The sequence below is a fragment of the Patagioenas fasciata genome, chromosome 30, assembly GCF_037038585.1.
Source record: "Patagioenas fasciata isolate bPatFas1 chromosome 30, bPatFas1.hap1, whole genome shotgun sequence".
NCBI lineage: Eukaryota > Metazoa > Chordata > Aves > Columbiformes > Columbidae > Patagioenas > Patagioenas fasciata.
Genome location: NC_092549.1, coordinates 3,954,042 through 4,395,000, shown reverse-complemented (window position 1 = coordinate 4,395,000; position 440,959 = coordinate 3,954,042). Strand labels below are relative to the sequence as shown.

Sequence of the window (440,959 nt, the reverse complement as noted above, 5' to 3'; positions counted from 1 at the left end):
ATTCCCACCCTCAGCACCCCCAGCTCAACTTGCAGCCCTTTCCTCTCTTCCCATCACTTCGTCCCTTGAAAGAAAAGCCCAAGCCCCCCCCGAAAGGCGCGCGCGCCCCTCACCTGAAGGAGCGCTGGCTCCACTTGTCCTGGTCCAGCGCGGGGAGCAGCCCGGCGCGCGCCGCCCACACCGCGTTGTCGCAGGCGCAGAACAGCGCGCGGTTCAGGTGGCCCAGGGTGAGGCAGAACCGCAGCACCGCGTCCGGCTGGTGGATCCCGCGCTTCGCCGCCTCCAGCGCCTCGGCCCAGCTGCCCAGCCGCACCACTGCGGGACAGACAGACGGACAGACAGACGCTCAGCGGGGGGAGGGCACCGGGTGGGCCCCTGGGACCCAGAAACCAACGGAGCAGCAGAGTCAATGACGCTGCTGAGCAGGCACTGATTTACCTGGATTCTACCTTCACCTTTATTTTACCTGCATTTTACCTTTACCCTGTATTACCCATACCCTTATTTTACCTGGATTTTACCTTTACCCCTATATCACCCGTACCCTTATTTTACCTGGATTTTACCTTTACCCCTATATCACCCGTACCCTTATTTTACCTGCATTTTACCTTTACCCCTGTATTACCCATACCCTTATTTTACCTGCATTTTACCTTTACTTTGCCTGGATTTTACCCTTACTTTATTTCACCTGCATTTTACCTGTACCTTCACCTGTACTTCACCGGCACCGGGCTCATCCTCCCCAAGTGCTCCAACCTCTGGCCGCTCTCCCATCGCTCACATTCGCACCATTACCACAGATCAATTACAACTCTTACACATTTCTAACACAATATACACCCACGCTGAGAAACAACTGACCTCGCTGGTTACAGTTATTCAGTTCCTTACTGACAACACATCTATTAACCAGTGGTTAAACACACGCTAAGCGCCCTGCTGCCGAGCAATGTTTTACTCCATGTTCTGTCTCCCTCCATGGTCTAAAACTGGAAAGCACCCCGCTTCCGCAGGTGGCTCAGCCAGCGGGCTGATGTTTGTAATTAATCACGGTGACGTTAACGAGCCCCCCCCGCTCACGCTTGCGGCCCAGGCTCAGGTGCGCCTCCAGCTGCCGGGCTCTGGCCAGGGCCTCGGCGCTCGCCCCGCTCCTCCGCAGCGCGTCCGCGGCCACGGCGCAGGCGTACTGGGCAGCCCTGCAAGAGACGGGGCGGCGTGAGGGGCCCGCGGTCCCCCCGGGAGCCCCCCGGAGCCCCCCCGGCGCGGCCGCACCTGAAGAGCCGCTCCTTGGCCGCGCTCTGCGCGCTGAACCGCACCCACGCGTCCATGGCGCCGCCGCGGCCCCGGCCGAACGCGGGAGCTGGCGCCACGCGGCGGCCGGGAGGAACGCAACACGGCCTCGATCTTATTGGCTGGATGCGGTAGGCCACGCCCTTTTCCATCAAAACAGAGTGTTTGATTGGTTATCTTTTCCATTCTCCGCCCTCCTCCCGACCAATTGTAACCCGCCCCTCCCTCCCTGCTGATTTGCGTTTTGATTCGTTTTTTCCTCTGTAATTCACATCACTCCTGCAGCATGATTGGACAGCTGCCGCCCCTCGCCGCGCCCCTCACTTGTGATTGGCACAAGTAAGGCGAGAGCGCCCCGCCCACGCCACGCCCTACAAACAAGTTGTGATTGGCCTGTCCTTCCCGCCCCGCCCACTTTCGCGATCCTATGCCCTGCGATTGGCGCGCCGCCGCTTTCACCACCTCCCACCACCATTGGCCACCTCCCGCCGCCGCCCCGCCCCCTCCCCGCGGCGATCCCCGCGCCCATTGGCCCGTGGGTGGTGAGTGACAGCCGCGGCGCCGCGGGCGCTCTCCCCTCAGAGCCGCGATGGAGTCGGTGCGGGCGCAGCGGCCGCAGCCCGGGCTGGGAACGCTCCGCTCCCTCCGCCCCGGGGTCACCGGCGCCGCCGCCTCGGCCCCTCCGCCGCCTCCCCCCGCCGCGGGGGCGGCCCCTCCGCCCGCGCTGGGCCCGGGGCTGGCGCTGCCGCCTCCGCCGCCGCCGCTGGGGCTGCAGGGCCCGGCCGCGCCGCCGCCCCCCGGGCCCGGGCCGCCCGCCGTGCTCAGGGAGGCGGTGGAGGCCGTGGTGAGGAGCTTCGCCAAGCACACGCAGGGCTACGGCCGCGGTGAGCGGGGCCGGGGGGCGGGGGGTCCCGGGGTCTGCGCCGTCTCCTCCCCGGTGAGACCACACCTGGAATATTGTGTCCAGTTGTGGCCCCTCAGCTCCAGAGAGACAGGGAACTGCTGCAGAGAGTCCAGCGCAGCCACCAAGATGCTGGAGGGAGTGGAGCATCTCCCGTGTGAGGAAAGGCTGAGGGAGCTGGGGCTCTGGAGCTGGGCAAGAGGAGACTGAGGGGAGACTCATTCATGGGGATCAAGATGGAAAGGGGCAGTGTCAGGAGGATGGAGCCAGGCTCTGCTGGGTGACACCCAGTGACAGGACAAGGGGCAATGGCTGCAAACTGGAACACAGGAGGTTCCGCTGGAAGAGGAGAAGCAACTTGTTGGGGGTGAGGGTGTCAGAGCCTGGCCCAGGCTGCCCAGGGAGGTTGTGGAGTCTCCTTCTCTGCAGACATTCAAACCCCCTGGACCCCTTCCTGTGGAACCTCAGCTGGGTGTTCCTGCTCCGGGGGGATTGCACGGGATGAGCTTTCCAGGGCCCTTCAACCCCTGACATTCTGGGGTTCTCCCCCAGGGCTGCTCCTTTGAGCCGGTTTCTCTCTCTGTCTCGTTCCCCATCTCTCCCGGGTCACGGGAGGGTTCCTCCTCGCTGTGTCCCGGCGTTTGGGGCTTTTCTTTGCCCCTTTTCCCCTCCAGATGCCCCATGTCCCGTCTCATCGCTGGAGGCTCTGGGACATTCTCAGGGTGTCACCTCCCCCTTTTCCTCGTGTTTCAGGCCCTTTGCCCAACCCTCCTTCTCCACTAATTCTCCCTCATCTGGGATTCCTCTTCCAACCCATTTTCCTTGCTCTGTGGGTCCTTTCCCAGCACAAACTGAAGGTGCAGGTCTCCCCAGGATGCTCCTGGTTCCCCAGACCCGCGTCCCTTTGCTCCCCTTTTCCCCTCAGATCCACGAGTTTTGGGAAAATAAGAGATTTGGGAGCGCTGTGCTGATTTTCCCCATCCCAGCTGGCGCGTTGCCCACACAACGGGCTCTAAAGGTGGCCAAGGGGCCACCTTGGCTGTTGCCATTAGGTTCAGTGTCGGTAATAAGCTGCTTTTTTGCTGGTTTTGGAGACTTTTCCTCGCACGTGGGATGCAGAGTAAGCTCGGGTGGCATTAAAGGTGAGAATTCCCACCCAAACCCGGTGCTCTGGGGCCGTTTGTGTGAAAAATGAGAAAGCAAGGACCGTAAAGTGAGGAAAATCCAACCAGATCAGCCCTTTCCTCGGGGGTCCCGCGGTCCAGGGTCCAGCTCAGGAACGTCCCCGGGTCTCCCGTTCTTGGGAAGCTCCACGGCCTCTTAAACACAAACTTTTGACTTCCTTTGGGCTTCGTTTGATGTGGGGTTTATGCTTTTGTAAATTAGGGGAAGGAGATGAGGTCAGGGTGGGCAGGGATTGGGGTGACAAAGCTGGTTTTTGGGTGACAACGCAAGTATTTGGGTGACGAGCCGGGTGTAGGAACTTGAGCCGGGCAGAGAGATGGAGATTTCCTGCTCGTGCTGTACCTGTAATGGGTAAATGTGGTAAAGTTGGAGAAAACAGAGGCTGTTTGTTCTTTTCAGGTGTTTTTTAGGTGTTTTTACAAGGAGGGCGCTTGTGCGGTAGCGATTTAGTCCTCTCTGTGTGATTCCTTCCCTTCGACTTGGTGTCAGGACACAAAAAAAAGCTCATTTCTTCCAAAAAAGGGGTTGTGCCCTCGGCTTTTCCTGGGGTCTGTGATACAAAAACCCCACGGCTGGGAAGAGAAACTGGGGCTGGAAGGGGCTGGTTTGGGGCGAGGTGCTGCAGACCCCGCTCGGCAGCGCCCGCTCCCCCCGGCCGCGTTTCGGCTCCTGCTTTTCACATAAAGCACAAGAAAAACAACCACAGAAGCGAGAGGGGAAAAAAAAGCTTAAAGCACATATTTTAGCGGCCTTGTGATGGAAAGAATCTTCCACCCCACCCCAAAGGAGACGCTTTGCAACTGTTCTGCGTTCCCGAGCTCTTCCGCTCGGGCGGCGGCTCCAGGAGCCGCTCAGGGTTTGGCAGGAGGGTGAGCTCGCCCGGCCACGTGGAGCCGCTCGGTCGCTGGTGTCAGTGGTGCCAATTCCAGCGCTTTGAGCTGGGAGCGAGACTTGTTCTGCTTGCCGGCCGTTAAAATATCTTTGTTCTCGATCTATCTTTGTTATTGACACAGATTGATGTATCTTTATTGAAACATCTTCGTTTGCACGCTGGCTTTCCCGTTAGGCGAGCTCCCACCCCGGGTGCGGAGCATCCTCAGCCCCTGGCTCTGCCTTCACTCCACCCCTCGTTTTAATCCCTGTTTTCTTGGTTTTCTGTTATTTTCCAACCCCGTGTTGTTTTGTGCTCCGTACGGACTCAAGGTCCCCGGGGTGCACGGGGCTGAGGTCCCAGGGGTGCGCGGGGCTGAGGTCCCCAGCGTGTGCAGGGTCGGGATCCCAGGGGTGCGCGGGGTTGGGATCCCTGGGGTGCGGGGTCAGGATCCCCTGGGGTTCACGGGGTTGGGATCCCCCAGGGTGCGTGGGGTTGGGATCCCTGGGGTGCGGGGTCAGGATCCCCTGGGGTTCACGGGGTCGGGATCCCCCAGGGTGCGCGGGGTTGGGATCCCTGGGGTGCGGGGTCAGGATCCCCTGGGGTTCACGGGGTCGAGGTCCCCAGGGGTGCACGGGGTTGGATCCCCGGGGTGCAGGATCAGGATCCCCTGGGGTTCGCGGGGTCGAGGTCCCCAGGGTGCGGGATCAGGATCCCCAGGGCGCACAGGGTCCCCCCGTGTTCTCACAGACCTGGCACACAATGGGGTTCAGGACACAAAGCAACGCAACCTCCCATTCCCGCCGCTTCCCCCGCGTCGCTGCTCTGTGATGCACAAACCATGTTGCTCTGGAGCATTCGTAGCCTTTAATCCGGTGCTGTACCCTCTCGTCTCCTGAGCACCGTCCTGCCGGGGGCAGCCGGGAGCTCTGAGCGCAGCCTGGGCAGAAAAAGCTCTTTTTGGAGCAGTCTGGCACAGGGGGCCCTTGTCCCGCCTGAAAACGGCCTTTTCAGCCCAATTTCCAATTCACATTTCAAGGCAGTTTCCATTTTTTTTTGCCCGTCTTGCTTTTCCTTCACAAAATAAAAACACCCTGCCTGTAATCCAGAGCGGCTGCGGGATTAGAGAGGCTGGGGAGCCGCGGGCCAGCTGCCGCCAGCCCTTCCGCACTGAGAGCCTTACAACGAGGGGTTTGGGGCATTCGGTGCTGCAAAGGTCGCTTTTCTTACCCAAATCCTGACAAAATAAAAAGGGGTTAAGATTAGAACGGCTCCCAGGGAGCTTCTGTGGCACTGGGGCTCAGGAGCGAGCAGAGCTCTGTTTGAATTGAAGAAATGTCCTTTAAAAAGGAGAACGTGATGGCGCGGGTTTGGGCTGTGCATGCTCAAAATTTGGCGCTCCTTAAAACTCCCTTCTCCTGCAGAGAATGATTGCCAAAAACCAGCATTTTCAGCTCTGGTTTCCCAACCGGGACGGAAGGAGCTTTGTGTACCGAAGCTAATCCCGGGTTTAACCTGCGGGGGGGTTCTGCACCGGGACGTTTCTCTTCTCCCCTCGGGTGGCTCCGTGTGTCTCCGTCGCGGTGTTTTGAGGCAGTTTGGGGCATTTCGGGGTTCTCGGCTCCGCGTGAGGCCCGGTTCTGGTTGCAGTGAACGTGGTGGAGGCCCTGCAGGAGTTCTGGCAGATGAAGCAGTCGCGTGGGGCCGACCTGAAGAACGGGGCCCTGGTGGTGTACGAGATGGTGCCGTCCTCCAGCCCCCCCTACGTCTGCTACGTCACCCTGCCCGGCGGCAGCTGCTTCGGCAGCTTCCAGGTACATCCCTGCCCTCCTCGTTAACCTAACCTGGGTGCCCAGCTTCCAGGTACATCCCTGCCCTCCTCGTTAACCTAACCTGGGTGCCCAGCTTCCAGGTACATCCCTGCCCTCCTCGTTAACCTAACGTGGGTGCTCAGCTTCCAGGTACATCCCTGCCCTCCTCGTTAACCTAACCTGGGTGCCCAGCTTCCAGGTACATCCCTGCCCTCCTCGTTAACCTAACGTGGGTGCTCAGCTTCCAGGTACATCCCTGCCCTCCTCGTTAACCTAACCTGGGTGCTCAGCTTCCAGGTACATCCCTGCCCTCCTCGTTAACCTAACCTGGGTACTCAGGTACCATCCCTTGCTCTCCTCATTAACCTAATCTGGGTGCCCAGCTTCCAGGTACATCCCTGCTCTCCTCATTAACCTAATCCGGGTGCTCAGCAGCATTGAATCAATAATTCCTTCCCCTGTTTCTGTCTAAAAGGAAAAGGTCTAACCCAAACACTTCACCCGAAAGGTTAAGGTCCAAACATCACAGCGGGTCCCGCTGCGTTTTGCGTTCCCTCGTTAATCTCCCGTCTTCGTTTGACGAACGTTTCCAAAAGAAACGCCTGGAGCAGCTCCCGGTCCCGAGATCAGCCCTCGCGCTTTGGAGCCATTTGGTTACGTTTTCCCTTTAAGCCGGTGACCGTGGTTTGACGCCGGCGTTTTGCGGCGCGTTCGGCTCCTGCCGCGGCTCTGGGGCCGAGCGTGGCTGGGCTGGCTGTGGTTTCAGATAATGAGTTCAGGATGTCTGAGAGCAGCGACGGCCCCAACGCCGCCCCCGAATTCCCGTGGTTCGTGCGAAACGTGGAGCGTGGGGCCGCGGGGACCTCGGTCACCCCGCCGTCTGTCTGTCCTGACGCCGTCTGTCTCCCCCAGTTCTGCCCGACCAAGGCCGAAGCCCGCCGGAGCGCCGCCAAGATCGCGCTGATGAACTCGGTGTTCAACGAGCACCCCTCGCGGCGCATCACGGACGAGTTCATCGAGAAGAGCGTCTCGGAGGCGCTGGCGTCTTTCAACGTAAGGCTTCCCGCTGCCCCATTGCGGGGAGAAAAACCCCAAGGCAGAGTTTGCTTTTACATCTGGAACTCGTCACGGCAGGGCTGGTTTGTTCGGTGACTTCTGAGTATTCAGACTTAATTCTCATTCTCCTGCTTCCCCTCGCACGCAGTCCGGGTCCCCTCGCATTGGTGTGCAGACCAGGCAGGGCAGGGGGACAAACTCCCGTTTGGTCGGGAGTCGCGTTTCTCACGTGCAATGTCCCCTGCAGGGCAACCGGGAGGAGGCCGACAACCCCAACACCGGGATCGGCGCGTTCCGCTTCATGCTGGAGTCCAACAAGGGCAAATCCATGCTGGAGTTCCAGGTACCGCTCGCAGTTCAGCACCGCGGCTCCGGGGCCGCTTGCACGGAGCTTTGGGTGGCGGATTCGGCACAAAAGTGGGGTTTTCCTCTCCGAACGCAACACGGGGTTCATGACGCTTTGTGCAGCGCGAAATACTTGGGATTGGGCTTTTCTCTGCGGGCCGGGGAGCATCTTTCATCCGAAAACCACTGTGATTGTGGAGTATGCGTCTTGAGCAGCGTCGTTACGTCGGGCAGACGCGGCGATGAGGTCCTGAGGGACGTGGGGCGGTGCCGGGGATGGGTTTGTGGTTGGACTCTGTGATTTAAAGCTCTTTTCCAACCAAAATGACCCTTTGAATCCTTTTAATTTAAACTGGGGCTTCCAAAGTAACTGGAAACAATTCTTGTGCAGCCCAGCTGAGCGGAGGAGCGCGCCGGGAGCCGCTGCACAGGGCGCAGCGGGTTTGGTTTCTCTCCGAGCGGGAGAGGCCCCACTTTGCTTCTCTTTTTGATCACCCTCAGCTCATTAACGCTGCAGATCTTTCCCTTGCAGCCCCGGGGGTTGTGACGCGCTCTGCGATCCTCCCCGTGCGACCGAGCGGGTGGGATTTTGCGGTGTCCCCCCTGCTGGGATGGTCATGGTGCTGATCCGTGTCCCCGTGTCCCCTGGCGCTGACTCTGTTGCCGTTGCAGGAGCTGATGACCGTGTTCCAGCTGCTGCACTGGAACGGCAGCCTCAAGGCCATGCGGGAGCGGCAGTGCTCGCGCCAGGTGAGCTGTCCCCACACCCGGTGACAACCGCCTCCTCCTTCCGGTCACAGAGCCGTGCGGGGTGCAAGAGAGCTTTGAGATCCAGTCCAGGCGTTCGCCCAACCCTGGCACCACCCCATGCCCTGAGAACCTCGTCTCTGTGTATCCAACCCCTCCAGGGCTGATGACTCCAGCACTGCCCTGGGCAGCTGTTCCAACACCCACAGCCCTTTGGGGAAGGAATCATCCCCAAGATCCCATCTCCAAACTCCATTTGTGATGCTGAGGGTGGGGAGACCCTGGCCCAGGCTCCCCAGGGAAGTGGTGGATGAACCATCCCTGAGAGCACCCAAGGTTGGGCTGGGCACCCTGAGCAACCTGGTCTGGTTGGATGTCCCTGATCTACTGAACGTGTCCTTGATCTACTGAACCTGTCCCTGATCTACTGAACCTGTCCCTGATCTGGTGGGGACGTCCCTGCCCATGACTGGATGCTGTTTGAAGGTCCCTCCCAACCCAAACCCTTCCACGATCCCAGAATCACCATTTTGGTTGGAAAAGCCCCTCAAGATCATCAATTCCAACCGTTCCCCCACCCCTGACACCACCCCATGCCCTGAGAACCTCATCTCCGTCTTTAAACCCCTCCAGGGACGGTGACTCCACCACTTCAGCCTCTTCCAACACCCAACAACCCTTTTGTGACGAAATCACCCCAGATTTCCAACCTCAACCTCCCCTGGCGCAGCTTGAGCAAAGCCCCCGGCCCCCTCCCTGTGCTGCAGCCTCTCCCCGTGTGTTTTCTGAGCGCGTGTCCCCTGTCCCCATCACAGGAGGTGCTGGCCCACTACTCGCACCGCGCCCTGGACGACGACATCCGCAGCCAGATGGCGCTGGACTGGGTGAACCGGGAGCAGGGCAGCCCGGGGGCCCTGTCGCGGGAGCTGGCGGCCACGGAGCGCGAGCTGGACGACGCGCGGCTGGCGGGGAAGGAGCTGCGCTTCCACAAGGAGAAGAAGGACATCCTGACGCTGGCCGCGGGGCAGCTGGGCAGCGCGCAGCCCTCCTGCTAGGACCTGCGGGTGGACCTGGTCCTGCAGACCTGATCCTGCCAGGACCTGCGAGTGAACCCCAGCCCTCCTGCCAGGACCTGCGAGTGACCCGGATCCTGCAGTCGTGTTTCTGCCAGGACCTGCGAGTGAACCCCAGCCCTCCTGCCAGGACCTGCGAGTGAAACTGGTCCTGCAGCCCTGTTCCTGCCAGGACCTGCGAGTGAACCAGATCCTGCAGTCGTGTTCCTGCCAGGACCTCGAGCAAAGCTGATCCTGCAGCCCTGATCCTGCCAGGACCTGTGAGTGAACCCCAGCCCTCCTGCCAGGACCTGCGAGCAAAGCTGATCCTACAGCCCTGATTCTGCCAGGACCTGTGAGCGAAGCTGATCCTACAGCCCTGATCCTGCCAGGACCTGCGAGCAAAGCTGATCCTGCAGCCCTGATCCTGCCAGGACCTGCGAGCAAAGCTGATCCTACAGCCCTGATCCTGCCAGGACCTGTGAGCGAAGCTGATCCTACAGCCCTGATCCTGCCAGGACCTGTGAGCGAAGTTGATCCTGCAGCCCTGATCCTGCCAGGACCTGCGAGCAAAGCTGATCCTACAGCCCTGATCCTGCTAGGACCTGCGAGCAAAGCTGATCCTACAGCCCTGATCCTGCCAGGACCTGCGAGCAAAGCTGATCCTACAGCCCTGATCCTGCTAGGACCTGCGAGCAAAGCTGATCCTACAGCCCTGATCCTGCCAGGACCTGCGAGCAAAGCTGATCCTACAGCCCTGATCCTGCTAGGACCTGCGAGCAAAGCTGATCATACAGCCCTGATCCTGCCAGGACCTGCGAGCAAAGCTGATCCTACAGCCCTGATCCTGCTAGGACCTGCGAGCAAAGCTGATCCTACAGCCCTGATCCTGCCAGGACCTGCGAGCAAAGCTGATCCTGCAGCCCTGATCCTGCCAGGACCTGCGAGCAAAGCTGATCCTACAGCCCTGATCCTGCTAGGACCTGCGAGCAAAGCTGATCCTACAGCCCTGATCCTGCTAGGACCTGCGAGCAAAGCTGATCCTGCAGCCCTGATCCTGCCAGGACCTGCGAGCAAAGCTGATCCTACAGCCCTGATCCTGCCAGGACCTGCGAGCGAAGCTGATCCTACAGCCCTCCTGCCAGGACCTGTGAGCGAAGCTGATCCTGCAGCCCTGATCCTGCCAGGACCTGCGAGCAAAGCTGATCCTACAGCCCTGATCCTGCTAGGACCTGCGAGCAAAGCTGATCCTGCAGCCCTGATCCTGCCAGGACCTGCGAGCAAAGCTGATCCTACAGCCCTGATCCTGCTAGGACCTGCGAGCAAAGCTGATCCTGCAGCCCTCCTGCCAGGACCTGTGAACCCGATCCTGCAGCCCTGATCCTGCCAGGACCTGTGAACCCGATCCTGCAGCCCCTTGTCCCGCAGGTCCACCCGGGGGTTCCTCCCCTCTTAGCGTCCCGTCTTCCAAATCGTGGCCCATTTGCACTTTTTTAACAGATTTTTTTTAATACGACCCCCTGTGCAGAATTTCAAACTTCAATCCTTGCGTTTTAAACTTCAGTCTTTGATTTTTAAACTTCAATCCTTGATTTTTACACTTCACACCTCTCTTCTCGCCCCTCTCCTCCGCTGGGTAGCGGCCTCGGGGTTGAGACAGAGACGTGAGCCCCGCATTATAGACGCCCTGCTTTTGTATTCTCACCCCAACGAGCCTGTTTGGGTTGGTTTTCTGTATTTTTGATACACAGCAGTACTGGTGTTTAACACGTCTATGAATGTGGTTACCAACACGGGCAGTTGGGTTTCATTTCGCCCTGGCGCTGTGTGGGTTCGGTAGCGGGTTCAGCCGCCCTGCTCAGGTTTAAGGGCTCTCCGCGTGTCGCGTGGAACCGCGATTTGTCACTGTTATCTTGCCCTGCCTGTGTTTTTAGGACCATGACTCTGTGAGCCTGGATGCGCTCGGGGGGTGAGAAACGGGACAGATCCAGCACCCAACAGGGTGGTGCTTCCCTGGCCCCCCAGTAACCACCGGTACGGCCCCAGTGTGGGGCCACAACGGGCCCCATCGCCCTTCCCGACATGGCGGCACCAGCGAGGCCGATGCCTTGACCTCCCCAAGATGGCGCTCCCGCCACGCTCCCTCCCCAAGATGGCGGACCGAGCCTTCCGGCCACACTCCCTCCCCAAGATGGCGGACCGAGCCTTCCTGCCACACTCCCTCCCCAAGATGGCGGACCGAACCCTCCCGCCACACTCCCTCCCCAAGATGGCGGAGAGGACGCTTCCGCCACCCTCCCTCCCCAAGATGGCGGACCGACCCCTCCCGCCACCCTCCCTCCCCAAGATGGCGGACCGGGCCCTCCCGCCACGCTCCCCCCCCAAGATGGCGGCGGCAGTTCCGGCGCGTTTCCCGGCGCGTTTCCCGGCGCGCCCCGCGGCGGCGGCAGGCAGAGCGGCAAGATGGCGGACGTGCTGGACTTGCATGAGGCCGGAGGCGAAGATTTCGCCATGGACGAGGATGGCGACGGTGAGAGCGGCGCCAGGGCCGCCCCCGAGCCCGCCCGGCCCGGCCCCGCCGCGCCGCCCCCGGCCCCGCCGCGCCGCCCCCGGCCCCGCCGCGCCGCCCCCGGCCCCGCCGCGCCGCCCCCGGCCCCGCTCCCCCGCGCGGCCCGGGGCCCGTAGCGCTTCCCGCCGGGGCCTCCCGGGGCCGGGGCTGCCGCTCGCGGTCCCTGCCCAGCCCGACGCGCTGTGTCCCCGCAGAGAGCATCCACAAGCTGAAGGAGAAGGCCAAGAAGCGGAAGGGCCGCGGGTTCGGTTCAGGTGAGCGCGGCGCCGGGGCCGCGGAGCCGCGGGCTCTGAGCAAAACCCGCTCGTTGTGCCCGGGGCAGCGCCTCGCGGGTTGGGGGCTGCCCGAGCTGTGCTTTCCGTGCTGAGGGCTCTGGTTCCCATTCCTCTTTCCCCCCATTTCTCCCTCTTTTCCCCCCCATTTCTCCCTCTTTTCCCCCCCATTTCTCCCTCTTTTCCCCCCCCATTTCTCCCTCTTTTCCCCCCATTTCTCCCTCTTTTCCCCCCATTTCTCCCTCTTTTCCCCCCATTTCTCCCTCTTTTCTCCCCATTTCTCCCTCTTTTCTCCCCATTTCTCCCTCTTTTCCCCCCATTTCTCCCTCTTTTCCCCCCCATTCATTTCCCTTTCCCCCCCATTCATCTCCTTTCCCCCCCCATTCATCTCTCTTCCCCCCCCGTTTCTCTCTCTTTCCCCCGCCCCGTTTCTCCCTCTCCCTTCCCCCCGTTTCTCTCCCTTCCCCCCCAATTTCTCTCCCTTTCCCCCCTGTTCCTCTCCCTTTCCCCCCTGTTCCTCTCCCTTTCCCCCCTGTTCCTCTCCCTTTCCCCCCTGTTCCTCTCCCTTTCCCCCCTGATCCTCTCCCTTTCCCCCCCGTTTCTCTCCCTTCCCCCCCAATTTCTCTCCCTTTCCCCCCTGTTCCTCTCCCTTTCCCCCCTGTTCCTCTCCCTTTCCCCCCCGTTCCTCTCCCTTTCCCCCCCGATCCTCTCCCTTTCCCCCCCGTTCCTCTCCCTTTCCCCCCCGTTCCTCTCCCTTTCCCCCCCGTTCCTCTCCCTTTCCCCCCCGTTCCTCTCCCTTTCCCCCCCGTTCCTCTCCCTTTCCCCCCCGTTCCTCTCCCTTTCCCCCCCGTTCCTCTCCCTTTCCCCCCCGTTCCTCTCCCTTTCCCCCCCGTTCCTCTCCCTCTCCCCCGTTTGTCCCCAGAGGAGGGCTCCCGCGCCCGTGCCCGTGAGGATTACGACAGCGTGGAGCAGGACGGGGACGAACCGGGGCCGCAGCGCTGTGAGTACACGGGGCCCTCCCCCGCGGGTTTGGGGTGGGGGGCAGCGCCCAGGCCGGGGGGTTTGTGGTTCAGCCCCTCCCGGGTGGCAAATCCCGCTGCGCTGGGGTTGATCTCGGCTTAAACCGGGACCGCGGGTCTGCGGGCTCCGTGGGCTCCTCCCGCCCCATGCGGCTCGTTCTGTGCTCAATGATTTTGGGGGGCGCCGTGGCCCCCCAGCGGTGGAAGGCTGGATCCTCTTCGTCACGGGCGTCCACGAGGAGGCGACGGAGGAGGACATCCACGACAAGTTCGCCGAGTACGGCGAGATCAAGAACATCCACCTCAACCTGGACCGACGGACGGGCTACCTGAAGGTAGGACAGGCAGCAGGGGGGAGCCCGACCCCCTCGAGCTTCTCGGCCACTTCGCCGCCCCCGTTTCGTCTCCAGTCCGTGGTTCTGATCCCAGTCCCTGGATCGAAGGGGCTGGGGGGTCGTGGTGATTTTGGGCCCCCCCGCGGCTCAGGCTCCGTGTCCCCCCCCAGGGTTACACGCTGGTAGAGTACGAGACGTACAAGGAGGCGCAGGCGGCCATGGAGGGGCTGAACGGGCAGGAGCTCATGGGGCAGCCCATCAGCGTGGACTGGTGCTTCGTGCGCGGGCCGCCCAAGAGCAAGAGGAGGTGAGCGACGGGCCCGGAGCCGCCTGGTTCCGGCTTAAATCCCCCTTCTTCCGGCTTAAATCCCCCTTCTTCCGGCTTAAATCCCCCTTGTTCCGGCTTAAATCCCCCTTGTTCTAGCCTAAATCCCCGTTGTTCCAGCTTAAATCCACCTTTTTCTGGCTTAAATCCACCCTTTTCCAGTTTAAACCCACCTTTTCCCAGTTTAAGCCCCCTTTACCCAGTTTAATCCCAGCTCTCCCCAGTTTAGCCCCACTTTTCCCAGGTTAAAGCCCAGCCTTCCCCAGGTTAAGCCCAGGTTAAGCCCAGCTTTCCTCGGTCTAAGCGCAGCTTTTCGTCCGGCAGGGGCGGGCGCCGGCGCAGCAGGAGTCCCGACCGGCGCCGCCGGTGACGGAGCCGCGTTTGGTGACGGAGCCGCGTTCGTCCCCTGGGGAGCTGGGGGAAGCGGGGGGAGCTGGGTGGGGGGGACGGTTCGTCGCTTCGGCCAATTTGCTTCTTTTACCTTTTTTCTTGGTTGTAATCGAGAAAACGCGACAAAGAAGCAAAGCCGGAGGCGTTGGGGTCATTGTTGCTCGGTTTTGGGGCGAATTCGCCCGTTTTTGGCCCAAACCGCGATGTTTGTCACCGTTTGTCACCCCGGAGCGACCCGGGGCCGCTGTTCCTGGGGTTCAGGTTTCCTGAGACGTTCCTGAGCTCCCGGGTTTGTTCCCACTCGGCCTTTTAAATAATCCCCATTTTGTGTAAAAAACAATTGTCTTCTCCTTATTGTCTTTAATTAAACGTCCTCGGAGCTGCGAGCGCCGCCCGGGCTCAGGTTGGACCTGCCTAGAGCCGCTCGTGTCGCTGAACCGGCTCTTGATCCCGGTTCTTAATCCTGGTTTTGATCTCGGTTCTGATCTCGGTTCTTGATCCTGGTTCTTGATCCCGGTTCTGATCTTTGTTCTTAATCCCGGTTCTCAATCCTGGTTCTGATCTCTGTTCTTAATCCCGGGGCTGCCAGTAAAACAATTTATTTGTTTAAAAAAAGCCATTTTTCCTCAAAATGACCACTGGGAAGCGATGGGTTTATTTACGGAGCCTTTATTCACCGGGACACCGACAGCGTCGGCCCCCCCGCCCCATTGCACCCCTCACTGGGACCCGCACCCCAAACTGGGGGGGACCCTGGGGAGGGGGGGGCGGGGGGGACTCCGGCTCCCGAAGGAATTTGGGGTCGTGCAAAGTTTCTGCCCACGGCAGCGCTGGAAGAGTCGGCGGGAGCCCGCGGTCATCAGTAGGTTTCAGAGTGAACGCGCCACCACCTGCGTGAGGAGGCCCTGCGGTGGCAGCGGGGCAGCCGGGGGGTGTCAGAGCGGCCCGGGGGGGTCCCTAAAGACCCGGTGAGCAGGACCCGGGCGTCCGGGTGCCACTTTTTGCTGGGGGGGACGTGGGGTCCCTAAGTGCCCGGCTCGGGCGCCAGCGCGCTCTGGAAGTTCACGAGCAGCCGCAGCTCCTCTGGCTGCATCGAGTGGCGCCGCAGCAGCTTCCGGCGGCCCTTGGGCGAGGGGGGGCCCGGGGGGGGCGCGCGGGGGGGCGGCAGGGGGGGCAGGAACCTCCCGGGGGCCCAGGGCTCCAGCAGCAGGGTCCCGGAGCCGCGCCGCTCCAGCAAACCCGGGGCGCGCCGGCGGGCGCCGGGGGGGGACGATTCGCCGCTCTGGGGGTGCCCCTCGTTTTCGGGGGGGTCCCGGCGCGGTTTGCCCCCCCGCGCCGTTTCGGGGGCCGTGTTGCGGCGCGGCGGCGGTTGGGGACACGGCGGGGGGACGCGCTCGGCCCAGGCGCCCCCCGGCAGCCCCGCCGCCTCCCGGCCCTCCACGCTGTGCCGGCGCGGCCGCCCCCCCAGGCTCAGCCCCTCCAGCCCCGGCACCAACCGCTCCGCCGCGGCTCCCCGCGCCCCCTCCGGCGCCGCCGAAGCCACCAGCCCCCAGGGCTCGGAATTGAGGCGCTTCAGCGGCCGCCCCCGCGCGCCCCGGGGGAGGTCGGGGGCGGCGGCGACGGGCGGCGGGGGGGGGAAGCAGAAAATGTCCCGTTCCTCCTCCTTCTCGCTGCCCGCCGGCGACGCCGCCGCCCGCACCTCGATGTCCGAGGGCGACATGCAGCCCCCCGGCGAGCGCTTCCCCTCCGGCCCCGGCGACGGCGGCGAGTTGAGGTACTGGCGGGTGGTCTTGGTGCCCGAGGGGGACGTGTCGGTGGTGATGATGATCACCTCCTTCCCCCGCGCTTTGCAGGCGTCCAGCAGCACCCGCAGCGTCTCCCGCTCCCCGCGCTCCACCGCGTAAACCAGGGCCGAGGCCCCGGCGTAGTCGCGGGCGCTGGGGTCGGCGCCGTGGGCCAGCAGCACCGCGGCCACGCCGGGCCCGGCGCCCTGGGCGCACGCGTGCATCAGCGCCGTCTTCCCCGTCTTGTCGGGGATGTTGGGGTCGGCGCCGTTCTCCAGCAGGTACCGCACCATGCGCGGCTGCTCCGGCGGGTCGGCGTAGTCGGCGCCGCACGCTGCCATCAGGGGCGTGAGCCCGGCGGCGTTGCCCTCGTTGATGTAGGCGCCCCCCTCCAGCAGCAGCCGCGTCAGGCGGAACTTGCCCTGGGCCACCGCGCGCAGCAGGGCCGAGCCGTCGGCCGGTACCGTGGCGGCGGCGCCGGGCGGCCCGGTGGCACCGGGGGGGCGGCGGACGGGGCTGGGCATGGCGGCGCTCACGGCAGCGGGGGGGTGCGGCGGTCCCCAGGTGTCACCTGCTCACTGCGAGGGGACACGGCGCGGGTCAAATCCCCCCCGCAAACCTCCGGGATGGGGTCCCTGCCTCGGTTTTCCCGGCTGGGTCCCACGAGGGGCCGGTTCCCGCGGATGCCACCAACCGGCACAGCCCGCGGTCCCCTGGGCCGTCCTGCCGTGTCCCCAGCCCGTGTCCCCAGCCCCCTGCACCCCATCCCCCCCATCCCCTTCCATACCCCCAAATCCCCTCCTGCCCCCCCCCCCGCACCCCTGCCCGTGTCCCCTGCTGTGTCCCCTCCGGTACCCCCACCCGCTCCCGCATCCCTGCCCGCACCGTTCCCATGGTGACCGCAGCCCATCCCGCTCCTCAGCTCTGAGCCGCCAAGAAAATGGGGGAGAAACCGCCCACCCCCCCATTTTACCCCCGAGTTCACCCGCCCGGCTCTGCCAGCCCCCCCCCCAATACAGCGGCAGCCACCGAGCCCGGGCCTGGCGCTCGGGGCTGCACCATCCCCGCGTGGGGGGGACCCCGAGAGGAGCCTCCCCCAGCCGCCCCTCTCTCCCCCATCCCTTCCTGCGTTACCATGGCAACCGGAGCAGCGCATCCCCCGGCGCCGGGTCCTGGTCCCCGCTGTCCCGGGGCCGGAGGAGCCGGGGCCGTCGCCCCGTGGCCGCCATCCCGGCCCGGCTGCGGTGGAGCGGGGGGAGGCAGGGGAGGTTATTTGGAGGGTTCTTCCCCCCCCCGCACCGCTATTTTTGGCGGCTGCGGGCGCGGGGGGGGCGCAGCGGATGAATCACCCGGCGGCGCGGGCGGCGCCGCACCCGCTGCGCTGAGCGGCCTGCGGGGCTGCGGGGGCGCCGGGGGCCGGGCGGGGGTCGCGGTGCTGTCCCCAGACCGGGGTTGTCACCCGGTGTGCACAAAAACCCCGAAGCGTAGCGCACAGAGATGTGGGGTTTGGGACGACAGCGCGGAGGGGCTGGGGGTCACGGGGCAGTGGGGCTGGGGGGCAGAACACAGAGGTCTGGGGGGCACAACGCAGTGGGGCTGGGGGGGCCACTGCGCAGCAGGGCTGGGGGGCAGAACACAGGGGTCGGGGGTCATGGGGCATCGAGACTGGGGCGACCATGGGGTTGGGGGTCCCAATACAGACAGACTGAGGGGGTCACAGCACAGCGAGGTTTGGGGGTCACAGCACAGCGAGGTTTGGGGGTCACAGCACAGCGAGGCGGGGCTGGGGGCCCCGGAGCAGCAGCTTGGGGGTCTGTGGGGCCGCAAAGCCACAGTGCTGGGGGGGCTGAGATGCCGCAGAGCGGGGGCGCTGGGGGCTATGGGGCAACCCCTGCACCCCCCAGTTTTCCCCCCAGCCCCTCTCTCCCCACCGCCCCCCGGTACCGACCCCCGGCCCCATTCACTCACTCACTCACTCATTCATTCCTCCGCTCCGCCTCTCGCCCCGCCCCCTCCGCTGTGATTGGCTCCGCCGCCTGCACATCGTGCGTGCTCCGCCCCCTGCGAGCGGCGCGCATCCCGGACGCACGTGGAGCGGCTGCGCAGGCGCGGGTGAGCACGGGACCGGGGAACGGGGGGAACCGGGGGGAACCGGGGGGGCTGCGCCGGGTCCCCGTGCCCCGGGGGCGGCTGCCCCACCCTCCTTATCCCCCTGAAATCTCCTATCTCGGGGGCTGCCCCCCAGACCAGGGCTCCCCCGTTACCGCCTCCCGCTCCCCAGCGCCCCCGGCCCCGCCATGGCGGCCCGCGGCCGGGGCCGGGGGCAGATGACGTTCAACATGGAGGCCGTTGGCATCGGGAAGGGGGACGCGCTGCCCCCCCCCACGCTCCAGCCCTCCCCGCTGTTCCCGGTGAGTCCGGGGGGGTCCCGGCGTGTGTGGGAACCCTTGAGCCCCCCTGGGCCGTGTGCGACCCCCGGGGGGCTGAGCACCCACACCCTCATCGCCCCTGGTCCCCCTGTCCCCCCAGGGCTGAGCACCCACACCCTCATCACCTCCTGTCCCCCCAGGGCTGAGCACCCACACCCTCATCACCCCTGGTCCCCCTGTCCCCCAGGGCTGAGCACCCACACCCTCATCACCCCTGGTCCCCTCCTGTCCCCCAGCCCCTGGAGCACTGACACACCCCGTGTCCCCTGTGTCCCCCGTGTCCCCTGTCCCCTGTCCCCAGCCCCTGGAGCACTGACACACCCCGTGTCCCCTGTGTCCCCCGTGTCCCCTGTCCCCTGTCCCCAGCCCCTGGAGCACTGACACACCCCGTGTCCCCTCTCCCCTGTCCCCAGCCCCTGGAGCACTGACACACCCCATGTCCCCTGTCCCCTGTCCCCAGCCCCTGGAGCTCTGACACACCCCGTGTCCCCCATGTCCCCTGTCCCCTGTCCCCAGCCCCTGGAGCACTGACACACCCCGTGTCCCCTGTCCCCAGCCCCTGGAGCACTGACACACCCCGTGTCCCCCTGTCCCCTGTCCCCAGCCCCTGGAGCACCGCGCCGCGCCCCTGCCGGGGGGGGAGGAGGGCGAGTACATGCTGGCGCTGAAGCAGGAGCTGCGGGGGGCCATGAAAAACCTCCCGTATTTCGTCAAACCGGGGGCGCCCCGGAGAGGTACGGGCGGGGGGGGCACCCACGCGGGACCCCCCCCACACCCCACTGCACCCCCTTGGGGCAGGGGTGCGGAGAGAGGGGGGAACGCAGCCCCACGTTGGGACCCCCCAAACCCATCACCCCCCCACTGTCGCTCTAGTGACCCCCCCAGACCCACAGACACCCTCACGGTTGTGACCCCCCAGCCCCATCACCCCCTCACCACCGTTTTGTGCCCCCCCAGCCCCATTGTGCCCATTCCCAGCTGCTTTGCACCCTGGGTGTCCCCACGTGTCCCCCCGCGGTGACCCCCCCCCCTCACCGCCCCCCAGATATCGAGCGCTACTCAGACAAGTACCAGCTCTCCAGCCCCGTCGACAGCGCCATCGACTGGAACCCGGGTAAGGGGGGACACGGGGACCCGGGGGGGACAAGGACATCAGGGGGACATGGGGGGGTGTCTGACCCCCTCACTTTGCCCCCCCAGACTGGAGGCGGCTGCCGCGGGAGCTGAAGATCCGGGTGCGGCGGCTGCGGAAAGGCCGTGAGTGTCCCCACGTTGTCCCTTTGTCCCCTCGTTGTCCCCGTCCCCCCGGGGGTCACACTCCCCCCTCCCCCCCAGGAAGCACCATCCTCATCCCCAAGGCCAAGCAGCGCGTGGTGCTCGACAAGGAGGAGGCCATTAAGAAACTGGAGGTACCGAGGCCGAAGGCTCGGCCGCTGTCCCCTGTGCTGGGGGGGTTTGGGGTGTCCCCCCCCCTGGTTGACGCTGGGGGTCCCTGAACCCCTAGAGCCTGGAGAAGAAGGAGGAGGAGGTGACATCGGAGGAGGAAGAGGAGAAAGAGGAGGAGGAGGAAGGGAAGGAGGAGGAGGAGGAGGAGTACGACGAGGAGGAGCACGAGGAGGTGACATGGGCTGGGGGACACTGCGGGGGTCACCCTGGCGGGGGGGCGGGGGTGTCCCCTCACCCCCTTGCTGTCCCCTGTGTCCCCAGGAGACCGATTACATCATGTCCTACTTCGACAACGGGGAGGACTTCGGTGGGGACAGCGATGACAACATGGACGAGGCCGTTTACTGAGCCTCCTGGCTGTCACCCCCAGCGTCCCCTGTCACCCCCCAGGGCACCAGCGTCCCCTGTCACCCCCCAGCGTTCCCTGTCACCCCCAGCATCCCCTGTCACCCCCCAGGACACCAGCGTCCCCTGTCACCCCCCAGCGTTCCCTGTCACCCCCCAGGACACCAGCGTCCCCTGTCACCCCCCAGTGTCCCCTGTCACCCCCCAGGACACCAGCGTCCCCTGTCACCCCCCAGTGTCCCCTGTCACCCCCCCAGACACCAGCATCCCCTGTCACCCTGTCCCGGATCTCTGGGTCCCCTGGGACACTGGGGTCTTGCGTCACCCCCGTTCCTGGGGGGTCCCTTGTCACCAGCCCCCCCGGGACACGGGTCCCCTGTCACTTTCCTTGATGCCTGGGTCCCTTGTCACCCCCGCCCAGGACACCAGGGGTCTCTGTCACCTACCTCCCCCGAACGCCTGGGTCCCCTGTCACCGTCCCCTGCAACCGGCAGGTGGCGCTTGTGCTCCAGGGACGGAGGGGACACCCCAGATCGGGGTGGGGGTGACATGGGGACTCCCCAGATCGGGGTGGGGGTGACATGGGGACTCCCCAGATCGGGGGGGGGGTGACATGGGGACACCCCAGATCGGGGGGGGGGGTGTCATGGGGACTCCCCGCGGTCCCCAACTTGAGGGGGTCCCGGGGGGTTCCCGAACCCCTGGTGGGGGGGTGACACCCCCGCCTTGTCCCCAGGCCAGCGCTGGGTGGCGCTGTCCCTTTCGCGGTGACTTTAGGGGCGATGCCCCCCCAGCCCCCCCCGCCTTTTTTTGGGCAGCTTTTTACCATTTGGGCTTTTTAAACTGGATTTGGGGCGGATTAAAGCGAATTTGTGCATTTCCAGCTCGCTTTGTCCCGCGGCCTCGACCCCCCCGGGATTATTTGGGGGGGTGGGTATTGGGTTTTCCAGCCCCGCTGCAGCGCGGGGAGGGTTTGGGGGTGCCCGTGAGGTTTGCCCCCCCACCCCCCCGCTTAGGGCTGGGCTGAGCCGCCTTAAACTCAGCACGGGCACCAGCGGCTGGGGGGAGGAAGGGGGGTTTGGGGGGTCAAGTGGGTTTCAGGGGGGGGTCAGGTGTGTTTTGGGGGGGTCAGGTGTGTTTGGGGGGTCAGAAGGTGTTGGGGTCAGGTGTGTTTGGGGGGGGGTCAGGTGTGTTTGGGGGGTCAGGTGTGTTTGGGGGGGGTCAGGTGTGTTTGGGGGGGTCAGGTGTGTTTGGGGGTCAGGTGTGTTTGGGGGTCAGAAGGTGTTGGGGTCAGGTGTGTTGGGGGGGTCAGGTGTGTTTGGGGGGATCAGGTGTGTTTGGGGGTCAGAAGGTGTTGGGGTCAGGTGTGTTTGGGGGGGGGTCAGGTGTGTTTGGGGGGTCAGGTGTGTTTGGGGGGGGTCAGGTGTGTTTGGGGGGGTCAGGTGTGTTTGGGGGTCAGGTGTGTTTGGGGGTCAGAAGGTGTTGGGGTCAGGTGTGTTGGGGGGGTCAGGTGTGTTTGGGGGTCAGGTGTGTTTGGGGGTCAGAAGGTGTTGGGGTCAGGTGTGTTGGGGGGGTCAGGTGTGTTTGGGGGTCAGAAGGTGTTGGGGTCAGGTGTGTTTGGGGGGGTCAGGTGTGTTTGGGGGGGGTCAGGTGTGTTGGGGGGGTCAGGTGTGTTGGGGGTCAGAAGGTGTTGGGGTCAGGTGTGTTGGGGGGGGTCAGGTGTGTTGGGGGGGTCAGGTGTGTTTGGGGGTCAGAAGGTGTTGGGGTCAGGTGTGTTTGGGGGGTCAGGTGTGTTTGGGGGGGTCAGGTGTGTTTGGGGGTCAGAAGGTGTTGGGGTCAGGTGTGTTGGGGGGGGTCAGGTGTGTTTGGGGGTCAGAAGGTGTTGGGGTCAGGTGCTCGGGGCGGGGGCCCGGGGCGCTCGGGCGGGGCTCACGTGCCGGCTCCGCCCCCCGGGCCCGGCTCCGTTCCCGGCCGGTTCGTCCGGGCCATTCAGAAAACCCAACGGAAGCTGCGTTTGTGTGCCCCCCCCGCACAGCAACAGCGCCCCCGGGGGCGGGGCCGTCACGGGGCCGGGGCGGTTTCCTTGGGGCAAAGAAACGATGTCACATGGGGGGGGCAGCAGCGGGACCCCCAGGGAAGGATCCGGCCCCCCAGCAGCAAACCCGGCTGGAAAAGCTGCGCCCGGGTCTGTGCCGCAGTTTCCCTGTGGGTCCCCGTGCCCAGCACCAGCTGCTGCCCCCGCGGTTGCCACCCCCGTGGGGCTTGGGGTCCCTGTGTCACCCCCCGTGGGGCTTGGGGTCCCTGTGTCACCCCCGTGGGGTTTGGGGTCCCTGTGTCACCCCCGTGGGGTTCGGGGTCCTTGTGTCACCCTGGGTGGGGCTTGGGGTCCCCATGTCACCCTGAGTGGGGTTTGGGGTCCCTGTGTCACCCCCGTGGGGTTTGGGATCTCTGTGTCACCCCCATGGGGTTTGGGATCTCTGTGTCACCCTGGGTGGGGTTTGGGGTCCCTGTGCCACCCTGGGTGAGGTTTGGGGTCCCCTGTGTCACCCTGGGTGGTGTTTGGGGTCCCTGTGCCACCCCATGGCAGGGGGAGCGGTGGGGGTGCTGCTGCGTGGAAGGGGGGGCCGGGCTGCAGCCGAAGCTGCGGATGCTCCGTGTGGCCCTTTGGGGACGTTCCTGTCCCCGTTGCCCCCCGTTCCCAGTCCATCCCGTTCCCAGTTAACTCCCGTTCCCAGTTAACTCCCGTTCCCCATTCCCAGTTCACTCCCCCCCGTTTCCAGTTCCCTTTCCCCAGTTGCCCGGCGGGTCGGTGGCCGCCACAGCCCGTGGAGACCCCGGACCAGCCGTGGGCTGGGGGGGCTCTGGGGCCACCGTCACCCCCGGGGGGCAGCAGCCTCAGTCTCTGTTATTTTGCAGGGACCCGCTGGTTTGGGCGCGGTTCAGTGCGGCGGCCGCCGACCCCGTCTGAGCAGGTAGGGGAGAAAATGGGGGGGGCAAAAATACCCCTGCGGGGGACACGGGGGAGAGGGGACAGGATGTGAGCCCTGGGGTGGTGTCCCCCCCGCCCCGGCCGCTGTCCCCCAGCGCGGCTCTTTCTGCCCATACTTGGCTCGGAGCGGGGGGTGACCTTTCGCCGGCTTGGAGGGCGGCCCAGGACGGGACAGTGCCAGGCGGGATGGGGACAGTGCCAGCCGGGATGGGGACAGTGCCAGCCGGGATGTGACAGTGCCAGCCGGGAACAGGGACAGTGCCAGCCGGGATGTGACAGTGCCAGGCGCGCACGGGGACAGCGGCTGGGCCCCACGCCTGGGCACGGGGAGGGGAAACTGAGGCACGTGGGGAGATGGAGCCTGGAGGGTCCCCTATGATTGTTGGGGTCCCTGTGGGTGTCTGGGGGGATGGCGGGTGGCCCGGGGATGGTGACAGTGCCAGCAGGGCAAGGGGACAGCGGCTCAGCCCCGCGCCTGGGCGTGCAGCCCCTAGGGGGGAAACGGAGGCACGGGGGGAGCCAGAGCGCGGAGGGTCCCCCAGTTTTAGGGGTCCCTGTGGGCGGCCCAGGGGACAGTGCCAGCGGGACAAGGGGACTGTGGCTGAGCCCCAGGAGGGGACACTGAGGCACGGGGGAGCGGCTGATAAGGCCCCCCCGGTGCTGCTGGCAGCGGGGAGATAAGGGCAGGCGGGGGGGGAGAGGGTGCGGGGTGGGGAAACTGAGGCACAGGGGCCGGGGGGATCCAGGACCCATTGTCACTGGTGTCCCCGCGGGGGCTGCCAAGTCGGGGAGGGGTGAGGGCGCGGAGCCGCGCTCAAGGTCGCGGCTGCACTGGCTGCATGGGCCGTGTTGGCCGCTGTTCCTCTTCCTCGACGCCGCGCTGGCGTCACCGCCTGTTTTTCTGTTCCCTCACCTTTCACCCACTTCCCCAAAAATAGCTCTGGGGGGGGGAGCGGGGGCTGCCGCTGGAGCAGCGACGGGAGCGGGAACTCCAGCCCCGCCCCGCCCCCGGGCCTCAGTTTCCCCTCCTGGTGGGTGTTGATCCGAATGCTGCTTTTTGACCCAATTTGGGGGTTTTGAGCCGGAAAAAGGGCAGTGGAGAGTGGCTGAGCGGGGGAAGGGCGTGGGAAAGGGGGAAAATGGGATAAAAAAGGGGGGAAAAGGAAGAGGGGGGAAAGAGGAAAGAAAAAGGAGAAACAGCCCAAGAAGTGGGGGAAGGAGAAGGGGCCAAAAAATGTGAATCATTTCCAAGTCTTTGGGTGCAGCTGCCGCAGGAGGGACCCCGGGGCTCACTGGGGACAAGGGGACATGTCACCCCCCCCAGGTGACCCCAGGGTTGTGGGACCTCATCCCTTCCCCATCGCCCCCCCCCCGGCAAGGTCAAGCGCAAGAGGCTCCACCACCTTTATTTGTCTCTTTATTAGAAACGTGGCCCCACGGGGGCAGAAATAGAAACGGTACAAAATACACCACTTGGCTCCCCCCCCCCCCCCAGTAACAAATACAAAACCAGTACAAAACGAGCTTTTTGAACATGTTGTGTCTTCAGCAGTGCGAGGGGGCGGGATTCTCCCCGCCCCGCGGTCGGGGGGCTGAGAAAAGACTGAGATCACAGCATAAACCAGCTCTGCCAACTGGAACTTTAAGCCGGGCTTAGCAGGCAGGGCTTGCTGATGGAACTCTAGGCCAGGCTTAGCTGCTCAGAGCGGGGCTGGTGCTTCCCTGAGAGCAGCGGGAGCACCAGGGACAGGTTGCGCTCTGGGATTAAAGGGTTTTAAGTTTAAAACCAACAACCCGCTGCCATAGAGCCGGGTTTAGTCCCAAGCTTTGCACACGCGTGTGCGTTCAGAGACGGGACCGCCGCGGGTCACGCGTGTCCCCAAGGACGGTGTGCGGCACCGATTCTGGACACTGAGTCTTTTTTGGTTGTTTCAGGCTGGACTCGCCGCCTCTCCGAAGGGTTTGTGACCTCCACGCCTCCCCGCTCACGATTCTCCAGCACCAAGGGAGTTTGGGGCTTTTTCCCAGGGTTTTGGCTGCCGGCAAGGCCCAGAACCTCGGACGCGGGAGGGAACACACAGACTCCGGCCACTCGGCCACCTCCGCGCTCGCCGGGAGCCGTGGCAGGACGCTGGCACCGGGGCGGTGTCACCGCACGGCGGATTCAGTCCCAAAAATCAAAAGCGGGAGAGGAACGTCCGCCCGGCGCTCACTGCACGTTGTTGTTGGCGATGCAGGGATCCACCTGCGGGAGCAAGCGGGGAGAGCGTTGAGACACCTTGAGGTTTTCATCTCAAGCCTTAAAAGCACAACCTGCTGAGGAGGTTTAGGCCGGAGGCAAAGCTCGGCTGCTCACCTCGGTGTAGGTGGGGGGCGGCATGAACTTGAACTCGGGCGCGTACATGAAGATGGGGCTGTCGAAGCCCTCGGGGTCGTCCAGCAGCGGGGTGGTGGGGCTCTCCAGGCGATGGTCTTCAGGGACGATGTCCAGGTAACACGGAGGGGCTGCGAGGGACAGAGGGACCCGTCAGCTCCCCATAAAACCTCCGTTTCCCCCATCTCAGCCCCCTGGACTCGACCTCTGGCTGCCACCAAACCCCACTCACCTTCCGGAGCATCAGGGAGGTTCAAGTCCACCCAGCTCATCTCGGAACTGGTCTGACTGGCCATGCTGGAGCTGCGGCTGCCGATGCCCGAGCGGCTGCCGATGACCAGGGGCAGCTCCAAGATGATTTTCTTGGAGCCGGGGACGCTCACGTAGATCTGCAAGAGGGAAAACCAGAGTCTTACGTCATGTTGGGGACCAAGAGGGGACAAAAGTCCCACAGTGACCGAGGAAGGACAGAGAACATCACGCCCCGCTCCTCACCTGCAGGAAATACTCGACGCGGAGGATGTTGCAGCCCAGGATGGAGGGTTTGAGCTTCTTGACGCGGATGGTTTTGCCGCGCCAGGACTCGGACATGCCCGAGATGATGTGGTTGCCGCGGACGCAGGAGAGTTTCTGGGTGAAGACCTTGGTCTGGCCGTTGGCCAGGTAGGTGTGCTTGGCGATGATGGCGGCTTTGGGCACCACGATGCGCGAGCATGTGTTCTCGAAGTCGGCGTTGATGCAGATGTCGTCGCCTGGGGAGGGAGGGGATGCAGCGTTTAGCGAAGTCGGGGCTTTCTCCTCGCTTGTTTGGTGTTCCCAGCGCTCCCCCTTGTGTCCAACGCCCCCTTCTCCCCAGCTCCGAGAAGGGAGGACAAGCTCTTACCTTCACAAAACCCCTTCCTGTCGATCTGGGCGCTGACCGACACGCGTCCATCAGGGATGAACATACAAGACACCTTCTTCTCCTTCTTGGCAGCAACCGGGGACTGTGGAGAAATCAGGTATTTACTGAGCTGCGACCTTCCCACTGCTCCCATCCCACTCCTTCCTTCCTCTTATTGTGCAACAAGAACTTCAAGTTCCCCCCGAGGCTCGAGCATCTCACAGCCAAGTGAAAGCAGAACAAGCCCCTCGCTTGGTGTAGATTTCTAGAAGTAACCAGGACTTCTTAACAACTAAGTATTTAATCCCCGCTCAGCAATAAAGCTCATTAGGGGAGTCTTAATGCCTGAGGTCGGACTGACCCTGCCTGGAGGCTTTTCTCTCTCGTAACACCTGCTGACACCCAACTTTCTCAGGGTAAAGCTGCGCTTACCAACAATTCCGGAGTGTTCACGTCGACGGGATCCATCACCTCGAAGCGTTTCTTTATCTCCTGGGTGGGGAAGGATGGGCGCTCCAGAAAAGCCTTCACCCAATAATCCACGCAGCCGTACTTGCCCTTGAACGTGGTACCCAGAGGCCTGCGGGAAGAGACGCCCGTCAGACACATCTCAAGCAACAGAAGCACTTTTCTGTAACAATCTGATTTTCTTTTTAAGAGGCAACGTTCAGCTCGTACTCACCCCTGGGGGAGCTCAAATCCGAACTTGTACTCGTATTTATTGCCGGGTCTCAGGATTACGGAGCCGTCCCCATCTGGGAAAAGGGAAGAAGGAGGAAGGGAAACGTCAGCTGAAGCTCCGTGGGTTTGTTCTCAAGTGTGATCCCGTTCTGCTGACACCGTGTCCCAAAGCCGGGAGCTCCTCCTTTCATCTCGCTGCTTTCGCCATCCCCAGGGCGCCGGGACAGCGCGTCCCGCTGCGCTCCGGTCCCGTCCCCGCGCCACACCCTCCCGTTTGCGGGAACACCCGGCAATCTCTCCATCTCCCAGACTCCGCGTCACCCCGTTATCTCCCGGGACACCCTGCCAAGTCCCTATCTCTGGGAGAAGCCCCACGAGGAAGCTGCTGGGGGAGGTCTCTGTGCCCAGGAGGAAAAGCTCCCTTGTCTGGGGTGAGATCTGCCCGGGCTGGGACCTTTGTGCCGCGGCACCCGCCGCCCGCGGGCACAGCGGCTCTGCCAACCGCACTGACACCGTAAACCGGCTCATTAAATAAACCTAATTGCCGATTTTAGGTATCAACGGTGCCTGTCTCTATGCTCCAGCTTTTCTTTTATGCCCCTCAGCTTTCAAACTTGGGACTTGGCTCAGCCAAGCGCTCTCTTTGTAGGGTTCAATTACTTCGCTTATTTCTCACCAGATTCAGCCACCAGCCCACCCCTTCCCATCCCAGTCCCACCACCCAACCATAGACCCTCCATTCCCCCAGGACACCAGCCAGCAGGAACCTCTGCTGGTTAATGATTTCCCAGCCCGTTTCCTCACCGGTGGGCTGCTCCTCCAGGGCCAGCACGTCCTCGAAGCGCAGATACTCCATCTCCTGCCTGCACTGCTGGGGGCCCTTGGCCCAGTTGACCCTGGCCACCCCGCACGCCAGCACCTTGACGGCGTTGACGCGGGTCACCTCGGCCACCTCCACCAGCACGCGCCCGGCCACCTTCTCCCCGCTGCAATAAACCTTCTCGGGCTCGCTGAAGGCCAGCGTGAAAGTCTTCACCTTCTTGAACATCACCATGGCTTCGAGGGGGGAGCGTGGGTTAACAGTGGAGACGCGAACCGGAGCGCCGCACGGGGCAGAGCGATCGGATTTCAGAGAACAGGGCGATCGGAGCTCGGGTCGGTGGCGCCGCAACCGCCGCTCCGCTCCGCTCGCTGCCCGCGGGGATCTGGGCGCACCCCCGCCGCCGCGGCCCTTTTATAGCCTCCGCCCCCCCGCCCGCGCCTGTTGATGGCAGCGGCGCCACGCCGCGGGCGCGTGGACAGGCATGCTACTCGCGTGATCAGCGCCCCCATTGGCCGCCGCAGCCTTGTTTACGGCCCGGCCGGCCAATCAGGGCGCCGGGTGCGGAGCGTGGACAGCGTGTGAAGGAGAGGGGAGCGTGTGCAAGGGAAGAGGGGGGTGGGGGGAAGCGGAGTGACAGCGCGGCGGGCCAATGGGGAGCGAGAAAGGGCGGCGGCGGCGGCCAATGACGCGCAGGGAACAGGACGTAATGTTCCCAGGCATGAGCGGGGGGTAACCCCCTGGGGGGGGCAGCTCCCAGTTCGGGACTCTCTGGGACGGGTCCTGCTGTACTGGGACAACTGGGAGCGGCTTCACAGCGCCTCTGGTGCTTCCCCGCACCCCCCCCAGGGCCTTTCCCCCCTTCCTCAGCCCCCCCTGGGCAGCCTGGGCGCATTTCCACAGCCCCCCCAGCGCCTGAGGCTTCTCCTCAGCCCCCCAGCTCCCCCCAACATTATTTAAGGTAATTAAGGGCAGGTTTGGGGTGCGGGATCAAACCCTGACCCTGGGGCCTCCCTCCCTCCTTGTGGGGCATTGAGGGGGGGGATATTTCCCCCAAATCTGCTGCTTTCAGCAGCCCCCCATGGGGGACCCACACCCCTCCCCACCCGCTGCGTTTTGGGGGCGCTTCCCCAAAATAATCCCGATCTAATCCCTCTCCGCCCCGCGTCACGTCCCCAAAGGGGACGCGTGACGCCCCCGGTCCCGCGCCCTCGTGCTCGGGGACCCGTCTTCGGGGGCAGAAGGTCCCCGGTGAGCCGTGTTTGCTCCTAGGATCACAAGGTCCGGCTGTTTGAAAACGGGAGTTGCTGGTTTCTGGTTTATTCTTGTCGAGTTTATCTAAGGGTGGCAAACGAGCCACGTCCCGATAGCTCTGCCCAGCCAGGGCCGCCGTCCTGCGCCCCAGCCCCGGCGTGGGCAGCGGGGACGGTTGTGTTGTCCCCATGGGAGCTTTGGACTCGCAGAAACTCTCGAATTTTCCTTCCTAGGCCGTTTTTGCTGCGCACACCCCCCCCCCCCCCCCAGCACGGGGGCTGCGCTACCCCGGGTTCTAAAGCCCTTCGGTTCAGGAAAACGTGGAGAGCAGAGGAAATGGGAAAATAATGGGCTTTTTGGAGCCACCCAACAGGGCAGGACAGGAAAAAGTGGGGGTTTCTGAGAGCTCCCGCCCGAACGAGGAAAAGGGATGTGGGTTGTGTTTGGAATTGTCTCCCTTGTCCTTCGGAGCTTGTTTATCTGTGTGTTTCTGGCACGGGTCGTGCTTTGCTTTGTCCGCCGGCCTCTCCTTTCCCTCCGGAGTTAATTCACACCTGTTAGTGTAAACCGATAAACCAGCCAGATAAACCACCGGGTACAGACCAGCGAGATAAACCACCGGGTACAGACCAGCGAGATAAACCACCGGGTACAGACCAGCGAGATAAACCACCGGGCATAGACCGGCCAGGTAAACCACTGGGTACAGACCGGCCAGGTAAACCACTGGGTACAGACCGGCCAGGTAAACCACTGGGCATAGACCGGCCAGATAAACCACTGGGTACAGACCGGCCAGATAAACCACTGGGTATAGACCAACCAGGTAAACCACTGGGCACAGACCCTCCAGATAAACCACTGGGTACAGACCGGCCAGGTAAACCACTGGGCATAGACCGGCCAGATAAACCACTGGGCACAGACCGGCCAGGTAAACCACTGGGCATAGACCGGCCAGATAAACCACTGGGTACAGACCGGCCAGGTAAACCACTGGGCATAGACCGGCCAGATAAACCACTGGGCACAGACCGGCCAGATAAACCACTGGGTACAGACCGGCCAGGTAAACCACTGGGTACAGACCGGCCAGATAAACCACTGGGTATAGACCAACCAGGTAAACCACTGGGCACAGACCCTCCAGATAAACCACTGGGTACAGACCGGCCAGATAAACCACTGGGTACAGACCGGCCAGATAAACCACTGGGCACAGACCGGCCAGATAAACCACTGGGTATAGACCAACCAGGTAAACCACTGGGCACAGACCCTCCAGATAAACCACCGGGCACAGACCGGCCAGATAAACCACTGGGCACAGACCCTCCAGATAAACCACTGGGCATAGACCGGCCAGGTAAACCACTGGGCACAGACCAGCCAGGTAAACCACCGGGTACAGACCCTCCAGATAAACCACCGGGCACAGACCGGCCAGGTAAACCACTGGGCACAGACCAACCAGGTAAACCACCGGGCACAGACCGGCCAGGTAAACCACCGGGTACAGACCGGCCAGGTAAACCACTGGGCACAGACCAACCAGGTAAACCACCGGGCACAGACCGGCCAGGTAAACCACCGGGCACAGACCGGCCAGGTAAACCACTGGGCACAGACCGGCCAGGTAAACCACCGGGCACAGACCAGCCAGATAAACCACTGGGTACAGACCGGCCAGGTAAACCACTGGGCACAGACCAACCAGGTAAACCACCGGGCACAGACCGGCCAGGTAAACCACCGGGCACAGACCGGCCAGGTAAACCACTGGGCACAGACCGGCCAGGTAAACCACTGGGCACAGACCAGCCAGATAAACCACTGGGCACAGACCCTCCAGATAAACCACCGGGCACAGACCACCCAGCCGGCCCAGCGCGTTTCCGTGCCGCGAGCAGATGATTTCGCGATCCGGTAGGGAATGGAGGAAATGCGCCCTTTCCCGCCGCCTCAGCCCGTTGTGCCCCGCCGCACCGCGAGAGATTAATTAACAGAGTGGATTAATGGAGGATCACGGATCTGTTCTAAGTTGGCCAAAGCGGGCCTGCTCCCAGCCCTGCCGGCGGTGCATACGTGACCCCAGCCCCGCTGGAGCCGTGTTTACGCCCGCGCTCCGGTTCCTTCGCCGCCCGTCGTTCCAAAAGGGCCGCGTCCAGCTCTCGGACTGTAAAGCGCATTCCGGCGGTGTCAGAGGGCGATGGAGCCCCGAGCCAACGGGGACACGGTCCAGGGCACGTTCCACAGCCCGATCCTCTCCAAAGCTCTGTTTATCTGGAGTCAGCTTTGCCCTTTGTTCCCCTGACCCTTGTCCCACTGGAAACGCTTCCCCGGCCGTTCTGCAGAAGGAGCAGCTCGGTTTGCTGGGGCCAAGACTTGGTTCGCAAGGTTTCCCACGCGAGCAAACGCCCCGAATTGAGCAAGGGGTTGGAAACGCTGCGGGAATTTAGGTTATAAAAGCAATAGCTTCAAAATGCCACGTATTCTTCAACTAAAAAAGGGCAGCGGGGAGAAGCCGGGGGGGTTTCTGGGCATGGACCCGCTCGTGGGAGCGTCCTCGCTCCCCTGGGCTGGTTTGGAGCTGCGAGGTGGTAGATTGGGATCAGATCTAAGGAGGGAACGCTTCACCAGGAGGTTGGTGAGATGCCCCGTCCCAGGGCCAAGCGGGACGGGCTCCGAGCAGCCGGGTCTGGTGGAAGGTGTTGGAACCAGGTGATATTCGAGGTCCCGACCCAACCCGTTCTCTCCCGGCGATGAATGGAGAGCGAGTGACTCACGGTGCGGGAAGAGCCCGGCTTAGGAGCTGCAGGGTTGGGCTGAGCCAGAAACCGGGCCCTGGGGTGACTCATTGCAGCGGGGCAGGGCGGGGAATGGGGGTGCGACAGATGCGGGCACCGCGCTTTGTGCCGGTGACACCCGGAAACCGCCCCTGATCCCGCCATCCGAGCCCTGCGGGGATTCCGGGGCGGGCGCTGGGGGGACGGACCGAGTCCCGGGGGTCTGGGGCTCCTCCTGGGAAGAAAGAGCTCGAGGAGCTTCGGAGAAGGGGACGGGGCTGGGGAGGGGCTGGAGCACAGTGTGATGGGGCTGAGGGACCTGGGGAACGGCCGCAGGTTGTGCCAGGGTGAGGTTGTTAATTTGGGGTGGTTTCTCCCCAAAGGGCTGTGGGTGTTGGAACAGCCAGGACCTGCTGGAGTCGCCATCCTGGAGGGGCTGGATACACAGAGATGAGGTTCTCGGGGTGGGTTAGCGCTTGGACTCGATCCTAAAGCTCTTTTCCAACCACAATGATTCTGTGCTTCTATGATTAAACCTGGATACGAGTATTTTTTCTCCCCAGTTTTGGGGACCTGGAGAACCCCAACTCCTCCCGTCCCAAAGAGCCACTGCCCCGCTGTGTAGAGCCGCTTCCTGCCGCGGCTGATGTTTTCTCCATATACATATATACATTTTTCCCACCATATATGGCTGCTTCCAGCAAATTCCAAGCGAGGAGGAGGAGGAGGAGGAGGAGGAGGAGGAGGAGGAGGAGGAGGAGGCGTGGGCCGTGTCCCAGTGAAGGGACAGAGCGTGCCGGCGCTGTGGGAGCCGGGGGACGTGCTGTGTCCCGTGGGCCGGTTGGTTGTGTCACAGGAGCCGGGGGACGCAGTGTGTCCTGTGGGCCGGTTGTTTGTGTCCTGTGGGCCGGTTGTTTGTGTCCTGTGGGCCGGTTGTTTGTGTCCTGTGGGCCGGTTGTTTGTGTCCCATGGGCCGGTTGTTTGTCCCGTGGGTCATTGTTTGTGTCCCGCGGGTCGGTCGTTTGTGTCCTGGGGCCGTCACCGGTCACAGCTGGAAAGGAGCAGCGTTTGGTGGCTCCGGGAAGCCACCGCTCATCCCCCGCTCGGCTGGTGCCTCCAGCGGGGGTTCCAGGTCTGGCGGCAGGGGGGGAGCGTCCTGGGCAGTTTCTCAATAACCACAGCGGTTTTGGTGCGGATTCGGAGTTTGCGGTGGCCGGGGTGCAGCGCCGTTTCCAGGGGTCGGCCCAGAATGGGCTGCAGATTTCTCCCTGTTTGGGGTTCCCAAAAATCACTTCTTTTCCCGAGTTTCCATCCCTGCTCTTGTCCCCCTACCGATGCTGGAGGAAGCAAAGAAATAAGGGAAAATCCTTATTTTCAGCAGTGGGGGCCGCTGGGGTCTGAGCGGAGACGTCACCCCAAACACCGAGAGCCGGGCTGGGTGCCTGAAATTGAGGGGGAACAGTCCCCTCTGGGTCCTTCCAACCACGTCACCACGTGGAACAAGCGGGAGCGTTGGGTGGCGTTGGAGTGAGGACGAATGTCCTGTGAGTCCCCAGATGAGCGTCCTTTGAGTCCCCAGATGAGCGTCCTTCGAGTCCCCAGATGAATGTCCTGTGAGTCCCCAGATGAATGTCCTATGAGTACCAGAGGCCTTTCACATAGTTGGGGCTGTGTGGACATCTAGAGGCTCCGCTGGGAACGGCACAGGAGCGCGGCTCGGCTGGATTATATCGGTGTATCTGGGTTATATCGGTGTACCTGGGTTATATCGGTGTACCTGGGTTATATTGGTGTATCTGGGTTATACTGGTGTATCTGGGTTGTATTGGCGTACCTGGGTTATATCAGTGTACCTGGGTTGTATTGGTGTACCTGGGTTATATTGGTGTATCTGGGTTATATTGGTGTATCTGGGTTGTATTGGCGTACCTGGGTTATATCGGTGTACCTGGGTTATATCGGTGTACCTGGGTTATATTGGTGTATTTAGATTATATTGGTGTACCTGGGTTATATTGGCGTGTTTAGATTCCATTGGTGTATTGGGATGCTATTGGTGTATTGGGGTGCTGTTGGCGTGTTTGGGTTATCAATACATTGGTGTATTGGGATGCTGTTGGCGTGTTTGGGTTATCAATACATTGGTGGATTGGGATGCTGTTGGCGTGTTTGGGTTATCAATACATTGGTGTATTGGGATGCTGTTGGCGTGTTTGGGTTATCAATACATTGGTGGATTGGGATGCTGTTGGCGTGTTTGGGTTATCAATACATTGGTGGATTGGGATGCTGTTGGCGTGTTTGGGTTACCAATACATTGGTGTATTGGGATGCTGTTGGCGTGTTTGGGTTATCAATACATTGGTGGATTGGGGTGCTGTTGGCGTGTTTGGGTTACCAATACATTGGTGGATTGGGGTGCTGTTGGCATGTTTGGGTTACCAATACATTGGTGGATTGGGGTGCTGTTGGCATGTTTGGGTTACCAATACATTGGTGGATTGGGATGCTGTTGGCGTGTTTGGGTTACCAATACATTGGTGGATTGGGGTGCTGTTGGCATGTTTGGGTTACCAATACATTGGTGTATTGGGGTGCTGTTGGCGTGTTTGGGTTACCAATACATTGGTGTATTGGGGTGCTGTTGGCATGTTTGGGTTACCAATACATTGGTGGATTGGGGTGCTGTTGGCATGTTTGGGTTACCAATACATTGGTGGATTGGGGTGCTGTTGGCGTGTTTGGGTTACCAATACATTGGTGGATTGGGGTGCTGTTGGCGGGGCGGGCCGTCGGAGCAGCGGATTGTCCCCAGCTTGTCACACCTTGCACCGGTGACAGCCTGGGCCTGGCAAAGCCCAGCTCTGACCCCAGACTAGGACCCCTTGCTCCAACCGCCCAGGCTGGGCGCCTGGGCACAAACCAGCGCAATAGCATCGCCTGCTGTTGCCAGCGGCTTTTTTAGCAGGTTACACGTGCTCGGAAATACAAGGGTGAGCTCCAGGCTCTCCTGACGTCCATGGAAACAGCCCCGCTGGCCTGGGCGGGCTGGACCCGCGCTCCGCTGCTTTATTTCCGACTGCAGCCCGTCAGGGCTCAAAGGTCGTTGTTTGTTCATCCTCGCAGGCTCTGACACAGCTCTGAACGGCTTTGCTTCCTCGCTGGGCACGTGGGGAAGGGTTCGGAGAGCAGGCGCAAACGCGTTGGCCGCTGCAGCTTGGCCAGGCCGCGGGTCGGGTCTGAGCGGGTCGGGTCTGAGCGGGTCAGGTCTGAGCGGGTCGGGTCTGAGCAGGTCGGGTCTGAGCGGGTCGGGTCTGAGCGGGTCGGGTCTGAGCGGGTTGGGTCTAAGTGGGTCGGGTCTGAGCGGGTTGGGTCTGAGCGGGTCGGGTCTGAGCGGGTTGGGTCTGAGCGGGTCGGGTCTGAGCGGGTCAGGTCTGAGCGGGTCGGGTCTGAGCGGGTCGGGTCTGAGCGGGTCGGGTCTGAGCGGGTTGGGTCTGAGCGGGTCGGGTCTGAGCGGGTCGGGTCTGAGCGGGTCGGGTCTAAGTGTTGGGTCTGAGCGGGTCGGGTCTGAGCGGGTCGGGTCTGAGCGGGTCGGGTCTAAGCGGCGGTGTGAGGGACGTGGTGGCATCGGGACCTGCTGGGACTTCCCGGGACCAGAACCGGAGCTCCAGAGCCCCGTGGCTGCTCAGGGTGCTCCGGTCCCCCCTCTGACCTCAGTCCCCAAGGGTCCTCTTGGGCTGGGCTCAGGAAGCCCAGCGAGGAGGGGCTGGGCGTGATGGTCCCTGTGGGTCCTGGTGGGGGGTGTTTGGTGTTTCTGAGGGGCTTTGTGGGCGGATGGTGCGTGGGGGTCTCGGGTCCCTTTCACAGGCGGACCCAGCAGATCCCGCTGTTGCAATGGAGCCCTTGGAGCCCCATTCGTTGTCCCCCGTGGGACAGAGCGGGTGCTGGGTGCTGGGCGCTGGGTGCTGGGCCGCCCGGTTGGTGGCGCTGGGGGCAGCGCAGGTTGGGCTGGGGTTTATTTTGCTTTTATTTTATTTTACTTTTATTTATTTTATTTTTAATTATTTTTCTTTTCTCTTCTTTTCCCTTCTTCTCTTTCTCCTTTACTTTTCTCTCATTTTCTTCTCTCTTTTTTAAATTTTATTGTTATGTTTTATATGTTACATGTCACAGGTCATGTGTCATATGTTACACATGTGTTATGTGTTACATGTGATATGTCATGTGTCATACGTTATATGTAATGTGTCATGTTATATGTTATGTGTTACATGTTATATGTCAGAGGTTGTATGTCATATATGTTCTATATCACATGTTAGATGTTATATACCATGTGTCGTATGTTACATGTTATATGTCATGTGCCATCTGTTGCATGTCATATGTCATATGATACATGTTATATGTTACGTGTTATGTGTTGCATATTATATGTCAGAGGTTGTATGTCATGTCATATGTTCTATGTCATATGTTAGATGTTGAATATCATGTGTCATATGTTATGTGTTGAATATCATGTGTCATATGTTCTATGTCATATGTTGCATGTGATATGTCATGTGTCATATGTTATATGTAATGTGTCATGTTATATGTTATGTGTTAGATGTTATATGTCAGAGGTTGTATGTCATATATGTTCTGTGTCATGTCGGATGTTATATATCATATGTTATATGTCATATGTTACATGTAATGTGTCACATGTTGTATGTTACGTGTTATTTGAATTCTATTTATTTGTATTTTGTTTTAGTTGTTTAATTTCCTTGCACTGGTCCCTTTGGGTCTCCGGGGCGATCAGGCCCCTCAAGCCGCTGCGGGCCGGCGGGGTTGGGGTCACTGTTGTGTCTTTGTCTTCAGCCACTGCTGCGGCCCGGGGGGGAACGGAGCAGGACGCGGGGGCTGGGAAGCGGCCGTTTGACGGCAAAGGCGCGGGGGGAAACCCGCACGCGTCGGCGCGGGGGCTCCTCCAGGGCATTCCCAGGGCGTTGTGCCCTCGGGCAGCGGGGACAGAGCACGGACCCGAAACCGCAGACACCGACATGCGGGTTACGACGTCCCGCGTGGCTCCGCACCCCTGGAGCCGCCGTGCTCCCAGCTGCACCCCGTGTAAGTCCTCTTTATTAAAAAATGCATACAGAAAATACTTCTGATCATATAGAACTCTCTATAGAACTCTATCCGCTTTACTTAAAGCCTCTTAAATATAGCAGACACCTCATTTGGCTTCACCTCTGCACCTCTGTCCATGCGCTCGTTGTTCCCTGCCCATCGGTGCCGCCTTTTGTTGTACGGTTGTCGCTGTAACTCTGTTTTCACGGGGAACCCCGCGGCCCCGTTGGGTCTGGGGGCGCGTGTGACGGGGACAGAGCCGCGTTGGCCCCAGGGGGCTCTTCCCTCGCTGGAACTCAGCACCGTCCCAAGCCCAGAGCTGGCTGAATCGGGTCCCAGACGGTGCCAGGACACCAAACCAAACAGCGACAGAGCCCGAGGTGGTGGGAGCTCGATGCTTCGCGGCTCCGGCGCTGGAAACCGGCACGTTGTTCATCCAGAAAAGGAGAACACAGCACGAGACGGTGGGTTTGCAGCCCCCAGATCCCAACCCGTGGTCACGACGCCCCCAAACCAGATTGATTGCCTCGTTTTTCGCCGTGGGACTGTGGAAGCAGCTGCGTCAAGGGCCCCAAAATCCACCAAACCAGGTTTGCTCTGAGTGCTCCAAATGGAGATCTGGGCTTGGAGGCTGTTCCTGCGGATCCTGTGGGCTCCCTGAGCAAAACCTGCTGCGGAAACACCGAAAAGGTGTGGAGGGGGTTTCTGGAGAGGCCTCGGGGGCAGAGGGGTTTTCTGAAGGCGCCTTCGCCCCGTGTTTCTCTATTCAATCCGACCACCACGTCCCCATCGGGTTCTCGGGGGAGAAGAAGCTTGTTCACAATGAGAACAATCACCACTGGGGTCGTTTCCTCGGGGGGCGGCAGAATCCCCAACGTTGGACGCGTTTGGGGTTCGTTTGGACAGGGCTGGCTTGTCCAGACCGGGTCGTGCCAAGAGAAGTTGGACCAGACAACCCTTGAGGTCCCTTCCAACCTGGGATCTGATGATTTGATGATTCTGTGATCGTTCGGGAAAGAGGGAAAGCGTCAGAATCCATTGGAAAAGGCAGCGATCTGCCTTCGGGAGACGGAGCGGGTCCGGTCGGTGCCACCGCGCAGGACGGCGAGCGGGCTCCATCATCCCCCGCCTCCCAGGGTCTGCGCCTGCGGTTCCTTCTCCCAGTGCGGGGAGACTCAAAAGTGCAACAACCCAGCCCACAGAGCAGAGGCGAGGAGGAGGAGGAGGAGGAGCAGGGATGCGGAGCCGCGCGGGCCGCTCGCCCCGGCCTGGAAGATGTGCAGCTTCTCCGCGTCGGGAAGGAAGACCCGGGCGTCTTCCAGAGCGCCGTGGGCCGCCATGGTGAAGTTGGCGTCCCCCGAGGTGACCACGTCGAAGACGCAGGACTGGAAGTAGACGTCCTCCACGGGCAGCTTCTCCTTGCAGAGCGCCCGCGCGGTCTCGGCGGGCAGGCGGCCGCGGGGGCTGCGGGACAGGCGCTGGCTCCGGGGGCACCCGCCCACGCACAGCTGCAGGTCCTGCTCCGCCGGGAAGGCCCGCGCCACCTCCTCGGCCGCGCGGATGGCGAAGGAGAGCTGGCGGCCGGCCTGGCGCACGGCGATGGTGGTGCCGATGTAGGCGGCGCGGATCTCCACGTGCCGCCCGGGGCTGCGCTCCCGGATGGCCAGGCTGCTCCCGCCCGGCCGCTCGCCGCCGTTCACCGAGCCGTCCTCGAACGCCGCCGGCAGGTTGTCGATCTCGGCCTGGTAGACCTTCTGGTCGATGCATTCCTTCATGTTCTTGAAGATGATGGTGAGCTGCAGAGGGGGGCAGAGAACCGGACGATCGGTTGGGTTGGAAGAGACCCTCAAGATGATGGAGTCCAACCATAACCCACCCCTGGCACTGAACATGTCCCTGAGAACCTCATCTCTGCGCATTCCAACCCCTCCAGGATGGCGACCCCAGCACTGCCCTGGGCAGCTGTTCCAATACCCACAGCCCTTGAGGGAGAAATCACCCCAAATTAACAACCTCAGCCTATTGTTCAAGTACTCCATGGTTCAAGGACTCTATGGTTCAAGGATTCTATGATTCTATGGTTCAAGGACTCTGTGGTTCTATGGTTCAAGGATTCTATGATTCTGTCGTTCAAGGACTCTATGATGGTTCTATGGTTCAAGGACTCTATGGCTCAAGGACTCTATGATTCTATGGCTCAAGAATTCTATGGCTCAAGGATTCTGTGATTCTATGGCTCAAGGGTTCTATGGTTCAAGGATTCCATGATTCTATTGTTCAAAGACTCTATGATTCTATGGTTCAAGGACCCTATGGTTCAAGGATTCTGTGACTCTATGGTTCAAAGACTCTGTGGTTCAGGGACCCTATGGTTGAAGGATTCTCTGCTTCCGTGGCTGTCCAGGTCACCCCTGGACCTCACGATAACCCATCCCCAGGCAGCAATGGGAGCGCTTGCAGGTCTCTCCTGTCCCCCCAAGGACCTCGGTGCCCGCAGACCTCACTCCTGCTCCCTCCTGGGTTCAGCTGAAGCTACCGCCGCCCTCTGCAGCCGCTTCCGGGGCCGCGTGGTTTGCCGTCGAGCCCCACGTTACCTTGCTGGTGACCGTGGCGTTGGAGCCCTTGGCCACCGGCGAGCTGGTGGCTTGCACGAACAGGTAGTCGTTGTCCAGGAGCGGCCAGGAGCCCTCAACCCGGCAGGTGTGGAAGTCGTGCTGGAAGGTGCGGATGTGGGGGTCCCCGAAAGCCGCGCAGTGCTGGTAGCTGGGGGGCTGCCCGTGCTTGTAGAGGAAACTCTTCTCGTAGTCGCACATGTCGAGCGACTGGAAGCCCTGGTGGCCGGGGGCCGGCGGGCGCGGGCGCGGCGGGGACGTGGGGCCGTCCTTGGAGCAGTTGTTCTGGATCATGAGGTCCTCGATGCCGTGCACGGCGGAGTGGTAGGCGAGGTCCCCGCGGCACGTGCGCGCCGTGCGGCGGGTGCAGCGCGAGTAGGAGCGCAGCGCGTCGCACACGGCGCCGGCCCGGCCGCCGCCGCGCAGGTTGAGCGTGGCGGCCACGTACTCCGAGTTGCAGCGCAGGATCTTGCACTGGGAAGAGACTGGGAGGGACGGGGCGGCCGGGGGCGCCCCATGGAGCTGTGGGACCGGGGGTGGCAGCGCCTCCTGCTCCCACCCGCAGCCCAGGGCACCCGCAGCCACTCGAGAGCAGGGTGGGCAGGGAGGGCGTTGGGCTCTTCTCCATGGGGAGGCTGAGCTGGGATATTTGGAGTAATTTGGGGTTTGTGGAGACGAACAGGCTGCCTCGTGGCCTCATAATGGAGCGATCTCTGGAAGCACTTGTCTCCCGGCTCTAAGGAACCCGGCGGCCGGTTTAATTGACCTGCTTCCTCCGGGCCTGACCGGAGCGAGCGCAGGGCTGCCCGCTGCGGGCACGTCCCGGCGCAGGTGCCGGTGGGCGTCCCGAACCAGCGGGGACGGGAGGTGGCACCTGCGGCACGCGCGGGGCCGAGAGCCAAGGCCGCCACGGGACCGCGGCCCTGGGACGCGGCCGGGACGGATTCTCCACCCCAGGCCTTGCCAGGGGACAGAGGGACAGAATTTCGGAGCCGGGAAACCCCTTCTTCCCGTTCCAAGCTGGCCGGGCGGTGCGGTCGCTCCTTGGCCGTGGCTCGGTGGCACCAAGGGCTCGGTGGCACCAAGGGCTCGGTGGCACCAAGGGCTCGGTGGCACCAAGGGCACGCTGCCCCTGGGACGTGACTGCTGGGCGCTGCACGGGGCCGTGCCACGTCCCGGGGCTCCGGGAAGAGCTACCGGACACCCCGCAGGGATCGGTGACCTCGCTGAGCTGATGGGTTACAGGGACGGCCGCCCTGGCAGGTGAACGCGAGCTGGGCAGGGTGCTGGGGCATCAGGGGCAGCCCCGGGGGGTGCAGGTCTCAGCTCTCCTGGCAGAGCCGGGGCCGAGCGCTGGGCGTGGCTGGTGCCGCCCACTGGGAGACCTTGAACTTGGGCTGTGCCCTGCGGTCCCCAGCCTATTTTGGGAGATGGTGGAGCTTTTTGAAGGCTCTCCTAGGGATGCTCTCTTTGGGGTGCTCTCTTTGGGGTGCTCCCTTTGGGGTGCTCCCTTTGGGGTGGTCTCTTTGGGGGGCTCTCCTAGGGATGCTCTCTTTGGGGTGCTCTCTTTGGGGTGCTCTCCTTGGGGGGCTCTCTTTGGGGGGCTCTCCTAGGGATGCTCTCTTTGGGATGCTCTCTTTGGGATGCTCTCCTCGGGATGCTCTCTTTGGGGTGCTCTCTTTGGGGTGCTCTCTTTGGGGTGCTCTCCTAGGGATGCTCTCCTAGGGATGCTCTCTTTGGGGTGCTCTCCTCTGGATGCTCTCTTTGGGGGGCTCTCTTTGGGGGGCTCTCTTTGGGGGGCTCTCCTAGGGATGCTCTCTTTGGGATGCTCTCCTCGGGATGCTCTCTTTGGGGTGCTCTCTTTGGGGGGCTCTCCTAGGGATGCTCTCCTAGGGATGCTCTCTTTGGGATGCTCTCTTTGGGATGCTCTCTTTGGGGTGCTCTCTTTGGGGTGCTCTCCTCGGGATGCTCTCTTTGGGGGGCTCTCTTTGGGATGCTCCCTTTGGGGTGCTCTCCTTGCAGAGGGACACCTGCCAGGGGCAGGTGGTGCTGGTGGGGAGCTGCCAGCCCTTCCCGTGGCTCTGGTGGCCAAGGGCGTGAGGCCAGGACCTTCTCCTTGCTCCAGTGGCCTCCCAGGAGCTCCGCCACCCCTGGGCACCCCGCAGCCCTGGGGACCCCCACCGGAATGGCTGCCCGTGCCGCCCCTTACCATGCCTGCAGGAGAGGAGGAGGAAGAGAGCTCGGAGGAGGAAGAAGCCAGGGTTGTCCAGCTGCCCCGGGCTCTTACAGCAGGTGGGTGTCCCCATTCCAATCCATGCAGAGCTGGGGGTCCTCACCCGGGGGGGTCCTCACCAAGGGCTGGAAATCCAGGTTATCAGTGCGGCTGCCCTGCCATGTTATGCAAGAAAGAGCCTGAGGAGCTGGAGCGGGTTCAGAGGAGGGAGCGGGGCTGGGGAAGGGGAGGGAATGGAGCCGGGGAAGGGGCTGGAGGAGGCTGAGGGTGGAAATTTGGGGTGATTTCTCCCCAAAGGGCTGTGGGTGTTGGAACAGCTGCCCAGGGCAGTGCTGGAGTCGCCATCCCTGGAGGGGTTGAAATGCACACAGATGAGGTTCTCGGGACATGGGTGGGTTCTGGTTGGACTCCATGATCTCAAGGGGCTTTTCCAACCCAAATGATTCTCCGGTTCTCTAAGATAACCTTTCCAGGTCAAGTCCAGCCCTTGGCACTCGCCCTGCTTGGCTTGACCCTGCTTGACCCGGCTTCGCGCCTTTCCTGGCGCTCACAGCAGCTCGGCGCCTCTCGGTGCCCACCCCCCAAAACACTCCCTGGGTGACGGTGACAGAGAGGGGACCCATCCCTGCCCCTGCCCCTGTCCCTGTCCCTGTCCCTGTCCCTGTCCCTGTCCCTGCCCTGTCCCCATCCCTGCCCCTGTCCCCATCCCTGTCCCTGTCCCTGTCCCCATCCCTGTCCCTGCCCCTGTCCCCATCCCTGCCCCTGTCCCTGTCCCTGTCCCTGCCCTGTCCCCATCCCTGTCCCCATCCCTGTCCCCATCCCTGTCCCTGCCCCTGTCCCTGTCCCTGCCCCTGTCCCTGCCCTGTCCCCATCCCTGCCCCTGTCCCTGTCCCTGTCCCTGCCCTGTCCCCATCCCTGTCCCTGCCCCTGTCCCTGTCCCTGTCCCCGTCCCTGTCCCCGTCCCTGTCCCGGCAGACAAACAGCTGGTTAATGTGTAACGTGGCTCTGGCCAGGGCCGGCAGGGGCCCAGCCATGGGTCCTGTGGGCCATGGGACCTTCTTTGGGACGTCCCGGCCCCACGGCGTTGGGACGAGGGCGGCGGTGGCGGCTGGAGATGCTCCACAAGCCCAAGGCGATGCCATCTGCGAGAGGAGATGGAGCCGGGGGCTCCGACATCCCAGTCCTCCCTCTTTTTGGGGCCACCTGGATACGGACCAGACCCCGTGGTGTTGGTGACAATGTCCTGTGGCTTGGACCCTCGTCCCAGCCCCACTCACCTGCATCTGATTCCACCAGAGATGACCTGGGTCCCAGTACCAAGAGCTGGTTCCCAGTGCCGGGAGCTGGTTCCCAGTACCAAGAGCTGGTTCCCGGTACCAGGAGCTGGTTTTCAGTACCGGGAGCTGGTTCCCGGTACCGGGAGCTGGTTCCTGGTACTGGGAGCTGGTTCCCAGTGCCGGGAGCTCCTCGCGCCGTGCGCACAGGGACCGGCTTGTCCTTGTCACCCAGCTCTACCTTGAGTGACAGCCAGAGCAATGGCAGCCAAGCAAGCGCCAGCCTCGGTCCTGGGCACCTCCATGGGCTCGCAGGGATGAAATCCAAGGCCCGGTGTCCCCCGTGGGTTGGGGACACGGGGAGCAGACCCACATGGGACCCCGCGCTCCCTGCCCTTCCTCCCCCGTTACCTTTGCTCCGTCCCCGTCCCCCCCGCGGGCAGGGGATGGCTGTTGAAATAGGCCCGCCTAAATTTAGCCCGGCTCAAACGCAGCCAAGAACAACAAGCGGAGGGTGGCAGGGGGACGGTGGGTGGCACGGTGGGGGGCTCGGGGCGGGCGGAGGAGGAGCTGGGAGCCCCCAGACCCCCCGGTTGGGTGGTGGCACTCGGTGACACTCGTGTCACGCACAGGGTTGTGGGGTCCTTGGGGATCCTGGGTGTTCCTTCCCTGGGTCACGTTGCACCCCGTGGGAAAACACCCAGGTCCCACAGGGTTCACCTCTTTGGCCGAGTGTCTCACAGTGTCCCCCAAATCCCGCCCACGGGGGTTGGGGTGCAGAGAGGAGGGATGGGGGCAACCAAAACATACCACCTGTATTGTGGCGTGCGCTGTGGGACCCGGGGCTGGTGGAACCACAGAATCGTTGGCTTGGAAAAGCCCCTCGAGATCATGGAGTCCAACCAGAACCCCCCGGCGCTGAACGTGTCCTGAGGGCCTCATCTGTGTGTCCAGCCCCCCAGGGATGGCGGCTCCAGCACCGCCCTGGGCAGCTGTTCCAACACCCACAGCCCTTTGGGGAGAAATCACCCCAAATTTCCACCTCAACCCCCCCTGTGCAACTCGCGGCCGTTGCCCAGGTCCCGTGGGTGCTGAGGATCAATGCTCAGCACCTGGGCACGGCACCTGCGGCCAAACCGCTGCCGAAAGCCAAATTCACCCCCCAGCTCCCCCAGTGAAATCCGCTGGTTGGGGAGGCGGTTGGGTCACCAAATCCCCCTCCTGCCCCCCAAAATGACGTTGTCCCCAGGCCCCAGGAGGTGGGAAGAGCCCCAGATCCTGCTTGATTTTTGGTGCCAAGCAGGTGCTTTGTCACCTGGAGCCGCGTCACCCCCAAAGGGCCGGGCTGGGTGCCGCAGCCCAACCGCGGCCGCGGGGAGTTTGGGGAGGGCTTTTGGCTTAAACCGTTGAGTTTTGGAGACTTAATCTGCTCGGGTTTAGTGTGGTTTGCCCAGCCCAGCTTGGCGTCGGTCGTGTCCGCGCACCTGCCGCAAAACCACCGGGTTCGCCCCAAGATGGGGTGGGGACACTCAGCAAATGGGTCTGGGGAGGCGCCGGGTCCCCAGGAGAAACAAACCCTCCTGCCCCCCAGCATCGCCCCACTTACCCGCAAAGGCCACCGAAAGCGTCGCCAAGTGTCCCCGAGCCCCGTGGACCCGGTCCCGGCGCGGGTTTGGCCGCGGTGGACGGCGCCGCAGCTGCCGGTGCCGCGGCCGGGGGAGCGAACAGCTGAGCTGTGCCGCGGCCGCACCGCGGGCTGCGCGGGGGTAAAAATAGCCCGGGCATTTCTGACCCCGAAAGGCGGATTCGGGTGGGGAGGGGAGGGGGGAGAGGAGCCGGAGGGGTCCCGAGCACCCGCTCGCCGTGGGGCACGCGGGGCGAGGGGGACGCGGGTCCCGGCCCAGCCGCACGGGGCTGCCCGGCGGGGGCTTGGGGGGACGAGCGGGTTGGGGGTGCAAAGAGACCCTGGGGGTCCCGATTCCGGCAGCACCTGGAGGCGGAAAAAGCGGCGAAGGCGCCGAGTCCGGGTTGAGCTGAGCTCGGCTCCGTGTTCCCGCGGCTCGGGGTCCCGGGAGGACCAGAAACCGCGGTGCTGAGCCCTGGAGGGGAAGGAGTGGAGGTGGTGGAGCTGTGGGGGCGCCACCCGAGTCCCCGTCCCCTCCGCCCGCTGTCCCCGCAGCAAACTGTCCGTCTGTCCGTCTGTCCGTCTGTCCGTCTGTCCGTCTGTCCGTCCGTCCGTCCGTCCGTCCCCTCCGGAGGATAAATGACCCGGCACCTGCTGCGGGGCAGCTGCGGGCTAAAAACGGCGGGACAGGTGGGGGGGAAACGCTGATGGGCGCCTTCGTTTGGGTCAAGTTTATTTTAAGACATGAATTGAGGGTTGCTTTGGCTTTTAAACCTTTATTTCGACTTTATTTATTATATTTTATTCTCGATTTTCTCCCGCTTTGGGGCTCTGCGTACCCGCTGAGCCCGTGGCTCGGAGCTGGCGGCTTCTCCTCCTCTTTATCAATTCAGAGTCCGTCCGAGCCCAGGGAGATGACGGAGCCCTGTCCCTGGCTTATAGAAACCTTATGGATTTCCTATAATCAGCTCCTCTGCCTTTTGCTAAAGGTTACGTCTTTAATTTCTTTTGGAACGAAAGTAGCGGATTGAACCCTCCTGGATTTGAGAGGCGTCGGGGCTTTGAGCTCCAGTGAGGGGCACCGGGGCGTTTTTGGGGCACGAAATGGGGGAAGAGGCAGACGTGCAAGTGCAGTGGTGGGAACGAGGGATCGGACAGACGGACGCCGCGCCTGGGAGAGGGGTGGGAAACAAGGACAGTAGTGATCGCCGGTTTAATCAGAGCTTTAAAATCATGGCCTTAAAATCCTGCTATTTCCCCAGATCTTCTTCCGCCAGATTTTTGGGGGGTTATGGGGCATTTTGTCCATTTCCAAGGGAACGGAGGCGCAGAGCGGGACGGGGACGCCCTCAGCGCCCGGGACCTGGGACACATTGGAACACAATTAATATTTAAAAAGCAAGAAAAAGGGCGCGAAGGACGGTGGGGAGGGGGAAAAACCGGGGCCTGGTCCAGCCTTCCGGGCCCGGCCTTGGCAAGCCCGGCTTTGCAGGGCTGCTGCCAGGACAGGGAGGTTTTAGGTTGGGTTTCCCCCGAGCGTCCCCTGATCCCGGCCTTGCTCACCTGTCCCCATGGGAGGTGACAAACCCACCGCAGCGGGACCCGGGCGGCTTTCGGGTGTCCCCAGCGCCCCCCCAGCACCTCCGCCCGCCCCCCGCCCCCCCGGCCCTTGGCCTTTCCCACCGTGACCTTGACCTTCAGGCTGACAGCCTGATGGATGCTGATCTGCCACGTCCTTTCGCATTTGGGCAGAAGCGGCCAAAACCTCCGGGTTTCGGGGGGGGGGGGTGACGGAGCGGGAGATTCGTCAACCTCGGGGGCGGGGGGGGCGCCCCCGTCTGTCCGCCGTGATTTATTTGTCATCGGCCGTGATTAAATTGGCCTTCGCTAATGATAACGAACTAGTCAGGGGTTGACCTTTCGCTGGCCGGGGGAGGGGGCGGTGGCCGCATGGGTATCCATGCTCAGGCTTAAGGGGTGCTCAGGCCTAAGGGATGCTCGGGCTTAAGGGATACTCAGGCCTAAGGGATGCTCAGGCTTAGGCAACACTCGAGTTTAAGGGATGCTCAGGCTCCAGGGATTCTCGAGCCTAAGGGACGCACAAGAGATGCTCCCTGCCCCATCCACAGCATTGGTGTCCCCAGTGTCCCATCCACGGCACCAGTGTCCCAAATGTCCCATCCACAGCACCAGTGTCCCCAGTGTCCCACCTCCCCGCCTGGGCGACAGTGGCCTGGGGACAACGGGACAGACCCCAGTGTGTCCCTCGGTGCCACCGTCCCTGTGTCACCAGCCCACGCTCCCCGTCCCTTTGCACCCAGCACCCAACGCTCCTTCATCCCGGCGCCACAAGCCGTCATCGCCGTCACCTCGGCTGATTTCCACGTCCTGTAATCCTGCAATTAACGTTCGTTAATAAATTAACGAGCGCTTACGGGAAGGGGCGCCCGCCCCCGCCAGGGCTGCGCTTTCTGCAGATGATGGATTGCGGGGAGCAGCGCGGGGACGTCCCATTGTCACATCCCCTTGTCACATCCCATTGTCACATCCCATTGTCACATCCCAGGGGACATCGAGCACAACGAGGCGCCTGGCTAACGAGGGAGGGGACATGGGTGCTGGGGACCCCTCATTTTCCACTTTCCACCCCCTCCCTGTTGGGGAAACGGAGGCACGGAGCGGGATGGGGTGCTGGACCATGGTGTTGGCTCAACAGGGAATTAAGCTCGTTAGGAACTTAATTAGGCTGCGTGGGGCGGGAGGTCCGGGGTGGTTCACCGCAGTTCGGGGGCAGCAGCACCTGATTGTCACCAGTAGCGTTTTCCTGATGATTTGGGGCTTTTTTTACCCAGATCTTCATATTTGGATGAGGGTGGTTCCCCCCGGATGAGGGGATGGGGACAGGAATGGGATGGGAATGGGATGGGGATGGGGACAGGAGTGGGGACGGGAATGGGATGGGGATGGGGATGGGGACAGGAATGGGGATGGGAATGGGATGGGGATGGGGATGGGGACAGGAATGGGGATGGGAATGGGATGGGGATGGGGATGGGGACAGGAATGGGGATGGGAATGGGATGGGGATGGGGACAGGAGTGGGCTGGGGATGGGGATGGGGACAGGAATGGGGACGGATCTGGGATGGAGATGGGATGGGGTCAGAAGTGGGGACAAGAGTGGGATGGGGATGGGGATGGGGATGGGAAAAGGGCCAGGGACAGAGCTGGAGATGGGGCAGGGGGGGCAGCTCCTGCGCCGAACCCCAACCGGGGGTGCCGGTCCTGCCCGAGCCCCAGGGGCTCCGCGCTCCGCCGCCCGGTGGCTCCGCAGCGCCTGCTCGCGTTATTGGGGTAATTGGGATATTTTAATCCGGATTTCACACCCCTCGGGGGGTCAAAGCCCCCGCTGGGTCCTGGTGCTCCCCCCGCTCCGGGGCAATAACTCCTCACTGTGGCCTGTTCCAGCTGGGCCTTGAATTGAAGCCGCGTGTCCCGCTCCGTGTTCATCGAACGCGTTGTTTATGGGCTGGAATGGGGCTGCTGGAAAAGGCCAGAGCTGCCTTTCCCTAATGGCTGCTAAAAATCGGGGATAAAACAGCAACCGCCCCGGTGCTGCAGGGGAACCGGCCAAGCTGGATCAGACTGGGGCCATACTGGGGTGAGACTGGGGCCATACTGGGGTGAGACTGGGGCCATACTGGGGTGAGACTGGGGCCATACTGGGATCAGACCGGGGCCATACTGGGGTGAGACTGGGGCACATACTGGGGTGAGACTGGGGCCATACTGGGATCAGACCAGGGCCATACTGGGGTGAGACTGGGGTACATACTGGGGTGAGACCAGGGCCATGCTGGGATCAGACCGAGTCCATACTGGGATGAGACTGGGGTACATACTGGGGTGAGACCAGGGCCATGCTGGGATCAGACCGAGTCCATACTGGGATGAGACTGGGGCCATACTGGGGTGAGACTGGGGCCATACTGGGATCAGACCCGGTACATACTGGGGTGAGACTGGGGCCACACTGGGATCAGACCCGGTACATACTGGGGTGAGACTGGGGCCATACTGGGATCAGACCCGGTACATACTGGGGTGAGACTGGGGCCATACTGGGGTGAGACTGGGGCCATACTGGGATCAGACCCGGTACATACTGGGGTGAGACTGGGGCCACACTGGGATCAGACCCGGTACATACTGGGGTGAGACTGGGGCCATACTGGGGTGAGACCGGGGCCATTACTGGTACCACCCCCCATCGCTTTTCCTTCCAATTCCACCGAAAAAAAGAAGGAGGAAAACCAAAGAAGTGTTGAATTTGTCGAATTCTGCATTTTTAATGAGATAAATGAAAATTAACAAAGTGACCCCGTGAGCCGTGAGCAGGGCGCAGGGCGCAGGGACCGCGACCGAAGGGACGCGCGCTGACGCGCTCCCGCAGCCGGGGGAGCGGGGCCGCACCGCGGGCTCTGCTTGATCTCGGGGTCAGCAGCTCTGCCCCCGCCGCTCCTGCGTTTACCCGAGGATCTGCTGCTCTGCCATAAAGGGGGGATGCCCGGCACCATCCCTGGCTCCGGCTCCATCCTTGGGGTCGCGTTCTTGGGATCCCCATCCTTGGGATCCCATCTGTTGGTTCCCCCACCTTTGGGGTGCCCTCCGTGGGCTCTCCAACCATGAGGTCCCATCCTTGGGAATCACAGGTTTGGGGTCCCTTTTATTGGGTCCCCAACCTTGGGGTCCCATCTTTGGGTTCCCTTCCTTGGGGTCTCCAACCATGAGGTCCCATCTTTGGGATCCCCACCTTTGGGTACCCAACCTTGGGTTCCCTTCCTTGGGGTCTCCAACCATGAGGTCCCACCCTTGGGATCCCCATCTTTGGGTCCCCAGCCTTGGGTTCCCTTCCTTGGGGTCTCCAACCATGAGGTCCCACCCTTGGGATCCCCACCTTTGGGTCCCCAACCTTGGGTTCCCTTCCTTGGGGTCTCCAACCATGAGGTCCCATCTTTGGGATCCCCATCTTTGGGTCCCCAGCCTTGGGTTCCCTTCCTTGGGGTCTCCAACCATGAGGTCCCACCCTTGTGGTCCCATCCTTGGGGTCCCATCCTCAGGGCCTCATCCTTGGGGTCCCTTCCCGGGCGTCCCCGTGCTGGGCTCACTGCACGGGGCCGTAGGGCCAGCCGAGGGCGGCCCCGGCCAGCAGCATGTCGCGGACCAGGGTCTCCATGGGGGTCTTGCCCACCAGGCGGCTGAAGAAGAGCTGCTGGATGCCGGGCGCCGAGAGGCCGCGCAGGGCGGGCAGGCGCAGCAGGAGGCGGCCGAAGCGCGCGGGCTGCGCCGGGTGCTGCCGCCGCTCGTGCTCCTCCAGCGCGCACTGCGCCTTCTCCTGCAGCCCCGCCACGCGCGCCGGCTCCGACAGCCCCGCCGCGTCTGCGGGACACGGCACTGAGCCGGCCCCAGCTCCAGGCAGGCACAGCCCAGTGAGCCCCACCCTGAGCCCCACCCCATTAAGCGCCACCCAATTAAGCTCCACCCCAGCCCCACCCGATTAAGCTCCACCCCACTAAGCTCCACCCCAGCCCCACCCCATTAAGCTCCACCCCATTAAGCGCCACCCATTAAGCGCCACCCCAGCCCCACCCCATTAAGCTCCACCCCATTAAGCACCACCCAATTAAGCACCACCCCAGACCCACCCCATTAAGCCCCACTCAATTAAGCTCCACCCCAGCCCCACCCCATTTAACCACACCTCGTTTAACCACACCCAATTTAACCCCACCCCATTGAACCACACCCCATTCAACCCCACCCCATCCAACCACACCCAATTTAACCCCACCCTGTTCAACCCCACCCCGTTCAACCCCACCCCATCCAACCACACCCAATTTAACCACACCCAATTTAACCCCAGCCTGTTCAACCCCACCCCATCCAACCACACCCAATTTAACCACACCCAATTTAACCCCACCCCATTCAACCCCACCCCATCCAACCACACCCAATTTAACCACACCCTGTTCAACCCCACCCCGTTCAACCACACCCAATTTAACCACACCCTGTTCAACCCCACCCCGTTCAACCACACCCAATTTAACCACACCCTGTTCAACCCCACCCCATCCAACCACACCCAATTTAACCACACCCAATTTAACCCCACCCTGTTCAACTCCACCCCATCCAACCACACCCAATTTAACCACACCCTGTTCAACCCCACCCCATCCAACCACACCCAATTTAACCACACCCTGTTCAACCCCACCCCATCCAACCACACCCACCCCATTAAGCCCATTCACTCCCTGCACACCCATCAACACCCGCCCCACCCCACCCCAACCCCACCCAGCCCCGCCCGCCACCCCACCCCGCTAAGCCCCGCCCCTCACCGGGCGAGAACAGCGCCAGGGCCTTGAGGCAGGCGAACTCGGCGGCGTCGACGCGCAGCGCCCGCAGCCGCTCCACCTGCTCCTGCACCAGCCGCGCCTGCTCCATGGCGGCCACCGCTGCGTGCAGCCCGGCGGCCGCCAGCAGGGGCCCGGCGTGCACCGGCAGCGCCGCCTGCGCCGCGTTCAGCACGAACAGCTCGCTCCAGCCGCCCCGCAGCAGCGCCGCCTGGTCGGCCAGCGGCAGCTCCGGGAAGAACGGGACGCCCTTGGCCCACTCGACGGCGCTGAAGAGGAGCCGGGCGGCCAGCTCGCAGACGCCCTCGACGCCCAGCACGCCGCCGGGCTGCAGGGCGCCGTAGCGCGCCGGCGGGTACGGCTCGGCGCGGAGCAGCAGCGAGATGAAGCCGCCCAGGTAGCCGTGGCCGCCGTACGGGTCCCCCGGGAGCAGGGGCTGCTGGCCGCTCGGGGGCGCAGCCAGGCGGCCGCGCTGCACGGCTGCGGGGGGAGCGGGACGTCAGCGCCCGAGCCCGCCCGGCACCGCTGTCACCGCCCCTGCACCCGGGGTTAAGTACAGCAGGGTGGGTGCTGGAGGGTCCCCCCAGGATTGACTACACCAGGGTGGGTGCTGGAGGGTCCCCCCAGGATTAACTACACCAGGGTGGCTGCTGGAGGGTCCCCCCAGGATTAACTACACCAGGGTGGGTGCTGGAGGGTCCCCCCAGGATTGACTACACCAGGGTGGGTGCTGGAGGGTCCCCCCAGGATTAACTACACCAGGGTGGCTGCTGGAGGGTCCCCCCAGGATTAACTACACCAGGGTGGGTGCTGGAGGGTCCCCCCAGGATTAACTACACCAGGGTGGGTGCTGGAGGGTCCCCCCAGGATTAACTACACCAGGGTGGCTGCTGGAGGGTCCCCAGCACTGCAAAAGCCATGGGGGTGCCCTACCCCATCACCATCGCTTTGTGTCCCCTGAGCCCCTCAGGATTAAATAACCCACGTTGGGGTGCAGGGTGGGTGCTAAAAGGTCCCCCCAGGACTAGATACACCAGGTTGGGGTGCAGGGTGGGTGGTGGAGGGTCCCCCCAGGATTAGATACAGCAGGGTGGGGTGCAGGGTGGGTGCTGGAGGGTCCCCCCAGGATTAGATACAGCAGGGTGGGGTGCAGGGTGGGTGCTAAAAGGCCCCCCAGGATTGGATACAGCAGGGTGGGTGCTGGAGGGTCCCCAAGGCTGCGTAAGTGCCCCATCCTGTCAGAGGGGGACGTGCCACCCAGACTGGGGCAAACCCCCCCAAACTCCATTCTGCCCCCATCCCCAGCTCTTCATTGGGACACCCATGGAATAGAGCACGGTGGGCTCGGGGGGGCACAAGGAAGTATTTGGTGACCCCCCCTTCCCGCAAGGGGCTGCTGTCAATGAGGGTCCCCCAGGAGGTGCTGGGGGGGGACACGAGGTCCCCTCTGGGTCCCACCTCTCGGTTTTACTTGCACCTTGGGCTTTAAAATAAAATAAAATAAAATAAAATAAAATAAAATAAAATAAAATAAAATAAAATAAAATAAAATAAAATAAAATAAAATAAGTTGTGTTTAATGTTTTGTGCCCGCGGGGGGTGGGGGCCCTGGTCTCCCCGCCGTGGGCCAGGCCTGGGCCGGGCCCTGAGCCAGGCTTTGAGCCAGGCTTGGCCTAACGCGCTGTGACAGTCGGAGTGTCAGCCAGCAGTCGGGACCGCGGCCGCGGGAACCGGGGGGTCCCCGGGGGTCCCTGCAGCGCCACAACCCCCCCTGCATCGCCCTGAGCCCCCTCACATCACCACAACCCCCCCGCCACCCTGAGCCCCCCCTCGTGTCACCCTGAGCCCCCCCTCGTGTCACCCAGAGCCCCCTCATGCCACCACGAGCCCCAACACCCCTTTGCCTGTCCCCAAATCCCCATTTTATCACCACGAACCCCCTTTTAGCCCCCCAACCCCTTTGCATCACCCCAAACCCCATTTTATCACCACAAACCCCATTTTATCACCACAAACCCCTTTTCCTCACCCTGAACCCCTTTCCCTCACCCCAAACCCCCACCCCCTTCTCCCCCCTTTCAGCCACAACATCCGGCTGTGTCCTGGAAGGAATCCGGCATTTTTAGCCCCAAAGAGACCCAGGAGCACCCCTGGGGCTTCCCCCCCGGCTCTGGCCGCCCCGGCAGGGCTGGATCCCCAAAAACCAGGCTAATGTATTACCCCAAAATCAGCTAAGAGCGCCAAGACCCCGAGCCTAAGCCGAGCCCAGGAGGAATCCCGAGCTGGAGAGAGGAGCTGATGTGGTGATAGCGGGAGGCGGCACAAGCAGCGGTTCCCCGGCAGAACCCAGAAACCTCAATGGGGAGTTTGCCCTTCCGCTCCTCACCCTTTTCTTTCTCCTTTCACCCTTTTCTTTCTCCTTTCACCCTTTTCTTTCTCCTTTCACCCTTTTCTTTCTCTTTTCACCCTTTTCTTTCCCTTTCCTTCCCCACCAGCCCTTTCACTTTCTTCCCTTCACTTTCTCTTTCTCCAGCCGCTCTCTTCTCCTTCCCTTTTTCTTTCTCTTGCTCTCACCTCTCTCTGGTTTCTTTCCATCTCCCTCCTTTCTCTTTTCCTTTCCCCTCTTTCTCTCTTTTCTCTTTTTTCCTCCCTTTCCCATTTTAGCTGTTTAAATTTTTGCTCCCTGTTTTTCCCTTCCCTTCCCTTCCTTTCCCTTCCCTTCCCTTCCCTTCCCTTCCCTTCCCTTCCCTTCCCTTCCCTTCCCTTCCCTCTCCTCCCCTCCCCGTTCCTCATCACCCCCCTTTCTCAGCACCCTCTCCCCTCTCCCCCTGCCCTCTCCCATCCTTTTCTCATCCCTCTCCCCTTGCACCGGCTCCTTTGCCACCCTTTCTTTTTTCAGCATTTCTCCTCTTTTCCACCCCTCTCCCTCTTCTCTGTTCTTTCTTTTCCAACTTCTCTGCTCCTTTGCCATCTCCTCTCCTATCTTTTTTACATCCTCTCTCCCTTTTGCAGCCTCACCCTTCTCCTTTTGCACCCTCTCCTTTCGCATCCTCTCTTCTTTTCCACCCTCTCTCCCACCCTCTCTCCTTTTCCATCCTCTTCCCAGCTTCGCATTTCCCATCCTCTTTCCTCCTTTTGCCCCCCGTCTCCTTCTCCTTCCTCTCTCCCTCTTTTCCGCCCTCTCTCCTTTTCCACCCTCTCCCCCGCTCTCTCTTTTGCCCCATCCCCTCTCCCTCTGTCCTGCCCCTTATTCCCCGTGTCCCGCCCCTGTCCCCCCATGTCCCCCATGTCCCGCTGTCCCCCCACGTCCCCCATGTCCCGCTGTCCCCCCACGTCCCCCATGTCCCGCTGTCCCCCGTGTCCCGCTGTCCCCGCTCCCACCTTCCCTGCGCATCCCCACGCGGAGGCACTTGCGCAGCCGGCAGTACTGGCACTGGTTGCGGTGGGGCTGGTCCACGGGGCAGTCGCGGCCCCCCCGGCAGCTGTAGGAGAGGTTGCGCCGCACGGAGCGCTTGAAGAAGCTCTTGCAGCCCTCGCAGGTGAACTGCCCGTAGTGTTTGCCGCTCGCCTTGTCCCCGCACACCAGGCAGTCCCCCGCAGCCTTCCCCGCCGCCTCCGGCACCGCGGGGGGGGCAGGAGGAGGAGGAGGAGGAGGAGGAGGAGGAGGAGGAAGAGGAGGCTCCGGCCACGGCCCCGCCGCCAGAGCCATGGCGGGGAACGGAGGGAGCCCCCCGGGGAAGGGGGTGTTTTGGGGGAAGGGATGGGGGGTAAGGGATGCGGAGGGAAAAGGGGGAGCCGAGGATGGAGAGGGGTTCTGGAATGGAGATGGGGAACCCGGGATGGAAATGGGGGTCTGGGAATGGAGAGGGGGTACTGGGATGGAGATGGGGAACCCGGGATGGAGATGGGGATCTGGGAATGGAGGTGGGGAACCCGGGATGGAGATCGGGGGTCTGGGATGGAGATGGGGGTCCGGGGTGGAGAGATGGGAAAGAAGCCCCGGGACAGAGAGCGGAGTCCGGGTATGGAGAAGGGGGATCTGGGGATGGAGAAGATCCGGAGATGGGGGAACGGGGCAAGGAGCCCTGGAGCAGGGAGCGCCCGGGCTGAGGGAAAGGAGCCCGGGATGGCGAGGGGACCCCGGGATCGGGAGCGGACCCCGGGCCGCAGGAAAAGCCCCTCCGGGGACGGGGCCCCCGGGCTGGGAAGGACCCCGCGGGCCGGCGGAGCCGCGGGAGAGGCCGGGGACGGGCAGGACTGACGGCGGCGGAGGAGCGGGAGGAGGAGGAAAGTGAATTCTCCGCCCCGCGGGGCTGCCCGGAGCTGCGGGAGGATCCGGGGGGGCGGGCTGGTGGCGGGGGGAGGGCTGGCCCGGTGGCCCCCCCGGCGCGGCTGGTGCTGCCCAGCCCCGGCCGCCCCCCGGGGAACCGGCACGGCCCCCCCGGTGCCGGTGGCAGCGAGAGCCCGGCCCCCTGGGGAGGGACCGGCCGCTCCACGGGGCGTGGGGGGAGAGCGGAGCCTGTGCAAGGCGGGGGGGACGTGGGGGTGTTGGTGCCCGCCCCCCGTGCAACCGGGGGGAGTGGGTGCGGGGACCTGGGTGTGCAATGGGGTCCATGTGTGCAATGGGGGGGGCGTGGGGTGCGAAGGGACACGAGTGTGCAAAGGGGGGTGCGCAAGGACACGAGTGTGCAAAGGGAGGGCTTGTGCAGCAGGGGTGTGCTCCGTGCCCCCCGCGCTCCGGGCTGGGCCGTGCAGCGCCCCGTGCACACCGGGGGCTCCCACGCGTGTTCCCGCACGAACACGCTGTTCTCACCCGGGTCCGTGCGCGTCACGTGCAGCAAACACCCCACCCCGCTCTGCCCGGATCGGTCCCGCCGCGCCATATAAGGGCATGTGGGCGGGGCGCGGTGTCGTCATCGGCCTCCCCGCCCCGGAGCGCCGAAGGGCCGCAGCCAATCAGAGCGAGGCGGCGCGACGGGGCGCGAATGGCGCCGCGAGGCATCGTGGGAGTTGTAGTTCCGCCGGGGTCACGTGAGGGGGCGGAGGGGGCGGGAGGACTCGACTTCCCAGCGTGCTCAGCGGCGGAGCGGAACCGGAGCGGCGGAGGGTGAGGGCCGGGGGCGGGTTTGGGGCGCCCCCTGCATTGCACACGGTGGGGGGGGTGGTTTGGGGTGCCCCCCTGCATTGCACACGGCGGGGGGGGTGGTTTGGGGTGCCCCCCTGCATTGCACACGGCGGGGGGGGTGGTTTGGGGCGCCCCCTGCATTGCACACGGTGGGGGGGGTGGTTTGGGGCGCCCCCTGCATTGCACACGGCGGGGGGGGTGATTTGGGGTGCCCCCCTGCATTGCACACGGCGGGGGGGGTGGTTTGGGGTGCCCCCCTACATTGCACGGTGGGGGGAACAGTCCTGCATTGCACATGGGGGGGTTGGTTTTGGGGTGCCCCCTGCATTGCACATGGGGGGGTTGGTTTTGGGGTGCCCCCTGCATTGCACATGGGGAGGTTGGTTTTGGGGTGCCCCCTGCATTGCGCATGGGGGGGTTGTTTGGTGGCCTGATCCTGCAGAGCCCCCTCCCAGCTTCACCCCCATCCAATGCCCGGTCCTTCCACCCCCGTGACTGGGTCCTGATCCCGCAGAGCCCCCCGCACCCAGCACCCCCCACGCACCCCCCACGCACCCCAGAGCCCGTTTCCGTGTCTCGCAGCCCCCCCGCATGCGGGCCCCCGTCCTGCTCGCCTCCCGCCGGGCGCTGGCAGCCATGGCCGAGGGCCCGCTGGCCCGCACCATCCGCACCAAGCTGAGCGCCGCGCTGCAGCCCACGCACCTGCAGGTCCTGGACGACTCCCCCCGGCACGGGGGCCCCCCCGGCGCCGAGAGCCACTTCTCGGTGGTGGTGGTGAGCGGGCGCTTCGCCGGGCTGTCCCCGCTGCAGCGGCACCGCCTGGTCCATGCCGCGCTGAGCGCCGAGCTGGCCGGGCCCCTGCACGCCATCGCCATCGTCGCCAGGACCCCCCAGCAGTGGGACAGCGACCCCCGCGTGCCCCCCCGCCCGCCCTGCATGGGGGGGTCCAAGCACGAGCAGGATGCGGCCGCGCACGGGGAGCAGTGACGGCGGTGACGCCGCGGTGGAGCGCGAACTGGGGGGGTGTTGGGGTGACCCCCCCCACTCCAACCCTGCATTGCATCCGGACACCCGGCCAGCCCCACCCAACCTCCTCCTGACCTCTCTTGGGGGGTAAAAATATTGGGGTGAGCCCCCCCCGCCCCTGCATTGCACCCCTGGACCCCATCCAACCTCCCCTTGACCCCTCTAGGGGGGTAAAAACATTGGGGTGACCACCCCCACCCTGCATTGCATCCAGACACCCGCCCAACCTCCCCCTGACCCCTCTTGGGGGGGTAAAAATATTGGGGTGACCCCCCCCCCGCCCAGCATTGCAGCCCCGGACCCCACCCAACCTCCTTCTGACCCCTCTTGGGGGTGGCAAATATATTGGGGTGACCCCCCCTCACCCCCTGTCACACCCAGACACCCCCTGGGGCCCACCCTGACCCCAAAAATCCGCCCCAGTTACACCCTTGGTGGGGGGATGATGATATTGGGGTGACCCCCCCCTCCATGACACTCAGCCACCCCCGACCCAAATTTAGGGGAGGGGGGGGTGTCAAAAATACTGGGGTGACCCCTCCCCACCCTGCATTGTACCCCCTGACCCCACACAACCTCCCCTCGATCCCACTTTGAGGGGGGGACAAAATATTGGGGTCACCCCCCACCCCCGAGTCCCACCTCCCCTCCCACTCCCCCTAAACTCCCCCCCCAAATTTTGGAGGGATTTGCTCCGCACCCCATTTTGGCGGGACCTAGGGGGTGACCCCCCCATTCGATTCTCAAATGGATTCACCCTCCCAGGCGCAGCCCGGAAATAAACACCCCCGCGGGGGGAGCTCGGAACCAGGAGCGGCTCATCCTGCGGGCGGGGGGGGAATTGTGATCGTTTGTTGTTTTTTGCTTGATCTCGCAGGTTTTGGGTTGGTTTTTTTGAGTTTAATTAATTTACAAACATCTAAAAACTACAGCACGGCACGACTGTACGGACAGCGCCACGGGGGGGCCGGACCACTACACCGCACGGGGGGAGGTGGGGGGGGGGACGAAGCACACGCCGCTCGATCACTTGGGGGGGCTGCTCGTGGTGCTGGGGGGCTGCCCTCATTGGGGGGGGCTGCCCTCATTGGGGGTGCGCCCTAATTGGGGTGGGGGGCTGCCCTAACTGGGGGGGCTGCCCAAAGCGCTTTTGCATAGACCGACATTTCCCTTGCTGGGGACCCACCCGGGGGGGACACAGCCCCAGGGCCCCCTGGACCCCAATTAATTTTGGGGGGGGGGGGGGGGTCTTGGCGCTGCATGGGGCGTCGCTTTGTGCTTTGCAAACCGCTGGTGGTTTTGTGCTCTGGGTTTGGGGGCAAAAAGGGGGTGCAGGGGGGGGAAAAGGGGGTGCAGGGACACCCCGTGCCCCCCCCCCCCCCGCACCAGCACTCCTGGAACCCAAAATCCTTTAAAAACAGAGTGAAAAACCAAAAAAGGCAGTTTGGGGGTCCCCACCCCAAAATGCAGCTGTACCCCCTCTTATCCAAAAAGGGGGTCCAGGGCACCCAGCCATGGGGGGCAGTGCTGCGCCCCAAAATGAGGCGAAGCTTTGGGGGCGGGCTCTTCACCCCCAAATCACGTGCACCCCAAAATGCGCCACAGACCGAGGCATCGTGCACCCCACAAGGTTGTGCACCCCCCCCAAAGTGCCGTGCACCCCCCCCAAGGTGCATTGCACCCCAAAAAGTTGTGCTTTAAGATGGGGTGCACCCCAAAATGCCGTGCACCCCAGGGCTGGGGTTCCCCCAAGGGGTTTGCACCCCACGGCACAATGCGCCGTGCACCCCAAAACGCTGAGCACCCCCACGTGCTGTGCACCCCAAAGCATTGTGCGCCCCAAAGCGTTGTGCACCCCAAGGCATGCACCCCTTGGGTTGAGCACCCCAAATCTTTGAGCACCCCAATGTGCCGTACACCCCGAGGCACTGAGCACCCTCAAAGCCTTGTGCGCCCCAAAACCTTGTGCGCCCCTTGGGCTGAGCACCCCAAAGCCCTGGACATGCACCCCTCAGGGTTGAGCACCCCAAAGTCTTATGCACCCCGAGTCACGCAGCCCTGTGGGCCGAGCACCCCCAACCATCATGCACCCCAAGGCCCTGCGCCTGCCCAGCCTCCGTGCACCCCCAGGTGCCCCCAAACCCTCTTGGGGTGCAGATGGGCCCCCCCACATCCTGCCAGCTGGGGAAACTGAGGCACGGAGCCGTGTCCCCCCATCCCCGCCATGGGGCTGAGGACGGAGCCTTCATCCTCCTCCTCCTCCCCGGTCCAGCAGCAACGCTGGGGGCACGGGGCCTGTCCCCCCACCCAGCCCCCCAGGAGTGAGCAGCAATTCACAGAGGGGGTGACACCGAGAAAAGAAATGGGGGGCAGGGGGTTTGGGGGAGCACAGGGGGCCATGGAGGGGAGGGGGATGAGGTTTGGGGAGCGGGGGCCAAGTGCAAATGAAAACCAAACCCAACCCCAAATGCTCCATAGAAGACGTTTCACAGTGTCTAACGAGACTAAACCCCGGGGGCGGGAGGGCGCTGGGATGGGGGGCAAGGGGGGTTTGGGGGGGGGGTCACTGCAGGACCTGCCCCCGCGTCTCGGGCAGCTTGAGCGCCAGGGAGCTGCCCAGGGCCAGCGCGGCCGACGCCAGCAGGATGGGCACGGCCTTGGTGATGCCCACGAAGGACGTGAAGATGCTGATGCCCAGCACGGCCGCCAGCTTGCACAGCGCGTTCAGGAACCCGAACGCCGTCGTCCTGGGGACACCACGGGGCATTGGGGAGGGGGACGCGGGACCGCGGGGCGGGATGGGCGCCCAGACTGTGCCCGCACCCAGACCCTGTGCCCTGCACCCAGACCCTGTGCCCTGCACCCAAAACCCTGTGCCCTGCACCCAAACCTTGTACCCTGCACCCAAACCCTGTGCCCTGCACTCAGACCCTGTGCCCTGCACTCAGACCCTGTGCCCTGCACCCAAACCTTGTACCCTGCACCCAAACCCTGTGCCCTGCACCCAGACCCTGTGCCCTGCACCCAGACAAGTCCTGTACCCTGCACCCAAACCTTGTACCCTGCACCCAAACCCTGTGCCCTGCACCCAAACCCTGTGCCCTGCACCCAAAGTCCTGTGCCCTGCACCCAAACCCTGCGTCCTGCACTCAGACCCTGTGCCCTGCACCCAAACCTTGTACCCTGCACCCAAACCCTGTGCCCTGCACCCAAACCCTGTGCCCTGCACCCAAAGTCCTGTGCCCTGCACCCAAACCCTGCGTCCTGCACTCAGACCCTGTGCCCTGCACCCAAACCTTGTACCCTGCACCCAAACCCTGTGCCCTGCACCCAAACCCTGTGCCCTGCACCCAGACCTTGTGCCCTGCACCCAGACCCTGTGCCCTGCACCCAAAATCCTGTACTCTGCACCCAAAACCTTGTACCCTGCACCCAAAATCTTACAATCCAGTACCCAAAATCTTGGACTCAGCACCTCACACCTGGCACCCAGCACCCCAAGGCTTGTACCAGCACCCAAAACCCACCTGGCACCTGGCACCCCAAACCTCCCCCAGCACCCACACCTCCCCCAGCACCCACACCTCCCCCAGCACCCACCCCTTGTACCTGGCACCCCAAAGCTCCCCCAGCACCCAAAGCTCCCCCAGCACCCAAAGCTCCCCCGCCCGCACCTCTTGTCGGAGGGGTAGAGCTCCACGGTGAGCACGTCGAGCGCGTTCCAGGAGGCGATGCTGACGCCCCCGAACAGGCAGAGCAGCGCGATCATGGCCGACTCGCTGTTCCCGAACGACAGGAAGAAGCAGCTGACGCAGGACATGACGCTGGAACCGGCTGCGGGGACACGGGGACGTCAGGGGGGCACCGGGGTGAGGTGCTCAGGATGGGGTCGGCGTGGGCTCGGGGCTGGGTCAGCGGTTGGACCTGATGGGCACGAGGGGTTTGTCCAACCAAAACCAGCCTGCGGTTCTGTGGTCGTGGAAGGGTCTGGGGTGGGAGGGACCTTCAGAGCACCCCGTCATGGACAGGGATGTCCCCAACAGACCAGGGACACCCAACCAGACCAGGGCGTCCCCAACACATCAGAGACATCCAACACATCAGAGACATCCAACACATCAGGGACATCCAACACATCAGGGACATCCCCAACAGACCAGGGACATCCAACTAGACCAGGGACGTCCCCAACTGATCAGGGACATCCAACCAGACCAGGGACATCTCCAACAGACCAGGGACATGTTCAATACATCAGGGACGTCCCCAACTGATCAGGGACATCCAACCAGACCAGGGACATCTCCAACAGATCAGGGACATCCAACCAGACCAGGGACATCTCCAACAGACCAGGGACATGTTCAATACATCAGGGACATCCCACAGATCAGGGACATTCAACTGATCAGGGACATCCGCAACAGATCAGGGACATCCAACCAGACCAGGGACATCTCCAACAGACCAGGATGCTCAGAGCCACATCCTTGGATGTTCTCATGATAAATGGAGGTCGAGGTTGTAAATTGGGGGTGATTTCTCCCCAAAGGGCTGTGGGTGTTGGAACAGCTGCCCAGGGCAGTGCTGGAGTCGCCATCCCTGGAGGGGTTGGATACACAGAGATGAGGTTCTCAGGACATGGGGCAGTGCCAGGGGTGGGTTCTGGTTGGACTCCACGATCTGGAGGGTGTTTCCAACCAAAATTGTGATTGAATGGTCATGGAAGGGTTTGGGTCGGGAGGGACCTTCAAAGGGTTGGGAGGGACCTTCAAAGCCCACCTCATCCTGAGCAGAGACGTCTCCTTCACCAGTCCGGCTGAAGGTGCCCCTGCCCACGGGCCAGGTGAGCTCCGCAGGTCCCTCCCAACCCAAACCCTGGTGACTCCACGATCTCCAACCCAACCGCGCTCCTCCACGGAACCTCATCCAACCTGACACCAACCACCCACCCGGCACCCACACCCAGCACCCACCCGGCACCCACCCGGCACCCACCCAGCACCCACCCAGCACCCACCCAGCATGCGCAGGCGGCCGATCTTGTCCATGAGGAGCGCGGAGACGATGTTCCCGGGGAGCACGGCCAGGGTGCCCAGGAAGCTGACGAAGTAGATCATGTAGGCGTTGTTGTCGTCGCTGAAGTCCAGCTGACAGCCCTCCTTGTTGTGCAGGAACGTGCTGTTCAGCACCCGGCTGTTGATGAACTTGTACTCAAAGAGATCTGGGGGGACCAAGAACGGGTTCGGTGGGGTGACCCCCATCTCCGGCACCCCCGCGCAGGGACCCCCCCGGCCCACCTGTGTTGTAGAAGACGGTGGAGATGAAGGTGCAGTTCTTGAAGAAGGTGTTGCTGGAGGTGATGTCCTCGAAGTAGCACTCCTCGAACAGCGAGTCCTCGAACGTCACCGACTTCATCCTCAGCCCGATGAACCTGGGAGGGGAGGGCCCGTCACCCCGCGCACGCCCGGCCGCGGGCACCCCCGGGGGACACGCACTTGTCGTTGAAGTACTCGCCGCCCTGGTGGACCTGGTTCTCCAGCGTGAAGTTGAAGGTGAAGTGCCGCACCTTCTCGCGGGTGAAGAGCTTGGTGCGCGACGCGTACTCGATGTTCTGCAGGTGCTTGATCATGTCCGGGAACCAAACCGTCAGCCCGTAGTAGCTGCGGGGGACACGTGAGCCCGGCTCTGCCGCGCCAGCGGCCTCCCGGTGCCGCCAGGGCCACCAGGGCCACCGGTTGGCACCAGGGCCACCAGTCTGCACCAGGGCCACCAGTCTGCACCAGGGCCACCAGTGCCACCAGTGCTGCCAGTCCTGTCCCAGTGCTACCAGTCTGCACCAGTCCATCCCAGTGCCACCAGTCTGCACCAGTCTGCACCAGGGCCACCAGTGCTGCCAGTCCTGTCCCAGTGCTACCAGTCTGCACCAGTCCATCCCAGTGCCACCAGTCTGCCCTAGTGCTGCCAGTCCATCCCAGTGCCACCAGTGCCACCAGTCTGCACCAGGGCCACCAGTCCGTCCCAGTGCCACCAGTCTGCACCAGGGCCACCAGTTCACCCCAGCGCTGCCAGTCCCATCCCAGACCTGCCAGTTCAGTCCCAGTCCCATCCCAGCGCTGCCGGTCTTGTCCCAGTGCCACCAGTTCATGCCAGTGCTCCCAGTCCCTCCCAGTGCTGGCCATCCCATCCCAGTCCCCTCGTCCCAGTGCTCCCAGTCCCATCCCAGTCCCCTCCCAGTGCTCCCAGTCCCTCGCAGCCCCGCCGGGTGTCCCTGCTGCCACCTGAAGGACATGGTGAACCACACGGCCATCATCATCAGCGTCACCCGCCGGAACTCGGGCGCGAAGCACTGCTGGAAGTTGCTCCACACCTGCACGGGGGGACGCCAGAGGTGACAAGGGGACGCCAGAGGTGACGAGGGGACACGGGGACACCCCGGGGGGTCCATTTCCATCCCCACCTGCTGCGAGAGGTTGAGGACGCGGACGAGCCAGCGCCGGTACCACGTCCCCGTGTCCGACTGGATCTCGATCAGCTCGTCCTCCCGCTTGATGGTCTTGATGTGGGTGACCTGGGGGTCACGGGGTGGGGACAACAGTTTGGGGACACCGGGGTGCGCCAGCCCCAGCCAAGGCTCCCAGGTGGGCCCCATCACCCCCTGTGCCTCAGTTTCCGCGGCTCCCGCGGGAGCCCAGCCCAGGATGGTGTCCCCAGCTCAGCGCGGTGTCCCCAGCCCAGGGCGGTGTCCCTAGCCCAGGGCGATGTCCCCAGCCCAGGACGGTGTCCCCACCTCAGCATGGTGTCCCCAGCCCAGGGTGGTGTCCCCAGCCCAGGGTTGTGTCCCCAGCCCAGGGCGGTGTCCCCAGCTCAGCACGGTGTCCCCAGCCCAGGGCGGTGTCCCCAGCCCAGGGGTCCTTACCGAGAAGACCCTCTCGGGGTGGCCCTTGGCCCTCATGTTGGTGTCGTGGACCTGCTTCAGCACCATCCAGGCCTCGTCGTGTTTGCCGTTCTGCAATGGACACCCTGGGCTCACCCTGTGTCCCCCGCCCACCCAGGGTCCCCCTACCCACCGGGGTCCCACCACCCACCCGGGGTCCCTGCCTGGGACCCCCATCTCCACCAACTGCTCAGGGTCCTATCACCCCCTTGCTGTCCCCAGTTGGGTCCCCATGTCCCCACCACCCCCTTGCTGTCCCCAGTTGGGTCCCCATGTCCCCACCACCCCCTTGCTGTCCCCAGTTGGGTCCCCATGTCCCCACCACCCCCTTGCTGTCCCCAGTTGGGTCCCCATGTCCCCACCACCCCCTTGCTGTCCCCAGTTGGGTCCCCATGTCCCCATCACCCCCTTGCTGCCCCCACTTGGGTGCCCCCATCTCCACCACCCTCTCAGTCCCCTGCCCACCTCCCCCCACTCCCACCCACCTGGGGAGGGTCCTTCCTCACCCCCCCCAGGACGGGTCCCCACGTCCCCCCCGCTCCCCCTACCTCCAGGTAGAAGCGGGGGCTCTCGGGCATGGTGCTGAGCGCCCCGATGGCGAACACGGAGGGGAAGGCGCAGACCAGCACGAACACCCGCCAGCTGTGGAACTGGTACGCGGAGCCCATCTGGAAACTCCACCCTGCGCAGAACGGGACGCGGTGGGGGTGCTGCTGGGCCCCCCGAACCCCGGCGCCCCCGGGGCGTCCTTACCGTAGTGGGGGATGATGGCCCAGGCCATGGCCGAGGCGTAGATGCCCCCGATCATCCAGAACATGCAGAGCCAGCTCAGGTGCTCCCCCCGCTTCTCCTGCGCCAGGAACTCCGAGAAGTAGGAGAAGACGATGGGGATGGAGCCACCGATGCTGGGGGGGACAGAGCGGTGTCACCCCCTGCTCTGCCACCGCAGATTGGGGGGGTTTGGGGTGCCCAGACACCTGGGACCCCTCTGGGGTGCTGTGATCCCCCCTTACCCACAGCAAGAAGACCATGGGGATGGAGCCACTGACGCTTTGGGGGACAGAGCGGTGTCACCCCTGCCCCGCCACCACAAATGGGGGGGTGTTCAGGCTGCCTGAGTCCCCTGGGGTGCTCCGGGTCCCCTGGGGGTGCTGCCACCCCTTTCCCGCTCCAAGAAGCAGGAGAAGACGATGGGGACGGAGCCACCGATGCTTTGGGGGACAGAGCGGTGTCACCTCCCCCGCACCACAAATGGGGGTTTCTGGATGCCCAGGTCCCCTGGGGTGCTCTGGGTCCCCTGGGGTGCTCCAGGTCCCCTGGGGTGCTGTCCCCCCCTTACCCACTCCAAGAAGGAGGAGAAGACGATGGGGACGGAGCCACCGATGCTTTAGGGGACAGAGCGGTGTCACCTCCTCTGCACCGCAAATGGGGGTTTCCGGATGCCCGGGTCCCCTGGGGTGCTCCAGGTCCCCTGGGGTGCTCCGGGTCCCCTGGGGGTGCTGCCACCCCTTACCCACTCCAAGAAGCAGGAGAAGACAATGGGGATGGAGCCACCGATGCTTTGGGGGACAGAGCGGTGTCACCCTCCCCACACCCCGCAAATGGGGGTTTCCAGATGCCCATGGGGTGCTCAGGGTCCCCTGGGGTGCTCCGGGTCCCCGGGGGCGCTGCCCCCCTTACCCCACGCCCGAGAGCAGGCGGCAGAAGAGGAAGGTGCCGTAGCCCTGCACGAAGGAGGAGAAGAAGGCGAAGACGCTGTTGACCGAGAGGGCGATGAGCAGGCACTGCCGCCGGCCCAGCCGGTCCGCCAGCCCGCCCCACACGAAGGCGCCCACCATCATGCCCAGGTACACGATGAGCCCTGCGGACACGGGGGACACGGGGCCGTCAGTCCTGGGGCACACGGAGCCGTCAGTCCGGGGGCACACGGGGGCCGTCAGTCCTGGGGCACACGGGGGGCGTCAGTCCTGGGGCACACGGGGGCGTCAGTCCGGGGGCACACGGGGCCGTCAGTCCTGGGGCACACGGGGCCGTCAGTCCTGGGGCACACGGGGGGCGTCAGTCCTGGGGCACACGGGGGGCGTCAGTCCGGGGGCACACGGGGCCGTCAGTCCTGGGGCACACGGGGCCGTCAGTCCTGGGGCACACGGGGCCGTCAGTCCGGGGGCACACGGGGCCGTCAGTCCTGGGGCACACGGGGCCGTCAGTCCTGGGGCACACGGGGCCGTCAGTCCGGGGGCACACGGGGGGCGTCAGTCCTGGGGCACACGGGGCCGTCAGTCCTGGGGCACACGGGGCCGTCAGTCCTGGGGCACACGGGGCCGTCAGTCCGGGGGCACACGGGGGCCGTCAGTCCTGGGGCACACGGGGCCGTCAGTCCTGGGGCACACGGGGCCGTCAGTCCTGGGGCACACGGGGGGCGTCAGTCCTGGGGCACACGGGGCCGTCAGTCCTGGGGCACACGGGGCCGTCAGTCCGGGGGCACACGGGGGCCGTCAGTCCTGGGGCACACGGGGCCGTCAGTCCTGGGGCACACGGGGGCCGTCAGTCCTGGGGCACACGGGGGGCGTCAGTCCGGGGGCACACGGGGGGCGTCAGTCCGGGGGCACACGGGGCCGTCAGTCCTGGGGCACACGGGGGCGTCAGTCCGGGGGCACACGGGGGGCGTCAGTCCTGGGGCACACGGGGCCGTCAGTCCTGGGGCACACGGGGGCGTCAGTCCTGGGGCACACGGGGAGCAGCAGCCTGCGTCACCCGTGGAGGTGACAACGATCGGGGCTGGGGACCCCAGGAGTGACCCCCATGTATGAACGGGTTGGGGGACACACCTGGGTGGTCCCCCCTGATTTATTTGGGTACCACGGAGATGCCCCCCCAGGACCCCCCGCTCCTGCCCTGTGTTTGCAGTCTCAAGGAGGGGGACACCTGTGACAGGGGGGTCATGCCTGTGACAGGGGGGTCACAGCTGTGACGGGGGGGTCACGCCTGTGACGGGGGGGGGGTCACACCTGTGACGGGGGGGTCACGCCTGTGACGGGGGGGGTCACACCTGTGACGGGGGGGTCACGCCGCGGTGCAGCCCCCCCAGCAGCAGCGGGCAGGAGGGCTGGGGGTGCAGCCAGACCAGCCGTGCCCCCCCCCCCCCACCGACCGTGTGCCCGGGGGTTCCGTGTCCCTCCTTGTCCCCAGATCTCCTCCTCCCACCCCCCACCTCCCACTGCATCTCTGTGCCCCCCCACATCCTCATGCCCCCCCGGATCTCCTCGTGCCCCTCCCACAGCTCGTGGTGTCCCCCATAGCCCAGGCCCCCCTGTGTGCCCCTGCACTGCGCCCCATGTGTCCCCCACATCTCCCGTGTCCCCCCACTCCTCTCCGTGTCACCAATACCCACGTCTCCCGTGTCCCCTCTGTGACCCCCATATCTCCCTGAGTGCCCCATGTCCCCCTATGTCCTCTCATGACCCACAGCTCCCAGTGCCCCCCCGCTCATCTCTCCCCACATCCCCCTGTCCCCCTCTCTGTCCCCCATCCACTTGTGTCACCCCGTATCCCCTGTACCCTCTGTGTCCCTTCAGTCCCTCGTGTCCCCCACATCCCCTATATCTCCCCATTTCCCCATCTGCTCATGTCCCCCATGTCCCCACCTGCTTGTCTCTTCCCACGTCCTCCTGTCCCTCACATCCCCCCATATCCCCACCTCCTTGTGTCCACATCCCCATCTCCCCCCACATTCCCTAAGTGCCTCTGTCCCCCTGTCCGTCCGCCGTCCGTCCCCTCTCACCCAGCATGCCCTTGTTGGAGTCGGAGAGGCACATGTCCTTCTCGGCGCTGGGCAGCACGAAGCCCACCACGAACACCTCCACGCCGTCGGCCATGAGCGCCAGTCCCAGCACGAAGTAGAGGGTCCACTGGAAGCGGCCGTGGCCGCACTCCTGCAGGATGAGCTCGTACTGCTGCGCCAGCTCCTCGCGGTCCTTGCGCCGCTGGCCCTCGCTGTCGTCGAAGGCGCCGGCGGCCGCCTGGGCCCCCAGCCGCTCGCCGCCCTTCAGCGACTCGTGCCGGGGGATGCCCTGGTACTCGCCCTCGTAGATCTCGTCCTCCTCGTCGTGGCCCTCGGTGGCGTCGCTGGACGCCCCCTCCTCCTCGTTGGCCCCCTCGCCGCCGCGGTAGTAGCCGTCCTGGGGCGCGTAATCTTCGTCGTCCTCCTCTTCCTCGAAGCGGGAGTAGGAGCGCTTGGTGTACTCGTCCTGCATGCGGTCCATGCCCTTGCTCACCTTCTTGGCCGCGTGTTTCTTCACCTCCTTGGCGATGTCCTTGGCGCCCCGGATGAACGCCGTCCGGTCTCGGAAGCTCTCGTCCATGGTGCCGGTGGGATGGGCCGGGACGCCGCGATGGGACGGGGGGGTCTCTGCGTCGGGGGCTGCGCCCTCACGCCCGGGGACCGCGGTGGGATGCGGAGAGATGGGTGACGGCACTACCCATCCAGCTGGGAGGGGACTCGGGGGGACCCCACACCTGAGGAGCCCAGACACGAGCAGGGGCTGGTTCAGGGTGGGACCAGCCCCGCACGGCCGCGGTGTCCGGTCCCCTCCCTCTGCCCCTTCTCCCGGCTGCTGTTGAACCAAACCCACGGGTATCTCCCAAATCAACGCGCCGGCGGGAGGAGGGAGCGGAACCTGCGGATCGGTGGATTGTGGACAAACAAGGTGGGGGTGCCCCGCGCGTTCCCTGCCACTGCAAGGCCACCCGCCCCATCTGCCCACCCAGGGACCCCAGTGTCCCCCGGGGACGGGGAGGGGTCTGAGCCCAGAGCTCTGCAGTGCCCCCAAACGGGCCCCACGGCGGGGATCAGGAGGGTCCCACAGCCCCTCTGTCACCCACCCGCCCATAGGTCAGAGCCCCCAAGCCCCGGGACCCCCTGTCCCCGCCCGCCCCATTGCGGGAAAAGGCCCCAACGCCCTCTCAATGGGGCTGGGAAGGTGCGGCCGGGCCGAGGACCAATGAGCGCCAGGGGGCGTGGCCACCCCACCACCATCAATGGGGCTGTGGAGGCGCGGCCCAGCTGTTTAGCCAATGAGCTTTGAGGGGGCGTGGCCACGCAGCTGCATTGCCCCCCAGCTCAGGGCAGCCGTGGGCAGAGGGGGTGACAGTGCTGGGGTGGCAGAGCCTGGGGACCCCGGGGACACCGCCAGGGGGGCTCAGCTGACCCCAGCGGGCCACAGGATGACCCCAAGGGTGGCAGGTGCCCGGTGACAGCAGGGGCCAGGGGACACCCCTGCCCATCGCCAGCGGGAGGGGGGACACGGCCCAGCGCCCCTGGGCTGCAGCCAGAATCGGGCCCTTCCATGACTGTCCCCACAAGGGACAGAGGACAAGGGAGCAGGTGGGACATCAGGGGACATCACTGTCCCTGCGCCATCCGCCCAGGATTGCAAGTCACCACCAAAAACCAGGCCTGGACCAAAACCCCCCGCATTTCCTGGGGACCCGTGGGATGGAGCAGCAGCGGCACCAGAGGGACAGTGAGGGGACAGCGAGGGGACCACTCCGCCAAGGTCACCAGAGTCCCCAAAGCCACCCCCAGGGTCCCCAGAACCCCCCAGGGCAGCCCTAGCGCTGGTGTTGGTGCCTCAGGGTCAAGGAGGCAGGTTTGGGTTGGGGTCCCTGGGGGAGGTGACATCTCCCTGTCCCCACACATCCTGCGTCCCCCCCCCGCCCAGGCTGCCAAGGGCACGCGGTGTCCCCCCAGGCCTCGCAGAGCCCAGCGCAGCCGGTGACGGGGACGGACACGCAGCCCCCGGCCCGGCCCTGCCGACCCAGCCGCGGGGCTGCCGGGCCCCCCCAGCACCATTTTCACCTCTGCCGAGGAGGCAGGAATTGAGCCGCGGGGACGGGGACGCAGCCGCCACCGCGCCCCCCTCCCCAGCGAGGGGACGGGGGAGCTAAAATTAGCCTTTCCCAAATAGCCGGGGCTGGCGGCAGCGCTGGGAGGGGGGGGACACCCCAGGGTGGCTGCACAGCCGGCGGGGACCCGGGGCCGCTGCTGCAGCACAACGCGACCCCCGTGCCTTCGTGAAGCCGGGCAGGTGATTTAAGCAGCATTAAGATCACCAATGAGCCCCCAGCCCTGTGCCCCCCGGGGACACCCCGGTCCCCTCCTTGGGGGAACCTGGTGCCACGCGCCGCCCCTGCGAGGACCCGATTCACGGCCAAGGTCATTTGGCTCCATCCAGGCCGGCAGCTCCTCGCGGAGCCCCTGGGGCGGCCGGGACGCCGCTATACGGCCCATGACGTATAGAGAAGCGGGAGAAGGGAGAGGGGAGCGGCGAGAGGCCGAATGTGCGCTGAGGATGAGGATGGGGAGCAAGGTCACGGGCGGGCTGGGTGATGGCAACGCTGCCCCGAACGAGCCGGCAGCGCCAGACGCTTTGGCCATCAGAGCTTTGCATTCACCAGCCAGAAATCACGGTAGACGGAGGCGCCTTATGCACAAGAACCTGGGGTGGGGGGGGGTCCCAAAAATGCTTTTCTGGTGGCAAAAAAGCCATCGCCGGCCCCAGCGGCCCCATCCGGAGCGGCACCACCAGCCCCAGACAAGGTTATGGGCCCTTGGACCAGTTTCCGCCTGCCAGACGCAGCCCTGGGGGGTCCCAAACCCCCCCGGGGGCTCGTTGGGGTCTGCACCCCCCAGCGCAGCCCCCCAGCCCTTTTGTGTGATGGCAAGAACATGGCGACAAGGGGGAAGAGTCTCCAAACCACCCACGGCCAAGGTCATCTCCAGCACCCCCAAAACCTGCAGCGCTGCCCCCCCCGGCCCCCCCGCCGCAAACACCCCATCCCCGCGGCCAAACCGCGGCCCCGCCGGCACGGCCGCCCCGGCCACGCACCGAGGGGGGCGAGAAGCCCTTAAACACCAAGAAACAGCCAGAGCGAAGCCAGAGGCAAAGGTTTTCCCGGACAAAATGGCCACAGCGAGTGGAGAACGCGAAGCCGAACCCCCAATCCACGGCACCGCGGCTCCGGGGACGCTCGGTGACAACCAGCGGGGAGGGGAGGGGGAAATCTGCGTTACCAAAGGTGTTTGTGCTCCATTCCTCACCTGCCTCAGCCCTCGCCGGGGTCCGGCGCTCGGCGCGGCGTCCGCCTGCGAAGGATGCTCGGCAGAGGATACGGCGAGACGAGCGCTGCCGGGTACCAGCGCTAGCGCCGCAGCCTCCGCCACACGCGCTGAGCGCTGGGAGAGTCCATCGCGCCGGGGAGGGCTGCGACACAGCCGGGGGGGCGCCGAACGGGGGCTCGTTAATCCTCCTCGCTAATTAGCCGCGGCCAGAGGAGGGTGATGCCCCGCGGGAGCTCCCGGAGCCGCGCTGCCGGAGGCGCGGGGATGAAGATGCTGCGGTACCGGAGATGCCGGGATGAAGATGACGGTGGCGGGGGGGTGGTCCGAGCCGCCCGTGCCCCCTCCCCGGGGATCGGCGGCGGTGGAGCCGTGAGGATTTGGCTGCGGCGACGTCCCCGTCCCCGTCCCCTCCCGCGCCCACCGCAGCCGCAGGCGCGAGCACAGGCTGGGAAATCTGAGTCACGGCCTCCCCGCGGCTCGATTGCCCATTTTTCGCATCAAATCGGCTGCGCCTGGGCCGCTCAGACCCGGCCCCCCCTCGTGATAGGGCGCAAACGCCACTGATGTATTTGGGGGGGGATGTGGCTATTGCAGGGGTGCAAACCGCGCTCTGGGGTACCCAAACCCACCCCAGTTTCCCCCGAATCGGTGGGAAATTGGGGAGCTGGAGCTTCCCTGACACCCCCGGCTCGCAGCACATGTGTGATGAGCTGAGCCAGCCCCAAATCCACCGGCAGGGACAGGGATGGGGACGGGGACAGGGATGGGGACGGGGACAGGGATGGGGACGGGCTCCTCCTGAACTGCGCGTGTGAGCTCCCAGTGGCTCCCAGTAACTCCCAGTCCCCAACAGACCACCGTTCAATGAGAGGAGGAGGAGGGAGGTGTGCTCGAGGCCGAAGCAAGCGCGGCCAGGGTGGGAACCGGTGCCCAGAATAAACAGTAATAACAATAATAATAATTATAGTAATAATAATAAGCACCCAGCTCCCAGAGCAGGCGAACAGCTGGGGACCAGTCCGCTCCAGTGCTACCAGCACGGAGAATTCAGGAAACTGGAAGCTGTGAAATAATGGAGATCCTGTTGGAAACGACCCCAAAAAGGGGAACACCGCTGAGTTACTGGGGCCTTTTACCCACCCGGTGTCCTCCCCGACGTGCTCCATGGGGTTAATCCGCGCCCAAGGAGTGTCCAGCTTTGTTAGGCTGGGCTGGAGCGCAGCTCCTCGGGCCCAGAGCGGTGACTCATGTGCCACGCTGTCAGCGCCAAAGGCGCGTGCGGAGCAGCCGGGAGCTCCGATGTGCGTAACCGGAGCGAGACAGCGGCTCCTTCCTTCGGGCAGGGCCTGAAACCGGGGAGACGGGGTAGAAACTGAAACCGGGGAGATGGGATAAAACCCAGGGGTGACGGAATTAAAGCAAACCAGCGGTGGGATAAGAGCAGGTTTACGGTTCCTGTCCCGACTGTTCTACAGGAGGGAGAAGCTTCAGCATCTGCGGTTTGATTTTGCTGTTAAACCCGGCGTTGTTCTCTGCCACGCTGAGGTCTTTGGAAGCCCGGACCAGCCTTGCTGTGAAATTAAATCCGAAACCGCGGGGCAAACGGCACCAAATTCCCGGTTACGACTGTGCCGGGGCTGATTTTTCATCGGAACTGTTTGGTTTTGGCAGGGACACGGGAGCAAGTTTTGGTGCCAAATTACCGGTCCAAAGGCCCTGCCCATTCCCTCGCACTCCCCGGGACGAGTGGCCAGGGATACGACGGAATTTTAAGGCTCGATGGTTCATTTTTACCACTGTGGGTGCAGCGGATTCCAGAGCCAAAACAGCCTGGAGAAAGCAGGGGGGGGGGCACCGACCCCAACGCAGCGTCTCACCAAAACCAGACCCAGAGCGGGGGCACCGACCCCAACGCAGCGTCTCACCAAAACCAGACCCAGAGCGGGGGCACTGACCCCAACGCAGCGTCTCACCAAAACCAGACCCAGATGGGGGGCACTGACCCCAACGCAGCGTCTCACCAAAACCAGACCCAGATGGGGGGCACTGACCCCAACGCAGCGTCTCACCAAAACCAGACCCAGAGCGGGGGCATTGACCCCAACGCAGCGTCTCACCAAACCAGACCCAGAGCGGGGGCACTGACCCCAACGCAGCGTCTCACCAAAACCAGACCCAGAGCGGGGGCACCGACCCCAACACAGCGTCTCACCAAACCAGACCCAGAGCGGGGGCACTGACCCCAACGCAGCGTCTCACCAAAACCAGACCTGGGATCAGTGGCAGCAAAGAGCCTTCAGGTGCCAACGAGCGTCATAAGCTGCAGGCGCAGGGAGGGGGTCAGCGTCCGGCTTCAGGGGGACAGCCCCCCCAGCTTAAAATGTTTTATTTGTAAAAGGGAGCGCCCTGCGTTACAGAGGAATAAAAACCACGGGTAACGGTACCTTGGGAAACCTTCACGGCTGAGACTGAATGGGGGAGGAGGGGGAGGGTCATGAGAAGGAATGTTATAAAAAGAGAGGGGGGGGAAGGTGGGGAGGGGGAAGCGCAGGGTTGGGGGTGACAGGGATGGACCCGCCGGCCCCCGGGGGGTGCAGGGACGATGGTCTGAGGGGACAGGAAAGTCCGGGGACGGTGACAGGGAGGGGGCTCCTCCGGCCCCACGTTTAGGGGAGGGGGCCCCTCAAGGGGCCGCGGGGCGGCACCCCCGGGGGTCTCTGCGCAGGCCGGGGGGGCAGCGGGACGCGCTGGTAGCCGTAGGGCGGGGGCCGGGGGGGCCCGTTGTAGCCGTGCGGGGGCATCAGCGGAGGGGGGCCACGCATCCCGTGGTGTGGCATGGGGCCCGGGTGACCTGGGGACAGAGCCACACGTTAACGGCCCCGCGGGGCCACACAAACAGCCCCTCCCGCCCCAAAACCCGCCCGCCCTGCCAGCTCTGCCTGGAGGTGCCCCTGACCCACGGGACATGGACGTCCCTGATCTGGTGGATGTCCCTGATCTGGTGGGGACGTCCCTGATCTGGTGGGGACGTCCCTGCCCATGACTGGATGCTGTTTGAAGGTCCCTCCCAACCCAAACCCTTCCACGATCCCAGAATCACCATTTTGGTTGGAAAAGCCCCTCAAGATCATCAGTTCCAACCGTTCCCCCACCCCCATCACCACCCCATGTCCTGAGAACTTCATCTCCGTCTCTAAACCCCTCCAGGGATGATGACTCCACCACTTCAGCCTCTTCCAACACCCAACAACCCTTTTCCAGGAATAAATCGTTCCCCAAACCCAACCCACCCCCCCGGGTCCCTCAGCAGCACCCACTCACCCATGGGTGACCCGAAATGGGGTCCTCGGGGCGGCATCCCCATGGGCGGGGGTCCGGGGTGCGGCATTCCGGGTGGGGGGCGCGGGGGCGGCTGCCCCGCGGAGCCGGGTGGTCCTGGGTGGTGCTGGCCCATCCCGGGCGGGCCGTGGTGCACCTGCATGGGCGGCATTCCTGCGGGAAAGCGGCTCGTTAACCGCGGCTCGTTAACCGCGGCTCGTTAACCGCGGCGCGGCACCCGCGGTCAGAGGGGCCTCACACCCAGGGGTCGGTACGGGAGAGGGGCTGCAAAGGGGCTTGTGTTCCCAAAAAGGGGTTGAAAAGGGAGGAAACGCAGCGCTCGCCACCGAGAGGGAATGGGAAATGCTGCGGGGATGGAAGCGTGCGGGGACAACGATGGGACAGCAAACGGGCGCAGACTGGGGACAGAGATCCCCACCCTGGGACAGAAATCATCAACCTGGGACACAAATCCCCATCCTGGGACACAAATCCCCACCCTGTGAGACTCTGGCCAAGCTCCTGAGCCCCATGACTCCCCATGTCCCTCCAAATCGACTTTTTTGCCAATATTCTCTTATTTACCCCCCTTCTAAAAACCCAAGGCAGGTTCTCCCAGCACGGGAACCCAGAGGGCGCGGAGCTTCCCCTTCCCGTGCGTAATCAGCTGCTTTAAAGCTCCAACAATCCAGCCGGTAATCGGGGACAAGCAGCTGCCATCTGGTCACCGTGGATCACACAAAGCTGCCTAATCACCAGGGCCAGGGCACTTTAGAACAGGCGGGATTAAACAAAAACGAAATTAAATTGGTAATTTAGCTCCACTTTGGCGTTGGAAAGCAGAGCCTGGGTGCGGAGGCCGCTCGTTCCGCTACCACGGGGCTGAAAATGGAAGGAAATGAGAGAAACGCCTTGTTCTCGTGTCTGGAATCAGCTCCTGCGCCCAGAAGCTCCGCACTGAACATCTTAGAACATCAGGAAAGGCAGACAGCGGCGCTTCGTTCACGGAAATGTTTCACATATCGATCCTTATCAAACTTATTTAGAAGCTGCTCAGAGAACTCCCTTAGAACGAGTTTCTTTGGGCTGCAAGCTGTGAGGTTTTGAGCTTTTCTGCCTCCTCAAGCCAAAATGAGCCCTGGAGTTTGTTTGAGCAAGAAGATGAAGGAGATTGTGATGGTGGACGGGGCTGCGTCCCCAGAGGCCGCGGAGGAGCGGGAAGGGGGGTCTGAAGATGCAAAACCTGAACATTCTGTTACTGCCCACGGGTGCAGAGCAGCGACCAAAGGGCAGGACCCGATGGGCATGGCCTGTGCAGGACAAACAAGGCCCCGCGGAGACGAGAACCGGCCCGTCTGACGAAGAGCAAGGGATTTAGTGAAGAGCGGGGGACCCCACACCCAAACTGTCCCAATTTGCCTGAATGCACGCAGGAGGGTGGGAATTTTAGACTGCGAGGGAATAACTGCTCGGGGTTTTCTTTGCTCGGGGGTCCCTCTTCAACTCGAAACAGCCTGGGAATGAGGGAAGGATTTAAAAGCGCGGGAGAGGCGGGGAGAGCGACGCGCGTCCTCACCTGGGTGGTGCATGCCGCCCGGGGGGAAGGGGTGCGGGTGCGGGGGGTGGCCCCCGGCGGGCGCTGCTCCCGTGGGGGGGCCGGGGGCGCCGGCCCCGGGCGGCATGGGCGGGGGGGGCATGGCGGGCGGCAGCCCGGGGGGCAGCGCCCCGGGGGGCGGCACCGGCGGCGGGAACGAGCCGGGCGGGGGGAGACCTGCGGGAGACCAGAGAACGGTGAGGGGGGAACGGACCAAGGCAAACACCACACAAAGGGGAGGAGAGAAGGGGAGGGAAGGGAAAGGAGAGAGGATAAAGAAAGGAAAAGGGGAAAGAAGCGGGGAAAGGAGGGGAAATGGGGAAATAGGGGGGGAAAGGAGGGGAAAAGGGGAAATAGGGGGGGAAAGGAGGGGAAAAGGGGAAATAGAGGGGGAAAGGAGGGGAAAAGGGGAAATAGAGGGGGAAAGGAGGGGAAAAGGGGAAATAGAGGGGGAAAGGAGGGGAAAAGGGGAAATAGGGGGGGAAAGGAGGGGAAAAGGGGAAATAGGGGGGGAAAGGAGGGGAAAAGGGGAAATAGAGGGGGAAAGGAGGGGAAAAGGGGAAATAGAGGGGGAAAGGAGGGGAAAAGGGGAAATAGAGGGGGAAAGGAGGGGAAAAGGGGAAATAGAGGGGGAAAGGAGGGGAAAAGGGGAAATAGAGGGGGAAAGGAGGGGAAAAGGGGAAATAGAGGGGGAAAGGAGGGGAAAAGGGGAAATAGGGGGGGAAGGAGGTGAAAAGGGGAAATAGGGGAGGAAAGGAGGGGAAAAAGGGAAATAGAGGGGGAAAGGAGGGGAAAAGGGGAAATAGGGGGGGAAAGGAGGTGAAAAGGGGAAATAGGGGAGGAAAGGAGGGGAAAAGGGGAAATAGAGGGGGAAAGGATGGGAAAAAGGGAAAGAGGGGGGGAAAGGAGGGGAAAAGGGGAAATGGGGGGAAAAGGAGGGGGAAAATGAAAAATGAAAAAGAAAGAAGAAAACAAATACTAATTAATTCATATTATAATGAGCTTATGATAAGCAAAGTTAATCTAAAGGACACTCTGATAGTCTCAAGATATATATATATATATTTATATATTACAAAACCCCAATTAATCGTGCACGTTCCAGGATGTTCAAGCGGCAAGGACAGCTCTTCAAATCACTCTTATTTTTGTTTAAGGAGAGGACTGAGCCCAGACTGTTTACACAGTCAGCAATTACTGACGTGATTTACACATCCTTAGGTTGCTAATTGCTGCTGGGGTTCATTATTTTAACGGGTAACCACCCCAGCGCGCAAGTGCAGCCGCCACGGGGACATTTACCCACCTGGAGGGGTGACACCGGGCCCCAGCGTGGTGACAACGGGCGTGGGGACCGAGGGGGGCGGGGGAGCGTCGGCGAAGAGCTGGTGCGGCCGGTCGGCCTGCGAGAGCGGGTTCTGCGCCGCCAGGAGCCGCTCGGCCGCCGAGCCGTGCCGCTCGCCCTTGGAATCCTTCTTGAAGGCGTAGGAGACGGTGATGGGGCGGTTGCAGAGGTACTGTCCGTTCATCGCCTCGATGGCGGCGTCCGAGGCGTCGAAACTGGCGAAGTTAATGAAGGCGTAGCCCTTGGAGTTGCCCGTGTCGGGGTCTCGCATGATTTTGGGCGTCTGGAGGATGACGCCGAAGGCGCTGAAGGTGTCGTACAGCAGCTTCTCGTCGATCTCGGGGTCCAGGTTGCCGATGAAGATGTTGGCGCCCACGTCCAGGTTTTTGTTGTGGGCCGAGGCTTTGTTCACGCGGATGGGCTTCCCGTACAGCTTGATCATGTTCATGATCTTGATGGCGTAATCCGCGTCCTCCTCGCTGAGGAACTCCACAAACCCGTAACCTAAAATAAACCCCCCCGAAAAAGGAGCTTTAGGAGCCACACGGCTCGTCCGACCCTGCTTGATTTAGTCAGAAAAATCAGTCAAACCACCATTTTGGCTGGAAAAGACGCTTGAGATCATCGAGTCCAACTGTAACCTAATTCCAGCACTAACCCCAAGAGCCTCATCTACACGAGGCCCCACTTAGGAAAGGAAGACGGTTTTCCTGGGGATCACCTCTCCCCCTGCTGTAACTTCTCTCTGCCTGCCCCCAGCTAAAATATTTCACTGGACATCCAGATTTTTAGAGGGAAAATAGCAGTGAAACCTCACCTTGGTGCTGGCCCGTGACCCGATCCTTGGGCATGTGGGTGTTGACCACGGGCCCCGCCTGCAGGAACAGCTCCCAGAGCAGCGGCTCGCTGACCTTCTCGTCCAGCCCCCCCACGTACACGGTGGCATCTGCAGAGCAATTTAAGACAATTTTAAAACAAATCAGCTACAGCTGTGAGGCCGGGAAACTGGAAACCTCAGCTGTGCGAGGGCTTGAGGGCTCGGTGCTGAAATCGAGTCACAGAATCAGAATGTGAGGGGTGAAGGGACCCCAAAGCTCATCCAGTGCAACCCCCCCGGAGCAGGAACACCCAGCTGAGGTTCCACAGGAAGGGGTCCAGGGGGTTTGAATGTCTGCAGAGAAGGAGACTCCACAACCTCCCCGGGCAGCTTGGGCCAGGCTCTGCCACCCTCACCCCCAACAAGTTGCTTCTCCTCTTCCAGCGGAACCTCCTGTGTCCCAGTTCGCACCCATTGCCCCTTGTCCTGTCACTGGGCCACCACCCCCCCAGCTCAGCCCACCCTCGTGTCCGCAGAGACCCCGGCCCCCCAGCACCCCTCACGTCCCCGGACGCCCCATCCCCCCCGCAGCGCCCCCCGTGTCCCCACGTCCCCGTGTCCCTCACCCTGGTTCCTCTCGGATATCGGCCCCGCCGCCATCTTCTCCCACCGCCCGCTCCCGCGCGCGCGGCGCCGCCGTCACACAACGCCGCGCGTCGTGACGTCAAACGCAAACCCCACTCCCTCGCGTCGGCGCGACGCCGCCGGCCCCGGAAGCGGCGTCTCGGCTGAGCGCGGCGAAGGCGCGGCGGCCATCTTGGGTGTGGGCGGGCGGGCGTTGCCGCCCTTCTGTCGCGATATCCCCTGTCGCGACGGGCGGTGACGTCACCGCCAGGGCCAGGAGCGCTGCCCGGGCGCTGGGGGTCCTCAGTGCCGGGGAATCGCAGTGCCAGGCGATCCCGTGCCGGGAGATCCCAGTGCCAAGGGGATCCCAGTGCCGAAGGATTCCAGTGTCGGGAGGACCCAGTGCCAGGGGATCCGTGTTCAAAGGGGTCCCAGTGCCAGGAGATCCCAGTGCTGAGAGATCCCATTCCGGGAGGATCCCATTTCTGGGGGGATCCCATTTCTGGGGGATCTTATTTCTGGGGGATCCCATTTCCATGAGATCCCATTCCGGGGGGATCCCCGTGCCCCGGTCCCACCCCAGCCCCCATTTGGAGTCCCCCCGTCCCCTCTCAGCCACACACGGTCACACCAAACTGCGCTTTAATGGGCTCTTCCCGGGGGGCACACGGGGACCCCCCGACCGCCCCGGCCCCCCGGTGGGTCCCATCCTGTCCCGTCCTCCTCGGGGCGGCACCGGGGGTCCCCGGAGCCTGCGCGGCCGGAGGGAGCGCGGGGGCCCCGGTGTCACCGGGAGGGCGGGGGGGGGGTGTCGGTGGCCTCGGCGGGGGCGCCCGCGGCCCCCCAGGCGCGCAGCCGGTCCTGCAGCAGCCTCAGCTCCTCGGCCAGCGCCGCGGGGGACGGGGCCAAGCGCCCGCGCTGCGGGACAGACGGACACGGGCTGGACGGGCGGACACGGTGGGGAATGGACGGACGGGGGGTTGGACAGACAGACGGGGGTGGGCGGATGGGGATGAATGGACAGGTTGGGACGGATAGATGGACGCAGGGTGAGATGGACAGACGTGGGTTGGGATGGACATGGGGTGGGACAGACGGACAAGGGATGGGATGGATGGACAACAGGTCAGGATGGACAGACATGGGTTGGGACGGATGGACATGGGGACAGACAGATGGACACAGCTCAGATGAACAGACACAGATAGGGATAGACACGGGGACAGACGGATGTATGCAGGGTGGGACAGATGGACACGGGGTGGGAGGGACAGACACGGGGATGGACGGACATGATGGGGATGGACAGACAAGGGGTGGGATGGACGGACGCAGGTCAGGATGGACATGGGGACAGACGGACATGGGGATGGGTGGACATGAGTTGGGATGGACAGACACAGGGACGGACAGACAAGGGGTGGGATGGACGGATGCAGGTTGGGATGGACAGACACGGGGATGGACGGACATGGGGATGGACGGACACGGGGTGGGATGGACAGACATGGGGATGGATGGACATGTTGGGGATGGACGGGCATGGGGTGGGATGGACGGACACAGGTCAGGATGGACATGGGGACAGATGGACATGGGGATGGATGGACAGACACAGGGACGGACAGACAAGGGGTGGGATGCACGGATGCAGGTTGGGATGGACCAACATGGGGATGGATGGACATGTTGGGGATGGACGGACATGGGGTGGGATGGACAGACACGGGTTGGGATGGACAGACATGGGGATGGACGGACATGTTGGGGATGGACGGACATGCGGTGGGATGGACGGACACGGGTTGGGATGGACAGACACGGGGATGGACGGACATGTTGGGGATGGACAGACATGGGGTGGGATGGACAGACACGGGTTGGGATGGACAGACACGGGGACGGATGGACATGGGGTGGGATGGACAGACACGGGGATGGACGGACATGGGGGGGATGGACAGACATGGGGATGGACGGACATGGGGTGGGATGGACGGACATGGGGTGGGATGGACGGACACGGGGTGGGATGGACAGACACGGGGACGGACGGACACGGGGTGGGATGGACAGACACGGGGACGGACGGACGGACGCGTGCTCGCCCACCTGCGCCTCGGGCAGCCCCCGCAGGTAGCAGCGGCGCCAGAGCCTCACGGCCGGTCCCGCGGCGCAGGGCACGAGCAGCCCCGGGGGGGCCCCGGCAGCGCCCCCCGCCCGCAGCCCCCCCGCGGCCACACGGGCCCCCCGCGGGGGGGGGCGGCCGCTCCGCCAGGGCAGGGGCTGCGGGCACAGGGACCCCCTGCTCAGCACCAGCACCGGCCCGGCCCACGCGGCCCCGCGCTGCAGCGGAACGGGAGCGGGAACCGGGGGGGAGTGGGGGAAATAGAAATTGGGGGGAAAAATATGAATTAGGGGAAAAAGTCGGGGGGGAGCCAGAGGGTAAACCCCCCAGGTGGGGCTGGGGCAGGTCTGGGGGCACAGGGCACCACGAAGGGACTGACCCCCAAAAATCGCAGGGGACGATGCGGGGGGGACTCAACCCGGATGCCTGGGTCCCTCCTGACCCCCCCCACAAATCGCAGGGGACAACACGGGGGGGATGCAACCCGGACGCCTGGGTCCCTCCGCAGGTGTCCCCCAAAGCAGCCCCCGACTCACCGTGTCCGGGCAGGGGGGGTCGGCGGTGTCGGGGGGTCCCGGGGCGGGGGCGCCCCCCCCCGCTGGGTTCCGGAACCGCGCCCGTTGCTGCCGGCTGTAGCGCAGCCCCCAGGCCCAGACCGGGGGGAGCCCCCCGGCAGCGCTGCCCCCCCGGGGCCGCCGGCCGCCCCCCGGCGTGTGGGTCTGGCTGGGGGGGCGCTGCTGTGGGAAACGGGGGTTTCAGTGGGGGGGGAAGCCCCACTGGGGATGGGGAAACTGAGGCACAGGACTTGTGCTCTGGGGAGGGGGAACAGGAGCTTTTAGATGGGGGGGTCAATGCCCAATTGGTGATGGGGATGGGGAAACCGAGGCACGGGGCTGGGATCAATCACCGATTGGGGTGCGGGTGGGGAAACTGAGGCACAGGGCTGGGATCAATCACCAATTGGGGTGTGGATGGGGAAAGTGAGGCCCGGGGCTGGGATCAATCACCGATTGGGGTGTGATGGGGAAAGTGAGGCCCAGGGCTGGGATCAATCACCGATTGGGGTGCGGGTGGGGAAACTGAGGTCCGGCGCAGCCAAGCCCCAGCCGGACGTTTCTGGGGGCCCCGCCGCGTCCCCCCCGTCTCACCGCGCGGCCGCGCTGGCGCTGGCAGCTGAAGAGGAAGGTGCTGGAGTAGGGCGCGAAGCTGCTGTCGTGCAGCGCCAGCAGGAACGCCTCGGTGAAGCCGAAGGCCGCCGGGAACTGCCGCACCAGCTGCCACACGCAGTCCAGGAACAGCAGGAACACGGGGGCCTGGGGACACGGCCGGGGGGGGTCACAGCGGGGTGGGGGACATGGTGGGATGGGGGGACAGGGCGGGATGGGGGACACAGTGGGATGGGGGGACAGGGTGGGATGGGGAACACAGTGGGATGGGGGGACACGGCAGGATGGGGGGACGCAGAGGGATGTGGGACACGGTGGGATGGGGGGCCATGGCGGGATGGGGGGATGCGGAGGGACTGGGGGGACACGGAGGGATGTTGGGATGTGGAGGGATGGGGGGACACAGCAGAATGGGGGACACCGCGGGATGGGGGACACGGTGGGACGGGGGGACACGGAGGGACTGGGGGGACACGGTGGGACGGGGGGACATGGGAGGACTGGAGGATGCACGGGAATGGGGAGAAGCCCCGGGATGGGGGGAAGCCCTGGGATGGGGGACGCGGAGGGGCCGGGGGAAGCCCCGGGCGGGGGTCGCGGGACGGGGCGGGGCTGGGCTGTGCGGGGCTGACGGGGCTGCCGGGGCTGCCCGGGCCGTCACCTCGTCGCGGGGCCCGCGGCGCAGGAGCCCCATGCGGCGTGGGAAGGGGTGCCCGGCCGCCACCCACTCGCGCTGCACCAGGCTCTGGAAGCCGCGCAGCGTGCGGCACCGCGGGTCCCCCAGCAGCGGCACCAGCGACGCCAGCAGGCAGTTCAGGTCCCGGTCCGACGGCTCTGGGGGGACACGGTGGGGGTCCCCAGTGTGGGTCACCCCAAATCCTGGGGCTTCCCCTTCATGCCGGTGCATCCCCCAATCCCTCTGTGTCCCCCCATCCCAGTGTGTCCCCCCCCAATCCCAGTGCGTCCACCCCATCCCGTTTCATCCCCCCATCCCGTTTCATCCCCAAATCCCAACGTGTCTCCCCATCCCATTGTGTCCCCCCCAACCCATTTCATCCTCCTATTCCCCTGTGTCCCCCCCATCCCTCTGTGTCCCTCCCATCCCAATGTCTTCCCCCATCCCATTTCACCCCCCCATTCCCCCGTGTCCCCGTCCCTGTGTCCCCACTGCGGTGTCCCTCACCCCTGTGTCCCCCCATCCCAATGTCTCCCCCACCCCTGTGTCCCCATGTCCCCAGCGCTGTACCCTGCAGCAGCACAGAGCACCGTGCCCCCGCCAGCAGCGTCGCCACCTCCACGGCTCTTCTCAAGCACGTGCTGGGGGGCGCAAAAAAATGGGGGAGTCAGGGCACCCCAAAACACCCCCCCCACCACGCAGGGGGCTGCAGCCCACCCTGGGTGCTCATGGTGGGGGGTGACCACCCACCCATTTCAATCCCACGTCGCCCAACAGGGGGAACCGCCCCCCATAATAAAGGTGGCTTTAGGGTATAATAAAGGTGGGGTTAGGGTGAGGTTTCACCCCCCAAAGCCCCCCGCTCACCGCACGTGCTCCAGCCAGCGCGTCCCCTCCAGCGCCGACAGCCACTTGTCCTCGGCCACCGCGCCTGGCACAGGGCGGGGGGTCAGCGGGACAACGGGGATCCCGGGGGGACGCAGAGGGGGTCCCCGCCTGTCCCCCCGCTCACCGGGCAGGCACAGCGCCCGCAGCTTCAGGTGCGCCAGCTGGATGTCGGCGAGCGAGGGCAGCTCGGCGGCATCGGCCACCACGCAGGGCCCGCGGCCCCCCAGCAGCAGAGCCTCCAGGCACCTGGGGGACACGGGGCGCGGCGGTGGGACGGGGAGGGCACGGCCCCCGCGCCCCCCGGCCCCAGCCTCACCTCACGTCCTCGGCGCCCGGCTCCGACGCGGGGTGGAACGCGGCGCCCCGCAGCAGGTGCCCCCCGCCCGGGCGGTGCCAGCACAGGCGCTGCGGGAGAAACGGGGTGAGGCCCCCCCAGCGTCGCCCGGCACCCCGCGCCCCCCGGCACTCACGGGCACCCGGCGCTCCCGGAAGTGGGCGAAGGTCCGTTTGAGGTCGTGGTCCAGGAGCCCGCTGGGCACCCACAGGTAGCGCGGGAGGCTGCGGGGGGGCAGTGGGTGGGTGCACCCCCAAAACCCAGGGGGGTGTTTCTAGAAGGTGTTTTCCCCCAAACAGGAGGGTTTCCCCGCCTCCCTGGCCTTTTGGGGTGCTGGGGCCATGCACCCCGGCGTGTGGGGCGGGGGCCGTACCTGGGGGCCATGTCGAAGCGCTCATTGACGGCGCTGACCCTCCAGCCCTCGGCGCCCAGCCGCCTCAGCTCCTTCTCCCAGTCGCACAGGTTCTCGAAGAGCGGCGTGGCGCCCGAGCCTTCGTCCTCCTCATCCCCATCCTCCTCGTCCCCATCCTCCTCATCCCCATCCTCCTCATCCCCATCCTGCTCCTCATCCTCGGGCCGCATCCCGGGGGCGCCGGACCAGCCGCCGTGTCCCTCGCCGGTGTCCCCGAGCCACGCGGCCGCCTCCCGCGCTTGGGCGATGGCGTTGGCCACCTGCACAGCGGAGGCGCCAGGGGGGACGTGCCCCCCAGAAGCCCCCACAGGAGGGTCCAGCCCCCCGTCCCCCCACACCCCTCACCCGAAAGGCCTGCGGAGCCAGCCCGTCCGCGTGGAAGTGGAAGCGGAGCAGGCGGAAATCCCGGCAGAAAACGGCCAGCTCCTCGGGGATGAACTTGAGCGTGGAGGCGGCCGTGAGCACCTTGGGCTTGGCCCAGCTGCTGGCTGGGAGCGGGGACGCGGTCAGCGCGGGGACCCGCCCGGCTCGCCCCCCGGGGCTGGGGTCACGTCACCTGCCACCAGCGTGCGGATGCAGGGCAGCGCCACGTCGTCCTCGCTGCGCAGGGACACGCGGGAGCCGGGGGCCTGCGGGGGACATCGAACCGCCCCGGTGCATCCCCCCACGGGAAGGGCAGCGGGGCCCGATCCGGGATCCCGCTGGGCCCCACGCGGCCCCTTGTGCCCCAGGGAGTCCTGCCCAGAGTTCTGGGGTGAAAGGGGCGCTTCTGGGGCTGATGAGTGAGGGGGGCCGGGATGGGGCTGGGGCGGATTAAGATGGGGATGGGGTGGGATTCGGATGGGGTGAAGGTGCAACAAGGATGGGGCTCAGGATGGGGATGGGATGGAGCTGGGATTAGGATGGGGCTGGGACGGGATTAGGATGGGGCTGGGATGGAGTTAGGATGGGTCTAGGATGGGATTAGGATGGGATGGGGTGCAGGTGGAACCGGGATGGGGTTGGGATGGGGCCAGGATGGAGCTGGAACGCTACTGGGATGGGATCATGGTGGAACTGGGACGCCACTGGGATGGGGCACAGGTGCTGGGCTGGGGGTCGGGGTGAGGTGGGGGTGTCCCTGCGTGGGATCAGGATGCAGCTGGGGGGGGGGGCCGGGGTGGGGCCAGAGGTCCCTGTCCCGGGGGTCCCTGTCCCGGGGGTCCCTGTCCCGGGTGACCCTGTCCCGGGGGTCCCTGTCCCGGGGGTCCCTGTCCCGGGTGACCCTGTCCCGGGGGTCCCTGTCCCGGGGGTCCCTGTCCCGGGGGTCCCTGTCCCGGGTGACCCTGTCCCGGGGGTCCCTGTCCCGGGGTCCCCGCGGCCGGTCCCGCTCCCACCTGCGCGGGCAGGAAGGCGACGCGGCGGTTGGTGCAGAGCAGCGTCCCGGGGACCGAACCGTCCCCGTCCCCGTCCCCGTCCCCGTCTCCGCCGTCCCCGCAGCGCCGGGCGCCCGCCGCCTCCTCCAGCACCAGCTCCCCTGCGGGACGGGCCGCTGGGTCCGGGAGCCCCGACCCCCGCGAAGCCCCGCTCCCCAGCATCCCGCACCTGCCGTACCTGGGAGGCCGGGGAAGGCCGGGCGGCCGCCCGGGGCCGCGCTCATGGCGGGGGAACTTTGGCCGGGCGGGCCCGGAGCGGAGCGGAGCGGAACGGGAGCCCCGAGCGCCACGGCCCGCCCCGGGATCCCGCCCCCGGCCCCGGGATCCCGCCCCCGGCATCCCCGCTCCGGACCCTCCCGGTCCCGGCGTCCCCGCCCCGGTTCCCGCCCCCCCCGTCCCGGTGTCCCAGCCCCGGTCCCGGGGCGCAGGGGCACAGGCAGGCAGGGCCCCCCCAAGAGCGGGGACACCGCGGGGTGACGGGCAGGGCTGCGCTGGAGGGTGGGGGCACAGGGACCCCAGAAGGGACGGGCGGGGCTGGGGGTGCACACAGCAACCCCAGACACCCCACAACAGACACGGGGTGTGGGACGGGGTTCACGCAGCCCCCGGCACCCCAAAAGTGACGCTCTGGCAGCCGCGGGGCGCACAGCCCGGACAGGGCATCCCCGCCCCCTTTGGGTGCCCCCATCCCCCTGGGTTCCCCCGTCCCTTTTGTCCCCTCCACCCCTTTGTCCCCGGCCCGGCCCCCCCGTCCCTCGGCCTCCCGGTTTGGGAGGAACCGGTTTGTCGCGGTGACTCACGGCCCAGGCACGACCTCCTCCTCCCAGCCCCAAACACCCCGCGTTCCGCCCCAAAACCCCCCGGGGTGACAAAGGGACACGGGGACCCCAAACCCCCCCGGCGGTGGGTGCCCGGTGGCCCTGGGGTCACCTGAACCCCCTGGGGACCCCAAAGCCCGGTTGCCAGGGAGCCCAGACAGCGCTGGGGGGATAAACCCAGCCTAGGCCAGGCTCAGGGGCAGCCCAGCAGCACCCACACCCCCTGGAGCTTCCAGCCCACGCGAGGTGCATCTCCTGCAGATCTGGGGGTGCTGGCGGCTGCAGCTCGTGCCCCCCCTTTCCTCCTGCAGGAAACCCCCCCTGCACGGCAGCCCTGGGTTTTTAGGTCGGGTTTTGGCTCCGGACGCGGTGAAACGAGCGGCATTTCCTGCGGGGCCGCTGGCCAAGGCGCGGGGTCAGCCCGGGACACCCGGAACGGGGAGAACCCAGAGCACCGGAGACCGAGGAGAAAACCCCAGTGCAGTGAGAGCCCCGGGACGGGGTCACGCCCGCCCCAACCCCAAAGCCAGCGTGGACGCAGCCAATTTTCCTCTTTTTAAACCCGTTTTGGCTTCAGTGTCCAAAACATCCCGCGCCAGCGAGCAGCTGGGTTTTCCCTTAGTGCTGCACAAACCTTCCCCGGGTGCGGAGCCGCCTGAATTTGGGAAAAGGGGCCTCCAAACAGAGTGAATTTGACAAAAATGGGGATGGAGGGGTTTACGTTTTAAATGAAAGCGTGAACGTGGTATTTAAATCGAAGGAAATCTTCCCCAAACGCCAAGAAACGACAAAACCCCCGAAGTAGGAAACATCCAGTAACTCTGGGCAAAGAGAATTTGGGGCTGGAATTGGGTGGGGAAGCGGAAAAAAGAGTCGCGGGCGCCGTTTCGGGGCGAGTTAGCGGGGTTTTGGTTTATTGTGGGTGAGGACGGGACGGGGCGCGCCCGAGGGCCCCGCTCGGGACCCCAGCGCCGGCCTAAGGGAGAATAAAACCAATATTAAATGATCTGTGTTCTGCAAAGGAGCAACAGCGGAGTCAATCCCGGTCGCTCCCGGGGGTCGGTGACCAACGAAGCCTCGCGGGGGCTTCGCCCACCAGGTGACGTCAGTGCAGGGTCAACATTCACCAATTAAAATGCTCAATTTGCGGGTTTTGCCCTTAAAACCCGCTCAGCGCAGGCAGGGCCCGGCGCGGGTACCCAACACCACTAAGTGCACTTGGTCCTGAGCTCGGCGTCGACTTGCGGCCTGAAAACCCCTCTGGGGAATGGGTGCTTTGCCTCAAAAAAAGGGGATTTGGGAAAAAACAGGAGCGGAAAAGGTGGAATTTCCCCACCTGATTTGGTGTCGGGAGCCAGCACGGGGAGAACGTTCCAGTAAGTGGGGTTTAGGAGTCGCTTGAAACAACCAGTTCCACCATAAAGGAACCAAAAATGACCTGAAAAACCAGCAAAGTTAAGGGTTTGGAGAGGAAACACTCGGAAGAGTTTTCGGCCTCTGCCTGAAGTTCAATTGTTTGCTTGCTTTGCCTTCTGGATTTTTATAAAGCAGCTTGGTGACCCCAGCGGGGGCCCCCGATTCACCCAGGACACAAAAACTCGCTGTTCCCCCCAAAAATCCCCTCGGGAGGAGGAAAATTCCAGCACCTTCGGGACCTGGAGATCACGGGGAGTTTGAGATTATGTGGAGTTTGAGATTATGTGGAGTTTGGGATCTGGAATTTGGGATTATTTGAAATTTGGGCTCATTTTCTCTGCGGCTGCCAGCGGGGAACCTGCCACCAACGCTCCCCGTGCTCTCCCTTCAAACCAGCATTTTGCACAACGCTGCCACGTTTCTAAAATCAAAGCAAAGGATCCCCCCCCCCAAAGAGAAACGAAGCGATTCCGGGCACAATAAACCGCAGAAATTGGTAAAATAAACCAAGCAGCCCCCACATTTCAACATTTTGTTGGATTCTTTTTGAACATTTCAATGGAATATTTGGGGTGATAAATGGGAATGACCGCCCTTGGAGGGGAAGACTCACCGTCTGGCGTTTGTGACCTGAAAGCAAAGCCCGGGCTGGATGGGAAAGCCCTAGGCTGGGCTTAGCTAAGCTTGGCCGTTTAATTCAAACCGAGGAGAACTGAAACTCAAACCGTCGCTGGGGGGTTTAGAACCCACGGAGGAGCCGCTGCCGATGGGACTGGGGCTCAACAGCCCCGCACAGCCCCCTCTCCAAAGCACCCGCAACACGGGGTTTGGTGCAGAAGGGGCGCTGGAGCCGAGCCTTAGCGAGCAGGGGACGAGGCTCCGGGAGGCTCCGGGTGGCTCCGCCGGCGCTAAGGGCACTTGTCACCTCCTCCGCCCGGCCTCGGCGCCCCCCCCCGCCAAGGCGGTCGTTGCATAGTTGGTGCCTTCTGGAAAGTTAAAACTCAAAGGGAATTAAACCCGAGGGAGCGCCGCGAAGCTCTGGATGCGGGCGGGGAGGCGCCGGAGCCGTCGCGCCGCGCGGGGTCGGAGCCGCCTGGGAGCTGCGGTTACGGAAAAAAGGGGGAAAAGAAGATTAAAAAGCCAAGATGTGTGCAAACATCGCAGTGCTGAAGCCGAACCTCCGCCGCACCGGGCGAGAGGGGCCGCGCCGTGCCCCGCCATGGTTTGCCTCGGCGTTTTCGCTCCTTTTAGCCCTATTATCAAAAAAACAAAAGCTTTTGGATATTCCTCAGCCTAAAGGTCAGTTAAACGTGGCTCAGCAAAATGGAGCCGAGTTAATTCGAGGTAGTACAGGAGTAGCTCAAGTAGAAAAGAGTTATCGCGGGGGGTTTTACCTCCCAGACGCAACGTTTCCCTCTCTCGACGGTTATTGCTGGCTGGACACACTGACCTTGCGTTTTTTAGTCTCGGTTCTTACTAAGTCGGGTTCAAACAGAACGTTCTCGGGGGGTTTTTGCACAGTACTTCTGCAGGAAGAGAAACAACACGCCTGAAAAGCAGCCGGAAGAACCGAAACGGGTGCTTGAAACACAAGAGCGGAGGCGGCAAGGGCAGAGCCGCCCACCAAAACCCCTCCGTCGCCTCCAGTTCCAGCCGGGCTGCGCTCGGTACCGGCAAAAAGGAACAGAAAATAAAAACGGTGTTTAAAAAGCCCAAATTCTCTCCACCCAAGGAGTGCGGCGTCCAAACCGAAGGGGCCGGGGCGTTTCGCTCCGTTCGGGCGCTGAAGGACCCGGCGGCGCTGCTCCCTCCTCCGAACGCTTTGGGCTGGTTCAGTGGATCGTTTTGCAGGGTTTTCCCCCGGTTCCCACGCTGAGCGCCCCCGCTCGCCCCCTCTCGTCCTCCAGCCCGCCAGCAAAATCCCCTTTGGTTTCTTCTCCAGCCAAACACCCGCTCGCTCCTTCCGGGGAGAGGAGCGCGGAGGGGGCCTTACAAAAAATAACATGTATATTTATATATTATTGCATTCCCCATTTTCCATGGGTCCCAAGAGGGGGGCGCTCAGAACCTGTGCACCAGAGCCTCGCGCTCCTTGCGTTTCAGCTCCTCTCTGTAACAGCAGGAGCAGAAGTTGCCCGTTTCGGGGTGCCCGTAGAACCCGCAGTTCGGCTGCTTGCACTTGGTCTGCTGCACGCTGGCCAGGAGCCGGGGGTGGCCCCGCTCCGCCGCCCTGTGCTCGGGGGGCTCCCGGAGGCCGTTGCTGTGCGGGGGGAGGCAGGCGGGGCCGTCGCTTTCTGCCGCGCCGGGGGGACGAGCGGCCGTGTCCGTGGGGGAGAACCTCCCCGGGTGGGAAGGGCTGGTCTGGGGGGGATTCGCCCGCGTCTGGGCGCAATTTCGGGGTAAGGTGGCGTAGGGAGGGAGGTTGGCGCACGAGCCGCCCGCCACCTGGCGCCGGCCGTCCGGGTACGCGGGGGGGCGCGGCCCCTCGGCGAGCGCCGAGGGTCTGGGGAAGGTGAAAACGCCCGAGTACCCCGAGGGAAAAGCCGCGATTTTAGCGCTCAGAGCCAAGTCGGGCGTGTGGATGGTGTAGGCGGCGGGGGGCTGGGGGTACGCGGGCGCCAGCAGCGGCTCCTCGCCCCGGTGGGCGTCCGCCTCCGGTTTTTTGGCCGGGGCGGCGCCGCCCGCAGCCTTTTTCTCGGCTTCTTTTTGCTTCTGCTCGGCCAGGAAGCGCTCCTCGGCGTCCAGGAGGTACCGCTGGATCATCTCCTCCTGGTACTGGTGCCGGTGGCTGGTTTTGAGGTGGCCGGCGAAGATGAACTTGCGCTCGCCCTGCATGGCGGCGCGCAGGATGCTCAGGCTCAGCCGCACGTCGTTGCTGTACTTGTGGGGGTCCGAGGGCTTTTCGGGGGCCGCTTTCCCCGCGCAGGTTTTCTCCGCGGGAGCCGCCAAGTCTCCTTGGGACGGCTCCTCTTTGCTGCCCTTCCTCGACTTCAAGGAGCCCTTTTTCTTCTTCTCCAAGGTGTCTCCCTGCCCGTTGCTCACGCCGCCCTTCAGAGCCTTGCCGTGCATCAAGCCGCCCATGTTCTTTTTCAATTTGCTTCCCAAAGTCTTGCCGAAGCTGCCCAGCTTGTTAGCGACCGAGTCCGCGCGTTTCTTGTCCTTCTCCTTCTCCTTGTCCCGGTCCTTCTTTGGCTTCTCGCGGTCCCTGGCGGCCCGGCCGCCGTTGCTGGCCGAGCTGCTGCACACCGACTCCTTGTCCGACTCGCCCGACTCGGCGGCCGAACGAGCGTCGTCGCCCGCCGAGGCCGTCGGGGACTCCGGCTGCGCCAGCGGCGCCTGGGGGGCGAGAGAACAGCGACGTCAGAGCGGGGAAGTCGCTCGGGTAAGGGGTTTGTGCTGAAGGTGGCACAGATTGGCTCAGAGAACGGACGGGGCAGCACTGAACCAACGCAGCCGGAAACGCCTCAGTCCGTAACGGCCTTAATTTGCTGAGATTTCAGGGGGAAAACTAAGAAACCGCAGAATCATTCAGGTTGGAAAAGATCTTTAAGATCATCACGTCCAACCGTAAAACAGATTCCCAAACATTAAACGTGCTGCCAGTTTGAGCCATTCTGCTTCTCCAATCTTTGCTAAGACACCGAAACAGTCCTGGAAAGACTTTCGGGGTTGGTTTGTTTGAAGGTTGGGATTCTAAAATGTAAAAAACCAACACGTTCAAAACTCTTCTTTGAAAATGGACTTGGCTTTGAAATATTTGAACCAAAACCGAGTGATCGCAGCATTTCACTAATAACTTGTGTTCCTTCCACGGGAATTGATCAGGGGGCTTGGAGCGATTCTTGTTAAAAGAAAGAGGACAAAACCAATGAGGGAGCAAATAACGGTGCAAGGGGGAGACGCCGCCAGGTGAGGATTAAATAATTAAGGGAGGTTTAAATAATTCAAGGAAAGAGAAACACTCGTGGTCTCTTTACCTGCGTGTCACAAGGCAACGTGATCCACTTCACATTCATGTAGCTGTGCAGCAAGTGCAGCTTCGCCTCCAGCGACAGCGTCACGCTGAAAGGGGAAACAGAGCGCTTCGGGTCCAACTCAGACAACCGAGACTCTCTCCTACGTATTTAAATTATCTTTATATTAAAGCACATTTTAACTCGACAGGTAAAATCGCACCGGGACGGTAGCGATGCAAAGGGGACGTTTTGGTAGCCGTCCAAACCTTGTAATTCAAACCCCAATGAATGACGAAGGTCCCTGAGTGCCAAAACCATCGAGCTGGCTATGAATGAAAATGAACTCGACAAACGATCTTCCTTGCACTACCGAACACGGGGTGAGCTTCCCAGCGATCCTCCTCTCCACAGAAACAACCGCAGAGAAGATAGGGATGTTTTCTCAAACATTTCCACTTGTCAAAATAGAGGAAAAACCATGATTTCTACTAAAAACCCAGGGCCGGAGCCTTTTCTGCTGGCTGCAAACCCTCCCAGTACACACTGGTGGTGGCACCCGCCCTGAATTTTAAGGCTTTAATACTCAATAAGAGGAAACTCGCTGCTCCCAACCAAAGATAAGGGGTCCGCCCGCACCGTCCCCAGCGCCAGGACCCACGCTCAGAGACATTGATGATATTTGAGTGAGGAACAGGGAAAAACCCCTTATTTGGGTGAACACGGCGGGCGACGCGATGCTGCTCGTTTTGAGCTCCAGGATTCGGAGCAAACGCCTTTCTAACCTTGCGGGAACGAAGCTTGTGAAACGTCCTGATCCTCCCAAAACGTCCGGAAACGGGGGAGGCAGGAGAGCACGAAACGGGTGCCCGAGCGCCGTCCCCGGGGTGGCACCCACCTGGCCAGCCTGACGTTGTCGCCGTCGTCCCTGCCCCAGTGCCAGTCCCTGCCGGGGTCCACGGCGAAGTGCACGGGCAGCAGCTTGTGCTCCGAGTCCGTCAGCGGGATCACGGCTGCGCGGGACAGAAACCACACTTTTAGCACCCAAAGGCGGCACGTGGGAGGGCGAGCGGCACCGCCTCTAACCGCAAACGGCAGGAACAAGGGGAACCGCGAGTCCCTCTCCGCGGGGCTGCTCTCGGCATTGTACGGGTCTAAATCCTCCTGTAGCACCTGCCTTGCTCTTTGGCGGGTTCCTTCTGCTCCATGGACACCAGCGCGGAGAAGTGCGCCTGGTCGTACGCCAGCACCAAGGGCGAGCGGTGGCATTTGCTGGCCGGGACTTCCAGGGGCAGATAAATCCCCCCGAAGGGAATGGGGGCGAAGGCTGGAAGAAAGCGGGGCGGTGCGTTAGCTTTCGTTAACAGGTCAAAGACTCAAGAGCTGCTGACACTCAAACTGCCCCAGAACGAGCCGTTTGCTCCATTCGAGGTTTCACCTCCAATTATCTGTCAGCTTGAGGGACGCTAAAACCGCACCCACAACCCAAAATAGGCATTTATTTGACAGCAGGAGGAACGCGGCCGCAAAATGAACCTGCTTTTTCTATAAAAAACCTTCTCTTTACGCCCCCGCAAGGCAACTCCACACTCGCACGCAGCGCGACAGTGACTGACGAACGGGTTCTGACGGGAAATTAAGTCTGCGAGCGGAAAATACGAGACAGGAGCGGAATCTCCCAGCTCCGCACACACTGCGGGGTAAAACAAGAACAACACCACGCACGGACGCTCTTAGAAACAGCAAGAAGTTCAGGGCGTGACACGGAGCTGCGTCCCGTCCCCCCGCGCTCTGCTCGCCAATTAACGACCCGGCTCCATCGAGCGAAAGAGCCGCGCAAGAGCGGGATCGTCACCTTCCCCCCCCGAGTCGCGCAGCATCGTGTCGGCCACCACCACGATGGGTCTCTTGAGCACGTGGGCGAGGACGAAGACGTGGAACTCCTCCAGGCTCTCGTACACCGGCTCCTCCGAGCTCTCCACGCTGCGAAGACAGAGACACATTTACACCCCTTGCGTATTTAATCGTTGCTTTTAAATACGGGTAAAGGTATTTAGAGACAGCTGTGGAGAGGTGGGTCATGTTAACGGTTTGATCTTGGATCTGATTTAGGATTTGAAGGCGAAGATCCAAGAAATAAAATGTCCTAAGACCAGGTTTGTAGCCGGGAAACCGGCAATTCTAGGAGCGTTTTATCTAAAGAGCCTCAAAACCAGCGTTTGCTCGGGATGGCTGCGGCAACAAAGCGTCCACAAAACACAGAGCGAGCGCTGCAGAAACCCCAACTTCGGCTTCGGACCCTCACTTTGGAGCTGTGGGCTGAGGGAAGGCATTGGCTGTGGTTTGTGTCCGGAGTTACCGCGATCGGGTGGGACCCCCGCACGTACCCGGCGCAGGCGCTGCCGCTGGGGCCGTAGTGCACGCGGGGCTCGCTGGACGCCAGCTTGATCAGCTCGTTCCACTCCTTCTGCCACTCGTCCTCCGTGTAAACCAGCCCAGACTGCAAAACACCCCAGGTCAGCCCAAACCCAGACTGCAAAACACAGCAGATCAGCCCAAACCCAGACTGCAAAACACCCCGGATCAGCCCAAATCCAGACTGCAAAACACCCCAGATCAGCCCAAACCCAGACTGCAAAACACCCCGGATCAGCCCAAACCCAGACTGCAAAACACCCCGGATCAGCCCAAATCCAGACTGCAAAACACCCCGGATCAGCCCAAATCCAGACTGCAAAACACCCCGGATCAGCCCAAATCCGGACTGCAAAACACCCCGGATCAGCCCAAATCTGGAGCTGAAAAGCAGCAGGAGCTGCATTTACTGAAGGAAGGGGAGAAACATCTTAAAAAAGCCATAGGACTGTGCAAAACCGGCCCAGTGGAGGCTGCTGGGCTCCAGCCGCAAGCCGGGGGGGCAAGGGGAAGGGCAGAGGCCTCACCCTCCTCCTGCTCCATCCAAACAGCACCCAAAATCCTCAAAAAGAGAGAAAGCAAAGCCTTCCGAAGCGACCGATGGCGGGAGGGGATTAATTAACGTCTCTGCTCCCGGTTACCTCGTCAAGGCCAATTGTTTCCTCGCTGATCTAAAGCCCGTGAAGCAAAAGCACCGGAGAATATCGCAACCTGGAGCGGTTGTGAAACTCCCGCAACGCCCGCGCCCTGGGCTGCGTCTTTCAGCTGCTCCCCAAGGATGAGCTGCACACCCCAGTTCCCGCAGCACCCCCAGCACCCCGAGTTCCCCCAGCACCCCGGCCCCGCCAGCGGCTCCTCCGCCGCAGCGCTTCACGTCCCCTTTAAGACCTGCAGCTCGGGTACTTCGCTGACGGCCAATTCCGCAGGCAGCGGTTTAAAGAGACGCATAAACCACGCTTTGAAGAGCAACAAAACCCCCCGATTATTCATTAACTACTCTGCTTCAAACAGGGAAACGCGTATTTTTGGTTTTGCAAACTGTGGAGGCAGGAAAACCTCCCTGCCCCTCCGCAAACAGAGAGGAAGCGGAGAGCGAACGGCGAAACACGAGTTGACCCTGCTCGCAAAACCCAGAAACTGCCCCTCCAAACGCCACCCAAACGCTTCGAAAAGCCCTGAACGTGCTGAGATCTTGGAGCTCGCTCCACGCCTGCCGTTGATTTTATTGCTGCAGAGACCGAAGCCCCAGCGTCGCTTTTCTCTCTAAAAAAAGGCCCGGTTTGGCCGTCACGTCCCTGGATCTGAACGTGCGAAGGTGACGTTTGTTTTCCAGCGACACGGGCGGAAAACGGTTCGAGAAGAAGAATTTTCCTACCTTGCAATAAAGAGAATTTTGCCAGGGATTCAGATGGGAGGACGTGACCCACGGCCAGGCGGGGGCGGCCCAACACCCAGCACGTTCTCCTGCCACACGCATCTCCCGGCCCCGGGGCTCAGCGCCGCTCCCCGGCGCCGGGGCGGCCCCTACCTCCTTGTTCTGCTGCGTCTGCTGCCAGCGCCAGCGGCGCCTCAGGGCCTCCCGCTCCGCGCCTTTGTCCATCAGCGTGTGCAGGGACTTGCGCAGCATGAGGTCCCGGTCGTGGAACCCCCACATACCTGCAGGGCAAGGAAAGAGCGGCAGAGGATGAGGAGCGGCCGGCGGCGCCAGGGCCACCTCTCGACCTCCAGAACCAGGGGATGCGGGAAACAGGCAGGAAAACGACCAATTCTCAATTTAAACACCAAGATGTGGGGTTTAAATCCCGCGTTTTCCAGCCGCGGGGAGATGTCGGGCAGCTCAGCGGAGGCGCTGCCGCCTCTAACGCATCTCATGGACACAGCAAAATATTTGTTGGCAAAAATCCCACCGACATCCGATGGGAAAACGAGCCGGGGTCAAACCAGCCGGCGGCTTCGCCACGGCCGCAACACGAACCGTGATGGAAACGCACAAACCGCCCCGTTTTAGAGCCTGGAGACCTCGGAAAACTTCCTAGGATGGATGCAAACCTGTGTCTGAAACTTCGCCGTGCCAGAGGAGGGAAGGGCCGGCCCGCTGGTTCATGTTGCCCCCAGAAACACGGGGAATGTTGCCAAATAGAGGGGAAGAGGAATTTTTGAAGGATATAAGCTGTTGGCAGCATTTCCTTCAACACGTTCCTCTCCTGCGGAGCCACAGCATCGTGAACGGGTGGGAAACGGCGCGGAATGGGTGGGAAATGGCGCAGAACGGGTGGGAAATGCTCGGTTCTGCACCCAAACCACGGGGGGCGGCCCCGGCGCGGTGCGCGGCGCCCAGGGCCGAGGCGCAGGAGGCGGCTCGTGGTGACCCAGGCGCTTACCCAGCGAGGCGGCGTGGAGCAGGCAGTTCCCATCGCCCGTGGTGGCCAGCGGGAGAAGCCTCTGGCAACTGGGATCCACGTTCGCCCACCAGTTCAGACGACCTGGGGGAACAACTGGAGTGAGAACGGAGCCTGGAAAGCGGCTTAATTTGCAGGGGGGCACCCGAAGAGACGAGCGGGTGCAGACGCCTGTGGTTGGAAGGAGGGGGACAACAAGACGATAATAAAGCAAAACCAAAGGAGAGATGGGAGCTGCGATGCTTCGCAGGGACACAAGGAAGCGGCCGGCCTGAAATGAAGGTCACACAAATTAGAATTAATTAGGAGCCAGCCCAGAACTCTCCTCTCATCCATTTCTCCCCCCTCCTACTTATTTAAAAACCCCCAAAGCCCTGAGGCTGGAAACAGCCCCTGCAGGGCCCGGGGTCACACACGGTGCCCGGGCTCACACACGGTGCCCGGTACACACGGTGCCCGGGGTCACACACGGTGCCCGGGGACTTTTCCAGCCAACAATTGCTGTTTTCCTTTCCTCTCACAACCAAACCGCTCCTATTTCCAGCACCTCCCGCCAGCCCTTTCCTTCCTGGTTGAGGCGCAGCCCTCAGGACCTTTAGCCGACCCCAGCACTGAAAACGCAAACTGACGGCGCTCGGCGCTATTTAAAAATAGCAGCTCCTTGGTAATATAAGGCACTTGTGGTAACTCAAGTGGAGAGCGGCTAAAAATAGAAGTTAGGAAGAAATAACAGGCACGGCGCGGTGGAGCGGAGCACAACGGGAGGTTCAGCATCCATCGGGGAACAGCGCTGGGCGGGAGCGGGACTTTGAACTCCCAGCCCGCTCCGCTGCTCCTCGCACACCAGGCGCTGCCTCTCCCGCGGCCGCCGCCTGTTTTACGCTTCTGGGGCTTCCAAAAATCACAGTTTAAATCGCTCTTGCAGAAAAGAATCGGCCTTTTCCCAGGATTTGTAAAGAACTCGCTCCCGAGGACGGACCCCGGCACTCAGACACGGGGTTTCTTGAAATCGCTCGCACAGCCTCAGCAACAGCAGCTGGAAAGGGGCTAAACGTGGGAGAACTTGCGTTCTGGAGCAGGGATGAACGCAGGCAAACAGCAGCAGGCGGGGAGAAGGAACCCGCGGGAGCCGAACGGCGTCCCCCGGGCCGCCCGGGACAATGGCCCCGCTGGCAAAGCCGCCTGTTGTCACCAAGGCAGCTCCTGGCACGGCCCGGCCGCAGCACGAGCCAAGTGGCCCGGGGCCAGCAGAGCAAACCCAGCAGCAAAACAGCTCTTGACGAACACATCGCGCTCCTGCAGGGGCTTTAACCCCTCTCCATGTCACTCCCGGAGACCTCGCTGCTCTTTCCGCCGGGCGGGAGGCGTTGGTGTCCCCGGGAGGGTTCGCGACGCTTGGGCGCGATCCGGAGGGACACACCTCGGGCAGGCATTTCTGTTTCTATTTGTGGTGCTGAGTCGCTCGCACGGCTCCCGGTTACGCAAGAGGAGCCGTCCCGCAGCCACCCGCGGTCCCCGAGGCCGAGGGGCCCTCCAGAAGTGCTCACAGCAACGTGGTTCTCTGCGTGTGGTTGTCAGGGGCGAGCTCCAGGAGGAAGGTAACGGGATTTAAGAGCATGAGGGATCTTCTCTCGCTCGAGGGATCAGGTTGGCGACGTCCACCGGCACCGCAGCTCTTACTGGTCCCAGTTTTGCCGCACAGGTGGTTTTGCTACAGAAACCAGCGGAGATCGGGAACCTGCACCCAAAGGCGATGTTTGGTAAAAATCCCGTGGTTTCCTTCCAACAGGAACCGTGTCCATAGGATGGGGCAGCCGGAGGGAGCAGACGGAGCCCCGGCCCGGCCCGCGCTGGCTCACGGGGAAGCAAAGGCTCCCCTAGGGCTACCGGCGCTGTCACCGCGCTCGCTGTGTGATGAAGGGACGGGGTGACGGGCCCAGCACCGCCTCCGCGGACCCGGGAAGAGCGGCGTCCGCGCCGAAGAGAGCTCGTTCCGCTGATTCACCTGGAGCCCCCTTATCTAATCCGGAGCCCATCTCTGGCGAGAAGCAACACCTGCAGAAAGCGGTTTTATTCCAGGACCTGGCAGCGACAAGAGCCTGTCTGAGGGGGGTTACGCATCGGTGGCCGCTCCCTCACGTTTTGGGAAGGGTGGGGCTCCAGCGGACGCCGCGAGCGCCCCACGACGCGGCCTGCGGCTCACGGGCGAAGGCACGGCGGGTGGGCCGGGGGAGCGGGGGCGCGTCCACGCGTGTCCCTGCCGGCGCACGGGCCGGGGAGCCGCTCCCCGCGGGGGGACGCATCGCCCGGGCACCCGTCGCCGTGACCGCCCCCAGGACCAGGAGCACAGGGCTGTCCCCGCGCGGGGCAACGCCGGCGTCTTCGCCCAGCGGTTTTTAAGAGCCCACCCGTAAACGTTCATTAAATATCGGCCGCAAGCACGAAGCGGGAGGTTTGTTGCAAGGCGCCGTGGCCCCGAGGAGAACGCTCGACCTCGGCCACCAAACCCGGGGGTTTCTTCTGCTTCTTCCCCATTTCTATTTGTGCACAACGGGGAAAAACACTCTGCACCTCCAACAACACCGGGCCAGGCTGAACCCAGCGAGGCTGGTGGCAAAGAGCACTTGAGGCGCAGCAAGGGCCAACATCTCGGCTCCAGCAAGACCCCTCCACCCCACTGAGTGCGCCCGGAGCTCCCCGGAGGGGTTCATCACATCCGCAGCCGCTCTAAGGCACCTGCTCCGCCACAGCGGCGTGCGGGAGGATCTCTGAGCATTTATTGGTCTATAAAATATTTGCTTAATCGCCTAAGGACAGCACGCACTAAATTAATAACGGGAGCCAGCGCCCATCGCAGCGCTGTGCTCAAAATCCTACTTCAGATTAAGCTTGGGATGCTTTACATATCCAGCAGAGCCTTTAATAAACCCCCATTTATCACAGAGCCGCACAGGTAGCGCAGACGCGCTTCAAAAGGCACCTCTGAAAAGATCAATGGCTTCACGCTAACGCTGCCCCGCGTGCCGGGCGGACCAGGAGGCGCGGCCGCCCCCCTTCCCCCGGCCGGAATTTGGGCTGAAACGCTGCAATTCCACACCGCAGATGCGGGTCGGGGCGTTTTATCGCCCCCTCGGCCAGAATTTGGGCTGAAACGCTGCAATTCGATACCGCAGATGTGGATCAGGGCGTTTTATCTGTGTCAGACACAGTGGCCCCGCCAGGTCCGATGGTGGTAACGCGATCGCTGGGATCGAGTGCTCATTCCAAACCATCGGGCAAGCGCTCGGCTCCAGAACCCATTTATTACGGGGACACCTGAGCATCAGAGAGCGAAAATTTGACGTTAAGAATATACATTATTCCTGAAGAAATGGTTTCGTAGGTATGCGCACCCACAACAGAAGCAGAGCAGAGGTGCCATCCTGCCTGCTGGGCCCCTGTCCCCAGCCACGAGCTGTCCTAGGAACACGGATCACGTTTTCTCTCCCACTAAGGCTTATTTACAGATCACTTGGCAACTACTGAGGAGGAAACCAGCGCCTTGGCGAACAATCACCCGCTCTGCTGAGGTGGTTCCTCCCCAGGCAAACAGAGCCAGCACCCGAGTTTCCAGCTCATAAACTGCATCATCGACCTGAAGTGTTCGTAATGGCTTCTGGTATTTGCCATTGGCGATGAGCTACTGGTTGTGTTAGGTGGGAATTGGTTCTTCCCCTGCTCTGAGGGACACGAGAAGCTCAGGGGTGAGATAACGCAGCTTCTGGCGTGTCAGCGGCAGCAGATGGAGAGGTGGCAACAGCCTCAGTGTAACAGAAGGGTTTGGGTTGGAAGGGACCTTAAAGATGGTGTCAAACAGCTGGGCACCGCGGAGAACGAACCGCGGGGCCCGGGGGCGGTTTGGGCCATCAGCCCGGGGCCAAAATGGCGCCAGAGTCACCTCAGGGCTCGCCATGGCCGCCCCGGGGGTGGCGGGGTCAGCTCGGCACACAAAACGGTGGCGCTGGGGCACCAAAATCACCTCAAAACACAGAATGGTGGCCCCAGGGGGACCAAGATCACCTCAGGGCTCGAAATGGCAGCACCAGGGCAGTAAAATCACCTCAGGGCTCAACATGGCGGTCCCAGAATCACCTCAGGGCTCAACATGGCGCCAGAATCACCTCAGGGCTCAACATGGTGGTCCCAGAATCACCACAGGGCTCAACATGGCGCCAAAACCACCTCAGGGCTCAACATGGCGCCAGAATCACCTCAGGGCTCAACATGGTGGTCCCAGAATCACCTCAGGGCTCAACATGGCGCCAAAACCACCTCAGGGCTCAACACGGCGCCAAAACCACCTCAGGGCTCACCATGGCGCCAAAACCACCTCAGGGCTCACCATGGCAGCCCCAGGGGTGTTGGGATCACCTCATGGCAAGAAAGAGCTTGAGGAGCTGGAGTTGAGAGAAGGGAACGGAGCTGGAGAAGGAGGTTTAGATTGGAAATTGGGGGTGATTTCTCCCCAAAGGGCTGTGGGTGTTGGAACAGCTGCCCAGGGCAGTGCTGGAGTCGCCATCCTGGAGGGGTTGAACACACAGAGATGAGGTTCTCAGGGCCAGGGTGGGTTACGGTTGGACTCCATGACCTTGAAGGGCTTCTCCAAACGAAACGATCCCGTGATTCCACCAGACCCGAGCCCTCAGCACACCCCGGCTCCTCCGCCAAACGCGCCGACGGGGACTCACCGGCCTGCTCGAGCGCCACCAGCATGGACTGCTCGATGAGGTCCCGCTCGATGAAGCTGCGGAACTCCTCGCTGTAGACGGTGAGGTCGGGCAGCTGGAAGGTGCAGACGGGCATCTCCAGCAGGTGCTCGCTGCCGCCGTTGCTGGAGACGTGCGAGCGCGCCAGCGACACGATGGCGGAGCTGGCGTGGGAGATGCCGCGCGACAGGCGCTTCTCTGGGAAACAACCGAGACAAAAGAAGCCTGAGTGAGCGCAGAAGGGACACAATAGCTCTGATCATCGGACTGTACTTCATAGAACCATGGAAATCAGGGATTGGGAGGCAGCAACCTCTCTAGATCAACCAACCCTGTAGCCATAGGATCTCAGTTTAAGCAGGCCCTGTAGCCATAGGATGAGTTTAAGCAGGCCCTGTAGCCACAGGATCTCAGTTTAAGCAGACCTCGTAACCATAGGATCTGAGTTTAAGCAGACCCTGTAACCACAGGATCCGAGTTTAAGCAGGTCCTGTAGCCATAGGATGAGTTTAAGCAGACCTTGTAACCACAGGATCTCAGTTTAAGCAGAACCTGTAGCCATAGGATGAGTTTAAGCAGACCCTGTAACCACGGGATCTCAGTTTAAGCAGACCCTGTAATCACGGGATCTGAGTTTAAGTAGACCATGTAACCATAGGATCTGAGTTTAAGCAGATCCTGTAACCACAGGATCTCAGTTTAAGTGGACTTTGTAACCATAGGATCTGAGTTTAAGTAGGCTCTGTAACCACAGGATCTGAGTTTAGGCAGACCCTGTAACCACAGGATCTTTGCACTTGGCAATCCTTTCCTACCCTTAAAACTGCCATGGATTTACAACATATTCTTTTACAACAGGTAACTGAGAAAGAGGCGAACGCTGCTCAGCATCGGTGCAGCCAGCCTGTGTGAGAGCCGGCCCGGAGCACGCTAACGGGCGCCAGGAGGGTCACGAACACGCAACGCTCCTGGCAATACGAGCCACGTGTGACCAACCGGCTGGTGGCCGCGCCACCGAGGGCACCCCGGTGCTGGCTGAAAACCGCTGCTTTTCAAACCTTAAAACATGGTTTTACGAGCCTGGCACTCGGCTGATTTCACAGCGCCAGCAAACGCTGCAGAAGCCGTTATTAAACTGCTGCCTTCCGTGTTGCTTTTGGGTCGAGCGGCCGGACGGCTCCGGCGTACAACACAAAGGTCAATGGATCCTCCCGTCCGGGCGACGCGGCCGCAGGGACGGGCACGCACCCTGCACGGCGTCGTCCTGGCGCTGCAGCGGCGCCCGCCCCGCGCCCGGCGCCTCCTGCTCGGGGGCCCTGCAGCCGCGGGCATCGCTGGAGCGCGGGGGCCGCCCCCCCGGGCCCTGCCGCAGCTGCTCGAAGTCGCTCAGCGCCGCGCTCAGGTCCCAGTTCTTGCCTGGATGGGAGAGGAGACGGAGAGGGTGAGGACGAACCCGCTTCAAACCTTCCCGGCACCAAAACGTTTGTTACAAAGGGAGCGTTGGAGATCCTGACCCGGAACGAAGAACCGAGAGCGCAAACCCACAGACTCCCCACTGTAAACATTAACTAAAGTTTTAAAAATAATAAAGGGTGAAGCTGTGAATGCGGCAAAACCGCAGGATTTCTGAAAAGGGAAAAGCCGCAAATCGATGCTGCGAGCGCCAGGTGGAGGAAACTGCCCAAAGATAAGGGTTTCAGCATCAATTTTGGTTGAATTCATGAGGATCCCAAGCAGATCCTGGAGGAGCAGCAACAAAAATGGCCTGGATTATACAAGAAAAAGGGCTGATGAGGTCCCCTTAAGGCACCCGACGCTGGGGAGCGGCAGCCTCCGCGCCGGCGCCAACGGGGTTTTACGGGGAAGCTCTGGTACCACGATCCAGCAGTTTCTATCGACCAAGCAGCAATTTCTATGTGCGTAATCAAAATTTCTATTGCCATAATCAACATTCCTGCCGGCGCAATCAGACCGCCCCCGCGAGCCGGACGAGACGCCCAGTAAGAGCCCGGTTTGGCCTATAGAATGACCCCTATATCCTCTCAACACACAGGCAGCGCTCGCTCCTTCGCTCCCTTTCCAAGGCAGCGCTGCCAGAAACGGGAACTAAACGAGAATAATCCCGAACGTTTGTGCTCCGGGTTCACCAAACCTCCTGCAAATGCAGGGAGGAGGAACCGCGGCAGGATCCTCCAGGGCTGATTGAACGTCACCCCCGTCCCCTCGGCTCCGGTACCTTCCAGCAGGTCCCTGGCCAGGCCCGGCTCGGCCCCGGTCGAGCGCACGAAGTCGGACAGCACGATGTCCATGGCTCGCGGGTCCTCCCGGCGTCAGCCTGGGGACGAAACACGGAGAAACGGTTAAAAAAGCAAATATAAAACAATTAACCACGGGAACATCAAACAGCAGGTGGGTCTGTGCCCCCGAGGGGAGAAAATCAACGCGCCCCTTAAAATTCATTGTGCTTTGGGGTTGTTAAGGCATCGATCATCAGGGTGAGAAGTTAAAAAACTACAAACTTTGCTGCAGAAACTGCTCGCGGAGGTGGGTTAGTGGAGTTTTAGGGTTCGGGAAGGTGTGCGCTCCAAAAACGCCGATTGTCCGCATTCCTGGGGAAGCGCGGAGCGGGAGCGCAGAGCGGCCACCAGGGACACGGGGACAGACGCGACACAAACACCCGGCCCACGGCGTCACAACGGCGACTCCACCAGCGCCTGGGGAACGCTCTGAAAGGCTGGATGGACCCTCACCCCCGTGGGACAGGGCGAGGATTCGGGTTCTGTGGAGGAAGGAGACGGACTCGATCGTATCGGGGGAAATCATGGAAATAAGAGCGGGTGCGTTTGCTCGTGGGCAGCGGCAAAGAGCCGGGGGATATCTTGAATATTCACCCGTGAAAGAGCACGAGGCGCAAACCTAATAAATAATAAACTCGTTATTATTACATATTACATGTATTATATTATTAGAATGTTCTATAGAATAGATAATGTATATATACTAGAGTATATGGAGTTTTCCCAGCAGGTTGCTGTGTGGTCACTTGGGCTTTGCGAAGCTGCACCCGTGGGCAGCAGAACCCACACTTATTGAGCTCCTAACGCAAAAACCCTCCTGGAAAGGGATAACCGGCAGATTTCACGTCTAACGCCGGCCCCGCGCTAATTAACGAGGCTAATCAGAACAAAGCCGCCGCGCTGAACCGGCCCTGACCTAATACTTCCATGGCGGGCGCTAAGCCGCGGGCAGGTGCCGGGACTCATAGAATAAAGAACAGAACACAAAATAATCAAAGTGCAATCCCAGCGCCGCATCGCTGTGAGCGCACAGGAACGGAGCCGCAAAACCGCCCAAACGCTGGAAAAGTCGCGGCGGGTTCGGTAAATCCAGGGCTGCACCCTCATCGTCGCCCCTATTTACCGGCTCCGTTTTGGGGAGAGATTCATGCTTTTCTGGATCAATCACAAACCCCAATCGCCGCTTCGAAAGGATCCTGCGGGCAAAGCAACGGCACAAACCCCGGGGGGATTACGGTAAAAAAAGAAGCAGGTTTTGACTCCCCGTAATTATATTAAGTATCTAACGATGTGAATTAGGTCCCGTCCCGTCCCAGGCGCTGCGCGGCAGGCGTCTCACACAAACACGGTTTGCTCAGCGCAAAGAAATTCCGTTTCAGACAAAAAAAGCCCTAAAACAAAGAATTAAAGCACTAGGAAGCCCCCAGTCCTGATCGCCACGAGCGCCTGCTGCACGACTCGGTTTAAAGCCCGGTTTAAAACCCCTGCTCCCGGTGGGGATTTGCACGTTTACTCCTCCGGTCCCCAGCAGCCCCACGTTCCCCTTCCAGACGCATCAAACGGGGAAGTTCAAGGAGTGAAACACCCCGTTTCTCCCCCAAAACGCCTTGATTCTCCTGGCGACGCCGGGTGAGGAGGCGCGAGCCGCACACACAGTGAGGGTTTTTATTGGCGTTTCAAACACTGCGAAGAAAAGAAGCTCAAAGAGAACCATCAGTGATGCTTCGGGCTCCGAGCGGCGTCCGGAGCGTCCGCGCTCCCCATGCCGCGACGTATGGAACGGGAGCGAACGCAACGCAGCGTGCGAGCGGGAACGTCGGGTCTCCGAGGGCTGGGACCGCGCGGCGGGAAGCAACGGGACGTTCCGGCAAGTTTGGCTTTTCCAACAATAACGTCTTCATCGGGTCTGCGACTCGGAGGCGAAATAACGGATCGGCGCCAACGCGGGGTGGTCGCCGTGGGGTGGTTGCCATGGGGTGGTTACTGTGGGGTGGTCGCCGTGGGGTGGTTGCCATGGGGTGGTTACTGTGGGGTGGTCACCGTGGGGTGGTCGCCGTGGGGTGGTCGCCGTGGGGTGGTCACCGTGGGGTCGTCGCCGTGGGGTCGTCGCCGTGGGGCGGTTGCCGTGGGGCGGTTGCAGTGGGGCGGTCGCCGTGGGGTCGTTGCCGTGGGGTCGTTGCCGTGGGGTGGTTACTGCAGGGTCGTTGCCGTGGGGTGGTCGCTGTGGGGTGGTTACTGCGGGGTCGTTGCTGTGGGGTGGTTACTGCGGGGTCGTTGCCGTGGGGTGGTCGCCGCGGGGTCGTTGCCGTGGGGGGGTTACTGCGGGGTCGTTGCCGTGGGGGGGTTACTGCGGGGTCGTTGCCGTGGGGCGGTTACTGCGGGGTCGTTGCCGTGGGGTGGTCGCTGTGGGGTGGTTGCCATGGGGTGGGTGCCATGGGGTGGGTACTGCGGGGTCGTTGCCGTGGGGCGGTCACCGTGGGGTGGTCGCCATGGGGTGGTTACTGCGGGGTCGTTGCCGTGGGGTGGTCGCCGTGGGGTGGTCTTGGCCCGTTTGCAGAGGGCGAGCATGGTGGGTGCGGAACCGGGCGCTGTGCACGGGTCCCGTTACCGCGGTGCCGGATGCTGGAGCCGTGAGTCACCGGCTGCCTCCTCGCCCACGGGGAAGCGCCGGGACCCACGCGGGGAAACCTGGCGTCCCGGGGCAGACAAACCCCCGCTCCTCCCAACAACGCGGGTTCAACTCCCGGGGTTGTTTCCGAGCTCGGGTCACGAGCGCGGCCCAAGCCCCGGGGGTCTCGGCGTGAACGAAGTGAAACGGGCACCAAACAGAAGGCGAAACCCTCGGCACGATGGAGCTTTCTTGGGGGAAAGTAACCGGAGTTTTTTTGGGGGGGAAAGTGACCGGATCGCGGTTATTTGGCCCCAAATCGGCACAGGCGAGCCGTCCGACGCTCCAGCAGCCCCCGCCCCGTCCGTGCCCGCTCCTAAGCCCGGCTTAGGTGACGCTCGGCTCCCCGCGCTCAGAGCCGGGTTCCTCTCCCCTCCCCGCGGGTTCAGTCGAGCCTAAATCGCTCAGCTGGACTCGGCGCCACGCGAAGCCGCGGCGGCTCCGGTTGGGCGGCAGAAGGGCCGGTCCGGGCTGGACCAGCGGAGCAGCCGCCGCCCAACGGGAACCCCCGGCTCGCGGGCTGGGGCGGCTGCAGCGGGACCCCCGGCCCCCGAACCCCGGCCCCGGCAGCGCCGCGACCCCCGCGGGACCCGAGGCCGCCGCCGCCTCCACCTCAGGCCCCGGTCCCGCCGGAAAACTTTCCCGCTGTCGCCGGCGGGCGCGGGCGGGCGGTGCCGTACCTGTGCGCGGCTCCATGGCGCTGCGGCCCCGGCCGAGGCTCCCGGAGCGGCGGGACGGGCGGACGGGGGGTGCGGGGCAACCGCGGAGCCGCCGCCGCCCGGAACGTTGCGCCGCCCCCGTTCCCGCCCGGAACGCTTTGGCGGGCGCACGCGGCCGCCCCGCCCCGCCCCGCCGGGCTCAGCCAATGGCAGCGCAGGGGGGGCCCCGCCCCGTTCCCCGGCGGCGGAACGGCGCGTGCGCGGAGGGTGGGGTGGGGATGGAGGAGGAGGGCGCCCCCGCGCGGCCGGGCGGTGGCGGCACAAAGGGCGCGAACCCGCGGGGGTCTGAGCGCCCCGAGTGGGTCCTATTTATAAATATATAAAGGGGCAGTGTCAGGAGGATGGAGCCAGGCTCTGCTGGGTGACACCAGTGACAGGACAAGGGGCAATGGGTGCAAACTGGAACACAGGAGGTTCCGCTGGAAGATGAGAAGCAACTTGTTGGGGGTGAGGGTGGCAGAGCCTGGCCCAGGCTGCCCAGGGAGGCTGTGGAGTCTCCTTCTCTGCAGACATTCAAACCCCCTGGACCCCTTCCTGTGGAACCTCAGCTGGGTGTTCCTGCTCCGGGGGTTGCGCTGGATGGGCGCGGGGATGCCGGGACGGGCTGGTGGGTCCCGCAGAGCCGGGGCGGGGGGTTCGTCCCCCTGGTCCGTCCGCACACCCGCGTTTCGCTCGGGGCGGCGGGGACAGGTCTGGGGGCGCCGGGCCCATCATGCGCGGCGCTCAGCTGACCCGGGCGCTGAATCGCGGCCTTTGTTCCCCGCCCGCGCGCCGGCGCTGTTTACATCTCGCACAAAGGGATTGTTTGTGGTGGTGGGGCAGGGGAACGGCCAGCGAAGAAAGAACGGTCTGTGCCCCGCAGTCCCGGCCCCCGGGGCTGTTTTGTCCCCAGCGCCGGCTCCACGTTGTCCTCCCCTGAGCTCCTCGCCTTGGCCGCTTCTGGGAAGCAGCGATGAAGTCCAACTTTGCCTCTTTTGTGCAGTTCTAGTTCAAAGCGTTTCCACGGGTGGGAGAAACCGCTTCGGGAATGATCATCAATAACCATGGTGTTGGGGACAGCGATGGGGACAGCGATGGCAAGTCCAACGCTACCCCAATGCTGTCACCAAACCGTGTCCCTGAGAACCTCATCTCTGTGTATCCACCCCCTCCAGGATGGCAACTCCAGCACTGCCCTGGGCAGCTGTTCCAACACCCACAGCCCTTTGGGGAGAAATCACCCCAAATTAACAACCTCACCCTGCCCTGGCACAGCTTCTCACGCTGGTGATGGGAATGGAGCCCGAGCTCCATGCAAGAGGCGAAACGTCACGGTTCTCCCTTCCAACGCAGAATTAACGCCCAAGGAGCACGGGCTGGTCTCCAAGTGCCAAAGTAGCCACTAAACATGGTTGAACACCCATCAGGGCTCCATCGCCCCTGCGGAGGGAGATGAAGCGTGGGCTTTGGCCAGGGATGTCGGGATGAAGGAGCAAAGCGGCGCCGAGCGGATCAGGGGCTGCAGCGAGGGATGGCGGCGGAGCAGAGGGCGGGAGAGACGAGGAGCCGGGGTGTCCAGAGCCGCCGGCGCTGGGCTCGTGCAGAATGCAAAGGGCAAACCCGCTGGGATCACACACATCAGGTCCCGACTCACGCTCCAGAATGGTTTGCAGAGAAGATTCGAAAGGCTGCGGTAGCGGGTTAGAATAGAGCTTTTCCTGCCTTAAAACTCACTCGACTTCTCAAAAATAAACCCCTTACAGCGGCCAATTAACTCCCCAGAACCGACACGTAGACGTGGCTTCCAAAAGGACCTTTCTGGTTAATTGGCTTTTCTCATCAGTGCTAAACGAAAGCACAATATGAACACGAAGCCAACAACTGCCCGTAACGAGGAGCGTTCCCCGCCAAGGAACCTCCCCGAGGCGCGGGGAGTCGCTTAATTCGAAGTGAAAGGCGGGGTTTAATCGGGTATCACCTGCTATAAATAGGGGGTGACGGCGCGGGGCCCGTTTTAGCCGCTAATCCCGACTCCGCGATTAACGGAGCCGAGGGTCGGACGTTCCCCGAGCGGAGCCGCTGCTCTTGGGGAGAATGACCCCATGTTCAGTAAAACTCCGTCGCGTTCTGGTACTCTGAACCTGGAAACAAGTTAATTTGATTTGCCACAAGCATAAATATAAAAATGGGTGTAAATTTGGGGTCTGTTGGAAAAAGGGGGTTTGGAGTCTTTTGGAGGGAGAAAAGGCAGGTTGGGGTCTTTTGGGGGCAGAGAAGGGAGGTTGGGGTCTTTTAAGGGGAGAAAAGGGGCTTTGGGGTCTTTTGGGGGCAGAAAAGGGAGTTTGAGGTCTTTTGGGGGCAGAGAAAGGGGTTTGGGGTCTTTCGGGGGGAGAAAAAGGAGTTTGGGGTCATTTGGGGGCAGAAAAGGGGCTTTGGGGTCTTTTGGGGGCAGAAAAGGGAGTTCGGGGTCTTTTGGGGGCAGAAAAAGGGGTTTGGGGTGTTTTGAGGGCAGAGAAGGGAGTTTGGGGTCTTTTAGGGGCAGAAAAGGGGGTTTGGGGTCTTTTAGGGGCAGAAAAGGGGGTTTGGGGTCTTTTGGGGGCAGAGAAAGGGGTTTTGGGTGTTTTGGGGTCAGAAAAGGGGGTTTGGGGTCTTTTCGGGGGAGAAAGGGGGCTTTGGGGTCTTTTGGGGTCAGGAACGGGAGCTTGGTGTCTTTTGGGGGGAGAAAAGGGGGTTTGGAGTCTTTTTGGGGCAGAAAAGGGAGTTTGGGGTCTCTTGGGGGGAGAAAAGGGGCTTTGGGATCTTTTAGGGGGGAGAAAAAGGGGGTTTGGAGTCTTTTGGGGGAGAAAAGCCGGCTAGGCGTCTTTCGGGGGGAGAAAAAGCAATCCCAACACCTGGGGGCGGGGCCAACCCCTGGGCGGTTCCGGAAGGGGCGGGGCCGAGCCCCGGGAGGGGGTGTGGTGGCGCCGCCGGGCGGTGTTGCCGCGGGGCACGCCGGGAGTTGTAGTCCAGCGCTGGGCTCCGCCCCGGCCGCGCTGCCGCCGCGGACTACAGCTCCCGGCGTGCCCCGCGGCGGGCGGCGGGCCGGCTGAGGAGCCGCGCTGAGGGGCCGAGATGAACGCCGTGCTGGCCGTCAAGCAGTACGTGTCCAAGATGATCGAGGACAGCGGGCCCGGAATGAAGGTTCTGCTCATGGACCGGGAGACGGTGAGCGGCGGGCCGGGCGGGCCGGGCGGGGCGGGCGGGGCGGGCGGGCCCGGGCTGACGCCGTCCGCGCCCCGCAGACCGGCGCGGTGAGCATGGTGTACACGCAGTCCGAGATCCTGCAGCGGGAGGTGTACCTGTTCGAGCGCCTGGACTCCGCGCACAGGGAGCCCATGAAGCACCTCAAGGCCATTTGCTTCCTGCGGCCCACCAAGGTGCGGAGCGCGGGAGGGGACGCCTGCCGGGGACAGCGTGCGGCCAAGGTGGCCAGCAGCGCCCTGGGTGTACCGGCACCGTGTGGCCAGCGGGACCGGCGCAGTGACAGCCCCTGCGCTGGGGAGAACAAACCGCGGGTCCTGGGGGTGGTTTGGGGGCTCCTCGTGGGAAGAAAGAGCTTGAGGAGCTTTGGAGATGGGAACAGAGCTGGGGAAGGGGCTGGAGGAGGTTTAGATTGGAAATTGGGGGTGATTTCTCCCCAAAGGGCTGTGGGTGTTGGAACAGCTGCCCAGGGCAGTGCCGGGGTCGCCATCCCTGGGGGGCTGGATACACAGAGCTGAGGTTCTCAGGGACAGGGGTCAGTGGCAGCGTTGGGCCAACCGTTAGACTCAATCCTAAAGCTCTTTTCCAACCAAAACAACCCTATGGATCTATAATTCCATGTCGAGGGGGTACAGGTCACTCCATACCTTTCCTATCCCACGTTTTTACAATCCGCTCACCCCGGCGCTGTTTCTGTCCAGGAGAACGTGGAGTTCCTCATTCAGGAGCTGCGGAGGCCGAAGTACAGCACCTATTTTATCTGTAAGTACGTCCTGCTCTGTCCGTAAGTCCAGCTTGGCAGAGACCGACCTGACGCTCAGCGGACAACACAGATGTGAGAGGCTGGGAGCGCTCCTGCTGCCACAGCTGCACGAGCATCCTGACAACGGGGAATTCGCGTCCCTGGGTCACCAAATTCCTGTAAGATAGAACAATCAAACCAAAGCAGGTTGTAAGAGATCCTCACACAGCAACGCTGTAAATCTGCGTTGCTCCGATACGGCTCATCCCCGAACACCTCTGGGGTTTTGGGCTTCATGAGCGTGAAAGAAGGTGAGGAAAACTGAGGCGCTCAGGATGAGGAGCCGGCGCAGATTTGGAAGGTGGATCGTTCAGAGATGGGGTGCGGAGGGACTTCACACGGCAGGGTTGGACCTCTGCGCGGTGTCGGGCGCATCCGGCGGCTGTTCCTGGTGCCACGGAATGACCTGTGGTTTGGGAAATGAGGCAGGATGGCCAAATCTCGGGCGTCTCACGGGGAGGTCCTGGGAATGAGCAAAGTGGCCTCTAGATGTCATTGCCGCTCTGCCGGGAGCACCGACGCTCTCGCTGTGCTCAGCTCCTCCGTGTGCCTTGGTTTTTACGCATTAATATCCCCGGAGTGCGCCCGGGCTGGGCCTGGTGGTGGTGAATCGGGCGGGAGTGGGGACAGGAGATGAAACGGGGCGTTTAGTCCATCACCGTCCATTGAGATGTATGGGACATCGGCACCAGAGGCAGAAACTTGGACAGGGAGTTGGTTCAGAGGTGACTTCTGGTTTATGATGTCTGTGCAATAACTGCAGGTGTCAAGTCAAAGGGTCTCTGTTGTGATTCGCTCCTCTCCGGGGACAATGGGGTCCTGCGGTTCCATGGTGGTTTTGTGTTGCTCACAGAGTGCAAATTTGCTTTGCCTGTTAATTTATCTCAGATTTCAGCAACGTGATCAGCAAGAGCGACGTGAAGGCGCTGGCCGAGGCCGACGAGCAGGAAGTCGTGGCTGAAGTTCAGGTGAATTCTCAATATTTGCAGTAGATCTAACCCCAAAACTCCAGCAAAGCAAACGTACGAGCTGCTAAACTTGGTACGGGGAGGACTCTGGTTCTGGGAGAAGAAGAGATGGACCTACACATGAGATTAAAAAGTAAAAGGAAGAAAATCTCCTGTGTTTTGGTGCCCTCTGGTTGTCAGAGCCGCTGCCGGTTCGGCCCTTTTCTTTATTCGTGGTGCTAATGAAGCTTTGTGCTGGAAAACTACACCCGGTGGAGTTGTGAGCACACGTGTGGGGGTTTGGGAGGTTCGGGTGGAGGCAGGAGGAGCAGTCGGGCGTAATTTGGGTGCAAATGCGGCTGCTGCGGGGCACACGTCACCATCGGCTTTTGCTTCTTGGCAGGAGTTCTACGGCGATTACATCGCGGTGAATCCACACCTGTTCTCTCTCAACCTCTTGGGCTGCTGCCAGGTATGAGAAAAAGGTGCAGAAAGCGCCTTGTTTTGGGGTGAACAGAGCAGCAGGCACAGCAAACCGGTGGTGGTGGTGGGGAGCTGCTCCTGCCAAGAAGAGGGATTCCAGGAATCCAGCTCGGGGTCCTTCAGACTCCGCTTTCTCTGGGGCTTTAAGACTCGCAGCGATGAGCGCGGAGGTGACTCGGGGCATCTGTGTGCAGGGCCGGCACTGGGACCCGGCGCAGCTGGCCAGGACCACGCAGGGGCTGACCGCGCTGCTCCTGTCCCTCAAGAAGTGCCCCATGATCCGCTACCAGCTCTCGTCCGAGCCCGCCCGGCGCCTGGCCGAGTGCGTCAAGGTACGCGCAGACCCTGGGACCAGCTCGGCAGCCTGCGTAGGTTCGGTTTAATGTGTTACACGTTGATCCGTCGGAGGGAAACTCCCTTTGCCAGGCGATTCCTGCAAATCCTGTCCTTTATTCCTGGGTGAGTCCCATCCCTCCTCTCCACTCCCAACCAAAGAGTGGGTGAAAAACCCAGTTTCCCATGAGCATCATAAATTGCAGTAGGTTACAGGTGCCTTTCGAGAGCAGGTTATTATTTCTTCGTTAGCAGCATCAATTAATACAGCAGCACAACTTATTTCCACCAGCTCTTTGCTTTTTGTTCACCTGTATCCATACTAAGAGGAAACATTTCCCAGGTCTATCTCTGTCTCTGACTCTATCTCTGTCTCTGTCTCTCTCTCTCTGTCTCTGTCTGTATCTCTATCTCTGTCTCTGTCTCTCTATCTCTGTCTCTCTCTCTGTCTCTATCTCTAATGCTTCCTTTTCTCGGCAGCAAGTGATCACTAAGGAGTACGAGCTGTTTGACTTCCGGCGCACGGAGGTTCCCCCGTTGCTGCTCATCCTGGATCGCTCTGACGACGCCATCACCCCCCTGCTGAACCAGGTGAATAATCCGGGTTGGAAAAGACCTTTAAGATCATCGAGTCCAACCGTTAACGCTGGCACTAAACCGCGTCCCTGAGAACCTCACCTAAACTGGCTCCTGTTTGAGTCACAGCCCACAATCTGTATGTTTAGCTCACTGAGGTGATGATTTTCTCTCCTCTTCCGCCGCGCTCGTTAGTGGACGTACCAGGCGATGGTCCATGAGCTGCTGGGGATCAACAACAACCGCATCGACCTCTCGCGGGTGCCGGGGATCAGCAAGGACCTGCGCGAGGTGGTTCTGTCCGCCGAGAACGACGAGTTCTACGCCAACGTACGTGTCTGGGTGGGACCGAGCTCGCTCGGGGCTCTGCCACCTAAGCAGAACTTCGCGGTGAGCGTCGCGGTGCCGACATGAACAGTCGGCGTGGAACGGCCTTGCTCTCGTTCCTGCAGAACATGTACCTGAACTTCGCGGAGATCGGCAGCAACATCAAGAACCTGATGGAGGATTTCCAGAGGAGGAAGCCCAAGGAGCAGCAGAAGCTGGAGTCCATCGCGGATATGAAGGTACGGACGGTCCGGAGGTGACCGGGGGATCTCTGCAGCCCATGTGTTGCAGGGTAGCACAGACCACGCTCGCTGTCCCACCACCGGTGCCAGCCGTGCTGGTTCTGTGGAGCGGACCCTCTGTTCGTTAGGGTGGTTCGGTAACGAGCGCGTGGGTTGTGCACCGCTGCAGCGCGCTCTGAAACCTGCTCGTTCCGTAACCGCCGCGCGGAGCCACCAGCAATCCCAGAGCCCGAGAGCTGAGTCGTTAAGCTCTGGTTTAAGTGCAGAGCTCAGTCCGATGTGGCCTTTAGATCCGAGCTGGGGCACTTGGCAGCAGCACAGAACAGGCTGTTGGTTCGGATTTAAAGAATCCTGGTGATGTCTTTGGAGATTTTGATTTATTCTTTAAGAATAAATCAAAAGCACATCCAGTAATTGGAGGAGTCCTGCGGGGTTGTGGTGCCCGATGTCCGTGCTCCCGCTGACGCTGCTGCACATGGATTGATGTGGTTCCCGGTGTCCGCAGGCGTTCGTGGAGAACTACCCGCAGTTCCGCAAGATGTCGGGCACGGTGTCCAAGCACGTGACGGTGGTGGGCGAGCTGTCGCGCCTGGTGGCCGAGCGCAACCTGCTGGAGGTGTCGGAGGTGGAGCAGGAGCTGGCCTGTCAGAACGACCATTCCAGCGCCCTCCAGGTACCTCGCGCTTAATCCGACCCTGGGTTTTGTGTAAACGCGGCTGGTTTGGCCTCGGACCCCCCCGGCGGCGCTGAAGCCCGTGGGAGATGCACACACATCCCATGGGGCTGCAACGGGACGCGTTGGATGATTCTCCTCCCGCTTGGTTCAGATGGGGATGAATCATCGTTAATAAGGGGCTTGAGAAGCATCTCTGTGAATTGTCTTTGCGTTTCCTGAGCCAGCGCTCCTGCGTCCTGTGCGCCCCGCTGGCTCCTGCAACCGCAGAAAGAACAACCGGGAGCCCTGTGCGGGGTCTCGGGTTTGCTGGGGGGAGGAAATGGAATCCATGAGGTTTCTGAAATTCGTTGAGCTGGCTTTCACCTTTTTTTTACATTTTTTAAAAGTAAAAATCAATGGAAAGCCTCAGAAAGCCAGGATTTCTGTGGCAAGAGGGCTGGGAAAGCCCGGCAGAGGCTCGCGTGGGGCTGCGGGGTGGCGATAGGATGGACCATGGCTGAGCACCCCCGGCAGACGGCGCCTGGTGCAGCGTGGCTGGGCTGGAGCAAAGCTCAGCTTGGGATTCAGACCAATTCCTGAACTGCTCATAGCTCCGGTAGGAGTTCACCACAAACAGGCCCCTTCGCACAACAGTGGAGAAGCGGTTTGCCTAGAAAAGAAACATTAAGCTTCTTCAACAGATCTAAAATACAGATTTTCTTGACTTCTGTTATTCTCCACTCCCAGGACAATTTTAGACCACAGTTCCTCGCTAGATCATTGTTTCTGGATCCAGCTTGTGCAGTGTAAACGTCAAATACTTGAGTTCTGATCCGGTCTGTTAATTAATGAACTAACCCAGCGCAGAGCAGGTTTTTGAGGCCCCTGTGCTCGGCACTGGGGCCGTTTGGGAAGTGTCGGGTGAGTTTTTCCGAGCTCTCGGGTTCGTTAGGAGGGGATGATGTGAAGTTCTGGTGGCGATGCAGTCGCTCTTGGTCTGCAGTAACCAGGTGTTCCTGCGGTGCTGGGCGCAGAGGAGCTGCCCGGGGTTTGCTCACGGCCCAAAGGGCTCTGGTGGAATAAAGGCAAAACCCTGGAACTGGCGCCTTTTTAGGCGAGAGATGAGTGTCTGTGAGCCGCGCTGCCCCGGGCTGCTCCCTGATGGCACAGAGACAATAAAGAATGAGGCAGAGCACCAGATAAAGGCGGAATTGTCCTCCGGCTGATGTCACTGGAGCGATTGTTGGTCTCGGGTACAGGCCATTTCGGCCGCTCTGGATCCTGACGCGGTCCCGGAGCCTCGGGAGGTGAAGGGGTTGGAATCCCGGCTCTCTCGCAGACAATGGTTCTGCTGTTTGCCGCGTTCCCCGCGGCGCAGGAGCAGAACCGCCGGCAAACGTCTCCTGGACGCCGTCGGGCCGCGCAGGTGCATTCCCCGCTCACCGCGCTCAGCGGAACCCCCGCGGTTCCTCCCCAAAACCAGGGGCTGATCCTGTATCGTGTGTGCACAGATGGCGGCAGGTGGAGCTGGATCGGTGTAAATAACCCCAGCGCGGTTTTGCAGCCGGATGGTGGTGCCCACCCGTGCTGGGAGGTCGGGCAGCGGTTGTTCTCCCAGCTCCATCATCTTTGCTCTGACTCAGCGCAGCGGCCGGGAGGTCGCAGAGGGGAAACGGGAGGTTTTGGTGTCACGAGGAGCTCTGACACGGCTCATTTTCAACTTACACAAGCAGCTCTGTCCTGCCGTGGTGTGTGCCAGGGATCAGACCTCTCGGGAAAGGGGCTGCACTTCAACACGCAGCTTCTTGGGGACTTACAACGATGGGATCATTTTCTCTTCAGCAGCAAAAGTAATAATCTCCATAGTAGAAGTGTCAACTGTAGATTTCCATATTTACCTCCCGTAATCTTTCTTTTCAGACTTTAGTTCCTTTCTTCCTTCATTTCCAAGTGGTTGACACTCGCTCCTCCCCTCCTAACATCCAAAGGTTCCCAAGGCTTCAATCCTTCTGCCCCAAAACAAAATGGAATTTGTGGTGTTGTCCTCACTGTTTTTCTGACGGTCAATGTGAGGATGGAGCCTGCGGGCCAGCCTGGGCCAGCTTGGGAAGGAAGGGCAGAGATTAAAGTTTGTGTCTGCTCCAGGAACTTGAGCTTAAAAACAGCCAAGGGAATTGGGTCGGGAGCCCCCAGCTTCAGGAAGACACCCAAAAGCAGCTCGGTCTCCATCGCGCTCCGTGTTTCTCGCGCCACAGTCTCGTTGTCTCGCGGTGCTGTCGCCGGGCGGCGGGGTCGGCGTTGCTCTGATCCGTGGTGTTTTGAGGGCTGTGTGTGTCCGCAGAACGTGCGGCGGCTGCTGCAGAACCCGCGGGTGACGGAGCTGGACGCGGCGCGGCTGGTGATGCTCTACGCGCTGCACTACGAGCGGCACAGCAGCAACAGCCTCCCCGGGCTGCTCAGCGAGCTGCGGAACCGCGGCGTGGCCGACAGATACCGAAAGGTACCCGTGGGGTTGGGTGGGGTTCACCTGGTGCGCAGCGCCCTGAGCTTGGCTGGCGCCCGCAGGTGTTGTTTGAAAAACCATCGTTGATTTCCTTTTCCAAAATGGGGGACGTTGTGAAGGGCTGAGCGAAGCAGAGCCGCGGGTGCGCCGGGGGTGTGAACGGGGCCTGGAACGCGCTGCAGGCGGAGAATCACAATCGTTTGGTTGGAAACACCCTCAAGACTGAGTCCAAACATAACCCACCACTTAAACATGTCCCTGAGAACCTCATCTCTGTGCACTTCAACCCCTCCAGGGATGGTGACTCCAGCGCTGCCCTGGGCAGCTGTTCCAACAGCCACAGCCCTTTGGGGAGAAATCACCCCAAATTTCCACCCTCAACCTCCTTCTCCAGCCCCTTCCCCAGCTCCATTCCCTTCCCTGAACCTGCTCCAGCTCCTCAAGCTCTTTCTTGTCCTGATGGCCCCAAACTGCCCCCAGCATTCCCGGTTTGTTCTCCCTAGTGCACAGGGGTGGTCACTGCCCTGGTCCCGCTGGCCACACGGTGCCGGTACAACCAGGGCGCTGGTGGCCCCTTGGCCACACTATCTGCTTGGGGTCAGTGTTCCTGGCTCCTCGGTGGTCTCCGCAGCGCCTGTTTGAGCCGCTGGCAGCCACTGTCCCGGGTTAAGGACACTCTGGGTCTGTTTCCCTCTGTCTGTCCAGCTCGTGTCCGCCGTTGTGGAATATGGAGGGAAACGGGTCCGGGGCAGCGACCTCTTCAGTCCCAAGGACGCCGTAGCCATCACCAAACAGTTCCTCAAAGGACTGAAGGTACGCACCTGCCACAGCTGAAATAACCACGGTTTTGGTCAAGATTACTTGTGTCACAGCTGTCAGCGGTTTCATAATCAGTGCACTGGGCTTTTAGGCCATAATTCTTACTGAAAACAAAGGGGTTAATTGCTGAAAAGCCCCTCTAAATCTGGACGTTAGTGTGTGATGGATCCATCAGCTGCTGCTGCTTTTTTACGTGTCTTTGCCGATTTTCTCTCTGGCCGCTGTGCTGGATGAACCCGTAACCGGAGCCGCTCTGCCCCGCAGGGCGTTGAGAACGTGTACACGCAGCACCAGCCGCTGCTGCACGAGACGCTGGACCAGCTCATCAAGGGGAAGCTCCGGGACAGCCAGTTCCCCTACCTGGGGCCCAACACGCTCCGCGACAGGTACGGGGGGGTTGGGGCGGTTTGTGGAACCCAGCGTGTCCGCTCCTCCCGGCGCCGCCGCTCGCTCTGCTGTTCACCTGCACATCAGCAGCGCGTGGGCCTGGCGGAGCAATGTCGCCATTGGGAAGGTCGTCTTGTGTATTCTCAAGCAGGAGAGGCTGAAATCATAGAACATTTTGGTTGGGAAAGAGCTTTAAGATGATGGAGTCCCTGAGAACCTCATCTCCGGGATCCTCATCCCAGCGTCACGAAAACGGGGGCTCATCTCAAAACACGTTTTCGTGATCAGGTTTGGAAGAAAACGACCCGCTGGGTGGTTTGGCCTCAGCGCCAAACCAACGGAGCGAGGAATTCAGCTTATTAATGGCCCAGAACGCAGTGTAGGGGAAGGGAGCGCGGGCCCCTCGCGCACGGCCCTGGCGGCCGTTCAGCAGGAGGCCAGGCCAACAGGCTTTGGATTTTCTGATCAAAGGGCCGCGTTGCTGGAATCTGAAAGGATTCTTTTGCGCTATTTCTTTCTGTATTAAACATCACACCGGCGCAAAGGAGGAGAAGGAAGCTCCTGCTCCAAACGCAGCGCTGGAAACTGGCAAGGATTGGGAAGTGTTGGGAGCCATGGGCAGCTGACGCGTGTCTGCAGGGCCGGGCGAGGGGTCCCGCGGCAGGGAACACGACACGCAGCATCTCCTCTTGTGGAGATGTTCAATGTTCAGTGGGCAATTAACCCAAGGAGGCGCAGGTGAATGGGGCTGAGGAGCCGAGCAGCGGGAGCGAGCGTTGCTGAACCGCTCACCGCCAGGCCCAGTGCTCTGGGGCTTCTGCTTCTGAAATGACTCATTCTGCTCCAGGTGCTCATTCCCAGGGCACTTGGTGAGAACAGCCAGGTCCCCGTGTCCTCTTCGTGTCCTCTTCGTGTCCTCTTCGTGTCCTCTTCGTGTCCTCTCTGTGTCCTCTCCGTGTCTTCTCCGTGTTCTCCCTGTGTTCTCCCTGTGTCCTTTCTCCTCCGTGTGGTTTTGCTTTCTGCTCTGGGCGAACTCCGCAGGATAAGCACCGGAGGCTTTGGGAGAGGCTGCAGTTCTGCCCTCACTCCCCTAAGCCAGGCTTAAAACCTGCACAAAAGGCAGGAGTAGTATCAAAGCAAAAAGAAGTATATTCTGTGCCGTGTTGCTGATACCCAGCGATCCCGGCTGTGCGGATATTCGCTATAACGTCCACCCCGGCTGTGCGGATATTCGCTATAACGTCCACCCCGGCTGTGCGGATATTCGCTATAACGTCCATCCCGGCTGTGCGGATATTCGCTATAACGTCCACCCCGGCTGTGCGGATATTCGCTATAACGTCCACCCCGGCTGTGTGGATATTCGCTATAACGTCCACCCCGGCTGTGTGGATATTCGCTATAACGTCCACCCCGGCTGTGCGGATATTCGCTATAACGTCCACCCCGGCTGTGCAGATATTCGCTATAACGTCCACCCCGGCTGTGTGGATATTCGCTATAACGTCCATCCCGGCTGTGCGGATATTCGCTATAACGTCCACCCCGGCTGTGCGGATATTCGCTATAACGTCTACCCCGGCTGTGTGGATATTCGCTATAACGTCCATCCCGGCTGTGCGGATATTCGCTATAACGTCCACCCCGGCTGTGCAGATATTCGCTATAACGTCCACCCCGGCTGTGCGGATATTCGCTATAACGTCCACCCCGGCTGTGCGGATATTCGCTATAACGTCTACCCCGGCTGTGTGGATATTCGCTATAACGTCCATCCCGGCTGTGCGGATATTCGCTATAACGTCCACCCCGGCTGTGCGGATATTCGCTATAACATCCACCCCGGCTGTGCGGATATTCGCTATAACGTCCACACAGGAAGTTTTCTCACCTCGGAGGCGTTTCCAGTTCATTCTGCAGCCCGGCGCAGGCCTGAGCTCTCCGTTCCACGGGCTGTGTTTCCTCCTGGGTTCCTCTGTCTGATTTCCCACCTTTGTGCTGGGTACCGCAGGCGGGTGAATTCCAGCTCTGCAGCAGGTGCCTGCTTGGAAAGGAGAGACGAGGTTTGAGATGGCAACAGGAAATGAATTGTGTGGGGACTCAGGCGCTGTGGGTGACGGACGGGACGCAACCCTCACCTTTCAGCTGAAGTTCTGCAGAACTCTCCTTCTCCCCTCTTTTCCACCCCATTTCCCCCCTCTCCCCCACTCCCATCCCTGTACCGTCCCGTATCCCCGGGCGGGCGAGGGAGCGGAGCGGCCGGGGTTTAAGTGGAGGCGCAGACCCCGTGCTGTGAGCCGTGAAGCCTGCGCGGTGCCGCACGCGTCCTCGTCTGACTCCGGGAGCGCTGGGAGTTTCCCAGCGCGGCAGCGGCTCCGTCACTCCGTCATGCATTAAACATCAGCGCTGCGGCGCGGGGGTGTCGCTGAGGCGCCTGCCACGGCCCATTAGCACTTGTGGCAATGTTCAGGGAGACAAAAAGCCACTTACTGTTAGTCTTGAGCCCAGAACATGACAAAAATGAGGTGGTTTGGGGAGAGGAACCGTAGCGGTGCGGGACTGATCCTTGCGGGTGTTGTCTGACCCCGTCTCACCGCTGGTGTCGTTTTAGGCCCCAGGACATCATTGTTTTCATCATCGGAGGGGCCACGTACGAGGAGGCGCTGACCGTGTACAACCTGAACCGCAGCACCGCGGGCGTGCGCATCGTGCTGGGCGGCACCACCATCCACAACACCAGGAGGTGAGGGGCGCTGGAACCCGCTGGAGGTTTAACGCGTATTTCACTGGGCCCAGGGGCAGGGAGCTCAATCTGGGTGGCTTCTGCTGCTTACAATTGGCTGCATGCTCTGATACGAACGCGGAGCCGGCGCAGCGACGGGAATTCGGCGCTTGTTGAAACCCAGAGCGTTTGCCAGCGGCGATTTCCCGTACTGTGACCAGAGCTGAGCTATTCCAGGCCGTTCCCAGTTCCCCCGGAGCACGGCACTTTCCGTACTGGTTTGCCGGCCGCTCCCAGTTGTGTTTCATGGGGGTCCAGCAGGAATTTTAGGCGCCGCGCTCCTTCCCCACAGCTGAGAGCTGCAGGAATGTGACAGGTGACCGCGTCCCCCCATGTGTCACCGCAGGAAACCGGTGACATTCGAACCCCGGGAGCCCCGCGGTGGCGCCGGCAGCTGCGCGGAGGGAAGGCCGAGCCACGCTCCTCCACACTTGGGGTGAATTTGGAGGGCTGGCGGCTTTGGGAGCCGAAGCGTGGCCCGGGTCCAGCGGACGGGCGCTGCGTGGTCTCGTTACCGACGGGCGGGCTCGGGGTCGCGAGGAGGCGAGGACCCGCTGGCGTTTCACCCGCGTCCCTTCGGTGCGGCCGCAGCAGTTGTCCCAAAATTCAGCGGCTCCTCATTGCTCAGAAAAATGCCCCATTTCTTTGCAATTTGGCCTCTGCTTTAGTTTAACGTCAGATTATCGGAAAACTGCTGTGAGTACAAATTGCGCCGGCAAACTGGGTTACAAAGGCAAGTCTGGATTAGCCCACATATCGAGCGATTCCGGCCCAAATTACCCGGCTTGTCGAGCTCCTGCTCCCCAAGTGGCCTCCGAACTGAATCCTGTTCAGCCGAGCCCAGCAATAGGAAGAAAAGAGATCGGTGGCCATCCAGCTGCTTTCGGGTGGAGAAGACGAGGGAAGCTCAATAAACCATCACCTTGCAAGGACCCCAGAACCAAACCAGGCTCAAAATCCACCGGAACCTCACGTTTTGAGGCGGGTTTTGACATTTCCCAGCATTCCGCAGTGTCCTGTCCCATCATCCAGACCTCGATGTGGCGATTTGGCAAAACGCGTCACTGCTTTGGGGACAGAACAGGGACACTCGGTGGCGGCTCCGGGTCTGCGCCGTAACGAGTCAGATCAGCTCGTTGGGGCTCCAAAGTGTTGGTGCAACCTTTGAATTATGAAGTGGGGGGACAAAGGGAAAAAGGAATGATAAAAATCCCCATTTTCGAGTGGGGGATCTCGGGGCCTTTTCACAGCACAGCAGAGGAATGGAGAGAGAAATGAGAGCTATTTCAGCACAGAGCCCCAGAGCTGCCTGTGTCCCGGCCCCCCCGCTAATCCCGGCCTCCCTTTAACGAACTGCTGCTGATTTTTGCCGGATTAGGGTCGATATGTCACCATAAACAAGGCGATTTGGCTGGTAATGCCCCCGTAAGCGCATTAATCCCTGGTTTTCATTGTTCTTCCCGCTCCAGTTGGGCTGGGCAGCCGTGCTTAGGCCGGGCTTAAGGGACAGCCAGAGCGAGTTAGTTTTATTTTTCACAAAGGGGCAAACAAGCCTTTGGAGCTGGTGGAGCTGTGGAGTTAAAACGTGTCTGCGAAGGAGAAATGGGCGTTTTCCAGTCAATACGCCCTAAATTGATGCTTAGAGCACTGGGGGTGCAGAACACTCAATGGTTGGGATGAGAAACCACCGGCTTGGGGTGTGCAGAGCGGAATCGCAGGACCGGCTTCAATCGGCGTTTGGAGGCTGCGCGGTCACGTGGAGGAGGATCTGCCGCTTCCTGGGCTCGAGCCGCCCAAATCCTACAGTGTCCTTGGAAAAGCACCCAGAGGGGCTGCGGTGCGGCTCGAGTGCGGGTTTAGCGTTTCACTGGCTTAAAACTGCTTGAGATCTGCCTGGGTGGTGCCCAGAGGTTTCTGTGCGGCTTGGGATTGACTTAAGCCGGGTTTAGAGAGGCTGGGCACGGGAGGGCGATGAAGCCGAGGAGGATGCTGAGGGGCCGCTCCAGCGCTGGCAGAGGCGGCGGACGCCCCACGGGGTTTCCAGCCCCCCCTTCCTGCCGGGGTCGCTCAGGAAGCTGAGGGGGGAGCACAAAACCAGACCGGGCCGCTGGAGACTTCCGGGCTTTGTTACCGGGGCCAGCGGAGCTGCCAGCGCCAGCAGCTGCTGAGCTGAGCCCACGGGAGCCGCGCTCAGTCGGGCGGGAGTTCAGTGATGACTGGGCATGATGAGTGAGGATGTGAAGGGGCTGGAGCACAGGTGTGATGAGGAGTGGCCTCGAGTTGCACCAGAGGAGATTGGGGGTGATTGTGGGTGTTGGAACAGCTGCCCAGGGCAGTGCTGGAGTCACCATCCTCGAGGAGTTGGATACACAGATGAGGTTCTCAGGGCCGTGTTCAGTGCCAGGGGTGGGTTAACGATTGGACTCGATCTCAAGGGGCTTTTCCAACCAAAACCATTCAGTCTGTGGTGATTTTGTGTGTGGATGAGCAGCAGTTGTCCCTGTGTCCTTGCTCGGCAGCTTCCTGGAGGAGGTGACGGCCTCTGGGTTCCGCGGCGCCGAGAGCGCCCAAGCGCCACCGCGCTCGAGCAGCAGACGGTGAACCCGGACAAACCCCGACTGCCCCCAGAGCTCCCCAAAGCGCCGGATCCTGAGCGGGCACCGGGAACGCTGCCCCGGTGGAGCAGGACGTGCCCCGAACCGCAGAACCCTGCTCGTCTTCTCCCAAATGCGGCTCAGAACGCGCAGAACCGGAACTGGAGCCTGTGGAAAAGCATCACAAACCTCGTCCCACCGCGCGGGTTTGGTCCCATGAACAATCCTGGCTCGGGCGCTGCGTGCGCTGGAGCTGATGCGCACGAGATGCTCTTTGCTCGTTGTCTGTATATTTTGAGTCCAATTAAATAACCCCTTTTGACTGAATCTCTGTTAAATGATTCCTCGTTTCCCTCTGTAGCACCACGGGGGTGGAAGTCGGGGCAGGAAGGGAAAACATGGCAGGTGAAACACAGAACGGGGCACCTCATTTAGGGCCAAAATAAACCAATGTGCAAGTGAACGTGGCAGCACAGGGGAGCGGCCGCTGGGCAGGAGTTCTCGTGAAGTTAGGCTGGGATTAAGGTGGGTTCACCCTCCCGTGGGAAATGCACCAGGACAGAGCTGGAGATGTTGAGGAGTCTCTGGAGATGTTTGGGCTGCTCCGGCCTTTCCACTGTAACCAGTGTCTTAGTGTGACTTCGCATCAGTTTGCTTGAACGCCTGCCTTAAGCCAGCGTGATGAGCTTGAGCTTGGCTCAAACTCGGAAGGTCTGCGGTCGGAGCCGGGTTCCAGCTCAGTTCTGCCTCCACTCCTGGAGAACGTCACGGATTTCCGCAGGACCCCCGCTCCGCGTCGTGGCCCTTACGCGAATTTCGGGGGCCAGTTCTCCCATCGAGCTGTAATTATCTCCAGAGACGAGAAACCCCACCCGTGCTAATTAAGGTGAGTTCAGCTCCGCAGCAGCGGTTCCACACTCCGGGTCCAGCGGTGGAGCAGTGCAGGGGCTGGTGCAGGCGCCATTAACGCCAAAATAAACCCCCAACATTCGTTATTCGGCTTTTGCAGCAAGAAGACGTTTCCGTAGCTGTTTGTTATGAACCCACAGGTCACAGGGAGCAGAACGGCAACCCCAGGAGCAGAACGGCAACCACAGGAGCAGAACGGCAACCTCGGGGCTGCAGCACAGGGGGTGCTCGGGGACAGTGAGCAGGACGCAAATGGCTTTTGAGAGACGTTCTCTTCATTTTGCCCGTTTTCAAGGTCCTTTCCCTCCCTCTTACATTCTAAAAACAATGATACTTCTGTGCTCATGTAACAAAAGGTGGGAAAGAAGCGATCGCTGTCATTTTGTAACGTTATAATGGAAATGCTCTGGTTCCGTGGGCAGGTGGGCGCTCCCGCCCTGGCCACAAGTTAGGGAAGGTGTCATTAAATCCATTCACACGCTTTGTTGTGCCAGACCCACCCAAGCCGGGCCTAAATCACCACCGAGAATAAGGGAAGGAATAAAGCGCTGAGCCACTTTTTAACCAAAACTGTCAAAAAACCCCTCACAATGATCATTACCCCCATGGTAGAGCTGGGGAAACTGAGGCACGACGTGGCAGCTCCTGCCAGATTTGAATCTGTTTTCGCATCCTGCGGCGCGACAGAAACACCAGGGATAAATCAAGGAAAGGCACAAACCCCCGGCCCCTCACTCAAAACCTCCGCAAACACCCGAGGATGGTTTGGGTCCAGCAGGTCGCGGTTCCAGAGGCGTCGCTGGGACCCTTGATGCGTTAATTGCAGAGGGTTTGGGTTTGGGTTGGGGTCTCGGTTTGGCGGTGCCGGCCCAGGTGTGTTCATTGCAGGGGGTTTGGGGTCTCGGTTTGGCGGTGCCGGCCCCGGCGCTGGAGGGGTCGCGCTGTACAGCGGCTGCTGGGCTGACCCACAGTTCACCCACCTCTTCACCTGAACACAACTTGTGCCGTGCTCTGGTTTTCTCTCTGTTCTTCATCTCTCTAAGCTCAGCCTGGCGCCCTGGCCCCGGCTCAGGTAGCTCTGCGCTTGTGGGATTTATAGAGACCAAATAAACAGAAGAAGGGGTTTTTCTAAGCAGCGCCTAAACCTCGCTGGGCTTCATTCACCTGCCCTCAGACCCTCCCAGGGAAACACTCAGCAAAGTGGTTTGAGCTTTAAAATCCCAAAGGCAGAAAGACCCTCCCGGCGCCGCCCGGCGCTGTGCCTTTGGTCGGGAGGGTTTGTGAGCGGTGACAGCGGGACACGGCGGGGACAGCGGGACACGTTGGGGACAGCCCAGGCCGCCCGCGCTGCCCCGCTGACCCCAGGCGCCCCCCGAGCCGCGGATGGAGCCGGAGACAAAGAATCCGCACGAAACGGCGCTGGAGCCGCGGTGGCGCGGCGGGTGCGCTCAGACGTCACCGCGCTGGGGACGAGCGGGAGGCCCGGCCGGCCCAGCCATGGTGCTGGGGGCGCGGGGGTGTGAGGATGGATTACAGAGCCGGGCGGCTCCGCGCGTAACCAGAGAGCGCCCGTGATCCGCACAGCGCCCGGGAGCGCGGGGAGGAAGAGGAGGATCGTCCGCCCTCCTCGGGACCCCAGGGAGCCCCTCGCCCACGCCTCAGCTCCCCCAGCGCCGAGGAATGATGAAAAAATACAATTCTGCAAAAAGGGTGAGTGCGATGGGGGGGGTTGCTCTTGGTTTCCAGTTTGGCCGCTGCTCCCCCACCCTCGCTTAGCAAAATAACAACCCCCGGGCAGATGCAGAGGCAGCGCGGCCGCTCGCCTTCCTCCCCCGCTCACGCCATCCGCGGCTGCGGGTGGCAAGGAGACCATAAAGCCCCGAGACACCATCGCCCGCACGGACCCCGCTCTCCATCCACGCATCCGCTATAAAAACCCGGCCGCGGATTTTTGCCGCTGGGGATTAATTGATAAAAGGCTCAAACCCGCGATTTTTGCTGCAGTAAATAAAGCCGGCGGTTTAAATTGCGCCCGACGCCCTCCCGCTCCTCTCTCCGCGGGGAAACGCGCGTTGTGCGGGTGGAACACGGCAGCTTTTCTTATATAACGCGCGGGGAAAACCCTGCCCGCGATCTCCGCACCGGCACCCGGATTATTGTTGTTGCTTCGTGTCTGCAGCACGAAATCCCTGGAAGAACCGAACCCTCGGCGGCGGCGCCGAGCGGGGCCGGGGAGGGGGCCAAGTTGGGGCAGAGGGAGGGGGACGAGGAGCGTAAAATGAAGAATAATCCCGATTTTCCGCCTGTTTTCTTCCCTCCGCCTTTGTGCAGGGGCCCCAGGATGGAAACCAGCAACCTGCGCAGCCCGAGAAGGTCGGCTGGGTGCGGAAATTCTGCGGGAAAGGCATTTTTAGGGAAATCTGGAAAAACCGTTACGTGGTTCTGAAGGGAGATCAGCTTTACATCTCGGAGAAGGAGGTAGGATCGGTTTCCTTTTCCTTTCCCATCCCCCTCTTTTTCCTGCCCTTTGCATATGAAAAGCTCCAGCGCTCAGTCGGGGCCCTGGGGGGTTTTCTCTCTCTCTCGGGGGTGTGTTCTGCCCGACCCCCCGGCGCGGCGCTGGGAGCGGGTGGGAGCCGTGGGGTGCGTGGCAGCCGGACCCGTTCCCAGCGCTGCGCACACGGCAGGATCCGCTTCTCCGGGTTCAAACCTCCGTCCTCAGTGCCTCGGTGCTGTGCTCCGTGCCCGTGACGCTGGTCCCGCTCCCGGTGCGCCGGGCTGGCTGGGATGGCTGGGCTCAATAACTGGGCTGGGATAGCTGGTCTCCCGACTGGAATCGAGCCACTTATGGGTCCTTTATTTCTTATATTTGTTTTTCCTCCCTGCAAGAGGAAAACGGGGAAATTGAAGCAGGGATGCAACCCCTTATTGAAAAAAACATGTCCCCTCTCCTCCCTCCTCGTCTCTGCTTGACATCAACCGGGGTGTGGGGTTTAATGTGGGGCTTAGGCGAGCATTAATGGGATGTGACTGGCAGGCCGCTGGGATCCCGCTGTCCTTGTCCTTTGGTTTTTGTCTTGGTAAATTCGTCAGAAATGCCCAGGCCCAGCTCTGCTGACACCTGCAGACTCGGGGCAGAGCTGTGCCGAGACAGGCAGGGGCTGCCTGGGGTTAGGCCGGGCTTAGGCCGGGGGTGTGGGGTGAACCCACGGCTCTGGCTGGGGTTTTCACCCACCAGTGGGTTATTCCCTGGGGGGGTCTGTTGTTCAGATGCGTTGTTACCTGGCTGAGCTTTATCCCCTTAGAGATAAAAGGGTCTGGAGTGCCAAGTGTAATTTGATTTAGAGGCTAATGGAATCACGGCTGGATCAGGGGTTATTAGGACACAGAAATAGCCTAAGCGCAGCCTGACAGCCTAGGTCAGGCTTAGCCATGTGCTGGCGTTTCACAGCTCACTCTGTCTCTTGGCTGCTCCAGGACACAGAGACGCGGGTGTGGGGAACAGACGTGTCTGCAGGTCCAGAGACAGAACTATTAGAGACGGCACTCGTGCTAACGAGGCACAAAACCTGTGATTAATCTATTCGGGGAGTACTGCGGAGTATGGAGCACGGGTTCCTCCCCAGCTCGTCTGGCACGACTGACAAGCGGCTTGTGTAGCTCTGGGGCCATGGGACGGAGTTTAGAGAGTGCCGGACAGACAGACACGGCAGGAAGGGCTTGACCTGCGCCTCGTGTTCCACCGGTCACTGGTTGCTCTGCACCGGGGTCCCAATTCAAAGCAGCACGTGCTTGAGTAGAAATGTACGCTTAAGCGCAGTTTAGCGGGGACAGAACTGGAGCTTTTGGGCCAGGAACTGGAACTTTGGGGTCCGTCTCAGCGGGGGAAGGAGCCGCACGGGTGGGCAGAGTGAGCTCCCTTTGAGGGGAAGGATTCTGGATCCTGCCGGGGAAAACAACCACCAAAAGCAGAGTGTTTTCTGAACTCATGGCCGCCCCACAGCCCCAGGTGACACCGGGATGTCCCCACACCTGTGCTGCCGCCGGGGGTTCTGTTTGTACCTCAGCTCCTTGAACCTGGAGAATAAACCACCAGCAAACGGCTCCGCTTGGAAACCCTGCGCAAGATAGAATGTGTTAATACAGGGATGGAGATGTGCAGGAAAAAGATGCGTCTGTCCGTCTGTCCCTCCCAAACCCACCCTCTTTAAACCTGCGACTCCCGACCCCGCAGCACTTGTGTTTGTTCCGTGCGTTTTTTAACGAGGAAAAGAACCCCCCAGCACACGTGTGGCTGGAGCAGCAGCGGCTCCGCGTGCACGAGTGTGTGTGAGAGCCCATAAATAACAGGCAGCGGCGCCCGCCGATGTCTTTATATGGAAGAATCTGCGGTTGTGCAGGAACGCGGGTACAGAGGGAACGTCTGGGCGTGTGTGCGGGAACCGGGAGAATGTCTGTCTGTGTCACCGGGAACATATCTGTGTCACCAGGAACCAGGAATATGTCTGTCTGTGTCACCGGGAACATATCTGTGTCACTGGGAACCGGGAATACATCTGTCTGTGTCGCTGGGAATATGTCTGTGTCACTGGGAATCACTGGCTATGAGGCGGCTGCAGCACATGGTGTGTGGCACATGTGTGTGGACGGACGGAGGGACACGAGTGTGTAGGGACAGAGGGACACATGTATGTTCAGACGGAGGGACGTGTGTGTGTAGGGACAGAGGGACACATGTATGATCACGTGGAAGGACGTGTATAGGGACAGAGGGACACATGTATGTTCAGACAGAGGGACAGGTGTGTGTCCGGACGGCGGGACACGTGTGAGGTGGCTGCCTGGCGCTTGTGTGTTTCTGAGAGTTGTTGTTCAAAGGCAGACGGGTGTTTTCACATCAGCGGGTGTTCGGTAGGGTCTGGGTGTTCGGTATGGACTGGGTGTTCATTTTTCAGCATGGCCACGTTTTCACCCACTGACCAGATGTGAGGTTGTTAATTTGGGTTGATTTCTCCCCAAAGGGCTGTGGGTGTTGGAACAGCTGCCCAGGGCAGTGCTGGAGTCGCCATCCCTGGGGGGTTGGATACACAGAGATGAGGTTCTCGGGGCCGTGTTCAGTGCCAGGGCTGGGGGAACACCTGGACTCGATCTTGAGGGTATATTCAACAGATAAAAACCCGAGTGGAAACGGCCACCAGACAGGTTGATCTCAGCCCGATTGCTGCAGCGATGGGCACGGAGGCTCCAGATCCAAGATCCAAGTCCTCCTCTGCTATAAATTATTTCTGCTCCATCAAAGCCTCTGCAGCACTGTGGATTTGGTGGATGGGGCTGACGAGTTGACTCTCACATTAACCTCAGTGTCTCCTGTCAGCTCCTCTTAAGCTCAGCGGCCGCTCTAGAGCAGAAGGCGGGTTTAGCGGGTAAAGCGGGACTCCCGGCCTTTCCCCATCAGCACAGAAAAAGGGGTTAAATAGCAGGACCCGTTGGCTCTGCCGTGCACTCACTGCTTTAATTCAAACGGGTCATTTATCTGCTTTTGCCTGAATTTCCCCATCTGGAAAGCAGGGTTAAGAATCCTCGTCTCCCCAAGGCACGAGGTGCCCGGGAAGGGGGAATTGTCACACGTGGGGATCCCTGGGGAAAGACGCATCAGCCTCTGGAGGCTGTGAAGCTTGCTCCAGCCCCTTGTGCTCGTCCAGCCGTGCAGCACAACGGGAGCTGAGGCCTCCAGCGCCGGGGCACGGGGCTCTGGACGGCTCTGGGTGGCTCAGCGATCCTCCCCTGCTGCAAGAAAACTCAGCAACTTCTGCAAAAACCCCTCAAACTTCACCATTTAGCACGTGGTCATGGGCCAAAAAAAGCATTCGGGGCAGAAACCACACACGAGAAGATCTGCTGAAGTGAGCTGAGCTCTGCGAAGCAAAACCACCTTCTTAATATCACTTAATATCCCCCCCCGCAAACTTCTGGTAATGGTTGTGTTTGCTGTCGCTCTGTGCTGGGGAGGGGCGGCCAGACACACGGACACAGCTGGGATGCCACCAGACTCACGGACACAGCTGGGCTGCCACCGGACACACGGACGGACCCGCCGATGACGAGATGTTAATGAGGAAACGCTCCTCGGCGCTTCCTTCAGCCTTTTCTTGTTTGCCAGCAAAAGCATCGACTCAATGAAGGACAAGAGCGCTTGAAAAGCCGTCTGTTCTGGCTCCTCGTTTGTTACGGTGCCCCGGACAGGGCACAGCGCGGCCTGGAAGGGGGTGTGGACACATTTGAAGTCGTGTCTGGAGTCCACGCGCGGGTGATGGAGCCTGCAAAGCACTTCTGGTATCTCTGAGCCTGTGCTGTTAGAATCACAGAATCATTTGGGTTGGAAAAGGGCTTTAAAACCATGGAGTCCAAGTGTTCCCATGTCCCCGAGAACCTCATCTGTGTGCATTTCAACCCCTCCAGGGTGGTGACTCCGGCACTGCCCTGGGCAGCTGTTCCAACACCCACAGCCCTTTGCGGAAGAAATTGTTCCTAATTTCCCATCTAAACCTCCTTCTCCAGGCCCTTCCCCAGCTCCGTTCCCTTCTCTGATCTCGCTCCAGCTCCTCAAGCTCTTTCTTGTCATGAGGTGATCCCAACACCCCTGGGGCTGCCATCTTGAACCCTGAGGCACCATTTGGCCCTGAGCTGATGGCCCAAACCGTCCCCAGGCCCTGCGGTTCGTTCTCCCCGGTGCCCAGCAGCGCCGGTCGCTGGTTTTGGCTCCGCTCTGTCCGTCGCTGCATGGCAGATCCGCTCAGCTCGAGGAAGTGAAACCCCCAGCTCAGCTTGAGAGGGGAAGACGCTGCCGCCGTCCCCAGACTGCCCATGTTTGCATATTCAGCTTTACTGAGAATCTGTAGGTTTCTTGTTAAGCCACATTGTGACCTCCTCAGTGTCTCATGGATACATTACACTTGGTGTCTTGTGATTTTTTTCTGTACCTTCTGCATTTTCTTTGAGGATGTTGCACATCAACAGGGAACCGCTCCGGCAAATCACCAAAAAAAGAGAACGGCAGAACTCTGCCCGGTGATGGAGCAACCGCTCCTGCACTTTGCTCCTGGTTCGGCCCAGGAGCCAAAGAGGTTCAGAGTCGCCACAGGTGACAACTGGATGAGGGAGGACATTTAACAAGAAGCCCAAGTTAATTTAAACCGCGTTGGGGATGCTCCCGTTGCCGGAGCGTTCGCAGGGGGCACAGCCCTTTGGAAGCAGCCGGGACAGAAATAAACCCCGCAGGGTTGGGGAGGAGGGCCATGGGTGCCGTGTCCGCGGGATTCCTGGCGGCCCCGAGCGGCAGCTGCGGGGTGAGGCCGTGAGGAATGCGGCGCCGGCCATGCCGGCCAGCACGGCTACCGCTGCCCACGGGCCGGGATCAGCCACACCCGCACCCGCAGCCGCCCCTGGGTCTGGGGGGCTCGGAGAGAACATTCAGGGACCTTTGTCTTAGAGGACGGGGACACCGTGGGTTCCTGCCCCGTGCCTCAGTTTCCCTTCCCTCCCATAGCTGGAGCGTGGGAGCATTTCTAGGAGCGTTGCAATTGTTTGTCTGCCTGGGTAGGTGCAATACGGACAGCAAAGAGCAGCAGCAATCGCTGGGATTTATACACCTTAATCCTTTAAATGCAGACCTGCCTGCCCAGGGGGCTCTGTGGCCCTCGCCTCACTGCCCACCAGGCAGCGGGGAGGCAGGAGTTGCCTTTTTTTGGTATTTTTGGGTTTATTTTACAGAAGATGGGCTGCATGACAACCCTCACCCTGAATGTGCTGTATTCTGTCACTCACACCCCCACTTCCCTCTTCTTTGGCCCCCGCGCCCGTTCCCACCAGCGGGGCAGAACACGGCCACCTTCGAATGGCCAAATCACAGCCCGTTCACTCCGTGGCCTCGTCACGTTACCGAGCGCGAGTCCCAGTGACCTACATGAGGAAGCATCCGCGGGCAGGGCTCGTCCCTCGGCCGCCGTGCCGGGGCTCGCGGGAAATCGGCTTTTCCTGCTGCAAACTCCGCCAGCGTTCTTGGAAAGAGGTGGATTGCAGGACGGCACTGGAAGAGATCAAAGCTGATTAGAAACGTGCCGGGAGGGTATTGAGATAGACATTGTCTGCCAGAGATATTTCCATATCTGCCCATGACGGCCCGGAGACAGCGGCTGCTGTTAGGAGCAGAAATCAGAAGGATTTGCTGGGTTCAGAACAGCTGTGCGCAGGGTTTGCCTCCTCGTTCCTCAAGACAAACTGGGGGGATCGAAGGCAAAGGATGGAGGGGGAAGCGCAGTCATTGCACAAGGCCAGATGGTCAGTTTATCTGGTGATAGCATGTTAGGCAGCCTCTTTATTTAAATTCTCATAAAAATAGATCTTGGGGAATTCCTTCAGTGCTTCCCGAAAGCCGGGAGGAAACTCATTAAGCGGGGAGGTGTCTTTTCCTTTCAGGAAACCCAAAGCCGAGGCCTCGTCACCGTGAGCCTTCCCAGCACCCAGGGGAGCCTGCGCTGACCTGGGCTGGGATTAGCAGATTGAGCTGGATTTAAACCTCCCACAGCTCTGTCCTTAGCACACACGCAAAACCCACGTCTGTCCCATCCTGTTACCCACGCTCCTCATGTTTGGGGGGAAAGAGTGGAGCTCGTGTGCCGTAGGGGTGCGATGTGAGGAGATGGCGTTAGAGAGAGCGAGGGAAAGGGAGGGTGCACAAAATGAATGGGGCCATGTGCAGGACAGGCTTGAAATTCTCGTTTGTGCGTCCCCGAGCGACGCCGCCGTGCGGTCCGGGCTGTGTGGTGGGGCGGTATCACAGACCCGCTCCCCCCCAGCTCAGCGCAGCCTCCGGGACCTTGTGCAAGTCACGCCTTTAATTGCAATTTAAACCTCCGTGGTATTTATCTCCAGCCATGTGCCTTCAGCCAGAAAGCGCTGGGGACAGACCTCGTCAAAGCTGCCACTCGGTGACTCTCCAAAGGCCAACCAAGCGTTTCTGGGAAAACGAGAAACAACAAGTGTTTCTTGGTGGGGAGCGGGTAATCCACCCCGCGGCTCAGCTGCTGGGGTAAAAATAGCGAGCGTTAATCCTGATCCCTCCAAGTTTGGCGGTGCTGGCTCCAGCAGGCAGGAGCGCTGATGGGGTCGACCCTCCCGCACGGAGCTCAGAGCTCGGAGCTCAGCAGGCGGCTGCAGGGCGTTCAGCTGGTGGGGAGGGTCCCCAAGCACAGCCCCCGGGTCTGGTCACACCCGCGGTGGTTCAGCCCCGTCCCGGTGACTTTGGGGTGGGAGGAGCAGTGAAATCCCAGAGGAATGCCCAGGAATGAACCCAGGAGACTCTGATTTCCAAGTTATCCTTCTAAATATGTCCCACTTGTTCCGGAAGGGGCTCAAGTCAAACGATCCTGTTGAAAATCTGTTTCTCCCCATCCAAAACCAGCACAACGCTGCACAGCTATTGGTGCTGTCCCTGAATTGGTGTCTTAAGGTGTCAGCTTTTGCACAATATTTTGGTGACCACGTCCCAGAGCAGAAGCCCCAGGACACGTTCTGGATGTTCAACCCCCTGCCTCGCAGCTAAGAGCTGCTGCCTCTCCGCCTGACACTGCAAGGCTCTCACTGGATTGGTTTTTGGTTTATTTTGCAGGTAAAAGATGAAAAAAACATCCAGGAGATGTTTGACCTGAGCGATTATGAGAAATGTGAAGAGCTCAGGAAGTCCAAAAGCAGAAGTAAAAAGAACCACAGCAAATTCACCCTCGCCCACTCCAGACAGCCTGGAAACACGGTACGCTGGGCCCGCCTGCTCCCGCCAGCCCGGCACCGGCACCGGGGAACCGGAGGGGCCGAGTCGTGTGGGAGCCCAGATGGGTTAAAAACATCTAAATATCCATTCACCACATCAGGATCAATAGGAACAGGGGGAGATGGAGAGAGAAGCAGAGTTTCAGTCTCTGCCCCCCAGGAACAAGCGCCAGGACCAGAGGAAATGGCCGCAAGTTGCGCCAGGGGAGGTTGAGATGGTTAATTTGGGGTGATTTCTCCCCAAAGGGCTGTGGGTGTTGGAACAGCTGCCCAGGGCAGTGCTGGAGTCGCCATCCCTGGAGGGTTGGATACACAGAGATGAGGTTCTCAGGGACACGGGGCAGTGCCAGGGCTGGGGGAACACTTGGACTCCATGATTTTAAAGCTCTTTTCCAACCAAAATGATTCATGACTCTGCTGCGAGGGACTCAGGTCCGCTGCACTGAGGGAATACAACCAAGCACATACATGGAGATGTACCCGGGTTTTGGGTCGGGAAGCTGGGCTTTGATAGGAACTGCGGGTGTGCTTCGCAAAGGGCTCAAGCAGAGCGGCCGGGGCGTCTGCAGGACCCGCTCTGCCCTGCATTGCCCACCCGGCCCAGGCAGCCGAGCCCGCGTGGCTTTGCCGTGGGCAGGGACAGCACAGAAACGTCCCCGGATGAGTTTGGTCCTTGGCACTGACCTGAATTCTCTCTTGTGTAGGCACCGAATCTGATCTTCCTGGCTGTGAGTCCAGAGGAGAAAGAGTCCTGGATTAACGCCCTCAACTCTGCCATCACACGCGCTAAGAACCGCATCCTAGACGAGGTGAGCCGGACTCCGGGGGCCGGGCCCAGGCTCTGTCTCTGCTTTAATCTTGGCCGAAGGTTTTAAACAACTGGAGCCAGTTTATTTCTATTTAAAAGAAACACAAAGAGGTTTATTTATGGACTGCACCCAAACACAGGCACCAACACCTACAGAGTGGGCTCTGCCGGAGGTTTGGGGCAGTTTAATCCCAGCCTGGGGATTAATTTGCAGCGCTGATTGCAAAGCGGGGACAAGGGGCTCTGTCCCATCCCGTCAGCCCTCGCACGGGATCGGTTTCCCGGGGTTTCGGGGACTCTTTCCTCCCACCCGCTGCTCCTGGGGATGACACCGCGGGCTCATTCGCAAAGGAGCTTTGAGTAGTGGAACTGAATTAAGGAATTAACTGAACAGGAGTAGCGCGGCACCATCTGCCAGCCCACCCTGCTCCATCTTCAGCCCACCAACCCCTCCCTCCGTCACCGTCCCCCAGAGATGGGCTGTGGCCCCGGCTGGGCTGAGGGACAGGGACTCCGGCGCATTTCAGCTTCACAAATCCCTTAGGGTCCAACCGGGAATGTTTAATCTGCCTTCTCAGCACTGGGTGGTGGGTGTATTGCTGTCAAGGCAGGATCTCCACTTACAAGTGAGAGGATGAGAGGAAACAGCTTCAAGTTGCGCCAGGGGAGGCTGAGCGTGGAAATTTGGGGTGATTTCTCCCCAAAGGGCTGTGGGGCGTTGGAACAGCTGCCCAGGGCAGTGCTGGAGTCGCCACCTCGGCACAGAGGGGACAGACACGCTGGTTAGGACAGACAGACCCGCTGGCTGGGACAGACAGACCCGCTGGTGGTGAGTGGGAAGGGCGGACAGGCGCGGCGCTCACGGGCCGTGTCCCGCAGGTCACCGTGGAGGAGGACAGCTACCTGGCGCACCCCACGCGCGACAGGGCCAAGATCCAGCACTCCCGGCGCCCGCCCACGCGGGGCCACCTGATGGCTGTGGTACGTACGACGAATTCCAGACGCCTCTGTAGGTAAAATTCCCTCGTAACTGTTTCATTTACAAGGAAATGCAAGAAGAGCTGAACTGAACACTGTCATAGGGCGCAGAGCTGCCTGGGTCTGGTCCTCTGTTCTTGTAGGTCGTTGCTTTGTTCAATCCCTTTGGTGGAGTGGCAGCCTCGCCATCACCGACACCCCTTGTCCTGATGCTGGAAATGACACAATTCTTCAAGTTCCCGGCAGAGCGTGGCCACACAGGGCACGGGGTGACGGGAAGGGAAGAAACGGCCACAAGTTGTGCCAGGGGAGGCTGAGGTTGGAAATTTGGGGTGATTTCTCCCCAAAGGGCTGTGGGCGTTGGAACAGCTGCCCAGGGCAGTGCTGGAGTCGCCATCCCTGGGGGGTTGGAATGCACACAGATGAGGTTCTCAGGGCCGTGTTCAGTGCTGGATTGAGGTTCTGGTTGGACTCCATGATCTTGAGGGTCTCTTCTCTGTTTCTTTAGGCATCTACCTCAACGTCGGACGGCATGCTGACGCTCGACCTGATCCAGGAGGAAGACGCCTCTCCCGAGGATCACGGCACCTGCGAGGAGAGCTTCCGCGTGGATCTGGATAAGTCGGTGGCTCATCTCACCGCCGGCAGGCGCCGCTCGGACTCCGAGAACGTCAAAGCGTCAGAGAAGGGGCGGACGGGGAGCCTCCCGAGGCGGGAGGTGACCTCGTGGGACAGGTCCGGCCAGCGCAATGACTCCTTTGACAAAGGGACCATGTACACGCCGCAGGTCCCCAAAAAGCTCTCGCACTCAGAAAAGAATAAATGTGCCTCCATGGAAGAAATCTTGTCTCGCCGGGACTCTTCGGCACACCGAGCGGTGCTGAGGAGGGGGCTGGAGGCTCAGTTCGCCTCGGCGGAGCCGGAGCAGCTGTCCCGGATACAAGAACTGGTTGCACTGAAACTGGAAAAAACTCAGGAACTGCTGACGGAGGTGAAGGGCTACGGGGAAGGCAAGAGGAAGACCAAGGACTCCACCAGCACCACCACCACCCCTTCTTCTTGCTCATCATCTTCCAAGTCGGACTGTGAGCGGATCCTGCAGGAGTCGGAGCGGCTGCTGGGGGAGGCGTCCTCCACGTGGAGCCAGGCCAAGAGGGTGCTGCAGGAGATCCGCGAGCTGAGGGACCTGTACAGGCACTTGGAACTGCAGCAGTCGGACTGCAAAGGCAGGCAGAGCTCACAGTCTCAGTACAGGAAGAGCATGATGTGAAGGCAAGCCCGGGATGGGGGAGGGGGCGGGCGGCCGTTCCGCCTGGGTTTTTTAATTATTATTATTTACAGTGTTCAAAAGAGTGAAAAGGTGCCTGTTCTCACCCCAAATTTGCTTCTCAAAGCTTGAAGCCTTCCCTTCCTCCGTCATCCCCTCATGAAACCCCGCGTTGCAGTAAATGCCGTTCTGGTTCATACCTCCTTTGTTAAAGAGCGCCCTTTGCACCGCAGGCCCCACTCGTGTCCCGCTCGGAGGACAGAAGAAAGCGCCAGTTCCTAGAGAACGTCCCTGCATGCCCGGAGCAGCATGTGCGCAACCACGGGACAGACGCTCCTGTAAGGCCTGGCTTTGCTGCTCGGAACGCCTGAGCTCCCTGACCGAGCCTCCCATCTTGTTCCCTCACCGTCCTCTTGGAAACCAGTGACAAAACCAAAAGTGTCCGTCCCAGCCAACGCTCGCAAGTCCCCGCTGTCCAGGAGCTGTCGTGGAAAGGCTGGGAAGCCGAGGCCGAGCGCCGGTGCTGAACTCCCGGGCGGGCGGTCGGTGTTTGTGGAGCATACGGAGCCCCCGGATGGGGGGCGAGAGGTTTGCGATCCGTGTCCCCACAGCCGTCTGCTTACAGACCCCCGGCCAACGGAGCTCGCAGCTCCATGTCTTCCTTTCTGTGCAAATAGAGGATCAAAGCCTTGAATTTAACAGACACCCCGCAGGGGTTGTTTGGGGGGTTGTTTTCTGGCTTTTTTTCCATTTTCGTTTCAATGTTTTGTTTTGCATTGAGCTGAGGGGAAATGGCAAAATCAGGGTTTGCAGGCGGCGGCCGGAAACCAAGAGCCCAAAGTTGTTTTGGTGGGTTTGATTCTGCTCCTGGGTTTGTGTGGCCAGGTCCCCTAGGCCAGGCTCAGCCCCACCGACAGGAAAGCTGAGCCTGGCCCCGAGCTCAAACCCCTCAAGCGCTTGGCTCCATAGCCCGCTCAGTTTTCACGCCTTTGAGCAGTGAGCCAAGAAAGAGGATGTCAGAGATGTGTCAAAGGGCTCAAAGTGCACCCGGTGGTGACGTCCAGCTGGTACCTTACAAACCAACCAATCCAGTTCCCTTACCTGCACTGCGAACAATCCGTGAGAATATCAAACCCAAGGGTTATCCAGGCGGCGGGCGGTGTTTGTTTTCCCCGTGGAAAGGAGAGCGGCTCCTGTCTGCTCAGCTCCACCGCAGGCTCGTGGTGCTGACCTGGAGCTGCCAGCGCTGCGAAGAAATCATTTCTGCTTGGTTTTACTGAGTCTTCCTCCCCCTTCCCTGTTAGAACCATTACTGCTAAGATCTTACATTGCCAAACGAGCTCTGGCCCTTGCAAACACCGTCTCCTCGGGCACGGCGCTGTGCCCACCCCGAGGTGACAACGTGGGGCGGCGTCGCTCCTGTCACCGCTGCCGCCCTGCGGGGCTGCACACGTCACGCCAGCGGCATCTGGGGTTTCTCAGTGATGCTTTCCTTACCTTTCCCAGCAGCTGAAGGATCTGTTTGGACGCATCAGAGGAAAACGCATAATCCCTAAAAGAGAACAAAAAGAACTCATGAGCCACTCTGATAAAACCCTTCCCGTTCAGCTCCGTGACTGAGAGAACACAGACAAGGGAAAAGGAATCACTTAGGAAGAAAAAAAACATGAGTTTTCAGAACAAAAAACGTGTATTTTTCGCTTGGGAATATTTTTGTATTATAAAAAATGTGAATTTTTTCGTAGAAACCTCTCCGAGTCACAATAAAACATTCTGTTCTACCAGCCGTCCCCTTCGAGAAGCCTGACACTTCGTTTCCCCAGGGCAAGTCTGACGTGGTGTCCATTCCAGCCCAAACGCAGCTGGAACTCTGGAATTCCCCCCAAAGCAGCAACAGCAGAGTCCCCAGGTCCCCCAGCTCCCGCCAGGGGCTCCTGCCTGTGGTCAGGTACCACACAAAAGTGTCCAGAAACCCGTCAGGAGCCTCTGGATCCTGCACAGAAATGCAGGACTGGGAGATCTCGCTCCCCTTCTCCTGCATGGGCGGGAGTTCTGCCCTCTTTTTATTATCATTCTTTAAAAATCCATTCTAAATTGTGCAAGGTTCTCCCCTCTGTACCGTAACACCCCAAGTGACCCTTCAGTTGCCACCAGAACCTTTGAAAAGGACTCCAGCAGATTCTGTGTGGGAGTTTTGGGGTTCAGGAGCCCGTGTGAGTTTTATTATGCAGGCGGCCCAAAGGGCGAAGTCCCCTGGACACCGAAACGCTTCACCCCATGGGGACAGAGGAACCGGCCTCGCCACGCGGAGCACGCAGCAGCGCATCAGTTTATAAACGGACGTGAAGAGCTGGAGCCTCGATTCCTGGAGACCGAGGAGCTGAGTCGGGAACCCCAGGTGACGCTGTAAGAGCTGCAAGTGTGAGCTGGGACTGCAAGGGCAGGGGGGCTGGTGGGCTCGCTGGCCCACAACACCGGTCAGGGACTCGGGTGTTGAGCTGTGGGGAGGACTCAAACTCCTTTTCGCAAAGGAGATTTCAGCCTGTGTTTGCTGCAGAAAATCAGTCCCAGCTTCCCCTTCAGCGACGCTCCCCAAAGCCCCTTGTTGGGACTCCGGACGTTCTTCCCTCTCAGCGCTCACCTACACCGTTCCGCAAACGCTTACAACGAGAACATTCATCGAAACGGCAAATCCTAGAGAAGTCCAGCGCTCCCCATCTCTGGGAATTCACCTCCCTTCCACACGTAGAGCAGAAACCACCCCCATCCGGCACCTCCGCCCTTCTCTGCCCACCAAACCAGCACCAAATTTCAATGAGCAAAACTGCGGAAAAGCCTCAGACCCCCCAAATAAATAATGGTTTCCAGAGCTATTTGTATCTGAGCCACAAGAACAAAAGCCCCAGTATCAGAGGATGGTCCAAAATCCCTTTAAATCCCCCAAACTAACCCTTATGGGAGAAAAGAACACTCTCCTCTTTCACTTTACCCCGTAATCGAAAGAATCAAATCATTTGCGAATGAAGCTGGAGGAGCCGATTCTTGTCCATAACGAACCATCATTCACATCTCACACTCCCTGAACCTCCTCGGTTCCTGCACGTTGCTCCAGGGGCTCTGAAGGTGCTGTTTTCTGCTGCAACTGCTCAAAGGAGTATTTATAAACACCATATTGATTTGATCGTTGCTTGATCCACCCCTTCTTTTGCTCTTTGACTTGTATTTCAGGTTCTCCTTTCCTCTTCTCACCGAGGGGACTGGGGGGGATAATGGAATGGGTTGTTGCTTTTGGAAAGAAATCTGCACTGATTTTTCTGTAAATTGAACCTTCCACGTGTACAGAGCGCGGGACACGGGTCCCGTCCGCTGCAGCTTTCTTTATTTTGATTGATTTTAAGGCTGTGATGAAAAGAATTTTTTAAATTAAAGGAACATGAAAGAAAAAAGGAATAGAAGAGTCTTTCTTAAGGGTGGTGCCCAGCGTTCCCCATCCACCCTGCAGCACCAGCAAACTCGGACACAAAGAGCATTCAACTCTCCCATGGCTTCCATGATTTCTGGGCTCGCTCATAAATCCTATGGAATGTGCTGTTTCTGGGTTCCTATCTCAACACCCTCACCCGCACACGAGTCCCACAGCCGCTCCCAACCCCTGGTCAAACAGCGGATAAACCACGGGCGGCGGGAGGAGCTGGGGCAGGGACACACCCAGCACCCCAGACGCGCTCTGAGCCGGTGCGCAGCCTGATGAGAACGAGGTTTGCACAGGGAATCGTTTTCCCTAGAGAAGTCCAAAGATATTTGACAGACAGACAGACAGACAGACAGACAGGGCGGCAGCGAGGTGGGCAGCGGGTGGGGGCAGGAACCACGCGCCACGACACAAACACACGGGACCGCGGGTTCAAACCGAACGCAGGACACGTGTCTGCAGCGGGGCAGAAAGCTATGCAGAAAGCTGTGCAGAAAGCTGTGCAGAAAGCTGTGCAGAACGCTGCCTGGCGCTTTGTCACCAAAAAAAGGGCCTATTTTTTACATTTTTAACATTAAAATCTAACATCTTGAGAAATGCCGTGTCTCGACTCCTCTGGGTGAGCCCTCAGCGTTCAAACGTTGTTCCAAGCCGTTTCACAAGTCTAAAGAACAGGCTGGACAGATCTTACTCTGTGAGTCTGGAGAGACCCAAAGAGTTTTCCAAGGTTCTGAGTTGAGTCTCATGCAGAACTTGGAAAAGCAGAAGCGGTAAGTTGAGAAATAACTGACAACTGCCTTTGCTGGGCTGGGGAGCAGCAGGAATCCCAAATGCGCTGAGAAGAGCTGTGAAGCGCCAGGCTGGAATTCCTTTTGCCTGCGGGTGTGTTGAGCTCTCCAGGAGCCTCACCGCTGCTTTCCTTCTCGCTCCATGAGCTGCGCAGCTTCCCAAAACACCTGTTTGTGGATATTGACTCTGGTCTTTATGCCCAAGCTCAGCCCAGCGCTCCAGGCCCAGCCTCGGCTCCCGTTCCCCCCAAGGGTCCCGGTGGTGTCCAGAGCGGTCGACACACCATGCTGAGCCCCGACGGAGTGCAAGGAGCACAGAGGCGCTTTGTGCGGCGCACGCCGGCGCTGTGGGCCCAGCCACGCGGGGACAACGCCGCACAAAGAGCCTGACGAGGAGCTGCAGCGTCCAGCGTGGCCGTTGTGTCAGCGCCACGGGCGCAAAATGTTGTGTCGTTGTAAGAATAAAGAGCACCCTGGCAAAGAACCGTTCGAAGGCCACTAATGGCCGGGGAATCTTGCTCATGCACAAGTCTGCCTTGCAAACACAGGCACCATGGGGAGAAGGGGGTTGAGGAGAAACACTTCTTACACTTCGCAGGGATCGGATCAGGTTGCAAATGCCCTTTAGAGTCAATAACTCAAAGCAAACGCAGATAAAGAGAGCAGCTGCAAATTTCCGAATTACCGCAAGGCCTCTCTCCAGTAGAAGACGACTATGAAGAGGCTTTTGGTGGCTATAAATAGAATTTACACCCACTTGGAGCGAGGTGAGGGACTTTGGGATAAAGCAGCACCAGGCCTGTGGTGTTCAAACACCAGTGCTGTGCATCCAGTTCACACTAATAGAATTTGGGTGGGTAAAATGGTGGCGAAAACCATATTCCTCCAGCAGTTTTGAGCCTTTCACTGCATTAAAGGGGCAAGAAAAGCAAGCAAAGCCCCCAAAGGCCAGGACGGAGCAGAACCCATGGTGCTCACGGCAGCGGCTGCAGGGGTGGGTGGGTAAATAGCAGTTTTCTGCTCAGCCCGTGGCTCCTCCTGCGCAGAAACACTTCTTGGAGTTACTGATGAGAGAAGCCGTTGGGGTTTTTTCTCTAATAAGGCAAATGCCTTAAAATACTGAGGCGAGATCTATTTCTGGAGGACTGCGGGAGGTGGAAAGCTACAGGCTACTGATATCCCAGCTGAGATACAGTCCATTAATACACTCAGCATCCACTTCGAATCACACCAGCGGCTTGAACGCGTTGCGTTGCGTTCTCGGAGCTGGGGAATCATCTTCTGGCCACTTGTACCAGCAGCTGCAGCTGAACCTTTAGGCTCAAGCACATAGGAGTGTGTTTAACTGGGAGCCCTCCGGTGTTGCTGCTGTGGTAGGGGTGGTTGTGTCTCACTCGTGGGGAGCCCGGTGAACCGTGGAGAACCTGAGAGCCGAATCCTCTCCCGAGCCCCAGGAGACACAGGGAGAAAATAGAAAACAGTTTGACCTACATTTGCCAGAACAATTACGGACTTCACAAGTTCCAACCAGCTTTTCAAATTAAAGCTCAGCATGAACAGATCCACTTCCCTAAAGAAAAAGGAAACGACTTGGTCTCATTACGTGTGCGGCGATCGTACGGAAGCGCACCCTGATGCACGTGTGATTCCGCCACACCATCCCCGACTCTTTCCAAACCTCAGGGGGAAACATTTATTAACAATTCCTGGCTGTTTCTGCGTAGTTCTGAACACCGGCATCTCTCCACCTATTAAAAGACCATCGCTAGGACTCCTTTTCCCTAAATACAGTTATTTTGCCCTTCAAACCGACAGACAGGAATTTCTGTCTCAAGTTGCCTTTTATCGTTCCGTGTTTCTTGTACTTCATAAAACTAATTCCTGTTAATTGCTCTCAATCCCTCCCTCTCCTCATTTCTCCTCGTTACCTCCTGCTTTCTTGTCCTAATTGCTGCCTTTGCGCACTCTGTGCCAGATGGACTCTCGAAGGAAGAATTATGGCTCTTTGCCACCTTTGCGCAGGCTCTGTACAGACTCATCCCCGTGAACTGGTGTCTTTCCACGTGAAACCTTTCACTGTGGGTCCTGACCCACGGTTTCCCTGTTTTCTGGGTGTCACCCACAGGGCACACATGGGTTCTGGTTGTGTGCATGGAATGTCCACACGTCACAACCGCCCGGTTTGACTTGTGGGTGCTGAGATCCAGGCCGCATGGACAGACTCCCCTGTTCCCCCGCTCTCCCTTCCTCCGTTTCCTTCTCTTGCTTTTCTCTTCTTCCTTCTTTCCTTCCCCCGGGAGTTTCTGCACCTCCTTCCCAACTTTGGTTTGGAGCAGAAGCCAAAGTGGTTCTCTGACCGCCAGGAAACCACGGCTGGGATAAAAAGCGATATTAAGGAAAGCAAACTGATGAAAAAGCAAATATATACACACACATATATGTATCTATACACGTTGGTTAATGAGAAGAGCTGCTGGTGGGAGTTCTGTCACCCACTCCACGATCCCTTCCCTTTGGGGCAGGTCAGAGGTGGCATTGGGACAATTTTGCTCTTTAACACGGCTGCTATAGGAAAAGGTGGAAAAGCGGAGCTGCGAGTTACACTTTTTGGAAACAGCACAAGAATGGCAAATCATCTGCTGTATTTTCAGACACATCCATTTGGTTTGACTTAATAAAACGTCCCCAAGGGACTGAAAACTATCGGGAGCCTTCCACTGCATTAATTTTTAAGTTTTAAAGAACTCTTTCGCTCTGTTTTAAAACAGCTCCTCCCGCTCAGAGGGAAGACAATTCAAAAAACATCTTGATGAGTTGTCTGACTGTTTGGGAGAGGTCGCACAGGGCAGAGTGCACAGCGCTGAGATCGGCCCCTCGCGACACGAGCGGCTCGGCAGTTACAGGTCCAAGCGATGATTGATCCTTCCAGGGCCCCGCAGAACGAGCCGTTTCACTGCGCCGCGGGGAGAATAAAGAGCCCACAGACGTGCGGCAGCGCACAGAGCGGGGCATTCAGAGCCCCAAGAATCAGCGGCCTCCAGTCTGACACTCAACAGCAGGCAAAGGGCCGGCATTGATCGGAACGGTCCCGCAGAGATGTGGACATCATTGTTGGAAGGAGGAACTCCCAGCAGATGGACTCAGTCATGGCGAACGCATCACAGAGCTGTCAAATAGGAAACACGCACATTCTCCTGTTTGCAAGGATTGCCTGTGGTTCTTAGGTGGTAGAACGACTCTTGCCACCCATGCAGAGCCTCAAGAATCGATCTTCACCCTTCTCCTTCAAAAACCTACTCCCTTGCGCTGCAGAAGCAGCGTTGCCTAAAGGTTAGAACCAGCACCAGGCAAGCCGGGTTCTGTTCCTGTTTATGCTGCAACATAAGCAAGTCACTTGATTTCTTCAGCACAGCCTCCCACCTCCCGGGAGCCGAGTGTTCCTCCTGCCAGCCCACTCGCTGCTATATTTAATCTCAGCGCTCTCTACCGTGTTTCTCTTTGCGGTCCGGTCTGGGAGTCGTGCTGGTGGCACTGGGCACCAACGGGTGCTTGGGGAAGCATGGCTGGAGCGGCCGCTGCCTTCTGAGCCTCCCCAGGTCACGTTTTCAAGGTCTATGTCTATTGGTAGGAAAGCAAAATGATAAAGCTCTATCAACAAGACTCAAAAATATAACACTTGGCCTCCACGTCAAATATATCACTTGGAAAATCAGTTTATCTGTCTCCTTGTTCAAGTCATCTAAGCAAATTTGCCTCCTGCCATCTGTTTCCCCCTTTCAGTGAAGAGTTAACTCAGCACGAGGCAAAATCACCGAGAAATGGGACCGTGTGCTGGCAAGAAGAGGAAGGTTGGGAGCAGCAGCCTCCCCGTGCCTTACGTAACAATCTAGAAATGGAGTCTTGAGCCTGTCACCAGGCGCCAACTCTGCGCATCGATCCCTGCAGGGGCTGCACGAACCGGGCGGCCTTTCAATAGCGCTTGGACTCAATCACCTTGAAAGTCTCTTCCAACCAAAACAACTGGATGATTCTATGACTCCCGTTCACACCTGTGCGCACCAGCTCCGACCAAAAGGATCCAACTCCCTAAAACACACCAGAGGTGGAAGCAGAGTGAGAGCCAGGGCCAGAGTCTCCCACGCTGCTGCAAAGCGGAGGATCTGCCGCACAGCACAGAGCGGGTAACCACGCTGCACACACCGCGGGGCACAGCGCAAGTGCAAGCACTGGGAAAGCTGACCCACGGATGTCTCATCCCCGACAGCGCAGTCACGCTGCTCGCGCCCCAGGATCTGTGCTGCTGCAGCTTTCCTCGGGCTCTCAGACAGCTTGTGACCTTGTTCAGCTTTTTGTTTTCGAAACGTCACCGTCTGTATTTTAAGATGCATTAAAAACAACTTCCCCTTTCACGGTGCCTCTATACAGCTTTGCATCCTTTTCTTGCTGCTTAGCAGTTTAGAAATGTTTCCATTACAAAGAAGTGCCCGCCTCCAGTGACAATGTGCTGTAAGAACAATATTCATGAATCCAGGGGAAAAAGAAGAAGATACATGGTCACATGAAACTCCCATCATACAGTAATTCTTGTCACTTCAGCTGGGCCTTCATAAATTCAGTGACCACGAGGACAAAAGGGACGTTTAAGGCAGTGACTGTGCCAGCTCCTCGGTGCGTGATTTGGGATGAGTCACCTCATTCCCTTTGCCATTTATCTCTATGCAAAGGGCAAGCGTGAAATCTCTGGTGTCAGAACAGGAAGAAGCTGCTACCCTTGTGGTTCCCCGCAGGGGATCTGGACCTGCAGTGCTCCAGGACAGGAATTCTGCAGAAATGAAGTGGGGTTCAGACACAGAACAGCCATGGACAGGAAGGGCCACAGCAGTCATCAGGCAACGGTGGAAGTGATTGTGAGCAAGTGTCACCTGGCACCAAACAGTCCCAGCAAACTTCTCGTTTCATTTAAAGGGAAAATAAAAACACCAGGTGCTAATTTTGATCAAGGGGGTAGAAGGGGGAGTCTGGGATTGGAACAGAGCAGGTGCGTGCGACGGGGCAGAGCGCTGAGGGTGCCAGGGAGAGGGGAAGTGGGTAAGGAGGATTCTGAACATATTTACAGCCATCTGGCGCCGCTCATTAGCCAAGCGCTGAGGCTGCCTGAGCACGCACCAAAATGTGGAGAGCAGGGAGGGAAGGAGTTTGTTTGGGCAGAGGATCTCGAGTGCTTCATGCTTTCAACGTATGTTTTTTGGAAATGTTTGATATCACTTACAAGATTATTTATATTCCTGGAGATGGAGGAAAGTGGGACCAGAAGGCAATGGGAGGGCCACTCCTGCAGTTCTCCTGCCAGGCTTCCCAAAAAGCAAGAAAAGATGCAGTTTGTCGGGAGGCAGCATGGGGATGGCTGCATTCCTCCTCGTCTGGCCGTGTCATCTCGAGTCTCGCAGGTTTTAGTGGGGAATCCCAGTTCTAGAACCACAGAGCGAACACTTTAAAACAAGGTTGTGGCGCTTGCTCAGAAAGTAAGATGGAAAGTTAAAGCTTAACGGTTTTAGGCCCCAGTATTGTGCTTCTATTTGCCTTATTTATGATTTTAATGTCTGGATTCACAAACGTTACAGTCGTGTTTAAATTACTGCCTTTGTTCTGTTTTCTTTCACTGTCTCTGGAGAAGAAAAGGAGGTTAAAAATATTATTTATCTGTTATTCCCAAAATAGCATGAGGCCAGGTGCTGCGATTTTAAGGTGACATTTAGTACAATATTCATAATGCAACTGCAAAAACTGGCAATGCTCATTTTTTATCTGCCCACAGAAAACAGATGGACATGCCTGGAAAAGTAATGAAATCTGGACACCAGTGGGCAAAGGGGAAGGGAAGGGAAGGGAAGGGAAGGGAAGGGAAGGGAAGGGAAGGGAAGGGAAGGGAAGGGAAGGGAAGGGAAGGGAAGGGAAGGGAAGGGAAGGGAAGGGAAGGGAAGGGAAGGGAAGGGAAGGGAAGGGAAGGGAAGGGAAGGGAAGGGAAGGGAAGGGAAGGGAAGGGAAAGGCCACCAAGGACACCGCCCGGCAAACGGTCCCTCCTGCTGCCAAGGGCCGCGTGTGCCACAGCAAGGGACGCGGCACGAATGTCCTGGGGGAGCACGGCACGAGAAAGCAGCAAAATCCAACCACAAAGCGGGAGAAAAGAGAAGGAAGCAGCCATGGGCTGCAGCCACACCACCAAAATGGGGACTGTTAGAGTGTCTGAAACGAGCATCGGAAATCCTGCTTGGACGAGAGGAAGAGGCTGCCAGGGAACTCCCAGGTTTGAGAGGAAACCGTGGTGATCGCGCCCCCCGGCTGCCCAGACACACAGACTGACAGCTCAGCGGGCGGCACGTCTCAGCTGAAGCCAATAATTAGATTTACGGCTTTAGCTCTGTTACAGATCCCTCCCGATAAAAACTCTCATTATTGTGGTCCGCTATGGCTCAGCATCCTGCTCCCAGAACCAGTTTTCCCTCACTAGACACGTTATTTTTTGTAACGCTGTGCGCAGACACGGCACTGCAGAAACGCCTCGCGGGAACCAGCGCTCCCGAAGCGCGATATTCGATGACGGGACTTTAGCACACGCGTTCCGGCGCGGATTTCCACTGCAGCTCCTCATTTAGAGCAATGGCAGCTTAGGAATCACTTCAATGACCATGGCACAACGTCTCTGCAGCCACGGTTTGCCCAATAATCAACCCCTGCGCCAGAAAGCTTAAAAACAAGAGGAAGGTGGCTCCACATCTCCTGGGGAGAGCCCAGGGCAGGTAGAAACACACCCATGACTGCATTTGTTGAGATGACAGCCGCTTCATGTAGTTAGAGAAACATAAAGCCATGAGCTATAGGGGCAGATCCTCCTCTGTGACCGCCAGAGGCTACTCTGGCCCAAAGGATGTAATTAATTACTATTATTACTCGTGTATTTAGGAAATAATCCTCTATATTTAGTAAATGTAATAGGTTAAGAAGAGTGCTGGCCCTTTGGGGAGCAGAGGGTGCGCTCGGCAGGCAGCTCAGCCCCACGCCGCACCAAGGGGGGATTCTTATCAAGTTAAACCAGAAACCAGTGCAACAATTACAACGTTTTACAGGTTTTCTTTTTTCTTTCTTCTTAGGCTACGAAGCGCAGCGGTTAAATGACATAGAATGTGGTCACCTCAAATGTTTTATGAGAGAACAGAAAGAGCAATATTGTTCACAGAAGAGTCTTCCCTCTCCCTTTTGGGTTTGCTGAATTTTCACTACCTAAGGGCAAATTCTGATATTTTTCCTAGACTATCAAAAATACACTCCCCAAAATCCCGTGCCGGCGGCCGCGGCAGTGTGCCAGGCCTCAGCACCACAGACCAGCAATTAAACCCTTTGGGCAGTTCATTCAGAAGACTGAAGGTAGAAGAGAAGACAAACGTGGGGTTTTTTTCTGGTAAGAAATGTGTTGTACTGATTTCCCCAGGCTGACGCATACCAGACAATGCAGAACAAGCTCCTCGGGGCCATGAGATGAATGGGGCCTTTCAGGAGCCGCACACTGCGCTGCTTGTTCCCGAGAGGAGCGCTGGCTGGTGGAAACCTCGCAGGAGCAGAGCAGGAGCACAGCAGGAGCAGGAGCAGAGCAGAGAGGGAGCAGAACAGAGCAGGAGGAGAGCAGAGTGAGAACAGAGCGGGAGCAGAGCAGGAGCACAGCAGGAGCAGAGCAGAGTGGGAGCAGAGCAGGAGCAGAGCAGAGAGGGCGCAGAGCAGAGAGGGAGCAGAGCGGGAGCACAGTGGGAGCAGAGTGCGCTCCTCTGTCCGCCAGCTCCAAAACACCAAGCCCCGCACAGCTGTTCCGTCCCGCACCGCCCACCACGCACTTTTACCGCACCATCTAGAGAAGACACGTGATGCTGTTTAAAATGAAAAACGCCCCACGTCGATGGGTGGAAAATCACAACACGCTCAGGAGTCGGGCTGTAACTTCTCATCCCCAACGCTCCCGATGTGAATCAGGAAGCAATCAATATCTTTAGAATGCAGCCTCTGTCATAGTTCCCTAACGAAGGGGAGAACAATTCCCTGTTATTTGTAACTCTGAATGTTGTACAGACAGGGGCTATAGATGCAGTAGTGTGGAAACTATGTCTATTTTACAAAGTGGAATCAAAGAATTCTTCAGATCACCCTGAGTTCTCCAAGCATCATTACAGACAGAAGCACATGCTACTTATTTTGCTGCATTTTCACCCTTACAATACCACGTTTAATGAAATGAACACAACCAGTGAGCCCGGAACTTTCCAAAATACACCATCCTAAAGAGATTTTTGACTCCTTTACAGTTAGAAGCCAGTTCAAAGATAATTTACCTGCAAGTCCCTCCCCTGCCAAGACAAGGCGGGTTCCTGGTCGCACTCTCGTGTGTTTGATGCCCTCTAGTGCTCGTTCTTCCTGAACCAGGGCCCAGGTTCCTCTGCGCTGCCTCCAGTTTCCAAGCAGAACCTGTACAGACGTGGTGAAATAACCATCAGCCCATTTGCACGGAGATGCAACTTTGGTTTGAGCAGCTTCTCCCGTCTCCCTCCCTATTCACCGAGTGGCAAACGAGAAAACAATGCAGGTATCCCAACAGCGTGTGGGTGGTTCTGTGAGGGGCCCAAGAGATCAGTTTCCCCGGGTATGCACGAATTAATAGAAAGAGATGCACAGATAAAAGCAGGAAAAGCAGCAGCTGCAGGAGGGTCCCAGGGCCGTTCCAGGCACCTGCCAGAGGAGGTCACTCCACAACAAGAGACAGGAGATGAACGTTCCCAGCATAAACCAGACACTTCCCTCAGGAGCTTCCAGTGTCTCTGACACCAGTGCCGCTCTGGTTCCAGTGCCGCTCTGGTTGTGCTCCCACAGAGCACAGCACCACTGGGGATTCCCCCAGCGCGATGCCGGGTGTTCAGGGGCGGCACCGGCTCCAACTGCGGCGGATGGTACAGATCTTAGTGCTGGTTTTAGTGGGTTTGTCAGGTTTCTGTCACTGGAACCACACAAGACAACTGGCCCTGGTCTTTGTCTTTGCACATCCAAGCAAGTTTTTCATTTCCATGATAAATTCAGAATATCCATGAGTAATTCCACTGCCTCGACTTTAAGTGTGTGGCCGACACTCAAACAGATTAAAGAACCTGTCTCGTTCTCCAGCTCTCCCTCACCTACTCTTCCCTCTTTCTAAAACACATCTTTCCTTTCTACACAGCGGGCAATATTTGCACTAACCTTGCGTATCGAACTGATGTTCCCAGTGAAAGTGCATCTTCTATTCCATTAGAAATGCAGGTGTACTAGACAAACTAAAAAGAGACCTATCTGGGGAAATGGCAAAAGTTAAAGCACTTCAAAAGACTTGCAGTAAAAGAGACTGCAAATTTCCAAATGTAATGGGATGTCTCAGTGGGCGTTCCGTATTACCATCTTCTTTATGATTCCTCACTTTGTTCTAGGAAATATTTTTGCTTTTCAGTAGTATGATGTTCCTGGAATCTTCTTTGTAGTGAAAATGCTTAACCGTAATGTAGAAATTATGCAGCAATTTAAGCCTACAGCTATTCAGAGATTCAGAGCAGAGAGCCATTAATATTCTGCCTCCTTCCACCCCTCATTCTCACCGAGGTACAACCAGTGTGCTCATGGGGAACCGGAGCTGGCTGTGGGGAACAAGAGGGAAGCCTCTCGTGTGATCTGTGTAAGGTGCTCGTGTCCGAGCTTCCCTGCCAACCAACGGCCCTGGCCCTGGCCACACACACCGGCTGGGACGAAACACCCGCACTGCATCCCGAGCAGCCTGTGCTTCAAAACAAGCCAGCCAAGCATTCAGCACCAACAGCACAAAGAAGAGGGCAAAAAACCACACAACCAACCAATAATAAACCCTAAACCCTGTATTTTGAAATACATTCTTTGAAATTCCTTCTCCAGCAATTATTTGAGAACACCATTTGCGTAAAGAGCATACGAGTGCTTTATGTTGTCCTGTACCCTGTGTTCCTTATCGTGCTTTAACTAAGAAAAACCATCACATCAAGCAAATACGGAAAGGACAGCACAACATAGTTTTACTCTTCTGGGGAAACTCAACAATGCTTCACGCAGGCAGCGCTGAGAACTCTTGTTTGCTACTCCTCACATATTATTTGATTGGAATTAACTTCACTGTAGAAGGAAATGCACATCCAACATCACATTTTAACATATGTTACTGTAGGGAAAACAGCTCTTTTTCCCAACGCAAACCCAAAGATGAAGTCTGTGGTCATTCTCTTCCTAGAACAGAATCCCCTTCCTCAGTGCCAAGGGTTCTCAGCTTTTCTGCGTGTTGTGGTTTGCGTTTGCCTTGTTGTCATGGCCGTACGGTTATTTCTGGATTCTCCCTCATTCTGGCAGTCCCATCAGAACCACGAGGAAAGGGATTCCTCAATTATTTTGGGGGCTGTTTATTCTGTTTTTTAGCTTTGTTTGAACGAGACACACACGCACTCAAAGCAGAAACTGAACTATAATGTTCAAGTTTCCAAACCAGAGGAGCGTTCCCCAGGAGATAAAGCTCGAACTCAATGGAAAATCTCCATTTGCGCCAGTCCTGCCCATCAATGAGCAGCAGCTGAAGAGCGTGCACTTCAAACACGGTGTAATCTCACCCAGGTTGCACAACTACAAGACTCAGAAATCAGAAGCAAAAATAACAGAAGAATTATTTTTATCTCATAACTTCTAAATTGATCTCATTCTCTGGTTCAGACGTTTGTCATGTTTATGATTAGTGAAACTGGTACTTTTTTCAGTGTACAGAAACAACTCTCGCTGCCAAAATCAACAGACAGCGCTCTGTTTACTGCCGAACGTGGCACTTCTCATGCTGATCACTCTCATTACTTCATCATACAGCTCCTGGTATTTTACACGTGTCTCCAAGCCTGAACTGATGTGATTACACGGGAATGTCAGCTTCCCCTTTATCACAGGAAAACACAGATGAAACCTGAAATCACACTCCCTGAAGAGCAGACAGAGAGCCCCTCGTGTTTTAGATCCTCAACAGTATGAGTTTTTAAAACTTATTGGGGAGGACAGGGAGCAGAGGTGGGGGAAAAAGGGTAACTCATCATCTTGGAACGTGCAGGAATGGCAAGGGATAGTTTTATTAGTTCTTGCTTACATTACAGATCAAAGAAATCCCTTCTTATGTAAATACTCACCTGCACGAGGGGTAAAACAGTGGCTAAAAGGCCGCCTGTCCTTGTCAGATGCAAATTAAACCCCTTCCCTTGGCCGGAGCACCCAGTGCTTCGCTGCCCTTTGACACGAGTGCCCACTTTCAAAAGATACCGCAAACCCTTCTGGGGAACGCGACTGTAGCAGATTTCACTAAAATCAGGCGATAGCTGCAGTGGGGAAGGTGAGAAAAGGGGAAAAACCTTTCCCAGCTGTGCCACCTTTCCTTGGGACAGCACCAAGAGTTTGGGGAACAGACAAACTGCACATGGCGGCATGGACTGCCTGAAAACGGGTTAAAAGAAATGCTCATTTTAAAACCCAAAGCCATGGTTTTAGATTAACCTGCCGGGTTTATGGTATCATTTTACACTGGGAATGAGGCGTTTAGCGGGAGCTTTCCTCACCTCTCCACGAGCTGCTCCCAGCGACCTGCCCGCCTGGAAGGGGCGAATCCGCGGCGGGAGGAGCCGCTGGGGACCGGGCATTGTGAGGAAACGGAACGGCCGGTGTGAGGAAACGAGCACTCTGGGGGAAGCGGCTGCTGAGAGAACGGCGGCTGTGAGGGAACGGCCGCTGAGGGAACGGCCGCCGTGAGGGAACGGCCGCCGTGAGGGAACGGCCGCCGTGAGGGAACGGCCGCCGTGAGGGAACGGCCGCCGTGAGCACCGGAACCGCCATTGCGCGGAAGCGGCCGCTGAGGCGGCGCGCGCGGCTGGGCGGGCCCCGGCGAAGGGGCGGAACTGCGGCAAATCTCAGCCAATCAGCGGGCGGGATTGGCAGCCCGGCCCCTGCTGCCCGGGGCCGGGGGACCCCGTGGGTGCCGGTTTCCCGCTCTCGGCGTGGGGGGGCTGGGGGGCGCCCTCAGGCGGGTCCTCCGCGGGTGGGGGGTGCGTGGCGCCCCCTCCTCGGCGCTCACTCCCCGCAGGGGCCGCCCCTGAGGAAGGAAGGGGAGGGGAAGCAGCGCGGCTGGAGGGGGGAGATAAGGGCCGGGAGGGGCGGGAGTGCGAAGAGGCGACAGAAGCCCAGCCGGTGAGGAGGAGGAAGGCGCGGGAGGGAGGAACCGCGCGGCCGCGGGCTTCCCCGCGCTGCGACAAAATGGAGGACGGGAGAGCCCCCGGGGTGGCCACACAGAGCAGGCTGAGGCGGCTCTGGAGAGCAGGTTTCCCTCCGTCCCTGTGTGTGGTTCGTGACGGGTCACAACAGGCCCTTCCTGATTTTGAAGACGTGCCGGCACAGCACTTCAGTTTCCCTCATCCCCTTTGCCATCCGTGGGCCAGAATGGAATGGCTTGGGTTTGGTTGACATCAAAAGTATCCCCCAAAGGAAGACTACAGTTAAAACAACAATCCTAAAGCTCAGGTTGCCCGGTTGGTGCAGAGGGAGCAAGAGGCAAGATGGGGCTTTAACTGAGGTGATTCTTAAGAACACCCCAGAAAGCCACCCCCATTTCTTGGCTGATCCCGCATTTAGAAGCAAAGCCTGTTTGGCTGCTGGCTTTCTCGAGTGCACCCAGGGGACGTTTGCCAAGCGCGCTGGACCGAGCCCAAGCTGCAGACAATGCCGCGCGAGCTGCGGGGGAGAAGCTGCTTTTCCAACCCGCGTTCCTGACCGAGGAGAAGCTGCTTCCTCAGGGCTGCTGGGGACGGCGAGGCAGGATTCGAGCAAAACGCAGACAGGCGCCCGAGTCTCGCTTTTGACTCAAACGGGATGGATTTCTACAGTCCATAAAAGCCCTGTCGGCTCCGACACCACGTTAAACTCGTCTGCAAACGCTCCGAGGGAACTCGCAACACTTCGGCTTTTCCACAGCGACGTTCCAAGGACTGAAGTACCGCAAAGCCCAAGTTCAAGCCCCAGAAAGCTCCACAATTCTGCAGGTTTCCCCAACAAGAGATGAACAATCACCTCTTAGTTGTGTCAGAAACACCACATTCTCTGCGGCTGCACGTACTAAAAGAAGTAATCCAATACAATAGTCTCGATTTATTTGAAATAATTCGGTCTGAAAACTTTTTAATTTAAAATTTACAGCACACGTGGGGAGGAAACATGTTTTGTTACAACTAAAAATTCTCAGAAGAGTGCTGCAGGGTTGTTCTCTTTAATTTAACACTGTCATGGCTTTATTCAAAACACGGTTGCACAAAATCAGTTACTCCAAAGTTTCAGGAAAGAGTTTGATAAGGAACCGAAACACACTATATACATACTGCCATACAAAGAGCATTAAAATAGGACAAAACCTCTACAAAATATAAAACCCACCCTTACATATTTGCATGAAAAGACCACCCACCAAGCAAAAAAGTTTCAAAAGTTAATCCGGAGGCTCTGCGTCACTCGTTTGTTTAAAAAAACACCGTTTAATCGCATGCCAAGCTGACAAATGCGAGACTCTACTGAGATGGTAACGCTGAGGAAAAGACCAAGTTCCGTAGGAAGTGAAGCTCTGTGCGAGGCTCAGGGCTGGAGCCGGAGCAGCCGGGGCCGCCAGGCCGGGCTTAGGAAGCGTTTAAGTCTGCGGGTCCCAGGGAAGCTCTGCCCACCCTGCCCGGTTAAGTCTGCCCTGTCCCATCCGCTCATCCAATGTCACAACTGGGCTCGCTCAAGACCAGCGCTCAAATCACCTTAATCCAGCAAAACAGAGTGGTTTGCTATTTAAAACTAATTTTATATGCATCAGTGAGAGCGTTAAGGACAACCCAGACAACGAGGTACTTATAAATAACAGGTTTCGATCACTCGCCGAGACAAAAAACCAGCAAAAAGATGGGCAAACAGTTTTCTATCTCGAAGCTGAGCACACAGCAAGCGCCTCGACCAGAGCCCGCGACAGGATGGGATGTGCACTTACCTACGGCTTCTGTTCATTCCGCATTCACACACAAGCACAGGAGCCCAGGCTGCGGCTGCAGATGTGGTTTTACCTCTAGTGTCTTTACAGATATTCATTAAAACACCAAACGCGAGCCCACGGAGCCGGTTATTTCCGAGGATTGCCCGACTCGTTTCCTTCGGGCGCCGCTAACGGCTGGCGATGCTGTACAGCTACGTGAGAAACTACCCATTAAGGCTCTAGTTGGGGGAAAAATAACCCAAAAACACACGCACAAGGAATTGGGCTTTGCAGAACTTCAACCCTGCAGTATCTACCCTCGATTTAGAGTTGGAAGTCACGTTTCAATCTGCTAGTGTGTGAAATCCCTATTCGATATTCACAGGTAACCCATCCGGAGGTGACCGGCTCTTCCTCAGGGCCAGGAAACCTCCCTCTCCCCCCGGTGTCTCCCCAGTTTAATGGCAGCTATTGTCAGCCAAGAGATACAAAAATAAGTCTCTCCAATAAAGCTGTGTGTGATATTTGGTTCAGTACCTACCGTGAAACAATGGCAATTCGTTTGATACCCAGACAACTGGTTTAAACCCCAATCAGGACCACAAGAGGAACGCTGGGTGCTGGGACTTGTTTTGCAGTGGCTCAGACAGAAAACACGGATCCATTGGGGTGCAATTACTGAGACGCGTTGGCCACAATCAGGCTGCTGGACACAAAGCTCGGCTGCGCATCTCCTGCGCTCGCGATGGAACAAGTTTCCACAGCCATTCTGTATAAAAACCCTAACTATGAGCTACTATTGTACACGAACTCAAATGTTTTGCCTGCAACCAGATTTAAGAAGTTTTCAAGGTGACCTGCGAAGAAAGAGCAACTTCTGGTCCCCTTTCCCCCTCGGGGGATTCTGTAAAGCGTGGGGGGGTTGGTTGGAAGAGAATGTGCTTAAGGAGTTACCCGTTAACTTCTGCACCCAAACGCAGAGGTTTTCCAGCCAAACGCCATGATTGCTGCAGAACTCCCAAAACGACAACGCGAGAGCAAAGGGAGCCAAAGCTTAACCAAGACTTGTAGCGAAACTCTTGAAAACTACGCATCATTTGCTTTTGTTCATACCTGCATTGACTATTTTGGAGGAAACAGAAGGATTACAACTCTTTCAGTTTGCCAAGATGCTTTCTTGAAGGTATCTAGTGGATATCCCAGCAAACACCGCCTGAACAAGCAGGGAAACCCAGGTAGACTTTACAACGCAACACTGGACAGAAGACTTGAAAGATACGACAGGAGTCACGTTTTAAAGGCTGAAATAAAGGTGTCATCCAGTTGGAGAGTTAAAATAGAATCCCTGCTGAGCTCAGACTAGAGTCTCGCTCCAAAGAGACTGCAATTTGCCACAGAGCATTGCTGAGCTCAGCTTTCTAAGTATAAAAATCTTAAAATCTGAAGGAAATTCCCAATATTAAACCCAGGGGAACGGGTGTTGAACTCCGGGCTAACGACGACCAACACAGCAAGCGTGTAGAAAATTAAACATCTCCAGTCCAAGTCTAGGGGGAAAAACTTGACAATGGCTTCAGTGATTATAGGGCTGAGAACTGTTTTCTACATACAGGTTCACTACCAGGCTATTATATCTTATTTGGAATGATAAAAAGGGCAAGAATAGTAAAACCACACTTCTCCTATAAAAAGTTAACATATTCTCTTCTGTAGGGACATCTATGGTACATGGAGACATACAGATCTGCATAATCACTATTGCGTATTCGGAACTGAAGAGTCTGGTCCTACTGGTGTCTCTACCAAATTAATCCTCCTCTTCCTCGCCTTCGTCTTCGGGCTCTCGTTTCCTCTTCTCCCCTCGCACGCCCTCTGCTAAGGAAAGAGGGACCAGACATCTCGTTACGTTCTGCTCAGACATCGCAAACCATCATTGCACGTCAGAGAACCTCACTGGGGCAGCTGTTTGTGCGCGGCTGTAACATCTGTGTTGCTTACGGCTCTCAAGAAAGACACATTTACAGGACTAAATTCACTAAATTCATTTTAAACCAAGCTCAAGCTGAGCACGGGATGCTCCATACAGGAATGGTCAGGATGAAGCTGACTGATTAAAAGGTGTTCCTGTTCACATGCATTTGAGATCCCATTCTCATCTCTCCCGAGCTTTCCAGGAGTTGCAAACACGCTGCCCAGACCCCGCGGTTTCTGCGGAGACCCCGAGAAACGGCCCCGTTCTCTCACCAACTACCGACACCAGCATTAACACCGTGGGGCTTGTTCCAGCACCACCCGTTCAGCCAGCGGACTGTGCGCTCTGCTGGCGGAACCGTGAAATGCACTTCGCTCCCATCTAATACATCGATTTTCCAGCAGTCATTTCCTGCCTCATTAGCCATCCCGCCCCCCCGCTTTGTTGTCTGAACAGATTCAAAGGCCGTGTTTGTAAAAAGTGAACAATTAGCGGCGCTACATCAGAATTGCAGGTGTTCCGAGCGCAGGATCCATGTCCAACGCCTGCTCCGCTCAGCCCAGTACACAGGGGGACGGGGCCCAGGCAGGAGACATTCTGGGCTTTACCTGCAGTTTACAGACACGGAGCTGGGCCTCGGGGTTCACACAGCACCTGGCTGCTCGGGGGGGCTTAAAGCAGAGTTAAGAACAGGACTTTATGTTCCGCAAGACCCGTCAGTTACACACGCTCGCTGCGTGGTGCTTTAGAGCAGCAGGAACCACGCGCTGGTTTTAGGGTGAGCTTTTGTGTGTCTGACTTAGCAGCAGTAATTTGTGAAATGAGTAAGTTACAACCCTTGAACAAAAGGCCAGATAGACAAAGTATGGCCAGAGCCCCGAGCTGAGCCGCGGGACAGGGGTTTGGCTCCTTGGGGCTCCTTCTCGAGCCGAAAAACAAACATCATCTGCAAAATCTGCACAAGAGTCCCTGTCCAGGCTGGGAAATGAAACCTGTGGAGGAGATGGACTATCACTTCAGACACTGCTTCAACGGGAGGCTCTGAGAGCCGGCACTTCTTCCGTGGTTTTATCTGATCAGCGAGGAGACAAAAACTACCAAGCGCTGCACAGCTATTTGATACCTGCTCGAGCTCTCGCTAAAACCGATCCTAAAACACTTCACGTACCTCCAGAAACAGCCCAAACCCCGACCGATGCTGTTAAACTGCACAGCCCGCACTTGCCAAGAATCAACTTCAGGCACAACTTCAACACCTTGGAGAACTCACCTTCTTCCTCCTCATCGCCTCCTTCTTCAACGTAGTCATCGTCGTCGTCTTCATCCTTGACAAAAACCGGGAGATATTGTTACCATTGCTGTTTATCAGGCGTTGCTGGCAAGCTGATCCTGAGCAGAACCTCCCAAAACGCCACCAGTTCTGGTCAGGGGTCACGTCCCACATGCGCTGTTCATTACTGGCCATCGGTACGAGGACGGGCAGCCCCGCGTTTCACCTCCCAGCCCGGTTATCAGCTGGCCTGGTGTTTTCATTTCTTGTTTAATTGCAAAATGAACTGAAGAGGCCACGACAGCAAACAAACAAACACTTTTGGTTTTCCTTTTAACCCACTGGTGTTGAAGGCCAAGGAAGGCGAGAAAGAACTGTTAATATCTTCACAAAATAATTGTTTCTATGTCAAATGAATGGAGTTGTTGGGGTTTTTCCTCTTTTAAAGCTGATATAAACCAAATAACAACGGGCAGCCCAGGAAATTCAACAGTGGTGCAGGGATCTCTGCCCCACGGGCACCACGTCGGGCTGCGGGGACACAGCCAGCCCACCTGTGTCACGTTTACACGCGGGTAACAGAACACATCACAGTGTGAACCATCAGAGCACCTGCTGGCATTGGCCCTTTGAACATGGAGTTAAAAGCCACACTGGGTTCACTCATCGTGATTAGAACGGTACGTGATTTTCGCTTTGAAAATGCAGAGTGACGCCAGACTAGATCTCTTTCTGAGCTTCACATACTGCTAAGTTACAGTTGGTTTCGCAGCGCCGGGAAGAACGGCTTCATTTGCTACAAGAACAAAGCGGCTCTGCCGTTCTGCCCCGGGACGGGCTGGGACTGAAGGGAACTTGGAGAGTAACACCACATCTGCGGGTGGTTCCTCCTCATTCCTTGGGTTTGCTCTGTTTGACAAACTTTACCTGAATCTCTTCCTTCATCAGGTAGGAAAGACCGACTTCCTCCTCCTCTTCTCCCTCCCCCAAATCAGAGCCGCCGTCGTCTTCATCGTCTTCCTCTTCGTACTCTCCGGGAGGCCCAGCTTCATCCTCATCCTCATCCTCGTCGTCTTCATCTCCTTCTGGAACGACAGACACACTTAGACACTACAGGTTAGGTTGGGTTAATTCCTCCTCACACGAGTTTGCTCCCCGGCTCACTCCAGCTGGAACGCCCTTCTCCATTTTTAACGCGGGCAGTGTGTGGGTAACGAGCGTGATTTTAATCAAGTTAAATCTTTATTTTAATCCATTTCCCTGAAGAAAGGCCCCCGATGTTTGCACATCACCCCCTTCAGGCACCGTTCTCCCCGCATGCAAACGGCTGCAAGGGAGCTGGGAATGCGTCTAGTGGAAGGGAAAGAGCCCTTTATAGAATCAAACCCTAAACTACTTAAAACTAACTTACCATATCGCCTTTTCCTGTTATTTAATCACTCGCGAGCCACTATGAAACACCTACAGCTCCAAAGAGATTCTCTGCCATTTCACATCAGTGTCTGGAGCACCTCATCACTTTCATTGAGCGCATTACCAGAAATGACAAAGTGATTCAGCACCTTAATTCGTTTTCGAGTTAATAACCTATTAATCTACTTCCAAACACTGGGTTTATTTTCACATTCCAAGTATAGACTCTGCCTTTCACTGCGGTCTTTGAAACACAGGCCCCAAAACGGGACGTGTCTGAGCGCTCGGCAGCAAAGCCCTTACAAAAACCAGTCAAATTACGGTTTTTCACCCCAAATCACGTGTCTGGCCCCTCGCATTGCACCACTCAGTAGTTCTAGGTGGTGTAGGCAGTTTTTTACCCTCATCATCGTCATCCTCCGAGTCGGGCGCCTCGTTGTCCTCCTGATCGAAGCCGTCCAGGTACGTGATCTGCTGCAGCAGCTCGAAGATGCTGTCCCTGTAATCCTCCAGGTTCGTGATCTCACAGTTGAACAGGTCAAGGCTCTTCAAGTTCTTGAGATTTTGCTGAAAATAAACCCAAAAGAGGTTTTTCCCCCCCTATTTCCTGATTGCGGCACTTGAGGTTCCACGCGGTCGCGGCCCCGATGCCGTTATTAACCACAGAGCCGCTGCGGGACGGGGTTCGTCCCATCGCTTGTCTGTGCAGCGGTTTGCAGCACTCGCAACAACAACTGACGGCGCTTTTGCAGCACCACTCGCACCCAACGCACCCTCGGCGCCTCCGACCACGTTTTTGGGGTCGTTTGCTGTTTGTTTGGGCAATCGCGGCCACCACCGCTCAGCAGTCGGGCTCATTTCGCTACGGCACCCTGTGAGGGCAGGTTTCCAACCACCATTTCTCAACCATCCGGACGAGTTTTTCCCTCACCTTTCGGACTTTACCCACGTCCAGAACTGGCTTGGCAAGATCAAACCCATTCTCCTCTAAAGCTCTGTCCCTGCTTTAATTCTGGGTTCAAACACCATTCAGGTAGATAGAGAATCTTTACGAGCACTTTCAAAAATCTGCAGCCTGTGTCCAGGTCCTAAAAACCCCCTGATTAGCTGGAAAAATGGAAGTGAAACAACTTGGCTTTTATTTCCAAGATGAAGCAGAAGCTCCAAAACCTCCTCAGTCCGTCCTGCTCCGAACAGAGCGAGCCGGACAGCGGCACATCCACGGGGGCTGGCGCTAATCACCACGTTTAATTAATCCCGCCAGGACCAGCAACAGTGACAAACCCAAAGGGCCGCACTATCCATATCACCGCTTGACAAACCCACTCGCGCTCAGTCCTTCAAGCCCTTTGCACCATTCCATTGCAAGAAACGTTAAATTCATTAATTCCTGATTGAAAAGATAGTGTTTAATCAACTGAAGGCTTCAGTTTGTACTCACGAGAGCTTCCACAGTGCCGAGATCTTTGATTTTGTTGCCGCTTAGGTTGAGATAGGTGAGATTTGGACACCGCTCCGCCAGCACCTCCAGCCCTCCTGAAATGACGTTGTCGCTCAACTCCAACTGTTACACAGAAGAAAATTAATCAATTAAACCACTCAACGCTTGGCTTTTTACCATCGGAACCGAACCGCATCGTTTCGAACCGCTCGCTTGCTCTTTAACCCAAGAGTTTAACCACAAAGTTTCAACGCGAATCCAAAGAGTCCCACAAGTCAACGAGCGCTCATCGCGTTGAGCTTCGCCTGCCAAAGTTCCTTTTACTTTGAGAATTATTAAGCTTTCTTTAAAACTCTGTGGGTTTGCTACTTCGATTTCAAGTTAGGATTAGCATTTATTGTCCTAGGAGCTGTTGGCCAAGCCCCACTTGGCCGTCATTAACGGGAGGTACCCAAGGCAATTTGAGATCTCAAATTAAGCGAGTAAAGCCAATGATGGACGTACCTTTCGGAGCTTGCTGAGCGTGGGCAGCTTGGCCAGCGACGTGAGCTCCACGTTGGCCATGCTGAGGAACTTCAGCTCTTTGAAGGAGTCGCTCAGCCCCTCGATCTCGCCGTTGCTGGAGCGGCAGTTGTCCAGCACCAGCTCCGTCACCTTCCAACGGGACACAAACGTCAGCCCAACCGGCCCCAAACCCCACGGCTCCGCTGCACCGCATCGGGGACCGGCAAAGAGCTGCTGGGTTTAAATTTAAGCCAGACTTATGGTCCAAAATCACTGACACCCGCCTATGGAAACGGCTTCTGGTTCCTGAGCGTCCTGCAGCACTCAGCCCGAACTCTGCTCACCAACACTTCTGCCCCTCGTACACAACCGAACCGCTCGTTTCTTTCCAAAAACGTAATAATTTAACGGTGCAGCTCCAAACCGTCCCATTCTGCCCGAACCCCAAACCCTCCGGCCCCAGCAGCGAGCTGTGCAGGTTAATTAAAGCCAAATTAAACAATTCCCTCATGCCAAAGCCACGAAAACGGCGAGATAATCGATCCAGGTCGCGTACTTTGACAAGCGGTAACAGGAGCACCCGATTAATCTCAATTATTCTATCTCCCCACTCATTAGCGAGGCCGCTAACGAAGCGGCCGGACACTTCTAAATAAGAACATATTAAGAAGCCTCCGAAGGGCCCAATTTCCCAGCCCTGAGTCAAATCCCACTGCTGTTTTTAATGTTTTTTAGCAGAAAACGCAGCTCCAAACAAGCCCTGAGCTCCCAGGTGTTCAGAGCCTCGCCAGAGGCCGCTCAGGTACCAGCGAAACACGCGCCCTTTGGGGAAATGCACTGTTTTGGGCGCTTTTTACCCCAAAAACCACCCCCCATCGGTCGGGTGACCCCCAGGCGACCGCGACGTGTCCGGACTCACTCCAGGCGCTGGTTTGTGCTTGTTTGTTATTCTTTCTCTCCTTACCGACCTCAATGCAAGCCCAGAAACACGAGTGGGGCTCCGGGGGGCGGGGGGGGGAGCGCACGTGAGCTCCCAAATTTCCAGGTTTTTGGGGTGGTTTTTTTAGCATTTTTCCAAAGGAACGGGAAGTTGGTGGCAGAGGGACGCGGGTTAATCTGGGGGTGGGGCTTGGGGTGGGACCCCCGCCCGGGTCTCCCCATCGCGCAGCCGGCGGGAAGGAGCAGAGAAAAAATAACACTAATTACGTAAATACAATAATTAAAGAAAAAGACGAGCGCCGGGTGGAGGGCGCGCCCGGGAGCTGTTTACTCGCAAGTTGGCGGCGCGGGATTAACGGCGGGTGCGGGTTGGGGACCCGCCCGCGCCCCCCGGCCCAACTTCGGGGGAGGGGGCCCAGGGGCGACCCCGCGGCGGGAAGTTGGCGGGAAGCGGGGGGGGAACGCGGGTCCCGCCGCTCCGGGGCCGCCGCTTCCGCCCGCGCCCCGCGGGGCTCCTGCGCCACGCTTGACCCAGATTCGGCGGCGGCGCCGCCGGGCCCGCGGCGGCCGAGCCCCGGCCGTGCGGGGGGGGGAGCGCGGCCCGCCGCCCCACCGCCCCTCACCTTCTCGGGGGCCCGGTTCCGCAACTCCAGGATGATGCGCTTCTTCATCTCCATCGCTCCCCCCCCTCCTCCCGCGGCGCCGCACTAGCGAGGGAGGGCGAGCGGGTGACCGGCCGCGGAGTGGCGGGGGCGGCCGCGGCCGGGAGGCAGAGGCGGGAGTGGGGAGGGGAACGCCGCGGGTAGCCGCCGCCGCCCCGCTCCGCACGCAGCTCCGGCCCCGTCAATGGCCGCTCGCACACTGAACCTCCATGACATGGCGCATGGCGCCCCCTCCCAGCGCCACGCCCCCGCCCCGGGGCGGGGCTTCCTCCGCGCCAACGCCCTTCTCATTGGTCCCGCCGCGCCGCGGGGGGCGCCTCGCCATTGGCTGACCGCGCTGCCCGTCCGACGGCGCGGCCGTTTAAAGGCGGGGAAAAAAGCGCGGGGAGGGTGGGGTTTGCCTTTTCGCGCGCGCGGGGGCCGGCGGGAGCGGCGCGCCGGAGCACGTGGTGGCGGGCGGTCGCGCGTGGGGCTGCGCGGGGAGGCGGCATTTTGCGCGTGGCGCTTTGCACGCGTGCGTGGGGCGGGGGCTGCGGGGCCGGTTACACCGGGGGGGGCTGCAGCGCTTCCAGGGGCGGGTTCCACGCCGTGTCCCCTGTCGTGCGGGGCTGAACGGGGGCGCTTTGCGTGTCCTGTCGCGGCGCTGTGAGCTGCTCGCGAGGTTAGCGCTCCCCGCTCCCTCCCACGGGGGATGTTGCAGGCGCTGCTGTACCGTGGCGCTGGGGGGGCTGCGTGGGCACCTGCGTGCCCCGGTGCACCGGGGGGGTGTTCGCTCCATGCACGGGGGATCTTGCGGGAGGGGTTTTGCATGCAGAGATGCGCAGCGAGTGTTGACCCCACACAGTGGGACTTTGCACCGAGTTTTCCTGCGCGGGGAACCGCAGGCAAGTTTTTGCATGCGGGGTTTGCACGCCTGGCTGCGTGGGCTGCAGGTGGGGGTTTGCACGCCGGGGGCTCCACCCTCTCCTGCAGGCAAAGGGGGCGCTGAGACAGGCGCTGCCCAGCGCGGCTTGTGCTGGCAGAGCCGCTCTGGTGCGTCCTCCGCATGTGCAGCTGCAGCGGAGCAGCGCCGGGCTCACCCCAGCCAGCAGCGCCGCGCTGAGCGCTCTGCTTCGCGTTCCGGTGCTGCCGCTGCCCTGCTCGCGTCTCCTCGCCGCTGGCTCCCCGGCCCTGCGGTCAATATCGCCAAAAAGCCACGGTTAATGATGTAAAAACTCCTCAATGTTGAAATGCGCAGGGGGTTGTGACACCGGAGCAGAACCCGCTGGGTCTGGGCTTCTACAAAGCTGCCATCGTTGCTGTTAATTTGCATTATTTTATGTTAATACGCACAAAACCAGCTTTGCAGATCTATCAAGGAAAGTAGATGCTGGAGCAAACAGCCGTGCAAACCTGTAATTCTTTAATTTGGAGCTGTATGTGGTTTGCATACATCTGGAAACATGGAAAACTTCTGCTGTTTAAAGCTCAGTAGTATTGCTTATTTATTTAAAGCTCCGCTCCTGGAAGACGCTGCTCATCGGGCGCTGGATCGCGCGCCCCCAGTGCCCCGCGCAGCGTTGGCCCCTCCCAGACAAGCAATTCTAAATATTTATACGTTAATTCTTTATACCGGGAGACATAAACAGCTGGAGATGGTGGCAGCACAAAAAGAAAGCAACATGTGAATCTCTGCTGGTCCATTGGACTTCATGTAATCCCAGCAGAGCAAACGTTTCCTGTTTCAGGAGCGAACCTGAGGGTTCAGCCGGTGCTCTGGTTACTTGAGAAGGGGTTAAAAATGGGCTCAGAAACACCCGATCCAGGCCATATTTGGTCTGGAAGGTGGTTTGGTTTATTTTAGGGGGTCTCGAATGTGAAGTCGCCCACGGAGGAAAAGCAAGGGGGGTTTTGCTGAAGGGAGTGGTTGTGATGCTGCTCGAGGTTCTAAGGTCCGAAATCTGGATTTATCTGACAGCTCACCAGGAAATGCTTAAAAACAGCCATCGAGGAGCCCGTGGAGCTGCGGGAGGACGTGACCCCGAGTCCCTTCGCTGCTCTGAGGCCGCAGAGAAAACGGGAGATTCGAGGAACGAAAGGAGAATTCTGCCCTTTGGTTTGGATCCGGTTGCTCCGTGTGGTGCTGGTGGAAACCGCTCGTGTGCCCGTGTCGGGGCCTTAGCTCTGAGCTGAGGTTGGTGTTGATGGACGTACCGGGACATGAGGGCAATAACTATAAATGGTAAAGGCAGACGGGTCCCAACCCTGGTCAGGAATGGGTTAAACCTGCCCAAAATCAAACCTCCTTCCCCAAAACACCGTCCTCACCCTAAAAAACAGGGCTGTGAACCCCGAGGGCACAAACAGCACAACTGATTTCTCCAAAGGATTTGGTAAGGAAACACCGGGGACCTTGAGGGACCTTCTTGGCTGGGGAAGGCTTGCAGAACCAGAGGGAAATCCTCTTTGTGCTCAAGCAGCTTATCCCGGGAGGTCTGAGAGCTCTCGAGGCAGAACCGGGCGGTTTGGGGCCGGGGCTGCAGCTTCAGGCCAGAGACCAAACACCGATTGTTAGTGATGTGTTTACTTTATTGGCAGGAGTTCATATTTACAACAGAATCGTAGGAAATGGGAAGGGACCGAGTCACTCCAAAGCTCTTGGGCGCTCGCTCGACGTTTCTGTCGCCGTGGGTTGGAAATGGGGGCCGTGAAGTCACAACGGCGCTGAACGCGGAGGCGGCGCTGCCAATGCGGTGAGCGCTCTCTGCTCCATTCTCTGCTCCCGGCTCCGTAACGAGGGGAAAAGGTGAGGAAGCGGCTGCCACGTCCTCCCATTGTGTTTCCAGCCGCACTGCGGGATTTGGGTGCACCTGGGAGTCAGCTGGAAAAGAAGGGATTTGGGGCTTTGAGCAGCGAAGGCGCCTGGGGCTGAGCGGAAAGGGTCTGCGCACCCTTGGGTGCTTTGGCAAAATACCCAAAAGCGTCTTTTTTGGGTTGTTAGCAACGCAAAGCTGCTCTGGTTTTCCCCGGCGGGGTTTAATGGTGTTTCAATGCTATTGCAAAGCCACAGGGCAGGGATTGAGCCTCCCCGCTCCAGAACGATCTCGAGGCGGGTGTTCGGGTCCGCGGGGTCCCGTACCTTTGGGGGTCAGAGCAGCAGGCGCAGGAGGGCGAGCAGGACGAGGAGCGGGAGGTGACAGCGCAGGGGCGGCCCCAGCGACTCCAGCAGCTCCTGCAAACCGAGCAGCAAACCGCCCGCCGTTAGTCCCCAAAATCCATCCCGGCCCCCCAGCTCCGCACCGACCCTTTGCTCCAGTTATTTGTGCCACAGGCCCCGCTGGCTGGGAAGTGGGAGCAGAGGACTCACCTCGTCGGGGTACATGGTGGGTATCAACGTGGTGTTGTCCGAGTAATATTCTACCGTTGCGTACAAGTAATCACCTGCAATTAGAGCGTTGTCCTAATGAGTCTGTGTGAATATCGAGTATAACGAGGCATCGGACCCACTCAAGCTGTTCTATTGGTATCAATTAAGACCCAGCGTCGATTCTAGAGGTTGGAAACTGAATTGTGGAGGTGGGGCCGCGTGTGCTCGGTGGCAGCGGCTGCGCGAGGGTTTTATTGGCAGAAATCAGAGGGAATCTCGCCCAGGAGCATCTCCCAGGGCTGTTCTGCCCTTGGGCCATCTCAATAGTTATTTTACTTCAACAAGAGGTGATTTCAGACAATCACAAGAACCCTGGGGGCAGAAAAACACCTTTTAATGCTGCTTTTAACCCTGGCTCGTGTTTTACGCCGCCCCGCTCCAAGCATCGCTGAGTTTATAGCGGCCGGACCTATTCAGTATGAGGGGCTATATTTCCTTAGATGGTGACATTATTACTGGGGGGCATTTCCCCTCTGAATAACCAATGTAATTCAGATTAATCCCAATAACTCAATTAATAGCTGCTGGAACCAGCCGCACAGAGCCAGTTCATCAAACCCTCATCATGTATCCTGGTTTAATTGTACAGGTATTTCTGCAAAGCTCCGACGTCGGGAGGCCCTGGGCAGCCCCTTCATCTCCTCCTTCATCCTCCGAGCTGAAATCTCAGCAGCTTTTCGGTGCCTCCGTGTCGCTGGTGATGGGCAGAGCCCCATTTCTGACCCCGCGTGTTCCATCGAACCCACGGGACTCGCGGAAAACGGCGGAAGATAAGGCAAAACCTCTCACCGAAGCGCGAGGCGTAGTCGTACAGGAACTCCGTGATCTCCTCCTCGTCTGCCGCCTCGGCCTGCCCTGCAAACACACAAACAGAACGGCCCGAAAGGAGAATTTGGTTCCCTGGGGTCGCTATAAATAGGTTTGTGGATGTGTAAGTCACGGCAGGGCGCTCGCTTCCCTTTTCCAAGCATGGACGGGCGCTCTTCCTTTCAGGCGCTTGTAGAGCAGATTAATAATTGGGGATATTACTGTTATAATAATTGCATACTTGTGTGCTTATACAACGAGAGAGTCGTAAGAATAAGATGAGAGTTGTAAGAATAAGGTACTCAGGATAACAAGATACGGTAATAGAAGATAGATTTTAATGTTTATATGTGTTCTTATGTGCTCATATATAAATAGAATATTAATTATAGTCTTAATATTCGAAGTTGTACTCTTACTAACACTAATGACACTGTTAATTGTGCTCAGGGCCAGCGGTGGATCCAGGTACTGGCTCTCAAGCTTTTCACCATTTCTCGCTGTCCCCCCGAGTTTCTCCACATCCCAAACCTCTGGAAACTGCCCCAAAACGGCGCCCCAGCTCAAGATCTCAGCACCAACCGAACGTGGGATCCGCTCCACCCCCCATCACTTGCTTTTGGGGCAATTGAGCCCCAACCCGGGAGTCTCAGAGCCCTTCCCACGCTCCGGCGCCCCCGGCTCCTCCACGGCTGCGCTGGGAAAGTTCCTCCCCGTTTATTTTCGCTGGAGCCGCGCTAACAAAAATATCGTGGGGAAGCAGCTGGAAACTCCGACCCCTCCGAGCCCCCTTCGCGGGTGCGTGCGACCCTAATTAACTGCGGGGTAATTAAGCAGCTCCGGGGCTTTCCTCCCGGAGTTACCCCAAGCGCCCAACTCGTACTTCAGGAAATCCTGTTTACTTTAGGCTGGTCTATTTGTCCCTTGCCTGAGTCTCCCGTAATCGCTCCCAGCTGCGTATCGCGCATTATTGTGCGTGCGAGATGGGAAGCGTTAATTATCAGACGGCGTTGTCTGAGCGCAGCCTGGACCCTCCAGACGCAGCCTGGACCCTCCAGACGCAGCCTGGACCCTGCAAAAATAGACTTGATCCCCCAAAACCACACTTTAGAACCCAAAACCACACTTCAGTCTCCAAACACACTCTATGTTCTTGACTATATTCTCCAGAAACACACTTTATTCTCCCAAAATACACTTTATTCCCCAGCCTGTGTTCTCCAAACACACTCTATATTCTTGGTTATCTTCTCCCCAAGCACACTGTACTCCCCAGCCTATATTCTCTCTATATTCTCCCCAAACACCCTGTATTCCCCAGCCTATATTCTCCAAACACACTCTATATTCTCTGTATATTCTCCCCAAACACCCTGTACTCCCCAGTCTATATTCTCTCTATATTCTCCCCAAACACCCTGTATTCCCCAGCCGACATTCTCCAAACTCAGCCTATACTCACTCTATATTCCCCCAAAACGCCCTTTCCCATCACTTTTACCAATGGCATCACATTTTCCTTTTTCTCCCCAGTGTCCCAGCGAACACCCCGAGATTCTCAGGCTCCAGACCCCACCCCGAGCAGCATCGCAGCAAAAACGACCCCGGCCAGGCAATTAAATGGAATTACGAGCCGGGAAAAAACGAAGAGCGAAATGAGAGGAGCGTATTTACCCGGTAACAGCCGCAGGAGCAGGAGCAGCGCGACGAGGCGGCTCGTCATGGTGCGGCCGGTGCCGCGCCGGCAGCGCCGTGGGGCAGGAAATGCCTGGTGGAGGGCTGGGCGCGCACCGCGATTCGCCGCGCTGGGGCCGCTGCGGACGGACGGACGGACTGACGGACGCTGTGACGCCGGGAGGATCCCTGGCTGTGCAGGGATTTACTTCCCAACGGTTTCCTTGCAAACCCTGGGAAGTTCGTTCCCCACGGGGAGGGTTCGGTTTTGATTGTAAGCGAGTGAAACGCGAGTTATCAACAGCGAATCCTCCGGGTGGGCGGGTTATCGATTATTCGCTATTTCTTATTACTTTTTAGGGGATAGAACCCCCCGGCCGGGCTGGTTTAGGAGCGTGGGCGCTGCTTTGGCTACGTCACAACTTCACCTCCTGGTTTTCCTCTCTTCTCTCAAAATGAGCCCAGAAGATGTTTGTGGGAAGAGAAACTGCGACTGCCCCGCTTTGCGGGAAAAGCCGACACCGGAAAAGGTGACGCGATGCTGGTGGCAACTGGAGTGGAGGAGCAGGGGGTACATTAGGCGGGACTAAACTGGTGTAAAACCGGTTCCAGAGCAGCTCGCACAGCGATAGAAATCAGTTTTGGGGGTGAAAAACCAGATGTTTCACCCAAGACGGTTTGCTCTCCCAAGTGGTTTGTGTGGGTGTGACGCTGGGATTTGGGGGCTGGAGGGCAGAGCTGGGCAAACCAAGCCTAAGCAAGACCCGGCTTAAAGAGAGGAGCTTCATTTTGAGATAGAAGGAAGGTTTACCTGGCCAGAGATTGACTTGCCAGGTGCAGCCCTGGTCGTTCACCGTCCAGGCACCTTCTCCCCATCTTAGAAACCAGTTCCCAGCCCCACATGTCTGGGTTTTGTGCCCCCCCCAGGTCCCGGCCCCACGGGACGGGGCTGCCGAGCTCCCTCAGCCGCTGGGAAACGGAAGCGGGAGTTTAATGACAAACAGCTGCGCTAAGCCCGGACTAAGGGGGTGCATGGGCTGCGGGCGGGGGCGGGATAAACCACAGCGGGGGAATAAACCACAGCGGGGGAATAAACCACAGTGAGGGGGGTAAACCATGGGGAGAAGGAATAAAGCATGGGCTTCTCCAGCCTTGTGCTGGGGGTTTTTAAGCCAAGCTTTGCTGTCAGTTTTAAATCAAGGATCCCGGTGGATTTTAAGGCAAGGATTTGTAGTGATTTTAAGCCGAGCTTTGCTATTAAGCCAGGGATTCCTATTGATTTTAAGCCGAGGATTCCTATGGATTTTAAGCTGAGGATTCCTATGGATTTTAAGCCAAGGATTCCTATGGGTTTTAAGCCGAGCTTTGCTATTGAGCCGAGGATTCCTATGGGTTTTAAGCCAAGGATTCCTATGGGTTTTAAGCCGAGCTTTGCTATTGAGCCGAGGATTCCTATGGGTTTTATGCCAAGGATTCCTATGGATATTAAGCCAAGGATTCCTATGGATTTTAAGCCAAGGATTCCTATGGATTTTAAGCTCAGGCTTCCTATGGATATTAAGCCAAGGATTCCCATGGATTTTAAGCTGAGGATTGCTATGGATATTAAGCCAAGGATTCCTATGGATTTTAAGCCAAACCTCTCCGGACAGACAAACCTCCCAGTGTCTGACTCCCAAGGGATTTCCCAGTTTGGCTTTTCCGTCTCCAGCCCCAGGTTCCTTCCCCAAAACCTCTTTCAGATTTTGCACTTTTGCGCACTTCTGTGCCTTACAGAACCCCTCAGGTTTCCGTAGTTCCATGGCGTGTAAACCGCGGGGGCTTGGAGTTTTCCTGCTCTTTTGCAGCCTGAACCACAGACCGAGATCCCAGGGAATGAAGAGGGAAAGGTGGGGTTAAGCAGGGACGCTGAAAAATGGGATAAAGACATGAAAATAAAAATTAAGCTGAAATAAACTGAAGTGAGATGAATAAAAATTGAAATAAACTAGGCTAAAATGAAATAAATTGAAATGGAGCTGAAATGTAATAAAGAAGCTGAAGTAAAGAGGAAATGAGATGAACTATAGATGAGATGAACTATAAATGAAATAAACTATAAATGAAATGAACTATAAATGAAATAAGCTATAAATGAAATGAGAGAAACTAGAATAAAGATGAAATGAACTAAACGTGAAATTAAATAAAAAATGAAACGAAGAAACAAGTTGAAATAAACTGAACTAAGTATTGAAATGAACTAAACTAAAAATGAAATGAGAGAAACTAAAATAAAGATGAAATAAACTAGACTGAAATGAAATAAAAAGTGGAGAAACAGATTGAAATAAACTAAGCGAAGCATTGAAATGAAATAAACTGAACTAAAAATTGAAACGGAACAGAGAAACTGAGATAAAATTGCCAGGGAATGAACTGAAACCGAGATGGAGATGGGAACGTGGGGACCCCCCCGTAACCCAGCGCGGCCTCCGCGCCGCCAGGGGGCGCTGCCCCGTGTCCCCCGCCCCACAGCTTCCGGCGCGCCCCGCCCCCTGGCGGCCCCGCCCCGCCATGGCGGCCGCCGTGTTCTTCGGCTGCACCGGCATCGCCTTCGGGCCCGCGATCGCGCTGGTGCTGCTCACGGTGGCCAAGGAGCCGCTGCGGGTCATCGTGCTGGTGGCGGGGTGAGCGCGGGGGGCCGGGCCGGGCTGGGGGCAGCTTGGGGGCGCTGAGTGGCCTCTGCGGGGGCTGAGAGGCATTTGGAGGGACCTGAGGGGAATCTGGGGCTCTGAGGAGAATTTGGGGGGTCTGAGTGACCTCTGGGGGGGCTGAGGAGAATTTGGGACCCTGAGGGGAATTTGGTGGTCTGAGGAGCCTTTTGGGGGGAGCTGAAGGGAATTTAGGGGGGTCCGAGTGACCTCTGGGGGGTCTGAGGAGAATTTGGGGGTCTGAGAGACCTTTGGAGGAGCCTGGGGGGAGTTTGGGGGTCTGAGGGGAATTTGGGTGGGTTTGAGTGGCCTCTGGGGGCTCTGAGGGGAACTGGGAGGGGTCCGAGTGGCCTCTGGGGGCTCTGAGGAGAATTTTGGGGTCTGAGGAGCCTCTGGGGGGGTCTTAGAGACCTTTGGAGGAGCCTGAGGAGAGTTTGGGGGTCTGAGGGGCTTTGAGGGCTCTGAGGAGAATCTGAGCCCCTGAGGAGCCTTTTGGGGGGATCTGAGGGGAGTTTGGAGGGGTCTGAGTGCCCTTTGGGGGGTGTCTGAGAGCCCTTTGTAGGCTCTGAGGGGCCTTTGGAGCCTCTGGGGGGGCTTTTAGGAGCAGTTGTGTGGTCAGAGAACATTGGGGGACAACGGTGGGCTCAGAGGGGGCAGCTGGGGGGTCGGAGCCTTTTCCCGGTTGCCGCCCCCTCCCCTGATCGGGGCGTTTTTGCTGCGCAGGGCGTTTTTCTGGCTGGTGTCGCTGCTGCTGGCGTCCCTGGTGTGGTTCGTGTCGGTGCGGCTCAGCGACCGCGGCGACGCCGCCCTGCAGCGCGGGCTGCTCGGCTTCGGCGCCGCCGTCTCCGTGCTGCTGCAGGAGCTCTTCCGCTTCGCCTACTTCAAGCTGCTCAAGTAAGGGAGGCTTAGAACAAACCCTCGCTTGTTCCGGTGCGCAAAGGTTTGCACTTGATTCTAAGCCAAGGATTCCTGTGGATTTTAAGCCAAGCTTTGCTATGGATTTTAAGCCAGGGATTCCTATGGATATTAAGCCAAGCTTTGCTATGGATTTTAAGCCAGGGATTCCTACGGATTTTAAGCCAAGCTTTGCTATGGATTTTAAGCCAAGGATTCCTATGGATTTTAAGCCAAGCTTTGCTATAGATTTTTAGCCAAGGATTCCTATGGATATTAAGCCAGGGATTCCTATGGATATTAAGCCAAGGATTCCTATGGATATTAAGCCAAGCTTTGCTATGGATATTAAGCCAAGGTTTCCTATGGATATTAAACCAAGGATTCCTATGGATTTTAAGACAGATCTCTTAGGACTGGCAAACCTCCTGGTGTCTGAATTCCAAGGGCTGAATCCCAGCTTGGCTTTTCTGTCTCCAGCCCCAGGTTCCTTTCCCAAAACCTCTTTCCAATTTTGCGCAATCTCGGGAATTCTACGCGCCTTTAAAAAGTTATTCCTCAAGTTTATGCATTTCTATGCCTTTAAAATAAATTACTGAAGTTTATGGGCTTTTATGCCATATAAAGTATTCTTTCTGGGGCACAAACCTGCGCTTTTCAAAGCGCCTTTCCTTTGTAATCATCCCCGTCTGTTCTGAACAAGCCGCTCGTGTTTTCTCTCCCGCCGGAGCAGGAAAGCGGACGAGGGGCTGGCGACCATCAGCGAGGACGGGCGGTCGCCCATCTCCCTCCGGCAGATGGCGTACGGTGAGCTTCAGATTCGAAATTTGGGGTGATTTCTCCCCAAAGGGCTGTGGGTGTTGGAACGGCTGCCCAGGGCACTGCTGGAGCTGCTATCCCTAGAGGGTTGGGCAGACGAGGTTCTCAGGGACGTGTTTAGTGCTGGTGTTAACAGTTGGGCTCGATTTTAAAGCTCTTTTCCAACTAAAACAATGGGATTTGGGGCTGGCGGTGCGGCCGCGGTGCCTCCGGTCACTCCCGCCTCCCTCCGCAGTCTCGGGTTTGTCCTTCGGCATCATCAGCGGCGTCTTCTCCGTCATCAACATCCTGGCCGACTCCATCGGGCCGGGCACCGTCGGGATCCACGGAGACTCCCCATATTATTTCATCACGTCGGGTGAGGCCCTGGGACGGGGTTTGCGCCTCCTCCCAAGCCACAGGACGAAGGAAACGGCCTCAAGTTGCCCCGGGGGAGGTTGAGGTTGGAAATTTGGGGTAATTTATTCTTAAAATGGCTGTGGGTGTTGGAACAGGCTGCCCAGGGCAGTGCTGGAGTTGCCATCCTGCAGGGGTGACCGGATGAGGTCCTGGGGCCGCGGTTGGTGCCAGCGGTGGGTGACGATTGGAGGGGGTGGTGTGAAAGCTGTTTGCCAGCCCCCCCGTGTCCCCACAGCGTTCCTCACCATGGCCCTGGTCCTGCTCCACACCTTCTGGGGGGTGATTTTCTTCGATGCCTGTGAGAAGCGTCGCTACGGCTGCCTGGGGCTGGTGGTCGCCAGTCACCTCCTCACCTCGGGGCTGGTGAGTTGGACCCAAACTGTCACCAAAACCAGGTCACTGGGACCCCTAAATCCTGGCCTGGGAGCTGTGGGGCGAGTCACGGCCCTCTCAGGCACCTCCTGGCACTAAGCAGGAGTTTAAGCCAGGCTTAAACGCTTCCCCCCGCAGTGGTTTGGGGGGCACGTGACATTCCTAACGTGGCTTTTCCCCCCCAGACGTTCCTGAACCCCCGCTACGCGGCCAGCTTGGGCCCCATCTTCATCATCACCCTCTGCACCGGGCTCTGGGCCTTCGTCACCGCGGGGGGGTCCTTCCGCAGCCTCCTCAAGTGCCTCTCCTGTAAGGGGGGACGCGGGGGGGCTGTGTCCCCTTTTAGCTGTTGGGGGGGTTGGATATGGGTGTGTGGGGACCCAGAGCTGCAGGATGGGTCTTGTGTACCCCTCTCCCTTTCTGTTGAGTGGGGGTGCTCCTGCGCACCCCCAAACACCCCTCCACCCCCAAACCAACCCTGCTGACCCCCCCTTTCCTTTGTGCCCCCCCAGGCAAGCAGGAGGACGACAGCAGAGTGATGACGTACTCGGCGCTGCGGGTGCCCTGCGAGGACTGAGTGGCCGCCAGCCCCAAGTGCCAAGGTGACCCTGGTGACACCGGTGATCCAGGTGACACCGCTGCCCCCCCGTGACCCGGGGGACACGTGGCGACCCGGGGGATGTTTTGCTCCCGTGTCCCCGTCCCACGTTTTGGGGTCCAGCCCCGCAGGTCCCTCGTTAGCGGCTCCTGTTGGAGTTGCCCCCCGGGGGCGTGGGGCAGGACCCCCCTCCCCTCGCGTCCCCCCCGTCACAGCCCCGCTCTGCTCAGGGTGACGCTCTCGGGGCGCGGGGATGGGGGGCTCAGCCCTGCCCCCCCGTTCTGGTCCTGGCTGCTGTCTGGGGCACTCTGTGTAAATTATTATTTTTTTGATTGAGTAAAACCCCTTTTAATAGAGCGATGGGAAGCACAGCACTGAGGCCTTTCCTGTAACGGGGGAGAGGGGTCAGGCCCCCCCATTTTGCTCTGCGCCCCCCCGGCCCCTCTCAAGCTTTGGGGGATGCCCCATTCCGCCCCCCAGCAATGAGGCCCCTGCACTGTGGGGTGGGGAAGGGGCTTTATTTGCAGTGGGGTGGGGGCAGGAGCTGCCGGCACCGTGAGGGGGGCAGCGGGGAGGCCCTCACAGCCCAGCCAGGGGGGTTCAAGTTCAAGGGCAGGAGGTGTCATCCGGGGGGGTGCGGCGGGAAGAGGCTTTGAAGACGACGTCGTGGTCATGGGTCCTCCTGGCTCTGTGGGGAAAGGGCTGAGCTGGGGGGGCACAGACCCCTGGGGGAGGGACAGACCCCTGGGGGGTCTGACACAGATTTTGGGGTGGGGGGGGCGTCTCTCACCGCATCCTCTTGGCCACAAAGTGGCTGATGAGGATGAGGCCGATGAAGCCAGCGACGGCGCCCAACACTATGGCGACGATTTCACCTGCGGGTGACGCCCCAGAGGGCTCGGGGGTGCACAGGGTGGGGGGTGAACCCCCCCAAGCCCTCTCAGACCTCCCAGTCCCGTCCCAACCCCCCAGGGCTGTACCTGTCGAATACCCTTGGGGTCCTGCAAGATAAAAGTAGGGGATCAATATGCAACCAGGACTCCAGGAGCTGTCTTAGGGGAGTTGGGGGGGGGCACTTTCCACCCCCCCAAGCCAATTCTCACCCCTGGGGAGGGACGACAGCACCAGGCGCTGGTTGAGCTCCTGGGGGACCCGAAAATTATCCACCAGGCGCCGGGGTTGGGGTTCGGCCGCCGTCGTGGCGTAAAGGGCTCCCTGGAGCTGCTCCAGCTGAAATGGGGGGGAACAGGCTGAGGGTGCCCGGCCTCATCCCCACCCCCCCAAAAAGGGGCTGTGACCCCCAAAATGGGGGGGTTGACCCCCAGAAGCCCCACCTGTGCCCGGCTGATGCGGACGGGCTGCTGGAACAGGGTCCAGAGGACGCTCTGGTAGCAGGGGGGGGTGGTGAGGGACCCGTTGTAGCGGTAAAACAGGTCCAGGCGGGGGGGCAGCAGCGCCGCGATGCTGAAGGACGGGATGGCCGTGGTCTGCCCTGGGGGGGGACACGTTTGGGGGGCGCAGGGGGGAAATTTGGGGCGTCCCCCCCTCGCCGTCTCCCCTGGTTTCTCGCTCGCGCGCCCGTCGCTCACCCGCGTAGCGGATGCTCCCCAGGTGCCTCAGGACGTTGTCGTAGGCGGGGTGGGGGTCAGCACCCACCTGGGGGGGCAGAGGGTCAGCGTGGGGGGGATGTAACCGGGGCGGGGCGGTAATTTTGGGGTGCACGCACCTCCAGGAGGACGCCGAGCACGGCCAGGCCCCCGGCGTGGTGCTGCGCCTCCCCCGCATCCGCGTACAGATCCGCGTCGTAGTGAACCACGTGCATCTGCGGGGACACCCCCCCCGTGGGGACGCCCCAGCCGGTGGTGACACCCCCACCCCGCGGGGACGCCCCAGCCGGCGGTGACACCCCCACCCTGCGGTGACACCCCCACCCCGCAGGGACACCCCAGCCGGTGGTGACACCCCCACCCTGCGGTGACACCCCCACCCCGCAGGGACACCCCAGCCGGTGGTGACACCCCCACCCCGCGGGGACGCCCCAGCCGGCGGTGACACCCCCACCCTGCGGGGACACCCCGGCTCGTCCCCCATCCCCACCATCCCGGCACCTTCCGCGGCGTCTGGACCCGTTTCTGTCCCCGCTCCCCATCCCCAGTTCTTCCTGCCCCCATTTCCCACCCATTTCCCACCCGTTTCCCCTTTCTGTGCCATTTCCTGCCCCCATTTCCCACCCCCAACCCCATTTCCCTGCCTGTTTCCTGCACCCAAACCCCTTTTCTAGTTCCCTGCACCCAGTTCCCGCACCCAGACCCGTTTCCCGCGCCACTTCCCGTGCTGTTTCCCGCACCCTGTTCCCCCTTTTCCAACACCCATTTCCCACCCCATTTCCCCGCAATGTCCCCCAGTCCCTTTTCCCACCCCATTTCCCCCAATTTCCCCCCCAGTCCCATTTCCCACCCCATTTCCCACCCAATTCCTCCCAGTCTCATTTCCCACCCCATTGCCCCCCATCCCATTTCCCACCCCATTCCCACCCCATTCTCCCCCACAGCCCCATTTCCCACCCATCCCCCCCATTCTGGCCCCCCTGTACCTCGGCGGGGGCTCGGTGCCCGTCCAGCAGGTGCTCGGCCCCCCCAGTGCTCCCAGTGCCCCCCCAGTGGAAGTGGAGCTGGGCGGCCGCGAAGCTGTGGGGCAGCCCCTGGATGCGCAGGGAGGGGGGCAGCGCCAGCACGGCTGCGGGGGGACATTGAGTCCCTGTGTCCCCCTTGTGTCCCCCTTGTGTCCCCCTCTTGTCCCCCCCGCGCTCACCAGTGTGCCCGTTGTTGTGGAGGGTCAGGGTGGGGGTCTCGGGCTGCCCCACGGTGCGGATGGGGGGTAGCGAGGGGTCCGGTCGTGCCCCCCCCGTCTGGATATCAATGGGCGACTGGGATTGTCCCCCGCACGCCGGGTGGCCCTGGGTGGCCCAGTGCTGCTGCCCATGGGGACCTGGAGGGACCCAGGCATCCGGGAGGGACCCAGGCGTCCGGGTGGACCCCCCAGCACGGTGGGTGCCGCTTTGCTTTACCCGTGACCCAAACTGCCCCCGTTTCCCCCAAAACGAGGACACGGGTGACGTTCCCGCCGCAATGGGGACATTTGTTCCGGCCGGGGGAGCGGGGACAAAGCTGATCCCGTGGGGGGGTGGGGGGCCCGTGGGGTCCCCGGGATGGGGCTTAACTGGGATTTGGCCGGATTTTAATTGGATTTGGCAACCGGAGCGAGACTTTTATATAAAACGGGACAATGGGCCCATTGGAGCAAGGGGGACCCAGGCGTCCGGGGCGGGGGGACTGGGGGTGTCACCCATCCAGCCCTTCCGTCTTGGGGACCCAGGCATCCGGGGATGGGGGGGAAACCTATGCAACCCCCCCGTCCTGGGGACCCAGGCGTCCAGGGATGGGGGGCTGCACCCATCCATCTCCATTCTATTTTGGGGGGGACCCAGGCGTCCGGGAGTGGGGTGGGGGTCATGGGGGGGTGTCATCCGTCTGACCCACCCCCCATCTTAGGGGACCCAGGCATCCGGGGAAGGCATGTGGGGGTTGTCTCCCATCCACCTCTTTCCTGTTTGGGGGACCCAGGCGTCCGGGAGCAGGGGGTCACCCATCCCATCCCCTCCCATTTGGGGGGACCCAGGTGTCTGTGGGTGGGGGGCATGGGCATGGGGGGGGCGTAACCCATCCCTCCCCCTCCCGTTTGGGGGGACCCAGGTGTCCGGGAGCGGGATGGTGGGTTCGATGTGTGGGGGGGTCCATGGGTGGGGGGGGTCCATGGGTGGGGGGGCCCCACTCACCCTCGTACTCCCAGTGGGGACCTGCAAAGGGGGAGCGGAGGTTTGGGGGGGTCCTGGGGAGCAGGTGCCCCCAGCGCCGTCCCCGGGGTCACTCACCGGCGGGCAGGGCGGGCGCCAGGCCCCCCAGCAGCAGCAGGGTGCGCAGCATGGCGGGGGGGACACCCTGGGAACCCGCCCTTAAATACCCCCGGGGGGACGGGGAGGGGCGGGGGGGCCATGGGGGGGGGCGGGGCAGGGGGCTTGGGGATGGGGGGGACTGGGGGGTGGGGGCTGAGGGGGCTGTGGTTGGGGGGGTTGAGGGGGGGCTGAGGGGGGCCTGGAGATTTGGGGGTCCTGGGGGCGGATCCCTTTCCTAGCCCCGCCCCCTTTCCAACCCCACCCCCTTTGCTCCCTAGGCCCCGCCCTCGTGGGGGGGGCGGAGCTGCGGCCACGCGCGCCCAGTACGCCCCGCCCCGCCAGCGTGCCCGCTGACGTCACCCGGCCGCGCGCCCCGCCCCCCACGTGGGGCCCCACGCGCTCGCGTTATGTAACGGCGCCCCCGCGAGGTCGCTGCTCCTCATTGGCCGTGACGCGCGGTCGAGGCGGCTGCTGATTGGGCGGCTCGCGGCGGGGCGGGGCTCCTCGTGGCCCGGTCGCACAGCGGGGGCGTGGCCAGATCTCCCCACCTCCCCCCGCGCGGAGCCCCGTGTGGCCACATGGGTGGGCGTGGCCGCGACCCCGCCGCTCTCGGCCAATCAACGCGGAGCGAGAACCGCATTGGGCAGCGCCGGCCCCGCGAGAACCAACGGGGGCGAGGGGGCGGGGCGGGGCCCGGAGCCTCCGCCCTCTGCCGGGGCCGCGGCGGCCAATGGGCGGCGGCGGGGCGGGGCGCAGCGGGAGGCACGTGCGGCCGCACACGTGTCCGCGTGGGGCAGCGGCAGCCGGGGCGGAACCGGGACCGGAGAGCGGGACGGGAACGGGGACACCGGGACAGCGACACCGGGACAGCGACACCGGGGCAGGAACCGGGACGGGAACCAGGACGGGAACCAGGACAGCGACAGAGACGCCAGCACAGAGCCACCGGCACCGGCACGGGGACACCGGCAGCGCCGCCGCCGGGAGCAGGTGGGACACGGGGGGGGGGCGGGGCCGGGTAGGGGGTCCCGGTGCCCGGTGGGTTCCTGCCCCCGCCCCCAGTTCTTCCCCAATTTCCCCCCTTTTCCCCTCGTTCCCCCCCCCCAGGCCGGGAGGCACCGCAGGAGCTGAGCCCATGGAGTCCCGGCCCCGCGCCTGCTCCTGCGGCTCCCGCAGCCCCCCCAGCCCGGGGGGTCCCTCCCGCAGCCCCCCCAGAGCCCCGCGGACCCGCAAGCGGCCGGGGGGGCCGGACGGAGCCCCCCCCGACTCACCCCCGTCGCCCCGGGCGGGGAAGCGGCCGCGGAAGGGGGACGGACGGGACGCCCCCCCGAGCGACGCTGATCGCCTGTTTGCCCAAAAAGTGAGTTTTTGGCAGCAAAATGGAAAATCACTCCGAGCGGGGGGGGGAGGGGGGCAGCACTCAACCCCCTAAAAATGCGCCTCAGTTTCCCCACCTGGAACCGCGGGGGACACACGAACCCCCCAAACCTTCCTCCTCCCCCCAGTGCCGGGAGCTCCGCGGGTTCATCCGCCCCCTGGCGGAGCTGCTGGAGGGGCTGAAACGGGGGCGATACGACAGAGGTGGGTGCGAACCCCCCCTTTCCTACCCCCCTCACCCCCGCACCCCAAAGAGGCTTCACACGGTTTGGGGTCCCCCAGGGCTCAGCAGCTTCCAGCAGAGCGTGGCCATGGACCGGCTGCAGCGCATCATCGGCGTCCTGCAGAACCCGGAGATGGGGTGAGTGCCCCCAGGAATCGACCCCCATGGGGCGCCCCCCTGTCCCCGCACGGGGGTGACGGGGGGTGGCGACAGGGGGTGACGGGGGGTGATGGTGACAGGGGTGACACGGCGGGGGTGGCGGTCTGACGGGTGTTCCTCCCGCAGTGCCCGCTGCCTGGGGACGCTGCTGCAGGTGGAGCCGATGCTGCGCGGCTGGTTCCCCCACGTCACCCCCCAAAAGGCGCCGCAGGAGCCGCCGCCCCCCCCCGCCGCCCCCCCGCTCCCCCCGCGCCGCCGCCCCCCCGCCGGCCCCCCCGGGGCCCCGCGCTGCCGGCACCCGCCCGGGGACACGGCGGCGCCAGCCGGGGGACACTCGCGGTGCCACCGGCCCGGGGCCCCCGCGGCCCCCCCGGCGCCGGATGCGTGACCCCGGCCGGGGGGCGCTCTCCGGCTTTTCCTCAGTTTTGCCTTTTTCTGGATGTTTTATTTTTTAACCGTGGACACTGCGACCTGCGGGCGGGTGGGGGGGCAGAGACCCCCAGGGAGCCCCAAAACGCGGGGGGACACGTGCCTTTGCTGGGGGGGAGGGGCCGGGAGGGGGGGCTGGTTCCCACCCCCGTGTGCCTGTGGCCCCCAGCCCCCCGTGGGGCTGCCCCACGGCTCGGCCCTGCTGGGGCAATAAACGCCGCGGGAGCGGCCGGGGCCGCCTGTGCCGGTGTCGTTTGTCACTTGAGGGGGGGGATTTGTCCCCTGGCGGGGGAGGGGGGATCGGAGCCGCCCCCCAACGTCCCCCAGGCCCCGCCCCCTGCCCCACATCCTGACCCGCTGACCTGCCCCACATCCCATCCGCGCCCACGAGCCCTGAACCCCGCCCTCTGCGCCACAAGGCCCGCCCACGAACCCTAAACCCCACCCCGAATCCCGCCCACGAACCCTAAACCCCGCCCCGAATCCCGCCCATGAGCCCTAAACCCCGCCGCACATCTCAGTCCCGCCCACGACTCCTAAGCCCCGCCCCCTCGCCGAGTTCCACTCCCCAGCCACGCCTCCATCCCCAAAGCCCCACCCACCCCCAGCGCCGGGAGCCACTTCCGGTTCCGGCGGTGAGCGGGGCGGCCGCGTCTCCTCCGGGGGCTCCCGACGTGTGTGACAGCGGGGGGCGGGCGGGGCATTCCTGGGTCCCTCCGGGCGGGGAGGGGGCGGCTTGGGCGGGGCGGGCCCGGGGTGGGGTGGAGGGGGGGAAGGGCCGTGAGGGGCTCGGGTCCGCCCGCCCCGGGGTCCCGGCCCACCCTCCGCGTCCCGCAGCGCCCATGGCGAACCACCTGCGCTTCGTGGGCCGCACCGTCATGGTGCAGAACGGCGACGTGGAGGCGGCTTACGGCGTCCTGAACCGGTGAGGGGCCGGGGGTCCCGGGGGCTGAGCGTGTGGGGCCGGGGGGGTCCTGGGGGGGTTCCCGGGGGGCCCTGCACCTCCAGGGCTCAGCCCAGAGCCGCTGACCCACCCGCTCTGAGTCCCAGGAGGGTTCCATCAACCTTCAGCTCTTGAGAAGATGAACCGCTGAGCTCATTAACGGGGTGTAATTAGGTCCTGGTTGGGGTCACCTCCGGACCCCCCGGTTGTGCAGCCGCGGCGGCTTCTCCGTTTGACCGGGGGAATTGGGTCAGAACGGACGGTTTTGGTGCTTTTGCTGTGCTTGGGGATTGTGAAGCCCGGAGGGTCACCCGGGGCTGGCGCCGCCGCCGCTGCGTTCGGGCACCTCCTCGGATGTGGATGTGATTAAACTAAAGTTAATTAACAGAACTAAAGCTGTATAGAAGGAGGAGGAGTGCGGCAGGGACGTGGCAGCGGCTTCACCGGGGGTCGGTGGCCGGTGGTGGAGGAGGAAGAGCCCCCTGCGCTCCCACCCCCAGTTAATGAAGCTTAACGAGGCTCAAGGGCGCTCGTTGCCCTCGGGTGCGCTGACCTCCGGGTGTCCCTTGTCACTGCTGGTCCCGGAGCCAGTCTGAGCTTTGGAGGGAAGGGGGAGCAGCTGTTCCCTCCTCACACCCCAGAGCCATTGCGGGGATAGAAAGAGTAACGCTGCAAATGTTCCACACACAGAAGCGACGTGCGATTTTAACCGAATCCCTGGGTTTTCAGGCCACGGGGGGCCGGGGGTGCGGTGTCCCGGGGGTGCGGTGTCCCAGCGCCTCTCTCAGCCCGTGTCTCCCCCGCAGGATCCTGACGCAGGACGGGCTGGTGGACGCGGTGCGGCGGCGCCGTTACTACGAGAAGCCGTGCCGGCGGCGGCAGCGCCAGGCGTACGAGGCGTGCCGGCGCGTCTACGGCGCCGAGATGGGCCGCAAGATCAGCTTCCTGGCGCGGGCCGTGCGGCCGGACCCCTGGCTGGGCTGCTAGGGGGACCCGGCACAATAAAGTCCCCTCCTGTTAATCGCTGGTTTAATTGAGCTCGAGTGAATCGCGGGTGATGAGGCGCGGGGTCCCCCGCGCGCGTGAGGGCGCTTCCCGCCCGCGGGAAAGGCGTGGGGGGGCGCCGGTCACGTGATGGGGGCGGTGCCGGCGGCGCGCCACGCCCTTGTTTACTGACAGACCGCGCCCGCCTTCCCGGCATCCCCCGCGCCGGCGTTTCCGCTTCCGCCCGGACGCGCCGTCACCGTCGGGGCCGCCGCTGAGCGGGGCCTGTGGGGCCGCGGCCGCCGCGGTGCGGGGACAACGGGGACACCGGGCCGGGATACGGGGGTAACGGGACACCGGGGGGCGGGCTGCGCGGGGCGGGGGCACCGCGGCTGAGCCGGCGCTGAGGGGCCGGGGCCGCGGCCGCGTTCGTTGCTCCGCGGCCTGAGGGAGCAACGGGCGGGCCGGGGGGGAGCGGGGTCGGTGGGGCCGGCCGGGGCCTCACAGCGGCGGGAGGACCGCGGGGTCCCCGGCGCGTTTGGGGCGGGTGGGAAACTCTAAAAAAGAGATAAATCAGGCAGCGAAGCGGGAAACTCCGGTTTTGAAAGGAAAAAATCGGTGAGTGGAGCCCAAAACTCGTTAAAAACCCGCAACGCTGGCTGGAAAGTCTGAATTTGAAAAGAAACGTCCGCAGTGAGGCTGGAGAGACTGGGTTAGAAACGGGGGCGGGGTGGCGCTGGAGCTGCTGTGGAATAAAGAGTTCGGGCAGCAAAGCTGAGAGCTCCGCGTTAAATACAAAATGGGGCGGTGAAGCCCAAAACTCATTCAAACCAAAAATAGCGAACCTGAAAACTTATTTTTCTGAATAAAATTTTAGGCAGCAAAACCGAAAAGCTCTATTTTTTAATGGTTTAATCCCTGCAGGAAGCGGTTTGGCCACCGAGAAGTCCCGTAGTGACCGCTTAGTGCCTCTGTATCTATTTTAGCATCGCTATCTATATTTTAGTGCCTGAATATATGTTCAATATACACTTTATATACCTTTAAAGCCTTACCCAGGTTTGGTCTCCCCGCTGGTGTCATTGTGGGTGCATCACCCGCAGCCACGGGGTGTCGGGGATGGTTTAAAGCTCTTCCCTATTTTAGGGCCAATAATCGTTATTTAATCAGTTTTGTGTTTAATTAAACCCATCAAGGGGAAGAAAATGTCGATGCGGACCCTGTTTCCTTAAGAAGATTTTCACCTCTTCCCAGATAAGGGCGACTTGGTTTCTTAAGCTGATTAAGAGCCCCGGGCGGGTAATTAAATCGTTATCGCGGAAGCGCTAACGAGGAGCACGGGGAAGTTTTTGCCTCCAAAAAGCCAGGAATTTGGATTTTGAGGCAGTTTGAGCGGCAAACACAGAGCGGCTGGGACTTTGTCGTAACAGTGAAGGTCACAGTGATTTGTGACCCGAGAGAAATGAGATTAATTAATGGCAAGCGTCGAGGTGTTTTCTGTGTCTGATTCGAAGGCTTTTTGCCTCGTTTTTCTCCCAAAATGATAAATTATGGGCTTTGGCGCCTTGAGGCGCGTTAATAACTGGAAAAGAGCAGAAATACGTTCAAAAAGGGCACCCCCAAAACCGAACATTTTCGCGTTGTTTGCAGCGGGTCAGAGCGGAGCTGGTTTGGTGGGACATGGGGGTTCGGTGTTTCCCCGCGGAACCCCCGGTGTGTGGTTCGGTTAACGTGGTGTCCGCGCCGTTCCCCGCAGGTGCGCGCGGGCAGCGGCGCCGGCCCCGCCGCCATGGCGCTGTCCAAGCGGGAGCTGGACGAGCTCAAGCCCTGGATCGAGAAGACGGTGAAGCGCGTGCTGGGCTTCTCGGAGCCCACGGTGGTGACGGCCGCGCTCAACTGCGTGGGGAAGGGCATGGACAAGAAGAAGGCGGCCGGTGAGAGCCGTTAAACGGTTGTTCCCGCGGGGGGTGCGTTGGGTTGGGTTGGTGTGGTAAAAGCCGTAAAATCCCCCCAAAATGGGGAAGTTTTGAGGGGGTTCTGGCTCAGGAGAGTTTGGGCAAATTGGGAGGTGGGACATGGTCCAGAGACCTCAGAACATGGTCCAGAGCCCTCGGAACATGGTCCAAAAACCTCGGAACATGGTCCAGAGACCTCGGAACATGGTCCAGAGCCCTCGGAACATGGTCCAAAAACCTCGGAACATGGTCCAGAGACCTCGGAACGTGGTCCAGAAACCTCGGAACATGGTCCAGAGATCTCGGAACATGGTCCAGAAAGCCCAGAATATGGCCCAAAAACCTCGGAATATGGTACAGAACCTCAGAGTGAGGTTCAGAAAGGCCAGAAAATGGTACTAAACCTCAAAATAAGTTACAAAAACCTCAGAATAAGTTACAAAAAACTCAGGGTATGATAGAAAAACTTTGGAATATGATAGAAAAGCCTCGGAATATGGTACAAAAACTGTGGAATGTGGTGCCAGAACCTCAGAATAAGTCGCACAACTTCAGAATATGGTACAAAAACCTCGGGATAAGTTAAAAAACTTGCGAGTGTGGTGTAAAAACCTTGGGATGTGGTACAAAAGTTCAGAGTAAGCTCTGAAAACCTCGGAATAAGTGGGAAAAAGCTCAAGGTTTGGTACAAGTCTTGAGAATATGGTGGAAAAGCATCGGAATCTGGTGCAAAATCCTCAGAACACGGTGCAAAAACCTCGGAAGGAAAAATGCATGTAAAGCCTCTTTTTCTAGAGGGATTGAAAATGATCATTTAACCATTTTTAAATGGTTTTTGGACCGTTAGAGCGCTAATTATGATATTTTTAGTCAAATCCCGGATTCTTTAGTCCCTGGGTTTCCTCCTCCTGCCAGCAGGACCCACAGGTCCGGAGGCCCCGCTGGGGCTGCACCCCCCCTAACGCCACGTCCCCCGTGTCCCCCCCGTGTCCCCCGTGTCCCCCGGGCCGCGGAGCCCACTCCCACGCGTGTGTGTGTTGCAGACCACCTGAAGCCGTTCCTGGACACCTCCACGCTGCGCTTCGTGGACAAGCTGTTCGAGGCGGTGGAGGAGGGACGCAGCTCCCGGCACTCCAAGTCCAACAGCGACCGCAACCGCAAGCGAGAGCTCAAGGTGATTATCCATTAGTGTTTGTGCATTTGTGATTGTCCATTAGTGTTTGTGCATTTGTGATTGTCCACTAGTGATTGTCCACTAGTGATTGTCCACTAGTGATTGTCCATCAGTGATTATCCATCAGTGATTATCCATCAGTGATTATCCATTAGTGATTATCCATTAGCCATTACTTTTCACTCCTCCTCTCCCGTTTCCGCTGGCCGTGCGGATGTTCCCCACGCTTTCCTCTTCCAGAGTGGTACAGCTCTTACAAGTTCAAGAGAAAAGAGCCTTTATTCCACGACAGAGTGTGCAAAGCTCCACCTTTCGGTTCTCTCGACCTTGTCTTTTCCTCTCTGTGCTGTTCTTGGCTCCTGCCCCGATCTCCGCGAGGTCTGTGCGGCGCGGTCGCTCCTGGGGGCTCTGTCTCTGCGCTCCTCCGTTCTCTTCGCCGTCGTTCTGGTTTTACGATGCTCCCCGTTGGGCTCCGTGCTGCGCGACCGCGGGCTTTCCATTCTCTTTTCCATCCGGAATCAACGAATGGTGATTTCCAGCACCCCCCGCCGTAGCCAGATGTTAATTACCATGGGGATTTAATAGCGCTCTGGCGTTTCACCCACTACACGCTCGTCTCAATGGAAGCCACGTGCGTCCCAATGCGTTTCCATCTCCTCCTCTTGACGACTCCGCTCCCGCCTCCTGGAATTGTGCTTTTCTCATCCCTCAAGTTTCAAAATCCTCCCCTTGTGCTTGTTCTGATTTCATTTGGCGCTCTGTGAGCTCCGAGCGGAACCATCCTCCTGGGGCTTGGTCTCCCGGGTGTGTTGGGAAGCTGCTCCCTCCGCCTCCTGGGGTGTTTTCCGTCCAAAACGCGTGCGTTTCCCATCCGCCGCCCGGCTGGGGCTGCAGCCGCGGGCAGGGGAGGTCTGGCTGCCATCACACGCGGTGCGTTGGTGGCGTTTCCGTCCCGCAGAGCGGGTGCAGCCCCGGTAGCTCGGGAGGATTTGAGTCTTCCACGGAACCTTTTTTTGGTTGAGGTTGTTAATTTGGGGTGATTTCTCCCCAAAGGGCTGTGGGTGTTGGAACAGCTGCCCAGGGCAGTGCTGGAGTCGCCATCCCTGGGGGGGTTGGATACACACAGATGAGGTTCTCGGGGACACGGGTGGGTTGTGGTTGGACTCCATGATTTTGAGAGGCTTTTCCAACCCAAACAACATGAAAACCGTTCAGGTCAGCTCCTGTTCAGGCTTTTTCCATCTCTCTGAGTCGCTGAGCGGGGCCTTAAACCCCTCAGTGCCAAAAACCCTTTGGCCCCTCCAAGAACAACGGTGGCTGCGACATTCCCGCGACGTCCCGCTTGCCAAACCACCGCCCCGTCTCCGTAATTCCCCTTGCCTGGGGCTCATCGGTGGCGCTCTGGCTCCGACCCGGCCCCGCTGACCGTTGGATCTCACAGCCCCGTGTCCCCGGCGCAGGTTTTAGGGTTTAATTTGTGCTTTGACGCTGAGATCTCGCAGCCGATCGATCCCGAAGGCTCCTGGGCTCTGCCCGGCCTCCCGTCGCTCGCTTGGCTCCTCGGGGTGAGGTCGTTGCTTGGGAAGCGTCAGGAACTAAAATGGTTTCCACACTTTATACTATGGGCAAGTCCTTTCTCTTGAACTTGTAGGTTTTCCGGGAAGTGCCCGTGTCTGGCTGAGGAAATGTCCTTGTAGGATACGAACCGTTGTAGTGAAGAAGGGATTGCGGCTAACGCTTAAACCGGTGTGTATATCTTCTTTTCAAATAACACCCTGACACACGCTGCGATCACACGGACAGACTTACTGACACAAACCAGGCGCCGAGGACGCGGAACCCGCGGCGTCTCTGGCTCCGTCCGCACTTTGGGGAGGACGTGGGGGGCGGCGCGGTGGCACCAAACCCGCGGCACTTGGCAGGGGCCAAATGTCTGAGGTTTAACAAGGCCGAGTCCTGCGCTTGAGTCACAACAACCCTGTGAACGCTACGGGGAAAGCGCGGCTGGAAGAGGACCTGGGGGCGTTGGGTGATAGTGGCTGAATGCGAGAGACGTGGCCACCAGCGCCCTGGTTGTACCAGCACCGTGTGGCCAGCGGGGCCAGGGCGGCGATCGTCCCTGTGCTGGGCACGGGGGAGAACAAATGGGGAATACTGGGGGTGGTTTGGGCCATCACCTCATGGCTCAAAATGGCGCTAGAATCACCTCAGGGTCAAAATGGTGCCAGGATCACCTCAGGGCTCAACATGGCGCCAGAATCACCTCAGGGCTCAAGATGGCGCCAGAATCACCTCAGGGCTCAAGATGGCGGCCCCAGAGGTGTTGGGATCACCTCATGACAAGAAAGAGCCTGAGGAGCTGGAATGAGTTGAGAAAAGAGAATGGAGAAAAGAGAATGGGGAAGGAGGTTGAAGGTGGAAATTTGGGGTGATTTCTCCCCAAAGGGCTGTGGGTGTTGGAACAGCTGCCCAGGGCAGTGCTGGAGTCGCCATCCTGGAGGGGTTGAACACACAGAGATGAGGTTCTCAGGACATGTTCAGTGCCAGGGGAGGGTGATGCTTGGACTCCATGATCTTGAGAGTCTCTTCCACCCATAAACGATTCTATGAAGCTGTGGAACCGCTTTAGCCCAGTCAGTGCAGCTCATGTTCCGCTTTCTCTGTCTCCGGGTTGCTGAGCGGGACCTTAAATCTCCTCAGTGCCGAAGAACCTTTGGCCACCTCCATGAGCGCTGGCGGCTCTGACGCGGTGTCCCGTCCTTCATCTTGCGCGGATCATCGTTGATGCTTCTCTGTGGGGACCGGGCTGGGGGCTCCACGTGGGATTTCCCAGTGGATTCTAATTCCGTTTTAATCCTAACTCGATTCCAAACCGTGGTGCTGACCCTACGGTGCCGGATCTGACCCGCCTGCTGATTCCTCCTCTTAAAACCACGCCCGCGAGGGGAGGTCTTTGTTTCTTAGCCAGTTTTCTCCTTGTCTCTTCCTCAGGATGTGTTCGGCGATGACTCGGAGGTGTCCAAGGAATCTTCGGGCGTCAAGAAGCGGCGCATCCCGCGCTTCGAGGAGGTGGAGGACGAGCCCGAGGTCATTCCAGGCCCCCCCTCCGAGAGCCCCGGGATGCTCACCAAGCTCCAGGTGGGTAAACTGGGCTGTTTGGGAGTTCTGCCCCAAAACGGAGCCGCCCCGGCCGGGATCTCCAACCCCAGCGTGGTGTGGTCTTTGTCTTAATTCACATAACGAGCTGTGCGAGCAAAAGGCGCCTTGGTTTTGCGTGTTTGTTGTTTGCTGCGATGGTTGCCGACGTTCCCTTCGCAGGGCTCGCTGCTGTGTGTGTGTTAGGTGAATGAGAGCGTGAAAACATCGAGTTTGGGTGTTTTCTTTGCTTAATCTGGACTAAATGGTGCTGGTGGAGAGTGTTCGATGCCTTCTCTGCAGCTGGAGGGTGTTGATTAGAGACGTTTGGATGGAATTTTGGTCTTGCTGAGCTTCTCGCGTTCATTTTCAGCTGTAGAAGGACGCTGAGGGCTCCTTTTCTTCTGCTAAAAGGAATTAAAACTCACTGTCCCATTGTCTGTGCGCAGATCAAGCAGATGATGGAGGCGGCCACGCGGCAGATCGAGGAGAGGAAAAAGCAGCTGAGTTTCATCAGTCCCCCCACACCACAGGTACCGCAACCTGCAGGAAAATCCCCCCAAACTCCAGCCGTGACACGTTGGTCTAAATGCGCCGGAACAGGCACGTAACAAAACCTCTGTTTTCTACCAAACAGCCCAAAATCTCTTCTTCGTCCCAATCGGATCGTCTCCCCATCGGCAACACCATCCAGCCCTCGCAGGCGGCCACGTTCATGAACGACGCCATCGAGAAGGCGCGCAAGGCGGCCGAGCTGCAGGCGCGCATCCAGGCGCAGCTGGCGCTCAAACCGGGGCTCATCGGCAACGCCAACATGGTGGGGCTGGCCAACCTGCACGCCATGGGCATCGCGCCGCCGTGAGTACCCGAGCCGGGAAATTTGGGGTGATTTCGTCACAAAAGGGTTGTTGGGTGTTGGAAGAGGCTGAAGTGGTGGAGTCACCATCCCTAGAGGGGTCTAGAGATGGAGTTGAGGTTCTCAGGGCATGGGGTGGTGCTGGGGTGGGGGAACGGTTGGAATTGATGATCTTGAGGGGCTTTTCCAACCAAAATGGTGATTCTGGGATCATGGAAGGGTTTGGGTTTGGAGGGACCTTCAAACAGCATCCAGTCATGGGCAGGGACGCGTTCAGCAGATCAGGGACAGGTTCAGTAGATCAGGAACAGGTTCAGTAGATCAGGGACATCCAACCAGATCAAGGGATCCCCAACTGATCAGGAACATCTCCAACCAGATCAGGGACATCTCCACCGGACCACGTTGCTCAGAGCCACGTCCTTGGATGTTCTCATGATAAATGGAGGTTGAGATTGTTAATTTGGGCTGATTTCTCCCCAAAGGGCTGTGGGTGTTGGAACAGCTGCCCAGGGCAGTGCTGGAGTCGCCATCCCTGGGGAGGTTGAAATAGACAGAGAAGAGGTTCTCAGAGACATGGGGTGGTCACAGGGTTGGGTTAACGCTTGGACTCCATGATTTGGTGCATCCCATGGAAATAAGACTCGCGTTTCCTTTGAATTAACGCCGTATCCATGTTTTAATTCCGAGTCTCTTTGTCTCACCCGCAGGAAAGTGGAGCTGAAGGACCAGACCAAGCCCACGCCGCTGATCCTGGACGAACAAGGCCGAACCGTCGACGCCACCGGCAAAGAGATCGAGCTGACGCACCGCATGCCCACGCTGAAGGCCAACATCCGCGCCGTGAAGAGGGAGCAGTTCAAGCAGCAGCTCAAGGAAAAGCCCTCCGAAGACATGGAGTCCAACACGTACTTCGACCCCCGCGTCTCCATCACCCCGGCCCAGCGGCAGAAACGCACCTTTAAATTCCACGAAAAAGGCAAATTTGAGAAAATCGCCCAGAGGTTGCGAACGAAGGTATTTCGGGGGGTCTCGCCGTTGTGCTCTTCCTGAAGGTTTTGCTTGTTTGGAGTGACCCTTTTTGTGCCGTTTTCCCCCCGTTTCCCTCAGGCGCAACTGGAAAAGCTGCAGGCGGAGATTTCTCAGGCGGCCAGGAAGACGGGGATCCACACCTCCACCAAACTGGCGCTCATTACCCCCAAAAAGGAGCTGAAGGAGGGGGAGATCCCCGAGATCGAGTGGTGGGACTCCTACATCATCCCCAACGGCCTCGACCTGTAAGCGCTTCTATTGCCGCCTTCCCATCGCAGCACATTTGGGGCTTGGTGGTTGGTTTTGTCGCGTTTTTGGTGAGGGGAGGGCAGAAAGGAGCTTTGCAATGACCCAAACTCTGTTCATTTTTCAGAAAAGGTGGAACGTCTTCCAAGAAAGACGAATATTTCGGGATCACGAACCTCGTGGAGCACCCGGCGCAGCTCAACCCGCCCGGTATGGCCCCATTTTCCTCCTCTTTGCCATTAAATTAAGCACAAGTGGTTCTGAGCAGCTGGTGCTTGGTGGGGTGAAGAATCGTGCAAAGATCAGTTGGAAAGCTCTGGAAATAGGCGCAAAATTGGGAAAATAGACGCTCCGCCCTGGTCTGGGAAATTGAACATTAATATAAAACCAGGTGTGGTTCCCAGCAGCTTTTACCCATTGCTGGCAAACCCCGCCAGGTTGGTTTCGCCCTTCCCGCCTCTATGAAAAGACGCAAAACAACCACAGAGCATTTTGGTTTTTCTAAAAAAATCCTGGTTTTGTGGTTTTGCGTTGGTCCAAACACCCACGGAGGTCGGTTGGTCGGTAACGGGGAGGCAGCGGCGCGGGGCGGGCTCCTCTCGCGGTGCGGATGGAGGCGGGTGCGTGACGGTGTCTCCCGCAGTGGACAGCGATGCCCCGGTCACCCTGGGCGTCTATCTCACCAAGAAAGAGCAGAAGAAACTACGGCGCCAGACTCGGCGAGAGGCCCAGAAGGAGCTGCAGGAGAAAGTCCGGCTGGGCCTGATGCCGCCGCCAGAGCCCAAAGGTCGGTATAACAGCGAGGGCCGGGTTCTAAACCTGCGTTTTGGGGGGGTTTTCGCCTCTCACGCTCCTCTCCCCTTCCCTCGCAGTAAGAATCTCTAATCTGATGCGGGTTCTGGGCACGGAGGCCGTTCAGGACCCCACGAAGGTGGAAGCTCATGTCCGAGCGCAGATGGCCAAGAGACAGAAGTAGGTGGCATCTCGTGCCTTTATTTTCAATTTTTTTCATCATTTTCAAGTCCATTTATAGCGAATAAAACCCTGGTGGCGCAGCAGCAGCAGCGGGACCCTGCGTCTGCGTTTGGTGATCAAAGCGGCCTCGTGCTCAGTGCTAAATTAACACTAACGAGCGTTTGCAGGGGCTGAATCGGCGCAGTGGCCGGATTATAAAAACCAAACCCCAGTGCTTTTAATCGAGGCGGAAATGTGCAGTTGTGGCCACTCAGGGGTCTGGGGAGGCTGCGTTTTGGGGGCGGAACGGCCACGTTTGGCTCATCGCCGCCTCTCTTTGCGCGCAGAGCTCACGAGGAGGCGAACGCGGCGAGGAAGCTGACGGCGGAGCAGCGGAAAGCCAAAAAGGTGAAGAAACTGAAAGAAGACGTTTCGCAGGGGGTTCACATCGCTGTGTACAGGTGAGTTCTCACCCCTTTCGCGGGGGGTTCACATCGCCGTGCACAGGTGAGTTCTCACCCCTTTCGCGGGGGGTTCACATCGCCGTGTACAGGTGAGTTCTCACCCCTTTCGCGGGGGGTTCACATCGCCGTGTACAGGTGAGCTCTCACCCCTTTCGCAGGGGGTTCACATCGCCGTGTACAGGTGAGCTCTCACCTGAGTGGTTCCTCCTAAATAAATGTGAAAAATGAACTATAGGAACCCGCTTATCAAGTTTCCATCATCGTTAAGGAATCCCAGCACGGCGCAATTAACGCTCTCCCAAAAATAAGCGGTTCTGAGGGGTGATTAGAACCCCATAGGAGCTGGAAAAGCAAGCTGGGCCCAGTCGAGTCAGAGCAGGCAGCTCGTACGGCCGATAATGGTCCTGTTTTTCCTTTGTGTTTTGATTTTTAGGGTCAGAAACTTGAGCAATCCAGCCAAAAAGTTCAAGATCGAGGCGAACGCGGGGCAGCTGTACCTGACGGGAGTGGTGGTTTTACACAAAGACGTCAACGTGGTGGTGGTAGAAGGAGGTGAGGACACCCCGGGCGGGCTTTTCGGTCGCGTGTAGCGTTCACAACCCAAAAATCACCCCGAAAATTGTTGATTGGGGGTTGTAGAAGGATAAAACACTAAGGAAGCCATTTGAAACTCCTAAAAAAATGAAAGTTAAAGGACTTTTTTTGTGAATATTGATTTGATTCTTCCCCAGGGCCGAAAGCACAGAAGAAATTCAAACGTCTTATGCTTCACCGAATAAAATGGGACGAGCAAACATCGAACACGAAGGGAGAGGGTGAGTGGAAACCATGCGGGAAGGGAAGGGGAGATCTTCCTCTGCTTTTGGGACTAAAACTGGGCTTTATTCCCTGTTCAATTTTGGTTTTCAGACGACGAGGAGTCCGACGAGGAGTCCGTTAAGAAAACAAACAAATGCTCTCTGGTTTGGGAGGTGAGTTGTGGGTTCAGTTCAATGCGGGCTGGAGGGAATCGAGGCTCGGGCAGCCGCTGAGGTAAAAATCACATTTTGAGGCTTCAAGATGGGATGGAAATGCAGCGATCAGACTCTTTCTGTGGTGTTTATTGAGGCGTAGGAGCGTCGGCGTGGAAAACGGTTTGTTTAGGTGGGAGGGAGTTGAGCCGGAGCAGCCGTGATAGTTTTTATCTTCTAAATCGGACACAAATGTGCTGATCGGAGTCTTTCTGTGGAATTAGGTGAGGTTGGGCATGGGGAATTAGGTGGGAGGATCAACTTTTAGGCAGCAGCGCCGAGGTAAAGCGTTGTTCTAAGGCTTCGGGTCAGGCGTGAACGCGCCGATCGGCCTCTCCCGCGGCGTTTATCGAGGTATAGGAGCAGCGTGCGAACTGTTAACGCGGGGTTGGCCAAGCGGCGTTTCCCGCACCGTTCTCCTCCGCGGCGGCTCAGCACGCGTCCCTCTCTGCCCCCAGGGCACGGCCAAGGAGCGCAGCTTCGGGGAGATGAAGTTCAAGCAGTGCCCCACGGAGAACATGGCGCGCGAGCACTTCAAGAAGCACGGCGCCGAGCACTACTGGGACCTGGCGCTCAGCGAGTCGGTGCTGGAGGGCGCGGACTGAGGGCGCCGCCCCGCTCTCCTCGGCGCGCCCATTAAAGACATATTTTTTAAAACAAATGGCCGTGAGCGCTTGTTTTCGGGGTGACGGGGGAGGCTGCACTGACAACGGGTGGCGGTGGAAACGGCGGGGGACGCCTGTCACGAGTGTTCCTGGGGAGAGCGCAGGCTGCACTTGGGGGTGCGGCGGTGGCGGGAGCCGCCTGCCCTTTCTTTATTTACACAATAAACTGTTTTTTATTTAAAACCGAGGCTGTTTTCATCGCTAATTGCGTGCCGCCGCCATCTTGGCGGGAAGCGCACGGCGCAGGCGCGGGCCGCGCGCAGAGGGGCGGAGCGAGGGGCGGGGCGGGGCATGCGCGTGCGGGCGGCGGCGCAGGCGCGCGGGGTCCCCGCCGCGGCCCGTGTGAGGGAGCCCGGCACAAAATGGCGGCGGGGGGGCGGGCGCTGCGCTCGGGGGGGGCCGGGCAGTGACCGCGCCGCCGCCGCCGCTCGGGGGTTAACGGCGCTTGGGCCGCCAGCGGGGCCCCGCCTGAACGAGCGGGCTCGGGGCGGCGCCGCCGCGCCCGCCGCTTCGCCTCAGCGCAGCGCCAGGCCCCGCCGCGCAGGCCCCGCTGAGGCGCCGCCGCCGCGCAGGCCCCGCCGGGGCCGTGAGGGGAGCGGGAGCCCCCGCGCCGCCGCCGTGTGAGCGGCTCGGGTGGGCGAGCAGCGCGGGAAGATGGCGGCGGGCGGCGGAGGCGGCGGCCGGGCCTCCTCCTCCTCCTCGGCCGCCGCCTCCTCGTCGGCCGGCGCGCTGGAGGCCTCGCTCGACAGGAAACTGCAGGCGGTGACCAACACCATGGAGTCCATCCAGGGCCTCTCCTCCTGGTGCCTGGAGAACAAGCGGCACCACAGCACCATCGTGTACCACTGGATGAAGTGGCTGCGGCGCTGTGAGTGGGGCCGGGGGTGGGACCGGGGGACCGGCCTGGGCCTCGGCAGGTGCTGCTCCCGCTCCGGGCCCGTCCCTTCACCCGCCGCCGTGGGGCGAGGGCCCTGCGGGGCCGCGCGGGGTCGCGGGGGTTTGGCTGCGCTTGACGTGTCCATCCCCGGTTATTTTGGACGTGACATCAAGCAGAAACTTGCAATCTGAGGTTTAGCGATCGCTGGGTGTTTGTGGCCGCTGGGCAGGGTTTCAGCTCGACGTCACCTGGGGAGAGACACAACCCGTGACCCTCCCGGTCCTGCGTGCGCTCGCGTGGAACCTCCTGAGCACCATTGCCAGAGCGGAGGGGGAAACGCACCTTCAGCCCTTCCCACGGGCACCGGCGCTCGTCACCGCTGCGCCGGGTCCCTGGTGCCAGCCGTGGGTCCCTGGTGCCAGCCGTGGGTCCCGGTGCCAGCCGTGGGTCCCTGGTGCCAGCCGTGGGTCCTGGTGCCAGCCGTGGGTCCTGGTGCCAGCCGTGGGTCCCTGGTGCCAGCCGTGGGTCCCTGGTGCCAGCCGTGGGTCCCTGGTGCCAGCCGTGGGTCCTGGTGCCAGCCGTGGGTCCCTGGTGCCAGCGCCAGCCTTAGGCGAGAGTCGATGTTTCCACGAGTCCCGTCGCCTCCGTCGCAGGACTTGAAATCAGCTCAGCGGGACGTTCCCCTCCCGAAACACTGCTCCGGTTTGTACCGAACCTTTTGTAGGGTTCGGGATGGTGCGTTTTCTTGGTGCACACATAGAGGACTCTTCTGCTCATCCGCGTTTGGATGGAGGGTTTTTGTTGCCTGCGGCACAACCGAGTGATTAAGGGCAGGAAGGTGAGAGCCCAAGGGCTGTTTGCTGGTCCATACTGGTGAGGAGCTGGTCCTGAGGGCTGTTTGCTGGTCCATACTGGTGAGGAGCTGGTCCTGAGGGCTGTTTACTGGTCCATACTGGTGAGGAGCTGGTCCTGAGGGCTGTTTACTGGTCCGTACTGGTGAGGAGCTGGTCCTGAGGGCTGTTTGCTGGTCCATACTGGTGAGGAGCTGGTCCTGAGGGCTGTTTACTGGTCCATACTGGCGAGGAGCTGGTCCCAAGGGCTGTTTGCTGGTCCATACTGGTGAGGAGCTGGATTTTCTTTGCCCCTTGTGTTTGGCCACGTTCCTCCTTAATCACTTTATCCATTACCACCTCCAGCAACCCCTGACCACAGTGCCCCCATCCCTCATTATTTGGTCACTTTCCACTTACATATTTTATCTTTTTCCTTCTTTTCCCTTCACATTACGCTGAATTTTCCACCCCCCGCACCTCGCGGCTGCGGTTTCACACAGCGACAAGTGCAGCTTCGGTGACAACACAGAGAGCGCCGCTTGTTTGGGCCTCTTCCCCCAACTTTTGAATATTTGGATAAAGAATTCGGGCCTTTTAGAAGGAAAAAAAGTTTGTTGGTGTTTAAAGGTGTCGCTGTGGGTGTTTAAAGGTGTCGCTGTGGGTGTTTAAAGGTGTTGCTGTTGGCACAAGCGGTTCCCGTCCCGTTGGCCGAGAGTTTAACACCCCAAACGTTCCTATAAGATAACTGTGCGATAACTTCACCTCCGGGAAGTTTCTGTTGGGAATCGAGAGGTTTCTTGCAAGAATTTAATTGTTAAATATCGCCTCTTGTTGGGAATTAACGTGGGGACACCACAATGGACTCAAGTGTAAGATTTCCCATTTCTTGGCCGTATTTCCTCTCCGGTTTAAGCCAGGACAGTCTCAACAGTAATGGAGAATCTTGTTTTTATCACTATTAGCCCTAAATCGAGGTGCTGAATGGATTCAGCTTCATGGAAAGGGCGGCAGTGTTTGCCTTGAACTTGGGTCCAGGACTGAGCGTTGGGTTTGAATTAAATCCCACAAGAACTGAACCGATCGATGGATTTTGGGGCCGCTTTTGAGTGGTTTCGGGATTCCCAGCCCCCGGGGCAGAGCAGAACGTTCCTCAAACAAACCGTTTGGGTGTTTATTTAACAATTACTTTCTAATTTCACAATTATCTTGTAATAAGAGCACGCGGAGCTTCTCGTGGGCCGGGAAATACTCACGGAGCGGCTCCTCCTGAGTTCGGTGCAAATCCTGCCTTGATTTCTGGTTTTGAGCGGGAGGGGGTTGGACTCTGGGGTTTTTCTGGTGGCGGGAGCAGTGTCAGTAACAAAGTGACCCTGCGAAACGAAGGGAAATGGAGAATTTAGGCATTTGTAGGTTAGAAAATTCAGATTATTAATGCGAGGAAGGTGGGAATGCAATAGAGCTCACGGGCACATGGATCGAAACCATTTTAAGCTTGAAAAGAAAGGAGATTTCTCCACGATGACTCTTGGCAAACACAAATAAGTGGCCTCCAAGTGATGAGAGCGGAGTCGGGAGCCAAACGGGGTGGTGTCGGTGTTCCCGCTGCCGTTTCTGGCCGTTCGGTTCCCCTCACAGCACCGGGACCGTCCCATGAGCGCCGGGTTAGCGGCGCTTTGTGCCCTTTTGAAGCCCGAGCGGGAGCGCGGGATCGATGTGGCCAAGTGTGCGGGTCGGGGAGGGCCTGGAAACGATTTGGAAGCTGCAGATCGTGTCTCTGGCCCCAGGTTTGCCCGCTCCGGGGTTGATGGAAATCCTGATGCAACCCCCAAGCGGGGTCTCGGTGCCGGGACGCGGCTGCTGTGACTTGACGCTGAATCTGGATTTTCCCTTTGCCTTCCAGCGGCTTTCCCCCACCGGCTGAACCTCTTCTACCTGGCCAACGACGTGATCCAGAACTGCAAGCGCAAGAACGCCATCGTGTTCCGCGACACCTTCGCCGAGGTGCTGCCCGAGGCCGCCTCCCTCGTCAAGTAAGTGCAGCCACCCAAAAATGAGCTTCTCCCCAACAAGGGCCTTTCAGAGCAGACGCACCGGGGCCAGATCCACTATTTGACCCTGTTTTCTTTCTTTTTATTTGGAATTCTTATGGGTTCCGTTGCTCAGGACCCGAGGCTGATGCTGTGGGTGCACATGGGCTGTGCGGGCAGAAATCGGGGCAAAATCTCCTTTTCTTGACCAAAGTCCCTCACCGGACTCTGTTACTCTGCTCTGTGGAGACAATGATGATTTATTTTTGTCCCCATATGGAAAATCACTTTATTTTCCCCAGAGCATCCATATCAAAAGCTGCTTTGGCAGAGTAACAATTGATGTTATTATTTCCCCCCGTGAATAAGGTGTCAGAAACCCCGTCGCTGTTCCCAGCGCTCGGAAACCTGCGCGTTTCACCCAGGAAACCTTCCCGCTCGGAAGGGCCTTGGAAGGTTTTGATTTAAACGCAGAATTAGTTCTGTTATTCTCCATGGGGTTAAAGAAAAGCCACTGTTCTCTTCCAGGGATCCCTCCGTGTCCAAATCTATCGAAAGAATCTTCAAAATCTGGGAGGACAGGAACGTGTACCCTGAGGAGACCATTCTGGCGCTGAAGGAAGCTCTGAGTAAGCGGCTTTTTGCATTTTTTACCTTAAAACTGCCACCTGACCTTAAAGAAAACGGTGTAAAAAGAGGGTGAAGTGACGGAACCTGGTCGAGGTGTTTTAAACCACATTCCTGTTGGCTCGTTTTACCGGGCACCACGAAGCAGGTTCTGTGGGAATCCCGTGATGCCCGGCTGCAAATAAAGGGAAACCCCATGGAATATTTTGCAGGTACCACTTTCAAAACTCAGAAGCAGCTGAAAGAATCTCTGAACAAACAGCCGAACAAACCGTGGAAGAAATCGCAAAGTAAGGAAACAGCGGGAGCTCTGGGGTCACGTCATGTTCCATGTCCGGGGAAGAAAATACAGTGTAACCCAAACCGGGCAGAGCTCCTGGACCGAAACACGAGCCAGGATTTGTAGGGAGGCACAATAAATACTTGGGGATGCGCAGTAAAGTTCTATAGCACGTCAAATCAATAACATTTAAATAAAAAAGGCGATAGCGTAATTTACCAACCTCCATCACAACCCTTTGACAGGGGACCGTGTTCGCTGGAGCTCACGGGGAGCCTTTTGTTAAATTATCTTAAAATATTGAAATTAAAGCTGCCTTTTGTGACTTGTTTTCAGTCGAGGTGTCGCTCCTTGGTTTCTTGACGCTTTTTCTTTCTTCCGGCAGCATCCACGAACCCGAAAGCCGCTTTGAAATCCAAGATTGTTGCTGAATTCAGAGTAAGTCTGCGAGTTCATGCTCGGATCGGATGGTCCTTGGGGAGGAGGAATTTCGGGTGTCCGAGGGGTTGGTGACAAGAAATCTTCCTAAACCAGGCGGAGCGCGGGGTCTGTCCCTGCGTTTAGGAGGAGATGTGTGGAATCACAGGCTGCTCTGTGCAGGCTGAGGGTGAAAAAGCCAGGTTGATTCAGAGCCGCGGTTGGGAATGGGGCCGTGCGGCTCGCGGGGCTTGGAATGTGCTGAGGCCACGTTTCCCGCGCGATCCACGCTGTTCTCGCCGCAGCCGCAGTCGCTGATCGACGAGCTGCTGCTCTACAAGCGCTCGGAGGATCAGATCGAGCTGAAGGAGAAGCAGCTCTCGACCATGAGGGTGGACGTGTGCAGCACCGAGACGCTCAAGTGTCTCAAAGGTAAAGACCCGGCGGGACCCACGGAGACGCGCGTGGAGTGGTCAGGGCCGCTCGGTTCTGTTGAGCCTTAGACCAGAAATCAAACTCCCAACATTTCCCCAAGCAGGAGCCAAAAACGTTCATGAATTCAAAGCTGGTTGTGCAAACCTGCAGATACAGAGCCCAGAGAAGGCAGAAAAGTGCATTTTGGGCTGTTCAGATGTGTCCTTTTATCATTAAAACGTGCAGAGCCCCTTAAATCATTTCAGATTTGATAGTTTCCAATGTTCAGGGCATCTATCAACAGCTACAGCTTGAGGGGCCGACTGTGGGTCCGATAGCGCGCGGCACATAGGAACCACAGTATTTTCAGTCCTTTAATTGGAATTTTAATTGTAAAATTGTAGAGAGCTTGGAAATATTTGAAAATGGCCATTTACAGTCGTGGTGACTCGTAGGTGAGTGCGGTAACAAAGGACAAATGAACTCAAGATGCTTGCCTGTTTAAAAATGAAAATCCGCTCTCTGTGTAGGTAAAAAGAGTAGAATTGTACATTTCCATGCCTCGAGTTGATTTGCGCTGTTTCGTCTCCTTGCAGACAAAACGGGGGGCAAGAAGTTCTCCAAGGAGTTTGAGGAGGCGAGTTCGAAGCTGGAGGAGTTTGTGAACGGGCTGGACAAGCAGGTGAAGAACGGCCCCTCGCTCACCGAGGCGCTGGAGAACGCCGGCATCTTCTACGAGGCGCAGTACAAGGAGGTCAAGGTGGTCGCCAACGTGAGTCCCGGTTCCTTCTGTTTCTGCCCCAAAACGCATCGTCTTTCTGTTAAAAATGGAGGAGCTTGGCGCGATGGTTGGACAGACGGTTTCAAAAGACAGCGGAGCTTGGGGGCACCGGTGAGAAGAGACGCCTAAAACATCCCCACGTCGGAAACTGGATTCTTGGGTGTTCCTGGAATCTTATGGGAGTTTTTAGTCTATGTTTTTATAAAAATCTCTCATTTCCTCTTGTTAGAAATTTGTTTTTCCAGTGAAAATTGTTTGAAGTCACAAGAGAAACGTTTTGCGTCCCCATTTTTTTGTGGTCGTTGCTCTGCAAATCACACCGAAAAACCGAGTTCTCACCGCAGGGCGCGGCTGGTTGGAAATGGGTTTTCTATATCCGCACGCTTCTTCGTTAGGGAAGTAATTAAGCCATGCTTAATTAAAGATGCTCCGATTGACACCGTTTCTTTCACAGGCTTATAAAACGTTCGCTAATCGAGTGAGCAACCTGAAGAAGAAGCTGGACCAGCTGAAGGCGACGCTGCCCGACCCCGAGGAGTCCCCGGTGCCGTCCCCCAGCATGGACGCCCCGTCCCCCACCGGCTCCGAATCCCCATTCCAGGGCATGGGGGACGAGGACGGGTCCCGCTCACCTGCCAGCCGCAAGGCGGCGGCTCCGGAGCCCGTGACCGACAACCGCGACGTGGAGGACATGGAGCTCTCGGACGTGGAGGACGACACGGCAAAAATTATCGGTGCGTTCTCAGTGGTTTGGGACAGAGGAAACGGCCACGAGTTGCACCGGGGGAGGTTGAGGTTGGAAATTTGGGGTGATTTCTCCCCAAAGGGCTGTGGGTGTTGGAACAGCTGCCCAGGGCAGTGCTGGAGTCGCCATCCTGGAGGGGTTAAACACACAGAGATGAGGTTCTCAGGGACACGGGTGGGTTAACGCTTGGACTCCACCATCTTTTCCCAACCAAAACAAATCTGTGAGGATCCCTTTGGAAGTCCTGTACCCACAATGTCGGTTCTGCTCTTGTCGATGCAGTGGAGGAGCGGAAGGAGAAGCAGGCGGCTCCGGCGCCTGTGAAGACTGAAAGTGTCCCCAAAACGGCACCGTCTACCATGGCGGGCGCAGCCGCGGTGACGGCGACGCCACCGGTGACTGTGACTCCCACGGCTCCCAAGGCGGTGAGCGCGGCGCCCGTCGCTCCTTCTCCGGCGCTCGCCTTGCCCAACCTGGCCAACGTGGACCTGGCCAAGATCAGCTCCATCCTCAGCAGCCTGACCTCCGTCATGAAGAACACAGGTGGGTGGACGAGCCCTGAGGCCAAACCGCGAGTCCTGGGGGCGAGTTTGGGCCATCACCTCAGGACTCAAGATGGTGGCCCCAGGGGTGTTGGGATCACCTCATGACAAGAAAGAGCTTGAGGAGCTGGAGTTGAGAGAAGGGAACGGAGCTGGGGAAGGGGCTGGAGCACAATGTGATGGGAACGGCTGAGGGACCTGGGGAAACGGCCACAAGTTGCGCCAGGGGAGGTTGAGTTTGGAAATTTGTAACAAGCTAAAGAAAAAGCCCCTTCCATCCCCAAACCGACGTGTCCGTGTGTCCTTCCAGGCGTCAGTCCCGCCTCAAGACCTTCTCCAGGCACCCCCAGCAGCCCCACGGCCCTGACCGGCCTGAAGCCTCCGGCACTGGGCGCCCCGGCTGCTCCCTCCAACCCGTTAGCCAATATTCTCTCCAAAGTGGAAATAACTCCGGAAAGCATCTTGTCCGCGCTCTCCAAAACGCAGACTCAGACGGCGCCGGCGTTGCAAGGTACCACCCGCTTCCAAACGGGCCAAAGCGTGCTGCTCGGCCTGCCCTAAAGCGAAAGTTAAGGGGAAAATCGCTCATTTGGAGTGTTTTATGTCTTGGGTGAACACAGGTGACTTTTTCACTAGTGAATTTGATTCCTTTTCTGTACATGTGTCTTCCCTGACCAAAGCGCCTTGATCCAGAACGCCTCAGGGAAGGACGCTGAGCGGGACAGGGGGCAGACCGATGGTTTTGTGCTTTCCTTGGGCATCCAAAATGGCTTTTTTTTAGGGCAGAAAACTTCCCAGAGCGGCTTTTCCGATGGTTTTACACCTGGATGCCAAATATGTTGTAATCCATGTATTTCCAGATCAGTCTGAGCCTCTGGTGGGTGCTGCTGGCGATATAAACACGGCAAAATGCCGTCATTTTCCTGGCTGAACCGTGCAATTCTTGTAACCACTGACATCTGCAGTCCGAGAAAGCGTGACTCAGGGTTGACTTGGCTCTTGCCCGAACGTCTGACCGCAACGTTTGCCTTTTTCTTTTCGTTTTTCCATTTTTCCCCCAGGTTTGTCATCATTACTTCAGAGCGTGGCCGGAAACACCGTCCCGGCCGGCGACACGGCCTCACAGAGCACCGCGGCGTCACCGGCCGGCGCCAAGGCCCGGAGCGCCCCCGCCAGCGCGCCGCCCTTCGCTCCCAAACCCTTCGGTTATTCCCCCAACTCCTCGAGCGCCGAGGTTCCCTCTGCGGTGAACAAAGCCCCGGCCGGACACCCCCCAGGGCTCCCAGGCTCCGGTTTTAAGCCACCGACTAATTCCCTGGGCTTTCCCGCTTCCCACCCGCCCGGCTCCGCGTCCCTTTTGCCGACGGAAACCTCGCTGGCGCAGCCCTCGGAAGTCCCCAAACCCAAGCTGGAGTCCGAGCCCCCATCCCCCAGCCTGGAGATGAAGATCCACAACTTCCTGAAGGGCAATCCCGGTTTTAGCGGCCTGAACTTAAACATCCCCATCCTCAGCAGCTTGGGCTCCGGCGTCACCACCGAAAGTCACCCCTCGGACTTCCAGCGCGCTCCCGCCGCCATGGACAACGTGGACGGGACGCCTGTGCGGGACGAGCGCAGCGGGACGCCCACGCAGGACGAGATGATGGACAAACCCGCCTCGGGCAGCGTCGACACCATCTCCCTCCTCTCCAAAATCATGAGCCCCGGGTCCTCCACGCCCAGCAGCACCCGCTCGCCGCTCCAGAGCCGCGACGACGGGTACTCCCAAGAGATCCCCAACTCGGTGCACGCGTACCGGCCCTTCGGGCTCGGCCGGGAGTCGCCGGCCGCGCTGTACAAGCCGCCCGCGGACGGCGTGGAGATGAACTCCACCCTGCTGGACTCCTCGCAGGAGAAATTCTACCCGGACGCGTCTTTTCAAGAAGACGAAGATTACCGCGATTTCGATTACTCGGGGCCGCCGCCGTCGGCCATGCTGAACCTGGAGAAAAAACCCGCCAAATCCATCTTGAAATCCAGCAAACTCTCGGAAGCGGCCGAGTACCAGCCGGTGCTGCCCAGCTACGGGCAGAGGTCGCAGGAATTCGGCGTGAAATCATCCTTCCCGCCGGCCATGAGGTCGATTCTGGAGCAGAGCGAGAGCTGCGACGCGTTGGCCGCGTCCCCGGGGATCTACGGGGGTTACGGCCTCCGGGCCGGCGACTCCGCCTCGGACGGTTCCCCCTCCCCCGGGAAGAACGAGGTGTTTTTCGCCGCCAACTCGAATCACACCAATTTACCCAAACCCGTGGCGCACTCGGGGCTGGCGCAGAAGCAATACCCGGACTCACCGCACGCCCTCCCGCACCGCTCGCTCTTTTCACCGCAGAACGCCCTTTCCAGCCCGGCGGGGAGAGCTCCGGACGCCCCCAAACCTTTGGCTTCTTCCATTTCCGCCACCTCCACCATGGAATTCAAGAACATGCTCAAAAACGCCTCCCGCAAACCCTCCGACGAGAAGCATTTCGGGCAAATCCCCAAAAGCGGCTCGGCCGAGGGGGTGAGTTTGGCCAAGGGGGGGGACGCGCAGCCGCAGGAGGAGCGTTACCGCATCGAGACGCGCGTCTCCTCCTCCTGCCTGGACCTGCCCGACAGCGCCGAGGAGAAGGGGGCCCCCATCGAGACCCTGGGGTACCACAACGCCGCCCCGAGCCGGGGGGGCATGTCGGGGGAGCCCATCCAGACCGTGGAGTCCATCCGCGTGCTGGGGAAGAACAACCGCGGGCACGGGCGCGACGCGGCGCGCTCCGCCGGCTGGTTCGAGGTGGGCGCCGGCGGGGGCGGCGCGTTCGATAACGGCCCCTCGGGGAGCGCCGAGCTGCCCGGCATGGGGGGGTTCCCCCCGCACGTCCCCCCGCCTCCCGCCTTCCAGGAGAGCGTCAACAACTTCCGCGGCAAGAACTTCACACCGGCGTTCGAGCACCGCATCCCGCCGCCCCCCCTGGAGCACGGGGCGCCCTTCCCGCGCGACGCGGGGGTCCCCGCCGCCGCCGTGCCCCCCCCGCCGCCGCCGCCTGCGCCCCCCAAGGACCACGGCAGCCTGTTCCCCCGGGAGCACCCGCTGCCCCCTCCCCGCATGGATCACGCCAACCCCTTCTCCAAGGACGCCCCCCTGCCCCACACCGTGCCCCCCCCTCCCGCCGTGGAGCACCCCGGGGTCCCCTTCCCCACTCCCCCGCCGCCCCCCATCCCCGGGGACCACTCGGGCGTCCCCTTCCCCACCCAGCCCCCCCCAACCGGGGACCACCCGGGGGTCCCCTTCCCCGCGCCCCCCCCCATGGACCCAACCATCCACCAAGGGACGCTGAAGGAGCATTTCCCCGGACACCCCCGCGACGCGGCCCCCCCGCGGGACCACCCCCCGCCCGTGGGGCTGGCCCCGCCCTTGGGGACCCCCCAAAGGGCGCTGGGACCCCCTCCCGCCGCTCACAGGGACGGGGGGGCCCGCGGGGCGCTGGGCCGAGCCCCCCGCGCCGAGTTCCGGCCCCGCGAGCCCTTCGGCAGCAGAGACCCCTTCCCCGGGCTCAAGAGGCCCCGGCCGCCCTTCGCCCGCGGTGCCCCCTTTTTCGCCCCTAAGCGCCCCTTTTTCCCCCCGAGGTACTGAGGCGGCCGGCGCTGGGGGCGCTGCCCATAGGCATCTTTCTTTTGTTTTTTTCCCCTCCAGAGCCCCACACCCCTTCTCCTAAATTAAATATTCAGTCAGGTTTTGTTGTTGTTGCTTTTTCTTAGTTTTGTTTCAGTCTTTTTTTTTCTTTTTGTTTCTTTTTTTTTCTTTTTATTCCCCTTTTCCTTTATTCCCTTTTCCTTTATCCCCTTTTTATCCCTTTTCCCCTTTATTTTGTTCCTCGTATTTTTGTTTGGGTTCCGTTTCTTTTTCTCTACCCCCCCCGCACCCATTCTGGTGCCAGATTAGCAAAAAAAAAAGATGTTTTAATGGAAAAAACGGAAATAAAACCTTCCGGTTGTAGTTTGAGAAGTTTAAGGAAAAGAAATATTAAAAGCCAACACAAATGCCTCCCCCGGAAAGCGGCAGAAGTTGCGCTGTGCTGGTTTTTAGCGGATTCTCCCCCAAATCGCAGCCGTGGGAGGAGCAGAGGGGACCCCCCCCCCAGGCTTCCTCCGCAAGAGAAACCACCCCAAAAAAGGTAAAAAACAGGTAAAAAAGATCTTCTGCTTTCTTCCATTGTTTCATTTCTCTGCCCTGGGAACACCGTTGACTTTGTACGTGTGTGTATATATAATAATCACTTTTTAATTCCACCTCTCCCGGAGCCCGGGGGGGTCCTGGGCTGCCCCCCCCGCCCCCCAGGGCCGCTGCCCCCCCCCCCCCCATGGCCGCCCCACCGCGGCTTTTATATGAAGTTGGAATTTTACTTGATTTATTTTATTTTTTTGGTTGCTTTATTTTTTTTTTTAGTTGCTAGAATCCATCCTATATGTTTGATAAAGGTGTAGGGTTAAATATCTACATAAAGATTACAAAAACCGAGCGGGTGACGGAGCGTTTCTTTGTGCGGCCGGGGGAGGGTCCTTCCGGACCGGGGGGGTCGTGGGTGCGTCGGCGGGGGTTAAACCCGCGTTACTCTCCGGTCACCGGGGCTGCGGGAGCGCCTGGAGGGTGACCCGCTCCCCCCTATTTGGTCGATGGTTCCGTCCCGCCCGCAGGGTTTCGCCACGGGCGGGCGAGTCCAACACAGCCTCGGCGGGGGGAACCGCGGGTAACACGCGCCGTTCCCGCCACACCGGACAGGGGGTGGGACCCGTGAGTTTAGCACCGCCCTCCTGGGCGGGGATAACGTGAAATCCCCGCCCTCCTGGGCGGGCACACGGGGTTTTGCCCCGCCTCTGGGCGGGGGTGTCGCGGTTTGGCCACGCCCCTCAGGGCAGCCCGGCTTCCGGCCGGCGCCGGAAGGGGTGGAGTCCCGCCATGCCGTCCATCCGCGCCGGGGGGCGGCTGCTCTTCGCGGGAGCTTCGCGGCGGCACCGGGTGCGCTCGGACCCCCCGACCCCCCCGGGTCCCCCCGGGAGTCCCGCCCCTCCCGCCCCTCCCGCCGCGGGGTCCCGGCCGTCCTGCCCTCGCGGTGACACCGCGGGACGGGCGGGCGCGTCCTCCCGTGCCGCTCACCCCGCGCTGACCCCGCCCCCCGTTGCCAGGTAACGGCGCCGGAGCCCGATCGCATCCGGCTGTTCCAGCAGCTGCGGGCGGCGCAGGAGCAGCGGGGACGGGAGCGGGAGCGGGATGGGCAGCGGGACCGGCGCCCCCCGGGCGCCCCCATCCGCATCGCCCTGCCCGGGGGGGCCCGCCTGCCCGGCCGGGCCTGGCACACCACGCCCTTCCAGGTGGCCACCGAGCTGGGGTACGCGCGGGCCGGGGTCCCATGGTGTCCCCAGCATCCCCACGGGGTCCCCGCTGTTTCCATGAGGTCCCCATGGTGTCCCCACAATCTCCACAGAGTCCCCAGGATCGCCCCGATGTCCCCACGGGGTCCCCACACTGTCCTTATGACCCGCACGTCGTCCCCAGTGTCCCCACAGTACCCCCCCGTCTCCATCAGGTCCCCACTGTCACCTCATAGGGTCCCCACAGGGTCCGCACAAGGTCCCCAAGGTCTCCGTGGCGTCCCAGGGATCCCCCCGATGTCCCCACAGGGTCCGCACCCTGTCCCTATGGTCCCCAGGGTCCCCACGATGTCCCCACTGTGACCTCACAGGGTCCACGCAAAGTCCACAGCGTCCCCTTGATGTCCCCACAGTCTCCCTGGTGTCCCCAGGATCCCCGCAGTGTCCCCAGGGTCCCCGCAGTGTCCCCAGGGTCCCCCCAAACATCCCCACAGTGTCCCCAGGGTCTCCCCCAATGCCCCCACATGTCCCCAGGGTCCCCCCCAAACACCCCCCCAGTGTCCCCAGGGTGTCCCCATGTCCCTGCAGGGGTGGCCTGGCGGAGGCGGCGCTGGTGGCCCGGGTAAATGGGACCCTGCAGGACCTGGACTGTCCCCTGGAAGGTGACACCGACCTGGAGCTGCTCGACTTCTCCTCCCCCGAGGGCCGCACGGTGAGTCCAGGGGTGACACAGCGCCCGGGGTGTCCCCCCACGTCCCCGATGTCCCCAATGTCCCCTCCGCAGGCGTTCTGGCTCTCGGGCGCCTGCGTCCTGGGTGCGGCGGCCCAGCAGCTCTTCGGGGCCACATTCTGCGGCGCGCGGGCCACCGAGGACGGCTTCTTCTGCGACGTGGACATGGGGGACAGGTACGGGGGACGGGCCGCGGGGTGTCCCCAGCAGGGCCGCTGTCCCCAGCGTGTCCCTAGCGTGTCCCCTCGCGCAGGACGGTGCAGGGGGGGGACCTGCCGGCGCTGGAGGAGGCGTGTGTGACGTTCGCCCGCAGCGGCCACCGCTTCGAGCGGCTGGAGGCCACGCGCCCACAGCTGGCACAGCTGTTCCAGGTGTGGCCCCTCTGTCCCCTCCCGTCCCAGCCCGTTTGGGGACCTGGGGACACCTGCAGCTGGCACAGCTGTTCCAGGTGTGGCCCCTCTGTCCCCTCCCGTCCCAGCCCGTTTGGGGACCTGGAGACACCTGCAGCTGGCACAGCTGTTCCAGGTGTGGCCCCTCTGTCCCCTCCCATCCCAGCCCGTTTGGGGACCTGGGGACACTCCTGGGTGGGGTTGTGGGGCAGGGGGAGAACAGGGACTGGTGTCACCCCCCCTCAGTGGCACCCCTGTCATTGTCACCCATCTTGGTGCTCCCAGGACAGTGTCAGCCCCCTCTCAGTGTCACCCAAGCCACTGTCACACCCTTCAGTGTCACTTGTGCCCTTTTCACTGCCCTGACCCCCAGCACAGTGTCACCCCCCTCACTGTCCCCTGTGCCACTGTCACTTCGTGTCCCCCTCAGCACAGCAACTTCCAGCTGCAGCAGCTCGAGGACGAGGTGACGTCCCCAACGGCCACTGTGTACAGGTGGGTGAGGGACCCCACACTGGGGGGCCCCAGGGGAGGCCTGCGGTGTCCCCACATTGTCCCCGTGTCCCCGCAGGTGCGGTCCCATCCTTCACCTGTGTCCCGGTCCCCTCCTGCGTCACACGGGGCTGATCCGTGCGCTCCGTGTCCTCACGGTGGGTGACGCTTTGCGGGGGGGTGATGGTGCCAGGACCCCTCCGTGAGCCCCCCATGTCCCCCCAGAGCTCGGCGTCGCTGTGGGACCGGGGTGTCACCCGCTGCCACCTCCAGCGCGTCACCGCCATCGCCTTCCCGCACCCCGAGGACGCGGTGCGGTGGCAGCGGGCGCAGGACGAGGCGGCCACGCGCGACCATCGCCGCATCGGGAAGGTGAGCGGTGACACAAACCCGCCCAAACGGGCCCAAAACGGGGCTGGGGGGTCACCAGTGCCCCCCATGTGTGACCCCTTTGTCCCCCAGGAGCAGGAGTTGTTCTTCTTCCACCCCCTGAGCCCCGGCAGCTGCTTCTTCCTGCCCCGCGGCGCCCACGTCTACAACGCGCTGCTGGAATTCATCCGGGTACGGACGGGGACACCGGGACACCGCGGGTGGCACTGGCACCTTGGGGACAGCACTGGCACCTTGGGTGGCACTGGCACCTCTAAAACAGCACTGGCACCTCTAGAACAGCACTGGCACCTTGGGGGTGGCACTGGCACTTCTCAGGTCACTCCTTGGCCTCCCATGTTCCTCCTTGTCCCTGCATTCCTCTGCCTCGTGTCCCCCCATCCTCCCATGTCCCCACGTCCCCTGTGTCTCTCCCTGTGTCCCCCCACATCCCTCCTTGTCCCCCCATGTCTCCCTACATCCTCCCATGTCCCCACATCCCTCTGTCCCCTCCCATGTCTCCCCATTTCCCTCCTTGTCCCCCTGTGTCCACCCATCCCTCTGTGTCAATCCTGGGAGTTGCGGGAGGTGCTGTCCCCCACGCTGTTGTCACTGTCATTGTCCCCATTGTCCCTGCAGTCTGAGTGCCATTCCCAGGGGTTCTAGGAGGTGCTGTCCCCCACGCTGTTGTCACTGTCATTGTCCCCATTGTCCCCTCAGTCCGAGTGCCAGTCGCGGGGGTTCCGGGAGGTCGTGTCCCCCACGCTGTTGTCACTGTCACTGTCATTGTCCCCTCAGTCCGAGTGCCAGTCGCGGGGGTTCCAGGAGGTCGTGTCCCCCACGCTGTTGTCACTGTCATTGTCCCCATTGTCCCCTCAGTCCGAGTGCCAGTCGCGGGGGTTCCAGGAGGTCGTGTCCCCCACGCTGTTGTCACTGTCATTGTCCCCATTGTCCCCGCAGTCCGAGTGCCAGTCGCGGGGGTTCCGGGAGGTCGTGTCCCCCACGCTGTTCCGCCGGGCGCTGTGGCAGCGCTCGGGTCACTGGCAGCACTACGGCCCCAACATCTTCCCCGTCACCAGCCCCGAGGGGGACGACGAGCAGCTGTCCCTGAAACCCATGAACTGCCCCGCGCACTGGTGAGCACTGGGGACACTGGGAGGGACCAGGGGGCACTGGGAGCACTGGGGACACTGGGAGGGACCAGGGGGCACTGGGGGGCACTGGGGACACTGGGAGGGACCAGGGGGCACTGGGGGCACTGGGGGGCACTGGGAGGGACCGGGGGGGGGCACTGGGGGGGACTGGGGGCACTGGGAGGGGGGTCCCCCAGTCCCTGTGCCTTAAACCCATTAACTGCCCCATGCACTGGTGAGCACTGGGAGGGACTGGGGGGGACCAGGGGGCACTGGGAGGGACTGGGGGGCACTGGGAGGGCCCAGGGGGCACTGGGGTGGACTGGGGGCACTGGGAGGGGGGTCCCCCAGTCCCTGTCCCTTAAACCCATTAACTGCCCTGCGCACTGGTGAGCGCTGGGAGGGACTGGGACAGACTGGGGGGCACTGGGAGGGACTGCGAGGGACCAGGGGGCACTGGGAGGGACTGAGACAGACTGGGGGGCACTGGGAGGGACTGGGGAGAAGTAGGATAGACTGGGGGGGCACTGGGACAGGGGTCCCCAAGTCCCTGTCACTCAAACCCGTGACCTCCCCCCTGCCCCAGCCCCAAATTTCCCCCCTCTGGCCCCATTTCTGCTCCCCCTGGGGCCCGATCCTGCCCCATCCCAATCCCCCCCTGGGCCCGATCCTGTCCCCCCAGCCCCATTTCTCCCCCGTGGGGCCCCATCCTGCCCCGTCCCCATGCGGTGACCTGGCTGGGGGTGACCGGCCGCTGTCCCCCAGCCTGATGTTCGCGCACCGGCCGCGGTCGTGGCGGGAGCTGCCGCTGCGCCTGGCGGATTTCGGGGTGCTGCACCGCAACGAGCCCCCCGGCACCCTCACCGGGCTCACGCGCCTGCGCCGCTTCACCCAGGACGACGGGCACATCTTCTGCACCCCCGAGCAGGTCCGTGCCCCCCGTCCCCCCATGTCCCCAGCGCCCCCGTGTCGCTCACCCCCCTGTCACAGCTGGAGGCGGAGGTGGCCGCCTGCCTGGACTTCGTGGGGACGGTTTACGGCGTCCTGGGGTTTTCGTACCAGCTGGTGCTGGCCACGCGGCCACCCGGCTTCCTCGGGGACACGGAGACCTGGGACCGCGCCGAGCAGGTGACACGGGACCCCAGACCTGGGCTGGGGACGGGGATGGGGATGGGGACCCCAAAACTTGGGATAGGGACAGGGGTGGGGATGAGGACAGGGCCACCTCCTTCCTCAGGGACACAGAGACCTGGGACTGCGCCGAGCAGGTGACACGGGGACCTCAAACCTGGGGTGGGGACAGGGATGGGGATGGGGACAGGGACAGGGATGGGGATGGGGACAAGGACAGGGATGGGGATGGGGACAGGGATGGGGATGGGGACAAGGACAGGGATGGGGATGGGGACAGGGATGGGGATGGGGACAAGGACAGGGCCACCTCCTTCCTCAGGGACACAGAGACCTGGGACCGCGCTGAGCAGGTGACACAGGGTCCCACCTTTGTCCCCATGTCCCAACATTGTCCCCATGTCCCAGTATTGTTCCTATGTCCCATAGATGGTGTCCTAGCTTTGTCCCCATGTCCCAACATTGTCCTCATGTCCCATACATGGTGTCCCAGCTTTGTCCCCATGTCCCACCTTTGTCTCCATGTCCCACCTTTGTCCCCGTGTCCCAATACTGTCCCCATGTCCCAACATTGTCCCTATATCCCATACATGGTGTCCCAGCTTTGTCCCCATGTCCCATACATGGTGTCCCAGCTTTGTCCCCATGTCCCATACATGATGTCCCACCTTTGTCCCCATGTCCCAACATTGTCCCCATGTCCCATACATGATGTCCCACCTTTGTCCCCATGTCCCAACATTGTCCCCATGTCCCATACATGGTGTCCCAGCTTTGTCCCCATGCCCCAGCATTGTCCCCATGTCCCATATATGGTGTCCCAGCTTTGTCCCCATGTCCCAACATTGTCCCCATGTCCCAACGTTGTCCCTATGTCCCATACATGGTGTCCCACCTTTGTCCCCATGTCCCAACATTGTCCCTATGTCACATACATGGTGTCCCACCTTTGTCCCCATGTCCCATACATGGTGTCCCAGCTTTGTCCCCATGTCCCAACATTGTCCCCATGTCCCAGCATTGTCCCTGTGTCCCATACATGGTGTCCCAGCTTTGTCCCCATGTCCCACCTTTGTCCCTATGCCCCAGCATTGTCCCCATGTCCCATACATGGTGTCCCACCTTTGTCCCCATGTCCCATATATGGTGTCCCACCTTTGTCCCTATGCCCCAGCATTGTCCCCATGTCCCATACATGGTGTCCCAGCTTTGTCCCCATGTCCCACCTTTGTCCCCATGCCCCAGCATTGTCCCCATGTCCCATACGTGGTGTCCCACCTTTGTCCCCATGCCCCAGCATTGTCCCCATGTCCCATACATGGTGTCCCACCTTTGTCCCCACATCCCAATTTTGTCCCCATGTCCCCGCTTTGTCCCCCACTCCCACGCCCTCACCGCCCCCATTGTCCCCTCCATGTCCCCTTTTGTGTCCCCAGCAACTCGAGCGCAGCCTCCGAAAGTTCGGCCAACCCTGGGACCTCAGCCCTGGGGACGGCGCCTTTTATGGCCCTAAGGTGACAATTTCGGGGGGGTGGGGGGGTCCCCGAAGGTCCCGTTTTGCCGTCGGCAAAACGGGACCTTCGGGGACCCCCCGCCCCCTAAAATTGTGTGAAAATGGTCATTTTTAGATCGATATTCGCATCCGGGACGCACTGGGGCGGCAGCATCAGTGTGGGACCATCCAGCTGGATTTCCAGATGCCGGAGAGATTCGGGTTGGAGTACATGAGGTAATGGGGGGGGTGAGATTTGGGGGTCAGTGGGGCTGGGGGGGGCAAGGTTTGGGGGTGAATGGGCAAGAATTGGGGGGAAATGGGGCTGGGGAGGTGAGAATTTGGGGGTAAAGGGGGTAGATTTGGGGTTATAAGGGGTGGAAATGGGGCTAAAAGGGCAAGGATTGGGGGTAAAGGGGGTGGAAATGGGGCTGGGGGGGAGAATTTGGGGGTGAATGGGGCAGATTTGGGACCTAGGGGGCAGGATTTGGGGGTGAATGGGCAAGAATTGGGGGTAAATGGGGCAGAAATGGGGCTGGGGAGGTGAGAAGTTGGGGGTAAATGGGGCAGATTTGGGGTGAATGGGGTAGATTTGGGGGTGAAAGGGGTGGAAATGGGGCTAAAAGGGGCAAGAATTGGGGGTAAATGGGGCAGAAATGGGGCTGGGGAGGTGAGAAATTGGGGGTAAATGGGGCAGATTTGGGACCTAGGGGGCAGGATTTGGGGGTGAATGGGCAGGAATTGGGGGTAAATGGGGCAGAAATGGGGCTGGGGAGGTGAGAATTTGGGGGTAAAGGGGGCAGATTTGGGGTGAATGGGGTAGATTTGGGGTTATAAGGGGTGGAAATGGGGCTAAAAGGGCAAGGATTGGGGGTAAAGGGGGTGGAAATGGGGCTAGGGGGGAGAATTTGGGGGTGAATGGGGCAGATTTGGGACCTAGGGGGCAGGATTTGGGGGTGAATGGGCAGGAATTGAGGGTAAACGGGGCAGAAATGGGGCTGGGGAGGTGAGAATTTGGGGGTAAAGGGGCCAGATTTGGGGTGAATGGGGTAGATTTGGGGGTAAAGGGGGTGGAGATGGGGCTAAAAGGGCAAGAATTGGGGGTAAATGGGGCAGAAATGGGGCTGGGGAGGTGAGCAATTGGGGGTAAATGGGGCAGATTTGGGACCTAGGGGGCAGGATTTGGGGGTGAATGGGCAGGAATTGGGGGTAAATGGGGCAGAAATGGGGCTGGGGAGGTGAGAATTTGGGGGTAAATGGGGCAGATTTGGGACCTGGGGGGTGAGATTTGGGGGTGAAAGGGGTGGAAATGGGGCTGGGGGGGCAAGATTTGGGGGTGAATGGGCAGGAATTGGGGGTAAAGGGGGTGGAAATGGGGCTGGGGAGGTGAGAATTTGGGGGAGAATGGGGCAGATTTGGGGCTTAAAGGAGCAGGATTTGGGGATAAAGGGGGTGGAAATGGGGCTGGGGGGGCAGGATTTGGGGGGGAAAGTTTGTGACTTGGGGATGGGGGGGGAAGTTTGGGGCTGATGGGGTTCAGGGGGCTCCAGGGGGGCTCTGGGGGCTGTGTGACCCCCCCGTGCCCCCCGTGTCCCAGCGCGGCGGGGGGGCCCCTGCGCCCCGTGCTGATCCACCGCGCGGTGCTGGGCTCGCTGGAGCGGCTGCTGGCGGTGCTGGCCGAGAGCTGCGGGGGGCGCTGGTGAGCACGGGGACCCCGGGTGCACCCCAAAATACACCCTGAATACAGCCCGGATACACCCCAGATACACCCAAAATACACCCTGAATACAGCCCGGATACACCCCAGATACACCCAAAATACACCCTGAATACAGCCCGGATACACCCCAGATACACCCAAAATACACCCCAAAATACACCCTGAATACAGCCCGGATACACCCCAGATACACCCAAAATACACCCTGAATACAGCCCAAAATACACCCCAGATACACCCAAAATACACCCTGAATACAGCCCGGATACACCCCAGATACACCCAAATACACCCAAAATACACCCCAGATACACCCTGAATACAGCCCAGATACACCCCAAATACACCCAAAATACACCCCAGATACACCCTGAATACACCCGATACACCCCAAAATACACCCCGAATACACCCCAGATACACCCTGAATACAGCCCAGATACACCCCGAATACACCCCAAATACACCCAAAATACACCCAAATGCACTTTGAATACACCCCAAATACACCCCAGATACACGCCGAATGCACCCAAATACACCCCGAATACACCCCAAAATACACCCTGAATACACTCCAAATACACCCTGAATACACCTCAGTTACACCCCAAATGTACCCAAATACACCCTGAATATACCCCAAATACACCCTGAATATACCCCAAAATACACCCCAAATCAGACACCCCAATATACAGAGACCCCAAAACACAGACTCCCCTGGGACCCCCCAGAAACATCGGTGGGGCTGGGGAGGGGGACCCCCCGGACACCCCTGATCCCTGGGACACCCATCCTGGGGACACCCCCCAGTCCTTGGGGACACCCCCATTCTTGGGGCACCTTCACCGTGGGGTCACCCCCCCAAGACCTGGGTCACCCCCAATGTCACCCCCCCTTGTCACCCCAACCCGATGTCACCCCCACCAATGTCAACCCCCCAATGTCCCCCATGTCCCCAGGCCGCTGTGGCTGTCCCCGCTGCAGGTCATGGTGATCCCGCAGTCACCCGAGGTGGAGCCCTATGCCCGGGAGGTGAGTGTCCCTGTCCCCCCATGTCCCCCCATGTCCCCCACATCCCTCCTTGTCCCCCGTTCCCTGTCCCCCACCCCCGAGTCCCCTGCGTTCTGCTGTGTCCCTGACCCCCGCCATGTCCCCCGGTGTCCCCCGGTGTCCCCTGCAGGTGCAGGCGGTGCTGCGGGGCGGGGGGCTCCAGGCCGACCTGGACGGGGACGCGGGGGCCACGCTGGGCAGGAAGATCCGGCGGGCGCAGCTGGCGCAGTACAACTTCCAGATGGGTGAGGGACCCGGGGACCCCCCGGACCCACAGAACCCCCCGGGACCCCCCGGGACACCCAGAACCCCCCTGGGACCCCCAGAACCCCCCTGGGTACCCCAGAACCCCCCTGGGACCCCGTGAGACCCACAGACCCCCTGGGACCCCAGAACCCCCTGGGACCCACAGAACCCTCCTGGGACCCCCAGAACCCCCTGGAACCCACAGACCCCCATGGGACCCACAGACCTCCCTGGGGCCCCCAGAACCCCCTGGGACCCCGTGAGACCCACAGAACCCTCCTGGGACCCCCAGAACCCCCCAGAAACCCCTGGAACCCACAGACCCCCCTGGGATCCCAGAACCCCCTGGGACCCCCAGAACCCTCCTGGGACCCCCAGAACCCCCCAGAACCCACAGACCCCCCTGGGACCCCCAGACCCCCCTGGGACCCCAGAACCCCCCAGGACCCACAGACCCCCCTGGGACCCCAGAACCCCCTGGGACCCCCAGAACCCCCTGGGACCCCAGAACCCCCCAGGACCCACAGATCCCCCTGGGACCCCAGAACCCCCTGAACCCCCTGGGACCCCCAGAACCTTCTGGGACCCCAGAACCCCCCGAACCCCCTGGGACCCACAGAACCCCCTGGGACCCCCAGAACCCTCTGGGACCCCAGAACCCCCAGAACCCCCCAGGATCCACAGAACCCCTCTGGGACCTCCAGCCACCCCTGGGACCCACAGACCCCCCTGGGACCCCCAGAACCCCCTGGGGCCCTCTGGGACCCCCAGAACCCCCTGGGACCCACAGACCCTCCTGGGACCCCAGAACCCCCTGGGGCCCTCTGGGACCCCCAGAACCCCCTGGGACCCACAGACCCTCCTGGGACCCCAGAACCCCCTGGGACCCACAGACCCCCCTGGGACCCCAGAACCCCCTGGGACCCACAGACCCTCCTGGGACCCACAGAACCCCCTGGGACCCACAGACCCCCCTGGGACCCACAGAACCCCCTGGGACCCACAGACCCTCCTGGGATCCCAGAACTCCCTGGGACCCCCAGAACCCTCCTGGGACCCGCAGAACCCCCTGGAACCCACAGAACCCCCTGGGACCCACAGAACCCCCTGGGACCCCAGAACCTCCCAGGACCCCCAGACCCCTCTGAGACCCCCAGAACCCCCCAGGACCGCAGAACCCCCTGGGACCCACAGAACCCTCCTGGGACTCACAGACCCCCCTGGGACCCCCAGAATCCACCTGGGACCCCAGAACCCCCCGGGACCCACAGACCCCTCTGGGACCCCAGAACCCCCTGGGACCCCCTGGGACCCCAGTAACCCCCAGGACCCCCAGAATGCCCTGGGACCCCCAGAACCCCCCAGGATCCTCAGAACCCCCTTGGGACCCCAGAACGCCCTGGGACCCACAGAACCCCCTGGGACACCCCCTGGACACCCCCCTTGTCCCCTTGATCCCCCCCAGGACCCTCTTGAGACCCCCACTTGGGACCCCTGGGACACCCCCTGGACCCCCCCCTCTTGTCCCTTGATCCCTCCCAGGACCCTCTTGGGACCCCCCCTTCATTCTTGTGACCCCTGGGACACCCCCAGGACCCTGTTGGGGACCCCAGGCTGTGTGTGCCGGGGGTGCCGCGGTGCCGGGGGTGCTGCGGTGCGGGGGGTGACGCGGTGCCGTGCCCCCCCCGCAGTTGTGGGTCCCCGCGAGCGCTCCCGCGGCACCGTCAGCGTCCGCACCCGCGACAACCGGCACCGCGGGGAGCGGGAGCTGCGCCCGGCGCTGCGGCGGCTGCAGGAGCTGCGCGACACGCGCGTCCCCAACGCCGAGGAGCTCTTCTGACCCCCCCGGCCCCCGTGTCCCCCCCCAGTCCCTCCCCGACCCCCCATGTCCCCCCCAAGCACCAGCTCCATCTCCCCAGGACCCGCCGCTGAGCTCGGGGCAGCTCAGTGCGTCCCCCGCCCCGCTGCTCCCATTGCCCTCCCGGGGTGGGGATGGGTCACCTGGTGGGGGGGGGGTGTCACTTGGTGACATTTGGGGTGTCCCCCACCCCCCAAAAAATTTTGGGGTGCACCCCCCCACCCGGACGCCTGGGTCCCCACCCCGGATGCCTGGGTCCTTCCCCCACACCTCCCAGGCACCTGGGGGTCACCCCCCCCAGATACTTGTTGTCCCCCCCCAGACACTTGGGGTGTCCCCCTCCAGAAATTTGGGGAGCCACCCCACCCCGGACACCTGGGTCCCCGCCCCGGACGCCTGGGTTCCTTTTCTCCCTCTGCACCCAGACACCTGGGTCCCTCCCCAGACACCTGGGGTGCCCCCCCCCACATGTTTGGGGTGTCCTCCCCCCGAAATTTGGGGTGCCCCCCCACCCCGGACGCCTGGGTCCCCTTTTCCCTTCCACACCCGGACACCTGGGTCCCTCCCCAGACACCTGAGTGCCCCCCACCCCGGCTCCCCCCCCAGACACTCGGGGGGTGTCCCCCCCCCCCCCGCCCCGCTCGGCCCCCTGGGTCCCCATGTGTGTCATGGCCCCCCCCGCCACCCGGATGCCTGGGTCCCGGGATTTCCCCACCGGACGCCTGGGTCCCTGCCGGGGGGGTGGGGGTTGCGCAAACCTTGGTCACGTCGCTGTTGGGCAATCGGGGGGGACACGGGGGGGCAGGGCTGTGTCCCCCCACCTGTGCTCAGCCCGGTGACCCCGCTGACAGGAGGTGACCAAGGCGGTGACACCGGGGGTCCCATGGGGGGACAAGGGCTGTGCCCCCCCACCCGGGACCCCTGCGTGGGCGCCCCGGTGCTGACTCAGCGGGTGGGGCAGCCCCAAAACGGGGCAGAAACCACACAATTCCGGCCACTTTCCCCGCCGTGACGCGGGGGGGACACCGGGGGGGGACACGCGGGGTTGTGTCCCCACCCCCCCGTGTCCCGACCCCCCCCGTGTCCCGACCCCCCCAGCCTGACCGTGGCCATTGGGGTCGTGCCCGTGACCCCGTTTGGGGACACAGGGCCCCCTTGTCCCCCCCATCCCGCCCCGTGTCCCTCCCCCGTGTCCCCCCCCGCGACGTCAGAGGTGACTCAGCCCCACCCGGCCCTTCAAAAGCGGCGCAGGCGGCGCAGCCCCACAGCGCCCGACGCCATGGCCGCCCGCGGCCTCCTCCTCATCCTGCTCGGCGCCGCCGGTGAGTCCCCGCACGCCTGGGTCCCCTGCCCGGACGCCTGGGTCCCCTCCCCGGGACACCTCTGTCCCTCCACAAACACCTGGGTCCCCTCCCCGGACGCCTGGGTCCCTCTCCAGGTCCCCCTCCGAACGCCTGGGGCCCCTCTGGGGACACCTGGGTCCCTTTCCCGAACACCTGGGTCCCTCTCCAGGTCCCCTTCCCCGGACTCCTGGGTCCCTGGTGACACTTTTAGGCTGCCGCCCCTGACACCTCGGTCCACACCCGAACGCCTGGGTCCCCTCCCTGGATGCCTGGGTCCCTGCCCACGTATCGGGTCCCCTGTGGGGACACCTGAGTCCCCTCCCATGTCACCCCGAATGCCTGGGTCCCTCTCTATGTCCCCTCCCCAGCCACCTGGATCTCTGGTGACACTTTTGGGTCCCCTCCCCGGACGCCTTGTTCCCTCTCCGTGTCTGTTCCCCGGACGCCTGGGTCCCCTCCCCATCACGGGGCCCCCACGTGGGGGTGTCCCCACCTGTCCCCTCCGGGGGGGTGTCCCCGCTGACCCTGTGTCTGTGTCCCCCCCGGTGACAGTGGTGGCCCCGGAGCATCCCCTGCAGGTGGCACAGGAGACGCTGGAGCTGGAACTGGAGCTGGAGCAGCAGCATGTGGAGCAGCGTGAGGACGGGGGACACGGGGTGGGGGGACATGGGACAGCGGGGGGTGGGGACATTGGGGATGGCCATGGAGATGGGAGTGTTGGGGATGGACACGGGGACACTGAGGTTGGGAATGGGTGGGGTCATCTTGGGGTGGGGACATGGATGGGGGGACAAGGGGACAGCCAGGGTTGGGGACAGGGGACGTGGATGGGGAGGGGACACAGGGTGGGGGTGACATGGGGACATGAACTGGGGGGGACATGAGGACACTAAGGTTGGGGGGGGACTTCTTGAAATGGGGACATGGATGGGGGGACACAGGGTGGGGGGTGACACGGGGACACGGATGGGGGGACATGAATGGAGGGGGGGATATGAATGGAGGGGGGGACACGGGGCTGGGACAGCAGGGTTGGGGACGGGGGACACGGAGACACGGGGCGTGGGGACGAGTGGGGTGTCCACAAAGTGACAAGTGGGGACCCCCGCCCCGCAGTGCTGCAGCAGGAGCAGGACCCCCCGCTCCCCCCCGACATCCTGGTGGCCGCCGGCGTCACCCGCCCCCCGCTGTCCCTGCCGGGCTGGGGCAGCGCCCTGGACGGGTTCCCCCCGGCCTGGCCCGAGGCGCCCGCGGTCACCCAGCACTGCCAGCGCCTGCCCGCGGCGCCCCCGGCGCCCCCGCTGCCCCCCAGCTCCTTCGCGCACCTGCGGCGCCAGGCGGCCGCTCTGGCCGCGCTGCACCCGCGCATCAGCGCCTGCTGCCAGCTGCACCAACCCCTGCCCTGCGCGCGGCGCGCGGTGAGTGACGGCACGGGCCGGGGGACCCAGGCGTCCGGAGGGACCCAGGCGTCCGGGGACTGGGGGGGGGATTCGGGACAAGGAGGGACCCAGGCGTCCGGAGGGACCCAGGCGTCCGGGGACTGGGGGCGGATTCGGGACAAGGAGGGACCCAGGCATCCGGGAGGGACCCAGGCGTCCAGGGACTGGGGAGGGATTCGAGACAAGGAGGGACCCAGGCGTCCGGGCACTAGGGGGGGGATTCGGAACAAGGAGGGACCCAGGCGTCCGGGCACTGGGGGGGGATTCGGGACAAGGAGGGACCCAGGCGTCCGGGGACTGGGGGGGGGATTCGGGACAAGGAGGGACCCAGGCGTCCAGAGGGACCCAGGCATCCGGGGACTGGGGGGGATTCGGGACAAGGAGGGACCCAGGCGTCCGGGCACTGGGGAGGGATTCGGGACAAGAAGGGACCCAGGCGTCTGGGAGGGACCCAGGCGTCTGGGGACTGGGGAGGGATTCGGGACAATGAGGGACCCAGGCGTCCAGGAGGGACCCAGGCATCCGGGGACTGGGGGGGGATTCGGGACAATGAGGGACCCAGGCGTCCGGGAGGGACCCAGGCATCCGGGCACTAGGGAGGGATTCGGGACAAGGAGGGACCCAGGCGTCCGGGAGGGACCCAGGCATCCGGGGACTGGGGGGGAATTCGGGACAAGAGGAGACCCAGGTGCCCAGGATGGACTTGGGTGACAAGGAGGGACCCAGGTGACAATGGGGGACCCAGGCATTTTGGAGAGGTGGCCTGGGGAGGGGACACTGTGGGGACAGGGAGGGACCCAGGCGCCCGGGAGGGACCCAGGCGTCCGGGAGGGACACAGCCTTTTGGGACGGTGGCCCAGGGGGACACATGGGGGGACAGGAGGGACCCAGGTGTCCGGGAGAGACTCAGGTGACACAGAGGGACCCAGGTGTTTAGGAGGGGACCCAGGCGACGAGGAGGGACCCAGGCATTCGGGAAGGTGACCGTGGTGTCCAGACTGGGACCCAGGCGTCCGGGCGGGCGTTGGTGACAGGGGTGTCCCCTCCCGCAGTGGACGGACGTGCTGGATGATTTCTGCGCCGACGAGTTCGGGGTGAAGACGCGGCAGTTCCACTGCTGCCGGCAGGATGGGGCCGCCCGGCGCCGCTGCTTCGCGCGGGGCCCCGACGCCGTGGCCGCCGCGGCCGCCGACGCGCCCCCGACCGCCGTCGTCACCGACTGGGCCGTCCCCGCGCCGCCCTTCCCGCCCGGGGAGCCCACGGCCGCCAACTGGGGCAACATCTGCGGGTTTTCGGGGCTGCGGCGCAGCCTCCCCGGCCCCTCCGGCCCCCGCGGGCGCATGAGCCTGCGCCTGGAGCGCGAGTTCGGCCGCTGCTGCCGCAACCAGAGCCTGGACTGCGCGCACCGCGCCGTGAGTGACGCGGGGACACGGGGGGGACCCAGGCATCCGGGGACAAACACGTGTTGTTTGGGTTGGGACCCATGGGTTTGGGAGGGACCCAGGCGTCCGGGAGGGACCCAGGAGTGCGGAGAGGGACACAGGTGTTTGGGAGGGACCCAGGCATCCGGGGAGGAACCCAGGTGACAAGGAGGGACCCAGGTGTCAGGGGAGGGGACCCCAGGCATCCAGGGAGGGGACCCATGTTTTTGGGAGGGACCCAGATGTCCTGGGAATGACCCCAGGTGATCAGGGAGGGACCCAGGCATCCGGGGAGAAACCCATGTTGTTTGGGTTGGGACCCATGGGTTTGGGAGGGACCCAGGCGTCCGGGAGGGACCCAGGAGTGCAGAGAGGGTCACAGGTGTTTGGGAGGGACCCAGGCGTCCGGGAGGGACCCAGGTGACAAGGGGGGACCCAGGCGTCCGGGAGGGACCCAGGCATCCGGGGACTGGGGAGGGATTCGGGACGAGGAGGGACCCGGGAGTCCAGAGAGGGGACCCATGTTTTTGGGAGGGACCCAGGTGTCCTGGGAATGACCCCAGGTGATCAGGGAGGGACCCAGGTGACAAAGAGGGACCCAGGCATCCGGGGAGGGACACGGGCGTCCGGGGTGGGACCCAGGTGTCCCGGGAATGACCCAGGTGCCCAGGAAGGGACCCAGGCGTCCGGGGAGGGGACCATTGATTTTGGGAAGGAGTCAGGCATCCGGGGAGGGGACCCAGGCATCCGGGGAGGGACCCAGGTGTCCTGGGAATGACTCAGGGGTGCACCAGGGGGGGAACCCAGGTGTCCGGGGTGGGGGACCCAGGCGTGCGGGGGGGACCCAGGCGTGCGGGGGGACCCAGGCGTGGGGGGGGACCCAGGCGTGGGGGGGGACCCAGGCGTGCGGGCTGACCCTGTTCCCCCGCAGTGGCAGAAGGGGCTGGAGCGGTTCTGCCGGGAGGAGGCGGCGGTGAAGACCGGGCAGCACCGCTGCTGCCAGCGCCTGGGGGGGGCCCGGAGCCGCTGCTTCGCCGCCGCCGCCCCCCACCCCAACTACGACCGGGAGCTGTACAACGTGAGCCTGGCCCGGCCCGGCCCCGCGCTGCTGCGCTCGCTCTGCGCCCCCACCCGCCTCCTCACCAAGAGGTGGGTGCCCCCCCCAAGAAACCAAACAAAAACACCCCCAAAAACACCCCCTGAGGGACCCAGGCGTCCGGGGGGGGGCGAGGGCGCCCCCCAGCGGCTGTGGGGGGCACTATGCAGGGGAAGGACCCAGGAGTGCGGGAGCCCCCAAACCCTGAGCAAGGGGGGACCCTCCCCCCCCCATGATCCCCCATCTCAAAAAGGGACCCAGGCATCCGCGACTCCCCCATCCCCCCAGGAATCCCCCATCTCAGGGACCCAGGTGTCCGGGAGAGCCACCCACACCTTGGAGGTGACAGCCCTGTGTCCCTGGTGCCCTCCCAGGGAGGTGACAGCCCCTTCCCCCCCACCCCCACCCCATGTCCCTGGTGTCCCCTATAGAGAGGTGACCCCCGCCATGTCCCTGGTGTCCCCATAGGGAAGTGAACCCCCCATGTCCCTGGTGTCCCCCCCAGTGTCCCTCATGTCCCCCCAGGCAGGTGACCCCTGCCATGTCCCTGGTGTCCCCTATAGGGAGGTGAACCCCCATATCCCCCCCATGACCCCCGTGTCCCCGCAGGCGCCCGGTCCCGGAGCTCCTGGGGGCCGTGACGTCCGCGTGCTGCCCCGTCTCCCCCCAGCAGCAAAGCGCCTGCGCCCAGGACCAGGTGAGTGACACCGGGGTGGGGGGTGTCCGGGGGTTTTGGGGACCCCCCCAGGCCCCCCTGACCCCGTCCCTGTCCCCGGTCCAGCTGTCCCAGGCCATCGCTGCTCTCTGCGCCTCCCCCTGGCGCGACCCCCGCGGCTGCTGCTCCCGGGGGGGCCCCGCGCGCCGCCGCTGCTTCGAGGCGTCCTACCTGGCACAGGTGACGCTGGGGGCGGCCGTGCCCCCCCCGCCCCCCGGACACGACCCCTGAGCCCCCCCGGGGACACGGGGACAATAAAGGTGCTTTGGTGTCAACCCTCAAGTGTCTCGAGTGTGTGTGGGGCTGTGCCTCAGTGTCCCCGTCCTCAGTGTCCCCACAGTGGGGGGGAGGCCCTTGTGCCTCTGTTTCCCCATTGGGGGGGGATCTCCTAATTCTCAGTGTCCCCATAGTGTATGGGGGGGTCCCCTGTGCCTCAGTTTCCCCATTTAGGGGGCATCCCGCATCCTCAGTGTCCCCATAGTGTAGGGGTGGGGGTCCCCTCAGTGTCCCCATTGTCTTTGGGCCCTTGTGCCTCACTTTCCCCATTGTGGGGGGGGGATATCCCCTAATTCTCAGTGTCCCCATAGTGTATGGGGTGGGGGGGTCCCCTGTGCCTCAGTGTCCCCATGATGGGGGTGCGGGGGGGTCCCCTGTGTCTCAGTTTCCCCATTTTGGGGGCGTCCCGCATCCTCAGTGTCCCCATAGTGTAGGGGTGGGGGTCCCCTCAGTGTCCCCATTGTCTTTGGGCCCTTGTGCCTCAGTTTCCCCACTGGGGGGGGTTCCCCTGGGTCTCAGGGTCCCCGCCGGGGCCCCCCGGGTGTGTCGGTGTTTGCGGTGCCGGGTGTGACCGGTGACACGTCCTGTTTGGACAGCGGGTGCGCCCAGGGGACCCAGGCGTCCGGGCGGAGCGGGGGGGGACACATTGCCACACGTCACCCCCGGGGTGTCCCCATGGCCCTCATGACACCCCCTGCCCCCCAGTAAAGGCACCGTGGGGTGGGTGGCGGCATTTTGGGGCGAATTCCGGGGCGTTTGGGACTCGGCCCGAGGAGGCGCCAGGACGGGCTGGAGCAGAAACGGGTTACTGGGGAACTGGGAGCAATCTGGGAGCACTGGGATCATACTGGGAGCACCGGGATCATACTGGGAGCAAACTGGGAGCCCTGGGGTCATACTGGGAGCAAACTGAGAGCACTGGGAGCAAACTGGGAGCACCAGGATCATACTGGGAGCACTGGGAGCAAACTGGGATCATACTGGGAGCAAACCGGGAGCGAAGTGGGAGCACTGTAATCATACTGGGAGCAAACTGTGAGCACCAGGATCATACTGGGAGCACTGGGATCATACTGGGATCATAGTGGGAGCACTAGGATCATGCTGGGAGCAAACTGGGAGCACTGGGATCATACTGGGAGCACTAGGATCATGCTGGGACCATACTGGGAGCAAAGTGGGAGCACTGTAATCATACCGGGAGCAAATTGGGAGCCCTGGGATCATACTGGGAGCCCTGGGGTCATACTGGGAGCAAACTGAGAGCACTGGGAGCAAACTGGGAGCAAACTGGGAGCACCAGGATCATACTGGGAGCACCGGGATCATACTGGGAGCAAACTGGGAGCCCTGGGATCATACTGGGAGCACTAGGATCATGCTGGGATCATACTGGGAGCAAAGTGGGAGCACTGTAATCATACTGGGAGCAAACTGGGAGCACCAGGATCATACTGGGAGCAAACTGAGAGCACTGGGAACAAACTCAGAGCCCTGGGATCATACTGGGATCATACTGGGAGCAAACCAGGAGCAAACTGGGAGCCCTGGGGCCGTAAAAACCCCAATAAACACGCACAAACTCCCACCAACCAACACCTCTGCGGCCCAGGCGGCCCCTCCGGCTCGTTAAGGAATTAACGAGCTTCCCGCCCCGCGTCGTCCCGTTTGCTGCACTGGGCCCCGAGACGCGGAGCGGTCGGTCCGGGTGTTTTTGGGGAGATTCCTTGCCCGCCGGGGGCAGGGGACGCAACAGAGAGCAAGAGCCCAACCGGGCGGGTTCGAACTCACCCGGCCGCGCTGTTTGTTCGGCTTCTGCGATAAACCGGGTTAACGAGGTAATTGGGCTGCACACGTAATTAGAGCCGGGGTATCATTAGCGATTCCTCACGGGCGGGGCCTGTGGAAATAAACGCGGAGGAGGGGAAACCCGTGAAAACACAAACACCGGATAGAGGAAATTGGATAAAGGCCGAGGAGGCCGGGGCCTCAGCACCGCCCTCTGATAGCAAGAGTAATGATATTAATATCATAATAGTAACAACATTAATATCATATTAACAATATTAATATCATATTGACAATATTAATATCATATTGACAATATTAATATCATATTAACAACATTAATATCATATTAACAACATTAATATAATATTAATAATATTAATATCATATTAATAACATTGATGTATTAACAATATTGATATAATATTAACAATATTAATATAACATTAATAATATTAATATAATATTAATAACATTAATATTACATTAACAATAGTAATATGATATTAACAATATTGATATGATATTATCAATATTAATATAATATTAATAATATTAATAACATTGATATATTAACAATATTGATATAATATTAACAATATTAATATAATATTAATAACATTCATATAATATTAATAACGTTAATATAATATTAATAACGTTAATATAATATTAACAACGTTAATATAATATTAATAACATCAATATAATATTAATAACATCAATATTATATTAACAATATTAATATAATAGTAACAACATTAATATTATATTAACAACATTAAAATTATATTAACAACATTAAAATTATATTAACAACATTAAAATTATATTAACAACATTAAAATTATATTAACAACATTAAAATTATATTAACAACATTAAAATTATATTAACAACATTAAAATTATATTAACATACACAGTCATATTAACACATGTTCCTTCAGATCCTGCGGCTAATAGCAATATATATTCTATTTTATATTAATAACATAATAAACTAGAATAGTACATCAATAACACAATAATACAACAGCTTTAGTATTCTATGTTATTAATTATATAATTTAATTATAATGTAATAAGGTAATGAGTATGAATACACATTAACATGATAAAACACATTACTACATACTAATATACACTAATACATGTTAATACATATTAATACATACTAATATACACCAATACATATTAATGCACATTAATACAAACACACTTTAATACATATTAATATACACTAATACATATTAATGTGCATTAATACAGAGACACTTTAATACGTATTAATGCTAATAACCTTTAATATCTCTCGATACTTATAAAAGACATCGACACACACTAAACCGCATCAATGCAAACCTGAGAGTTCGGGGCCAAATCTGCCACTTTGGGAGGAAAAGAAGAGAGGGGAGAAACTGGCACTTTGGGGAGAAACTGGCACTTCGGGGAGAAATTGGCATTTTGGGGAGAAACTGGCACTTCGGGGCAACACGCGGGGTGTCCCAGGTTTGGGCTGAAATGCCGAGGTTTTGGGTCGGGTGTTTCCCCCCCACTTTTCCCCTCATTTTAGGGTTAAATCCCGCGGTCCCGGGGCCGCGCAGCAGAAAGGGCGGGAACGGCCGTTGCCATCGTTACCTGACCGGGGGCGTGACGTTACGCTGTGGCCACGCCCCTCATGGTGGTAAAGGGGCGCGACTATGAGGCGGGGGCGTGGCTTTTGCGGTGAGGGGCGTGGCTTTGGCGGAGAGCGCAGCGCTCCAGTGGAAAGGGGCGTGGCTTAGGGAAGGGGCGTGGCCAAGGGGACCCTCACACATCACGCGGAGCCGTTTTCGTTTCCATCGGTTTTTATTCCACGCTCGGTTCCGGTCGGGGGGGAACAGGCGGGTTCGTCCCTCAGAGGAGCGGCCGCGGCTGCTGGGTGGGCAGGACGCCGAACCGGCGCTTCAGGGCCAGGCGGTGCCGGGAGTACTTGTCGTCGGGGGAGAAGCGGGCCGGGTGCGCCGAGCGGGTGGGCTGCCCCGCCGGGGACACCTTCTGCGGGGAGGGAAGGGATTGGTGAGGCCGCGCCGGGACCGCCGGGACCCCCGGAGCCCTCCCGGAGCCCCCCCAGCCCGGTGCCCCCGGTACCTTGAGGGTGTAGACGCGCTCCCCGCGCTCATCCGTGTAGCACTGCAGGAACATGGCGGCAGTGAGCACCACGGGAACGGCGGGGCCGCGCGGCACCACGGGAAGGGGCGGGGCAACGAGGAGGGGGCGGAGAAAAGGGAGGAGCTGTTGAGAGGGGCGTGGTCAAGTGAACTGCTGCACGGAGGGGGCGTGGCCAAATGAGGAGCTATGGAGAGGGGGCGTGGCCAAAGAGATGCTGCGGGGACGGGGCGTGGCCGCGCTGAGGCCGCTGGGAAATGTAGTCGGAGGACCCAGGCGTCCGGGCCCCAGTCTCGAAGTGTTTTAGCGGCTCCTGGTGGGTCCCGGCCGCCGGGGTCCTCGGGCAGCGGCCCCGCCCCGTGAGCTGCGGACTTTGCCCCCGGCCGCCTGGGTCCCTGTGCCGGGATGGACGCGCTGGGGTGAGCGGCTGGATCCGGGGGTCGGACTGGGGCACCGGGGGCTCATCCCTTTAAACCCCGCCCCTACCACCTAACCCCCACCCCCTTCTTCTAAACCCCGCCCTTTGTCTCCGAGCCTCGTCCCTCTGGCCCCGCCCCCAAGAGAGGGTCCTAAAGCCCCGGATGTGGCCGGGGGAACCCGTCGCTGGGACAAAATGGCCGCCGGGGATGGGGACAGACGGGGCATCGTGGGAAGGAGGAGGGACCGCGGATGCGGCGGCTCCGCAGAAGGAAAAACGGGAAAATGTGAAAAAAAGTCAATTTACACATAAAATGTGAAAAAATCCACCGATTTGCACAGAAAAGTGGGGCAACGGGTAGCAGAGTGTCACTGCGGCCCCCCGCGGCGGGACGCGGCCGCTCTGGCACCGAGTCCTCCGGCAGCTCCACGGTTCGGAGCACACAAGTTGGGCTGGGCGGTGGAACCAGAGCGGCGCAGGCATTGCTGCGACCCCGCGAGGCGTTCTGCCCTCTGCTTCGCGTCTCTGTATCCCACAGTCCTCCGGGGGGGAAACCCCTGTCTCCCAACCCCTCCTGTGCTCCCCAAAACACGCCCGAACTCACCCCTCCAGTCACCCCAAGGCGGGAGGGGGTTGGGCCGCCCCGGACGCCTGGGTTCCTGGAAAGGGCTCACGTGACTTCCCCATGTGCTATTAACAGCGCCTGTTGCTGGGCAGAGTTCGGGGGGGCCGGGCCGGGACACCCCGGGTGACCCCCCCACACCGCGGGGGGCGCTGAAGCCTCTTGGGTTCATTTTTAATTTTTGTAGGCGTTTATATTTTGGGTTATTTGGTAGTTTTTTTCCCCCCCACGCAGGGGATTTTCCACATTTGCATGTGCCCCCCCGCAGCTTCCCCCCCATCCCGCAGGCAGACGGGGGGGGGGGGGGGGGGGCAGCACCCAAATAAACCCCCACACACCCTTTCCAAGGCGGCTCAGACCCCAAACTCGCCCCCCAACCTGTCCCCCCCCCTTAAAGCAGCTTTATTTTAGTTTCTTCCTTGCCCCCCCCCCTTTTTATTTATGCAAAAAAGAATTCGGGGAAGTGGAAATTCTGCGAACGGGAGGAAGAGGAAGCGCTGGGTTATCGGCCCCGCCAGGCGGGGGTGGGGACGGGGGGGGCATGGGGGGGGCGGGGGGGGTCAGGAAGCACCAGCACCCCGAAAATTTTGCATATTTGCACAGCAAAGGTTTCGCATGAGGCTCAAAAGAGCCCCTAAAACACAACCCAAACCCCAAAAAAATGGTTTGGAAAATTAAGACCTGCATGGGCAAAAACAGCCCCTGAAAACATTAAAAAACATTAAAAACATTAAAAAATTTTTAAAATATATTAAAAAAAGACAAACGCAGCAACAAAAATAAAATGCAGCTAAAAAATCCCGCCTTACACCAAAATAAAAGGTTTTGCGATATTAACGTGTGCGTGGTGCAAAACGGCCCCAAAAAAGTAAAAATGATTTTAAAATATGTATAAAATTAAATAGTATGTAAGTATATAAAAAAGTATGTAGGTATAAAAGTATATATAAGTAAAAAAATAAAATATATATATTAAATAAACACCCCCCAGAAAAAGCCCCAAACCACACACGCACAAAAACCCCCCAAACCAACCAAAAAACCCAGCGAAAAACCCACCAAAAAACCCCAATCTCAGCGTCCCCCGCCAAAAAGCAGCACCCGAAATTGCGACCCGAGCGCACTGAGAACAACACGAGATTTATTGAGCGAACCCGCGGCCGTTGGGGCCAGCGAGCGGCCGGGACGGCACGGGGACGGGGACGAGACCCCGCGGCCACCGGCGCCGCTTTACGTTGCTCCGGACTTAGAAAACTTCCCGCTCCGGAACGTTTTACATTCAAATCTCGGCTTCCTGGGGTCAAAACGCCGGGAAGGGGAGGAGGCGGCAACGACTTCCCGCCACCAAAGGGCTAAAATATCCAAAAATAATGAAAACCAAGAGAAATAGCGACTGCTGGCAGCAAGCGGTGGGGACGACGAGGCGACACCCACGTGTCACACGAGGCTTCGCCACCCAAAGCGCTTCCACATTCACAACTCCTCCTTTTCTGCGTCGTTCGCTCTGTAAAAAGTCCGTATTTTACAGATTTATCCATATTTACAGCTTCTCTCACCTTCTGCTCTGAAAAAAGCCGCGAATTTTGGCGGAAAACGCCATTTCCAGCAAATCAAAACTCCTGGAGGCTCCAGCGCCGGGTGGTCCCGCCTGCGCTGCTTTTCCGTCCTCGTCCTCTCCACGGGAGCGGAATATCCAGTTTTTTCCGCTTTTTCCCCCAAAACGATACAAATCCTCGTGGGTCCAAGCCGGAGGGCGCCCAGGGGGCGCCGGGGGACTCTGTTGAGCCCGGCTCTGTTAGGCCGGAGCGGGGCGGCGCTCAGCGGATCATGTAGGCCAGGCTGGCGCTCAGGCCGGCCACGCCGGCAAACGCCATCAGCACGTTCCGCACGCTGCCCTCCAGGTCCTCCACGCGGAAAAAGTCCACAAAGCCCTCCTGGGGGGGAAAACGGGAGTTATTTCCTCACCGTGAAGGTTTTATCCACGGTGGAGGCGACACCAGCATTGAGAAAACTCAGGATTAACCCAATTTGGGGACTAAACCACTTATTTTTTGGGTTAAAAGCGCTTCAGGCCACTTGTTGCTTTCCCACAGCAGAGGCGACAGCAGCACTGAGAAAACTCAGGATTAACCCAATTTGGGGACTAAAATACTCTTTTTTTGGTTAAAAGTGCTTCAAGCCACTTGTTGCGTTTCTGCAGCAGAGGTGACAGCACTGAAAACACTCAGGATTAACTCAATTTGACGACTGAAACACTTTTTTTAGGTTAAAATTGCTTCAGGCCACTTGTGTTTCCACGGCAGAGGCGGCAGCACTGAAACAACTCAGGATTAACCCAATTTGGGGGCTAAAATACTCTTTTTTTGGTTAAAAGTGCTTCAGGCCGCTTGTTGTGTTTCTGCGGCGGAGGCAACAATGCCAAAGCAGCACCGAGAAAGCTCAGGATTAACTCAAATTGGGGACTAAACCACTTTTTTCTTGGTTCAAACCGCTCCGGGCCGCCCGTTGTCAGGAGCTCCGGGAACAGCCGAGCCCCAGCTGGACGTTTCGGCCGCGGTTTTAAGCGGTGACTCATTTCTGCTTCACCCGCACACGTGGTTGTCACGGAAATAAGGACAAAAAACACCAGGCGGGTTGTTGCGCAAGGTGGACTCACCCAGCCGCCCTGGCTCGTTAGCCACTCTCGTTTGGACGAGACGAGCGCGTCGGTGAGGATGGCGGCCAGCGCGCCGATGCTGCGCTCCTGCCCGATGCTCTTGAGGTGCTTGGCCACGAAGGCGCCGAAGGAGATGAGGGTGACGACGCGGCCCCAGTTGGTCACCCCGTCGCTGAACATGTGCGCGGCCACCTCGCAAACCGCCCGCAGGTCCTCCTCGCGCTGGATCTGCAGCTTCCGCAGCATCCCTGCAAAACCCACCGCGTTAGGACCCCGAAAACCCTCACAATTCAACGTCTGCAAGCGGCAAACACACAACTGAGTGATAGCGACACACAAGGACCTTTTGGGGTGGGATCTGCTGCTGCTCACCCGGGCCAGACTCAACGACCCATCCCTGCCCCTCAACTCCAAATCCAGGCGGGTACCTCGTCATTTTATTAATTCCGTGACAGAATTCCCCGGGTTTGACCCGCGGTGCCCCCTTGTGAATAAGCAAATAAGACTTTTCCGAAAGCGAAAGGCGTCGCTTGGGGGTTTTTTTGGTTCGAATTAACAGGAAACCTTCGCGGAGCTGGTTCCTCTTCAGCACAACGAGCGCGGCCGTGAGTTCGGTGACCGAACCCGCAGCCCCTGGCGTCAGCGAAGGGGACAAGGAGGAAACTCACGCCCTTTGCCTCGAAAAAAGATCAAATTTAAAAAAGGACCATCCTCCTGTGAGCAGGAAGGGGTTTCACCACAGGGCACCACCCCAACGGGCTGCAAAGCAGCTCGGAGTGACACAAAACCAGGTCAAAAAACGACCGAATCGGAGAAGAGCTTGGGTTGAAGGGCCGTTTAAAGCTCATCCCGTGGGCAGGGACCTCTGGGCTGGGGTTTCACCACCCTCAGCTTCAAAAACTGAAAAACACACTCAGTTCCCACTTCAAACCCACGCCCAGGACACCCGCTCACACAAGCCCAAGGCTTCGAGTTTTACAGCTACTCCAGGACTCATCAAAAGTGGGTGAAATACATGAAAACAGCCACAACTCGAGCCCGCTTGGAAAATTCCTCCCCCAGAAACTCCGTTCCGCCCAAGCCAGGGGTGTGAGGAGTTTAAATTCCTGAGCTAATTAACGCTGGGGCCGTGGGGAGGAACCGGGTTTAATCTGTAACCTGATTATCTCCCCCGCGCACACGTTGCCAGCGGGTTTTTTTCCACCTCCTCCCCACCGAGCAAAGTTCAGTTTCGTTTTGAATCACTTCTCTCAGCTGGGGCGTCGAGCCCCTCGAAACCGGGACCACTTCCCGGCCGAGGCCTCGGGGGTCCCTCCCGCTCCCCAGTTTGCTGAGGGGGTCCCCCCACCCCCCGGACCTGGCCCTCAAAGGAGAGGAAGGGGACCAGGACCTATAATTCAACCCTGGAAACAGAGGGGACATTGGACTATAATATGACCCCATACTGAGAAGGGGAAACCAGGATCTATAATTGGCCCCCAAAAGAGAAGAGAGGGGACCAGGGTCTGTAATTCGCCTCAAAAGGAGGGAAAGGGACAGGACCAGAGTCTAGAACTGGACCTGCATTGGGAACAGACAGGACCAAGGTCCATAACTTGACCTCACATTGGGAAGGGAGGGGCCCAGGGCCTATAATTCAACCCCACAAAGGGAAGGGGCAGGACCAGGGTCAATAATTCGACCCCACAAGGGGAAGGGGCAGGGCCAGGTTCTATAACTTGACCCCACACTGAGAAGGGACAGGACCCAGGGTCTATAATTCACCTCCAAAGCAAGGGAAAACCCCATAACTCAACCCCTCTGAGAAGGGAAGGAACCAGTACCCCCCAAGGAGGGGAAGGGGGTCCCGCCCCGCCCCGCCGGGGAGGCGCCGGCCGCCAACCCACCCTGGAAGGCGAGCTCGTGTTTCTGCAGGACGCCGTCGCCGACTCTCCTCAGCGTGTCCAGCGCTTTATCCATCACCGCGTCGCCCGAGCCGCCAGGCCGCCCGGGCCCGCACAGCAGCCCCGGAAAAAGCTTCTTCTTGACGCCGGGCTCGGCCTCACCCGCTGCTTCCCGCAGGTAGCGGCTGATGAGCTCCAGCGAGTCCTGCCGCAGCCCATCGGGCGGCTCCGGTGGTCCCGGCGGGGTCCCGGGCAGCGAATCCCCCGCGGGGCCGCGTTCGGGATCGGGCTCGTAGCCGTCCAGCTCTTCTTCGGGGCTCCACCGCGCCGCGCCGCAGCCAATCAGCGAGCGGGGGGCCGCGTCGCAGCCAATCCAGGACTGGGGGGCTGCGCTGCAGCCAATCAACGAGCGGGGTACCTCAGGGCGAGCGGCGGTGGTCCAGACCCCCCCCGGGGAGCCAATCAGGGCCCGCGGTCGCTCAGCGGCGGGCGCCGCGGCGGGGGCCGGCGGGGCCGCGCTGCTCCCCGGGGAGGCGGGCGCCATGGCCGGGCCGCCGCCGCCTCCGCAGCACAGGTTGAAGCCGATGACCGCGTTCCGCTTCAGGGCGAACATGGCGGCTCAGCTCACATCGGTGCTGACGAGCCCGGGCGGGGAGCGGCGCGGTCGCTTATATGGCGCTGACGCAGAGGCGGGGCGGGGGAAAGGTTGCGCCGGTTCCGCTTCCGCCCCACCCGCTTCCGGCTTCGCTTCCGGCCCCGCCCTGGCCAGGGAGCAGCGAGGGGGAAAAGAGGGGGGGCGCCTTCCCTTCCGCGGCGTTTTGGGGTGAAAAAGGGGAGAAAAAGGCCTTGCTGCGGCCTCACGGCACTGACACCCGCCCGTCCCCCAGCGGGTGGCCCCGGGGGGACCGTGTCCAGCTCCGGGGGGGCAGAGGAGCCGCAGAAATGACCGAGGATGGGGCGGCTCTGCGGGGAGAGCTGGGGCGTTCAGCTGCAGAAGGGAAGCTCCGGGGAGACCTTAGTGTGGCCTTTCTGCACCTAAAAGATGGGGACGGACTTTTGAGCGGGTGATAGGACAAGGGGTGATGGTTTTAAATTAAAGGAGGGGGAATTCAAGCTGGATATAAGGAAATTGTCTATAATGAGGGTAAAACTCTGGCCCGGGTTCCCATCCCTGGAGACACCCAAGGCTGGATGAGCAACCTGAGCTGAGGGAGAGTATTGGAAATTTGGGGTGACTTCTCCCCAAAGGGCTGTGGGTGTTGGAACAGGTGCCCAGGGCAGTGCTGGGGTCGCCATCCCTGGGGGGTTGGATACACACAGATGAGGTTCTCAGAGCCACATTTAGTGCTGGTACTACCAGCTAAACTCGATTTTAAAGCTCTTTTCCAACCCCAACGACTCCGATTCCCTGCAGGGCACAGCGAGGACACAGGAGCTGCCACGCCAGCTTTGGGGACAGAAACCGCAGCAAACCCCGGTGTCCCCGCCGAGCAGGAAGCTGCGCCGAGCACCAAGCTGCGCCGAGCACCGGGCACGGCCCCAAATTTTGCAAGAAACAGAAACTCCCCCCGCTACAAAAAAACCCCTTTGTGTGCTGCCAGGACAGCACATTCCTGGGCTGGGTTTGCTGCGGCACAAACAAACGCGGCGCATTCTTGGCGCGGCGCTGGGACAGCGCGTCCCTGAGAAACACACACGTGCTCCCCCCTCCCCAAAAGAAGCTTTGAGGGGTTCGTTTGCGCAGTGACATCGTCAGCAGGACAACGGTGACATCATGGGGGTGAAAAGCCACCGGGATGGGGACGGAGATGGGAAGAGGGGGGTTGTTTTGAGGGTAAAAGGGTAAAACCCTACGTGTGTGTCCCCCCCCAAAATCCACACGTGGCCTGGGGGATGGTCCCCAAACACCCAATGGCCCCCAAAAAATACCCCAGACCCCCCAAAGAAACACCCCAAATCGCCAAAACACCCCAAAAAAACCCACCCCAGAGTCCCCCCAAACTATCCCCAAAACATCTCACACCCCCAAACACCCCACACCTCCCCAAAAACACCCCAGACTCCCCCCAAAAAACATCCAACCCCCCAAAAACACCTCTAACCCCCCCAAAACACCCCAAACATCTCACACCCCAAAGAAACACCCCAACCCCCTAAAACACCCCAGACTCCCCAAAACACCCCGAATCCCCCCAAAACACCCCAGACTGACAAAATCACCCCACACCCCCCAAAAAAACCCAACCCCCCAAAAACACCTCTCACCCCCCAACACACCCCAAACATCTCACACCCCCAAAGAAACACCCCAACCCCCCTAAAACACCCTATAGTCCCCAAAACACACCCCAATAAACACCTGACACACCCCAATAAACACCCCGGAGCCCCAGGTACCCCCCTCAGCCCCACATTTTGGGGGCAGCCCCACCGTCCTGGGTTTATTTAAAGCGTAACCCCCCCCAACAAAGGGAAATAACACGGCGCCGCGGAAGCGTCACCATCGCTTCCCCCCCCCCCCCCCGCAAAGACGTCTTTGGTATTTCCGGAAAACGGGGAGGGAGGAAATCAAATGTGGTTCAAAAGTCATTCCCACCCCTCCCAGCAACGCCTGTTTGTGTTCGTCACCGTGTCCTCACCAACAATCAACAAAGGCAAAGAGCGCTGGAGGAGAGAGATGAACATGTAAAAAAATTAGAGCTATATTTTTATAGATCTGATCCGGAGCTATTTACAGACGGCACAAGGCCGGGGGCGGAGGGGACGCTCGTGGGGACAATGACACCCACAACCTGCCTCAGTTTCCCTGATGCAAATCCTGAGGGGGAGCGGGGGAAAAGGGGAAAAGACCCAAAAATATCCACTTACCCACGCGACTTGGTTTTGCCTTAAAAACTGGGCGGTTTAGCAAGGCCGGGCTTAAATTTTGGGGGGTTTTAACTATTATGTTCAGGCCTGGAATGATGTAAATGCTGAAGAATAAAGGAGGCAAAAATAACAATAAATGAGTCGAAGGTGGGGGTGCCTGACGCTGTCACGAAGGTTTTGTCACCACCGTGGGGACAATAAAGTGTCCCCAGAGCCACGCATTCCACTCACCCACGCGACTTAGTTTTGCCTTAAAAAATGGGCGGTTTAGCAAGGCCAGGCTCAAATTTTGGGGGGTTTTAACTATTATGTTCAGGCCTGGAGTGATGAAAATGCCAAAGAATAAAGGAAGCAAAAATAACAATAAATGAGTCGAAGGTGGGGGCGCCTGACGCTGTCACGAAGGTTTTGTCACCACTAAAGTGTCCCCAGAGCCGCACGTCGCGCCCCACGTTTGTATTCTCACCGCTAAACCCCCAGTCGCACCTCTTCACCCACCAAAAACTCATCCCGGTGTCCCCCGCGCTGTCCCCTCCTCCCCGCGGCGCCGCTAACGAGGTTCCAATAATTAACGGGCGCGCCGGGAGGAACATCCCGAGCAAATCCGCCCCTCGCTCGCTGCCAAAACTCAAATAGTTACGTGGATCGCGGCGCTCCCGGCCCCGGGTGCAGTGAAGTTCAATCTGTTTAGCCAGCAAGTGAAATAAAATAGGAGCAAAGGACGGCGGCGCGGGCTACCCAGCCAGTTTGCTGGTGACGAGGGAGGATTTCCGCTGCGGCAGGTCCTGCGGGGTGGGGATGTGGTCGCCCGTCACGCTCGGGAGCTGCTTGTTCTTCATCTTGGCCTTGGCCATGTTGTAGTCGCCGGAATCGAAGTATTTTTGCTGGGAAAAAAGAGGAATTTGGGGTTATCTTGCATGCGGAGATGAGGTTTAGCGTCAGCGTTGGGTTATGATTGGACTCATTGTAAAAACTCTTTGCCAACCCAAGCTGTGCTACAGTTTGATGACTTTATGATCTCGACGTCCTGACAAACCCCACGGGATTTACCCCCTCGTGTCACCTCGAACCCCAAATTTTGGGGTGGGATCCACCAAGTAAAACCACCCAAAAAACCCCACTTTTGGGGGTTTGGCCTGAAAAGAGCCCGGCCCAGGGGTTCAAGAGGCATTTTGGGGCTGGAGGATTTGGGGGTCATGAGGACACAGACAAGCTGCAGCTGTTAAAATTAATTGCTAATTTCCCCCTTTCTGCAGCTTTTCAGTGAGGAAATAAATCGCTAATTTACCCCTTTCTGCAGCCTCTTCATGAGGAAATCGGAGCCGCCGGGTTTCTGGCCCAGGTTGGGGTATTTGGCTTTGAGCTTCGCCTCCTCCGCCCGCTCGGGGGGCACGGGCTCCTTCTCCGGCGTGTCCTGGCAATTATTATCAAAATTAATTATTATTAGAAACTGCTGCCCGCCCCAAACCCACAGATTTTTACCCCAAATACCTGGGGAAACGGTACCTGGACCTGCGCCCACCCCAGCGCTTCCCCAGGGCCCCCCAGCCCCGTCCCGGTGACCCCCACCCCGGTAACCCCGTCCCACCGCGTCCCGCAAGCCCCCCCACGCCGCCATGGAGATGCAGCTATCCCACCAGTCCTCCCGGAAATCCAACCCACACCAGCCCCAGAGCCAATGAGAGATCAGCCTTCATCAGAAGGACAACAGACGCAACCAATCCGCGAACAGGGTTGTGAAGAGCGACGTGTAGCCCAACCAATGGGAGCGGCCCGAGCCCGACCCCGGGTTCCTCACCTGTTTCTCCTGGCCTGTCTCCTCCGCGCGGGCGCCGGTACCGAGAGGGGCCGCCATGGCGGGGGTTGGCGGGAGCCTCCGCGCTCCCTCCGCTCCGCCCGGCCCCGCTCTCCGCTCCAAAATGGCCACCGCCGCCCCCTAACGCCTCAGCAGCCTGACGGACAGGCGCACTGTCCAATAGGCACAGGGAGGCGGTCGCGGTGACGTCACACATGACCAATCAGCGCCCGCCGAGGGGTGGGGGGAGTTGGACCCACCAATGGGAAGTGAGGCAGCGCAATGTGGGCGGAGCGAAGGGCGGGGCTGCAGCGCCCCTGACCCCGCCCGGTGCGGGAGCGGGACCGGACACCCCCGGGGACACCCCGGGGACCCCACAAGTGTCCCCCGGTCCCGGGGCACGCAGGGAGGGGACAGGTGGTGACACCACGGGGCACGTCACTGCGTGCGGGGCGGGGGGCAGCGGCTGGGGCCACCCCCAGGCTGACGACACAGGTGAGTCTCGGTGACACAAGCGCCACCAGCACCTCTGGGGGCACAGGGGACACCCCCAAAGTGCAAACCCCGCCATTCGATGGGGGGGCTGGATTCAGACGGCGGATTTAGACACCCAGAGAAACAGGTTTAAATACAGAGAAATAGGTTTAAATACCGAGAAATACGTTAAAATACAGAAAAATACATCAAAATGATTAAAGCGGTGGGGGAATAATTAAAAATATAGATATATATATAAAGTCACAGTTAAATTTTGCCTCTTACTAGAGTGTGACAGGGCACGGCCCGGGGAGGGACAGAGCCCTGGGGACACAGCTGTGGGTGACACAGCCCAGGGGGACACAGCCAGGGGTGACGGTGCCCTGGGGACACAGCCCTGGGGACATAGCCTGGGGTGACAGTGCCCTGGGGCACACAGCTGTGGGTGACACAGCCCTGGGGGACACAGCCGGGGGTGACAATGCCCTGGGGACACAGTCTGGGGCTGACAGTGCCCTGGGGACACAGCTGGGGGTGACACAGCCCAGGGGACATAGCCGGGGGTGACAGTGCCCTGGGGACACAGGCTGGGGTGACACAGCCCTGGGGACACAGTCTGGGGGTGACAATGCCCTGGGGACACAGTCTGGGGATGACAGTGCCCTGGGGACACAGGCTGGAGTGACACAGCCCTGGGGGTGACAGTGCCCTGGGGACACAGGCTGGGGTGACACAGCCCTGGGGGACACAGCCGGGGGTGACAGTGCCCTGGGGACACAGCTGGGGGTGACACAGCCCAGGGGGACACAGCCAGGGGTGACACAGCCCTGGGGCACACAGGCTGGGGGTGACAGTGCCCTGGGGATACAGTCTGGGGGTGACAGTGCCCTGGGGACACAGCTGGGGGTGACACAGCCCAGGGGACATAGCCGGGGGTGACAGTGCCCTGGGGACACAGGCTGGGGTGACACAGCCCAGGGGACATAGCCGGGGGTGACAGTGCCCTGGGGACACAGCTGGGGGTGACACAGCCCAGGGGACATAGCCGGGGGTGACAGTGCCCTGGGGACACAGGCTGGGGTGACAATGCCCTAGGGACACAGTCTGGGGGTGACAGTGCCCTGGGGACACAGCTGGGGTAACACAGCCCTGGCAGTGACAGTGCCCTGGGGACACAGGCTGGGGTGACACAGCCCTGGGGGACATAGCCGGGGGTGACAGTGCCCTGGGAGGGGACACAGTCCAAGACAGGGCTCTACAGGCTTTGCAGAGCTGCTCCTCGAAGGTGACACAATCCCAGTGTCACCCAGTGTCACTGGACACCCCCAAACCTGTCCCCCACCCCAGGACCGACCCGTCACCTGCACCACCCGAGCGGCTCAAAGCTAAGACCCGCGAGTGGGACCCATGGGGACAACCAGGCGGCTCCGCAGCCCCATTTCTGACCCAATTTGGTCCATTTCTGCCACTCGGTTCCCACCCCACCAGCTGGGCCCCCCGCGCTGAGCTGCGGGAAATCCATCCCCAAACATCCCCAAAATTCTTCGTTTTGTGGGCTCGGCGGCTTTTTTAGGACTTATTGAAAGCCGCCAGGACGGCCCAGATCATCTCGGCACCACCGGCTTTGGCGGCTTCCACCTCGGGGTCGGCATCCAGAAGGTCCCTGGTCCTGTTCATGGCCACGTCGTACTTGTCGTCGGCCAAGCTGGCGAAAATGTTCTCCAGGACGTCGGAGGAGTGGGCGAGCACCAGCAGCGCCAGCGTCCGCCGGTCCATGCGGCGCGGCTCGTTCACCCAGCGCTCCAGGACGCTCTCCTGGAGCCTCCTGACCAGGCGCTGCTTCTCGGTGGCGTTGCTGACGGGGTGGGTGGTCATGTCGAACAGCAGGAAGTTCTGCTTCTCGGTGGTCAGGATGCCTTTCTCCACCAGCGCCTTGGCGATGCGCTCGCGGACGTTGCGCAGCTGGTACTGCAGCTTGAAGGGGTTCCAGGTCTCTCCTGTGGGGAGAATCGGTGAATAATTGGGTCGTTTTGGGTTGGAAAAGCCCCTCAAGATCAGCCATTAACCCACCCATGTCCCTGAGAACCTCATCTGTGCGTTTCAACCCCCCCAGGGATGGCGACTCCAGCACTGCCCTGGGCAGCTGTTCCAACACCCACAGCCCTTTGGGGAGAAATCACCCCAAATTTCCAACCTCAACCTCCTTCTCCAGCCCCTTCCCCAGCTCCGTTCCCTTCTCTCAACTCGCTCCAGCTCCTCAAGCTCTTTCTTGTCGTGAGGTGATCCCAACACCCCTGGGGCTGCCATGTTGAACCCCGCTGCCATGGTCCCGCTGGCCACACGGTGTTGGTGCAATCAGGGTGCTGGTGGCCACCTTGGCTCACGTTCATCCGCTGTCACCAACACCAGGCCCCGTTTAACTCGGCGCCACCAGCCCAGCCCAGTGCCCAGGCTGCTCCCAGCCCAGTGCCAGCGCTTGTCCCCGCTGCAGGAGCCACTTCTGTCCCTTGGCCGGACTCTGACCCACAGCCCAGGGCACATCCCTTTGGGAACCTCCTTCCTCCCAGGACTTTGGACCCCAGACTCGGTGAAGACTCATCATGAAATAGAAGAGGCAATGGGGAGCAAGGTCTGAGTCTTCCCATGAGCTTCCAGCAGGAAAAATAAAACAGAAAACTGTCCCTTGTCCCCACACTGAGCCACCTCCTGCTGCTGGTGTTCTGCCCATCGCCAGCAAGGGGACAGAGGAGGGACATGGAAGTGACTGAGGATGCGACGGCTCTGCTGGAAGAGTTGGGATGTTCAGCTGGGGAAGAGAAGCTCCAGGGAGACCTTAGTGTGGCCTTTCTGGACTTAAAAGATAGGGACAGACTTTTGTGTGGGTGACTGGACAAGGGGTAATGGTTTTAAATTAAAAGATTCAGGCTGGATGCAAGGAAATTGTTGCCCTGAGGGTGGTGAGAGCCTGGCCCAGGTACCCAGAGAGGTGGTGGCTGAACCATCCCTGGAGACATCCCAGGCCAGGCTGGACGGGCTCTGAGCACCCTGAGCTGGTGGAGATGTCCCTGTCATGGCAGGGGGACTGGGGGAGCTTTAAACGCCCCTTCAACCCAAACCATCTGTGACTCTGTGGCCATGGGGACAGGCAGCAGGGCCGGAGCCCTGAGATGGCGTCTCTCCCCGGCCCGTACCCGTCAGCAGCTCGATCCAGGTCTGCACCGTCTCCGCCGGCTCCGTGGCCTTGATGTGCCGCAGGGTCTCGTCCAGCAAGACGTCGCCGGTCGGCGCGTCCGACTTCAAGAGCACCTGGAAGGGACAAAAGCAGAAAACACGGCGTCAAGCAGGAGCGAGGGGATGGCACCAACCCCAGAGCCTCTGGGAGCCACCAGCTCCTCAGCCAGCGTCACCTTCCTCTCCAGCAGCCTCTTCTTCCTCAGGGACAGCGGCTCCAGGCAGATGCGGCCGCGCAGGGCCAGCTCGATGAGGATCCCCCCGCGCAGGCCCGAGGAGATGCAGTCGTTCCAGAAGGACGTGTAGCCCTGGGAGGGACAGGATGGACAGAAAGGGGTGAAGAAAGATGAGGAGAGGAGCTCTGCTGAGTCCCCAAACCCTGGTGACAGAACCCCAGCCTGGTTGGGGTTGGAGGGACCTCTGGAGATCCCCAGCCCAGGGTCACCAGAGCGGGTGGCACAGGGTCACCAGAGTGGGTGGCACAGGGTCACATCCATGCGGTTTGAATGTCCCCAGAGAAGGAGACTCCAAACCGCTCTGGGCAGCTGCTCCAAGTTCCTCCTCGTGTTCGGGTGGAAATCCCCGTGTCCCAGTCTGTGCCCGTTGCCCCTCGTCCTGTCGCTGCAGCACCGAACAATCCGGTGCATCCTCTGCCGCCCACCCTGAGATATCGATCACATCATCGGGTCCCTCTCAGCTCCTCTGCTCCAGCTGAGCAGCCCCAGCTCTCCCGGCCTTTCCAGCCCCCTCACGTCTCTGTGTCCCCACACTGGGCTCTGGAAAAGGAGCAAAAGGATCTTCCTGGCCAGGTGAGCAGTGGCCGGCAGCTCCGACCAACCCCTCCCTGTACCATTGCGCAAATGGGGCCGTGCCCGTCCTGCTGCACCCACAGCCGCCCAGCCCCGCCGTAAAAAATCAGAGCGAGAATGAGGAAAAAACAGCTCCTTTTCCTGGGCAAAGTCCTGGGACATTGAGGGGACAGCGGGGGGACACGGCTGCTGCGGGGGGGCTGCAAACAGGGAACCGCAGGGTTGGAAAAGAGCTTTAAAATAATGGGGTCCAAGCGTTAATCCACCCCATGTCCCTGAGAACCTCATCTGTGTGTTCAACCCCTCCAGGATGGCGACTCCAGCACTGCCCTGGGCAGCTGTTCCAACACCCACAGCCCTTTGGGGAGAAATCACCCCAAATTAACAACCTCAACCTCCCCGGTGCAACTTCAGGCCATTTCCTCCGGTCCTATCACTTGTCCCTTGGTTTTTCAGTCCGGGGAGGAGGAGATGGGGTAGGAAGAGGATGAGAGGGCTCACCAGCCAAGAGGACAGAAACTGAAGGTTTAAAAGCCACCAGTGAAACAACTTAAACCTCTTCCAAAGGGAAAACAACAGCTGAGAACACACAGCGCTCCTGCGCGGAACATTTTACAGTCCCCATAGGCAAAATCTTACCCCCAGCGCGTGTTTATCCGGCGCATATGGACACCGGGTTGCTCGGCTTGCGCAGCGCAGAGAACCGTAAATGAAATATAGATCTTTATTTGCTTTCTTCGTTTCCTTGTGAAGAAAGACAAAGGAACCTTTCATCCCTGCCCTGCCGAGCTCCACGCTGCTTTTGTTTTGCATAAACCCTTTAGGAACAAGTCCTCCAGAAAAGGGCGTGGAGGCGAACGCACGTTTCCATTCACCGGGCTGGGACTAAAATGATAAAGGGTCTGAAATAAAGGAATCAAAAGCTGCTGGGTTAACTGTAACTTCTGGAGCCAGGCCGGTTTGAAATGTGGTTTGCAGCCACGTCCTGCTAGATCAGAAGTTAAAATAATGGAAATACGCTGCGAGCTCATCGGATTTGGTGAAAATTGTCGTGGTTTCTTCCAACCACCCAAGCACGAGCGCTGGGGAACCCAAGGGCTGGGAGCGCTGCCCTTGTCCTGCCCGCTGGGACGGAGGAATGCGGCAGAGCAGGGCGGGAAAGAATAAATAAAGTGTGAAAAGTGTTTGATTTTCCCCGTATTGTGCGCTCCTGGGCTCCTGGAGGCTGCGGGGCCGTTCCCAGGAATGCGTTACCCAAGGCGAGGACACCAAAGCCAGCGCGGAGGGGAGCAAACCGCGCCGTCCGCTCTCAAATATTTGCTCCGGAGTTACGTGCGTGATGTTCCGCAAAGAGAACGTCTCCTGCTGCTTCCGGCCTGGCTCAGAGCTGCCCTGGCTTCGTCACCGGGCAGCACGAGCTCCGGCGCTCGCACGGCCGGGTCTGCCGGGAGCCGAGCGGCAGCAGGGCCCTGCGAGACATTAAATACAACAGAACAGTTCGGGTCCCTCCCCAGGGGTTCATTTCAGCCCACAGGAGCAGGTGAGGAGCAGGTGGCCCATCAACCTCAGCTTTGACACCCGCAGCGTCTCTTTTCCGCAGGCTGCCCGGAAGGGCGCTAAAAAACCAGAGCTAAAATCCCCAGGTTTAAGGTTCTTTTGTGCCATCTTCATGCCCAGAAGTGCCCCGGCCGCTTCGCACACCCGTGCTTAGCAAAGTGGAGAACAGGAGCTGAGGGGAGAGCTTGTGCTCTCTGAACTGCCCAAAAGGAGCTTGGAGCCAGGGGGGTCGGGCTCTGCTCCCCAGGAACAAGCGCCAGGAGCAGAGGAAACGGCCTCAAGTTGTGCTTGAGGAGCTGAAGTGAGTTGAGAGAAGGGAATGGAGCTGGGGAAGGGGCTGGGGAAGGAGGTTTAGATTGGAAATTTGGGGTGGTTTCTCCCCAAAGGGCTGTGGGTGTTGGAACAGCTGCCCAGGGCAGTGCTGGAGTCACCATCCTGGAGGCGTTAAATACACATAGATGAGGTTCTCAGGGCCAGCGCTGGGTTAACGCTTGGACTCAATGATTTTAAAGCTCTTTTCCATCCAAACCAATCCAGTGGTTCTCTAAGGTACCCGTTGCCTCCGACCGCCCCACGGCAGAGCTGTCAGGACATGGTTTGTGGCCTCCACAGCTCAGCTTAAGCTACAGACGAAGGCGGTTTGCACCGAGCTTCGCGAAGAGGCTCCAGAGGAAGCCGTGCGATGCCTCCTGGAACCCGCGGGGCCGTGTTCTCACCTCCTTGTCCTTCAGCCCCAGCAGCAGCACCTCCTCCATCAGCGTGAGCCGCATGTCTTTGGAGCCGTCGCTGTCGTCCTCGCTCAGCTCCCTGTCCGCAGGGTCCTCGGCGTCCGGCTTCTTGTCCGAGCCCTGTGCGGCCTCGGCGCGGCGGCCCCGGCGCGTCAGCGTCGTCATGTCCTGCGGCGAAGGGGCGAGAATCACGGCTCGTGGACACCGCAGACACCGAGACACCAGGGGCAACACAAGGGACACACGCACCTTCGACCCTGGGGTTTTGGCTCGCCCTGTACAAGTTTGTTGGCAAAGGACGCGATGGCGGGTCCAGGGAACCCCACGATGAGGCTGGGGTCGGGACAGGGGACGCCGGGCAGCGTCCCGGGGTGGTGGTGAAGAAGGAGCATCTTCCTCACCCCCTGCAGCCCCTTGAGCAACTTACACCCCCCGGTTCGCAGCCCTGGGTGCCAACCCGCACCCCACACACGAACACCACCTCACAACTTTTCCCCTGTGCCAAAGTATTCAAAAACGGCAAAAAGGGAGGGAAAAGCACGGCCGCTCCCCCCCTACCCCCCACCCCCCGGAGTTTCGGGGCTGAGAAATAAAACCCGGGTTTGTGTTTTCCCCGATCTTACCCCAAAACCTCCCCTCGCTCCTTCCCTGCGATCAAACTTGGGGCCGGGAGAGGAAAAGCTTCCGCGGTGGGCGGGATTCCCTGTGCCCTTCCTCCTCCTCCTCTCCGCCTCCTTCTCCTCCTCTTCCTCCTTCTGCTCCTCCTTTTTCTCCCCGCACAAACGCGGTTTGTCGAGCCTTTCCTCACACGGCCCACAGATGGTGGAGAAACCCTTGGAAAAGCCCCTCGAGTCCAACCATAACCTCCCCCCCGGCACTGAACGTGTCCTGAGAACCTCATCTCTGTCCAACCCCCCAGGGATGGCGACTCCAGCACTGCCCTGGGCAGCTGTTCCAACACCCACAGCCCTTTGGGGAAGAAATTGTTCCTAATTTCCCATCTAAACCTTCTCCCCCAGCTCCATTCCCTTCTCCAGCTTCACTCCAGCACCTCAAGCTCTCGTCATGAGGTGATCCCAACACCCCCCTGGCCGCCATGTTGAGCCCTGAGGTGCTTCTGGCGCCATTTTGAGCCCTGAGGTGATTCCGGTGCCGCCATTTTGTGTTTTGAGGTGATTTTGGTGCCCCAGAACCACCAGAGCCCCCACGTTCCGTTAAAGTCTCCAAACGTATGTCAAGCACATACACAGACACTACATATTAACCTTGTTTTTAATTGAGGAATGATAAAATGACATTCTGACGTCAAAAACGCCAAGAAGCGTTCAGCCGTCCCCCACCTAAAGGCAGTGGCAGCTCTAAGAGCTTCAGTTCATTTGTTGGACAGGAAAAATTAACACATTTGTTGTTAAAAAAAAAACTGTGGCATTTGACCTCTGCAATCAATCATTTTAAGTACATATAGGTTTCTTCAAATAATCTCACACCGTTATAATAGATCCATGACATGGCTTCGTTTCTAATTAAATGCATGTCTCACCACAGCTGTATAGAAACTCCTGTCTTTTGGCATGAAATATGTAATTAAAGGTATGAAGAATGCTTGTTTTTCACTTGAGTCCGGACAAACCGTGAAGAATCAAACCACTCTAAACTCTTTCAGCAGCAAAACCAAAATGCAATATTGTGGTAACTAACACCTCCCTCCCGAACCGAGCACGGAGCACCGAATTTAACCAAGACTCGAGGGGGTTTGCGTCCCCCTCGGGTGTGAAATGCAGCCCAAAATTACCAGTGAAACGTCGTGGTTTGGGTACTGAAGGTTACGTGGGCGCCATCAGGATGTAAATGAGTTGTAAGCGGGGAGTCAAATCCCCCCGAATCACCTTTGTGACAGAAGTGTTGTCCGTCCTGCCCGCAGTCCATCTGTCCTTCCCGACGGGCACGGCCGCCTCTACAAACAGACAATTCTCATCTCTCCAGCTGGGCTTTCGTGACAGATTTTCTTCCCTTAAAATACTCCCCATTTTGACTACAAATAGAACAGAAAAGATGCCTAAAAAAGATCTTGAAATATGAACAGTGACATTAAACGACGCCGCGTGGAGACAAACTGTGAAGCAACGATCTAAAACTGCTCCTTTGGTTCGCTGATCTTCCTCCTTTTCGGCAGCACATCCTGACTGGATGAGAGCTCAAAATGATGAACCTGGGGACGGAACGGGTACAATTTGGGATCTGTGTTAATTACATCAACGCTCAGCTCTTAACTCTGTGCTTTTGGCACTAAGAATCCAAATGTGTTGAGTTTAACGGGGGTTTTAGAAATGGTGACAACTCCATTCTGTCAATGTGAAATGTGTTAGAGTTCTACTCACTGTTTGGAACAGAAAAAAAGGCTTAAAAAAGAACAGAAATAAAAGGAACCAGAGAAAAAAGCGGCACTAACAGTGCTGGTTTGAAATATCTTCCCGCTTCTTGTCCTGCTCTCTGACATATGAAGTTCAGACGTCTTACTCGCCAAACGATCGACCTACACAATTAGAAAAGAGTTTGAATCAACCTTTAAATCAGTTTGGGTCTGTCGGGATTAGCAGAGAAACTCCTGTTGGGCAGAACGTGTAGCTACGCTGCTTTATAAACGTGGAAATTAGGTTCCCATTTCTCTTAATTACAGTCAGACCATCTGCTCGGTGTGAAAACTATCACAGCCTTTTGCTATTTCTTTAGAAAAACACTGGAAAATAAAGTGTAAAGGCATTTTACTGCTGAAAATGCTGCTAATAAACCATTAACGACCTATTAATCACTCCAAATAGAAAAGCAGCCTCACAAAAGCTCAAGTAAAAGCTTAAGACGGCACAGTGCGGTTCTCATACCTGAGGATTAGAAACGCACGGGCCCTGGCTCCCTCCAGCCTTCGTCACTTCGTCCTCTTCACAGGTTAAATCTGGCTCTGGAAAAGTCGTTAAAACTAATAAACCACGTTTTTGACAGCACACTCCCAGCCTTGGCTCCACGGGACGTAACACACAACCCATTAAATCCAGCACATCTGATGGAAATGAAACGAAGCTGGGGATTTCAGCACAAACCACGCATTTGTTAACAAAGTGCTTCACAGAACGAAGCTACAATAGGAAATAAAGACATAGCGGCATACGTGCAGAAAATAGGATGTAAATTTGAATACAGTGGTCCACGTCAGGAAATTGGGGGTTCCTTTTAGTAACATTAGGAAAAAAAGAGGCACAAGCCCAAGAGACTTGAAAAAACCTCCATAGATGTTACCTTGAGCTTCTGAAATATTGATGTTATTCCTTTCTTCCGCTTTATTATCCAAGACGGGATCTTCCTAGATCAAGAAAAGGATTCATCACTTACTGCAGATAACTGAGAGGGTTTGCGCTCAGGTTCTTGGGGCCAGAGCTTGTGAGGTGGATCCTCAGCGGAACAAACTGAATGGTGATTGGACATGGAGCGTACCGACCAGCTGAGCGTTATTAATGCAAGCACGCAATTAATTAAACTACCAAAAAAATAAAGAGTAAAAAGATACTAACAAAGTGTTTGCGCTCTTACATTCATGTCCTGGTTCTTGTGTTCCGGCTCATCCCCATCCGCCCTGAGCTCCCGCAGCGGGACGCTGTTCTCCCCGTGCTTTAAGATGCTTTTGTCCACGTGTTCCATGCGCTGTTTCTCGGTCGTGACCTTGACCTTGAGCATGTGGAAAGGGGTGGGCACCTCGCCCACGTTCAGGTAGAGCGGCTCCCCCTCAAACGCCATCCCCTCGCACTCGCCCTCCTTGAAACCGGGCGGCTGGTAATCGGACGGCGTCACTGCCGGGGGAAACGCGGTCAGCGCGGCGGCGCGAAACGCGTTCCCCTCTGTCGGCGCGGGTTTTACGGAGCTCTACCTTCGTCGTAATAGAACAGCTTCATGGTCAGGCAGACGTCGTTGGGCAGCGGGCTCAGGCTTTGCATCAGCACGTAGATCTTGCGGATGAGCAGGATGCTCGCTTTCTTGGTGTCCGCACACGTGATCGTGGAATCGTCCCTTTTATCCTTACTAAAAAGTTTAACAGTGAGAATCATCTTTAAAAATACGAGCGTCACGATTCACTGAGCTAAAAATACATGTTGAAAAAAAATATATGTTGATAAAACGACTCTGGAGATCCAGAATTTAAAAAGGCAACACCAAAAGGAGTTTTTAGAGTGTAAGCGGAGGGTAAAGCTACCGAGCGGAATAAATTCACCTGCTGAAATCCAGGAGGGGCCCGTTGTGGGTGTACTTGAACTTGAAGTGGTAACATTCTGTAATTGTCTGCAAGGAAACCCCGTCGTTATTAAACTACTGCTGATTCTGTCTAGTAATTCAATAACAGCAGCCCAACTCCTGCCCGATCCGCTCACACGCACTGAACGCAGCTTCCTAACGCTGGAACAATTAACAGGATTCATGGGCGGAACTGGCATCACATACAAAAACCTCCGTAATTTTCCAGGAATCACCCCGATCAAATATTTCGAAACATCAGCTGAAGTTTTCAGAGTATTCACTGAGGTTTCAATCCCTGTGAAAACGTTTGGCACACGGAACAGACATTCTGTGATTCTGTGTGATTCTGTGCTGGCCCCCAGCGGTTCGTTAAAACTTCATTAAAAGCACCATCAGCTCGTTACGCAGAGTTGGGCCAACGCGTCTCGACAGGATTTGACTCTGCACCGACACTTTGGCCTGAGCACAACCTGACACTACACATTCAAACGCATTTCACCACTCAGCAATTCTTACATCTGGCATTTTAAGATATATATTTTAAAGTGCATTAATGCGAGTTTAAGCCCTACTGCCTGTATACACACTTCACTATGTCCCTGCCGTCCTTGTTCAGATGGTAAAATATTTCAGCAGATTTACCTGAGGATCTTCTGGATGAGTGTAGACCTGTATTTTTAACACAAAAAGCAGAGTGAGAAGTGTACATTCCTCTAAGCATCTCCCTAAAACCACGTCCCTTCCATCTCCAAGATACTCACTGCCAGGACAATCATCCTCAGCTGGCGGAAGCGTAATTAGAGAGAGAAAAAGAACATTAAATGTATTTGTAGCTCATCTCTGCTCACCAACCAAACCAGACAACTGGGGCCTGTTTGAAGAGAAACCTCTTCGTGTTTGGCTCCTTTTCTGTTTAATAAAGGACTTAATAACAGAAGGAAAACCCAACATATCTGGAATGCCTGTGCATCCCACGCTGTAGCCAACTGCTTTGACATGACTTAAATCACCAATCCACAAAAAGGGCTGCAAAGCTGAGCCTGGCAACTCCAGGCCTGTCAGCCTGACCTCGGTGCCTGGCAGGGTTATGGAGCAGATCATCCTGAATGCAGTCACCCAGCACCTTCAGGATGGACAAGGGATCAGCCCCAGCCAGCATGGGGTTAGGAGGGGCAGGTCCTGTCTGACCAACCTGATTTCCTTTTATGACCCACCTGGTGGATGAGGGGAAAGCTGTAGATGTGGTCTATCTGGACTCCAGCAGAGCCTTTGACGCTGTCTCCCATAATATACTCCTGCGAAAGCTGGGAGCACGTGGCTTGGACAAGTGGGTTAAGAACTGGCTGGAGGGCCAGGCACAGAGAGTGCTGGTGAACGGGGCCACATCCAGCTGACCAGCCACTAGTGGTGTCCCCAGGGGTCAGGGTTGGGTCCAGTCCTGTTTAACATCTTTATTGGTGATTTAGATGAGGGGATTGAGACCATCATCAGCAAATTTGGGAGGGAGTGTGGAGCTGCTGGAAGGCAGGAGGGCTCTGCAGAGGGATCTGGATAGACTGGAGAAATGGGCTGATTCCAATGGGATGAAGTTCAACAAGGCCAAGTGCCGGGTGCTGCACTTTGGCCACAACAACCCCTGCAGCGCTCCAGGCTGGCACAGAGTGGCTGGAGAGCAGTCAGGCAGAAAGGGACCTGGGGGGACTAACGGACAGGAAGCTCAACAGGAGCCACCAGTGTGCCCAGGTGGCCAAGAAGGCCAATGGTGTCCTGTCCTGTACCCAAACCAGCGTGGTCAGCAGGACAAGGGCAGTGATCCTTCCCCTGTGCTCTGCATTGGGGAGGCCACACCTGGAGTGTTGTGTTCAGTTCTGGGCCCCTCAGCTCAAGAAAGAGATTGAAGTGCTGGAGCGGGTCCAGAGAAGAGCAACAAGACTGGGGAAGGAACACAAGCCCTATGGGGAGAGGCTGGGGGAGCTGGGCTTGTTCAGTCTGGAGCAGAGGAGGCTTAGAGGTGAGCTCAGCACTCTCTAGAACGACCTGAAGGGCAGTTCTAGCCAGGGGGGATTGGGCTCTTCTCCCAGGCAGTCAGCAATAGGACAAGGGGGCTTAAACTTAAATTGAGGCTGGAGATGAGAAAGCAATTCTGTGCAGAGAGAGTGGTCAGCATTGGAATGGCTGCCCAGGGAGGTGCTGGACTCACCGGCCCTGGAGGTTTTTAAACTGAGATTGGCCATGGCGCTTAGTGCCATGATCTGGTCAATGGACTGGAGTTGGACCAAGGGCTGGACTGGATGATCTCTGAGGGCTTTTCCAACCCAGTCCATTCTGTTTTGATGCATTTTAAATAGCTCAATGATACTGGAAGACTTACATATTTCTTCTGCAAGGCGTCGTAGCACCCTAACATCCTGCAAGAATCAAATAATGTTATCCATCTACTGCTAATTTCTGTTTGCTTTGCTTCTGACTCAACAAATTAGTCCCAAAAATGAAATTCTTGTATTTAGCCTTAATAGATTAGAACAGAAAATAACATTCTGTTACTCTATTGTAATAGTTATGATACAAGCAATGACTTTGTAACACCAAATCATCCTGAGCTCTTTGCAGAATAGAATAGAATCCATAAGAAAATAGTTTTTCAGCAAGAACTAACGCAATTGTACACCTACCGTTTTAAACACCTGACACACGTATTCATTCATCAGGTTGTAAATAAATACTTCAGCTGCACGCCAATATCTCATCTTTCAGAACCCCCATGCTCTGGAAGCATTAGACAGGCGCACGGTGATTAACGAACGTACCATTTCACCAGCTGAGTGGAGCCAGGACAGTTCTTGTCTTCCCTCAGAATTTTGACGCAGACATCTCAAAAAATAAGAAAAGACGTGTGCGTATTTACTGAGGACAAAATGCAATTACATCCCTAATAAAGCGCAGCTCACTCCTGAAAGTTCATAGCAAAAGCAGGCTAAAATTCACATTATCAACAGGTGTAAGTAGAGTTTTAATTGCTGAGTTAGCACCACGGCAATCTAACAAAATTAAACACTGAATGCGTTAGCATAGTTTTGATTAGTCATTGAAAATGGCTTTGACCATTTAGAAGACTAAGTAGCTTTAAAAAAACGCCTGTTAACAACCCTATGAGGATGGATTTTGCAAAGAAAACAGCGCGTTACCGTCCATGTATCTGGTTCCGTAGGCGCTTTCGGGGAAGATCCCCCTGAGGTAGGTGATGCAGGACACGGCCACGGCCAAGAGCCGCTTCACCAGCATCAGCGACTGCTGCTCCGTGGAGATCTTGGTGGGAAACACAACCGCGCTCTGCAAATTCTGTTAGAAAAAGAAAAGACCAACCTCTGCGCACAACAATAGACCTGCACGGTCTAAAATCCACTCCAACGCCCGCCTAACATTTTAATTTAATTGAAAAGCATTGGTTTTGTCATTTATAAAGCTAAACATATTCCTAATGCTTGGCGTTACGATGTTTGTAGGACACAGGTGTGTGACCACAAAGCTCAAAGTCTTCTTCTATTAAGCATCTTTATTCACAGTTATGACATTGAATTAGCCTGTCGTTTCCAAGTGAATAAATACAGAGCACCTGGGTGCGCTCTTTCGGCTAAAATTCACCCATTTTTCCAACTCAAAGAGCACGCTGTGATAAAACACGCAAGGAGATCATACCACGCAATTCCTCTGCTTCTGAGCCGTTGCCATTGCACAGAAAACCTAAGCAGAGGGTCCTCACATCGAAGTCACCTCCAGCCAAAACCTTTGGGAAACACCTCCGGGCTGGCGCTGTTTCCCTCTGTAATGATTAATAATTACTAATACATAGTATTATGTGTGAATGGCATGTGTAAATGTAAATTGAGTATTGGGAATGAGACCCCCGTTCTTCTCATTGAGCCATGTTTTGATCTGGCCTTTAACCCTCAGCACAAGCCTTTTATAAATGAAACATTTCCATGCCCCAAAAACGTGCAAAACGCCTTTATTAAGCTGGTTTGAGCAGGAACTGAGCCTCCACAAACCCGCCTGCTCTCGCTCTGTGGCTGAGAGAAACGCACAACCAGAGGAGCCCCTTCCCAGCACCATCACCCCTAGAAAGCACAACCTGCCTCCTCGGTGTACAAAGGGCACCTATAAACTAAGCAACAATGCAAGAACAGAGGGTAAAACCCCGCAGGAGGAGGCAAGGAACACACCTAAGGCTCACACCTCTGCTTACGACGCCTCCACCTGCCGCGCCGCCTCACTGACAGGCGCCGCTCGGCCCCCCCCGGCTTTTATAGGGCGAGGGGCCGTGTGCAAAGCGGGGGGCGTGGCTTGGCCGCGGGCCGTGCGCAGCGCCGCGCATGCCGCCTTTCCCCCTCCCTCCGCAAAATGGCGGCGGGTTCGGCCGGGGAGCCGGGTTTAGGTTCAACCTCCGCATGGGGGTTCAACAGCGCGCTCTGCGGGTGTGAGGGCAACTCCAAGCACTGGTGACAGCGGCTGCGTTTCTTGGAATTACAGAACAGTTTGTGTTGAAGGGATGATTAAAGTTCCACCCCCTGCCATGACAGGGACATCTCCACCAGCTCAGGGTGCTCAGAGCCCCATCCAGCCTGGCCTGGGATGTCTCAGGGATGGTTCAGCCACCACCTCTCTGGGAACCTGGGCCAGGCTCTCACCACCCTCAGGACAACAATTCCATTCTATCCAGCCTCAATCTCCCTCCTTTAGTTTCAAACCATCACCCCACAAGTTAAATTTCTGTGGCATTATCACCAAAACTTGCCTCGAGTTGAACCCACGGAGAGTGGTGGCTTCCCAAATGGCTGGCGGCAGTGGGGTGGTCACGGAATCACGGAATCATAGGATAAATTTGGTTGGAAAAGCCCCTCAAGCTCATCAAGCCCAACTGTTGCCCCACCCCTGGCACTGAACATGTCCTGAGAACCTCATCTCTGTGTATCCAACCCCTCCAGGATGGCGACTCCAGCACTGCCCTGGGCAGCTGTTCCGACACCCACAGCCCTTTGGGGAGAAATCACCCCAAATTTCCAATCTAAACCTCCCCCGGTGCAACTTGAGGCCGTTTTTTCTCCCCATTCTCACCTCAGGACCAAACCCGACCGGGTCGAGGCGACGTCGGCGCGTCCCTCGGTCACCGCAGCCCGTGTCACAGAGACCCCGTGTCACACAGACCCCTCCTCATCACAATCTCGCTCCCCAGACCCTTCGCTTCCCAGTCGTAAACATCAAAATCCTTCCCCCGGCGGCCTCGGTCGCTGAGGCAAAACAACAACATGACGGACCTGGGAGCGCTGGTCACCAACATGGAGCTGAGCAGCCGGGCCGGCGGGCGCAGCACCGTCACCTTTCCCACCCTCAAGGAGCTTGCGGTCACGGGTGAGGAATATTGTGTCCAGTTGTGGCCCCTCAGCTCCAGAGGGACAGGGAACTACTGGAGAGAGTCCAGCGCAGCCACCGAGATGCTGGAGGGAGTGGAGCATCTCCCGTGTGAGGAAAGGCTGAGGGAGCTGGGGCTCTGGAGCTGGAGAAGAGGAGACTGAGGGGGGACTCATTGCTGGGGATCAAGATGGAAAGGGGCAGTGTCAGGAGGAGGGAGCCAGGCTCTGCTGGGTGACACCAGTGACAGGACAAGGGGCAATGGGTGCAAACTGGAACACAGGAGGTTCCGCTGGAAGATGAGAAGCAACTTGTTGGGGGTGAGGGTGGCAGAGCCTGGCCCAGGCTGCCCAGGGAGGCTGTGGAGTCTCCTTCTCTGCAGACATTCAAACCCCCTGGACCCCTTCCTGTGGAACCTCAGCTGGGTGTTCCTGCTCCGGGGGGATTGCACTGGATGGGCTTTCCAAGTCCCTTCCACCCCTGACATTCTGTCATTCTGTGGGCTCTCTGACCAGCATCACCGTGGGCAAAACGAACGGCACAAATCGCTGTGGGACGGGAGTTTGGTCCCCGTGGGACACTCAGCCTCCCCTGGACCCCAGGGACACATTTCCCTCAGCAGCCCGTCCCCGTCTCTTGTTACAGAAGCTCCTTTTTCTCGGGCTCCCCATAGCACATGGATTCCAGAGATTGTTCTGGAATAAATGGTTGATTTGCGGGCGCGGCGTGGAGCTGGTGCCTCCCGAGCCGGGACCCTCGGCAGAAACAAACTCGGACGTTTCTACCCACACGTCCCTCTGCGCCAGCTGCAAAAGTAGAGTCTGGGCTCTCCCCGTTCTTCATTTGATCTTCTAATTGTCAGAGATGAAAGTTCTGCCCTTCAGTTGCTGGAGAAAAGGAGCCCTCGGTAACCAAAACATCCTCCTGTTGGCCGCAGTTTGTTCCTTCCCGTATCTCCAAGGACGCGGCTCCTTTATCCTCCGGCTCAAAGGCTCCGTGGCCTTTTTAACTTAACAACACACAAGGTTTAAAAGTTGGCAGCTGGCGGACGTTACGCTGAGCAAACCTATGCCAAGCGAATTCTGGATGAGTTTCCAGCCAAGTTCTGTGCGCAGCGCGATCCCACGCAATCCCCAGTGATCCCGTCCTGGGACGCGAGCCGCTCCACGGGTCTGTTTCCTGCTTCCCAGATGTCGTTGCCATTTGGAGCCGCGTGTCCGAGCACGTCCGGCAGCAGCTCACGCACAGAAAGGTGGGATCCTGCCCTGCGAATTTGCCGTCAAAGTGCCAAACTTCTCCCTGAATCGACAGATATAAAATCAACGCCCGGTTGGGGTGTGCAAAGCCGCTCTGCGCCAGGGCGCGAAGCTCCGGCGAGCCCCCAGCTTTTTCACCCTATGGATTCTCCCCCTTGTGTTGTTTGCGCAGCCCCGCGCGGTCACTGTGACGGGGCTGGGGACGTTCCACGTGAAGAGGTGGCTCTCGTTCGAGAACGGCGAGGTGCTGACGTTCCGCAGGCCCGTGTTCGCGCTGGCCAGGGCCGTCGCGCAGATCCGTGAGCTCCAACACGCTTCCATTCCTGCTCCTGGTAAGAGAAATCACGCTATCCATGTTCCCCTGTGTCCCTGCAGGAGGGGGTTGTGCTGGTTGCTGTTCAGAAGCGATGGTGACGCACCCAAAGTGCCCCAAAACCTCCACGGGATGACACAGCCACCAAATAACGCCTCAAAAGGGGCCGTTTCTTTTAGGCTGTTCCTCCACGATCGGCTTTAGCAACCGGTGTCGTGCCAGCGCGTTGTTTGCTTCATAGGATGGTGGTTTATTAGAACCATAAAGCTGTTGAGATGGTGCTGATGGTCTGGACCTCATGGAGGCAAATGCCCACAAGCCCCTAGAGCTGCTTTGATGCAGCAAAGTGGGTGAAAATCGGGTGTAGAAAGCCTGGAACGAGAGATGGAAGTTATAGAAAATTATGGTCAGTGTTGGGCCTCTCAGGACAAGAAAGAGCTTGAGGTGCTGGAGTGAGATCGCAGAAGGGAATGGAGCCGGGGAAGGGGCTGGAAAAGGAGGTTGAGGGTGGAAATTTGGGGTGATTTCTCCCCAAAGGGCTGTGGGTGTTGGAACAGCTGCCCAGGGCAGTGCTGGAGTCGCCATCCCTGGGGGGGTTGGATACACACAGATGAGGTTCCCAGGGACACAGTTAATGCCAGGGGTGGGTAAGGCTTGGACTCGATCTTAAAGCTCCAGCCAAACCAACTCTGTGATTCTATGATTTCCGCCCATTTCTGCCGTTGCTCCTCGAAGGAGCTGCGCCGGGTCATTAAACCAGGGAGCTGGTGACGCTTTGCTCAACCGCTGGGTTACAATCTCCCTTCTCTGTCCCAGATGAGCTGAAGACGGTGTCCGTGAGCCACAGGAAGATCCGCTCGGACGTCCCGTATCCCGAGGAGCTCGTGCAGAACTGCATGCAGGAGACCCTCGACTTTTTCTACTTCATCCTCACCAACAGAGAAGACGCGGATTTCACTCTGAAGGACCTCGGCACCCTCGCTATCCGCGGCACCACGGCGACCATGGCGTTTTCCGAAGACTTTTTACTCACCCTCAACAAGTCTACGTACGTGGTAGAGAAGCTGCTCACTGTAAGTGTCTTTCCAGTACTGCTTTGAATGGGTTTGACGTCCCGGCAAGGGAAACTGAGTCCTGCTGGCCTGTAACCCGCTGGGTCAGGAAATTGGGGGTGATTTCTCCCCAAAGGGCTGTGGGTGTTGGAACAGCTGCCCAGGGCAGTGCTGGAGTCGCCATCCCTGGAGGGGTTGGATACACAGAGATGAGGTTCTCAGGGACATGGGGTGGGTTATGGTTGGACTAAATTATTTTAAAGCTCTTTTCCACCCAAAATGACTCAGTGATTTGATGATTCTAAAGCAAACCAGCTCACCACAACCAGCAACCCAGGCTCGCGTTGGCTTCCATTGCCTTCTTCCCTGGTAAACGCGGCGTCTCCCGCCCCACGCCGTCAACTCTTGTCCATGCAAAGCACCTTTGCTGCGCGGCTCGTTTATTTTAGCGAGGGGCTGAGGCGCTTGGCGAGAATCTTGCTGAGAAGCCACTGATTCTTGGGAGCTACATAAAGGCCATCGTGAGCATTGAGCTCGTTCCCCTGGGGTCACGTCAGGTGTCTCTGCCCCTCCCGCAGCAGAAATGGGTCACGTCGGACAAAGAAGTCGCCTTCTCCCCCAGCCGCTTTGGCCGCGTCCACCAGTTTCCACAGTGAGTACGTTCGGGAGCGCTCGGTCAAATGAGCGGTTTGCAGGTGATTTCATCCTTGGTTTTGCTTAGTGTGTAGTTACGCATCCTCCGTTACCGCTCGTGGTTTGCATTTGACAGTTCGCCCGTCGCAGGGACCTGGTTTGCTGGGCAGAGGGGTTTAGACACCCCTAGAGCTCCGTCTGCTCCTCTTTCCAAACATTCCACAGAATAAGATCCTGGTGGTTCCGTTGTATTGAATACAACACGGCAAGCTGCTCCCACAGGGTGGATCGAAGACCACAATCTGTGGTGTTCCTGGGCCTTTTGTGACTCTCACATGAATCAAAGTATCTCCAAAACGCTTTCTTGGGTCACGATGGCCGTTCTGTCACAGCCCAGGACATGATGTTGACTTCGTAGATACCTCGTCGTTCATCTGGTGACAAAGCCCTTTTCCCAAATGGTGCCTTATTCCTATTCCCAGGTTTGAGATCCGGGCAGTGCCCAGAGGAGCTGCTCGCACAGACGAATTCAGAGTGTTCGAGAGTCTTTTAAGCAGCATGGGACTAGGAGGTGAGGTTAGCGCCCGACTGCGGGCACAGGTCCGTGCATGGGCCCATCTGCATGGCGGGGGCTGTTTAGGGCCCCGGCTGCAACAGATGCCTTGGAAATTTGGGGTGATTTCTCCCCAAAGGGCTGTGGGTGTTGGAACAGCTGCCCAGGGCAGTGCTGGAGTCGCCATCCTGGAGGGGTTGAACACACAGATGAGGTTCTCAGGGTGCGTTAACACTTGTACTCCAAGATCTTAAAGCTCTTTTCCAACCCAAATGATTCTGTAATTCTATGGGAACATCAGACCTATGATGTATTTGAGTTGGATGCACCATGATGGCAAATTTTTGTGCACCAAACACATAAGCGATGCCAAGAAATTGTTCCCCTGAAAGCCTGAAGCAGGCGCTACCATGGCAGAGCAGAATCTGCGCCTCCCCCTGCCCATCCTAAGGGGTTTTCTCCTTCCACGCCCGCAGCGGCCGTTCAGCGCGTGTTGCAGCTCCTGAGGAAGGGCCGCTCTGCAGAGCGCCCGGCCGGAGCGGAGGCGCAGGAGGAAACCGAGGAGGAAACGGAGAGAAAAGGGTCTTCGGGCATCCTCAGGACCACAGCAAACGGCCGCAGGTTGCGCCAGGGGAGGTTGAGGGTGGAAATTGGGGGTGATTTCTCCCCAAAGGGCTGTGGGTGTTGGAACAGCTGCCCAGGGCAGTGCTGGAGTCACCATCCCTGGAGGGGTTAAACACACAGATGAGGTTCTCAGGGACACGGGGTGGGTTAACGCTTGGACTCGATGATTGTCAAGCTCTTTTCCACCCCAAACGGTTTGATTTTCAGGCTGTTGCGGCTCCGCGCGAGCAGGGACGGAGGGTGGCACGGAGAAACTCTTTCTGGGAGCCCCGAATTTCCGTGGCCTGCTCCCGAACATGGGCACACAGGACAGGTACGACGGGTGGGTTGGGACACCTGTACCACTGGGTTGTAGGAAATGGGCTGGGGATGTCTTAGGAGAAAAAGGTCTATAAAGAAATACGCAGATGCTGGTTCTGGGTAGATTTTCGCTAGAGATGGCTCATTTTCCCATTCAATTACCTATTTTGGAAATTGCTCATCTCAGAAAAGGAACCGTCGCCTGTTTCAAAAGGTAGATCTTTGATGCCTTAGTTCATGGAAGAGCTCTCTGTTTGCATCTGTGAGATCCGTCTGTCGGCAGGAACTGGAAAAAGGGGAAGACGAGAGAAAGAAGAGCATTATTTAAAAAAAAAAAGATGAGAGTAACCGGTGCTATTGCATTTCTGGGTTCCTGTAGAAAAGACAATCTGTATTTGGGCTGAACAGCAGAAGGAAACTGGAGGCATCCACGGCCAGATGGAAGGAGAGGGAAGAGAACAGAAGGGCAGGAGCGGTCACGGCGCCTCAGCAGCGAGCGGGGAGAGGCGGCGGGGGCGCGCGGGGGACACAGGTGCGGGGACGAACGGGACCTGTTTGCTGGGGGGCGGCACCGAGGTGGGAAGGTCCCTGAGACGTCGCGTTATTTCTGCTCCACCTGTGGCAAGAGCAGCTTCTCCCTTTTAGAAACCAGCCCGGGCCACAGATTTCTGTGAGTCTGTGAGTCCGTGAGTTCATGAGTCTGTGAGTCTGTGAGTCTGTGATTCTGTGAGTCTGTGAGTCTGTGCTGTGTCTTGCAGCTGCCCCAGGAGGAGGAGGATGAGTCCAGCCCTGATGAAGGACGATATCTACAGATGGCTTGGACCGAGGCCAGGAGGAAGTTTCGAGCCGAGCTGGAAAGCTTAGGGGACGTTAAAAAATGGCTGAGCAACAAACCCTCCCTCAGCGCTCAAGAAATCAGATACTTGCGAAGAATAAAGGCAAGCAGGAGGGCTGCTCGCGAGGCGGCCGCCACCGACAGCCTGGACGTAAGTACGGAATTGCCTGGGAAACAGCGTCTGGCGCCGCTGTACCGCAGCTGGCGGCACATTGAGAGGTAACGGTGATCGCAGGGTCTCGGGGACATGGGGGAGTGTTACATTCAGGTTATGGTTGGACTCAATGACTTTAAAGCTCTTTCCCAAGTAAAATGATTCTCTGATTGCCTCATGGACTTGGCGGAGTCACCGCTCAGTAAGGCTGTGAAAAGCACGTTCAGGTTTATTGGGGTTTAGCAGTTGGAGAGGAGAGGGAGAGGGAGAGGGAGAGGGGAGGGGAGGGGAGGAAAGGGGTGGGGAGAAAAGGGGAGAGGAGGAGGGGAGGGGAGAGGAGGGGAGGGGAGGGGAGGAAAGAGGAGGGGAGGGGAGGGGAGGGGAGGAGAGGAGAGGAGAGGGGAGGGGAGGGGAGGGGAGGGGAGGAGAGGAGAGGAGAGGGGAGGGGAGGGGAGGGGAGGGGAGGGGAGGGGAGGAGAGGAGAGGAGAGGGGAGGGGAGGGGAGGGGAGGGGAGGGGAGGGGAGGGGAGGGGAGGAGAGGGGAGGGGAGGGGAGGGGAGGGGAGGGGAGGGGAGGGGAGGAAAAGGGAGGGGAGGAGGGGAGGGGAGGGGAGGAGAGAAGAGGAGGGGAGGGGAGGGGAGGGGAGGAGGGGAGGGGAGGGGAAGGGAGGGGAGGGGATGGGAGGAGAGGAGAGGAGAGGAGAGGAGAGGAGAGGAGAGGAGAGGAGAGGAGAGGAGAGGAGAGGAGAGGAGAGGAGAGGAGAGGAGAGGAGATGGGAGGGGAGGGGAGGGGGGGAGGGGAGGGGAGGGGAGGGGAGGGGGGGAGGGGAGGGGAGGGGAGGGGAGGGGAGGGGAGAGGAGAGTTTGATCAGGTTATGTAGTCTTAAACTGTTGATTTTGTAGTTACATTATTTATACGTGGGTAATTATAGTTAGATTACGTGCTGCTTACCTTTCTCTAGCAAATACATGATCGGTTGCTATCTCAGACACTCCTCACCTCCCGTGTCTCGCCACAAACGACTTTCTCGTTCTCCTCTTGCTTCACCAGCTTTCTTCCCGTTCTGTGTGGTCAGGGATGTCCCAATGACCCTTCACCCGCGGCCCGGGTCAGCTCGGTGATCCCACAGTGAACCAACTGTCTGCACACACCCCGGAGACAAATCCCTCCCTGTAGCTCCTCCGCAGGGAACGCAGCCGCTCCGGGACCCCAAATCCTCCCCAGGACCTGCCCTTCCCTTGCAGGACGCAGACAGCCCCATAGAACACGAGAAGAGCCGCGTGGTGAGATGGGGGGACGACCCCATCGACGAGCACTGCCTGCCATCCACTGTGGGGACCGACCTGGGCGAACTGGTGGACCGGTACCGCAGGAAAGCCCTTGAGAACTACCTGGGCAGCTCCGCGCGGTGCAGGGAGCGCGACGTTCGCATCACCGAGCCAATGCTGCAGAGAGGTAAAGCCAAGGCGCTAAATCGGATGAGCTGGTGGTTCGTCCCAAGCCCGAGTGCGGGATTAATGGCGGGGGTGCTGCCGATGGGGCGTTTGCGGCGCTTGGGGGGCTGCGGCTGGTTCGGAGCAGCAAGATCATCGACGTACCAAAGGGTTCTGCTTGGTTAAACCAAGACTGCAGCTCGCGAGGCGAGTTTGTGGTGATGGGGCAGGTGCAAGGTCGGGATCAGCGGGTCCGGGAACAGCCGTGGCTGAGCTGTGCCTACAACATCAGAGCCGAAACGGGCTCCTGGGGGCTGTGACTGTCCCCACTGCGCTCTGCTGCAGGACTGCTGCACCCGGGAGACAGGACCACCAGGGACGGCGGAGGCATGAGCAGGATCAGGCAGCCCGGGGGGTACTACGGCGTGGGTGGTGCTGAGGGCTCCGCAGCCGGGAGCAGCTCCAGAGCGGGACAAGGATCCCGCAGCCAGGCCAAGAAGGTGAAAAAGAGGTTTGTATAGAATCATCAAAGCATTTTGGTTGGGAAAGCCCCACAAGATTGTGGAGGCCAAGCATAACCCACCCCTGGCACTAAACATGTCCCTGAGAACCTCATCTGTTCAACCCTCCAGGGGTGGCGACTCCAGCACTGCCCTGGGCAGCTGTTCCAACACCCACAGCCCTTTGGGGAAGAAATCACCCCAAATTTCCAATCTAAACCCCCTTCCCCAGCTCCGTTCCTTCTCCGGCCTCACTCCAGCACCTCAAGGGCTTTCTCGGTGTGAGCGGCCCAAAACTGCCCCCAGGATTCGAGGTGCGGTTGGTCGGCTGGAGCAGCTTTTGGAGAGGAAAGAACATTGAAAGCAGAGCACGATCTTGTGCGTTTATCCCAGTTGATGTGTTTGGATACGACAATGTCCAAGTGTCAGGGAGCTCCCAAGCTGCATTCCCGGCCTCAGTTGTGTCTCGTAGGGACCAGCACGGCTCGGGCAGAAGCCCCAGCGCTGGGAAGCCCGGGGAGCTGGGTGTTGTCACGCTCACTTTTACCAAAGCAGCAGTGAATTTTCTTTCTGTAAAGCGTGCTTTTCTCTCCAATGTATTTACTTTTTCTTTGTTTTATTCCCCCCCTTTTTTTCCCCACAGGTCTCTTCGGGGGAATAAGAAACAACAGTCAAGCAACAACAACTTCTGGCCGGGTCACCTCCTGGACAAGCTCTGCCTTTACTTCCCCGAAGAGCAGCAGGACCGGGCGCACCCCTTGTTCAGCCGCATTCACCCCACCAAACCCGCCCACCGCTGCATCTTCTAAAGCCTCCAGCCCCGGGACCCTTGGCTTTCAGGAGCAGCTCCACCCGCAGCTCTTGGAGCAGCAGATGTGCGCAGGGCTCCGCGATCCCTCGCTCAGCTCAGGGACCCGCTGCTGCACAAAATAAACGGATTAACTGGGGAGTCTCTGCTCAAGCTGAAGGTGTAGGTGGTGTGTGAGACGTTTCCCGCCTCGGAGAGCCCCGGAAACACCGTCATTTTCCCAAGGGAACAGTTCTAGCTTGCCTTTTGAACAAGCAGACCGCGGTCCCCCTGCCAGCTGCTCCCGATGCCACAGGCAGGGTTTTCAGGCAGCGAAACTGAGCTTTAACTCTTCAAAGCAAAGTCTACAAGGCCACCAACAGCGCCCAGAGATGGGCGATACCTGCGGCACGCTCACAACGCTCGGCGCTGAACCGCGGCGGGGACAGCGGGACCTGGGTTATGGCTGGAGGCACCACAGCTTTACCCAGAAACCAAAGAGGCTCCGAAAGCTTCTGCACAGCCCAGAAAATCTGCTCCTGGGGCCTTGTAGCCATTGCCACTTAAAGGAATAAATCCTGTGGACAATTGTTAATCTAAAGAGAAGTAAATCCTCTCAGTTTTAGGTCAGTCTGCTCCCCTAATGAAATAAGAATGGCTTGGAAAACACGTCATACGGAACCAGAGAGAACACTGACCTCCCCGCTTTGGACATTTTGGAGCCTGCACAATTAGTTGGGTCTTTTTAAAACATGTATCTGTTGGATAAAGTGTCTTTTAGGTGAACATAGCTCGTTATGTGCTAAAGTGATGATACAAATATATAAGCAGTTGGCTGGTGCGGGTGCGAACATGGTAATAAGATTTTGTATGTAATGGCTGTTACTTTCTGGTGTGCTGGCTTCATTCCAGCATCCAGACGTGCACAACTCTGCGATATGAATATCTCCGTGTGCTGAATTTGGCTCAGTTATGCACCGGGCAAGAACCCCAGTGTTTGGGACAACCACCCTTTTTTTGGAAGTGAAGCTGAACAGTGGGAGAACCCCGGCACCTCTGCACCCCGTCTCCTCCACACCTCCCAGACACGTGTGCAGCGGCAGGAATTGGGCTTCTGGGGGTGGCTTTGAGCAAGGTTTGGGGAAAATTCAGCTGCTTTTGGGCTCAACATGGCGGCACATTCACCGCCCTTTCAAGCCGCCAGGCCGGCAGGGGGCACTGCGCATGCGCCGCGGCCTGACTCCCGCCACGCCGCGGCGGGAGGGGCAGTGCGCATGCGCCACGCGCCCGTTCCCGCCTGCTACCTCCGGTGCCGCTCCCCGCCGGCCGCGCGTCTCCATGGCAACGGCCGGAAGGGGCGTGCGGAGGCGTGCGGGAAGGCGGAAATGACGCAGCGGCTGGCGCGGAGCCGGGCCGGAGCCATGTCAGCGGGTGGCGGAGCGCAGCGCGACGCGGGGGGCGCGGGCGGGTGAGCAGGGCCCGGGGGCGCCCGCGGGGCGAGGGGCGGCGGGGCCGAGGGGCGCGGCAGGGCCCGAGGGTCCCGCGGGGCAGCGGGTGGGGAGGCGGCCGGGCCTGAGGCCTCCGCACCTGAGGTGACCGGGCCTGAGGTGACTGGGCCTCAGACCCCCCCGGGCCCGAGGCCTCCGCATCTGGGACCCCGCCCAGGATTGAGACACATCCCCCCCTTCCCAGGCCTGATGTGACAGGACCTGAGGCCCCCTGGCCCGAGGCCTCCGGGTCTGAGACCCCCAGGATCGAGCCCCCCCCTTCCCCCTCCGGGTCTGAGACTCCCTGGTGCTGAGGAGGCTGCACCTGAGGTCCCCCCGGGCCCAAGCGCCCCCTGGCCTGACCCCTGCAGGTCTGAGGCCTCCAACACTGACCCCGCTTCTCTCTCCCAGACGCCGCAGTAAGTGGGACCAGCCCGGCCCGGCCCCCGCGTTCCTCCTCCCCGGCACGGCCCCGCTGCCCGGGCGCCCGTTTCCAGGCGGCGGCGATGGCGGCTCCGCCGTGGCGGGTTCCGAGAGCTCCGCAGCCCCCTCGGGAGCGCTGGATGCGGCCGCGGCCGTGGCGGCGAAAATCAACGCCATGTTGATGGCCAAAGGGAAGCTGAAGCCGGCGCCCAGCACGGCCGACAAGGTGGGTGTCACGTCTGGGTCCTGGAGACCTGCCACCTGTGTTTGTGGGAATAGATGGGAAATGATGGAGCTTTGCTGCATAAAGTAGGATAGAACAAAAAAAACAATGGAAAAACATCCTTAAGAATTTTTCTGAAGAGTGGTGGGGCTGGGAGCTCAGTATTCTTAGGCTATATTATTATTCTTGTTTTATTAGGCTCACGCATTTCTGTCAGAGCTGGTAATTCAAGTGTAAGCTGCTTCCGTTTCTGTGTCAGCAGCTTTACCGCTTATTTATCTGTTTATTTATAGAACAGGATGATTACTTAGTATAAAATGTGCTGAAGGTAAAACTAGTGTTTTTATTTGGGCTCAAGCTTGTGAAGAAGTAGGTTATTAAGTAATAGTTATAATGTGCTTTCTGCTAATATTTGGAAAGCTTTGGGGTTCAACAGCTGAAAAGGGAGAATAAAAAGGATGTTCGCCTCTAGAGAACGAGGGTTTGCGTCTTTGTTCAATCATTTGTCTCTGCGTTCTGCTCTTTTACAACGGTTCTCTTTGAAGCTGCAGGCTCTGGGGAAAGGTCCGGCGACGAGTAAAAGCAAAGACGACCTCGTGGTGGCGGAGGTTGAAATCAATGACGTCCCCCTCACGTGCCGAAATCTGCTGACGAGAGGACAGACCCAGGACGAGGTACGGCCGGGCTTCGCGCTTCTTTACCCGCCTTGGCGCTACGCTTGGCGCTGTCGGGTTAAGAGAGGTTGCGTTAAATGACATTCAGTGGTTGTTTCCACTTTTTGCAAAACTCGTTGTCTTTTCTAAGATGATTTGCTGAGTGGTTTGTTGGGAATTGTTCAGCTGAGGGGAGACCTTCTGATCTCTGAACTGCCTGAAAGGAGCTTGGAGCCAGGGGGGGTCGGGCTCTGCTCCCCAGGAACAAGCGCCAGGAGCAGAGGAAACGGCCTCAAGTTGCACCGGGGGAGGGTGAGGTTGGAAATTTGGGGTGATTTCTCCCCAAAGGGCTGTGGGTGTTGGAACAGCTGCCCAGGGCAGTGCTGGAGTCGCCATCCCTGGAGGGGTTGAAACACACAGATGAGGTTCTCAGGGCCAGCGTTGGGTTAACACTTGGACTCGGTGACCTTAAAGCTCTTTTCCAACCCAAATAATTCTCTGCTTTATTCAATCCTATGCCATACAATGAGGTAACACAGCTGGTTCCCTTCAACAGGCACCATTCTTTCTCTTACCACTTCATTAATGACTTTCTGACGGTCTTTTTGTACGATACTGAAGCTTTAACCCATTGGGTGGTTTTGGGTGTGCTCTGTTTGTTATCACTGAGCTCCTGACCAGGTTTCTCGACCCGTTTGCAGATCAGCCGCCTGAGCGGAGCGGCCGTCTCCACGCGCGGGAGGTTCATGACTGCGGAGGAGAAAGCCAAAGTGGGGCCTGGGTTTGTATTCTTTTCTTGGGTTTCCGCTGTTTTCTCTCGGTGGTGGGGAACCGCTGGGCTTTCGGGTTTGTTCTTCGCGGGCGTTGTCACCTTTGGGTGCCAGAACGAGCGAACGGTAGAGTTTTTCCGATATTTGCCGTGATGCGCTGACCACAGAGCTGCTTTCCTACCTCCTCAATGCTTTCCTACCTCTGCAATGTCACCAGGGTGAACAAAAAACCCCGAAAAACAGAAAATGTGACAGATCAGGCTGTGCTAAGCTTCTTCCCGCTATCCTGGACCTCTCCTGCATTTTGCGGAGAACGGGCAACTCTCCAATTACAAAGATGGCCAATATTTTGTAGACCCCGTGCTTTTACTTAATTAACCTTTCCTGTGAACAAGTAAATTAAAAGTTTCAATGGTTTAACTTTAATAAGGTGTAACATAAATAACTTCTGTGTCATTTTAGTTTTCAGTGGAAAGCTTTGCTTACTGAGCACTGTGATATTCAATGGGTATTTATTTCCTTATTTGAAGAGTATTCCATATTTTTATGGGAGTGTTTGTGTGTCTAGATGACTTAATAGAATGAGATTGAATCCATTGTGTGTTCTCTGTGGGTTTAATGGAACATTTGTCGTTTCCTTTCCAGAGATCGTCCTCTGTATCTTCACGTCCAGGGGCAGACACGGGAGCTGGTTGACAGTAAGTGTGTGAAGAATTCTGCTTTTTCTCCCATTTTTTACCATAAAGGGGTTTTACCAAGGGCCTTTATTCCCCGATAACACGCTGAGATCGCATCACAGGAAAGAAGGAGAGTGATGAAGCGTTCAGGTGCCTGTTCTGTGGGGCAGTTCACAGGTTTGCCCTCAGGTGCCTCTCAAAGCTTTGAAGCCGCCCACTTGATTTCCAGAGCCAGCGAACAGCGTTTGCTCGTGTTCGTTCACCCGTTCACGCGCCTGCAAAGTCTGCCCAGGGTTAACGTCAGCGTTTCTGGCCTTTGCTAAAAGGTTTCGGGCTAAAACTGCCCACCTACATATTTTAGCGTCAGCTTTATCGGGGGTGGGAGTGGAGAAGGAACCTTGACGCTTGTCCGTCCGTTGTGATCGTCTTATTGCCGTCTGTCTGTCCCAGAGCATGGGAAAATCACGTCGTCATTTCAGAGTCTGGTTAATCCCAGCGGTTGACAAGGACCAAATGTAACTGGTTTTTCTGTTCTCTCCACCAGGAGCTGTGAACCGAATTAAAGAGATAATTACTAACGGGGTGGTGAAGGCGGCCACGGGTTCCAGCCCCACGTTCAACGGCGCCACCGTCACCGTCTATCACCAGCCCGCCCCCATCACCCAGCTGTCTCCAGCCGTTGGCCAAAAACCTCCTTTCCAGTCTGGGGTGAGTCCTTAATTTATCCTACACTGCTGATTTACAAGATGTACCTATTATGAAGTGTATATGCAATACGGTATTTGTTAAAACAAGGACTCACACAAACCCCAAACACCAAGAAAACTCCCCCAAAAATCAAAACTAACTGACTTGTGTGTTGTGAAATCTGGAGGACTAATCAGACCGAGTCTGGAAAGTGAGACTCGGGTGACATGGCCTCCAAAAAATAAAGAGGGATGGAGAGAGCGGCCTCGCTTGCAGCAAAGCAAAGCGCCAACTGCGCCGTCCCACACTCCGCTGTCCTAAAGTCAAAATCTGGCCTCCAGCAAACATCCTGATTCTTGGGGTGAACTAATAAAGGTTCCCCGTTGGGTTTGCAGATGCATTACGTCCAGGACAAGCTGTTTGTGGGGCTGGAACACGCCGTGCCCACGTTTAACGTGAAGGAGAAGGTGGAGGGACCCGGCTGCTCCTACCTGCAGCACATTCAGATGGAGACGGGCGCCAAAGTCTTTCTGCGGGGAAAAGGCTCGGGGTGCATAGAGCCGGCGTCGGGCAGGGAGGCTTTCGAGCCCATGTACATCTACATCAGGTACGAGGGGGGGTTGAAAGAGAATAAATCCCAGCGAGCAGCCACACTCGTGTTTCATGAACGTGGGGAGTTCTTCCTTGTGACTTCACGCAAATGGAATAGTTGTTGAACCTGAATTTGTGTTCTCACAAGCTCCAAAGCTGCCAGCCACGCTGTCAAGTGACATTAAACCAAATGGGGTTGCTTTTCCTTGGAGGTGGTGAAGCTGCGTTCATTTTGTGTTGCAATGTTGAGCTTTTAAGGGAAGAACCAAAAATGCATTCACCACGGGCTTGTTTCTTGTGCTATTTACACCCGAATTTGGGTGGAAACATTGGTGCTTATAAGGTATTTTTTTATATCTTTCCAGCCACCCAAAGCCAGAAGGTTTGGCAGCCGCTAAAAAGCTGTGTGAGAATCTCCTGCAAACCGTGAGTAGCTCTTAAAATACAAGATCTATTCGCTAAGAGGTTTTTCCGTCTGTCTGATTCTTGGTACAGGGAACAAACGTTTCTTAGAATGGGGGTGAGGGGATTGTTTGACCATGGGATCAAGGGATCTTTGTGTTCTGACCGCTGCAGCTTCCCTTGCTACAGCTGTCGGTGCTGTCTGCTTCATTTTTCATGTAGCGATTGTTGTACCAAAGACACTTTAGAAAATCTCTCACGTGTACTCTTATGTGAACGCGAATAGAGTAAAATCCTGAGAGACAATCTGTTAATATCGATAATGGAGTTTGGGCTCCAAATCTCTTGAAAAATATATGGAAGCTTTTCCATTCTTTGAGTGTTTTCTCTCTCCTGGAGCAATGACTTTGCTGCTCCATTCCCTGGGCAAGATTACCCGGAATTTCACCCAAATCCAGCGGGATCAGTGAGACGTTCAGTGAAGTTTTGGTTTCAGTTTTTACGTTGGGATTATTGCTTTTTGCAGAGTATAATTAAAGTCCCCTTCGGGTGTTATGGGATGTGTGAAGGTTAATCCAGTCAACAGCTGCTTCTCGTCTAATTCTTTGCAGGTTCACGCTGAATACTCCCGGTTTGTGAATCAGATCACCACTGCCGTACCCTTAGCAGGTGAGTCTTGGGGCTGAGCTCTGCTCCGGGCTGAGTCTCGTGCAGTTTATTTCCTTTGGAACTCTTGCTGAAAAGCACCGCAGCTCCATCTACCCTCAGTCACTAAATCAGATGTTTTTGCGGCTCTTAACTGAATGGGAACGACCCGTTTGTGACCGGTTTGTGACCCATTTCCCCCTTTCTCCCGCAGGTTTCACGCAGCCGGCCGCTCTGAGCAGCGTCCCCTCGCAGCCGCCCTATTACCCATCCAACGGCTACCAGGGGGGCTACCCCGTGGTGCCCCCGCCCCAGCAGCCGGTGCAGCCGCCCTACGTGCCGGGCATGGCCCCCCCGGCCGTGCCCATGGCCCCCGGCGTCCTCCCCGCGCTCCCGGCCGCGGTGCCGCCCGTCCCCACGCAGTATCCCATCCCGCAGGTGCAGCTCCCGGCCAGCACCGCACAGGTAACCGACAGTTGTCAGCTGCATAAGCTGCTGCTTTGCTGCTGATTAAACAAAGTAGTTCCAGGGGGGTTTCTTCATTAGGGCAATTTTTTTTTACCATAACAAGCGCCAGGAGCAGAAGAAACAGCCACAAGTTGCACCGGGGAGGTTGAGGGTGGAAATTTGGGGTGGTTTCTCCCCAAAGGGCTGTGGGTGTTGGAACAGCTGCCCAGGGCAGTGCTGGAGTTGCCATCCCTGGAGGGGTTGGATACACAGAGATGAGGTTCTCAGGGACATGGGTGGGTTAACGCTTGGACTCCATGATCTTGATGCTCTTTTCCATCCAAAATTATTCTTCAGTGATTAGTTTGAGGTGGGAACACTATAAATAAAATACTTGTTTTCTGTTTAAATTATGGATTTCCTTTTAGCTTCTCTTCCACCGAGAGCAAATTGTGTTGTGCTCCCGTTTATGAATCTCTACTTCGAATTGGTAATTTCCACGCACATTATGGGCTTTTCCCGTGTTCCGTTCCGCAGAGTCCGCTGAACGCTCCTTTCCTTCCTGCTGCCCCCGTCAAAACCCCCGTTCCCGCGGGTTCGCAAGCGCAAGCGCAGCCCCCTGCGCAGGGGCAGAAGAGACGCTTCACCGAGGAGCTGCCGGACGAGCGGGAGTCGGGGCTGCTGGGCTACCAGGTGCAGTAACATCACCGCTTGCACTCTTCCCACCCAAATGTAGCTGCAGAGAGGGCCGCGAGCGCAGCTGATTTGGCGAGAGGCGCGAGGCCTTTGGCAGGGAAACATCGACACCGCGCTCGGGTTTATTGAGTGGTCGAAACACGGCAATAATGCCTCACTCGTTAGTTTAAAAGGAGGTTATTAGGTTTTGATTCATCTGTGGGTCTGAGGGGTGGGAGGGAAGATGTAATAACTGCCAGGTTTTCCCGTTTCCCTTCCTTGCAGGTTGCACTTGAGGATTTCCAGAGGCCTAGTTTTACTAGACATTGATTTGGTTTTAGATAGGCAGCGTTAAACAGTTGATTTGAATAATAGTTTGGAGCTCTGCAGACTCCTATGAAAAAGGAGTTTCTGCAAAGCTCTGCTCACAGGCGGAACCGTTAACAAAAGCCGTGCCTGGAGACAACACAAAGTGCCGTTGTCAGAGCTGGTATCAGCGTTCTGAGCAGAGTTTACCGTGGCGCGAGGTCTAGAGAGCCTCAGTCAGCCAATTCTGAGTAGATAACGAGTCAGTTTGCGAGCTAAGCGGCTGTTTTTACAGTCCAGACCTGAAAAGGTGGAGTAGGTGGCGAGGTCCCTTCTGTATCAGCGCTCAGGCCTTTCCTACCGCGTCACTCTCGCTATTTTGAGGAGAAAACATGTTACCAATGCCGATTAGTGGTTTCTGCTGCTAGTTGGGTTTCCTGTCGTTATCATTAAGGAGCTGGAGCTTGTGTTGTAGTTGTAGATTTGCTAATGCCGTGTGTTTTTCTGCTCATAGCATGGACCCATTCATATGACTAATTTAGGTACAGGCTTCTCCAGTCCGAGCGAAATGGAAGGGGCCGGGTCGAAGGCAGCAAGTTCCTCAGGAAAGGAGAGAGAGAGGGACAGGTGAGCTGTGGAATGGGGACGGTCTGAGTCCCAGAAAAAGCTCGTTTTGGCGTTTTGAGTCTGTGTTTCGTTTTCTTCTCTGTGACCTTGGGACTGAGGGGGGTGATTGGTTTGTTGTGGGTGGTTTTCAGTGCTGCTGCCCCTTTGCTGCCCCTTTGCTGCCCCTTTGCTGCCCCTTTGCTGCCCCTTTGCTGCCCCTTTGCTGCCCCTTTGCTGCCCCTTTGCTGCCCCTTTGCTGCCCCTTTGCTGCCCCTTTGCTGCCCCTTTGCTGCCCCTTTGCTGCGTTCTCTGTCCCCTCTGACTCTTCCCTTGGTTCACACAGGCAGTTGATGCCTCCGCCAGCTTTTCCTGTCACTGGGATGAAATCGGAACCCGAGGAAAGAAATGGCGCGGGAGCTTTGCCAGGAAACCACGGTGAGTGCGCCTGGAAATCCCATTTCCTTCCCAAAACGAGCTGGCGCTGGTCTCAGCGATTAAATAGGTGAAGTTTTGGGGCTGTTGAAGCGCAAAGCAGGTCGTATCTGCTCTCAACCACTTCTGTTCGCTGTGCTCACACACACGGTGCTTCTCTTAAAACTCCCGTCGATATCTGTACGGATCAGACTAGTTAAGCAGAGGACTAAAGACTAAGACTAAAGTCTTTTCAACCCATCGGTCAGGCCCAGAGTCTCCTGGGGTTGTTTCTGACGCAGGCATCGCGTGGTTGTACGTTGCAAACCGCTGTTTCTGTAGGCGCTGAGGAGTTTCGGTGGGCGTTGCGGTTCGGGTGTGCATTTTCAGACATGACTCATGTCTGCAAACACCATCAGATCTCATCCTTTCCTAGGATCAGATACTCGCAACTTGGTAAAACCTGGAGTGATTTTACCTAAAGCTGTACCGATCTGAGCTCTGGGGCGTTCAGAGCCGTTCAGGTCTGCGGTGCATCCTGTTAACCGTAGTTTTCTCCAGCCCCAGAGCTCGCCCTCCTCTTAGCTCCCTTTAGCCCCAGATCCCCATGATTCGTGATGCGTTTCTCCACGTGGAGCCCGTTTGCTAACGTTGCCTTTCTCTGTGTGTTTCTCTCGTCTCTCTGTTCTCTTCCATGGTTCTGGTGGATCACACGCGCTGTTGCTGGTTCTGCCTCGCGTGGCCTCGACCCGGGTGACCATTGGCCTTGCGACCTCAAACCGGTGTCCGACTAACAATTCACAATTAACATCTTTTTGTTTTTATAATTAACTCATTTTGGGGCACCTTATTTTGATTTTTGTTTTCCCTTTTTGGGGGGGGGTGCGGGGAGGGGGGGATTTTTTGTTTGGTTTTCCCCTCTTAGATCATCACGCCAAGAAGATGAAAACGACCGAAAAGGGCTTTGGGTTGGTGGCGTACGCCGGGGATTCGTCGGATGAAGAGGAGGAGCACGGCGGGCACAAAAACGCAAGTACCTTTTCACAGGGATGGAGCTTGGGGTACCAGTACCCGTCCTCCCAGCAGCGAGGGAAACAGCAGATGCCGTTCTGGATGGCGCCGTAAATCAGCGGAAGAGTTCTCATTCGTTTATTTGGTTTCTTATTCCCCCCTCTAGCAATAACGCACGTATCCCACAGAACTTTGCAAACACGCGGTTTTTACATCCGCAGACGCTAAGGTTCGATATCCCCCTCCAAAGGGCTGTGTGGTTTTAAAACTCCTCCTTTCTGCGGTGAATTTGTCCATTAAAACCGCGATATTCGGATCGGTGTGCTGAGAGGGCTGCGAGAGAAGTTCGGGAGCCTCTCGCTCTGCGATTCTCGTATTTTCGGGATAACTTGAACTGGCTCTGCACCCACTGTGGGGGTTTTTGGGGTGTTCGCATCCCCATTGAGCTCCAACATTCAGACTTTCAACAAAGAATCGGTAATTCTGAAAAAACTGAGGATCCCGTTGCCTAAAACTCTTTGATTTGTTTTCACTTCAAGCATCTCCTGTAACTCAGCGCTTTCTTTTGGTTTGTTTTTTTAGTTTTTTCTTTAAAAGGTGGTTTTACTGACCCCCAACTTCTCGTTCCAGCCAGACGGGGCTGGGGGTGCTGGTTTTTGGGGGGTTCACCTCGCTGTCCCCCATGAACTCGGTGCTGTAGCACCTGAACTTGACCTCCACTCACCCCGGACTCCTCCCCATGCAGCACTTGGGTCAAAAACCCTTCTGGTAAAGGACAGAACTCCCCATCTCTTAATTAATTCACTCGATTCTACCCCTTTTGCTTCACGGCGGTTTAACGAAGGAAAAGCAGCAGCTCTTGTCTGGAATTGCAGACCTGCACCCGGGGAATAAGTTTTTTGGATGATTTACGGACGTGAACCGCACCACTGGCTTTCTTGGCGGGGCGGGCTGTTGCAAACAGAACTTTCCTGCCCTGGGACCGCTCGAAACGCCCTTAAAAACGGGGATGTGCGTCGCTGCTGCGCACCGGCTGCATTGTACAAACATTTGTCTTTCCTATGTGTTGTAAATAATTAGAACCGTACTTTCATTATAAATAAATGTATAAAGATGCTGCTTTTTTTGCTCTTTTTGCTGCTTTTCTTTGGGGTTGCTTGAACGCAGCCCTGCGGTGGCCACGCCCACTCCCGCGGTGGCTCCGCCCACCCTCCGGTAGCCACGCCTCTCAAGCGGGCGCGGCCCGCAGAAGCCCCGCCCCTTACGGCGCCTCAAGGAGGTGCGGGGCGTGGAAGCTCCGCCCACTGGTGGGCGTGGCCGGACAGTCGCTCGCCGCGGAGGAGCCGCCGCCATTTTGGTGTCGCTGCCTCTTTGCGGAGTGGCGGGTCCGCTGTGAGGAGCCCGGCGCTGAGGAGAAAAGGGGCGGCGGCGGCTCTCCAGGGCCGGCCAAGAGCCTGCGGCTGCTCACGCTCTTTTTCTTTTATTCCCCCCTTCCTCTTCAGCGGCGGCGGTCGTTCGCTGAAGAGATGGATTGCGGAGCCCGGCCGGGCGGCGCTCCGGGGCAGTCCCGCGAATACAAGCTGGTGATGCTGGGCGCCGGGGGCGTCGGCAAGAGCGGTGGGTAACGGGACCCACCCGCCACGGGTGGAACCGCGGGGTGCGGGGGTCGTGAGGCGGCCCCGGAGCCGCCGCCGCGGGCGGGGCCGCCGGTTTCCCCTCAGGGGGCCCGGGGCGTCCGGGGCTTCGGCAGCGCCCGGTGACCCGTTTGTGGAACAAACCCGCCCGCTTCGGGGCGCGTTCCCCCGGGACGGCTCGGTGTGTCATCGTCTTCCGCGTTTTGGCGCCGTCCAGCTTTGTTTCTGAAACTCCGGAGGACGAGGGCGTAGTTCTGTGTTTGTTATTTAACCTGTTTTATCTGTCGTGTTTCTTTGAAGCTTTGCGCCGGGGATGGTTTTATGTTTTACCTGTTAGCGAGCAAACGTTCTCAGGCGTGTCATAAACCGGGAGATGTTTTACCGAGACTTTGTGCGATTGTGTCTCTGTTTTTTGTGTTTGCAGCCATGACCATGCAGTTCATCAGCCACCGCTTTCCCGAGGACCACGATCCCACAATTGGTAAGAAAACCCTTTTCTTTTTGCTGCTCACGCCCTCTCTCAGCAGCTGAAACTGCTGTGGGGTCCGGTGCTTTAAAGTTTTCCGTTTGGGCTGCGAATTGAGGACCCAATTCCCTTCAGTTCCTCATGTAAAGGTGTTAAGAGTTCTGGACTGGGATCCGTATCCTGAACTTCAGATCTTCCGTTGTTTTCTTGTTATCTCTTAAGGCTTCGCGCTGTGTGTATTTATATGCTGGCAGATGAGGGTGAAAAGCTGCCGATAAGTGATGATTAGTTGTCTGTCCCGAAAGAAGAACCCGGTTTCCTTGCTGTGGGTCAGCTCTCTGCTATTAGCTTGTCGTTCCAAATTGTGTTTTAGAAATTGGGAGGGGTGAAAGTGCTTAACGACTCGGTGTAGTTGATTTTTGTGGCATCTCTCGGAGAAACCTGACCTAGAGGGATGGAGCGTTCGTTGTCTTAAGGAGACAGCAGTTGGTGGTGGCCAGGTCTCTTAACACGTGCTTTGCGTTCCACGAAATGCCCAAAAGGAATTTGGAGGATGTGGTTGCGTGTCTGTCAGAAATCGCGTGCACAATAGATTTTATTACATTGCTAACGCTGTTATTTTATTATTAGCAAACAGTTGGGATGGTATTAAATCACACCAGAACAATTAAAAATTGAACTTGTTATTAAATGACGATCAGACTAATGGAGTATAGTAATATTAGTAGATATATTACTATTAATATGTTACTATTACTGGGTATATACTAATTACTATATACTATATGCTATATTAATATTACTAGATACACTACTATAATATTACTATTACTATAATATTACCATATTACTATATTACTATATGGTATTACTATATACTATATTACTATTACTAGGTATATTATTATAATATTACTATTATAGTAATATTACTATTATAATGTTATGTTATATTATATTATATTATGTTATGTTATATTATGTTATGTTATATTTTAATATAATATTGCTATTATAGTAATATTACAAGTAATATAATACCAGTAATAATACTAGTAATACTAGTAATAATTTTTGCGTAATATTACTGGTAGTAGTGCTAGGTTTTTCTATTGTAACGTCCTCCTAGTGGGTTGAGGACTAATGAATATCGCAATTGTTTCCCAACCTTGTTCTTTCCCCCGTGCCGTGAATTCGCAGAGGACGCTTATAAAATCCGCATCCGGATTGACGACGAACCCGCCAACCTGGACATCCTGGACACAGCGGGGCAGGTACAGCGAGCTACGCGCGGCAGCTTTGGGATTCACCTCGTGTTTCCCATTCTGAGCAAACCCCGGTGGGACTGAACCGTCCTGGTGTGTTTTCAGGCGGAGTTCACGGCCATGAGGGACCAGTACATGAGGGCTGGTGAGGGCTTCATCATCTGCTACTCCATCACGGACCGGCGCAGCTTCCACGAGGTGCGCGAGTTCAAGCAGCTCATCTACCGCGTGCGCCGCACCGACGACACCCCCGTGGTGCTGGTGGGCAACAAATCCGACCTGGCGCAGCTGCGGCAGGTGAGCGGCACCGAGACCCCCACAGCTGTGAGCCGTTTCTGCTGGGAAATGCGCTGATACAAAGTCCCTTTCTTCATTTTTTTGTGTGTGTGCTAAGTTGAACAAGAGCAGTACTTGTTTAACCCAGAATGTGTTGAGTAACCAAACACAGTCAGAAAACTAAAGTCTTCTGGTTGATGCTTTGAGTTCCAACAGCTCTTGGGCTTTCCTGCTTTTTTTAATTGCTGGAAGGAGCTTCTGTTAATTAAGATCTCATGTTCCATAAGCCACGCAGATGCACGTGCAAATGGCAGATGTGAGTGTGTTAAGATGGGTCTGTAATAACAGAGAGCTTGGGGGAGAACGGGCAGAAAGGAAAATCACTTTCAGTTTAATAACAGAGAGCTTGGGGAGAACAGGCAGAAAGGAAAATGACTTTCAGTTTAATAACAGAGAGCCTGGGGGAGAACGGGCAGAAAAGAAAATGACTTCCAGCTTAAGGAAACAGTAACTCCCGTGTGGGAAACGGTTTGGAGCAGACGGACTTGGGAAAAAAAGCTCCAGACGTGCGGGACAGAAACAAGAAATGGTCAAGAAATCAACTTCCTGGGTTTGGCTCCTTTAAGTGTGAACCTTGCCTTTGTTTTCAGGTGTCCAAGGAAGAAGGCTCTGCCTTGGCACGGGAGTTCAGCTGCCCCTTCTTCGAGACGTCGGCCGCCTTCCGCTATTACATCGACGACGTCTTCCACGCGCTGGTGCGCGAGATCCGCAGGAAGGAGAAAGAAGCCGTCATGGCCATGGAGAAAAAATCCAAACCTAAAAGCAGCGTGTGGAAAAGACTGAAGTCGCCCTTCCGAAGGAAGAAAGATTCGGTCACTTGAACAGAGAGGATTCCCACCACAACCCAACCGAACCTGTCAACAGCCATTCGGAACCAAAGCGCTTTAGCCACGACGTTTTGACAGCGTGTTTTCAACCCGACGGGACTTTGCTGAGGGAATGCGTGACTTTGACCAGTTCTTTTTGTTTCGAGTGCTGTTCCCTTCATCTTGGATCTTCCACTTCAGACGCAGTAACAGTTGTACCTTTATTCATTGTCATTTTTACCGGATCCAGCAAACGTTGCTTGTACGTGGCTGGTTCCAAACGCCGATAGGTTTATGTCCCTGCACTTTGGAATTTTGTCTTCGGAAGCTGAATTATGTACAGATATCGCTGACGTTCTCCCCAGTCTGACTGAATCACGTTTTTAGCCTAGTTCTTTGCACAAGGAAGCGTTGCTGCTGCGCGGAGCAGCACGAGAGGCGGCTTGGTGAGGATTTGATGAAACTTAAAGGCGTTACAGAACGGGACGTGCGGCCCGGGCTGCGGTAACGTCGCCGAGCGGAGTCACCGAGCGGAGTCGCCGAGCGGAGCTACGCTGGACTTGGCGCCTTCTCGTGGAAGAGATTTTTTCCAGCAAAGCGCCGTGGAATACTCGTCCAAGTTGCTGTAAATGATCAGTTAACGAGCAGCGTTGCAGCCGAGGTTCTGAACGAGTCAGAAAATGAGAATCATGGTTCCTGCGGCAGCGCCGACCGCGCACATGAACACGCGGCCTTTGCTGCGCAACGCAAACGGTGCCGGAGAAACCACAGCTTTGAGTTTTCTGACGTGTTTCACGTTAAAAATCCCATCTGGGAGGGTGCGCCGGCTTATTTATTGCCTTTGGTTGATGTTCTTGCCTGAAAGGAGCCAGTATCTTCGTTGAGTACAAATCTCCAATGCAGTAATTTCAAATTATTGAATGATAACTATTTTGTAGGGACTGATACTGAGGTGTCTGGGCCCAGAATGGATATATCCTACTGCTCAGATTCTTCCAGCGCAGTCTTAAAAGTCCAATAGCCGGTGTGGCAGAAGGAATTAATTAATTAGCAGGGCAGGTGCCGGTCCTGACGGTGCTGCAGCCCCTCCACACACGTGCAGGGCCAGCTTTCAGCCTCGGGAATGGAGAATTTGCTTTAAAAAGTGCGTAGAGATACTTTTGAGCTGATTTAAAACTACATCAGTTGTAGAATTTGAATCCGGAGAGGACACGCCTGGTGTTCCCCTTTTGGTTTTTAATAGTGGAGCAAATTGGGCGACTCAGATGTGGTTAAAATGAGTTTTTCAGAGAACGAAGTGCCTCAAATCGGTTTGAAGAGCGAGAGGGTTCAGCGAAGGACGTGTGGCACAGCTCCTGTTCTGGGATCGCGTCGGTAGCGGTTGATCCCACTGATCACAAATCCGCTCCGCAGCGTCGCCCTCAGCCCAGACCCAACATTTCCACCCGGAAGGGTCGGCACAAGAGCTGGGATGGCAAATCGACCAATTCCAGCTTTTCTTCTTACCGAACTCCTTCTTGCTTGAGATCCGACTGGAAACTCCGCACTTGTTGGTCTGAAGAGTAATTTCTTCTGTAAGATTTCAAAAAACTGATGAAAACTGGAGGGGGTTTAGATTTTTTCTGCCATCTGTGGCTGAGCTAAACCTCGACGTTGGTTTCTGTTTCTGTGTTACACCGGATGGTTGAAAAAAGGCTGAGAAAAATGCCGGTTATTTAGAATTTAAGGCCTTTCCATGAACTGCGTGAGCACTCAGGAGCCCTCCCTGTGCTTTTCGTGATCCTTTAACCGAAAATAGGAATGTTCAGATAACACGTAGGGGTGACCTGCACCGCGAGCTGCCCGCGGCCGCTCTTCCCTTTCAATCAGCGGTGCCGTTCCGGTGTCCCCAGCGCCACTCCGGTGTCCCCAGCGCCACTCCGGTGTCCCCAGCGCCTCTCCTGAGCCTGTTGCTTCCAAAACTCCTCCGTGGAACAGCAGCGAGCACTTTTTTTTACACAGTGTTATTGGAAAAGAGGTTTATTTTTGTCATGTATATAAATTTGTACACAGAACTATTGGTTTATTTGACACAATATATAATTTTTAATACAAACGTTTGGCTGTTTTAATGGGGGATGCTGAGAAGGTTGTGAGAAGGAAAACTTGGGGTGTGGTTGGAAATTATTTTGGAGAATGGTTATTTTGCTTGAAAAAAACAATAATAGGAGTTGGTGTGTGGTGCAAAGCCTGAAAATTGTGTGATGTGAGTCTGGTGCTGGATAATTTAAATAGGATTTGGGCGTTTGGCGATGTCCTAAGGTGTGCTGACTTTGGAAGAGTCTCCCAAACCCGTTTCTCTGCCCCCGCTTGGCAAACCCGTTCTCTTGGCCTCATGCACATTGTTCTGTTTCTGTTTCAGGACCCAAAAGGGGCCATTTGTGTGTTCATTGGACGCGGAGGCCGCGCAGAGAAGGACCAAGAGAGATTTGCTTCCACATCTCGCACAATAAGGAGAAAAATAATCAGCAAGCGCGTGCTCCGGCTGAGCAGGTTCAGCCAACTCCGAGAAACCGCGCTGAGATGAGGAATGGAAATGAAATACCCGAGAGCTCGGGCCGGGAGCTGCAGGAAACAACGCGCGGAGCCACGTCGCGGCGCTTTAGGAGAAATTGTTGCATGTTGCGCAAAGCGAGAGGGACAAAAGCGTTCCCGGAGAACTTGGCTTGGACTCAGATTAAATTCAGCTCATGAATGCCCATTCATGCCAAATTCTACCGCTGTGGAGACCACTGGGAGTTTCTATCTGCGCTAATGCTCTGCTAATGTGTTAATTTGCCAGAATCCCCTTACTCTTATTTCATTGCTGTTTATTCGGTGTGCGTTTCGGGGGACGCGGGCCGTCCCGTGCGCGTTGCCGACGCTCACACAGGGCACAGGCAGCCGCTGAAGTGGTTGAAGTTTTATTTGCACGCTCGATGTGCGTTACCAAACCCGACAGACAGATAGCGTTACAGGATGCGGAGCAGCGTACAGCGTTACGCACGTTCACACACGGCCAGTAGGGGCTTTGCCTTTTTTTTTTACTCTTTTTATTTTCCACACAAAGTTGTAACTGTCCAAGTTAATTTTACAATAGAAGACACAAGGTAAATAACCACACCTGGGAGATTTTTACAGTGAGTCCGCTGTCACTTACTGTCTATTTTACCTTTTAAAAATATAGAAATCTGCACATCTTCGGTTCCCTATTATTCCAGAAGGGGGTTGGAGCTCCTCCTATGCCCAACAGCCAAATCTATTTACCCTGAGCATGTTTCCTTGACGAGAAATTCATCTTTTCAACTAAAGGAATGTGGAGATCATCGAGGCTTTCACACCGAAAAGGAGAGAAAAGGGCCCGCAGTTGTGGTCGTTTGCGCAGCACGTCCCGAGGAGAAGTGACGGCGCTGAACGGCAGCAACGCGATCGCTTTAGTGCACCAATGGGGATTGCGGATGTGCGCCGAGGGAAACGCCTCCGGTTTGCGGCCGCGAGCCGCCGGTAAAGGATTGAAGAGAAAGAACCTACGGGAACCCCGGCAGAGAATCCTCGTGGTGGGGACGGACAAAGCACCAACAGAGGCCGAGAAATCGGAGCTTTAGCTCCAGCGCCGCGTCTGTCGCTAAAAAGACGCGGCCTGGGGGGAAGCTGAGTGAATAACCAGCTACGAGGGACAAAATTCAGCTTTGCAAAAGGAATTGCTGAGGAAGAGACGCCAAACATCGGCGACAACAAAGCGCCGAGTGTTCGCCCTCCCTGCAGCTGCCGCTGTACGTGCTGGCCGGTGAAACCCAATTAAGATCGGCTCAATTAGCCTCTTCTCATTGGTAACGAAGGTTTAAAGGATCATTTTCCCAACAGGGCTCTAAAATTCAGTAGTCAAGTCCCGAATGAGCTCAACATTTTGTAATTGTGATAAATTCCGTTCCACGGGGCACAGACGGGAAGCAACTGAAGACTGAAAATGTGTGGCTTTGCTCCTGCTTTGTATTTCCATTGGAAATAACTCTTTCTGCTCAGTTTACAAAAAATATTTATGATAATTACTTGCTGCCAATTATTATCTTCCTATTTTTCCTGGTTTGAATGTACTAAGAAGCCAAATGGAGTCACGGGCGTCTGCGTTTCCCGCCGGACGGAATCCAGCGACTGATTATTGAGGGTCGAGAGCCCGAATGCTGCAGGTCACGCTTGGCAAAGAACATCGTGACACCTGGGAGGTGACAGCGAGCGGATCCCGAGTCTCAGGAATCAGTCGCAATTTAAGAACCGACTCAAAACTCTGAACATGAGGAATCTGCCGCGCTTTGTAGCGCGATGTTTGCTCCGTTTTTGAGAGCTGGCTCTGGGGTCGCTACGACATCAAACGCAACGCAAACTGGCTCAAGGATGAACAAAGGGGATTGTAATATTTTCACTTAAAACCTTTTCCCCCAAGGTATTTTCCTGTCTCGGGTGGTGCCATTGGAACAGACCCTACGTGGAGTTTCACATTTAACGTCCTTAGGGCGGGTGTTCTGGGCCCTTCACGCGCAGACGGGGTTAAATCGGATGCAGTAAAGCGGCGCTTCCCCGATTGTGACGGTCGCAAAAGCAACATCGCGGGTTTGGCGTCCGCATTTCCCACGCGAATCTCTTGTGACCTCACGAGCAGGTGGCGCCGACAAGAGTTTTGGTGCCCAACACCGGAATGATTTCTCCTCTGGAGGAAAAGTGCCATTTTCCCTGTATTTTCCTTTGTGCTAGTGCAGAATCCCACCTCCCCCCGCTACGGCAACGCGCCCGCTTCTCCCAAAGCAGCAAACAAACCGCAGGCAGAACCAACGAGAAACCAGAGGTGAAACAGCAGAATTGGGCAACTTCGGGAGAAGCCGCATAGAAACCAGCAAAGTCGTGGTGAAAACCAGCAAAGACAGTTCGGCACAAACACAACTCCATAGTGACAGAGAATCGGATGAAAATCTGCGACTCGTTATCGGTAGTTATACTAATTTCAGTTTGTATTAGGCATGCAATAGCGTGATTACACTGTTATATATACTCGTGGTAGTTTTTTTTCCTCTGTTTAACGCTCTTTTTTAGGATTTTAGTGCCCTGCAAAAAATCACATCACTAGAGAACCAATCAGGTTGCTGCTTCTTATGAAAAGAAATTGTTCTACGGCTAAACCGGGGTTTAAGTCTGTTCTAGGCCTAGCTAAACCCAGGTTTAAGTCTGTCCTAGCCCTAGCTAAACCTGGGCTTAAGTCTCTCCTAGGCCTAGCTAAACCCAGGCTTAAGTCCTAGTCCTAACTAAACCCAGGTTTAAGTCTGTCCTAGGCCTAACTAAACCCGAGCTTAAGTCTGTCCTAGGCCTAGCTAAACCCGGCTTTAAGTCTGCCCTAGGCCTAGCTAAACCCAGCTTTAAGCCTGTCCTAGGCTTAGCTAAACCTGGCCTTAAGTCTGTCCTAGGCCTAGCTAAACCCGGCTTTAAGTCTGTCCTAGGCCTAGTACTCGCTGAGGCTGTGCCACTTGGGCACGGCTTTGCGGGGGTTCTCGCAGAGCTCCCTCCAGTGCTCGGCGCCCGCGGGCGTGGCGCTGTGCGCGCCCAGGATCAGCCGGCCCACCACCTCGTTCTTGGTGCTGCGCTCGAAGGCGATGACCAGGAACTCCAGGCTGATGTCGGGGAGCAGCTCGGCCGGGATGTCGTAGATGAAGGATTCGTTGAAGACGGGGTTCAAAGTGCACTTCTTGACGTGGGTCTTCTTTTTGGCGATGCGCTTGCGGCCGTAGTAAACGTTCACCTTCACGTAGGGGTCTGCGGGGAGAGGGAGAAACCAATAACGCAGCCCAGGAGACGCTCGTGAAAACAAACCCAAACTAATAGCGCAGCCCAGGAAACGCTCCTGGGAAGACAAATAAACTCCTAACAGCCCAGAAACGCTGTGGAAATAGAAATAAACTAATAACAGCCAGGTAATGCTTGTAGAAATAGAAATGAACTCATAACAGCCAAGAAGCACTTGTGAAAATAAAAATAAAGCAGTAACACAGCCTGGTAATGCTCCTGGAAATATGGAGCAGGTTCAGTTTGCTGAACTCGGGCCAGCTCCAGAAACCACTCTTAAGTCTGGGTGGCTCGCTCCAGTTTTCGGTGTATTCTCCTGTCATTAACCCCAGGAATCCTGAACAAGCCCCTTTTTCTGCAGCCAGTGCCCAACGGGCCCCACAACTTCTCCCTGTCGCCTCTAACAAGCAAGAATTTTCACCCTGTTTCAAGAAACAGCCAACAAAGCCTCAAAGATGTGAAGAATTTGCAGATGGAAACATTTCCATGGGAGGCACTGAATAAAAAAAGCAAGTTTGAAACCAAACCCTTCATTTTTGCATCGGCCTCGCTGTGTTGTTGGATCAACCAGCTCTGGACGCGGATGCTGGTTTGGGATTCAAATTAAGATACGGGCACACGGCGCTTTGTATTTTCATGTACCACAAGTGTGATTTGCTCCCTTTCCTGAGTACCCCTCCGTTGTTTTAACCCCTGTTCTCTTTTGCCTTCCCCTTCTAGGCAAAAAAATGGTGGAAAATTTGGAGATAATGATTTTTCTAGGCATTCAGAGCTGGAGAAAATAGCTTCTACCTGAGAGGCCGGTGATGTCCATCTTTGGCAAATGTCTGGCTTTGAGCACCACCACCGTCATCCTCTGCGCCACGGGCTGGTACGACAGGGACACCTGCAGCTCCCCCCGGCTGACGCACTTCTGGGGAGAACAAACACAACCCATCAAACCGCTTTGCGTGCTGGAGGAGGAGCGAGTCCGCAAAGGCGCAGGACGAGGGTAAAATCCTAACAGATCGACTCGGTTCAACCTGTCTGTCCTTTCCGCGAGTGACGCCGTATTAAGATCATTAGTTTGCGTTTCCAGATGGCGTTCGTTAAGCTCCGTTGAGATGGCGCTAATTGAGATGAGGCTGATTTGCTATCGAGGGAAACGGCGTTGGCGCGGGTGGGAAATGGGGCGATCGCGGAGCTGCTGAGCTCCAAGAGTTTTGAGCCCCATTAAGGTGGTTTTGGCCCCCACCAATTTTCAGCATTTTAAGGTGAGCACAAATCCCTTTTTCTGTCAAAGCTGGGCGGGGGGAGAGCGAAAATAAACTTGGCAAGAAAATAATGAAGTATCAGCTCATCTGGGGTGGGATTCGTCTGCACTGACTCAAGACAGAGAGGAATCGTGGCAGACTGCGCTACGTTGATTTATTCCCACTCGTTTCCAGCTGACAGCAATAATCAGATGGAGATAATGACCATTTGTGTGTCTAAAGCGGTCGGGGCAGATAAAGCTCCCGCTCCCCGTGGGGTTTTCTGTGCAGACAAATGTCCCATTATCGCCTCAGCTCTTTTATTGGGGACGTTCCCTTTCCCTCGGCATTGTTGGTTAGAACATGCACCATTTCTAGGCCTAAATAGCCACCATCCCTTATCAAACCACAGAGATTCGATAGGGAGAACCGCGGCACTAAGAGAACGCAGCCGTTTGGAAAATGGGTCTCATGGCCAAGGATTTAGCGTTAGAAATTCCGGAGGCTCCTGGATCTAAAGAACTGGGATAAAATACAACATCTTGTGTCAAAACTACGTGAAGCCACTTACTTGTATGTTCCTTTTGAGGATCTCCCTGGTGAGCTGGACCTTGCCGGTGCTGGGATCCACCCCGGCCAGCGGCACCATGACCTCTCCCACCACGTCGTCGCGCGAGAAGCGATCGAAGCTCAAGACGAGGAAGTGAAGCACCAGATCCTGGAGCTGGCTGTAGGGGATCCCGTAGAAGGTGAAGGTTTCGTCGAAAACGGGGTCGAGCGTCTTGCGGAGCACGCGGGTCTTCACCCGGTGCCGTTTGTCCGGGAGAATCGTCATCTTGATGTAGGGGTCGGAGCTGCGCGTGTGCTCGTCCATCACCGGCAGCCCGTGCGCCTCCTGGATGGTGACCACCAGCGCTTTCTTGGGGAAGTTGTAATCCACCGAGAAGGTCAGCTCGCCCAACGTCACGTCGTCCCCCGGGGAGGACGGGGAGGAGGTTTTACTCCCTCCTGGGGTCAGGCTTTGATCTGGGCTCAGTTCGTCTCCGTAATCGACTTGGATCGGGAGCTGCTCCACGCGCGGGGCCGCGTTGGGCGCATCCGGAGCCTTTTCGGAGCCGATCAAACCCGATTCGGCAGCATCCGCCGAGAGGTTCCCCCGCCCGGCCTCCTTGGCAGCGCCGTTCTTCTCCCTCCGCATGCGGTTGATTTTCTTCTTGTTACTCAAGGTCTCCGGGTAGATGCTGATGCCTTTCAACATGTGAATGAATTTGTAGGGTGGCGTTTTGTGCTTCTTTTCCGCTTGCTGGTGACAACATGTCCACACAAAAACCGTGACCGAGATGGAAACCACCAGCACGGTGGCACCGATGAGACCGGCGGCGACCGGGGAGACGTCTGCGGAGAGACAAGGGACCCTCAATTCTTAACTGCTCTTAATTCAACGATCTGGGGAGCAAAGCTTCCCCAGAACAAAACATTCCATCCTTTAATGGGTATTTTCCCACACTCCAAATGCTTGACCTGCGTTTCACGTGCTGCAATAAGGAGGTTTTTGGCTTTCTCTTGCCAAATGAAACTCCCGCATCACCAGCATGGCCACGGCAATGCTGGATGTGCATTTTAGAAATGTTACACCATTCTAGAGTGTTACCAAACTCTGTCTTTGGAATTGGGTCCGTCCTTCAGAAAAGCCCCGTATTTTATCAACAGGGAGAGATAAAACGGCCACAGCCCAGACCCATAAAAACCCCTTTCTCTAGCCCAAAATTCAATGTGCAATCCGACATCAAAAACCAACGGACACAAAATCTTATATTGGGATTTAGGGCTTATTTGGTATTTTCTAGAGCTTATGTCAAGCGTGTTCTTCGGCAGTAATAACAAACCACGTTCATTTTTGGCAACCGTGCTAATTTCTATTTATAATGGTTGACCAAGACGCAGCCCCACGGCTCTTTCTTTACAAACTGGACAAACTGCCTCCATAAGGAAAGGGAAAACCCCAAAATTATTGAATTATTGTCATGACAACCCCGGCAAGAGCTGGTAAAACACCCTAAATGTGACTGATTTTCCTGCCTTCATTCCGTACCGCAAACAGGATACACAGAAAAGGAGAAATGCTGAAAACTCCTTATTCTGGTATATTTGTCTTAACATGGGTTTTGTTTCTGTCGCGTCCGCACCGAACCAGCTCTTGGACCTTCATTTCCTGCAGGTCTGACTGGACAATTCTAGAAAGCACCAAATAAATCTCCGCGATCCATCGAATCATCTCAGCGTCTCAATTTGGCTCCCATCGTGTTCTGTGGCAAAGAATTCCTGCTAAACCCAGTTTTAGTGAAGCTTTTGCAACTTCCAAAGCGCTTTGCTCCGTTTTCAACGGCGCCGCAGCGTCTCCTCCTCAAAAAGAACAGAACCGTGCTGGTTTATTCCAATGTGGTAGAAAAGATCTTTGTTCTGATGTGATGCTGCGATTTAACTGAAACAAAACCAGCTTGGATGATATGGAATTATTTTGCAATGAATGAGGAATGATTGAAAACTCCTTTTAAAGCTGCTGTTTGCTAATTGTACCGAACGGTTAATGGTGGCCAATGATAAAATTATGACAGCGCGTGGCTCTTGGATTCCAGGAAACACAGAATGTAAAAGGTAAGTAGATATATTGCACATTAGATAAATGATCAAATAGAGAATTATTACTAAGTACTTCAGAATTTAAAGGACATATAATAAAGGGGATTTAACTCTGGGGTGTTACGGTGCGAGGGGATGGGCAGTCACTGCAGAGAGAAGCAGCCCTTTGGATTTTGGGGACTGGAGAACCCCAGGTGACCCAGGCGGCTGCGGCTCAGCCCTTCCCACCTGGGCTGCGGAAAAACCCGACACCTTCAAACCAGCCGGAATTGTCATTTCACCCGTGTCCGGGGAGCTGGACCGCGGCTGCACGCCCGGGGCTTGGGGCCACTCGGGATCGTTTGGCTTGGAAAAGAGCTTGAAAATCACGGAGTCCAAGCATTAACCCACCCTGAGAACCTCATCTCCGTGTATTCCAACCCCTCCAGGGATGGCGACCCCAGCACTGCCCTGGGCAGCTGTTCCAACACCCACAGCCCTTTGGGGAGAAATCACCCCCAATTTCCACCCTCAGCCTCCCCTGGCGCAACTTGCGGCCGTTTCCCCGGGTCCCCCGGCCGCTCCCATCACACTTGTGCTCCAGCCCCTTCCCTGAACTCGCTCCAGCTCCTCAAGCTGTTTCTTCGCCGCTGATGATTTAGCAGGTTTGGGGTTTCCCCGGCCCGGCTGGTTCCTCCCCGCCGCCCCCTCGCCGCGGTCCCCCCGCCCGGCCCCGCCTCCCCCGGTGCCGCAGCCGCCCCGGCCCCCGGGGGAGCGCCGAACAAAGGGCCGGGGCGCGGCCCGGCACAGACATCACGTCATGCGGCGGGGCCGCCCGCCCGCTCCCGCTCCCCCGCGGGCCGCGGCGGCTCCGGGGCCGAGCGGTGGGTGTCGGAGCGGGGGGAGGAGGGGACGGGAGCGGCGCGGCCCGCGGGGCCCGTGAGGCCTCTCCCGCCGCCCCCGGGAAGGCCCCTCGGCGCGGCGCGGCCCCGCACTCACCGAAGCCGGGGTGGACGCTGGTGATCTCCGCCATGGCCCCGCCGCGGGCCGCGCTGCGGGTGGCCGGGCTGCGGTGCCGGCCCCCGCCCGGAGGATGCTCGCAGCCCGGGATGCAGGAGCCGCCGACTGGTCCCGACGCGGCGCAGGCCCCGCCCGGCGGCCCCGCCCGCCCCTCCCGCCGCCCCGCCCCGCGGCCGCCCGGCGGTGACTCGGCAAGTGGCGGCGGCTCCGGCCGCGCCTCAGGCGGGCGGCGCGTGTGGCCCCGCGCGTGGCCCCGTGTGTGTGACCCCCGTGGCGGGCCGGCGGCGCCGGGCTGCACCGCGGGGGCGACAGCAGCGGGCGGGCCCCGATCCCTCACGGGAAGCCCCGAGGCGGCGGCGGCGGCGCGGGGGGCACGGCCCGGAGCTCGGCGCCCGGTGGCGTCGCCCAGCCAAGATGGCGGCGGCCGCGCTCGCCGCTCCGCGTCGTCACAGCGGGGCCGCCGCTCCCCGCGCCGCCAACATGGCGGCCGCTCCCCTCAGCCTCGGCCAACATGGCGGCGGCGCCTGCGCGGCGGGCGGGCCCGGCGGCGCTTCCGCTTCCCGGGGAGCGAGCGGGCCGGGCCGGCGGGGCCCAGCTCCCGGTGCCGGAGCGCCGCGGCCAGCCGCTTTCCTGTCTTCCAGGTGCGCCCCGGGATGTCGCTCTCGCTGAAGATGCTGCCGTGTAAGAAGAGGCGAGCGGCGGCAGCCGGGCCGCAGAGCCCGCGGGAGGACGGCGAGCTCCCCGCCGCCGCTTCCCCCTCAGCGGGCGCTCCCGATGGCGGCTCCTCCGCCAAAGCCGCCCCGGCGGCCCGGGCCGGCGTATGGAAGGTGCCCGGGGAGGCCGCGCTGAAGAGGCCGCCGGGCAGCGCTCCGGAGGCGCCGGGCGCCAGGGAGGCCTGTGCCGGGCCCCGCGGCCCCGACGCGCCGGCGGACGGTGAGTGCGGGCTGCCCGGGGGGGGAGTGCGGGCTGCCCGGGGGGGGAGTGCGGGCTGCCCGGGGGGGGAGTGCGGGCTGCCCGGGGGCTCCCCACGCTGCCCCCGCTGTCCCCCCGGGTCCCCCCGATCGGCCCGATGCGGGAGCTCTGCCCCGGGGGGAGAGCGGCACAGGCCTGTTGGCGTGAAGCTTCTTCCCTTGACGAGTTTTTGTGGTATTTTTTGGCTATTTTTCCCCATAACACGTCAACACGTGTCCTGTTATCAAAACTGGGGGTTTTCCCCCCTCAGAGAACTGAAGCCGTTCGCCCTCAGTGCTCCCAAACACCAAGTGCTTTAAAACTTGCCTTTTCTTCCACATTTACGACCTGAAGTCTCACAGCCTTGCTGTTGTTTTCCTGGTGTTTATTTGGTCCTGGCGGGAACTTTCGCAGCCGAATTTCCCAGGTTTTAGACCAATCTCTGTAAATCCGGGCTCTGATTCGAAGCAGCCGCCTTGCGTTTGGTTTTTCAACCCAAATGTTTGGCTACTGAGTTGCGAAACTGGCAAAAATGTCATCTGGCGCTTCCAAAAATACTGTTTTTTGGAGATTTTTTGTCAGCGTTTGCTTTCATTCTCAAGCATTTGGGAAAGTTGTGTAGAGGGGCACTTGTGTGGGGCTGGGTGCGACCCTTTGCGAGCAGAACTCGTGTTAATGAGTTAGAAATTCCTTGTGAACGTGGGTGTTTTGGGGGTTTGTGTCGAAAGCGCAGGTGAATTGATTTGTTAATTGATTTTCTCTGGGGTTCCCTCAGCGAGATGTGGGTTGTGAGAGGTGTTCGCCAGCCGAGAGATGCTCAGCTTTAGAGCTACTAAAATAAGGGGTTGTTCCCTCTTTCCCCACGTCGCCCGTCCTGTTTTTCACTCTTGGTGTCATTAGAGCCTGACACACGGATTCCAGAGATTGTTCTGGAATAAATGGTTGATTTGCGGGCGCAGCGTGGAGCTGGTGCCTCCCGAGCCGGGACCCTCGGCAGAAACAAACTCGGACGTTTCTACCCACACGTCCCTCTGCGCCAGCTGCAAAAGCAGAGTCTGGGCTCTCCCCGTTCTTCATTTGATCTTCTAATTGTCAGAGATGAAAGTTCTGCCCTTCAGTTGCTGGAGAAAAGGAGCCCTCGGTAACCAAAACATCCTCCTGTTGGCCGCAGTTTGTTCCTTGCCGTATCTCCAAGGACGCGGCTCCTTTATCCTCCGGCTCAAAGGCTCCGTGGCCTTTTTAACGTAACAACACACAAGGTTTAAAAGTTCACAGCCCACACGCTGAGCAAACTTAGGCTGGGTGAATTCTATCTAAGCAGCTTCTAAACTTCTCCGAGATGCAGAACACCCAATAATTCAATAAGCGAAGGCAGGTTGTTCCCTGAAACCAAATCATCGTTTTGATTGCGATGGGATGGTTTGACAGGGTTGCTGTTGAGCTATAGCTTAACGAGTCCTGTTTGCAGGGAAAGCGCCGAAGCCGTTTGCAGAGGCGGAGGGGGCTCCGCAGAGGGACCCGCACCCGGCCGAACACGACCCCGCGGCAGAGGCTCCGCCGAGGGGCCCTTTGCCGGGCACCAGGAACCCCGCGGTGAAGCCGCTGAAGAGCGGCAGAGCTGGTGAGCCACCCCGATCTGCGGCGTCGGTTATAGAAACAGCCCTTTCCTCCCCAGAAATGATTCTTCCCTTTTCCCAAGTCAGCAAACAGCATGGTTGGGAAACACTTGGAAAGTGGTGGAAACTGATCTGCCATTGCTGTGTGGTGGAGTTTGCAACTGTTTCAATCCTGGTGGCATCCTTAAGAGGTGTAAAACGGTTACTGAGACCATTCCGTCAAATCAGCCGAGCAGAGGCGGCAAATCCATAACCTCTGCTTGCTTGACAATGTGTCCTGCTGACTACTGAATGCACTTCTCACAACTGTTTCTGGTTGTTGTGTCCATTTCCATTTGGGTGATTTGTTGGAAAGTATCCGCAGAACTTGGGCTTTTTTCTTTAACCGATCAGAACGTGCTGGATGTGAAGTGTCTGCATTTTTAGGTTCTGTTTCTATTGGGTTTTTTCAGAGGAGCAAGATGGAGAGGACATGGAGAGAAGGAAGAGGAGGAGGAAGGCGACCAAACGGAAGAGGGAAGGGAAGAGTCAGGAGAAGGAGGGCTCTTTGTCTTGCGACATCAAGCTGGACGACACCCTGGATCGCACCCTAGAGGACGGAGCCAAACAACACAACCTGACGGTCGTTAACGTGCGCAACATCCTGCACGTGAGTGTGGGGGGGTCGCTGTGCTTGGAAAAGCCCCTCAAGATCGAGTCCAGGCCTTAACCCAGCCTGCCCAGTCCAGCTCCAAACCCCGCCTAAGTCCCCAGGCTGTTCTACACTGAATGTTCCTCCATCACGTTCTAACTAGTTTAGTTTAAGCCTGTTCCTTTTTACCAAACACGATGTGAAGGGTATTTTCTTTTTGCAGGAGGTGATCACCAACGAGCACGTGGTTGCCATGATGAAAGCGGCCATCAGCGAGACAGAAGATATTCCTCTGTTTGTGAGTAAAAACCCTTTTTGGTTGGATTTTTCAGTTGTTCCAAAGGCACAATCCCTTCCCCAGTCTCTCCTCTTGCTCTGTGACGTGGTCTGGAGAGAATAAGAATCATCATTTATGTTTCATGACCGGATTTGCTGCCTGCATGATGTGAATATAGATTATAAACAGAGCTATAAGGGCTTATTTTTGATGTCACAGTGATCGTGTCTAAAAGCAAATTAATTAAGCAAAGTCTTTAGTGAAGAGTTGCTGGGGAGAGGTTTGAAGTTAAGGAAAAGAACTGAATGAGTTGCTATTTTCTTCTTTTAAACTCTCAGGAGCCCAAAATGACTCGATCCAAACTGAAGGAAGTTGTGGAGAAAGGAGTGGTGAGTACACAACGTTTCACTATCGCACCCTCCCCGAGGGGTTTTGATCGCTGGGTCTTCTAAAAAAGCAGAAGTGTGCTTTGAAAATAGAAAAAGACATCAAAATGAATTGGTGTTTCCATCGTTTGAGATGAGCAGGAAGAAGCGGGTCGGCGGATTGACCATGTCCACTAAATACACTGAATTATCGCCCGCAGAGACCGCGCGGTTTCGCAGCATTCGAGTGACGTCTGTTGTTACTCGGCCGCTTTGCAGAACAGATACTGAACAGAATTGGCTCAGCTGTGCCACCCCGTGCTTTTCAGAGACATTAAAGTGTTTCTCCTGTCTTTAGGTGATTCCAACGTGGAATATTTCTCCAATTAAGAAGGCAAACGAGGTGAAGGTCAGTGAACCGCTGCCAGGGAATCATATGAGGCCTCGCTGAGCAAGCCATTTTTTGGTGTATAAGTGTTATATCATTTGTGCCTGTTCTTGCACCATTTCCAGCTCCTTACTTTGCTTTATGTATCTTCATTTTTTTAGTTTCCTTTGGTTTCTTCAGCCTTTTTCAGTCGTTTCCTTCCTTTCTGAGCTTCCCTGTACCTCCTCAGTTAGAAATCTTTGATCTATCCTGCAACTCTTTGTCTTGCCTGTCACAAACCGCCCTCTCTTCTGTTCCCTTGCAGCCCCCTCAGTTTGTGGACATTCCTCTCGAGGAAGATGATTCATCCGATGAGGAATACCAGCCCGATGACGAGGATGAGGATGAGACCGCCGAAGAGGTGAGCGCAGTTTGGACAGAGATCCATTCAGCTTGGGGTTGGGGTTGGTGTTGGGTTGGGGTTGGTGTTGGGTTGGGGTTGGGTTGGGGTTGGTGTTGGGTTGGGGTTGGTGTTGGGTTGGGGTTGGTGTTGGGTTGGGGTTGGGGTTGGGTTGGGGTTGGTGTTGGGTTGGTGTTGGGTTGGGGTTGGGGTTGGGGTTGGGTTGGGGTTGGTGTTGGGTTGGTGTTGGGTTGGTGTTGGGTTGGGGTTGGGTTGGGGTTGGGTTGGGTTGGGGTTGGGTTGGGTTGGTGTTGGCTTGGGGTTGAGTGGGGTTGGGTTGGGGTTGAGTGGGGTTGGGTTGGGGTTGGGTTGAGGTTGAGTTGTGTTGGGGTTGGGGTTGGGTTGGGGTTCACTTGGAATTCACTTAGAATTCACTTTTATTTTAACACACACAAAGTTCTAAGTCATCCCGGACCTCCTAGTCATCCTCCTTCAGTGCTATATTATTTATTTAGGCTAAAAAAGAGTCTTTAAAACACCAGTTGAAGCAGCGTTTGATGTTTTGCACTCTAGAGCTTATTAGAAAGCGACGTGGAGAGCACGGCTTCTTCTCCTCGGGGCGCCAAACGATCCAGGACGCGGCGATCGTCTGACGAAGAGGGAGGGACGCTGTGCGAGGTGAACCTGCACCAGGGTTTCTGTGCTCGCTTCGGTCGTTATTCCGAAATTATTAACACAACGGCAAAAAAAAATACGTAGTATTGCTGGAAGTGGTGGCGACGTTGCGGGCGCTGGGGGGGGTTGGCAATGGTTCCTGTGTAAGCACCGAGGTGCCGCCCGTGCTGAAAGTGTTAAATGAAACGTGAGTGCTTAAATAGCCCAGGAAATGGGAAAAAATCAGATGTTCCTCAGAGAATTCTTATTTTCCTGGTTATTTTCAAGGGGAGTGCAGGAGAGTCGATTCTGTGCTTGGCTCGGGGGAGGAGGTGATTCTGATCAGGTATTTGTGGTGATAAGAGCTGCTGTGGGCGGCCAACGGTGAGAAAACAACTGTGGGAGCTCACCCAGCGACTCTGGAATCGGAGAAAGAGCAGAAGTCTGTTGCTAGTTCTGCGTTGTGTCACTGCGGGTTGGTTTTCGGGGGGGGTCGGGGGTGCGTGTCACGAGCGGTCACATTTACCCATCCAAACGTCTCCTCTCCTGCGAGTCGTTTGAGTCGTAAATATATTTGTGCTTTCTGAAAACCAAACCGAGCGTGATATGAAGAATCCGTTTATTTCCGCGAGCCGTTTCCCTCCTATCGTGCCAGACAGACAGAAAAAGAGCCTCGTTCCGTCCTTGGAAATGGATTCTAAATAAAACCTTTAACGCCAAGGCCTTTTTAATCAGATGGAGAAGGCGCCGCCGCCCGTCAGACACATCAGCGCCGAAGTGGTTCCCATGGGGCCGCCCCCGCCGCCCAAGCCCAAGCAGAGCAGGGACAGCGCGTTCATGGAGAAGCTGCACGCTGTGGACGAGGAGCTGGCGTCCAGCCCCGTCTGCATGGACTCCTACCAGGTCAGTGCAGGCAAAATGGGGAGAAACAAGCGATATTTGTGCCCTTTTCTGCTATATTTTCTCCCACATTCTCCTTTCTTCTTACAACTTCATTAAACTGAGTCCCCGCAGCATGAGATGAGAGGTGGCTGTTAGTAAATTGGTGTTAGCAAGGTATATTTTTAGTTTCTTGTAGCAAAACTACATTTTATGCTCCTATGTCTCTCTACTGTTGTTTTAAAATCTCCTTCTATGACATTACATGACTCATTAAGATGCCCTGCGGCTCAGTCGTGTTTTGCGAGCAGGTGCGCTGTTGTATGAACACCTGAGGAACGTGGTTGTAAAGGGAGATGCTGTTTCATAGTAAAGATGAGAAATATGTGACTGATCTGAATTAAAGAGCGAGGAGTTGTGAAGAAACCGGCTTGCGCAGGATGAATTCCAGAGAGTGGGGAGGGCGAAGGGGGTAAAACAGACATGAAAGTGAAATATGCTAAGTGAAAATTGTGTCCTCAGAGTTTAGCGCAAGATAAATGAATAATATATTTATAAACAATGCCACTTTAATAGTGAGAATAATCAAAGTTTTGCTTTCTTGGAGCTCCTTTGTGACCGGAATTTCATCTGTCTGGCAGCGGGCTGTTCTGGCTGGGCTGGAAAACCCCAGTGCCAAGAAAACCAGTGGTACCTGGAGTGGGTTAGAAGGGGGGGTCAGTGGGTCAGAGAGGTTCTCCTGCCCCTCTGCTCTGCCCTGGGGAGACCACACCTGGAATATTGTGTCCAGTTGTGGCCCCTCAGCTCCAGAAGGACAGGGAACTGCTGGAGAGAGTCCAGCGCAGCCACCAAGATGCTGGAGGGAGTGGAGCATCTCCCGTGTGAGGAAAGGCTGAGGGAGCTGGGGCTCTGGAGCTGGAGAAGAGGAGACTGAGGGGGGACTCATTGCTGGGGATCAAGATGGAAAGGGGCAGTGTCAGGAGGATGGAGCCAGGCTCTGCTGGGTGACACCCAGTGACAGGACAAGGGGCAATGGGTGCAAACTGGAACACAGGAGGTTCCGCTGGAAGATGAGAAGCAACTTGTTGGGGGTGAGGGTGGCAGAGCCTGGCCCAGGCTGCCCAGGGAGGTTGTGGAGTCTCCTTCTCTGCAGACATTCAAACCCCCTGGACCCCTTCCTGTGGAACCTCAGCTGGGTGTTCCTGCTCCGGGGGGATTGCATGGGATGAGCTTTCCAGGGCCCTCCAACCCCTGACACTCTGGGGTTCTGTGAAGGCGAAGCAGGCCGGCATGCTGTAGTTGTGCTGTGCTTTTCCCCGGCTCCAGGCACTGGACGACAGCCTCATTGCGTTCCGCACGCGCTCCAAGCGCCCGCTCAAGGACGTGCCACTGGGGCAGCTGGAGGCCGAGCTGCGCGCCCCCGACATCACCCCCGACATGTACGACCCCAACACGGCGGACGATGAGGACTGGAAGCGGTGGCTGGGGGGGCTCATGAACGACGACGTGGAGAACGAAGGTACGCGGCACACGGGGATTTCTGTTGCTTTTCAGCGGAATTTTGGGTTACACTGAGGCTTTTTTGGCATCTTTATACATGATGCTTGTGGCTGTGGCTGTTGCCTTGTTCAGTAATGTGCACACTTTGCACCATCAACTTTCCGTATCTTCTCCATGAGGTTTTTTTAACTTCAGGTGTCTCATTTGTATTAATAGTAATAAATATTTACTAGCCAGCACATGCCATAACTACCAACCATAAATGAAAATCCTCTGTTTCAACCCTTAATCCATCATGCTGCGTCATTAATTTGTCAGCATCGATCGATGTACCTAAATCTATTGAGGGTGTTCTGCTCCATGGTAGGAACACAACTTGTGGTAGAAACAACTGTTTTGTTCTTTGGGGAGAAAGGAGAAGAATCTCCCGTTTGTGCTGAATTCACCGCTCACTCCGTTGTGCAAACTGAATGTAAAACCCAGCTGGGATCACACGCGGGTCACAGTCTGTGTGGTGCCCGATCGGATCGCGAGCAAAGCGCTCGGTCCCGGGCGAGTTAACGGCGTCGCACAACCCGCTCTTTCCAGACGAGGCGGACGACGACGATGACCCCGAGTACAACTTCCTGGAAGATCTGGACGAACCAGACACAGAAGATTTCAGAAACGATCGCGCCGTGAGAATCACCAGTAAGTCCTTGGGGAATCGCGCCCGCTTGCTTGATTAGGATTAGTAGCTGATTTCAAAAAGTGGGGTTTTTGCCAAGGTTTTGCAATTTGATGTAATTTTTAGGCTATAAAAAAATCAAACTGCATAGTGGCTCAAACTGCTTTTCTATGCAAAGCTGGTTTGGTGAGTTCATAGCAGGATCCAGCTGTGCTGTTAAATGGGACTTTACTCCATGGCAAAGAACGAAAAGTCGTTGTCACGGTAACGTCGTCTTTCCAAAGCTTCAGCCAATTCAGAAACTGAATCCTGGCCTGGGCTGTAATTAAGTTTTCTGCAAGTCTTTACAATCTTCGAGTTATGGTTTGATGGACACACCGCTTTTCATCTTCTCAATAAAGCACATTTGTCTTAGGTCTTACTGCGGGTTAACATCAAACCATTAATTTGGAAAATTCATTCATATATTTTTTGGATCAAAACGGTCTCAGCCGAAGTGTTTTGAGGCCCAGCAATAAGCAGAGATACAGCACCAGGGGCCTTTTCGGCTTGTTCTTTGCTTTATGTGCCCGAGGAGGGTTTTGCGTTTCAGTGATTGATATCACGTCAGGATTGCGAAGTGCGAATCCTCACGCCTCTTTTTATGTTCCTTGCAGAGAAGGAGGTGAACGAGCTGATGGAGGAGCTGTTCGAGACGGTGAGCAGGAGAATAAATTGGACAGAACAGATTGGTTGTATTTCTCTGATCTGATGTGGAATCTCTAAGAAAGGGACAATCTCTGTAAGACACTGAATATTGCAAAGGGCCCTCCTATAAAACAGGAATTTCCCCGTGTCCCTGCAGAGATAAATGTCTATGCTAAGAAGATGATAATGAGATTTATTACCCAAGGACAGGTTTTTGGGTAAATTCACTGTTTGAGCTTTTAATTCCCGATGCTTTCACCGTTAGTTTCAGGACGAGATGGGTTTCTCAAACATGGAAGACGAGGGTCCGGAAGACGAAGATAACGTGACGGAGTCCCGGCCGAACTTCAACACACCACAAGCGCTTCGGTAGGGTTGTCTGGTTGGAGCCATTGCAGGCGGTGAATCGCGGCGTCTCCTTGTCGATGGGGCAGATCAGCTCAAGATCAGCTGGGTCTGTTTGGGAAAGGAGCCAAAGCAAAGGCTGGGGGTTGTTCCTGCTCCCCCTGTGCTGAGCGGTACCAGGGGCGAGAGCAGCGACCCTTCAACCAGCAACAGCCTCGAAGCAGAGAAATCATGTTCTCTTCTCATTCTATCGTCTCTCTATCACCGTCTCTCTATCACCGTCTCTCTATCACCGTCTCTCTATCACCGTCTCTCTATCACCGTCTCTCTATCACCGTCTCTCTATCACCGTCTCTCTATCACCGTCTCTCTATCACCGTCTCTCTATCACCGTCTCTCTATCACCGTCTCTCTATCACCGTCTCTCTATCACCGTCTCTCTATCACCGTCTCTCTATCACCGCCTTTGCTAATGGCTAATTGCATTAATTTTTATTTTGGGGGCAGTTCTTCCAATTCTTTCTTCCCCAGTTTTATCCATACACAGGATTCTTTAAGTTTTGTGGCACAATAGCCGATAATGAAAAGGTTTATGCATAAGCCAACTGTATAGCTGTTTGTTCAAGTTGACGTGCCGAATAGGATCGGGATGGTGGTTCTTAACCATGCGTCCCAGGTACAGAGTAAATCATCCAGACTGAACGTGTTTATTAAATCGTACGCGTGTTATCTTCTGGTTGCTCCGCTCTCAAACAGGTTCGAGGAGCCTCTGGCCAACTTACTGAACGAACAACACCGCACGGTGAAGGAGCAGCTGGAGCAGCTGCGGATGAAAAAGTCGGCGCTGAAACCGCCCCAAGAGATGGAAAAATCCAAACCCGCCAGCGAGAAGCCGCTGCAGAGCCTGGTCCTGGACCCCGCGCAGCGCCGGAGGCTGCAGCAGCAGATGCAGCAGGTCAGGAGCATCCTCAGGGCTGAATTAACCAGGGTTTATCCGCCGTGCACCACGGGGGAAGCCGATGGTGCAGTAAACGCTTCAGCACCATTCAGCAAAGGGATTGACCACTGGTCTGATTTGGTTCCCCCAGCACGTGCAGCTTCTGACTCAAATCCACCTCCTCGCAAGTTCCAACCCTGCGCTGAGTTCAGAGGCCGGGACCACCAGGATGTTTCTGGTAAGGATACGTTTAACATCAGAATTTGAACCACCCCCTCTGCCACCCCCTCGTTTCCCCCCTTCCCCCTCCACCGTCCCCCTCAGGCCGGTTGACGCGTGTGGCTTGTGTTGCAGAGCGAGCTGGGGAACTTTGCGCGCAGCTCCACGCTGCTGCGCCAGCCCTTCCAGCCGCGCTTCCAGACGGCGTTCCAGCCCTGCAACCTGCCGCCCGCGCTGCGCCTGCTGCAGGACTTCCACGCGCTCGTCCCGCCCGACTGGAGCCCGCGCAAGAAGAGCGGTGGGTGTCACGGCGGATCACGCGGGGATTCCTTATTATTCCTCATTATTCGTTATTATTTCCTTAAACTCTGGGCCTCCTCGCTGCTTAACCTCGCACCCCGAGCCGCTCGCTTCGCCGCGCTGCCCTTTGTCATTCTGCAGGTGGCATTTCGAGCCACAAAAGTCCGTCGACAAACAACAAAACTCTAAATAATCACACCAAGGAAATATTCTCTTTATCGGAGCGTTTTAGTAAAACCCCCTCCAAACTGTTGGTTCCAACTGTGCAGTTTGTGGTTTTCCTGTGAAAGCAAACGGTGTTTTCCAGAAGCTGGTTGTGAAGAACAGAGTTAGTCCATGGGGACCTCTGTCCTGACCCCTTAATTCTTTCCACAGCCAACGAGTTCCCGTGTTTGCCGAAGCAAATCGCGTGGATCCTGGCGACAAGGAGAGTCTTCATGTACCCGGAGTTACTGCCCATCTGCTCCTTGAAAGCCAATCCTCCCCGGGACAAGATCATCTTCACCAAGGCCGAGGACAAGTAGGTGCTTAGAATAGCGAAGAAAACACGCGCAGTTCGACTTGGATGCAAATTCTGGGGATATCTGCGTGTTGTGCAACAAAAAGCAATCCGCTGTACGGCCTAAAGGATTTGTATCCCCCCTCCGCCTTTATTTTTCAGTTTATTAGCATTAGGTTTGAAACATTTTGAAGGGACGGAGTTTCCCAAGCCGCTGATCAGCAAATACTTGTTACCGACCAAAACTGCCCACCAGCTGACGGTGCGGATCAAGAACCTCAACATGAACCGGGCCCCCGACAACATCATCCGGGTGAGCGACGCCTTCACTTCGCTCTCTTGGGGATTATTACGGCTTAGTTGGGATTTATCACATTTGTCCTTCTCGGTGTTTGTTCCGAGCACCTTTTTGTGTAGGTCCCGACACTTTCTTAAAAGAACATGCCATTTTTTATTAGCTATGAGTTAAGAAACCCTTATTCTCAGTACTTTCAATACTGTTTTGACTCCTTAGAGCCCAGCGCTTGCACAAAGTCCCAGTGTAACTGTGGCTTCAGCAATGCTGCCAAACTCATACAAATAAGCTCAAGCTTAAGCCCAAGTGTTGTCTCCGGTCAGGCTTAAGGGCCTGCTGGCCAAATATCCCCTCCCGTAAGTCACAGAATCAGAGAATCAAGTTGGAAAAGACATTTACGATCCTGGAGCCCAACTGTGAACTAACCCCTGTCCCTGAGAACCTCATCTCTGCCTCCTGTTTGAGGAGAAAGAACCAGAAATGCTGCAACAAAGGAAATTGAGCTGTGCATCCTCCAGGACTTCATGGTTTTGGGGGAGAAAGGGTGGCAGCGAGCGCTTGTCCTGCCTTTATTCCTATTTTTTAAGTTTTCTGGGGTTGACGCCTTATTAAAGCAGCGCTGAGGCCGGCTGGTTCACACCAGCACTCCGAGCCCAGTGTCACCGACACGGAGCCTCTGTCCCTCGTGTCCCCACAGTTCTACAAGAAGACGAAGCAGCTGCCGGTTCTGTTCAAGTGCTGCGAGGAGCTGCAGCCCAGCGAGTGGCGGGCGCCCGTGGAGCGCGAGGAGCATCGCCTGCCCTTCTGGCTCAAGGTGCGGCTCCATCGCCCCCTTCCTTCCTCCCCGCTGCCCCCTTCCTTCCTCCCCGCTGCCCCCTTCCTTCCTCCCCGCTGCCCCCTTCCTTCCTCCCCGCTGCCCCCTTCCTTCCTCCCCGCTGCCCCCTTCCTTCCTCCCCGCTGCCCCCTTCCTTCCTCCCCGCTGCCCCCTTCCTTCCTCCCCGCTGCCCCCTTCCTTCCTCCCCGCTGCCCCCTTCCTTCTCCCCCTCTGCCCTCTTCCTCCTCCCCCTCTGCCCCTTCCCCTTTCAGTTCCGTCCTTTCTCTCAGACTCTCAGGCTTTGCAGTAAAACTTGTCAATGTCAGGTAACACACAGCAGCACAACGGAAATAGATGATGTCCTTTCAGCAGCAAGTTGCTGCCTGTCCCTTCTGTTTGGAGGCGGTAACGGAAGAACAGCCCGTGGCCGGACTAATCAATCCCGTTTCCTTAGGCCAGCCTGCCCTCCATCCAGGCGGAACTGAAGCGCTTAGAGGACGCCAGGGAGACGCCCGCTTCTCCTGCGGCGGAATCTGCCTTTCTGGGCACGGGAAAGGAAGCTCCCGAGGCGGAGTGTGACGATAAGTACCCTCTGCTCGTGCCGAAAGGACTCGTGCTGACCCTGAAGCCCCTCGCCAACCGCTTCTCCCGGCGAGCGTGGAGGAGGCAGCGATCGTCGGCGCTCAAGCCCGTCCTCATCCGGCCCAGCCCCTGCCTGCAGCCCAACCCCAACGCTCTCAACGTCCAGAAAACCCTCAAGCTGTCGCAGTCGGAAGCTCCTCCCAGCAAAGTGATGGTTCAGATCCCCCAGCTGATCCAGACGGTGTCGGGGGTGCCGCCGCTGGGCGTCCCGGCCGTGCTGGGCAGCGGGGACGCCTTGGAGTTGCAGAGCGTCCTCTCCGCTCCGCATCCCGACTCCAGACAAACCTTCTCCGCCACCGTCCCGCCTGCTCTGGTCTCCAATCCGGTCGCTTTGCAGCCCAGATTGATGCTGCCGGCTTTAGCCGGAGCGAAAATGCGCAAACCTTGCGTGCGGAAGGGATACCAAAGGAAAAAAGGGACAAAACCTGCCCCGCTGATCAAGACTCCGCCGCTGATCCAGCCGTCCCCCGTCATCCTCACCGTACCCGCGACCACAGTCAAAGTGCTTAATATCGGCAACGGCTGCAACATGATCCAGCCCATAAATCCGACGGTCGGTCGAGGCCCTCAGGCTATTCCAGTTACGACTTTATTGGTAAATCCATCCACTTTCCCCTTAAACCAACCGCTGGTCACGTCTTCAATCCCTTCCTTGATAGTCTCTCCTAACCCTGTGGGTCTCTCTGCGTCGCCTGGGGGTGAAAACGAAGAGCAGCTCAACCTGGTTCCTCCCTGCGCTGTCGGCAACAACAAACCCATGAATCCTGCGGTGGAGCCCAAGGCCGAACCGCCCGAGCTGTACGTCCCCGGCTCCCCCGACACGGATCGTGGCGCAAATCCCACCGTTTCCAACCAGGAGAAGGTAAATCAGAGCGACTGCTGCGGCTGGGCCGTGGCGGGAGGAGACGCCGGCGCTCCTGAGCCGCTGGCCGTGGAGCTTCTGCCGCGTTTAGACGATGAAACGGTGAAAACCGAGCCTGGAGAGCCCAGTGACACCACCAAGGAGATCAACCCGGGACAGAAGCGGGATCTTCTACACGCCGAAGAGAAGGAGGAATTCGTGCTGGGTCTCGGGCAGGAGCTGAACGTGGAGGCCGCGTGTTCGTGTTCCGACCCCACCGAGATGCAGAAGGAGCGGCCGCCGTGCGGCGAGCGGGGCGAGGAGGAGCGGGCGGCGCCGGCGTCTCCGCGCGGGGAGCACACGGACAGCGCGGGGGGAGCGCAGACCGGCTCCCCGAGGAACCCCCCGTGTGCCGCGGAGCCCGAGGCAGAATTCAGCAGCCCCCTGGGCAAACCCGAGGACTCGTCCAGCGTCGACGGGCAGTCGGTGGGGACGCCGGCCGGGGGAGAGAGGGAAGGGCAGGAGGAGGAGGAGGAAGACGACTTTGACGATTTCACGCAAGACGAGGATGAAGAAATGTCGTCGGCTTCGGAAGAATCGATTCTTTCAGTGCCAGAGCTGCAGGTGAGAGCAAAACTCAAAGAACTTGGTTTTCTGCGTGACACAAAACCAGGCGGTTGTGGTCAATGTCGGGCTGTCCCTTCGGCAGAACCCTCTGGTTGCTCGGGTGTCAGATGGGCTGTTAGAATTCTGATGGGTGGGACACTCGCTGAATGACGTTAAACACTAAAATAAAATAATATGAGGGTTTTTATTGTTGCTTTCGAAGGAGACAATGGAAAAACTGACGTGGCTCGCAACAGAGAGACGCTTGAGCCAAGAAGGAGATTCCGAAGAAGAGAATTCGCAGGAGGAGAACTCGGAGCCCGAGGAAGAGGAGGAGGAGGAAGGGGAAGGGGCAGAGAGTTTGCAGAAGGATGAGGAAGCGTCTGGGGATCTGTCGGAGGAGCCCAAATCCGCCTTCCCGCTGAGCACGGCGGCCCCGCAGGTGGAGGCGCTCCGGGCACCGGCAGGTCGGTCATTGTGATGCGAGGAGATAGAGCCGCGCTCCCCGTTAAACCCAGACCCACGCTCCCCGTTAAACCAGAACCGTGGGGAAACTCCCCGGGTTTCATTTCACTCTGCTGCTTTCTGCCTGGAAACAAAATTCCGCAGCACAGCCCCAAGTCTTTAGCACCAGCTCTGACGGTAGAAGCCCTTTGTGTGTGTGAACTGTCTTTAGTCCCATGTAAATCCATCTATGCTTCAAAAATTTGCAGGTGGAATTGCGGTTTGCATCAGCTAATCCCCTATACCTACAGAAACCCAGTATTAAACAGGCGGATCTTTGCTAAATTGAACTTTGTGTTACGAAGTCGCCTTGGGACGTGTGCAACTCGCTCTGTGCTTCTCGGCAGGAGAAACCACGAAAGCGCCGGGGAAGGGCCGGAGCTCCTACAGGACCAGGAACAAGAGGGGCAGGAATCGCACCAGCAAAGACACGTCCAAGCTGCTGCTCCTGTACGACGAGGACATCCTGGAGAGGGACCCGCTGCGCGAGCAGAAGGACCTGGCGTTCGCACAGGCCTATCTGAGCAGGGTGAGCGAGCGGGGTGGGAAATGGGGAATATTGGCTGCTGCGAGGCCTCCAGTGCACAGCGAGGTCTGAAAGCCAATGGTACCTGGGGTGGGTTAGAAGGGGGTGGTCAGTAGGTCAGAGAGGTTCTCCTGCCCCTCTGCTCTGCCCTGGGGAGACCACACCTGGAATATTGTGTCCAGTTGTGGCCCCTCAGCTCCAGAAGGACAGGGAACTGCTGGAGAGAGTCCAGCGCAGCCACCAAGATGCTGGAGGGAGTGGAGCATCTCCCGTGTGAGGAAAGGCTGAGGGAGCTGGGGCTCTGGAGCTGGAGAAGAGGAGACTGAGGGGGGACTCATTGCTGGGGATCAAGATGGAAAGGGGCAGTGTCAGGAGGATGGAGCCAGGCTCTGCTGGGTGACACCCAGTGACAGGACAAAGGGCAATGGGTGCAAACTGGAACACAGGAGGTTCCGCTGGAAGATGAGAAGCAACTTGTTGGGGGTGAGGGTGGCAGAGCCTGGCCCAGGCTGCCCAGGGAGGTTGTGGAGTCTCCTTCTCTGCAGACATTCAAACCCCCTGGACCCCTTCCTGTGGAACCTCAGCTGGGTGTTCCTGCTCCGGGGGGATTGCACTGGATGAGCTTTCCAGGGCCCTTCAACCCCTCACATTCTGGGATTCTGTGAACAGGGCAGAATTCTCTTAATTCCCACATTTCACACTCTGGGATCTGTTTCCCTTCTCTCTTGTGAGAATTCAAATCCAAGCAAGAGTTGGTTGGCTCAAGAAAGCCACGTAAACTCTGAGCGGTGAGAGATCCAAGATGATCAAACTAACGTGTTTTATCGCTGGGTTTCCCACCGCCCGTTGCTGTCGCAGGTGCGCGAAGCTCTGCAGCACGTTCCTGGGAAGTACGAGGACTTTCTGCGCGTGATCTACGAGTTCGAGACGGGCGCGGGCAAGCGGACGGCCGTGGATTTGTATTCCACGCTGCGCAAGCTGCTGCACGAGTGGCCGCAGCTGCTCACCGACTTCGCCGCCTTCCTTTTGCCAGAACAAGCTCTGGAGTGCGGGCTGGTGGGTAGAACCCAGTTAAATCGCCCTGTTTTAAGCAATGATGCGAATGCTTGTGGGAGGGAAAGAATAAGGAATTCTTCCTGGTTAAACACCCCAAAATTCAGCTTTGCAAGAGGCTTTCGCTTGTGTATTTTTTCTTTATTTTCCCATCTTGCGTGCGTGTGGTTGAAGCAAAACTTATAGCTCCCCTGAGTTATTGTATATGCAAAGTCTTGTCTTTTTCCGCCTATTCTGGGTTTTGAAATGGAAAGCAAATAGCAAGCCACACGCTTTACAGCCGGCTGGAGTGGCGCTGTGGAGCGTGAGGGCTGAGTGCCGCTTGTCCCGCGCAGTTCGAGGAGCAGCAGGCGTTCGACAAGAGCCGCAAGTTCCTGCGGCAGCTGGAGATCTGCTTCGCCGAGAACCCCGCGCACCACCAGAAGATCATCAAGGTCCTGCAGAGCTGCGCCGACTGCGTCCCCCAGGAGATCGCCGAGGTAACGGGGCGTGCGGGCGCCTCCTTCTCGCTCCAAAACCCCCAAAAATTGCAGTTTGGTGACATTTTCCCCCTCCTCTTGGAGACCACGGTCTGCATGGTCACCCAGGGGATCAAGAGGCTTTTCTTTGAGGTTTTCCAATTAACCGGCCTGTTTCCACCTTGGGTTTATGGCCTTGCTGGTGAAGTTGGAGCTCAGCGCCTGCTCCAGAATTTTGGAGGGATATTCCCCTGCTAACGTGGAACGATCTTAAAATGTTACAAAGCAGCATCTTCACACTGGAGCTTTATTAAGCCCCGACATCCCACTAAGGAATCCGGAGGGGAACGCGGCGCCGCGGAACCAAACCTTTTGCTCTGGGTTTGTGTTTCAGCTGAAGACGCAGATGTGGCAGCTGCTGAAGGGACACGACCACCTGCAGGACGAGTTCTCCGTGTTCTTCGACCACCTGCGGCCCTCGGCCAGTCGCATGGGCGACTTTGAGGAGATCAACTGGACCGAGGAGAAGGAATACGAGGTCGGCGTTTATTCCCTGAGATGCGTTTAAGCTCGGGCTCAAATCACAGCGGCGTTTCCAGGGGGTGGGATGGCGGTTGGTGGACTGAAACAAGCTTTTTGTTACTTCTAACGTAATTGAACTGAAGATGAAACTGAGCTGAATATTCAGGAATCCGTGGGGAAAATGAAGCAGGGTCTGCTAACAACCTTCTTTCCTTATTTTGCAGTTTGATGGGTTTGAAGAGGTTTCATTGCCAGATGTTGAAGAAGAGGACGAACCCCCCAAAATGCACACAGCCTCCAAAAATAAGAAGCGGAAAGAGATGGGAGGGCAGAACAACGACAAGGTGAGCTGGGCCCTGAGCAAACCTGCCTTAGAAAGACATGGCAGCAGCCCCAAAGGACTCAAAGAAACACATTGAAGCGACCCCACTGAGCGGTGCTGGAGTTCTCGGGGGGTGCGGAGGATTTTGGGGCTTCCCCGTGCCCCCTGTGTTGTTCTCCGCGGTTGATGGGCCTGGACGTGCTGTTTGCAGGAGGTGGAGTGGGCGGATGGGCCGAAGGAAGCTTCGTGTTCGTGTTCGTGCCACGACGGGAGCGGCGACCTCAGGCTGAAGAAGAGCAAGCGCAGGAGCTGCGGCCACTGCGGCGCTAAGGTGGGGCTGGGTGGGCTCCGAAATGACCGGAACGAGGAGGAAATTAAACCAAAACGGCGTCTGGGGAGCTCTGCCCGTGCTGCCAGCCTTCCCCTCCTACGCTGAACAGTGTTAATTGTGATATGAGTTAACGAGCTAATGAGTTATGAGCCTTTTTTTAGTGGAAGATGCTCGTGTGGCCGATAGATATTCTGTTTTCTAAACGCAAACGTACGGCCCGCCCGCAGCCTCCGGGAGGGAAGTTTGGAAGCGAAGGTGCCAGGTGGGGAGCGAAACGGCACCGTTTTGTCTCTGTGTTGATTTGCAGGCGTGCGAATCCAGGTTTTATAAGAATAAAGAGTCCCAGGAGCTGCCGGCGAGCGTCGCTCCGCTGGACTCGAGTCCTCGGCGCGACGGGAGGGACCCGGGGGCCTGCGGGGACGCGGCGGACGAGGCTGCGGAGAGCAGGAAGGCCCCGCGCAAACCGGAGGCCGCAGGTACCGCCGTAACCAGCCCCTCGACTCCGTAACACCGAGTTATTGACATAATGAAAACCAATAGTCTTTTTTTCCTTGTATTTACCCACCCAGGATGCTCTAAACCTGTAAATCCGGAGCATTCCCAAACTATTCTCCTTTTTGGAACGCTTGGGCCATTTAAGCTCTTGCTGCCGCGCTAACCCGATCCCCACCGCTACCCATCCACCATATTGGGGTTATTGCTCCAGTTTTCATTTTACGGCAGCAATTCAAACCCCCCTGTGTCTCTGATCTTCCCCTAAACCATCTCCACGCTGCTTCAGACAAACGTTCTCGCAGGATAACGAACCACAGGGATCTCCTTTGGGGTTGAATGTCGCGGTTTAAACGCAACGCAACCCGGTGTCCTTAGTTCAGAGCGGTTTTCGCTGCAGGGTTTTGTTCTGGGCTGCGAACTTTATGTTGGTCGTTGGAAATCGGTCCAGGAGGGGGAAGGGGCTGGAATCGGCCGCTCCCAGCGTGCGTTCTCATTTAAAACCCTAAAGTCGTAATGAGGAGATGAATAAACCCGCAGGAGTGGCTGTTGTTTGTGTTCCTGCCCAGGTTGGCACCCGGAGGGGAAGGTTCTCCCCGCCAGACCCGAAAAGGCCGCGCTGCCCCATCCCCGCGGCCACGACGGCGCCGCCACCAGCGCAGCCACAGCCGGGGACGGAGCCGCCCGGAGCCCCGCGGGGCCGCCGGCGCAGAAACCCGCTCCCACGCCACCTCGGGAACCCAGCGCCGCGGGGCAGGACCCACCGAGGAGCAACCGTGATCCCACGGGGGCCTCAGCACCCCTCGGGGGGAGCGCGTGTCGGACCGAAGGGCCTGACTCTGACTTACCGCACCACCTCGGCTTCGGCGCCCGGGAGCTGGCGCCGGCGCCCGCGGGAGGAAACGCCGAAGCGAAGGGCCGGACCCAGCCCAGCGCCTCGGCCGCGGGTGCCAACGCGGCTTTTCCGGAGGGTGGGTTGAGGCCGAACACCCCCGGGCAGCCGGAGCCCAGGGACGAGGAGCAGCCGGAGCCCAGGGACGAGGAGCAGCCGCCACCGCGCGGCGCCGAACCCACCGTGTGCGCCAAGAACAGCACCGTCAGCTCCACCGGAGAGAAGGTCGTGCTCTGGACCAGGTACCGCACCCAGCTCCGGCTTCCACAACGGCTTTGATTTCCATTTGATATCCCATTTGTTAATGGTTTCATCGGAGCCGCCGTCTTGCTCCTGTGGCAAACGCTGTGCTGGTATTAAAATAAACCGGGTTTTAGATGCTCAATCCTAAACCGCTAAATCCAGCTCAGCTTAGAGGTTTACGCAGCAGAGGAACAAAGCTCGGGAGTGGTGGAAGGGGTGGTTTCATGGGTTGGTTTTCTAACGCCGGGTGTTGCAGGGAGGCGGACAGAGTGATCCTGACCGCGTGCCAGGAGACGGGCGCACACCCCGACACCTTCCGCGCCGTGTCCCACAAACTGGGCAACAAGACGCCCGGAGAGGTGAGTTCGGGGGAAAAACGGGGGGTTTGGGGCAATGAACGTGATGCTGCACTGGGGTGAATAATCCCAACTGCAAATGGGGAAAACCCAATGAAATAAACCACCAAGAAAAGGCAAAATAACCCCCCGTCTGTTCCGATGGAGCCAAAAATCACGACTGTGGACTTTACAGGATGTTAATTGTTGATGTTCTGGTCGTTGGTACCAGAAGTGTTTTGGCGTTTCTGCCCCAATCTGGGGGTTTGTTGCGGAACTTCCCCCCCAAAACTGCCCAAAACCGCCCAAAGCGCCACATTTGCACCCGCAAAGCGCTGAATGGAATCGTTCGTCCCCAAACACCCCGTGCAGCCTCACGTTCCCCGTTCCTCGTTGTCCTGACAAAACATTGTTGTGTTGGGTTTTTGTGTAAAGCACAAAGCGCCCTGAACGCTGCAGCCATAAGCCACCATAAGCCACCTTTCACATGGGTTTTGGGTGGGTTAACGTGGTTTTTGGGTGGGTAACGTGCGGATTTGGGCGGGTAACGCGCAGTTTTTGGGGGGGTGATGTGCGGTTTTTCGGGTGGGGTGACGCGGTTTTTGGGTGGGTAATGCATTTTTTGGGTGGGTAGCATGGTATTTGTAGGGATGACGCGGTTCTTGGGTGGGTGACATGCGGATTTTTGGGGGGGGCGACGTGGATTTTTGGGGGGGCGACGCGGATTTGGGTGCAATGTGGATTTTGGAGGGGGTGACGCAGATTTGGGGGGTAATGTGTGGATTTTGGGGTGGCCGATGTGGATTTGGGGGGGTGATGCGGATTTTGGAGGGGGTGACGTGGATTGGGGGGGTAACGCAGATTCAGGGGGGGCGATGCGGATTTGGGGGGGCCATGCGGATGCGGATTGCAGGGGTGACGCGGATTGGGGGGTAACGCGGTGTGGCCGCTCTGCAGGTGTCGCGGCGCTTCCGGGAGCTGATGCGGCTGTTCCACACGTCCTGCGACGGCAGCTCCGAGGACGAGGAGGACGCGACCAGCACCAGCAACACGGACCAGCTCTCGGACCGGGACCTGCTGCTCTCCGAGGACGAGCCCGATGACTGAGGCGTTTCCCCGGGATCGGCCCGTTCGCTGCTACGCGGTCCCCACGGCAAGGAAAAGGTGTTTGCACAGGGATTTTCCACTTCTGCTTCTCCCTTATCAAACTAATGAATGAAGGAGCATTTTTGGGGCAGTGACGTCCTGGAGAAGAGCGAAATGAGAGGAGAAACACGTGGACGCTGATAGGACCGCAAAACCCATGTAAATATTGTACCATAATGCGGAACAAACATGATTTTTGGTTTCTAAGTTCCCCCCCGTGGTGATTGTACGAGCAGGATTCTGTATTTATTGTGTGGTTTATTGGAACAGGTGGAGCAAATTCACTTGGTCAAGGCGTTTGGTTTTTACAAAATACATCCGAAAAGCAGCTTTTCCTCCTTTACCCCCAAGTTCAGGCGGTTCTGAAATGCCAAGAAAGTGCTTTGGCTACCGCGCTTGGGATCCAAACTCCGCGGGGTTGCAGAACAAGGTGCGTTCAGTCGGAATCGGCGTCGTCCTCGTCCCCGTTGTCCCCGAACCCGTCCTCGTAGCACTGGGCCAGCGCCGCCAGCTCCTCCAGCGCCTCCCGCAGCTCCTCCTGCTCCACGCCGGCCGCGAAGAAGCTGCCCCAGCGCCGCGTGTCCAAGGCGCGCACGTCCCGGCACAGCCCCCCCAGCAGCCGGCGCAGCGCCGGGGCCGCCTGCAGCGCCGCCAGCACCGGGACGCTCTCCACCGCTGCACGGGAGACGCCGTTCATTTCCATATCCCCCCAAAACCCATCTCCACACCCCGTTCTACTTCACAAGCAGCTGCTTTGCTTATGGGCTGCTCAACACTCAGGATTTTACCCCCAAATTGTCGTTTTCTGTCGCAAAATAAGTAGTTGAAGCGGCGTTACCTGCGGATGAACGAGCGGGGGGTCTGTCCAGGAGGAACCCGCACCTGCCCACCCGAGGAGAGAAGAACTGGGGGAACGGGGGCGCCGTGGGGCACGGCTGCTCCAGCACATGGCATACGCTGCAGGATAGGAGTAAAATGACCCAAAACACGCTCAATTTTCAGTTTTCTGGCACAAAAAAAACCCCGACGGGCTGAGCGTCACCAACCTGAAGGCCCCGGGGAAGGCGCCGTGCAGGAAGCGCTGCAGCGTCTCCTCGGCGCTGAGCGGGGACGCGGGGCGGCCGCTGCAAAGCGACACGAGAATTCTGGATTTGAGCAAAAACGCCACCGACTCAACCTCCTCTGGGCCAATTTGCTCTGGAAAGAGCTCATCCGAGCCCTGGACCTTCGTTCAGCACCAGGTTAACGCTTGGACTTGACGATCGTAAAGGTGGTTTGTCCAACCCAACGCGATTCTGCGGGATCGCGGGTGATTTGGGGAAAAGGGGATGCGTTACCTGCTCTCCTTGTGCATCCCCCGCAGCACCACGGACTGAGCGAAGCAGCGGCCGAGCGCCGGGTCCCGACAGCACGACAGCGGCTCCCAGGGCACATCCTGCCCGTGGGCGCCCAGGACATCGTGGAGCGCGAGGCCGTGGGGGACGGGGAAGGGGAGAGAAGCCCACGCGGCCACAACCTATGGGGGGAAAGCGCGAGGGCAGCTCTCACCATTTTGGGTGGAAACGAAGGGGTTTGAGGGTTTTTGCGGCTCTACCTTCCTCCCGCAGAAGTGCAGCGACTCGGCGAGGTGCCCCATGGAGGCCGGGGCGGCGCGGAGCCGAAACGGAACCGTCAGCGCGTCCAGCGCCGCCGCCAGAACGGCGCTGCTGTGGTAGTCGAGCGACGCCTGCCAGGGAACAACACAGGAGGGTCAAACCGTCCGGTCCCCAACCCCTGTCTGTCTGTCTGTTCAACTTAGCACCGTGCAGAGGTCGCGTTGTTTCAGGTTTTGGGTTAAGCCAGCTCGCTGGCAAACGAGCCGCCGGCGGTTCAGTCTTGGCTAATGCTGAAAAAGCACCAAATCATCGTGTTTTCTGCCCAGAACAGAACCCGCAGCCCGTACGTCGTAGTCGATGTAGGGAAACGTGACCGGAGGTTGTGGTTTAATCCCCAAAGTCCCGCGGAGCGACAAGGGGCAGAGGAGGGAGCTGTGCCGGGCCATGTGCGCCGTGCCCAGCGCCGCGTTCAGCAGCCGGCAGACGTTCTTCCCGGGGTCCTGGGGGCGAGAAGCAAATCAATCAAATCAAATCAACCATTAGAAGACGCAAACGAGCCGTCCAATGCGGGTTCAACACGGAAGCGGCGCGTTGTTGGATTTTCCCGTCATTCACGCACCGCGGGGCTGGTGAGCGGCGTCAAGCCCCAGGTCAGGATCCCTTTGCGCGCATACTCGTCGTACAGCAGCTCCGTCGCTTTGGCGCCGACCCCGGAGAACCCATCGTGCAGGTTGCAAAGGACCTGAAACCCCTGTGCGAAAGCACCTTGGGCTTCAGCTTCAGCTCCGGGTGGAGGTTTCTGGAAGGGAGTTTGGGGCCGGGGTGTTGAACCTGCAGGTAATCGCACTCCTCGACGTAGAAATGCAGCCGGTCCTCCAGCTCCTCGAGGCAGGCGGGGTCCTGCAGGAGCCGCTCGCCCTGGCCAAAGGCTTCGAGGACACCGCAATCCCTAGGGAAAAAACCCCAAAATGCTTATTCTATCCCCTCCAAATTTGTCCTTGAGGGCAAAAGGGCTGTTGGGGCTGAGGATGGTGAAGCGAAGCTGCGGCCGTACCCGTCGTGCATGTACTGGGGGATCACGTAGAGGCTCTTGGGGTGCAGGCGCACGTTGAGGAAATCGGACCAGAGCCGGATGGGCCCGTCCTGGCCCGGGGCCGCCCCTGGAAGGACACGGACGTGAGAGCGGAGGGCTCGGCGGCCCCGTGGATAACGAGAACATAACGAGAACAAACGCGGGGGTTTATTGATGTTTTAATTAAGCTCCCGGCCTGCTCGGCGCCTGCTCCGCCTGCCCAGAGCTCCCTGAGCCAGCACACCGGAGTGACCGGGACAAACGGGATGAACCGACGGCAGGTGACGCACACACCTGGAACCGATGCGCTGGAACCTTTTCCCTCAGAGGGAGCGTTTTCCTAAAGAAATCAGACCCTTTTGGTTGGAAAAGAGCTTTAAAATCACTGAGTCCAACCATAACCCACCGCTGGCCCTGAGAACCTCATCTGTTTGTATCCAACCCCCCCAGGGACGGCGACTCCAGCACTGCCCCGGGCAGCTGTTCCAACACCCACAGCAACTTGCGGCTGTTTCCTCTCATCCTTAAAGCAAACACCCCAAGTGAAGTGAAACCCGAGTGGGGCTGACGCCCCCGCCGCGTCCCCCGGTTCCTCACCGTGCTGTCCCCGCCGTGCCGCGGTGCGGAGCCCCCGCCGGAGCTCTCCCGGTAATCGGCCACGTCCCCATCCCTGCAACACAACCGGGGCCGCTGCCGCAGGAGCCCGCGGGGCCGCCGCCCCCCGCACTCACCGGGTCGCCGGTGCCGCCGCCCCCCGCACTCACCAGGTCCCCGGTGTCCCCGCGGTGCCGCCGGCGCCCAGCGCGCCCACGCCGCCTGCAAGAGGAGCCGGTCACGGCGGGGCCGGTCCCGGCGGGGCCGCCCCGTTCCCGCCCAGCCCCGGTACCTTTCAGCTCCAGCGCCACCAGGCGCGGGGTGTGCGGGGCCCGCGCGTCCCGCCCGGCGCGGAGCAGCGCGGAGCTGCGGAGCTCGGCGGCATCGGGCCGGAGCAGCGCGGCGGCCTGCGGGAGCGGCCGGGGTCAGAGCCGGGCCCGGGACAGACCGCGAACCCCGACCCGGTCCCAGCCCTGACCCCGGTCCCGGTTCCCCGCTCCCGACTCCCGTCCCGCTCCCATCCTTGGCCCTGACCCCCATTCCGGTCTCGACCCCCGCCGGTCCCAGCCATGATTCTCATCCCAGTGCCTCTCCCGGTCCCAGACCTGTCCCCGGACCCGGTCCCATCCCGCACCGGTCCCCGCCCCGCCCCAGTTCCGGTCCCGGTCCCTCCCAGCCCTGCCCCCGGTTCCGGCCTTGTCCCGGTCCTGTCCCCGGTCCCGTCCCGCACCTGCAGCCCCCACCAGTGCGCTCCCACGCACCCCGCGTAGTGCCCGAGCTGCAGCGTCACCACGTCCCCCGGCATCGCGGCCCCGTCCCGCTCCCGTTCCCGCCGCCGCGCCTGCGCGCCCCGCCCCGGAACTGCGTCACCGCGGAGCCCCGCCCCCCGGCGCCTCAAAACGGACACGGACACCGGAGCCGCTGCTGCCGCCGCCTTTATTGCGCTAGAGAGGCCCCGCCAGCCGGTCCAGCTGCCGCGGGTTGGAGCCGCTCAGGAACCGCAGCTCCTCCTTGCCGGCCTCCGTGTGCGCTGCGGGACACAAGGTGCGTTGGGGGCGCGGGGCACCCGCGGAGCCCACGCCCGGGACCCCCTGAGTTCTGAGGAGTCCCCGTGCGGGGTCCCCAGGCTGTGCAGGGTCCCCAAGAAGGGTCCCCAGGCTGTGCAGGGTCCCTGGGGCAGGATGGCTGGTCCCCTGGGCTGTGTGGGGTCCCCATGAGGGGTCTCCTGGGCTGTGCAGGGTCCCCTGTGCTGTGCAGGGTCCCCATGATAGGATCCCTGGGCTGTGTGGATCCCCGTGAGGGGTTCCCAGGCTGTGTGGGGTTCCCAGGCTGTGTGGGGTCCCCAGGGCAGGATGGCTGGTCCCCTGGGCTGTGTGGGGTCCCCATGAGGGGTCTCCTGGGTCGTGCGGGGTCCCCTGTGCTGTGCAGGGTCCCCATGAGAGGACCCCTGGGCTGTGAAGGGTCCCCCAGGCTGTGCAGGATCCCCATGAGGGGTCCCCAGGGCAGAACAGCCAGTCCCTTGGGCTGTGCAGGGTCCCCATGAGGGGTCCCCAGGGCAGGACAGCTGGTCCCCTGGGCTGTGTGGGGTCCCATGGGCTGTGAAGGGTCCCCCAAGCTGTGCAGGGTCCCCATAAGGAGTCCCCAGGCTGTGCAGGGTCCCCAGGGCAGAACAGCCGGTCCCTCAGGCTGTGCAGGGTCCCCATGAGGGGTTCCCAGGCTGTGTGGGGTCCCCAGGGCAGGACAGCTGGTCCCATGGGCTGTGTGGGGTCCCCTGTGCTGTACAGGGTCCCCATGAGGAGTCCCCAGGCTGTGTGAGGTCCCTGCGCGGGGTCCCCCAGCAGCTACAGACCTTTCTCGTGCTGCAGCCACTTGCGCTGCAGGTAGTACTGGTAACAGCTCTCGAACTCCCGCGGGCTGTAGTTGGGGACGGGGATGGGGACGAAGGGATCCAGCGCATCGAAACCCTCCTGCACGGAAAAGCACGGGTGAGGATCGAACGAAGATCTACACGATCCCAAGGAGAGAAGAGCACCACCCGGAGCCAAACGCAACTCCTAAACCAGTATTTGTGTTTGTTTCCCAGTGTGAAGGGGGAAAAGGGAAGAAAAGAAGCCAAGACTCACCTTGCCCAGCAGCTCCTGGGGCAAATAGGCGGAACTGGGCTTGAAGAGAGCGCCGGTCTGGCTGAGGGTGGTCACCGCCGCACCTCCGCTCTGAAGGAAACGGGGTTAGAAACGCCCTGCGCCGCAAACGGCGCTTGGGAAATAAATATGGCTTGGTTCTCAACAGGCAGGGGTTTTATTCTTTGATCTTATAATTACTTCAATTCCAAAATCCTATACACACGAGTTCTAAACCGGGTTTGGTGCAGTGATTAATGTTATGTATTTGACCCGTTCTTACTCTCTCTGGGTGATGTTAACCCTCAAGTCACCTGTGCTCACCTCCTGTGCTGCGCGGATGATTTGGAGCTTTACGTTTATCGACACGGAGCTTTAATTGCTGAGAATAACGAGCCCAAAGTACAGACTGAACTCACCCAGTCGTTCATCAGCATCTTCCGTAGGTTGTACACAAGCGTCAGCTCCTCTGGAGCAACCTGGGGAAAATTGCATCACTTATTTTTACCAGTTTTTAGCTGAGACGTGAATTCCCCTGCTTTAAATCAGACTGGGAGTATAATTTGCATCTTTTTGTGCATTTTTTTCCTTGCTTTACTTCGTGTTCAGCCTTAGGGACTGAAACACCCAGCCCTTTCCTTGCTGCAACAAGATATGAACGCACAACGATGAATGGAACGCGGTGAGATCGGCAGAGATGGCGTCTTACCGGGCTTTTGTCTTCCTTCTTCAACGTGGTCCTTCCCCAGAGCGCGTTGACGCCGTCCACGGCCACCAGCAGCCGGAAGGAGCCCAGGCGGCTCTGCTGCTTGAGTTCCTTGAGCACCACGGCGACGGCGTCGCTGGCGTTCCTCACCCGCGCCAGGCCCTTCGGGGGAAACGGCACAGAGCGCACGTTGGTTTCCGTCTTAGCGCCGGGAGCTTCGGGCGCTGCCCGCCCTTGTGAAGCGGGAGGAGGATCAAACGGTTTGTTGTGCCTCGCAAAGGAACAATCTGGTGTTTGTAAGGTGTTTAGGAGCGATTTGTTCTGCGTACGCGACGGGAAATTGGAATAAAAGGTGAGAAAGCGGGAGCGCCTGCTGTTCCTCACCTGCTCCACCACCTCAGCCAGCGGCCTGCCCGCCTCCGTGCTTTCTCGCCTGCCCCACATGTATTGCTTTTGTGTTTTTATCTGCAGGCAGAGAAGTGCGATTAAACGATTAAACCGGGAGGGAAGGAGCAACAGCCGCCCCGCAGGAGGGGCTGAAACTCTTTCTTTCGCTAGAAAGATGGAATTCCAGCGAGGGGTGGGGTTTGTGGGTCCTATGCAATAGGAGGGTGTGCGCTAATACACAAAGTATTTCTCAAAAATGAGCCAGTCTCCAGTGTCAGGAAGCACCAGCACACACGGTCCCCGGGAGGTGATCCTGCGGGTGTTTTTTAGCTACAAACCTCTTTTAGGAAGCGCTCATTGGAGGTTTTGAAGTTCTTGAGCCAGGACGACGCTTGCAAAGGCTGATCCAGCCGCTCCTTCTTGTAGGAAGATTGCAAAAGCTCCCTGCAGTTTTTCACCCAGAGATGAGCTGGAAGCAAAGGAAAACGTGCTGTGTTTTGCTGTGACTTTACCCCATGCCTTTCCTCGAAGGAGCAGCGGGTGCGTTTGCTGCAGGACGCAGGGTCGGGCGCTCTCACCGTCCGGGACGTGCAGCACCAGCCAGCCCTGCCTGGCGCAGTAGTGGACCAGGTGACACAGCGTCATGGTTTTCCCCGTTCCCCGTTCGCCGTCTCCAGCGTGGACGGTCAAGGAAAGGCTCCAGAAAACCACTTCAGATCCTACTCAACCGTTAATTCTTCCACAAAAGGCATAAAGGACGTTGGAAGGGTGAAAAGGCAGGGGTGGAATTCCATCCTGCGGCAAACCCTAAGGAGTTTCTTCTCTTCGTATCCTCCCACCCCACTACACCAGAGCTGATGTTTCCCGTTTCCTTAGTTGTGAAAGCCCCAGATAACCCAAATCTGGCTTAAAATGAAAGTATCTGAGGTTCGTGAACTTCTCAGACAAGCTTTGCTGGCAACAGAGCCACCTCCACAGCAGGCAGCACAGCATCAAACCATCGCCCTCGTCCGCCTGAACCCACCCGCTTGCAGTTAAACTGCGTTCTACCGCGGTAAAAAGATACAGATCACGTATCTGACGGCCGGGTGTGCGAAGTTGGTGTTTCTCAGGTAAGTGAAAAGCTCCAGAGCGGGTTTCCGCACCATCACGCAGGCCTCGTTGAAGGTCTTGACCTGAGGAGGGGAGGAGAAGGTGGAGAAGCAGCGGGGAGCTGGCACACGTGGCCATTCCGTCACCTTCCCGTAGATCGAGGGGAGGCCGAGCGGCCTGTCAGTTCATTACAAATCACCCCCCTGGAGTTATTAACTATCTGTTCCTACACCCCAGCAGGCAGCCTGGGTGAGCTGCCCACAAAGCCTGACCCGCTCACAGCGTGGTCTGTCTCGCAACAGCTATTTTTCATTGCCAATATAAACTTATTTCATGAGACAGCTCGTTTCATGCAGAAACACAACTGTGGAAAAGTATTTGTGCCATTCAGAACTTAGAGGTGAAAAATATTGGACAGAGTGTTGCTTAAGGCGGGATCTCACGCCCCTCTGGCACTATTCTGGTTCGGTTGACTCGTCTCTTTTAATGTAGCAAATAACAGGAATAACTGCATTCTTGCAGCACAGCGCTCTCTTTTATTCTAATAAAGCATCAGTTATGCGATGGGTCTGGTTTTTTCCCCCATACCTGTCCAGCCCCTAGAAACGTGCTCTGAATTGAAGTACCTGCTGCTGGAAGCGACGGGGGAGCCCGTGCGGAAACACGGTTTTCAGCTCGTCGGGCGGGATGCGGTAGAGACGACCCTCGTGCTGCTCCGCGTGCTTGGCCTGGGGAGGAGAGCCCAGCGGTAACGCGCGGGGAGGGGCGGTGGTTCCGTTCCTCTAGATCCACAACAGCCGTGAGAACGGAACGGGGAGGGGAAGGCTCAAGCAAAGCGAGCGTCTGCGCAACAGGAGTCACAGGAACTCCACACGTTGTGTTCTGGGGGCACTGGTGGCTTCAGGAGTTTATTCCAGTCTTTTATTAGCCCACCTGGACTTCTGCTCACCACGATATTTTATCAGTAACGTGATCCCTTTTTGAGTTATCTGCTAGATTCAAATCTACGTCCTTTAAGTCTGCAACAAAACTATGTTTCCTGATTTTCTGGGGGCTGATCCAGACTTGCCTTGTATTCCCTGTTAGCTTTGCTGGAGACCCAGGGCTTAATTTACCAAGGCCCAGTTTGGTAACTCAAGCAAACTGCTCTCTAAGCTGCCTGAATGGCCAATCCAGTGTTTGCTGGTCAGTAAATCTCAGCAACAGGAAGAAAGTTCAACCCTAGCCAGCCAAGAGCTCCTCTGCTCTAAGGGGACGTTACCTGGAGATAGAATAAAGAGGAGAATTATTAAGATTTCAGTCTTTTTCCACGCACAGCTGGACTTGCAGGAGTTTTCCTGCCCATGTTGGGCAGACGAACAGCACTTGTGTTTCTGCATGGCAGCGTTATCCAAGGACTCAGTGGCAGAGCAATACTCGGTGACTGTTTTTATTCTCAGTTTCATCACCCTGGGCAAATTCCTCCGCTCCGCAGCTCCTCCATCTGTAAAGCGGGTCAGTGCCTTTATCGCCGTGCGGAGTCACTTCCGAGTTTTGCTGATGGGAAGGTACAGAAAAGCGAAGTCTTATCAAAAACTGAGGTTTTGTGTGGCCTTCTTAATCCATTTTTAATGGGACTTTACGGCGCGGGAGTCGGGGCGCAGTCGGAGCTCCTGGTTTGCCGCGGCACAGCGAGCCCGAGCAACGCTGATCTGGTAAAGGGACGGTGGTTGTCGCCGAACATCAGGCACGTGAAGTCAGGATGCCGGAGCCGGTTGCCTGGCAACATCACCGGGACAGCGGGGACAATCCTCGCCATCTGGACCCTTCTGTGCCGTCCATAGACTCCAGCGTCACGTGAGGATCATCCGCGCGCCGCCGTCTCCATGGAGACCCCGGAGGAATCGGCGCTGGAAGGCTCCAATTACACAGGCAGCAGAAAAGCACCTCAAAGGTTTATTCCCTTCATTTATTCCGCTTAATTTTGTGCTTGAGACGGAGCGTGTGAGGCTGGAATTGCGATACTAGAGAGCTGTGCTGCGCTGAGGTCATCCGGGGTGGTTTTATCCCCGTTCGTAGCCAATTTGGGGAGGTTAATCAGGGAAGAATAACCCTGGAGTTGGAACGAACGGTGTCTGATGACAATACTCGTTCTCAGGAGCTTTCAGGACTGGCTTGTGCAGGTGCCCTGCCCTGTTTTCCGTGGTTTAGATGCCCGTTTGAATGGAATTTAACCACTCGCTGTCTAACGATGGCAGCAGGAACTTACCGGGTCGTTCTCGTTGGTGTAGAAAACTGCTCTGGGTCTTTCGGCCACCGCGTGGACATCCTGGGTGACGAGGGGGCTCGCGCAGTCCTTGGCTGCCGTGCGCAGGGCGAACCCGCGGTCCAGCTGCGGGGAGAAAGGGCAAACAGACAAGAAACCGCTCAGCAGCCCAAGATGTCCAGTGAAACAGGCAGGGGTTTGCTTTGCACGCTCGCTGCGTGCAATCGCGGTCAGGACAAGGCAGCGTGCGGTACAGAATCCTGAAGGTGGCTGCTTTTAAACCATTCCCGTTCACTTAAGGTTATCATCTGCCACCATCTAGAGAGCCAAGCCTGCACCTGGAAGTGATTTCCCTCGAGATACCTGAACAACACAAGTACAGCCATTAAAATCTCATTGCTGGGAGCTCCCATTAGAATCATTGAACCATTTTGGTTGGAGAAGACCCTTACGATGATGAGTCCAAGCGTTAACCCAGCCCCGTCAGCTTCCCACAGTGTTCCTGCCTGCACTGACGAACCGTGGCTGCTACCTTGAAAGCTCAAACTGTCTCGTAATCTGTAATCGCCTCAATTATTGCGGGATTAGCGCAGTGCTGCCCACTGATTGATATTTATAATTGCAGCCCCTGTGCTGGTTTTCTTCCCTGTGTCCCTGCATACAGACTCTTCCATTAGAGCACAAACTGAAACAGCCGCTAAGCTGATTAATTCTGCCTGTAAAACCCGCCCAAAATAGGCGAGAAAGAGAGTAGAAGACAAGCATTTTATTAAGTTACGGTGAAAGAAAATATGAGCGTTGGTCAAGAAATAAAAGAAGCATATGGTCCAAAAGAGGCGGTGATCAGAGCAAGAAGAAATGAAAGCCACCTTTCCTATCTTCTGTCAGCCTTTAATGATCTTCAAAAGCCTTTTCCAACCGAAAGGAGTCCCCGATCCTGTGGTGTGATTAATGGCTGGAGCAGTTGCAGGCTGCGCTGTAAACACAGCGAGTAGTTTCCTATTTTGTGTGTGTGCGAGACGAGGGTGGCCGTAAAGCCAAGTTTAGAGCCAGGAGCAGCTGCCCGGGTTCTCCGAGGCGGTTCTGCTGCCAGCCCAGGCGCCTCGGGGCACTGCGAAGCCACGAGTGCCCCCAAGGAAGGGCCGCGTGGGATCACCCCACGTCCCTCCCAAAACACACGCTGCGGTCCTGAGCCAGCGGCCCAGCACCCTTCTTCTCTTCGGGAAGGAATTCAACCAGCTTGTGCTCAACACTAGATACCTACGCAACGATCTGCTGCGGTGGAAGGGCAGAAAACGCTTCAAATTCACTTCTGTCCCATTTCAACACCTCTTGTTCCTTTCCTCCTCGAGCCCAAATGATCAATTTGGCTCTATTTAGTTTGAAGCCCACAGAAGTGACTTAATTTACAGCCTAGAGCGAGGCGCTAAGATGCTAATTGAATACATGAGTAACCAGAGCAAGCAGCTATCGTCACCGAGAAATTCACTTAGAAGATGTCAGCTCTGGGTCAGTTCCAGCCTGGGATCGTTTTCTTTGAACATCCTGCATTCCCTCCTCCTCAAATCTCACGTGAACGTACAAATCCTCGTCCCTGACCTGCGTAGCAGTGAAGATGAAGCAAGGATGGGCTGCTTGTTCTGCCAACGTTCAGGTTTTCTGTGCGTCTCGACTCAGCTCAAGACTCGAACTGAACGACTTGTGCTTCGGAGCTTCCTTGTGGACAGCAGAAGCAGCTTCTAAGTGTCTGAAGCCACAAAATCCTTCCTCAGTCTTTGAGTGCTACAAAATTGAGCTGAGCTATCACGGATTTGAGAGGTACAGACTCGCGTTTTATGAATTACCGTGTGTCCATTTACAAAATCCACGCACGAGCACATCGGTGTGTTTAACAGGCTACAAAACCACCTTTAAGTGACCTGGAATATCGCTACTGACGTGTTTTATATTCTGATTTTATAGTAGCACCGTGCCACGTGGTCCCTTCTCCTGAAAAGCAGATTTATCACTGATCCCCTTGGCTCCACGCAGAATGCCAGCAACACATACACAGACCTTTCTGGCTCAATGTGGAGCTCTGCATAGTAAATCCTGGTGTGTACGTAAGGTTTTCAGGTGTTTTAAGGCAGTAGCGTGGATTGTATGGTAAATTTCCATCTGCAGGAGGACAGAGGAGTCTAAGCCGGATCCCTGAAATGGCAGCGAACTATCACGTGGTGTGTGGAGATTAAATCCCAAAGCCGTGTGCCGTAAGGTGGAGCTGTTCCTACACGATCCCGCGCTCGTCCCTAGGAAGAAGGCTGTTTATTTCATAGAGGCTGCCACGGTCAAGCCAGCACTCCGCAACCAGAAACAAGCGGGTATCCAGCCGTCCTCTTTAAAGGCTGCGGCTCGCTGTGTGCTTCAAAAGGCAGCAGCAAACCAACCAACTGGAGTTCTGTACCGCTAGGAACTCGTTCCAGATACGCAACGTTAATTCGTGATGCTGTTTGCAATCTAAGGAAGCTTTGCTGATAAGATAGTGGTGTTGTGGCGGAGCGAGCGCTGCTAAACCCGCCCGGAGCACTAAACCAGCTCGGGCAAAACGATCTTCCCGCCAGCAACACCAACACCGTCAGTCTTTTAACAAATGTCTTATTTAAGGCAACTATCCAGGGGACACCACGTTTTTAGAGGACTAACCTAAGCAGAACGTCACTTTTTACCATGGTAATTGTCACTCCAGGCCCCAGCACAGCTGAAGCGCTGGAAGCAGCCCCGCGCTGTTGCAGGACTTACCTTCAGGGGATGGCACAGCAGTCCTCTGAGACTCCTCAGCATGTTTTCTGCAGAGACAGAAGTGGATTTTTTTATTGTGGGTGGCTTTTATATTGTTCCATGTATCTGATGCCAGGAGAGAGTCGTTCCTCCCCAAACAGCTTGAAGTCCAGGCACACAAATAATTCAGACAAGCTGGCAAATGCTCTGCAGAAACCCACTTGACTACTGGCAAACAGCATCATTTACCTGATAAATATCCCATTAATTATGTTGGTTTTTTTTTCAGAGGGACATTGACAGAAAAACCCTTATTTTATGAGTAAAGATATTTCACTCATCTAGTGAGGACAAGTTCTCTAATTGCGGAAGGGCGTCTATTTTGACGAGATGTTAAGAACAAGGGCTACACGGCGATAGTTTTGAAGAAGCTGCAGTAAGGCAGAGCCTGAAGGTGTTTCTGTGTGAAGGGATCGGCCTGCGGAGGCTGCTTTAGTCGTTTATTTTGGGCACCCCCACCATTCAGACAGAATTCCCGTGTGACTAATGCAAGCTGTAAGGGCTCTTCCCTGGGCTTTATCTGTGTGGGAGAGGAGCTTTACCACATTAAAACCGTGGCCGCTTCGCTGATCCATACCTGGATCACGTTAAAGAACCGCCCAACTTAGCAAACCGTTCCATTACAGACAAAATACTGGTCTGCTTGTAGCCTTTAGGAAAGGATTTCTAGATTGGAATATAAGTAAAAGCAACACAGAGAACCCTGAAAGTTACATTTGCAGATATTATTGATTAATCCTAACCTATCACCTCTCCAGATTAAATTAAAACCAAATTTCTGGTTGCTTGCTGTCAATATATTTACTACCGGCTTCAGGAATCGGAAACACAGAAGACGGGACCCACTCTGAGCCGCCCGGAGTGTTACAGTCACCGGGGGACCGATGCTGTTTCAGGTACCTGTTCCCCACCCTGCGCTCTCCACCATTCTCCGTTATTGTGTTTTTCTAGATGTAGAATCATTTTGGTTGGAAAAGAGCTTTAAGATCGAGTCCAAGCGTTATCCCCATGTCCCTGAGAACCCCATCTCTGTGTATCCAACCCCTCCAGGGAGGTGACTCCAGCACTGCCCTGGGCAGCTGTTCCAACACCCACAGCCCTTTGGGGAGAAATCACCCCAAATTAACAACCTCAACCTCCCCTGGTGCAACTTGAGGCCGTTTCCCCTGCTCCTGGCGCTTGTTCCTGGGGAGCAGAGCCCGACCCCCCCGATCCACCCTCCTTTGAGGCAGCTGTAGAAACACACACAGCCCTGAGGTACCAAAGAGCCACAAGGCACACGGTCCAACCTGCGCTGGACATGGTGGCCTCCAGAACAACAAATAAAAGAACCGGGAAAGCTGAGGTTCTGGTGGTAACACCTGAACTAAAAGGCTTTTCCCGCCCCGGTTACCGGCCCCGGAGTTGCCGCTCCGTGCGGGCCCGACCGCCACATGAGCGAGCGAACGGCTGCGCCTGGGACACGGGGCCCTGCGGCCGCAGAACCGCCCCGAGCGGACGGCCGGGCCGGGCGAGCCCCTCAGGCCGGAGCCCCGGGATCCCCTCAGGCCGGAGCCCCGCGATTCCCTCAGGTGGGTGGCCCGAGGGCCCCCCAGGCCGGATCCCCGCGTTCCCCGTTCCCGCACTCACCGCCGCGCTCACCGGATCCGCCGATGACGCGCGGCCGCTACGGGTCGCGCAGGAGGCCACGCGCTGCCGCCGGCCCCGCCCACCGCCGGGCTAACGGCACCTTCCCCGCCGGGGGGCGGGGCTATCCCGGGGGGGTGTGGCCGGGCGGGGGGCGTGGCCGGGCGCGGGGCGGGCGGGGCGCCGGGCGCTCGCTCGCGGTGGAGCAGGAGCCGCCGCCATTTTGGTTTCGCTGCCTCGGCTCGGAGCACAGGGCCGAAGCGGCGGCCGGTCGCTCCGGGTCCCGCCCTGGCCCCGTCCGCGCGGGCGGCCGGGAAGATGCGGCGCGGAGGAGCCCGTCCTCGGCCCCGGCCGTGTTGTCGCTGACACGGTAAGGAGCGGGCGGGCGAGCGAGAGCGAGCGGGCGGGGACTGGGGACCGCCTCAGGCCCGGAGCCCGGGGGGAGGGGAGCCCGGCCGGGGAGCCGCCGCGGGGGCCGCCCCGCCCCGCACCGGCGCCTCAGGCGCGCGCTGCCCCGCATCCCCACGGCACCGCGGGCCTCCGCGCCTTCCCGCCCCGCCCGGCGGCGGGGTTTACCGGATCCCCGGGGCGTGTGTGTGTGTGTGTGTGTGTGTGTGGAGGGGCGGGGGGGGTCCCGGTGGTTGCGCGGGGCGGTTGCGTGAGGCGAGGCGGGGGATCCCTGACAGGCGGGCGCGCGCCGGGAGGGGGCGGGGGGATCCCTGACAGGCGGGAGCGCGCCCGGGCTGGGGGAGCGGGGGATCCCCGGCCTTGCGGGGCGGGGAGGGAACTGGGGTCCCGGTGACAGGAGCGTGTGACGGGACAACCGCGGCCTGTGCCCTGCGGGGGTGGCGGCGAGGGCCTGACAGCCGCGCTGGGGCCGCCCCGGGGCGCGGGGGGGCGGGAGATGCGCTGACAGCTGGGCCGCCGCCGCGGGGGGGAGCGGGGCAGCCCTGGCAGCGACCCCGGGGAGTCCCGGCCCCGCCAGGTGCCCGCGGCGCCTTTCAGGCCGTTTCCCGGTGCTGCGAGTCGCCACATCCCCCGAAGTTTTCGTTTTTCTGGTGGTGCGTCCCTGATGGGGGTTGCTGAGCTGATGGAGCCGGGGCGGGGGGTTCTCGCGGCTTTTTTTTGGTGCTTTTTGGGATATTGGCTGGTTTAGATCAGTGGCTTATGGACTTCTCTGCTGGCGGTCCTCCCCCAAAATCTTATTTCTGAATTTTTACTTCTGTTGGATTTCTAATCTCATTTTAACGATGGGTATTTTGGGAACCTGTTTCCCTGAAAATAAGATAGGGCCTTATATTATTTTTTGCTCCAAAAGAAGCCTTTTTTAACACGTATAGCTGGCTGGACGCTTTTTAATGAGCTCTAACTAGGACTTACTTTTTGGAGTAGGGCTTATATTTTGAGTATCCTCAAAAATCCAGAAAAATCATGCTAGGGGCTTATTTTTGGGATAGGTCTTATTTTGAGGGTGGTCCTTATTTGATGGTTGAGCCTAATGCATCGTAGCCTTGCCCATCTCTTAGTTCAGAAGCCAAAATGCGGTGCTGTCCTTTTCTTTCTATTAAACGGTCTCCTGACTTTCTAACTTCTGTTTCTCGCCCTGGGTTTGTGGTTCCTTCACCCTGTTAATTACTTAGCAGAGAACTAGAAACGACTTGGAATGTGGGTTTCCATCGGATGGCCTCGGGACACACATTCATTCTCCTGGGAGTTGCGCCTTGTCAGGAGCCACTAAGGGGAATTTGAGATAGTGGATCCTCACACTGGCTTTCCAGGCTTGGTAGGAGAGTTTTGGGGAGCAGGGACGGGCACGCGGTAAAAATTTGTGGCTTTATCTTCATACATTTAAACGTAAATACTTAGAATTTTCAAGCGCAGTGGCACCTTTTTGCGTCCTTTCCGTGCTTATTTTGAGCGCCTTCCTCACCTTGGTGTAGATGGCACCTGACAATGAGAGGTTTTGTGAGAACGTGGGAGTTTGGAGGAGTTTTTGGGGTGAATCCTTCAAGAGTTGTGTTTTCCTGTGGTCATTTCTGAGGAGCTGGAGCCCATCGCTGCTGCTTTGCCTCTGCGCGAATGGGAAGTTCTGGCAGCTGGTTGAACATATGGGTAGAGATGGGCTCTAAAATCATCATCTGGCTGCCTATTTGAGTTCTTAAGAAGCGTTCTTACTCAAAAATGAAAGCGTCAGTAGCTTTTCTAAACCCTACAAGACAGATTTTTTCTTATTTTGAGGGGGTCTAAGTACAGCTTGGTTTTAAAGACAAAATTATCTCTGCTGCTTTTTGGACTTAGGTTGCATTTGATTGCTACAGGCAGTCAACAGTCATCTAAAAAGCACTTAATGCTTAAGTGATAATGAACAGTAAAATATTTTGAGTCATAATTTACAAAAAGAAGTTTGTTTCCAGTTGTTTTCAGAAGTTTCAACTGTCCTTGAGCATACGAAGAACAGTTTAAGCCCTTGGTGCAAGAGGTAGATAGGCTTGTCGATATCAATTATAATGCTGCTGTCACGAGAAAAATGGCACATATAGTTACTGAATCTCAGTTATTTTTAAATAGATATTGTCAAATGGATTGTTGACTTGAAAAAAGAATTAATTTGCACTGCCATTGGCAAGAGGTTGAGTTTTGCCGGTGCGGACACGTTTCTTCCGCTCCAGTGGGTCATGTGTGTCACCTCAGGAGAAAACAACACCAACTCTGATGTGCGGACCTAACGTGGTGATTCTGTGACGGAGGAGTCGGGGTTTATTGCTCATTTTGTCTCCTGGCGCTACCTGTTGTGAGCACGGCTCGCGTGGGCCATAACCAAAGGCATCGCATGCATGTTTTGTCAGGAGCTAAGGGCGAAGTACTGGGTTGACCGTGTGCTTTACGTTCTTGTTTACTAGATGGGTATAAATATCAGAGGGTTTTGTATAGAAAAATCCATTGAAAGGCATTAGATGTAGGGATGGACCTCTCAGGAAGTTGTGATTCACAGATTTAGAGGCTGGGAGGATGGTCCAGAATGGACCACAGCACACTTTGGGTTTTTTCATGCTTTTCCCTAGGCAGTCAATATTGGCGAACGGGACTAACAGCTTAAGGCTGAATGAACCTTGGGTCCCATCAAATCTGGGCTTTGCTATGTGGCGTTTAGCAATTTCATATCAACGGTGAAACAACAACATTATTGGGCGAGTCAAAATTCAGTCTTGGATTTCCAGACTTCTTCACAGAATCCCAGAGTGTCAGGGGTGGAGGGGACCTGGGAAGCCCATCCAGTGCACCCCCCCCGGAGCAGGAACACTCAGCTGAGGTTCCACAGGAAGGGGTCCAGGGGGTTTGAATGTCTGCAGAGAAGGAGACTCCACAACCTCCCTGGGCAGCCTGGGCCGGGCTCTGACACCCTCACCCCCAACAAGTTGCTTCTCATCTTCCAGCGGAACCTCCTGTGTTCCAGTTTGCACCCATTGCCCCTTGTCCTGTCACTGGTGTCACCCAGCAGAGCCTGGCTCCACCCTCCTGACACTGCCCCTTTCCATCTTGATCCCCAGCAATGAGTCCCCCCTCAGTCTCCTCTTCTCCAGCTCCAGAGCCCCAGCTCCCTCAGCTTTTCTGCGTAAGGGACATCTAGATGGTTTTTAATCTTTCAGGGATCAGTATCATCGAATCTGCTGCTTTGTAAGTCCATAGTCTGTTAAACAAGACTTACAAATTAGCAGAATAAATGTGGAAAACAAAGACACAGATATGTACCTTATATCTCATAGGTAAATGCGATCTTTTCAAGTCTTGAAAGTACCAAATTGTTGGAGTTTTCAGGGTAAATTCATGCAAGCAGCAAGCGCTAAGGAACGGAAACAAGTGAAAAATCAAGGTGCAGTTCTGGCCACCTTGAGGACAGTGACAGGAAACTTGAACTTGATGAGGTGGGGAAGAAAAATCCATTTTTGGGATTCAGAGAGTCGAGATCTAATCAGGTCCCGGTTCTGAGAATAATCAGATCGGCAGGTACGTGTTCTGTGATTTCGAGGGAGGTAATTGGAGAGTCAGAGACGATTACAGCGATCGAGGCAGAACGATGATTAGGTCCAGGATTAGCATTTTTGTTGTCTGTGTGGAGAGGAGTTAATGGACAAACAAAGTGACCTGCTATGAGTTGATGAGAGCCATCAGTTTGATGACTTTGCTTCTGGGATAGTTCCCGATGCTGTGTAACCACAGAATAAGATGTTAACACAATTCTTTAATTCTCGTTGTGCACTTAGTCTCGGTCTTGCAGTTTCTAAAGTCAGTGTATAAGTGAAATTACCTCCTTAAAATCTTGTTATTAAGCATATATGGAGCCAAATACAGCACTGTGGGATGGTGACTCCACCTGGGCAGCTGTTCCAACACCCACAGCCCTTTGGGCAGAAATTACCCCAAATTTCCAACCTCAACCTCCCCTGGCGCAACTTGAGGCCGTTTCCTAATGGACTGAGCATTGGACCTTGAACTCGGAACCATCACTGATTTCCTTTCTAGCCCCCTGTGTCACACTCCGCTACCCATTATTTCTAATCCTAAAACGAGGATTTTATCACATTCCCTCTGGTCTTATGGGTAATAACGCCGGGTTTGAGTTTTTAGGGTGTTCTTAGTTGAAAAGTCATAGCCGCAGTTAGAAATCACTTTTAGCAAAGTGCCCAAAACACAAAAACAAGGTCGTTATCTCTGTAGCAAACGAACCCTCGCTTTCTAGTGATGTGCATTTTGTGTTCTTGTCCGGCCAAGAGGCTTTGGGACATAGATGTGCTGACCTGCCCCAGGCCAAGCGTCACAGGTCATTGCTGAGCTCATTGAAACCTTCTGAAACCATCGACACTCATCTGGAACCATCAAATGGGTTTTTATAGCGTTTCTTACCATTTGCGTTTAGTTCTTGTGATGCTCTTCTCAGTACTTCGCTGCTTTGGTTTTTTTTCCAACCTGCCTCTGATGTATTGAGTTTTTCAAAATGTTAGAGAGATTTTAATAAATAAAAATAGAGTGGGGTACCCAGATTTTGGTTGTGCCACCCCTTGTCTGCCCGCCGGGGATTTGAAACCCCCGCAGGAGCACATTGACTCGAATCAACTTCTGCTTTAGTTTTTTATGGCAGTTAAGATGAAAAAGCTCCCTCTAATATCTCAGGATAACTAGGTTAATTATATATACATAACAGTGTGGGCTTTTCTGTTCCCATGCTGCAGGATGTACAAATTAGTGTGTGAATATATTGGGTGATTTTTTTCCTGCTCTCCCATCCTTCTTCCTGAATTGTGGAAAGTCCTCGACTAAAAAGCAGGTTTTGTGGGATGGTGGGAAACCAATGCATACTTGGGTGAAGCTCAACTTTCCTAGTGGCTCAGATGATTAAAATCGGTTTGTCTCTGATTTCTGGGTGCTTTATAATAGGTTTCATTAGCTGGATCATTCCTTAGAAGCAGCCGTTTCGGTAGGTCTGGACTAAGAGCAGCTGGGCTCTGCTTTTCAATAAAAACTCTTATTTTGATGGTCAATATTAAAAGCCTTAATCATTATTTGAAGTGTCCCGTGGATCAACTTGAAATTGCATTATAATATTCATACACTTTTGGTTTTCACCAATCATTTAAAAGTGGGTTTACAGATAAATTGTATTTTTGTAGGAGGTTATGGGAAGGTTTGGTGTTTTGAAACATCAGCTGTGTAATTGCGCTTGTCTGAATATCCAAAATATTAATGTCTACTAGAGAATTAACATTTCCTTCTGTCTCTACAGAGTAAAAGATGCTGGCTGCCAGTAGTGGAACAGATCTTCTGTGGAACACATCTCTGTAAATCTTCCCTCCAGTTACCTGAAGGCAAATATTCCGCCTGTGATGGACCCTCGGAATACTGCTATGTTAGGCTTGGCTTCCGATTCTGACGGGTTTGCTGGGAAAAGCCCCTCTGTGGCAAACACTGGCACGGTGGTGGGCAAAGGGGAAGCCGAGCTAGAAAGTTGCGCCAAGGAAGAAGACGACGGCAAGAAGAAGAACCGGGAGGGGACCAGCGCCGAGAATGGGAAGAACGAGGCTCTGAGCGACGCGCAGCAACAGTTTTCGGTGAAAGAAACCAATTTTTCCGAGGGAAACTTGAAGCTGAAGATTGGGCTTCAAGCCAAGCGAACGAAAAAGCCTCCCAAGAACCTGGAGAATTATGTGTGCCGGCCCGCTATAAAAACCAGCATCAAGCAACCCAGAAGGGCACCCAAGAGTGGGAAGATGACAGATGAGAAGAATGAGCATTGTCCTTCGAAACAAGTGAGTCGTGTATTTATGTAGCGTTTTGCAAGTCCTAGTAAATTTAAACTGGATTTAAAAGTCTTTGGTATCTCCGCACGATCATGTTTTTATGTAGTCTCTGATACTGATAATTCCAAACTTAGAAATTATTTGATTGCCTTTCCATTGACAGGATGTGGCCGGCCAGCCACAGTCTAGGAGTTTGCCTGGATTGATGAGGACTGGGTTAGGGAGCAGTTGGGCAATCTGGACACCCATAAATCCATGGGTCCGGATGGGATGCACCGTGGGTGCTGAGGGAGCTGGCTGAGGTCATTGCTGGACCACTCTCCATCATCTTTGCCAAGTCTTGGGAAACGGGAGAGGTGCCTGAGGACTGGAGGAAAGCAAATGTCACTCCAGTCTTCAAAAGGGCAAGAAGGAGGACCCAGGTAACTATAGACTGGTCAACCTCACCTCCATCCCTGGGAAACTGATGGAATGACTTCTCCTTGATACCATCTCAAGGCAGATCAGGGATAAGAGGGTCATTAGGGGCAGTCAGCATGGCTTCACCAACTGCAAGTCGTGCTTGACCAACCTCATTGACTTTTATGAGGACATAATGAGGTGGATGGATGATGGCAGAGCGGTGGACGTGATCTCCCTTGACTTGAGTGAGGCATTGGACACAGTCTGCACAGCATCCTCACAGCTGAACTGAGGAGTGCGGTCTGGATGAGCGGGTGGTGAGGTGGAGTGTGAACTGGCTGAAGGGAAAAAGCCAGAGAGTCGTGGTCAATGGGGCAGAGTCCAGTTGAGGCCTGGATCCAGTGCAATGCCTCAGGGGTCAGTGGTGGGGCTGGTATTATTCAATATATTCATCAATGATTTGGATGAGGGAATAGAGTGACTGTCAGCAAGTTTGCTGGTGACACCAAGGTGGGAGGAGTGGGTGACACTGGAAGCTGTGCTGCCATCAGAGACCTGGACAGGCTGGAGAGCTGGGCGGGGAAAAATTGAATGAAATAGAACAAGGGCAAGTGTAGAGTCTTGAATCTGGGCAGGAACAACCCCAGGTTCCAGTGTAAGTTGGGGAATGAGCTGTTGGAGCAGTGAAAAGGGACCTGGGGGTCCTGGGGACAGCAGGGTGAGCATGAGCCAGCACTGGGCCCTTGTGGCCAGGAAGCCAATGGGACCTGGGGTGGGTTAGAAGGGGGTGGTCAGTGGGTCAGAGAGGTTCTCCTGCCCCTCTGCTCTGCCCTGGGGAGACCACACCTGGAATATTGTGTCCAGTTGTGGCCCCTCCGCTCCAGAAGGACAGGGAACTGCTGGAGAGAGTCCAGCGCAGGGCAACAAAAATGTGGCTGTGGATTTGCCGAGCTTGTCTCTAGTGTTCGGGTTTCTGTATGTGAAGGAAGGACAATTCCTTGACTCGATACCGAGAGCACGTCTGGCTGACCTACCCACACCTTTGTCTCTCACCTGCTGTACCCAGATTTAAGTTTTCATTGAGGAAGAGGATCTTCCAAACAAATAATCACAGCATGTCCTGAGTTGGAAGGGACCCACAGTGAAACATGTTGGAACGCGCCTTTTTGCTCCATCTCCTCGTTTCTCTCTGAAACTGCTGAGTGCGGTATTGTGTAGTGCTTTCTATTGCCCTTGGTTATGTAGGAAAGTTTGCTGATGAAATCACAGCCACTAACTGCGGATTTGCAAAGGAAAAAGTAACCGAGCTGAAGAGGCGTTTTGTTTTCTTTCTGAACAGTTTGAGAATCTTTTCCGCAGGATCTGGGACATAAGTTTTTGTCTTAGTCTAATTATACAAAGTCTTTTGGAATAAATATTTTAGTTTTTAGAACACAAAGTGCTATGTAATCTAGACCTTTGCACAGCTTCACACCTGGCTGAAACCCACCATCTGAAAGGCAGAATAGTACGGAATAGGTCTGGAAATCTTGACTGAAAATGCTTGTGATCCCAGAAGAACTGGTTTAAACTTTACGTGCCGTAGTCATCAGTGAAGCGGCTTGAAGTCCGTGCTTGTTTGCAGCCACAGAAGGGGAGGTAGACGGACAAAACACCTCCAAGATGTTGGGATTTGTTTCCTGGGTTTTGCTATCTTTTCAGTGACAGAATTGTCAGTAGTCTTCACAAAGCTTCCCCGCCTTAAAATCCAACGTGATGCTTTCTCTGGGATAAAACTGCATTTCTTCAAGTCCAGCAGTGACGGAGGGCGCGCTGCTCCGTGGAACCACACCACCAAAATACCGAATGTGCTGCAGGTGAGTCCAGCGTGCAGCACCAGGAGCAAAACGACAGCGAGAAACTAAATAACCCATTTATAGAGCTGCACCTGAATGTGGCCACGCCAGCCGTTGCAGCTTTCAAGTGCTGTGGGCACCGAAAACCACTTTGGAACGTATTTTGGACTGCAGATCTCTCCTTCCCTTCTCACAGAGCGATTGTTTGTGCAACAGAAGATATTTCAGGAACGCGTGGCACCTTTTTATTCTGACGCATCACGGCTCCTCGCCTCCCAGCCGGTGTTTGGTGAGGATGAGGGGTGGCTAATTTGGGGGAACTTCCTAAAATGTGATGCTCCAGCATCGTTCCCATCAGCTCGCAGCTGCCACAGAACAGCCGGGCTCAGCGCCAAGCTGCTCTCCGGAGAACAGAGTCTTTTTCACACCACGGCTTTCAAAGCAGCCGCCGATGCGACGGGCGGGTTTTGTTCTGCGACCGCAGCGGGTTTGGAGCCACCCGAGCCCACCTGATGCTCGTGGGCACCCTCCCTCAAGAGAATTTGATAGTGACGCTATCTCTGCTCTCATTACATCTTTTTTCACTTTCTGGAAACACATTGGGGCTTGTAGGGCAGTGATCGTAACAGTGAGTGAAACTGAGTTTTCAAGGATTTTAGTGTGGACCTGATAAGGAAACAGGCAGCGATGCACACATGGGCTGATCTGGTTTTACTAATTTTTAGATAACTTTCTTAAAAATACGTGTAGTTGGCGTGCACCAGCACTGCTGTGACTGGTGGCCACCGCGCCGGCCCTCACCGCGCATTGCTCGGCTCCTTCTCCGTGCCATGTGAGGTCTTCAAGTGCTGTCACCCTATAAATAGCTAGCCCAGTGTTAATGGGTTTTTAAAATAAACAGCAACAGTATTTTTGGATAATGTTTATCGTTGGGGAACAGATTAAATGGTTTATGTTTGAGGACTGGGAGCGAGCTTGGGTTTCCTTAACATCAGAAAAGCCTTGACATGTCCACTGAAAGAGATTTGCTCGAAAATGAATAGGATCATGAGGCGTGTGTTTATATACTTAACCTGTTATCAAAAGCGGGTATTAATCATCTCAACATAAAGAGATACTGTGTTACTCAGAGGGGGTCTTTGTGCTCTGTTCCTAAAGATTTTGTTTTTATGATTAACTTCTAGGACCCTTCAAAGTCGTACAAGAAAGCCGGAGAAGCTGCAACAGTTGAATTACGTATGGAAGAAGGTATACAAGTAGAAACAAATCCTTTAGCTAAGAAAGTTCCCCCATTGCACTCTGAAATGACCGATTATATAAAGTCATCTCCTCCGACCCTTATCAGTAGCCATAATTCTGACTTAAAGGATAGAACACAAATTAACGGAGCGACAACTGTAACAGAAAAATTGGCTCAGCTTATCGCAACTTGTCCCCCTTCGAAGTCTTCCAAAACAAAGCAGAAGAAGCCTGGAAACGGAACCGCGTCTGGTTTGCTGAAAGACTCTGGGAAGAAGCTGCCTGGAACCGTAACGGCAAGTGGGTTAGTTAATAAAGATTTGGTAAAGAAATTGCCGGGATCTGGTCTTGCGGTTGGTTTGGTGAATAAGGACTCAGGGAAGAAGCCGTTAGGGATCGGTAGCGCAGCCATATTGCTGAACAAGGACTCTGGGAAGAAGCCACAAGGAATCGGCCCGTTAATCGGCCTGGTTAACAAGGACTCTGGGAAGAGGCCACCAGGGATCAGCACCCCAACTGGGTTAGTTAACAAGGATTTGGGAAAGAAACAGCCGGTGACCAGCTCTGCGGTGGGATTAATCAGCAAAGATGTTGGGAGGAAACTTCTGGGCATCGGCACTCCAGCGGGATTGACGAGTAAAGAGCCTGTCAAGAAGCCGGTGGGGATTGGCCCTCCGACAGGGTTGGTTAACAAGGATGCCGGGAAGAAATTGTTGGGAATAAGTAGTCCTACAGGATTGGTGAACAAGGATTCGGGGAGAAAGATGCTGGGAACCGGGAATCCGACCGTTCCGCCCAACAAAGACTCCGGAAGGAAAACACCAGCGATCGGCAGCCCAGCGGGACCAGTGAACAAGGACTGCGGGAGGAAGGTGCCGGGAATGAGCAGTCCGGTGGGGCTGGTGAGCAAGGACTCTGGAAAGAAGCCGCCAGGAGCGGGCAATCCGGTGGGTTTGGTTAACAAGGACTCTGGAGCTCTGAAAGCAGACGCTCTCCTGCCCTCCTCGGAGCCCTTTGACCTTCCTTGCAATTCAGACCTCAGCAGCCTCGAAAGCCATGAGACTACAGATTTACTGAAGGAAAATACCACTAGCAAAACGTTTGAGAAGCATAGTATGAGACAGAGTAAAGAAAGCCTCTTGGACAAATTTTCGATTCGGAAAGAGATCGCCGATGTAGGCAAAGAGATGTTTAGTGAAGGAATCTGCGTTCCGCAGGATGCTTACTCAGCCGGTGAGAAAGGGATTTACGAAACGTCAAAGCACGAGAAACAGCCTCCAGTATATTGCACTTCACCAGACTTCAGAACAGGAGGCGCCTCAGACGTATCGACGGCAAAGTCCCCGTTCAGCGCGGTGGGAGAGGGAAACCTCCCGTCGCCTTCACCCACGGTGTCTGTTACCACCTTGAACAGGAGCCTCTCGACGACGCTGGCGTCCAGCGCCTTGCATTTGAGTTCCACGGCGGATCTCTTAGAAGGCATCTCAGACCAGATTGGCAAAACTCAGTTTTCCTCTGGCAGTACGCTTCTGAATATTAACAGAACGTTGAACCACGCTCTGAGCACTGATTTTAAAGGTGCTGATAAAGATTTGAATGATTCGAAAGCTGCTTACGTAGAAACTTCGAGAACTAGTCCTTCTACAGGGAAAAAGCCGATTTTGGCAGCTGAAACAAACATCCATGCTACTGTCACCCCTTCAGTAGTTAGTTTTACGAGCTTGTTTAGCAGCAAACAGTTCCTAAAGATCGGTGCGATAGCTGCATCGGATAAATCCTGCCAAGGAGCAAAAAACCTGAGCGCCACTCAGCAATCCAAACCTTTAAAGAAAAGGAAAGGAAGGAAGCCACGGTGGACTAAGGTGGTGTCACGCAACGCCTGTCGGCCTCCGAAAGGCCTGGAACTAGAAAGGTCAGAGCTTTTTAAAAATATTTCCTACAGCGCGCTATCGAGCGGTAACTTGGAGCAGGCCAAATTCTTGAAAAACATAGGATCGTCTTCATTCGTGGAGCATGAATTTGTCAAGCATCAGTTGCCAAAGCTGAGCGAAAGCAGCGGGCAGTCTCTGGCGCTCTTAGCCGAGGCTGACAAGCAAACTCCAAAGTTCTACAGCGCTCACAAACAGCCCTCTGGTTTGTGTATGTCCGACGATTTCTTACCTGATATGTATAAACCCAAAAGGGGAAGACCGAAATCCAAGGAGATGCCGGAGCTCGAAGGTCCTCCCAAAAGAACTCTAAAGATCCCAGCGTCCAAAGTCTTTTCGATGCAGTCGAAAGAAGAGCAGGAACCTCCCATTTTGCAGCCTGAAGTAGAAATTCCCTCCCTAAAACAGAGCTTAGCAGGACAACCTTTTCCTAAGAAGAGAGGGAGACCTAAAAGGCAGATCAGGTCATCCATTAAAATGAAGCCGCCTATCCTTTCTGTGGCACCTTTCGTTGGAACAGATAACTCGAGCAAGATGGAATCGGAGAGCGATCAACACCGAGGCGGGGACTTTTTTGAGCGAAAGGACCAACTCCGAGGGCCAGAAGAAGTCCAGAAACCTCCCATTTGCAGTATGACTGATTTGGAAGTAGACTCGGACAGAAAGGTCGCCAAGAGAAATAACGGACAGTTAATGAAAACAATTATCCGCAAAATAAATAAAATGAAGACCCTGAAGCGAAAGAAGCTTTTGAATCAGATTCTGTCTAGTACAGTGGAACCAAATAACAAAGGGAAAGTGCAATCGAAACTCCACAACACAGTGTCGACTCTTGCTGCCACGTTTGGTTCAAAATTAGGCCAGCAAATAAACGTCAGCAAGAAAGGAACCATTTATATAGGAAAAAGGAGAGGAAGGAAGCCTAAAGCTGTCCTGAACGGTATTTTAGCCGGCGGCTCCGCCGGTTTGACCGTTCTTGAGAAGTCGGCTCAACAAATCCCGGGTACGTCGCTAGGACAAGTTCTTCCCCATCTGCTGCCTTCACCGGCGGCAAATTCCGAGATTCTTCCGTCCCCGGTTTGCTCGCAGTCGTCCGCGGTGAGCGGGGGCCAGAGCCCCGCGGGCAGCGACGCGGGCTTCATCGAGCCCAGCTCAGTGCCGTACTTACACATCCACTCCCGGCAAGGGAGCGTCGTCCAGACCCTCGCCATGAAGAAAGCCGCCAAGGGAAGGAGGAGATTATCTCCCCCGACGCTGCTGCCAAACTCTCCTTCTCACCTGAGCGAGCTGACGTCGCTCAAAGAGGCCACTCCGTCCCCGGTGAGCGAGTCCCACAGCGACGAGACCATTCCCAGCGACAGCGGGATAGGAACGGACAACAACAGCACTTCGGATCGAGCCGAGAAATTCTGCGGGCAGAAGAAGAAAAGGCATTCGTTCGATCACGTTTCCCTCATCCCGCCCGAAACCTCCACCGTGCTGAGTAACCTGAAAGAAAAGCATAAACACAAATGCAAGCGCCGCAGCCACGATTACCTCAGTTACGACAAGATGAAGAGGCAGAAGCGAAAAAGGAAAAAGAAGTACCCTCAGCTTCGAGGCAGGCAGGACCCGGATTTCCTCGCCGAATTAGAGGAATTAATAAGTCGATTAAGCGAAATCCGAATAACCCACAGAAGCCACCACTTCATCCCGCGAGATTTACTGCCTACCATTTTCAGGATAAATTTCAACAGCTTCTACACTCATCCTACTTTTCCTTTAGATCCTTTGCACTACATTAGGAAACCTGATTTAAAGAAAAAGAGGGGCAGGCCTCCCAAAATGCGCGAGGCGATGGCAGAAATGCCGTTCATGCACAGCCTGAGCTTTCCTCTCTCCAGCACCGGGTTCTACCCCTCGTACGGCATGCCTTACTCTCCCTCTCCCCTCGCAGCCGCTCCCATCGGCTTAGGCTATTACGGAAGGTACCCCCCGACTCTTTATCCTCCTCCACCCTCTCCTTCTTTTACTACCCCCCTCCCGCCACCTTCCTACATGCACACGGGCCACTTGCTTCTCAACCCCACCAAATACCACAAGAAGAAGCATAAACTTTTACGCCAGGAGGCTTTTCTCACGACGAGCCGGACTCCGCTCTTGTCCATGAGCACGTACCCCAGCGTCCCACCCGAAATGGCTTACGGTTGGATGCTGGAACACAAGCACAGGCATCGCCATAAACACCGCGAGCACCGTTCTTCGGAACAGCCGCAGGTTTCCATGGACACTCTGGCGGCGAATAGCTCCTCTAGAACGGTTCTGGAGTCCTTGAAGCGCTACAGGTTCGGGAAGGAGGCCGGGGAGAGGTACAAACATAAAGACAAACACAGATGTCACATGTCGTGTCCGCACCTGTCGCCTTCCAAGGGTTTGCTAAGCAGAGACGAACAGTGGGTGCGGAGGGAGCCTTCGGAGTCTAATTCCTTAGCGCTGGGGCTGCAGACGCCGCTCCAGATTGACTGTTCAGACAATTCCCCGGCTCTGTCGCTGGGGGGATTCACTCCGAGCTCCGAGCCGCCCAGCAGCGACGAGCACACCAACCTTTTCACAAGTGCAATAGGCAGCTGCAGAGTCGCAAACTCCACGGGCGCCAGCGGCCGGAAAAAATTAACGGACAGCCCGGGACTCTTCAGCGCGCAAGACAACGCGTTAAACCGCCCCCTCCGAAAGGAGCCCTTGCCCTCTAGCGACAAGGCGCTGCAGCCGCTGGCAGGTAAGGGAGCTCTCGCCGCGCGCGCTTTCCCGCGAGTCTCGCTGCTTTACCTTGTACACGTGTGCTAGAAACGGAGGGCAGGTGTCGCTTTGGCTCTGGGAACCCTTCCAGGGTGGATTGCGGTGGATTTCGGTTGAGTTTTTGCGCGGGAGCGTCTCTGTTCTGTTAAAGCGACGTTCGTGTGGCGTTTGGGACAGACTCGCAGTGTCTCCTTGTTGAAGCAGCCCTTCCCACCAGCGCTTTCTCGCTCTGTTATAAAGCTACGCTAGGGACGCTTGCTTAGGAAAAGGTCTTTTTACGAACCATTTTTCCTGGAGAAATGAGTTAAAATTTCTCTTTATTTCTCTTTGTTTCAAAGCTCGGTTGCTTGCGTTTAGACCAGCTAACAACATTGCCATTGAAGAAAATGCTTCCTTTTTCTTTTCTAACTCTGTTTTAGTGATTTTGATAACCTCTACTGCCATAAAACGTTTGCTCCCTGACTCGAGGCCGCTCGCGACACCTCCGAGCAGTCGCTGAGTGCTGCTGGGAATGCCCGAGAGCAAAACTTGCGGTGCCGGGTTATTCAGAGCTGGGAAACCCATCTTACCCTGCAGCAAAACCCGGGCAGAGCTGCGCAGAAAATCACAGCGATGCTGCCGGGGGCTGGGAAGAGACCTCTGCTCTGAAATACATCTAACGTGAAATATAGGACTTGAAGACGTTGTGGTACAAATCTGGCTTCGGTGGCGCTTCGTGCTGTGCTTTATTATTCCAGGTGTTTGCGGGAGTGATTTTCACGTGTATCCACTTCTTTAATTGCCGTGGGCACGTTAGGGAAACCGTGTCACAAAAGAGGAACCTGCAAAAGACCAGGAGCGGCTCGTGCTCCTTCTGCTGCTGGGTAAAGAAGCCTGAGAGCTTCTCCTCCCCCTCCAGAACCTGCCCACGCTCTCCCTTCACATTCAAATCATTTCTCCAAAACCACTCGTGACTAAGATTTCACAGAGCAAAGCACCCAGTAGTGAATAATACAGATAATTAATAAAGTACATTCGTTACTCTCATCTTCCCCCTTGTGATGCTGCCGTTGCGGTGCCTCCCGCCGCCTCCCTGCTCTGTACCAAAGGGTTTCTGCTCTGTGTTTTCTTTTGGCGTTCGGAGGTTTTATGTTTTGCTGCTTTATTTTAAGGGCAGTTGGAAGCGACGTGTTTGTTTTTACATATTTATATTACTTCGCAGTATTTCATATGAGTAAAAGTCCTCGGGGCGGGGGGACATGGCAGAAAACCCATGAGATTGCTCCTCCTACAGCCACAAGAGGAATTCAAAGGGTTCCGTTTGCACTTTGCGCTTTGGTTTCAACTGCAGAGCTGGATGGTGATTCTGAAACTCTCACCAGGAAGGACTTGGATGTGTTCGTGCACTTCAGAAAGTAGCGCAGACGGAGGGGAAAACTTGCGGTGCGCTAAAGATTGTTTCCTTATGAAACCAGATCCGCTTTAGGTGCATCTTTGAGGAAACGCTGAATCGGAGCAGTTGAAATGAGTAGGCGGAGACCAGCTTTTAAAAATGGTTCTGCGCTCCGTTGCAGCTCCGTGCTCTCCGTTGCAGCTCCGTGCTCTCCGTTGCAGCTCCGTGCTCTCCGTTGCAGCTCCGTGCTCTCCGTTGCAGCTCCGTGCTCTCTGTTGCAGCTCCGTGCTCTGCTGCAGCCTCACTCTCCCTGTTGCAGCCCCTCTCCCCGTTACCCGGGGCCGTTCCCGCCCCGCTGTCCCCGTTACCCGGGGCCGTTCCCGCATCCACTGCGTGCGGGGACGCGAAACAAACGACGCACGGGAGCCCGGGGCAGCGGCGCCCCCTGCCGGCCGCTCCGCGCCGCTGCCGATGACTCCGCGCCGTTCAACGCCCCGCAGCCCTTTAGGGGAGAAATTACCCCAAATCTTCGACCTCAGCCTCCCCTGGCGCAACTCGAGGCTGCTTCCTCTCAACCTGATGCTCATTCCTTGGGAGCAGAACCCGACCCCCCCGGCTCCAGCCTTTCCAACCTGCGCGTTGGAGGAACAGACAGCACAGAAGCCCCTTTGAAGAGCCCCCAGCGCGATGCCATGCGGAAAAATCCGAAAGTCTTCACCAGGAATGGGATTCGCGACTTGAGCCAACGTCCAGCAGCCTCAGGATTGTGCCCTCATTGAAAAATAATGAGAAATAAACCCATCGATCTGCCTTGTGATATTATTTCTTCTGTCAACCAAATGTAGCTTAGGTTTTACACCATGAGCTGGCAGCATCCACGATTTAAAAGGAAGTGCAAATTTTGAGGTAAGACCGCGTCTCAAAGGAGATTTTCCTCCAGATTTTTGGGAAATCACTTGGATGCATTCCAGGATTCTCCCATCATCTTGTACCTCAGCATCTCTATTGACACAAAAGCTCGTTTGCGTGGGCGCTAATTTGCGACCTTGATGTGGAGCGGAACTTCCTCAACCTGCCGTCTCGTTTCTTTGGAGTCAGCGAAGGATCAGAACTGACCCCCCGGCACTGAGCAAACTCATCACAAACAGCACCCGCGAACTCCTCTCGGTGTCGGCAGACGCGTCTTTGCCAGTTTTGTCGCTTCACATTTCGATAGTTGTGAGATTCCTAGAGCTTTTGAAAGTGGTTTTGAGCGTCAGCAGCAGTCAGTGTGATCGCCGCTGCTCGATGTCATCTGTGATAAGCCAATATCTAATGATTTTTGGTAACAGTGAGCGCTGCGCCGCCAGAATACCCAGTGAAACGTGTTCTGCGGGTGCCTAAAATCCAGTAACGTCTGTTCGTAGGTAATAATCTGTCATTTGTTTACAGCTTGGGATTTTGACGTATTTGCCGTGGCCGACCGAAACCAAAGTACTATTCTTGTTATTGTGACAAGATCCGTTGTCTCTTTTGGGGGGGGGTTACTTATTTTGAGCTACATCCTCCCTGTGTTTCTCCCCTCTGAGAATGTCTTTCTTGCTGGTCCATTTCCATCCTTCTCCACCATAGTAAGTGTTCCTGGAGCTAAACCAGAGTCACCTCAGTTCGACTGTTGCTCGTATTGGCACTGCCAGACTGAAATAATTGTTATTTGTGCTTTTCAGGCGCTTTGCCGACGCAGGACAAACCTCCCCAGCGACAACCGGAGAGCACAAGCTGCAGCCCTTCCCGCAAGAGATCGACGTCCGAGAGCGCGTCCTCCACAGGCGAGTGGCGTTTGGATACTGGCTTCTGTTCAGAGCCACTTTCCCGAGGCCTGCGCTGCTGCAGGCAGCAGAGACCGAGCTTTTTCCCTTATGTTTTAGGACGCAAACACCGCAAATTGGGCTGTAGAACAGGGCAACTTGAGCTGGTGCTTGTAGAAGCAGCTGCTTCTGTGGCAGAATGGAGTTTGCTTCCTTGAATTAGCCTTTGTGAAGCTCGACGCTTTAATGCTAGCAAGACCCCCGACACTACAGTTCATCAGTTAATTAGATTACTAAATTAATTCCTCCAAGCTTGACTTAGCTACGCAAAAAAGGCCATAACATTGACCAATTTTGCATCATTAGGTCCCTTTCCCATTAGAACTTGTTCTAGAAATTGGCGTTGTTGAGTGTTCCAGGCAATTCTAAGATAGCAAATGCTGTCGGTGTATCCAGCTACAGTGTTTTAATTCCAACTTGCTTTGATTATTTGTTCGCGTCTCGAGCCTCTTTCACTCTAAACGTGTGTGTTTGTTGCAGGGGCCGGAGCCCCGACCCGGGGAGCGCGGCTGGCGAGCGGCTCCGACGACCCCGTGGACGGGTTATTGCAGCGCATGGCGCAGCACGACACCCAGAGCGCTCTGGACAAAACCTTAGAAGCCGTCATGGCCAACGTGGCCGTTCCACCCTCAGCCAGTCCTGCTCGAAACCACAACCGGGAGCGGGCGCTGGGCAAACAGGACGGGCTGGGAGCCCCGGCCCTTCCGGGCAGCGATAGCAACATCTCGCTGCTGGCGGACAGACTCCCGGACACCTACTCCCCGCACCACCTCAAGAGGAGCGTGGTGGAAGCCATGCAGCGCCAAGCGCGCAAAATGTGCAATTACAACAAGATCCTGGCGACAAAAAAAAATCTCGACCACGTCAATAAGATCCTGAAAGCCAAAAAACTGCAAAGGCAGGCGCGGACTGGGAATAATTTTGTGAAGCGCAGGCCGGGGAGGCCCCGGAAATACCCGCTGCAGGCGGTGGTTTCCATGCAGGCCTTCCAGGCGGCCCGGCTGGTCAGCCAGGAGTTGGAGAAGCGAGAAGAGAGCAGCAGCCCCTTGCACCTGGGACCCGATACCATCACGGATGTGATCGAAGCCGTCGTGCAGAGCGTCAACCTGAACCCGGATCACCGCAAAGGCTGGAAGAGGAAGAGGTGGCTCGCGGACGAACAGGCCAGGAAGCGGCAAAAGTCGTTAGCAGAAGACGAGCAGGAGAGCAATAAGAGGTAATTAATTCCCTTACAGTTAATCCTGCTCTTCGGAGCGCTGCGTTTGTTTTTATTTAGGGTTTCAGTTTAGAGGGAACCAACGTCTGAGTTTTAAGGATTCTTGGGGTGTTCCTGATCTCCTGAACACACACAAAATGTGTGGAATCGGGTCATCTCAAACGGTCGGGTTTGTGCTTGCGTCTCAAGCAAGTTTGATGACTTTGTGAAGAGTTTTCCTATTGAGTTGGCAACAGGTTCGCTGATGAAATATCCTAGAGAAAATGGTTCCTTCATCACATGCAGAACAAGGAGCTGTAAGAGCTCCGTGCACTGCAGGAATGAGCGTGACTCATGTGCATTCCTAATACGCACAAGCAGCACAGAGTGTGGGGTGAGATGAGTTGATATGCAGCAAATAAAGAGAAAGACCAAAGCAAGGAGGAGTTAAGGTGTGGACCAAAGAGCGCAGGCCCTGCCTAGGAAAACCACCCCAGGAATGCGTCTCTGCTCTGATCATCACGTTCTGATCTCCAACGTCTTCGATACAAACAGATCAGACTCTTCCAGAAATTTCCTTGTGTGTCTTTGCAGAACAGTTCTGAAAAATACCCACCTGTTTATGTTTCAGGAATTAACTTTGTAATGCAGGCGCTTAGATTCACAGAATTGCTGGAACCACACGGTCAAGGGGTGTGTTATGTGGCTGAGAAATGGTTCACCACATCCTATTTTTAGAGCACAAAAGCCGATAGCAGAAGCCACCTTCTGAATTACTCAACCGAGGCTCCGCGGGATAAACCCGAGCAGCACAAATAACATTCTTTCGGTAATAACGACACCGCTATAAAAGGATCCTCCGTGTTTTTCAATGATGCGTCGCCACCGCTTGATCGCGATCGTTGAATTGCGTTTTGTTAAACAGCTGAGACATCAGTCGTTCAGAAACACGGGTGTTTTCTCCCTGCTGACCGTATTCCGGAGAGAAATCAAGAAATATGATCCCAAAACCTCTTTTTCTTGCAGTTTCTCCGAGGCAGCAGCGGAACCTCCCAGCCCACACGACGCCCTGGGGAAGCCGCACGAAGCTGAGAACACGGAGCAGCCTCTGCCGCCCGTGACCCAGCGGGAGAAGAAAGCCCCTCGGCCCCCAAAAAAGAAGTACCAGAAGGCCGGGCTCTATTCCGACGTCTACAAAACAGCCGAGTAAGTAAGAAATACCCCCAAAAAGCTGCTATTCCAGTGGAAACCGTCTCCTTGTAACTAGAGCCACAAAGAGGAGCTGAAATAAAACCAGCGGCTCAGGTCAGGCCTGTGAGAAATCACACGCGTGATAATGATCAGAATGTGGCCCGGTGGGATTTAAAATGTAGCCTTGGTGATCTGAAAGTGTTTTTGAAGGAGGTAGGAGAAGTTTCGTTGGACAATCTTAACGGTCACAGCAGTAAATCGCTGTTCAGGTGCTGAGCGCAGTGGCTGCGGAAATGATAGAATTTCAGTAGGTGCCCTCTTCATTTCCCACTTCGTCTCCTTCACCTCCTATGAGATGTTTAGAATAAAATTCCAGCGTTCTTGTACATTTTCCCTGGTTACCCATTAGAAAGTGGACATCTCCCATTTCCGATAGCTTCCCCTTGGAGTTGCATCAACTTTAACAGCGTTTGAACAAACGTGTAGAAGTCAAGAATTTACATTTCTCTTACAATACGATCCGACAAATTGAAATCAGCAGAACAATCCTCACTTTTTAATGATGAAGTTTACTGCTGATTTAACTCACTGTTCCAGCCTTCAATATAATCGTCGTCGGTGTATTGAATGTTTCCAAGCCTCTTCGGAGTGCTGTGGTGCATCCGTGCCTGGATTAAACCGGACGATGTGGTTTTGCAGATGGCACGTCTTCCTTCGTGTGAGTTTTCTCTTTTCTGTGTCGTCCGCAGCCCCAAGAGCCGCCTGATCCAGCTGAAGAAGGAGAAGCTGGAGTACACGCCTGGGGAGCACGAGCACGGCTTGTTCCCGGCCCCCATTCACGTCGGTGGGTCCTTCACCTGCGCTTCGGTGACGCGGAAACACTGTTCGCGCTTCGCTCTCTCCCTGTTTTCTCTTCTTCCTTTTGTGTTACCGCCTCGCCGGGTCACTCGTGTCTTTCGGCACGTGAACGTTACCGAAGGCCGCACTCATCTGTGGTTTTCGGTGCAAAAGTTTGGCTACGTGAGCTTTCTTCTCATTTCTTGTTCACCATAAGAAAATACCAGTGTAGTTTAAAACCTGCTTTAACTCCCGTAAGTTTAACGCAGTACAACAGTCTCCTCAAACTGATATTACGGTAGAATAGCCAGGGATGGTTATGGCCACTTGTTAAACCTCAAAAACGAAGCAAACCATAGTGCATTTCCCCATACGCTCTGTGGTGTCTGTCTTGGAACTCATCGCCCAGTACAAACCACAACCTACTGGTTTTGCAAGTCTTTGTCTCAGCTTTTAAACTCTGTGATGGCTTTTTTGGGGTTTTTTCCTTCAAGTACCATCGCGCCAAAAGAATTTGGGAAATTCCACCTTGTTCCATACAAACGTTTGTCCCGTCAAACGCAAACGGTTGGGTGGTTTGTCTTCCTTAAGGGAATTTTCTGCCCTGTGCACAGTTTGACTTTACAGAGGCCGTAGCAGGTGGAGAGGTGGAATCTGCCCAAAGCGGTAACCGCAGAGAACACGGCTCAGAGCTGGAGCTCTTCATGGAAATCCTCGGAAACGAGGCCTTTCTTGGTTCCTTTTTGCAGTGGGCTGTATAACCATGACGTGACCCAAGCGCCTGTTGGGACCCTCAGTTTCCAGCGCCACAATCACAGAGCCCCGACTTCGCTTTTCTTTATTATAGCGGCCACCAGCGAGCTCCTGCAATGAAGATAAAGCTCCGGTTACTCCGTTTAACCGCAGAAATGTAGGGCTGGGCACCAGTGCTGACTTGTCGAGGGCTGGAGGGACCTGAAAGGGCCTTTTGTTTCGCCACTGAGGTCATAGGAGTGAAAGCAGATCCCCCAGATTTAGCTCTTTCCTGGAACCTGCTATGGAGAAATAAAGCATTGAGAATACAAAGTGATTTAGGAGTGAATTGGAAGGAAACCATTGCAGTTTCCTTCTCCAGCAGTGAGGGTGAGCGTGTGAATTTGCTGAAACCCCAGGGGTAAAGGTGCTTGGTAACGTTGAGAAGAACTGGGAGAATCGGCCGTGGGGCAGACGCCTCGTCCTTGGTCACTGCTCACTGCAACGTGGTGACAACAGAACCGCTAAGCGCGGGTTTTAATCTGCTCGAACTAACCTAGCGCTTGGTCTTGGCTTAACAACGTGTGGGATGGGGCAGTTTTCTTCTTCTGGAGGAGATTTTAGAATAGAAGAAATGTGCACTGGAAGCAGTGACTGCTGTGTAAGACGAGTTTCACTTATTGCTGAACATACCAGTGGCCTTCAAGTCTTCCGGAAACGTTTAGAAATGCGTTTGCCAAGTCTGAATGAAGTCTCTTGGTAAAGGCCGTAGGAACAGGCTCGGGTATGATTTTCCAGACTAATTCAGTTTCTTGGAGCGCATTGCTCTGACTGAGCACCTTGCATGGGCCATGCGTGCTGGTCTGGGGGTATTTTTAAGGCGTATTCGTTCTCTGCTCGCACCGACACACAGAATGTTCTGGGAGGATTCTGCTCTTCTCTTTGCGACTTCGAGCCGTCGAGAGGCCCTTTGGCCTCTTGGGATCTACAAATAGGAGCGTGTGCCACTCACAAACCTTTTCTTTTGCAGGAAAGTATCTGAGACAGAAGCGAATCGACTTCCAGCTGCCTTACGACATCCTCTGGCAGTGGAAACACAACCAGGTACGAGCGAGGACGTCACCGCGTGCCAAGGTTCTGACCAGAAACCTTAGAAAACAGCGGCATTCTCACATGAGAGCTGTTGCTACACCCTGGATTTTGATGAATATTCTTGTTGCTGCCGCTGTACAAGGCAAAAAAGGATTTGCATCTGTACTTAATGGGAATCGTTTCCATTACTCCATCTCTTGCAAAGCAGCGACCCCGCGGGTTCCCGCGGAACAAGCGGCGCTGATGTGCCCGCAGACTTTTATTTTGGTGCCGCGCTCCCCATCGAGCCGCGCGGAGCCGCCCCGGGGGGTTCGGATGTTCTGCCAGCAGCTGAGAAATTTCAGGCCCTATTTTTCTTGGCCCGACCCCAACCGAGTGGAATTTATTTGTCACTCGCGAGCTGAATTTTCCTGCCGAGGAAAAGAGAGAAGCCGTCGAGCGGCTGCGTTCTCTTTCAAGGGCTTTAAATATGCGCAAACCTAAAAATAGGAAGGGGTTTTTATTATTATTTAATTTTATTCCCTGAGAAGTTTCCACTAAACCATTTAACAAAGGATCTAAGGCTGGAGGGCGAATGTGTCCCCAGCTTTCAGCCATGGAACCTCAGCCTGTCCATGAGCAAAACAAATTCCCAAGCAGTTGTGGCTCCGACTTTGTAATTCGAAGATAACTCTGCATTTCTGTGGCCCCTTCCTGGAGTCACAGCTCTGTTCAGCACCTTCATGTTTCTTTTTCGCTGAATTTAAGTGTCAGCGTATGGGAATTGTGCCAAAGGTGCTTTAGGTTGAAATAACTCTGCTTTTCAATATGGCAAAGAGCATCGTTGTTCGGAATGGTCGGTTCTCATGGTACCTGTGATCTGTATCAGGTAGCGTGGGGAAAATAAACAATATATTAATTAACTCATTAAGCCCAAGTTGTACTAATCTGGGTACTTTTTTTACCTATTTGCTGACGTCTGAGCCTAAAGAAGAGAATTCAGACCCATTTTCTAGGACCGACGACAAAACCGTTCCGTAGTTACAGAACATTTCTCGGAGTCTTGTGAAGAGCAGCTGCCTATGCGGTGTATTAACATTTTCTTTCTCTTCTCCTTTCAGTTGTATAAAAAGCCAGATGTTCCGCTTTATAAAAAAATCCGTTCTAGTAAGTAAAATCTTATTACTAAACCGCGTTAACGGTGGGGTTTTCACGCTCCCCCCCTTTCCGCCGTGCTCTTCGTTTTACCAAAGGCACTCCCCCCGCTTTCCTTGCTTCATGTCATTAACATTAAAATATTGTAGCTAATTAGTTGTTTTCTCACCTGGCAAGCATTCTTTTCCCTGTTTGGGTTTGGTCTTTGTGTGTTTCTCCAGATGTCTACGTGGATGTCAAACCCCTTTCTGGCTACGAGGCCACTACCTGCAATTGTAAGAAGCCCGATGAGGAGAGCGGGAAGGGCTGCGTGGAGGATTGTCTGAACAGGTGAGAACCAGCTCCACAATCCCAGCGTCATCGGTCCTTTCACATCCACTCCTAATATCTTCAGAGGAAAGTTGTGCTGGCTGCAGCCCCAGCACTGAAACTCTCCTGGCGCAGCACACGGGGTGTTTGCTGCTGCAGAAATGCTCCCCCAGCTCTTTCTTCTTGATCCCCAGCAATGAGTCCCCCCTCAGTCTCCTCTTCTCCAGCTCCAGAGCCCCAGCTCCCTCAGCCTTTCCTCACACGGGAGATGCTCCACTCCCTCCAGCATCTTGGTGGCTGCGCTGGACTCTCTCCAGCAGTTCCCTGTCCTTCTGGAGCTGAGGGGCCACAACTGGACACAATATTCCAGGTGTGGTCTCCCCAGGGCAGAGCAGAGGGGCAGGAGAACCTCTCTGACCCACTGAGCACCCCCTTCTAACCCACCCCAGGTCCCATTGGCTTCCTGGCCACAAGGGCCCAGTGCTGGCTCATGCTCACCCTGCTGTCCGCAGGACCCCCAGGTCCCTTTTCACTGCTCCAACAGCTCATTCCCAATTTACACTGGAACCTGGGGCTGTTCCTGCCCAGATTCAAGACTCTACACTTGCCCTTGTTATAGTTCATTAATTGTTTCCCTGCCCAGCTCTCCAGCTCTCCTCTTCCACTTGAGCACACCCAGCAGTTCCCTGTTTAACCACGCAGGTCTCCTGGCTCCCTTCCTTGACTTCCTACGTGTCGAGGTGCTCTGATCCTGTATAGTGGATCTACATTTCCTTGTATCATTGATATAAATTTCCCCGTATCATAGCTCTAAATTTCCTTGTATTATCTAAATTCCCTCATATCGTAGATCTAAATTTCCTCGTCTCACAGATCTCAACCAGCGCCGCTCACCTTCCTTTAACTCCCTCGTCGATTCTTTTTAACTCTTGCCCTGTTTGAACTCTTTTTGAGGATGATCTTTGCGGAGTGCTCCCCCAACACGTGCCCGTGCGGCGAGCAGTGCTGCAACCAGCGCATCCAGCGGCACGAGTGGGTGCAGTGCCTGGAGCGGTTCCGCGCCGAGGAGAAGGGCTGGGGCATCCGCACCAAGGAGCCCCTCAAAGCCGGCCAGTTCATCATCGAGTACCTGGGGGAAGTCGTTAGCGAGCAAGAATTCAGGTAGAAATATTTCTTGGGGATTTGTTGTCGCTGCTGGGAAATCCAGGGGGAAAAATGAATGGTTTTGGCGTCACAAGCGCCAGAAGGCTCAGAATTCAGGTTTGTTGATCGGCCGTGGGTTTGGAACGCGTCGGCTGCCACGTCTGCCCTGTCAATGCCACGGATGAGGGGAATTTTGACATGGTTTGAACTGCACAGGGCAGAAGGAGCGGAGGGAAAGGAGCACAAGTGGGAGCGTTAATCAGTGAAAACAGAGATTATCTTGTGAAGTGTGGGGCATTGTCAGATAACGGAGATTTTTGGAGGGCCGTGCACTACTTGTGGAGCTCCAGCAGACGACAGACGCGTTCTTCTCATACACAGATAACTGGGAACGCAGCCGACTCTGGTTACTCGTGCTAAAGAGGCAGCTGTAATCCATAAATACATCTGTACAGCCCCAGAAATCGTGTCCGGCCCAACTCATGGAAGGACAAAGCTGGTTGTTGTCCGCATGCATACACGGACACCCCGAAGAATGGGTTCTTGCATTTTCTCTCCCATGCACAGGTTATCACCATGAAATGTGTACAGATAACCTGCAGGCCCCCAGCGAGCGTCCGAAAGAGCAGGTTTCTAAACTCTGACCAAGCTCTGTCAGTGGCCTTGTACATAATCATGGTTTTCCTGCATCTCTAGGTGTACGGTTCTATAAAATATAAACCGTTAGAATCGCTTCTCCGTCAAAAACCCTCTTTGGGAATTCTTGAATCCCAAATCCCGTTCCTGTGTTGCTTCGCAGGAACCGGATGATCGAGCAGTATCACAACCACAGCGACCACTACTGCCTGAATTTGGACAGCGGGATGGTGATCGACAGCTACCGCATGGGCAACGAGGCTCGGTTCATCAACCACAGCTGCAACCCCAACTGCGAGATGCAGAAATGGTAAGAGAAACGCGTCCTGCGTACGGGAAGACTCTACGATCCAATCACCCAGATGTTCTGAGATAATCTGATCTGAAAACAGGGAGGGGAGTCAAACCGAACAGCGTGAACCGTATTTACGCTCCTGCTTGCGTTGCGCAAGAGAAGCAATGTCATGTTCTCACATTTTGGTGACAAGATCTAAGTTTCCTGGTGAGGCAAATCCAACGTGTTTGTCGTACTTTTAACCCGCCACAAATTGTACAGCCTCGGTAACACCATAAAATCATCTACATGCGGATGTTCTTTCCTTCTGGCAATTCAAAGGAGGAAGGAGTCCGATTTCAGCCCACCCTTGTCATATTGATGCCGTGTTATCAGGCTCATAGGAAATACTTCTGAGAACTTTATAGTGAATAAATGGCAGCGAAGTGGCAGCTGGTGGTGCCAGGAGTGGGCTGTGGGCGCTCCTCTGCTCATTCCAGTGCATTGCAGCAAGAGCAATCACGTTTTACCTTTTAAAACCCAACACAAAGAAGAAAAGGATCGGAGAGGCAATTAATTGTAGCGCGTTTTGTGAAACAAGACACGATGCTCAGTGTGAGCTTTTGATTTCCAGTGAATCCTGGCGGTTGATCAATAGATCTGCCGTGATTGCTTCAAATAACGCACGACTTCCTGCTCTGTAAATGAACTATTCGCTTTTCTGGCTTCTAAAGCTTATTTTAAGAGATAAACAAGCGAACAGCACAAATGAAGAGCAGGTCTGATCCAGGGCACAACACAGTGCTGCTTCCAGCCTAACACTACATGCACAGAGACAATTTGCTGCTGAGTTCTTGGCAATACTTGGTTGTGTTTTCCCTGCAGGTCCGTCAATGGCGTGTACAGGATCGGATTGTACGCGCTCAAAGACATGCCCGCTGGGACCGAATTGACCTACGACTACAATTTCCATTCGTTTAATGTTGAAAAACAGGTGAGGATCGCGGGGTGAGACCTTGGGAAAACTCAGCAGGGGCAAGCAGTTTGTAACGTTGAAGGTGGTTCACAAAACCTGTCGTGTTGTACTTGGCTGACCAGGTTCTTTATAATATTGAGAGATCATCGCAAGGGTTTGGGGTTTATTTGATTTCTCTCCCCCCCAGCAACTCTGCAAATGCGGTTTTGAAAAATGCAGAGGGATCATTGGAGGGAAAAGCCAGCGGGTGAACGGACTCCCCAGCAAGAGCAGTCAGGCTGTGGGCAGCCACAGGAGGCCTGGGCGCTCCAAAGAGAAGAGGAAGTCAAAGCACAAACTGAAGAAGAGAGTAAGTAGGAAAGACGACTCTTTTTATGGCTTAAAGTGTAGCACAAAATCAATTTGCTGCCATCGGACTGAAAACTGTGTATTTAGGTGCTTTAAACTAGAAACGCTACAGGTGCTGTCTCAGGAGTTCTCTTAGTGCTTTGCTGAGTTCTTGGTGCGGTTTTTCCCACCTGTGGGAATGATTTGTCTTCCAGAGGGGCCACATCCCAGAGGAGCCCAGCGAGAGCGTGAACGCGCCCACCCGGCTGACGCCGCAGCTGCAGATGAAGCCCATGTCCAACAGAGAGAGGTAAGGAACCATCTCCGCGGCTTTTCCTCGCACACAGAGCATTGGGGCGACATTGCAATGGTTTTTCCGTAAGATAAGGCATCACGAAATGCCTCAGTGAGCAGTTCTTAGCTCTCTTTCCTCTCTGCTCACATCAAATGTACCTCTGAATACCCTTTTCCCTCTGTTCAATAACTAATTTTACATTAAGAAGGTGATTCTTGAATGCTCTTCTAATTCCCGTAGGAATTTTGTGCTGAAACACCACGTCTTTTTGGTCCGAAACTGGGAAAAGATTCGACAGAAGCAAGAGGAGGTGAAGCAGGTCAGCGACAACATCCACCCCACGTCGCTCTACAACCGCTGGAACGGGATCTGCCGGGACGACGGCAACATTAAATCCGGTATAAATCACAGGGAGAGCTCCTGCAAGATCCACACACCTTTTATAACGCATACAGGGCGTGCCATACGGAGAAAAACACATATATATATATTTTTGGATGTGTGCATGCCCTTATCTTGGCGTAGCGGGGAAAGACCCAAGCTCTCCCACTGGATTTTGTACATTATGGGATTCTGCATTTTCCTCCGAAACACTTAACGCTACGTTCTTAAGAATGAGTAGCTATACATTAATTGAGAAATTAGAAAGCGTTTTTCCGGTTCATTTGTGCATCACCAACAGAAGCAGTTGCGCTGACTTTGAAAACTCGTTTATCCTCAGATTCGATGGATTTCAGGCCTTTAGAGCCCAAAGGCTTTTGGTGTGCGGTGGGTTCATTCTCCCGGTTGCCGGGGAGCTGCAGGCTCAGCGAGGACGCCGCGTTTGCTTTGGAGCCGTTTGCTGAGCGCTCGTTCTGTTCTGTTCTGCCCTCCCACAGATGTCTTCATGACCCAGTTTTCCGCCCTCCAGACCTCGCGCTCGGTGCGGACGCGGCGCTTGGCGGCGGCCGAGGAGAACCTGGAGGTGGCTCGCGCCGCCCGCCTGGCGCAGATCTTCAAGGAAATCTGCGACAGCATCATCGCCTACAAAGGTGAAGGTGACGCTCCTCAAAACATCCCCATGGCGGCTTTTTCAGCCTCTGGAACATGGACACTCTGAATAGAAAATCCTAGTAAAACATGAGGGTTTTTCAGGACTTCAAACAGCCCTTTTTCCCCCAGAACCCGCAGGCGTTGCTGTTCTAAACTGATTTTTCAGCAGCTCACCATTGCGAGGAAACCCTCCTCCTTTTTTATACACGTAGTCTGATAACAGCAACCAACTTCTAGAAATGCAAAAGCATCTCAGTCCCCTGGGCCTCGGAGAGTAGAGAAGCCTTTTATTAACGTAGATATAATGCTAGTTGTTTGGATTTTGACGTTCTACTCGTGTAAGCGTTGCTGAGCGGTGTGTTCTGTTGCAGATTCCTCCAGGCAGGCTCTGGCTGCTCCTCTCCTCAACCTCCCCCCGAAGAAGAAGTAAGTTTTGCTCCTCAGAGCAGCCCATCCTTTCCCACAATGGATTTTCGCAGCTTTTGAAACGCTGAAATTCCCATTTTAGGAACGCGGACTATTACGAGAAGATCTCCGACCCCTTGGACCTCGCCACCATCGAGAAGCAGATCTTGACGGGCTATTACAAAACCGTGGAGGCGTTTGATGGCGACATGCTCAAGGTTTTCCGGAACGCGGAGGTGAGAGTCGCTCCGGCCCTCAAACCTCTGCGCGGACACTGGGATTTCCCTCCCTTTAGAGAATTTGTGCTGATCCATTTCTGATGAACAGATATTGGTAGAAATTCATGTGCTTCGACTTACTCGGAGTTGCTTTTTGGTCGCCTGAGGTTAAACGAATAGAAGGTCAAGAATAGTTAATCCAAAGAAATGTATATTTTTGGAAGAGGTACCTTGTTCTCCAGCATCACCTGTAAGACACACAGACCTGCTGTTCCGAATAATAGATGGACAGGTGATACCAGATTGATGCTGAGACGTCTAAAGTGTGCGTGCAGACAGGACGAATGCACCGAGAACGTGGAATCTGGGGGAAAAATAATCCAATTTCTTTGTTTCTTGGTTTTGTTTCTCTTCAGAAATACTACGGCAGAAAATCTCCGACCGGGCGCGACGTGTGCCGGCTCCGCAAGGCCTATTACAGCGCTCGGCACGAGGCGGCCGCCCAGATCGATGAGATCGTGGGAGAGACGGCAAGCGAAGCCGACAGCAGCGAGACCTCGGTCTGCGAGAAGGAGAACGGGCACGAGAAGGACGAGGACGTGATCCGCTGCATCTGCGGGCTGTACAAGGACGAGGGGCTCATGATCCAGTGCGAAAAGTGCATGGTGAGGCGGGGGGGATGGCGCTGAATAGCCCCATTGCCTTTGGGGAGCTTATTTGCTTGTTTTCATTAATATTGTGGAGGACACACAGTTTGTAAATGGAACCTCCTATGGGAATTTCTAACGGGATCGTGTGGTTTTTTGCAGGTGTGGCAGCACTGCGACTGCATGGGCGTGAATTCCGACGTGGAGCACTACTTGTGCGAGCAGTGCGAACCTCGATCTGTGAACAGGGTACAGCAAAGAGCCTCTTCATTAATCTTCTTATCATCTAAAGCCACTTTCGCATATATATTTATTGCGATTGGTGTGGGATTCTCACCTTCTAGCGTAGCATCTTGGCTTTAGGTTTAATGACATCGCCTCAATTCTGCTGCAGATTTCCAAAAGGGTATCGGGATGGTTTTGCCCTGATCATTTCACAATTTCCTGCCATTTTCCCTCTCCTCCAGGAGGTTCCCATGATCCCTCGTCCCCATTACGCCCAGCCCGGCTGCGTTTATTACATCTGCTTGTTACGGGACGACCTGCTGCTGCGCCAAGGTAGGCGCTGCCTTTCCCGCCGCGTTGGTGACGGGCGGCAGAGCTGCTCGGTGGGAGTGCCGCGTTGTCAGAGTTCTCACAGCCTCTTGATGAGGAAATCTTAATTACTCTTAGCACAGATAGGGCTCTTCTGGCCGGAGAAGTGCGATATCGAGCCAACTTCTTTAGGAAGAAATGCAAAGGCAGATATTAGGCCTTCAGTATTAATATTTTAGTGTAGAACAGTCATTAAAACATATGAATTATGGCTTGTTTGTTCCCCAAATGCATCTTTCTCCAAAGCTCTGAGTGTTTCAGAGGCGGCTGTGCAGCCACCTCATTCCGTTTATTGCTTGTTATTTGTTAAACTTCACCTTACGGAGACGTCCAAGGTTAGAGAGAAGCTTACATGATGATTGGGATAATTGATCTTAGCTCCAAAAGTCCATAAAACTGGGATTAAAGGAAGCCTGGAGGGGACACCATGGGAATTCCCTGGGCTCTCCCTCCTCAGCGTCTCTGCTGCCCCTTTTTTAGTGACAATATTTCCCTCTGTGGCCTTGGATCTGGCCCCAGGTGGGGTCTTTAAGTTTTTATAGCTCGGGGCCTCCCACATTTTTGTTCATTGTAAGGGGTTTTTTTAATGAATTGATATTTAAGTACGATCTATTAAATCTGACTGTGTTTTCATTAATACTTGGAGCTTCCCAAATGTTCTCCCTCTGAGACTCTTCGAGTCCTTTGCAACCCTTGTGGATTCATATTGATTTATGTCCTTAATATTAATCTCTCTTAGTATCTTCTCTCTTCAAGATTTGTCCTTTAAACATTGCAGCTATCACTAATTCCTACATGTTTTCCCAATCAGAACTTTTGTCACGTATCCAATTGTGATGTCTCTTGGTTCGTTACACATTACTATTTTCAGCCTGGGATGTAAAATTCAAGTTACACTTGCAGTTTGTGCTCTAAAGCTTTTGTGCAGACAATGGAGGTAAAACCTTTCTCCTTTTGCAGCTTTGCGTCGCTCTCACAATTCCGCATGAAGTAGCTCCGTCGTGTTCATGTTACTGCAGCCATTGACTCTATATTTGATGTGCCAGTGTCACTGAATGTTCTTCTTGGCTCTGTGTTGTGCCTGTTGCCAGGTGACTGCGTTTACCTGATGCGCGACAGCCGCAGGACCCCGGACGGACACCCCGTGCGGCAGTCGTACCGGCTCCTGTCCCACATCAACCGGGACAAACTCGACATCTTCCGCATCGAGAAGCTCTGGAAAAATGAGAAGTACGTTCGCTAACGATGCCCAGCTCGTTAACGTGGTTAATGCCACCCAGGTGGGAGCACAGGAAGGCGGCTGCGTTGGGAAAAGCGGCACTAGGAGTATTTCCACGTGCCAAAGGAGGATAAATCCGAACGTGTCACATTCGCGTGGCTTCGCTTTCATCGCAGTCATTGCAAAAGTGCAAGATAACTAAAAATTAAGCGGAGAGCATTAAGTTGTATCGTTGGCTTATAGAAGTATCTTTTAATGGTGATTATTCCCTCTGTCCGTGTCTTTGGCCTCAGGGAGGAGCGCTTTGCCTTCGGGCACCATTATTTCCGCCCGCACGAGACGCATCATTCCCCTTCGCGCAAGTTCTACCACAACGAGCTGTTCCGCGTGCCGCTCTACGAGATCATCCCCTTGGAGGCCGTGGTGGGAACGTGCTGCGTGCTCGACCTCTACACCTACTGCAAAGGTGAGGAGAACCCGGGGGGGAACTGTGGAAAACGCCTTGGAAAATCATTCCTGCCCGTGTTTCCAGGGCGGTACTGAGGGGTCAGCAGCAAAGTGGGGGCAAAGAGAAACTATGGCAGTGATTTTTTTGTGACATTTTAGGTGCTGTTTCGTTACAGCGTAGAGTTTTTCCTCTTAAATTATGTGTCCGCTATTAGGATTCTGAATGGAGGAGAACGAATTAAAGTCCCGCTCGGACAACCCGGCTCCTCCCACACTGTTCATTCTCATTGTGGTCTTTCGAACCCGATGCTCATTTCTCCCCTCCATCCTTTGCAAACCCCAGGGAGGCCGAAAGGCGTGAAGGAGCAGGACGTCTATATCTGCGATTACCGCCTCGACAAATCTGCTCATCTCTTCTACAAGATCCACCGCAACCGCTACCCCGTGTGCACCAAGCCCTACGCCTTCGACCACTTCCCCAAAAAACTCACACCCAAGAGAGACTTTTCCGTGAGTTCCCCTTCTTTTGCCTTCCTGACTTTTATACTGGAACATGGAAAGGAGAATTAAATGTAGACAGAGAGTATTGCAGCTCAGAGACGAACAGAATCAAACGAATGGTGGTGTAGGCTGGGAGGTGGTGGTTTCTGGCTGAAATCAAGAGGCTCGTTCTGTTTAAGCCGCTCCTGAAATCTTAAAACTCACTTTTCAGCAGCGATTCTGCAGCTGTACAAGGGTTTTCTCCATTGCAGGGAATCACACGACACGCGGTTTGTCAGCCCGTGCTTTACTAAACTTGCTTCAAACTGGTTTTCAGCAACAGTGATTCTCAATACAGAAGAACACTATTCTATTTTGATTTCCATCTATAAAATGCTTATTTTCTATAGAATTATCACTGCAAATGGATGTTTTCTCAAACAAACAGCAGACAGGCAGCAAAGTCACGTTTTCCTTCACATCCTCCATCTGAATATTTCAAGTCTGGGTGCTTCCAGAACATCAGCCAGACCAGCACCTCCTTCCACTGGGGATTTTACATTAATCATCACCTTTCTTGTCCTTGCAGCCTCATTACGTCCCAGACAACTACAAGAGAAACGGGGGCAGGTGAGTTTCACCCTCACATTGCTGAGAATGAGAAATTCCTCTTTCTCTGCCAAACCCGCTCCTTTGCCCACCCGTTTTTCCTGGGTAGGAATTTAAATGATTTCAAGCAATTCCCTAAACTTTCAAATGCGTTTTAAATCAGACGACTGAAATTCTAGAGACCCCTCATCTAAAAGACTCACTAGTTTTTTGATTCACTACTAATTGGCCTTTGGGGTGAACGCGGTGTTTAAACCTTTGTCTTCTTGCTAGATCTTCATGGAAAACAGATCGCTCGAAACCCCAGATGAAAGACTTAAACCAAGAAGAGGATTCTCTACCGCTCATGGAGGACGTTTTAGGAAACCAAGAGCAAACCCCGGGCGAGGTGCCGGGGCTGGAGGAGCCGGACAAAGAGGCGCTGCCAGGCGAGAGCTGCGCGGCGGAGAAAAAGGGGGAGGAGAACGGGTCCGTGTGCAGCGCGGAGGAGCGGAGACACGTCCAGCGCGAGAGGCTCAACCAGATCCTGCTCAACCTCCTCGAGAAGATCCCCGGGAAAAACGGTGAGAGACCCCGAACACCAACCATGGCTCCACCTGCACATTCCCAGATACACGTCTGGAGATACCGATACATATTTACATCAATTAACACAATTAGTTCTCTTTGCAGCGACCGTTTCTTTCGCGATTTCCGCTAACGCCAAACGCAATTCCTCACGACTCTAGAATGTTTTTAGTCATTGCGAAAACTTTCTGACGACAAATTCCCCCCGTCGTTCCGTGTTTCCAGTTTGGAAAGTGTCTTTTGGCCTTAATGAGCTTTCCCTTGGGGTCTAAGTGACTTTAGTGAGCTTTCCCTTGGGGTCTAAATGATTTTAATGAGCTTTTCACTGGGGTCTAAGGAACATTTGTAGGTGGTGTCGTGGTAGCGCTGGTTCAGTGTGTGTCTGTTTTTAATGTAAGGCTTTGTCCTCTCTCTTTAATGCAAATTAATGATAGATTAATTTGGGGTGGAAGGATCTTTGGAGGTTGCCTGGTCCACACGGCTAAAATCCTGACCTTTGGGATGGAAACACCCTTGAAAGAGCAGGGAAATAGGAAAAACTGTTGCTTGTATCACGTTTTTGAAGCAGAAACCTGTTGTTTTTGCAGCGATCGATGTCACGTACCTGCTGGAGGAAGGAGCGGGGAGGAAGCTGCGGCGCCGCACCCTGGCCGTGCCGGAGAGCAGCTTCAGGAAGTGACGGCACCGCCAGCGCTGCGGTTCGGAACCTGCTCCGCGGGCAGCGGCCCGGATCCTCGCGCCGGCCGAGGAAAGGAGGGCGGCGGCAACAAAAACCACGGACAAATCATACGAAACAGTTCAGCACTTGGGCGGCCGGGTGCTCTCATGGTGTGTGTGTTGTTGGGCGTGCCTTGTATTGATGTTCGGTACTGAGAAAAACCTTGTGGTTCTTGTCCAGGATGGTCAAAATTTAATTTATTTTTTGCTTGATATTCCCACTCAGAGGAAAAATATATTGAAAAAGAGATAAATGGGGAGGTAAGAAGGGTGAGGATGGACTCTGCTGAGGGTGCTCAGCGGTGGAGCTGGGACTGGACAGGCGCTCTCGGCACCGCCGCGGATGGAAACCGGGAGGGAACGAGCGGCCGCCTCCCATTTGCACAAGTTCCGAGACGAGCGAAACGTGCGGGATGTGGCGAATTCTCCAGCGTCACCTGGGAGCGGAGCAGGAGTTGGTTCAGGCGCTCGTTCCGCGCCGGAGAGCGGGACGGGGCTGATTGCGGTGGATCGCGTTTCTTTTCGCCACTTCTTTTCTGCAGAGAAGTTTTTCCCAAGCGAGTCGAACCCTGACGACGCCATCGCTGTTGGTTCTTTTGCTAAGCTGTGGTTCTCGTGTGTCTAGTGTGTCGTGCAAATTAAAACCTCTTAAAAGGAGACAAAAAAACCCACAAAAACCCAAAAAAAAAAAAGGCAATCTTCACTACATCCCCCGTCAAGCAGTATTCAGAGCGAGTATTTGTTGTGAACTGTAGAATATATCGACTGCTAACACTATTCTTGTGTTCTGGTTGTACAGCTGCAAACGTCCGTCTCTTAAATTAAGAGGCGGCGTATCCCGCGCCCCCCCAAAGCCGCGGTTGGAAACGCCGCCGGAGCAGCAGCGTGGCAGGTACCGAATGCGGGGGCGCCGCGGCGAGGCCACCGCGGTGGGGCCGCAACGGCGAGGCCACCATGACAAGGCCACCACGGCGAGGCCACCACGGCGAGGCCGTGGGCGCGGGGTGCGCCGCCCCCCAACCCAGCTTGGCTTGGTGTCTCAGCCGTACATACGCATCCCCCGTCCTGTTTTAGATGTTCCTCCAAGAGAAAAGCCCCCAGTTTTTAATGTGCCAAGTTGTATATATATATATCTATCTGCTGCGTGGATGTAAAGCAATACGGTAGTTCCATGTTCCTTTTTAACGGACCAAGCTCGTCCTAATGTACATTCTTGTTATTATTATTCTAATTATTTTACTCTTAGTGGAACATGCCTCATTCCATTCACTTTGACGTGTTGATTTGAAAAGTTCAAAAAAAGCAAAAAAAAAAACCAACAAAAAAAAAAAAAACGACAAAAACAAAAAAAAGGACAAAAAACCCTTTGAGAAAAAAAAAATATTTTATTAAAAAAAAAAAAATAAGAAAATAGTTTGGAATATTTTCTTACTGTAGAGAAGCACTGTACAGAACCAGGAGCCCTGAGTATCAAATACTCGTGCGTGTAGTAGGAATAGCGCATGTCCCGAACCTGCCGTTGTCTCCCTTAGTCCAACAGGAATCATCGTCGCAATGGTGTTAAACACTACAGCCTTTTTAAAGAGCGAGCACCCACCGTCCGGCGCGGGCAGAAGCGAGACACTAGCTCTGGCATCTCCTCTTTCTTTTGTTGAAAGACTAAACAAAACGTTTTGTAGACAATCAACCGTTAGGTAAGTGCAAAGACTTGTTTTTTCTTACTGGTGTAGAAATTACTGACTTTTTTTATTTGTTGGGTTATTTTCTAACGCCGAGAGCGCGGGGTCGGCCCAGGAAGCACTACATTACTGCAAATAGCTCCCCACTTAGTCTGCATGGGTGTAGGCTGTGTGATTGCTGAAAATAAATGCTGCTAATATATTTCCTTTTTACAAAGCATATCTAAATAGATCATTGTTTTGATGTTAATCTTTGTAAATTATGTATTACCAATTTTAACATTGGATGTAATTGCATAAAAAGCCTGCATCTCAATCCTGAGAGTCTAGTATTAAATGGAAGATCTTTTCCTAGCCACGACTTGTGGGGTTTTCTTTCCATTCGCTCTCCTTGTCCTGACTCCTCGGGCCCCTTTTACGAGGGGTTTTGCCCCATTTCCCGCGGTGTATCCGCGTTCCTCAGGGGTTCAACAGCTCACCAATGACCCTCCTTTAACGTTTTCTCTCTCCATTCCCAGCCGGATTTTGCAGTTACCAAACACGGGCTGTGACCCGTACGCTTGTCTTCCTGTTAAACTGCAGGATTCTAGTGCTTTTTTAATTAAAACCAAATCAGAACAAGTACCTGGATCCATCTCCTGCTGGCTTGACCCATTTTAAAGTCCGGAGACAGCTGCGGAATCCAATCAAACCTACTTAGGACAAAGCCAAATAACATTCCAATTAAGTTATAACATCCCTTGCCTGGGAGTGAAAATTCCAGGGAGAGAAATTAAAGTGGGAAGAGAAGGAGAGGGAGAAGGGAAGGAGAGAGAGAAGAGGAGAGAGAAGAGGAGAGAAGGAGAAGAAGAGGAGGAGGAGAAGAGGAGGAGAAGAGGAGGAGGAGAAGAGGAGGAGGAGAAGAGGAGGAGGAGAGGAGGAGGAGGAGAGGAGGAGGAGGAGAGGAGGAGGAGGAGAGGAGGAGGAGGAGAGGAGGAGGAGAAGAGCACAGCTCCATCCTGGGAGCAGAATGCACGGTCGCAGGGGCCAGTAGAAAGATGAAATGCAGATTTCTGGCCCCAAATCTGCCCCTAAGCCAGGTGTCTTGTTCACTGGAGAGCCCAGAGGAAAACTGTAAGTAGTTTGGTACCAAAATCACAAAACAATGAGGAAAAACTCAATCCTGAGCCCATTCCACCCCACGGGGCTGGGGACACAACTGCCAGGGTTATTTCTGCCTCTGGGTCTTGCGGCCCCCCAGGAATGGTTCCCGTGGGGCCGTTCCATCCCCTCCGCCACCACCACCACCCCGTCACACACACACACACGTGAGTCACAACCTTTATTTCCAGCTTTTTCCCCCCAGAACGAGCTCATTCCTGTGGTTACAATGATTTACAGAGTGCTGGGACCGCGGTGGACACGCGGCGGTGGCGGGACGCGACGGCACGGGGACGACACGGGGACACGGCCCTTCCCTCCCCGGCAGCGGTGAGGTGCCAGCGGGTCCGCGGGGACACGGGACGAGCCCGCGGCGAGACGGTGACGTCACGTGAGTTAGCAGCAGTGACGAGTGTCCTGATGGCGGTGACGCCTCGACGGCGGTGACAATGTGGCAGATGGTCCCTCCCAGAGGTGGCACCTGCGTGGACGAGCTCCGCTGCTTCCTCAGGCCTCCTCCTCCTCACAGGATGAGGGATGTGTAGCCCACGGGGACGAGGCCGGTGCTGTTCCCGCGGCAGCAGCGGATCCAGTCTTCATCCACAGTGGAGAGCAGCTGCAGGACGTCCCCTTTCTGGAAGCTCAGGTGCCCGTCGGCGCTGCCCGTGTGGTCACACAGCGCCCGGACCGCCCTGCGCAACAAAACCCGTCAGGGATTCGCCTCCCCAGGGACCCAGAGAAGCTCCCGTGGCACCTGGGGGAGGTTTGGACCCTCAACGTGGGGCCGGTGGGCCCCTGTGCTCTGCCCATCCCGCTGCGGACGGGACCCAGATGCCACGTCACAAAACGGCCCTGCCAAGCAGGGCCTGGAGCAGCAGAGCGGGAGCCAAATGCTGCATGAGCACGGAAGGACACAGCGGCTTTTCTGACCTCGGGATCATCAGTTCCAACCATAACCCACCCCTGGCGCTGAACATGTCCCTGATAACCTCATCTGTCCAACCCTCCAGGGATGGCAACTCCAGCACTGCCCTGGTTCCAACACCCACAGCCCTTTGGGGAAGGAATTGTTCCTAATATCCAGGAAAAACAACGGACCCCGGCTCGGCAGACACTCAAGTTCACCCACAGCTCAACGGGAGAGCGGGGAGATCCCCGGGGGAGCAACAAGGAGCCTGGAAACATCTGTGGGACACCCCAAAAAGAAAATCCACCCCCAGCATCCCGGTCCCAACCACCACGATGCCCGGTGTCACCTGTGGGGCTGGGGCGTGTCGGCCACGTTCCTCTCCGCCCGTTCTCCATCGCGAGTCTTCTCGGCCGCCAGCCCCTTCACCGCCCCGGCCAGGATGCGTGCGCCGGGGGACAGCCAGCTGGAGGGTCTCCTGCCCCGAGCAAAAGAAGCCACGAGCTGGTTGGGGAGGCCTTTGCCCCCACCCGTTTTGCTCAGAAAACTCTTCTGGAAACGCGGGAAGTGCCAAGGGCTCTATGGAGCGCCACTGGGAGCTCCTGCTGCTCTAAAGGACCGAGGCAACAGGACACGCACTAACTCCTCAGCCATTGGGGTAACAGGCAGCACACGACACCCACCAGCCCCGCAGCGTTTTCCTGGGAGAAAAAAACCCTCCTCAGCTTCCCCAGCCCCGCCTGCCCGAGCTGGGTCTTACCTGGGCCTGCTTGAGCCGGTGTCAGGACTGGGCTGGAAGCTCCTGGCAGAGGGGCTGGTGGCTCCGAAGAGCCGGCCCAGCCAGCTGCCTTTGTCGGCACCAGCGGGACCCTCGCGCTCTGGATCAGTGGCGGCCCCGTTCCCGCTCCCACACGGCTCCAGAGAAGCAGCCTTGAGTTTCTCCCCAGCGGCGCAACCATCCAGCTCGGCGGGTGCTCCATCTCCAGCAGAGAGGGTGAGATCTTCAGGAGAAGAGGTCCCGGAGGTGTCAGTACCACCGCTGGGCTTTGCGGCGGGGAGTCCGGCGCCAGCTTTGCTCTGCAGGAGCTGCAGCTCCGTCCCTGTGGCCTCCTTCACGCATCCGTGGGGTCGCGCAGGTTGACCGGGATCCCCCGCAGCCGCCCGCAGCTTCGTCCACCAGCCCAAGGCGAACTTCTCCTTGCTGGGAGCAGCGTAAATCCTGGAGGCCTGGCTTAGCTGGTCCCACCAGCCACCGGGGCCAGCGCCAGCATCCCGAGGACCCACCTCGGGCTTGGGGGTCTCCGGGGAGTTGTCCCCTCCCCGGAAAGCGCGGCTGAGCCGGTCGCCCCAGCGCAGCACGTGCTGGAAGCTCAGCTGCAGCGCAGCCCCCACCTGCGGGCCGGGGACCAGCCCGTGCTCGGCCGCTTGCCACCGAACCCTCGTGCCGTCCTCGGCACCGGCCGCCCTCCCCGCAGCGTCGGGGGGGATCTCGTCTTCCAGGCTGTCCCCGCTTTCACCGCTTTGGAGCTCCGGAGGAGGCTGCACGGCGTGATGGGGAGGAGAGGAGGGGGACTCCAGGCGACGGGACAAGGGTCTGACGTCCACGGAGAGGTGGTGGTGCTCGAAGAGGAGGTCAAGGTGGAAAGTGAGCACGGAGAGGGGCTGGATGAGCAGCAGCAGCTCGTCAGCGAGGTGGGGGAGAGGCCCTTGGCTCAGGGCGAAGAAGGCCAGAGGTGAATACAGCGTGGAGATGACCCCTACGAGCCAGGGACATAGAACAAGAGAATTGTTCCGGTTGGAAAAGCCCCTCAAGATCAAGTCAAACCATAACCCACCCTGGCACTGCCCCGTGTCCTGAGAACCTCATCTCTGTGTATCCAACCCCTCCAGGGATGGCGACTCCAGCGCTGCCCTGGGCAGCTGTTCCAACACCCACAGCCCTTTGGGGAGAAGTCACCCCAAATTCCCACCCTCAACCTCCCCTGGCGCAACTTGCGGCCGTTTCCTCTCATCCCATTCCTGGGGAGCAGAGCCTGGCCCCCCTGGCTCCAACCTCCTTTGTGGACGGTGCTGGAGAGCTGCGAACCGCCCGGCCCTCGCCCACACATCCAGCCAGCTCCAGATTATCTGCCTGACTCCCCTCACCCAGCACGACAGCCATGGAAAACAACGCCCTCGTCCGCTACGGGAATTCCAGCCAAGCATCGTGGCTGCAACAGATCCGGGATTATCACCTTGGCAAGCTGAAGACTTGGATGAGGACATTCCGGTCGCTGTCTCCTTACCTGGGCTCTTCTGCAGGTGAGAGATCCACAGCTCCAGCTGCTTCGTGCTAAGTAAGACAAGGGGAAGCCAAGTCAGAGCTTTTGGGGCTCTGCTCCAAGCCGCCGCGGCAGCAGGGACAGCAGGACCCACCACTCACTTCAAAAGGCCGAGGATAAAGGCGTGAAACTTCTGCCTGGTGCTGCCGAGAGGGGCCAGCCCGGCCACGTGCCAGCACAGAGCGTGGAGGGAGCGCGTGGTGGAGCCTGCGGGGCAGGAAACGCTCACAGAACCCCAGAGTGACAGGGGTTGAAGGGACCTGGAAAGCTCATCCAGTGCAATCCCCCCGCCGGAGCAGGAACACAATATTCCAGGTGTGGTCTCCCCAGGGCAGAGCAGAGGGGCAGGAGAACCTCTCTGACCCACTGAGCACCCCCTTCTAACCCACCCCAGGTCCCATTGGCTTCCTGGCCACAAGGGCCCAGTGCTGGCTCAGCCCACAGCACCCGCTGTTCCCAGCTGGTCTCCCATCCAAGCACTGACCGGGCCCGACCCTGCTTAGCTTCCCAGATCAGACGAGATGGGGCATTCCCAGGGTGCTATGGCTGTATAGATTACATTACGTATATCTATATGTTCCCCAAGTGTATCCTGATAGTATCTGAACTAAACCCTTTTTCCACGGTCATCCTGCTGTCCCCAGGTCCCTTTTCACTGCTCTCCAGCAGCTCATTCCCCAACTTATCCTGGACCCTGGGCTCATTCTTTCCCAGGCTCCAGGCGCCTCAAGATGCTGATCCCAACGCCTCCCGGAGTTCGTTCCTCACCCCGACCTGTCTTCACCGAGGCTTCCACCACGCTCCAAGGGGAATTCCGCCTCTGGCCCGTGATGACGTCCTTCTGGAACGGCTTCAGCCCATCCTCCACCACGGCGTAGAGCGCGGGGCACAGCGTGCGCAGCAGCAGGTGACCCACGTCGGGGCTGAGCCGGCTGTCCCCCAGCTGCGCCTGCACTCAGGACGCACAGAAACGAGGAGCAGGATGGGAAAAGCAGCACCGAACCCTCCCCTGCGGCTCCCGAAACCCCTCGCACCCCAATCCCACACGTGCAGACGCGCTGGCGCCGAAATGAATTCAGCTCGGAAGGTGAATCACAGCATAAAATCCTCCGTGCCCTGATTGTGGATGTGGTTTCACAGATTTTCACTACGCTACGTTCATAATAACAGAAGCACATTGCAAAAAATAACCCCCCAGCTCAAGCCCTGGCTCAGTATTGTACCGCTAGCACCAAGTCCCTACCAGCCTCCTTTCTCTTCCCAATCTCAAGTTGGATAAATGTAGTTTCACCTATGCTGAAGTTCATATTAATGAATATATGCGCTTCTAAACGTTCTCAGCACCGTGAAGTTAAAAGCAATTTAAATATTCTGCATAATAGGGGCTCTAAAATTTCATACTGGGCTTAAATCTGTGTGAAATGTTACTAAAGGCTTTCCAGACCAAAGCCACTGTTTTCTATGGAGAGAGGCACCGTCCGTCTATCAGCTCGATACCCACATTGTTAATGGCTGGACTCAGTGGTCTTAAAGGTCCTTTCCAAGCGCAGTGACTCAACGGTTCTGCCCTCACCTTCTGCACCAGGTTCCGCGCGGCGCCGAAATGGGCGATGACCTTGTCCACGGCGCTGCTGACGGCCACCAGCAGGGCTGCCGGGAACGAAAGGACACGTCACCGCGGGACCCACGGCGCCACCGCGGCTGGACCCGCAGACGAAGGAGCTGGACCAGCAGCCGCGAAGCCCCAGGGCTAACGGGAACCCGCTGCTGTCCCCAAAACCGGGTGTGCAGATAAATGAGCCAAATTTAGCGCATGGAGGCGGGATGTTGTTTATCACAGAGCTGCGTGACCTGGGGGCTTGTAAGAGTCGAACTGTATTTGCCTGAAACGTAGGCATCATTAATTCTGCGCTTCGCTAGCGAGGTAAACGAACCACCTCGAGTCCATCAGCGAACGGACCGAGCCAGGGCTGGGACGAAGCGGGCAGGCCAGCGGGAAAACGAACAGCCATCCTATACAAAATCTTATAGCTGCGTTCACACCCTAAAGAGCCAATTGCCTACACATCTGCGCATCGCATTACATAATCCTTTAAGGGCATGACGAGCAGTGCTCAGCCAAAGGACGCTTTATCCAACGCAGGTATGTGGGTATATATCTATATTTATATAAGGTACATGATACAGCGAGACCCAACTAATTGTGCAGGCTCTGAAATGGCGAGAGCTGCGAGGTCGGTCTCTCCAATGAGGGGTTTTGCAAAGTCACCCTTATCTTTAACCTAAGGTTGGGAGGATTTATGTATCCGTAGGTCAGCAATTGCGGACAGCATTAATTGTTTTAAGCGCTAATGCCCCCCCGGTTCGGGGGCGCCGGACCCGCCGTTGCCGAGGGGACGGGGAGGATGCGGAGATGTCGGGCGGGAGCCCCGGGAGGTGCTCCCAAGATGCCGGGGCCGCCCCACCCCTGTTCTCCGGCTCCACAGCTCCACCTGCCGCCAGACGACAGCCCGGCCGCGTCCGTCTGTCCCCGGCGCGGGCGCTGTCTGTCCCCCCAGGTAGGGCCACCCCCGACCCCTCACACCCCCCAGCCCCTTCCACCCCCCGCTCAGCGTTACCTTTCTTCTGCTCTCCCCGGGCTCCCTCCGCGCTCCCCCCGCCCGGCCGGGCTGTGCCCGGGGCGGCTCCGGGCGGCTCGGGCCTGGCTGGAGAGGGAGAAGGGGACGGCGGCGTCAGGCGCTGCCCGCGGGGCCTCGCCCGGGCCCGGCCGCTGCTGCCGGGACAGCCCGGGGCCGCTCCCGCCGCGACTTACCGGGGCGCTCCCCGCCGGAGCCGGGCCCGGCCGGGCCGCGCTCGCCCATGGAGCCGGAAGGGGCGGCGGAGCGAAGGGCGGCGCCGGGCCCGGGGACAGCGCGGCTGAGGAGGCGCCAGCCCGGCCCCGGCTGGGGAGCGGAGCCCACGGCGCCCCCATCGCACCCGAGCTCGGCCGGGGCGGGGACGAGGACACCCGGCAGGGGCACCGGGGCCGTTCGGGCCGGCCAGCTTGCTCCTCACACCCCTCAGCCCCGCCACCACCGCCCCTCTGCGGCCCCAAGTCCTGCAGCCCCCCAAGTCCTGCAGCTTCTCCTTGTGCTCCCCAAGTCCTGCAGCCCCCCAAGTCCTGCAGCTTCTCCTTGTGCTCCCCAAGTCCTGCAGCCCCCCAAATCCCACAGCTGCTCCTTGTGCTCCCCCAGTCCTGCTCCCTGCACCCAGCCCAGAAGGGACCCAAACTCTCACCCTCCTTGCAGGCGTGAGCTCCTCTCTCGACCGTTTCTGGCACCCAGGGGTCCCCCCAGGGCTCCCCAAGCCTCCAAACCGGGACATCTCCATCGCCGCGGGCGCTCAGCACCTTCTCCCCCGGGACGCGGCTCGGTGGCGGTGGCAGAAACCCTTCCTCGGTGTCCCCCAGCTGTCCCTCCGCAATGGGCTGCAGTCCCGGGCGAGATCTCCTCCTCTTGGGCTGGTGGCTTTCCGCGGGTGCCAGCGGCGCGGGTGGCCCCCAGGCCACGCTGTCACTGCCCATGGCGGTCCCAAGGGACACGGGTGGGCACTGAGATGCCACCGGCTGCCCCTTGGGTTTGTTGGCAGCGCTGCGGTACCGCAGCTCCTTGAACGTGGTCACCTCTCTCTGCCGGGAGCCGGGCGGCTTCACCAGCCCATCGTCCTGGGCCTGTGGCCGGGCCGGCTCGCTGGCCAGGAGCTCACTGGGGGGCGGCAGCTCCGTGTCGGGGGAGAACACGATCAACCAGTCGCTGCGGTCAGCCCTGGCCTGGGCGAGCGCGGCCCCGCCGGCGTTCCTCTTCCTCTTCTGGGCGAGCTCATGGAAGGAGGTGATGTTCTTCTTGCCCGCCTCCCTGCAGAGCTCCCCCGAGCCGGGCTCCGGCTCCACCAGCGGCTGCTCCGCTTGCTGCGCACCCAGCACCTGCAGCCGCCGGCGGGGCCGGGGTGGCACGGGCGGGGGGACGCTGGCGGCGCGGGGCAGGGGCTCCGGAGCGCTGCCCAGCACCAGGTCCCACCGGGCCGGCACTGGCGGAGCCGCGGGAGCAGCGTCGGGCTCAGGGAGCGGGTTGCAGTTGGGGTCCAGCTCGCTGGGGATGCTGTGGGCGGTCTCCACGCCGGGTGAGGGCTTGTGGCGCTGGGAGGCGGGCGAGGGGCTGCTGCAGAGGCTGTCCGGGCTCTCTCCCGCCGGCGCGTCCCTGCTCTGCGGCGCTGGGGGGCTGAGGTTGGCGTCTCTTCCATCGCACGGCCTGCTCGGCTCAGCCAGCGACCGGCCATCCCCGGCATCTTCTACGGGAATGAGGTTGGGTTGGTTTTCAGGCGATTGGGAGCCGAACCCCTTGCAGTACACGGAGACCGGGGAGTCATCCAAGCTGAAATCCGAGCAGCTGCTGACAGAGGAGGAGGAGGAGGTGGAGGAAGCAAGATCGCAAGGGGAAGCCGCCTCCTCTCCATCGTGCAGGCAGGGAAAACCCTCCTGAGCTGCCTGGTTCAGGAGACCCAGCGTCTCCGGCTGCTGAGCGTGGGACTCGCAACAGCGGCACTTGAAGGAGGGGTTGTTGGAATTGGCGTCCACCTGCTCGTGGTTCTCGGGGCAGTCGCCGCAGCCGCTTTGGTCTCCGGCCGGGGAGGCCGAGGTCTCCTGCAGCTCCGGGTGCCGGGACAGGTGCAGCCCCAGCGAGATGTGCTGCAGGTGGATGTGGTTGAGGTTGCACAGGAGGCCTTTCTTTGGAGCCAGCATGATGCTGTCTCACCCGCAGCGCTGGGAGCTGCTCGCGCCACCCCCAGCTCCTCTCTTCACACCATCCAGCTCCCTGCAACGCCAAAAACGCCCTTTGGTTTCACAGAACGCAGCGGCACGAAGCTGGAAAGGAGCGGTCGGGGCGGGGGGGACAGCAGCGACTTTGCAGCAGGGGATGGGGACACAACCCGGGGCTGCCCCGCAGCTCCTCGGGGAAGGGCTGCCCAGCTGCAGCCGCTGGCTGGCGGCCGAGGATCCCAGCTCACGGGCCGGGAAGCTCTGGGCGTTCCGAGCCGCTGCAGCAGCAGCGCTGAGCCCCCTCCGCCGGCTCTCGGGGGTCGGGAACGGCTCAGAGACGCCGCCAAGGAGAAAACGCCCTTGGAACCTCAGCCGGGGGGGTTGATCCTGGTGACACTGCGGGCGCTCTCAGGCCAAAGACAGCGACAAGGAGACACCCGACCCTGGCCTGGCCTCGCAAACACGCAGGGATCCTGGCAGCCACCCGAGCCACGGCAGCTGCTGCAGGCTGCCGCATCGGCCGGAGCGGGGCACAGCGCCGGCCCCCCCGGGTGACCCGCAGCATCCCCCGGTACCCCCGAGCATCCCTGGCCAGGCGGTTCCGCCCCGGCCCCGAGCACCCCCCGCTATCCCCGAGCATCCCCGGGGCTGGAGAAGCAGCGGCCCCGGGCTCGGAACGGTGTTACCGGGGGACAGCCAGCCCCTCCCTCCCCGCGGCGGCCCCGGAGCCCCCGCCGAGCCCCCCAGCCCCGCTCACCTCCCTGCGCTGCGGCGGCGAATGCGGCTGCCGGGGGGGGGCGAGGGGAGGAGCCCGGTCCGGACACCGCCCCGGTCCCACCCGGGACAAGGCGGGGACGACGCTCCGGTCCCACCCCCCCCGCCACACCAACGCTCCTGCAGCCCGAAAGCGCTGGGGGTGCCGCTGTCCCCCCAGCCCCAGCTCCAGCCAGCACCGCACCCACAGTAACCGATGTTTATTGACACAAAAAGCCAGCGGCTGATCTACGACCCCCCCGCAGCATCATCCAGTCTCCAACCAGCCCTGGTCTAAAACCAGACCCACTGGATCCAGCTCCAAGCAGCAACAACAAGGGGGGACAAACCTTCCTGGTCCCCCCCACTTAGCACAGACTAAACAGTCCAGAGCAGGACCCCCCATCACTTCTGCCGCTTGTAAATCTTGCGAGCGAGGCCGAGGAAGATGTCGCGGGGGAGCTGGTTGGCGTGCTTGGCGATCAGGTCCTGCAGCCGCCGGTAGCTGCTCTCCTCGTACTCCTGGAAAGCCGCCCTCATGCCCAGAGTCTCATAGAGCTGCTTCACCTTCGCCACCTTCTCGGGCTCCTTACAGCCGTAGTTCTCCTGAGAAAACACCGGCACGAGCCGCGCTGAACAACCCCTCACAACAATTAATGTTTCCCCCAGCCCGGTAACCACCCGGCGCAGCTTTTGGGGCTGTGATTTCGGGAAGGAGCCCACAGCACCGATCTTTCGGGGGTTTGTGGCAGCGTTACCTCCAGCACGCGCCGCTGCTCCGGCGTGACCCGCCGCAGACACTCCACCACCAGCCAGCTGCACTTGTTGTCCTGGATGTCGGTGCCGACCTTCCCCGTGAGCGCCGGGTCGCCGAAGCAGTCCAGGTAATCGTCCTGCGCACAGGCGGACGCGCGTGAGCCCCGCGACCCCCTCTTAAAAACGCCGAGGGACGGGGAGCCGCCCCTACCTGGATCTGAAAGAACTCGCCCATCTCCAGCAAGATGGCTTTGGCGTTGTCGTGCTCCTCCTTGCTGTCAATACCGGTCTGAGAGCGGGGAAGAGAATGAAGCTTTGCAATATCTGCCTCCCAGCCTTCCCCACCCACCCTGCCCTCCCCGACAGCCTCGTACGGGGGGGTTAAGGCACCTCCTGAGCTTCTGGAAAACTCACCATGTACATGGCAGCGGCCACGGGGAGGTAGAAGGAGTAAAACGCCGTCTTGTACTTAACAATCGCCTTATACCTGCGGCAGAGGAACCCTGCTCAGCGCCAAAGCCCAGGCCTCCCCTCCCACCGGGGCACACGCACCAGAACCGGCCGAAAACACCAACACCTCGCTCCAAACCAGCGCTTGAGCTCTGGCAGCACGAGCAAGGCTGGCTCCCCAAAGCCCGGCAGGTGCTGCAGCGAGCCGCTTGGCACCCTCACAAAGGGTGACAGAGCAAAGCCACCGTGCCACAACGGGGCTGCCATCTCCGGCCGCTTTACCTCTGCTCGCTGAAGCGGTTCAAATCCACCTGGGCAATGGGAGCGGTGAGGAGGTCCAGCATCTGGCCCAGCTCCGTCTGGTAGGCAGTCTGCGGGGAAAGAAAGGATTCATTCACGCAGCCCCTTGAAAACCCCACAGCACAAGCACAACCCCAAACCCAAGCGCCGTTTCGGCTCCTCTCCGAGTCCGAAGGGAGGGAGCGCGTCTGGTGAGGTGCCCGGAACAATCTGAGATCCACGTGCATCCCGAAACGGCCCAAAATCGAGGTAAATCTGCAGGGCCCAGGCTCACCTGCAAGAAAAGCTCCAGCAGGTGCAGGTAGTAGGGTCGCTCCCCGCAATACTTCTTCAGCAGCCGGTAGACGGACGACTCGAGCAGAAAGGCGTCGTTGATGGCGTCCAGACCGACCCCCTCCTGTAGCAGGAGGACAGGGACGTGTCACAAAGCACCTTGACCCCGCGGGACCCCCAAAACCTCGCCAAGCCTCTCACCTTCTTGTACCAGCACGGCTGTCCCCGGCGGGTGAGGGACGCGTCCATGATGTCGTCGGCCACCAGGAAAAAGGCTTGGAACTGCGAAAGGCTGCGTTAGGGGATGGGGATCCCCGGGGGTCCCCAGCCGCCCCCGGCCCGGCTCTCACCAGCTCGATGCACCAGCCCACGGCCAGGGCGCAGCGGAGGCTCTCAGGGTCCTGCTGCGCGGGGGCCACCAGCTCCCGGAAAGCCGCCAGCACCGTCAGCCCCCGGTTGCACTTCCCACCCGGTGCGTTGTACTCCAGGACCTGCGGGGAGAGAGGAGCGGGCAGCGGGGAACGGGGAGCAGTGGGGAACGGGGAGCAGTGGGGAACGGGGAGCCCCTGGAAACAGGGAAAGGGGAGCCCCGGGGAATGGGGAAAGGGGAGCACCAGAGAAGGGGGAGCCCCGGGGAACAGCGAGTGGGGAACAGGGACCCCCGGAGAATGGGCAGCACCGGAGAACAGGGAAAGGGAAGCAGGGAACGAGGAGCCCCATGGAACGGGAAAGGGGAGTGGGGAACGGGGAGACCCAGGGAATGGAGAGCACTGGGGAATGGGGAGCATCGGGAAACGAGGATCGGGCAGCCCCAGGGAACGGGGAGCCCCGGGGACCGGGCAGCCCCGGGGACCCTTCCTCACTTCCTTCAGCCGGGCCACGGCATCGCCCACCTCCGGGTGGCCCAGGCCTGCCTCTGTCAGGTCGCGGACGATCTGCGGGAAGAAGGCCATGAACTCCTCCCGCTCGGCCGCCGCCGCCGTGGCCCCGTTGCCGCTCATGGTGACCGGGACGGTGCGCGACGCGCCGCCGCTGCCCTGGCTGCCCCCGCTGCCGCCCCGCCCTCCCGCGCGGGGCACGCCGGGATGTGTAGTCCGGGGCCGCGCAGGCAGCGGCGGCCTCGCTGCCGCCCGACTACAACCCCCAGCGTGCCCCGCGCGGGGGGCGGAGCCAGCTGCCGGCCGCAGCCGGTGCCCGCGTTGATTGGCCCGCTCCATCGCACGAGGATGAGCCCAAGGAGGTTAAGCCAATAGGAGCGCGGGGAGAGCGGGACTGAGGGGGTTGGATTGGTGGAGGGGGGGAATGGAGCGAGCGGCCGGTTGGAGCGCGGGGGCGCGGCGGGGCGCGGCGAGCTGGGGGTGCACCGGCGTGCACGGCGGTGCTTTTGGGGGTGCACGGGAGGCCCGGGCAGTTGTGAGGGTGCAGTGTGGGTACAGGGGTGCCCTGGAGCTGGGGGAGCAGCTGGGAGGTGCACGGTGGGTACCGGGGTGCACTGGAGCTGGGGGTGCATGGTGGGTACAGGGCTGCACTGGAGCTGGGGGCACCGAGGACTCGGTGCCGCTAATTGGCAATCTCCGGTTGATCTGCCGTAATCCCCTCCTCCCTGCTCGCCCCGGTTTAATCAAGCTCTGCCTTGTTGCCCGCTAATCCCCCACCCCAGGTCGCCGGGAGCCAGCGGGTCCCTTCGCCTCCTCCCCAGCCCCATCTGCGTCCGCTGCCCGAGCAGCCCGGCCCTGCAGATGGTGGGTAAATAAATCACGGCTGGGCATGAGGCGCATGGGCTGGAATTATAATGTATTTCCAAGAAAATGCTCTTTTGGCTTCCGGCAGCCTCGGCGGGCGCTGCGGAGGGGTCTGGTGGCCGGGCAGAGCCAGGTTGGGTGCTGGCAGCGCAGCTGGGGCCGGGGGCCGTTAATCAGGTTGGCTTCGGTGTAATCTGAAATAATCAAATTAGAAAGAAACCGCTAATCAGCTCTGATCCCATCGTGTGTCACCGAGCCCGATCCCTGCTGCCGGTGGGGCCGGCGCTGGTGTCCCCAGGGCTGGGGGGGACCCGGGGGGGAGCTGCCGGGAGGGGGTGCAGGCAGAGCAAAGCTGCACCCCCAGACCCGCACTGGATGCACTGGCGGCCGCCCAGACCCATCTCACGCTCCTTGACCTTCATTTAATCTGTTTAATGCCTCGAGTCTGCTCTGCAATCAGGCGACATCAAACCCTGCAGCGAAGGGGGATGGACGGGGAAAATAAGCAAAGATTAAACATTAATCTCCCGCAGGGCCTAAGGGATGGGGGGGTGGGTGAAGGGGACCCGTTGCCTTTGGGGTCCCACCGCAGGTTGGGGGGAGCCCCTGGGGACACCCCAGGACGCGGCGGCCGCTCCCGGCTCCAGGGTCAGATCTGGCTGTTGAGCGGGGACCACGGTGTCCCCCCCAGCCCTTCCTGTCCCCACAGGTGGCACGAAGGAGACTCCCCAGCCCAGCTCAGGATCTCTCTTTATTATTGAAACCCATTATGTACAACGGACCGGAAAAAAATAAAAAAAGGCTTTTAAATCCTCTGCGATATGAAAACTACAAGCTCTGTACATCGACTGCCGTGAGTGCAAGAGTGAAGGGGCATGGTCTTTGGTGGCGAGACTCGTCCCCACGGCCACCTCCCCGCGGCTGACAGCGGTGACAGGGACACACGGCGGTGGTGACCGCGGCGCAGGGCGGCTCTGGCTCCCAGCACGGGGATGGTGCAGTGGCCACCGGCCGGGGGACGCGTCGCTCTGCGGGGACACCTAGGACGACCGCTACGACATGGACAGGACAGTGTGAACACAGCCCGGCTGCGGACCCTGCCCGAGGGGCTGCGGGAGACCCCGACCACGGGCATGGAGCAGGACACGGGGGAGCTGGAGTCCGGGAGAGAAAAGGCAGTGCTGGACACTCCCCCCGCAATGGACACTGATGGGGTCTCACCGAGCGGCCCCACGGTCTGGACCGGTCACAACGTCCCAAAACACGAGGGGGGAGAACCGAAGACCTCGCTTGGAGAAGGACCATGTGGAGTGAGACCCTCGCCCGCCGCGCCGGGGTCTGGGGGTCCCAGAGCGCGATGAGAAGCCACAGCTCCTGGTCCAGCGGTGGGAAGCAGCTGGTGCAGCATGGCAGGGTTGGGAGGGGACACTACTCTAACCGGGACCGGTGACACGCTTGGCCCAAAGCGACACTGGAAGCAGAGCTCAGCTCGGCAGAGCCACGACTTGAACTCGAACACACGTTGCTGACTACTGGCTCTGGGGGGCAAAGTGGGTTGACCAGGGGGGTCCCCAGGTTGCTGCCCTCCCGTGGCGAGACCCAGAAGGGACAGGGGAGGTGGCCCCGCGTGTCACCCGGGCGCTGCCCGGGGTTGGCATCTCTTGGCGACACCTTTTCGCTGGCTGCAGCGCCGCGGTTTGGAAACAGGACCGAGCGCCGGGGGGAGCCGCCCCCGGGCTGAGCGTCCTCCTGGGAACCACAGGCAGCCGGTTCCCCCTCGCTGGAGCAGGGTGAGGGTGCAGGGCACGGTGTGGGGGCAGCGGCACGTCCCAGCCCCCAGGGACCCAGCACCCCAAGGCAAGATGCTCCCCTAAGCTGGGGAGAAACTGCTTGGTGGGGGACCCGCCTGTCCCCGACTTGTCACACCAGGGACCCCCAGGTCCCAGCATTGTGCCCCGGGGGGACCTGGCGCCGCTGGCCCTGGGTACCCACACTCTGCCCACCGGGGAGACCCCGCCGTGGGCTCCAGCCAGGGCGGCTGCCTCTCCATCCTCTCCCAGAAAGCAAAGGCAGAGCTTCCCGGGGATGCAGGCAGGAGTGTGCACCTGCAGGAGCCACCAGTGCTGGCCTGGCCCCCCGCAGAGGCCGTGGGGCACAAGGGCAGAGCACGGGGGGACCTGGACCCCGAGGAGTGGCTGTGGGGAGCCGGGGTCCCCAGCGAGGCCGGAGTTCGGGCGAGGGCGCTGGCTCGTCCCGTTGCCTCCAGGATGGGGGCAGGAATCAGGAGATGGCGATGGAGCAAGGAGGGGGAAGCCCGGGCAGCGTCCCCTCCTCATCCAGCCAGGGACCCTGTGTCCCCAAGCCCGCAGCAGCCGGTCCGCGTCCCCAGCGCTGCCTCTCACCTCATCTCCCCTCCGCCGCAGCCGGGCTGGGGGCCGTGGCCGGGCGCTCTGCCTCCCCCACCGCCGCCGGGGTCCCTCCTGCCCGTGCACGGGTGCCGCCGGGACTCACATGTTGGACGGGAGTTTGGGTTTCCCCGTTTCCACCTCGGGGCTGAAGGCCACGGAGCCTTTCCGGGAGGGAGCCGCCGCCTGCCTGGACACGGAGACCGGGGACTGCGGGGTGGACGCCCCCGCCGCGGGGCGAGCGGCCTGAGCCAGCGCTCCTGAAGGCATCTGCTGCTGCGGGTGTGCGGGCTGGGCTGGCGCCCCCGGGCACGGCTTGGCGAGGAGTCCGGCTACCGAGGGAGAGGACCTGCGGGCCAGGCTCCCTGCGGATTTCCTGCCCTGCTGCAAGGAGCTCCTGTCGCTTTGCTGGGCCACTTTGTTGGGAAGGGAGGGCTGGGAGGCCGAGAGGAGCCGGACGTCGTGGGTGAGCCGCCCCACCGGCAGCCCCTGGATGCTCCTGTGCTTCACCAGCTGCTGCGGCTGCATCACGAGAGAGATGTGGGAGCCGGTGGCTCGGGACAGGCTGTAGTGGAGCGTTCTCCCCGCCGGCAGCGCCTGCTCCGAGCTGGGGGACGGGGCCCCCGCCGGCTGCTGCAGCAGCGAGGTGGAGAGCGAGGCGCCGCGGGATTTGGAGAGCTGGGGCTGGGGACCGGCCGGGGGTTGCTTGGCTGGCGCCGGCAGCTCCACTTTCTGCGCCGGCCGCGGCGGGGGCTGCGCCCCGGGGCTCGGTCTCTGCCCCCCGCTCTCCAGGGGCGCCTGGGGCTGGACCATGGGCGAGGACGGCGAACCGGCGCCCGGCGTCTGCAGGTGGGACGGAGCCCCCGACGGGGAGCTCACCGAGGAGGGCCGGGAGCCCCCCAGGCTGGGCTGGGACCTGCGCACCTGCTTGGTGAGCAGAGTGGCCTCGGGCGAGAGCGGGCTGGAGATGGAGGAGGGCGGGAGGAAGATGTGGGCCTGCAGACTGTGCTGGTGAGTCAAGGCGATGGCCACGTTGGTGGTGGCGGCTGCGGTTTGCAGGGGCGCGTGCACCAGCGGCTCCCAGATGACCGGCTTGCCGCTCAGCTCCCGGCCCATCGCCATCTGCTGCAGGTCCTGGATGTTGTGGGCCACGTCCTGGTCGTGCTTCACGATCTGCTGGATCATCTCGTTGTTGATGGGCCCCGCGCTGTGCTCAGCGCGCTTGCGGAGCAAGATGGAGTTCTTCTTCCCTGCGTGGGAGGCACAAGCGTCACCGCCCCTGGGAGTGTTGGCTCCTGGGGACACCGTGGAGGACAAAGTGTCCCAAAGGGAAGCAAAGACCCTGGGAAGGGTCTGGGCTGGGGCAGGGGGAGAAGCAGGGACAAAACAGGCAAGTCCTGGGTCAAAAAATGCCAGGCTTGGGGTTGGCGCCATCACCCATAAGGTCCATGACACCGTCACCCGTGGGGTCCATGATTCCATCACCCACAGGGTCCATGACACCATCACTCGTGGGGTCATGATGCCATCACCCATGGGGCTGGAGCACCATGATCCACAGGATCCATGATTCCATCCCCCATGGGATCTGTGATGCCACCACCCATGGGAACCATGATGCCATCACCACCAGGGTCCATGACACCATCACCCACGGAGTCCATGATGCCATCACCCATAGGGTTATGATACCGTCACCCATGGGGTCCACGATGCCATCATCCATGGGATCCATGATGACATCACCCATAGGGTCCATGATGCCATCACCCATGGGATCCATGATGCCACCACCCATGGGGACCATGACGCCATCACCAGCAGGGTCCATGACGCCATCACCAACAGGGTCCATGACACCATCACCCATAGGGTCCATGATGCCATCACCCATGGGGTCCGTGATGCCACCACCCATGGGGACCATGACGCCATCACCAACAGGGTCCAAGATGCCATCACCAACAGGGTCCATGACACCATCACCCACGGGGACCACGATGCCATCACCAAGTGGCTGGGGTGCCGTGGCCCCTGGGAGCCGGCGCTGGACCCATGGGCTGCTCCTCACCTATGCGGTCCAGCCGGTCCATGGCCACGGTCTCGAAGGCCCTGCGCATCATGGGATACTCCTCCAGCACCTCGTTGAAATGATCCACCGACAAGGAGTAGAGGCGGCAGTAGGTGTCCGCTCGCACGCTGGCCGTCCGCCTGCCCCGCGTCAGCAGGCAGATCTCTGCAGGGGGGACAGGGGCGGGTGTCAGGACGATAAAACACCACCCATAGAACAAGGCCGCTGGGATTTGGAGCCACAGAGCTCGGCGGGAGGTGGATCCCAAGCACTGGGCAAGAGGGTGCAGTAGGCAGAAACATCAGGGGTGCCCCCACCAGCCCTCCAGGTCCCCCAGCCCAACCTCACCCCCAAAATAGGAGCCATCCGACAGCTTGGTCTCCTTGTTGCCCTTGGTGAGGATGCTGACCACGCCGTGCTGGATGAAGTACATCTTTTTGCCCACGGTGCCCTCCCGGATGATGAAGTCCCCGGGCTGGAAGACCTCGAAGCGCAGCTTGGTCAGCATGGCTGTCACAAAGTTGGGGTCGGCGTTGGCAAACAGGGGCATGTTGGCCACCAGGTTGCGGCAGTTGAAGTTGATGATCTCCTGTGGGGCGGCGAGCGGCTCAGCAGCGACATCGCCGAGCGTGACCCCAGCAAACCCCGCTCCTCCCTCCCCAAAGTCACCAGCACCGGCGGCCCTGCCCGTACCTCTTTGAGCGGCTCGCTGAGCTCCCCCAGGATGTTCTCCTCGTCGAACATCTTGCCCTGGTAGCGGTGCTCGTAGTACTCGTGGATCCGCTGGCGCGTGTCCCCGGGCAGCTTGTGGAAGGACATGTACTGCTCCACTTGCTTGTACTGTGGGGACAATCAGAGCCACGCGGGGCTGTGCTGAAAGAAGCCGCACCGCACCGCAGGCCGGCAGCACCGCTGGCCAACGCTCTCCATCTCCTTGGTGGTGAGAAGGAGCTGGGATACAGCCAGGATGGGGCCTCGCTATGCTAGAGGGAACCCCAGCATTCAGGAATGGGGCATCTCCATCCACATGGGCAGCCTGAGCCCCATCCTGCAGTAAGGGCAGAAATCTGGGCAGGAAACCCCAGTGCTGAGCAGGTTTTGGAGCTGGACCCACGCGTGCCAAAGCATCCTCCCCCAGTTACCAAGCCACGCGGCTCCCCCACCGCACTGACCTTCTCCTGGTACTGGCGCCGGGAGGAATCCAGCGACTGGATGAGGGCGGTGGCGTGGCCGATGAACATGGCGTAGCAGGTGGCCCCCACGATCATGCTCAGCATGGTGAGCCAGACGTCGGTCATGCCCTCGGGCGCCTGTTGGCCGTAGCCGATGCAGAGCATGTGGCTCATGGCCTTGAACAGGGCGTGCGAGTATTGCTTCCCCCACGAGTCGTTCTGCAGAGGAGGGAACAGCGGCGCTGCGGGCTCAGCCCTCCCCGGTAACGTGTAACCAAACCCTCTTGCCCACCGGTAGAGGCACAACCGGCGTCAGCCCGGGTGGGGGCACTCACCACCATGCGGTTGATGGAGACCCAGCAGTCCTCGGGGAAGTCCTGCAGCATGGGCACCAGGAACTGGAGGCAGCCGTCCCAGTGGCACAGCAGCAGCATCATGCCGATGAGGTTGAAGATCCTCACCACGGCGCTGGCCAGGTCGTACGTCATGTGGAAGATCTGGGGAAAAGGCAGGAGCAAAGCTATAGAAAAGCTCCTTTTCCCATATGGTCCTCAGAACGCCCGCCCTCCGGCCAGTTGTACCATAAAGCCAGGGATCCCCGACTTCGCCCAAGAGCCTAAGGAGGGGTCGTGGACCCCCAAGGGCTTCTCACCTCCTCCCACTGGTGGATGTAGCGGATGAGGCGCGAGAGACGCAGCAGGCGCAGCAGGCTGAGGATCTTGGTGAAGCGGACGATGCGCAAGGCCCGCGCTGTCTTGTAGACGTCAGAATCCACCTGGGTCTCCAGGTCAACGATGAGGAAGATGTAGTCAACCGGGATGGAGGAGATGAAGTCAACCAGGAACCAGCTCTTCAAGTACTTCATTTTGATGGTGTGAGGGTCCAGGATGATCTCCGTGTTGTCCTCCACCACGATGCCTGTCCGGAAGTTCAGCACCAGGTCAGCCAGGAAGAAAGTGTCCGAAAGCACGTTGAAAACGATCCAGGGAGGGGTGTTCTCATCCTTGAAGAAGGTGATGCCCACGGGCAGGATGATCAGATTCCCCACCATCAGGAGCAGCATGATGAGGTCCCAGTAAAACCTGCAAGGAGGGAACGCAGGGGATGGAGCGGGGTCAAGGTGAAGTGGGGCACGGCAAAGCCGGGATCAAAGTTAGAGAGGCCAGCACACCGCAGAGACGGCGCTCACGACACACACGTCCCTGCCCACATGCACAACTAAGACCCTTCTGCAAGGATTCGTGTGCACAGAGGACCAATTCTGCAGCGGCTCTTGAGGCAGAGCAGGGCCAAGGGGAACAAATGTCACCCTGTGTGTGTAGGAAGTGAGGGCTGGAGGTCGATGAGCTGCTCTTCCCTCTCCTGGTGACACCCCAAGGGTGACATCTGCCCCACGGAGAACTCCGGGCGGCCGTGGGCTGTGCTCCCTGCCGTGCGCCGGCTCCCCGCCACCACCCAGCCTGGCTTAGCGGGATTTAGAATAAGCTTTGCTCGTTATGCAAACCGAGCACTGAGCTCCTGGTCAAGGGACTCGGGGTCTGGGAGTGGTTGGGATCGCAGGGCGGGCGAGCCAGGCAGCAGCCAAGCAAGGACAGACAGGAGTCATCGCCACGGGGAAGGCGGGAGGAACACGTCTGGCCCCAAAGGGGCTGCTTGCGAGCACTCAACCTCCTTTCTCTGAGAGCAGACAAGCTTAGAGGCTTGGGAGGAAAAGCCAAGAGACACCGGGGAGCAGTCGATTAGCGTTTGGTGATGCCGTGAAAGTCAGCATCCCCATTCACATGCAAATGCGCCTGGGATGTTTTCGATCTTCGCACAAATGCATGAAACATCTCTTGTCACGAGGCCTGTGACGGCTCTCGATACGGCTCGGTGGACCCTGCGCTCAAAGCCTTCGTGGGTGCCTGGAAAAGCGAGTCCTGCTCCCACCTCCAGGTGCCCCCGTTAGCTCCGGGTGTGGGTTTCCACCTGAATCTGCAAAGGTGACCTCAGGGCAACTCTTGGATCCAAAGGGGCTTTTGCACATGGCAAGAAGCCTGCAGGTGTTTCATACTCGGTGACCTCGGGCTTTCTGCGAGCAGAGGGAAGAGGATGGAGAAGCCGTGGCCCCACGTGAGGCTCCTCCAGCAGGAGGGTGCCAGAGCCTGGCAGGGAGGGGGACACCAGCTCCCCGGGGCGAGGAGCCTCGCACAAATTAACACCTCCTCGCCCACAGCCAAGGTTTGCTGGGGCAGGCGAGGAGAGGCCAGCGAGACAGAAAGGGCTGAGCAACCACCTCCTGCGCCCCCACACACACTGCACCCCAGAAATGCTGCGTGTTGAGCGGGGAAACCGCCTGAACCCGTCGGAGCTCTTGATGCAGGTTTAGGCTTAAGCTCCTCAGGGCAGGTCCTGTCCTTTAGTGTGTCAGGCCCAACACACAGGGCCCTGATCTCGGTGGCCTTTGTGTATCCTCATAATGTGCTAAACACCGGTGTAATCCCGCCGGCTGTCCACCTGCCACCTCGCTCCATGTCACCTTCAGCGCAGGGCGCTGGTTGTGCAAGCTGCTCCCGCCAAGCTCAGACTCGCAAACTTCGGGGAGGCTTCCCCAGGAAAAGGGCTCGAAGGGTTTGCGGCCCTCAGCGTGGTGCTGGAGCTGCTGTGCACGGGAAATCGGGGCCCAGCAGCGAGAGGAGGTGGCTCCAGGTGCCAGGGACCTGTGTCGGGTGCCAGCCCCGCTCTGGGGTGCCTCACCCGGCTGGGGACATCAGCCGTGTCACAGCTTGCTGCGGGAGATGACTGCCTGGCAGCTTCATCCCCAGTAGACAAAGCCCACCCTACATGACTCAACATCCCCGTGACACCCAGTTCCTCCCACATCATCCATCCCCGAGCTCTCCCTGTGATCCCGGTGACACCGTGAGCCAGGCCCGGCTCCTCGCTCGGTGCCGTGCCCTCCTCCAGCAGCTCCCGGGGCTGCGGGGACGGAGCCCGTGCTGGGCAGGCTCTGCCCGTGTCCCCGTGGGGACGAGGCGGCTCCTGACAGACACAGAGATTAAAAACAGAGAAGGGGGAGAAGAGGCAAAATCAGGCAGCCCCTGTCTCCTCCTTCACATGCTGGGTCACCGGACGTCCCCGCTTCGCCTGGGCTGTCCCCGGCCCAACGGGAGCCCCCGGGGGTTCGGGGAGGGATTGAGGAAGAAGCAAGTTCCCTGCGCTCCCCGGGGAGGATGGGGAAGGGGCTGGGGCAGCGCGGCCCCGGTCACCAGCGAGGGACCGGCCCCGCTCGGCTCGCCCGGCTGCGGTGGGAAACCGCGTCCCGGTGCGCAGCCCCGGCGCCCGGCACTTGTTGCCCCGACGGCGCCGGGGCTGGGCCGGGCGGCGGAGCCGCGCTCAGCACCACGGACAGCGGCACCGGGAGGGGCCGGGGCGGTGGCACCGGGACACCGGGGCGGGCGCGGGGCCGGGGTCCCACCTGAAGTCGCTGTAGGGGTGGATGATCCAGGCGCCGGCCGACTTGACCCGCTGCCGTTCGATCTCCACGGCCCGGTGGCTGCCGAACATGCGCAGCGAGAACTTGTTCACGGCGGGCTGCAGCATGGCCCCGAGCTGCCGCTGCACGAACGTGCCCGCCGCCGCCTCGCCCTCCGCCACGATCTGCTCCGCCGCTGCCGCCGAGGCCGGCACCGCTCCCGCCGCCCCCGCGGGTGCTCCCGCCGCTTCCCCGTCCAGCACCGGCGGCTTCTCCCGCGGTTCGGGGCTCCGGCCCGGTGCCGCGTCCATGCCGCCTCCTCCGCCGCCGCGCTTCACGTTTCCTTCAAACGCCCTTGCCCGGCCGCCCTGTCCGTCGCCCCGCCGCACATGCCCGGCCCCGGGCGGCCGCTCGCTCGCTCGCCGCCCCCGGCTGCTCGGTCACCGATCGCTCTCGCTCGCCGGCTCCCGCAGCTCCGCCGGCCGCCCGCCTGTTGCGCACGCCCTGGTGCGGGCGCGGCTCCAGGGCCCCGCCGCCAGCGGGGAGGCGCCGGCGGCACCGGAGCGGCGGCGGCACCGGAGCGGAGCGGGACCCCGCGGCGGGCGGGGCCGGGTGGGCGGGGCTCCGAGGGCGACGGCCGTCGCCCTCGGAGCCCCGCCCCCCCGGCCCCGCCCCTTGTAGCCCCGCCCCGACGCCGTGTGACGCAGCGTGCGTGCGTGCGCGGCCCCGCGGGGACCCGGATCGGCGGCGCGTCGGGGCGGCGGCAGCGAACGGCGGAACCGGAGCAGCTGAAACGGGGAGGGCCCGGGATTCCCGGGGAGGCTCCACGGCCGCCATCACGGATTTCCTGTGGGACAAGCGCACCGGGCTGGCTGCGAGGACGGTGCGGAGCGGGGCGGGGGTAGTGGGCGGGTTAGGCCGCGGCCTCTGTGGCTGGCGGGGGTGGGCCCGGTGTGTGCGGCGCAGGCCTGGGCTCGGCGGCGCTTCGCGGGGCCTCGGGTTTCCAGGGGGGGAAGAGGAGCTCGGATGGCCCGAGGAGCCCGCGGCCGGGCCCTGGGGTTCCGCTTGAGGTTCCCCCCACCCGCCGCCCCTCCCCGGTGTCTCCCGGTGTCCGAGTTCCCTCCGTCGTTTGGCGCCGGTGTTTCCGCTTTGGGCGCTCGGCGAGGCCCCGCGCTCGGTGGAGGCCCCACCCGGCGGCAGCGGAGCTGAGTGACGAGCGCGGCCGCCATCATCGTCCCCAAACCGGTTCTAGAGCTGCTGGGAAGCGCTTGGGCCTCCTCGGAACGGCCGTGCCCGGCCTTGGCGGGCAGCCAGCGGCGTCTTTAATTAAGTTAATTAATTAAAGGCTGGAAGCGGCGGTGAGAGCCGAACCAGTGGGGGGGACAGCGAGCAGCCCCATAGAGCCCGGGCTGACTCTGGGGGTGAACCTTGCGTGGTGTCCCCGTGTCTGCACTGCACCGGGGCGGTTTTGCCTTTTGGTGGGTCTGCTTGGGCTGTCGGTGTCTGCGGGGCGTTTTGGGGAGAAAAGCAGGCATTTGGGGGATCTGTGGGCATCGGGAGCTCCTTTGGAATGAGGCACGTTTTGCTGGTTGATACTTCGCGGCGAAAATACGTGCGGGGAACGTCTTAGAGCGGCGGGGCGAGGTTTGGCAGTGGGAGCGGGGTCTGAAGGATTTGCGCTTTGTGGCCGGTACCCCGTATGCAGAGATTTCCTCCCTTCCTCTTGGTTCACGTCCCACCGGAGAGGTGGAGGTGAGCAGCCCTTCCCTCCAAGGTGGGGTCTCCAAAGGCTTCGTTAAGGCCTCTGCACGTGGCCAGGCTGGTTTTGCTCCCTGGACGCTCTCAGGCCCTCCCTGCTCGCACTGAGAAGCGCAGATGTCACTTGTTTGGCAGGAAAACAGTGACATCTCACCAGGAGCTGCCGCTTGGGTGTCTCCAGTACTGGTGCGCAAGCACAATTGATACCATGAGCTTTGCTTCACCTTCTTTTGGTGTTTCCCTCCTTCCTGGGGAGCACGGTGGTTTAAAAGAGAGAAGGTGAAAGCTCCGAAAGTGCAAATGCTATTCCTGGAGCTGTTTGTAGTAGAGATGAGGGCTGAAAAGGGGAAAACAAACTGGAAGAAAGAACCACAGCAAGCACAGCCTGTGCGGGTGGTCACATCCTCTCTCGTTTGGGGTCTGGGGTCCCTCAGAAGTTTGTCCTCTCCCTCTCAAATCCCTCCTGCGCTCCCAGACGTGCCGGTCGCTGGTGATCCGTGCTGGTTTCCCTCGGGTGGCCGCCTCCCCAGGTCATCCCCGTGTGTTGTCCCCGCAGATGCCTCACTCTCGAAGGTACCGCTCGTCGGAGCGCAGCAGCCGCGGCAGCTACCACGAGCGCTACAGGAGCCGCAAGCACAAGAGGCGGCGGACGCGGTCGCGGTCGAGCAGCAGCGAGCGTGACCGTCGGCACCGTCGGGAGGACAGTTACCACGTTCGGTCCAGGAGGTGAGTCCACAAAGGCGAGGTGTTTCTGGGGGGTGTTTCTCCAGCTCGGCAGCCCGTTTTCTCGTGTGCTCCGAGCTGGAACTTTCCAGGCTGTGTTCATAATCGAATCTCCTCAACTTGCATCCCCTCCCTAGCTACGACGACCACTCAGCCGACAGGAGGGCCTACGACCGGCGTTACTGTGACAGCTACCGGCGCAATGATTACAGCCGCGAGCGAGGAGAAGCTTACTATGAACCCGAATACCGTCATTCCTATGAGTACCGGCGCTCCCGGGACCGCGAGGGCAGCTACCGGAGCTGCAAAAGCAGCCGGCGTAAGCACAGGCGGAGGCGGCGCCGCAGCCGGTCCTTTAGTCGCTCCTCATCGGTGAGTATCCTGCTGTGCTGGGCCTCCCCCTGTAACCTTTCTCTCCCAGGTGACAAGCTGGGTAAGTAGACAACTCACTTTCTAACGCTCTCTCGGACTCGGCTTGAGAAATGCGTAGAAAGCTTTTTAAAGACAGCGGTTCCTGGCCGCCGTCCTGATGCGCCAGCTGGGCGCACGCGGCTCCAACCCTCTCCCGGTGTTGCCCGCGCAGAGGTGGGAGGAGGACAGGCGTACCTTGCGAGGCTGGCGTGTCCCCCGGGGTGGTCCTGGGGTCCTCAGCTCCTTTATCCCTGCAGAGCGCTGCTTTTGTTCAGCGTTGCTCATTAAGAGCTGTCCTAGGAACCCCGGCCAAGCGCAGTCTTTTGTGTGAGGTTTGTACAGCAACATTCAGCTGGTCCTGTTCCCAGAGAGCTCGGTCTGCCTGCGACGGGCTGTTTAGTCCCTGGGTTTTGGGCCTATACTCTGTGGCAGGAAGCCCCCAAAAGTTCTCTGAGAGTTAGATCCGAGCGAGATCCCTCTGGGCGGGCCCAGCTGATGTGGGATGTCGTGCGAGGGGCTTTGCGAAGGAGCTCGTGAACTGCTCAGTTGAGGTGGAGGTAGCAACCGCCACAGGTTCTTCCCAGCGGTGTCCCTGCCTTTTTCTTCTCGTCTGTTCTGCTGTTCACTTTCCACTTCTGTTAGGGCCCAGCCACGCTCTCTGCTCTGCGTGTGGAGCTCTCCGCGTGGTCTGGTCTGTTCTGGCTGGATGTCCAGGGATGGGAACGGGGGCTGGATTCGGGTCCCAGGTCTGCTGGCTGGTTGCTCCCAGGTGTGGGGATACTTAGCTGAAGAACCGAAGGCAGGAATTTTCTCTTCTCTGGCATAAACCTCTTTATCTGCCTCATCCCAGGCTGTCCCTGTTCCCTCTGGGGCCTCTGCTTCTCTCCTGGAAGTTAGTCCTTCCAGGTCAGCTTCTTTGAGGGAGGGTCTATGAAGAAGCGTCACATCTTTCCCCCAGGCAGTCACTCGTAAATCCTCTCTGGTTTTGCATGGATCGTTGTACTGAGAATTTACTCCCGAAATCTCTGACTCCGTCTTTTTCCGAGTGTCGGGGCTGGGGGAAGTGATGTTGGGCGGTTGTTGGAATGGGATGGGGAGTGTCCGCGTGGCCCTTTGCTCGTGCGGGACTTCCCGGCGCCTCCTTTCCGCGGCCACCGGCAGAGCTGCGCTCCGGCCTCCTCTCTCGGCGTTACCCAGGACCCGAAGGGCCAGCGCCGTTCCTCTCTGCGCGTCCCCAGGAGCAGGAGCAGCCGGCCCCTCGCTCTGCCCCTCTCTGCTCTCTCACTGGTTCGGGTGGGGCTGTTTGTAGGTTCTTTTATTTTTTCTTTTATTTTTTTCTTTTATTTTCCTTTTATTTTTTTTTTCTTTTTTTGGCTACAACGAAAAGCAAACTGTTTTTTTCTTTTCTGAGCTAGTGTGTTGTATCTTGACATGTTCCCTTGCAATATCCCTATCGTTATATATTCCTCTGTGCCGTATGAATTGGCTGGGAATCTCCTCCTGCAACCCCTCCTCAAACAACCATGTGAATTTGCAAACCACCCAATGCGTGACGCTGGCTGCTGCGCTGGTTTGAAACTCTGGTTGCTGAATGCTGAATTCCCTGTCTGCCTGGGCCAGCAGCGGAGTCGACAGAGCAGCAGAAGGGCCAAGAGTGTGGAGGACGACGACGAGGGGCATCTGATCTATCGCATCGGCGACTGGCTACAAGAAAGATGTACAGCCAAATCGTAACATAATTTAGCTCTCTAGTTAAGCTCCCATCGCAGTCGCAGATCTGTCTTATCTTTCTGTTTCGTTTTATTTTCACTGTTTATTAAAGAGAAACCCTCTCCTTCTCCTCCCCCCCTTTTTGTTAAAGCTACGTTTATATTTTTGTACTGTTCCTGAAGTTGTCAGGGAATTAGGGCAGTTGCCTTGCGCAGCCGGTGTCGGCCTTCCGCTGCTCCGGTCTCTCGAGCTGTGTGCAGGTTTAGGTTGCAATGCATTCTCCTCTGCCTTGTGTATGCGCTGCAGCCAGGTCCTGCTCACTCCCTCATCCGTCTTCCTCTTTTTCTCTCCCTCCCAGATGAGATCATTAGCACTTTAGGGGAAGGCACGTTCGGCAGAGTGGTGCAGTGCATCGATCACCGCAGGTACGTCTGCTCCTGGCACGGGGAGGGGGGAAAAAGAGACCACGGCTGGCCATGGAGCTTTTTGGGCTTTAAACAGAGAGACCACAGGTGGCCATGGAGCCTTTTGGGCTTTGAAAAGAGAGACCATGGCTGGTCATGGAGCTTTTTGGGCTTTAAACAGAGAGATCATGGCTGGCTCTGGAGCTTTTTGGGCTTTGAAAAGAGGCACCACGGCTGGCCATGGAGCTTTTTGGGCTTTAAACAGAGAGACCACAGGTGGCGATGGAGCTTTTTGGGCTTTAAAAAGAGAGACCATGGCTGGTGATGGAGCTTTTTGGGCTTTGAAAAGAGAGACCATGGCTGGTGATGGAGCTTTTTGGGCTTAATGTGGCAGCCTGGGGGTGAAAATGAGTCTCTTGGTTTCTCTGCTGGTCTGAGTCACCCCTTGGGTCACCCAGGTGTTGGAGAGAGGTTGAGGGAACCTCAGGGCTGTTTGTAGGGAGGGAAAAGGCACTGTTTTGGCAGATATCCCATAATAACAGCCGCCTTCTGGCTTGAGGAAAGGTGGCGGAAGGCTGTGCCGCACAATTCGTGGGATTAGCCTGGTTTAGAAAGACCTTTTCGCTTCTTGGTGCAGCTCAGGGGTTGATCTTGCACTTTCCTCCCGTTTCTGCCCAGGGGCGGTGCACGTGTCGCTCTCAAAATCATTAAAAACGTGGAGAAATACAAAGAGGCTGCTCGACTGGAAATTAATGTGCTGGAGAAAATCAACGAGAAGGATCCCGAGAACACGAAGTGAGTGGCCTCGGTGTTAGAGCGGAAGGGCAGCATCACCGCTGCAGGGATGGGGTGGGAGAAGGCACTTGATTTTGTGTGACCGAGTTAATCCATAGGTAGATTTTTGGCCGTATATCAGCTTGCTGTGGGGTACAGGGTGAGCGAAGGGTAACGCAGACGCAGATCTGTCCTGAATAATGATTTTCCTCGCAGTCTCTGCGTCAGGATGTTTGACTGGTTTGACTACCACGGCCACATGTGCATCTCCTTCGAACTGCTGGGGCTCAGCACCTTCGATTTCCTGAAGGACAACAACTACCTGCCTTACCCCATCCACCAAGTGCGGCACATGGCCTTCCAGGTGTGCCAGGCCGTGAAATGTAAGTGCCAGGCTGTGAAATACAAGTGTTTGCTGCTCTTTGTGGGTCCGTGACCTGGAGAGCTGGGAAGCTCCCAGTATCCACGCCAGTTCTGCAACTGGTGGCCTAAACAATGAGTGTGTGCTGCGCCAGTCCTGGGGCTGAGCCTTCCTGCCCCCCAGCCGTGAATGTGCGCTTGGAATGAATCCTTTTTCTCCTGGTTGTAAAGTTTTCCGATGCTTGTGGGCTGGCAGGAGCTCAGGGCGCTTCAGCCTTCACCTCCGCACACATTGTGGTGATCGATACGCTTAAATCTTTGTGCTTCTGCCAAAGCATCTTGGCCTGGACCAGCCTGATTATTCACCCCCAGTTCTAAGTGTGCGCTAAACTGGTGCTAACAGGAGCAAACTGAATTAATGGTGGGTGGGTGCGGCCTCCATCTCCTTCTGTTCCGTCACCCCCACTCTTGTTTGCTTCCGCAGTTCTCCATGACAATAAACTCACTCACACTGACCTCAAGCCGGAGAACATCCTCTTTGTGAACTCTGACTACGAACTCTCCTACAACCTGGAGAAGGTAACGGCTCTGCCTCATCTTAGAGCTTTGTTCTTGGTATCGCTGACCTTACCAGCAGGCGGGAGGGGTTGGAACGTGGCCTCGAGAGACATGGGGGTGACAAAACATTCATGAGCACTTGTTTGGGGGCTGTGCCAGCGCTAACGTCCCCTCCGAAGCTTTCCCAAAGCCTCAGCTGCCTGAGGAAGGGGCTAATTCTGCATTAATTAATACGACCGTTCTCCCTGGCGCAGAAGCGGGACGAGCGGAGCGTGAAGAGCACGGCCATCCGAGTGGTGGACTTCGGCAGCGCCACGTTCGATCACGAGCATCACAGCACCATCGTCTCGACCAGGCACTACCGGGCCCCAGAAGTCATCCTGGGTAGGTACCGCTCGCTCTTTCTGCAGAGCTGCCCGCTGGATTAAATAGCTGTCCTGGGTTTACCCTGGGAGATAAGTGCTGTATTTAACGTGATCTACTATTTTCTGGGAGGGTCAGCAACGTCCGAGCTGGTGTTTTGGCATTGCTGTCAGCTGGGCAGTATACTGCCACCAACTTACCAGGAGCGTGTCTGGAATGGGAATTGTTTTTCCAGTTAGTTTTGAAAAGGGAGAGGGATTTGGAAGCTTAGGCTGTAACTGGATCCTTTATTTAAAACCCATTTTCTTTTAGAGCTTGGCTGGAGCCAGCCCTGTGATGTGTGGAGCATTGGCTGCATCATCTTTGAGTATTATGTGGGTTTCACCCTGTTTCAGGTGAGAACTGTGCGCTGTGTGCCTACCTCCCAAGTGCTGAAAGAGGATGCTGGCTGTTCCAGCACAGCCAGGAGCCTCTGGGACTGATGGGCTTCCCCCAGCACCGCAGTCTTGTAGAGACGACCGAGGTGTTGCCCAGCGAGGGGTCCTGAGGTAGAACGGGCTGGAGGCAGAACAACTGCAATCTGTTCCGTGCCTTCCCTTTATGTTTCTCTCTCTCAGACGCACGACAACCGGGAGCACCTGGCCATGATGGAGAGGATCTTGGGGCCAATTCCTTCTCGGATGATCCGCAAGACGAGGTGAGCGCGGCCGGCTGAGCACTGCGGGCTCGCCGGCTCTTTCCTGCTTCACGTGTAGCGGTTTTCCTCGAGGGATCATTGCTATGAGACCTTTTGTGCTCGAACGTGACGCGTCCCCACCTCTTGCTCCGACAGGAAACAGAAATACTTCTACCATGGCCGCCTGGACTGGGATGAGAACACTTCTGCTGGCCGCTACGTCAGGGAGAACTGCAAGCCGCTGCGGGTAAGGGGACAGGCAGGACACCTGGTTGCTTTAATCTCACTGCAGAGTCTCGTAGCTCCTGTGTGGGTTGTGAAGATTCTTGCTCTGGGCAAGGCTGGGCCACCAAAAGTGTAGGACCAGTGTCTTCCCAAAGGAGCCTTGGGGCCCAGACATAAACTGGGAAGACTGCGTCAAGCTGAGCTTAATCTGAGGAGGAGGAGGGCACACAGACCGCAGGAAGTGCTTGGGTGTGGAAACTCAGTCGTTCCACGCTTTGTAAAGCAGCCCAGAGTTCAGGTGTAGGATTAGCGATGGTTGGAACACACCAGTTCAGCCAGGGAAGGGACTGACGGGACGGGGCGCGGTGTCCTTGGCCCTAACTTGTCCCCTCCCTCTCCCCAGCGCTACCTGAACTCTGAGGCCGAGGACCACCACCGCCTTTTCGACCTCATCGAGAGCATGCTGGAGTACGAGCCGTCCAAGCGCATCACCCTGGCCGAGGCCCTCAAGCATCCCTTCTTCGACATGCTGGAGATGGAGCCGAGCACAAAAATGTGGGACTCTAGCCGGGACATCAGCCGGTGACGCCACAGGTGCCCGCCTGCCCGCAGATTTTAGCCCCCGTGGAGGCCCGTGTGATTTCAGACACTTGGTGCTTTTGTTTTTTAATATATATACATGAGAACTCCTCCCTGGACACATTTGTAAAGCTGTTAATATGTGAGATACTGTAAATAACCCATATTCTATATCGGCCTCTGAGCACCGCAGGCCCGACCTCCTGCTGCCGTTACCGTGAAACGAGGGGGCCTGTGTGTCCATATTGTAAATACCTTTGTTCACATGTTGCTCTGTCTCCTGTTCTCCCCCCTTGGTGTAAATACTCCAGGACTCGCAGCTCTTCTGTAGCTCATCTGTTTCCTTGTAAGTTATGAAACTGGTGGGACTGCATGGGAATTATTTTTTGGATCAATGTCATAGCCCATCCCCACACCAGAGTTTTATAAGAATTTTGTACAGTCTTTGTGGAAAAATAAATATGAAGTGAAAATAAACCTCCCAGTCTGGGTTTGGACCAGCAGCAGCTCCTCTTGGGGCTGGTCCAGGGTTGGATTGGGGTCCTGAGGGGCAGGGGCTGTGCAGAGGGAAGTAACACACGGCCTTTTTGGGGAAAAACGGCTACTTTGTGCTACTGAAGGAAACTCCAGTGATGAAACCATCGTCTGGTGTGGGTGGCAGCAAAACGCAGGCTCCCCTGGGATCAGTATGGAGGTGGGGTATAGAAGAAGGAGGACAGTGGGTATTCAGGATGCGTGTTGCAAATCCAAGTGGAAAAGATGCAAAGGAGCAAATCCAGGTCCTTATTTAGCACGAGAGAAACCTCTCCCTCCCCGGATGGGACGGCTGTTGGAAAGCGGGTTCCCCGGGTGCCACATTCAGCTCGCAAGCACACACCCCGTGTCTCTCTGTGCCTTTTTGGCTCTCAGATGCTCCGCAGCGAGCTTTGGGCTTCGCGTGGGAGTCGCTGGGGCCGTCTCGGGCCTGACGGCAGCTCCGTGCAGACATTTTGCCAGCGAGTCTGAGGAGTCTCGCTGGGGTGGTGTCTGACAGAGCAGACTTTGCTGTGGCACCATCTGTGCGTGGCAGACGCTGTCCTGGCTCTGGCAGCACACAGAGGGGTAAAGGAAGAGTCTTTGCGAGCTTGCGATCCTGATTTAGAGTCTCCTGTGGTATTGCTTGGCCAGGGAATGAGAGCAGGTGAAGAACGAGTCCTGCTGTGCGCGTAGCCGCCTCCTGGGTGAGTCTGGATGAGAATTGGGTTGAACAGACTGTCTCACTTAAAGAAACAACCCACACTGATGCCCAAAACCTGAATTCACAGCTCTCACCCTCCCAGCGGAGAGCGCGGCTCGAGGCGCCGGCTGTCTGGGCTGAAGCGGGAGCTCAGGGATTTGTGTGTAAGTTTGTAAGTCTGTGTTCGGAGGCTGAAGAATATTTTTAGTGCTGAGAGCCGCGATGGGAACTGGATGCGGGTGCAGAGAGACGTGGAATCCCCGGCTGGGAGGGGACGTCGGGATGCAGCCCACGTGCAGCTGGTAGCTCATGGAACTGGAGATCCCTATAAATAACTAGTTCGGGAGACAAATACGTTAAATTCCTCACGCTGCTGGTCGTGACTTGAATTCTTACCCTAGGGCTGTTTTGCTTCTACAGGGTCGGGTGTAAGGTGGATTCGGGTGGGCTCAGGGAAACAGCTGCTCCGCAGCACCCCTACCAGCGCTGGGGGGGCTGCAGGCAGGGTGGAGGTGAACGGTACTGGTGCTGTCTGGGTAAGAGGCAGGAGCTGCCAGAGGGGTTTGGATGTGAGGCCTAAGGGGGATTTGGCAGGAGGGGTCTCCGTAGGCCAGGCTGAACCAGCCATCGTTGGGCAGGAGACATGGTCCTAGGGGACCTGGAACCAGGGGGGCGCCAGCTGAGGTTCCACAGGAAGGGGTCCAGGCGGTTTGAATGTCTGCAGAGAAGGAGACTCCACAACCTCCCTGGGCAGCCTGGGCCAGGCTCTGCCACCCTCACCCCCAACAAGTTGCTTCTCATCTTCCAGCGGAACCTCCTGTGTTCCACTTTGCACCCATTGCCCCTTGTCCTGTCACTGGGTGTCACCCAGCAGAGCCTGGCTCCATCCTCCTGACACTGCCCCTTTCCATCTTGATCCCCAGCAATGAGTCCCCCCTCAGTCTCCGCTGCTCCAGCTCCAGAGCCCCAGCTCCCTCAGCCTTTCCTCACACGGGAGATGCTCCACTCCCTCCAGCATCTTGGTGGCTGCGCTGGACTCTCTGCAGCAGTTCCCTGTCCTTCTGGAGCTGAGGGGCCACAACTGGACACAATATTCCAGGTGTGGTCTCCCCAGGGCAGAGCAGAGGGGCAGGAGAACCTCTCTGACCCACTGAGCACCCCCTTCTAACCCATCCCAGGCCGTTGCCGTTGCCGTTGCCGTTGCCGTTGCCGTTGCCGTTGCCGTAGGCCCCGCGTTCCCGTAGGCCCCGCCGTTGCCATGGGAACGCGCTCCCGGCGGGCACTGGGCGCGGGGAGGGGGAAGCGGGGCAGCGCGCCGGCACGTGACTCTGAGCCATGTGGCCGCATCACGTGCTCGCCTCCGCCCGGCCCCGCGCATGCCCGGAGGCTCCCTGCAGTGGCGCGCCGGGCGGTACCGGTGACGTCACGACGCGGCGGCCAATCGGCGGCGGGGGGGCGGAGCCGGCGGCGGCGCTGAGGCGGTGGCAGCGGCGGCCCCGGTTCGGTTCCCGCTCCCGGCCATGGCCCAGCGCGGCGGCCCCGCGGTGCTCCCGGACAACCCCTTCGAGGTACAGCCCGGCCGCGGCGGGAGGGACGGCGGCGACGGGCCCATCCCCGACCTCACACCCCGTGTGTCTTGCAGGACCCCACGGCGCTGCAGCCCCGGCCCGGTCCCGCGGCGCTGGACTCCTACAACCCCTTCGAGAGCGGCGCGGTGAGCGGGGCGGGACGGGGCCGCTTCCCGCCGGCCTTCCCGCTCCACCTCCCCCCTCACCGGCCGCTTTCTTCTTCCTGCAGCCGCCGCCGCCCTACCAGGCACCATCGGCGGCCCCGCCGCCGCTTCCCCCGGCCGGGGTGTCCCCGCCGCAAGCGGCCGCGCAGCCCCCGCGGAGAACCAGCCCCACGGAGCCCCGCAACTACGGCTCCTATGGCACGCAGGTACCGGGGACGGGGACAGAACGGGAGCCCCAGTGAAGAGAAGCTGCTAATTTAATGTAGGCTGTAATTAAGATACAAAGGACGTACCCACCGTTAGCCAATTAACACGACCGGTGCTTTCTGACCACCTGCAAAACGAGGGGGTGTTTTTTCAAGTTGTAGATCCTTCTGCACAAAAGGGAGACAGGAGGTTCAGTAACACACTGTTAAGAAGCAGAGTGCTTAGCTTATGTTTAATTAATAACTAATAGATGTAAGTAATTATGAGTAATTATAACTAACATCAGTTATTTCTTAGTATAGATGTATGTCAACATTTTCAACAATTGTAATGCACTTGTAATAATTATGTGAATGTAAGTAAGGCAAGAGCACCCAGTCTTTGGAGCACTCGTGGAGGGTGATCCCCGGCGCTGATAAAGTAGAGAATGCCTCTGCTGTTGAGCTGATTTCTCCGTTTCAGCGGGTTTTGTGCTCTCCCCGCAGGCCTCGGCGGCGGCCGCCACGGCCGAGCTGCTGAAGCGGCAGGAGGAGCTGAACCGCAAAGCGGAGGAGCTGGACCGGCGGGAGCGGGAGCTGCAGAACGCGGCCCTTGGTGGTGCTGCAAGTGAGTGGCCTGGGGGACAGCGCAGGGACAGCTGCCACCTCCCCCGGGGCTCCTCCAGCCGCTCGCTCCTTCTCGCTTCCTTCTCTCCGCAGCGAGGCCGAACAACTGGCCCCCGTTGCCGTCGTTCTGCCCGGTGAAGCCTTGCTTCTACCAGGACATCCCCGTGGAGATCCCCGCTGACTTCCAGAAGACCGTTTCTACCATGTATTACCTCTGGATGGGTGAGTGGGAACTTCAGGGCAGATCCTGGGAGGAGGGAGAGGAACAAGCGGCGTTGGGCTCTTCTCCCGAGCAGCGAGTGAGAGGAAATGGCCTCAGGTTGCCCCAGGGAAGGTTCAGATTGGATATTAGGAAAAAGTTATTCATGGAGCGGGTTGTGGGGAATTGGAACAGCAGTGCTGGAGTCACCATCCCTGGAGGGGCTGAACAGACACGGAGATGAGGTTCTCAGGGACATGGGGCAGTGCCAGGGGTGAGTTAACGGTTGGAATCGATGATCTTGAGGGTCTCTTCCAACCAAGATGATTCTAAGTGTCCTGCATGCGAGCGAAGAAGCAGCGGCCGTGATTAACTGGAGCGGTTGTGATTAATTAACACACGGCCTGGGGTGCTGACCCCTCGGCGTGGGGAGCGGGATCCCTGCTCGGGTTCCTGACCCGTGTCCTCTCTCTCAGCCAGCACCATCGCTCTCTTCATGAACTTCTTGTCCTCGCTGGCCTGGTTCTGCGTGGACGCCTCGTCCGGTTCTGGGTTCGGCCTCTCCATTCTCTGGGCTCTGCTCTACACGCCCTGCTCCTTCGTCTGCTGGTACAGGCCGATGTACAAAGCGTTCAGGTGCGTATCTGCTCGAGCAGCGGGGAGGGGTTTGCTGCATAGCTGGTGCTCCAAACTGGGGTGACTGGGCTGCTCAGCTGAAGAGCCCCTTGCCCAGAGCGTGGCACCGACAGTGTCCCAGCTCCGTGTGGCCTTTTGGGCTTGGGGACATGGTGATTCGGCGCTGAGCTTCGTGTTCTTGCGTCCCTCGCTTTAGGGAAGGTTTGCGAGTTCTTTCCTGTGGCCTAACCTCGCCTGTCTCTTTCTCCCAGGAGCGACAGTTCGTTCAACTTCTTTGTCTTCTTCTTCGTCTTCTTTGCCCAGAATGTGATGTACGTGCTGCAGGCCATCGGCATACCCAACTGGGGATTCTGGTGCGTGTTGTGCTGGCCCTGGGGACCCCCAGCCAGCCGAGTACCCCAAAAAGAGAGGAAGCAAGTGGGGAGGAGGGGGAACCTGCAGGCAACCACCTCGTGTTTTGCAGTGGCTGGATATTGAGCCTGATAGCGCTGCGCAAGAACACAGCCGTGGCCGTGATGATGATCATGGTGTCCTTGTCCTTCACGGGAGTGGCTGTGTTGGGCATCATTATGCTGAAAAAGGTGAGTTGGGATCGACTCCTGGGGAAAACGAGGGCAGGTTTTGGCACAGCTCCGTTCACCTGGAGGCCTTGAACTTGACCCCGAGCTTGGCGCTCTCTCCCAGATCCACTCTCTGTACCGCCGGACGGGCGCCAGCTTCCAGAAGGCGCAGGAGGAGTTTGCCGCGGGGGTCTTCTCCAACCAGGCGGTGCGCACGGCGGCCGCCAACGCTGCCGCGGGCGCCGCCACCAACGCCTTCCGGGCACCCTAACCGTGCGGGGGCCCCGGTTTTCCATCGCACGTGGGCTCTTTCCGAGGAGGAGGAGGAAATCCAATTTGCACTTTCATTGGATCCCCGTGTGTCTCGCATCAGCTGGCAAGAGGCTGCCTCATCCCAGCTTGGAAGTGCTGGTGCCCGAATCGTCTGCTGCTCTCACCCCCTTTCCTCGCGGGCGGAGGCTGTTGTGGTTTGTGCTGGTCCCTCGTCCCTCGCAGACTGGGGAAGGAGCGGGGCGGGAGGCGGCGGATCCCCTCATCGCCCCCCCTTCCAGCGCCAGCTGCTGGGGACAGGAGCCTCCTCCAGATGTGTGACAGGGACCGAAACAGCTGCTCGGCTCTTACCCACCTGGTGCCAGCACACATGTGTCCTGGGCCACGAAGGGTCCCCGTGTGCCCAGTCCCAGGGCGGGCAGGGTCCAGCTCTTCCTTTGGGGCTTTTTCCTGCCTTCCCCTTGCAGCGGGAGCTGCTTCCCCACCGAAAACGTTGTCCCATTCCTGCCCCGCGCTGCTGGGCTGGGAGGGAGCCCTGTTCCCATCTCTTTCCCCATCCTCTCCCTTTCTCCTTGGCTGAGCTGAGCCTGCTCCAGGCAGGGGGGATAAGGGAGGCACAGGGGCTGGGTGCTGGGGGTGGCTCCTGGTAGCCCCTTAGCTCCCTCCTCACCTCCACCCAGGGGCCAAACGGCTTCTCCCTTCATCCCCTGGGTCCAGCGACCCCTCGCAATCCCCAGCACTCCTCCCCGTGCCCCTTCCCCCTCTTCCCTTTTTGGGGGCCAAGCTGCTCCCTGTATGTGCCCCTACTAACCCCCAGTGTCCCCTGTCCCGTGTGCCAGTGTCTTTGGGGATCCCCGACCCTGTTCCCGCTGCGCCGGGTCTCATGAGTTCTGCTTTGCCCCATCTCCGGGGTTTGTTCCCGCTGCTTCTGGGCCAGCGAGAGGGTTCGTGCCTTCATCCATGGGGACCAGTGCCTGCAGCTGGACCTCTGTCCCCTCCCGCTGCGGGGGGCTGGCGCTGGGTGACAGCGGTGTCCCCGCTCCCGCCGCGCCCTCCCGTGTGTTGCTGTGCTCGCCGCCGAACCGCCTTCAGGTTTTATTTAAGGAATAAATGAAGTTTCACTCCGTGCCGCCTCGTCTCTGTGTTCCAGCCGGGAGCGGCGGGGCGGGCCCGGACTACAGCTCCCGGCGGCCCCACTGCGGGGGCGGCCCCGCTGCGGGCGCGGCCCGAGCGGCCACCGGGCGGCGACGGGAGCGTCCCCGGAGCTGCCGCTGCGCCTCGGGCTCGCCCGCTCCGCCAGCCGCTCTCCTGCCGTAACCGCGGCCACCGGCCCCGCCGGAGCGGGGGGTTCGGCGGGGACGATGCTCGGCAGCATCCCGCCCACCGGGCGGCCCCGGGAGGGGCCAGGGCTGCGGGGAGCGGGGCGGCGAGCCCGCCCGTAGCCGCCCGCCCGGGGCCGGGGGTGCTCCTGGCAGCGGGAGCCCCTGCGCCCGGTGCCGCCGGAGGATGCTCCAGGGCGGCGGCCGGAGCCTCGCCCGCGGCTCCCGCCGCCCGGTGCTGCCCCGGGGGCCGGCGGGCCCGGGCGGTATGAACCCCCGGCGGGGGCCCGGTGCCCGAGGGACGGCGACAGAGGAAGAAGCCCCGGGGCCGCGTTCTGGCTCCGGCCGGGAGCTCTAGGCCGGCTCTGCCGCCGGCATGCGAAGGTACCGTTGAGGCCGGTTCCATTGCCGCGGCGCCCCACGGAGCTTCCTGGGGGCCCGGTCCCGCGTGGCCGTGGGCGCTGCCCCAAACACCCGTCCCAGGGGACTGGGAAGAGCTGCCGTCAGCATCCTTCTACAAGGCGAAAGGTGGAGGCTGGCCTGTTCTGCAGAGCGTCCGTTCCTGCTTCCCCGGCACCGGCTTCGTCCTGGCGCGGTGCCGCCGGTTGCCCCGGGGCTCCGGGGCCGGTTGTCCCCGGTCGCCGCCCGGGGCAGCCATGCCGTCCCCCAGCGAGTCCAGCCGCTCGCTGACCGGCCGCGCGTCCCGCAGCCTCACCCACCTCCGCGTCCAGCGGACCTGGCTGCAGATCCTGCTGGTGCTGGGCTTCATCCAAGTGATCCTGGGCGTCCTGATCGTCACCTTCAGCCTGGTGGCGGCCACCATCACGCCCTCCACCAAGATCCGCCACTCCTGCCCGTCCTGGGCCGGCTTCTCGGTGAGTCTGGGGTAGCGTAGGGCGGGTCAAGCACAAACCTGCCCTGCTCGGGTCTACATCTCCCTGGATGCTGAATTTGTCACCGGTCCCAAGGGAGTGTGGCCCCGCTGCTCCCCCACCCTCTGCCTGTGGCTGCCGCGGTGCATTGTGGGAGAATCCCGGGGGTTCCCCCAGGGTGACTGTGTGAGGGATGGAGACCCCTGGGCGCAGTGCAGGGTGCAGTCGGGGGGTGCATGGGGTGACGTGCTCCTGGTCACACCCCGAGCAGGTTTGTGCAGGGAGGGATGCGCGGGGCGCTGCGGTGGCGGCGAGGGGGACTGGGTGCTCTGCCCATGGCGTTCGTGGGGTGGGGGCAGGACCCTGGCAGGCCCTTGGTCACCAATGGTGACCGTGCAGCACTGATCCTGGCCCAGAGCACCCGCAGTCCCCAGGCTTTCCAGTGCCCTGAATCAGCAGTTTCTCCCTGCTCGTGGCACCGTTGTCCCCACCGCCCTGCCACTCCCAGGCTGGTTCTGGGTCCGCAGGGCTCGGGGGGCTCTGCCCATGGGTGGGGGCTGCTCTGGGCCCCTCCACCTGGTAGAGACCCCTCCTCATCCTCACCCCCGGCTTGTGCATCCGCAGCTGGCGCTGTCTGGGCTTGTTGGCATCGTCTCCTGGAAGCGGCCGCTCACGCTGGTGGTAGGTGGTGCAGGGGGGACAGGCTGGGGAGGGCAGCATGGAGGGGCCAAGAGGCTCCCCATGCCCCCCCAGCTCTGAGCTCAGCTGGCAGTCCCTCTCCTCCCCACCGCAGGTCACCTTCTTCACACTGCTGTCGGTGCTGGGCATCATGCTGAGCCTCGCCGGGTCCATCCTGTCCTGCCAGAACGCGCAGCTGGTGACGTCCCTGGGGGCCTGCGAGAGGGTGAGGCCGGCGGGGGGGCTGCGGCAGAGCCCCTGGGCGGCTCGTCCGTGGCTGCGGAGCTCTGGGGACACGGGGAGCTGCAGGGCAGGGGACGCACCGGTGGCTCTTGGGGAGGGGCCGAGCACCCAGATGTCCCTCACGGCGTTCCTCGTCCCCAGGAAAGGGACCTGTGTGTCTGCTGCCAGACCCGCGCGGAGCCCCCGCCCGCCTCCTGCAGCCGGCACAGCGAGATGCTCACCATGTACCCCAACCCCGACTGCCGCAGCATCCGCGTGGCGCTCAAGGTGGGGGACGCGGGGGGTGCCCGGGGAGCGGCGACGCGATGGCCACGGCTCACCCCGCTCCTCCCCAGGACCTGCTCTTCAGTGTCTGCGGCTTGACCGTCTTCTCCACCATCGTCTGCACGCTCTCCGCCGTTGTGTGCTGCATCCAGATCTTCTCCCTCGACATTGTCCATGTGGTGAGTCCCAGCGCTGGCCCAGGACGGGGGTGGCCCTGGGCTGCGATGGGAGGACCTGGCCCCAAACTGGGTGTGGATAAAGGCCCAGGACACACGTCCCTTGCTGGATTTCTGGGTGGGGGTCCCAGCTCTCCCTCCTCTCCCTGCAGCTGGTCCCCCAGCGCTCGAGCTCCGTGACACTGGAATGCACGTCCCCCCCCGACACCTTTCTACAGAGCATGATGGACTTCGAGGAATTCGTGCCCCCGGTGCCACCACCCCCCTATTACCCACCCGAGTACACCTGCAGCTCCGAGACCGACGCGCAGAGGTACCGGGCTGGGGCGGGATTGGGGGCTCCGTTTGTCCCCATGCAGAGTTTGTCCCCAAGCAGAGTTTGTCCCACCTGACGTGGCTTTCCCTGCCTGCACAGCATCACCTACAACGGCTCCATGGACAGCCCCATGCCGCTCTACCCCACCGACTTCCCCCCGTCCTACGAGACGGTGATGGGGCTGCGGGGGGACAGCCAGGTGGGATACGGGGGGGCGCGGGGAGGACCGGGCTCCCGCTCTGCCCGCGCCCTGACCGCGCCGCCCCGCAGGCCACCCTGTTTGACTCGCAGCTGACGGACGGCTCGCACGCCTGCGCCTGCGACCGCGTCCCCTCCATCGTGCTCAGCGGAGAAGGTGAGCGCGCCCGGTGACACCGCGGGACGGGACGAGGACTCGCGGGGACGCCGGCCCTCCCCGGCAGCTCTTCACCCCCGCACGCCCTGCTCCTCTTGCAGTGTCCATGGACAGCGGGTCCCTCATCATGTCCGAGATCATGGACATCCCCGGGGACAGCAGCCCGTCGGAGGACTCGTGCCTCCTGGAGCTGCAGGGCTCCATGCGCTCCGTCGACTACGTCCTTTTCCGCTCCATCCAGCGCAGCCGCGCCGATTACTGCCTGAGCGTGGACTGCGTGCAGTGCAGCCACCACGCGCGCAGCCCCACGCTGGGCTTGCAGGGCCCCTTCGAGGAGCGCCCCCAGCCCCGGGTGCGCGGGGAGCGCTCCTACTCCTGCTCCACGGAGGAGCCCACGCACGACGGCATCTTGGTGGGGGGAGCCGTGACCCACAGTTGCAACCGCCTGGAGGGGCTGGCGCGCTGCGCGGGGCCCTGCTTCCCCGAGGTGCGGCTCAAGGACAAGGGCTCTTGTCAGGGACGTGGTGGCCGCTCCGCAGGGCCCGGCGCCGGGCGCCTCGGTCACCCGCGGCGCAACAGCGAGACCTCCTGCCCTTCGTCGCCGGGGCTGAGCCAGCGCCCGCTCCTGAGGTCGCACAGCGACCCCGGTGTCCTGATGGGCGACCGTGCTGGTAGGTGACACGTGCGGCCGTGTCCCGGGTGCGCCGCGGGGTTTCGGCTGCATTTGTGCGCTGGGGGGGCTGCTGGAGCCTGAGCACGCTCTTTCTGCTCCCAGCAGATTTCAGGGAAGTACTTTATACCAAAGCACTGGAGGACACTGTGTCCAACTCCTCTGCGGATACAGGTCAGGGCATGGATATACTGGGATATACTGGGAGGTGGGGAGGGGCCCCTGCAGCCCTTTGGGGGTCAGGCTCACCCCAGTGGGATGATGGAGATGTGCGCTGGTGCTGTTGTCTATTGGGAAGGGGGGACAGCGAGAGCCCCGTGGGTTTTGGGGACATGGTGAGCGGTGTCCCGGTGCTGAGCGGCGCTGTCCCCGCAGGGCTGTGCTCGGCAGCCTGTCTGCTCCGCCACCCACACTGTGACTCCCCCCTGCTGCTCCGGGCCGGCTCGCTGGGGAAGGACAAACCGCTGCCCTCCAAGAAGGCGACGCAGCAGCTCTCGCAGACCACCACCCGCTCCCTGGGGGACCTCAAGGTGTGCCGGGGCACCCGCGGGCTGGTGGCCAGGTTCCTGCAGAGACCCCGGCGCAGCCGAGCGCCCAGCGTGGAGCTGCCCGGCCACAGCGCCCAGGGCCACAAGCAGGTGAGCTCCAGTAGCCGCGGTGCTCCAGAGGACAGGGCCGGCTCCTCCTACCCGGGGAGCCCCATCCACACCCTCTCCACTCCCCACTAGAACGTTTACACCGGCCCTTCTGGGGTCTCCGTTTCCCTGCCGTGCACCCCTCGGTGCATGGGGCTGCAGGCAGAGCATCTTTCCCATGGCACTGTTGTCACCCAGCCCTTCTGGGCGTGCCAGTCCTTTCCCCTTGGCCCCCGCCGTATCTGCGAGTGGGAAAATCACGTGTGTCACAACACCTTTGGCTTTGTCCCTGAGTCACCGCAGCCCGTAGGCAGCTGCTGGGACATCCCGTGCTCGTCTCACGGGACGCTGGCGACCTTGGGAGGCCCTGATGGGAGTGATCCCGTCCTTAATGACACCGTCCGCGTGTGACACACGCCTCTGCCGCCCCCGCTGCCCCGTCCCGCTGGTGCCACGGGCAGGGGTGCTGCCCGCGCCGCCGCAGCCCGTCCCCACGGGGTTGCAGGTTCCCTGGAGCGCCTGGCCGGGAGCGGAGCGGCCCCAGGAAGGCATCCACCTGCAGAGCTGCGGGGACCTGAGCTCCACGTCGTCCCTGCGCCGGCTCCTGTCCACCCGCCGGCTGGAGCGCGGCCGCCTGCGGAGCCTCGGCGGGACCTGCAAGGAGAGCGTCCTCTGAGCGCGCAGCCTCCCGCGGGGACCCCGCTGCGGGGACGGGGGTCCCGCTCGGGGCCAGGGCCCTCGGACGTTGATTCTCGGCAGGGCTGGGTCCTGCGCCAGCGCCCTGGGGGCTCACGGGGTCCCTTCCCCAGGGCGAGGGGCTGGTCCCCTGGGGTGGCCGCTGGGGGCCGGGGCGGCCGTGCCTGTCCCCTGCCCTGTCCCCTGCGCTGGCCGTGCCTGTCCCCTGCCAGCCGTGCCTCTACTCCGGGATAGCCACGCCTGTCCCCTGCTGTGTCCCCTGCGCTGGCCGTGCCTGTCCCCTGGGGTGGCCGTGCCTGTCCCCCACCCTGGCTGTGCCTGTCCCCTGCCTTGTCCCCTTGTGCCAGCCGTGCCTGTCCCTCATGCCAGCTGTGCCTGTCCCCTGCCTTGTCCCCCGCCCTGTCCCCGTGCCAGCTGTGCCTGTCCCCGCGCTGGCCGTGCCCGCCCCGGGGTCCCCAGGCGCGTTGCGGGGCCGGTCCCGCGGCGCTCGCACCCTCTCGCTAGAGACCGAATAAAACGTGGTCACGTGGTCGCCTCCCCCGCTCGCTCCCGGGACCGTGCGGCTGGCGGCACTGGGGAGGGGCGGGGCGGCGCGGGTCAGCTGAGCGGGCACGTGACGGGGGCGGGGCACCGGCCGCCCGTGTCTCCGGTGGCGGCTCCGCGGGCGCGGACCTGCGGGTCGCGGTGCGTGGCCGTGGGGGCGCAGCGTGGCCGTGGGGGCGCAGCGTGTTGCGCAACCGGGGCGGTGCCCGCTACCCCGCGGCGCCCGCCGGGGTTTCCCGGTGCCGGAGTGAGCGGCCCCGTTACCATCGCTGGATAGAGCCGGCGCCCGCTGTCCTGCCCAACCGGGGCCCGACGCCGCTCCTGCACCGGTGCCCCGGGCGTGGGCGGAACGGGAAGCCCGGGTGGCCTTAAAGGCGAGGCCGGCAGCGAACCCGGGGCTGTCGGTGCGGCCGGGACCGGCTCGGGGTGACGCCGGGACAGGCGGGTTCCACGGTGCTGCCGCTTCTCCCGGGGGACACGGAGGGGCCATGGGGGCCGCCGTTGCCCTGGGCTGGCTGCTGCTGCTGGTGATAGCGCCACCGGCCACAGGTGAGCACGGGGACATCGTGGGGGTGGCAATGGGACAGCGTGAGCATGAGGGACCCTGGGACAGGCACGGGAGCCGGGATGCGCGGGCGGTGATGGGGTGTGGAGCGTGGGGGCAGCGGCAGGACAGCCCTGGCAGGGACAGGTCCCAGAGCAGCGGCCGCCCCCACCCTGCCCGTGCCCCCCCAGGCGCCCGGCCCTGCAGCCCCAAATACTTCGGGCGCGATGCCATGGTGTGCGTCTGCAACGCCACGTACTGCGACACGCTGGACCCCGTGGTGCTGCCGGCCGCGGGCACCTACATCAAGTACGAGAGCAGCAAGGCGGGCAAGCGGCTGGAGCGCAGCCAGGGGAGCTTCCAGCACGACGCCAAGACCCCAGGTACCCGCTGCGGGCACTGGGGCCACCGCGGGACCCCCCGGCACCCGCCCTCACGCCGCCTTCCCTCCCTGCAGACCTCATCCTGACCGTGGACGTGACGCAGCGGTACCAGAAGGTGAAAGGTTTTGGTGGCTCCATCACCGACGCAGCTGCCATCAACATCCTTTCCCTGCCAGAAACTGCCCAGGACCACCTGCTCCGCTCGTACTTCTCTGAGGAAGGTGAGGGATGGGGATGGGGGATCCTGCAGCCTGGTGGCCAGTGGGACTTGGAGGCCACTCGTCCCACTGTCCACCTGTCTGTCGCACCCCGCTGTGCCCGGCAGGGCTGGAGTACAACCTCATCCGCATCCCCATGGCCAGCTGCGACTTCTCCCTCCACGTCTACACCTACGACGACGTTCCCTTTGACTACGAGCTCGCCCACTTCAGCCTGCGAGACGAGGACACCAAGATGAAGGCAAGCAGTAGCAGGACAGGATTTTTGGGGGGGCACAGGGGCTCACCTCAAGCGATCCCCTCCCCCAGATCCCCCTCCTGCACCGAGCCTTGGCCATGAGCAAGCAGCCGCTGTCGCTGTACGCGAGTCCCTGGACCTCCCCGACCTGGATGAAGAGCAGCGAGTCCTTCGTGGGGAAGGGCACGCTGAAGGGACAGGCAGGGGACAAGTACCACAAGACCTGGGCCAACTACTTTGTACGGTAAGAAGCTCCCGGGGCTTGGGGGAGATACCCAGGGGCTCCCCAGTGGTGGAACTGGAGAGACCTCCCCGGCTCACCGCTCTCCCCTTACGCCCCAGGTTCCTGGACGAATACGCCAAGCACAACCTGACCTTCTGGGCGGTGACGGCGGAGAACGAGCCCACGGCCGGGCTGATCAACAACTACCCCTTCCAGTGCCTGGGCTTCACGGCCGAGCAGCAGCGGGACTTCATCGCACGGGACCTGGGCCCCGCGCTGGCCAACAGCTCCCACCGCCACATCCGCCTCATCATCCTGGACGACAACCGCATCCAGCTCCCACACTGGGCCAAAGTGGTGAGCGCCATGTATCGCCCCATCCCGCAGCGTGGAGCCTGTGGCCTGTCCTGCGGGACCCAGTGGTGACCGAGCCTTCTCCCTACCAGGTCCTGGAGGATGAGGAGGCAGCTCGTTACGTCCACGGCATCGGCATCCACTGGTACCTGGACTTCATCGGTCCCATCCAGGACACGGTGGTGCCCACTCACGAGCTGTTCCCCGACTACTTCATCCTGGCCACCGAGGCGTGCATCGGCGCCCATTTCTGGGAGCGGGACGTCATCCTGGGCTGCTGGGAGCGGGGGAACCAGTACAGCCACAGCATCCTGACGGTGAGGCCGCCGCGCCGCCCCGCGCAGCGGGTCCCGGAGTGGGGCGCTGGTGCGTTCCCCCTTCCGTCAGCACCCCGCTCGTTGGGCAGATGTCTGGGATGTCCCGTTACAGAACCTCAACAACTACGTGACCGGCTGGACCGACTGGAACCTGGCCCTGGACCTGGAGGGGGGACCCAACTGGAACAAGAACTACGTGGACAGCCCCGTCATCGTGGACAGCAGCGAAGGCATCTTCTACAAGCAGCCCATGTTCTACCACATGGGGCACTTCAGGTGGGTCAGGGCCACCCCCTGGCAGCAGCACCAGCTCCGTGGTTGCAGGAGCAGCTTTGCGGGAGGGGAACAGGGCCGGTGTGTCGGGAGGAGCGCTCGGCCGGGGTCTGACTCACTTTTGGTGCCTGTACAGTAAGTTCATCCCCGAGGGCTCCCAGCGTGTGGGGCTCGTCGCCTCCAAACAGTCCAAGAAGACAGAGCTGGAATACACAGCTTTCCAGCGCCCCGACGGTGCTGTGGTGGTGGTGGTTCTGAATCGGTGAGTGTGGGATCCCATCCTGCCGGCCGCGTGTGGCTCAGCCCTGCGCACCCCGCAGCTCTGACCCTGCTGCTCCTCCCCTCCAGGTCCCCGCAGAACGTCACCTTCGGCTTGGCCGACACCGCTGGCCTCATCGCAGCCGTGGCTCCGGCCAACTCCATCCAAACCTACCTGTGGCAGCGGCAGTGATGGGGCTGGGATGCCCGCGGCTGGCCGGGGGTCTGGTCCGGAGCAGCCCGGTGCTGCCCGGGGGCACGGAGGAGGTGGCTCCGTGCTGTCCGTGCCGCAGCAAAGCCTGGGTGAGCCAGAGGAGCGAGCCGAGCCGGGGAGCACCGTGCACGTGTGCAGAAGAGTGGGGGCACCGGTGCCCCGTGGGGTGGAGATCCCGCAGGCTGTGAACGCTGTTTTTACCGCTGCTCTGACATTAAACGCTGATGCTGCCTCGATGTCTGTGGCTGGAAGAGGAAGGGCCGGTTCCCTGCCGTGCTCCTGGGTGCTGTGGTTTGGTGCTGCCCGGGCAGGGAGCCTGTGGGTTCTGCCCTGCAAGCTCCGGGTCCTGGAGCAGGATTTGGGGCGGAGCACTTGGTGGGGAGCCCTGGGCAGGGTTTGCGGCCAAGCTTCAGCTTTCTACGCTTTTCCTGCTCTGTTGGAGCCGCTCGCACCCGGTGCTGGGCTGGGGGGGTGTGTGGGTCACATCACACCCAGGCCAGGGTGCTGGGTGCTCCGTGGGCTTAGAGCTGGAGGTAGAACCAGCCCAAGGAGCAGCTCAGGAGGGCGTGAGCTGGCTTGGGATGGGGTCAGGATGTCCGCAAGCTTCTCTTTGGGTTTGCAGGGACAGGGGTGCCAGGCTGCGCTGTCCCCTGCCATGGGGTGCACTGTCCCCACCTGGGGAGTGGGGTCGAGCAGCCCCCAGTGCCTTGAGGAGGCTCAGGGTACACTCGGGGCTTAGCACCCATCATGGAGCCGGGGCAGCTTGAGCAAGCGGGCGCGGGGCCAGGAGTGGGTGCTGAGCGCGGGCACACCCCAGAAAGGGGAAGGAGCTGGGACAGGGCGTGCGGGGCGGAGGAGGAGGAGGAGGACAGGGAGGGCAGGATTGCAGGCGGGGTGAGGACGGGAGCCCGGGGTGATCGGGGTCAGGATGCTCTCGGTGCTGCGTGGGCCGGCGCTGCCTGCGAACGGGGTTCAGTGGGTGCCAGGGTCACCCGGGGGAGCTGGCACGTCCCTGTGCCAGGACGCAGGAGCCCTGGGACCCCGCGGTACCCAAGTCCTGGGGGCACAAGCATCCTGCTCCTGCCCCGAGGCTGTTTGTGTTTGTCCACAAGAGGGACGTATTTCTCCAGGATTGACAGCGAGCTCTGCTCCCAGCATCCTGGAGCAGCACGGCTCTTCCACCTGCTTCTTCCTTCCAACGTTCTTATTTACCGTCTTCCTTTAATTTTTTACCAGCCCTGGTACTAAAAGCCAACACCCGCATGCTGAACCATCCCAGGACGTGTAACTTTGTCCCTGTGCTCTGCTCGGAAGGACCGAGTTAAACGGAGGGGGGGTGAACCCTCCAACCTCGTTAGGCTCGGCTCATTAATTCTTGTGCAAAGCGCTGGTGGGACTGAGAGGATGGGACCCCCGGCATCTGGAACCGGTGCCCACCAGCAAGGGCTGGGAGGACCCTGGAGCCTGAGCCGCACCGCGATGCTGCACCGCGACTCCTGCTTTGGCACCGACGGTTTTGGAGCCCATAAAGCCAGCTCACCCCAGCTCCATGTTCCCGGGGTCCCCATCCCCACTGGCTAAGGGACAAAATTCCCCCCCCAGCTCCTCCGCCTGCTGCAAACCCCGTGAGAAAACCCGTGCGCTGGGAGTGGTGTGGAGAAACGGCTCGGGGAGGGTTTATTTGGCGGGGTTTCCCGGCACCTCCCGTGCCACCCGCTGCGCGCCGAGGTGCGGCCGTTCCCCTGGGTCTCACTTTTCCTGCTCGTCAGGAAGCTCCTATCTCCTATCAGCTGATAGGGATGAGCTCCAGCAGCCTCCGCAGTGGTTTTGCTCTGGGAAGCTATGGGGCCACCAGTTTGCGGTGGGGTGGAGGGAGGCAGCGCCAGACCCCAAAAATGAGGCGGAAAAGCCTATCTGGGCCATCCTGGGTGCTTGACACGGGGTCAGGAGGCAGCTGATCGCTGTGGTCAGCCGGGACTGACCTATTAATGACTCCTCAAAATTGGGGCTTATTAACCAGGGTGCAGCACCCGGCTGGCGCGTTTGTCACAGCTGGAGGTGGCAGAGCTGCGGGGACGGGAGCTTCATTCCAGCCTTGCCTGTTTGCGCCGTGAGTTGTCACCGGGGGTGCCCAGCCCTGTCTTGTCCCCTCCCCGGTGGCAGCTGGCGTGGGTGCCCACGGGTGGCAGGCGGGGGTGCGGGACCGTGGCACGGCAGCGCTGGAGGGTAGGAAGAACCGGGATGAGTTCAGTTGCCCCACAGCTGCATCTGGTGTGCCCAGAAAGGGAGAGAATTGGTCACGGAGCCTGGAGAGGGAGAGGGAATGGAGCTGGTTGACCCTGCGAAGAGAAACTCTGAGCTCTGGTGTTGATGCTCTTGGACTTTTTGGATGGGATGGTTGGTCTTGGAGGAGCAGGGAGTGTTCCTGGAGGGGTCGGGGCAGCGGGTTCCCCTCCGTGGGTCTGGTTGTCATCATCGAGGGCACCTGGAGGCTCGCTCCCCACTGCCACCGCTGTGGTGGGCGATGCCAAAGGCTCAGGCACAGCAGCACAGCCACGTTTGCCACCCTTGCCTGGGGGTCCTGGCCCCTCCCCACGCTGGGTGTACCGGCCACAGCAGATCTCGGGGGGAAAACAGGGGAGCTGGGGTGATGGGCAGGGGCTGATCACCCAGGGTGCTGTTGGAGCTCGTCAGCAGGATGCTCTATGGTGCCCACAAGCTCTGCTTGCTTAGGGGTTCATCCAGCCCCAGCCTGATGGAGGAATGAAGCCAGCTCTTCCTTCACGGCGCTGCGGTGGGTTCTCGGAGGTGCCCCGCGCTGCATCTCCCCGTGTTACTGAGGATTGTCGTGTAGCCAGCGCCACGTCCCCGTCGCTCATCTCGGGCGTCTGATGCCCTCGCATCGGTAGTGGGTGCGAGGAGGGACCCGATGTTCCATGGCAAGGGGACGCACGATGCTCTGGGTCCGAAACCAGCGGTAGGCTGGGGACGGAAGGAGCGTGAGGAGGAGCTGTGGGGACAGGTCTCGCTGCAACACCCCGTCAAGACGAGGTGGGGAGGCTGGAGCTGCCCAAGGAGGAGGAGGAGGAAGGTTGGCAACAGCCCAGCTCGGGGAGCAGGCGGAGGCGGGTGGGCTGTGGCCTCCTGGGAGAGATGGACCCACCTCACCCTCCCGCAAACCGAGGGTCTTTGGGGTGGGGGGCAGGACGGAGTGTGTGGCAGGAGCTCCCCAGCAGTGGAAGGAGAAGCAGGGGAAGAGGAGACAGCGCTGATCCAGCTGGGGAGCACAGCCTGCGCCGCCACCCCCTCCTGCACCCATATCTGCGTGGGCTGGGGGTGCCCACGCTCGCATGCTCTGCTCCCCAGAAACCACCGGAGCCGGGGAGCGCACGGAGGGGCCATGGGTGCTGCTGGTGCCCTGGGCTGGCTGCTGCTGCTGCTGCCCTGTGCCGCAGGTGAGCACGGGGACACCGCGGGGGTGGCGATGGGACAGCGTGGCCGGGGGACCCTGGGGCAGGCGCAGGAGCCGGGGTGCGCGGGCGGTGATGGGGTGCGGAGCGTGGGGGCAGCGGCAGGACAGCCCTGGCAGGGACACGTCCCAGAGCAGCGGCCGCCCCCACCCTGCCCGTGCCCCCCCAGGCGCCCGGCCCTGCAGCCCCAAACACTTCGGGCGCGATGCCATGGTGTGCGTCTGCAACGCCACGTACTGCGACACGCTGGACCCCGTGGTGCTGCCGGCCGCGGGCACCTACATCAAGTACGAGAGCAGCAAGGCGGGCAAGCGGCTGGAGCGCAGCCAGGGGAGCTTCCAGCACAGCCTGCGCGCCCCAGGTACCCGCGGCGGGCGCTGGGGCCACCGCGGAACCCCCCGGTGCTGTGGGCTGAGCCGCGGTCTCTATCGCAGGGCTGCTGCTGATGCTCGATGTCTCCGTGCTGTACCAGCGTGTGAAGGGTTTCGGTGGGTCCCTTTCTGACGCCGCTGCACTGAACATCCTGGGGCTGTCCCAGCCAGCCCAGGACAATCTGCTGTGCTCCTACTTCTCCGAGTACGGTGAGCGCCGAGGGTGACAAGGGGTGCTCACGGGGTCCTGGGAAGCAGCTGCACCCACCCCCGCTCCAGGGACACCGGTCACCCCAGCACCTGCTCCTGATGCTTTTGCTGCTCCGCAGGGATCGAGTACAACCTGGTCCGGCTCCCCATGGCTTGCAGTGACTTCTCCGTGCGCCCCTACAGCTACGACGATGTCCCCTATGACTACGAGCTGAAGCACTTCAGCCTGGCGGAGGAGGACGTGAAGATGAAGGTGGGGAAGCCATAGGTCCCTGTCACCTCTCTTGCTGGAGCTCCCGCACGTGCCGGGACCCCCGTGACCAGGGTGGGAGTGTGCGTGGGGACAGCCCGTGGGAGCAGCACCTCCTTTGGGACGTGTCCCAGCACATCCCAGTTGGTACTGGCAGAACGTGGAGCTGGGGACACGTGGTTGGTGCTTGCAGGGGGCCCATTGAGTGCTCCCCCTTCTTCCTGCCCTGGGTGCCATGGTTTTGGGGGGCTGAGACGGACCCTCTGCCCCCTCCTGCAGATCCCCCTCCTGCACCGAGCCTCGGCCATGAGCAGGCGGCCGCTGGCGCTGTACGCGAGTCCCTGGACCGCTCCAGCATGGATCAAGAGCAACAGGGACGTCCGTGGGACGGGCACGCTGAGGGGACGGGCAGGGGACAAGTGTCACAAGACCTGGGCCAACTACTTCATCAAGTACTGTCCCCTGGGGCTGGGATGCTCGAGGACCACAAGGGGCTGAGGTTGGGGCAGACGGGGGTGGCTGACGCCGCTCCCCACCTTTCCCGCACCAGGTTTCTGGACGAATACGCCAAACACAACGTGAGCTTCTGGGCGGTGACGGTGCAGAACGAGCCCCGCGCCAGGAACCCCACCTTCCCCCAGTTCCCCACCATCTCCTTCACCGCCGAGCAGCAGCGGGACTTCATCGTCCACGACTTGGGGCCCGCGTTGGCCCGCAGCCCCCACCGCACCCGGCTGCTCATCCTGGACGACCAGCGCACGCACCTCCCGCAATGGGCTGAGACGGTGAGGAGCGAAACCCATCGCCCTGCCCAGCTCATCCCTCTCCCTCCGCTCCCTGTCCCACTAAACCCTTGGGTTTGCGCTGAAGATTAAACCAGCAGCTGCTCCCAGCCCTAGATAGAGCCGGAGTTAAACCAGGTCTAGCAGAGAGGGAGCTGGGCTGGCTGATTTGGTAGCACCGCCTCCGCGTATGCCTGGCTGAAGCAGGGACAGGAGGTGGCATCCGTGTCCCAGATGCCCACGGTGTGGCACCGACAGGCACTGCTGCCCCAGCTCCTTCTCCAGGTAGAGTTTCGGCTGATTTGGCTTCCCCATCATGGTGCCAAAGAGCTGTTTGTGGAATTAACCTGCCAGCTAAAAGGACATAAAGATGCTCCTGGCTCGAGCGAGGCTGGAGCTGCTGGGAGGGTGCAGCGTGTCCCTCTGTCACCCCAAATCGGCAGCACCCGGGGACAAGACAGGTGCAAGACCAGCCCCTGGGGGGGATGCAAAGGGGTGACCGGTCAGAAATGGGGGTGAGGTGCCCACCAAGGGGCACATCGCCCCTGCACCCGTTGCTCTGTGCCCAGCAGGGTGCTGGAGCCATGTTGGGGTGCTGCTCGTGGCTTGTTGCTTGGGGCACTGAATGGAGGGGGATGCGTGCGTGCGGTGCCCGCAGGAGGGGACAAAGGGGGATGTAAGTGGCCCCGGGGTGTGCGTGGGGTCTGTGTGTCCGTCCCCACGGGGCTCAGGGCGCTGGTGTCCCCGATGCGAGGTGTCTCCTCCCCATCAGGTCCTGGGTAACAGCACCGCTGCCGGCTACGTCGCCGGCGTGGCGGTTCACTGGTACCTCGATGGCATCGTCTCGGCCACCTGCAGCCTGGGGGTCACCCACAAACTCTTCCCCGACCATTTTCTCCTCTACACCGAGGCCTGCAACGGCTTCCTCAGCCGCCAGTTCTCCGTGGCCCTGGGCTGCTGGGAGCGAGGGGAGCGCTACAGCCACAGCATCCTGACGGTACAGCCACAGCATCCTGACGGTACAGCCCCCGCACTGCCCGCCCGCGCCTGGGCGCTCAGCCCAGCCCCGCTCAGCCCCTTCCCCACCTGCCCAGGTCCTGAACCACTTTGTGACCGGCTGGACCGACTGGAACCTGGCCCTGGACCTGCAGGGTGGCCCCAACTGGGTCAAGAACTACGTGGACAGCCCCGTCATCGTGGACAGCAGCAAGGACGTTTTCTATAAGCAGCCCATGTTCTACCACTTGGGGCACTTCAGGTGGGTCACAGGTGGAATGGGGGGGCTCAGGGGCTGTCACCAGCCTGGGACGGGGGTCACAATCCCTCTCTGTTCCTCTCCCCGCAGCAAATTCATCCCCGAGGGCTCCCGGCGCGTGGGGCTGCGCAGCATCCACCAAAACCCCTCCTGCCCGCTGGAGCGCGTGGCTTTCCTGCGCCCCGACGGCGCCGTCGTCCTCGTGGTCCTCAACAGGTCAGGGGACGGCCTGGGTGGGGGGGACACTGCCCACAGCCCGCTCAGCCCCTCTCGCTCCCCAGGTCCAGCTGGGATGTGCCATTCGGGATCTGCGACCCCAGCGTTGGTGTCATCGAGGCCATTTCTCCAGCAAACTCCATCCAGACGTACCTGTGGCGGCAGCAGTGACACCGGGCAGGGTTGGGGACAGCACGGCGCGGTTGGGGGGTCTCCGGGGGCCAGTTATTCCCCCCGCCCTTTCCAGCATCCTTCAATGATGGGAGAGGGTGGTGATCTGGTGCAGGAGGGATCCCCCCAGCACCAGGGGCTGCGGGTGCTCCTGACCCTGGGCTCTCCCCATGGCTGACGTGTTGGTGCTTCCCACCCTCCTCCCCATCCCCCCAAAACCCTCCAGCCCCCCAAACCTCCCGCCGCTCCATCTCCCGGACCACACTTCCACACGTGGCTCCACCACAACCTTCGCGTGTGGCTCAGGCGCCAAGTAAAGCCGTGACGCGCTCCCTCCGGAATGCGCCGTCCCCATCAGCGTTTCCTTTACGCTCGGAATGGCTCGGTTTTCCTCGGCGAAGGGCGAGGGGTGCCCCGAAGGGCTCCGGCCCCGTGGCCGGCATGTGGCCGCCTTGTTTATCGCTGCAGCTGGAGCCCGCGCCGCTCGCCAGCTCTTGATTCGTTTCAGATGTGCTGTTGGCTTTCCCGAGCCTACTCTTATTCTTTTTTTGGTTTATATCTTGTATTTTTTTCAATCAAAACGTCCTGCGGCACCAGGGCGGACACTGTGGAAAATGGAGAGTGATTCTATCAATGTCCCCATCCACCGAACGTCACAGGCCAAATTACATTGATGCCGTCTCTCGGAGCTCACGTCCAGCCACCCTGAGCCGGTGTGGCCTCCAGACAGAGTCCCCTCTATCACGGCCGTGACCGACATGGAGCTCCCAGCCCGCAATTACCTGACCAGCCTGTTTGCTCTCCTTAAATACCAGTTACAGTATTTGCTCGCTCCAGCCTTTGGGAACGTTACCAGCATCTTTGAAGTGCTGGAATGAGAAAGCCAGAGCGCTCCTTGGCAAACTCCGCTTCTGTGGGAGCTGCGGAGTTGCTGATGTCGGGGGAAAAAAACCTAAAAAAATCAGGGAAAAAAGAGGTTTAACAGCTGTTTGCTGGGAGTGCAGCGTGAGGGCGGCACCGGGCTCCTCTCAGCCTTGTTGGTGGAGAACATCTCCCCATCCGCTGCTTTTATAGATGTTCCTGGGTAGCGCTGGGCTGCCTGCGCTTCCCAAAATACATCAAAGCTCTGTGTGCGCGCCCAGAGCTCCGCACCCCCGGATGTTCAGTGGTGCTCAGGGATGCGGGGAAATGGTTCAGCGTGGCCCCTCTGCCACCTGATGCGCATCTGCCGTGGGGCTGGTACCTCCTCTGTGCCAAAGCGCCGATGGGGAAAGCGAGGGATGCAGCATCCCTGGTGCTGAGGGCGAGGGGTTCAGGGGAGGCTGGAGGAATTGTCCATGTTGTCCCCCTGCAGCCTGTGCTGGGGGTCCTTGTGGTCCCCAGGTGAGGGTCACCCTCCCAAGCGGTGTCAGGGGGACCCCATGGCCAGGTTGGGCAGACCCCACCTCTCCCACGGCTCCAACCCCTCCTTTCCCCTGCCAGGCAGGTGCCTGCAATTAGGAAAGCTCCCAAATTAGAAGGTGTGGAGCCCAGACTTGTTTTGCAGGTGATAAAAGTGCTGCAGCCCGCTCCACCCAACCTCCCTGCGGGCATGGGGGGCACAGCCCCATGGCGGGGGCGAGCGGGACCCCGGCGAGCAGCACCTGAGCCCATTGCCTTCTCAGCGGGGTGGCAGGAGTGGGGTGACGCTGTCCCCACCACGCTGGCAGCTCACGGGGTTCCCCGCGGTCCCTCTGCCCACGCCGGGAAGTGGTTGGCGCAGCCGCAAGCGGGACGCGAGCGACGTGGGGAGCTGGGGGGCATCTTGCGACCCCCCTGGCTTCCCTCTGGCCGCTGGGACTGGTTCAAGCAGAGCTTTGCAAACTGCGGTGGGTGGTGAAAGTTCTCATCGGAGAGAGCTTGCAAAATCATCCCCGGGCTCCTCTTCAAATGCACCGAGTCCCATGAGCCGGCACCTCCCGGACTCACCTTTCCTGCTCCACCGGCCGCTGTCGCCTCCTCCCTGCGTGGCCGGAAAGCAGGTCCTGCCGCCACACTGCCGGCAGAGCCGTGGCGAGAGGGATTTCTGGCAGCAGGTGAGTACCCTGCGTCCGAAGCGGCCTCATCCATCCATGGGGACGGTCCCCAGGCGGTGGGACGGTGCTGAGGCTGTGCCCGCGGCGCTGGGCGGGCATCGCGCATGGGCAGGGATGGGTGCAGGTTGTCCCGCTGCCTGGTCCCCATCCCGCATGGGAGCAGCGACTTGGATCTGTCCCCCCCTTGCCTCCCCGGGGACAGCAGCCTGGCGTCGCGGTCCCACGGTGCGGAGGTGGCACTTCCCGGGCCTCTGGTTGAGAAGCTCCTTGTGCAGCATCATGGGAGTGATGGGGAAGGGTGGGAGCACCCACAGCGAGCAGGGGAACGCGGGACCCTCTGTGGCAGAGGCTGGACCCCCAAGTCGTTCTGGCTGTCACACTCACGGGTTTGGGGTGTGGAGCTGTTTGCGCCGGTGGCAGCTCAGGAGGCACTGGGGACATGTGGTGGCACGGTACGGCGTGGCGTGACGCAGCCATGGGATGAGCAAGGAGGGAGAAGGAGTGGGAGGGAGATGATGGAGTGAACTGAGCTGCCGGGTGCAGCCGGCGTGGGTGGCCGGGGATGCCGGGGCGGCACACGCCTGGGGAGGTGCACCCCAGCTGGGATGCGGCCAGGAACACCCATGGGCACCGACGGGGCGGGAGGGAGGGTGAGTGCTGCGCTGGGACTGCGGGGACCAGCCGGGGTGGCCGGGGGTGCTGGTGCTCCCCAAGGCGGGGGGCGCCAGGGCTGTCCCTGCGCTGAGTCCCTGTCCCTTTGCGGCGCTGGGACAGGGCGAGAGGAGCCGGTTGCTGACACCCGCTGCTCTGTTCCCAGCCCCGGTGTTTGCCGTCGGCACCCGTCTGAGCCGAGCTGTGCCACAGCAGAGCTGCCATGAGGCCTGGGTGTGCCGGCGTCCTGCGCTGGCTCCTGCTGGCGCGGGCGGTGGCGCAGGCAGCGGGTAAGTGCCGGTGCCACATCCCCAAGCTGAGCTCAGCAGTTCGGGGCAACAAAGCCACGGGTTTGGTGGCCATGATGGGTGGAGAGGGTGAGCCGAGTGCCTGCCATGGCCCTCTGTGCCTGCCCGGTGTCTCCTTGTGCCACAGGTGGCCGTCCCTGCAACGCCAAGGACTTTGGTCACGGCTCGCAGGTGTGCGCCTGCAGCGCCACGTACTGCGACACGCTGGACCCCGTGGTGCTGCCGGCCCCGGGCGCCTACGTCAAGTACGAGAGCAGCAAGGCGGGCAAGCGGCTGGAGCGCAGCCAGGGGAGCTTCCGGCAAAACGCCGAGACCCCAGGTACGGCCGCGCCCGGCGCCCACCGTGTGCCGCGGGACAGACGCCGTCCCCGCGCGGCGGCTGCGACGCTGCTTGTCCCCTGCAGATTTCCACCTCACTCTGAACACGGCGCAGCGCTACCAGAAGGTGAAGGGCTTTGGCGGCTCCGTCACCGACTCGGCCGCCATCAACATCCAGTCCCTGTCCAAGGATGCCCAGAACCACCTGCTCCGCTCCTACTTCTCCGAGGAAGGTGAGATGCTGCTGGGTGAAGGGGTCGGTCTGTCCAGCCCCCCTGATTGGGGTCTGGCTGCTGAGTCTTGTGCCGAGGGGCTGGGAGGCTGCTGGGAGACGGGGGGGACCTGCACGGGTGCCCATGACCACCTGTCCTGTCCCCAGGCATCGAGTACAACCTTGTGCGCGTCCCCATGGCCAGCACCGACTTCTCCGTCCGCCTTTACACCTACGCTGACGCCGTGGGCGACTTTGAGCTGAAGCATTTCAACCTGACAGAGGAGGACACGAGGATGAAGGTGAGCACCAGGGGATGGGATGGGATGGGATGGGATGGGATGGGATGGGATGGGATGGGATGGGATGGGATGGGATGGGATGGGATGGGATGGGGAAGCATCTTCCCGATGATGGGGAGGGAGAGGACTCGTCCTGTGCTGCCAACACTGTGGCAGACCCGCCGAGCTCACTGCCATCCTGCTTGTCCCCAGATCCCCATCCTCCAGGCAGCCCAGGCGATGGCCAAGCGGCCACTGTCACTGTACGCCAGCCCCTGGACATCCCCGGTGTGGATGAAGACAAACGGCGCCATGACAGGGAGGGGGACGCTGAAGGGCAGCCCTGGGGACAAGTACCACCGGGCTTGGGCCAAGTATTTCATTCGGTGAGGAGCCATGGGAGCGTGGTGGGCGCCGGGGTCGCCGTGCCCAGGGCTGGTGCTATGGGGCTGTTCACCATCTTGTGCCTGTGCGCAGGTTCCTGGATGAATACGCCAAATACAACCTGACCTTCTGGGCGGTGACGGCGGGGAACGAGCCCACGGCCGGCGAGATCGTCTTCTACCCCTTCCAGTGCCTGGGCTTCTCCCCCGAGCACCAGCGGGACTTCATCGCACAGGACCTGGGCCCCGCGTTGGCCAACAGCTCCCACCGCCACGTCCGGCTCATCATCCTGGACGACCAGCGGGTGATGCTGCCCTACTGGGCCCAAGTGGTGAGTCCCCACGGGAGATTTCCCACCCCCACGGGAGATTTCCCACCCCCACGGGAGATTTCCCACCCCCACGGGAGATTTCGCAGCCCCACAGCGGGTGTCCCAGCACTGGTGACTCCCTTCTCTCACCAGGTGCTCAAAGACCCCGTGGCCGCCAGCTACATCAGCGGCATCGGCATCCACTGGTACCTGGACTTCCTGGCACCCATTGACCTCACGCTCTCCATCACCCACCACCTCTTCCCGGATTATTTCCTCCTCTCCACCGAAGCCTCCACCGGCTCCTATTTCTGGGAGCCCAGGGTGGTGCTGGGTGACTGGGACCGCGGGAGCAAGTACAGCCACAGCATCCTGACGGTAGGGCTGGCTGGGGAGCGCGGATGTCACCGAACAACCCCACCACCAGCGCGGCTCATTTGCCATCACCTGCTCCGTTACAGAACCTCAACAACTACGTGACCGGCTGGACCGACTGGAACCTGGCCCTGGACCTGGAGGGGGGACCCAACTGGAGCAAGAACTACGTGGACAGCCCCGTCATCGTGGACAGCAGCAAGGACGTTTTCTACAAGCAGCCCATGTTCTACCACCTGGGGCACTTCAGGTGGGTCACGGGTGGAGTGGGGGGGCTCAGGGGCTGTCACCAGCCTGGGACGGGGGTCACAATCCTTCTCCCCGCAGCAAATTCATCCCCGAGGGCTCGCAGCGCGTGGGGCTGAGCGTCTCCAAGAAGTGCCGCTGGTGCAACCTGGAGCACTCGGCTTTCCTGCGCCCCGACGGCGCCGTCGTCCTGGTGGTCCTGAACCGGTGAGCGGCTCAGCCCCGCGCCCCCGCTCCCCCTCCGGCTCCCCCCTCTGACCCCCTCCATCCCCGCAGCTCCCCCGCCGACGTGTCCTTCGGGATCTCTGACCCCCGCGTGGGCTTCATCGAGGCCACGGCTCCCAGCGACTCCATCCAGACGTTCCTGTGGCAGCAGCCGGCGTAGCGCGGCGACGGAGGAAGGTGCTGGCACTGGGAGGGCGATGCTGGTGGAGGGCTCGGGGACTTGGGGACAGGTCCCTACGCGGGGGGCTGAGGCTGCAGAGCAGCCCCGCAACGCCCCCAGGGACCTGTTTGATCTGAGGACCACGCCGTCCGCTCTTTTCTAGATGTTGTCATAAAATAAACAGGTTTTCTAGAACCTCGCCTGCGCACCCGCTGGTGCTGGTACCTGCTGAGCCCCACGGGCTCCATCCCACCTCTCCACGGGTTCTGTGGGGCACCGCACCGGGGACCCATCACCCCGAGGGGTGGCATCTCTGTCCCCGCTGCCTACAGCAGCATCCCTGAGGCAGGACAGGGACCAGGAGCTGGCAGGGACACGGGGCCGGAGGCCGGGATTGAGCGCAAGGCCCTGACGTCGGCAGCTCTGGCTTCTCCCCCCGGCCGGAGCAGGCGGCCGCGTGCCGCGGTTTCTCCTGCCGAAACAGCCCCCAGCCCCCCCGCCCCGGCTAATGGGAACCGGGAGCGCCGGGCACATACTTCCCGAGTGACGTTATGGGGGGGAACGGGCACGAAGAGGGGGGGCTGCACTGAGTCATCCCCCTCCCAGTGGGGCCCCTCAAACTGGGCCAGCGTGGGGAAGGCTCCGCGGTTGGCCCCGGCGCGGCGCCGCGGCTCCGTGCTGGCAAAACACAGGGGCTCCCCCCAACCATCACACTCATAGGGGACACAGATAGGGGGACACCGGGCAGCCCCCCGGGGGTGTCACACCAGCCGAACAAGCGCGGGCTGTGTGCGCACAGGCCAGCCTGGCCGGACGCCGCTTTTCCATTTACGCGCTCGGGAAGCGGCAGCGGCCAGAGGAGAAACCGCAGCGCCGGGGCCGAGCCCCACGCCGCGTGTCCCCGGGGAGCGGCGCTGCCGGGACACGCGGTACCTGGACGGCCGCCCCACGTCCTCCGCCGCGGCCCCACGTGGCCCCGCTGGCCCGACCGCGGGACGTGCTTTTTGGCAGTGCCAGCTGCGAGGAACTCCCTGTTGCTGGCAAGCGTGGGGGAATGCAAACAGAGCTGTCAGCGCTGGAGGGATTCCTGCTGCAGCGCCGGGCTCCGGGCATCCCTCCCGGGTCGGGGTTGCATCCTGCCCAGGAGCTGCTGGTTGTGCTGCTGGTTGTGCTGCTGGTTGTGCTGCTGGTTGTGCTGCTGGTTCTGGCTGTGCCGCGGCTCTCGGGGACACAGGGCCGGCCACAGAGTGGCCGTGGGGGACACCAGCCCCACGGGACCTGGTGGCTGCTCTGCCCCACAGCTGGGGGGCAAGGATGATGCAGAGGGGAACAGCGGAGGGCTCGCCCCCCCCAGCTGCTGGAAAAGGGATGGGGGGTTCTGCTGAGATGCCCACAGATGCTTTTAGGATGGCAAAGCAGTGGGTGTCCCCTTCACCCTGTCCCCAGAGAGGTGGCAGCAGAGCCGCTGGTGCGGGCAATGGGGCAGCGCTCCAGCTGGGAAACTGGGGCAACTGGGAAGAGCCCTGGGCTTGCTGGGAGGACAGGAGGGTGCAAGTGGAGACCGGGGGAGGTTTATTGGCGCGGCGGAGCGCTGCGATTCCCACCGGGACGCGGAGAGACGCTGCCAGGCTCACGGTGTAAAAACAGTCCCAAGGGAGCAGGGGGAGGAAGGATTGGGCGGCTCTTCCTCACTCCTCCTCCTCCTCCTCCTCCTCCTCCATGGCGATGGGCTGGCGGGCAGCCGGCCCCGCGCTGCCGCGCTGGATGGAGACGATGCCGCTCAGGAAGGCGTAGGCCAGCATGGCCGCCAGCCCCACCACCACCGACAGCAGCTGGTTGCGCCGTTTGTGGGGCTCCTCCTCCGCCTCGCCGCCCTCGGCGCCCACGGGCCGCGGGGCGCCGGCTGGGGGGTCACCTGTGGGCACAGAGCGGGGGTGTGCACGGGGACGGGTCACCGCGGGGCGAGGCGGGGGGGTCCAATCTCACCTCCGTCCCAGGGGAAGTAGAGGCTGAGGATGGAGGTGCAGTAGTTGCACAGGTTCTGCAGGGACTTGAGGTGCTGCTGCAGCTTCCCGTTGGGCAGCTTGGCCTTCAGGAGCGGCGCCAGGCGGCTGAAGACCAAGGCGTCGAGGGAGGCCGGCCTGGGGCACGGAGACAGCGCTGGGGCACCGTCCCTCATCCCGCTGTCACCACCCAAAGCCATGCGGACGCCGCAGTCACCCCCAGCCCATCCTCCTCCAGAGGGTCCTCAGCCGCCCGGTGAGGACGGGGGCAGCAGGACGATCCCATCCCGCGTGTTTGCTGCGGCTTCCCCACACTCTACCACGATTGCCAGGGGCTCTGGTGCCCCCGAGCACCTTTTGGCCCTGCAGCCACCTACGAGTCTCCGAAGAAGAACTTCTGGGAGCCGAGGCGCTGGGACAGGAGCGTCAGGCATTCCCGAGCGTCCCGGTAGAGCTGCGGAAGGACAGAGGGTTATCACCCATCCCGTAGACCAAGGGCAAGGGGTGCTCAGCCGGGGCGAGCCCTGCACCCCACCAAGTACCCACCGTGCCCAGACCACCTCCCCTCACCTCTTTCTCCAGCTTCTCCTCGTCCTCCATGTAGCCATCGCCCCAGAGAAGCTGCAGCCGCTCCACGTGCCGCTTGTGCATGCAGTTGGGCAGGAAGAAGTTGAGCGGGAAGGGGACGGTCTCCGCGTACCACTTGCGCGTGTGCTCCACGTAGTTCTTCGCGTCCACCCAGAACGTGTGGATCTGCAGTGGGGGTACAATCCGTGCCCACCCCACGGCAGGGCTGGCGTCCCCGCAGCACCAAGGTGAAGCCCAGACCCCAGCCCTGGCTGCACGACCGCCCCGGTGCCCCGATCCCTGTGACTGATGCTCCACGTCCCCAGGATTTTGCTGCGTGGTGGGTGCATGCCTGAGCCCACCAGCATCCCACCAAGGGGTGGATTTGGCCACCTCCCCTGTGTCCCCCCATCCAAGATGTTTCCACGGGGATGCTCACCAGCACCGGCAGCAGCTTCTCTTCCAGCAGGGACACGAAAGCCAGCGTGTCCGCTCCTTGCGTGGCCGAGAGGTCGTAGTCGGCGTTATACTTCTGCAATGGCCATGGAATTACAAGGCAATGGCGACAGAGCCCCCTTCTTCTCCCAGCGCCCCCCAGCCTGGGGCAGGGGGTGTCCCTCGCCCCCCCGTACCTGTTTCCTGAGGTGGGTTATGATCTGCTGCGTTTTGGAGATGGTGCCTTTGTCCCGCGTCTTCAGCGCGGGGAGGGACCCTGCGGGCAGGGGGACGGGGGCTGTGGGCGGCGGTGCCACCGGGTGCGGGGGGGCTGTGCTGGGGAGAGGGGACCCCGCGTTTGGTGGAGGGGGCACGAGGCGCAGGTGCGTGTGGCGGGGTGGGGGTGCAGAAAGTGGGGCGGGGGGCACAGTGATGGGCGAGAGGATGAAGCTGTGTGTGATGGGGCAGGGGGGTGCGATGGGTTGGAGGGGGTGAGATGGGGCAGGGGGGTGTGATGGGCTGAGGGGGGTGCAATGGAGTGAGGGGGGAGTGCAGTGGGGTGAGTGCAGTGGGGTGCAATGGGACAAGGAGGATGCAATGGGGTGAGGGGGGAGTGCAGTGGGGTGCAATGGGACAAGGAGGATGCAATGGGGTGAGGGACGAGTGCAGTGGGGTGCAATGGGGTGAGGGGGTGTGATAGGGTGGGAGTGCAATAGGGTGCAATGGGGTGATGGGGAGAGCAGTGGGGTGAGAGAGGAGTGCAATGGGGTGCAATGGGACAAGGAGGATGCAATGGGGTGAGGGACGAGTGCAGTGGGGTGCAATGGGGTGAGGGGGTGGGAGTGCAATAGGGTGCAATGGGGCGAGGGGAATGCAATGGGGTGAGGGAGGAATGCAGTGGGGTGCAATGGGGTGAGAGGGGAGTGCAGTGGGGTGCAATGGGGTGAAGGGGGTGCAGTGGTGCAAGGGATGGGCAACAGCACAAGGTGGGGGGTGCAAAGGGGCGGGGGGTGCGCCACGGAGCAGAGGGGTGCAATGGGGTGCAATGGGGCGATGTGGTCCGCAATGGGGCAGGGGTGCGACGGGGTGGGGGGCACCGGGCGCTCCCGGCGTGCAGCGCTGCGCAGTCCCGGCTGCCGGCCGGTACCGGTATCCCCGGTGCGGGGGGGCGGCCCTTACCGGAGGGGCTCCTCCAGGGGCTGGTGACCCGGTGCACCTTGAGCGGTGCCCCCGTGAACCGCGCGTACGTCTGCAAGAGAGGGGAAGGCGAGCGGGGGCTCGGCCGGACGGGACGCACCGGCCCCGGCCCCGCCGCTCCCCGCCCCGGTCCCGCCGCCGCTCACCAGCACGGCCAAGCAATCGGGGTCCACCGAGGGCAGCCCCCAGCCCCCGGTCCAGCAGAACAGCTCCATGGGCGCCGCCATCTTCCCGCCCGACCCGGAACCACACGGGCCCGGCTCCGCCCGCCCCCACCGCGGGGCGGCACCGGCGGCTCCCGCAGCACCGGCCCCGGGGCGGCTCCGGGGCTCAGCGGACCCTCCGGACGGGGGTGGCTGCGCTTGGCGGGTCCCTGGACCCGCTCCGCGTGTTTCCATGGATTGAAAACAGGGGCGGAGAGAAAACTCTTGCGGTGCGGCTGGGGACCGGCCCCCCCGCTCCGTTACCCGCCGTTACCCGGGGTCGCTGGCGCGCGTTGAGCCGCTGGCGCGGAGCTGGAGCCGGGGGAACGGGGCTGGAGCGCCCCCCCGCCCCCTCCGTTGTTATGGAGCCCGGGGAAACAGGAGTAAACACAACCGGGACACCGCGGGCCGCCCGCCCGCCTTGGCCGGTGCTCAGCGGGAAAACGGCTCGACCGGTCCGAGCATCCCCGGGCTGGCTCCGGTGGCAACGGGCGGGCTCGGGCGCTGCCCGCGGGGCACCGCGCTGCCACCGCCGCCCAGAGCCACGGCGGGGGCTCCAGCGGTGCCGCCGCTCCCCCTCCCCGCAGCCCGGGGCGGAGGGGAAGGAGTTCCCGGGATGAGCTCATGGTGTTGCTCCGGGAGTTGGGCCGGATCCCGGCGCTGATTTATGCTGCTGAGCGCTCTCCAGGCGGGCTGGCTCTCCTCGCTCCTCTCCCGCACCGGGAGCACCGCCTGTCCCGGGGGGTCCGCCTGCCCCGGGGAGCACCGCCCGGCCCGGGGGTTGGCATCTCACCGCGGGGCACTCCTGGCAAAGCATCCCCGCACCCTCGGCTGCCGGTGGCGGTTCCGGGCTCTCCCGGGCTGGGATGCTCCGGCGCTGCTGGGGCGGCTCTAGCTCGCAAGAAGGCGGCCCCAGACTGCCTGACCTCCCGGTGAACCGGTGCCTGCCACACTCAATTTCTGTGAGCGGGAGCTGCGCCAGAGGCGGGCAGTGCCAGGGCGGCCGGTGGGTCGCCCGCAGCCCCGGGCTCGGTGCGCCGCGCCCCGCCCCACCCCGCTCCTCTCCGCCGCCAGGGCTGCGGCCGGGCCGCCGCGGCCGAGCGCCCGCCGGGGTCCCGGGGATGCGCGCCCGTGATTGACGGCTCTTTGTTTCCTCCTCGCCGGCAGCGCCGGCCCCTCCCCGTTCGCGCCACCCCGCCCCGCCGCGCTCCGCTCCGCACCGGCGGCACCGGCGGCATGGGGGTACCGGCGGCCGCGGGGGGCCCGGTGCTCGGTGCGCTGCTGGCGCTGCTCCTGCTGGGCGCCGCCGGGGCGGCTCGTCATGGGCTGCAAGGTAAGGGCTGCTGCCGGGCCGGGCCCCGGGGCGGCGGCGGGGCGGCCCCGACGGGGCGAGGCGGACGGGGCGCCCGGTCCGTTGCGAGCCGAGAGGCGACGGCTGGAGTCCCCCTGGTCCCGGTGCTGCCAGCCAGGGACCCCCGGCCTCGCTCCGCTGCCCCGCTCCCCAGCTTCGGGCGGCTGACAGCGGCTCTGCTCGCCCTGGGAGGTCTGGCACCCGGGCTGCGGACAGCTGGGGACAGAGGGACATTCATCCCCGGAGCTCGGGGCGGCCGCTGGCACCCCCAGGGTCGGCTGTGCCCGGGGGCAGCTCGGGGCAGGGACACACAGCCACACCTGGACAGCGGTCCTGAAGTCGGCTCGGGACGGCGGGAGGTCAGCGGGGGCTCCCGGGGCCGCGGTGCGCGGATGGGGCTTGCGGCGGGACCGGGACTCCTCCCGGTCTGCCCGGTGCGGTTGCACGGAGCAAACGGGCAGCCGTGCAGCGGCGGGACCGGGCTCTCCGTGCTTCCCCGGAGCGCCCCGGGCCGGTGCCGACGGCCGTGCAGACCCTCCAAGGGCTCCCGGTCCCGCTGCGCCTCAACGGGGCGGCCACGGTCTTTGCTTCGCGGCGTCCTCCGGGACCTGGACCGGGGGCGCTCCGCGCTGCCCCCGCAGCTCCGCGCGAGCAGCGTCCCCCCTCCGCTATCTCACGGGGCCGGACCGGTTCTCTCAGCGAACGGGATGCTCAGGGCCGCCCCGCGGGGAAATCCCGGGTGTAGAGTTGGGGAACAGGGCGGGCTCCGGGCCGGGGACCCCGCTGAGCCGCCGGTCCCGCCGGTAGCGGGGGCTCCGCGGGTCGCTCCCGGCGGTGCCGGTGCTGGAGCGCCACCGCGCGGGGCCGCGGCTGGGCGGGGCTCGGAGCTTTCGGGGCTTCCCCGTTCCCCCTCGGCCGGCGTCCCGGTCATCCAGGGCCTCCCCCTTTGCCCTCGGTGGGGTTTTCGGTGGGCCGGGCCGCGGTGCCCCGCACCGGGCATCTCCGGGTTCCTGCGGCTGCCGGGCAGGACGTGACCCCCGCGCTCGCTCCCGCAGTCATTGACCTGCTGATGGTGAGCGAGGCCCGGCAGATGGCCAGCATCACGCACAAGATCCGGATGGAGCTCCTGACCGTCAATGACATTTACCTCCTCTCCACCTTCCGCCTGCCCCCCAAGCAGGGGGGGACCCTCTTTGGCCTCTACTCCAAGAAGGACAACACGAAGTGGCTGGAGGTCTCCGTGGTGGGGAAAATCAACAAAGGTGGGTGCCTGTTGTATGGGGACATGCTGGTTGCAGTCTTACCGTGATGCTCAGGAACAGGGACCAAGTTCCTGCCATCCATGGGGCCCAGTGGGGAGAGCAGTGGGTGCACCTGGGTCCCCAGGGGCTGCTGGTGCTGGAGGAGAGAGGTGACGTCCCCTTCTCGCTCCTCCGCAGTCCTGGTGCGTTACCTGCGGGAAGACAACAAGCTGCACTCGGTCAACCTGCAGCACGCGCAGGTGGCGGACGGGCAGAGCCACAGCATCATCGTGCGCCTGAGCGGGCTGCGCGGGGACATGCTGAGCGTGGAGCTCTACGTCGACTGCAAGCAGATGGACTCCAGCGTGGGGCTGCCCGAGCTGTCCGAGATCCCCCTGGCAGAGGTGGAGTCCATCGAGGTGCGCACGGGGCAGAAGGCGTACCAGAGGATGCAGGTGAGTGTCAGGACCCCCCCGCGGGCTCGCACACACCCCTCCGTGTCCTCAGGGACAGGCAGAGCCCTCCGCGGCTGACTTCATCTCTCCTTGTACGTCAGGGGTTCGTGGAGTCGATGAAGCTGATCCTGGGGGGGTCCATGAGCCGCGTCGGGGCCCTGAGCGAGTGCCCTTTCCAAGGAGATGAGTCCATTCACAGCGCAGGTGACAGCGCATCCGCACCCTGCGCCGAGCAGGGACAACGCAGGGGGCTTATGGGGTCACCCACACGTGCTACGTGTGTGTTGGGGGGAGCACACCCTGACCAGGAGCAGCCACGCAAGGTGACGCTGCTGGGCTTTGGGGTCGGCGGTCAGTAATACCTTGTCTCTCCCCTTGCAGTGACAAGCGTGCTGGCCTCCATCCTGGGTAAGTCCCTTTCTGCTTCCCCCTTTCGCCTGCCAAGGTGATGGAGACATTTGGGGCTCCACAGAGGCAGAAAAGGCCCTGCAGCCTGTCCCAGGGCCCCAGGGTGGGGTGGACTCAGGGACACGGGGTGCGCTGCAGGGGAAGGGTCCTGTGTGGACCAGGGAGGATGAGGAAGGACAGTCAACTGTTTGCCCCCCTGATTTGGTGCTGGGGGGCAGAGCAGCCCCCAGCCAACACCACCAGGATGCTGTGTCTATCCTGGCGCTGACCTTGTCCTTTGTGCTCGTGGCAGGCGAGCAGACCAAGGCGCTGGTCACCCAGCTGACGCTCTTCAACCGGGTCCTGACCGAGCTGCGAGAAGACATTAGGGACCAGGTGAGGCGGTGGGGCAGTGTCGGCTTTCCCTGGGTTGGATTTGCCCGCCGGTAAACTGCACCCCCCTGATGGTCCCCATTCTGCTGCCTCGCAGGTGAAGGAGATGTCTCTGATCCGCAACACCATCATGGAGTGCCAGGTCTGCGGTGAGTGCTGGCAAAGCTCCGCTCCCACCTCGGGGGACCCAGGGACGTCCCATCTCACCCCCTGCCCGGCCCTTCCCAGGTTTCCACGAGCACCGATCCCGCTGCAACCCCAACCCCTGCTTCAGCGGCGTGGACTGCATGGAGACGTACGAGTACCCCGGGTACCGCTGCGGGCCGTGCCCGCCGGGGCTGGAGGGCAACGGCACGCACTGCGCCGACATCAATGAGGTGGGCAGCTCCTGGGCTGGGGTCAGCACGTAATATCCGAGCCACAGAGCATCCACAAGCCGGGGAAGGGCCCTGATGAGACACCCCGGGGTGATGGGCACCCTGATGTGGAGGGTGAAGCCTTTCTCTGTCCCTGTGCCACAGTGCGCTTATGCCAACCCCTGCTTCCCCGGCTCCAAGTGCATCAACACAGCGCCCGGTTTCCGCTGCGAGCCCTGTCCCCGCGGCTATCGGGGCAACACCGTCTCGGGCGTGGGGGCTGACTACGCGAGGGCCAGCAAGCAGGTGAGCGCGATGCCATGGGGTCCCCATTTGGGGTGCCAGGGGACAGCACCTTTCCTGGGCACAGCCGCAGGCAGGGAAAGCTCCTGGGTGACCCTTCCTCCCGCGCTGCTCGCAGGTTTGCACGGATATTGATGAATGCAACGATGGGAACAACGGGGGCTGCGACCCCAACTCCATCTGCACCAACACGCTGGTGAGCGGAGCTGCCCCGCTCCCCTGCCTGGCTCCTGGGGCTGCTCTGCTCCCCGAATCCTGCCCCTGTCCCTCTCTCTCTCTCTCCCAGGGCTCCTACAAGTGTGGTCCATGCAAGTCGGGGTTTGTGGGGAATCAGACGTCCGGCTGCATCCCGCAGAGATCCTGCAGCACTTCCACCTCCAACCCTTGCGACATCAACGGCGTCTGCGTGTTCGAGAGGAACGGTGAAATTTCCTGTGCGGTGAGCGGGGGACAGGAGGCCAGCGAAGCCGGGGGGTGCAGAGGCATCACCAGGGGCAGCGGTTGCTCCTTCCAGGGCCTTTCCCCGCTTCCCTGCCCCTGATCTCTTCTTTTTCCAGTGCAACGTGGGCTGGGCTGGCAACGGCAACGTGTGTGGGCAAGACACAGACCTTGACGGCTACCCGGACGAGCCCCTGCCCTGCATCGATAACAACAAGCACTGCAAGCAGGTGGGTGTTCTGGAGGGGGGGCAGCATCCTCGGGGTGCTGGGCTGTGTGTCTCCTCCCCATCTCTAATGCCGTCGGTGCCTGCAGGACAACTGCCGTCTGACACCGAACTCGGGGCAGGAGGATGCCGACAATGACGGCATCGGGGACCAGTGTGACGATGACGCCGATGGTGATGGCATCAAGAATGTGGAGGTGGCTGTGCTTGGAGGGTGGGATGTGATGGGCAGAGGGCTTCTCGCTTTGGCTTGGTGACCAGTCCCTCGAGATACTTCTCCTGGCTCTGGGATGTGTTGCCGGGTGTGCCGGAGGAGCTGCGGGACTGTGGCCACCGCAGCACAGGCATTTCTGTCCCCTTCCCCGCAGGACAACTGCCGGCTCTTCCCCAACAAGGACCAGCAGAACTCAGACACCGACTCCTTCGGGGACGCCTGTGACAACTGCCCCAACGTGCCCAATAACGACCAGCGGGACACGGACAGCAATGGCGAGGGGGACGCTTGCGATAATGACATCGATGGGGACGGTGAGCGGCTCTCGGGTGCCTGCGCGGGGCCGGGGGTGCTCGTGGAGCCGGGATGCTGTCACACCGGGCTGGAGGGGATGGTGAGGACATCACCCCACGCTGTCCTTGCAGGGATTCCCAACATGCTGGATAACTGCCCCAAGGTGCCCAACCCTCTGCAAACGGACCGGGACGAGGATGGCGTTGGGGACGCCTGTGACAGTTGCCCTGAAATGAGCAACCCCACTCAGGTATGGCTGGGGCTGGGCTGGGGAGGGGGCGTGGATGGGGACATGGGGGGGTTCTCCTGTGCACGGCTGGGCCCCCTCGCCCTGGGGTGTCCGCTGAACTAGGGCTCTGGTCTCCTCCAGACAGATATGGACAGTGACCTGGTAGGAGACACCTGTGACACCAACGAGGACAGGTGGGGACTGTTCTGCTGCGGCGTCACATCCCCATCCCTTCCTGTCCTATTCCTTGGGGCTGAGCTGAGTTCCCGGCTTGGGGGCCCGGGAGGAGGGACGATGGGGTCTTCAGGGTCAGGAGGGTGCTGGGACACAGTCTTGGGACACAGGGACACGTCCCTTGTTTGTGGCACCGCTCTGACCCTGTCCTTGCTCCCAGTGATGGGGACGGGCATCAGGACACCAAGGACAACTGCGCCGAGATCCCCAACAGCTCCCAGCTGGACTCGGACAACGATGGGCTGGGGGATGACTGTGACAACGACGATGACAACGATGGCATCCCCGACTACGTGGCGCCCGGCCCAGACAACTGCCGCCTCATCCCGAACCCCAACCAGAAGGACTCGGATGGTGAGCACCGGGTAGGGGGCAGAGCCGCGGGGGCTCAGCCCGGCCCTGACCGGGTGCGTGTCCCCAGGGAACGGCGTGGGTGACGTGTGCGAGGAGGACTTCGACAACGACACGGTGGTGGACCAGCTGGACGTGTGCCCCGAGAGCGCCGAGGTGACGCTGACCGACTTCCGCGCCTACCAGACCGTCATCCTCGACCCCGAGGGGGACGCCCAGATCGATCCCAACTGGGTCGTCCTCAACCAGGTGTGGGTGCTGCCCCCCGTGTTTCTGGGGACTGTGCTATTGGGGTGGGAGCAGAGGGGGACAGGGAGGTCCCCGGGGGTGCTGGGGACACCCCTCACCCAGCTGTCACCCACAGGGCATGGAGATCGTGCAGACCATGAACAGTGACCCCGGGCTGGCTGTTGGTAAGAGATACTCTCCCACCTGCAGACGGCACAGGGCAGCCCCCCTACTCCTGTCCCCTGCGCTGAGGGGGTGACAGCCGGTTCTTTGTCCCACAAAGGGGTGAAGGGTGGGCTGGAGGGAGCTGGGGTGCAGGGTCCCGTGCAGGGCGAGAAGGTTTCTCGCAGCGTTTCCCCACCCGTAGGCTACACGGCCTTCAACGGGGTGGACTTCGAGGGCACTTTCCACGTCAACACCGTCACTGACGATGACTACGCCGGCTTCATCTTCAGCTACCAGGACAGCGCCAGCTTCTACGTGGTGATGTGGAAGCAAACGGAGCAGACGTACTGGCAGGCCACCCCGTTCCGCGCCGTGGCTGAGCCGGGGCTGCAGCTCAAGGTGGGTGCTGATCACCCCATGGTCTGGCTCGGGCCCCCCACGTCGGGTCCCCCTGACGCCCCGTGCACCCCCAGGCAGTGAAATCCTCAACGGGCCCCGGGGAGCACCTGCGCAACGCGCTGTGGCACACGGGCCACACGCCCGACCACGTCCGCCTGCTCTGGAAGGACCCGCGCAACGTGGGCTGGCGGGACAAGACGTCCTACCGCTGGCACCTGGCCCACCGGCCCCAGGTGGGCTACATCAGGTGAGCGGGGGCCGGGGTGGGGGCCATGGAGTATGGGGAGGATGGTGGCGGTTGGGTGGGGGTACGGCCAGGGTGGGACCACACCAGTGGGGGATGCGGTTGCTGAGATGCAGGTCCCCCTCAGTGGGGATGATGCCACCAGCCCTGGTGTGGTACAGCCCTGGGGGAGAGGACGCTGGTTGGGGAAGGGTCCGGCCCCGGTGGGACCACCCCAGAGGGGGGACACCAGCCGTGGGGAGGGGTCCAGCCCCGGGGAGGGGTCCAACCCCGGTGGGACCACCCCAGAGGGGGACACCGGCCATGGGGAAGGGTCCAGCCCTGGTGGGACCACCCCAGAGGGGGACACCGGCCATGGGGAAGGGTCCAGCCCCGGTGGGACCACCCCAGAGCGGGGATGCCGGCCGTGGGGAGGGATCCAGCCCCGACGGGACCACCCCAGAGGGGGGACGCCGGCCGTGGGGAGGGGTCCAGCGCCGGGTGCGGCCTCGGGAGCGTTTCCCCTTTAAGGATCCCGTCGGGGCGGCAGTGACGGTTGGGGGGGGCTCCGCGGGCCGGGCCCGTCCGCCCCGCCGGGCCCCCGCGGCCATTGTCCCGTCGCCATGGCGACCCCGCCGGCCGCCGGCGCCTTTCACATGCAAAACGCCCCACAAAAGCGGCAGGGCCGGGACGGGGGCGGCGCGGGGGGCTCCATCCCGGCCACGGCGCGGGGGGGGCTCGGCCCGGGGGTCCAACCCCGGCGGGATGCCCCGTTCCCAGCCCGGTGCCCCCTCCCATCCTCGGGACGGGATGCCCGGTGCTGACCCCGGTCCCCCGCTGACCCCCCCCGGGTCGGGCCGTTTTCCTCCCCCCGCAGGGTGCGGCTGTACGAGGGCCCGCAGCTGGTGGCTGATTCCGGGGTGATCATCGACACCACCATGCGCGGGGGGCGGCTGGGGGTCTTCTGCTTCTCCCAGGAGAACATCATCTGGTCCAACCTGCAGTACCGCTGCAACGGTGAGCACCGGGAACCCCCCCGCGGGGACACCGGGCCGCCCCGCACCGGGCCGGGGGCTCATGGAGCATCTTCCCCCGTCGCCACTTCTGCGGGGGTCGGTCCGTCGATCCTCGGCCGGGGACTTGGGGGGGCTTTCTTGCTTTACCAGGGCTTGGCCCCTCCCCGGTTATTGACGCCCCCACCCCGTTCTCGCCCCGCAGACACGATCCCCACCGACTTCGAGCCCTTCCGCCGGTTCCTGCTGGAGGGACGCGAGTGAGCGGCCGTGCCCGGTCCGGACCCCCCCGGCCCCCCCGCACCAGCGGCACCCAAGGGCGCTCCGAGCCCTGCAGCTCCTCCCGGCCGGGCCCCCCTCCCGGCCCCCCGCGGACTTTGCACTGCCGGTAACCGGCGCCTGCGGCCGGCAACGGGGCGGGTGGCGGGGCTGCCCCCCCCGCCCTGCTGCCCGGTACTGCGGTCCCTGCCCGAAGTCTGGCCATAAAGTTTTAAGTGTTTTCTAGCCTGCGCGCCCGGTTCCTAAGGGGGGTCCCGCCCTCCCCGTGCTCTCGGCTCCGTCCTTCACCGTCCTCCCGGTGGTCGTCGCGGTGGTGGGGGGTGGAGCCCGCTGCCCGGGCCGGTCCCACCGGCGGAGCCCGGGGCGGCGGGAGGCCGGGACGAGTGCAATATTGGTAGGCGAGAGCACAACACTGCACCGCATCCCGTCCCTCCCGCCGCCCCGGAGGGAGCGGAGCCGCCGCCGCTCGGGCCGTTCCGTGGGAACTGCGCGGTGCGCGCCGAGCCCCGGCGGCAGTGCCCGGTCGCCATGGCAACGGGTGTCCCGGCAACGCGGCGGAATGTGCCCCCCCCCACCATCCCAACTCCCGCCCCGCCCCGGAGAGCGCGGGGCCGGCACCGGCACCGGCCCGGCCCCCCTGCCCCGCGGCGGCGACAATGGGCGCGGCGGCCCCGGTCCCCCTCTCTTAAAAGGGCAACGCGGCGGCCGCCCCGCTCGGTGCCGCTGCCCGGGCGAGCATTGTCCGTTCCCCGTTCTCTCCCCGGGGCTGCAGTGGAAATGAGGCGGGCGCTGCTCGTGGGGGGGTTACCGGGGGAATCACGGAGGCGCTTGGGCGCACCTGTGCGGTACCGGGGGAGCAGGTGGAATCACCGCTCGGTACCGAGCTCCTCCCGTCCGAAGGGTGCGCGGCGAGGCGAGGCGGGGCGGGGCGGGGCTCGCTCCGACCCCCCCCGGTTGCGAGGCCCCGCTCCCGGTGCCGCTCGGATCGCGGGGTAAGCGCTGGGGTTGGCACCGCACCCGCCAGGGGGCGCCGCAGCTCGGGCGGGAGCGCGCGCGGGGCGCGGCCGCGCGTGCACGGGCCGTGGGTCCGGACCGACCTCCCCCCGCGCCCGGGGACCCTCCCGGTCCCGCTCAACCCCGCGGACACGCGTGGGTGCCGGGTGCGGCTCCCCAGCCCGGTGCCGGTGGCCCGGGGGTGTTGCCGCGGGAGGGCGGGTGCTGGGGTGTCCTCGGGGGACGCTGTTCTGCGTGTCCGGCCCCTTCCTGTCCCTCAGCTCCCCCACGCAGCGTGTTTTTTGGTGGGTTTCTGCTACGGGGAGTATTGCAGACCTTAAACCGCGGCTTTGAGCAGGATGGGGGGGCTCTTGGGGACACAGGCCGGGGGCTGCATCACCGGTGTGGAACGGCAGCCGGGATCCCGGGTGGGCACGGGGAGCAGAACGTGGCGGGTGCAGGAGGATGCGGTAAAGTGAACAAGAGCGGCGGGTACACCCGTCACAGTGCGTGGGAGCTGCGCTTCCCCACGGCTGGGGGCCTTTGGGGAGGTCATATTGACCCGGAGCTGCCTGCTTGTGTTCCTCTTGCCCAGCACCAAAACTCCGCACCCACTGGGGCACTGGGTGCAGCTGGGTCCCGTTGTGCCCACGCTGACACCCGTGCTGCCCGTCCCCGCCTCACCGAGGGTCCCCTCCCCTCTGCTCCCTCGGAACCCCCCTGCACGGCTGGGGTGGCAGTTCAGCTCCATCCGGCCAGGATGCCGGACTCGGGGGGCCCCTGCCAAGCCCTCCCGAGGAATTGGGGCCCTCCCCAGGAATCGGGGCTCTGCTGCAGGGCAGGGAGGGACCGGAACGGCCGCTGTCCGGCCGTGCCAGGAGCACGTGTCACCGGGGAGGACGGGGGCTCCACGCCCTGGCATGGGTGGCACCTGCTACCTCCGGGCTGGAGCATCAGCATCCAGCTCGGCGCTGGGCATCAGCTGGGGCTGGGGCCACCTCCTTAGTGGGAAGGGGGTCTTGTGGCTGGGGGGAGGCCTGGGATCTGCTTACTGGGGTGTACTGGGATTTTGTGGGGCCCTGGGCCCCACCTGCGTAAGCATTTCGGGGGGGGGATCACTGGTGTTTATTTGAGTGTAGGGCGAGGCGGTGGCCGGCCGGTAATGATTAACCACAGGCTGAGCTGGAGAATGAGGCCCCCCCGAGGGAGGGGCTGGGGGGCTCCGTGCTCCCCCCCAAATCCTGGCTGAAGGCTCAGCCTGCAGGGGGGGCACATTCTGCCCCTCACCCCTGCCCAGGGCCACCCAGCTGCTGTCCCTTCCCTACGCCCCCCAAAGCTGTCCCCACCCATGGCTCAGTGACGCTACCGGCAGTGTCCCCCCCAAGCCGGGGGAGCACGAGGGACCCCACCCATGGGGAAGGATGCTGCAGGTGCCCCGTTAAGGAGGCGGCGCCCCCGTGCCATGCGCCAAGCGGGGCGGAAGGACCCCCCCGTCCCGGGGCCAGCGGTGGGGTGGGGCCTCCCCACCTGCGCCAGGTGTTCTATAAAGCTCCCGCCGCTGCCGAGCCGCCACTTCCCGCGCCCCGGATCACAGCGCGCGCCCCCGGTAACGGGAGAGCGGCCACCGCAGAGCCCCCACAGGCACCCGGACCCCCCCGGGATGACCCCCATGGCGTTCACCACCCTCCTGCTGGCGCTGGCGCTGGGTGCAGGTGAGGGACAGGGACCGGCGGGACCCCACGCTGGGATTTGGGCTAGCGGGGAGGTGACGGGGCAAGCGGACAGGAGGGGGCTCCCCTGGGCTTTCTGAGCTGGGACTGGGGGACACCAGAGCTGGTGGCACACAGGTGGCAGGGACATTGCCGTCTTCTATGGTCCGGTCCTGGGGTGCAGAATGACAGGGCTGATTGTCCCCAGCAAAGCCACAACCTGGGGACTTTGTGGTGGCCGTGGCTCTTTTTGGCCATGTCTGAGGGGATTGTCCGGGGCCGGGCAGCTGGGCTGTGCCAGGGCCAGCCGGAGCGCGCTGCGCCTGGGGCTCGCAGCCCGGTATGCAGGTGTGTCCCGGCGGAGCTGTTCGGACCCCGGGCTCTCCTCCAGCACCGCGGCACCCGCTGGGAAAGCGCCCGGAGCCGCCCGCGCTGGCCGGCAGCCCAGCCGTGCGGGTCCGGGGGGGTGCGAGTGGCACCCACCCTCCCAACCCAGCCCTCCGTGGGTGTTATCGGGGTGGGGGGTTCTGGCTGAGCCCCCCAGCCTGGCAGGGCCCCTCAGGGGGATTGGCATGGAGCCGGTGCCAGCTTCCCGGGTGGCACCGCCCAGACCCATGTGTGCCCAGCACAAGCCCCACTTGTGGGGTATTCCCGAGGGTCTTGGCCTCGTGGAGGTGCTGGTGATTGGGTCCCGGTGCTTCTCGGTGCCTCGTGGCATCCAGCCAAAGAGCCACATTGCGGAAAAGCTTCCCAAAACGGTGCTGCGGCCCCAGCTGCCAACTCCGGTGTTGCCTCTAGGCACGCGTGCCGTAAACGCCGCCGAGACCACCACCACCGACACCACCACCACCGACACCACCACCACCGACACCACCACCACTGACACCACCACCACCGACACCACCACCACGGAGACGACCACCACGCCCACGACCGCTGCTCCCAACGTCACTATCGTCTCCAAAACCACAATCGACAACGGGACCCAAACCTCCATCTCCTTCCACGCCACGGTCGTCCCCACCACAGGCAACACCACCGGTTTCCAGTCCAGCAATGGCTCCACAGACAAGGTCACGGCCAAGAGCACCGCGCTGCCCACCTCTGCCAACAGCACCGCCAACAGCAATGGCTGGATCCCCGTTTCTAACACCAGCACACCCCGGAGCAGCTCGGTGGTCCCCACCTTCCCCACGGGCACTAGCACAGGGATCCCCATCACCAGCGCCCAAGGCAACGGGAGCAGCAGCGCCCAGGTTGCCCCCACCCAGCAAACCGCTGTCACCGCTCAGGGCAGCACGGCTGCCAGCCAAACCCCAACGGCTGTGCCGGGCAGCAGCAGCGGCCCCAACCCCAGCAAAACCTCAGCTCTGCTTCCCACCACCGTCCAGCTGCTCGTCCCCGTCTCCCTGTCCTTCCGCATCCTCAACAGGAGCTTCAACGAGAGCCTGCAGGACCCCACGTCCAGCGATTACCGGAGCCTGAGCTACAGTGTCCTGGCCATGGTGAGTCCCGGGTGCGCTGGGCCAGCAAACCTCCCAGGCTGTACTGGGAAGGAGCCACCTCCCATTAGGGCTCCCCATTACAGTATCCGCTCCAGCAAGGGGATGTGACAAGGGGACGGGGTGTCCTTGGAGGGGGTGTCTGCTGGGGACGTGGCCGTCACCCCTGCGTCTCATTGCAGTTTGAATCCGTGTTTGGCTGCACCAGCTGCGCGCTCCGGCAGAGCTACAAGGGCTGCAGCGAGCTCCGCTTCAGGTGAGCGGGTGGGTGGCTCTGGTGACAGATGTCCCGGCGGGGTGACCGGAGCCCCTGGGGGGGCCGGCGAGCCAGGCGCTGATGTCCCCTGTTCCTGGCAGCCCAGGCTCGGTGCGGACACAGTCCACCCTCGTGTTCGGGCACGGCGAGGGCACCGTCACCAGCGACACCGTGGAGCAGCAGCTGAGGAATAGCCTGGACCAGGACGGCTTCATCGGGGACCTGCAGCTGGTCGACATCCAGAGTGAGCCGGAGCTTTGGGATGGGGGGTGAGGGGGGTCGGAGCCCCATGGAGGGGTCTGGGGGGTCTGCAAGTGCTATCGCACCACACCGTCCCTCCTTGGCGCTGGGGTGGGCCCAGAACCGGCTGTTTCCCAGTGGTGGGCAGCACTGCCCCCCCGTCCTGCGGGTGTCTCGGGGCTGTTTGTCCCACCCTTGTGGCACAGCCGCGTCTCCGGTCCTCCAGCAGGCACTGTGGTGGTGATGTCCCCAGCACCGGTGTCCGCGGTCCCAGACTGGGCCATTGCTCTGCTGGTCCTGGTGTCCATCCTGCTGCTGCTGAGCATCCTCACCTGCTTCCTCATGGTGAGCCCCCTGTCCCCTCCCGGCTCCTCCAGGTGTGTCCCCTGTCCCCATTCCACGCCATCAGCCCCTGACCCCTTCCCTCACCCCCCAGACCACCTGCACCTGCCGCCGGAAAAGCCGCGGGAAGCTGGACCTGCTCAGCACCAAGGATTCCTACAACCCCATGGCCGAGTACCCACCGTACCAGAGCCACGGCCGCTACGCGCCGCCCACCGGCAAACCCAACCCCTACAGCCAGGTGAGACCCCCGTGTCACCGGCCCCGGGGGGCGCTTGTGCCTGGTGTCCCGGCTGCTGCAGGGGACGGTGCTTGGGTGCAGGGGACGGTGCTTTGGTGCAGGGGACGGTGCCTTGGGTGCAGGGGAAGGTGCTTTGGGTGCAGGGGACGGTGCTTTGGTGCAGGAGAAGGTGCCTTGGGTGCAGGGGATGGTGCCTTGGGTGCAGGGGAAGGTGCTTTGGGTGCAGGGGACGGTGCTTTGGTGCAGGAGAAGGTGCCTTGGGTGCAGGGGATGGTGCCTTGGGTGCAGGGGACGGTGCCTTGGGTGCAGGGGACAGTGCTTTGGGTGCAGAGGAAGGTGCCTTGGATGCAGGGGACGGTGCTTTGGGTGAAGGGGACGGTGCCTTGGGTGCAGGGGACGGTGCTTTGGTGCAGGAGAAGGTGCCTTGGGTGCAGGAGAAGGTGCCTTGGGTGCAGGGGATGGTGCTTTGGTGCAGGGGACGGTGCTTTGGGTGCAGGGGACGGTGCTTTGGTGCAGGAGAAGGTGCCTTGGGTGCAGGAGCAGGTGTTTCTGGTAGCTGGGCAGGCCCCTTGCCCCGTGGGTTAATGGCTAACGGAGCCAGTGGGGCAGGGGACAGGTGGCCCTGGGTGCCGGTCCCACACCGGTCCCCTCCCGGCCGTGTCACATTCACGCCTGGATGGAGCGCGGTGCTGAGCGCTCGGCCGGCGCTGGCAGACCCGGCCCGGCTCCGGGGGCCGCCCATGACCTTGGGCAGCTGCTCCCCCTTTTCCCGGGGTTAGAACGGGGGGGTGCAGCCGGAACTTGGTGGGGGGGTGATCCCCAAATCCTCCCCCCCCCCCCGAAAATGCAGCTGTGCCATCCAGAGCTGCCGCGCACACCAAGTCGCGGCTCCACGGGCAAGGTGGCGCTTTGGGGGGTGTCCACGCCCCACCCGGTGCGCTGCACCCCTCCGTGTGCCGGTGCTGTGGGCGGGGGCCGCATCCAGCTGCTTGGCTCCGTGTGAAGCTGCTCACCCTGTTCAAATACCAGGGGCCTGGGTAAATATTTGCCTTAGGTCTTGTTGGGCGAGCTTATCACCCAGGAAGAGAGAACATGGTCAGGGACTTTTCGGGGGGGGCTCGGGGTGCCCGTGGTTGGGCACAGCGGGGAACCCACGGTGGGGGTGTTTGGGATGGCTCTGACACCCCCTCCGCTATCCCACCCCAGGTAGCCGGTAGCAATGGCGGTGGGACCGGTACCTTCACCTACACCAACCCTTCCACCGGCTCCGACAACCTCTGAGGAAGCACTGGGAGGGGAAGGGGCAGCCACAGCCCCTGGTTCTTTGGGGGGGGGTCACACAGCACCGGCCCCCATGCGTCCCCCCCGGCGCCGCTCGGCCCCTCGCCGCGGGCAGCGGGAGCCGGACGGTTCTGGAGCAGCCGGATTCGTGCGCATGACAGAACTGGATGAACAAAGAATGGGGGGGGGGGACAAGGGCTCGTGCCCCCTGCGCTCGCCCCGGGGATTCCGATTCCACCGCTCTTTTCTGTGTTGTGATGGTATTTTGTAGCAGTATCGATCTTGGGGGGCCGGCACCGGGCGCGGCGGGCGCTGGGTCTGCGCCCGGGCTGTATTTATCGCATTGCACAATAAACGGGTGAGCGCGGGCGGGTGCTGTGTCCCACGGGGCTGTGGTGACACTGGGTGACAGCGGGTGGCCCGTGGGGTGTCCCCAGTGTGGTTGTCACCCAGGCGGGTGGTCTTGGCTCTGGGGGGGGGACGGGGACACTCTTGTTCCTCAAGCTTGGGTTTGTGCTGGGGTTATTTGTCACTTGCTGGTGTTGCACCTACAATCAGTGGCCACATCCCCTGTGTCTCTGTCCCCTGTGTCCCTGTCCCCTG

General features: G+C 59.2%; 48 protein-coding genes, 1 long non-coding RNA gene, 1 other non-coding gene and 1 pseudogene across 107 annotated transcripts in view; 26 read left to right on the top strand and 25 right to left on the bottom strand.

Moving 5' to 3' along the window:
* Nucleotides 1-1,375, bottom strand: part of PEX11B (peroxisomal biogenesis factor 11 beta) — a 3,332-nt gene extending 1,957 nt beyond the window's left edge. Inside the window, exons 1-3 of the mRNA XM_065857942.2 lie at nucleotides 1,279-1,375; nucleotides 1,087-1,202; nucleotides 114-315 (exon numbers count right to left, since the gene is read on the bottom strand). Coding sequence (XP_065714014.1) covers nucleotides 114-315; nucleotides 1,087-1,202; nucleotides 1,279-1,334 — 374 coding nt within the window. The 5' untranslated portion in view covers nucleotides 1,335-1,375. The remainder of the gene's footprint in view (nucleotides 1-113; nucleotides 316-1,086; nucleotides 1,203-1,278) is intronic.
* A 485-nt stretch (nucleotides 1,376-1,860) lies between these two features.
* On the top strand, nucleotides 1,861-9,424 carry LIX1L (limb and CNS expressed 1 like). Of its 2 annotated transcripts, XM_071800297.1 has the most exons (7): nucleotides 1,861-2,180; nucleotides 5,904-6,067; nucleotides 6,977-7,117; nucleotides 7,368-7,463; nucleotides 8,138-8,215; nucleotides 9,028-9,312; nucleotides 9,345-9,424. In XM_071800297.1, the coding sequence occupies exons 1-6, from the start codon at nucleotides 1,886-1,888 to the stop codon at nucleotides 9,265-9,267; spliced, it is 1,014 nt and encodes a 337-aa protein (XP_071656398.1). In that variant the 5' UTR covers nucleotides 1,861-1,885; the 3' UTR covers nucleotides 9,268-9,312; nucleotides 9,345-9,424. The 2 variants fall into 2 exon arrangements, with proteins under 2 accessions (XP_071656398.1, XP_065714034.1); XM_065857962.2 differs by having other exon boundaries at nucleotides 1,862-2,180; nucleotides 9,028-9,415.
* A 2,247-nt stretch (nucleotides 9,425-11,671) lies between these two features.
* RBM8A (RNA binding motif protein 8A) lies at nucleotides 11,672-14,187 on the top strand. The gene is made up of 6 exons (XM_065857899.2): nucleotides 11,672-11,794; nucleotides 12,028-12,087; nucleotides 13,028-13,105; nucleotides 13,323-13,459; nucleotides 13,630-13,766; nucleotides 14,109-14,187. Exons 1-6 carry the CDS (start codon nucleotides 11,728-11,730, stop codon nucleotides 14,152-14,154), a joined length of 525 nt encoding a protein of 174 aa, XP_065713971.1. The 5' UTR covers nucleotides 11,672-11,727; the 3' UTR covers nucleotides 14,155-14,187.
* Nucleotides 14,188-14,827: 640 nt separating this feature from the next.
* On the bottom strand, nucleotides 14,828-17,971 carry ANKRD34A (ankyrin repeat domain 34A). Of its 3 annotated transcripts, none has more exons than XM_065857896.2 (3): nucleotides 17,935-17,971; nucleotides 17,093-17,197; nucleotides 14,828-16,536 (listed from the first exon to the last, which is right to left on the bottom strand). In XM_065857896.2, the coding sequence occupies exon 3, from the start codon at nucleotides 16,480-16,482 to the stop codon at nucleotides 15,199-15,201; it is 1,284 nt and encodes a 427-aa protein (XP_065713968.1). In that variant the 5' UTR covers nucleotides 16,483-16,536; nucleotides 17,093-17,197; nucleotides 17,935-17,971; the 3' UTR covers nucleotides 14,828-15,198. The 3 variants fall into 3 exon arrangements, with proteins under 3 accessions (XP_065713968.1, XP_071656397.1, XP_065713967.1); XM_071800296.1 differs by having other exon boundaries at nucleotides 17,931-17,964; XM_065857895.2 differs by lacking the exon at nucleotides 17,935-17,971 and having other exon boundaries at nucleotides 17,093-17,338.
* POLR3GL (RNA polymerase III subunit GL) lies at nucleotides 17,795-21,055 on the top strand. Of its 4 annotated transcripts, none has more exons than XR_011736047.1 (8): nucleotides 17,795-18,070; nucleotides 18,204-18,369; nucleotides 19,433-19,501; nucleotides 19,588-19,644; nucleotides 19,723-19,796; nucleotides 19,892-20,005; nucleotides 20,095-20,251; nucleotides 20,291-21,055. XR_011736047.1 is itself a non-coding variant. In XM_065857897.2 (8 exons), the coding sequence occupies exons 2-8, from the start codon at nucleotides 18,256-18,258 to the stop codon at nucleotides 20,179-20,181; spliced, it is 645 nt and encodes a 214-aa protein (XP_065713969.1). In that variant the 5' UTR covers nucleotides 17,999-18,070; nucleotides 18,204-18,255; the 3' UTR covers nucleotides 20,182-21,055. The 4 variants fall into 4 exon arrangements, 3 of the variants coding, with proteins under 3 accessions (XP_071656399.1, XP_071656400.1, XP_065713969.1); XM_065857897.2 differs by adding an exon at nucleotides 18,992-19,121 and having other exon boundaries at nucleotides 17,999-18,070; nucleotides 20,095-21,055; XM_071800298.1 differs by having other exon boundaries at nucleotides 20,095-21,055.
* Nucleotides 21,056-24,567: 3,512 nt separating this feature from the next.
* On the bottom strand, nucleotides 24,568-28,324 carry TXNIP (thioredoxin interacting protein). The gene is made up of 8 exons (XM_065857833.2): nucleotides 27,910-28,324; nucleotides 27,107-27,179; nucleotides 26,857-27,004; nucleotides 26,425-26,527; nucleotides 26,037-26,293; nucleotides 25,774-25,930; nucleotides 25,524-25,672; nucleotides 24,568-25,412 (listed from the first exon to the last, which is right to left on the bottom strand). Exons 1-8 carry the CDS (start codon nucleotides 28,157-28,159, stop codon nucleotides 25,377-25,379), a joined length of 1,173 nt encoding a protein of 390 aa, XP_065713905.1. The 5' UTR covers nucleotides 28,160-28,324; the 3' UTR covers nucleotides 24,568-25,376.
* Nucleotides 28,325-37,121: 8,797 nt separating this feature from the next.
* Nucleotides 37,122-45,454, bottom strand: HJV (hemojuvelin BMP co-receptor). Of its 7 annotated transcripts, XM_065857950.2 has the most exons (6): nucleotides 45,390-45,454; nucleotides 45,196-45,304; nucleotides 44,812-44,961; nucleotides 41,908-42,086; nucleotides 39,681-40,183; nucleotides 37,122-38,882 (listed from the first exon to the last, which is right to left on the bottom strand). In XM_065857950.2, exons 4-6 carry the CDS (start codon nucleotides 42,002-42,004, stop codon nucleotides 38,262-38,264), a joined length of 1,221 nt encoding a protein of 406 aa, XP_065714022.1. In that variant the 5' UTR covers nucleotides 42,005-42,086; nucleotides 44,812-44,961; nucleotides 45,196-45,304; nucleotides 45,390-45,454; the 3' UTR covers nucleotides 37,122-38,261. The 7 variants fall into 7 exon arrangements, with proteins under 7 accessions (XP_065714022.1, XP_065714021.1, XP_071656463.1 ...); XM_065857949.2 differs by lacking the exon at nucleotides 45,390-45,454 and having other exon boundaries at nucleotides 45,196-45,383; XM_071800362.1 differs by lacking the exons at nucleotides 44,812-44,961; nucleotides 45,196-45,304; nucleotides 45,390-45,454 and adding exons at nucleotides 42,987-43,134; nucleotides 43,209-43,610.
* A 4,428-nt stretch (nucleotides 45,455-49,882) lies between these two features.
* On the bottom strand, nucleotides 49,883-56,332 carry LOC136112665 (nuclear receptor subfamily 2 group F member 5-like). 2 transcript variants are annotated; one of them, XM_071800324.1, is made up of 4 exons: nucleotides 56,070-56,332; nucleotides 54,638-54,738; nucleotides 51,242-51,736; nucleotides 49,883-50,267 (listed from the first exon to the last, which is right to left on the bottom strand). In XM_071800324.1, the coding sequence occupies exons 1-4, from the start codon at nucleotides 56,171-56,173 to the stop codon at nucleotides 49,993-49,995; spliced, it is 975 nt and encodes a 324-aa protein (XP_071656425.1). In that variant the 5' UTR covers nucleotides 56,174-56,332; the 3' UTR covers nucleotides 49,883-49,992. The 2 variants fall into 2 exon arrangements, with proteins under 2 accessions (XP_071656425.1, XP_065713530.1); XM_065857458.1 differs by lacking the exon at nucleotides 56,070-56,332 and having other exon boundaries at nucleotides 54,638-54,965.
* Nucleotides 56,097-58,214, top strand: BOLA1 (bolA family member 1). The gene is given in 3 exon segments (XM_065857459.2): nucleotides 56,097-56,296; nucleotides 56,299-56,363; nucleotides 56,964-58,214. Coding segments are annotated over 3 exon segments (525 nt in total). The 5' UTR covers nucleotides 56,097-56,241; the 3' UTR covers nucleotides 57,369-58,214.
* A 71-nt stretch (nucleotides 58,215-58,285) lies between these two features.
* On the bottom strand, nucleotides 58,286-71,972 carry SV2A (synaptic vesicle glycoprotein 2A). 2 transcript variants are annotated; one of them, XM_065857456.2, is made up of 13 exons: nucleotides 71,444-71,972; nucleotides 68,126-68,859; nucleotides 66,025-66,205; nucleotides 65,098-65,249; nucleotides 64,893-65,026; nucleotides 64,327-64,416; nucleotides 63,868-63,978; nucleotides 63,689-63,777; nucleotides 62,906-63,070; nucleotides 62,708-62,841; nucleotides 62,428-62,631; nucleotides 61,082-61,241; nucleotides 58,286-60,154 (listed from the first exon to the last, which is right to left on the bottom strand). In XM_065857456.2, exons 2-13 carry the CDS (start codon nucleotides 68,703-68,705, stop codon nucleotides 59,971-59,973), a joined length of 2,184 nt encoding a protein of 727 aa, XP_065713528.1. In that variant the 5' UTR covers nucleotides 68,706-68,859; nucleotides 71,444-71,972; the 3' UTR covers nucleotides 58,286-59,970. The 2 variants fall into 2 exon arrangements, with proteins under 2 accessions (XP_065713528.1, XP_071656424.1); XM_071800323.1 differs by lacking the exon at nucleotides 71,444-71,972 and having other exon boundaries at nucleotides 68,126-69,220.
* Nucleotides 71,973-73,810: 1,838 nt separating this feature from the next.
* On the bottom strand, nucleotides 73,811-79,268 carry SF3B4 (splicing factor 3b subunit 4). The gene is made up of 6 exons (XM_065857457.2): nucleotides 79,165-79,268; nucleotides 78,539-78,667; nucleotides 77,683-78,225; nucleotides 76,359-76,553; nucleotides 74,786-74,956; nucleotides 73,811-74,315 (listed from the first exon to the last, which is right to left on the bottom strand). Exons 1-6 carry the CDS (start codon nucleotides 79,196-79,198, stop codon nucleotides 74,131-74,133), a joined length of 1,257 nt encoding a protein of 418 aa, XP_065713529.1. The 5' UTR covers nucleotides 79,199-79,268; the 3' UTR covers nucleotides 73,811-74,130.
* Nucleotides 79,269-79,805: 537 nt separating this feature from the next.
* Nucleotides 79,806-86,520, bottom strand: MTMR11 (myotubularin related protein 11). The gene is given in 16 exon segments (XM_065857474.2): nucleotides 79,806-80,080; nucleotides 81,275-81,508; nucleotides 81,827-82,027; nucleotides 82,439-82,603; nucleotides 83,118-83,290; nucleotides 83,703-83,773; nucleotides 84,000-84,063; nucleotides 84,145-84,266; nucleotides 84,337-84,425; nucleotides 84,491-84,578; nucleotides 84,728-85,026; nucleotides 85,112-85,254; nucleotides 85,323-85,395; nucleotides 86,143-86,282; nucleotides 86,360-86,451; nucleotides 86,453-86,520. Coding segments are annotated over 16 exon segments (2,154 nt in total). The 3' UTR covers nucleotides 79,806-79,948.
* A 2,413-nt stretch (nucleotides 86,521-88,933) lies between these two features.
* Nucleotides 88,934-107,711, bottom strand: OTUD7B (OTU deubiquitinase 7B). 3 transcript variants are annotated; one of them, XM_065857909.2, is made up of 12 exons: nucleotides 107,573-107,711; nucleotides 104,164-104,262; nucleotides 103,176-103,343; nucleotides 101,910-102,125; nucleotides 97,165-97,266; nucleotides 96,312-96,439; nucleotides 94,756-94,868; nucleotides 94,224-94,351; nucleotides 93,546-93,695; nucleotides 93,267-93,381; nucleotides 92,393-92,477; nucleotides 88,934-91,751 (listed from the first exon to the last, which is right to left on the bottom strand). In XM_065857909.2, the coding sequence occupies exons 2-12, from the start codon at nucleotides 104,234-104,236 to the stop codon at nucleotides 90,477-90,479; spliced, it is 2,553 nt and encodes an 850-aa protein (XP_065713981.1). In that variant the 5' UTR covers nucleotides 104,237-104,262; nucleotides 107,573-107,711; the 3' UTR covers nucleotides 88,934-90,476. The 3 variants fall into 3 exon arrangements, with proteins under 3 accessions (XP_065713981.1, XP_071656433.1, XP_071656434.1); XM_071800332.1 differs by lacking the exon at nucleotides 107,573-107,711 and adding an exon at nucleotides 105,348-106,290; XM_071800333.1 differs by lacking the exon at nucleotides 93,546-93,695.
* Nucleotides 107,712-110,651: 2,940 nt separating this feature from the next.
* On the top strand, nucleotides 110,652-124,607 carry VPS45 (vacuolar protein sorting 45 homolog). 3 transcript variants are annotated; one of them, XM_065857839.2, is made up of 15 exons: nucleotides 110,652-110,794; nucleotides 110,872-111,006; nucleotides 111,532-111,592; nucleotides 112,521-112,600; nucleotides 112,983-113,051; nucleotides 113,257-113,394; nucleotides 113,876-113,986; nucleotides 114,167-114,301; nucleotides 114,424-114,537; nucleotides 115,046-115,213; nucleotides 117,537-117,695; nucleotides 118,404-118,511; nucleotides 118,782-118,903; nucleotides 121,516-121,647; nucleotides 124,206-124,607. In XM_065857839.2, exons 1-15 carry the CDS (start codon nucleotides 110,702-110,704, stop codon nucleotides 124,285-124,287), a joined length of 1,707 nt encoding a protein of 568 aa, XP_065713911.1. In that variant the 5' UTR covers nucleotides 110,652-110,701; the 3' UTR covers nucleotides 124,288-124,607. The 3 variants fall into 3 exon arrangements, with proteins under 3 accessions (XP_065713911.1, XP_071656527.1, XP_071656528.1); XM_071800426.1 differs by lacking the exon at nucleotides 124,206-124,607 and adding an exon at nucleotides 122,033-124,194; XM_071800427.1 differs by lacking the exons at nucleotides 110,872-111,006; nucleotides 124,206-124,607 and adding an exon at nucleotides 122,033-124,196.
* A 1,850-nt stretch (nucleotides 124,608-126,457) lies between these two features.
* On the top strand, nucleotides 126,458-141,513 carry PLEKHO1 (pleckstrin homology domain containing O1). Of its 3 annotated transcripts, XM_065857821.2 has the most exons (7): nucleotides 126,461-126,899; nucleotides 127,521-127,667; nucleotides 134,857-134,997; nucleotides 135,719-135,823; nucleotides 136,702-136,803; nucleotides 137,309-138,072; nucleotides 138,301-141,513. In XM_065857821.2, the coding sequence occupies exons 1-6, from the start codon at nucleotides 126,870-126,872 to the stop codon at nucleotides 138,068-138,070; spliced, it is 1,287 nt and encodes a 428-aa protein (XP_065713893.1). In that variant the 5' UTR covers nucleotides 126,461-126,869; the 3' UTR covers nucleotides 138,071-138,072; nucleotides 138,301-141,513. The 3 variants fall into 3 exon arrangements, with proteins under 3 accessions (XP_071656529.1, XP_065713893.1, XP_065713894.1); XM_065857822.2 differs by having other exon boundaries at nucleotides 137,309-141,513; XM_071800428.1 differs by lacking the exon at nucleotides 136,702-136,803 and having other exon boundaries at nucleotides 126,458-126,899; nucleotides 137,309-141,513.
* LOC139825903 (uncharacterized) lies at nucleotides 129,221-135,829 on the bottom strand. The gene is made up of 3 exons (XR_011736061.1): nucleotides 135,699-135,829; nucleotides 133,153-133,275; nucleotides 129,221-129,307 (listed from the first exon to the last, which is right to left on the bottom strand). It is a non-coding gene; the product is annotated as an uncharacterized lncRNA (long non-coding RNA).
* Nucleotides 141,514-155,578: 14,065 nt separating the features above from the next.
* ANP32E (acidic nuclear phosphoprotein 32 family member E) lies at nucleotides 155,579-164,876 on the bottom strand. 3 transcript variants are annotated; one of them, XM_065857776.2, is made up of 7 exons: nucleotides 164,595-164,876; nucleotides 163,033-163,182; nucleotides 162,529-162,651; nucleotides 161,489-161,654; nucleotides 160,602-160,759; nucleotides 159,675-159,729; nucleotides 155,579-158,304 (listed from the first exon to the last, which is right to left on the bottom strand). In XM_065857776.2, the coding sequence occupies exons 1-7, from the start codon at nucleotides 164,646-164,648 to the stop codon at nucleotides 158,240-158,242; spliced, it is 771 nt and encodes a 256-aa protein (XP_065713848.1). In that variant the 5' UTR covers nucleotides 164,649-164,876; the 3' UTR covers nucleotides 155,579-158,239. The 3 variants fall into 3 exon arrangements, with proteins under 3 accessions (XP_065713848.1, XP_065713847.1, XP_065713845.1); XM_065857775.2 differs by having other exon boundaries at nucleotides 155,579-158,307; nucleotides 160,602-160,756; XM_065857773.2 differs by having other exon boundaries at nucleotides 155,579-158,307; nucleotides 164,595-164,875.
* A 6,034-nt stretch (nucleotides 164,877-170,910) lies between these two features.
* On the top strand, nucleotides 170,911-176,652 carry APH1A (aph-1 homolog A, gamma-secretase subunit). Of its 2 annotated transcripts, none has more exons than XM_065857878.2 (7): nucleotides 170,911-171,050; nucleotides 173,937-174,107; nucleotides 174,841-174,914; nucleotides 175,162-175,284; nucleotides 175,561-175,688; nucleotides 175,883-176,006; nucleotides 176,210-176,652. In XM_065857878.2, exons 1-7 carry the CDS (start codon nucleotides 170,989-170,991, stop codon nucleotides 176,272-176,274), a joined length of 747 nt encoding a protein of 248 aa, XP_065713950.1. In that variant the 5' UTR covers nucleotides 170,911-170,988; the 3' UTR covers nucleotides 176,275-176,652. The 2 variants fall into 2 exon arrangements, with proteins under 2 accessions (XP_065713950.1, XP_065713949.1); XM_065857877.2 differs by lacking the exon at nucleotides 170,911-171,050 and adding an exon at nucleotides 173,040-173,189.
* A 148-nt stretch (nucleotides 176,653-176,800) lies between these two features.
* Nucleotides 176,801-180,278, bottom strand: CA14 (carbonic anhydrase 14). The gene is given in 10 exon segments (XM_065857955.2): nucleotides 176,801-176,983; nucleotides 177,086-177,170; nucleotides 177,276-177,296; nucleotides 177,399-177,525; nucleotides 177,630-177,787; nucleotides 177,885-177,951; nucleotides 178,022-178,117; nucleotides 178,889-179,031; nucleotides 179,107-179,283; nucleotides 180,131-180,278. Coding segments are annotated over 10 exon segments (1,104 nt in total). The 3' UTR covers nucleotides 176,801-176,901.
* Nucleotides 180,279-180,977: 699 nt separating this feature from the next.
* CIART (circadian associated repressor of transcription) lies at nucleotides 180,978-182,675 on the top strand. The gene is made up of 5 exons (XM_065857954.2): nucleotides 180,978-181,237; nucleotides 181,355-181,607; nucleotides 181,753-181,828; nucleotides 181,907-181,985; nucleotides 182,133-182,675. The coding sequence occupies exons 1-5, from the start codon at nucleotides 180,978-180,980 to the stop codon at nucleotides 182,392-182,394; spliced, it is 930 nt and encodes a 309-aa protein (XP_065714026.1). The 3' UTR covers nucleotides 182,395-182,675.
* A 363-nt stretch (nucleotides 182,676-183,038) lies between these two features.
* Nucleotides 183,039-184,399, top strand: MRPS21 (mitochondrial ribosomal protein S21). Its single transcript, XM_065857927.1, has 3 exons — nucleotides 183,039-183,109; nucleotides 183,273-183,360; nucleotides 184,185-184,399. Exons 2-3 carry the CDS (start codon nucleotides 183,278-183,280, stop codon nucleotides 184,363-184,365), a joined length of 264 nt encoding a protein of 87 aa, XP_065713999.1. The 5' UTR covers nucleotides 183,039-183,109; nucleotides 183,273-183,277; the 3' UTR covers nucleotides 184,366-184,399.
* Nucleotides 184,400-184,565: 166 nt separating this feature from the next.
* On the top strand, nucleotides 184,566-195,849 carry PRPF3 (pre-mRNA processing factor 3). The gene is made up of 16 exons (XM_065857943.2): nucleotides 184,566-184,707; nucleotides 186,119-186,296; nucleotides 187,361-187,491; nucleotides 190,483-190,629; nucleotides 191,076-191,159; nucleotides 191,264-191,484; nucleotides 192,193-192,499; nucleotides 192,593-192,759; nucleotides 192,888-192,970; nucleotides 193,404-193,547; nucleotides 193,633-193,732; nucleotides 194,062-194,175; nucleotides 194,612-194,730; nucleotides 194,910-194,993; nucleotides 195,088-195,149; nucleotides 195,647-195,849. The coding sequence occupies exons 2-16, from the start codon at nucleotides 186,152-186,154 to the stop codon at nucleotides 195,791-195,793; spliced, it is 2,055 nt and encodes a 684-aa protein (XP_065714015.1). The 5' UTR covers nucleotides 184,566-184,707; nucleotides 186,119-186,151; the 3' UTR covers nucleotides 195,794-195,849.
* A 384-nt stretch (nucleotides 195,850-196,233) lies between these two features.
* RPRD2 (regulation of nuclear pre-mRNA domain containing 2) lies at nucleotides 196,234-207,139 on the top strand. The gene is made up of 11 exons (XM_065857931.2): nucleotides 196,234-196,721; nucleotides 199,464-199,593; nucleotides 200,119-200,219; nucleotides 200,430-200,507; nucleotides 200,883-200,935; nucleotides 201,220-201,346; nucleotides 201,925-202,100; nucleotides 202,564-202,843; nucleotides 203,137-203,397; nucleotides 203,707-203,907; nucleotides 204,458-207,139. Exons 1-11 carry the CDS (start codon nucleotides 196,508-196,510, stop codon nucleotides 207,037-207,039), a joined length of 4,203 nt encoding a protein of 1,400 aa, XP_065714003.1. The 5' UTR covers nucleotides 196,234-196,507; the 3' UTR covers nucleotides 207,040-207,139.
* Nucleotides 207,140-208,328: 1,189 nt separating this feature from the next.
* Nucleotides 208,329-219,471, top strand: TARS2 (threonyl-tRNA synthetase 2, mitochondrial). Of its 3 annotated transcripts, XM_065857924.2 has the most exons (18): nucleotides 208,329-208,422; nucleotides 208,590-208,792; nucleotides 209,364-209,487; nucleotides 209,560-209,681; nucleotides 209,759-209,876; nucleotides 210,325-210,389; nucleotides 210,466-210,544; nucleotides 210,612-210,758; nucleotides 210,849-210,947; nucleotides 211,716-211,891; nucleotides 212,654-212,816; nucleotides 212,879-213,016; nucleotides 214,456-214,533; nucleotides 214,648-214,748; nucleotides 216,109-216,210; nucleotides 217,197-217,269; nucleotides 217,418-217,532; nucleotides 219,225-219,471. In XM_065857924.2, the coding sequence occupies exons 1-18, from the start codon at nucleotides 208,363-208,365 to the stop codon at nucleotides 219,371-219,373; spliced, it is 2,112 nt and encodes a 703-aa protein (XP_065713996.1). In that variant the 5' UTR covers nucleotides 208,329-208,362; the 3' UTR covers nucleotides 219,374-219,471. The 3 variants fall into 3 exon arrangements, with proteins under 3 accessions (XP_065713996.1, XP_071656579.1, XP_071656578.1); XM_071800478.1 differs by lacking the exon at nucleotides 212,879-213,016; XM_071800477.1 differs by lacking the exon at nucleotides 214,456-214,533.
* A 1,117-nt stretch (nucleotides 219,472-220,588) lies between these two features.
* ECM1 (extracellular matrix protein 1) lies at nucleotides 220,589-225,680 on the top strand. The gene is made up of 7 exons (XM_065857925.2): nucleotides 220,589-220,713; nucleotides 221,287-221,370; nucleotides 221,851-222,152; nucleotides 223,226-223,585; nucleotides 224,526-224,743; nucleotides 225,300-225,387; nucleotides 225,472-225,680. The coding sequence occupies exons 1-7, from the start codon at nucleotides 220,671-220,673 to the stop codon at nucleotides 225,634-225,636; spliced, it is 1,260 nt and encodes a 419-aa protein (XP_065713997.1). The 5' UTR covers nucleotides 220,589-220,670; the 3' UTR covers nucleotides 225,637-225,680.
* Nucleotides 225,681-229,300: 3,620 nt separating this feature from the next.
* On the bottom strand, nucleotides 229,301-229,745 carry NOP10 (NOP10 ribonucleoprotein). The gene is made up of 2 exons (XM_065857889.2): nucleotides 229,602-229,745; nucleotides 229,301-229,508 (listed from the first exon to the last, which is right to left on the bottom strand). The coding sequence occupies exons 1-2, from the start codon at nucleotides 229,653-229,655 to the stop codon at nucleotides 229,368-229,370; spliced, it is 195 nt and encodes a 64-aa protein (XP_065713961.1). The 5' UTR covers nucleotides 229,656-229,745; the 3' UTR covers nucleotides 229,301-229,367.
* A 2,035-nt stretch (nucleotides 229,746-231,780) lies between these two features.
* On the bottom strand, nucleotides 231,781-235,883 carry MCL1 (MCL1 apoptosis regulator, BCL2 family member). Its single transcript, XM_065857750.2, has 3 exons — nucleotides 235,202-235,883; nucleotides 233,316-233,563; nucleotides 231,781-232,593 (listed from the first exon to the last, which is right to left on the bottom strand). Exons 1-3 carry the CDS (start codon nucleotides 235,809-235,811, stop codon nucleotides 232,477-232,479), a joined length of 975 nt encoding a protein of 324 aa, XP_065713822.1. The 5' UTR covers nucleotides 235,812-235,883; the 3' UTR covers nucleotides 231,781-232,476.
* Nucleotides 235,884-237,876: 1,993 nt separating this feature from the next.
* ENSA (endosulfine alpha) lies at nucleotides 237,877-240,024 on the bottom strand. Of its 2 annotated transcripts, none has more exons than XM_065857754.2 (3): nucleotides 239,865-240,024; nucleotides 239,355-239,480; nucleotides 237,877-238,950 (listed from the first exon to the last, which is right to left on the bottom strand). In XM_065857754.2, exons 1-3 carry the CDS (start codon nucleotides 239,919-239,921, stop codon nucleotides 238,801-238,803), a joined length of 333 nt encoding a protein of 110 aa, XP_065713826.1. In that variant the 5' UTR covers nucleotides 239,922-240,024; the 3' UTR covers nucleotides 237,877-238,800. The 2 variants fall into 2 exon arrangements, with proteins under 2 accessions (XP_065713826.1, XP_071656391.1); XM_071800290.1 differs by lacking the exon at nucleotides 239,865-240,024 and adding an exon at nucleotides 239,655-239,697.
* Nucleotides 240,025-240,484: 460 nt separating this feature from the next.
* On the bottom strand, nucleotides 240,485-247,392 carry GOLPH3L (golgi phosphoprotein 3 like). 2 transcript variants are annotated; one of them, XM_071800289.1, is made up of 6 exons: nucleotides 247,287-247,360; nucleotides 246,913-246,996; nucleotides 246,652-246,831; nucleotides 243,746-243,877; nucleotides 243,530-243,644; nucleotides 240,485-242,335 (listed from the first exon to the last, which is right to left on the bottom strand). In XM_071800289.1, exons 3-6 carry the CDS (start codon nucleotides 246,826-246,828, stop codon nucleotides 241,908-241,910), a joined length of 852 nt encoding a protein of 283 aa, XP_071656390.1. In that variant the 5' UTR covers nucleotides 246,829-246,831; nucleotides 246,913-246,996; nucleotides 247,287-247,360; the 3' UTR covers nucleotides 240,485-241,907. The 2 variants fall into 2 exon arrangements, with proteins under 2 accessions (XP_071656390.1, XP_065713823.1); XM_065857751.2 differs by lacking the exon at nucleotides 246,913-246,996 and having other exon boundaries at nucleotides 247,287-247,392.
* Nucleotides 247,393-247,934: 542 nt separating this feature from the next.
* Nucleotides 247,935-255,238, bottom strand: HORMAD1 (HORMA domain containing 1). 5 transcript variants are annotated; one of them, XM_065857745.2, is made up of 14 exons: nucleotides 255,165-255,238; nucleotides 254,641-254,764; nucleotides 254,130-254,283; nucleotides 253,752-253,815; nucleotides 253,316-253,352; nucleotides 251,706-251,726; nucleotides 251,587-251,613; nucleotides 250,922-250,989; nucleotides 250,580-250,731; nucleotides 250,246-250,502; nucleotides 249,955-250,018; nucleotides 249,543-249,619; nucleotides 249,113-249,196; nucleotides 247,935-248,872 (listed from the first exon to the last, which is right to left on the bottom strand). In XM_065857745.2, the coding sequence occupies exons 2-14, from the start codon at nucleotides 254,671-254,673 to the stop codon at nucleotides 248,792-248,794; spliced, it is 1,119 nt and encodes a 372-aa protein (XP_065713817.1). In that variant the 5' UTR covers nucleotides 254,674-254,764; nucleotides 255,165-255,238; the 3' UTR covers nucleotides 247,935-248,791. The 5 variants fall into 5 exon arrangements, with proteins under 5 accessions (XP_065713817.1, XP_065713818.1, XP_065713819.1 ...); XM_065857746.2 differs by having other exon boundaries at nucleotides 255,178-255,213; XM_065857747.2 differs by lacking the exon at nucleotides 249,113-249,196.
* Nucleotides 255,239-256,033: 795 nt separating this feature from the next.
* LOC136112682 (uncharacterized) lies at nucleotides 256,034-265,631 on the top strand. Its single transcript, XM_071800325.1, has 14 exons — nucleotides 256,034-256,350; nucleotides 257,541-257,602; nucleotides 257,779-257,938; nucleotides 258,736-258,992; nucleotides 259,550-259,623; nucleotides 260,087-260,175; nucleotides 260,634-260,834; nucleotides 260,915-260,927; nucleotides 260,989-261,094; nucleotides 261,461-261,613; nucleotides 261,840-262,067; nucleotides 263,315-263,525; nucleotides 263,849-264,014; nucleotides 264,647-265,631. Exons 1-14 carry the CDS (start codon nucleotides 256,248-256,250, stop codon nucleotides 264,810-264,812), a joined length of 1,989 nt encoding a protein of 662 aa, XP_071656426.1. The 5' UTR covers nucleotides 256,034-256,247; the 3' UTR covers nucleotides 264,813-265,631.
* A 506-nt stretch (nucleotides 265,632-266,137) lies between these two features.
* KHDC4 (KH domain containing 4, pre-mRNA splicing factor) lies at nucleotides 266,138-275,928 on the top strand. Of its 5 annotated transcripts, none has more exons than XR_010652947.2 (14): nucleotides 266,138-266,258; nucleotides 266,689-266,926; nucleotides 267,469-267,597; nucleotides 268,278-268,357; nucleotides 268,992-269,044; nucleotides 269,568-269,731; nucleotides 270,106-270,317; nucleotides 270,667-270,727; nucleotides 271,315-271,372; nucleotides 271,563-271,813; nucleotides 272,333-272,488; nucleotides 273,319-273,403; nucleotides 273,726-273,817; nucleotides 274,719-274,757. XR_010652947.2 is itself a non-coding variant. In XM_065857733.2 (14 exons), the coding sequence occupies exons 1-14, from the start codon at nucleotides 266,176-266,178 to the stop codon at nucleotides 274,916-274,918; spliced, it is 1,884 nt and encodes a 627-aa protein (XP_065713805.1). In that variant the 5' UTR covers nucleotides 266,138-266,175; the 3' UTR covers nucleotides 274,919-275,928. The 5 variants fall into 5 exon arrangements, 4 of the variants coding, with proteins under 4 accessions (XP_065713805.1, XP_065713804.1, XP_065713806.1 ...); XM_065857733.2 differs by having other exon boundaries at nucleotides 267,475-267,597; nucleotides 273,291-273,403; nucleotides 274,719-275,928; XM_065857732.2 differs by having other exon boundaries at nucleotides 273,291-273,403; nucleotides 274,719-275,928.
* On the top strand, nucleotides 269,891-270,020 carry LOC136113061 (small Cajal body-specific RNA 4). Its single transcript, XR_010652965.1, has one exon. It is a non-coding gene; the product is annotated as a small Cajal body-specific RNA 4 (non-coding RNA).
* A 203-nt stretch (nucleotides 275,929-276,131) lies between the features above and the next one.
* RIT1 (Ras like without CAAX 1) lies at nucleotides 276,132-281,406 on the top strand. Its single transcript, XM_065857753.2, has 5 exons — nucleotides 276,132-276,421; nucleotides 276,863-276,919; nucleotides 278,105-278,178; nucleotides 278,275-278,466; nucleotides 279,096-281,406. Exons 1-5 carry the CDS (start codon nucleotides 276,331-276,333, stop codon nucleotides 279,324-279,326), a joined length of 645 nt encoding a protein of 214 aa, XP_065713825.1. The 5' UTR covers nucleotides 276,132-276,330; the 3' UTR covers nucleotides 279,327-281,406.
* Nucleotides 281,407-282,237: 831 nt separating this feature from the next.
* On the bottom strand, nucleotides 282,238-290,172 carry SYT11 (synaptotagmin 11). 2 transcript variants are annotated; one of them, XM_065857742.2, is made up of 4 exons: nucleotides 290,009-290,172; nucleotides 286,962-287,785; nucleotides 285,948-286,071; nucleotides 282,238-285,128 (listed from the first exon to the last, which is right to left on the bottom strand). In XM_065857742.2, the coding sequence occupies exons 1-4, from the start codon at nucleotides 290,040-290,042 to the stop codon at nucleotides 284,818-284,820; spliced, it is 1,293 nt and encodes a 430-aa protein (XP_065713814.1). In that variant the 5' UTR covers nucleotides 290,043-290,172; the 3' UTR covers nucleotides 282,238-284,817. The 2 variants fall into 2 exon arrangements, with proteins under 2 accessions (XP_065713814.1, XP_065713815.1); XM_065857743.2 differs by having other exon boundaries at nucleotides 285,951-286,071.
* LOC136112834 (GON-4-like protein) lies at nucleotides 287,672-311,638 on the top strand. 4 transcript variants are annotated; one of them, XM_071800282.1, is made up of 32 exons: nucleotides 287,672-289,045; nucleotides 290,671-290,962; nucleotides 292,449-292,601; nucleotides 293,049-293,245; nucleotides 293,451-293,525; nucleotides 293,843-293,893; nucleotides 294,228-294,278; nucleotides 294,562-294,657; nucleotides 295,210-295,314; nucleotides 296,026-296,193; nucleotides 297,496-297,688; nucleotides 298,258-298,359; nucleotides 298,993-299,033; nucleotides 299,289-299,392; nucleotides 300,125-300,323; nucleotides 300,457-300,543; nucleotides 300,660-300,822; nucleotides 301,200-301,344; nucleotides 301,486-301,636; nucleotides 302,316-302,432; nucleotides 302,887-304,539; nucleotides 304,745-304,988; nucleotides 305,373-305,554; nucleotides 306,410-306,607; nucleotides 306,940-307,083; nucleotides 307,457-307,600; nucleotides 307,809-307,928; nucleotides 308,118-308,237; nucleotides 308,545-308,713; nucleotides 309,299-309,863; nucleotides 310,121-310,223; nucleotides 311,157-311,638. In XM_071800282.1, exons 2-32 carry the CDS (start codon nucleotides 290,683-290,685, stop codon nucleotides 311,304-311,306), a joined length of 6,270 nt encoding a protein of 2,089 aa, XP_071656383.1. In that variant the 5' UTR covers nucleotides 287,672-289,045; nucleotides 290,671-290,682; the 3' UTR covers nucleotides 311,307-311,638. The 4 variants fall into 4 exon arrangements, with proteins under 4 accessions (XP_071656383.1, XP_065713797.1, XP_071656384.1 ...); XM_065857725.2 differs by lacking the exon at nucleotides 287,672-289,045 and adding an exon at nucleotides 289,724-289,893; XM_065857724.2 differs by lacking the exon at nucleotides 287,672-289,045 and having other exon boundaries at nucleotides 289,912-290,962.
* On the bottom strand, nucleotides 311,584-315,471 carry MSTO1 (misato mitochondrial distribution and morphology regulator 1). Its single transcript, XM_065857735.2, has 14 exons — nucleotides 315,337-315,471; nucleotides 314,899-315,013; nucleotides 314,777-314,828; nucleotides 314,610-314,682; nucleotides 314,307-314,352; nucleotides 313,995-314,100; nucleotides 313,772-313,889; nucleotides 313,560-313,691; nucleotides 313,288-313,440; nucleotides 312,940-313,071; nucleotides 312,683-312,861; nucleotides 312,392-312,469; nucleotides 312,184-312,302; nucleotides 311,584-312,020 (listed from the first exon to the last, which is right to left on the bottom strand). The coding sequence occupies exons 1-14, from the start codon at nucleotides 315,409-315,411 to the stop codon at nucleotides 311,782-311,784; spliced, it is 1,617 nt and encodes a 538-aa protein (XP_065713807.1). The 5' UTR covers nucleotides 315,412-315,471; the 3' UTR covers nucleotides 311,584-311,781.
* A 52-nt stretch (nucleotides 315,472-315,523) lies between these two features.
* Nucleotides 315,524-325,701, bottom strand: DAP3 (death associated protein 3). The gene is made up of 13 exons (XM_065857744.2): nucleotides 325,603-325,701; nucleotides 323,935-323,981; nucleotides 321,160-321,282; nucleotides 319,538-319,639; nucleotides 318,886-318,994; nucleotides 318,398-318,490; nucleotides 318,158-318,288; nucleotides 317,817-317,897; nucleotides 317,436-317,594; nucleotides 317,146-317,205; nucleotides 316,730-316,819; nucleotides 316,456-316,573; nucleotides 315,524-315,636 (listed from the first exon to the last, which is right to left on the bottom strand). Exons 2-13 carry the CDS (start codon nucleotides 323,974-323,976, stop codon nucleotides 315,551-315,553), a joined length of 1,194 nt encoding a protein of 397 aa, XP_065713816.1. The 5' UTR covers nucleotides 323,977-323,981; nucleotides 325,603-325,701; the 3' UTR covers nucleotides 315,524-315,550.
* Nucleotides 321,278-362,399, top strand: ASH1L (ASH1 like histone lysine methyltransferase). Of its 3 annotated transcripts, none has more exons than XM_071800281.1 (28): nucleotides 321,278-324,869; nucleotides 331,379-331,901; nucleotides 335,314-340,051; nucleotides 343,150-343,251; nucleotides 343,771-344,506; nucleotides 345,512-345,691; nucleotides 346,426-346,520; nucleotides 348,276-348,349; nucleotides 349,438-349,483; nucleotides 349,693-349,801; nucleotides 350,735-350,941; nucleotides 351,723-351,869; nucleotides 352,719-352,827; nucleotides 352,997-353,158; nucleotides 353,352-353,446; nucleotides 353,672-353,829; nucleotides 354,310-354,462; nucleotides 354,835-354,889; nucleotides 354,972-355,104; nucleotides 355,503-355,751; nucleotides 355,896-355,982; nucleotides 356,201-356,291; nucleotides 357,419-357,557; nucleotides 357,840-358,012; nucleotides 358,337-358,503; nucleotides 359,063-359,103; nucleotides 359,356-359,645; nucleotides 360,237-362,399. In XM_071800281.1, exons 2-28 carry the CDS (start codon nucleotides 331,479-331,481, stop codon nucleotides 360,326-360,328), a joined length of 9,051 nt encoding a protein of 3,016 aa, XP_071656382.1. In that variant the 5' UTR covers nucleotides 321,278-324,869; nucleotides 331,379-331,478; the 3' UTR covers nucleotides 360,329-362,399. The 3 variants fall into 3 exon arrangements, with proteins under 3 accessions (XP_071656382.1, XP_071656380.1, XP_071656381.1); XM_071800279.1 differs by having other exon boundaries at nucleotides 354,310-354,468; XM_071800280.1 differs by lacking the exon at nucleotides 321,278-324,869 and adding an exon at nucleotides 325,797-325,969 and having other exon boundaries at nucleotides 354,310-354,468.
* Nucleotides 362,400-363,353: 954 nt separating this feature from the next.
* Nucleotides 363,354-372,044, bottom strand: RUSC1 (RUN and SH3 domain containing 1). Of its 4 annotated transcripts, none has more exons than XM_071800285.1 (10): nucleotides 371,966-372,044; nucleotides 369,690-371,263; nucleotides 369,032-369,118; nucleotides 367,915-368,063; nucleotides 367,188-367,362; nucleotides 366,515-366,620; nucleotides 366,378-366,424; nucleotides 364,853-365,849; nucleotides 364,442-364,570; nucleotides 363,354-363,877 (listed from the first exon to the last, which is right to left on the bottom strand). In XM_071800285.1, exons 2-10 carry the CDS (start codon nucleotides 371,188-371,190, stop codon nucleotides 363,709-363,711), a joined length of 3,360 nt encoding a protein of 1,119 aa, XP_071656386.1. In that variant the 5' UTR covers nucleotides 371,191-371,263; nucleotides 371,966-372,044; the 3' UTR covers nucleotides 363,354-363,708. The 4 variants fall into 4 exon arrangements, with proteins under 4 accessions (XP_071656386.1, XP_071656385.1, XP_065713799.1 ...); XM_071800284.1 differs by having other exon boundaries at nucleotides 367,182-367,362; nucleotides 371,966-372,043; XM_065857727.2 differs by having other exon boundaries at nucleotides 367,987-368,063; nucleotides 371,966-372,043.
* Nucleotides 366,849-366,967, bottom strand: LOC136113038 (5S ribosomal RNA; annotated as a pseudogene).
* A 123-nt stretch (nucleotides 372,045-372,167) lies between the features above and the next one.
* FDPS (farnesyl diphosphate synthase) lies at nucleotides 372,168-374,812 on the bottom strand. The gene is made up of 9 exons (XM_065857748.1): nucleotides 374,604-374,812; nucleotides 374,091-374,231; nucleotides 373,942-374,022; nucleotides 373,742-373,864; nucleotides 373,450-373,538; nucleotides 373,132-373,204; nucleotides 372,929-373,006; nucleotides 372,720-372,854; nucleotides 372,168-372,567 (listed from the first exon to the last, which is right to left on the bottom strand). The coding sequence occupies exons 1-9, from the start codon at nucleotides 374,739-374,741 to the stop codon at nucleotides 372,367-372,369; spliced, it is 1,059 nt and encodes a 352-aa protein (XP_065713820.1). The 5' UTR covers nucleotides 374,742-374,812; the 3' UTR covers nucleotides 372,168-372,366.
* A 1,403-nt stretch (nucleotides 374,813-376,215) lies between these two features.
* On the bottom strand, nucleotides 376,216-385,096 carry HCN3 (hyperpolarization activated cyclic nucleotide gated potassium channel 3). The gene is made up of 8 exons (XM_065857728.2): nucleotides 384,588-385,096; nucleotides 381,783-382,212; nucleotides 381,466-381,627; nucleotides 381,131-381,349; nucleotides 380,652-380,798; nucleotides 380,307-380,547; nucleotides 379,959-380,123; nucleotides 376,216-379,137 (listed from the first exon to the last, which is right to left on the bottom strand). Exons 1-8 carry the CDS (start codon nucleotides 384,893-384,895, stop codon nucleotides 377,990-377,992), a joined length of 2,820 nt encoding a protein of 939 aa, XP_065713800.1. The 5' UTR covers nucleotides 384,896-385,096; the 3' UTR covers nucleotides 376,216-377,989.
* A 197-nt stretch (nucleotides 385,097-385,293) lies between these two features.
* Nucleotides 385,294-399,674, top strand: LOC136112842 (dual specificity protein kinase CLK2). 4 transcript variants are annotated; one of them, XM_065857741.2, is made up of 20 exons: nucleotides 385,294-385,467; nucleotides 386,899-387,068; nucleotides 387,203-387,437; nucleotides 389,097-389,193; nucleotides 389,545-389,611; nucleotides 390,269-390,385; nucleotides 390,581-390,747; nucleotides 391,209-391,303; nucleotides 391,537-391,666; nucleotides 391,958-392,040; nucleotides 392,263-392,342; nucleotides 392,478-392,568; nucleotides 395,984-396,055; nucleotides 396,139-396,279; nucleotides 396,766-396,886; nucleotides 396,979-397,107; nucleotides 397,561-397,720; nucleotides 397,972-398,073; nucleotides 398,184-398,301; nucleotides 398,405-399,674. In XM_065857741.2, exons 2-20 carry the CDS (start codon nucleotides 386,899-386,901, stop codon nucleotides 398,549-398,551), a joined length of 2,322 nt encoding a protein of 773 aa, XP_065713813.1. In that variant the 5' UTR covers nucleotides 385,294-385,467; the 3' UTR covers nucleotides 398,552-399,674. The 4 variants fall into 4 exon arrangements, with proteins under 4 accessions (XP_065713813.1, XP_065713810.1, XP_065713809.1 ...); XM_065857738.2 differs by lacking the exons at nucleotides 395,984-396,055; nucleotides 396,139-396,279; nucleotides 396,766-396,886; ... (3 more) ...; nucleotides 398,184-398,301; nucleotides 398,405-399,674 and adding an exon at nucleotides 392,950-393,602 and having other exon boundaries at nucleotides 389,100-389,193; XM_065857737.2 differs by lacking the exons at nucleotides 395,984-396,055; nucleotides 396,139-396,279; nucleotides 396,766-396,886; ... (3 more) ...; nucleotides 398,184-398,301; nucleotides 398,405-399,674 and adding an exon at nucleotides 392,950-393,602.
* A 120-nt stretch (nucleotides 399,675-399,794) lies between these two features.
* ENTREP3 (endosomal transmembrane epsin interactor 3) lies at nucleotides 399,795-405,303 on the top strand. 2 transcript variants are annotated; one of them, XM_065857730.2, is made up of 12 exons: nucleotides 399,795-400,744; nucleotides 401,366-401,422; nucleotides 401,535-401,645; nucleotides 401,804-401,929; nucleotides 401,998-402,105; nucleotides 402,255-402,415; nucleotides 402,518-402,617; nucleotides 402,689-402,773; nucleotides 402,875-403,444; nucleotides 403,552-403,617; nucleotides 403,819-404,081; nucleotides 404,584-405,303. In XM_065857730.2, the coding sequence occupies exons 1-12, from the start codon at nucleotides 400,526-400,528 to the stop codon at nucleotides 404,752-404,754; spliced, it is 2,037 nt and encodes a 678-aa protein (XP_065713802.1). In that variant the 5' UTR covers nucleotides 399,795-400,525; the 3' UTR covers nucleotides 404,755-405,303. The 2 variants fall into 2 exon arrangements, with proteins under 2 accessions (XP_065713802.1, XP_065713801.1); XM_065857729.2 differs by having other exon boundaries at nucleotides 403,549-403,617.
* A 94-nt stretch (nucleotides 405,304-405,397) lies between these two features.
* Nucleotides 405,398-408,575, top strand: LOC136112841 (lysosomal acid glucosylceramidase). The gene is made up of 10 exons (XM_065857736.2): nucleotides 405,398-405,866; nucleotides 406,053-406,244; nucleotides 406,319-406,465; nucleotides 406,570-406,703; nucleotides 406,772-406,944; nucleotides 407,043-407,280; nucleotides 407,370-407,594; nucleotides 407,707-407,870; nucleotides 408,004-408,129; nucleotides 408,216-408,575. Exons 1-10 carry the CDS (start codon nucleotides 405,806-405,808, stop codon nucleotides 408,316-408,318), a joined length of 1,563 nt encoding a protein of 520 aa, XP_065713808.1. The 5' UTR covers nucleotides 405,398-405,805; the 3' UTR covers nucleotides 408,319-408,575.
* Nucleotides 408,576-411,492: 2,917 nt separating this feature from the next.
* Nucleotides 411,493-415,851, top strand: LOC136112946 (lysosomal acid glucosylceramidase-like). Of its 5 annotated transcripts, XM_065857871.2 has the most exons (10): nucleotides 411,517-411,794; nucleotides 411,979-412,170; nucleotides 412,244-412,390; nucleotides 412,510-412,643; nucleotides 412,920-413,092; nucleotides 413,191-413,425; nucleotides 414,195-414,419; nucleotides 414,517-414,680; nucleotides 414,768-414,893; nucleotides 414,959-415,149. In XM_065857871.2, exons 1-10 carry the CDS (start codon nucleotides 411,740-411,742, stop codon nucleotides 415,062-415,064), a joined length of 1,557 nt encoding a protein of 518 aa, XP_065713943.1. In that variant the 5' UTR covers nucleotides 411,517-411,739; the 3' UTR covers nucleotides 415,065-415,149. The 5 variants fall into 5 exon arrangements, with proteins under 5 accessions (XP_071656506.1, XP_065713943.1, XP_071656507.1 ...); XM_071800405.1 differs by having other exon boundaries at nucleotides 411,493-411,794; nucleotides 414,768-415,851; XM_071800406.1 differs by lacking the exon at nucleotides 411,517-411,794 and having other exon boundaries at nucleotides 411,848-412,170.
* A 78-nt stretch (nucleotides 415,852-415,929) lies between these two features.
* On the top strand, nucleotides 415,930-420,785 carry LOC136112951 (lysosomal acid glucosylceramidase-like). 2 transcript variants are annotated; one of them, XM_071800408.1, is made up of 11 exons: nucleotides 415,930-417,139; nucleotides 417,957-418,080; nucleotides 418,226-418,417; nucleotides 418,503-418,649; nucleotides 418,796-418,929; nucleotides 419,122-419,294; nucleotides 419,386-419,623; nucleotides 419,756-419,980; nucleotides 420,064-420,227; nucleotides 420,305-420,430; nucleotides 420,500-420,785. In XM_071800408.1, the coding sequence occupies exons 2-11, from the start codon at nucleotides 418,014-418,016 to the stop codon at nucleotides 420,606-420,608; spliced, it is 1,575 nt and encodes a 524-aa protein (XP_071656509.1). In that variant the 5' UTR covers nucleotides 415,930-417,139; nucleotides 417,957-418,013; the 3' UTR covers nucleotides 420,609-420,785. The 2 variants fall into 2 exon arrangements, with proteins under 2 accessions (XP_071656509.1, XP_065713958.1); XM_065857886.2 differs by lacking the exon at nucleotides 415,930-417,139 and having other exon boundaries at nucleotides 417,922-418,080.
* Nucleotides 420,786-422,163: 1,378 nt separating this feature from the next.
* On the bottom strand, nucleotides 422,164-434,726 carry MTX1 (metaxin 1). Of its 4 annotated transcripts, none has more exons than XM_071800378.1 (11): nucleotides 434,631-434,726; nucleotides 428,738-428,819; nucleotides 428,423-428,497; nucleotides 427,669-427,817; nucleotides 424,793-424,862; nucleotides 423,811-423,890; nucleotides 423,618-423,710; nucleotides 423,182-423,364; nucleotides 422,989-423,065; nucleotides 422,595-422,749; nucleotides 422,164-422,523 (listed from the first exon to the last, which is right to left on the bottom strand). In XM_071800378.1, the coding sequence occupies exons 4-11, from the start codon at nucleotides 427,702-427,704 to the stop codon at nucleotides 422,297-422,299; spliced, it is 921 nt and encodes a 306-aa protein (XP_071656479.1). In that variant the 5' UTR covers nucleotides 427,705-427,817; nucleotides 428,423-428,497; nucleotides 428,738-428,819; nucleotides 434,631-434,726; the 3' UTR covers nucleotides 422,164-422,296. The 4 variants fall into 4 exon arrangements, with proteins under 4 accessions (XP_071656479.1, XP_071656478.1, XP_071656480.1 ...); XM_071800377.1 differs by lacking the exon at nucleotides 434,631-434,726 and adding an exon at nucleotides 429,552-429,791; XM_071800379.1 differs by lacking the exons at nucleotides 428,423-428,497; nucleotides 428,738-428,819; nucleotides 434,631-434,726 and adding an exon at nucleotides 428,097-428,147.
* THBS3 (thrombospondin 3) lies at nucleotides 426,065-434,017 on the top strand. Its single transcript, XM_065857489.2, has 23 exons — nucleotides 426,065-426,346; nucleotides 427,420-427,626; nucleotides 427,804-428,060; nucleotides 428,162-428,264; nucleotides 428,442-428,468; nucleotides 428,761-428,843; nucleotides 428,938-428,989; nucleotides 429,069-429,217; nucleotides 429,362-429,502; nucleotides 429,618-429,695; nucleotides 429,786-429,938; nucleotides 430,057-430,167; nucleotides 430,253-430,360; nucleotides 430,532-430,691; nucleotides 430,803-430,921; nucleotides 431,042-431,094; nucleotides 431,295-431,488; nucleotides 431,556-431,734; nucleotides 431,850-431,898; nucleotides 432,081-432,277; nucleotides 432,352-432,524; nucleotides 433,378-433,517; nucleotides 433,719-434,017. The coding sequence occupies exons 1-23, from the start codon at nucleotides 426,250-426,252 to the stop codon at nucleotides 433,775-433,777; spliced, it is 2,889 nt and encodes a 962-aa protein (XP_065713561.1). The 5' UTR covers nucleotides 426,065-426,249; the 3' UTR covers nucleotides 433,778-434,017.
* A 1,123-nt stretch (nucleotides 434,727-435,849) lies between the features above and the next one.
* On the top strand, nucleotides 435,850-440,725 carry MUC1 (mucin 1, cell surface associated). 2 transcript variants are annotated; one of them, XM_065857869.2, is made up of 7 exons: nucleotides 435,850-436,497; nucleotides 437,293-437,999; nucleotides 438,179-438,252; nucleotides 438,354-438,496; nucleotides 438,722-438,837; nucleotides 438,929-439,075; nucleotides 440,282-440,725. In XM_065857869.2, exons 1-7 carry the CDS (start codon nucleotides 436,197-436,199, stop codon nucleotides 440,354-440,356), a joined length of 1,563 nt encoding a protein of 520 aa, XP_065713941.1. In that variant the 5' UTR covers nucleotides 435,850-436,196; the 3' UTR covers nucleotides 440,357-440,725. The 2 variants fall into 2 exon arrangements, with proteins under 2 accessions (XP_065713941.1, XP_065713940.1); XM_065857868.2 differs by having other exon boundaries at nucleotides 435,851-436,497; nucleotides 438,719-438,837.
* Nucleotides 440,726-440,959: the final 234 nt, after the last annotated feature.

What these genes read in the sequence shown, in the direction of transcription:
- MCL1 (XM_065857750.2), bottom strand. Translation starts at nt 235,811, where the DNA reads ATGTTCGCCCTGAAGCGGAACGCGGTCATCGGCTTCAACCTGTGCTGC. An exon ending in ACACGAGCTCGCCTTCCAGG is followed by an intron (nt 233,564 to 235,201) that starts GTGGGTTGGCGG and finishes TGGGTTTTGCAG; the next exon opens with GGATGCTGCGGAAGCTGCAG. An exon ending in TAACGAGCCAGGGCGGCTGG is followed by an intron (nt 232,594 to 233,315) that starts GTGAGTCCACCT and finishes TTTCCCCCCCAG; the next exon opens with GAGGGCTTTGTGGACTTTTT.
- PLEKHO1 (XM_065857821.2), top strand. Translation starts at nt 126,870, where the DNA reads ATGATGAAAAAATACAATTCTGCAAAAAGG. An exon ending in CCAGACAGCCTGGAAACACG is followed by an intron (nt 134,998 to 135,718) that starts GTACGCTGGGCC and finishes TCTCTTGTGTAG; the next exon opens with GCACCGAATCTGATCTTCCT. An exon ending in GGGGCCACCTGATGGCTGTG is followed by an intron (nt 136,804 to 137,308) that starts GTACGTACGACG and finishes CTGTTTCTTTAG; the next exon opens with GCATCTACCTCAACGTCGGA.
- ECM1 (XM_065857925.2), top strand. Translation starts at nt 220,671, where the DNA reads ATGGCCGCCCGCGGCCTCCTCCTCATCCTGCTCGGCGCCGCCG. An exon ending in GCAGCAGCATGTGGAGCAGC is followed by an intron (nt 221,371 to 221,850) that starts GTGAGGACGGGG and finishes CCCGCCCCGCAG; the next exon opens with TGCTGCAGCAGGAGCAGGAC. An exon ending in TGCCCTGCGCGCGGCGCGCG is followed by an intron (nt 222,153 to 223,225) that starts GTGAGTGACGGC and finishes CCCCTCCCGCAG; the next exon opens with TGGACGGACGTGCTGGATGA.
- ENTREP3 (XM_065857729.2), top strand. Translation starts at nt 400,526, where the DNA reads ATGCCGTCCCCCAGCGAGTCCAGCCGCTCGCTGACCGGCCGCGCGTCC. An exon ending in CATCGTGCTCAGCGGAGAAG is followed by an intron (nt 402,774 to 402,874) that starts GTGAGCGCGCCC and finishes CTCCTCTTGCAG; the next exon opens with TGTCCATGGACAGCGGGTCC. An exon ending in CCTGATGGGCGACCGTGCTG is followed by an intron (nt 403,445 to 403,548) that starts GTAGGTGACACG and finishes TTCTGCTCCCAG; the next exon opens with CAGATTTCAGGGAAGTACTT.
- RUSC1 (XM_071800284.1), bottom strand. Translation starts at nt 371,190, where the DNA reads ATGCTGGCTCCAAAGAAAGGCCTCCTGTGCAACCTCAACCACATCCAC. An exon ending in CTCGGTGAAGACAGGTCGGG is followed by an intron (nt 366,621 to 367,181) that starts GTGAGGAACGAA and finishes CCTGCCCCGCAG; the next exon opens with GCTCCACCACGCGCTCCCTC. An exon ending in GACACGCCCCAGCCCCACAG is followed by an intron (nt 363,878 to 364,441) that starts GTGACACCGGGC and finishes TTTGTTGCGCAG; the next exon opens with GGCGGTCCGGGCGCTGTGTG.
- LIX1L (XM_071800297.1), top strand. Translation starts at nt 1,886, where the DNA reads ATGGAGTCGGTGCGGGCGCAGCGGCCGCAGCCCGGGCTGGGAACGCTC. An exon ending in AATCCATGCTGGAGTTCCAG is followed by an intron (nt 7,464 to 8,137) that starts GTACCGCTCGCA and finishes TTGCCGTTGCAG; the next exon opens with GAGCTGATGACCGTGTTCCA. An exon ending in AGCGGCAGTGCTCGCGCCAG is followed by an intron (nt 8,216 to 9,027) that starts GTGAGCTGTCCC and finishes TCCCCATCACAG; the next exon opens with GAGGTGCTGGCCCACTACTC.
- MUC1 (XM_065857868.2), top strand. Translation starts at nt 436,197, where the DNA reads ATGGGGAAGGATGCTGCAGGTGCCCCGTTAAGGAGGCGGCGCCCCCGT. An exon ending in GCTACAGTGTCCTGGCCATG is followed by an intron (nt 438,000 to 438,178) that starts GTGAGTCCCGGG and finishes GTCTCATTGCAG; the next exon opens with TTTGAATCCGTGTTTGGCTG. An exon ending in GCAGCTGGTCGACATCCAGA is followed by an intron (nt 438,497 to 438,718) that starts GTGAGCCGGAGC and finishes CCGGTCCTCCAG; the next exon opens with CAGGCACTGTGGTGGTGATG.
- ASH1L (XM_071800279.1), top strand. Translation starts at nt 331,479, where the DNA reads ATGGACCCTCGGAATACTGCTATGTTAGGCTTGGCTTCCGATTCTGAC. An exon ending in CGAGAGCGCGTCCTCCACAG is followed by an intron (nt 343,252 to 343,770) that starts GCGAGTGGCGTT and finishes TGTTTGTTGCAG; the next exon opens with GGGCCGGAGCCCCGACCCGG. An exon ending in AACCTCGATCTGTGAACAGG is followed by an intron (nt 355,983 to 356,200) that starts GTACAGCAAAGA and finishes CCTCTCCTCCAG; the next exon opens with GAGGTTCCCATGATCCCTCG.
- HCN3 (XM_065857728.2), bottom strand. Translation starts at nt 384,895, where the DNA reads ATGGACGCGGCACCGGGCCGGAGCCCCGAACCGCGGGAGAAGCCGCCG. An exon ending in CACCCCTACAGCGACTTCAG is followed by an intron (nt 382,213 to 384,587) that starts GTGGGACCCCGG and finishes CCCTCCTTGCAG; the next exon opens with GTTTTACTGGGACCTCATCA. An exon ending in TCTCCATCAACCGCATGGTG is followed by an intron (nt 381,350 to 381,465) that starts GTGAGTGCCCCC and finishes CCTCCTCTGCAG; the next exon opens with AACGACTCGTGGGGGAAGCA.
- THBS3 (XM_065857489.2), top strand. Translation starts at nt 426,250, where the DNA reads ATGGGGGTACCGGCGGCCGCGGGGGGCCCGGTGCTCGGTGCGCTGCTG. An exon ending in GGTGGGGAAAATCAACAAAG is followed by an intron (nt 427,627 to 427,803) that starts GTGGGTGCCTGT and finishes GCTCCTCCGCAG; the next exon opens with TCCTGGTGCGTTACCTGCGG. An exon ending in ACAACAAGCACTGCAAGCAG is followed by an intron (nt 430,168 to 430,252) that starts GTGGGTGTTCTG and finishes CGGTGCCTGCAG; the next exon opens with GACAACTGCCGTCTGACACC.
- SF3B4 (XM_065857457.2), bottom strand. Translation starts at nt 79,198, where the DNA reads ATGGCGGCGGGGCCGATATCCGAGAGGAACCAGG. An exon ending in GCCCGGTGTCACCCCTCCAG is followed by an intron (nt 76,554 to 77,682) that starts GTGGGTAAATGT and finishes GGTCTCCCGCAG; the next exon opens with GTCTCCCCCCGCCCGGCTCG. An exon ending in CCATTTCGGGTCACCCATGG is followed by an intron (nt 74,316 to 74,785) that starts GTGAGTGGGTGC and finishes CTCTGTCCCCAG; the next exon opens with GTCACCCGGGCCCCATGCCA.
- SYT11 (XM_065857742.2), bottom strand. Translation starts at nt 290,042, where the DNA reads ATGGCGGAGATCACCAGCGTCCACCCCGGCTTCG. An exon ending in CAGCGTCCACCCCGGCTTCG is followed by an intron (nt 287,786 to 290,008) that starts GTGAGTGCGGGG and finishes GTCTCTCCGCAG; the next exon opens with ACGTCTCCCCGGTCGCCGCC. An exon ending in CATCACCGGCCTCTCAGGTA is followed by an intron (nt 285,129 to 285,947) that starts GAAGCTATTTTC and finishes CTCTCCCCGCAG; the next exon opens with ACCCCTACGTGAAGGTGAAC.
- LOC136112946 (XM_071800404.1), top strand. Translation starts at nt 411,885, where the DNA reads ATGGGGTGCGGAGCGTGGGGGCAGCGGCAGGACAGCCCTGGCAGGGAC. An exon ending in CTCCTACTTCTCCGAGTACG is followed by an intron (nt 412,391 to 412,509) that starts GTGAGCGCCGAG and finishes GCTGCTCCGCAG; the next exon opens with GGATCGAGTACAACCTGGTC. An exon ending in TGGGCCAACTACTTCATCAA is followed by an intron (nt 413,093 to 413,190) that starts GTACTGTCCCCT and finishes TTCCCGCACCAG; the next exon opens with GTTTCTGGACGAATACGCCA.
- MRPS21 (XM_065857927.1), top strand. Translation starts at nt 183,278, where the DNA reads ATGGCGAACCACCTGCGCTTCGTGGGCCGCACCGTCATGGTGCAGAAC. An exon ending in GCTTACGGCGTCCTGAACCG is followed by an intron (nt 183,361 to 184,184) that starts GTGAGGGGCCGG and finishes TCTCCCCCGCAG; the next exon opens with GATCCTGACGCAGGACGGGC.
- POLR3GL (XM_071800298.1), top strand. Translation starts at nt 17,810, where the DNA reads ATGCCGCAGAGCGGGGGCGCTGGGGGCTATGGGGCAACCCCTGCACCC. An exon ending in CGCCATCGACTGGAACCCGG is followed by an intron (nt 19,502 to 19,587) that starts GTAAGGGGGGAC and finishes TTGCCCCCCCAG; the next exon opens with ACTGGAGGCGGCTGCCGCGG. An exon ending in AGGCCATTAAGAAACTGGAG is followed by an intron (nt 19,797 to 19,891) that starts GTACCGAGGCCG and finishes CTGAACCCCTAG; the next exon opens with AGCCTGGAGAAGAAGGAGGA.
- KHDC4 (XM_065857732.2), top strand. Translation starts at nt 266,176, where the DNA reads ATGACGCAGCGGCTGGCGCGGAGCCGGGCCGGAGCCATGTCAGCGGGT. An exon ending in AAGGAGAGAGAGAGGGACAG is followed by an intron (nt 273,404 to 273,725) that starts GTGAGCTGTGGA and finishes TGGTTCACACAG; the next exon opens with GCAGTTGATGCCTCCGCCAG. An exon ending in AGCTTTGCCAGGAAACCACG is followed by an intron (nt 273,818 to 274,718) that starts GTGAGTGCGCCT and finishes TTCCCCTCTTAG; the next exon opens with ATCATCACGCCAAGAAGATG.
- HORMAD1 (XM_065857745.2), bottom strand. Translation starts at nt 254,673, where the DNA reads ATGGCAACGGCTCAGAAGCAGAGGAATTGCGTG. An exon ending in AGAAGCAGAGGAATTGCGTG is followed by an intron (nt 254,284 to 254,640) that starts GTATGATCTCCT and finishes TTTTTCTAACAG; the next exon opens with AATTTGCAGAGCGCGGTTGT. An exon ending in CAATATTTCAGAAGCTCAAG is followed by an intron (nt 249,620 to 249,954) that starts GTAACATCTATG and finishes CGACTTTTCCAG; the next exon opens with AGCCAGATTTAACCTGTGAA.
- LOC136112841 (XM_065857736.2), top strand. Translation starts at nt 405,806, where the DNA reads ATGGGGGCCGCCGTTGCCCTGGGCTGGCTGCTGCTGCTGGTGATAGCG. An exon ending in GCACGACGCCAAGACCCCAG is followed by an intron (nt 406,245 to 406,318) that starts GTACCCGCTGCG and finishes CCCTCCCTGCAG; the next exon opens with ACCTCATCCTGACCGTGGAC. An exon ending in CTCGTACTTCTCTGAGGAAG is followed by an intron (nt 406,466 to 406,569) that starts GTGAGGGATGGG and finishes TGTGCCCGGCAG; the next exon opens with GGCTGGAGTACAACCTCATC.
- HJV (XM_065857950.2), bottom strand. Translation starts at nt 42,004, where the DNA reads ATGGGGACACCCACCTGCTGTAAGAGCCCGGGGCAGCTGGACAACCCT. An exon ending in CCTCCTCTCCTGCAGGCATG is followed by an intron (nt 40,184 to 41,907) that starts GTAAGGGGCGGC and finishes CGTCCCTCCCAG; the next exon opens with TCTCTTCCCAGTGCAAGATC. An exon ending in ACGCCACGGTCACCAGCAAG is followed by an intron (nt 38,883 to 39,680) that starts GTAACGTGGGGC and finishes CCCCCTCTGCAG; the next exon opens with CTCACCATCATCTTCAAGAA.
- SV2A (XM_065857456.2), bottom strand. Translation starts at nt 68,705, where the DNA reads ATGGACGAGAGCTTCCGAGACCGGACGGCGTTCATCCGGGGCGCCAAG. An exon ending in GGCCATCATCCCCCACTACG is followed by an intron (nt 65,027 to 65,097) that starts GTAAGGACGCCC and finishes CGTTCTGCGCAG; the next exon opens with GGTGGAGTTTCCAGATGGGC. An exon ending in TGGTTCACCATGTCCTTCAG is followed by an intron (nt 63,071 to 63,688) that starts GTGGCAGCAGGG and finishes TGTCCCCCGCAG; the next exon opens with CTACTACGGGCTGACGGTTT.
- MTX1 (XM_065857490.2), bottom strand. Translation starts at nt 425,208, where the DNA reads ATGGAAACACGCGGAGCGGGTCCAGGGACCCGCCAAGCGCAGCCACCC. An exon ending in CCGATTGCTTGGCCGTGCTG is followed by an intron (nt 424,863 to 424,956) that starts GTGAGCGGCGGC and finishes CCTCTCTTGCAG; the next exon opens with ACGTACGCGCGGTTCACGGG. An exon ending in CTACTTCCCCTGGGACGGAG is followed by an intron (nt 422,524 to 422,594) that starts GTGAGATTGGAC and finishes CTGTGCCCACAG; the next exon opens with GTGACCCCCCAGCCGGCGCC.
- RPRD2 (XM_065857931.2), top strand. Translation starts at nt 196,508, where the DNA reads ATGGCGGCGGGCGGCGGAGGCGGCGGCCGGGCCTCCTCCTCCTCCTCG. An exon ending in ACCGTGGAAGAAATCGCAAA is followed by an intron (nt 200,508 to 200,882) that starts GTAAGGAAACAG and finishes TTCTTCCGGCAG; the next exon opens with CATCCACGAACCCGAAAGCC. An exon ending in GACGGCGCCGGCGTTGCAAG is followed by an intron (nt 203,908 to 204,457) that starts GTACCACCCGCT and finishes TTTTTCCCCCAG; the next exon opens with GTTTGTCATCATTACTTCAG.
- CIART (XM_065857954.2), top strand. Translation starts at nt 180,978, where the DNA reads ATGGGCGGCGGCGGGGCGGGGCGCAGCGGGAGGCACGTGCGGCCGCAC. An exon ending in AGCGCCGCCGCCGGGAGCAG is followed by an intron (nt 181,238 to 181,354) that starts GTGGGACACGGG and finishes CCCCCCCCCCAG; the next exon opens with GCCGGGAGGCACCGCAGGAG. An exon ending in CTGCAGAACCCGGAGATGGG is followed by an intron (nt 181,986 to 182,132) that starts GTGAGTGCCCCC and finishes TTCCTCCCGCAG; the next exon opens with TGCCCGCTGCCTGGGGACGC.
- GOLPH3L (XM_065857751.2), bottom strand. Translation starts at nt 246,828, where the DNA reads ATGACGACGCTGACGCGCCGGGGCCGCCGCGCCGAGGCCGCACAGGGC. An exon ending in TGGGGCTGAAGGACAAGGAG is followed by an intron (nt 243,878 to 246,651) that starts GTGAGAACACGG and finishes TGTCCCTCCCAG; the next exon opens with GGCTACACGTCCTTCTGGAA. An exon ending in AGAGGCTGCTGGAGAGGAAG is followed by an intron (nt 243,645 to 243,745) that starts GTGACGCTGGCT and finishes TGTCCCTTCCAG; the next exon opens with GTGCTCTTGAAGTCGGACGC.
- OTUD7B (XM_065857909.2), bottom strand. Translation starts at nt 104,236, where the DNA reads ATGGACATCGTGCTGTCCGACTTCGTGCGCTCGACCGGGGCCGAGCCG. An exon ending in AGCGGCAGCGCCTGCGCCGG is followed by an intron (nt 94,352 to 94,755) that starts GTACGTGCGGGG and finishes CTGTCTTCGCAG; the next exon opens with CGTGGAGAGCTCGGAGGAGC. An exon ending in GCGCGACTCGGGGGGGGAAG is followed by an intron (nt 93,696 to 94,223) that starts GTGACGATCCCG and finishes GCTTTCTTCCAG; the next exon opens with CCTTCGCCCCCATTCCCTTC.
- TARS2 (XM_065857924.2), top strand. Translation starts at nt 208,363, where the DNA reads ATGCCGTCCATCCGCGCCGGGGGGCGGCTGCTCTTCGCGGGAGCTTCG. An exon ending in GAGCTTCGCGGCGGCACCGG is followed by an intron (nt 208,423 to 208,589) that starts GTGCGCTCGGAC and finishes CCCCGTTGCCAG; the next exon opens with GTAACGGCGCCGGAGCCCGA. An exon ending in GTGCGCTCCGTGTCCTCACG is followed by an intron (nt 210,545 to 210,611) that starts GTGGGTGACGCT and finishes ATGTCCCCCCAG; the next exon opens with AGCTCGGCGTCGCTGTGGGA.
- APH1A (XM_065857877.2), top strand. Translation starts at nt 173,077, where the DNA reads ATGGCGGCCGCCGTGTTCTTCGGCTGCACCGGCATCGCCTTCGGGCCC. An exon ending in GTCATCGTGCTGGTGGCGGG is followed by an intron (nt 173,190 to 173,936) that starts GTGAGCGCGGGG and finishes TTTGCTGCGCAG; the next exon opens with GGCGTTTTTCTGGCTGGTGT. An exon ending in CCTCCTCAAGTGCCTCTCCT is followed by an intron (nt 176,007 to 176,209) that starts GTAAGGGGGGAC and finishes GTGCCCCCCCAG; the next exon opens with GCAAGCAGGAGGACGACAGC.
- NOP10 (XM_065857889.2), bottom strand. Translation starts at nt 229,655, where the DNA reads ATGTTCCTGCAGTGCTACACGGATGAGCGCGGGGAGCGCGTCTACACC. An exon ending in AGCGCGTCTACACCCTCAAG is followed by an intron (nt 229,509 to 229,601) that starts GTACCGGGGGCA and finishes CCCTCCCCGCAG; the next exon opens with AAGGTGTCCCCGGCGGGGCA.
- ENSA (XM_065857754.2), bottom strand. Translation starts at nt 239,921, where the DNA reads ATGGCGGCCCCTCTCGGTACCGGCGCCCGCGCGGAGGAGACAGGCCAG. An exon ending in AGACAGGCCAGGAGAAACAG is followed by an intron (nt 239,481 to 239,864) that starts GTGAGGAACCCG and finishes AATAATTGCCAG; the next exon opens with GACACGCCGGAGAAGGAGCC. An exon ending in TGAAGAGGCTGCAGAAAGGG is followed by an intron (nt 238,951 to 239,354) that starts GTAAATTAGCGA and finishes CTTTTTTCCCAG; the next exon opens with CAAAAATACTTCGATTCCGG.
- FDPS (XM_065857748.1), bottom strand. Translation starts at nt 374,741, where the DNA reads ATGAGCGGCAACGGGGCCACGGCGGCGGCGGCCGAGCGGGAGGAGTTC. An exon ending in CCGTGGCCCGGCTGAAGGAA is followed by an intron (nt 374,232 to 374,603) that starts GTGAGGAAGGGT and finishes CTCTCCCCGCAG; the next exon opens with GTCCTGGAGTACAACGCACC. An exon ending in AGCAGCGGCGCGTGCTGGAG is followed by an intron (nt 372,568 to 372,719) that starts GTAACGCTGCCA and finishes GTGTTTTCTCAG; the next exon opens with GAGAACTACGGCTGTAAGGA.
- LOC136112665 (XM_065857458.1), bottom strand. Translation starts at nt 54,965, where the DNA reads ATGGCTCTGGCGGCGGGGCCGTGGCCGGAGCCTCCTCTTCCTCCTCCT. An exon ending in CGTGGGGATGCGCAGGGAAG is followed by an intron (nt 51,737 to 54,637) that starts GTGGGAGCGGGG and finishes CTCCCCCCGCAG; the next exon opens with CCGTGCAGCGCGGCCGCCTG. An exon ending in CCTGGCGCTGTTCTCGCCCG is followed by an intron (nt 50,268 to 51,241) that starts GTGAGGGGCGGG and finishes CGTGTCCCGCAG; the next exon opens with ACGCGGCGGGGCTGTCGGAG.
- DAP3 (XM_065857744.2), bottom strand. Translation starts at nt 323,976, where the DNA reads ATGCTGAGGAGTCTCAGAGGACTGCTGTGCCATCCCCTGAAG. An exon ending in GGCCGTCAGATACGTGATCT is followed by an intron (nt 318,491 to 318,885) that starts GTATCTTTTTAC and finishes TCCACGCTGGAG; the next exon opens with ACGGCGAACGGGGAACGGGG. An exon ending in ATGAGCGCTTCCTAAAAGAG is followed by an intron (nt 317,898 to 318,157) that starts GTTTGTAGCTAA and finishes CTCTGCCTGCAG; the next exon opens with ATAAAAACACAAAAGCAATA.
- VPS45 (XM_071800426.1), top strand. Translation starts at nt 110,702, where the DNA reads ATGAACGCCGTGCTGGCCGTCAAGCAGTACGTGTCCAAGATGATCGAG. An exon ending in ACGACGAGTTCTACGCCAAC is followed by an intron (nt 114,302 to 114,423) that starts GTACGTGTCTGG and finishes TCGTTCCTGCAG; the next exon opens with AACATGTACCTGAACTTCGC. An exon ending in AGTCCATCGCGGATATGAAG is followed by an intron (nt 114,538 to 115,045) that starts GTACGGACGGTC and finishes CGGTGTCCGCAG; the next exon opens with GCGTTCGTGGAGAACTACCC.
- RBM8A (XM_065857899.2), top strand. Translation starts at nt 11,728, where the DNA reads ATGGCGGACGTGCTGGACTTGCATGAGGCCGGAGGCGAAGATTTCGCC. An exon ending in GACGGACGGGCTACCTGAAG is followed by an intron (nt 13,460 to 13,629) that starts GTAGGACAGGCA and finishes GTCCCCCCCCAG; the next exon opens with GGTTACACGCTGGTAGAGTA. An exon ending in CCGCCCAAGAGCAAGAGGAG is followed by an intron (nt 13,767 to 14,108) that starts GTGAGCGACGGG and finishes TTCGTCCGGCAG; the next exon opens with GGGCGGGCGCCGGCGCAGCA.
- LOC136112682 (XM_071800325.1), top strand. Translation starts at nt 256,248, where the DNA reads ATGACGGACCTGGGAGCGCTGGTCACCAACATGGAGCTGAGCAGCCGG. An exon ending in CAAGGAGCTTGCGGTCACGG is followed by an intron (nt 256,351 to 257,540) that starts GTGAGGAATATT and finishes CCTGCTTCCCAG; the next exon opens with ATGTCGTTGCCATTTGGAGC. An exon ending in CCGCCACCGACAGCCTGGAC is followed by an intron (nt 262,068 to 263,314) that starts GTAAGTACGGAA and finishes CTTCCCTTGCAG; the next exon opens with GACGCAGACAGCCCCATAGA.
- TXNIP (XM_065857833.2), bottom strand. Translation starts at nt 28,159, where the DNA reads ATGGTGATGTTCAAGAAGGTGAAGACTTTCACGCTGGCCTTCAGCGAG. An exon ending in TGAACACTCCGGAATTGTTG is followed by an intron (nt 26,528 to 26,856) that starts GTAAGCGCAGCT and finishes ATTTCTCCACAG; the next exon opens with TCCCCGGTTGCTGCCAAGAA. An exon ending in CAGGAAGGGGTTTTGTGAAG is followed by an intron (nt 26,294 to 26,424) that starts GTAAGAGCTTGT and finishes CTCCCTCCCCAG; the next exon opens with GCGACGACATCTGCATCAAC.
- RIT1 (XM_065857753.2), top strand. Translation starts at nt 276,331, where the DNA reads ATGGATTGCGGAGCCCGGCCGGGCGGCGCTCCGGGGCAGTCCCGCGAA. An exon ending in CGGGGGCGTCGGCAAGAGCG is followed by an intron (nt 276,422 to 276,862) that starts GTGGGTAACGGG and finishes TTGTGTTTGCAG; the next exon opens with CCATGACCATGCAGTTCATC. An exon ending in GGACCACGATCCCACAATTG is followed by an intron (nt 276,920 to 278,104) that starts GTAAGAAAACCC and finishes GTGAATTCGCAG; the next exon opens with AGGACGCTTATAAAATCCGC.
- LOC136112842 (XM_065857741.2), top strand. Translation starts at nt 386,899, where the DNA reads ATGCCTCACTCTCGAAGGTACCGCTCGTCGGAGCGCAGCAGCCGCGGC. An exon ending in GGTGTGCCAGGCCGTGAAAT is followed by an intron (nt 390,748 to 391,208) that starts GTAAGTGCCAGG and finishes TTGCTTCCGCAG; the next exon opens with TTCTCCATGACAATAAACTC. An exon ending in CGGATGATCCGCAAGACGAG is followed by an intron (nt 392,343 to 392,477) that starts GTGAGCGCGGCC and finishes TTGCTCCGACAG; the next exon opens with GAAACAGAAATACTTCTACC.
- ANP32E (XM_065857773.2), bottom strand. Translation starts at nt 164,648, where the DNA reads ATGGAGATGAAGAAGCGCATCATCCTGGAGTTGCGGAACCGGGCCCCC. An exon ending in GGAACCGGGCCCCCGAGAAG is followed by an intron (nt 163,183 to 164,594) that starts GTGAGGGGCGGT and finishes TCCCGTTGGAAG; the next exon opens with GTGACGGAGCTGGTGCTGGA. An exon ending in GGAGGATGACGATGATGAGG is followed by an intron (nt 160,760 to 161,488) that starts GTAAAAAACTGC and finishes CTGTCGTTCCAG; the next exon opens with AAGGAGATGAAGACGACGAG.
- LOC136112834 (XM_065857724.2), top strand. Translation starts at nt 290,041, where the DNA reads ATGGCCCCGCCGCGGGCCGCGCTGCGGGTGGCCGGGCTGCGGTGCCGG. An exon ending in CGACGACGTGGAGAACGAAG is followed by an intron (nt 297,689 to 298,257) that starts GTACGCGGCACA and finishes CGCTCTTTCCAG; the next exon opens with ACGAGGCGGACGACGACGAT. An exon ending in CCGAGGAGAAGGAATACGAG is followed by an intron (nt 307,601 to 307,808) that starts GTCGGCGTTTAT and finishes CTTATTTTGCAG; the next exon opens with TTTGATGGGTTTGAAGAGGT.
- PRPF3 (XM_065857943.2), top strand. Translation starts at nt 186,152, where the DNA reads ATGGCGCTGTCCAAGCGGGAGCTGGACGAGCTCAAGCCCTGGATCGAG. An exon ending in GCCATGGGCATCGCGCCGCC is followed by an intron (nt 191,485 to 192,192) that starts GTGAGTACCCGA and finishes TCTCACCCGCAG; the next exon opens with GAAAGTGGAGCTGAAGGACC. An exon ending in CAGATGGCCAAGAGACAGAA is followed by an intron (nt 193,733 to 194,061) that starts GTAGGTGGCATC and finishes CTTTGCGCGCAG; the next exon opens with AGCTCACGAGGAGGCGAACG.
- ANKRD34A (XM_065857896.2), bottom strand. Translation starts at nt 16,482, where the DNA reads ATGCCCAGCCCCGTCCGCCGCCCCCCCGGTGCCACCGGGCCGCCCGGC.
- LOC136112951 (XM_071800408.1), top strand. Translation starts at nt 418,014, where the DNA reads ATGAGGCCTGGGTGTGCCGGCGTCCTGCGCTGGCTCCTGCTGGCGCGG. An exon ending in GCAAAACGCCGAGACCCCAG is followed by an intron (nt 418,418 to 418,502) that starts GTACGGCCGCGC and finishes TGTCCCCTGCAG; the next exon opens with ATTTCCACCTCACTCTGAAC. An exon ending in TGCCCTACTGGGCCCAAGTG is followed by an intron (nt 419,624 to 419,755) that starts GTGAGTCCCCAC and finishes TTCTCTCACCAG; the next exon opens with GTGCTCAAAGACCCCGTGGC.
- MSTO1 (XM_065857735.2), bottom strand. Translation starts at nt 315,411, where the DNA reads ATGCCGGGGGACGTGGTGACGCTGCAGCTCGGGCACTACGCGGGGTGC. An exon ending in TGCACTTCTGCGGGAGGAAG is followed by an intron (nt 312,862 to 312,939) that starts GTAGAGCCGCAA and finishes TTCCCCCCATAG; the next exon opens with GTTGTGGCCGCGTGGGCTTC. An exon ending in GGGATGCACAAGGAGAGCAG is followed by an intron (nt 312,470 to 312,682) that starts GTAACGCATCCC and finishes GTCGCTTTGCAG; the next exon opens with CGGCCGCCCCGCGTCCCCGC.